Source organism: Monodon monoceros, unplaced genomic scaffold, assembly GCF_005190385.1.
Source record: "Monodon monoceros isolate NGI ecotype Baffin Bay Population unplaced genomic scaffold, NGI_Narwhal_1 Super_Scaffold_12, whole genome shotgun sequence".
Lineage (NCBI taxonomy): Eukaryota > Metazoa > Chordata > Mammalia > Artiodactyla > Monodontidae > Monodon > Monodon monoceros.
In genome coordinates, this window is record NW_021703768.1 from 120,805,126 (window position 1) to 121,292,207 (window position 487,082).

At 39.3% G+C, this 487,082-nt stretch overlaps 1 protein-coding gene across 1 annotated transcript; it reads left to right on the forward strand.

Annotated features, from left to right (window-relative positions):
• The first annotated feature begins 17,807 nt into the window (after positions 1-17,807).
• Positions 17,808-281,575, forward strand: KCTD16 (potassium channel tetramerization domain containing 16). The gene is made up of 2 exons (XM_029215803.1): positions 17,808-18,955; positions 280,950-281,575. Exons 1-2 carry the CDS (start codon positions 18,124-18,126, stop codon positions 281,402-281,404), a joined length of 1,287 nt encoding a protein of 428 aa, XP_029071636.1. The 5' UTR covers positions 17,808-18,123; the 3' UTR covers positions 281,405-281,575.
• The last annotated feature ends 205,507 nt before the right edge of the window (positions 281,576-487,082 follow it).

Genomic DNA, 487,082 nt, shown 5'->3' on the forward strand with positions numbered 1-487,082 from the left:
CTTTCTTTCTTTCTTTCTTTCTTTCTTTCTTTCTTTCTTTCTTTCTTCCTTTCTTCCTTCCTTCCTTCCTTCCTTCCTTCCTTCCTTCCTTCCTTCCTTCCTTCCTTCCTTCTTCTTCTTCTTCTTCTTCGTCGTCGTTGTTGTCTTCTTCTTCCTTCCTTCCTTCCTTCCTTCCTTTCTTTCTTTCTTGCTTCCTTCCTTCTTCTTTCCTCAATTCCTTTGCACCTAAGAGTATCACATGAATAAGTTGTACTGGTTTATTGTGAAGAGTAAAAGAAACATTGCCTATTACAGTGACAGTCACTATAGACAATAATAGATGATATCTATTATTACATACATTATTATTACTATTGATTATTGAGTCAATAATCAATTCCCTACTATAGTTCACCTGCCAGGAAAAAGGCTTTTAAGCCTAAACTACTAAAGAACACACTTTTCTCTCACCTCTTCCCTTGTCCCCTCTGCCCCCTTTGCTACTAACACCCCTCCTCTGCAACACGGTAGTTGGTATCTTCCTCACCCTACTTTATTTTTCACCACCCATTATACTTCTCATCATCTGACATCTGATATGCTTATTGTCTAAAATGCTAGCTCCATGAAGGAAGGGGCTTTGGCTATTTGGGGTCGACTTCCATATCCCTAATGTCTAGAGTGGTGCCTGGTGCATAGAATATGCTTAACCGTATTTTTTTAACTAATTTTTATTGGAGTATAGCTGCTTTACAACCTTGTGTTAGTTTCTACTGTACAGCAAAATGAATCAGCTCTACATATACATATATCCCCTCCTTTTTGAATATTTCCTTCCCATTTAGGTCACCACAGAGCATCGAGTAGAGTTCCCTGTGCTATACAGTAGGTTCTCATTAGTTATCTATTTTATACATAGTACCAACAGTGTATATATGTCAATCCCAATCTCCTAATTCCTCCCACCCACCCCCCTTTCCCCCTTGGTAGCCATACATTTGTTCTCTACATCTCAGTCTCTACGTCTGCTTTGAAAATAAGATCATCAACCATATTTGTTGAAGGAATGAAGGAGTAGACACACACACACTCCACAACACACAGAAAGCATCTTTACTCTGCTGTAGGTGAGCCTCACTGACTGTCTCTCAATGGGTACATTGAATGTGTGCATTTCCTCACTTTTGCCAAATAATCATAGAACACATTTTCCCTTAATTTCTCTTTCTTCCATAGTTGGTGTAGGGAGGGAAATATTTTCTAAAAGTATTGTAAAAACTGAATGATTAGAACTTCAGTGTCAAAGCCATACCCTACAGTGGGGCTATTGATGGGGATCATTGAGTGGTAGGTCCCAGCTAAGAGAGGTGAGACAGTGGGGAGGAGGGTGAGCTCTTTATAACCTTGTAGAAGTTGCTGTTGTTGAGAACCTTGTTTCTGTCATTCCTGCTCAAAAAGTCTCAATGATGATGCATTGTTTACAGATTTATATCCTAACTCCTCAGAGACTTTCCCACTCTGCTTCTTCACAGGTGTCTTTTGCTCCAGCCAAATTGGATCATTCACTGTTCTTTTCCCAATTCCTACACGCCTCCTTACCCACACACGCACACACATATATACTTTTTGAACTGATTTTTTCCTTCTGCCTAGTACCTTTAGCTTCTGTTTTTCTAGATCTACTGTCCTTTAAGGTGCAATGACAACATTGTCTAGTCAGGATATTTCCTCTAATTCCTCTCCTGTTCCCTCGCCTTAAACTCTGATGACAGCCAGCTGAATTCTTCCTCAGTTTCCTTTAAGAATTTTTACCTCTCTTTTGGGGGCACTTGCCAGCCTTTCCCTGTGTAGAGCTGTCTCTAGACTTGTCTGCTAAATTGTCTCAAAGTTTGGAACGCTTTCCTTTCTGGTTTTCTACCTACACCAGGCATTCGGTGAATGTTTTTGAGTAAGTCTCTGGGTATATAGCTGCAAGTTGCATATATCTATTTTCCTAGAAGTGCAAAAAATCTTTTGGGTCTGTCTGATGCTAGCATGTTAAATGCAGAGTATTTTTCTCCTATGGTCAATGCAGATGAAGTTCTTTTACCATCCATTCTGTAAAAGGCAAAATCATTCATAACTACTGTAAAGATAGAGCTGGGCTCGTATTTCTTGAGACCTCAGAGAGAAGTGGTCATTTTCTGCCAAAAAGATTTGGCAGGACATGGAGAAGTGGTAGACCAAGGTGTGGGCCTCATTGCTAACTTGGTTTGGGGCCTTGAGACTTAGCAAGTGGAAAGAAATAAACAACTGAAACTGAGACTCTTTGGGATCCTAGGTATGAGCAGGGTTACTCAGAGCAACTTTCATTTTCTCTTCTTCAAGGCCTCACGTTGGTGCAGGCGTCTGGTAACACTGCCCCCTTCTGTTTCTCTGAATTGTCAATACTGTGACTTCTCAACTCTGGTTTGAAGATCCTGATGTGAATTTTCAATTTCCAAGAAATACTTGCTTAAGGCAGAGAGGAAAGGAAATCATGTTTAACATGAAGCATGATAACTTGACCGTTCGATTTTGTTGTGAGGTATTCCTTCAATCGATTGTAGTTGGGTATTATATTTCAGGGGAATGGGTGAAGTCAAGGTTCATAACAAAATCAATTTATTTATTTATTTATTTGTGTTCTAAGGGGCTACTACATTTCTTCTAGTTCTTAAAACTTCCCTATTTCTCCCCTTGGAAGCTAAATCACAACCACTGGTTGACGCATTGTGGCCCTTCCATTTAGGACAGATCCTCTCAGATTAAGAGAAGTTAAAGAGTTGTGAATGCTGGTTCTTCACACATCAAAAGCTAACACCACTCTCTGTGAATAGCACTGTTTGCGAAGGACTTTTGAACTGCTCTGGGGCTGTTTTATCCTTTCCTTCCAAGACCCCCTGTATATCTCTCTAAAGTAGTTAGGGCCGAATAGCATAGAACTTTGAATCGATACCAACGACTTTGGACTTTATTTTATAAACAGTGGGGAGCCAATTGAGATATCTCGGCAAAGGATGGCATCTTTAGAAGGATGACACTGTCAGCTTTGTGTTGAATGAACTGAGATGAAAAAGCTTGGAAGGAGGGAGAACATTAGCAGATGCATGTAATAGTACTGCCTCCAGCATCTCGATGATGTGTCCAAAATCCTCACCAGTTTTTCCTCCTTCATCCTCCCTCCACCCTAGTTCAGGCCACTATATCTATTGCTTGGATTCCTGCAATACTGTCTTTATTCTGCCCTATAGCCAATCTTGCTTCCCTACAATTCATTATCTCCAGAGCAGCCAACCGTCAACTCTAAAAAACAAGTAAACTAGAACACATCGCTTCTAACTTTAAACCTATCAATGACTTCCCATCCTACTTAAAATGAAATCTACATGCTTACTGTAGTACATGATCCCCAGAACGGTTTGACCCCTGTGTGCTTCTCAGGCCTACACTCTCACTTCTGCTGCAACTCACTGGCTTTCTTGGTTCCTCGAACATGCCAAGCTTAGTCTGACGTCAGACATGTGAGCCTTTGTTCCTGCCATTCCATCCACCTAGAATATGCTATTCCCAGAATTTCACACGGCGGGCTTCTTGCCCTACCTCACGTATCATCCACGCAGAGTCCCATCCTCTTCTCTTTGTCTTCCCAACCCCACCCCGACCCAAGACATTTTTTTCATATCACCACATTCTAATTTATTCATAACATATCACTATTTGAATTGATTTTGCTTATTTATTTACTTGTTTAAGGTGTGAACTGCTTGCGTAGAATGAAGGTTCCATGAGGGCAAGGGCCATGTTTACCTGTTCATCTCTGGGTCCCCAACACATAGAGCTTACAGCTGAATGCTGCATCTGGCCAACGGTAAATCTCAGTAATTATTTGTTGAACAAATGAATTTGGGTAAAAGGTAAAGAACAAGGGTCGAACAGATGGGGATGGAAAAGAAAAGATACCCGGAAGATTTATAGTAGAGATACAGTGGATAGATTTGATTATTGGGTATCAGGAGCTAATGGAAAGGGAGGAATCAGATAATGGGTTTTCACTTAGAAAGTAGAGGAAGGCCACTGATGCCATTAACTTAGAGAATGTGGTTGAATGTAACGAATGGGAGTGGCAAACAGATATTTGGCTTTGGACTTGAATGTGAGGTTCTGGTAGGTCTATGTGAAGATGCCCATTCGGTATATAGAAGCTGGAAACCAAACGTTCAGATTTTGAATCATTTGCACAGTGGTGACAGTCCACTGAGACTGAATCAAGTCAACAAGCGGGAGGATATAGGGGGGGAAAAAGAGAACTTAAAAAATGTGCAGATCTCTGCCCAAACATCCTGTGTACAGGAAACCATGCTGGGACAACTGACACGTAATAAATGAGGAATAAGGGCTAGAGCTTCAAGGGGCCAGGGATGGTGAAACTGATAATTTGGCAAGTAGAGAGTTATTATTCAGGCAAATAACATTATGACACTGCCATATGGTGCCTTTCGACCCACCCCACACATCTCTGAGTGAGGCTCTGCACCCCCAGAGGTGATCTGTGTAACTGCCCTGATTCCTTCCCTCCCAATCTGTAAGGGGCACAGAATGAGGACTGGCCAACATTAATGATGTGCCTCTACCCTCTGCTCTAGGGAGATAATCTAAAACAGTTTCGGGGAAAAATGCATGAAGAAGCTCCAAAGCTACATTTGTTGAACGCTAGCTATGAGCTGGTAATGTACTAAGTACTCAATAGGCGTTCCCTTACTTGGTTCTCACAAAATCTCCATAAGGAACTACAATTATTTCCCATTTCACAGATGTGAAAATCATGACTAGAAAATTAATGTAACTTTCTCAGCTGGTAAATGATGGAGCTGGGAGTTGGTTCCCAGAACTGCCTGATCCCAAAGCCCCCACTTTTAACCATAATGCATGAATGCTTCCCCCTGTAGGAAAAAATCATTTTTAGTACTTAAGTTTTGTTTTAGTATTTCTTTGTAGGTTTCTTTCCCTTCCCATCCCCAAATTGTGAATGTTAGGTTAATAAACCAGGCAACTTTTATTTGCAGTAATGCAAGGTGACCAAAATTACTCATAAGGTTGTCCTTTTGTGCTGAACAAAAGTTATTCATGTTCTCGGGCTTCCCTGGTGGCGCAGTGGTTGAGAATCTGCCTGCCAATGCAGGGGACACGGGTTCGAGCCCTGGTCTGGGAGGATCCCACATGCCACGGAGCAACTAAGCTCATGGGCCACAACTACTGAGCCTGCGCGTCTGGAGCCCGTGCTCCGCAACGAGAGAGGCCGCGATAGTGAGAGGCCCACGCACCGCGATCAAGAGTGGCCCCGGCTCGCTGCAACTAGAGAAAGCCCTCGCACAGAAACGAAGACCCAACACAGCCAAAAGTAAATAAATAAATGAAATTTTAAAAAAAAGTTACTGGGCTTCCCTGGTGGCGCAGTTGTTGGGAGTCCGCCTGCCGATGCAGGGGACGCGGGTTCGTGCCCCGGTCCGGGAGGATCCCGCGTGCCGCGGAGCGGCTGGACCCGTGATGGCCGCTGGGCCTGCGCGTCCGGAGCCTGTGCTCCGCGGCGGGAGGGGCCGCAGCAGTGAGAGGCCCGCGTACCGCAAAAAAAAAAAAAAAAAAGTTACTCATGTTCTTTTATTAGATCTCCTCTGTATTACACAATTGCCTTAAAGAATTGCTATTGTTTACAGAAAGTCAACCTCCCCAAGCCCTCAGGATATCCTTAATTACAGGGCTCCTGGGGTATCTGAAATAGAAATAGTGTTCTGTATTGTCCTCCACTTCCACCCCGCCAGCCCGAAACTATAGGCATACCCCATTTATTGTGGGAATCTGTTCCCGGGTATAATTATGTTAACTAAATGGGTGCTCTGTGGGATTATTGCAACGTCCTTGGGGATGTGCTACTGATGTTACACTTTGGCAATTGCTCTTCTTTCCCCTGAAGCCTCCTGAATTTGTGATATGCCCCTGGCCATAGATTTCTTCTATTTATGCTTCATACTGTTATTGGGCAATCTTTCTAGGCTGCACTGAGGCTTATACTGCCCTTCAAAATGTCAAAGGATTTCTACCAGACAACAATTGTCTGTCGATCTGGGTTTCTTAGACTATCTCCTTGAAGGCATTTGGAGCTGTTGCGGTGAAGCCTGCTTTCTACCATCCGGTATCTTCCTTGGTCTTTGGTGGAATCCTCAGCACCATCACTTGTATTCCTTTGGTCAGCCATCTTGAACCCACGTGTTCACTGCCACACAAGTAATGGCAAAAAGAGGGATCTGGTGGAATAAGCAAATGACTGTGGAGGACCACACAAATGGCTCTTAGCCCTTGCTGGCTGAGAACCAAATACAAATTAGCTGTACAGACTAGTGCTGTCATGGGCTTACAAAAATATTTCTGAGAGCATCAGGACTCTAATGAATCAGCACAGTTTGGGGCGGTTCTAAATGAATTCTAAATGAGTGCCTCCGACTTCATGCCCAGTAAATGTGTAGGGATGCAAGGTGGCACTTTCTTTAGCCCATCAATAATTTATTAATGGGCACTTTGTGCTAACATGATGTTCCTCAGAGTTTCAAAAAATGACTTCCTTTTGGTTAGCTCTGTGCCTGTCTCATAGAACTTTCTCCATTTCTTTTAAGGGCAACCATCACTCTCCTCCGTGCATCAGTTATCTATCTCCAATTTGAACACAGAATAAGTTGTTTTGCCCTACCGTATTATCAGCTTATTGAGGGCAACTCTCTTGTCTGATTAATAGTTGCATCCTCTACAGTGTCTAAGATAGTTCTTTGTACAAATAGACGTGTAAAAATTTCAGTAAATGAATGAGGATAAGCAGAAGTGGGATTTCAAAAGCTTTTTTTTGTTGGACTTCAACAAACTTAGTTGTCATTAACTAATGGGGTTTCTGGGGAAGGACTCTATGTGGACTCTGATTAGCCAGTGCCTCTGCAGGTGAACTTTTTTGGGAATGGGGGGTTATTATTGTGAAGCCCAAAGTGGATGTTCTCAAAGTGGACTCCATCCCCTCTGTCACTTTCATTGGACAGTTACTTTCTCTTTCTTTCTTTAGACTTATAGGCACAAATGTCCTTGGGCAAAATGGCAATAAGAGAAATGCATTTGCTTACAGTCTTTGGTGCAAAGTAGAAATCCACTCCTTTTCCATCCCTAGCCCTTTCTCTAATTTTCCATCTTAATTTAAGATTTTATTTAATATCCTATCTAGGGGTACCCTTAGCCTCTGTGTTCAATATGATGGTACTTCAACAACATAGCTGTATGAACTACTCTCAAAATCTCATTTACATATATGAAAAATTCCAGGGGTTGGTCAAGAGACATCAGATTGAATCCAGTTTCTATCAGATCCATAAATCTTTTCTCGTGGCACTCCATTTTTCACAGGCATTCTTTTTCCTAATGAATGGGAACCAGATTTATCAGGAAGACATACAGCAGTGGCTGTATTTCAAACAATTGCCCAATATCCTCTGGCAGCCATTGCAACCATACATTGCAAACCAGCCTGTCATTTTGATAGACCCTAGGATAACTGGCAGATGTACTTGAGGCTCAGATCACTCTCCATAAAGGTAACATGCGATTTCCTTGGCAGCAGCTGTGCACATCTGCACTTTACAGCAAAAGAGTGATGTCTCCCAACTCACATTTGAACTGTGTGCTTTGGCTTCTTAAATCTTGTGCCCAGTGTGTGTGTCTGTATAGGTCAATCATTATCAGGACTTCCAACGCCACACTCCACGCCACACATATTTTTGGAAAGGATGCAGAGTGACTGATGCATAAAATGACGGGATTAGAATTGCCTGGTACCTTGTCAAGATTTTTTTTTAAGTAAACCGCATTTTTTTTTCACCATCTAAGCACTTAAAAGAAAACACCTGGGGTTTTTAGCTTTATCTCCAAAGGAGTTTCTTATTTCTAAAAGCTTCTAAATTCTGGAACATAAACATATAAATCTATAGTACTCAGCCTTGTGGATTCATGAAGGGCCAATTCTTTGATGCTGTTATGAAAAACTTTTAATTTTTCCTCTTTGGAACCCTTTTTCATCGTTGGAATCAGTCTTCCATTTGGAACCAAAATTTCGGGAGTAAAGACAATTAGACACACCACATGAGCTCAGAACCTTGTTGTTTCCAGCTAAAACTTCTGGACACCATTTGTCCCAGCTGATAGTTTGTTCATTTATTTGCTTATTTTTATTTATTTATTTATTTATTTTGGCCGTGTTGGGTCTTTGCTGCTGCTCCCGGGCTTTTCTCTAGCTGTGGTGAGTGGGGGCTACTCTTCGTGGAGGTGCACGGGCTTCTCATTGCGGTGGCTTCTCTTGTTGTGGAGCACGGGCTCTAGGCGTGCGGGCTTCAGTAGTTGTGGCTCACAGGCTCTAAAGCACAGGCTCAGTAATTGTGGCGCACGGGCTTAGTTGCCTGCAGCACGTGGGATCTTCCCGGTCCGGAGCACGAACCTGTCTCCCCTGCATCGGCAGGCGGACTCTCAACCACTGCGCCACCAGGGAAGCCCGGCAGGCGGATTCTTAACCACTGCGTCACCAGGGAAGTCCCTCACACGTTGATTTATTCATTCACTTGTTCATTCTAACAAACCTTTGACAAATCCTTACAGAGTGCTTTCTCTGTGCCAGGCACAGAACTAGGATTGGGAATACAGTGGTGATCTATGCTAGGAATGTATGCTGCTCCGTGTGAGCAAATCCAAATATTAGACACAGACTAAGGATATTTATACAAGGAATTATGCCTAAGTAATTTGGTGTCGTTAAAAGGGGGCTTTGGCATCAGACAAGCTTGGTGTGACCTCTTGCTAATTATTTAACCTCTTGGAAGCTCTTTTATTCTCCCCACAATACCAACAGTTCAGGATTGTTGTAGGAATTAAAAGAGACAACGTAGGTGAATATGTCTGGCAGTCGGCGTGTTTTATTTGTTAGTTTGTTTGGCCACAAACACAGACATGAATATTTTAAGAAACTGGTGTCAGTGCAATTTTGAACCTAAAAACTTTGTGGCGTCTTCCTCTTCCAAGGGTGTAAATGGTCTTCCTTTTTTCACTCCATTTGGACTGGTCACTGGGTTCTTCGATGACCTCTTTGCAGTGTTGAGTTAAGAACGGCCGTTTTTGCAGTTAGTTGATTTCTCTGGGTCCTGACCAAATGCAAAAGTCCCTAGTAGCATCGTGAATGAAAAATGTCGCCTGCCATATCAGTAGACAAAGGATGTTGCAGCCATCAATCCACTACAGCCGCCCCCATGTGGTGCAGCAGCCCCCAGCTGTGCACCTGGAGGGATTCAGGATGGAGAAAAGCAGGATTCTGGCCCCAGATAGCTAAGGTGCATATCAAAGGAATGATTTCAAGGAGCCAGATTTTTGCATCTTCCCATACATAAAAGAAAAGTGCTAAATTCATTAACTTGAGATGTCTGGTTTTCTTTAATTAACAGTAATCTTTTGAAGTTCCACTACCTGGTCTTTGTTGCAAAAACTCCAATGTATCCTGGCTGCCCCCCTTACCTCTTCAGAGCAGTCCCTCAGAACTATCTAAGAGGCTGCGTCCCAGGCTGAAGTGCTCAGTTTTGTCCGGAAAACAAAACGTAATTCTCAACTTTTTGGCTGTGTATTTTTTTTTTTTAGTTGACAGCATGGAGAACTCAATGTTTTGAGAGCTAAACTGAAATCAACTACCAACGAACACCTCATTCTGACACGACCCTGTCAGTTTCTTAATATACCACTTTTTGTGCCATTCTGAGAAAACACTCTTGCTCCTGCAATTAAATTCAACAAGCATTAATTGAGTACCTTCCAGAGGCCAGATCCTGTGCTAGCTGCTGGGGGCTATGAAGATGAATGAAAAATGATCCCTGGATTTCTTGCAGATAATTCAAAGGCAAGGGAAAAAGTGTGCTGGCTATCAAAGTGGTATTTCAGAGCATGCCTGAAATTCCCAGCTTTGATTTCTCAAGTCCTCTAATAAAACAGTTCAATTTTGTTCCTTGAGATAAATTTTTCCATTTGTTGTTTGGTCTTTGCCCTTCTCTCTTCCTGCTTTCCCTGTGTGCAGGTGCTGTTGGTAAGATTCATTTCAACCTACGAGTATGACGTGTTTGGATTTAGTTGTGAAAAATGCCTTCTACAAACAGTGGCTACACCAAAGTGACTGCTGAATCAACGTAAAATGATGTGAGATGCCCTGAATGAGCTTTCCTCTATTCATCATTCTTTGAAAAGTATAGCTACTTTCTAAGGCAGGTGACTATGTTTTTGTTGTTGTTGTTGTTTTAGATGTTGGGGGTAGGAGTTTATTAATTAATTAATTTATTTTTGCTGTCTTGGGTCTTCGTTTCTGTGCGAGGACTTTCTCTAGTTGTGGCAAGTGGGGGCCACTCTTCATTGCGGTGCGCTGGCCTCTCACTATCGCGGACTCTCTTGTTGCGGAGCACAGGCTCCAGACGCGCAGGCTCAGTAGTTGTGGCTCACGGGCCTAGTTGCTCCGCGCCATGTGGGATCCTCCCAGACCAGGGCTCGAACCCGTGTCCCCTGCATTAGCAGGCAGGTTCTCAACCACTGCGCCACCAGGGAAGCCCAAAATGAACAAATTATCCATCTCCTAGGACAATTGTGCTTAGAGTTCCCAGTATCCCTTTCCTTTATCCTATCCCACTCCTCGCAGGGAGAAGCAGACTTTTAGAAAAGGGATCAGTCACATCACCAGTATGAATAAGTAATGTGGTACCCTCCCACCCACTCATTCACACAGACCCATCGCGTGCAGGCAGAAAGTGGAGGAAGAGGGAGAGGAAGTGATGGAGCGAAGCATAAATATAATCACATTGCCCTTCACCTATTGAACAGTTGCTATGTGCCAAGCACTTGCAGAATATTATCTCTAATCTTTACATCAATTCCACAAAGTGGATTCTTCTATCTTTATTATATACAAGAGGCGAATATCCTCAGAGAGGTAAAGTGATTAGCTCATGATCATACAGCTGGTAGGTACCTCTTTCAAACCTTGCTCTGCCTGATTCTAAAACCTGTTCCTTTTCATTATAACTAGGCTTTTCAGACTCCATTTCCCGCAAGTTGTTTGAGGGAGTTCAATAAATTCCATGTATGCGTATATAAAACTATTTAGAAAAACATTAAAATGCACTCTAGAGACCACTGACGTGTTATTGCAATTTCTGACTGATTGCTTTTTAAATAAATAAGTGTTTTTGAACTTAACACCTAAGCGTTTGTGGATTTGATATTGCTACTGTCTGTTGCATATTTTGGAAAGGTGACCAAGATGTCGTTTGAAAGATGGGTTTCATGGTAGAAGATAAAAGATTGACAATTACTGGCTTACAAATTACACTACTCCTTTACCAAGAGATATGTTGCATAATGTGTAGTAAACATAGTAAGGATGGTGCCAATATGCATAACACAACATATACAATGAGCATCACACTGTGAATGATACAGCACGGTTAAGCAGGTTTCTTGGAGTAGGACTGTACGGGTGGCCAGGGTAGACCTCTTTTGTTTTTTCTGGTTATGCCTAAAATACTGCCTATGTATTTGCTGGAACCAATTGTTTGATAGCTGGGCAGCTATGTTCTTCCCCCCCCCCCCATTCTCCAATCCATTTTAAGGACGAGTATATTTCTGTTGGTTAGGTTTCATGCTGAGATCACAGTTTCAAAACACATATGTGGACTTGGCTTCACTCAACTTCATGATCAAGTGGTGCACTCCTAACTTGGACCGTTTGTTCCAGAAAAGCTTCCTTGTTCTGAAGAAAAAGAAAAGATGTCACCTTCATATGTGAAGAGCAGTCCATACTTGCTTTTCAGATCAGCATAAAATAAAAAAAAAAACTCAGATCTCAAAATGAGTTCACTTGGAAGAACTTTATTCGGCAGCCTTTCCTTTCAGAGTCTCCGGGTGCAGTGGATGATATTGAAGGGTCTCCTGTTCCAACTTTAAAATTATACAAGTCTAATCCCAATTCTTTCTTGTGAGGCTTTATTTTAACAAGAGAGATTGCTGTTTGCTGCCATCTTCCTCTGTTACTTCCCAGTATGTCTCTGAAGATTTGGCAGCCGTATTTTATCTTTCTTTTGCCATCAGTCACAGTATCTCTATAAGGGGGGACAGCTTCATTTTATAGATATGGAAGCAGAGGCCACCTGAGGTTAAGTGGTTTGTCCAAGTCATATGTGAACTATGTAGGACCCAAAGCTGAATACAGCAGCAGGCATCGTTTTCTGCAAATAAGAGGCAGTACTCAAGGATCTAGAACCTTTTAATCTTTGTCTTCCATTGCTATGATTTTGAGTGTGAGTGTGTTCGTGTCTGAGTTCAGCTTTGTATCTTAAGTACCTAGCACTGTGCTGCATACAGCATAGGGACTTAGTAAATCTGTGTGGAATGGACGAAAGGGTACCAGGAATGCAACCCTGTCTGGCAAAAGATAGTGGAATTTCTATTTTTAACCATCGTGGTATTGATTATTCTCAGTTCCCCATTCTGCCACCCATCCCCCTCACCAAAGCCTGAAATCCCCCCATTATTAAGAAATACATTTATAACAAGCAATGATCTTTACCTAAAACTGCACAGTGGGAAGATGAATGATTTTGGAAGTAGAAGTGAATTTCAATCTTCGGGCATCTTCTGTAACTTCTTCGTGCCTCAGCTTGAGTCTAACAACAAATATGGCTGCTTCTACCACTATCACGGATACTGCTGTCATTTATTAAGCACTCAGCTAGAGCTAGGGAACGTGCTAGGGGTCCAACATGCAGATCATAGTATTTTATCAGCCCAGCACACCTGGGAGGCAGGTCTTCTCATTTTCTCCGTTTTACCCTGGCTCAGAGACGTTGAGTCTCCTGTCTGCTGTTACACCACCAGTCAGGGAGAGAGGTAATGACTATGGCTGGCCCTCCATAAACAGTAGCTATTAAGATGATGGTGCTAATTCAGGAGTCCTTGGGGGCATGTAACACAATGAGTGCACTGCATCTTAGTATGAGTAAGTTTATGAGATCAATTCCCTCCCTTATATCAAAGACAGTCAGCATAAAAGCTATCAGTGCTTGACGGGAGAGGAAACTTAAGGATGTGTTAGGGGGTGAGGCTATGGGAAGTGATCCCATTATTCCAAAATTAAAATTGTCCTTTTGAGAATATACTCTTCAACATTCAGCTCTGGGGGTGTGTGAAAGTGGGGAACAGGAAACAGAAGCTGACACGTTTTATCAATACCACAAATTATCCATGGTGTGTCTTCATGTGCTGTGGGCTTGAATATTACAAGGAACAGGATGGAACATTCTTCCTCGCTCTTCCCTTAAGAGAAATCTGTTGCTGGATGTTCAGCCTTCGGGCTGAGTGTGGCATCCCACAGTGTTTCAGCGGAAAGCTGCCAGAAAAGAATAATCACACTAGCAGCGTTATCTGCTGACACGAAGGACAGGAACACACTAACTGCTTAGACTTGGCTTCTTGCCTCTTGTTCAGGCACCAAACAGCCGGGATTACTGACAGCCTTCCTGAGACACCCTGGGACATACTCGATTACTCTAGCACTATTTAAATCTCTCTATATGGTGTATTGCTTTGTTTCCTCAAAGCCCACTTCTCAAGCCTTTGTATCCCAGAGACTAAAGGAATAAGGAAGAGTATGGATCAGATGTTAACCTGTGCTCTACAGAACCCGACATGAATAGGCTTAGGGCCAATGTTGACCCAAACCCCTGACCTCTCAAAAGATGAGAGGTCCAGAACCTCTCAATTTCTTGAGGCTCCAGGTAGATTAAAAAAGTAAATATGCCTAAAGAGGGCTGGCAAAACAGTTGTTTATTTTTAACAGTTTATTATAATAAATGAACTTTTTTTTAGCACAAAACAACATACAGCAATACAAGTGTGTAAAGCCTGGGATAGTTACAGTGTTCATTAAAAAATATTAAGAAATACGAATTCAGAGTGCATTTCAGGTGGTGTGGTCACAAGGTTAAGGTCATGTGGTGAATGTTTTATGTTTTATTTTTTTCAATCCTCAGAATGTGTCTCTGTGTGTGTAATCTCATTTCAAAAAGAAAGTTCATAGTCAAAATTTGAGGATTGCTGGGAATATGAGTCCCTGGCCACGTGATCTCCCTGGTTCCTCTCTTTACTCAGACCTTTCTGAGAAGCTCTAACCCGACACTGAATGTGAACTTTTATGTGTGTGTATTCATTTCCTAGATTTCCTAAGATTCTCCAAGCAGTCCATTCTCCAAAAACATTAAAAACTACTTGTCTCAAAAATAGCCTACCCTGGGCTTCCCTGGTGGCGCAGTGGTTGAGAGTCCGCCTGCCGATGCAACGGACACGGACTCGTGCCCCGGTCCGGGAAGATCCCACATGCCGCGGAGCGGCTGGGCGCGTGAGCCATGGCGGCTGAGCCTGCGCGTCCGGGGCCTGTGCTCCGCAGCGGGACAGGCCCGCGTACCGCAAAAAAAAAAAAAAAAAAAAAAAAAGTTGCCTACCCTATGGAACCCAGACAAATAAACAGAGCTCCTCATTTTTGAAATTCAGATTACTCTACTTTTAAATGGTAAAAATATTTTAGCCTTTCAACTCAACTTAATGCTAAAAGCTCTTTTAAATGACTTGTTCTTTTGTTTTCAAATGTGTAATAATCTTGAAATTCTTCGTTTCTTTGCTTGCCACTTCTCCATCCCTATTCTAGAATCCATAAGGTTAAAAACAGGACATTGATCATTCTGAATAGGCAGTGGTCTAACCCCTACCCTGCTACTCCACAGCTGTGTGACCCTGTGGAAGTGCTTTCCCTCTCTGGTACTCAGTTTCCGTATCTTTAAGACAAGATGGTGATTCCATTTCACAAGTTCCTTTTATCTTTAAAAGACTATGATTTTTCTTCCTCCCATTCTTCACTTCCTGTCAGACTGCCCCCCAAATATTTTAATATCTAATCTCCAAAGCTATTGTCATGGCGTACTGGCCTACTCTCTTAGACAAAATAATTTGCGCTTAACTACAACCAAAACCAGTACTTAATCGGTATAGATTCAGACTTATTTTTTTCCCTTAACCAGATGGCAACTAAATGTTTACTTTGTCATCTTGGTGAACAGAACATTTCTGGAAATACTCAAACCACTATAAAAACTTTAAAATAAAGGAAAAAAAAAAATCTAACTTTTGGCTCAGGTAAGTTGCCAGATACAGATTGCACTGATAGTTTGAAAACACTAGATGGCGATATGAGTGCATCAAATAACAGACACATCTTTGATTGGTCCAGTATTAAAATCCCAATGATTGAGGGCAGAACAGGTTAATACATTCGTTAAAGAAACAAAGTCAAATATAATCAGGCGTTGGAGTGTTAGCTAACACTCTGAATATGTTCAGTAATCTGGTTCTTAGTGAAAGAAAAGAGCGTTAAATTAGAAATTATTTTATACTACCGCTGAGTCTATCTTCAAGCTAATTCTTGGGGCAAGAGTTGGCCATAAACACGTGTATCCCATAAAATCTATCTAATTCATGCTTTCCTCTCCAGTTTTGGCTTTCATTTTTTAAAAATAGCAATTGTTTGGAATGGAGTGTGCCTCACATATATTATTCATAGATGAAGTACTATATTCTCATTAGGAATGTGAGTCCTAAGACGTTGGTGTTTGAAAGGGGAAATGGCTGACTTACCGTAAGCTGTTGGCTGGGCCATTATTGACTGGCAGGATCAACTGGAAGCACTTTGTTAGTGGATTAGGTTGCCCTGGAAATGCCTTCCTGAAACTCTAATGATGCACTTAAGGGAACCCTGTGGGACAGGAGTAAAATGTCTCTTTGCAGGCGAATCTTCCACCAGAGCCCTCTTGGGATGAGATGGGAGGGGGCGGGGGTACATCCAAAGAGATGCTCTGTATGGAAACAGCCCCAGAAAAAAGGTTGCAGGTCACAATTTACATGGAAGCTAAGCTCATGACTTACTGATATAAACCCTGGGTTTTCTGAGGGTACCAGTGCTTCGTGGATTCTTTTGAAGGAGCATCATTAATTCCAGAGAGACTGTACCTAAGCATGTATGTATTTATTATTTATTTATTTATTTATTTATTTCCTGTGGTGGGGTGGCAGAGGGATGGAGAAGGGAAAAAACAGGTGAGGGCATCTGAGAGAACATGGTTTCATCCTCTTTGGTTGGAAAAAATAACTACTTTGTAGCTTGAATATTGGGGGTCGTTGGGTGTGCTTTCCTTCCTTCCTTCTTTTTTAATTTTTATAAAAACAAACTTTAGAGGGGCAATTTGCCCTTCCGCAGAAATTCAGTGCACGTGCGACGGGCATGTTTGTTGATTTTTTTTAATGAAACATCTCTGTGTTCTTCTCACCACTGGGTTGGGGGCTTGTTTCTGGGGGATGGTGGTAGCTGTGGAGGTCTGAAGACAGGAGGAAAGAGCAAAGCAAAGGCCCTTGGAAACTCCAGACTTCCGGACAGGACGGGGGGGGGGGGGGAGTGGCTGCGCAGCGCTGCGTCCCCGCCCCGAGCCCGGAGCGCCCAGGAGTCGCGTGCTCGCGGCCGGAGCGCGGCGTCCTCGTGCAGTCCTGGCGACCTGTCAGCGAGGCGGACGTGACTCGGAGCTGCCTCCGCTTTCTCCAAGCCATATTCCTTTAAGATGATGTAATAGTCATTTCCCTGGATGGTTTCTTGCCTGCACTGCTGAAACAACAGCATCCGAACTGCACTAGGAACTGTGGAACCACCCAGCTCCGCCGCCGGAGAAGCCCGAGCCCGAGCCCCCCGCCGTCATTTCGTCTCTGCGGCGGCCACCGGCTCCCACTTGGCTGGGAACATGGGAGCCCGCTTGCCCTTGCCAGCAGGTGGGGTGGCTGCCTGGGACCCCAGCAGGGCACATCTGTCTTTCTTTCTGCTTCTGGGCTTTCTGAAAAGCTTCTAAGTCCCAGTACCTCTTGCAACTCTCTTCTGTTTTAAGGATTCTTTCCAAAGGTTTGATTTTTTTTTTTTTTCCTGGAGAAGCTTTGGACGAATATTTTTCTCTGCTTTGCTTCTTCAATCCAACCTCTCGTCACGGTTGAACTTTTTTGTGACTTGTTTTAACTTGAGATTGGAAGTGAATATATACACAAATGTACATTTATATAAATCTTTAAATATATATACACACACACACATATATATATGATTATTTTCTAAGAGCACATCTCTCTGGCACCCTTCATTGATACCTCTGTCCTTTACCTCTTCGGGATTTGACAAGCTCCAGACTCTGTGGATTCCGACTGCTTTGCAAATGGGTATTTCTGCGCAAGAGCTGTTTCCAGCACTCACTAAGGTAAGTTCGAGGCTTATTACTTTTCCTGTCCAGCCAGAAAAAAAAAAAAAAATCCCCTTTTAGAAGTTGAAAATTGCATATTCCTTTTTAATGCAGAAATCAAATAGAAATGTTTTTAGTACTAAATGCTGGAGACAGAGGAATATGGATAAATATGTAGACACAAAATAGCTTGAGAGAAGCTATGATTTAGTTGAAGAATGGGTGAAATCAGTAGTTCCAGGGCTGCTTATGTAAAATAATCTCTCCCTCCCTCCCTCCCTCCCTTCCTTCCTCCCTTCCTGCTTCTCTCCTTCCCTCTTCTCTCTCCAGTGGTCTCTTTTTTTCTGACTCATGCTGGGATTGAGGAAATAATTTTCTCTCTTTTCCTTCACACAGACCTCTCAGTAACTGGAGACCTGGCCTGCCTTGCCTACTGAGCTTGGGGGAAGATTGGATGCAGATGAGTTGATTATATTCCATGAAGTAATAGCTTACCACCTGCCAGGGTTTAAACTACTTTTGCAGCATCACTTCACCTGTGGAGTCTTTGAAATTTTGCTTTCTTGGGGAAAAAACTAGGTAAGAGAAGGCCGTTTTCTTAACAAGTTAGCATCCTCTCCCTCCCTTACAAGTTGGTGCAAAAGATCAGGCTCTGACTCCATTGAACTGCACCTTCACATCAAAATAGAAGAAGAAGAAAGGGACAATGGCTCTGAGTGGAAACTGTAGTCGTTATTATCCTCGAGAACAAGGGGCTGCGGTTCCCAACTCCTTCCCTGAGGTTGTGGAGCTGAATGTTGGGGGTCAAGTTTATTTCACTCGCCATTCCACATTAATAAGCATCCCTCATTCCCTCCTGTGGAAAATGTTTTCCCCAAAGAGAGACACAGCTAACGATCTAGCCAAGGACTCCAAGGGAAGGTTTTTCATTGACAGAGATGGATTCTTGTTCCGTTATATTCTGGACTATCTCAGGGACAGGCAGGTGGTCCTGCCTGATCACTTTCCAGAAAGGGGAAGACTGAAAAGGGAAGCTGAGTACTTCCAGCTCCCAGACTTGGTCAAACTCCTGACCCCTGATGAAATCAAGCAAAGCCCAGATGAATTCTGCCATAGTGACTTTGAAGATGCCTCCCAAGGAAGTGACACGAGAATATGCCCCCCTTCCTCGCTACTCCCTGCTGACCGCAAGTGGGGTTTTATTACTGTGGGATACAGGGGGTCCTGCACCATGGGCAGAGAGGGGCAGGCAGATGCCAAGTTTCGGAGAGTTCCCCGGATTTTGGTTTGTGGAAGGATTTCCTTGGCAAAGGAGGTCTTTGGAGAAACTTTGAATGAGAGCAGAGACCCAGACAGAGCCCCAGAAAGATACACCTCCAGATTTTATCTCAAATTCAGGCATCTGGAAAGGGCTTTTGATATGTTGTCAGAATGTGGATTCCACATGGTGGCCTGTAACTCCTCAGTGACAGCATCTTTCGTCAACCAATACACAGATGACAAGGTCTGGTCAAGTTACACCGAGTACGTCTTCTATCGTAAGTACCACGGGTTCTTTTTGTTTTTTCATGTGTATGGATCCTCTTAACAGAAATATATGTCTGCATGTTCAGTCTATGTCTAAGGAATACTGTTTTGGTTTTTTTTTTAACCCTTGAGGTACAGCTAGAAGATTAGAGGTTATAGTCAGCTTTCATGTCTTACCTAAGACGACGTTTGTTTTTCCAGTCACAGAATATTTAAAGAATATTTATAAAATATTTATTTTATAATATTTATATAAATATTTATTTAACTATTTAAAAATATTTAAAGAATCACAGAATATTTAAAGGCCTCAAACATCACAAGATGCAAATGATATTGGTATAGGTCATATGTGGAATGAAAACAGGCGTGTGTGTCTCTGTCAGATATTGAATTGTGAACATAAGAACATTAGAACTTAGCTGTTGGTCCACAGGAGGTTGATAGACTCAGAGTGGCTGAAGTGCTGCTCTCTATTCTTTTATCTAACTTTGGGGTCTCTTAAGCTGGTTGCTGAAGACTGGCTTTCATGGGGGCGTTGAAAACACAAATGGATGTTGCACTGAATGACACGATCTTGGCTAGATGGCAGCCTAGACTGACGAAAGACCCCCTTCCCCCCCGACCCCAAGTCTGAAATTTGCTTTTCTAGGCTTTACAGTTTTGTGATTTGATTCCTTGGCAATTTGTACTGAGATGTGAGTTGCAGTGCAGACTTAATTAAGTCGAGCTTCATTTAGGAGTCATCTAAAAGGAATGAATCCTTGAGAATTGTCAGTCACATGCAGTCGTCTTCAGATAGCTGAGGTGATAGAGTCACTGACATAAAAGGAAAGCAGAAGGGAAAAAAGAAAGGAAACAATTGTACCTTTAAATTGTGCCTTTAAAGTAAGAGTTTGTTAGAGGTCAGTCCATTTGTTTAAATGACTGTACAGAATGCCTTATTTTAAGAAATGGCATTATTCTAAAGATAAGCCATTGATCTCTGAAAGGAGAACAATCAATCAATCTGTAAAGTGTAGGGCTTGATGAACTGCTGATTTTCAACAGGTCTGGGAGTTGGGTGAAGTGAATGCCATAAGAAATATGTTTCCAGTTTTTCTCTGTTCTTATTTTAAGGCAAATCCATAAATTTTGAGGATTAAAATATCTAAATGTCTTTACACATAAAGATACGACTGAATTTCCTGGACTGGTTTTTGCCTACAGTTGTGTTTATTCGTTTGGAGATGGTGCTGGGAACCTTGGTGACAAGGCCTGTGGGAAGCCGAGTTGCTCTCTACTGGGTTATCACACGTTTGGTTTTTGGAAGTGAAGACAAATGGATTGTGTAGAAAGAACAGCCTGTGTAGAAAAATGAAATCAGCCAGCAGTTCAGTAGCGTTCTCATGTGTTGGAACAAGCATTATTTGGTCCAGTATCCCTACCTATGGCCTTTATCTGTAATCTGTACCTTCCTCTATGTTGGAACTTAGTTGCGAGATTCTGCTTTCTTCCTTCTGGTGAATTTTCCACTAGTATAGAGATAAGGCTTTAGCTTTTTAGCTTTCTACAAAGGAGTGTGACATCTGTGATTCTGTAGAATAAATATCTTCTAACTTTTTGGGGAAAACATGCATCATAGAGTTTAAATCTAGTTATGTGATATTTACCTTGTTCTCCAATTTCTAATATTTGAAAACAGCCTCTTAAGAAGCTTCAGTCAAATAAAAGAAAACCTACCAACCATAGCCCCTCAAAAAGACTACACTTGATTCTAATCACTTGCTCATCTAAATGATACCCAGAACCTGAGCGCATTTGCCTACTAGCTCAGTGACATTTCTGTGTTCATCAAAGACTCATCCATATAATACTATGTCCCTTTTAGATTGCTCTCAACAGACTGTTTTTTGATCATATAATCGCTTCTTTCTTTTCTGGGTTGCTGAGAGGTTGCCAAGGTTTGCTCTCCGCCACTCCATGGACAGGCTAGCACAAACGTACAGCAACTTCGTATTGCACAGCACATGTACTGCATATGATATACTTGCCCTTTGTACGTAACAACCAGAGCGAAGTGTTAACTCTTCCTCTGTCTTAGGATCAATAAAACTGGCTACTGTCTTTCTAAGGTGCATGACAGCTTCCGTGCAGCTGCTTAGGTGTAATTATTTAATTAGAAGCTGCCAACTGTGCCTCTGTAACCAAATTCGTCAAGCTGTTGTGCTCAGGTTAATGGGACAAAACTACAGGAGGTGCTCTAAAGCTTGTACGCAAAGATGCTCTGAGCCCTGCCAATCAACCAACTGTGAGCACCAAGCCACCTCTCGCTTTGCAGAGGGTGTGGAGCCCAGAAGCCACCACCTGCCAGCCAGATCCGAAGGGGCAGTGTGTGTCTCTGGTGAGCACCTCCCCCAACCTCAAAGAAACCAACCAACCAACCAACTAACAGAAAAGATGCTCTTTGCCGGGGGACTCAACTTCCTCCTATGTTATAAAAATATCTGTAGATAAAGATATAGATATGTAGTGACAAACTTCTTAGGTGCAAGTAGTTAACTCCAAGCAATTAGACTCTTCTAATAACCAAGGGATAATGCAGAGTCACTTTGTCTGGATCCAGATCACAGTAAAAAATGAACAGCAAGAAATTAGTACATTGCATATGGTGGTTGACAGTCATGGGGAAAGACCCCTTCTTCCTCTGTTTGCCTAATTTTCTTCCAGGTTTTCCAAGGGGACATTGGGAAATCTGTCAATTATTAACAGGTTAGATTCTTGCCTCATTCAGTCTTCATGTGGACCTAGAATTGATGGTCAACATCAGGCAGTTCTGACTGTTTCGTTGTTGCAGAACTATGAACAATTAAAGTCAACCCATGTTTGTGTGTGTTCAAAAGGGCAGCAAGAAAGGTGTTTGTCTACGTTGCTTACTCACCAAAATATGTGAGATACTGTGGATTATGATTCACTTATCAGCAACTGAAAAAATGTGAGCGATATAGCAAGTAAAGAAATGTCTGTCCTAGGATTGCCTCACAAAGTATTTTAATTAAAAAAAACGAGAAGGTACTTTTCCACCTTTCTCACCCAACTAGGTAAATAATTCCCTCTGTTTTCTCTCCAAGTGTTATGTGGAAGGCAATATCATAAACATCAGAGGATGCCTTCTTGATTCACCTCTAGATGAAATGAGAGCTAAGTAATTTGGCAACGAGAAGTCCTGATATTGAACTCAATAGCCATTCACACCACTTAGGAACAAAATCACAGGTGTGGGAAATAAATGAACCTCTTATTAGCCCTCTTCCAGTGCCCTAGGGAAGCTTGCTCTTGGTTGGAGAAAATTAAGTACATTTCCTTAATCCTACTCATGAGTGAGTTACTTCAGACAAATGCCTGAAACCATTCAGATTCAAAGGCATTTGCCTCTAATAGAACTGTGATAACATGACCACAAATAGGGAGTTTAATTCATAAGATCCAAAAACAAACTATGAGTTCTGTGAATTATGGAGACACCAATTCATTGCCTTTTCAACAGATTACTGCTTGTAGGTGCATTTTAACCTTTTTTCTCTTTACTTGGTTTTCTTAAATGTAAAGGGTTGTTTCCACAAAAGTTTCTAATTTGCTTTATATACGCAGTATATATCTTCAGGGTGGTTGATTGAGATGGAGTGTTGGAGAAAAGTAGATCAGGAAATGACTTCTCGCTTAGAATTCAGCTGCATGACCTTGTATTGGGAAGAAATGGTGGTTCTGGCCATTGTGAATAACTTACCCAGTTGATTTTAAAAGCTTCCATAAGAGGGTGCGTTTTTAAAGGAAAACAGGTGGAAAAGCATCTATCTTGAAATGATTCTAGCTCTTTTTTTCCCTGTTTCCTCAAAAGTTACCAATGATAGCTTCAATTTTTATTGTCCATGGAAATATGATGTTGGCACATTCAAAATGAAGCCACGGAACAATGAAGTCCAAACTGTGAGGGTCTGGTCTTTACCACACCTGCCTCTCCTCTTTCTGTGATGTTTTTCTGTCTTTTCCATCTAAGATGTTCTCTGTTCCTCTTCCTGTAGTCATTCCTGCTTTCAAGTTCTCTCTCTATGCCATAATCAAGACGTCAGTAAACATTCTGTTCTGTCATTTTATTTAGAATATTTTCAAGGCATGGTGTTACTTTTTTCAGAGGATTTTATACATAAGAGACCTTTTAATAACTGTGGATCCAGTGACTTTGTATCCCAAAGGGAGTGTTGTTAAGACTTGAGCCTTGTTAATTTATAATTTAAATATATAGCATAATCTAAGTATAAGGCTTCATCATGAAGTTGGTTTAGACCCTGCTTGGGCACATATTGGATGGTGATGATGATGATAAAAGAAAGGGGTAGTGGGTATCATTTTTTCTTATCTCTTTAAGATGCTCTTCTCCGACCGTTGGGCTCAACGTAACGGGGATGTAAGCGTGTTAGTAAAATATTCTATTATGCCATTTTCACTTTCATGCCAAACAAGGTACATCACCTGAGCCCAGTTCCTTGTAGGAGATGATTTGAATCATTTCTTCCTAGGTCTCTGGCATCCTGAATGAATTTGGCAGCAAGAGAAGTGTCAGTATGTAGGCAGAAAGGGGGAGATCTCTGTGATTGCCCCCAAGTACCTCAATATATTAAAAACGTATGTATATGATTGGAAAGAGAAGACCAAATGATTTTGATAGTCTAAGGAGGTTTAGATCTTACCAAAGGAATTAGAGATAGAAATAGCTGAGAATGTGCCACAGAGCTCCATTTGGAACACCTCCAAACACAAACCATGGAGAGGAGTGACTGGGCATAGAAGAGAGTGCCAGTCTGATGCACAGAAAACAGTTCTTCAGAAATGTAGAGGTGATGCTCAGTCTCTGCATCATAGCTGACTATTGCTCTTTTTCTTTGGTCTTTGCTCTAGCTTTCCTCAAATACTGCGTTTCTTGGCAAGTCAGCTAAAACATGTTAGTATGGAAATTTTCAAACACATCCAAATGTAGAGAAACCCAGCTCCAAAAATTACAGAGATCATTACAAGACTCATCTTGGTTCATATATATTCCTACCTACTTTCTCCTCTGTCTGCACTGGATTCTTTTGAAACAAATTATAGAAGTCAGTCATTTCATTCATCCACAAACACTATACTGTCTGTTTCTAAAATAAAATGAATTTTAAGATACGTAACAATACCGTTATCACATACAAAATTAATAATTCTTTAATATCTTCTAATATCTAGTTGGTGTTCAAACTTCTTTGATTTTCTCACAATATTATTTTTAAAGTTGTCAAACTCTTGTTTGAATCAAGAGTCAAATAAGGTCCATCCATTATCTTTTATTGCTATTTATTTTCTCTTTCAAAATTAAAAAAATAGGGCTCCCCTGGTGGCGCAGTGGTTGAGAGTCCGCCTGCCGATGCGGGGGACACGGGTTCGTGCCCCGGTCTGGGAGGATCCCACACGCCGCGGAGCGGCTGGGCCCGTGAGCCATGGCCGCTGAGCCTGCGCGTCCGGAGCCTGTGCTCCGCAGCGGGAGAGGCCACAACAGTGAGAGGCCCGCATACCGAAAAAAAAAAAAAAAAATATTGCATATGGCATATACGACAAAGTGGCAAAAATCTTAAATCTCTTTTAATTTCTCCCTCCCTCCCTCCTTTTCCCTTGCTCCCTTTTTCTCTCTCTCCCTCTTTCTTTCTTTTCTTTTTCAATCTGTTTGTTTGAAGAAACCAAGTTATTTGTCATGGCGAATGTCTGGCACTCTGGGTTTCGCTCATCCATCTCTGTGATCTCTGTGATTTTATTGACACATTTTTTTTCTTACCCCTGTATTTTCTGTAAATTTGTTAGAGCTAAACACCAGATTCTAAGGCTTGATCAGATTCAGGTTCAGAATTTCTTGCAAGAAAACTTCACAAGCGTTGGCAATTTGCTTTGACAGATTGAAATGCTATCTGCTTCGGAGGCAAGGGAGGGACCTCTCATTGTTCGTTTTTCTTTTTTGTTTTAATAAAATTTTCCATTAAAAAAATTTTATTTGTTTTATTTATTTATTTTTGGCTGTGTTGGGGTCTTTGTTGCCGCGTGTGGGCTTTCTCTAGTTGTGGCGACTGGGGGCTACTCTTCGTTGCAGTGCGCGGGCTTCTCATTGCGGTGGCTTCTCTTGTGGAGCACGGGCTCTAGGTGCACAGGCTTCAGTAGTTGTGGTGCGTGGGCTCAGTAGTTGTGGCTCACGGGCTCTAGAGCGCAGGCTCAGTAGTTGTGGCACACGGGCTTAGTTGTTCCGCGGCATGTGGGATCTTCCCAGATCAGGACTTGAACCCGTGTCCCCTGCATTGGCAGGCAGATTCTTAACCACTGCGCCACCAAGGAAGCCCTGTTAGTTTTTTCATGATCATCATATGGACAAATAGCAATTGGGATCTGTTCTCTCCATTGTTCAAGTTGATTCTGACGATACAGCAGGCAGTAAAAGAGGCTCCAGTTTTTCCTTCTAGTCATCCAAGAACTATCTAGTATTCCACTGCTGTTCTTGTCATTAGGCCGGGCTACCATCAGGGGTGCAGTGAACCTACCAAGATGTGCACTGGCTCCTGTTGACTGGGAGGAAGAATCATTCTGAGTGGGAAAGTTTGCCTCCTGGCTATTCTAATTTTGTATTCTGGGATTCTTTCAACTGTGCGGAATCTCCACTGAACTCATCGTGCACATTCTCAAACCTCTTCTCTCCTAGTGTTCCTTATCTCAGTAAATGGATTCATCAGTTGCCCAGTTCCCCAGGGAAGAATAAAACCTGAGTGGCTCTTCTTTCTCCCTAACCATTTCTCCAGTCTCCAAGTCCTATTGGTTCTTTTCCTTCATCCGTCTCTAATCCGTCCATTTCTTCCCGTCTCCACTGATGCTACCAAGCCCACTGGCATTGCTTTTCTAGATTACTGCAAAGAAACTGAAACTGTCCTTCCCATCCACATCTGGTGTTGTCCCCTTTGGGTCTCTTCTTCCTGCTGCAAAAATGGTGAGATTTCTAAAATGTGAGCCTGACCATGTCACTCCTTAACATGAATCACAGCTCTTGGTGGAATGACCTCTGCTTCTGTCCTTAGCCTCTTCTGTTGCCCTCCCACCCGTTACATTTTTAACCTCAGCTCTACCCAATTTCTTTTAGCTCTTCAATGCTGTTATACACTTGCTTCTTCAGTTTTGTACATAATGTTTCCTCTGCCTGGAACTGTGCCTTCACCTGCTTTGATTACATACTTCAGGTCCCAATCTAGAGGTTCCTTTTATGGGAAGCCTTTCTAGCCCACCATATCTAGATTAGGCACCTCTTATCTTTACTCTATAGGATCCTATTTTCCATTACTGTGGCACAAATAATACTGTATTATACTTTCTTATTTAACTGTTTCTGTAACATTAGACTGCAAGCTCCATGAAGGTAGGAACTGTGTCGGTCACTTTCATCATGATATACCTGGCACAGAACCTGGCAAAAATGTAGGCACTCCATAAATATTTCTCAAAGAAGGAAACTAAATGCCCACTGCAAACTTTTGTTATGGTCATAGGTGCCACTGTCTTGCATATACCATTACATTATCTCTTAACAGAACTAGAGAGCAATGATGGTGTGATTGCTCTGGTGTGATTGGTAATAATGATGGCATTTCCTAACTTCCACTGAGTTCTTCAGGTGCTTGGCTAAGCACTTTAATTTTTATTTTTAGAATTTTTGAATTTTATTTTATTTATTTTTTTATACAGCAGGTTCATATTAGTTATCCATTTTATGCACATCAGTGTATACATGTCAATCCCAATCTCCCAATTCATGCCCCCCACCTCACCCTCAGCCACTTTCCCCTTTTAGTGTCCATACATTTGTTCTCTACATCTGTGTCTCAATTTCTGCCCTGCAAACCGGTTCATCTGTACCATTTTGCTAGGTTCCACATATATGCATTAATATACGATATTTGTTTTTCTCTTTCTGACTTACTTCACTCTGTATGACAGTCTCTAGATCCACGTCTCTACAAATGACCCAAGTTCGTTCCCTTTTATGGCTGAGTAACATTCCATTGTACATATGTACCACATCTTCTTTATCCATTCATCTGTCGATGGGCATTTAGGTTGCTTCCATGACCTGGCTATTGTAAATAGTGCTGCAATGAACATTGGGGTGCATGTGTCTTTTTGAATTATGGTTTTCTCTGGGCATATGCCCAGTAGTGGGATTGCTGGCTCATATGGTAATTCTACTTTTAGTTTTTTAAGGAACCTCCATACTGTTCTCCATAGTGGCTGTATCAATTTACATTCCCACCAACAGTGCAAGAGGGTTCCCTTTCCTCCACACCCTCTCCAGCATTTGTTGTTTGTAGATTTTCTGATGATGCCCATTCTAACTGGTATGAGGTGATACCTCATTGTAGTTTTGATTTGCATTTCTCTAATAATTACTGATGTTCAGTAGCTTTTCATGTGCTTCTTGGCCATCTGTATGTCTTCTTTGGAGAAATGTCTATTTAACTCTTCTGCCCATTTTTGGATTGGGTTCTTTGTTTTTTTAATATTGAGCTGCATGAACTGTGCATATATTTTGGAAATTAATCCTTTGTCCATTGATTCAGTTGCAAATATTTTCTCCCATTCTGAGGGTTGTCTCTTCATCTTGTTTGTAGTTTCCTTTGCTTTACAAAGCTTTTAAGTTTCATTAGGTCCCATTTGTTTATTCTTGTTTTTATTTCCATTACTCTAGGAGGTGGATCAAAAAAGATCTTGCTGTGATTTATGTCAAAGAGTGTTCTTCCTCCATTTTCCTCTAAGAGTTTTACAATGTCTGGTCTTACATTTAGGTCTCTAATGCATTTGGAGTTTATTCTTTTGTATAGTGATAGGGAGTGTTCTAATTTCATTCTTTTACATGTAGCTGTCCAGTTTTCCCAGCACCACTAAATGAAGAGACTGTCTTTTCTCCATGGTATATCCTTGCCTCCTTTGTCATAGATTAGTTGACCATAGTGTGTGGGTTTATCTGTGGGCTTTCTACCCTGTTCCATTGATCTATATTTCTGTTTTTGCACCAGTACCATATTGTCTTGATTACTGTAGCTTTGTAGTATAGTCTGAAGTCAGGGAGCCTGATTCCTCCAGCTCGGTTTTTTTCCCTCAAGACTGCTTTGGCTGTTTGGGTCTTTTGTGTTTCCATACAAATTTTAAGATTTTTTGTTCTAGTTCTGTAAAAAATGCCATTGGTAATTTGATAGGGATTGCATTGAATCTGTAGATTGCTTTGGGTAGTATAGTCATTTTCACAATATTGATTCTTCCAATTCAAGAAAATGGTATATCTCTCCATCTGTTTGTGTCATCTTTGATTTCTTTTATCAGTGTCTTATAGTTTTCTGAGTGCAGGTATTTTACCTTCTTATGCAGGTTTATTCCTAGGTATTTTATTCTTTTTGTTGCAATGGTAAATGGGAGTGTTTCCTTAATTTCTCTTTCAGAGTTTTCATCATTAGTGTATAGGAATGCAAAAGACTTCTGTGCATTAATTTTGTACCCTGCAACTTTACCAAATTCATTGATTAGCTCTAGTAGTTTTCTGGTGGCATCTTTAGGATTCTGTATGTATAGTATCATGTCATCTGAAAACAATGACAGTTTTACTTCTTCTTTTCCAATTTGTTTTCCTTTTATTTCTTTTTCTTCTCTCTTTGCCGTGGCTAGGACTTCCAAAACTATGTTGAATGATAGTGGTGAGAGTGGGTATCCTTGTCTTGTTCCTGATCTTAGAGGAAATGGTTTCAGTTTTTCACCATTGAGAATGATGTTTGCTGTGGGTTTGTCATATATGGCCTTTATTATGTTGAGGTAGGTTCCCTCTCTGGCCACTTTCTGGAGAGTTTTTATCATAAATGGGTGTTGAATTTTTTCAAAAGCTTTTTCTGCATCTATTGAGATGATCATATGGTTTTTCTTCTTCAGTTTGTTAATATGGTGTATCACATTGATTGATTTGCATATATTGAAGAATCCTTGCATCCCTGGGATAAATTCCACTTTATCATGGTGTATAATCCTTTTAATGTATTGTTGGATTCTGCTTGCTAGTATTTTGTTGAGGATTTTTGCATCTATACTCATCAGTGCTATTGGTCTGTAATTTTCTTTTTTTGTAGTATCTCTTTCTGGTTTTTGTATCAGGGTGATGGTGGCCTCGTAGAATGAGTCTGGGAGTGTTCCTTCTTCTGCAATTTTTTGGAAGAGTTTGAAAAGGATGGGTGTTAACTCTTCTCTAAATGTTTGATAAAATTCACCTGTGAAGCCATCTGGTCTTGGACTTCTGTTGGTTGGAAGATTTTTAATCACAGTTTCAATTTCATTACTTGTGATTGGTCTATTCATATTTTCTATTTCTTCCTGGTTCAGTCATGGAAGGTTATACCTTTCTAAGAATTTGTCCATTTTTCCAGGTTGTCCATTTTATTGGCATAGAGTTGCTTGTAGTAGTCTCTTATGATGCTTTGTATTTCTGCGGTGTCTGTTGTAACTTCTTTTTCATTTCTAATTTTATTGATTTGAGTCCTCTGCCTCTTTTTCTTGATGAGTCTGGCTAATGGTTTATCAATTTCATTTATCATCTCAAAGAACCGGCTTTTAGTTTTATTGATCTTTGCTACTGTTTTCTTTGTTTCTATTTCATTTTTTTCTGCTCTGATCTTTATGATTTCTTTCCTTCTGCTGACTTTGGGTTTTGTTTGTTCTCCTTTCTCTAGTTCCTTTAGGTGTAAAGTTAGATTGTTATTTGAGATTTTTCTTGTTTCTTGAGGTAGGCTTGTATTGCTATAAACTTCCCTCTTAGAACTGCTTTTGCCGCATCCCATTGGTTTTGGATCGTGTTTTCATTCTAACTTGTCTCTAGGTGTTTTTTGATTTCCTCTTTGATTTCTTCAGTGATCTCTTGGTTATTTAGTCACATATTGTTTAACCTTCATGTGTGTGTGTTTTTTAATGTTTTTTCCCCTGTAATTGATTTCTAATCTCATAGCGTTGTGGTCAGAAAAGATGCTTGATATGATTTCAATTTTCTTAAATTTACCAAGGCTTGATTTGTGACCCAAGATGTGATCTATCCTGGAGAATGTTCCGTGTACACTTGAGAAGAAAGAGTAATCTGCTGCTTTTGGTTGGAATGTCCTATAAATATCAATTAAATCTGTCTGGTCTCTTGTGTCATTTAAAGCTTGTGTTTCCTTATTAATTTTCTGTCTGGATGATCTGTCCATTGGTGTAAGTGAGGTGTTAAAGTCCCCCGTTATTATTGTGTTAGTGTTGATTTCCTCTTTTATAGCTGTTAGCAGTTGCGTTATGCATTGAGGTGCCCCTATGTTGGGTGCGTATTTATTTATAATTGTTATATCTTCTTCTTGAATTGATCCCTTGATCATTATGTAGTGTCCTTCCTTGTCTCTTGTAACATTCTTAGTTTAAAGTCTATTTTATCTGATATGAGTATTGCTACTCTAGGTTTCTTTTGATTTTCATTTTCATAGAATATCTTTTTCCATCCCCTCACTTTCAGTCTGTATGTGTCCCTAGGTCTGAGATGGGTCTCTTGTAGACAGCATATATATGGGTCTTGTTTTTGTATCCATTCTGCGAGCTTGTGTCTTTTGGTTGGAGCATTTAATCCATTCACGTTTAAGATAATTATTTATATGTATGTTCCTCTTCCCATTTTCTTAGTTGTCATGTGTTTGTTTTTGTAGGTCCTTTTCTTCTCTTGTGTTTCCCACTTAGAGAAATTCCTTTAGCATTTGTTATAGAGCTGGTTTCGTGGTGCTGAATTCTCTTAGCTTTTGCTTGTCTGTAAAGCTTTTGATGTCTCCATCAAATCCGAATGAGATCCTTGCTGGGTAGAGTAATCTTGGTTTTACTTTTTTCCCTTTCATCACTTTAAGTATATCATGCCACTCCTTTCTGGCTTGTAGAGTTTCTGCTGAGAAATCAGCTGTTAACCTTATGGGAGTTCCCTTGTATGTTATTTGTCATTATTCCCTTGTTGCTTTTAATAATTCTTCTTTGTATTTAATTTTTGTCAGTTTGATTACTGTGTGTCTCGGCATGTTTCTCCTTGGGTTTATTCTGCCTGGGACTCTCTGCACTTCCTGGACTTGGGTGACTATTTCTCTTCCCATGTTAGGAAAGTTTTTGACTATAATCTCTTCAAATATTTTCTCGGGTCCTTTGTCTCTCTCTTCTCCTTCTGGGACCCCTATAATGTGAATGTCATTGTATTTAATGTTGTCCCACAGGTCTCTTAGGCTGTCTTCATTTCTTTTCATTCTTTTTTCTTTATTCTGTTCTGTAGCAGTGAATTCCACCATTCTGTCTTCCAGGTCACTTCTCTGTTCTTCTGCCTCAGTCATTCTGCTATTTATTCCTTCTCATGTATTTTTCATTTCAGTTATTGTATTGTTCATCTCTGTTTGTTTGTTCTTTAATTCTTCTAGGTGTTTGTTCTGTAATTCTTCTAAGACTTTGTTAAACATTTCTTGCATCTTATTGATCTTTGCCTCCATTCTTTTTCTGAGGTCCTGGATCATCTTCACTATCATTATTCTGAATTCTTTTTCTGGAAGTTTGCCTATCTCCACTTTATTTAGTTGTGTTTCTGAGGTTTTATCTTATTCCTTCATGTGGTACAAAGTCCTCTGCCTTTTCATTTTGTCTGTCTTTCTGTGAATGTGGTTTTCCTTCCACAGACTGCAGAATTGTAGTTCTTCTTGCTTCTACTGTCTGCCCTCTCAGGGTTAAGCACTTTACATACAAATTGGAATTCTCCCTGAAAGATGCTCTGCTCTTAACACCTGCACAAAGATTCTAGCTCTGGGGAACTGAGAAAAACACTTTATCAGCAGCGAAGTCTCCTGTGCTTTCCTTTTAGTTGATTCACCTAAGCAGGAGCAAATTGAAGCTGGGAGGGGGTGGGTGGGCATCATTTAAGGAACAACCCTAGGAGGGACTTGGGATTCAGAAAAGTGCTGCAAAATTGAGAGAATAACTTCAATAGGAGAAGAGCTCTGCTAGAATGCAAAGTGTGCTGTGAGGCTGACCAGGTTGCCTTCTTAATCTTCTTACTGCTAAAGGATTCTATCGATAGTTCCTCTTTCCCTCCCTTCTTACCACGTTAGCGATCATTCCTTAATGCCAGAGGCAACATAACATGGTGGTTTAGAGACTGGGTGTTGGAGCCCACACTGCTTGAGTTTGAATTTCTAGCTGTTTGATCACCTGCAAATCACTTGACTTCCATGCCTCAGTTTCCTCACCTGGAAAATGGAGATGGTAACAGTGGTACTTGCCTCATAGGGTTGTTAACGAGAATCCAATAGGTTGCTATATATAAAGTGCTGATGACAGCATCTGGCACCCAGGCAATGCTATGGAAATGTTAATAAATAATTTCAAGGACCTCTGAGAATACTGACATGACAAGATACAGGTCCTTCCTATAAAAAACTTACCTGATTCTTTATAATAGTCCTCTTGGATACTTTGTTCAGTCTGTTGATTCTATGCATGTTAAAAAAACAAACAAAAACATCTAGAAGTAACTTTTAAAGAGGAAATTCAAGCTATTGATTTTAATTGAATCTGAATAAACATAAAAGTAAATCCTTCAGAAAGCTTCCAATTGCAGTAACTCTTTTCTTCCCCCTGGCTATTCCGTAATGCAAGTCATTAATAATGGCTTTTCTCCCTACCTTATTTTCAACTTGTGGTTTTTCAGAACCTGGGAGAATATGTGGTAGCATTGAAAATTAAGAATATAATTTAAATTATATATTCAGTCACTGCAGAATTAGAATAACCTTTTTAGGAATCTCAGCCTAGAGAGAATTCTCCTTCCTGGTGACAGAAAATGGTTACTGAGTACACCTCCGACAATAAGGTCATTTAAATTGCTCCAGAAATGAAAACAAGCCATGTTTCTTCACACCATGAGTAGCTGTTCTGTGTGGCTTTGAATGGAAACAAGACCGCTAATGGGGGCTGTTGCTGCGTGACCCGGTCAAAAGCTGCCCCATGTGAAGAAATTCATACTTTTCTACTTTCGTTCATCTATCCCATTCTGAAGCAGAAAGTTCTAATAATTTCCACACCCCCGTTTACAGTGACCTTTTATTCTGAGTGTGTCTGATATAATGTGATGGTAAACTAGTTACATTGCTGAAAATAGGAGGTGACCCATTCTTTATATATAACTTGGTGCACAAGAGACTTTGGGGCTGCTGTACGTTGTGTTTTAGACAATATTGTAGACTATGGATTGACACTGCTAGGCCACTACATAGAGAAAAGGAGAGCTAGGCTCTGGTAACGGTGATTTTTCTGTGAGGGGAGCTTTCTGTGTGTGGAGCAGCAGAGAAATTCTAGTGACTGGGATAAGGGAAATGGGGTGTATGACTGTTAGAGTGTGGCAGAGGCATAAAATCAAAACCAAGGGAGTACTCCAGACTTGGGGAAATGTTGCAGAGCCCTTGACAGAGGAAGAGCTGGCCAACAATGAGAAGCGCATCGAGCACTGGCCAGGCATCACGGCTCATTTTCTTACAGTGTTAAGCATTCAGTTATGTCAGGTGGAGAAATTTTCCGATGGGCACGTGCTTGCACATTTACACTGAAAATGCAAATGGAAAATAAGATTCCGTTTGCACTAATTTGCTTTCTAGCCAACTAGGTGAAATCTCATTTTTTCTTTAACCAGAGGGATACCTGTGTGGAGTTGTACATCTTGCGAAGCTGCCGTGAAATAGCACGATGTTCATTCCTATTTGCATAAGAAAAGCATGCCTTAGAAAATAGCAGAGTTGCTCGGCTTTTCTGGATAAATCCTCCTGTGGTCTGGAGCAGTAATGACTAATGCTATAATGTGTGATGCTTTAAAATTTTAAAGGCCATTTTCAGGTCTTTGGATGCTCAGTAATGTAAAATATTTATTTGGGAAGATCTGATTGCTTCATACTCACTGAGGACCTGTCTTATATAAAGTACCTTTTCTGTTTTTTGTAGGGTCGTCCAGATGAGTTAGGTAGCAAATATCCTCTCTGTATGCAAAGAATTGAGATCCTGATTCACAAAGTCCTCATGCTCACGATTTTCTAGTACTTCTCCGCAATCTGCCAGGGAAGTGATTGACAATGTGCACGGGCCTCATGGACTGGAAGCTGAAGGCCCTTCCAGTATCCTTTCACACAGACAAAAAATAAAACATAGCATGATGTGTTTTATACCAAGATGGTGCCATCCCTTCATCAGAATGACCTCCTTTAATAGGCAGAGTCCATCCCACCTCTGTTGCTTGTACAGAATTCTGATCGCTACCTTCTGGCCATGCAAATACATGCCAGGCCCTGGGATGTTGCTATGCCTTTGCTTTTGTGTGTGTTAGGTTCCTAAACATCTCTGCAATGGTTGGCTTATACATTCCTTCTAGAATATATTTTGAACACCTACTGTGCACCTGAGGCTGCACGCAGTTCCAGGGATTCACCTGTGAATGAGAAGCATATGGTCAGTGTTCTCATGGAGCACATCGTTTAGGGAGAGATTAGACTAGTAAGTGGGCAATTTCAATCTTGTGTGATGGGTAAGTGTAAATTGATTTGAGGATAGAGAGGGGACTTTTTTTGTGTGTGTGTGGTATGCGGGCCTCTCACTGTTGTGGCCTCTCCCGTTGCGGAGCACAGGCTCCGGACGCGCAGGCTCAGCGGCCATGGCTCACGGGCCTAGCTGCTCCGCGGCATGTGGGATCTTCCTGGACCGGGGCAGGAACCCACGTCCCCTGCATCGGCAGGCAGACTCTCAACCACTGCGCTACCAGGGAAGCCCTGTAGTCTCTTTTTATAATGATTCTCAAAATGGTGTCATGATTATTATTTTAACGTTAAGGATTACTGATTTGCCTTGCCAATGTCATGCGTAACTCTTTTTCAGTAACTACCCCAGTGCTGAACACACAGGAGGTGCTCATTAAGCATTTGTGGAATGAATAAATAAATTCATAACACTACATTTTATTTTTTAATTTGTTTGCCACACAACAAACAAGCTCCCCAACCAGGGATTGAACCCAGGCCTCGGCAATGAAAGCTCAGAGTCCTAACCACTGGACTGCAAGGGAATTCCCCATAACACCACATTTTAAAGAATATTAATTTTATTTTAAAGAAGTAAAATTTAAAAGAAATAAAATTTAGAGAAATAAAAAGTGAAATGTAAAATGAATGAAATGTGAAATGAATGAAAATATCAGATTTACTTGATACTTACTTTTAACCATGGATGTGCACCCTATGAGCGACAGTGAAAATATGGTTGAGTACAGTAACAGCATCAGACCTATCTGGATAAAAACCTTAGTTCCGTCCGTTCCTACCAGGGCACTCTTGGGAGAGTGTCTTAACCTCTTGATACCTCAGAACACTCATCTCTAAAAGGGGAACATGGAAGCTTCTCTCATGGCGGTACTGTAAGGATTAAGCCAAGGTCATGCCATCTTGTTTGCTTGTCTCATTAATATCCAGGCATTTCGTCTCTAGGCTCTTTTGGTTCATCTTACAAATAGGTATGTTTGGATTCAGAAGAAGAAACTGAGAGAATATGGATCTCATGGAGCTGATCTTGCCCACTCTCAAACAAAAGTCAAGCTGCTTCTCGCTGGTTTCCCTATGGACTAATACTATATGAGACCCTAGAGAAAGGGAAAATGCATCACATGACACATTCCTGTAGTCCCCTTGGTGTGCTTACTTCTCCTGCCCCTTCTGCAGGCACTGGTCTATCTGCAGCGCTGTCACACTGCCTTTTGACAGTTATTACAATAGGCCGGTCTGTTTCCCACCTTGAGACACTGCACTTGTGAACTCTTCCTTCTGCTCCTTGCCTTTCTGGGTCAGGCTTTAATGGGTTTTCCTTGGAAAGGCCTTCTGTCACCATCCCAGCTGAAGTAGCCAGTGTCTTTGTCATTCTCCGTTGAGCTCCGTGTTTCCACCATAGCACTGTTTACATGTGTAAATATTTGCTTGCTTTACTTGTTTATTTTCTCTCTCTGTAGACTGTAAGCTTCATGGGGGCAGGAGCTAGGAACTCTGTTTGTCCTGTTCTTACGTATGCGTAGCACCTAGCACAGCATCTGGAGCATAGGAGGCACTAACTTATTTTTTCTTTATCCTCCCTACCCCACCATGTAAAATTATAATAGTAGGATTCCCTCTCATGGTGAAGGCAACTGCTATATAGATACAGATATATAGACATATAGATATTGATATACATACACATAAAATATTATATAATCTATCTGTCTCTGGCTCGTGTACTGGAAACAGACATGAGAAATGGAAAAGGGCAAATTAAATCCTGAAAGAATACAAGATGTGGACAGAAGTGGGGAAACTGGCTTCGATACGTCACTTACCCTCTCCAACCCTCAGGTACTTCAGTTGTATAACAGGTATAGTGGAACTCATAGGACACGAACTAGCAAATAATATGACATATGTAAAGTGACCGTTGCTTGATTAGATGTCTGCTGTTAAGGCAGATTTTATCCTAGCTTGAGTGAACGCCTAGAGAATGTCTTAAGGAAAGGTAACTCCATCCACAAAGAGAGAGATTAAATCTGCTCATTTAGAAAGTTGTTAAAGCATTTGGATACTCATGGTCAAAATAAGTAGACGGGCAGGACGTCCCTGGTAGCGCAGTGGTTAAGAATCTGCCTGCTAATGCAGGGGACACGGGTTCGAGCCCTGGTCCGGGAAGATCCCACATGCCGTGGAGCAACTAAGCCCGTGCGCCACAGCTACCGAGCCTGCGCTCTGGAGCCCGCGATCCACAAGTACTGAAGCCCGCGTGCCACAACTACTGAAGCCTGTGCGATTAGAGCCCGTGCTCCGCAACAAAGAAAAGCCACCACAGTGAGAAGCCCGCACATCACAATGAAGAGTAGCCCCCACTCACTGCAACTAGAGAAAGCCTGCACACAGCAACGAAGACCCAACACAGCCAAAAATAAATAAATAAACAAATAAATAAATTTGTAAAAAAAAAAAAAGTAGACAGGCTTTAATGGGACTGCAGCACCAGCACTATTATTACCTAACACTGAGTAGCATAGCATCAAAGATATGTTGGGTCTATTTTGGTCTCCTTTACTTGTGTAATGATCGTGCCACCTATGGTCTGAAGGTACTGGTTAAAAGGATAAAAATAAATTCCTTATTGAGCCCTGTAAACTGTAACGCTGGATGGGAGCTTGAAGCGTATCTTTTACACTAGGAAAAGTACCAACTTGGTTTATAAAATCAGAGCATCCTGGGAGGTAGGGGGATCTCATGGTTTCATGATTCAGTTTCCTCTCACAGCCTCCAGGCTTTAAATGAAGTTCTAGGTAGAAGCCACCACACAGAATCTTTCAAAGTGACACTCTTTTGATTGAAGTAGGAATTGGGTGTGAGTAAGATGTTCCTCCCTATTCCCCCCCTTTTTTTTGTGGTGGCCCTTGGGGCAATTCAAGAAACCTAGGGCCCAGTGTACATGTTTGAAAACTCTAACCCGGACATTCTAAACATATGGTGAATTTCTGTCTTTTGAAAGATTAGCTTTTTATCTTTTTGGCCAGGTTCTTAGCTGTGTATTCCTTTCAACTTTTTAAATTTTCTTTGACTTATGTGTGGTTCTCAAGACAACTCAAAATGAAGGATGGACTGGAGAAAGGCAATTATTAAAAAAGGTAAAGAGCAAAATAATTTTACCCTTATCTTTGGTATGTTACAGAGAAAGTTGCCTTAATTATCTACTTTACATTTTTTTCTCTGTAACAACACAAGCAATGGGAGTTATTGCTATTGAAGGAAAGCATGGAAAATGGTCAATACAACAGATTTTTTATGTTTGCACCTGGTAGTCTGGAGTTGTTGTATATATTGTGAATAAAGGCTGAGGTTAGTATATTATTTTATTAATGTATATTTCCTCCAAAGAGCTTAAGGGACTGTGGTAAAATCTCTGGTTGAGATGGTGGTTTCTATCCTAACATGAAGAATTAATTGTAAACAAAAAAAAATATGTTTTGGGGGTGTTTGCAAATAATCCCTCATACCAGTGATATTCTCCTGTATAAAAACAGCAGGAACACTTTCTTTTTATCATAGCTGTATTTTCATATTGTTTATAGTCTGTGATTTGCCTTGGTAGTTTGCTTCCTTTTACGGGAAAACAGGTTTTCTTCCAAACAACCAGATGCAATGTAATCAAATAATTACTGTCTTAATTTGCTGCTGAAGTCCTCCTGAGCAGAAAGAAACAAAATACAGGTATGCAGTGGCATATATTTAAATTCTGAGATTCTAACCACAATCATAGCTCTTTTATATGTGAACTTGATGTCAGGTATCATGTCAGGTGTTTCTCATGTAGTTCTCATGAAGCCTCTACAGTAGGAAAGTGAGGCTTAGAGAGATTTACCTTGCTCAAGGTCACTGTTAGTGGATGCTTCAGAATTTCTGTAGCATTAAGTTTGAGCAAAGTTCATTCACTCATCTCAAGCATGAAGGTGAGGGTGGACTGATGGAGATCAAGGCTGGGTGATGGGGCTGAACTTGAAAGTAGTTTCTCCCTACACCACAGACCCAAGTTACTGCTATGTGATCTCATAATTGCTATGAGCAGAATTCAAATCCCAGCTGCCCTGACCCCAATTCCAGCACTCTTGACTGTCATGCAATACCACCGAAATACCAGATGGCAGTCCTATCTTTTTTGAACTGCCAGAAGCAGCTCTTCAAGGAAGCCGACTCCCAAGATTAAGTGAGAAGCCCACATACAGCCTCCCCCAGGGGGTGGCATGGCAGAAGGTGCTGGACAGGACTGATTTCTCTTTCTCTCTCCCCTTCAAACTTCAAGCCTTATGAACACGATTTTCCCATGATACAGCTTAAAAAAAAGTTAAACCAGATTGGGCTGAAATCTGCAAATCTGTCCTCAGTTACCCACACAAAACTTCTGGGATATGATCTCTTCTCCCAGAGACTCCTACACAGCATTATTTTTAAGAATTTGATTTCTTAGGTACCACGGATATGAAAAGGCACAAGATTTCACAGTACAAAAAGACATCAAAAAACATTTGAAATGGAATAGGAAAGACTTATCCTTGTCTTCCTCCACGCCACGAAATACCTAAGCTAAATTAATAAAGTCTTTAAAAATTAAAAAAAATTCAAAGGCATATTTGCGAGTTCTGTTTCTTGAATCTAGCAAAATGGAAATGAGTGAGGTAGTCTGATGGAAGATGAATCCAGATGCTCTGACAGGCATTCTTAGTCTCCAGAGAAAAGGCACATTTAGGCATGAACCTATGACTAACCTGAAACTCTGTTTAAATCATGAAGTATACTGAAAATGAGCTCTTCTTTTACAGGCTCGCCTAGTTTTGAATTTGAGGAGAGTTCCTTAAGAATATAATATTGGTATAACTATTTTATGTTACTAGCAGCTTTCTATACCTTAGAGGTCTAGACATATATAACAGCAAGATTACAAACAAAAACTAAAAAGAAAAATTGATTCTTGATACTCAAACTCGTTGACCCTCACAACCCCTTTTCCTTCTGAATCTGGATGAAAATCCTAAAACCCTAGATATGGGGAAGTGTAGCCTCTTGCTTTTCCCCATATCTTTTGGTTTTTGTTTTTCTTCATTTAACTGTTCTCTAAAATTATAGATGCCACTGATTGAGCACAAATCACACGGCAGACACTATGATAAGTGCTGTATAGATATTACAGTGTTCTCTTTTTAGAACAACCTTAGGAGGTATGGATTATTATTATTTTAACATCTTTATTGGAGTATAATTGCTTTACAATGGTGTGTTAGTTTCTGCTTTATAACAAAGTGAATCAGCTGTACATATACATATATCCCCATATCTCCTCCCTCTTGCGTCTCCCTCCCACCCTCCCTATCCCACCCCTCTAGGTGGTCACAAAGCACTGAGCTGATCTCCCTGTGCCATGTGGCTGCTTCCCACTAGCTGTCTGTTTTACATTTGGTAGTGTATATATGTCCATGCTGCTCTCTCACTTCATCCCAGTTTACCCTTCCCCCCTCCGTGTCCTCAAGTCTGTTCTCTACGTCTGCATCTTTATTCCTGTCCTGCCCCTAGGTTCTTCAAAACCAATTTTTTTTTTTTTAGATTCCCTATATATGTGTTAGCATACAGTATTTGTTTTTCTCTTTCTGACTTACTTCACTCTATATGACAGACTCTAGGTCCATCCACCTCACTGCAGATAACTCAGTTTTGTTTCTTTTTATGGCTGAGTAATATTCCGTTGTATATATGTGCTACATCTTCTTTATCCATTCATCTGTCGATGGACACTTAGGTTGCTTCCATGTCCTGGCTGTTGTAAATAGAGCTGTAATGAACATTGTGGTACATACTCTTTTTGAATTATGGTTTTCTCAGGCTATATGCCCAGTAGTGAGATTGCTGGGTCGTATGGTAGTTCTATTTTTAGTTTTTTAAGGAACCTCCATACTGATCTCCATAGTGGCTGTATCAATTTACATTCCCACCAACAGTGCAAGAGGGTTACCTTTTCTAGGAGGTGTGGATTATTTTTTCCATATCACCGATGAGAAAACTGAGACCTTGGGAGATCCTTAACCAAGTTCACAACTAGTAAAAAATAAAATGAAGGTTCAGACTCAGTCAAGTCTGTCTGACTCCTAAGACTGTAAATTCTTTTTAATTGCTGAGATATATTGGTTGTCCATAGAGTACAGATCTTTTCTCTAAAGTGAAATATAAAAATTAGATGGTAGAACAGAAACTGAGATCGAAAGTTTTTTTAAGATGGTAGAAGAAACAACATATTTGTGTGATGGTCGGAAGCATTCAGGGGTTAGGGAAAAATCAATACAGGAGAGAGAGGAGAGATAGCTAGAGTGATATCCTTGGATAAGTAAGAAGGAATGGAATTGAGTACATATAGTGTTTATTCTTTGTTATGTTCATGTTATGTTCATTGTCAGTTCGTTCATGGTAATAAGATGTATGAATACAGACTAGATATATAATAGATATAGTAATAGTACATGTACATACAATCACATATATTTATGTGTGTGTATATATATGTATATATATAACAAATAGTAATAGAGTATATGGGTACAGACACGGTTGGTATGCTTTGGTGGGAGCTTGTTGATGTTCTCTTTGGATTGCTTCTGTCTGCTCAGTAGAATAAGAAGCTGAAAGACTGAGGATGGGGAAGGAAGTAAGTGAGGTTTGAAGATAGAATAGATGGTTTAAATAGTTCTTTTGTACTGTGGGGGGGGGTGAGTGAAATAGGGAAAGTTATTGACCAGCAGCATTAAGGACTCACTTGAAGTAAGTGGCCATGAATTTAAAGTGAGATCATTCAGCATGGTTGTACATTTTTCTCCAGCCATGTTCAGCTGTATGGGTGCAGGTGGGGAGCAGACTCAGATTTGATCCTAACCAGCAAGTATGAGGTTTTGCAAAATGGGGGCAAAAGAGTTGAAGATGTAAACAAGAGAGTTATTAAAATGATTGACTACTGAATTTAAGTTGGGTAAGAAATGCAGTAAGGACATGAAAGAGATGAAGGACAATAAAGAGGTGTAGGATCAATGGATTGAAGGTCTCTGTGGAGTCAAAGGTTGTTAGAATCTAGTACTGAAGAAAATCAGCCAAAGCTAGGAGGAGATTTTGAGATGTTTGTAATTGAACTTACAGAGGGTCAAGCAATTAATAATGACATATTTCAGGATATGGCCCTGGAAGAAGCTGGCTGAGGGAGGGTGGAAAACGTGACTACTGGAAGAGAGGAGTTGGGAGTTTTCAGAGATCATCTGTTTGGGTATTGATAGCACCAAGAATTAAGTTATTTCAACTTCATAACAAATCTGTGATCATCATTTTAGAAAGAAAAATTGAGGCCAAGAGTTGGTAAATAAGTCCAAGATCCCAAACCTAGGAGGCATCAGTACTGGGATTTTAATCTGGCTTGCAAGACTCATCTCTTTTACCCACATAATGTACATAATGGCTTATGTATGGTATGTTTCCCTGCCTCTATGCTATGGTTAATTAAAAGGGACTGAGGCATGTCAGATGCTTTGTGTCATTTGCCTACCAAATCTGTCATTCACCAACACAGATTTATTAAGCACCTACTAAACACCAGTGCACTGCACTGTTCCATGTCCCGGGGCTACAAGGGTGAAAGGTATTGCAAGGAATTGCAGAATTCTGTTTCAGCTGCATTGTCATCTTTGCCAGTATGAAAGTGTTTGGATAATTATTTGAATATCTTCTTGCATCTTGCCCCTATTATCTTATAAAAAATGAGTAGAAAATAGCGAGTGAGAGTGCTAATATTGGTGATAAGACGCATGTATCTCATAAACTTAATGTAGTTGAGACAAAGATGGAAATCTTTAGGCATGCTGAGAGAGGCAAATCTTTAGCCTCATGTGGATATCATTGGATTTAAGCCAGTTGAGTGAATTTTCAATTCGGAAGGAAAAAGAAATCATAATTTAAAAAAAAGTATTAACTATAAGAGCTATATTTCAAAGATACTATCTAAAATGAAAGGTGTAATTAGGAATGTTATTTTTTTTCTAATTTTGGTATGCCTATCATGTAACGTGTAAATCTGTGGTTTGATTTTTGCAACCAGATCTTTATACATGACTTAAGAGGTATGTTATGTATGAACATAGGGATTGCTTTTATAATATAGAAGTGATACAGGTATTGGGAAAAAGTAGAAGAGGAAATAAATACTTAATTCTGTGTGGAATGATCAGGAATGTCTTCCCTGCGGTGGCAGTTCTTTAGCAAAGTAATAAAGAATGAGGAATTTATTAAGCAGACAATACAAGGAATAGCATTATGGGCAGAAGGACAAGCAGGTGCTGAGGTATGGAAATGAGATTCATCATGGCTTGTTTCCTGAACCTCATGGTTAGAATGTAAGGGCAGGGAGCAGACAAAGGCTCCGTATAAGAGAGCTAAATAGAAAGTAGATAGTGAATGCCCTTATATGACATGCTAAGCTGCTGGACTTCATCCTACGTGGTGGGAAGACTTGTAGGCACCTAGTAACCACAATTCATTCTTATCAGTGTCTTCCTTTTGTTTTCATTGCTAATTTAGTGTTACCTAAATTCACATCACTGTTGTTTGATGCTTGTATAACACTTTGTGGTATCTGACTGTATTATTTGAGGTACATGTTTATGGGCCCATTCTCATAAATTTCTTCCTTTCAGCTACGTGGTTTACTGACTCTTTACCTTCATTCATTTATTTGATAAATATTTATTGAGCATCTACTATCTACCAGATATTTTCTAAGCATTAGGGATTCAGAGTGAACATAATTTCTGCTCTTGTGAAGCTTATATTCTAGTGGAGGACATAGACTGATAAGCAAATTCATATATAAATCACTAGCCATGAATACTGCCTGTAAGATTAGCATTAGGCTGAATTATGAGGTTGACAAGGTCCTCCCCATTCTCTGCTGTACCTTTGCTCCCTACAAGTGTCAAGGGTGTTCCAGAAATGGAAGTATCACAAAAAGAAAAGATAAAAGGTTTCCAACTATATCATGAAATCTACATTAAGAAGAGGGAGCTATTCTCAGGTTTGAATGTTCTTGATACTTGATGGTTTGCCAAAGGATAGACTATTATTCTGTTACAGATTCGTATATATGGTCCATAAGATCACAGTTTTTCTCAAATTCATGTTTCGATTTTAGATAATTCCTAATAGAGTTCAAGTAACAAAGCTTCTACTAATGAGAACAACAATAGTAATAGCTAATATATTTTGGGCACTTACTTGCCAAATATATTAGATCCACTGTCTGAACACTCAAAATGATGGGCTCAAAGTGGCTAAGCATGTTGCCCCAGATCATAAAGCTAGTAAAAAATAGAGCTGGGATTCACATCTAAGACATGGGTTTCTAGAACCTGGGCTCTCATCCTCCATGTGATATGTAGCTGTGCTGCCAGAAGACCAAGCTTCTAGTCTTTTTCTTTCTGGCAAATAAACACCTTTTGGTGGAACTTAAAGTAGATTCCTCCGTTAGGTCTAAGGTAGATTCTATCCCTAAGGTAGATTCTGCAGTCTTTAGAGCAATACTCTTCAATAGAAACATTAAGTGAGCCATGTATGTAATTTAAAATTTTCTAGTAGCCACGTGACAAAAAGTAAAAAGAAGAGTAAAATTAATTTGAATAAAACGCTTTATGTAACCCAATATATCAAAAATATCATTTCAGGATATTTCTGAATATTTTTCAGGACTTCAGTTTTTAAATTTTTAAAATCATTTGAACTAAATAAAATGTAAAATTCGAGATCTTTAGTTGCACTTGCTATATTTCAGGTACTCAATAGCCACATGTGACTGGTGGCTGCTATCTTGGGAAGTGACGCTTTAGCAGATTATGTCTAAAGGAACCCCAGGTTGCTCAGTGATAGCACATATAGATTCATGTGTATACCCTGAGATTTTGTAGCTATTTTTTCATGCCAGATTGAAAGCACGGAACCTTTGTTTCAGGCAGAGCAGTTGTTTTTCAATCATTGTAGAATTGTGTCTTCCCAATTTGGATAAGTGCTTTGCAGGTACCCGCCGTATTTCCAGCTTGAGTGGGCCTCCAGTCTCATAATGGAAGCCATATCAACCATTAAATAAAACACAGTGACATCAGTTGTGAAAGTTAACTTTGCTCTTGTTGTTCTTGTAGGCATAGGTGGAGACGAAGGTTGTGATCTTTGTCACTTTTCTAAAATGCCAGGAGAAACTCCGATTCTATCATTTTAAATTCATTCTCTTATTATGTTGAAATCTACATTGTGAGGGCTTGATACCATCAAGGTCAACTCTGTTTCCAGCTGAATTTTATAGCCAGCAGGGAGTCTTATCTATCAGAGCTTTCTCTCTAAGCCTGGGAAAGAGAAAAAGAAGAAGAAAGCAAAGAGATGTGTGAAGTTTGCATGTCAGCCCTCCTTAAAGTTTTTTTTCTTTTCCCCATCCCACCCTGTTTTTATTTTATTTTATTGTAAAAAACAAAGAGTTTAGTGATAATGGCTTCAGGTTCTGTCTTAGTCCCATCCCTAAAGGACTGTGCTATTACATTATTTGCACTTTAAATGGAACCCATTGTTCCAGTACGTTTTTCTTGTTTTACACCCTTTAGATCTTCCATAAACAGGACAGATAATGAACATAAAAGAAACCCAGCTTACCTAGGAAGATAAGGCAAAATTGCCCAGGTGTTTGAATTGTGCTGGCTGGTTTTATCTGGTTGTGATAAATCCTTTCCTGTCCTGGCAGTCAATCCTAGGGAAGGGGAGCGAGAAGGGGAAGAATTTAAAAACACTAGTGGTTGAGAGTCTGCCTGCCGATGCAAGGGGACACGGGTTCGTGCCCTGGTCCAGGAGGATCCCACATGCCAGAGCGGCTGGGCCCGCTAGTACTCATCATTTAATCTCTGCAGTATCTGCTTTGCAACTAGGAAACCATAGTATTTATTAGACAGTAGTCTTCAAGGATTAAAACAGAATCATAATATTTTCTGGTTAGGCAAAAACAGATTTAAATAAATAACAGCAGGAGGATATGATCTATTCTAAAGAATATAGTCTTCAATTATTGTAGGTTGATTTTGTACAGAATTATTCGCACTCCCAGTTATCTGATGTCAAACAGGTACCATATTATAGCCAAGTCTCAGTAATGGGTGTAAGGTCGGATCTTAACAAACGGCACAGAGGAAAGCTTCAAGTGAGCTTTATTAGGGAGCGCTCCTGGGTGAGGTTCACTGGCCCGAGAAAAAGGGGCCAGAGAAGTCGCACCCGGGCGAGGGTTGGGCAAGATTTTATAGGGGAAGAAGGGAAAGGGGTGTGGTGAATCTGGGAGGGCGCAGGGTATTCCTTATTTGGTGGTCTTTTCGGGTATTCTGGGGAACCGTTAGTCCCGCCCCTCTAAAGGCGGGAAGGCTGGGCTGGGTTCAAAGTCCCCAGGTCAGTTCCTGGAACTGGGTGGTCCGGAATGTCTCCAGGTCAGTTTCTGGAACTGGGTGGTCCGGAGAGTTTTGGTCTGATGCAACCTGTGAATCTGATTGTGTTCCCCTGCCTCGGGCCAGTTGGCCTTACAATGGGGAGGAAATGAGTTATTTTTGTTTTTGATGTTTCCTTTGGATGTTCCAAATTCAAAAGTCAAGATGAATTGTTCAGACCTCCCTGTTTGGTAGACAGTGTGGCCATCTCTTAAGCTGTTGCTCCGTAACCTCACCCCACAAGAGAAAGTTCAGGATTTCACTCTCTTGTGAGAAATGTAATATATAAAAGCTTCACTCATTTTTTTTTCCACTCTGTCTGTCTTGGCTCAAATAGCTCCTATTTACCGTGATACCTTCTCTATCCCAGGGATCACAAGCTATTTAGGTAGCATGAGAGGTGCTGAACCAATGAGGTAGGTTGTAAGCAGCTTCACTCAAACCACAAAGATAAATGGCTCTTCCATGGAAGATCCAGGACTTGCAATCAGGCTACAGTGACTCTTATATCCTATTTGTGCTGCTTACCCGTTTTGTGAGCCAAAGCGTACAACTGAGTCAGGCTTTCCTGTGAAAAATGGGAACAAATCCACTGACCTTACTAGGTTGTTATATGGCTGAAAGAAGATGATGTCTACAGGAAAACATTTGGCAATCTATAAAGCAGTGTACAGAGAAGTTAATACATATATAAACTGTATGCATCAGAATCCATCCCTTTTCCAAAGATAAAAGTTATTATGATCAAAAAAGAGTTACTGAGATGGGCAAGAAACCAGTCTCTCCGTAAAGGGACCTCAGCCTTTTCCTTTCTCTCCTGATGAAGACAGGAGTACATCACTAACTGTCTCCTCTGGATAAAAGCTGAAAGCTGTCCAGTAAGCAATAAATAAATGATTGCCAGGAAATATGCACACTAGCCTCCCTGAAGCCCAGCTCAATTTCTATCCCATGAAAGTACACAAGCACACCCAGTTGATGGAATAAAATGTTCTCAGTGTATGCTTTTAGGGGGAATCATTTTGCATGGGTGATCATGTTGTTTTTATGCACAAATCTTAAGTCTACTGACTCAGGGATCTCAACCTTTTAACAATCCATTATTCCTCTGGGTTAAAAATCTCATGCTTCTCCTTTCTCTGGAGGTTCTAGTGCCTCTCCCAAGCCTAGGGGAGGAAAAGTCAGTTTCCTTGTACCTTTCTAGATTCTTGGCTGAGACCCCTCCATAATAAAAGATAGATTAACAGGAGGGAAACAAACAGAAGTTTAATAATATGTATACCTTCTGTATACATGGGAGATACCCAGGAAAACTGAGTAACTCCTTAAATGGCCCAACCCATCACCTTAAATACCATCTTCAGCTAAAGACAAAAGAAGATGAGGGGGGTGGAGCCAGTTATGGGCAGTTATCAGGCAAAGCACAATATACAATGATAAGATTTTATGCAGATTTAAGTCCTTGCTTTCTCCTTTGACAAGAGTTTCAAGAGATTTGATAATCCTCTTCCTGGTAAAGAGAGAGAGAGAGAGACACCCTTACAAATGGAGATTTCCCTTATGTAAATCTATCTTTCAAAAAGGTAATTTCTAAGTTTTTAGAGCTTTTCCTGTGTCTGCTGTTTCTTGAAGATAATTGGCCTAAAATAATCCTTTTGCCAAAGAGACTTATTTTGGGGGCACATTCTACTCCTTTTCACAAGGGTGTAGTTTCTCTGACCACAGCTAAGAGAGGATAAAGTCCTCTGTTTCCTCATTGGCCCAAGGTTCTTCAGTAAATTTGCTGAGCTCTTTGTTTCCATGGTTTATGTTTAGAGCAGGAGCCATAGAGTCAGTCTGACTGGGTCAAACCTTTACTCTACCACTTATTTCTTGTTTGACCTTGTGTACACAGATACTTAAACCCTTGATGCCTCAGTTTCCTCATCTATAAAATGGGAATGATGGTAGTACGTACCTTATGGAGTTGCTGAGAAAGTTAAATGAAATGATGAATATAAAATATTTAGCAAAGTACCTGGCTCATGGTAAGCCCTCAATAAATATTAGCTTTTATTATTGTTATTATTGTTACAGAAGTGAGAGATTATTATTATTATTTAGTTTTTGGATAGAAAATTATAGTATAATAGACTATTTCTTATCAAACTTCAGAGAGGTCTTTTGAGATTCACTATTGAAAATTTATACCTAAGGGAATAAATACCTTTCCAAATACCTTCAGGCCTTTGAAACATTAAAATGTCTGATTCTCATTTTAAAAGGCACAAAACCCACCATAAAAGTTTAAATAACTTGATATTGTGAACACCCTCACTCTTTCTCTGTATCCCCAAATTTCATCAAAGTACTGCATGCTTTGGGGTAGTACTGACCCAGTACTTACTGACCATGAAAATTTTTATACCAAAAGGTCATTGTTAATGTATGGATTCTAGAAAAAGAAAAATGGCATAGATCTTAGCAATGACTCTGTTATAGGATTGATATCATTTGACAATAAAACATTTAATTAGGTCCTCCTGCATGCCAGGCACTATTAGATGCTGAAGATACATAAAACCCTGTCTCTGCCCATGAGGTGCTGTTAGTCTAGTAAAGACACAAACACAAATACAACTAATTATCAGATAATGAATAAATGCTGTATCTGAGGCACAATTAAAATGTAGAGGGAGAAATCAATTTTGCCTTTTGGGTGAAGTCAGGGATAGCTCTGAAGAAGAGGGAACATTTGAGTTGGGTCTTTGGAGTAGAGCATGATTTGGGCTGGTAGATGGGGGTCTGGAATGGAGGGAGGGCAATCCAGGCAGAGGGAACCACATGTGCGAAGGCATGAAACTTTGTAGGGAATTTTATGAAACTGGTGGGTGGTCTGGTATGTCCAGAACAAAGCGTGATAGAGATCATGTTATTAATTACATTTATCTAAAAATCATGGATGTACCTCTCCCATAGTGATGTAGAGATCATATAAAATATGAACACCTCATATTTTGTGAAACAGAGCTAAAGATTATGAAAGATACCACCTTAGAGAAACTTGCTTGTAGGATAGTAAGGTAGCAGGGAAATTTAGTAAAGCCATCAGGGTGAGCAGCTTGAAAAGCCCATGACTTTTTTTTTGGTAAGGAAGGGAAGGTATATGCAAATGGTTTTAGCTGCTAGGAGGCGTCATCGGAGGAAGGAGATTTGTTCTGCTACTAACTGGGTGTTGGCCTGGGAACGTTGCTTAACCTTGTGGGCCTCAGTTTCCTCACTTGTAAAGTAAGGGCTTTAGGTGACCTTAAAAGTCTCAAACTTTAAGGATTTATCATATTGGCAGTGGCTATCTCACTACTGAACTTTGTTTTAATGGCTTGCCTGTTCCCCACTGAAAAATGCCCCATGACTAAGTAGGTCAGGTGGCCAGGTACCAGTGACTAGCCCTAGATGGATGGAAATACTATTGAATCTCTACTTTGATCCTCCACCTTCATTGTTTCTTCTCATCCATCCAAAGTTCTTGGGTGTTCTGGGCCCCTACCCTACTCTGAACGTTTCTTCTATGAAAGTCTGGTTGCTTGGCTTTGCCAGTCACGTGCCTCTATTGGGTCTTAACTGGGGTGAATATAGAACACTAAAATAATTTCTAACCACGGTGGTTTGGCTCTGTTTTCTCATCCCATTCAAGAATGGTCGCTATTTAGATCCTACACCACGAGGCTGCTGTCCTTGCTATCATAATTGTAATTTGGTATATTGATACAGTACTAAATTTCAGTTGAGCAGATGGTGTCAGGATTTAGACTTATGCTTTTCAGATACAGATGGTCCAAACAGTGAACTTATCTGTTGGTTATTTTTATTTAGAGCAGATTAAACATAAATGTGACTTCATATCATTTTTCTTTTGTGATTTTTGTTTTACTAGTGATTACAAATGGTTTCTCTTATTCTTTATCCTTTTCTAGACAAAGTCTTTGATTTTAATTAATACCTATTTTCCCTCAGTGTTGACCCAGATCGTCTCCCCTAATCCTGTTGCTTTGGTTTTCCAAGTTTTCTGGAAGAGGAGAAAAATAATAATTAAAAAAAAAAACAAACCAAAAACAAGCCACACCGTTAATTAGTCTGGAAGAAAAAGCTCTGTGGTTGTCAAGAGTTCTTAATCATGCACCCCCATCCTCATCCATCCCCAGTGACAGTTGTCAATAGCAGAGCAGAACTTAATATACAGGCTCCGGAAGGGCCGATGCTTGCTTTAGAGGTAAAAAAAAGAAAACGGAGCATCAGAGAAACTGAGTGATTTGTCTGAGGTCACATGGAAGTGTTTGGAAGGGTCAAGCCCAGAACCGTGTCTTCAGATTCCTGTTTGGTACTCTTTTCAGATACTGAAGTGCCTTCCGGAACCACTCTGGTTGCTTAGCATCAGATACTGTTACTAGCAACTGGCGTTTTTCCCACATGGGGAAATTGATACCATCACTATGGAGAACGAATTCTCTGCCAACTTTCTGAAAAACCACAAGTTCTGCAAGTGTTTCGTGGTTCTGATTCCGAAGGTGGGGATTGTGCAACCAGATGGCTATGGATTGCTAAAAGGAGGCAGTAGCAATAATCTTGGTTTAGAATGCAGGATAATGAGAGAAGTAGGTCAGAGGATGCTACAGCTGAGAAGGACTCAGGAAGGCAGACATTTCACATAGATTTCCATTGTCTTCTCGAAGATTTTCAGGGGCTGACTTCTCAGCAACCCTTGGGAATCCATTTCGGTATTTCACCACCCCAGAGTCAATGAGCTCCTCTTCCTTTCATTAAGGAGCTTTAGTTCCCTTTAGTTTGGTAACTTGAAGTCAGAGGTTGTTACTTCTGTCCTTTTCTTTGGAGGAAGTGAGAGTTGCCTAAGGAGTGTGACATAGTCAGGATTGAAGCTCGTCCAGGTAAACAGCTTTATTTGGAGAGCGGAACAATAACCAGGCTTCATCTCATGCTTCTCCATGATCACCTGGTCTTGTTGACTTATCTCAGTGATAGGCTTTGCTCCTTCCTCAGGAGTGCAGTGTTTTAATCTCCCAACAGCCTTGCTGTCTGTTGAGAAGAATTGGGTTTTAAGATGCTGAGATCTGGAAAAGGATGATATAAGTTGCATTCATCCAAAACAATTAATTGGAGCCCCTTTAGCACTTCATTATCATTTTTCAAGTTATCCCCACTCATGTATTCCATAAGTGTTTACTGAGTGCCTTTTGGGGGCTAGGTACTAGGGATACATCTAGGGCAAGGCAGATGCTTGCCTGAAAGGGGCTTATGGTCCAGGGGAGGATTCAGACAAGTAGGTAGACAATTGCAATCCTTCATGATAAGCACAATGCTATGATAGGAGCAAGCATGTGGGGCTGAGGGAGCACACAGGGCAGAGGAAACCTATGGGAGACACTCAATAAATGCTTGTTGACTGAGACAAGAATCTTAAATTGTGGCTTATTACTAATTGTGTGATTTGGGGCTGAGCCTCAGTTGCCTTATCTGCAAACTGGGGATAATACTTTTCTAGACAGTCCCTAAAAGTTTTTATGAGAATCAATTAAAACAGTGCACTTAAAAGCACTTAGGAAACCACGATGCTGGATAAGGGAATTGTTAAAAGAAATGATGTGCTTTTCCTGGCGTGTTTGGTCATGGTAACAATGTGGAAGTTATTAAGAATTTTGGGTAAATTTCCTAAGAGAATGGATTACAGCCAAAGAATTGTGTCTATCGATGCCCCTGAGAGACTTTATTTTAAAGTGTCTTCTTTACAAGACAAAAACACATGACAGACCCCAGAAACAGTAATGAAGAATCTAATTTAGTTTTGCATTTGGAGTGAAGAGAATTCTGAAAGACATTTATTTCTTTTTAAAAGAGCTTTTAAGGATATGTTTACCTCTTCAAATCCTGTTTTGACAGGTCTCTAAATTCCCAGTGATTAAATCCACATTGTCACCAGCTTCCCCTAGAAACCTTTAAAAATAGCATACTCATGAGCTACCATGCCTTTTTGAATGCCTAGTCAACACTGATGCCAAAGAAGATATGAGAAGAAACAAGATGGTATCTACCATCAAGGATCTTATAGTCTAAATGATGGAACGTGACTACCACATAAAACGATAGTAATAATAACTACACAATACATAAATCATAAGCAAGATTGGGGTTTGAGAACTTACCAGAGGTTTATGAAGGCATTGAGATCACATTGGCACTTGAAGGATGGATAAGATTTAGATAAGGCTGAATGGAATGGGGAAATTATTAATCTTTCCAGGTGAAAGGAAAGGCTTAAACTTTGGAGATGAATAGAGTTAATAGTGCCAGTTTCTGGGATAACCTTAGTGGCTTCTACTTAGCAAGTGCTTTCTATATGTTAGACAGAGGCTAAGAACATTACGTGTATTAATCTTCATAACAATCCTATGAAATTGGTACTATTCACACCCCAATTTTACATAAGAAAAAACTGAGTTTCAGAGACATTAGGTAATGTGTCGTTAGACGCATAGCTAATAAGTGGTAAAATGAGGTTTTAAACTAAGATATATCTGATCTTAAGGTCCATGTTATTAACCGTCATATTATGCCATCTTCTGACTCTGTGCATCAGAAAGGTTTCAAATGAATAATTCATATTTTCTGAGGAATTAGTGGTTTTGAAACTTCCTAAGTGTCTCTTTAAATTAGAATCTCTTTCCTTCATCACAGTATATGGTGCTTTTAACTTTTTTTTTTCTTGCTTTTTTTTCTTTTAACTTTTTTGCATTGTATTTTTAACAGTTAATTTTTAAAATTTTGAGATAATTTAAGTCTGAAAGAGGAGTTGAGAAAATAGTACAAAGCCCTGTCTACCCTTCATTCAGCATCTCCTTATGTTAACATTTTATATAACCATAGAACATTTACCAAAACTATGATATTAACCTTAGTACAATACTATTAGCTAAAGTACAGAACTTATTTGGATTTCACCATTTTTTCCAATAATGTCCTTTTTCTTTTAGAAGATCCCATCCAGGATCCTGTGTTGCATTTAGTAATGTCTCTATGGTATCTTCCAGTCTGTCACAATGCCTCAGTCTTTGCCTATCTTTTATAACCTTGACACTTTTGAAGAGTATTGATCAGTTACTTTGACTGATGCCTCCCAATGTCTGATGTCTGATGATAATGAGATTGAGATTACACATTATTGAGAAGGATACCAGAGAGGTGATGTGTCCTTCTCAGTGTTTCATATCAAGGGGTACTTGATGACAGTATATGGTTTTAAAAGGTCCCTCAATGCTACTAGATTGTTTAGGCTAGTGAGGAGATAAAAGAGGAAATGTATCTCTGGAGAGGACAGTTGGGTTGGTGTATACAGGGGTTGGAAGTGGGAGGTGATGAGCTCTCATCCTTGTGTCTTATTCTTCATACTTTGAAACTACTACAAGGTAGAACAAGACAGATTCCTCTCTCAAGTCATGCATGGCACCTGTGGTCCTCTTCTTAACTCTGAAATTCACTCTGAACGGTCTTCAGCTTTTGTCTGAACCTGATTTTCTACTTTGATAGCCTGGGGATAGTGAGAGTAGAAAGAAGGGAACTAAATGAGTAAAAAACATTCCAAATAATGCAGTTCCTCTCTGACGTTACTTATGCTCTCAAAACACTTTTCAGGAGCATGAAAGGGTGGGGTTGGCTTCCCTGGTGGCGCAGTGGTTGAGAGTCCGCCTGCCGATGCAGGGGACACGGGTTCGTGCCCCGGTCCGGGAAGATCCCACGTGCCGCGGAGCGGCCGGGCCCGTGAGCCAGGGCCGCTGAGCCTGTGCGTCCGGAGCCTGTGCTCCGCAACGGGAGAGGCCACAACAGCGAGAGGCCCGCATACCTCAAAAACAAAAACAAAAACAAAACACAAAAAAGGGTGGGGTTGAAAACTCAACATACAATTTTCATTATGGTTGGTGTGGAGACTTTATGTTGAAGGACTCATGTCTGAGAATAACAGGATATTACATTAGAATCACTCCTTACAAGCGCCTTTGAATTATTGTACATAATGTAGATTGGAAATTGCAATCAGATCAATTAAACTCGCATTTTTTTATACTAATCCCTTCCTTAATCACTAACGTTGGTGGATATTTTAATTTTATTCCAGGAGGCAGATGAGGCTTGTGTATGAATAAAAATGAAAGGATTGTGAATATGAAGAGTTTATTGCTAGAGTTCCCTTGCTGAATACAGTAATTTTCTGGTTACCTGATCTGAAATGAATCGTAAGTCGGTGACATAAGAGAGTACAATACAATAATTCAGGGTGCCATGTCTTGCCTACGAAGCATAAATATCTGAACATTTGCGTGACCGTTTCTGAATGAGTGGCTTAAGTAGCTATGAAATATTAACTTACGTTCTTTTGGGTATGATTGAAATATTACATTCAATCTTTACCCCTCCAAAGGGAAAACAACCCCCACAAATCCCTATGTTCTGTGAAACGTGAAAAGAATCTCATTTCAATGTCTTGCTTCATTTAACTGTGCCACATCTATGATAGAGTATGGTGACCATGTTGCAGTTGAGAATTTAAGGTTCCCATTCTGTTCTTTAGAGGAACAGTACATGAGTACACCATACTTTACCCACTTTCTCTAAAAGTTGTAAGTTGAAATTTATAAATTCAGAAGCAGAGCTGGCAATCTAAAGAGTGTGTGTTTTTTTGAAAAGGAAGGTGGTTTTTGAAATGTGTTTTATGTTTTGTAGACTTCTTGTAAGTATTAAGAGATATTAAAGCAAGATCCATTCCTTGGACTTCCAAAACCAGGAACTCCTTATTTATCTAGAGACCATGTACTGGCATTCTGGTTTACAGACAGAGGTCATGGAAGTGTTGTCTATAAAAAATATATAGCTCTTAGCAGGTGTGTTTTGTAGAAAGTAATAAGCATTTCACCATAATACAATTTTATTATCATTATCATTATTATTATTGAATAAATAAAACAAACCATAGACAATTATATACTTCCCCCCACCTCAGTAACGCATTTGCCAACTTCCCAACTAATGTGCTACTATTGTCGCATCTTTTAATTATACACGTATTTTAAATCTCACCAGACGTTATAATAATTTTATACAGTCAGCATTTATTAATAAACCAATATTGACACATCTTTATTAACTAAAGTCCATAATTTATTTAGATTCACTTAGTTTTTACCTAGTGTCCTTTTTCTGTTCTAGGATTCCATCCAAGTTACCATTACATTTAGTTGTCTTATTTCCTTAGGTTCCTCTTGGCTGATGTTTCTCTGATGATTAGGCTAGGGTTTTGGGCTTGTGGGAGGAAGACAACAGAGGTAAAGTGCTATTTTTATCATGTCACATCAAGGGTTCACACTATCAACATGACATCACTTTTAATGTTGACCTTAATCCTTTGGCTGAGTTAGTGGTTGTCAAGTTTCTCCACTATAAATTTACTCTTTTTTATTTTTTCCCTTCCACCCTGTACTCTTTGGAAAGAAGTCCTATGCCCACTCACACTTAAGTTGTGGAGAGTTATATTCCTCCTCAAGGGCACAATATCTATTTAAATTATTTGGAACTCTCCTGCATGGAAGATTTGTCTCTTCTTTCCCATTTGTTTCTTTATTCAATCATTTATTTATGTTGTGGATGTTTCCTTTATACTTTGAGTTATAATGCAACTTTGTATTAAAACTTAATTTTGTTGCTCAAGATGTTTTGGCTTTGACCATTTGGAACTCTTTCAGTGGCTCCTGTGTTCCTTTGATGTAGCTCCATCATTGTGGGTTTTTTTGTTTTTGTGAGTTTTTTTGGAGCACTTCATTATTTTCAAGTATTATAAGATCCTCCAGACTTATTTTGAATATTTTCTACCCCAGGCCTGGGATCAACCATCTCCCTGAGGAGCCCTGGTTTCTTTTATTGGATAATGGTATTAGAAATCAAAATCTGGTTGCTAGGTTAGCTCATTGCTACTAGAGTGACATTGCTTCTAGTCTCTCTTATCCGACATAGCAAGAACATGAATGTGTGTTTACTAACCATGTATGTATATCTATCTATCTATCCATCTATCTATTATACAGATAGTATAACCATCTGTATCTGTATTAAGCTAAATATGGGTTCATACTGATGTCTCAACTCTAATTTGTTAATGTATGGATTGTTCTTGCTTCCTTCCCTCGTTTATCTGTAAACACCCTTTCCAACGGTGAGAAATTTGCTCCTGCTATCTGCTATCCATTTACATGATTGTTCAGTTCCAGTGTGCATGTATAGCAAATTCAGAGTTGGTAACCTGTACCGTGTGGGGCACAACTTTACCAACTAGAGAAAAGTGCTTATGTACAATTTCTTTTGCTTTTAGTTTTACGGACTCCATGTATTTCTGGTGTTACTTAGGTCAGCACCTTTTCCCTCCATCCTCTTCAGTGAGATGATTTCAAACATTTACAGTACAGTCAGATTGATTTGGTTCCCCCCCCACAATCCTTTTGCTTCTTCACATTTTATTTTGGATATTTTCTTCTGATCTATATTTTAGTTCACTAACTCACTCTTCAACTGGATTTACTGTACTATGAAAAACCTTCATTGGGTTCTTAACTTTGATTATTATAATTTTCAGTTATATATTTTTCCATTGATTCTTTTTAATAGTTTCCAGTTCCCTGTCAAAATTCCTAATTATGTCTATCAATTCTTTGAACATGTTAAATATATTCTGTGTCTCATGACTTTATTACTTGGATCCCATGTGAGTATATTTACATTGTTTGTTTTCTTCCTCTTGGTCTGTGATCCTTTTGTCTTATTTCTTCTTCTGCCTGGTTGATTTCTTTATTGAATTCCAGACATTATATTTGAAAAAATGTCAGGGTAAAGTGAGGTCTAAGATGGTCTTCCTCCAGAGAGAATTTATTTTTGGTTCTAGCAGGAGGCTAGGGCCACTAGGAGTCCTGGATTACATCTCAATTCAAAGATTGAGATAATTTGAAACAGGACTTCCGCTACTGTGAAGATTGATCTATTGATCTATTTATTTATTTTGGGTACCTTTTGAGGTACCCAAATCAAAGCATGGGGAATTTCCAGGTCTCCCCCTTCTTGGTGGAATCAGGGCTTCAATTTTTGTCTTTCTAATACAACACTCTCAAAATCTCTGCTAAGCTTCTTAGTCTTTTTTTTTTTTTTGGATTGACCTGTGCCCAGTGACTTCCTTAGAAAGAGGTGGTTGGGTCAAATGATCTGTAAGACCCTTGAGTATGGGGCACCAAACTGTGTTTAGACATAGTTCCTACCTATTTCTATTTTACTTGTGAGACTGAAAGTATATAAAGGAAACATTGAGAGCCAGTTGAGTAATAGAATGCTAAACTGCATTGTATAGACAGATAGAGGATAGGAGAGTCTCTGTTAAGTTGATAATTGCACAATATAAAGAATAAGCACAAAACAGGTACATGAAGGAGACAGTGGTGAGGGTTGCTGTCCAAGCCATGGAATTGGACTAATTGGCGTCTTTTCCATTTTTACGCTTCCATATCAAACACACTTTCTGGTCAGGTGGGTATGTGACCCAGTCTATCTCAATTTTAACAAAATAACCCCTTTAATAAATTAAATCTGTGTTTTCGTTTGGGGTTGGAGAGACAACTCTATTTTTAGATATCTATCCCAATGAGCCTGCAGAATTGGACCCAATTCGCATTTCTTCACCTTCCCTTTTCAGATTTGCCAGTAGCCTTGGTGTGGTTAGAATTGTAGCCTTAACTTTGTGTCTTGTTAACTATGTGGCATTTTGAATTTCATATTCTTTATCAATAAATCAAATGAAATGTAATAGTGAAAGAGAAGTTCCTTGAAAGCAGAATCATGTGTAAATTATGCCTTATTAATGCAGTAAGTCCCCTACATACAAACCTTCAAGTTGCGAACTTTCAAAGATGTGAATGTGAGTTTGCATGTCCGATCTCGTAAGTTAGTTCACGTGTCTGGCATACATTGTCATGTGAGTGCCTCCTCTACAAGTGGTTGTGCTTTTGTGTACTTTACTGTACATACTGTATAGAGTACAGTAGTACAGAATCTTTATTTCAATCCCAGGATGTCTGGAAGTAAGCATAAAAGCAGTGGTGATATAGCTGGTACTGCTAAGAAGCACCAGCTGTTGTACTATACTACTTTACTTTTCAAGGTACTGTATTGTACTATTAAAAATGTTTTCTTGGGCTTCCGTGGTGGCGCAGTGGTTGAGAGTCCGCCTGCCGATGCAGGGGACACGGGTTCGTGCCCCGGTCTGGGAGGATCCCACATGCCGCGGAGCGGCTGGTCCCGTGAGCCATGGCCGCTGAGCCTGCGCATCCGGAGCCTGTGCTCCGCAACGGAGAGGCCACAACAGCGAGAGGCCCGCGTACCACAAAAAAAAAAAAAAAAAGTTTTCTTTATTTTCTGTGTTTGTTTCTTGTGTATTATTTGTGAGAAAAGTATTATAAACCTATTACAGTACAGTACTATATAGCTGATTGTGTTAGTTGGGTACCTAGGCTAACTTTGTTGGACTTACAAACAAATTGGACTTAAGAATGTGCTCTCGGATGGGAACTGAACTCGTTCGCATGTAGGGGACTCACTGTATTATTTTGTCATCAGATTGTGAACTATGGGGATAATAAGATTAGAAAAGCTCTGGATATGGGGAGATAATGATGATTATTCTGTTAAAAGCTGATTGAGACCCTCAAAAACCTGAAGTGTGATTTTTTTGCTTATTTATTCATCTTAACATGTATTCATCCATTTACTTATTTAGTAAATAATTACCGAGTGTCTTAAATGGGCCTGGTACTGAAGCCGAAAACTTGGCCTCTGTGCACCAGTGCCGAATCGAATCTCAGACACAGAGTTTTGGGTGAAGTAGAAAAGCACAGTTTTATTGCTTCACCAGGCAAAGGGAGACACAGCAGGCTCACCCCTTCGAAAACTGTGTCTCTACCCTGGAGAATTTGGTGAGTTTTATAGCATTGGTTCAAGGGCGGGATTGCTGATAAAAGGCCTGTATTCCTTTCATCTGGCCTCAGGTGGTCTCCTGATCTCTGAAGAATGCTTCATCAAGTAGTTAGTATCTTCCATTTGTTGTGGGCTTTAGTTCTGTAAACGAGCTCAAAGATATTGTTATGTATATTCCTTGAGGTGAACCAGGATCCTGTCCCAAGGCTGCCCTATTGTTTCTTGACTGCCCCTCCCTTGTCTCTGCATCCCCTCCCTTCCCTGATTAGCAGCTGTTTGAACCTGCCCTTTGGAACTCAGGGAAGGTCCTGGAGGCTGAAGTCTATTTCCAAGAAATGGGGGACACAGGCTTCCATGGCCTGGAGCCCCACAGGGTCCTGCTTGGTTTTAGTACTGTGCTGGATGCTGGGAATTTCAGAGCAAATATACCTACAAGCTTTGTCCTTGAGGAGCTCACAGCCTAGTGAGGGAGATAAAAATTAATCAAAGAATCAAACCAATCAATGTGACGTCACAACTGTGATAGATACTTTCATGGAGAGGACTATGTTTCTACAGGAATCTATAATGAGAGGATGGAAGATTGGACCTGGTCAGAGAGGTTAGGGAAAACATGCTCAAGGAAGTGGCAGTTGCCATGAGACTTGAAGTATAGGGGTTGGCAAGATACATGGAGGAAGTGAGAGTATTCCAGGCCAAAGGACTACCATCTGCAAAAATTCTGAGGTGAAAGGGAGAATGACATGTTCAAAAACCTTAAAGAAGTCCAGAAGGTCTAGAAGGTAGAAGCAAGGAAGAAGTGGCCCATCAGATGGGGTTGAGAGATATGCAAGGTCCGGACCTTGCAGTGCTTTGTGGCCACATTAAAGATTCTGGTCTTCATCCCAAGGACAGTGAGGGAGCCATTGAAGTGTTGAGGGGAATGATGTGGTAATGAGGATGCTATATCCCAGAGGTCAGGTGATGTTTGGGCAGAGAGATGACCCTCATTGGGCTTCGTATCATTGAGTTGAGTACTCCATTTTCCGTCATTATGTTCACAGAGAAGACTAATTTAATGTGAAATCTTCAGTACAAATCAGGATTTGTAAGTTTATGCCTTGGAGTGCATTATTGAAAAGGCACTGAATATAATTCCAGGTAGTATTAAAAAATCATCAGACTGTGTCCATTTGCTCAATGAATAAATGGCGACTGTTTTGCAGAAGTCATTAGGATAAAAATAAGCCAAATTTGGCTTTGAGTTACATCCACTAGACATTCATTTAAAGAGCAAAATATTGGGAATATTCAAACAAATTCTTTCTTCAAAATGTTTAAAATATAATGGAATAAAATGGATAATATAGAACTTTGATCATGTTTGATTTTTTATTAAAGTCTTAAATACTTGGTTTGTGTTAACTTAGGAAGAATTGGATGAAGGATATTTTCTATGCTACCTTCATATCCACTCAAATAAAGCAAAGTCACAAAATGGTAATTGAACCTTGACCAGGTCCCATCATAGTGCTCTAGCTCCTACCAAGTTTCTTTTTCTTTTCCTACTCATCTCCCCTTTTCACACCCTCTGACTTATGTGTTATTCCCCCAACCCCACCTCACTTTGTTTATTGAACTTGCCCGGTATTGGATATGACTTGGGCCTTGGTAGTAGCAATGGAGAAGGTGAGAAAAATGGCTTCTGGCTTTGCTGATGAACTGGATGAGTCAAAGATGACTTTCTGATTTTTGTTCTGAAAACGGGAAGCATATAGTGACCATTCTTGAAAGCGGGAAGATTGCTGGAGAGTTCCCAATTTTGGAATATTGAGTTTGAGATGTCTATTAATCTCCACAGTGGAAGAACCTTTTTAAAGCTAAATATTGCCTGCTTCTCTTAACAAAAAATTCAGTGTTATAATGTTAATAGGCTCTGCCTCTTTATTTGGTCTTATCAAAGGTCCTGACCGTGCAAATCAGATTAAGTTGCTCTCCTAATTAAAACTTTCCAATGGCTACTTACCACCTTTAGACTAAAATCTAAAATTTTTTTTTTTTACCAGAGTCTCCGAGACCCTTCCTATAGGTATTGCCTGACCAACCTACCTCGTGATACCTTCCTCTTCACTCATTATGCTGCTTCTGTAGGGGCCTTATTTCTGTCTCTTGAACATGCCAAGAGACATACTTCAATTTTAGGACTTGCAGTTGCTGTTCTCTTTTTCTGGATTATTCTTCCCACTTTTTCTTTTATACTAGAGACTCTTTTTAACTATTTTGATTTCAGACCATGTTTTATTGCCTCAAAAAGTTCTTTTGTAATTATTATCATTTTCTTCATAGTACCTCTCATCCTCTGAATTTTTTTTTTTTTTGCAGTACATGGGCCTCTCACTGTTGTGGCCTCTCCCGTTGCGGAGCACAGGCTCCGGACGCGCAGGCCCAGCGGCCATGGCTCACGGGCCCAGCCACTCCGTGGCATGTGGGATCCTCCCAGACCGGGGCACGAACCCATGTCCCCTGCATCGGCAGGTGGACTCTCAACCACTGTGCCACCAGGGAAGCCCTCCTCTGAAATTATTTATTTATATATTTACACATTCACTGGTTGTCATCCCCCACCCCTGCCCCACAAGGTATCTCATCTGATTAGTTTGTCCCTATATTCCCAACACCTAATACAACATCTGGCACATTTGAAGCACTCAGTAAATATTTGTGACTATAAAAATATTAAATAAGTGGACGGAAGTGTGAAGAAAAGGAGGAGGTAGAGAGAAAAAAGCCTATTCTCTCTTATAATCAAATAAAAAATGTATATCACATAATGTCTTTATGTTGGCTACAATTTTGCCCCCATTTATTAATACACTTCATGTTATAGACCTTACAAATGGCAAAGTATTCCTTGTGGGTTTTGTGCTAAGAATACAAGTTCAGTATGTCAGGCCATCTCCATTTTACATAGGAAAATAAGGCTCACAGGAACCAGATAACTTCCTCGCGCTTACTCTGCTTTTAAGTGACAGTCTGACCTGACCTTGAATCCACATCTCTTGAGTTTGAGTCTGGTGTTCTTTTCGTACACTGTGCTAGTTCTCTATGATACCATAGGGACTGATGTTGTCACGTAATGACAATATCATTGTCAAGAAGCAGCACATAACCAAATGGGTCAGATAAAATTAGAAGTGGTCCCGCATTTTGATAACTCGAGTCTTTGCCCATTTTTAGAATCACAATCAGATTTATTAATATCTTCTGGCTCTGATAGGTTTTAAGTAACTTTCTTTAATTTACATACCTATTTATCAGACTGACCACTGGCTGTGTAACTGGGAATACAAGCAATCTCACTGGGAACATGCTCCTTTAAAAATTTTTAACTAACTGTACAGTCTCTGGGGCTTTATAATCTCTGAGAAGCCTGAATTAACAGTGGGCTCCAATATGTTCACAAACCACAGCATTCACAGCAAGGTGAGGGGTTGTGAGCCGTTTCCACCTGGGTATATTTCTGGCACAGCCGTATCTTCCTACTAAACTGTATACTTCTTGGAACCAAGGCTAGATTTTGCATCGAGGAGATGTTTCTGGCATAGCTGTATGGAAGAGGACCCATGGTGCACCGGCTCTTTCTGCAATAGTCTGCTGCCATGTCAGTCTACCCGTGGCAACAGTAATGCACACTTAGCAGAGGTGGTGCTTCAAGGGGTGGGGGTGATGAACTCCTCTCAGGGACTCTGTATCCCAGAAGTCGCACAATTGACATTTTGCTTTGGAATTCTTTGCCTTTACTTACTTCACTTTCTTACTTTGCCTCTACTTACTTCATTGTACTGTGTGTGTGTTGGGAGTGGGGCAGAGATACAATATCTAGTCTTAGTTCTAAGAAGTATACAGTTTATAGGAAGATATCGAACTTATTTTCAAACAACTATAATGGAAATTAGAATTTGGGAAGATGTAGCCTAGAATGTATGGTTTAAACCTTGCTCCCTGGAGTCAGGCAGACTTGGAATTAGGTTGAGACTATTTACTTATTAGATAGGTTGTTTTAGACAGCATACTTAAGCTCCCTGAGACTTGATTTCCTCACCTGCAACGTTGGGGTAACAATAACCGTACGTGTCATTTCACCCAGTTGCATTCATGGTACATTTATGTAAATGGACTCACACAGTTCTTGGCACGTAGTAAGTGCTTGATAAATGTTAGCCTTTATATAATTGTTATATAATTTGTATATAAAATTTAAAATGGTTTCAATTCCTTCTGCTCTTCGTAAGTGACTGCATTTTGCATTAAGGAAATACCATTAGTAAAGTTGGAAAGGGGGAAAGTGCAGGGTGTGTGGGGAAGTGGCCATTCCCAGTTTGGCCAGATTCTGTGATCTGTGTGGAGAAGTCTTGAAATATAAGAGATAAATCAGGGAGGGTTAATTAAGGTGAAGCTTGAAGAGTTTTGAGTGACAAATCTATATTTAAATCAACACTTGTGGGTAGGTAGTGAAGGAGCATACTGTTTAAAAGGGAGTTCTGGAGCCAAACTACCTAAGTTCACACCCCAGCTTCTCTGTTCACTGCTGTTTGATGTTGGACAAATTATATAATTTCTATTTGCCTCAGTTTCCTCATGTGTAATAATATTACCAACATCATAGGCTTCTTGTGAACATTATGAGATACTACAAGTTCATTATTAGCTGAGAGCCTGGTAAAACACTAAATAAATGATAGCTATTATTGTATTATTATTGTTATTATTATTTGAACAGAACTGAATAGTTGATTTGCAAGTAGCAGAAACAAAAGACAGCCCTTTCGGTGTTATTTTATAACTAATGCGGGCATGGTGATAAATTTTGAGTAAGACAGCCGTGAAAAGTGACATTTTAAACCTCTTCTCCAATCCCCAAAGATTTGGTTTTTCTCCAAGAGTTTCCTGACCACTTATGCAGTCAGTTTCTAGCTGGAGGTGACTTTAAGAATTTCTGTGCAAAGTGGCATGTACATATGCAATTTACATATACTGACATGCCATTGGCTGCTTATAGTTTATGGATCTATCAGTATAGTGTAGGTAGTAAATCTATTCCTGAAAAGCTAATCTATTCAATTAGTTTTTGCAAATTGAATATTTTAAGCAAAAAAAAGGAGAAGTCTTTGTTTAGAAAAATGCTGTCATTAATTTATTTTTAAAATGTAAGAGACCACTACCCCACTTGTCATCTTTCTAAATCCAAGTGTCCATTTATTTGGGTGGGCAAAAGTCTGCATAAATAGTTTCTAGTAAATAGCATTATGGAGAGAGCTCCCGAAAGCCAAATCAGAGTTAATCTTGATTTTTTTTTTCTTTTCTGCCTTTTTAGAAAATCTACAAATATTTCAACGTGCCATTATTAATTTTCAGTGTGTCAGTTTTCTTTAGGTGCAAACATTGGACAGGTGGCCTAATGCTTTTCATGAAAACTTAAAGTGGATGAATAATAAATAGGAAATGTCACTTCCCTAGAAAAACTAAAAGAGCCAAGAGCGTTCACCTTTGATTAGTACATGCTAGGGTGACGATTGGCATCTGCAGTCTCACAGGTGAATTTTTCTCTCAGTGGGGTTCAACCAGATCACAAAGAATCATTCTACTGAGTTCTTTGGATTTCAGGGTGTTAGTGAGGCTCATGTCAGAAAACCATGATGGAACATTTTGCTGGAAAAGACATGCAACTAGATCATGCTACATTAGGCAAGTCTCAGGGCAAAGGCTGAGTGTCAGGGAAGTTTCCTCCATCTGGAACTATCTCTAACTCTGATTACAGAATGGCTGTCACAGCCTAAAGCAGGTTCTTTTTTCTCATCTTCTTTTGTCTTCTTTTACTCCTCCCCCATCTCCCCCCACCCCCTTGCTCTCCCTCTTTTCTGTCCTCACTTTGAGTTGATGTCTCTACTGTTAGGAACTCATTTGGTCAATGACCAATTGGAACACAGTAGATCATTTTTATGACCTATTGTTTAAAGCCAGACCTGCTTGGAGCCATTTCTAATTCTCTTAATAAAGAGAATGGAGTTAAGAGTATTGCAATTTAGATGTATCCATTTGGGAAGGGTTCACAGCTCCATCCAGGATATTTTATGCTTGAAGATCCATGGTCATCTCGCCATGTCCCACTCTGAACCCCCTTTCATTGTTATCCCCAAGTCAGCGTATTATCTCCTTGTACCCTACCACTTACAGGTATTACATATTTACATAATATATAATTATATATTACAGAAAGATGTCATATATCACTTTTTTCTAGTCATGTAATATTGGAATCTGGGGATCAATAAACATTTTTTTTATTATGATAATCCTCAAACCTCTACAAAAATAGTGAGAGTAGTGTAATGAACCCCGTTTCAGGGAGTAGAATGTTTTCTGTGCTCATAATCCCCAGAATTGTCACTAGCACAAAACTCGTGTTTTATACAAGTTTCTTCATCAAGATGGTTGTCTATTTATCAAATTTATTTTTCCTTTTTCAAAAATAGGGAAAAACTTTGTATAATTTCAGTACTTGGAGTCCCTCTTCCCTTTTTTGGGGGGGGTTCAAAAATGAACTTGTTGCACACATGTGGCTATAGAAAATAATAGAATCATTTTTTTTTTAAAAGAGGACCATTCGGGCATCTTTTTGTAGTTTTCTCAAGATGTTATACCTGTTGAGTGGAGAGGAACTTATAACAGGCTTTTTCCTCCCCTAAAAATGTGTCTTTTATTACATGTTGAGATGGTGGCTCTTTGAAGGTACTTGACCATGAGAGATTAAATGCCTCTCAAAGTGGGGGAAAATACATCTACTGATACCAACTTAAATGCTAATGAAATCTGGAAGCATGTTTTATACTTAGAGCTTTAAAAAACTGTTGTTTCATGTAAAGGTCTCTGGGGTTTTTATTCAGGGATTAAAAAAAGGATTGTTGTCGGCTGTGTTTTTACTAAATCACCATTGATCTCACCTGTAACTCAGGGAAGACGTAGGCAGTTGATTGTGGGCATCTGTAGGGTAACGATTTGTTCCCTATGGACCTGTGTATCTAAGGCCTGGATAGGTCTCTGCACAAAACCTATATGGTTGGCAAATGCATATACTAACACTCACCACATTATCTGGAAAGTGCTTTTCTTGACGGTAAGAGGGCAACCCAACCAGAAGAACTTCTTCCTCTTTGAATGTGTTGACTCTTGCTCCAACTAATTTCTGATGTTGAAGGAACAGACCAAATAACTTTTGACTTTGGAAAAAGTGTAGCTTCTGGAGCTCAGAGTGAATTCAATTCTAAAATCACTTCATTTTGCTTCAGACAATGGAGGGACATATAAATCTATCAACATTTAGCAAAGAGGACACCCTACACAAATCATAGGACTTTGAGCAAGTAAAAACCTTAAGAGAATGTCTGACTCTTTCACAGATGATAGAGATTTGGGGAAATTAAGTGATTTACCTGAGGTCATCCAGATAATTATTGGCAGAAGCAGATCTCTAGAAGTGGGTTCCTGGCTCATTTACAATCACCCAGGGAGATAATAATGCTGTATATGCCAGGCCTGTACTTCATCCATTTTTTTGCTTCCACAAGTTGTACTGGGATGCTTTCAAACCTCCACTGGATAAAATGAGATTACGGTCATTATGTTGCTATTGTCTGGGTTTGAATCCAGGCATTTCAGATCTAGATGCCCCCTTTCTCAAACTCTGTGCTTCACTGACCAGGAATTATCTGTGGGAATAGGTACAGCCTTATTTAGACAGAAGAAAAAAGTGCAATGGTGGTTCTTTGCAGAGGTATGAACATCGCATTCTACATTCTGTGTATTCTACCACATTCTTCCTACGATTTGCACTCTAAAAGCAAAGAAACTCTTCAATTACTCTAAGTGCTATGATCTCGATCAAAACAGTTGACTTCTGTGGACCTCTTTTTTCCCACTTGAAAAAAAAAAAACAAATGATCAGGGAGATTGCAAAGTCTTGTGCCAAGAGAAAGATTGTCAGAGTATCAGTTGGAGGTAAATCTTTTTAGGGTTCTGCAAACAGAATAATCCATAAGTTAGTTTTTAGGGACAGAAAATAAATTTACATCCACACGTTCATTATTACCTGTGCTACATTAGGAAGGACGGTATCAGGGAAGATAAGCAACTGTGACCTCCAAAAAGTCCCCAAGGGGTCTTTTAATACTGCTAGTCTGTCTGCCTGACTTGCCCTGCGGATAAACGAAAAGGAACACCTTCTTAATGACACTACAAAAGCAACAAGAAGTCCTAAGAGGTATAGTGACCAAAATGGGAAGGTTTTGGGTCATTCATCATGTTGCTAAAGGAAAATCATTATTTACTAGAATTTTAGGACTTTAATGCTACTGCATGTGAAGAATATGAGCCATCAGTGGGATTATGTATATTAGGTGAAACAAAAGCTCAGGTAATGAGTGTGATCAGCATCTTTCATACAGAACTTGAGAAGGTGTTTATTGACATCATAAAATCTCTAAGCTATTAACAGTCTTTTTGACTGGGGAGTAGTGAGAGATCAGAATATGCAAGGTGACCAGTGTGGCAAAAATTTTGCCTTTTGTAAAGGAATATGTAGATCATAATCACTAAGATTTTTTTTGTATCTTATTACCATTCTACTTTTATTTGAGTTATTTATATATGTATCTGCATCCCTCCCAAATCGTAAGTTCTTAGAGGGCAGAGGTGTGTGTATTATTTACCGATATCCCCCAAAGTACAATATTGAACAATTGAATTCAAGGAATTGTTTTTATTCTAAAACATTCCTGCCATCACCACAGCAGAGGAGCCTCAATTTTAGAGAACTATAGGAAAAACTTTTTTATAAATGTGCATGAATCATAAGAGTAAGCATTTTTTACCTGCCAGGTAAGACCAATGCAACTGAGGACGCCTATGGCTAGTGAATCACTAAGACAAAATCTATTTGTTTCAAGTTTGCAAATCCTAAAATTGTTTCAAAAAGCCATTTCTCTTCTCCTCGTCCCATGGAGTAATCAGCAGAAGTTTAGGCATAGTTTCTTGTTAGACTCTTGGAAATCAGCTTATCATGATGAATTGTGCAGTATTTGAGACCACCAGTTTCACCTGGGATGCCACAGCATCATCTGTCAGCCCCACCAAGCTGGAAGAGCTCTGTAAGACCTAGATTTCTTGGGGATGTTTAGATAATCTGTAACCACGTTTTCGCTTTGACTGTATGTACATCTCTGTTAATTCATTGAGCTATACTCCAATGTTTCAGTTTCACCAACATTTATACTATTTAAGACTATTCATTCTTTTATGTATCAAACATAGAATATTTTCTTTTTTTTAAACATCTTTATTGGAGTTTAATTGCTTTACAATGGTGTCTTAGTTTCTGCTGTATAACAGAGTAAATCAGCTCTACGTATACAGATATCCCCATATACCTTCCCTCTTGTGTCTCCCCCCACCCTCCCTATCCCACCCCTCTAGGTGGACACAAAGTACCGAGCTGATCTCCCTGTGCTATGTGGCTGCTTCCCACTAGCTATCTATTTTACGTTTGCGAGTGTATATATGTCCATGCTACTCTCTCACTTGGTCCCAGCTTACCCTTCCCCCTCCCTGTGTCCTCAAGTCCATTCTCTACGGCTGCGTCTTTATTCCTGTCCTGCCTCTAGGTTCTTCAGAACCATTTTTTTTTTTAGATTCCATATATATGTGTTAGCATACGGTATTTGTTTTTCTCTTTCTGACTTACTTCACTTGGTATGACAATCTCTAGGTCCATCCACCTCGCTACAAATAATTCAATTTCGTTCCTTTTTATGGCTGAGTAATATTCCATTGTGTATATGTAACACATCTTCTTTATCCACTCATCTGTCGATGGACACTTAGGTTACTTCCATGTCCTGGCTATTGTAAATAGAGCTGCGATGAACATTGGGGTGCATGCGTCTTTTTGAATTATGGTTTTCTCTCGGTATATGCCCAGTAGTGGGATTGCTGGGTCATATGGTAATTCTACTTTTAGTTTTTTAAGGAACCTCCATACTGTTCTCCATAGTGGCTGTATCAATTTACATTCCCACCAACAGTGCAAGAGGGTTCCCTTTTCTCCACACCCTCTCCAGCATTTGTTGTTTGTAGATTTTCTGATGATGCCCATTCTGACTGGTGTGAGGTGATACCTCATTGTAGTTTTGATTTGCATTTCTCTAATAATTAGTGATGTTGAGCAGCTTTTCTTGTGCTTTTTGGCCATCTGTATGTCTTCTTTGGAGAAATGTCTATTTAACTCTTCTGCCCATTTTTTGATTGGGTTGTTTGTTTTTTCAATATTGACGTGCCTGAGCTGTTTATATATTTTGGAGATTAATCCTTTGTCCCTTGATTCGTTTGCAAATATTTTCTCCCATTCTGAGGGTTGTCTTTTTGTCTTGTTTGTAGTTTCCTTTGCTTTGCAAAACCTTTTAAGTTCCATTAGGTCCCATTTGTTTGTTTTTGTTTTTATTTCCATTACTCTAGGAGGTGGATCAAAAAAGATCTTGCTGTGATTTATGTCAAAGACTGTTCTTCCTCTGTTTTCCTCTAAGAGTTTTATAATGTCCGGTCTTACATTTAGGTCTCTAATCTATTTTGAGTTTATTTTTGTGTAAGGTGTTAGGGAGTGTTCTAATTTTATTCTTTTGCATGTAGCTGTCCAGTTTTCCGGCACCACTTATTGAAGAGACTGTCTTTTCTCCATTGTATATCCTTGCCTCCTTTATCATAGATTAGTTGACCATAGGTGCGTGGGTTTATCTGTGGGCTTTCTATCCTGTTCCATTGATCTATATTTCTGTTTCTGTGCCACTACCATATTGTCTTGATTACTGTAGCTTTGTAGTATAGTCTGAAGTCAGGGAGCCTGATTCCTCCAGCTCTGTTTCTTTCCCTCAATACTGCTTTGGCTATTCGGGGTCTTTTGTGTCTCCATATAAATTTTAAGATTTTTTGTTCTAGTTCTGTAAAAACTGCCATTGGTAATTTGATAAGGATTGCATTGAATCTGTAGATTGCTTTGGGTAGTATAGTCATTTTCACAATATTGATTCTTTCAATCCAAGAACATTGTACATCTCCCCATCTGTTTGTATCATCTTTAATTTCTTTCAACAGTGTCTTATAGTTTTCTGCATACAGCCTTTTGTCTCCCTAGGTATGTTTATTCCTAGGTATTTTATTCTTTTTGTTGCAATGGTAAATGGGAGTGTTTCCTTAATTTCTCTTTCAGAGTTTTCATCATTAGTGTATAGGAATGCAAAACATTTCTGTGCATTCATTTTGTAAATGGTAAAGTTTCCAGCAACTTTACCAAATTCATTGATTAGCTCTAGTAGTTTTCTGGTGGCATCTTTAGGATTCTCTGTGTATAGTATCATGTCATCTGCAAACAGTGACAGTTTTACTTCTTCTTTTCCAGTTTGTATTCCTTTTATTTCTTTTTCTTCTCTGTTTGCCGTGGCTAGACCTTCCAAAACTATGTTGAATAATAGTGGTGAGAGTAGACATCCTTGTCTTGTTCATGATCTTAGAGGAAATGCTTTCAGTTTTTCACCATTGAGAATGATGTTTGCTGTGGGTTTGTCATATATGGACTTTATTATGTTGCGGTAGGTTCCCTCTATGGCCACTTTCTGGAGAGGTTTTTTTTTATCATAAATGGGTGTTGAATTTTGTCAAAAGCTTTTTCTACATTTATTGAGATGATCTTATGGTTTTTATCCTTCAATTTGTTAGTATTGTTTATTATATTTATTGATTTGCATATATTGAAGAATCCTTGCATTCCTTGGATAAACTCCACTTGGTCATGGTGTATGATCCTTTTAATGTATTGTTGGAATCTGTTTGCTAGTATTTTGTTGAAGATTTTTGCTCTGTGTTCATCACTGATATTGGCCTGTAGTTTTCGTTTTGTGACATCTTTGTCTGGTTTTGGTATCAGGGTGATTGTGGCCTTGTAGAATGAGTTTGGGTGTCTTCCTCCTTCTGTTATATTTTGGAAGAGTTTGAGAAGGATAGGTGTTAGCTCTTCTCTAAATGTTTGATAGAAGTCGCCTGTGAAGCCATCTGCTCATGCGCTTTTGGTTGTTGGAAGATTTTTCATCACAGTCTCTATTTCTGTGCTTGTGATTGGTCTGTTCATATTTTCTATTTCTTCCTGTTTCAGTCTTGGCAGACTGTGCTTTTCTTAGTGTTTGTCCATTTCTTCCGTGTTGTCCATTTTATTGGCATATAGTTGCTTGTAGTAATCTCTCATGATCCTTTGTATTTCGGCAGTGTCAGTTGTTTCTTCTCCTTTTTCATTTCTAATTCTATTGATTTGAGTTTTCCTTTTTTCCTGAGGAGTCTGGGTCATGGTTTATCAATTTTGTTTATCTTCTCAAAGAACCAGCTTTTAGTTTTATTGATCTTTGCTATCCTTTCCTTCATTTCTTTGTCATTTATTTCTGATCTGCTCTTTATGATTTCTTTCCTTCTGCTAATTTTGGGGTGTTTTTTGTTCTTCTTTCTCTAATTGCTTTAGGTGTAAGGTTAGGTTGTTTATTTAAGATGTTTCTTGAAGTAGGATTGTATTGCTATAAACTTCTCTCTTAGAACTTCTTTTGCTGCGTCCTATAAGTTTGGGGTTGTCGTGTTTTCATTGTCATTTGTTTGTAGGTATTTTTTTATTTCCTTTCTGATTTCCTCAGTGATCTCTTGGTTATTTAGTAGCCTATTATTTAGCCTCCATGTGTTTGTACTTTTTACAGATATTTTCCTGTAATTGATGGTATCTAGTTGCATAGAGTTGCGGTCAGAAAAGATAGTTGATACAATTTCAATTTTCTTAAATTTACCAAGGCTTGATTTGTGACCCAAGGTGTGATCTATCCTGGGGAATGTTCCATGAGCACTTGAGAAGAAAGTGTATTCTGTTGTTTTTGGATGGAATGTCCTATAAATATCAATTAAGTCCATCTTGTTTAATGTGTCACTTAAAGCTTGTGTTTTTTTATTTATTTTCATTTTGTATGATCTGTCCAGTGGTGAAAGTGGGGTGTTAAAATCCCCTACTTTTTTGTGTTACTGTTCATATCCCCTTTTATGGGTGTTAGCATTTGCCTTATGTATTGAGGTGTTCCTATGTTGGGTGCATAAATATTTACAATTGTATATCTTCTTCTTGGATTGATCTGTTGATCATTATGTCATGTCCTTCTTTATCTGTTTTAATAGTCTTTATTTAAAGTCTATTTTGTCAGATATGAGACTTGCTACTCCAGCTTACTTCTGATTTCCATTTGTATGGAATATCTTTTTCCATCCCCTCACTTTCAGTCTGTATGTGTCCCTAGGTCTGAAGTGGGTCCCTTGTAGACAGCATATGTATGGGTCTTGTTTTTGTATCCATTTAGCCAGTCTGTGTCTTTTGGTTGGAGCATTTAATCTATTTACATTTAAGGTAATTATCGATATGTATGTTCCTATTTCCATTTTCCTAATTGTTTTGCGTTTGTTATTGTATGTCTTCTCTTCCTCTTGTGTTTCCTGCCTAGAGAATTTCCTGTAGCATTTGTTGTAAAGCTGGTTTGGTGGTGCTGAATTGTCTTAGCTTTTGCTTGTCTGTAAAGGTTTTAATTTCTCAGTTGGATCTGAATGAGATCCTTGCTGGGTAGAGTTATCTTGGTTGTAGGTTTTTCCCTTTCATCACTTTAAATATGTCCTGCCACACCCTTCTGGCTTGCAGAGTTTCTGCTGAAAAATCAGGTGTTAACCTTATGGGGATTCCCTTATATGTTATTTGTTGCTCTTCCCTTGCTTCTTTTAATATTTTTTCTTTGTATTTAATTTTTGATAGTTTGCTTTATATGTGTCTTGGCGTGTTTCTCCTTGGATTTTTCCTGTATGGGACTCTCTGAGCTTCCTGGACTTGTCTATTTCCTTTCCCATATTATGGAAGTTTTCAACTATAATCTCTTCAAATATTTTCTCAGACTCTTTCTTTTTCTCTTCTTTTGGGAACCCTATAATTTGAATGATGGTGCATTTAATGTTGACCCAGATGTCTCTGAGACTGTCCTAAATTCTTTTTTCTTTATTCTGCTCTGCAGTAGTTATTTCCACCATTTTATCTTCCAGGTCAGTTATCTGTTCTTCTGCCTTAGTTATTCTGCTATTGATTCCTTCTAGAGAATTTTTGATTTCATTTATTGTGTTGTTCATCATCGTTTGTTTGCTCTTTAGTTCTTCTAGGTCCTTGCTAAACGTTTCTTGTATTTTCTCCATTCTATTTCCAAGATTTTGGATCATCTTTACTATCATTACTCTGAATTCTTTTTCAGGTAGACTGCCTATTTCCTCTTCATTTGGTCTGGTGGATTTTTACCTTGCTTCTTCATCTGCTGTGTATCTCTGTCTTTTGTCTTGACAGTTTCACAATTCATGTCTTATCTTTGAGTCTGTATTTACCTTGCTGAAAGAGATTATTACTCTCAGAAAATGTACTATCCTATTGGTATTATTTCTTAAGTAACTATTAATACCATTTTTATAAACGGATATAATTAACTCATAGACTGGCAGCTTTCTTTGAAATTCTCTCTCTTTTCTCTTTCCTAAACTTACTCTCGTCTCTGACTGTACCTTGTAAACATCTGTCAAGAATTGATGAAATGACCTCATTTGCGTCCCAGTCAGCTCAGCAACAAAGACTGTCATGCTTAGGACCTGACATCACTGAAGGGTAAAAATGAACAAACTAAAGAAAACATTCTAGAGGGAAAACGTCACAAGAAAATCCCTAAAGATTCCCTTTACACAAAGCTGGGATTTTAGGACAGAAATGGTGAAGGAAAATAATTGCTAGAATAATAACTTATATGTGTGATTAAAACACTTGATGTCTTGAAAGGAGGGAGTTTTCTTAGAAGATTAATTTGAAAAATAATATGCTGGAGGCTGCCCTTAGGTGTCCTCAAGCCTGCCTACTCCCTCTCTGCTGCTGTAAAAGGGTAAAATTTGACCCAACATACTACCTCATCCTTTGTACCTCTCTGCAGAAATTCTTTCATCCAGAGATTTCAAAGTGTTTTACAAATGTAAATTAACAGGCCTCCTCACTTCTCTCCATAGAGATGGTTCATTTAAGTAACACAGAAACTTACCTGAATGGCTTACTCACGGTCACCTGGGAAGTCCTTTGTATAATCTGGAAATGGATATTCAAAGTGTAAAAATACCTTGCAGCCTCACTGCAGATGCAGACTCATTTCATCCCTTGGCAGGTACTACTGAAGGGATGAATAATCTTCTTTGGTCTTTACAGGGAGGCTCCTACTAGTTCGCCTTTTCTCAGCCTCACTGAAACCCCACATGTCTGGAAATCCAGACTTCAGCCCTCCTCTTTCCTAGCTCTTCTGTTCCCAATGCTGAGTGAAGACAGAACATGACTATTTTTTAAGATCTTAAAATGAATTACTTTGATTAAATAAGTACTTGACCATGTTTCCTTTTATGCCCCCAAACTTATCTATTAATCAAGCTAACAAATGTTTATTTCTTAAACACTTATTTCGTTACTGCTCACTGTGCTAGACACAAGGAACACTACAGTCATGTTTCTCCCTTCATGAGAAAGAAACAATAAACAAGAAACAGATACACTGAGTCGGTGCTATGAAGATGACAAACATGGTGAGCTGGATGAAGTGGGTGGGAATGGATGGATCAGGGAAAGGCGTCTGTAAGTGGTTGACATTTGAACTGAGGCCTGAAGCATGAGAATGAGTCAGACTTTTAAAGTACAGGAGGAAGAGTGCTCCAGGTAGTGGGAGCAGCTAAAGTGAAGACACGAGCTCAAGTGGGAAAGAATTTGGCATATGGGAAGGTGGCCAAAGTTTAGTGAACAAGAGTGAGAAGAGCAGGATATGTGGCTGCAGAGGAAGGGCAGAGCTTGTGGGCCTTGGGAAGCAGAGCGGATTTTATTCTGAGAGCAATGATCAAACCGTGAAGGGTTTTAAGCAAGGCGGTAACATGATCCGGTTCATGTTTTGAAACTAGGGGATTTTGGAGAATATCCTTCCTCAGCGAACATTTTTATCTGTCTTTACATAAGATTCAACCAGTCAGTGCAGGTTTTCTCATGCCTTACACCCACTGAAAGAATATAAGTAGGAAACTGTATGTGTTCTTCCCACTTTAATCCTTACCACACCAGTTCCCTGAACACCCAGGAACACAAAGTAAAACATTGTTTTATAAAGGAAAGACATACTTGCCTCTCTGGAGCTGATTCATCCATGGTTTCATTACTAATTAGCTGGTCTTCTTGCTCTTTACACTGAGGAAACTGCAGTGTCCCTTTGATTTATCTGTCATCCTCCCCTGTGATCCCAAAGCACACGGCACAGACCTTATCACTTTGTATTGACATTATAAGTTATCCTTTGCCTCGATCTTCTGTTTGTGAGCTCTTTGAGGGCTGCGAACTATGTTACTCACCTTTGTATTTCCAGCGTTATCACAGAGGAAGTTCCAGAGTAGGTGCTCAAAAAAGGATGGGCAGTTGAATGAACAATAATGGATCGTCCCAAATCATGACACATTGGAGTGTCAAAGGGAATGCAATTAATGATTATGCTGGGGCAACAGTGTAAAGTTGGACTGGACACCCTCTGAACTGGAATGTATGGCCACCTTGATAATCATTGTAATGAATATGAGAAGAATTGTGAACTCTCATTCTAGAGGCCTTTTATAAGGCACTGTTACTTCTTTTGCCCAAGCTGGCTTAGACCAGTGGTTCTCAAAGCATGAGAGACATAATCATGCAGGAGATGTTTGTAGGTGGCAAGGGAATCAAGATTAAATAATATAGATTCACACTTTCATAGCAATTCGCTTTTCAATTTTACTTTAGCATTTCTACATAACAAATAGTAATAGAATACATGAATACTTTACCATTTCTAATTATTACAAAGAGAAACTCTCCGTTAGGTGTCAGATTATCTTTAACCCCCTCAAACCCCTGCTTATCTTCCTTTTTTTAAAAAATGGAAAGGAACAAACCTCAAGATCAGAGCCTTTGAACAAGAAATGATATTTGGCTGGAATTTAATGTTATGTTAGTTATATTTACTTCTGTGCTTTCCTTTCTTCATGGCAAATTATGATCATTTACCAGTTAGGATTGGGATATAAAATTTTGTTTTCAATTAAACTTTTGAAGTAAAAAGTATAAGATTTAAAATATATATGCTGAAAGTCATACATAGATTTGGACAAAACCCATGAAACTAATGTACGAATGACTGACATTTAAGAAGCTGGATCAGACCAGTGATTCCCAACCTTGTTTCTGAGGCTACCTTGAAGATTCACACTTATTAGAAAATATTCAAGTGAAATTAATTTAAATTAAAGTAATTTAGAAAAATAAATATGTATATATTACTTTTATTTATTTTTATAATCTTTTTCTCATTATAAAAATTATGCATGCTTATTGTTGGAATATGATCCTGGAAAATACTTAAGTTACAGATGAAAATTAAAAACAGGATATCACAATTTAGGAACAAATGCATGTAATATGTGAGGGATTTTTTTTTTAACTTTTATAAATATGATGATTTTGACTCTCAAAATGTTAATACATATATGTTAATCTAAATTTACATAAAAGAAAAGGGTTATGGTTTTATTTATTTAAAACAATTAACAATAGAATGACTTTTTTTTTTTTTTTTTTTGCGGTACGCGGGCCTCTCACTGTTGTGGCTTCTCCCGTTGCAGAGCACAGGCTCTGGATGCGCAGGCTCAGCGGCCATGGCTCACGGGCGCAGTCGCTCCGTGGCATGTGGGATCTTCCCAGACCGGGGCACGAACCCGTGTCCCCTGCATTGGCAGGCGGGCTCTCAACCACTGTGCCACCAGGGAAGCCCTAGAATGACTTTAAATATCAAACCTTTCCTTGTGTACTTAAAAGTTTAATTTGCTCAAAATTCATATACATTTAATATTGAGGACCATATTTACCAAGTAACTTAAGACACATCTTTACTAAATACAGTTTCAGTCACTTATAGTGAGATGAGTGAAGTTTCCTTTTGGAAATCGTGTATTTAAGTCCCTGCTTTTCTTACTTGCCAGAGATGTACAATTTCCAGCTCTTTGCAGACTTACCTTCCTACTATGGAGGAATAACAACATAGCAGACTGAATTGTGTTCTAATTTTCAGTGAGAGGAGATGGCTTGGAATCTATTGCTATACCGAACCAACAGGTATAGGGAGATAATTATCTCCTTATAAGAATGCTATAGGTGTCAGAAGTGTCTGTTTACATTTTTTTTCCAAAGCAGAACATCAGCACGGAGTAACATTATTACCTTAATCACAAGCAGGCAAGATGGTTTAAACAACAACAACGAGCAGAACAGTAACCACTCCACACCAGTGTGATAACCTGCTGTTCCACTGATAGTTTCCTTCTCCCCACCCTAAAGAGTTCTCTATCCAGATAGACAATGACTGTACCACCACTTGATTTTGATGTTATGAGGTGAGAGTATGGGACTATACGATCTTGTTATAGCACTTTGTCAGGAAACAGTGCAACTAAGAAGGTAACCCTTGATCTTGAAACAAACTCTTGTCCATTGCCACCAGCTCCACTCAACATTAAGACTATATATAGCCTCCACAAAGACTGGGAATCCATGAAGTTATCCTCTGTGCTGGAAACAGTTGTTGGTTCCTAGAAAACTCTTTAATATTGTTGAATGAATGTGCCATCATCATAATAGCTACTGTTTCTAAATAGCCAAGATGTATTAGGTGCTGTGATTTATGATAATAGTTCCAGTTCTCACAAAGACTCTCAATTGTAGTTGTTGTTATCTGTATTGTCACATTGAAGAAACGAGTTCAGAAGTGTTAAGTCCACACAGTGATGGGAGTAGAATTCGAAGCTAGATTTATCTGATGCCAGTGCTTCAAGTGTTTCTCCTACAGAATGCAAAAGAGTTACATGACCTCAAAAAGGGCTTCATATATGAAAAAGGAAAACTACAATATGGTGCAGATTCAAATGCTTTTGTATGGTCTGATGATAGTGACATTATTTTAAAAAAAGAAAAGAAAAGAAAGGAATCCATGTGCGTTCCTGGGACTGTGAAATAGATTTTTTTTTAATGAGTTGACTCTAAAGGGTTGGGAGGAACCTTTGGGGACTGACATTAACAGTTTAGGCTCCGTTTAGAAAACAACTGTATATGTACACGTATATGTATACGGGTCCATTGTCTTAATTTTCTTTTGCTACTGTCTAATCTCTCCTCACCAATCTGGCAGACTGGGCAGGGCTCAACCACTGCGCCACCAGGGAAGCCCCAGAGGGACATCTTGATTGGATACCTTCCTCCCATCATTTGCTTCTTTCTCTTTGGAAGCTGGGCTGCCTTTAGAGGCAAATGGGTAGCCATAACCAAAGAGAGCCCAGAATATCTTCAGAAGGGAACAGAGGGTGGCACCAAAACAGCCCTGCGGGAGATGAGGACATCAAGAAGATTTGTTCACCAGAGTTTGCAGTTTCCTGCAGCTTTATAAATAATTCACTTGGGTAATGTTTTATCAAAAACTGCACAATCGCTTCAAAAGCCTGAGAATCTAATGGGCTTTAAAAAAAATCTTAATAAAAGAATATCAAGGCTTTGACCTGACACCGTTCCCCACCTCCGTATGTTTTTTTTCCCTCTTGGGGAAAAAAATCTGTAACACAAAAATGAATTTATTGTAATTGCCCACCTAGTGTGTAAAATTTCAGCTTCCATGTCATGCTTTAACAGGCAGTGTGCACAAAGCATAATCCCAGCTGAGGACTCAAGATTACTAGTTGTTGTTTCTCTTTAACAGCCAGCGGTTGGATGCTGTGCTTATCTCTGGGAAGAAGTGATTGAATCAATTCTTTATTTAATCTCTCTGCTGACTTTATATTCCCTGTTCTACAGCAATGATATTTTAGTCCATCTCCTCCTTATTAAGTATGAATTTCCCCCATAGAATTTTAATCCACTGATTTGTGTTTCTTGACATACATACTTGGCATGTACTCATCGTAAAATCTGTTTCTCTGGTCACAAGGTGAGCCATGCAAGAAAATGTGGATGATTCATGAAACTCGTCATCACTCCCAAGGAGAGATTTTAAGCATTTGCCGAAGATGGTGGATCCTCAGAGAAGAATAAGATTGACTTAGTGGCAAAAGTGTGGGCTCTGGTCAGGCGGCCTGGTTTGAATTGAAGCTACACCACATATGAGCTGCATGACATTGAATACCTTCTTTAAATCTTCTGTGTCCCAGCTTCCTTGCTTATTAACTGTGGATAATTGCTCCTGCCTAAGAAGGTTACTGCGAGGGTTAAGTAAGTTAATAAATGGAAGGTGTTTAGGGCAGGGCTGGTCCACAGGAAGCACTTTAAAATGCTAGCTGCTCTCAATTATCCTGTCTTGTCTTAACACATGTGCTATGTGAGGCTCTTCTACCTGACATGCAGAAGGCATGCAACAAATACTAATTGAACAAATGAATGGGTGCTTCCTAGAGTTTCCATCCTGAAGCTATGGCTGTATCTGTTTCTGTGTATTTCATCCTGCTTTCCATCACTGTACATTGTTTTTAATGGGTCATTGCTGTCCTTCTCATGTACCCTTGATTCTCCACGCAAGATTCCCACGGGCAATGAGCCTGGCCAGTGGAGGAGGCAAAATAAAGAGGCAGTTTGTCAAAGTAAATTCCATTCTTTCCCTCAAGTGACAAATCTGTAGTGATCCATTTAAGCTAACATGACTTTGAGTGTTTACTTTTCTACTTGTTAACAGGTATCTCTCTGAACTGTTAAAATGTTAAAAGATAAACGGAGGCATATTTTAAGAGTTTATCTGAGCAGAAATCAATGTGAATCAGGCAGTATCCGATCTAGCAGATAGAAAGGAGTTCTGAGGAGCGATACAAAATGAAAGACTTTTATAGCCAGAAGGAAGCAGGAAAAAAGAAGTTACACTAGACAAAAAAGTGGGTTGGTTATTGCAAGGGCACTTTTCTTCAGGGGATGGCAGGGGTCTGTCAAGCAGATGACTTAACTAGTGCTGATCCAGCACTTTCTGATTGACGGGTTTAAGATTCCATTTCTGGGAGAGCTAAAACTCTAATTAAGTCTTAGTTTGGTAACATGGGGCTTAGCTTAAGCAGTTCCATTTGCGGCCTGTTGTCTTGTTTTTAACAATTCCCCCTTTAGATCAGACTCTCAGCCTAACTGAGAGACTCTATCAGAAATTTAAGGCATTAGCTCTACTCCCAGCTACCACTCTGGAGTTCTTGCAGTTTTTGCCAAATCTCTGTGTGGTAGTCACAGATCATGACTTTAGGTTCACATTCTTTACATTGGTCATTCCTTTTCCAAAGTTCTCTTCTTGAGGAGACTGATTATGTGCTTGGTGGCTAGTGGCTATGAACATGCATTTAAGTCTTTTCAGAAAATACAGCACAGCAGGGAGACTACTATGATTATTATAACCAGGATAATTCCCAATGTCTGGAGTGCACTTTGGAGCCATGGTCCCCAAGGTCCAAACCAGTCAGTATCAAAATAAGTCAAAAAAAGACCCCGTTGAAGGAGTAACTTTCTCAAGCCAACTGGCTTGTTCAGTGAGCTCATGTAATGAAGTCTCAACTTCCTTGGAAGTGTTCATCCAAGTGCAGCAAGTGAAATTGGCCACAGCATAAAGACCTCTATTCTCAGTTGAAAAATCATCAAGGGCTATCCTATCATCAAGAACTTTGGTCAGAGAGTCTAGGGATTTTTGCTGGGCAGCTAATTGCTTTTGCAGAAGATGTTTGCCAGAGTTAAGGAACAGTGTCTTCCTGTGCATTAACAGAGAAAAAAAACGTAAGTAGCAAAAAAGAAAAGGAATGAAGGTTTCATTTTGGAAATGAAGATTTTTGGTCTGTGATCTTGGGAAAGCTGTTTGTTTTGAGATGTTAACTGCTTTGAGGGAGGAACCTCCCTAATCAATTTTAATTTTAAATCTTTAGCTGTTGTGCAGTTCTAAGAGTCTGATGGAGCCCTTTTTAATTGGGAGATATGGACCCAAGATTCAAGTATATGAAGTTTGGCTGCCACCTGAATAGTGAGAAGGATCTGGTATGGTCCCTTCCAAGGAAGTTCAAAGTAGTTTTTGTTCTTAGTGATTTCAAATCAGAAGGGTGGGAGAAAATTGGAAACTTTGGTTTGGAGAATTAGCTAGGTATTTGAGGCAACAAGAAGAATTTAGGATTCAGTCCACTTTACAGGTATATAGCAAAACCTTTAGGTGTATAATAAAACCTCAAAGATAATTAACAGGATTAGAATCAAATATCTGTGAAGATGCAAACATAATTTTTCCTCTGTAATCACCCCCATTTTTACCAAAGATCATCACAGTAAAGCTAATAGGTTTGCATTAAATTTGGCCTGATTATTTACATAAGTGCAGCAAGAATAATGATGGACTATATAGGCTCTTTTTAAGTCTGTTTTGTTGGTGCTTTTCATTATGAATCTAAGATTGAACTCTTAAAAGCCTCTCAAAGCTAGGAAGTCAAGCCAAGGACTTGGCATCAGACTTGCCACCAGACTTCACCTGCAATACCTGTAGATTTGGATGAATTCCTCTCTTCCCAAGGTCCCCTAAATATATTGAGGTTCCTGAGCCTGCCAGGAAGCGACCTTCCTTACTCACCTATTAAGGCTGCTGATAACCCTGTAAGCAAGGTACCAGGCCTGTTTTTTCAAGGGGCTTTTTTGACTCCATAAAGCCAACCTTAGTTCTTTAAAGCTGTCTGGTCCTATCTGATTCTACACATATTCTCAAATATGGCATTCCACCTAAAGCCTTGGCAATATAACCAATGTTTCCAGTGGTGTCTCATTACAAGGAGAACAGACTCTTATTGAACTTATGCAGATACCTGACTATATTGCCATGAAAAAAAATACTCAAGAGTTTCTGAATTCTGGTGGATCAGGTAGTGAAAAAAGTAACTGTTTCATCTTTGTTTACAAAGGTGTACTTTATCCAATTGCTGTAAGTCATAGATAGCTTAAGAAAAAAGGTTTCCTTAATTCTGGAAATATAAACCATTAAAGAACTATCAGTGTTTCAAATGAAAAGTTATAAAACTTATAATCATCCTCATCAGTTCATTCAATTACATGTGATTAATTATTTCAAAGTAGATTTAATTATATATATTGATTAGAATTCTTAACCTGTAGAATCCTAAATTCCTAGTGAAAACTGAGAGGTAAGCAATTGTGGATTGATTGTTACAATCGAATTCTGTGGATTGACAAATTTACAAATGCATTTCATAATTACTATAAGTACATTCTTCTTCATAGTAAATTTTCCAGTGTTTCACAAGCCATGTTTACTAATATACCTAAATATCTTTAGTTCCTCTGTAAAAGGAAAACAGAGTGGATAAACCTATGTTCAGTAGTTAATATTTCAGGATTTTCTCTTATTTGAAAATGATATAGATATTTAATGAATATCAATTATTTAATTTAGCTAAATATAACTTTAAGGTTTCAAGTTACCCAAAAGACTTTGGAACCTACTTAAAGTAGACATACTGTAAAGCATAATTGTTGAAAAGTTTATTTACAAGCTTTCACTTACATCTATTTAATTCATTTGTTCTTTTTTTATATAAATTTATTTGTTTATTTATTTGTTTGTTTTTTATTTTTGGCTGCATTGGGTCCTCGCTGCTGCACACAGGCTTTCTCTAGTTGCGGCGAGGGGTGACTACTCTTCCTTGAAGTGCATGGGCTTCTCATTGTTGTGGCTTCTCTTATTGCAGAGCATGGGCTCTAGAGCACAGGCTCAGTAGTTGTGGTGCACAGGCCCAGCTGCTCCGTGGCATGTGGGATCCTCCCGGGCCAGGGATCAAACCCATGTTCCCACACTGGCAGGTTGATTCTTAACCACTGTGCCACCAGGGAAGCCCCAATACATTTGTTCTTAACAATTATGTTTAGATTAGTCATGAAAATCTCATAAGACATTAAACAGCTAATTATCATCTTAAGTTATCTTTCTTGCTGACAGATTCTGTAATAGAGATAACATAAGCTTATTTAACTTTTAGTAATCTTAGGTAGAATAAAAGTATTATATTTAATGTTGATAACTCTAAAGACATGCCTGCTTTAATTAAATCAACAAACCTAAACTGGCTTTTATTTACTGAAAATTATCCTAGATCACGTGAACTTGGAAAAAATTTGGGTTAATTTCTATATTTCTGTGAGTAGACTTGATTTATATAATGCTTGTTTGTCTTTAAGCCAATTAAATAAAACTCTTTGCAAACTAGTTTTGGTAATGCCATCTGAAGATAGAAAAACATCACACATCTATAACATACATACATAGATCTACATAAACGTAGAGACAGACACAAAAAGAGATCTTACAGCTTTCATTTTAAGATTTTAGCCATGAGATGAGCATGATAATGCAAGGCTCACTAGTTTGTAAAAGAACAGTTGGATTCAAATTGTGTTTCTGACACATGGAATAAGTTGAGGTTACTTGCTCAGAGGGCTAAAGCTTTTTACTAATATTTGTGAAAGAAACTTTTAAGGTGTTTCATAGGCCTAGTTTGCAAAATAGCCTTTCCTTTTCTTTTCCCTTGATAAAAATTACCTTGGTTCCTAGAGAAGACCAGGTAGAATACTTAACATCTCAAAAGGCACAGAGAAAGAATGCAAGTTTCACCAAGAAGGACTTTGTTCCATAAGTCAAGATGCTTTACAACATCTGCAAGCCTTGTGAGATGAATAGGGGAGGTGTGAGGACTCACAAAAGGGTAGGTGGGCTTTGGATCGTTCCTAGAGCCACATTTCTGGTCTTGTAAAAATTTGATTTGTAAAAAAAAAAAAAAAAAAAAAAAAAATTTGATTTGTAAACAAATTCAGTTGTTTTAAATTTTTCAAAGAATAGGTTTGCAATCTGAATGATACGGAGGCTGACCCTCCCATCCCACTACATTATCCTCAGTTTGCTTTTTTATATCAGGAAGAGGATCTTTAAGATGGAAATCAAGAAATTCCTGTGTTCTAGATTTAGAGCTCTGTGTCTTTGGAATGGCTTGTGACCACTGTGATTCACCATTGTCTTTGGTAGGTAGGCCTGACCTGCTTGTTCAGCTTTCAGACAAAATTTAATTCACCTAAGGCCTCACTCTGGGCACAGTCCAGCTTAAGTCAGACCTACCCTGTTTCTAATTCGGACCCAGTCCGTCACTGGAAACAGTCTGATTTCTACGTCAGATCCAGCCCAACTCCTGCCAGTTTGGGGACCCAGGTAGGTAAAGAAATGCTCAAAGTCTGAAAGCTCCCAACACATAAGCTGTGGATGGAGCATCTAAGGGACCTTACCTAGAGGCAGCGAGAAAGCTGTGACTCCAGGGGCTCTGCAGGTACCTTTGCTGTTGTTGCTTATTGCTTCTGAGGGCTGTCGAGGGTCTCCTTGGGTTCCCTCTTTTGTCCCCAGACCTGTGAGAAGATAAACTGAGACATATTAAAAAATTTTAAGTTGGAGCAAAAATCAGTCCAATCGGAAACATCCAATCTAGCCAATAGGAAGGATCTCTGAGGAGCAGTGCAAAATGACTTTAGAGCCAGAAAGGAGCAGGAGGTTACACTAGACAAAAAAGGAGGTTGGGCTTCCCTGGTGGCGCAGTGGTTGAGAGTCCGCCTGCCGATGCAGGGGACACGGGTTCGTGCCCCGGTCCAGGAAGATCCCACATGCCGCAGAGCGGCTGCGTCCGTGAGCCATGGCCGCTGAGCCTGCGCGTCTGGAGCCTGTGCTCCGCAACAGGAGAGGCCACAACAGTGAGAGCCCCGCGTACCGCAAAAAAAAAAAAAAAAAAAAGCAGGTTGTTTATGGCAAGGTGACTTTCCTTTAGGGGATGGCAGGGGTCTGACAGGTAGATGACCTGACTAATACTCATCGGCTGTCTCCTGATTGGCTGGTTTGAGATTCCATTTCTGGCAGAGCCAAAAACTCAATTAAGTCTCCATTTGATGCGGGGCTTAGCATAAGCAATCCCATTATTGGGCCGGTTGTCTTATTTTTTAACAATACAAAAGCACCATTTGCAAAATAAACTCATCTGGGGGCTTCTAAAGGGAATTTCATTCAATAAAAGGAGACATTAGTTATTTAAAACCACGTGGGCATTTTCAGGAGAAAGGTTAAAAGGTTTTCCAGAAGACAGACTTTCTGAATTTTTCCTTCTTTTCCTCCTTCTTTTCTCTTTCTCCTTACCTTTCTCATCATCCTCTTTTTACTTCTTTTTCTCCTCTGTCCCTTCTTCCTTCTCCTCCCCCTTTTCTCCTTCTTCAATCCAGCTCAGAGTGTGTGGCATTTATGGTAAGAAGTCTTCAGGGAGCAAGAATGTGTAGGAGACAGGTAGCTTGGGAAGGTTAAAGGTCACTATAACAGTGCAGCAATTAACAGTTGCAAAAGTGTGTAGAGGTTGCTAAGACAAGGTAACCCAGAGTTATTGTGAATGAGGAGGCAGAAGGAATGGGATGTATAATATTTTTTATTGTTCTGAATGTGAGGTCGTGACCTCATCAGTATTTCTCCACAGTCCAGGATAATGATTGTGCTTATGAAATAGTAAATGAGAAGGGTGGGCAGAAACATTTGCTCTACATGTTGTTGGGACTTGACCTGTCTGAATTCAGCCTTTGGACTTCAGCCGAGAAGAAAGGGTTGGGTGAGGCACTGGCAAGGGACAGCAAGGAAAATGCTATCTTCCAGTTTCCTCTTTCAGACGACCTTCCTTTCTTTTAACTAACCTACCTCAACCCTTGTGTACTCACTTCTCTGCTTGGATTTCTGTACTTTTGAAGGTATCAATTCTACCTTTAAAGTCTCATCAATCAGAAGGTTTCCTTTTTCTTTCCGACTCTCTGTTTTACAAGGAACTTTTAGCAAAGTCCAACAAAACCACAGGGCTTCTGAAAGCCAGCTCTGTTTAAATTGTACCCAGGTAATTATAATTTCTTTAAGTGTGGCCATTCCTCTGGTAATATGTATTCACACTAAAAAAAGATATTTTCAAATTCTTTAGCAGCATATTAAAATGCAAATCGGTCTTCCTATTAAAGATTTCTGGAAGTTCTCTGACAACACATTTGAATGCAAATTGCCAAAGTGTAGATGCTAAAATTAAAATTGGGAAACATAATACACCTCCGTGGAGGGGCTGATACTCTTAACAGCAGAAAGGAAAGCGGAGCTCTGGACCCCCTGCGTTGTAATCACACAGTTGGTCAGTGACAGGTTTGGGCAACTGCAGAGAATAGCAGTCCCACCCCCCAGTCCCTCCTTCTCCCTCTGCATGTAATTCTGCAAAATGGACCTGAGCAGAGTGGACTCAGTGCAATCTGATAACCAGTTCAGATTCTCTGTCTTCCTTCCTCTCATGTCTTGTTGCCGGGACAGACAGGGGAAGGCAAAGCTTCTGACCCACTGGTATTATTTACTTAGTGACTCTGCCTTGCCCTATTTACAGCCCTTACGAGATTTCTCCCGTCTCCTGCTCTCTCTAGAACTGGATGGTTGTAGAAGGCATATTCCCATGGCAACGATACAAGCCAATGCTTTCCCAGCTCTGCTTTTGTGACACCGCAGGGTCCTCCTAATTATCCCAAAGGGTATCATGGTATTCTCAAACAAAATTAGTTTTCATTCACTCTACATTTAAAAATAAATGTGTCATTTTGTGCTTTGGGGCCATTAGGTGGTGAAGGATGTACGCTGCGAGTCAGGTGGGTGGTGGGAGTGAAATTAAATCATGATCTGCTCAAAAGACTTGAAAACGTAATGTTGGAGATCATTTCAGGACTGTGTGGTTGAACAATGTAGCATGGACTCCTAATTCCTAAAATGCAGCTCCCCAATTAAAATAGCCTGGGTCGTGAGCAAAGCCTTTCTTGCAAGGCTGAGCATTCTATCCTCTGACATTGTTTCGCTAGGTGATGTGTCTTTAGGATCTTTCTAAATTGGCCTTGGGTGAATGTCCTGATGAACCAGCTCTCTTTGGTAGTGTTCACTGCATCCTTTGTTTGAAAGTAATTTTTAATTATACAGAAAAATACGTGAATACATTTTTTCTTAAAAGCTCTTTTGTTTTAAACCCAGTACCAGCCTCTTCTCCGAGAGTCAACTTTGTTATGAATTTGGTGTGTACTCTTCAAAATAATTCTAATATATATCTATAGATGATGTACAGAACTGTTGTGTGTGTCCTTTTGAAAAAGGAAATGACATTGTTCTACAATATTATTTCTGCCTCTCAATATTTCTTAGGGAATTATCAATTCGATGTATGTATCTTTAATTCATTTATTTGCTTTTAGAATTGTATGATTATATCACAGATTATTTAGCCAGCCTCTGAATGGTAGACAGATTACTTATAATTTTCCACTATTATAAATAATACTGCAGGGAATATTTTTGCATGTGGTTTATTTAGGATAGGTACTTAGAAATGGAATTACTATGATCCTCATTTTTCAAGGAATTTGCCCCTTTCTCTTAGCCTTCTGTATCTGGCAGAGACCTGGAAATGTTCCTTTTTGATTAGTAGGTTCTGGTTTCCTGGAAGGAGAGGTCTTGTTTCCTATTTATATTCTGTTCCATAATCTGTGTAATTAAAACATAGCAATGTTGCAAGAAATTACATAATGATGACAGTTGTATCCTGTGTTTAATCCACAGTGCAAATGACAGGGTGTGAAGCAGAGCTCTGAATGATGGAGTTAATATCATTTATTCAGTGTTGTTATATATCCATAGATTCTATATCCTTCCCTGAGGCTGAAAAACTCACTCTGTGTTTTTCCCCTAAGGGTTTTATTTCTCTTTGGAAAGTTTGCTGTAGGGCAGAAATAGTAATTTGCAATTGTATAGTTCTTTGTGTTATTTGGCGGGCTTCATAATGTGGAATTATTGAATTATCTTGTGAGTTCAGGCAGTGTACATAGCTCAGAGGATGATTGTGTTGATGAGGCTCCTTTGGGCTGAGTGGAAGCCTTACTGAGAAAAAAAAAAAAAACCCTCATAAACTGCAGAATGACTTCCCTTTGTAGAATGCATACTAAGCTTAATTAGAGAGTAGACAGGTATTTGCATTGTATAATTTCAATCCCAGGTGGCTAAACTTGGAAAAGAACTTAGACCAACACCCTCTTATTCCATCTAAGAAACTTGCATCTCAGAGAGATGATGTGAGTATCTGCGATCACTTAGCACAATAATGGCAGAGCCAGCATGATAAACCAGATTTTAAAAAATTTTACTTTTCAAAATTTACGTACAGTAAAATTTAATTTTTGTCCTTTTTGGTATATTGTTCTGTGAATTTTGACAAATTCACCAACACAATCAGGATACAGAACGGTTCCATCACTCCAAGAAATTACGTGCTGCCCGTTTGTGGTCCAGGCCTTCCTCCATCACTAACCTCTAGCAACTTCGACCTCTGAATTGGTCATGCTGTTTCCAGGGTATCATATAAATGGAAGCATACAGTATTTCATCTTTTAAGCCTGGCTACTTTCATTTACATAATATGTTTAGGATTCATCCATGTTGTTGACTGCATTAGAAGTCCTTATCTTTTTTTTTTTTTTTTTTTTTTGCGGTACGCGGGCCTCTCACTGCTGTGACCTTTCCAGTTGCGGAGCACAGGCTCCGGACACGCAGGCTCAGCGGCCATGGCTCACGGGCCCAGCCGCTCTGCGGCACATGGGATCTTCCCGGACCGGGGCACGAACCCGTGTTCCCTGCTTCGGCAGGCGGACTCTCAACCACTGCGCCACCAGGGAAGCCCAGAAGTCCATATCTTTTTATTTCTGAATATCATTCCATTGTATGACTACACCCCTGGTTGTTTATCCATTCACCCCCTGAAGGACAAGTGGGTTGTTTCTAACTTTCAGTGAGTAAAAATAATGCTGCTGTAAATATTTGTTTACAAGTTTTGTGTGAACATAAGATGGTGTTTCTCTAGGGTAAATAGCTAGAAGTAGATGGTTAAACAACCAGAAGTAGGAATTGCTGGGTATATGTATGTACTTAACATTACAAGAAACTGCTGAACTATTTACCAGTGTAATTACACCATTTTGCAGTTCCACCAGAATAAGAGTTCCAGTTATCTACAACTTTGCCAGTACCTGTAATGGTTAGTGTTTAGATTTTAGCCATTTTAGTACGTTTGTAGTGATATCTCATTGTGTTTTTAATTTGCATTTACCTAATGGCTAAAGAGGTTGAGCATCTTTTCATGTGCTTATTTGCCATATATATATCTTTTTTGGGGAAATATCTGTTAAAATATTTAATCTAGTTTTTAATTGAGTTATTTGTTGCCTTTCTGTTGAGTTCTGAGGTTTATGTGTGCATGTGTGTGAATACTATATATGTGTGTGTGTGTGTGTATATATATATATGTATGTATTCAGGACATTAGTACTTTGTTGGATATATGATTTGTGGCTGTATTTTCCCAGTATGTAGTTAGTCTTTTCATTTGTTGTTTTTTTTGCAGAAGTTTTTTGCAAAAGTTTTTAATTTTGATAAAGTCAAATTTATCAATTTTTAATTTTATGGGTTGTGATTTGATGTATCTAAAAACTCTTTGCCTAACCCAAGGTTTCAAAGATCTTCTGTGTTGTCTTCTAAGTTTAATAGTTTCATATTTTCCATTTAAGTGTAGGATCCATTTTGAGTTAAATTTTATTTAACGTATGAGGTATAAGTAGAGATTACCATTATCTTTTTTTTGTTTGTTTATGGATGTTCCATTGGCACCATTTGTTGAAAAGGCTGTTCTTTCTCCATTGACTTGCTTTTGCACTGTTGTCAAAAACCAATTTCTATTGTCTGTATCTGAAGTCTCCTATTCCATTGATCTATTTAACTGTCCTTTCAGCAATACCACTGTCTTGTTTTGTAACTTTATAATAAGTGTTTGAAAAATTAAATGAGTCCTCCAATTTTGTTCTTATTTTTCAAAATTGTTTTGGCCACTTTAGTTCCTTTGCATTTCATTAAAATTTAGAACCACTTTGTCAATATCTCTAACAGCAACAACAAAAATCCTGCTAGAATTTTTATTGCAGTTGTGTTATATTCATAGATCAATTTGGGGGAGATTTGAGGAAAATTAAACTCTTAAAATATTGAGGTTTCCAATCAGCACACATGGTATATCCCTCACTTATTTGCATTCTTCTTTACTTTCCTACATCTGTGTTTTTGAGTTTTCAGCAACAGATGTAGCACATAATATTTTGTTACATTTTTATCCCTAAGTATTTCATGTTTTGGAGTATTTTACACAATTTTTGGTTTTCTTTTTCTTTCTTTTTTTTTGAATTATCTGGCAGGCTTGCCCACCTATGTGCTTGCTTTTCCTTCCTTCCTCCTTCCCCTCCCTCCCTCCCTCCCTCCCTCCCTTCCTTTCTTCCTTCCTTCCTTCCCTCCCTCCCTCCCTCCCTCCCTCCTTCTCTCCCTCTTTCCAAGCATGCCCAATGTATGTGCATAACAGAACCCTACAAGTATGATTATTGTAATGTCAATAGTGTTTAAATTCTAATAGTTTTCTTATGAGCATTTATGAACATCACTGTTAAAAACTTTTTGATCCATTTCTGCTACCCCTCACCCCCTGCCTCTAGCAGCCACCAATCCTCTGTATCTATAAGCTTTTTGAAAAACAGAGTCCACATATAAGAGAGCTCATCTGGTATTTGTCTTTCTCTAGCTGACTTAGCATAATTCCCTCAAGGTCCATCCATGTTGTCACAAATGGCACTATTTTATTCTTTTTTATGGCTGAGTAGTATTCCATTGCATATGGCTACTGTATCTTCTTCATCTGTTCATCCATCAGTGGGTATTTAGGTTGCTTCCATATCTTGACTATTATAAATAATTCTGCAATGAACATGGGGATGCATCTATTTTTTCAATTTAGTGTTTTTGTTTTCTTGAGATAAATACCCAGAAGTGGAATTGCTGAATCATATGGTATTTCTATTTTTAATTTTTTGAGGAACTTCCATACTTCTTTCCATAGTGGCTACACCAATTTACATTCCCACCAGCAGTGCACAAGGGTTCCTTTTTCTTCACATCCTTGCCAACATTTGTTATTTGTTGTCTTTTTGCTAATAGCCATTTTGGCAGGTATGAGGTGGTATCTTACTGTGGTTTTGATTTTCATTTCCCTGATTATTACTGATGCATCTTTTCATGTACCTGTTGGCCATCTGTGTGTCTTCTTTGGAAAAATGTCTATTTGGAACTTTTGAAATATCTGTTCAAATTTTGATTTTCAATTGTTCGTTGCTTACTGTAAAGAAATGTGATTTATTTTAATGTATTGACCTTGAATCCTGCAAACATGTTGAACTCACTTATTAGGTCCAGGAGCTTTCTGTAGATGCCCTGAAATTTTCTATACAGACAAGTGATGTTGCTTGTGAGTAGAGACAGCTTCACTTATTTTTCAATCTATGTATTTTATTTCTTCTATTGTGCCTTATTTCAATGACTAGGGCTTTTATACAGTGTTGGATACGAATGGTGAAAGTGGATATCCTTACCTTGGTGCCCATTTTAGCAGGAAAGCATTAATTCTTTGATCATTAATTATGATGTTAGCTTCATGTTTTTATAGAGATCCTTAATCAGGTTAAGGAAGATCCCTTTTATTTCTAGTTTGCTAAGAGTTTTTACTGCTGTGAATTAATATTGAATTCCACCAAAAAATTTTCTTTATCTATTGGCATGATTAATGTCATTTTCTTCCTTAGTCTGTTAATATGATGGATTACATTGATTTATTTTCTCATAATGAATCAGCCTTGCATTTCTGAGATAAACCCTACTTTGTCTTAGTCTGAGTTTCATTTTATATATTGCTGGATTTGACTTCTGATATTTCGTTGAGGTCTTTTATATCTGTATTTATGAAGGATATTGGTCTGTAGTTTTCATTTCTTATATTGTCCTTGTCTGGCTTTGTTGTCAGAGTCCTGCTGGCATCATAAAATGAGTTGAGTAGTATTCTCTTCTTTTCTGTTTTTTGGAAGAAATTGTGAGGAATTGGTATTATTATTGTTTTCTTACCTGCGTGGTAAAATTCACCAGAGAAACCATCTGGGCCTGGAGTTTTCTTTGTTAGAAGTTTAAAATTATGAATTAAAGTTTTTAAATAGATATAGAGCTATTCAAATTATTTCTTTCTTCTCGAGTGAGTTTGGTAGTGTGTCTTTCAATTGGTCCACATCATCTAAGTTGTTGAATTTATGGCCATAAAGTCATTCTTAGAATTCCCCTATAATTATTTTAATGTCTGTGGAATTTGTAGTGATATATTCTGGTATTGATAGTTTGTGCCTTCCTGCTTTTTTCTTTGTCAATCTGGACAGAATTCTACCAATTTTGTTGATCTTTTCAAAGAAGCTGCTTTTGGTTTTATTGATTTTTTTTTGTTTTCTATTTTAAATTTATTTTATTTTATTTATTTTTGGCTGCGTTGGGTCTTTGTTGCTGCACGTGGGCTTTCTCTAGTTGCAGCAAGCGGGGGCTACTCTTTGTTGTGGTGCTTGGGCTTCTCATTGCGTTGGCTTCTCTTGTTGCGGAGGATGGGCTCTAGGTGCGCGGGCTTCAGTAGTTGTGGCTCGCGGGCTCTAGAGCGTAGGCTCAGTAGTTGTGGCACATGGGCTTAGATGCTCCGTGGCATGTGGGATCTTCCCGGACCAGGGCTCGAACCCGTGTCCCCTGCATCGGCAGGCGGATTCCTAACCACTGTGCCACCAAGGAAGCCCCTCTTTTTCTATTTTATTTTCGTTATTTACTTCATTCTACTTGCTTAAGTTCCACATGTTCTTTTTCTAGTGTCTTAGGCTAGAAACTTCAATTATCCATTTGAGAGTGTTCTTCATTTCTAATAGAAACATTAAATGATATAAGTTGTCTTCTAGCACCATTTTAGATTCGTCCCATAACTTTTAATATGATATACGTTTATTTTTATTCAATTCAAAATATTTTCTGGTAGGTTCCAGTCCTTTTCACTGATGGTTGTTCTACAGATAGTTGTGATTTTGGTGTGGTCATGAGAAGAGGTGAGCTCAGGGTCTTTCTACTCTGTCATCTTGGCCACGTGCAAAGAGAATCCAATTCAGAATATTTTCTAACTTCCTTGAGACTTACTCTTTGACGCATAGATTATTTGGAAGTGTGTTTTTAACTTTCAAATATTTGGAGATTTTTCAGATACCTTTCTGTTATTGATTTTTGGTTCGATTTTGTTATGATCAGAGAATAATACCTCGCATTTTTTCAATTAAAAAGTTATTAAAGTTTGTTTTTATGACCCAGTATATTGTCTCATTGAATATTCCATGTGGACTTGAAAAGAACATGTATTATGCTATTGTTAAGTGGAGTGCTTTATGAATGTTAATTAGGTCAAGTTGATTGATATTGTGCTTCAGGACTTCTTTATCCTTCTTGACTTTCTTTCTATTTGATCTTTGATTACTGAGAGATGCGTGTTGAAGTCTCCAAGTATAATTATGGATTTGCCTACTTGTCCTCTTAGTTGCATTCATTTTTTTTTTTAAACAATCATGATATCTGGTTTTTGTTTGTTTGTTTGTTTGTTTTGCGGTACGCGGGCCTCACACTGCTGTGGCCTCTCCCGTTGCGGAGCACAGGCTCCGGACGCGCAGGCTCAGCGGCCATGGCTCACGGGCCCAGCCGCTCCGCAGCATGTGGGATATTCCCGGACCGGGGCACAAACCCGCGTCCCCTGCATCGGCAGGCGGACTCTCAACCACTGCGCCACCAGGGAAGCCCCAGCTGCATTCATTTTTGCTTCACATATTTTGAATATGTTATTAGGTGCAGATACATTTAGGATTTTTATATTTTCTTCATGAATTAACCCTTTTTTGATCATTTTGTAATGTCCCTCATTATCACTGGTAATTTTTCTTATTCGGAACTGTGCTTATCTTATCTTTAGATAGCCAGTCCTGTGACTGACTTGGTGACAGAGGAAGGAGAGGGAAGGAAGAAAGACACTTGAGATCACAAGACCCCATTTCCCAGTTCCTCTAGTCATAGAGAAATATATCCTTTCCAATTATCCAAAAATCTGCACGGGAGTATTGTCTCATGACTGAGCCTTGCCTGGGACCAGCACAGGAGAGTAACAAATATTAAATTAAACCAGTCTTCCCCCCCACATATCCATACCACATGGGGGCGTCTTCCTGGTTTTCTGGCCATGAAGAGAGAAGAAGCAAATTTCTCTTGAAGTGTGTCCTGATTGCATCTGCTGCATGGTCTTGGGATTCAGGACTTTGTGGAGTTCAAGCTCGGAGGTATGGGAGGGAAAAACACAGGAATGTCTGTACCATGTTGGTCACGCTCCTAGTTCTATTATTTACTTTTAGTGTTATCAGATAGGGGCCTTATGCATGCTATCCAGGAATTTTAATTGTAATTAGAGAAAGTATGGAATGAGCTTACAGCATTGTAGCTGGAGCCATCACCTCGTAAACCATATTTTACTCCACACTGAACAACTCAGAAGATTCCTCCCCGTACTTCCTCTGTCATTTTGGTCAAAAATACCTTCTTAATCAGTTCCATTATTATGCGTGAAGTTCCGTATTACATACTACTTTTAACACATGTGACTGATGCAAGTGCAACAGCCAACTATTTTCAGCCAATTACGCCGTAACTCTAATCAGTTCAATAGATAATCATTAGCATAGATCATAACTAAGAGAAAACAAGAACAAAAACGGAGAACTATATTTCCTTGATGGAAATGGAAAGGAGGCTGGCTTTATGAACACCGTGTCTTTGTAGGGCATGAAAATATATGTCCCTTAACAAATGAAGGATAAATAAGAGCTTTGTTTACATGGGAGACAAATCAGTAGGTATTAGATTTTATCAGGAAGTACTCTTTTGGTTGTGATCACAGAAATCCAACACTATTTGACTTAAACTAGGAAAGAAATGTATTTAAAATTCTAGGAGTAATATGGCTTCATAAATGGCTACATTCACTTACTCAAATTATGTAGCCAGGGATCTGTCTTCCTCATTTTCATGGCTTGTATAGCTTTTTTTTTTTTTTTTCTGGGGCCGCTCCCTACGTGGCATGTGGAATCTTAGTTCCCTAACCAGGCATTGAACCTGTGCCCCCTGCAGTGGAAGCATGGAGTCTTAACCACTGGACCACCAGGGAAGTCCCAGTTTCTGTTGGCTTCATTCTCGGGCAGATTCTTCCCATGATGTGGCTAGTAACTAGTAACTAGGTCACTAGTGACTTCAGACTTATCATTTTTCCTCAGAGTAACTCTATCAAATAGAGTATCTTTTTCAAAATCGTAATTGGAAGTTGGAGGTTCTCCTCAATTGGCCTGGGTTGGGCTTTATTCCCGTCTCTGAACCATCGACTGTTATTCTGGTTGTCCAGACCTAGGAAGTAGGCTTAGCCCTTGATAGAACAGGGACTACAAGTGAGGAAAGAGTAAGTCCCCCAGGAAATTTGAGGTTCTATGAACGTAAGAAGAAGGCATTGATCATAAAAAGGCAAAACAAGAGCTATCCATTCTGTAGGCAATGTTAAAAGAAGGATGGAAAGCTATAAAAAGAAACGTTTCCCACTTCACAGTGTGGCTTAGTAGCCTATTTTGTGTGAGAAGGGAAGCTCAAAGTCTGGTTTTCTAAATCCCTAGCAGTGACAATTCCCTTGAATCCAGGGGAGTAAGTGAATTATGCTGAGTTTTTATTGTCCCTGATTTTAGCACTGACAGGTATAGTAAATGCAATTCTCCAGTAATATTGAATGGCATATACAAAAGACAGGCCATATTTCTTTTTTCTTTTTTACTAATTGCTACCTGCTATATTTTGTTACTTATTAAAAAAAATAAGAAACAGATTTCAAGTTAAAAAAAGATTGCTTTTTAAGTTAAAAAGTATATCATATACACTTTTTTTTTTTTTTTTTTTTTTGCGGTACGCGGGCCTCCCACCGCTGTGGCCTCTCCCGTCGCGGAGCACAGGCTCCGGACGCGCAGGCCCAGCGGCCATGGCTCACAGGCCCAGCTGCTCCGCGGCACGAGGGATCCTCCCGGACCGGGGCACGAACCCACATCCCCTGCATCGGCAGGCGGACTCCCAGCCACTGCGCCACCAGGGAAGCCCCAGATACACTTTTTAATGTCAACATCTTTATAGCTAAGGAAAAATATTGCTAAGAATTAAAAACAGAACATTGCTTGAAGAAAAGAATTCAGAAGAAGAAGAGGGTAGGCATTTCTTAAGTTATGAATGCTCCTCTCTCCTCTTCCATAGCTCTCACCATAAACTGGTTTGCTCACGATTCAGAGTTGAGCGTCAGGGCCAGAATCCCTGAGGAATCGTCTGAAATATGCCATCACAGAAGCACCTCACATAAACCACCACTGTTCAGCTGCCGCCAGAGGCGTGGAGGTGATAGATACACTTGGAGACAAAATTGCTTCCCAAAACACTGAGTCTCTCCCCACCGGAGGGGAGTTTGTAGGATGGTGTGAAGAAGGTCTCCACAAGGAGTCATGTGTAATTGCTACTGCAGCTGTATCACAAAAGAAAAATTTCCTGAGAACCAAGAAAGATGAGAGATTTAGGCAAGTCTCTCGGCCTATTGCAAATGGCAGGGTGACTGTTCAGCGCTTGAGAAAATCTGAGAGCCTAAAATTAGTCCTCAACACCTTTGGGATAAGAAGAACAAGAGGAAGATAAGGGAACAAATACTTTAACATTTTATTCAAAGTCTGACATGTAAAGTAGTTGGCATAGCCATCTTTAACTGGCTGAAAGCATCTCAAAGTGAAACTTTTGCTTACGACTTTCTTAGTGTTCTCTCCTTCCATGTCTTCTCCTACCCTTCCCATTTCCTCTTTGGCAGCCTCCTGTTACAGTCCTTTTTTCCCCCTATCTGGCTTCTCTAGAGCCAAGGGGCCTTAATATGCTGTGTACCCTCTAAATATGTATGTTGGAACTCAGTGGCTTTTTGTTTTTCTGAGCATAGCACAAATATACCATGGAGTTCTCACTGGAGCTACCCAAAACACTTTCATGGTGTATATGTTCTCATGTGCTACCAGGAACCCCACAAATATAAAACTACTGGAGTATGAAAAACTACACTGCTGTCTGTTTTGCAAACATAGGGCTTTGGATTCCAGTAGTAGTATTTTGTAGTTGGTATTTGGTTGATCTAACATGGCAGCAAACCTTTTATTAAAGGACCAATCCCTTTGTAAGTTTTTATCCATTTCTTCAAAACTCAGAATACCAGATAGAACAATTTTTAGATGTACCGAATTTTTATGTTTCAACCACAGGCCTAAGTGGAAAGCACATGACTGTCGTGGCTGTCCTACTAGTCTTTTTTTTGTTTCCCTTCAAGCCATCTGATAATGGTGATAATAAATGACTTTTTTTTTCTGATAAAGGATGTAAATCATTGGCATGATCACTTGATGTTTTGGACAGGAATGTTTTCTTTTTTGTTTTGAGTCATCGCCAATTGTGAGGCCCAATTTGATATGAAACCTGAAGGTTTGGGGATTTTTGTTTTGTTTTATTTTTAGATAGCTCTCTTTATTTCTTTATATTTCTGGTTGCTTTGTTTGGGATCATGGTCAAGTATCATATACATCACAAGTGTGTGAGGAAAGATATCTTCTTTCTTTCACCCCAATAAAATATTATATTTAGAGTTTATTCCCAATTTAGTGAGTTTCAGGTACATACGTAGGTCTGGACTGGCCTAGAGATTCTCTAGCAGAGACATCATTGTAATTTCCGCTATCATTTTTGGGAACATTGTCCCTAAGGATGAGGGTTGGGTGTGCAGAAACAGATGTTATAACTAATGCACATCTGTATTGTGCTTTAGAGTTTGTCATTTAATTTTAACTCTATAGCTTTACACAGAAGAATTATGCTTCTTTTTCGATTCTTAATTTTAAGAATATCTGCAAAGTCCTTTTATATAAACTGAGTTCTGCAGAATCAAATCAATGATATCGTGGTGGTGATATCACTTAGTGGTGAGGAAAAAAAATCTACTTCCTATGATAATTGCAATAATGACAGTAGTAATAGCAGAAGTAAGAGTAATGATGATAGTATGTCGACTGTTCACTGAGCACTCGTTATGTATCAGGTATTAGTCTAAATACATTTTACAATTTACCTCCCTTTATCCTTGTGTATTAGTTTAAGTCCTTCCAGAAGCAAATGCCAAGGCAGGGCTGTACAGACAAGCATTTAATTAGGGAAAATGCCTATGAGGGAAAATGGGGAGTGAGTTGGAAGAGGCTAGAAGACCTGCTAGGCTTTTTTCTTTTTTAAATTTTATTATTATTATTATACAGCAGGTTCTTATTAGTTATCTATTTTATACATTATTGGTGTATATATGTCAATCCCAATCTCCCAGTTCATTCTCCCCTCCCCCCCGGCTTTCCCCCCTTGGTGTCCATACGTTTGTTCCCTACATCTGTGTCTCTATTTCCAAGTTTCAACTCAAGTGAGAGAGAAAGGGAAGGAAGTTTAGGTGGAAGGATCTGATGAGATTGCCATCAGTTTGGGGAAAGCTAGGCAAGACTATGGGGGAGTCTTTGAGTCCAATTTAGCCATTAAGGAGTCTTGTGTCTTCCAGAAAAAGGCCTGCCTTAATACCTTTCCTGTGCTCTGTCACTGGCAGGGAGAAGCCTGTGTGAAGTGGGGCACTGGTACAAATACCTGCTGTGGATTTCGGAGCACAGGGACCAGGGCCCTTGGTCGATTGATCCGTTATACTCCCTGTGGCTGGAAGTCTGTAGGTGTCTTCTCATGGCCACCACACCTTACCTCAACCCTGTTTTACAGTTGAGAAAAACTAAGGCAACAGAGAGATTAAGTAATCTGCCCAAAGTTAACAACTCATAAGTGACAGAGCCAGGATTCCAATCTGTGAAGCTTGATGTCAGATTCCATGCTTTCAATTGCTAGATCAACTCTTAAGGTTATACTTTAATAATCTTTGATACTATTAAGACAAAAGCACCATATGAAGATCTAGAACAGACTTCTTAAACTTTAGCCGGTATAAAATCACTCCAGGGACTTACTGAATGTACAGATGAATAGCTCCTTACTGTACGGATTCTGGCACAGGCAGCCTGGGGTGAGGTTTCAGCATTTACCCTTTTAAGGCTATCCCTACTGATCCTTTGCAAATGATTCTTGAATCAGACTTTCATAAACATTGCTCTGGAGAAAGAATACTGGGCTTGGAGATAGAAAAGGGTGCTTTAAATTCTGATGGTGCCAATTTCTAGTTGTGAAAAGTTGGACAAGTTACTTAAACTTGTTAAACCCAGTTTACAAATTTGCAAATGGAGATAACAGCAAAAATTAACTAAATAGGGCTCACCAGGTTGCTGTGAGCTCCCACCAGATGTGAAAACATGGTTTGATAGTCTGGACAGCATTGTGCACGTGGTAGTTACAATGATGCCTGATTGGTTCTCAGATGGTCAGCAGACCCTGGTTATTTGTGGGTGTGTCATGTGCTTCGGATTTGCACATGTTTGCTATCTGCCTTTGAATCCAGATGAAGAAAAAAGGAATGTCTTTAAAGTAGTCAATAAATCAAATAATTAATTTCTCCTTTACTTCTCCAGTGAGTCACATCATGTCTTTAGAGAGTGTCTTTGTTGAAAATGGAGTCTTCAAAAAGGCATTTCATTGATGCATTTTTTCCCCTTTATTCATAACATCACTACTGGTTACTTTAAAAAATTAACAGTGCTAGTAAATCAGAGTGCTGTAGAAGATGAAGAAAATTTTCATTTCTTGCTTGTCCCTTCCTCCAGTTTCCTATGGGAACTAGAATGTGCCCGAACCTGCATCTTGCTGCATTTCACCCTAGGATATCTAATGTTCCTACATCCCATGAGAGCAAATCTCTGGGATCAGCTCCAATGCCTATCTGCTAAGGATTTAAGAGGACTGAGTTTTAAGGCTGTGAGATGCCTGTCATTAATTTTTTTTTTACCTGTCTATGGAGATTACTTATCACTGGTCTCGCGTCACCCTTCCCTTGTCTGCCTAGGACACACTATCTGATAGGAGAGGGATACCTGTTGTCCAAGACTGGACAATGCCACACACATTCCCTCTACTGATCCTATCTTGGTGCTTTTCTCCTCTACATTATGTTCTTGAGCCAAAGATGTTAGGAAAGGAAAAATCCACTTAGCTACCTGGAGTGTCAGTCTGTTTGTCTGTAACTTGAGGGTAATAATACATGTTTCAATGAGGGTCAGATAAGATGAGGCAACACCTTTATTAAGACCTAACTGGTTACCTGATTTTGGTGACACATTAAAATATCCTTAATACTGGGCACTCTTTCCAATTGGCAGAAAATTGTAAATTGTACTTTTGTTTCTAGAAATGCATTTTATACCATAAAGTTAAGAGAACTATCAAAAATAAATGAAATGAAAAGAAAATCCAAATGGAAACTTTTAATGAACATTTATTAAGCATATAAAACCAAACAATAAAAACCTTTACCATAAATTTTCCTTTTGGGAACATTTTCTGTGTGAATTATATGGATGAAATATACTAAAATATATCCATTAAGATTATTGTTATTTTTTGTACTGAAATTTTCCTCTTATAATCATAAGTATTCTTTACTTTATCCATCTTAAACATGTTTATCATCAAGTCAGTGTGCCTGAATGCTGCTCAATTACTGGAATAGTAAATGTCCACGGAAAAGCGGTTTCCATAATTACTTCTTTTTCAAGGATCTCTTGCTCTTTTATATCAGTCAGATCTTTCCTTCTGAGCATCCATTAATGGTATTCTTTATCGACAGATGTGAAATCTTCTCTTTTGGTTATGTACATTACCAAGACATTTGCTTCCAAAAAAGTTCTGTTTTTATTTTCTCTTGATGTCTGTTAAGAAGAGTAGTTTTCACCTTCAGTAATTTCAGCTAATGTCCCTAGAAGTCATCCTTGAGTGTTTGAATTATTGCACGCAGTTTCCCTTGAACTGTGACCTCATGTCAAGCAATTGTCTATCTGTTCAGACAGAACCACAATTATTTTTTTATTTTATTTTTTGCGGTACGCGGGCCTCTCAGTGTTGTGGCCTCTCCCGTTGTGGAGCACAGGCTCCGGACACGCAGGCTCAGTGGCCACGGCTCACGGGCCCAGCCGCTCCGCGGCATGTGGGATCTTCCCAGACCGGGGCACGAACCCGTGTCCCCTGCATCGGCAGGCGGACTCTCAACCACTGCGCCACCAGGGAAGCCCATTATAAATATTTTTGTATCATATCAGTTATTTCAGATTCTTGAAATTGTTTAAGATCACTTCTTCAAACTTAGGGAAATTATTAGGCTGCTGCTAAATCTAGCTATTTGACCCATCAGTGAAGGAGCTCATATGTTTCCATATAGATTTAAAGGAATATCTTAACTATTTTTAATATAATTGGTTTCCTTTATAATCTTATGTATTTTATTTTATGAATTTAAAAACCTTATTATGAGAAAGAGTTCATGGGCTCTTCATTAGATTGCTGACAGGATATTTGACACAACAGTGGTTAGGAGCACTTGCATTGTAAGCTCATTGAGGACAGGGTTTATGAGGGATGTTGGCAGCGTCTTTCAAGGCCAATTCAGGGTAATGGTATTTTGGGATATGGTAAAGTTGTCCTTGCTGCGGTAATGAATTAGAATTGGAAGCCTGGATAATCCAGAATACTACTGAGCAGAGCTTGGTTGAATTGGGTCTGGTTGTTCTACATAGGATGGGTTAGAGGGTCAAACTCACTTAGAAATCTTGTTATAGCTCAGCTATGAGATGGGGAGGCCTCGTCAAAGGTGGCTGGCCATTAGGATTTAAGATGAAGACTTGGCCTGGACCTCACAAGGGTGAAATAGAAGAAATAGATAGAGGTGAGCCCTGGAAGTGCTGTTTTGGGTGGAAAAGAGCAAGAGTTCGATTTTGATGATCCTGTGCTTGAGGTAACATAAAAATCTTGTTAGATTTAGATGCTGGTTTGGCATTTCAGTGTGAAGCTAGGGATTTGAAAGCTACCATTACAGAGGGAAGAGGTGAAATAACAAGAACAAAGTAGGGCTTCCCTGGTGGCGCAGTGGTTGAGAGTCCGCCTGCCGATGCAGGGGACGCGGGTTCGAGCCCCGGTCTGGGAAGATCCCACATGCTGCGGAGCGGCTGCGCCCGTGAGCCATGGCCGCTGAGCCTGCGCGTCCGGAGCCTGTGCTCCGCAACGGGAGAGTCCACAACAGTGAGAGGCCCGTGTACCGCAAAAAAAAAAAAAAAAAAAAAAAAAAGAACAAAGTAGTTCATCAATGGAAAGAGCAGAACGAGAGAAGAGGCTGAGAGTTAGGCAGGAAGATTCAGATTCAATAGAAAGTTCTCAGCTTTCCACTCCTCAGGAGTAACCAGTGATCTCTGCCCAACCCTCTGTGGAGTCTGGATTCAAAGGGCAAGCTGGACTCCTGGGCGGCACATATTTTAGAAGAGACCATGCTGCCCAGGAAGGGCCAGTGTTCAGCAGTGACCAGGGGCCCAGGTTGGCCTCAGATTGTGAAGCTCAAGTCATAAAATTCCTTTGCCTATTTGAACAGAAGCTTGGTGACATTGAAGACCAAGTTCCATGCACGGTGTTACTGAACTCATTAGGAGCTTGGCTATATCTCTTTACTGGCCTCACTTCCTACAGCTCTCACAGCATCCAAATCCGACTCTTGTTTCTGCTAAGGCTACTCTCTGATCACTTGAGTTCCTTTTTTTCTTTCATTGCATGGCCTTTTCTCCAAGGTTTTCCTCTCTCTATTAGATAGTCTGTGGCTTTTTTCCAGAGTGTCTAATTTTATAGTCTTACACTAATTCTTTCAAGCTTTTAAAAATTGTTACCATGATACAGTAACCCTCAAATCTCCACAACTAGCCGCTCCCCTAATTTGTTCCCTTTATGAACGTTTAAGGAGCCATACTGATGTCTGCTCTTTAACATTTCTCCAATGGTCCATGTTTATTGTTTCCATAACTTTTTATTGTGGCGTTTCTAGAAATTTAAATCTTTGTTTATTAAGGTCTGCTCTTATAAAAATGCACTGATGCTTTATTCTTGTCATGTCTGACCCCAACAACCATTGCTGAAATTTTATTTTGAAGTATCTTAAAATTTTGACTGAAGCTTGATCCATCTATAAAGACTTTCAAAAGCATTCATATGCAGCAAGAAAGATGGTAGCCTACTCAGTAGACTGCATCTGGAATACTGATTACCTTTAGGTCCATGCCAATTTCGATGATGAACTTACCACAAAAGCATATTTTAATAAAACAAAATATCCATTTCATTAGTCAGTTTTAATGTAATTAAATGAGAAGCCAATTACATTTTGCATATAATGTTGAATGTTTCTTAGGAGATTGTCTAGTAATTTAACTAGAATATAAACCCTGTATCCTCTTAAATTAAAACTGCTGTGTTTTTTGAAAGAATACCAATATGTCATATCTTATTTTTCTTTTGCTGACACTAAAAGGAAAGTAATGACAGCATAACCTGGAACAGATTATCATGAATTTTTAAATAGCTATTGACTTATTTTCAATTGATAACCATCGAAGATAGGCTGATAACTCTGTAATTCAGTGCAACTTGCTTTTTTAAAATTAAGACTTTAGTATTTTAGATCAGTTTAAGGTCCATAGCAAAATTGAGCTGAAGTACAGAGACTTCCCATATATCCCCGGCCCTCACACATGTATAACTTTCCTATTATCAACATCCCCCACTGGAGTGTTACATTTGTTACAACTGATGAATCTATATCATGATCACCCAAAGTCCATACTTTATATCAGGGTTCAGTCTTTGGTGTTTTACATTCTGTGGACTGGACAAATATATAATGAGATGTATCCATTATTATGGTATCATACAGAGCATTTTCAGTGCCCTAAAATCCTCTGTGTTACACCTATTCATCCCTCCCCATAACCTCTGACAACTAGTGATCTTTTTACTATCTCCATAATTTTGCCTTTTCTAGAATGTTGTATAGTTGGGATCCTACAGTATGTAGCCTTTTCAGATTGACTTCTTACACTTAGAAATATGTATTTAATTTTCTTCCATGTTTTTTCGTGCTTTGATAGCTCATTACTTTTTAATGCTGAATAATATTCCATTGTCTCAATGTACCACAGTTCACTTATCTTTTCACCTACTGAAGGACATCTTGGTTGTTTCTAAGTTTTGGCAGTTATGAATAAAGCTTCTCTGAACATCTGTGTGTAAGTTTTTGTGTAGACGTAAGTTTTCAACTTCTTTGGATAAATATGAAGGAGCATAATTGCGGGCTCATATGGTAAGAATCTGTTTAGTTTTGTAAGAAACCACTAAACTATCTTCCAAAGTGGCTACCATTTTGCATTCCCACCAGCCATGAATGAGGGTTCCTGTTGGTCCATGTCCTTGTCAGCATGTAGTATTGTCAGTGTTCTGGATTTTAGCCATTCTAATAGGTGTGTAGTGGTGTCTCATTATGGTTTTAATTTGCATATCCCTGATAACATGACTTGGAGCATCTTTTCATATCCTTACTTGCCATCTGTATATCTTCCTTTGTGAAGTGTCTGTTAGGGTCTTTGGACCATTTTTTAAATTGAATTGTTTGTTTTTTTATTGTTGAGTTTTACAAGTTCTTTGTATATTTTGGATAACAGTTCTTCATCAGATGTGTCTTTTACAGATATTTTCTCCCAGTCCGTGGCTTGTCTTCTCATTTTGTAACATTGTCTTTTGCAGAGTAGAAGTTTTTAATTTTAATGAAGTCCAGTTTATCAATTATTTGATAATTGGATGCAGCTTGCTTTTTAACTAAATGTCTAAGGTGTATCTTTTCTAAGATGCATAGAGATGTTTAATGACACTCAAAATCCCAGATACTTAATTCTCTGGGTATGTGTGGGCATGTTTACACATGAACATTATTTTTTCTTATGGGGGAGATTTTTCTTTACATGCTATGTTATCAGATTGTCTGACTCAAATTTTGCACATCTATTTACAATTCATAGAATTTCTCATAAATATGCTTTTTCCTCATCAGAGTCTTAAGGCCATTAGTTGTGGAGGAATCCTTTTATAAATACTTTCACTTCAGGGTAGGGACTTGGAGAGAACAAAAGAAACCTTTCCTAATTTGTCCTATGTAGTGTCTTCATCCCTGTGTTCTTTTTGGATTGAACAGGTGGATTTAGGGGCAAAATAGCACAGTTAGAGTGTGGGCTTTGGAGTTGGCAGAACTGGGTTCTAATCACTGCTTCATTATTTACAGTGTACATATGCTAACTTAACCTCTCCACACCTCAGTTTCTTTATCTGTACTGTTCAGTCCCTCATTCAACTACCATTTGTTGAGCATTTACTATATGGGAGGGGCTATGTAAACTCTTACAGATGGGCATGGTGCGTGACTTGATGGAGCTTACATATAAGTGGAGCATAATGGAGAATGGCACCTATCATATAAATTTATGCAAATGAACTGATATTATCCAAGGAAGTGATAAACAAAGTGACAGACATATAGTAAGGGTTCAATAAATGATAGATTTAAAAATATTATTGTTATTATTGTTAGTTTATAAGTCTCCTGACCAGCCCCTGTTGTGTTGTTCCAGTGCCTAGCATGCTTCTTAGCACATATCAGGCTCTTGTCTTAGGTAGAGTTCTTTAGAAGCAAACTCCAAGATGATAATTTGTGCTCAAATAATTAATTAGGGAAGTTCTCCCAGGAGAAACTGGTAAAGGATTGGGGAAAGCAGAACAAGAAAGTAGGAGAAGCCAAGGAAGGGTAGGATGAGGCAAACTCCAGTAGAGGTGACCTGATGCTTCAGGGGACTCTGGAGAGTAAATCATCCCTCAGCGCATTCCCAATCTGAGATAGGAGAGGTGTCAATCATTGTACCTGCCCCTCATTGACTAAGTGAATGGGGCACTATGGTAGGCAGAATAATGGTCCCCAAAGATTTTCATGCACTAATCCCTGGAACCTGTGAACATATTACCTTCCATGGCAAAGGGAATTCTACAGATGTGATTAGGGCTATGGACTTTCAGATAGGAAGATTGATTATCCTGGGTTATCCAGAGAGGCCCAATCTTAGTCACAGGAATCCTTAAAAATCCTTTCCCAGCTAAGATCAGAGAGAGATGTATGACAGAAGAAGGGACAGAGAAAAGTGATACTATTGACTTTGAAAATGGAAGAAGGGCTTTGAGCCAATTAATGTGGGAGGCTTCAAGAATCTGGAAAAGGCAAGGGAATGGATTCTCCCCACAAGGAAACACAACCTGGCAACACCCAGTGAGAACTGTGTCCTGGCTACTAACCTACAAAACTGTAAGGTAATAAATATGCATTGTTTTAAACCACTAAGTTTGTGGTAATTTGTTATAGCAGCCATAGGAAACTAATACGGCTACAAAAACTCATAGACACTTGAATCCCTCTGCTCTTATGTGCAGGGCAGCGCCAGCTGTCTATGGGAAATTCTCCAAAGAACCTTTGCAGCTAAGGAATTGGAGGCAAAGGTACACCAAAGTAGAATGAACCTAGAAATGGCAAAAGGGACCCCAGGAGATCTGGAGAGCCACCAAAAGTGTTTGGTACAGTGCTGGATGAGCGTTTGTTACCTGAATGGATGAATGAATAAGTAATTGAACAAACAAATTTATGTGAACTACTAGAGCAGAGAGATTGTGTAAGAAATGGCTTCTTGTCACAGGTAGACATGTTGGCAGTTCCCATTCAAAGAGAGTATTTGGCAATCAAAACATTCTTCTACACGTAATGCCTTCCCCTTGTCTTTAAGTTCTCCAAGGGACCAGTGGATTAGAAATGTAAAAGCATTCTATAGACATCATAAAAACAAGCAAACTTTAAAGCTATGTCTTTGCTGTAGAAATCCTTCAGAAAATTCAACAATTCTTTGGAGAATTTCATTGCATTCTAAGTGCTTGACTTGTAAACTGCTGTAACTAACCAGCTGGAGAATTCATCATCCTCTGGAGCATTTGGATTGCGTGGCAGAAAAACAAAACAAATCTACCTAGAAATGGAAAAGGAACGGCCTTTGGAAGCAAATGTTTTGAGAAGTCAAGATCAAGAAAAATAAGCTAATGGAATATTTTCCACTTTTCTATGGTTGTCCTCCCTCCCTACTCCCTTTCCCACCTTTTGTGCCAGGGCAAGAACTCTAAGGGAATTGTCTTCCTTATAGTTAAATTAGAATAAAATCTGTGTACGTGAATGATTGATTCTATATCCATGTATTCAAGAGTCAGAGAAAGACATGATTGGGGACATGATTTCTGTAATTTTACGTTGCTTCAGATCACCTGAACTCAAGAGATGCTTTAAATCTGATAAGATTAAAGATGAGGTTGTGGGAATTTGCCTGGGAGATGCTGGTGGAAGTGTCAGATCAGTATTCCCTTTCATTCTAGTTCCTCCTCGTATCACTTTTAAGTGACATTCTCTTCTTTTTCTCCTCCACTAAAACATTTTAGTAATACTTGTATTGATGCATGAGGTGTAGAACCATAAGTGTACACCTTTTAGATTTAAATGCTACATTAGTAAGAATGCTTTTAGCTGCAAGAAAGAGAAAAATGCAACCAAAAGAGGCTTAAACAATAAGGGGTTTATTACCTCTGCGAGGAAGTTGAGAAACCTGGGAAGTTCAGGATTGGTTTAGTGGTGCAGTTGAAGACCCAGGTGCTTTCCATATTTCAACTGATCACATCAGAGATGACTCTGGTCATGGTCCCAACTTGACTGCAGAGATTCAGATATATCCAGTTATACCACGTATGTTTGTGTTTTTTTTAACATCTTTATTGGAGTATAATTGCTTTACAATGGTGTGTTAGTTTCTGCTTTATAACAAAGTGAATCATCTATACATATACATATATCTCCATATCCCCTCCCTCTTGCGTCTCTCTCCCACCCTCCCTATCCCACCCCTCTAGGTGGTCACGTCACAAAGCACCGAGCTGATCTCCCTGTGCTGTGTGACTGCGTCCCAGTAGCTATCTGTTTTACATTTGGTAGTGTATATATGTCCATGCCACTCTCTCACTTCGTCCCAGCTTACCCTTCCCCCTCCCTGCATCCTCAAGCCATTCTCTACATCTGCGTCTTTATTCCTGTCCTGCCCCTAGGTTCTTCAGAACCTTTTTTTTTTTTTTAGATTCCACATACGTGTGTTAGTATAGGTATACCATGTATGTTGAAGAAGAATTTTATGTTAGTGAGTCTCCTTTAATATGGAGTAAAACCTATTCAAGATCTCCCCATTCCATCCTAGCTTACTTTTCTTTGGATCACATTGGTCAGGTTTAGATCAATTACCATGTCGAGAAGCAAAGAAGGCTTGGGAATTGTGTGTCTGTAAAAGCTACGTTCAGCCTCTAGAGTGGGAGGCCAGCTCTGCCAGTAAGGAGGAAAGTGAAGGGATGGTGATGACTATTGGACATACAGCCCTGGGTGTAGGTACCTAGTTGTTGTGATGGTGAAATGAGATCATGTTGATAAGTGCTTAGTATGGTGCCTACAAGTGCATACAGTCTCAAGATGCCTTCTGGGACATAATTCCTTGAAAGTTTGTTTGCTACTGTGTTAGCTTTTTTTTTGCGGTACGCGGGCCTCTCACTGCTGTGGCCTCTCCTGTTGCGGAGCACAGGCTCCACATGCGCAGGCTCAGCGGCCATGGCTCACGGGCCCAGCCGCTCTGCGGCATGTGGGATCTTCCCAGACCGGGGCACGAACCCGCGTCCCCTGCATCGGCAGGCGGACTCTCAACCACTGCGCCACCAGGGAAGGCTTGTGTTAGCATTTTTAACGCCCAGCTGCAATACCAGTCTAATATCCAAACAAGCATAAAAATTTTATTTGATGAGTCTCTCAAAGCAGACACAGGGCAGTTGTTTTGTATGACACTGAAAAATATCTAAAAATTCTTCTTCCCTTTTCTAATATTCTCTCATTGTCACAAATGCTCCCCATTGTACTTCGGTCTCTCCCCAACTCTGGCCCTTCTCTTAAGTCCTTTTTCCTGACCTTCCTCTTTATTATGTAGATCAGTTTAGTCTCTCCAGTGTTCTTTTAGTTTTCCTTTTTACCCAATATTCTGATCAGCACAATGAAGTCTCAGGAATGGAGCGGGTTAAGGCAGAATTCTCTTAAGAAGCAAGGCATAAAAGAGAATGTTCTGCATACATAAAATGGAGTAATGCATTTTTCTTTCCCTTGTCACTGAGCTATTTGGTGTTGCCTAGAGATCCTAGGCAATGGATCACTAATACTTCGGCAGAAACCTTCAGCCTTTTTTAGTCCCTTCCCCAAAGAGGGCCAAGAATGGAAGCAAGACCACTTTGCCATTCATCAGGAGGATCCACCCCTGCTTTGCTGACAGCCTTGTTCTGTTAAAATGACACATTATGATCCACATGAAAATAGTTTGGCAAAACTTCAGATAAGGAAGAGGTCCCACTGATCTTAAATGTACTGTCTGTTTTCTGTCTTTCTCACCCTGGTTTTAGTTTCCTCTGCCCATGGGTGATGGGTGATCATGCAGACCTAAATTCATCTTTGCTTTCAGAAGTATAGGCTGCATTTTAATGTTGCACGTATAAATGGGTACTCCATTTGGTTTTCATTTTTCTTCTGCCACTTGCCTAACTACCAGCTGCCCTCTAGGTTTGAAAGGAGAATTAGTTACATCCACCATTAGTTTTATCACTTTATTTTTTGTGTTTTGTCCGAAAGAAAGTGCTCAGACAGACACAATTGCAGAAACAAGTCAGCTAGTGCCCTGTACTTTGGGGACAATATTGCTGATTATGCCTTTGAAGGCTGTTTCTATCAATGAAACTAGAGGCTGGGTAGAAAATCCAGGTGCATTTATGTCAGGTACATTATATTACCTTTTTAAAAAGGTAATATCAGATCTTTTACTGCTTTAGGACAGTTAGACCTTAACAGAGAGAAGTTTACCTGAGTGAGTCTCCTTGGGACCTCTCCTGGCTTCCTTTGAAAGCCAAGCTCTGTCCTTTGAATCTAGATCTTGGTTCATTGGACAGCAGTGGGCATGTGAGGGTAAGGCGAGTGGCTTTTATTTGTTTCCTATATAACAGGTAGAAGGAGAATACCATTTCTGCCTATGGTTTAGCAAGAAGATTACCTGGAGGAGAGGTCTGGGCCCATTTCTCTTGATAGCATTTATGAGACCAAGGACTCCAGAGTACAGGAAACAGAAGGCACAGGAGGTATGGGGAAGGAGTACCAGGCAGACAGAGGAGAGTTTTCATATTTTTATTCATCCAAGACTGTGCCTGCTTGAAAGTACTTTTTTTACGAGAGGGATTGGGGCAGTTCTGTCTACATATTGGAATGAAAAAGGTTCATTTTGTTTTATATTGAGTTCAGAGAAAGGTGATAAAAATAATAGCAAAAATTTGGTATGCTAATAAGCATGTCACATAAATTATATCACACAATTCTCATATAAGCCTCTGACATTGATGTTTTTCTTACACTATTATTCTCATTTCATTGATTAGGTAAGAGGTTTAGAGAGGCTAGTCGCTTGTGTAAAGTCACATAGCTGGCCCTAACAACTACATTATATGGCCTCCCTAACACGCTGTTAGGCTATTATCAGTATCTTTACGGAGAGGTATGTTGTAATAAAATATGAATGTCCTCATTCCAACAAATTCATATTCTAAGACCAAAGCATTCACATGTCAGCTGTGGGTTATCTGATTCACTAGATTCCTCTGCTGAAAAAAAAAAGTGCCCCATTTGTTTCTCAACCTTACAGATATTGAGAAGTGGTACACTTTTATTTTTTACAGCCATGTCCCTTGGCCTACTGTTTTGGATCATGTGCATATGCTGGGATTAGAATAATAAAAAGAAAGAGACAGAGGTTTTGGGAAAAAGAAATTACATGGAAAGGAAAGGTATTTACAACTAAGCATAATACAAAAATTAAAATTTGATTTTTAACAATAACAAAAAATACAAGGACAGGTATTTATGTGTCTCACAGAGAAATAAGAAATCTATAATGCTGGTATTGTCAGCACAAAATTAAGTTTCATTGTACATGGATACATAAAGGGATTTCAGCCCAGAAAAACTGGTCGGTAACCATTCATGGCTGGCTATCCTAGAAATCAACGTAGATTCTTTCATGATCAATATAACTGCAGTGTTCTAAACCAGTCAAGCCTACTGGCTGTGGTCGACTATAATGAAACCACTCGGCCACACTCAGATATGACCCGAGCCTGTGCTTGTATCAGTGCCAGAACAGTTTTTTCAGCCCCTCAAATGGAAGAGCATTGAATCAAAGAAGATATGGACTGACTTGGAAAGTGTAGGGAAGTAAGTCTCTTGGGCTCCTGATAATTGCCAGTTACTCCTTCACCAAATAGATCTGGTTATTTTATGTCTGGTATCACAGAACATCTCTGCTTCCCTGTCACCCTTCCAGTCCTTACTCTGTATCTCTTTTCTCAAATCATTACATCCTATCCTGAATGCTGCTGCTGATTTTGAATACCCACCTTTTACAACTTGTACTGTTAAATAGGGCACAAATATCTTTGTAATATTTCACTCAGATAATGTAGCAGGAAGCATGTTGTAATCCACAAGGTATTTTGCAGTGCAGTGTATTATATATATGTAATATGTAAGTAATAATTGATTTTCTATATTCAATCCTGCAATAAATACTTACTGATCTTTTAACCCATGGCAGACATCATGGTTATTATAGGGGATATGAGATGAAGGAGATATATCCCACTAGTGAGGACCCAACACTGGTGAATAGTACGGCCATCTAAGCTCGTAATTAATACGCCATGTGGCTGGGTGAAACAGGAGAATTCTCCCTAAGGATTTCATACTATTAGATACTGCATCTTAAATACTAAGCAGAAATTTGCTAGGAAACAGAAGAAAGATAGGCCAAGTGGAATACCCAGCAGCCACAGAGTAAGGACAAATCATAGTGAGAAAATGGTGGGGAATTTGACCAGAGTATATGGTAAAGGAGGATGAGGCAAGATGAGCAAGGAAGATAGAATCACTTAGATGGTGAAGGACCTTGAAAGTGATGTAGAGGAGGTGGATTTTTTTTCTGAAGGAAGCATTTTAGGTAGAGAAATAATTCCATCAAAGCCCCATGGAGATTGAACTGAAAGGGAATAAGGCCAGAGGTAAGATCGGTTGTGGGCTGTTTAGGTAAGAAAAGAGATGATGAATTCTTAAGCCAGACAAGAGTATATGTCTTGACTCCTCAGCAAAACTCTAAGTTCCTTGGGGAGATATTAAGCATAAGTTATGTTTTGCTTGTCTTTCTTTGTTTCCAGAATAATTCTGTGTACATAGTAGATGCTTGGAAAATACTCACCGTATTAATAGATTAGGAATCCGTCTTTACTTAGGAAAATGTACTTGCACAGTGTAGGCCTGACCCAGTGACAAGGATGTTTTTAATAAAGCTCTCATTATTAACAACATGGAAATTACCACTTTATAAATTACTCCATGAATGAAAATTATCTTGACGTGTCCCTTGATAGCCAAATGTCCAGAAGTTTTCCCATCAAAAACTCTCTTTTTTGAATCTTCAACATAGTAGCTTTTGAAGATTTAGATATTTTTAGGATTCATGGAGATGAAAACATAAATCTCAAAATCATTATTTTATTTCATCTTTCATTTTATTTTATTTTATTATTGTTATCTCTAATAATAATCACAGGTTTCATTATTGAATACTCACTCTGGGGTTGTTACCCCCTCCAAGTACTCTGAGGACATTTTCTCATTTAATTTTTACACATTCACTCTGAGGTAGGTTTTATTACTATCCCATATTAAAAATGAGGAAATTGGGACACATATAGTTTAAATAACCTGTCCAATAGCAAGTAGCTAAAGACAGAAGAGCTTCCAACCCAGGTTTTCTGACCCGAAAGCACACTCATCTCTATAAAAAATGAAGAGATAGGCAGATTTAGGGTAGCACAGAGGTCACGTGCTGGGACCCTAATAGTATCATTGCAGTGACATGATTTTGAGAGACTCTGGGCAGGCTTCAGGGAAAAATAAAAGTTAAAAAGGGAAAAAAGGAATAAAAGAAAGAGAAATGAGTTCAAAACAAGAACGTATGCTGTCACAGTGAGTGCATAATAAATATTTTTGAATGAAATGAAAGGTGAAAGACAGAAACAAAGGAGGATTTCATGGCAGGGAGTAAAAGATGGCCCTCAACCATGGCTTTGGGTTCCGTCCTTGGTAGAGAAGAACTGTGTACTTAAGAGTATAAACGTTTTGGTGGATTGCAGCTTCACTTACTCCCAGGCTATTTCTGGACCTGTTAACAAATGCATAAATCTTCACCCACTATTTTTTCTTTCTGGTTAGGATCAGCCCAAATGATTCTAGCTTTCGGAATACTTATTATCATACTTCAAATACAGTATCAAGGAAAGAATAATTTAATTGTAAAACCTGTTTTTCTGATTTGGGGTCTGAGATTCTCATATTCAGTGAAAGCAGTTGCTCTGGTGCATAGAACATGTCCTCAAATAACATGAGAGATTATGCCACAGTTGTATATGAAGGTCAGAATGTTTTTCATAATTTGATACAGACAGAATGATTAAAAAGCCCACTCACCTCTTCCTTCTTCATTGTTCTGTCTCTTATAATTTGGATCCCTTTGGGTTGGTTATAACCAGTGGAAAAGAAGTGCAGTCTATAGAATGAGCAGTGGGATGTTGTGGAATATGGAAATCGTTTTTATATATGCGGAGGGGAAACCTAATTACCTCTATCGATCGTTCATCTGGCTGTTCCTCTCTGCTGTTTTGTTTAGTGTTGTTATATACGTGGCCTAATTAGAGCATTATTAGTGCCTCTTCTCACAGGGCATGTGTTTGCTGGTCATTAGCAACCTTGACAGACATGTCAAAAAGAACAGACCTAAGAAGAAAAGCAAACTTTCTTTCCACAGAAGGGTAGCTGGCTTTCTCTAGTTAACCCTTTTTTTTTTTTCTTCTGCAAATGTCGTTGGAATTATATTTCAGGTGCAAGCCCTCTAAGCTTCAACTGACTGTTAGTTACCTAGTCTTGGAAGTGATTGTTCCTGGAGAGTAGTAGCAAAGCAGTGCTCTATAGGCCCCTGAGATGTCTGTTAAATCCCTTACGATATGTTAAAAACCCAGTTAGCATTTTAAGATTCTCTAGGGCCTCCAGGTGGGGAGGGATTATTCAGAGATGGAAATAGAAGTCTGGGCCTTTGTGTGGCAAGGGTAATGGGAATGGTCCAAGGTTCAGCCTCTTGTCAAAAATAAGTTTCAAACGTGATCGAGCTTTTTATGCTCATTATTTCAGAGTGATCTGCACCTGTTTGGTTGGCATCAACAATACCAGTTGAAATACCTAAAACTCTTCATCACTTAATTTTTTTCCCTGGCCATTATAATGAGCCAAAAAAACAAACGTGCTGATGGAAGGACTAGGCTGAGTGATAAAAATGAAGCTCTAGGTTGAGGTTCAGGCTTTCCACTAAATAGCTCTGTGACAATGGGAAGTAATTTCTCCACTCCACGTTCTTTTCATACGAGTTGGTTGGTTTGGGGAGTTTAAATTCAAATACCATTAGAGGCCTGGGCAAAGAACATAATACCAAAGGTAGAGATAAGGTCTGTGGCAATTGGAGAGAGCATGTCCACCTGGCCTAAAGGCATTGCAGCCTTAACACACTTAAAAATATCCTCTCACAGAAAATTCATCTATGGGAAATATTTGGCCAATAGTTATCAGTTTACCACTGCTAGGCTATATAATCTAAACCGTCTCTCTCTCTTTTTTTTTTTTTTTGGTCTAAATTTTCTGTTTTCACAAAAGAAAAATAAAAGAGCAAATGAAAGACCTAAATGAAATGCCTTCTAGTAAAAACTTTTTTAAAGGAACAAAGCAAATTATGTGAGGATAAAAACTGACTTGGTTTAGATAGAAAAAAAAATGCCAGGGTGTCAGTTAGATAGAAGTTGAATGTGAATAGCTAGTGTATTATTGTTGTGGGGGAAGGAAAAGGGATGCATAATCCTGAAATGCAACATGAAAAACCTGTTACATGGTGTCTCGAAGTCATTTTTTCACTGTCCTCAGCTTTGGTCTGACCCTCATTATAGGGGAGTCCAGATGTGGTCAGGGACCCTTAAAATGGATATGAAAAAGCCAAGAAGTACCCAGAGCTTAAAAGAAAAGACATTGTTTCTTTTGAGGAAAGGCTAAAGGAATTTGAATTGATTGCAGAGAAGAGGATGGGATGTATTTTCATGTTGAGAATGTAAAGCAGTTTCCTCTGTATCTATGAGTAAAGACATTAGCTGGAATAAGTGAGCCTAAATGAAAGCAATGGAGATGCTGTTGACTACTAGGAAGGACAGGATCTTGCATAATAGGGTGGCGAAATGCTAGAAGGGTCTACATAGAGATGTTTTGATATCTTCATCCCAGGGGATCATCAAATAGAGAAAAGGCAAGTGATTAATCTGGTTACCCTGGTGTTAAAGAGCCACCGTTCAGCACTTTAATCTGATATAGTCTTGTTTGACATCACCATCATCCCCGTCACCCCCAATCTTTTTTTTTATATATAAATTTATTTATTTATTTATGGCTGCCTTGGGTCTTCATTGCTGCACACGGGCTTTCTCTAGCTGCAGCCAGCAGAGGGCTACTCTTTGTTGCGGTGTGTGGGCTTCTCATTGCAGTGGCTTCTCTTGTTGTGGAGCACAGGCTCTAGGCATGCGGGCTTCAGTAGTTATGGCTCATGGGCTCTAGGTGCGCAGGCTCAGTAGTTCTGGCACACAGGCTTAGTTGCTCCATGGCATGTGAGATCTTCCCGGACCAGGGATTGAACCTGTGTCCCCTGCATTGCCAGGCAGATTGTTTACCACTGCGCCACCAGGGAAGTCCCACCCCCAATCTTATGGTTACCTCCTTTAACCATAATGAATGGATTTCAAATAAAGATGGCCAAAGATCCTCTTGAAGTACTGGAACAGAACCTCAAAGCCACTGAGAATATCAAATTTATTATTATTATTTTTTTCCCTGAGTTCTTTTCTGGGCTAGTAGACCTCATTGTTAATTCCTGGTCACCTGCTCTGTCTAGTTAATCCAGCATGTAGGCAACTCTGCATTTAGAGCTCTGTAGAGCAAGAGATCAAACTGACCAAGATTAAGGTGTCAGTTAATTTAGCTTCCCCTGAGGCCTCATTGTTTAGCTTGCAGGTGGTCACTTTCTCACTATGTCCTCACATTGTCTTTCCCAGATGCTCATGTGTACCTGGCTTCTCTCTGTAGGAGCAAATCTCCTTTTCTTGTACGGACAACAGTCGGATCAGATGAAGGCACACCCAAATTCCTAGGAGGAAGATTCTGTTGTATCTTGTTTGGGGCAAGTGTTTGCCTGGTTTTAATAAACTATACCCTGAGATAGGGTGAGAGTTGTTTGTTAGGAGGACCTACCAGCATAGGTGGTGTTATGGGATAAATGGTGTTGTTGCAGGAGAAGGGAGAGTGGGAGAATGGTCATGTCCCAGGTCTCAGGTGAGTTCCTGGAATGGTCCACCAAGTGAGGGTCCTTGGCTTCATGCAGGAAAGAATGCAAGAGCAAGCCAAAGGAAAGCAAAAGCAAGTTTATTCAGAGGTACACACTCTATAGGCAGAATTATAGGCAGAATTTGGATCGTCTCAGAAAGTGAGAGCAGCCCTGGGGTATGGGGGCGGTTTGTTTTTATGGGCTGAGTAATTTAATATGCTAACAAGTGGGAGGAATATTCTTACCTTATTGGGGAAGGGGCAGGGACTTCCAGGAATTGGGCCACTGCCCACTTTTTGGCCCTTCATGGTTGGCCCTAGAACTGTCATGGCGCCTGTCATGGTGCTGGTGGGTGTGTCATTTCTCTGATGTATTACAGTGAGCATATAATGAGGCTCAAGGTCTTCTGGAAGTCAAATTTTCCACTATCTTGGGCCTAGTTTGTCCAGACCAGTTTTTGTCATATCCTGTTTTTCTCAATGGCTGTGTCCCCCTCTTCATTCTTTTAATCGTTGTGCCCTGCTCCCTTCCTTCCTGTCTCAGTGTCCTCCCCAAAATCCATATGTTGAAGCCCTAAGCCCCAGAACCTCAGAATGTGACTCTACCTGGAGATAGTCCCTTTAAAGAGGTAAATAAGGTAAAACAAGGTTGGTAGGGTGTGCCTTCATTTGATCCTACTGGTGTCCGTACAAGAAAAGGAGATTTGCTCCTACAGAGAGAAGCCAGGTACATATGAGCATCAACGAAAGACCATGTGAGGACATAGTGAGAAAGTGACCACCTGCAAGCTAAAGAATGAGGCCTCAGGGGAAACTCAATTAACTGACACCTTAATCTTGGACTTCTAGCCTCCAGAACTGTGAGACAATAAGTTTCTGTTGTTTAAGCCATCTAGTCTGTGGTGGTATTTGGTTATGATGGCCCTAACAAATGAATACAGGTGGTCAGTGTAAGTTCTTTGACAAATGGACCCCAGCAGATTCCCCAAGAAATCTGTTGTCATCACTATATTATCATTGCCTATATCAACAGCAGGTGACGATTCTACGGAGATTCACATAACTATAACCACACCCCCCTTGCTAGGAGTTTATAAGTATTGCACTTTTCTAGGGCTGGATCAGAGAATGCAGCAGCTCAGCTCGATCCTAAATCATTCTGAATATTCTCTAGCCTGTACGTGGTTGGAGCAAAAATTGTAGGGAAGGGGGAAGTCACAGCAGTTTGTGTTTTTGCAGCTGTGGCTGCTGTGATAGGAGATCCAACCAGAGCCATCCTGACAGTCCCCAACCAGCAGCCCAGCCATGGCAAGCCTTATCCTGCCCTCTCTGTTTCCCCACAGTTGGCTGCCACTGCTGGAGCTATGTTCAGGGTGGAGTCACTTCACAGCCCACTTTATGCCAGTGATTGCTACTGGGACTGGCTTTACCGGGCAGTGGCCTTTACAAACTCCTCAGCAGATATAAACCTATTAGGACTAAGTGACTTTCCCTTGGCCCAAACTACTCACGTTACACCCTCAGTTCTCTGTTTGACTTGAGCTGCAGGGACCTGCCTTGGGATTGCCTGGTGGTGTAGGGACAACTGTTAGCATTAATGAAGCTCACCTGCAACTCCTCTTTCCCTCAAGGTCTCACCTGTTTGCTAACAAACCTTTCTAAAGGCCCCCAAATAGCACTGGATGCTCCAGCTGTTATTTATGGAGGTCAGAGTTCCTCCCTTCTAGGAATTTCCTTGCTGTGTTGTAGGCAAACCTTTTCAATTACACAGTTGTTCTTAACACATACCAGAGCCAAAGACAAATTCTGTCCCCTCTGATCTCGTCTAGGCAGATCATTTCTTTACCCTGAAACGGTTGATGCCTTTCTACTGCTTGCAGAATAAAGCCCGGTTCCTTAGTGTGGTATCCAGACGTTTCTAACTAGACAACAGCCCACCTCTCGGGCCTTATCCGTAAACGCACTCCAGCCTCATGGGTCTACCTGCTATAGTTCCGTCATTACATCTCATGTTTTGCTTGCGCAGTTTTCTCTGTCTAAGATGCCTTTTCCTCTCATAACCATCTCTTTAAATTCTGTCCATCTTTGAAATCCTAGATCAAGTGTGATCTTCTCCGTAGAAACCTGCTCAGTCTCCTGAGTTGGAATGAATCCCTTCTTGAGTTACCATCACCCAGTCTTCATAACTCCATTAGGGCCTGGCCTTGCTCTCAGCTGCATTATTATAGTTTTAAGTGTTTATTTCAGCATTATCCTCCACTAAACTCCTTAAGGACTAGGTCAGTGTCTAGCCTTCCTGTAGATCTGCCCCCAGTATCCGTTCAGTGACTTTAGAGTAATAATTGTCATTTGTTAAACATTTACTATGAGCCAACTTTAGAGTAATAATTGTCACTTATTAAACATTTACTATGAGCCAAGCTGTGTGCTCAGTATACGTTATTTCGTTTAATAGGCAACATTTTTAAAATGCAGCCTGGAAAGCTTAGAGAGGTTGAATAGCTTCCCCAAGATTCTGCTGTTTGCAAATGGTAGAGGCAGCGTTGGAACCCATTTCTCTGTGATGTCTCAACACTAATGTATAATGCTGCTTTCAGCACTCAGATATGCAGGCTGAATTGATTTGGATGAAATAGCCTTTCCGTTTTAAGAACTAATTTATGTTAAGGTGAGCTCATGGAACGGCCCCCAGTCATGATTGCTGTTGCTGCCAAGAGCCCCCGAGTGTTGTTAAGGATGGAGGTGCATTGCCAATCCTGGCCCAGCCATACGGTAGCTGAACAAAGGTGATGTGTTGGATGCAACTTCCATGCTCTGAAAGAACAGAGGACTGTTAACCAGCGCGTTAATCATGCCAACAGATGGTCCGCCTGGCTCAGGTTCTTCAGCAGACTCTTCCTATCTCTCAAGCTCACTGCTGTGTACCTGTTAGTCTGAAGGGAATAATAGAAGATACAGGTTTAGGTGGGGAAGCAGGGCAGCATTAGTAATAGTTAGAAGAATAGGTTAGGCTCTCTGATATTTTAATTGCCTTTATTCTGCTTGCCCGGGACACGGACCTTTATCTTTCTATCATAGCAACCCACCCCCATGTCACTACACTTAAAATACATGCTCACATTCTGGTCCCACACCCAAGATGGTCCCCAGTGACACTTTCACACACAGCACTGAAAATGGCTACCGCCAACCAGTCAGGTAAGCATATATCCTGAGGAAATTTGCTATCCCTTGGCTTTATTTCTGTTGGCTCAGTGGGCAGATTCTAATTTGAACAAGCAAAATTTAGCCTGCCAGAGGCTGGTGGGCAGGTGTTGCTTTTTATGACTGAGCTGCTTCAATTGCTGGAGCGTCCAGATATTCCAGGCTGACATCACCTCTATAGGAAACCCAAGTTCCATTTGGTGGGGGTCTGGGGTCTTGGCAAATCCCATCTTCCACTGGTCTCACTGACAATGCCTTGACTTATCATTTGTGGAGGTACATATCTTAATGTTGATATTCATATATGTATACCCTATCTCTCTATCATCTACATATCTGTCACACTGAGATCCACTCAAATCAACAGAAAAACCTAATGAGACACAAAGAGATATAAACCTGTCTCAAATTGTAGGATGGAGTTGGGTGGGAGAAAGAAACTTACGATAAAGAAAAAAGATAGTGAAAGCAAAAAAGGACAAAGTGTGGCAGCTCCCCCTTCCCTTGCCGCCCCTTTTATTTTTTCACAGGGAAGAGAATTAGCCAGTATCGAGCACTACATAGCACTGGGCAGTTTTCACATGGGGTCTCACTGAATTCTCATCCTAGGCCTTTGAGATAGGTTTCATTGTCCCTTTTCCACAGAAGAGAAGACTGGGAACCAGAGGGAGTAATAACTTATAATAAGTTATAACTTATAATGAAAAGAGGGAGTACGATCACAGGGATTGTAAATGCTGGGATTGGGGTCACACGCTGGTTTATCCTGGTGCTGACCTCTAGCTGCTGTGATGAACTGCCACATTTCTCAACACATTTCACACTGCTTCTTCTCTGAAACAAGCCGCTTATTTGTGAGAGGAGGTGAAACGTTAGGAGGAATCGATACCTTCTCCTTCATTGCTGTGTTTAATGGGCAGTTCTGTGCCAAACTGCCCAAAGCACTTTATGTACTCTTCGAATACCTACATTTGAAACTCTTGATCAATGCATCCTACAACTCCAGGAGGATAGATACCCACCCAGAGTAACATCCTCTTGACTGGAGACCTACGACATTCATAATCTCCCCAGATTCTTATTTTTCCAGGCAGAAAAGATAGCAGTGGTTCATAGTCAAGCCAATTGCTTGTAAAACCCAGGACGTGTGATGTGGGTTGACACGTTCTTGGCATATTTTGAATGAAGCCTTCATTGGTAATCTTTGAGTCTTCCAAGCCTTGTTAGATTGGGAAATGGGCCAGGTCAATTTGTAATCCTGATGACAGAGTCCTGAGACCAGACAAACTTCTGTTACTGTTTTGGGTCAAAATATTGGTTCTTAATCCTCTGAGGTCTGGATCCAGATGGCAGAAGAGACCTCAGAGGTACTTCCTGGAGGCGACACATCTGCTTGGCCAATCCACAAAGTGTGGCTTGTTGAAGAACTCACACACTGGCTCTGAGTTTGAGAAACTCCAAAGGAAATCTTAAAAGAAATGGACCATTTGGGGATATGATTAGTGGGAAAATGCAGCGACAGTGTTATCTGGGAGAATTTATTTCCTTGGGAACTTACTGAGTAGCATGGAAGCAGAAGAAGGGTGGGAGGAGAGAGGAGGACAGGAAAATTTGTATACAGTGCAGTTTAATTTATTTTGAGTTCTGCATGGTGTCATCATGTATATTTAAGAAATAATTTGTGAAATCTTTTTTTGGTCTTTTATGAAATTTTTTTCTTCTTTCCCAAATGTGCTTTGTCTTAAGCTAGCAGAAATGAAAGTTTTGTCTTTTAAAAACTTGTCATCCTAATGGTTAAAACTGGATGTTCAAGTCTGTTCCAGGCTGATATCTTTAACATACAGAGCAGTTCCAGAAACTTAGTGCTGTAGAGTTAGAATTGGCTGTGTTTTTTTCTGTTTCCCACTGTATGTGGCTGTGAAGGTACATACTAAATTGCTTGGTAAAAAATTGCAAATTACCAAAACTTAAATGCACTAAAAGACCTCAGGGTTTTGTTGTTTCTTTTTTTTCTCCTACTCTTGCTCCTACCTCTACCTAATGCTTATTCCCATGGGGCAGCTCTGGGAAGTGGGAGAATACACTCCCCACAGTGCCACTGCACATTCTTCCTCACAAGGCTGCAGCAGTGGCATCTTGGTCTTTTAAATGTATATGTATAACTGATTCACTTTGTTACAGAGCAGAAAATAACACACCACTGTAAAGCAATTATACTCCAATAAAGATGTTAATAATAATAATAATAATTGTGTAGGGTGCATTGTGATTGATTTCCTCATGTCCAGTGGAGGGTCATCTTTCCCACCCCAAGTCAGTCACGGTAATTCTACCTCCCTTACCATTGATTGGTTTAGATGTGGGCAGGCCAGGTCTTCTGAGATTTGCCTAAGGCTCTTGAAATGCCAGTTCTTTCTGAGACTCAGTCTCCCCACCTGTAAAGTGGAGACAATAGTAGTTTCCAAGTCAAGGACTGTCATAAAGATTACATGAGTTCCTACTTAGTCAGTACTACCTGGCACATAGTACACACTCAGAAAAAGAGTTTGGGATTAACAGATACACACTACTATATGTAAAACAGATAAACAACAAGGGCCCACTGTATAGCACAGGGAACTATATTCAATATCTTATAATAACTTATAATGGAAAAGAATCTGAAAAAGTGTATATAAAAGTATATATATGTATACATATATATATGACTGAGTCACTTTGCTGTATACATGAAACTAACATAACATTGTAAATCAACTACACTCCAATAAAAAAGTTGTTTCAAAAAAAAATTAACATACATATTGTTAAAGCCACTTGCCACAGATTTCTGCCAAGACTCTCTGATTCAACTCCATTCAACAAATATTTATAAAGAGTCTATTAGATGCCAGGCACTTTACTAGATGGTTCACAAAAACATATTCAGTCTGCTCCCTTATAGTTAAGACTGTACCAAATCATCCCAAAGCACAGGAGAGGGAAATGCATTGCACTTGGTTGTCTCTGTTAACAGGGGTGGGAACTGGGGCTTCTGCTTCCCTATGTCTTTCTGCTGTGTGCACAGGGGCTGAGCCAAGGGCTGCTGGACTATGTCAGCCCCACTGGTGATGTCCACCATCCTTAGTACTCATCACCCTGATTAAGCATATTCACCTGAAGTAGAAATGAAAGTGACCTCCAGTATAGCATCAACATAAGTCTCCTAACCCTTTCGATCAGATTGCTGTCCTAAGCCCCTTTCACGTAGAAAATCCGGAGCCACTTCTACCTGCAGAAGGAAGCCAAGGCTCTTTTAGGTGCTTAGTTCAGTTTGTTCACTGTACTGATATGTCCTCAAAATGGAATACCGTTTACAATCTGATTTTTTCAGCATGAGCACATAGAAGAGAAGAAGAAAAAATTCTGTCTTGATTTTGTTCTCCTTCAAATGAGGTGTCTTCCACAAAGGGAGAGTGTAAGACAGTGCTTGTGGGCAAAGTGCTGGAGGAACCTCCATTGGAAAGGGGAGTGAAGGCTTCCTGTTTAACTCTTTCCCTAGGACTTCTCATGGAGTTTGAAATGCTGTTGAAGCTCACTGTAAAACACGACGGCGAAACTCTGTAATGGGAAGTGACAAGGCAGAAGAAACTCCTTTGGATTCTTAAGAAAAGCTGTCCCATTTATATCCCTTAAATAGCCTTTAAAGAAAGTTTTTAATAACTATACTTCCACCCATGGTCTTAAGTCAAAAACTGTAGGTAGTTATGAGGCCACCATCACCGTGATACCAAAACCAGACAAAGATGTCACAAAGAAAGAAAACTACAGGCCAATATCACTGATGGACATAGATGCAAAAATCCTCAGCGAAATACTAGCAAACAGAATCCAACAGCACATTAAAAGGATCATACACCATGATCAAGTGGGGTTTATTCCAGGAATGCAAGGATTCTTCAATATACGCAAATCAATCAATGTGATATACCATATTAACAAATTGAAGGAAAAAAACCATATGATCATCTCAATAGATGCAGAGATAGTTTTCAACAAAAGTCAACACCATTTATGATAAAAACCCTGCAGAAAGTAGGCATAGAGGGAACTTTCCTCAACATAATAAAGGCCATATATGACAAACCCACAGCCCCAACATTGTTCTCAATGGTGAAAAACTGAAACCATTTCCTCTAAGATCAGGAACAAGACAAGGTTGTCCACACTCACCACTATTATTCAACATGGTTTTGGAAGTTTTAGCCCAAGCAATCAGAGAAGAAAAAGAAATAAAAGGAATCAAGGGCTTCCCTGGTGCTGCAGTCATTGAGAGTCCGCCTGCTGATGCAGGGGACATGGGTGCGTGCCCCCGTCTGGGAGGATCCCACATGCCACGGAGCAGCTGGGCCCATGAGCCATGGCCGCTGAGCCTGCACGTGCGGAGCCTGTGCTCCGCAACAGGAGAGGCCACAGCAGTGAGAGGCCCGTGTAACGCAAAAAAAAAAAAAAAAAAAAAAGGGAATTGAAATCGGAAAAGAAGAAGTAAAGTTGTCACTCTTTGCAGATGACATGATACTATACATAGAGAATCCTAAAGATGCTACCAGAAAACTACTAGAGCTAATCAATGAATTTGGTAAAGTAGCAGGATACAAAATTATTGCACAGAAATCTTTTGCATTCCTATACACTAATGGTGAAAAAACTGAAAGAGAAATTAAGGAAACACTCCCATTTACCACTGCAACAAAAAGAGTAAAATACCTAGGCAAAAATCTACCTAAGGAGACAAAAGACCTGTATGCAGAAAACTATAAGATACCGATGAAAGAAATTAAAGATCATACAAACAGATGGAGAGGTATACCATGTTCTTGGACTGGAAGAATCAACATTGTGAAAAGGACTATGCTACACAAAGCAATCTACAGACTCAGTGCAATCCCTATCAAATTACCAATGTCATTTTTCACAGAACTAGAGCAAAAAATTTCACAATTTGTATGGACACACAAAAGACCCCGCACAGCCAAAGCAATCTTGGGAAAGAAAAACTGAGCTGGAGGAATCAGGCTCCCTGACTTTGGACTATACTACAAAGCTACAGTAATCAAGGCAGTATGGTAGTGGCACAAAAACAGAAATATAGATCAATGGAACAGGATAGAAAGCCCAGAGATAAACCCACACACATATGGTCACATTATTTTTGATAAAGGAGGCAAGAATATACAGTGGAGAAAAGACAGCCTCTTCAGTAAGTGGTGCTGGGAAAACTGGACAGCTACATATAAAAGAATGAAATTAGAACACTCCCTCACACCATACACAAAAATAAACTTAAAATGGTTTAAAAACCTAAATGTAAGTCCAGACACTATCAAACTCTTAGAGGAAAACATAGGCAGAACACTCTATGACATAAATCACAGCAAGATCCTTTCTGACCCACCTCCTAGAGAAATGGAAATAAAAACAAAAATAAACAAATGGAACCCAATGAAACTTAAAAGCTTTTGCACAGCAAAGGAAAACATAAACAAGACCAAAAGACAACCCTTAGAATGGGAGAAGATATTTGCAAGTGAAGCAACTGACAAAGGATTAATCTCCAAAATATACAAGCAGCTCATGCAGCTCAAAATCAAAAAAACAAACAGCCCAATCCAAAATGGGCAGAAGGCCTAAACAGACATTTCTCCAAAGAAGATATACAGATTGCCAACAAACACATGAAAGGATGTTCAACATCACTTATCATTAGAGAAATGCAAATCAAAACCACAGTGAGGTATCACCTCACACCAGTTAGAATGGCCATCATCAAAAATCTACAAACAATAAATGCTGGAGAGGGTGTGGAGAAAAGGGAACCCTTCTGCACTGCTGGTGGGACTGTAAATTGATACAGCCACTATGGAGAACAGGATGGAGGTTCCTTAAAAAACTACAAATAGAACTACCATACGACCCAGCAATCCCACTACTGGGCATATACCCTGAGAAAACCATAATTCAAAAAGAGTCATGTACCACAGTGTTCATTGCAGCTGTATTTACAATAGCCAGGACATGGAAGCAACCTAAGTGTCCATCGACAGATGAATGGATAAAGAAGATGTTGCACATATATACAATGGAATATTACTCAGCCATAAAAGGAAACGAAATTGAGTTATTTGTAGTGAGGTGGATGGACCTAGAGTCTGTCATACAGAGTGAAGTAAGTCAGAAAGAGAAAAACAAATACCGTATGCCAACGCATATATGTGGAATCTAAAAAAAAAAAAAATAGTTCTGAAGAACCTAGGGACAGGACAGGAATAAAGACACAGATGTAGAGATTGGACTTGAGGACATGGGGAGGGGGAAGGGTAAGCTGGGACCAAGTGAGAGAGCAGCATGGACATATATACACTACCAAATGTAAAATATATAGCTAATGAGAAGCAGCCGCATAGCACAGGGAGATTAGCTCAGTGCTTTGTGTCCACCTAGAGGGGTGGGAGGGAGACACAACAGGGAGGAGATATGGGGATATATGTACATGTATAGCTGATTCACCTTGTTATAAAGCAGAAACTAACACACCACTGTAAAGCAATTATACTCCAATAGAGATGTTAAATAAATAAATAATAAAAATAAAACAAGTATATACAGGTTCAAGCTTTAGCCCAGGATATTGCTATTCACTAACGTTAAGATAAAATTTCATAATGGAAATGGAAAGAAAGATCTAGCACTTTGTGTACAGTTTAGTATATAAGACTATCTCAAATAGTGACACATAATGCCATATTAATGTAAATGTTTATAATAGAGGAAACTAGGTAGAGGGCATATGGGAACTCTCTGTACTAAATTTTTCTGTAAATCTGAAACTATTCTAAAGTGTATTAACTAATTTTAATAAAAAGAAAGCATTTCCAATTCAAAAAAAGACTATCTCATGTTTTTTGAGGTAGAAAACGAAAATTGGGCATTTCTAATCTGATATTTTAATTTTTTACTCAAAAATATCCTAAATATTGTTTTACAGAAGTGTGGCAACTAAGAAAAATACATCAAAGTCTAGATAATCCCAGACTATTTAATCTCATATTATGTGGTATAGATGAAATAATGCAAATGCCCTCAATCTATTTGCTAATTTTTCGTGAAGTATTTTACAAATGTACTGTTTCAGTGGGGATATTCCAGTGATCAAAATACGTCATGTAGTAACAGTAGGTAATTGCCAGTAGAAATAAATTTGGTTTAAATTTCAGAAATCTCAGTAGTTGGTGATAGTCACGTAATCTGAGCAGTGCCCTATGGGGCCTTCCTGGGACAGATCCCTCCCCCATATCCTCTGCTGTAGCTCTTCTCTGAAGTACCAAGATAATAGTATCTCATGCATATTTCCTGAGTTTTTCTGTTGCTAAAAACACCACCAAATGGAAGAAATTAACTACTTGATGTCATGAGCAGTAGCCCCCAGACCTTCTGGCGCTGGTGGATTGATAATGTTAACTGCCCTATTACCTCACCATCAACCAGAGAATTATGCACGAGATGATCACATACCCTGTGAACCCCTTCCCTCTCCTGGCCTTTAAAAATGCTTTTCTGAAACCTTTTGGGGAGTTTGGGGTTTTCTGAGGGCATGAGCCACCTGTTCTCCTTGCATGACCCTGTAATAAAACTTTCTCTACTAAAAAAAAAACAAAAAAAAAACCCAAAACAAACAAAAAAACCCCTGTAGGTAGCAAAGGTAAGAGTGGTAATGATAGTGGAAGGTTGGAGAAATGAAAGAGGAGTTCAGAAAAAAAGGTATGAAAATAATGGCAGTATAGTTATAGCCTGTATACAGGGTATTTTTAGGGCACTGGGAAAAGCTGACCAAACCATTTTGAATTGATGGTGAAAGTGAGTGGGAATGTTTAGGGTTTTGTTTCATATGGCTGTGATGAGATGAGAGATCAGTAGAAAACAAAAAGCAGGAATATCAAATATACTGGAATTAAACAGCACATGAGCATTAATGGGTCAGTTTCATATAGCATCCATTTGCTGCTAGACGTAACCATTCATAAAATCTCAACTTTTGCCAACAGAGATTTTCTGCCAAACACAGCCTGTTTGCAGTGTCTTAAGCTGTAGATGAGCTAACGTTTTACTGTGATGGTCTTGGGGCCCTCGTTGCTTGAATGAGCCTTAGAGTGTCACCTGTGATGGGAGATGAAAAACACTAAACCCACCATAAGGTTTTGTTATCAGAGGGTAGATCAGAATTTAGAAACTGCAGTACTGTTTTGTTTTTTTTTTAATTATGTAAACAGGAGTAACTGCTTCACATTTATGAATGCTTTTACTTTAATTTAATGGCACCCAAGATGTAGTTAAATTTTATAAACAGTACTAACCTCCCTTGTTTGGGAACCAGGGAGTGATGGCTGCTTTCTTTATGATTACGACACCCTTATAGTGGCAAGATGAAAATTTATGTGATAAAACTGATCCACGCAGGTAGTCAGTCTGGAATATTCCGAGCCTCCAGAAGTGTTTTTGTCTCTCAGTAGTGATTGTAGTAATAGTAATAGTAGTAATAAACGTTGATTAAGCCCACACTATGCCTGGCATTGTCAATTATGGTCATATTGAAAGGGCTCCGGGATTAGTGTTTGGTATGTAGTATCTTACTCTGTCATCACAGTAACCCATTGAGATAGATGCTATTACTATTTCTGCATTTTACAGATCAGTTAATTTGCTTAAGATTATACAGAGGTAAATAGTGGATTTTGACTTAGGAAGTCTAATATCGGGCACCATGTAGTTAAACACCCATTTATAAGAATCTCACAGAGACTGGAATTGTTTCAATAATTTCCCTTTCAATTTCATTTCACTGGGAACAAAAGAGATTTGTTCCCAGTGGCATTTAGCAGGTTTGTTAATCAACGCAGATGGTTCATACAGATATTATAGTTGGACCCCAAAGTATTTGGGTGGTAATGGAAGTACTTTGTTGTTGTTCTTCTTTGTGTGTGACTGGGAGACATGAATTCTTTGGAATATCAGGGAGCGCTCAACCCCAGCGAATTGAGACAAAGCATAACTGTCTTGGGAGTAATGAAAGTCCAGGCACAGGAAATTTCTAGCACATGTTTTTGACGGTGTCATCTGCTGTTATTGGAGTCTACGTGTTTGGTAACGAGCTACAAAAGTGTACCTTCTACTCTGGTTTAGGAGAGGTAGGTCAGGCAGCCCAATAACAAAACTGTTGTGAAAGATGGGACCACAGACTCAGAGGTGCCCTGTGCCCAGATCTCGGTTTGCAATCCAGCTAGTGGGTTAGACACTTAGGCCTTGTTCTCTGGGGACAAGAGGGTAGAGACAGGAAGGACTAGAGGATGGAATTATGATGAAAGGCATCTGGCTTTGTTCTTCACTTAGTTGCCCTTCTCTTAAAAATAGAGAAGCTATTTTTTAAATACACATAGGTTTTTTGTTATATTTATTTGCCAAACTGTTCTTAACACATATGCATGAGTGCCCACATACACACACACACACACACACACACACACACACACACACACACACACACTGAAAAATAGAACATTTAAACCTTGGAAACTTCATGCTGAAATGCTGGTGGGCTAATTAAAAGGACCAAACTATACCTCTTTGTCTGTATCCATTCACCCTTCAGCCTCACCTTCCTGCCTAGATTTCTGTGCTACTAAAGCTTCAGTAGGTTTGTGGTAAATTGCAGAGGTGTGCCAGCAGGGGTGTGTTCTAAAGACCGTGATGGGCTTTGTGACTAATGGAAAGGTCTAATCATTATCATTTATTAGACTAGTTGTTCTGCATTTTGCATTGTCCTTCTGGGTTTCTAATATTCACAGGTATTTTCAAGACACAAGCACTTCCACACTGTGATATTCCATGGTGTCCTGACAAATGTTGCGTGAAGGCCGGTGTGCTGCCCCTACCGTCCTGTGGTTGATTTGGGGGCATTAGGGTCTCATCTACACATCCTCCCCTGAACCTTTCTTCCAGTCAGTTCCGCTGTGGACCATCATCCCTGAACTAATGCAACTGTGTGAAAACAGCAAATCTGTTATATCTCCCTATTGTTCCTCCTTTTGAAACAATTTTCCTAATGGACTCTGAAGGTTTTTATTCATCTATGTTAGAAAGACCTTTTTTCCTGACTTATTTCCAAAGTATAAATATCTTTATTTTTACTAAGCATAAATTATATACTGCTGTTGTAAAATTTTAAACAGTGGAGAAGTACATAAAGTAGAAATGGAAGTTCCCTGCAACCTCATCCCAAATATAATGATGATAATTAAAGCCAAAATAATACATTTATTAAGTGCTATGTGCCAATCTAAGCTTTTAGACTCATTAGCAGATGTATCTCTCAGAATAGTTTTGTGAGGTAAGTAATATTATTTCCCAGTTTAGTACATAAGGAAGCTGAGGAATGAAAGGTTAAAGGTCTGTACAACACCACACAGGTAGTCAATAGCAAAGCTAGAACCTAATTATTATATTAAAAGTGTGAATTTGTGCTCCAGTTACTGTATTAAACCTGACGGATCAGGGTTGGTCATTTATTTAACTTTTTAAATCATAAAAGATGAACTATGCACACCTTAATATTTTATTTTAACTTAAAGTGTACATCATTTATACATTAATTCTCTAACCATTGATTTAACACTAAGGCCATTTCTTATGGATGGCTACACCGTTTGCTTTTCTTAATTAAACCGCACCCATAATTGTTGTGACTTCGTAGTGGGTGGTAAATTCTTCACAGGCTATTTTTTTTTTTTATTTAAAGAGATTCTCCCTTATGGAGCCTTCCCAAAACAATTAATTTAGTTTTCATACAAGCAGTTCCTTTTGTTCTTATATTTTACGAACTTGTGTAATTTTAAACGAAACTAGGTCATTACAACAAGTATAAAACTGGCTTTAACCAGTCTGGGGACAAAAGCCACTGATTCTTGGTAAGCAAACAGTACAGTCAATGTGTGAGGCCAGAAATGCCTGGGGCTTATAGCTTTAAGCCCTCAGCACTTCCCTGGGCATCGCCTGAACATTTTGCAGAGGGAAATAGAGCCTGTAGGTACATTGGGAAAGTCAAGTTCAGTTAGGAGAACTTCTTTACAGTGGAGTTATCAGACATGCTGAGAGGCAGCTGCAGAAGTTGCTCATTGAGGGGAATCTTGTGTTTTTTCCATGCCCCACACCTGTAAGGGTGCGTGCTTACCAAAGCCTGTTGGCCCACTTCTTTTTCTTTTTTTGCATCTTTTGTATGTAAGTTCATAAACCTCTCCAATTTCAATTAGTCTTGGCAACCAAGACTTCAAAAACACGAACATGAAAGAATACAGTGAATTCTCCAGGAAGGAAAAATTCTAGAGCCACTCCCATGAGACTGGGCCAACACTAGAAAAGTGAAACAGAACTGAAGAAATCAACAGCATAAATCTAGTATTAAGAACTGCCTTTTTATTTTCTTTCCAGAGAATGCCCAAACTTATTAGCAAGGCTATAAGGTGGTATATGATCCAGCCCCCGACTCTCCATTTAGCCAAATCACCTATCATGCTTGATCCTGCCATGCTATTTCTGGAGTCAGTTCCTCTGCTCTTATACCTTCTTGGAGTGTACACCCTCACCTTTTCCTTCCCTTTCCCACTAAGAAAATCCCTTCAAATCCCCACTAGTGCCTTCTTCTCTCTGATCCCTTCCTGGACTTCTTAGCTCCTAGGGCAGAACCGAGGGGCTCCTTCGCCTGACTCCATTACCCTGTCCCCACTGTACGTGGTATTTCTATTTTAGGACGCGTCACCCAGATTTACAACTACGTTTTGGCTTGTGTGTTGCTCCTACTACAGCATGAAATCCAGGAGGGCAGAGGTGGGGTTTCGTTCATCTGTATGTCCCCAGAGTCTACCTCCATGCTTGGCAAATAATAGTGCTCCACAACTATTTGCTGAATGAGTGAACACATAGTCTGGGGGAAGTCTTGGTGTCCCAGCATGCTGAGATGGGAAGGCATGGATGCCCTTTGGCTGTGACCCATTCTCCTGACTGCAGTGCTTTCCTTCAGCCCTGGGTTGGGGAGATGGAAGAAGGAGGCTCCTTGCGTGGCCATTCCTGCAAATCTCTTTCCAGCCTTGAAAGAGAGATCAAAGGCACAGCCCTGAGTTGCCTGCTCCGAGCTTTTGATAGTACTTTCCCTTTGCAGCGAGGGACTAAGAGGAAGATTTTCCGTATATATTACTTCAGACTTTGATCTCACTTGGTTGATGTTGATGGCACCTTGTGTGACAGCCAGGTGATGCTGAAAGAATGTATGGGTTTATTTCATTAGGGCTAATGTATTCTCAGCAGAGACTGGTCTGCGTGCATAATGTGATTCTCAGGGTGCCACAGAAGATACTGTCTGTTAGAGGAAGGTAATTGTATTACCCTGCCACGTTCAGATTCATTAAGGGGAATCTTGGGCTGGCCCATCAGTTTTGTGAGTCCCACTCACATTCAGAACTATTTCCCTGCGGTCACCTTTCCATCAGGCCGTACATCTCATTGGCCCTGCCTGACAGCCAGCTCCTAAATGCTTCTTAGCAAGTGCGTACGCCTGTCCTATACGTAGTTGCAGAATTGCTTGGCAAAGGAAAAAAGCTCTTAGAGGATAGAGACACTGTCTTGATCATCTCCAAAGTGAGCTGTGCCCACCACTGATGATTTTAGATGGTTCATGGGTAAACATTTACAAATTTTTAATTGTGATATGTTTATGTTAATGTTGACTAGAAAAAATAAAACTAGCACATAAAACCTGTGATTTCACAGAGGTGATGTTTAGAGGGAGGCAAAGTGGGTGCTGAAGTAAGTCAATTTAACAGAAAATCTAAGCTAATAGCAATGACTAAAATAAAATGATATTCTAGTAATTAAAGTGTAGAAATATTGTGATATAGGACAGTTCCTGATATGTGGTGGGTGCTTAATCAATGTTTATTGGAATGAATAAATGAATATTTAAAATAATAATAGTATCTACTTTTAATTACACACTTGTTTTGTGCCCAGTCACTGGGCTATAAGTGTTGCATACAATACGCCCTTTGATTCTGACTCGTAAGTTGATCATTTGTCTTCATTTTAGAGACGAAGGAACCAAGGCATAGAAAATAACTTATGCAGCTTCACACAGCTAGTGGTGGTAGGTCTCTTCTCTGTCACCAAACCCCAAGTGTGCTTCTGCGCGTCCCTGAGTCATAGATACTACAAGTTAAGATTGAATTTTTATTTCCAGTTCCACCTGGGTTCCCTAAGGCGGTAAAACTGTTCCAGTACGTTAAAGGTTAGCTCAGATAGCTCTGTTGTGACGAGTGTTCCGCCAAGACTGTGCATTTGATACGTTTGGCCGGAGCTGGCCTGCTTAAACAGCGTGCACTTCATGAAGTCTTCCAAGTCCCTGAACAAGCCTGACTTCTAGACTCTTCTTGTACCCTCTCCTCTGGAACACCTCTTCAGCTTCACTGCCAGTGTTATGAGAATGTCATGTCACGGCTTAAGTGAAGACTCCCAGGGACTTCATCATATTGCTGACCCAAACAGAACTCCGTCTCAAACAGCTCTTATGGCAGTGACAACACTGCTTTGGACAGCTGTGTTGCTTGACTCAAGAAGTGGCTCTGATGGTCCCTAAGACATCAGTGTCAAAGGTGCAGGTGTGACTTGATAAGAGTGAAGTAGAGTTTTTCAAAATTACTATTTTTTTGTTGTTGATTTTACATATGAATGTATAAGTAAATTTGTAAATGTTTTATGATGATATTTGTCTATTTCACTGGTAGAGCTAAACAATTATACCTTTAAATTGACCAAGAGCTTCTCTCCCCACCCTTTGCTTTGTATTTATACTGTGTCTATGCTGCACTGAGCGCAATGACCTATTAGCCTGGGCAGTACAGATGAGCTAAATATTGATTAAGTCTCACAATCTGATCAATAAAACCTGGGTACATTCTTGAAAGCCATTTTCAGATCTTCAGTAAATCTTGGGATACCAGTAGCTTCTCATTTAAAGCAAATGTAAACTTTTAAAGTTTAAGACCATGTGCATTCTCTCTGAGTAGTCCCCACTCTGTACAATCAGAGGGCTAAAGGGAAAAGGCATTTGGAGGAAAATACATTCGGAGGAAGAGTTTTCTTAGTTTCATTAAAATTATAAATTGTTCCTCATGTTTATGGTTTCTTCTGTGTGGCTTATTTACTATCTAGGATAGGACATAAGTATTATGGTTTGGAATAATTTCAGAGCTAAGTGACAGTTCTTAAAAGTTGAAAATGGCTATTTTTCTCTTCATCTGCTTTTTACTTTTTTTCTAGTTTCAAGGAAGAGAAGGGTCAGATAATGGGGATCATGGGCATTCCATATGTAAACAAATGTCAATTCCTGACAAAACCTCTCTACCATGTCTGGGAAAGCCAATGATCTCATGACTGATCATTAAGATTGGAAGGGGCTTCTGAAAATCTTTTTTTCTAGAATTCCTCAAAATGTGAGTTGTGGATCACCGACTTTAAAATCACCTGGGGGTAAGACTGTATATATTCCAGGTCTCCACTCTAGACTGTGTGAATTAATGTCTTCAAGGGAGATAGATTTTTCAGAAGCTCCCTAAGTAATTCATATGAACACTAGAGGTTGGTAATGACTTTGTTCTGATCTCCTCATGATACATAGAAATTGAGGCACGACACAGTGAAGTGACTTAGCAATGGTAAACTAGACAGTAAATAAGAAATCACCATGCTTAGCTATTCAGAACTGCCTAGGTGAGCTACCTGCATCTTTCTGCCTCAGCTGTGTAGTTATGTAACTTAATTACTTCTTAGTTTGATTTGATGGCCTTTTTCTATTAGATAAGATGTGTTAATTACTCTGTTGGCAATATGTGGTAATAATGGCTCAGTGTTGACATTAATAATTTCAAGATCATGAATAACATGCAACACCTCTGTGTCTGAGCCATCATTAATTTGTTTCACCATTGCTGAAGTGTTTAAAATTCAGTTTCAAGCATGTCTTCTCAGAGGAAAAAAGAATAATACATGTATTGAAAAACCTCCCCTTTATTCTGCTCTTAACTCTGTTCTTGCTACACAATTAGCTGCGTATTGTACCTAATTAGTGGGGTAAAAATCCAATCTCATTTTATTTTTTAAAAATATAGGTAAATCAAAACAAATTCTTTGCTGATAAAGAAGGAGGAAGATTAAGAGCAATATAAATCTTATTTGGAGGATTTGCAGTTGTATCACTTATAATGAATCTCAAGGGATAAGAATAATTCTGTAAGTAGAATTTTTTATTAGCCTGAGTTTTTGAGTAAACTTAAAGTCATGCTTCCTTAGCGAAGGAAAAAAGTCTGCTACTCGCTTTCATGATGATTAAGCAGTTGATACCTAGGAAGAAAAGAAGATACTTGGTGGACACCTGTTCTGTCTCCTGCCCAGCATCCATTTCTCTTTTCTGATAAGTGCATCCTGATGTGGAATAATCATTTCTCTTAGTCTATGTGGGAACAGCCGTCAACATCCATAGTTGGACAGTCAACCCAGGACTGACTAATCAGCATATTCCATTCTCCTGGGAATTGTGATTGGTTTAAAGATGGTGTGTGATATAAGTTGGTCCAATCAGAGCTCATCCTAGGATTTCTAGAGCAATTGAGCAAGATGTGTACTGAGGACACGGGGCATCAACTTGGAGAAACTGACACTCATCTTGCCACCATGAAAGGCAAGTCTACCATCGTAGGAAAAAAGAGGGGAGGGGGTCATGAGACCAATTCCTGGTGACAGAATTTAAGTCCCTGAATCCACCCAAGCCTAAAGTTACCTACTATTTTTTTTAACATTATGCAGCCAAGGTGTTCTATTTTTTGCTTAAGCCATTGTGAGTTGGATTTCTGTCACTTGCAGCAACAACAAAAAGACATGAAAATGTTTAAAAACCTTCTGAACTCCTGAGTTTCCAAGAATGGGAATGGGTTTGCACTGAATCTTGCATGTGTTCTTGAGTCTTCTTTGTGACCAGAGGAGCAGATTGATAGCTGGCCTGGGTTAGAGGTAGGGTGATGATATAATGTATTATATGAAGCAGAATAGTCCTCCCCCTTATCATTTAATTATGGAGAATTCTGAACCTACATAAAAGTAAACAGAATAATATAATAAATTCCTTTGAACCCATCAGCAAGCTCCAACACCATCAATCCATTGGCCAATCCTGCCTCACTCACATCCCATCAACTTCTCCCACCTCTACTATTATTTTGAAGTGAATCCCAGACATCGTCATTTCATTGGATAACATTTTGAGAGGAAAGGAAGGGACTATTATGTCAACAACAGGTGCAAACTAAGACTGTCCCAGAGAGACTGAGATAGATAGTACAGAATAGATTGAAAATAAGTGGATTAAAATCTGTAACCTTTGTACTGTGCTCTAACCAACTCTAATGGTGGACCAATCGGAGTGCTGAAAAGCCTTGAGACCTTTTGCTTTCTAGTAGCCTTTTTTGGTTGTATAAATGTTTTATCGAATACCATCTTAGTCAGGGTCCTCCAAGTAACAGATGCCAGAAAAGGCAAGAATGTACAGGAATTTCATTAGGGAAACATCCCCCAGAAAGGAAACGGGGAGGAGGCTGGAAAAGGCTGGGAGAACAATTAGAGGAAGAAAGAGTAGGTTAGACGTGTCCTAGGTTTTGCAAGGCTGTCAGGGAGTCCTCGAGCTAAAGCCCGATGTCCCCTAGAAATTGGCCTGCCCTAATATGCCTGCTGCTCTCAGTCCTGGGCTGGGGACAGCCTATGAAAGTGTTGACTCAGTGCACAAACACAGCATCTTAGTCTGTTCGGGCTGCTATAACAAATTACCATAGCCTAGATGGCTATTTATCACAGTTCTGGAGGCTGGCAAGTCCAAGATCAAGGTGCTGACAGATTTGGTGTTTGGTGAGGACCCACTTCCTGGTCCATAGATGGCCATCTTCTTGCTGTGTCCTAACCTGGGAGAAGTGAGAGAGCTCTCCAGGGTCTCTCTTATAAGGGCACTAATCCTATTCATGAGAGCGCCACCCTCATGACCTAATTACCTCCCAAAGGTCCCACTCCATATACCATCATACTGGGGATTAGGTTTCAAAATATGAATTTGGGGGGTACACAAGCCTTCAGTCTGTAGTGCACAGTGATGGATTTCAGAGTGTGGCAGCTGAGACCCTTGGTCAGTTTTGCTCCCTGTGTTTGAAGTTCTGTGAGGTACATTTTCACGGCCACCACACATACTGTAAAGCATGGACGTGGGAATCAGAGCAACTCTGTTAAAATCTTAGCTGTATTGCTTAGTAGTTATGTGGATGTGGGCAAATCACTTAACTTCAATGTACCTTACACATGAAATGAGGATAACAGCAGCCCTTACCTCATGGGTCATTGTGAAGATTAAATGAGATAAGCTATAGATACTGCTTAGCAGAGTGTATGGCCTATAGTGAGTGCTCAAAAATTGTTAATGATGATGATTGATAATGATGGTAACAAACATGAAGGCTTTAGGAATAGGCTTATTTATAGACGCCTAGCCATAGGTTCCTATTTTTAGAGACTATATCTGAACAGTGGATCTGAAATGACTAATGTATTTCACTTAGGAGTTTTGGCCCAGTCTTTCAGGTCTGTCTCATCTTCTTTTGGTACATCAAAGGATCCTTTTCCATCCTATTCCTGAGCCTTTGCACTCAGCACTCTCTCTATCTGCATTACTTTCCCCACTTTTCTCCTTTAACCACTTGCTTTTTGCTCATCCTTCTGGTTTCAGTTTAAGAATAAATTAATCAGGTAGGACTTCTCTGACCCCACAGTGTAGTAAAGCTTCTTTTTAAAATATAGCCTCCAAGAATTGAGCTCCTAAAATTGTATTCCTTTTATAGCTAGGACTTATGTTAGTGTGTAATTATATATTTATTCATATGGTTGTCTTTCCAGTGTGAGAGCAAGGATGATGTCTGATTTTGCTTATAATTTAAATCCAAAGCCTAGCACAGTGTTAGCTCACAACCCACTTAATAGCATTTATTAACTAAATGAATGAAGTATCTTTACTCCTCAGAAATAATCAGGTCCTTGTCAGTTATATTCTTTGTAGCCCATTCATAGGAAGCTGAGCCATAAAACTAGCTTGGCAATAGACAGAAAGGAGGTGTCTGACTAGTTCTCTGGGCAAAGCACTCCTTGTCCTACTTTTATTTTGTTTTCATTTTTGTTATTAAAAGATGTTTATTTTTAGTTATTCTGGTAAGAACACTACAGGAGATCAATCCTCTTAACAAATTTTAAATGCATAGTGCAATATTGTTAACTACAGGCACGATGTTGTACAGCGGATCTCTAGAACTTATTCATCTTGTGTAACTGAAACTATATACCCGTTGAACAACAACTCTGCATTTCCCTTGGCCCCCAGTCCCTGGCAACCATCATTCTACTCTCTCTATATATAGTTTGACTATTTTAGATACCTCATATAAGTAGAATCATGCAGTGTTTGTCCTTTTGTGACTGGTTTATTTCACTTAGCATAATGTCCTCCAGGTTTATCCATGATGTCACAGGGTTTCTGTCTTAAAGCCAAATAATATTTCATTGTATGTATATACAGTTTCTTTATCCATTCATTCATTGATGGACATTGAGATAGTTTCCATATCTTGGCTACTGTGAATGACACTGCAGTGAATATGAGAGGACAGGTATCTCTTTGAGATCCTGATTTCAATTCTTTTGAATAAATACCCAAAAGTGGGATTTCTGGACCATATGGCAGTTATTTTAAAAAATATTTTGAGGAACCTCCTTACTGCTTTCCACAGTAGCTGCACGAATTTACATTCCCACCAACAGTGCACAAAAGTCCCCTTTTCTCCACATCCTTGACAACACCTGTTAATTGTTTTGTTTTTGATAACAGCCATTCAGATAGGTGTGAGGAGATATCTCATTGTGGTTTTGATTTGCATTTTCCTGATGATTAGCAATGTGGAACATCTTTTCATTTGCCTATTGGCCATTTGTATGCCTTCTTTGGGGAAATGTCTATTCAAGTCCTTTGTCCACTTTTTAAATCATATTATTTGTTTTTGTTTTATTTTGTTGCTAGAGTTATAGGAGTTTCATATATATTTGGATGTTGACCCTTTATCAAATACATGGTTTGGAAATATTTTTTTCCCATTCTATAGGTTACCTTTTCACTGTGTTGTTTCTTGTGCTGTGCAGAAGCGTTTTAGCTTGATGTAGTCCCATGTCTATTTTTGTTTTAGTTGCCTGTGTTTTCAGTGTCATATCCAAGGAATCATTGCCAAGACAAAATTCATGAATTTTCCCCCTGTTTTCTTCTAGAAGTTTTACACTTTCAGATTCTATATTTAAGTCTTTAATATAATTAAGTTGATTTTTGTGTGTGTGTGGTGTAAGGTAAGGGAACAATTTTTTTTTCTTTCACATGTGGATATCCAGTTTCCCCAACAGTATCATATGTAGAAAACCCTAAAAACTTCACAAAAAAACTGTTAGAACTAATAAATGAATTAAATAAATTTACAGGATACAAAAATCAGATGTGTTTTTGCATATTAACAATGAACTATTCAAAAAGGAAACAATCTCATTTAGAATAGCATCAAAAAGAATAAAATACTTAGGAATAAACTTAACAAAGAGATGAAATACTTGTATACTGAAACGTATAAAACATTGATGAAAAAAATAAGACAAATAAATGGAGAGACATCCCATGTTCATGGATTGGAAGACAATACTGTTAAAATGTTTCTACTACCCAAAACAAGCTACAGATTTAATGCATTTCTTATCAGAAATCCCAGTGCCAATTTTTTACAGAAATAGATCTTCCTAAAGATCATATGGAACCACAAAAGACCCCAAATAGCCAAAGCAATCTTGAGCAAGAACATAGCTGGAGACATTACACTTCCTGTTTTCAAACTATGTTACAAAGCTGAAGTAATTAAAACAGTATTGAACTGGTATAAGAACAGAAATATAGACCAATGGAACAGAATAGAGAGCCCAGAAGTAAACCATGCATGTTCGATCAGTTAATGTTCAGCAAGGGTACCTAGAATACACAGTGGAGAAAGTATAATTTCTTCATTTAGTAGTGTCAAGAAAATTGGATGTCCACATGCGAAAGAATGAAGTTGGGTCCTTATCTTACATCGTTCACAAAAATTAACTCACACGGATTAGAGGCTTAAGACCTGAAACTATAAAACTTTTAGAATATGGATAAAAAGCACAAGCAACAAAAGCAGAAATTAGGGCTCTGTGTCTATTTTAGCATGAATAGAGAACTAAGTTTGGTATCAGGGCAGTCTTGCATCAGCATCATGAGGGGAGATGAGAGGCTGGTGAGCAAAACATTATTGTTAGATACACTTAGGGATTGAAAATACTCATATATTTTCTCTAACCATGGTGAGTTTTCTCCCAGTGCTTCTCAAAATTTAATGTTGATAAGTACCTGAGTAGTTCGTTAAATATAATTATTCCCAGAACCTCTGCCAAGAGATTCAGACTTAGTAGGTTTATGGCAGCGCCCCTGAATTTGAATGTTTATAAAGGGGCCCATGGATTCTGATGGTCAGGCAGTTTTAGGAATCACTGTCCTGCATTCCACTGATGGCTCAGGACTACTGAACATGACACATCTATGGCCAGAACCTATCTTGATCAACTTAGATAACACTGATGTACTCTCCCAACAGATCATATACTCTAGGAAGGCAGAGACTATGCCATTCTTGCTTACTGTTATATCACCGAGCTAAGCACTGTAGTTGGCACATAGTAAGCACTCAGTAAATATTTTAGCATACTGACAGTGCAGTGTTTTACTTTAAAGTTGTGGCAATTCCAGCTCTCTGTAGGTACACGTGCAGAACAGGGGCTTTGCAATTTGCAATGTAATTTGTAACCTCCAGCCCCTAAATACTAATCGTGGGTTAATTTTATTAATCCCTAATTATTCCCCACAGTAGATTATTAGTAGGTTATTCTTTAGTTATACGTAAAAACAAAAGTATTTGGAAGAGTGTGCCATTTGCTGATGAAATGAAGAAAGGGTTCACATTTTGGAGCACTTTGAGCACTTTTCTGGGACCCTACTTTGAGAACCACTGGTCCAGGCTATGGGTCAGTGTGGTAAATTGTGTCTCAACCGTAAAGCTGATTATCATCTACCATAGTCACTGTGGTGACCAAGAACCTTTCTGTCACCTTTTTCTCAGGCTCTGTTGTGGGCAAAGCAGCCATGTTGGTTGGATTTTCACATCATGATTACTTCTTCTTTGGTTTCTGAGCTTATGTCCATTTAGTTTCTTCTTTGGGCTTTGTATGACTGCCATTTTGCCTTTTTTTTGTTGTTTTTTTGTTTTTTTGCGGTACGCGGGCCTCTCACTGCTGTGGCCTCTCCCGTTGTGGAGCACAGGCTCCGGACGCGCAGGCTCAGCGGCCATGGCTCACGGGCCTAGCCGCTCCGCGGCATGTGGGATCCTCCCGGACTGGGGCATGAACCCGTGTCCCCTGCATCGGCAGGCGGACTGTCAACCACTGCGCCACCAGGGAAGCCCTTGCCTATTTTTTTAAGTAACTAAAAGCCTCTTTATTTGACATTCCTTGTCTCCCAGATGACCAGGGCAGACACAGCCTCAGCACGTCTGCATTTTGCCTTATTCTTTACCTTCTGTTACTAATAAATTTTGTTTTCTCCTGAGTAGAGTTTAGAACAGTGAGAATTGTCATCTATCTCTAGACCTCACACTCCACACAAAGCTTTTAGTAACCAGACATTTATTCTTTTACCTACAGCGCAGTCCTTCAATCTGTCCTGTACCTGCTAATAGATCCTATAGGAGTTACACCTGCAACTGCAAGCTGTAGAGGTGCTTTACTCATAGTTTATAATTATGTCCTCATGTAAAATAGTATGTAAGGCCTCACCACTGTTGAAATGAAAGTGCTGTGTTCAGGGATTCACGATATTAGGTTAATGCCCTAATTTGCTTCTCCACATCAGTGACAAACAAGTTCTGTGTGACTTTTGTTTCTTACCTGCTTCCAAAGTCAGTCTCTTCCCATGGGTTGAAGTTTGGGAATGCTTTATACAGAAGTGATCCCATGAGACAGGACTGTCTTCTCTCTCAACTGCCCTCTGTCTCCTACATTTGCCACTATGTAACTAAATAGGACCCCAGACTCCAGCTGGTATTCCCTGAGCAGCCTGAGAGTCAATGTGTTTGTTTAATTTCCACCTATGAAGCTATCCAGTGATTGCATTTCCCAGCAGTGACCAGTTAATTGGACTTTCAATGCACTGGCCCAAAAAACTGCTTTTGTGTGCTATCCATGGGTGTATTTGCAGCGTTTATAGACCAGATTGCTTCCCTTTGACTACTTGGGTGAAAAATGTTGGTGATTATGTTAGATGCGCACATGCGCGCACACACACCCACACACACAGACGCACACACACACACAGTTCTTTTCACGCCTCTCATTACAGTGGTCCAGACTTCCACCATCTCCTGTTGAGATATCTCTGGTGGACTCCTCTAGCCTCTTTGGTCCCAGGTGAACCTCCCTGTGTGCAATGGGAGATCTAGGTTCTGCACTCACTCCTCATTGCCCTCAGGATATGGTCTAAGCCCTTCAACAGCATTCAGAGGCCTTTTGTGCCCTCTGTTTCCATCTCCTCATGTTCCTTCCCCACGTCCTCTTCTCCCATCTTAGACTCCATGCTACAGCCCACTGAATTGCATGTCGTTTGCTCTCCCACTTCTGGACCCTGGAATAAACTCTTCACTTTGACTGGAGCACTCTTCTCTTCCTTCTTTTCTCATTCTCTCTTCCCTTTCAGCCTAGCTCTTTGTGGTTCTCCTTCAAGTCTCAGCTTGAACATGCCAGCCTTCAGGAGGCGTTCATGGGCAATGCATCCTGAAGAAGCTCCTTGCCCAGGAGCTTCCAGAGCACCAAGTACCTTCCCTATGAAAACCCTTGGCACACTGTGTCATAGCTGCCTCTTGACTTGCCTGTTTCCCCTCTCCCCTCTGCTGTAAAGACCATGAACTTAGGAACTATGACTTGTTCATTGTCACAGCTCCAATGTCTAGAACAAGGCTTGGCACACAGTAGGCACTCAATAAATGCTTGTTTGATAAGAAAAGAATTTGTGTAGAGGCTTCACGGTATACAAATGATTTTATGTGCATTCCATTTCATTTTTATAGACAGACCTTTCAGAATGGTATTTAATAACAATAATAAGAGACTCAACAAAATTTGTTTTTCATATGGTTATTTTAATGATATGGTTAAATGTCCTGTTCTGTCATAGACCTAAGGCCATCCATAAAGTCAATTCTGTTTTATAAAATGTTTTGCACTTGTTAAAAGAAAGACACCAAGTGGTATAAATATGTGACTATTTTATCCCATCAGTTACCATGGGATACCTTCCTTCAAAAACCTCCTAAGAAGGATGCCCACATCTATGATGATAAAGTCTATAAAGTAATCAACTTTGAGAGAGTAACAGTAAATAAATATAGAATGTCAATGTGATCAGAGATTGTGGGTGTCAGAGACTGGCAGGAGAAAAATAGAAAATAATTATCCAGTAGAAGAGCAAATACATCTTGAGTTTTTTGAATGCTTATTGTCTTTTCTGTCAAGTGTAAATTTGTGATGAGTTGAGGTATTTTACCATCTAGCTTATGAAACTCCACTCAATATATATGACTCGAAATATTAAAATTGAAATGGAAACACTTGTGTCACGGATCAAATTGGACCTTATAACTAATTGTGCTTCCTAACTTCAGTACCTCCACTGTTCTCTTTTTTTTTTTTTTATGAAGAGTGATATCTTCCTACCCAACTATTTTATTTATTTATTTATTTATTTATTAGATGTTGGGGGTAGGAGTTTATTAATTTATTTATTAATTTTGCTGTGTTGCGTCTTCGTTTCTGTGCGAGGGCTTTCTCTAGTTGTGGCAAGCGGGGCCCACTCTTCATCGCGGTGCGCGGGCCTCTCATTATTGCGGCCTCTCGTTGTGGAGCACAGGGTCCAGACGTGCAGGCTCAGTGGTTGTGGCTCACGGGCCTACTTGCTCCGTGGCATGTGGGATCTTCCCAGACCAGGGTTCGAACCCATGTCCCCTGCATAAGCAGGCAGATTCTCAACCACTGCGCCACCAGGGAAGCCCCACTGTTCTCTTCTTGACCGTAGATGATGGCTAGGAGATTTCTATAGATGTTTCTAAGCCAGACTTTTACCTAGTTTGAAAATCAGTTTAGATTCACTCAAAAGAAGAAAGAAAACAATCCAGTTCTGTTCATCTGCCTCCAGGGCCTAACTCGTTATCTTTTGGAAAATACATTATCCCAAGAAAGAATTTCAGAAAACAGGCTTTCATAAAATATTTTTTTAAATCTTTAACTTTGAAAAGTGGTACAAATGAACTTATTTACAAAACAGAGAGTCACAGATGTAAAAAACAAACTTACGATTACCAGGGAAGCGGGGGAAGGAGAAATTGGAGATTGGGATTGACATATACACACTACTGTATATAAAATAGATAACTAATAAGGACCTACTGTGTAGCACAGGGAACTCTACTCGATACTCTGTAATGGCCTATATGGGAAAAGAATCTAAAAAAGAGTGGATATATGTAGATGTATAACTGAATCACTTTGCTGTACAGCAGAAACTTAACACAACATTGTAAATCAACTATACTCCAATAAAAACTTTTCAAAGAATCTTTAACCTCAGTAATAGATTCTATAAAATAGGTAAATTGTACTTAGAATCAAAAGCTTTCCTGTTCCCATAGTTTCAATATATTGTTATGGTCAGCCCTGACATTTTTGAAGTGTTTAGGGTATGCTTAAATTCAGTATCGTTTAGGAGTTCACAGGAAGTTTTGAGGAAGTTTAGGAGTTTTGAGGGAAGACGGAATTAAACCATCCATTTTGAGCTTATTTATGGAAGGGAAACTATTGAGAGCAGGAAGCTTGGCGGCAGTTTTGGTCTTTGGGTCTGTGCGTGATAGTGTTTCCTCTGACAGAAGCATGTCATGGTTTCTAAAACTGTGTAACACTGCTGACCTGACCTAAGAGCACATGTTCTAGTGATTTATGGAATTTGGAAATTGTTTCCAATTGAGCCTTTCTGCTTGCTCTGAGAGATGTACACCTACTTGCTTTGAAAGTTCGGTGGTTCTCCAAAGATCCTCTTCTAGAACACCTTTGTGCCTTTCTGCCTGCTCCTCCGAGCATAACGCTGGCCCTCTCTCCCACTTTTACCTTTTTCAGAGAGCTTTATTGGGTGTCCCTGACTCCCATTAGAATTCAAGAGCCCTTCCTTGTGTTTTCATGGTATCCACTGTAGAGCTGTGTACAGTTACCACACTATATTTTGAAATAATTTTCTGTTGTTTTATATACATACCTCAATCCCTCTTTCTACAGATAATCAGTTAACAGTTTCTTGGGTTTCTTTCCCTAAAACATAAATTTTGCATATTACTGATTGATGCACATGAAACTAAACATAAACATGGATTTTAAAGAAATCACATAAAAGACCATATTTTAGGCAATCTTTTTCACTCTGCTTTTTATTTACTCTGTTTGGGATATATTTCTATGAATGCATGCAGGCCTGCCTCGTTCTTTTAAACAGCTGCCGAGTAATTCTCTTTTATGGATGTTTTATAAATTATAATTACCCAGGCTCCCAGTCACGAACACTTTGATTGTTTGCCGCTTCTTGTCTTTACGAACACTGCGGTGAAGATCCCTAGTGAACTGCTGTGTGTATGTCTTCAGGATACATCCCAAACACTGAGATTTCAGGGTCACAGGGCATGTGCTATTTAATATTGGTGGATTAACTCTACAAAAAATTAGTTTCACACTTTATCAGGACAGCACTGTCTGAAAAAATGAGTTTACTTTTCTCTCTCCCCACCTAGAAGGTGAGAAAATTGAGAGTAGGATGGTGCTTTTTATCTCTTCATCCCCAAAGCACCTAGCCCAGCACTCAGTAAATATTTGCAGAAGGAAGAAATGACGAATGGAAAGTTCTACTCATATTTTAGCCTGTGTTAACACTGTCAGAGTTATGCCAGTGGTGATATTAAAGTCACACGTTAATGTGACACTCAGACAAGTTTGATAATTCATGGAAAGGTGTGGATGCAGTTGTGAATTCACCAGGCAATTACACACCATCTCTTCATTTGTCTTATTTAGAGGCCCAGGCAGAGGAAGAAAGGATAGTTCCAGGATCCATCTATGTCCCATTTCTTTCAGGGGGCACCATCCCCTGGGGCCAGCAGACTTGCCGACTGGTGATTTGAGTGTGTGGATGGGGAAAAAGAGGGAAGGGGAGAATCTGCTGTTCTTTGCCCCAGGCAGGGAGCGTGCACTCCTGCCAGACTAAGTGACGCAACATCCATTTCTTCCTGTCATCCCATGATGAACGTGAAAACTGATTGTGGATCCTAAGAGCCTAACAGAGAGACTCTAAACTCTCCAGCCTGACCAGCAAGGCCCTCCCTCATCCAGCCTCAAGTGTGTGTCCTGCTATTCCCGGCTACTCCGGACAGCTGAAGACCTACTGTGGGCTTTGCCAGCCTGTTTTTTTAGGATCATTCTGTCTTGTTTCATTGTGAAAAGAATTTTCATCTTCCTGAGTCTTCTGGCTGGGAGGACCTTTGCTGTTGCCCCCATTTTTTCCTTTCCTTCTTTTTTGAACCAGCATCTGATTTCTTACTGTCTGATTCATGGATGCCAATCATTCTTAGTTCAGATTGGTTGCCATAGTGATTTTAATCTGCACCTAGCTGCTCAGTGAACGAACTGTAAATATGCCACCCATCTCTATTCCAGCCTGGAGACTCCGAAAAGTTTTTTAAGACCTCCAGTGCTTTCCAAGGCACATTTACTTGAAATATTGTGTGCACTCTACAATGCTGACACCCTGGGGGGAGGGGAGGGGAATCTGAGAGGTATTTACTTTCTCCTGGCTGTTCATCAGCCTGACATCCATTTGGCTGATCAGCCCTAACTGGCTCAGGGTGGGTGTAATGCATGTCTTAGATTACCCAGTGACTTTGAACTTGAATTTTTATTAGCTTGGTTCACTCAGAGAGCACCTCTGTGCCACTGTAATCTTTAGGATGCCTCCTCTCTGCAGGCTGATAGGATTTATGGCTCCAGGGTTGGAAAAGCATAAAGATGAAATGGTCCTCTTGAGTGGTTTGTCTCTTCAGGTTAGTGTTAATGCAGAGGCCATATTTACCCCCTAGATCCCAGGACCATAAAAAGTAAATCCACAACAGAGTGCTAAAAGATGACTCTTGTTTGGAACCATTGCAGCATCTAAAACTGACACTGCAGTCAATGAAAACATTTTATTGGCCCTCTTGGGTTTTACTACGGAAAATCGCAAAGCTCTCTTACGCACGAAAAACAGGAACAGATTTTGCTGGTGGCCTTGAGTCAATCTGTTAGATATATTTGGAGGAATGTGGATATTAGTGAAGTTGGATAGGAATTTTCAGGTGGTGCCAAGAAATAAGCTTCTTCAAATAAACAATCAATTAAATAAACAAACACACAGACAGAAGTATTTGCATAGGTCTCACCAGTTGGCAAAATACTTTCACATATATCATATGTTCAATCCACCAACCCTCGGAACGGCCAGGTGTAATTCGTAGTCATTCCATTTTAGAGATGAGGGCATTTGAAGTCCAAAGAAATTGAACGATGTGAGGTTGAAATTTTCATGAGTGGCTTTAGTGTCTCTCCTGCGTGTTATACTACATGGCTTCAAAACTACCAGCAAAGCTATAGTTGCTTCCATTCTAAATCCACCAAGTCCACAGAAGTAGGCTGAACATCAAGAGTGAAAAATAAAGTCACCATTTGTAAGATACTCAGCTTATTAGAATAACATGGAAAATGCACACAGATAGTTCATCACTTTTTAAAAAGACATCTACAACTTATTTACTTGGATTATAAAAACATTCTGATTCTTACAGGATTGCTCATTTATCCCTTCATTTATTCATTTAAAATTTACTTAGCGTTTCTGTGCACCAGGCATTGTATATGCTATAGTAGCTGCACAAATGACTAACACATTATCCCTGCTTTTAAGAACAAAATAACAATATTAGATAATGTTTCCTGATACTAGCTTATGGTATTTTGGGCAAAGTGCTAAACACTTAAAATACTTTGTGACACTTATCTATAACCAGCCCCTTCTATATGTTATTATCCTTATTTTGCAGATGAGGTAATTGAGGCTCATCCCAAGTAAGCAGTAAGAGGCCAACCTGGATTCCATTCAAGGGCTGGTGTGACCCAGAAGCCTATACTTTTTAGCCTCTCTGTGACCCTTCCTTTCCATGTTCTGCTCCCTGGCTCGTGATCTGGGATAGACAGACACAGGAACAGAAAATGTAGCAATAAACTAGGGGAAGTTCAATAACAAAGGAATGAATGAAGTGTTGTAGGAACACAAAGTGAGGAAAATTAGAGAGGATTTGCCTTGGTAGGTGGAACTTAAGTAAGGTATTAAAATAGCCAGAGAACTTTTCTGTGCAAAGAAGAGTAAAAGGCATTCTAGGAAGAAAGGAAAACATAAGCAAAAGCATGGAGTCACATCTAAGGGTTTCAACTTTGGATACTGCATAGAGAGGACTCACTGTTTGTACAATGAATATTGCATAGAGAGTCTTCGTGGGTTACCAAAAGTTTATTGAATCCTCATGTCGTTCATGGGGCTGTTTCAGTTGCTTGAGGTATTGATTATAACCCTGGCACGGTCCTGTCATTATTCTTGCTTTAAACTAAAAAAAGCTCCTCAAACGTTTACAGTAATCAGACCACAGAGAACAGCACCATGGCTGGACTAGTTGTTTTGGTAACACACAGCAGTATCCTTTCGATGCGCTGGTCTTTATCAGCCCTCTATAATGTGCCGATTGCTACTTAAATATGCAAAAAGACTTCAAGTCTTCATCTAATTCACACAGGAGAATGTAGCATAGGTTGGAAAGCAGGGAGAATATAATCACCCAGGAGCAGAATGAATGAGAGTTGTCACCTGGCAAACAATGTATTACCCTAGATGGGATATATCCTTTCAAGTAGGGGGAGGAGTGGAGGGTCTGTCCATTTCTTTACAGACTTGAAGACTTTGAGGTCTCTAATTGAAGGTAGGATGTTACTGTCACTCACCAATAATGATATCGCATCATTAGGAGTCTGAGAATTTTATATCATTAAGAGTCTGAGGGGGCTTCCCTGGTGGCACAGTGGTTGAGGGTCCGCCTGCCGATGCAGGGGACACGGGTTCGTGCCCCGGTCCGGGAGGATCCCGCATGCCATGGAGCGGCTGGGCCCGTGAGCCGTGGCCTCTGGGCCTGCGCATCCAGAGCCTGTGCTCCGCAATGGGAGAGGCCACAACAGTGAGAGGCCTGCGTACCACAAAAAAAAAAAAAAGGAAAAGAAAAAGCATCTGAGAAAATCCTAACAACATCCTAGGAGTACTCTCTATCCTTAGGGAGCAGTAGGAGAGTCCCAGAGCTTACTGGAAAAAAGAAGAGGAATGCTTTGGTGTAGTTGAATTCAACTTTTATTTTCAAACTGAAATTTTCCTGCCCCTTATGTTCTATTTAGGAAGCAAGTAAGAAAGCTCCTCTGCGCCTTTTGAGGTTAAAGAATAATTCCTATCCTCAGAGCATATGTAATTGTGACCTACGGACCACCACGACTAGAAGAAGATGCTTGAATTCTTAGAGGAAGCTCGTGCATATTAAACAAATAAAGGAGAAGGCCTTTTGGTAAAAGGCAGCAGATTGAATACACAGATTTTCCCCCCTTCTGATCCCTATTAACACCCCTAACATGACAAAAGAGGAATAAAATGCATAAAACTACAAGGACAAAGAGAGTGGCCCAGAAGATGGCACCAGATGAGAAATGTCAACAACATGTTGGAAGTTAGAAGGTGGATGGGCAAGAGATAACTGACATAGTGGAGAGGAGGCAGCTGAAGCTACGTGGAGGGAAAGACAAGAAGAGGCTGAGTCTGTGACTCTGGCAAGGCCCAGGGGGACTGAGGATTCCGGGTTGCTAAGGACATCTAAAGGGAAAGGGCTGGAAACAGAGGCATCCTCTGAAAGCCTGCGTAGGGTTAGGCTACCCAGTAAATCACCCACCTTGTGCAGCCAAGTAACCTACCCTCCTCACCCTGCTAGGAACAGGGAGGGTGTTCTTCAGATAAATGAGAGGCTTTGGACTCAGAGACAACAAACCCAGCAGAGGGCAATGCTGAAATACTATACTGAAAATAGGGAGTTAAGTTAAAAGCTACTCATTGACTCCCAAGACCCTTAATGTCTGTCCTGTGTATATCTCTCACAATTCTAAATAGTTGGGCAAGAAATTGGAGAATTCCTTTCGAGATAAACTAATATGCCCAACAAGCAGTGGGGGACACTAAAATACTAACGCTTGACATTCCTCAAAGAAAGGGCCAGATCTCTGTTTGCTCATGTTACTGGAAAACCTGTCAGTAAATGTGTTATAATGCTATTTGCACTTTTTTCCTAACCAGTGCAGTTTTTTAAAATAATTGCCTTATGTACTTTCGGATGTCCAGGATAATGTCATTAATATTAGAAGATTTCAGTGACTATTCCATAGTGTTGAAATCACTGGGCAGTTGTGCCGAAGGAGCGTCTACTTACGAGTTCCCCGGTCAAAAAATCTTGAAAAATAAACAGATATTTGCTACTGTAATGCAGCTTTTCTTCTTCTCTTCTGTTCTACACTTGGTCCCTGGTGTATTGGTTAGGTATTGCCATAATAATGCTGCAAAAGAAGCTACTCTAAATCTCAGTGGCTTAAAAATATAAGGCTTTATTTCATGTAAGAGTGTGCAGGTCGGCTAGGTGGTTGTTCTGGTGTTGGCTGGGCTCACTCATCTCGTTTGCGTGTGGGCAGCTGCAGGTGACCTGATGGCTCTGCATTTCTCGGCTGCATTCTTTCTGTGAGCCTCTGGGTGTCTATGGGGTCAGCAGAATGTTGGCTGGTCTCCGATTGTTCCGGCTGGGATGATGACTGGGGGCGACTCAGTTCTGCTTCAGTGTCTCATCCTGCAGTCTCCTCTGGATGCATTCTTGGCAAAGGCAGAGGAGCAAAAGGGAAACACACCCCAAATTGGTGCATGTGATTTTCATGCCTCTGCTCACATCATGTTTGCTAATGTCCCAGTGGCCCAAGCATGTCACATGGCTGAGTCCAGGCTCAAGGGAGGTGAAGAATTGGGTCCATCAGTCTGCCACACCTGGCTCCACCTTATTCCTCCATCTCCCCTTTGTATTATATATGGACTTCACTCTGCAATTTAGAGAATGTAAATTTGGGGGTTTTCTTCACCCAACAGTCTGCTCTTGGCTTAAGGGACCTCAAGCTATACACTTTTTATCAGTTTACTGAAATATACAATTCAGCACGAAACAAGAATCTATTTGCCTTAGAAAGCCACTGGCATAAAAAGGAATCCCTTAGTGGTTGAAGGAAACTAGTTTAGACAGCCTACTTCCTGTTCTTTGAAGTGTGGTTATGAAGGGTTTATCCAAAATGGGACTGGATTTACAAATCCCTTTTCAGAGTTGAATTGATAGAGTCACTTTAAAGCTTCCTCTGATCCATCTTCAAAGTCCAAACTCTTGGACCATATTTAGGGTGGTGTCCTGGTGGAGGAGACAGGTCAGCACTTGGTTTCAGGGCTCAAGCTGGGTGACCTTGACAAATCACTTGACTCTGTTTCCTTTTCTGAGAAAGTGCAGTGATAATGCTTTTTAAAGAAAACCTACCTTAGAGTAGACTTAATGATTAAATGACAAATGGGTGATGACACCTAATCTAAATATATACAATTATAGATCATTAAAATTTTAAATATTATCATTATGGCAAAAACTATTTTATTATTAACTTACCCTGTGACAGCATTAACAACAACAATAATAGCTTTCATTTGCCAAGTGTGTATCACGTTGATAAATGTTTTACCTCCTTAATTTTATTTAATCTTAATGGGAATGCTATGGAAGTTAATATTATCCCTGTTTCATAGAAAACCAAGTTTTAGAAAGGTCAAATAACTTACCGAATTTCACATGGTATTGAAGGGAATGTAACAAAAGGAATCTGGCAGTACAATTCCAGAAACTGTCTTCTGAATCACTCTTCTCATGCCGTACATTTTGCCAGTCTTGTGCAATTGTGAATCTTCTGCATTCTCCAGAGTGTTCACCCCAGAACTAATTCCCATGATGGAGCAGGTCGCATTCAACAGAAGTTATTATACTACTACTAATCTTTATTAAGCCCTTAGTGTGTCCATGATACTGCTAAAGACTTTGAAAAAATGTGGTCCAGACCTATAGAAAGTAAATAGCTTATAGCCAGCATGGGTGGAAGGCAGGGGAGTGATGCCATTGAGAGGACCCTGGAGGGCTCTACATATGAAAATTACTTTGTTTGTCCAACAATCATTTATTGGAAAACTACTCTAAGAAAGGTCTAGAGGTTAGAGAAATGAGTAAGGCAGGCCTGGCCCTGAAGGAGCTCAGGTTCTAGTGAAGAAGACACACACACACACACACACACACACACACACACACACACACACGATGATGATATGGGGCATGGGAAAGGGCTGAAGCAAAGATCTCTATGATGAGACTGGCTTTGGTTTGGATATGAGGGTGAGGAACAAGGGCCGAGTCCAGGGAAGGCTTCATGGAAGAAGTGGCAATCTGGCTGAGTCATGAAGAATGAGAAGAATCTCCTCAGAAAGAAAACCAATAAATAAACACAAAAGTCGGAACGGCTCTTTGATATGATCAACCACAGTAGGTGCGTGACGGAGTGGGAGGGTGAAGGCATGGTGGGAAATGAATGTTGAGAGGGTCCAGATCATGAAGGGTCGTGCTGAGAAAATGGAGATGTTTCTTAGAAAATGGGAGCCATCGATTTTTAAGAACCTGAAAATCCATCATTAAGTAAAAGCTGCAATGGTGAAATGCTTCAGTACCTGTGTCGGGCAGGGTTTGCCCTTGTTTTCCAATAGGACCAGCAGAGGCACAGAGCGGAGGTGCCACTTGTCCCGTGCCATCCGTCTAGCTGAAAGGACCTTCCTGTGAGATCACGTGGCATCCCCACACTGACAGAATCTGGGAAGACAGGCTTTCTTGTGCACTGGCCCTTGCAAAAGCAGAGCTGCTACAAAATCTGTTTCTGAGAAGTTCTAATTCTTCTTCCCTTTTTCTGGTGCTGGAGAAGCTGGGATGCTGACAGAGCAGGCTCCTAGCACAGCCACTGACCTCCTTCTCTGACACCTGTAACAGCAGTATGGATGTGAGCAAATCATGAAGGTGTATGCAGGCCTGCACCCTAGTCCACAAAGTCGGCTATTCCATGACTGGAACATGATGTGAAAGAACGAGGCAACTTGGAAGCCAAGAAGAGCATCTGCATTTTCATGCTGTGAATTAGTAAGCAAGCTGTCACTGTGGATTCCCCTAATGCCATCTTTTGCTTCTATCAGCCTGAAAATACTTCAGAGGTCTCTTTGCCTCTGGCCCCATGCTTGACTGGTCATCACAGCTAGGCTCTGGTTCCATCCAGGGCATTAATTTAAAGCTCTGGGAATTTCCCACTTGTTTAAATTAAAGACGTTGCCAGGTTTTTGGTAAGCCTGTTTCTATGATTTCTTCTAGATGAAAAAGACAAACTGTTCTGCAAGAGTTACAAGAAAGAAAGTGCTTGTTCGCATGTTATGAATCCTCTTTCATTCATATGCCCCCTTCTCCCCTTTGAAACCTGCTTCACTTACCCCGATACACACATTGACCCACACACAATCATGCATGTCCCTTATATTTGGAAAACTGTGGAAGGTTACTGAGATTTGGGGAATTCAAAGTTATGTGAAACTCAAGAAAGGAAAGAAGTCCGTGTGGGTGGGTGTCGGTATTCATATTAATACGTGATGGTAATCATTATTGTGTATATACCTTTACATTTGGCTTTATTCAGATAGTGTTTACAACCATGTTCCCAAGTTACTTCATTGTCTTCATAATTACTGTCTTAGTGACTACTACGTAATATTGCATAGATTGATGTATCGTAATTCAATTACTTGTAGTCTAATTTTGGACATTTCAATTTCAAGTATTTGTGATTATAACCAAAGCTGTAATGAACATCTTTGCATTGTTTGCTGCAGGCACACTTCTCCAGGATAAGGGTCATAGAGTGGAATTATTGGGGCAAAGGCTATAAAGAAATTTAGAGCTTCTAATTATTTTCATGTTGTTTTCTAAAACAGGTAGTACACACTTTTTATGTCACAAGGGGTGTGAACATACCAATTTCACCAGAATTTTCCCAGTAGTATGCTATGATTTTAAGAATTTTTTGTCGTTTTATTAATCTGTTAGCTGTAAAATAGTACAGCAAAGTTGCCTTAATTTGAAATTCCATGATTAGTAGGAAGCATGAACTATTTCTTCCAGCACTTACTTAATATTTACAGTTTCTTTTATGTACATTGTTTATATCTTGCATATATTTGGTGTCTGGATTTTTCTCATGAAGTTTTTAACTACTTGTATGCCATATTAGACATTTGTAGACATTAACAATTTGCTTCCTAGAAATGTCCTTCCCCCAAATCTTGGCAAGACTTGCTCCTTCTCTTCATCATTCAGCTCTCTGCTCAAATGCCATCTTCTTAGAGAGAGCAATCCTGACCTCCCCATGTAAAGTTAAGGCAGTTGAGGTAGCATGACATTAACCCCGACTTCTTCATTGGAATATGCAGGCATACGGGGAAACATAGGATGAAAACTATCTACTTCAGGTGAAGTTGGTGGCTCAGGTATAGGAGTGATAGAAAATGAGCTGAAAAGGCAGGCCTGGGTTCTGATGGTGGAAGACCCAAAGGTTGCTCCCTGAGATGCATGGAGATGAGTCTCCTTCCCCTCACTTTTTTAGGGCCCCTGGAATCTGGGCAAAGAGGCGCTTAAAACGTGTAGACCAATTTCCTGGTGGTTAGCAAGAGTGATGCTAGCACAGTGCTCTACATTGAAGAGAGATCATCTCCATTTATCCATCCCCTGGGTCTTCAGGTGAGAATTGTTCCAGAGGAATACTTTGACACATCCACAGAAGAAGGGTGAGCCACCTAGATTAGCATCACTTAGGCTCCACTTCATCATCTACCATTTATGGAGCACTTCCTCAGGACTAGGTTCTCTGCATAGTACATTATGTGCCTTACCTCATTTACTCCTCTCAAGAACCCTAAAAGCATGTGCTACTTTTATTCTCATTTTACAAATGAGGAAACTGAAGCTTGGAGAGCTCACACAGCTAATAAGTGCTGAGGTCAAAGTGAAATCCAGGACTGCCTGTCTCCAAAGCCACTGCTCTTTGCAGTCTCTGACGTTAGCTTTACATGATCTCTCTGCACAGTTATTGTTCAGTTGCTACCTTCTCTCCTTTCCCCCTACTTCCCCAGCGTATTGCATTTCCTTCCTCACCACCTCTCCCCTCCTGCCCTTGTCCTCACCCAAGCTCTTGGTGGCGCGCTCAATCTCTCAACATTTATGGAATACATATAGCGTGCCAAGCTTTCTGCAGAGTGATTCTATTTCTCTGTGTTTTTGTTTCTCTATGATGCCTGATGTGGTACTGGCAGAAAGTACTTAATGACTATATGGTGTTGTTAGGTGTGGTCCAGCGCCCTCGAGAACTTCGATAAATGCCATATTTTAGCTGACACTCCCAAAGATGGGAAGCACTTTTGCCTGCTTTCCTTTCTCTCCCTCCCCTTCTCCCTCCTTCCCTTCCTTCCTTCCACAGATATTTGTCATATGAGTGTTCTATACCAAATACTGTGCTAGGTGTTTGAGGTACAGGTAAAGTGCAGAGTGAGATGAATATAATTAAAACATGTTTCTGATCCACTGTGAGGATGCAATGCATGTCTCCTGGGCCTCTGGTCAATGCTTATCCCCCACTCAACAGTTAGTAAGATAATGCTTTCACTGATGCCTTTTATAAAAATCCCAAAAAGGACTAAGCTATTGGGCAAGAAGGGCAGCACCAAAGATTAAATGAAGGAGGAGGGGGCTTTAGGTAATTCTCATGCATTCTGTTCATCTACTAGAAGCAAGGCAGGTGGGATACATGCTTGCAAATCAGGATCTGCAAGGCAGAACTAGAGAGAGGAGTTTGACGAGAACCCTGGGAGATGGATGAGGCTGTCCTGGGGCATGAATCGCCCAGCTGGATGTGTCCAAATTTCTCTAGCTGTGCGACTAGCTGGCTTCATAAATGGCTAACAGGAACAGGGAACTCTCTTTTTTTCCTCTGGCTGAGGGGTAGAGATGGAGATAGAGTGATAACAGGACACTATCACACCTTGCTCACTTGGGGAGAAATCGTATTTTCCAAATCAGACACATACATCAAGGGACATTCTGTTAGGGATTGAAGCCGAATCTGGCCTCTGTAGCCCGACACCAAATTAATTCTTGGAGACAGAGTTTTGGTGAAATAGAAAAGAATAGCTTTATTGCTTGGCCAGGCAAAGGGGGCCACAGCGGGCTAATGCCCTCAAAACTGTGTCTCCTGACCTGGAGGGCGTAGTAAGGAGTTTTCTAGTAATGGTTCAAAGAGGGCGTGATCAGCTTATGGACATTCTTCTGACTGCTTGGTGGTGAGGTAAGTAGGAGTCAGCATCACCAACCTCCTGGTTCCAGCTGGTCTGGGATCTACATGCTTGTGGGCAGCATACCATTAACTTCTCCTACCTGGTGGCGGTTTCGGTATCTGCAATACAGCTCAAAGATATTGTTATATATATCCCTTGAGGGGTGAATCAGAGAACCCTGCCCCAAGGCTGCACTATTGTTTCTTTTGACTGCTCCTCCCTTGTCTCCGCATCCCCTCCCTTCCCTAATTAGCAGCTGTTTGAACCTGCCCCTTGGAACTCAGGGAAGGTCATGGAGGCTGAATGAAGCCTATTTCCTATAATCAAGAAATGGGGGACACAGAAAGGCTTTTGTGCCCAGGAGCTCCACAGGTTCCTGCTGGGTATCAGGATTAGGCGATAGACTCTAAAATGGCATTCCTTCTCATGCCTGCCCTTAGCCCATCTCATGGACCCCTCTGTGTTCTGAATGGAGAGCATAGCAAAAGATGTATTTCCTCAACAGAGATTTGAATATCTGCAATGAACAAGACTCCATGTTAGACAGAGTGGATTAATTTCATTACAAGCAAAAAAACACCTTCAGAAGAGTGAGACTGTCATACAGAGTGAAGTAAGTCAGAAAGAGAAAAACGAATATTGTATATTAATGCATATATGTGGAATCTGAAAAAATTGGTATAGACGATCTCATTTACAAAGCAGAAATAGAGACACGTAGAGAACAAACGTATGGATGTCAAGGGGGAAAGGGGTGGGGTGGGATGAATTGGGAGATTGGGATTGACATATATACACTACTGATACTATGTATAAAATAGATAACTAATGAGAACCTGCTGTACAGCACAGGGAACTCTACTCAGTGCTCTGTGGTGACCTAAATGGGAAGGAAATCCAGAAAAGAGGGGATATATGTATACGTATAGCTGATTCACTTTGCTGTACAGTAGAAACTAACACGACATTGTAAAGCAACTATACTCCAATAAAAAATTTTTTTAAATAAATAAATAAAATTGGTTTAAAAACTGTTTAAAAAAAAGAGTATTCATATTGTTGATCTTTTATTTCATGAAGCAGAACAGCTTGCGTCAGTTCACCCACTAGTAACTGGTTGATTCAGTGCATTGTGAGGAGGCACCTCTGCAGCTCTGAGCTCGTATTTCTCAGCCACAGTAGGACATAGAGTTTGGATTTTAGGGAACAGGCCATTCTCACTTTCCTGTAGCATATGCTCATGTATTTGTTGAAGAAACAAGCTGAGCTTGCCTAGCCCCATAGGAAATGTAAGTACCTTTCTCTCATTCTTTGTCACCCATGAACAGCACACATTTCTGTAACCATGGGATTCGTGAATTGGTTTTATGCCATTTCTTATGTTAAGTCATTTCATAGAAAATTTTCAGTAGTATGTTATTACCTCACCTTCCTTTCAGAGAGTTCCTGGGAATATCTGCAGTATGGGACTGGCCGCAAAGTTATATTATGTTAAGAAGTTTAATTAGCAGAAAATGCAATATAACAGACATGTCACACATCAATTTTTATAGGCTGCATGCAAATTAGATATTGAAAATTCCTGGGTGATTTCAGTCTGCAAGCCCATTTTCCTCAACTATATTAGCTATGTTTTATTCTTACCTAGGACTGATGTAAGACTTTGGGGCTCTCTTAGTTCCCCAACCAGGGATCGAACCCGTGCCCCCTGTAATGGAAGCATGGAGTCCTAACCACTGAACTGCCAGGGGATTACCTCATTCTTTCACTCATTTGTTTGGAAGATATTTCCTGAGCCTCTATATATACTGGGCACTGTCTTGAGCAAGGAGAACACAGCAGTGAACAAAATAGGTAAGGGCGCTGCTCCTATGAAGCTTACATTCTGGATCAGCGCTCTCCAACAGAAGTTTCTGTGATGATGGACATGTAGTGTGATCAGATTAGATTAGGGTCTGATTTGCTGTCCACTAGAGTAGCCACTAACCTCATGTGGCTACTGAGCATTTAATACATGGATAGTGCAACTGAGGAGCTGAATTTTTAGAATTATTTAACGTGTTATATTTAAATATAAATAGCCACACAGGGCTAGTGGCTGTCGTATTAGAAAGCACAGTTCTAGTGCAAGAGGCTGACTGTAAACAAGTAAATGCAGAACCGATGTCTATTCAGATTGTGAAAAGTGCTGGGAGGGAATACACAGGTGATGTGATGGGCCGACCTTCAGAGAGAGGGACTAGAGAGGGATGGGTGACAAGGAGCCAGACTTGCGAGGAGCTGAAGGAAAAGGATGGCAGGCAGAGGGAACGGCAGGCTTACACGCCTGGCATGAGTTGTCTCAGGAGTGCCCTGAATGTGCTGAATGAATGTGTCTCTTCCAGCTGAATGTCTGCCCCTTCCCAGACCCACACCTGGGCTGGAGACATCTACTTTCCATGAGCCTCTCCTCTGGGAGGACCGGTTCTGCCTGCTAGGCTTTAGACCGGCCAGGAAGATCCCATTCCGCTGTTTCCCAGTAGAGCCATGTCTTCCCTGCCATACAGCTGATGGCGGAGCTGACCTATGGCCCAGTGGTTCTGGCCATGCCCTTTCAGCTTCTCACACTCCAGGTGTCCCCAGGTGGCACAGGAGATGTTTGCTGCCTAACCTACTTTCCGCATCTAAATCTTTTGTGATTTCTCTGGGAAGAGAAGAAAATTCCTTTCTCTGAAGTCATTTCTTTATCCGTGTTCCAATGCCTGTAACTCTTTGTCTCTCCACCATCTGCATTTGTCCCCTTCCCACCCCTCCCTTGCTAATCTGTTCACTGACTCTTCTCCCTGCAGCATCTCCCAGTGGCCTATCTATGTTTCTGTTTCTAGTGTTCTCTTTTCATAGCACTTCAAAGCACTTGCACGTGCAGGAACACATTTGACACTTGAGGTGTGGCTGGTACTATCAGTATTACTATGACTATCATAGTCTTTATCATCACCATTCCCATCCCCATTTTTATAGAGGAGAAGAAAAGATGATGCTAGGAAGTTGCAATGCCCTGACCCAAATCACCAAGATGCTCCATGGCCCAGCCCAAATATTTGACTTCCAATTCAGTGTTTTTTCCCAAATACTCTGCTCATCCTCATCTTGTTACTTCAATCTATTATCCTTCATTGAACTGCCTCTCAAATTTGAGACGTTGAAGAAGCCAAATAAATTGCCTTTTTTCCCAGTGTGAGAAGCTCTATAGCATCTGCTTCTTCCATGATCACTCACGTGGCCCAGGATAGTTGCAAAGGGGTGGTATTCAAATTTAGAACATGCTTTATTATTTCAAACAACTTAACTGATGTTAAAAAACTGAATTAAAGAAATTTCCTACAGAATTCTTGGATCTCAAAGTACATTTTTTGTAGATTCCTAGAGCCTGAAAAATATTGATTTGTGCGTAGTTTTGATGTTTATTTTGGTTGACGACCCTATTCGGAGAAGGCAGACCCTTTCTCTAGCAGCCCTGACCAATATCTATCAGCCCCACTCTCTCCTTTTATAATTGCACTGTCTGGAGAATGGAAGGGAGAGTAGCCCAGACGCAGGCGGCTGATAGAAATCCCGTGGGAGAGGTGCAGACGGGTCTGCAGGCTTCTCAGTTTTGTAACACGCTGACGTACTAATTTTTTGCAGAACTCTGTGTTATACGAAGTTAGTGACTTTCCCCAAATTCCTTGGTAAGGAGTACAGTGTTTAGTCCCATGCTGTCCCTCATTGCTGCAGTAAACTCCCAGTAAATGAGGACTTCTGAATTGCAGCCACTTGATGGGGGGCTGTTGAATCTTGGTACTCAGAGCTGTGGGTAAGCATGTCCAGAAAAGGAAACATTCCTTGTAGCATTAAGCAATTAATATCTTAATGAGATTATGCTATTTCTCTTTTAAGGTAAACCAGCATGGATGGTTCAGTTTTCTCTTTCTTTTCTTTAAAACCCTCTTGATGTTTCCACAGACTGCAGTTATTATTGGTCCCCTCTGTTACACGTGGCTGCTTTTGTGCTAAGACCCTCAGATATTTTGTTTGCTTATTAGAGTGGCATGTATAAGTGTTCCATGTAAATAAGACTACCCCTAGATCCAAGTATGTAAGAAAAACTTATTGAGGGCTTCCCTGGTGGCACAGTGGTTGGGAGTCCGCCTGCCGATGCAGGGGACACGGGTTCGTGCCCCGGTCCGGGAAGATCCCACATGCCGCAGAGCGGCTGGGCCCGTGAGCCATGGCCGCAGAGCCTGCGCGTCCGGAGCCTGTGCTCCGCAACGGGAGAGGCCACAACAGTGAGAGGCCCGTGTACCGCAAAAAAAAAAAAAAAGAAAAACTTATTGATAAGAAGCAAGGCAATGTATTTCACTAAAAAAATAGAGTCTGGACACTGCTGAAGTAAAATACACTTTAAAACTAGGTTACAAAGTGGAATAGAGTGTGCGTGTCTGGTGCATCGTGGGCGAGAATGCTTATGATCAGCAGCTCACGTTACTGCCGTTCAAAATGTTTTATGGAGATCTGTGATCCTTGTCTTTGTTCTCTGTCTCTGTCCTCATCTCTCCCCCTTTGACTCTTTTATAAGCACGTCTTGATCATCCTGTGCAAGGTGCAGTGCCGTATATTGTTGGGTCAGACGTGGGTCCCCGCCTTCAAGGCGTCTACTCTTTAGTGAACAGAGGCGCTGCTCAGCTTGGCTGACGGACAGTACAGTAATGATGCAACAAACACAGTAGCTGTGAGATGATTAATGTACTATTTGGATAAAGAAGGGGACCATGTAATTCTTCCCCAGGAAGCTTTTCCAGGGAGTTGACATTGGACTTGGGCCTCGGACAATGAGCCTTCACCAGACACAGAAGGAGAGGTTGGGAAAAGAACATTCTAGGCTGCAAGAATAACACGAATAATGATCTGAAGACATGAAAGTGCAAATCCTGTTTGGAGAATGGGGAGGTATTCCTTGTACCGAGAGAGAGAAGGAAGCGTTTTGATAAAGGCTGGTGAGCAATGACTCTGGAAAGGGAGGGTAAGGCCAAATGCAAAGGTAGGTCTATGCCAGGCTAATGGATTTGAAGTTGATTTTGCCGGTAATAAGGAGCCAAATGTTTGAAAGCAGGAGCATAATATAATCACGTCTACTCTTAAAAACACAATAATGTCAATAACCTTGATTCCATGTCGCTGAGGGACTGGTATCAAAGGGAGGAGGCAGGTCATCAGGATAAAAATGTGAAGGGAGTGCAGATGATAGCGAACTTGAACGTTCACACTGGGCACCAGCAGGAGAAATACAGGCAGAGGATGACAGCTAAACAAATACAAGGGAATCAGTGGTGTCAGCTGATAACCTCACACCCGAAACACCTGCGACGCACATAGACTCTCTTATTCTCGCTCCTGAAATTGAGCTACTTGAAAAATTCTTTTGATTGTCCTTTCTGTCCTTAAGGCTTTCTTTCCAGGTTTTCTGTCCTATAGCTAATTGCTCTTCAGTTTCCATGGTAGCAAAACCTAACAAATTGAGCACAGTCCCCACAAAGCACTGAGTTGTGGATGTTAAAATTTACGATAGAGCAATTTGGTTGCGCCCTGTTCTGAAGAAATGGAGACCCTTAATTTTTCATCGGCTTCAATGGCAGCACTCGCTATGATTTCAGATCAAAAGGTGGTGCAGAATTATTTTTGAATTATTTTAACACATGAAATCTGAACATTGGAATGATTTATGGAAATAAATCATCTTACTTGGCACTAATGGGTTTTTGTTTCATCTTCCAGCCATTTATTTTTAACCTCTCTGAATATCTTCTGCTCTGCTGATACCAACAACTCACTTCTGAGTGCGTTGTCTGCTTATAAATACTGAGTCAACCAGCAAATCACATTTAATTAGAGTTTGTTCATTCCACTTAGCTTTTAAGATGGTAACATGTCTTTTAAACTGTACAAACCTTGGTAATCTAAATAAGAACAGACCTGATAAAATCTTAATTAAATGTAGACCAGGGCTAATGTTTGCCACCTGCTTCTGCCAAATGTGAAGGAACCCTTGCAAATAGTGTCTGCCCCAGTGGGCCATATTTAGACCCTGATACATTCTGGGGGAAGTATAGAGCCCAGTAAGCACTTTGCTTTTGAGAAATCTTTGAATGAACTCCTGATGCTGGTCTGCCCTGTGTTATTGCTCATGCCCCCTGTTTGGGGAACACTCTGGCTTAATCACAGTTGACCACAAACAATAATTTCCAGGTACATTTATACTATTTCTTTGGTCAAGAGAGTGAAGCTAGAAGAAGTGTAAATGAAGCAGTGCAATAGATTAAAATGAAGCTTTAGAAGCAGGCAGAGATCTGTAGCATTTCTGCCCCTGTTTCACACTAGCTATGCAACTCAGCATAATTTGCAATCTCTAAGCCTTGGTTTCTTCACTTGAAATTGGGTTTAGTATATTGAGCTTATTTTGTGTCATTATTGTAAAAATTAAATAAGATCGTGCATGTAAAGGGCACAGACCAGTGCCTCACAGATGGTTAGAACTCTATAAATGTGTACATATTATTATGTATTATATGAGAGGGCAGAGCAAGAGTCCTCTAGCTACAGCATTTCTTGGTAGTGCTATTTTACCACTGGAGCGCTTTCCTAGGTTTAAGGAACTAACATTTAATGATACTGAGCAGTATGCAAATATATGCAAATACTGAATTTCTATAGGCAGATAAACATTCCTGTGACCTAGTTTATTTGAATAGTAACATGGAATAAAAGTAAGGGGCTTAAAACTTATGTACTCTGGTAGTTTATTTTGTTTTATTTTATTTCATTTCATTTTTTGGAGCAGAGAGAGGTTTATTTCAGGGCCAAGCAAGGAGAACAGGTGGCTTGTGCTCAAAAAACGTAAACTCCCAGTAGTTGTTTTAGAGAAAAAAGTCATAAAACAGATATTTGCCTCTTGAAAAGAATTTAATTAATTCAGAGATATATACATGCTGTATCTTCTTGACTTGAACTCTCCCGCAATTACAAGACTTACCATATATTAATAAGAGGTTTCCTTTTTTTGGCAAGAGGGAGCAAAGAAATACTTAATTAGATACATATTTTGATTATATAGTGAATTCTGGTTTCATAAATATTAAAATATGGAGAAAAACAACTTATAATTGAGAAAATATAGTAAAGATGAATACCTCATATATTATTTTTACTACCTAAAGATAACCATTATTAACCATTGGAATATATTTTTTAAGCTCTTTAAATTACATACACAGTACACACACACATGCACACATATATATACACAATTTAAGTTTATTTTATAAAAACATGTACTACAGGATGTCTGCTTAGAGATACTAAATTTATTTAGTATATATAAAGATATGTACCATGAACACCATCCTGCAACTAAAAGAAATAATTCTATAACTTGCTTTTATCACAATATATCATAGACTTTTTATCAGTGTCTTTTACATTGAAAAACAGAAGCTAACCAGTGTTGGAGAGGCCTTTGCGACCTTCTTTTGGGTTGGCCAAAAAGTTCGTTTGGGTTTTTAAACCCAAATGAACTTTTTGGCCAACCCAGTAGAAAGCTATGCCATGGCTCCTTGGAATCGGAACTAAAAAGAGGAAGATTTAGGTCAGCATCACCCACTAACCACTGCACCCTGTACCACACCCAACTGTAAGACCTGCTATTGATTAATCTATTATATATGTGCGAAATTATTGATTTTATCATTCTCTCATTGATATTGTTCAGTGGATCGTAAGCTTTCATTATCATGAACTCTTTTGAGAATCTGATAATAGTTCTGGACCCTTTCAAGCATCCAAGATGTGCATACAGTTTCAGGGACTTTATGATCCCCCTAGAGTTCACCCTTAGCCCCTCTCTACCCTGCCACCTATATGACCAGTTAAAACCCCCTAAACTATGTAAAAATTACCTGCCATATTTAATCACACATAAAACAATAACAAACTGTAAAACACAAAGCTTTAATATATGTTGAAATTAAAATATCTTAGTTCTAGATATTATGATTGCAAAATTTGGAATACACTCATTGAAATAGAATGAAGTCATTTATGAGGATTCCTTCTCTGCTGGGTGTGAAATATGTGCTCAGTCTATCTCTTGGTTAATAAAAAAATTAACTTCACCTGTGAACCAGAAATCACAGTGAATTATATTAAGTGAATTTAATATAAGGCTTACAAATCAGTGCATACTCTGCTACTCTAAGGTATAACTTCCAAATTTTCTTATAAAGCACCATGTATTTGAAAGTATTATAGCCAATAATACCTAATATTTACTGAGGACTCAACGTGCTCTTGGATCTTTATTAAGTACTTTGCCTGCCTTATCCTGTTTGGTCCCCACAACATTCCCAGGATTTTATCAACCTAATTTTATAGAGGAGGGAACCTAATTTTATAGAGATAAAGTGAGTTGCCCAGTGTTACACATGTAGAAAGTTTTGGAGTCAGAAAACAAACCTATGAGTGCCACGTTTATGGCCTGCCCTCTGCCCATTCTGTAGATTGGCACTTTCAGATGACAACAATATTGAACATATTATTTGAGATATAGCTGTCTGGTTAGCTCCTGTCCGCATGGCCTTAAAATTTGCAGATCAAAACAAATATATAAACAACATTGAAATAGAAAAATAAATCCCCAAAGTTATGTTCTTGCTGTTCAGTTCAGAGGCTTACAGAAGCAATTTTCAGAAGATGGCCATTTACATTTAAGGAATATCAAATCTCCAAACTAACTCTCAAACTCAGTTTTTACGTTAGGAAATGTGAAGCTTCTGGAGGAGTGTTACCCATTGGGAAGAGACAGGTAGTGAAAGCATGGTGGGCTAGCCAGAAGACCCACTGACATGGTGTTTCTCTCACCTTCTGTGGTCCTTGGTTTCCTTCCATAAAATGGTGAGTGGTGATACAATGCAATATCGCTTACATTTCTCATATTAATGTGTCCTCCTACATGTCATTTCTTTTTCTTTCTTTTTTAACCTACTATTTTTCTGTAGTTTCTGACAGTTGGTCCTTTATAATCATTCTCTACTCTCCTCCTTCCTTTCTCTTACCCCAGATTTGTTCAGACCAGTCTCAGGCATGTATTAGTAACACACCATGCTGATTTTTGCCTTTTTTCCCCCCCTCTAGCTATTTCCCCTTGCCCAGAGTGCCCTTCCCGTTTTGTTCTCTCTATTAAAATCCCTTCTATTTTTCTAAATCAGCTTAAGTGTAGTAAGGTCAGTCCATTTGGGAGAAATATCTCTGTAGCTTCTGAGACATTGAAAGGAGAAATTTTAGCCTTTGTTGACCTCCCTCTCAGGAGCTTGTAGAACACAATTAAATTCTCAGTTTTTCTGAGTTGATTGCTCTCTTGTTTCATACATGAATGTACTTTTCCTAAGAAGATTGCAAAAATTTTAAGGCAGGGACTATGTCTTATACTTCTGTAATTCCCGCATAACTTAACATGGTTAGAATCTCCCACAGTTTTACTCAGTGAAACATGCATTGATATGGTCTGAATGTTTATGTCCCCAAAAGTTCACATGCTGAAACCCTAACCTCCGAAGGTGATAGGTGGGGCCTTTGGGAAGTGATTAGGTTATGAGGGTATAACCCCCAGGAACGGGATTAGTGCTTTTATGAGTCTTCAGAGAAACTCTTAGTTCTTCTGCCATGTGAGGATACAAAAGAAGTCTGCAGCCCGGAAGAGGGCCCTCACCTGACCATGCCGGCAATTCCCTCTCATTTCAGGTTTTGCTCCAGAATGTAATTATGCTCATTGTAGGATCAGAAGCTATGGCCTTCTCTTGAAATTTGAAATCTTCTGGGACAAATTATAGTAGGGAGAAAATGATGAAATAAAATACTATAGCCATCAAATGCATTAAATATGTCTGGTGCCAGGCACTGTATAAATAAGGTATAACCAAGGTGTTCTCTGTCTCTCTGGAAGCTTACAACTCAATGGATGTTGCAATAACTAATGGAACAGGGAATTGTCTTAAAGATTTCACAGAGGAGGTGGTATTTGACTTGGGCCTTGAAGAATAAGCAGGGGGTGGTTGATAAGAAGAATAAGAAGGAAGCAAAGGAAAATGTTTTAGCATTAACTTCTCAGGTCACCCATAATTCTGTGCATTCCTCTTTGTCTAATATCCTGGGAAAGATACCTGTTTCCTTTTCCTCTCTTTAGCTAAATCCCTGCTTGTTAAAGTCTGCTGCCACCCAGGAGCTCAGAATCACCCAGGGTACTTGTTGAGATGCAGATTCCCAGGATCCACCACAGAGCTACGGAGATAGAACCTATAGGGGATGGACACAGGCATTTATTTTTATAATAAGCAGAGACTCATAGGTAGCGAGGGATTTAAGCTGCTTCTATTTTTTGAAGCTCCTGGTATATTCAAATTGAAGAAATTCCACAAGAGGGGGCCAAATTTGTGGCTTTTAATGTTTCTATTAAGCGAATTAATTTTAACACATGTTCAAAACAGAATGATTGTATATATAAGCTTGATTGGTGATAGCACAAAAAGTTAACACTTGAGGCCTTTTTAAAATATGGGGCCTTGAGGCAAATGACACTTCAAGCCCCTGTCCCCTCCCCTTTAGCCCTATTAACAAATTTCTCAGGGGTGTCTTATGTGGGTACCAAGTGCTCATCTGTAGACCCACATTTGGGACTTGCTGTGTGGTTATCCACCCTCAGTGTACAGAGGAAACTGAGGCTCAGAAGGTTCAGAAAGTGACATATATATCATATATATGATATATACGTATATCTAGATATAATATATATTTTATATATGTGTGTGTGTGCATATATACCGCCTCTCTCTCTCTCTCTCTCTCTCTCTCTCTCACACACACACACACACACACATACACACTAATAGAATCACAAAACTTTATGGCTAAATGGATCTTTGAGATCACGTGTCTCCAAATGAGAGAAGATGCTGAGGAATCAGTGCATGCCTAATAAACAGGCATAAATAAACTTACTGAATTGGAAACTACTCTTCTCCAGGTGCTTAATATGCCCTGTCTCTGTAGGACTGATTATAATTGGAACAGCCTCCCAGAATGTTTCTCACAGTTTGGGTTACAAGTTCTCCTCATTACAAACACTTCGGAATGTTTCCTGCAGAATCATTTCCGCTCGACACCTGTCAGGCGGTGGCCTGAGGCGGTAGGGCCCAGGAGCTCTTCTGAGGAGCCAGATTCTCCTAAGTAGGTGTCATTAGCTCTCCTTTGTAAAGAGAATGGTTATCTCTTTACATGTGAATTAAGAATGGTTATCTCTTTACATGTGAATTAAGAGCACAGGCAGATTCAAAGGGGAGTTATGTTATGTCTAATTTTTATCCTTTATGTGAGGCTTTCATGCTCATACCTCTAGAAGAGTGAGCTCAACTAGGGGCAGTATTGCACCCCATGGGACATTTGGCAATGCCTGGAGACATTTTTCATTGTCATATTTGGGGGTGGGGTGCTAACAGCATCTAGAGGGTAGAGGCTGGGGATCCTGCTATGTGTCCTTCATTGCATAGGACAGCCCCCAATGACAAAGCATTATTCAGCACAAAATGTCAATAATGCCAAGTTTTAGAAATCCTGTTCTGGAGCCAGGGTTCTTAATCTGAAGGTCTTATTCGACAGTCCCATACCAAGAATGTTTTCCGCATGACTTGTTTTCCAGCCATGCCTGTCACCTTCATTGAAAACTTATTTAACAGGTAGGGTGACTATCTGTCCTAAGATGCTTGGGCCATGACAGACCTAATAATTATTATTTTATTGAAGTATGGTTGATTTACAATATTGTGTTAGTTTCAGGTATACAGCAAAGTGATTCATATATATATATATATATATATATATATTCAGATTATTTTCCATTATTGTTTATTACAATATATTGATAGAGTTCCCTGTGCTGTACAGTAAATCCTTGTTGCTTATCTATTTTACATATAGTAGTTTGTTTCTGTTAATCCCATACTCCTAATTTATCCCTACCCGCCTCCCTCTACAGTGTGGTAACCATAAGTTTGTTTTCTATGTCTGTGAGCCTGTTTCTGTTTTGTATATGGATTCATTTGTATTATTTTTTAGACTCTACATATAAGTGATATATTTGTCTTTGTCTGTCTGATTTACTTAACAGTATAATATTCTCTAGGTCCATCCATGTTACTGCACGTGGCAATATTTCGTTCTTCTTTATGGCTGAGTAGTATTCCATTGTGTGTGTCTATATCTTCTTTACCTGTTCATCTGTCAATAGACATTTAGGTTGCTTCCATGTCCTGGCTATTGTAAATAGTGCTGCTCTGAACATTGGGGTGTATGTATTTTTTGAATTAAAGTTTTCTCTGGATATATGCCCAAGAGTGGGATTGCTGGATCATATGGTAGTTCTATTTTTAGTTTTTTAAGGAACCTCCATACTGTCTTCCACAGTGGCTGCACCAATTCACATTACCACTAACAGTGCAGGAGGGTTCCCTTTTCTCTACATCCTCTCCAGTATTCATTATTTACAGACTTTTTGATGACAGCCATTCTGGCTGGTGTGAGGTGATGATACCTCATTGTGGTTTTGACTTGCATTTCTCTAGTAATTAGCAATGTTGAGCATCTTCTCATGTGCCTGTTGGCCATCTGTATCAGACCTAATTATTAATGACATCCCCTTTCATTTTCAAATGTATCCGGTCCTGGGTTGACCTGGTGAGTTACCAGGTCGCAAATCAGGTGTACTGTGTCCATTTCAAGTCTCTCTTTCAATTTCAGGAATTCCTCACTGCTGAGGCATAAATTGTATGCTTAAAAAGTGCTTTCAGGAAAAATACACAAATATACAGAACCTCTTCCTTGCTGACTTCCACCTCAGGCTATGTAATTCTTTGGGGTATAGAAGGAGGAAAGTCTATGTGACAAGTGCCACAATTACATTAAATATTTTACTTGGGATATCTTTATATACTAAAAACAGATAACATTTAGAAATCTCATTATGGATACAAAACACTTTCCAAATTAGGGTGTGTTCTTATCACAATCTGTGGCCTATATAGCTAAAAAATCTGTAAGAAATTCAAAATATGCATAAAGATTGGTCCCAAGAGAGCTACATTTTATACACTTTACTCTTGGTTGTGGTGTGTGTGTGTACGTGTATGTATGTTAACATATTTATATAGGAATTACTCTTGGTCAAGTCACTTAACACTTTTCTGAATCCAGAAGAATTCTGTAAAATAGGGTAGCTGGAATAAATTTTCCCAAAGGCCCTTCCAGTCTAGAATTCTATGTCTGTTCATTCATTCATTCATTTACTCATTCATCACTCCAAAGCAGTTGAGCACCTGCTCCCAGCCAGGTCCTGTAGGTACAGAAATAAGAATTACACTTTTAGACCTAAAAATCTATCAGGACACAGTAGGGAAAGGAGACAAGCCCATATTCAGGGTGCTATGGGAGTGTGGAGGTGAATCCCCTAGTATGGCAGGGGGGGAAAATAAAGGTGATCCAGACAAGGAAAGAAAAATGTGTTCATTTACCACTTGCATGTAATTCGGTAATGAATTCCTATGACAAGGTATGATTCCTGTGGGACGGCCAGAGCCATGCTAGATTATAAACCTCCTTGGGGCAGAACACCACCTCTTCTTTTTGGTTCTGTGGAATAAGAGTGGTAGAGGGTGGTGGTTAAGAGCACACGTTTTGCTATTTGATCTGGGTTTGATCCCAGCTTTAGTACTTACTATATCATAGCAAGTACTAAATGCTGATGATATAGTACTTATATCATCATCGTACATTATATCATCTTGGGAAAGAGAGTTCACTTCCTTAAGGCACTTCCTTAAGTTTCCTCATCTGTGGATTGGGAATGAAAATAGAGTTATCACTGATTCTTTAACAGATTTACTTCATAGAGTTGAATAAAATGATGTGTGTAAGGCACCTGGCACTGGTAAGTACTTATTAAATTTGGTCCTTAGTACTCTCAGGTGTTATTAGATGTGGGCATCACAGTTGAGTGAGCATGGGATATTGAAGTCTGGCAGACTTGAGTACAAATCCAAGCCCTGCCACTCACGGCTTAGCGTGTGATACTGGGAGTTCATCAGTCCCGGCCTCAGCTTCCTTATCAGTTAAACAAGAACAATAATATCCACCACACAGAGTTCTTGCAAAGATTAAAGAAGAGTGTGTATGATTTGTAGCAACATGAATGGACCTAGAGATTATCATACTAAGTGAAGTAAATCAGAAAGAAAAAGACGAATACTGTATGATATCACTTATATGTGCAATTTAAAACATTACACAGATGAATCTATCTACAAAACAGAAACAGACTCACAGACATAGAGAACAGACTTGTGGTTGCCAAAGGGGAGGGGGTTGGGAAAGGGATGGAGTGGGAGCTGGGATTAGCAGATGCAAATTCTTATACAAAGAATGGGTGAACAACAAGGTCTTACTGTATAGCACAGGGAATTATATCCAATATCCTGTGATAAATCATAATGGAAAGGAATATGGAAAAGAATATGTATACCTGAATCACTTTGCTGTACAGCAGAAACTAACACAACATCGTAAGTCAACTATACCTCAATAAAAATTAATTTTAAAGAAGAGGGTGTATGTAGAGTGTTGGGTGCTTAGTAATAGTTTCTTTAGAAGTCTTCTCTCTTTCCTTAATTCCTTTCAGTGTCTTTGATTTACATTGCTCCCAACTGAAAACTTCTATAGAGCTCCTCATTCACTCATTTACTTATTATTCAGTTAAAAACTCTTTATTGTGGACTAACCTGAATCCAGACCTCAAGGCCATTGTCCAAGGAGGATAGGTCTGATACTTATCATAGCCTGTCTTCTGTGGTGACCCAAGTAGTGGTGGCCTCGGCTGTCTATCTGGGGATGAGTGTTCTCTGCCCTGGTCTCTTCCTCCTCCTTTGTGACAGGCTCTTCCCTATGAGAGGAATAATTGGCAAGTCAGCATGATCTCTGCTCCAGGAACATCAGGGGCACACAGGAAAGGAGCAATTTTTCAGAGAACGATGGCTGCAGGAGAGGGTGTGTTGGTCAAGGGCAGGAGGGCATGTTGCTAAGTTGTCTATCCTCATTTTGTTCACACCTCACCTGTGCATGTCAGGATCCATCCCTCAGCATGACAATGGCTGGGAGAGCCGTTTCTTTTTTCTTTTGGCCGCTCTGTGCATGTGGGGATCTTAGTTCCCGGACTAGGGATCAAATCCAGGCTTCCTACGGTAGAAGTGCAGAGTCCTAACCACTGGACCACCAGGGAGGTCCCTGGGAGAGCTGTTTCTTGTCTTTTGTCTTCTGCTTCCCTGAAGCGCTCTTCCTTGTTATCCATTCCCTTCCCTTGTTTGTACAATTGAATTTTGTGTTGTAGCCCAGATGTAATGCAGTTTGGTTAGCTTTATTTAGTTTGGGGGGTAACATGCTTATTTCAAAACTTTTTTTTGAAATTTGGTTTTATGATTAAACAGAAAAAATTTTTTAAATGTCCATTAGAGGATTGCCCTTCTAAACCCTTTGGTTTCAGATACATGATTCCCTACAGTCACTTCTGGAACCAACGCTATAGCCTAAGAACCAAAATAATATCCTAAGACTATAAGCAACACATTCATGGTTCAAAAGCACATTTTCAAGCTTCTTCCCTGCTTTTGAATTGGGGCATTTTTGCATGCAGTGATTATGTGTAGGTAAGGCTGTGGTGGCACTTTCAAGCTTCTCTACCTGCAATTCTTGAATCTAAGCCACAGCTGCTGAGTTTCCATCAAAAAGGACACATGCTAAAAAGGAGGGTTAGAAACAAATTTTTACTTCTTTTTTTTTCAATTTTCTCTCTGCCCTGGTGGATGTACTTGGATGAGGGTGAGGACCGGTGGTAAGGGCTAAATGCACATTGTAGTCCGTCGGCTTCCAGAAAGCGAAGCAGAACAATGCGCTTGACTCCAGAGGTAACCTCATGGAAGTAGATCAAATGGCCTTTTATTGTCCTAGGCTCTGAAAAATAAAGAGGGACTTATTAATATGTAACTACACAGTCATTACATATTTATGCTCTATAGGATACATAATTAGAGCTACACTGACTGTATAATTTATCCTTGGTAGGCACAGTTAAGACTGCTCAGATAACCATGTACCGTAATTATGTAGTAATTGCTAGTCTTTGAGTAAAAGTAGTAACCAATAAAGTGAAAACAGGCGAGTAAGTGCTTTATAATTATTTTGGGAAAGGAATTGTTCCAAGTAAAACAGTGAGATAAACAGATGAATCTTGCCTTTGATAGGTGATGCGAGCTAGCTATCAGCAGCCCTGCAGTCATATCAAGACAAATTCCGTACTATTTTTATTCATTCATTTATTTATTTTACTTGAAGCAATATGGACAAGAGAATGATTTCCAAAGAACAAATCCTACGTATGGCTCTTTTAGTGGTTATCATTAGTGGTTGCTTTCAAAATGCGGTGCACGTTATTTCAAAACAGAGCTAAACCTCTTTTTTTTTTTTTTTTTTTAATGTCTCTGTTGTTTCGTTGATGACAAGTTGTCATGACCACAAACTCAGCAGTGAGTTTATCAGTCCTAAGAGCATTTCTGTTTGCTATTCTTAATAATTGGTAGGATGACTCTTTTTTATACCTACACTTCCTTGTAGGGAGACGTTCTTTCTAGAAAAGGAAATCTTTAAAAGATTACCATTGGAGAGCATTCTGATTTGCTCTAGCCACTAATTTATTTGCTACTGGAGGGGGTGGGTTAGAGAAAGATCATTCATTTACTCAAGCCAGGCTTCTAAACTGTCTTGTATTCTACAAATATCCAATTTATTTATTTAGTACTTATTTATTCATTTAATTACTACTTCTCATTAGATAAATAGGGAGCTTTTTTTGTTCTCAAGTTAGTTTAGAAAAAAAAGACAGTTGGAAACCAATTAAGCCCATGTTGCCAGAATGTTTCTTTTTGTACTTGTTTCCTATTCCCATTTGAAATTCAGGTACCATAATTGCATGCATCTTTAGGAACAAAACCAATAAGGATCAGTACTCTTTATTAGTTGCTTGAGGTTAGTCTGTTATTTTCCTGAAAAATCCTTGTGTTGCAGGTAATGTAAAAGGCAGTGGGATATGAATAGCAATTAGACAGAACAGTGGAGCTTCTCAGTGTACCGAGAAACTGGTAACAGAGTTTGCCTTTGGGATGGGTTTATGGGATTAGGATGGGAGGAGGTACACTTTTTACTGCTTAATTAGTATATTTATTTTTACGTATGCATGTTTTGCCTACTTGGAACATACACATACAAACACGTATACCTGATACTAAAAATGCTCAGTGAAGATTAGCTATTATTACTGTCGTACTTAGTCATGGAAAGCTGGCTCATGACTGAAATAATGCTAACATCTATAATTCCAAGTACCCTGTCAAAGATTTGCCTGCTTGAAATCACCAGTGCTCAGAAAACTCACTGTCGGAGTCTTGTTGAGCTGCAGATCCGAAAGAGGAGTGTAAGGATATTAAATGGCCAGACCACTGGTTTTTGTGCCAGACGTTACTTAAGCAATATAAGTATGTCCCCTGACATCCTTTACTATCATTATTTGCTTTAAATGGATCATGTGGTTGTGAGATGTTTCCATGAATTCCCATAACTTTTCTGAGAGAGTGAATTGGAGGAGTAAGGAATTTGGAGTTCTAACGCCTGGGATAAAGATCCAGCTCTATTTGTCGGCAGTCTAAGGAGCTTCAAGATGCAGCTGTGCCTGTAGACCAGAAGGAGGTCTCTCAGGAGTCTACGCTGTGTCTGGAAGGAAACCAATCCTACTGCCCTACTCAAAACAGACTGAGCAGGGCTTCCCTGGTGGCGCAGTGGTTGGGAGTCCGCCTGGCGATGCAAGGGACGTGGGTTCATGCCCCGGTCTGGGAAGATCCCACATGCCGCGGAGCGGCTGGGCCCGTGAGCCATGGCCGCTGAGCCTGCGTGTCCGGAGCCTGTGCTCCGCAACGGGAGAGGCCACAACAGTGAGAGGCCCGCGTACCGCAAAAAAAAAAAAAAAGACTGAGCAGAGGTGCAAACCAATCATATGTGGGCTGGCTATGAAGGAGGCCTGTCACCCAAAGCTACTCAGCACAAGTTTCTAGCCTGATCACATGGACGGTGACAATCAGATCCAGTCAGATCCTCACTGTAGGAAATGAGATTGCTCAGAAAAATACATAGAACAAGTGGATCCTTTGAGTTCTGGCTATATTGAGAAGAATGCTGAGAAATGCCCTTTGGCATTATCTACCCAGCTCATGGTCTCTGCCTCCCTGAGAGGTGCCCTCTGCTTCATAAATTCACACACATATTTGGGCCTGGCAGCCACGTCCATCCTGCATGACTGGCCCTCTGATTGTAGCTGATTAGAACAGAGATGGACAACTGGCTTAAACGACCCCCCCTGAATTTAGAATTCGAACTTAGAAGCCCTCATCAAGTTGGTCACTTGAACTGCAGACGTGTAAACTCTGGATCTGGGGGAAGGGTGGGTGTGGGATGGTGCAAGGAGGCAGCTTTGCCAAAAGTAAAGAATGAAGCATCTGTGCAAAGATGAGTGACATCGCAGGAGTGGCTGCTTGTATTTCGGAGGCTTTCTTGTGCCTGGTTCTAGTCTTTGGTTATGGGTTATGTGAGAGTCCTTTGTATTCTAATAGTAAGTCTGCAAACCCTTTTTTTCCTTTCTTGTTTATGTTGTGTCAAGGGGATTTCCATTACTCACAACCCGGAGAGCTGGCTTTCTACATTGGCCACTGCCATGCATCTCAGTCTCAGAAGGTACTCTGAGACCCAGAGTAACCTTGTGTGCCCCTAAGGAGGCCACAACTTATGGCCCCAATGTTCCTTGCCATAAATTCCCACTGAGGAAAGTAATCTGTTTGGTTTTTTTTTTTCACCATACCCCCGGAATCTTTTCAAATCTCCAGATATTAAACCCTTCGAATACATTCTAACATCTGTAGAATGGGAATAACAATGCTACCTCCCCTACTCAAGAGCTATCGCAAAGATTAAAGTGAGGGATTATGATTATGGTTTTTAATCTCTATGCATTGTAGGCAGTCATGGTACATAAACTGTGCTGCTTTGTAGAGCTGGCCTATGAACAATAATTAATATAGAATGATGATGGTAGGCAGATTTTTGGCCCCCATAACATTTGCCCCTGGTGTTACACTCACAAATATGTTAGTTACACAAATATGTTAGTTACGTGGCAAAGGGAAGTTGCAGGTGGCATTAAAATTAATCAGTTGACCTTAAAATAGGGAGATTATTCTGGATTATCTGGGAGGGCCCAATTACATGAGCCCTTAAAAATAGAGGAGAAAGGCGGGGGAGGGTGGGCGGCGGTACTGGGAAGGGCTGATTTCTAGATGCTCTAGATGGAGCAGAGGGTGGCCCCAGCTGACAGGCAGCAAGGAAATGGGGACCTCAGACCTACAGTCACAAGGACCTGAATTCTACCAACCACCTGAATGGGCTTGGGAGTGAATTCTCTCCCAGCGCCTTCAGGTAAGAACTCAGTGCAGACAGCACTTTGATTTTGGCTTTGTGAGACCCTCAGTAGAGAACCTAGTTGAGCCTCACTGTGCCTGGACTTCTGACCCTGGACTTCTGACCTGTGCAAACTGTGAGATGATACATGGCTGTCGTTTTCAGTCACTGTGTTTCTGGTAGGTAGTTACAACAGCCATAGGAAACCAAGTCACTATGCAATAGGCACCGTGCTTTACAGTCACTCCACCAGAATCATCAAGGGGTCCTAGGAAGTAGAGACTCTTGCATCTCTCAGTTACAAATGAGGAAATTAAGGCTTAGAGAGTCTGGTTCAAAATAATACCAATCAGTCATCAGCAGAGCCAGGATTTGAACCCTGGTCTGTTTGAAAGAGGCCTAAACCCAAGCTGTTCATCAAATGACATGTTAAACTTCAGCCAGCTGGAACTGAGAACTGCCCCATCATCCTGGAAGATACAGTGAGTCCCAGGAACCATTGTGCTGGATACGTAGCTCATATTACCCCCTCTCTGCTTGCTCCTCTGAGAGACAGAAGGAGCCAGACAGCAGCTCTGCACCTGCAGGAAGTGGCCGTGCTGCCCACAGGGCCCATTTAGCCGCGGTCAGTCTGTGGCGGGAGCTCATCTGGGGCCCAGCTCCCACCCTGCTTGGCAACCTGAGCGCCGTGTCATAGTCAAGGCTCTGAAGCATGAAATGGGGTTTTGCGCTGAAGCCTGAGAGACACGGTGCATCAAGCTTGGTTTGGCTATTTTCCCCCCTACTGTTTGTTTTTAAAGATGAAATAAGGGCAGGCATGAAAAAGGTCTCCCAGATCCTCTGTACGATATAGCAGCCAGTGATGCAGGCGGGCATACAAATAAAGGGAAGACAGGGCAGCTCTCTGAAGCCCGGCAACAGTCAGTATGTAGCAGTCATTCCTGTTATTATTACCATGCTATTATTATGTGATTATTTCAGGGGCATGGAGAAATTCTCCCAGCCTCCAAGATGTATGGAATTACAATTAAGGGATCTTCCCATTCCTTTGGTTTAAGATTAATGTCCTGTGAAATGTTTTCTTACCTTTGGCATCTGTTCCCTGACACTTCTGAAATGCACGTTGTTATAAGAAAATAGCAAGTAGCTTAAAAGATGTCAGGGATTTTTCATTCAATCTAAACCTAATACCCCTGGTAAAAGGCATTTGTCATTCATACTCTAATAAAGCATTTTTCAGGTGTCAAAGGCATACCACTGGGGGTACGTGAAATGATTTTAGGTGATTCACAGATGAACATACGGTTTGAATAATTATATATTTTAATATGAACTGTAAGAAAACATACATGGCATGTTAAGTGCATGATTTCTAACAAGGCTAAAGTTAGTAGTAAGTAAAAATAGTGTGTCTGTCGAAAGGAAAATATTATTATATGTAGGGAGTACAAAGAGGGGAGGCAATATGAAGGCAGTTTGTGGGTGATGGATATTTGGGGATGTCTGCCATAGTGTGACTTCTCTTCAGTTCATCCGATTAGTTCCAAAGCAGACATTAGGAGAAGAAAAGAGAGAAAAAGATCCTGGTCCCCCACAGAATAAAATGAGGACAGAGGAGAGGTTAGCGCTAAGGCTGCTAGGAGCCCCGGCAGAGGGGATAGAGCCCCTGACAGTGAAGTTTTAGACCATTCCTGTCAAATATGGCTGCCTGCAAATTTTTTTTTCTAGTTGTACCCAGACTGATGGAAAAATGAATGCAATTCCTGTTGGCCTAAGAGAGTGACTATGGCTTCCAAATTGCTTTACCTGCAAGCAGGCTGTGCACCGAGAGAGTCTTTTATTTCTTTTGTGATGGCAGAAGTTACTGTGGCTCCATTTGATAGATTATGGAGTCTACGTAGTCTTCATGGAATTTTGGAGCCCAAAGGACCATGATCATCCTCATCATTTTACAGATAAGAAACCTCTGACACGGAGAAGGTAAATGATTTCTCCAAGGTCTCGCAGATACCATCCTTGACTCCTGACTCCCTCTCAGATGGTACTCATCCTGATGCGGATTGTCAGAGGCAGACAAGGAATTAAACCCCAGGCCCTGTGGGGATATTTGATAGAGAACAAATCCAGAGAAGGGTGCCAATCCTGGACTTCTTTTCTGCCAGTCTTGTGCTTTTGCTTTTATACTACTCCCTCGTATGCTTTATCACCATAATCTTCAAAGCCATTATAACCTTACATATTTAAATTCTTTTAATAGTTGAAAAGCCACTTGTGGAGGATGTGCTCAGGGTAGGCAGTTGCTCTTCCTGCAGCCCCCTTAGTTACAATTCTACATATCCACCCTAGTAGAACTTTGTTTAAAGGGTGTTTGATACATTTGGCGTAGGGAGTTTTAAAAACTCCCTAAGCGGGGGAACCTGCATGCATGTGCCTGAGTCCTATTAGAAATAATACTCTTTCTGCTGCCCTTTCCCCGTATTTGCCTTTCCCGTATTTCAGAGGCTTGGAATTCTGTAGCTCGTAGGAACAGTTCTTTATAAAGGAAAGAATCTGCTGCTAATCCTTAGGCATCTATTTGGAGACAAGGTATTACACAGTTTCTTATTCGTGGGAATATAAATTGTATTTATTAGGCAATAAAGATGGAAGGTGAGTTGGCTAACGTCTTGGATCGGCTCTCTTGGTTACTGACATTACCTCTGTTAAACTTCAGGTACAAACATCTTTTCAAGAAAATACAAATGTTGCTGAAAAGCTACAGAGGATTCCATTATTCCGTCCGCCATCCATCACAGTCCTAATCATGGGGCCAGTCCATTTCCTCATGAATGCTGTCATTTGAGAAACAAAGATGCAAAGGTCCTACTGGAGTTGAGTCTCAGGTTCTGACCAGCCCTGCCCTTTCTCTCCCTTTTGTTTAGTGATAGGAGCTTCTAAGTTGTCCCTTTGGGATCTAAGACAGTTCGGAGTGGTTTTTGCCAGTAGCAAATGAAAATTTCTGCCTCATTTTGCTTTGACAAGATGGGCATGCTAACCTCATATTTACTCTTCCCTTTACCTGAATTCTCTATATTGTACAGTGATTTTAGGCTTTTGAGATATTTCTGGAAATACACTTTTTTTCAACCGTAAGTCTGACATAATGATTTCAGTGATACGGCATGATGGAAACTGTCCCTGTTTGGTCATTTCTGCTGTGACTGAGAGGCATGTAGTTCAGGACTGTTTGGAGATTTGAGAGTCAAACACTAAATTGCCGTGTAACTTTGCCCAAATGACAGCCTCTCAAGCCCCCTGTTTCTCTCTCTCTCTCATAAGATGAAGATCTATTATCTGCGTCTCCCGCATATGTATCGGGGAAGGGTTCTGAATGTTCCTCATTCCTAGACTCTAAGCACAGCAACCAGAAGCTGCTGATTCTATATATGTCACCAAGTCCAAATGGTCAGTGAACTCTGTTGCAATTAAAAACATTCTCTTTAGTTTAGCTTCCATAGCATTGATGTTCCTGGGCTCCAGGGAAGCTTACAATGTGGTGAGGAATTAAATTCACCTTGAAGGCTGTCTTCTTAATTTAGACCTAAGAAATATTTGATCAAAACCATTGCTGTTTTTTCTCCTGTCATGCCATTTATGGGATAGCTGCTAGGCAAGAGCCACAACTTATTATTAATGAATAATTAACACTCTACTTAGTAACTCCAAACCTCCCCTTCCTCTCTTCCCTCTAGCTGTCATGGGTTCTCACCTATGTTCTGTTTAATAACATCCCTCCTCGCTTTCTCACCCCATTATCAAAGCAAGAGGGAATAAAGACGATGGATTGGATATGTCTGTCTCACTGACAGGTTAAGGATTAGGCTGGAGACTTACATGTTGGATACTAACAGGAAGAATCAGGAGGTTGCTAGCGCTCTCATTCATTCATTCATTCATTCCAGCATAGAAGCTAATGTCCTACAGTCAGATTGCCTCAGTTTCTCTGCAATTTCTAAATGGGTAAATTTGGGAAATTTACTTAACCCCTGTGTGCTTTAGTTTCCTTATCTATGACATGCAAACAATAGTATTACCTATCTTTTAGGATTTTTGTTGAGATTCAGTTGGAAAACATTCACGCTATGCCTACTATAGAGTAAGGCTCCAATAAAAGTTAACCATTCATTTGTGAAGTTATTTGGCAACCATGTATTAATTACCTATTTGTGCCAGTCACTGTGCCATGTGCTGGGGGATACAGAAATACATAGAATGTGGTATTTTCTAGGAGTCCACAGATTGCGTAGAAGTGGGGCTGCAGATTCCATAGTGCTTAATTACATTCTAATGGCAAATGCTGTAGCCTACAGCTGTACCCTTGGTATGTTATAAAGTACCATGAGAGTTTAGGGACTGAGACATCGAACTCAGGTGACCCAGGAGGCAACCTCTGTGACAAATCCTGAAGGGTGAAGAGGTATTACTGGATGCATAGGTGGGCATGCCAGGTGAAGGAACTGCATCTTTAAAGGTTTGGTGATAGGATGGGAAAAGAAGTTCTGTGTTACTGTCATAATTGGATCCAGGGGGTCTGGTCGGAGAACAGTAAGTAAAAGAAGACAGAAAGATTGGAAGTACTAGATCATAAAAACCTGTTTCAGGCCCTTTAGAGGGCTCGTGGCCCAGAATGCAGAGCCTGTGAAGATCTGTAAGAAGGAGGGCGATGACTTTATTTTTGTTTGCCTCTCATGAGGGGAATTGTGTGAACACAGTTTAAAGTCACTCAACCCAGCTAGAAGGTATTACATTAGTCTGGGGAAGAAATGACCAGGCAGCCTGTTCTAAATTTACTACTAATAATGGGAGTAGAGAATAGAGATAAGAGAAATTGAGGGTTCTTTCATGTGTTTGTTGGCAATCTGTGTATCTTCTTTGGAGAAATGTCTATTTAGGTCTTCTGCCCATTTTTTGATTGGGTTGTTTGTTTTTTTGATATTGAGCTGCATGAGCTGCTTGTAAATTTTGGAGATTATTCCTTTGTCAGTTGCTTCATTTGCAAATATTTTCTCCCATTCTGAGGGTTGTTTTTTCGTCTTGTTTATGGTTTCCTTTGCTGTGCAAAAGCTGTTAAGTTTCATTAGGTCCCATTTGTTTATTTTTGTTTTCATTTCCATTTCTCTAGTAGGTGGGTCAAAAAGGATCTTGCTGTGATGTATGTCATAGAGTGTTCTGCCTATGTTTTCATCTAAGAGTTTGATAGTGTCTGGACTTACATTTAGGTCTTTAATCCATTTTGAGTTTATTTTTCTGTATGGTGTGAGGGAGTGTTCTGATTTCATTCTTTTACAAGTAGCTGTCCAGTTTTCCCAGCACCACTTATTGAAGAGGCTGTCTTTTCTCCATTGTCTACTCTTGCCTCCTTTATCAAAGATAAGGTAACCATATGTGCATGGGCTTATCTCTGGGCTTTCTATCCTGTTCCATTGATCTATATTTCTATTTTTGTGCCAGTACCATACTGTCTTGATTACTGTAGCTTTGTCATATAGTCTAAAGTCAGGGAGCCTGATTCCTCCAGCTTCATTTTTCTTTCTCAAGAATGCTTTGGCTATTTGGGATCTTTTGTGTGTCCATACAAATTGTGAAAATTTTTTGTTCTAGTTCTGTGAAAAATGCCATTGATAATTTGATAGGGATTGCATTGAATCTGTAGATTGCTTTAGGTAGTGTAGTCCTTTTCACAGTGTTGATTCTTCCAATCCAAGAACATGGTATATCTCTCCATCTGTTTGTATCATCTTTAATTTCTTTCATCAGTGTCTTATAGTTTTCTGCATACAGGTCTTTTGTCTCCTTAGGTAGGTTTATACCTAGGTGTTTTATTCTTTTTGTTGCAATGGTAAATGGGAGTGTTTCCTTAATTTCTCTTTCAGATTATTCATCATTAGTGTATAGGAATGCAAGAGATTTCTGTGCAGTAATTTTGTATCCTGCTACGTTACCGAATTCATTGATTAGCTCTAGTAGTTTTCTTGTAGCATCTTTAGGATTCTCTGTGTATAGTATCATGTCATCTGCAAACAGTGACAGTTTTACTTCTTCTTTTCCAATTTGGATTCCTTTTATTTATTTTCCTTCTCTGATTGCTGTGGCTAAAACTTCCAAAACTATGTTGAATAATAGTGGTGAGAGTGAGCACCCTTGTCTTGTTCCTGATCTTAGAAGAAGTGCTTTCAGTTTTACACCATTGAGAACGATGTTGTCTGTGGGTTTATCATATATGGCTTTTATTATGCTGAGGTAGGTTCCCTCTATCCCCACTTTCTGAAGAGTTTTATCATGAATCGATGTTGAATTTTGTCAAGTTTTTTCTGCATCTATTGAGATTATTGTATGGTTTTTCTCCCTCAATTTGTTAATATGGTGTATCACATTGATTGATTTGTGTATATTAAAGAATGCTTGCATTCTTGGGATAAACCCCACTTGATCACAGTGTATGATCCTTTTAACATGCTGTTAGGGGCTTCCCTGGTGGTGCAGTGGTTGAGAGTCCGCCTGCCGATGCAGGGGACACGGGTTCGTGCCCCAGTCCAGGAAGATCCCACATGCCGCAGAGCGGCTAGGCCCGTGAGCCATGGCCGCTGAGCCTGTGCGTCCGGAGCCTGTGCTCTGCAACGGGAGAGGCCACAACAGTGAGAGGCCCACGTACCCCACCAAAAAAAAAAAATGCTGTTGGATTCTGTTTCCTAGTATGTTGTTGAGGATTTTTGCATCTATGTTCATCAGTTTTATTGACCTGTAATTTTCTTTTTTGTGCGACATCTTTGTTTGATTTTGGTATCAGGGTGATGGTGGCCTCGTAGAATGAGTTTGAGAGTGTTCCTCCCTCTGCTATATTTTGGAAGAGTTTGAGAAGGATAGGTGTTAGCTCTTCTCTAAATGTTTGATAAAATTCACCTGTGAAGTCATCTGGCCCTGGGCTTTTGTGTGTTGGAAGAGTTTTAATCACATTTTAAATTTCAGTGCTTGTGATTGGTCTGTTCATATTTTCTATTTCTTCCTGGTTCAGTCTTGGAAGGTTGTAGTCTTCTAAGAATTTGTCCATTTCTTCCAGGTTGTCCATTTTATTGGCATATAGTTGCTTGTAGTAGCCTCTCATGATCCTTTGTATTTCTGCAGTGTCCGTTGTTACTTCTTTTTCGTTTCTAATTCTGTTGATTTAAGTCTTCTCTCTTTTTCTTCCTGATGAGTCTGGCTAATGGTTTATCAGTTTTGTTTATCTTCTCAAAGAACCAGATTTTAGTTTTATTGATTTTTGCTGTTGTTTCCTTCATTTATTTTTCATTTTTTTCTTTATGACATTTTTTTCTTCCTTTTCTTTATGACTTATTTCCTTCTGATAACTTTGGGGTTTTTTTTTCTTCTTTCTCTAATTGCTTTAGGTGTAAGTTTAGGTTGTTTATTTGAGATGTTTCTTGTTTCATGAGGTAGGATTGTAGTGCTATAAACTTTTCTCTTGTAACTGCTTTTGCTGCATCCCATAGGTTTTGGGCCATTGTGTTTTCATTGTCATTTGTTTCTATGTATTTTTTAATTTCCACTTTGATTTCTTCAGTGATCTCTTGGCTGTTTAGAAGCATACTGTTTAGCCTCCATGTGTTTGTATTTTGTACAGTTTTTTTTTTCCTGTAATTGATATCTAGTCTCATAGCATTGTAGTCAGAAAAGATACTTGATACTATTTCAGTTTTCTTAAATGTACCGAGGCTTGATTTGTGACCCAAGATGCAGTCTATCCTGGAGAATGTTCTGTGTGCGCTTGAGAAGAAAGTTTATTCTGTTGTTTTTGGATGGAATGTCCTATAAATATCAGTTAAGTCCATCTGGTCTAATGTGTCATTTAAAGCTTATGTTTCCTTATTTATTTTCATTTTGGATGATCTGTCCATTGGTGAAAGTGGGGTGTTAAAGTCCCCTACAATTATTGTGTTACTGTTGATTTCCCCTTTTATGGCTATTAGTATTTGCATTATGTATTGAGGTGCTCCTATGTTGGGTGCATAGATATTTACAATTGTTATATCTTCTTGGATTGATCCCTTGATCATTATGTACAGTCCTTCCTTGTCTCTTGTTATAGTCTTTATTTTAAAGTCTATTTTGTCTGATATGAGTATTGCTACTCCAGCTTTCCTTTGATGTCCATTTGCATGGAATATCTTTTTCCATCCCATCACTTTCAGTCTGTATGTGTCCCTAGGTCTGAAGTGGGTCTCTTGTAGATAGCATATATACAGGTCTTGTTTTTGTATGTATTCAGCCAGTCTGTGTCTTTTGGTTGGGGCATTTAATGCATTTACATTTAAGGTGATTATATGTATGTTCCTATTACCATTTTCTTAATTGTTTTGGGTTTGTTTTTGTAGGTCTTTTCCTTCTCTTGTGTTTCATCCTAGAGAAGTTCCTTTAGCATTTCCTGTAAAGTTGGTTTGGTGGTGCTGAATTCTCTTAACTTTTGCTTGTCTGTAAAGCTTTTGATTTCTCCATCGAATCTGAATGAGATCCTTTCTGGGTAAAGTAATCTTGGTTGTAGGTTTTTCCCTTTCATCACTTTAAATGTATCTTGCCACTCCCTTCTGGCCGGTAGAGTTTCTGCTGAAAGATCAGCTGTTCACCTTATGGGGATTCCCTTTCATGTTACTTGTTGCTTTTCCCTTGCTGCTTTTAATATTTTTTCTTTGTGTTTAATTTTTGTTAGTTTGATTAATACATGTCTCGGTGTGTTTCTTCTTGGGTTTATCCTGTATGGGACTCTCTGTGCTTCCTGGACTTGATTGACTATTTCCTTTCCCACGTTGAGGAAGTTTTCGACTCTAATCTCTTCAAATATTTTCTAAGACTCTTTCTTTTTTTCTTCTTCTTCTGGGACACCTGTAATTCAAATGTTGGTGCAGTTAATGTTGTCCCAGAGGTCTCTGAGACTGTCCTCCATTCTGTTCATTCTTTTTTCTTTATTCTGCCCTGCGGCATTTATTTCCACCATTCTATCTTCCAGCTCACTTATCCGTTCTTCTGCCTCAGTTATTCTGCTATTGATTCCTGCTAGAGTGTTTTTAATTTCAGTTATTGTGTTGTTCGTTACAGTTTGTTTACTCTTTAGTTCTTCTAGGTCCTTGTTAAACGTTTCTTGTATTTTCTCTATTCTATTTCTGAGACTTTGGATCATCTTTACTATCATTACTCTGAACTCTTTTTCAGGTAGTTTGCCTATTTCCTCTTCATTTATTTGTTCTTGTGGGTTTTTATCTTGCTCCTTTGCCTGCAAGGTGTTTCTCTGTCTTCTCATTTTGTCTAATTTACAGTATTTGAGGTCTTCTTTCCCTAGGCTTCAGAATTTTAGCTCCTCTTGCTTCTGCTCTCTGCCCCCGGTGGTGAGTTTTGTCCCGTGGCTTGCGTAGGCTTCCTGATTGGGGGCACTGGTGCCTGCGTTCTGGTGGGTGGAGCTGAGTCATTTCCTTCTGATGAGCAGGGCCGTGTCAGGTGGTGTGTTTGGGGGTGTCTGTTAGCTTAGTATGACTTTAGGTAGTCTGTGTGCTTATGGGTGGGTTTGTGTTCCTGTCTTGTTTGTTGTTTGGTGTGAGACGTCCAGTGCTGGGAGCAGTTGGGTGGAGCCAGGTCTTGGATTCAGATGGAGATTCAGATAGAGGTCTCTGTGAGAGCAATTAATCTTCCCTTGGGCCAGGAGTTCTGTGGTGGTCCAGCGTCCTGGCCTTGGTGCTCCCACCCCAGACCCTCAGGCCTGACTTCCGGTCAGGGAACCAAGACCCTACCAGTTGCTCATCCCGGTAATAAAGGAGATTAAAAAAAAAAACCAAAAAGAAAAAGAAAAGACTAACAAAACCCCAGACAAATGGTAAAAAGTAAATCAAACAAACAGAAACAAGGAAACACACACACACACACACACACACACACACACACACACAAAAGAAACAAAAACAGAACCCAATAAATGAAAAAGCAAGAGAACAACCAGACAAAGGAACCCAAGAATGAAATCAAACAGTTAAAAAGGAAACTGTCGAAAACACAGAACCAAGAAACAAAATGAAAGCAGAGTGCCAACTGAAGAAAGAAGCAAAGAAACAAAACAAACTGACAAAAATGATAAAAAAGAAAAAAGAGAAAGGGGAAAGAAGACAGAATGACAGAAATGCAATGTAGAAATAGAAATATAAAAAAGTATATAGAAAATAAATTAAGGAAAAAGAAAACAAAACAAAGCAAAAAAGACAAACAAAACTCCAGAGAAATGGTAAAAACAAAATCAAACAAACAAAAACAGAAACAAGGAGGGCTTCCCTGGTGGTGCAGTGGTTGAGAGTCCGCCTGCCTATGCAAGGGACATGGGTTCGTGCCCCGGTCTGGGAAGATCCCACATGCCGAGGAGCAGCTGGGCCCGTGAGCCATGGCTGCTGAGCCTGTGCGTCCGGAGCCTGTGCTCCGCAACGGGAGAGGCCACAACAGTGAGAGGCCCGCATACCGCAAAAAAAAAACAACAAAAAAAACAAACAGAAACAAGGAAACACACGCACATACAGAAGAAACAAAAACAGAACCAAATAAAACAGAAACAAGAGAACAACCAGAGAAACAGAAGGACTCCAAAACGAAATCAAACAATTAGGGTCCAAACTAAGAAAAGCACAAAACGTAAAAACAAACCAAAGCAGTGTGCCAACTGAAGAATAAAGCAAGAAAAAAGAACAAACTGATAAAAATGATTAAAAAAACAAAATAACATATAAAGGGAAAAAACACAGGACAACAGAAGAGCAAAGTAGAAATGGAAATACTAAAAAAAATTAAAAATATATTAAAGAAGAAGAAAAAAATAAGGGAAAAGGACACAGAACAACAGAAAAGCAAAGTAAAAATAGAAACATATAAAAACATAAAAATAAAAAATATGTTATAGAACATGAAGATCCCAAAAGACTAAAAAAATAAGATACTAAAACAACAACAAACAAAAAAAAGAAAGAAAAGAGGACTAGAAAAGAAAAAAAGCCAGAACCAACAACAGAATGCATTAAAACATAATAAAATTAATAGTAATAATTATGTTTCCCTGGGGTCTCAGCTGTAAGTGTCCTTGCATATGCCATGAGACACAGCCCACCTCCAGCTCCCCAAGAGCCTCTCCTCTGCCTCTGGGCTGATCTCTGGATCTGCTGTAGGCCCTGTGGGGATCACTCAGACTCTGATCTGCTCTAATTCCTGCGTGTGCTGCCCCCAAAGTCCACAGCTGCCAGAGCTAGACTGTTTTCATTTGTGGGAACACTCATTGTCTACTCAAATATTCCATAAACACTGGGTCTACCTAGCTGATCACGGGGATTTAATCTGCAGCTCATACAGCTGATGGAAACATTTTCAGTATTCTTCGTTAGTCTCCCCATACCTGGGGTTCAGCTTTGGTTTTATCCCCACCCCTGCATATGGTCCACCCACAGGAGTCTGGTCCTGAGGCTGCCTTGGAGTTCTTGGGTCTGCCCCAATGAGGACAGAAGTAGTATGACTGCTCGGAACGTGGGAGCCCCAGTGGCACCAAAGGCTTAGAGAAGCCGGCAGCCACAGGCACAAGAGATATGGCCCTAGTGAGGGCCTTTTCTGGTGCCTGGTAGCAGGTGTGTGAGGGCCAGGCCTGAGAGGGTTTTTGTTTTTTTTTTTTGCCCTGCAGCCAGCACTTGTGGGCCAGTCCTAACGGGGCTTCTTTTATTGTTCATTGGCAGGCATCTGCGTGTGGGGAGGGAGGGGCTACAATAGTGGCTCCTCCCCCTGCATGTGACTCAGCAATGGTGCCCTGCTTCCATGGCAGTCCGGTCTTCTTCCATAGGCATTCCCTGCTGCAGATTTCCTTGCTCCTGTCCCCTCAGTCCGTCTCCCCACAGCCAACGGCAGTTCTCACTCCGGGCCTGTTCTCCAGTCCCCACGCACCAGCTCCCAATCCCCACGCACACCTGTGAACACACGTCCCAGTCCAGGGCACATTGGAGCATGGTATGGACCATCTGTGTATTTCTCACTCTGTCCTGTCTGCCACCCATTGGCCGCTTCACCCTCTTCCGACAACCTCAAATGCTTCCCTTCTGTCCCAATTGATTTCACAGTCAGAGAGGGGTTTCCCTGAATTCGGGAATCTCTCCTCTGCTTCAGCTCCCCTGCCCCAGGGTGCAGGTCCTGTCCCACTTCCTCTCCTCCTTCTTCTCCCTTTTTTTTTCTGTCCTACCCAGTTATGCAGGGATCTTTGTAGTCCTTCCGGTGTCCAAGGTCTTCTGCTAGTTTTCAACTGGTGTTCTTTGAGAATTGTTGCATCTATAGATGCATTCCTGATGCATCTGTGGAGAGAGATGAACTCCATGTCCTCCTACTCCTCCGCCATCTTGAATCCCCCTTCAGTCTCTATTTTAGTCATTACATCGTGTTCTCCCTCTTTCTTCCTTCATATATGGACCTTTATGATTACATGTAGGGCCCACATGCATAATCTAGGAGAATCTCCCCATCTCAAGATCTTTACTTAATCATATGGGAAAAGTGTCTTTTGCCACATAAAGTAACATATTCACAGGTTTTGGAGATTGGGATGTGGACATCTTGCAGGGAGGAGCATTATTCAGCCTATAACATGACAAATATTTCAAAACCAAAATGCTAGAATTCCAGTAAGAAATGATTGAGATTGGAAGCATCATCTCAATTAGGACCTGTACCATCCTCATGCTTTGGAAGAGACAGCAATGAATGATATCTGATGCATTCTTCTAAGTACTCTGGAATGTAGTAGAGATTATAACTTCAACCTCTGAAGACATTAAAATCTAACATTTTTAGCAATTTAGGAGAGTGAGATTGGATAGCAAGGTTAATATTTGAAATGGTAGGAAGAGTCACAAGATAAAATAGCATCACCTCATAATGTTGCAGTATAGACTAAGTTGAAGAGAGAAGGTAAACGAATTCAGATTTCTTTATAGATCTAACTGCTTTTGCTAAAATGAGATCTCACACTAGAACCTTTAGTTTTTCATTTCTTTTTAATGAAAATGGAATTTGCCTGTGTGTGGTAGAAAGGCAAGCAGAGGAGTCTGGGATGACAATCCCTTTGACTCTTAATTTCTTTCAATAACCTGTGGCCAGTCTTGTGGTCTTCATGCTCTACCAAGAAACAAAAATAGCTATTTTTTTCCTTATAAAGTTCTGCTCAGCTAATGTGAATGATATGCCTGTAGCCTTTGTCACCACAATCTGTTTTCTGTGCTATGATTTTCCTGGAGACAGGTTTATTTTGATTCTACTGTCTTGGTTTCTACCCAACACAAAATATGGGAAGCCTCCTTCTCAGGGGTTTTCACTTTGGGACTGCTCTTGTCTCCTGGTCCACACTGCTTTATGTGATGCTCCCCAGCAGTAATGCATTTAACTGCAATACCTCTTAAGTCAGTTGTGCAGCAAAATTCAGCACTGCTTTATTCTTGACAAGAGCATTGTCTACGTTCAGATGGGCCAGCTATGGTCTTCTCAGGAATGGCCTTCATTTAGAATCTCTTCATTCACTTCCTGAAGTCTCATTTCTTCCCAGTTCGTGGGATTCTTTGCCTTGCTCTTTGAGAAGAGAGATATCACAGAGAAGATTGCCATAACCCTTGGTTTGGACCCTAGACTAGTTGGAATAGTACAGGACCTCTGGCAAGTATCTTACATTCTTGATATCTACACCAGTCGGCTCAGTCTCTCCAAAAGCATAGTTCCTTCTTTTCCTATTAGAATAGAATTCGAGTTGAATGACTGGGTCCTACAATTGCACATCTCTCTGCAGATATATATAGGAAGATGTCCTATTTCTCACCCATGAAATGTAAGCACATGTAATAAAAAGTCACTTGCTTAAAAGGAAAACGCTTGACCTGAACTTCCTGTTTTTCTCCTCTCCCATGATCAAGGACGTATATATGACATGTCATGCCATGCTGACCTTGCAGAAGAGAACCCTAAGTGATGGTGGAACCATGAGATGGGTGAAACCTGAGTACAAGAAGGGCTTATGGGGTAGCCCCTACTGTTGTGTGAGAGAAAGAAAATTCTTTTTTCAGCAATTGTATTGGTGTTTTTTACTATAGAGAACTTCACCTCAGTGTTCCCATCTGGAAATGGAGAAGTCAATCCCCAAGAGCCTCTTTCTAGGGCGAGTTCTCTAGGACCGCCACATTAAACCTTTTCTGTTGGCTAAATCTTCTTCATTCTGACTCATTTCTACTTTTTTCTTCTCTTATTATAAATTCTTTTCCCTTCTCTTGGGACGTCTGGACCCCCACACCCTTCTTTTCATTTATGATTTAGCTTTCTGCTGGTTGACAGCTAACTCATTATAGATACATGTTTTCAAGCGTATTCATTTTACACTGTATATATAGAAGGTACACTCTATCGAAAAGGAATATACTGAATACATGTGCAATGATATTCATAAAATGTTGTAATTTTGGTAGTTGGTTTAGTGATTCTCTTATAGTGAGAGATTGGTTTTGCAGAGAAAATGATTTGATAAGACCTCCACAGAGGAGAAATGAGCCTCTGGTTCCAGGCGTGAAACTGGCACCCAAGTTCATGCAGAAAAGGAGGGTTATTCTGTATAATAAAAGAGTGAGAGGAAAAAGGAGAGGGTTCTGGTTTATACAGGGAAAAGGACAGGGGGAGATGATGCTCTGATTTACAGAGCAGCCAGGGATTCTTGAAAGAAGAATCATGTATCATAGTTATATTTTTAAGTGAAATGCATTATACAGTAGAATATGAACCCCTCTTGTGAGCCGTACTTTTTCAGTTAAAAAATCCTACAATATTCTTGGTCTGTTTAGCGTTCTAATAGAAGCTTATTAAAAGGCTGAGTTGTGTGTTAAGGTGAGATATTGACATTTATAAACTGGAAATCATCATCTCATTGGCTTTTGTCACTAACAAAGTAAAGATGAGAGGTGATCAATGCTTTGGTTTGACCACGGTGCTATCTATGCTCCTTATGCCATCTGTAATTGAGCAGTATTTCTGTTAACCACTTAAGCTCACAGAATAAATCCAGCAGAGTATCCTTTATTGGAGGCTTGGATGCATATACCTGCCCATTCAGATTTGGGATAACATTGGATGAGGTGGTGGAGTTTGGGGAGTGGTTGCTCTACTTTATTCAACTCATTTCCTACCTCACCTTCCCAACAGGCCTGTAATCTTAGCTCTCCCATGAGATGCTTTGGCCATCCTTCATGGAGCCTTTCTCTGTTAAAGGAGAGAGCCCCTGTTGAACTTTCTCTCTTTTTACTTTCCCTTGGGGTTCCTTGATCATGTTAACCATAACATCCTCAAATTAAGCGTTATTGGAGATCCTGTATATACCACACATGAGTGAAGTGGCTGGATGTCAGACTATAAGGAATGGTGAGGCCTGTGGTAAACTGGTGAATTTCTATCCTGGCTAAAGGGCACAACTTACGCTCAACTCTAGCTGATTGCTACCAGGCAGCAATTGTATATATTTCAACTATACTATAAACCCAGATCTAGTGTAGCCAGATCTGATTTTCAACAGAATATTCAGTTAGGAACTGTATGTGATATTACTGATTTTACAGCATTGGGGCCAGAGCCAATCTACATTTCATCAATTTACGACCTTTGGTTTAATACTTTCTTCCATAAACTCACCCAAGCTGCCACACGCATTTAAGTTGCTGCAAGTTGAAGAAGGGAGAGGAGAAGCCTCCCCTAGGTTTAGGCATCTAGGAAGATTATCCAGAAATCACTCAGACCTTTCATAGCTAATAAAACATCCTACTGACAAGTCTTTTGCAGGCTATTGTGCTAAGAGTGTTATCTCGGGTCCAGTAAGTCCCCAGACTCAGGAATGAGTAGGAGCATAGGGATTAGAAAAATAATTACACAAACCTCCATCTCTCGTTCCACAGTGCCACGGTTTTGGGCAGCTCACTGGGTAATTATCTTTCCCCTCTCTTTCTATACAGACTTTGTTTTTCTTACTTACTTTCATTACATGCAGGGGAGTGTGTGGTGTGTGTGGTGTGGTGTGTGTGTGTGTGTGTGTGTGTGTGTGTATGGCGTGTATGGTGTGTTTGTATGGCGTGTATGGTGTGTTGTGTGTGTGGTGTGTGTGTTGTGTGTGTGTGTGGTGTGAGTGTGTGTTGTGTGTGTGGTGTGTATCCTCTCCCATACATACATATCATTGACAAGAATCTGTTGGGGGGGGGCATTAAACTTAAAAAAAATAAAAAGAGCTTGAACACTCAGCAGCTCTCCAGATTTCCAAGTATAGTTTGGACTTTTACACGGGCCTCTCACTGCTGTGGCCTCTCCCGTTGTGGAGCACAGGCTCTGGACGCGCAGGCTCAGCGGCCATGGCTCACGGGCCCAGCCACTCCGCGGCATGTGGGGTCTTCGCGGACCGGGGCACGAACCCGGGTCCCCTGCATCGGCAGGCGGACTCTCAACCACTGCGCCACCAGGGCAGCCCTAGTTTGGACTTTTAAGAATGTTTTCATGAATTTCAAAGGACACGCCCTTCCCTCCTCTCTTGCCCTCTCTTTTTCTCCAGAGAAGGGGATTCTACTAGCCATGAGGCTGGTGTGGAGGTGGGGGAGAGGTATGTTAGAGCTGTAGGAAAAACCTGTAGTGAAAAGTAATACAAGAACTTAACAGCTAAGAATTTCAGACACAGGACTGAAATGAGACTGTTGTGTATGTGGATAAATCAGTATGCAGTCAAGTAAAAAATACATACACCAAATCTAGTTCTTTGCTTTGTCAGATCATTAAGTGGTTTATAGGATTTAAGTCAATCTTCTTTTAAAAATTTCTTTGATAACACATCTGAGCCTTTATAAGCTCTTCTTCTGCTGAAAATTTGTATCTAGCTCATCACAGAGTGGTTTTAATTTCTGTAGTGAAGTTAGAGAAATAGTTATTTCGTTTCAGATGTGTGCAGATATGCTACAGTTGATTTGCAGTGTTTTTTTCTTTTTAACAGCTTCAGAATCCGACTTTATTGGCTGTGTCATTTCTATGCCTTTGTTGCTTTCATGTGTAAATTAAATAAGATGTTTTAAGTGCATTAGAAAGAATCATCCCACACGTGTCATAGATGGCAGCTTAACTTCATGAAGTTTAGCACTGGTCAAGGCCACGGAACAGACTTGTGTTTTAAAATTATGCAAGGAAACAGCTAATATCTCAGGCATAGATTGAGCTGGACCAAGGTATTATTCGGCCTGTTCTCTCCGCTTCACTGCGTATAGACACATGATTGCTTTGTCTTAAATGACTTTTTACAGTGCATTGATCCTAAACTAAAATTCATCATAGGAAAAGATGCAAGCATCTATGAAATGGGATTTTGCTATATTAATTGCGGGCTTTCTCTTAGGTGCCTGGCTTCAGAGTGAATATTCATTTACCACCCACACTTTGGGTATTGCCAGAAAAACTTTCTGCCCTTAGTATGTTTTCTCCTCTAAAGTAGATTCGGTTTAACATGAAATGTTCAAGGCAGTTATATGACTTTTACCCCTACCTAACCATGCTTTCTCTCCTGCGCATTAGTTTTTCCCATTTTTATGACTACTCTGTGGCTGCACTCCACAGGCATTTCCAGTGATGACAAGACAGTCACAGGAAGGAGGCTCTTTTTGTCTTTTAGGCTGTGTTTACACATTGGGTTGGACTTCGGATGAGAACTGGGGAATTAATAAATAAAGAGATTTTTCATGTCTTGGAAGAAGATGGACTTAATCTGACATGGGTTTGGAATTGTAATGAGAGGAATTTAGGTGTTTGGTAAGTAAGCTTTGTGACCATAAAGACCATGAGCGAACAGAGCACATTACTGAGGGAGGCTTTGGAAGATACTGTTGGAGGATATCTTTAAGGACATCATCATGAGAGATTAGAGACCAGGTGTTCATTAGGGGGACTTGGGACATGCTACAGTCCTAAATACTGTTATTTTATTTTCAAAGATAATACTGTTGACAATTTTTCAGATAGATTTCTTTGTAGAGGCATGACAGAAAATACCAATGTGGGATTATTCACTCTTCCTTTTAAAGTTCCACAAAGATAGCGCCTACAAACTGCACCAAATAAGATTACCCATGCTTTTTCCCCTATGGTTAGTGTCTGATACTGAGAATTTTAGCTAGAGTGAATCAGGGGTTGTAGCTTCAGATCCTCATCACTGCATCACTGCCTTCAGAAATATGCCAGGGAAGTTGTGTTCAAATCAAACAAAGTGTAGCTAAAAGAGTAAACCAACTATCCAAGTGTTTTCAACACTTATATGTGCTATGTCATATAAGTGGTCTATATATTTAATTTTTCTCGTTTTCTTCACATACAAATTCTATGCCCCAGCAGTGTGCCAGTTTCATGCATACATGCATTTGTGAGTGTGGTGTCCTCTGCCTAGAATACCGTTCACCATAATACAGAATCCACCTTTAAAACCCAGCGCAGACATCAGCCACTCCGGGAAGGCTCCCTGTATCCCATGCCCCTCTCCTTTGACGTCATATTTAGACTCCTTTTACTGAGCTTGCTGTAGGTGGTTGCTCAATACACATGTATTGAATGAATGAATATTGAGTAGATATGTAGCCTTTCTCCCATATTATACTATGAACTCCAAGAAAACTGGAAATTTATTTTATTCATATCCACATATCCAGCCGCTAACACCATGCCCACCGTATAGCGGATACATGATAGCCAAGTGGTGAATGGATACATATGTATTCATGGGGAGACAAAGCATCTCTGTATCCAGTGCAAGACCCTCCATGTTCATGTTGTTCAAGGTGAAGTCTACTTGGTTCAAGAAAATAAGACTCTGATGATAAAGTCACCGCTCAGTTCTCACATGGCTCTGTCCAACTCGTGCATATCTTGCACACTATTCTTTTCTACTGTAAGCACCCAAAATTCTCTGGTTAGCAGCATCAGATTGTCTTCCCACCATACTCTGATAAAATGGCCTTGCCAATTTACTGCTACCCTCACCCTTCCTTCCTATTACCTCTGCAGAGAAGCGCAACCCTTCAAATTCACTTTCCGTATGTCAGTGGAGCCATTTCACCTTCCCTGGTGTCTCACAAATAAGTTTGCGAAAAGCAGAAGAAATCACAGTGGATGAGAACCTGGGGACTCTCCTAAATGATAAATGAGGATTTAGAAAATTGCCCACCTTAACCGTGAACTGCACTTGCTGCGCAAGTTGAGGAGTTAAACTGCCGTCTTCCATCTCATAGAGCTGAGATTTCTCTGCAGTCAGAGCTGCTGTCATGACCTTTCGTCTCACATTTTGTTGAGTTATTCACTCCCCAGCTCAGCCTCTTTTATTTGAAATATTCAGATCTACCTTTTTTCATGGGATGGATTACTTGTTTTCTCCCTAGCTTTTTCTCATGCCATTGAACTGCATCATGTGTTAATAAACTTTTTTACTGTGCTAAATTGCTTTGTTTCTGTAGCTGATTTGAAGGCAAAAAGGCCCTAGGGGGGTGAAGGGGGAAAAAAAGAAACATTCTAAAGTAATTAGAATGATTACAGCAGCTGAAAACACTGTTTTCCTGAAACTGCAATCTTTTTTCAGGAGATTTTGTTTTTGTTTTTGTTTTACAATAGCCCATGAGGCTCCAGGATCAGTGCTTTACCAAGCAAATGGTGGCTGGTAGTTTTTCATCATAGAGCTGAATGAGAGTCAGACATTAGAAATTTCCAGATGTGTTATGGTGACCACCCTAGGGTTGTCTTGCTAATCTTATATTTGGTTCCAGTTATATCATCTGCCTTATAGACCAACTGAGCCTGAAGCTTAGCAGCAGTTCTCAAGGGTGTGAAACACTGGGTTACGAACCAGTATTATGATAACTATGTAAAAATCTATTCATTAAAAATGGTGAGTTGTAGACATCTCTTTGATCAGAAAAACGAAAATAGTCAATGTGGCAGCTATGAATTGACAGTTATGGAAAGATGATTTCTCCTAGCGAAGTATTAGTCCTTCTGCAATGGAAGAAATAACACTTTTTCCTCCGAGGGTTTGCTTTTCAAGCAGAGTAGTAGCCAATAAAATGGGAGAGGGATTAGGATGGAGAGTTTAGACGGTTCACAGCCTTCTCTCATGATCCCCCATGAATAGGGAGCATCTGCTGGCTCATTTCAAACCTTTGCACAATGGGTCTCCATCATTTCCTTGTCATGGACATACAAATTTTAGGCCCTTTTCAGCATCCTTGCAGGCATGAAAAGCTGGTAAGGAGGCAAAGGTAAGGCTTCAGAACTGGAGGCTGAGGAAGAGGGTGGGAAAGGAGTTGGGCCAGCCCATGCTTGAAATCCTTCCTCTCTTGTCTCCATCAGACATCTGTTGGAAACAGCAGCACTAGCTGCATTACTTCTGAACATACTAATACCTCACAATGACGTTTTCAACATAGGTCTGTTTTCCAAGTAACTTTAAAAGAAAATTCCACTCGGAATGTACATCTTCCAATGTATATTTCCCACTTTGCTATCATCTTAACACAAAATACATTGAACATAACTTATCCTTTTTCTAATGCCTGAAGTTGGGTTTTACAAACATCCAGTAATGCTGTGGGCATTACTGTTATTTGCAGTGTTATTTATTTAGTGTGGAGACTGAATGCTACTAAACTAATGGAGTTTTATAGTAACTGTGGCCAGTGTTTCAAAGGGTTGTATTTCTGGCTTCCAGTTTACGCTTTCTAATGATGGTCACTTGACTACCCTTTAAAGCTTTTGGACGGATAAATAATCAGATGTGTAAAACAAGGTGACATTTTAAGTGAGAGTCAATATAGCTGTTGGATGGACTCTTTCATGGAACAAAGTGCAGACATTTTGGTGTCTGTGTCGGCTATTTAAAAGCTCATTCCATTTTGAATTCGTTGCTGAAAGCCTGGCATTCCAATAAGTGGGGCATTATAGTTTGTGTTTTGGCTAAAGGGGATGTTGTCTGCAGCTGGGAACAAACAAGCAGCAAGCTCATGAATCATGACTCCCTTCACAGTTCATTGTGAAATAATAATACATGGGCTTAAAAACCATTTGCCTTGGGACTTCCCTGGTGGCGCAGTGGTTAAGAATCCGCCTGCCAATGCAGGGGACACAGGTTTGAGCCCTGGTCTGGGAAGATCCCACATGCCACGGAGCAACTAATCCCGTGCGCCACAACTACTGAGCCCACGTGCCACAACTACTGAAGCCTGTGCGCCTAGAGCCTGTGCTCCACAAGAGAAGCCACCGCAATGAGAAGCCCGTGCACCCCAACAAAGAGTAGCCCCCGCTCACCACAACTAGAGAAAGCCTGTGCGCAGCAACGAAGACCCAATGCAGCCAAAAATAAATAAATATATTAAATAAATAAATAAATAACCATTTGCCTTGATTATAGCTGTCACTAAAGGGAAATGTTGATTCAGGCCATAACCTTTCAATAAAATACAAGGGACACAAATTCAGAAAAATATTTTCATTTACTCATAGATACTGATGACTTTAGTGAAGACAGTATATTGCATTATATCAACAAATCATGGAAACATAAATGTAATGAGGTACATGACATATGTATCTGTTACTTTTCTATATTTAGTTTTGAATAGTCTTCATTAATATGCTTGGAGCTAAGCCATACGGATTTAGTTTTTTTGTTTGTTTGTTTGTTTCCTTTACAACCACTTCTGCTTCTTCTGTGTGCAGCTCCCTGTTCTTGTTTGGGATATTATTCCACCTTCACTGACAATGGGTGGAATGGACCAGATATAATCCTCTTTCTTCTATATTAAATCTCTTATTTTTTCCTCCAGATATCTGCTTCATGCCACTCCATCACTATAAAATGATTTCCACTGCTTCCCATTCTCACAATACAAAATATGACCACCATAAGGTCTCAGGTTCATGTATTAATTGTCCAGCCACCCAGAAGAGACTGAATCAACTCCTGACCCCAATCCCAAATTTGCAAGCATATAAATCTCTGGACCATTCAGCTGTTCCATGAGTAGTACTCATATTGCACTGAAATGTTGCTTCCACTCAAATCATGTAAGGGTATGTGTGGTGCATTTGGGGGGGTGGTTAGGGACAGGTTTCCCCAAAGGGGAAGTGGTTCCCCCAAAATGGGATGTCCACCACTTCCTATGTGGGCCTAGTAGGGACTCATAGTGACATTTATTTTAAAAAGGCATCCAGGTTGCCTTTAAAATTTTTCACATGCCATCTGCTCTTCATTAAAAATATTATTGGTGGAGAGTGAGGCTGAGCTACCTAGTAATCACTGTTTGGGATTCTAAATATTGTTCTGATAAGGTTTTCACATCATCTAGCTGCCACTGAGAGATAGAACCTTAGAAATGTGTACAGACAGAAAATGATAAAATGGGTGTGTCTCCTGGATTGGCAGAAAAGCTCAGTTAAGAGCAAGGCAAATATTTTTTAATCTCTTCTCTTCTGCAGAGCTGAATAACTGTTGACTTTCCCTCTCAGCTGATTGTAAAAGGCCCTCTGAATTTAGAATGTGTAGGATGGGCACCGCACATATTCTGAATGGCAGTTCCACCGCTGAAGCACTCCAGCTGCATTGTAACCAATCCCAGTCAACCCCAAATACCTTCATGAAGTTAGTGGCAAGAGGAATTTCTTGAGCATTTATTTCTGGAGATTTCTAGGCATTGTAAAAAGACTAGTGATTGGTTATTTGAGATTGATGTAGTACTTCTTATTGTTCTTAGGTAGTTATTGACCCCTCTGTGGCAGGGCTATGGTACTGTGGTCACATTTGTGCTCTTTCATTTACATGAGTTCTTACTTTGACTCTGTATTTGCTCATCTGACTCTGTAGTCCGTTGGAAATGCTCAATACACATTTACTAAATGAATGAATATGTGTGTTTACAAAAAGATATCTCCATTTTTAATACCTTCCAGATTTTTAGCTTAATACGGTGCTTGTAAGAATGCTCAATTATTACATAGTGGATGAAGGAAGAAAGGAATACAAGTAGACACTTTCAGAGTGCTTTTGAAGCTTTGTTTGGGGGGAAAAAACAAAAAAAACTCCTGCCATTCCTCAAAGAATTAGAACGAATCACAGGAACTCAGACTACATTGATTTGAATGAATTAATGCACAGGAGGGTACTTGATAAGCTATAAAGGGGTATGATTGTTATCACAAAAGACAACACCAGGCTCATCTCAACTAATATAGCTTACATTTGTAGAGTCCTTTACTGTTGCAAAGCACTTTCACATGTAGTATCCCTATCAGTTTTCTCAACAACCTCATGAGGGTGCTATTTTGTTATCTCCATGCTACAGGTGAAGCAACAGGTTCATTGAGAGAAAATCATTGGTTTGAGGTCACATACTTAATAGTGAAGTCAAGGTTCAAGCTCTGTTTTTCTGAATCTAAGTCTGAACTCCTTCCTCTATTGTAGAACAAATATCCCAGGGTAATAATCTGCTGTTTTAATGAGTAATGGTGTTTCTTATTTCTTCAAAGTTTACAGAAAGAATTGGGTACCCCTTTGCTCTATCAGAAAGGAAATCATCCAACCCACAGGTTTTGGAATTACGTCTGAGCCCTGGGCTAGGCATGGAGGTCTGTGGTGAGAGCTGAGGTATTCAAGAGTTTAGGAGTGTGAGAATTTCTGTCAGTCACATGAATGCCTATGTAGGTGTAGCTTAAAAGGTGATTTCTTTACTTCTTGAAACATGACCCAGCAATAACTTTGCCACCAGGTGGACACAACTCTTCAGCCCAAGTGTCTGTCATACAGAGTGAAGTAAGTCAGAAAGAGAAAAACAAATATCGTATATTAACGCATATATGTGGAATCTAGAAAAATGGTATAGATGATCTTATTGGCAAAGCAGAAATAGAGACACAGACATAGAGGACAAATGTATGGACACCAAGGGGGGAAGGGGGGTGGGATGAATTGGGAGATGGGGATTGACATATATATACTATTGATAGTAAAATAGATAACTAATGAGAACCTACTGTACAGCACAGGGAACTCTACTCAGTGCTCTGTGGGGACCTAAGTGGGAAGGAAATAGAAAAACAAGGGGATATTTGTATACGTTTAGCTGATTCATTTTGCTCTACAGTAGAAACTAACACAACGTTGTGAAGCATCTATACCCCAATAAAAATTAAACAAACAACTCTTCAGCCCAGCCTATTAGCAGTAGGTGCTTTAGCAGTGACCCTATACATTAGGAATTCATTAGTGACCCCTCTCCCTTTATTTAACCAATCAGCAATCCTGGTGTCAGAGAGGTTTAATAACTCACCTAAGGACACAATGCTAGTAAGCAGCAAAGCTAGCATTTCTATTCTCCATTAATTGTTATCACTTTTTTTAGGTCAAATGTTACATAGAACACATTATTTATTATTAATCAGGAAAAGAAAATAAGCCACATTTCAACTCTAGAGCAAGCCTTTAAAATAAATGAACTTCTTATGTATCATTGCTTTCTTCTCATTACTAATCTTTACCTTTTCCTTTATTAATTCACTCTGAATATTACCTTGGATTTAATTTAATTTAATACCCTTTCTTGAGATTGTTATCCTCAACTTTAGTCTTATTTGAGAGTTGGGTACCATAGAATATCCAGCATTTAGTGCAGAAGAAAACTTTCATTTTAACCCTAGAACTGTAATTTGTGCAGGCTCAGCTCTCCATGAAAACCTTAGGTAGGTTTACATTTTCAGCCTTCATGATTTGGAGTAGAATGGAATTGTTTCTCAGCTATTTATTGAGCCTCTTACTCCATCTCTTCTTCCCAGCCACACTGAGAAGCAGCAGCATGGGGAACGTATTTATTTATTTAACAAATAATTATCGAATACCCACGATGTTTGGGGTGTACTGTTCAAGACACAGTGACCTAAACAAAGACCTTGTTCTCATGAACTTTTCATTCTGGTAAATAAAATAGATAAGAGTATATGCATATATATGTGTGTGAATGTGTGTGTTTATACATGAGTGTTTGAAGGATAGTAAACGCTGTAGAGATGAAGAAAGCTAGGTAAGAGTGATGAAGAATAGTAGTTGTAGGTGGATATTCTATACATGAAGTCATGGAGGACCTCTGAGAGCTATGGGAAGTTAGCCTCTGAGGGTAGCTTCCTTTCCTCCTTCCCCACAGGCACGTTACCTCTGGAGTTGCCTATCGCAGCAGACTAAGAGGGTCCCAGGGTAAATGGACATTTCTGCTCTGCGAACAAGTCATTAGAAATAAATGATTGCCAAAGGCGGAAATCATCAAGTAAGAAACAACCAGAAAAATTGTAAGAAATATGTACAGGGTGTGATGTATAGATATGCTTATAAAAATCTCTTGATTGTATCAAGCTGCCCTTTCTGTTGGTTATGAAAGTTTTAAGTTCAGAAGTGATTTGATCTTTTCCTTGCATGAGAGAAAGAAAAGTTAGTTTCTCTTTCTTCTAAAGGTCTTGGTGATTGCTGGAACAGTGACCTAATTAAAATTGGATTCCAGAATGTAGATTATCTGTGAATGTGTGTCATCTTCTATAGAACCTCTTGAGGATATTCATACATAATCTCATATTTTAAAAATTCTTTTGTCATGACTAATGAGTCTTATCATTTATCTCTGAAGCAAGTGGCTACACACATTTAATATTTTATGTGGCTCTTTCATATAGACGTGAATGGAATCATAGCCAATCTAACTATTTAGTACGTTTTTCTGTGTGTGTTAAGTTATCGTGGCTATCTGCCCAGCCAGGTGGATTTCCTTGTTTCTAACGCAGCACTACCTAACACTGATTATTAAATCTCCTTTTTGAGAACAAGGAGAAGCATGTATTTGGGGCCCCATGTGGCAGAAGCTGGAAATGGTGACATGTTCAAAAGAAAAAGGGAAAGGTTGGAGTCGGAACCCACAGGGAGAAGGGAGAGGGGACAGGAGAGTCTAGCTCCAATTAGTGTTGGAAGGGTCTGTGCACGACAGTTGGAAGTGCAGCTCATTTTACCGTGGCTAAAAATTAGGTCATTAAATCATTAAATAAACTCACAAGTAAAGCTCAAACAGGCTATAAGAGTGTTTTTCTCAAACCAGGATTGAGTTGATCAGTCACGACTAGGACGTAATTGTGACATTTATCTTCTTTGTTTCTAGTTCTCTATTTTTCCTCTTCTTTCTCTCCTTTGGTGTTTTCTCCTTTTGTTCCAAGGTGGCTGGTGCCTTTATGAGCTTCCTCTTACCCTCTACACTCAACAATTACTGCTCATTTTCTCCCTCCATCTTCTCCCATGGGATTCCCCCCAGACCTACCCTGTACTTGTACTATAATCCTTACGCTCATTAAAGCATAAGCCTCCTGTCTCCATTCCCAGCTGATCTGGTGTATTGTATCATGCATAACCTCTGGGATATAGTAGGTGCTCCAAATATACTTCTTGAATAAATGTGGCCATAGCTTAATAGGTGACCCCTACCAAATACCACAGGTACTTTGGAAAGACTCCTTAGAAACATGCCGTGGCATGATCTAAACTTGGAGCTTTCAAGGTCCTTAGTGATATCAGGGAGAAATGTATTATAAAGCTGAACCCTCAATGAAGTTCTTCATTTGCCCAGTCGTTTCCTTTGGGCAGAGATTCTGAAATGCATAGTGAGACTGAACATCATCCTCTGCATATCTATTCAGAATCTGGCCCAGGTGTTATGTTAATAATTTACCTTTCATTAACACTATCCCGACATGAATACTTCTAAGGTTGACCTTCTTGAATTAAGAGACAGGTTGGCATTGGAAAGTGAAGCAGATGTGCAGTTAGAAGTGTCTCATTCACCTTCGGGCTCTGCCCGTTACTAGCAGTATGATACTGGGTGAGCCTCTTCATTTCTCCCAGCTTCTGTTTTCTCATTGGAAAATGGTCACTCCGGTAACTCACCTACCTATGGTAGCTCGGAAGGATCATTGTCATACCGGATGTACATCTTCTTTACAAACTCTGAAGTGTAGACAAAGACGTAAAGGCATGTTCAGTTCTAACATTTGGATTTCACTTTGAGTCCCAGATTAATGGCTTTCTGCTACACATGTTTCAACTGACTCGTTGATCTTTATTAGTCGTCAGGGGTAAAATTGTGTGGAAGTTACTTATTCCTGTGGCAGCTGAGTGCCTAGTGAATGGCAGGTAATGTACTAAGTGCTATGCATAGTTAGCGAAAACAAAACCACATCATCTTTTCCTTTACGGAATTTATAGATGGAGGAAGATATTAAACACATAAATAACTATATAATTATAAATTTATAATTAAAAGCATGTGAGTTGCTATGGAGTAAAAACTATAAGGTCTGTGAGAGGGAGAGGCCGGAGAGTGAAAGCTTGATGTTGAAGTAATGAGTAGGAGTAAAGCCAAGTCATGAATGGCAGAAGGATGCAGGGGGAATAACACATAGACCAAGCTTCATAAATTCAGAAAAGGTAAAGAAAACCAATGTGCCTATGAGTGAGGTGGGTGGTGAAAGTGCTTTGACTGGGTCAAATAGTGGATAGAAGGGTGAGGTCATATTTGTGGGTAGGGGTTAGATCATGCAAAGCCTTATAACCCATGGTTGAGATGCTCAATCTTATTGTAAGTTCACTGAGAGCCACTAAAGGGTATTAAAGCATGAAACTGATAGGGCTACTAGATTTATGTTTTTTTAAAAAGACTTCAGTCTCTGGATGTTGTGTGAATAGATTAAAGGTGAATCTATGTGGAAACAGATAGACTGGCAAAGAGTTCATTGCAGTATCCGGGCAGGAAATGGGGATGATTGTGGTTGTCCTGGTGCTGCTTATCACGTGTTCCTGGTTCTACTTTTTCTGAGAACACAGGAAATTTCACTCCTCAACTCCTTTTAAAGTTAGGTTATGAACTTTTTAAAACTTCGGTCAATGAGACTGAAAAGTAACTTGTCACGTCTGGACAGAAAATTTAAGAACAGACTGTGGTTTTCTGTGTTCCCTCTCTTCCTCCTTGATGTTCCTGGAAACACACATTCATAAAGAGCTTCCATCCGTGTGGGCCCCCGAATCACTATGATTAACAGAGCGCCCCCTGCTGAGGAACACTGGATATAGTATGAGGAAAGAGTATACCTTTGCTGGGTAGGAGCCACTGAGTTTTGGGGGTTGTTTGTTACTGCAGCAGCAAGTGTCTTGACCGGTCCTATGCTTACACATAAGCATACTAATTAATGTTCAGATAAACTTTGCATTTTTACAAATACGTTGATACTATAACGAATGACCCTTTTGAATTCTGTTGACAGAATTATAGCTCATCTTTGTTGTATTTGCTTTATATTCCGATTCAGAGCAATATTCTTATAACATTAATTAGTGAACTATATCAATATCCTAGCCTTTTAAGAAGTACATTTTCAATACTTTTGTAGTTGTTTTAGCTACCTCCTTTTATGTGTTATCATTTGTAGATCATTAAAAACAGAGATAGAGTTGAACAGCAAAGCATACAGGCGGTTTGAATTGGTATATTCTCTAATTTGTTTTTTAAAGCGGTGAATTTGTATGTTTTCTCTATGTGACTATTATTAAGACTCTTGTGAGATGCTTTCTTATTCCTGTGTCATTCCTACTCAACCTAGGCAACACATATAATTTTGAGGATTCAAGTATCTGTTCTTAGTCTCATGTGATTAATGTGTGTGTGTATACGTACATATATACGTACATGTACGTATAGACATACACATTTATGTATGTATATGTGTGTATATATAAACTATATCTATATATAAAATATATAGATGTATTTAGGTATGTAGATATAAAAGCCAAGTTGATTCTTCCTTGCCACCTGTGTGCCTATTTTTCACCCACATACCCACCCATGCTATAGGAGAGAGTAGGCTGCATATTTAAAGCATCAGCCCATTCCCTAGCAACCCTGCATTCTACAGTTTAAATGGCTTGGAGGCTGCAGCAGGAACAGGAAGAGTTAATTGCCTGCTTTACTTGTTGGGAGAGGCAGCTTTCATTTCACATTGATTTTCTGCATTCTCTGTGCCAATTTGTGACAGCTTGTTTCACAGCCCCACATTTGTTTAAGGCTTTCTAACAGACTGATTCTATTTTTTTTCCCCCATGAGTTTTTTTGTTTTTTTTTTTAACTTAGGAGAACATGGCTTTGCACGTGGTCAGGAACCCAGATAAGCCTCTCTCTCTCTCTGGAGACTGTGATTGGCAGCTCCCCCTGTTGTGCAGATGTGAAATGAGGAAAGCTAATTTTCCATCGACTTTCTAGTTTCTCTTACTACCTGTCATTTCACATTGGTGTTCCTTACAGCCATCTACTTGCCAGATGGAAATCTGCCTACTCACTGGGGGTCTGTTTTCTGCCACTCATGGATCATGACAATGTCAGACAATATGTCAGTAAACTCCCTTCAATATCCTTTTTTGCACTGGATAGATTGGTGACATTATGTAAAATGCTTGCTATTGGTAGGTAACTACCTTCATGTCATATGTGAGCAAAGAAGAGGCAAGGTCAGAAAATCCAGGTTCCTTGAGAAAAATTGCCCATGGTAACAGAAGAGATGGATGGTGTTGGCAACACAAACGAATCATTTTGTAGCCATAGCTGTTCTCCGAAAACTGAACGGGGTTGACTAATGGCCCATGTGAACAAGTAGAGTGTTGGGCTAACACTAGAACTTCCTATTCTTCATGAGAGGACAACTCAGAGCTGGAAACCAGGCTTGGCTTGAACCACTGGTTCTCCAAGTGTGGTCCTGGACCAGAAACATAAGCATCACCTGGGGATTCATTAGAAATGCACATTCTCAGGCCCCACCCAGTCCTACTGACTCAGAATACCTGGGTATGGGGCCCAGAAATCTGTGTTTTAAGAAGTCTCCCGGCTGATTCTGATGTTTGCTAAAGTTTGAGAACCAGTGATTTAAACTAAAGTGGGTATGGGAATATTATTTAACTGGGTTGAAAACCCAGATAGTTGCTTCAATTATCTATTTATTTTTTCATGTATGGGATGGGGAGAGGAAGTTCCTGGAGCTGATATATTGAATCAGATAACATGGAATGTAATCAAAATGCAAGTTTATTTTCATTTTCCAAGCTTCCTTTAAAATTTATTCACTGAAAGAGGGTCTTCCCTGCCTTGGGTGGAAAGTTCCTGGAGACCTTTTCCAGGCATTCTGAGGCAATAAAATTCTCATGGACACTTTAAGGGCAAATAGGCCTCAATGCAGTCCTCTCTCCACCCCAGGTGGGCTGGCTGTAGGGGGAACCCCTTGCAGGCTTCTTTGTTCTTCCTCATTCACACCCTCCCTACTCAGTACTTCTTTTCCCTGCTGACAACCTTATATTCTGGCAATTCCCTTCACAGTAATCACCCTGGTGGAGTCTTAGTGCCCTCCTGGGTAGTCCATTTGGGCAGAATTCAAGCAGTTCTAGGCTGGCTTTCTCTTCCCAACATGGTGCTAATCTAGCTGTGGTCAAGTAGGCTGACCTCAACGCAGCAGCCACTCTCCAGGCCCTGCCACCTGAGATGTCTGTCAGCATCTAGACCATGTGGCAGTAAACTATGGCCCATGAGCCAGCTCTGGCCTGCTGCCCTTTTTTTTAAATAAAGTTTTATTGGAACACAGTCACGTCCATTCTTTTATGTGTAGTCCATGATTGCTTTTGCACTACAGCATAGTACAGATTACATGGATCTCAAAACCTAAAATATTTACAGTCTCTTTGCAAAAAATGTTTGCCAACCCTGTTCTAGATTTCTGGGGGTGGGGGAGGGGAGAAAGGGGAAGGAAACAGGAGGAGGTAATGGGAAGTCAGTCCCCTTTGCCTCTCAGACTCCAGGGATTGTTAAGAACTCTAGGTAGTCTCCTTGCAGCACCCCTACCCCTCCTTTACCTTTAAGGGAAGGAGGTAGCCACGTGGAAGCTGCTCTATCCAAGAAATCCCAGTGTAACTCCTCTCTTTATTTTTCAGCTCTCAACACCTTTGTTCCCCTGACGGAAGTCTAAGAATCATAGAGCCCGTCTTAGCCTCACCTTTTGAAAACACACAATTTGATTCAGTACCTTATTTTTGGTGTCTGATACTTATCACCTGAGCTCCTTGGCCAAAATTCATGATTTACCTCCAATGACATTTGTGTTTAGGTAGTTAAATAAAATGCAGATGACATACCTAGATCTTGATTTTGAAGAGATGCGGTAGAGTTCTTTGTGGACTAAATTAAAACTTAACTGGTATTTTCTTGCATCATTGATCATTGAGGGTCAGAGGCTCCATTAAAGAGATAAGCACAGAGGTTTTCTGAGCTTGTTTACTTGCCCAAATAATATATTTTAGCCACTTCTCAGATCCCCATCAGGCCTTCTGATCAAACTTAACATTGCAAATCAAAAAATCCAACCATTGCTCTGTTTCTTTCCAACAGGCCCAAGATAGTTTTCATGCTGATCAATGATCCTATGTGTCAGAGAAAAATCAGCCTGCTTTCCAATTTCTGAGATGGAAACTGACTTCTAACATCTCCCAGTCCAGTACTTTGTTCGTTATTTATGCACTTTTATTTTTAGCATTGTTGGATTCACTTTACAGAATTATTTGTCTTATATTATTTTGGAATTGATGGAAACACAGAGAAAACAGTTTATGAAAAAGAATCTATCCTCATGGTAGTAGGGAGAACATGTCTCAGATTCCCACTGAGACGGTTCAAGAAGGTAAAATGACCATGTGGCTAGAACATGTTACATGAGGCCTTAAAGCCCAGTGCTCACTCTAGCAACTGGTTACAAAACCCCGTAGGTGAGCTCGTTTGATGAAAAAGTAATCAAAATGGCTGAACCATGAAACCATGGTTTTGATTATTTTGTGCTCTTAATACCCGAATCCAAAGAGCTCTGTGGTGAACTTACTGACTGGGTGTCATGCTTGAAATGGAAATCCCACAGCAAAACGCATCAGCTGGATTTTGCTCAGCGTTTTTTCTTTTTCCAGTAATGGGTAGGTATTTTGCTAATCGATAGTTTTACAAAGTATTAGGTAATATATTTACTACTGTTTTTGATATTTACATTGGAACATATCAGATAATAAAGAGAAGAGCTGCCTGCACCTATTATTATTATATACACTTTAACATTTTTATGAAATCCTGTTTTTCCTCAGTCTTCTTATGTTTATGTCCAGTCTGATTTATTTTAGCCCGACATGATTTTGAGCTCATGCTAATTTACATAGCCAGAGTACCAGGCAGATTGTTAAGAGAAAGTGAGAATTTTCTTTACTTCATGGCTAATTCCCCGCTAAGTCCTTTCAGCAGAAGCTCTAAAAATATTAGTTATGTTATATCTTCAAGTTGTTTTTAAAATGTGTTCACAAGTTTTGACGCTTGACCGGATGTGAAAATGCCTCCTTCTGTAAAAAGGTTTAGAGTAGTTAATACAAGTAAGCTCCTGGTATACATACTTTTGAATACATTATACACACACACACACACACACACACACACACACACACACACAATGCATTTATAGAGATTATAGAGATTAACGTTTATAGAGATTGACCCCAAAGAGAGACTCCAGTACAGTTTCCTTGTTTTAGCTATGTATTTGTACTATTTTTTTCAAAATATTTTTATTTCTTCAAGATTTAGGAAAGGGCTGCCATCCAAAAACCATGCTGTTTCTGGTGGTGTATTTCAGTAGTTCCTTGCATTTATATCCTATATACCATAACTTTTTTAAAAACCTTTGCTGGACGAGTGAAATATGAGATTCTCACTCGGTTCCCGTGGTTTAGAGTCTCCAGCCTGCATCTCTACTGTAGGTACCCGAGAGAAATGGCAGCAAGGCGCTTATGTAGAGGAGCAGTGTGCTGATCAACATTCTCTTGAAGCAGCATTGACTGAATTCCTACTATGTGTGGAGTGTGATACCTGGCGCTAGGGAGAATCTGAAGATTAAAGCGACACCGCTGCTGTGCATACTGAGCCTTAGGGACACTCACGACCTAGATGTACTGCTTTATCAGAGTTATCTAACTTAGAAGACGATTCACATAAAATTATGTAGTGCCCTCAAGTTATCTAAGTTACTGCTATTTTCTCCCTTCCCTCAGTTATAAGCAGCTCACTATTAACTGGGAATTTTTTTCTCCTGGAATTTTGCGTGTGTGTGTGTGTGTGTATGTGGAATCTAGTATGAGTGCAAAATCAGAACATCCCTTTTTTGTTTTTTATAGACAGTAACTAGGCTTCTCTGGCTTTTGTAATTTGTTCTTTCTGATCATTTGTAAGTAGAATCAGTTTTCAGTGAGCAAAATGGGCATGTTTTACCTTTTGGGGGGCTGCCATGTCAATTACTAGGGTACAGTTGTTGAAGTGCAATCATTTGAATAGATAATGAAAATATATGAACATTTTCCTCATGCTAGAAATTTTATCGAAATGTTGAAGATAGATTTCACTGATAGCCAGTCCAGTCCATGAAATACATTCATTGTAGTCTTCACTAGTCTGATTGATAAATCAGATAAACAAACAGCACTTCATACATAGAAATGAGTTTCTCATGAATATAGCAACAATTATTATGACATTCTTATACTCATTTTGTTTTCTCATCCTCTGCCTTTCTTCTAGTACCAAAAGTGTACTGCAGTTGCATATTTTCTAACCCTCCACATGAGAAAAGATCTAAAGATTGATTCTACCTCGGTGGTAGAGACAGGAACCAAGGAATTTGGGATGCTAGAACTTCTCCTCTGAGGATCTGTAAATTTGAGGCCAAATCCTTTTCTTTTCACTTGCGCTGCTCCCATTTTTCCCATTAAGGCCATAGCCATAAACTAGACATAGCTATGACGTCAGCACCTCTTCATCTTCAATATTTTTACTTTCTAAATGCTGTGATTGGTTTTCTGTGCATGATACAACTTCACCCTTGGCTTTTAGCAGGAAGAGTGTCTCTGAGTTCTGTTTCAAGTGGGGAAAGATAGTTTGGCTAAATTGGGATAGAATTCTTGGGGGGTAGGTGCCAGCTGGACGGGGCAAGGGCCTTGCAGTGAAGAAGGGAGAGCAGTGGGAGGCCTTTGAGAGGTGTTCACACAGTTGACTCACATAGGTCTGATATCCCTACTGGTTTGGAACAAGGAAGGGATGTAAAGCCCAAGAGGGAGGAAGGCGGTAGCCAACTAGAACACTCTAGCAGCCAGTCAGGTAGAGGTCCAAACCACAGTACTTGTATCAGAACCTCTTGTCCAGGGCACCCACCATGTGAACCCTTGTGTAACACATCAGCATGCTTGTCTAGTTTTACTACTTGGAATAGCAATGTGGGATGAATAGCAGTATAATATAACATGATATGGAACAGTACACCTGGAGGGAACCTTGGAAATCATTCATTCAACACCCTCTATATTGCCAAGCATTGTTTTGGGTGCTGGGGATTCAGTGATGGGCAAGGCAGATAAGGTCCCTCCCTAGGCGGATCTTACTGTCTAAAGAAAGGACAAATAAATAACTATCAAGAAAATATGAGATATTCACAAATACTATAAAGAAAACAAAACAAGATCATATGACAGTAATTGGATGACAACTTTAGATTGAACAATCAGAAAAGACTTAGGCAGGTGGAGGCACTTGAGCTGAGACCTGTGGAAGAGAAGGAGCCAGTGGGATGAACATTTGCAGGGAAGAGTTTTTCCAGGTGGAGGGAACAACCAGTGCAAAGGCCATGAGCTGTGGGAAAAGCTTTATGTATTGGGGATCAGAGAAAAGAGCAGTGTGATTGGAGCAGAGTAAGAGAAGAGAATGGTTGGCCAAAGTTTGGAAAGGTAGGTAGGAGCCATATCATGACACCTTGTAGGCCAAGGCAGAGATCAGTGTGCATCCCTCCTTCTAAAGATGAAAGAGCTCAACTTCAGAGAGGCAAAATGCCTTGACCAGGGTGCTTAGTGGCAGCCTGGGCTCTGATTGCTGCTCTGACCTCCACATCACACTCACATTCCCACCAAAAGAGCGGTTCACTTAAACTCTTATGTCATATATCGATTTTCATGTCATAATGGGGGGTTATAGCACCACTCACATGAAATTCTTAACAGCAATATTGATAAGAAACAAAAGAAGAGAGACCATGCCCAGAGGCGAGGGAAACACTGCAAACCAGCATTGTCTCCTTAGTTCTTCATGGTGTATGAAACATGTACAGAATGCATGGACACAAAAGCAGACACACAAAGCAATGCATGTGAAGAGGAGGTAAACTCATTCCAAGTGTACTTCTAATTTGGTTCCACAGAACTCTGACCTAGCTGGTGGCCATCTTGAGTCTACCACCAGCATTGAAAAATGGGGCTTCCTGGGCACTTGCAAACAGATGGTTGTTTGCACTATTAGCGTCACTTTGGGGCAACAAAGATGTGTTTAGCTTACTTTTACCATCTGTCTATCCTTTCATATATTGACTCAATCATGGGCACTTACTAAGAAATAACTTCTACGCTGCACATCTTGCGGAGCTCCGGACTGCTCCATAAGACAAAGTCATTGCTGCCTAGAGTTTACATCTGTATCTCACAGATGTGGACACAAGCTCAGAGAAGTGAAGCGAATGACTCAAGTTAACACAGCTGATAGATGATAGAACTGATGTTTGGATCCAAACATATCTGACTCCCCTCTTCTTCGTTTATCAAGTATTTGTGGAGCACATCTATCCCAGGGACTGTGTTAGGCCCAGAGAGCGGAAGTGAGACATCAGGCGTGGTGCCCTCATAGAGTTTGCAGTCTATGCTGGACAACCTTCCAGTGTCTCAGAAATAGCCCACGGAAATGGAGAGGAGCGGATGATTTTCTCATATTCAGTTTTCAAAAGAGCAGGACAGGTCAGCTTGTGCACAAGCCAGAATCTCCTGGCATGTGCAATGCCCAGGGCTGTTCTTCTTTGGCCAGTTGGATACTGGCATTGGCTTTGGACGAGGCTTTGCTGCATTGATTGTTTATCTCACAATAGCATTTGAGGCAGGAAGATGTTTACTTGGCCTCTCTTTTGCTACCTCCCCTTAGGTGGACAGGTAAAGAGTGGCTGTTATTTTTGCATGAAGACAAATGACAATGTGATACTTTTGCCATATTTGTAGACCAAGTTTTATGTCCTGTGTCCAATTAGGTCATCCATCTGACTACATATGGGTGGGAGAAGAGTATGACTTAGCGATAAAGAAAAATATGTCTTAGAGAACCCTTTGGTCTGAGTTCAAAATCTGACTCCGGGGGCTTCCCTGGTGGCACAGTGGTTGAGAGTCCGCCTGCCGATGCAGGGGACGCGGGTTCGTGCCCCGGTCCGGGAGGGTCCCACATGCTGCGGAGCAGCTGGGCCTGTGGGCCATGGCCGCTGGGCCTGCGCATCCGGAGCCTGTGCTCCGCAACGGGAGAGGCCGCGACGGTGAGAGGCCCGCGTACCGCAAAGGGAAAAAAAAAAAAACAACTGGCTCCACTACTTACCATCTCTAAGTTAGTTAATGTTCCTTGACTTCAATTTTCTCAGGCTTTTTTTATTAGGAATTATCATAGTACCTACTGCAAAAGGTTGTTTTGAAGAGTTCATGAGATAATCCCTCAAGAGAGTTTAGCTGAGTGGTGTAACCAAGTTGTTACAGGTTGGTGGCATAATTTTGGTGTTCAAATTCTACCAGTAACTCATTTTTGCTTTTTTAAGGCAACTAGGGCCCAAAGTATTAATGGAAAACTAATTTTTAAAATCACCTGGTATATTTAGTTCCTATTCCTGCTGCAACAAATTACCACCAATGTAGTGGCCTAAAACAGAATAAATTTATTCTATTACAGTTCTGGAGGTCAGAGTCTGAAATGAGTCTTAAGGGGTTAAAATTAAGGTATCCCAGAGCTAATTCTTTCAGGAGACTCCAGGGGACAATACTTTCTTTGCCTGTTCCAGATTTTGGGGCTGCCAGCATTCCTTGGCTTGTGGCTATATCACTCTAATCTCTGCCTTTGTGGTCAAATAGCCTTCTCCTCTCTGACCTCTGACCCTCCTGTCTTCCTTTGTTATGGACTCTTGTGATTACATTGGGCACACCTGGATAATCCAGGATACTCTGCCCATTTCAATATCCTTAATCTCATCTGCAACGTCTTTCTTTACCATGTACTATAGGTTAAATTGTGTCTCTTAAAAGGATACATTGGGCTTCCCTGGGGATGCAGTGGTTAAGAATCCGCCTGCCAATGCAGAGGACAGAGGTTCGAGCCCTGGTCCGGGAAGATCTCACATGCCACGGAGCAACTAAGCCCGTGCGCCACAACCACTGAGCCTGTGCTCTAGAGCCCGCAAGCCACAACTATTGAGCCCGCAAGCTACAACTACTGAAGCCCGCGCGCCTAGAGCCCGTGCTCTGCAACAAGAGAAGCCACAGCAATGAGAAGCCCACGCACTGCAACAGAGTAGCCCCCACTCGCTGCAACTTGAGAAAGCCCGCGTGCAGCAACGACGACCCAATGCAGCCAGAAATAAATAAATTAAAAAAAAAAAAGATATGTTGAAGTTCTAATCCTTGGTATAACCAAATGTGCCCTTATTTGGAAATAGTGTCTTTGCAAGTTAAAATGAGGTCATGCTGGATGAGGGTGGACCCTAATCCAATGACTCGTGTCTTCACATGACAAGGAGAATTTGGACACAGACTCACAGAACAGAACACCATGTGCAGACACAGAGACTGAAATGGCATACAAGGAGAACACCATATGACAACAGAGACAGAGTCTGGAGTGATGTGTGTATAAGCCAACGAAGGGCCAAGGATCGTATTGTCAGCAACCACTGGAAGCTAAGAGAGAGAGGCAGAGAACAGATTCTCCCTCTGAGTCTCCAAGAAGGAATCACCCTGCTGACACCTTGATTTTGTACTTCTGGCCTCCAGAACTGTGAGAGAATAAATTACCAGTTTGTGGTAACTTGTTACAGTAACCCTAGGAACTATACTGTGTAAGATAACACATTCTTAGATTCTGGGAATTAGAATGTAGACATCTTTGGGGACCATTATTCAGCCCACCTCCCACACATATTGCTCAATCCTCCCTCCGCCACTCCCTTAATACAGGACTCTCTGATAAGTGGTACCAAAGTACAAGCTGTAGTTCTGGAAACGAGGGTAAATGAGGCTTCCTTAAATTGCACACTGATTCTGAGTTGGTAAACTCAGGGCCACTGACTCCATCATGTGCACATGCTGTGATCTCACAGTATGTGAGGCAGTCGGCTAGGCCTGGGAGATAGACCTTGTGCATCCCCCCAAGGACCTTACTGCATGGGGTGTACCCAGAAGGGGCAGAGAGTAGAACCCAATCTTTAACACACAGCACTCTCACTCACCACTAAAAATCAGAGCCTGAAACTTGTCTTAGCCTTTTCTGGATCTGTTTAATAACAACACTTCTTTCTGGGGAAAGAAAGAGGATGGAAAAAAAGAATTTAGAAAATTTCAATGTAACAACCACCCCACCCACTGGAAGAGGGGAAAAAATGCTACTCCTCATGGACTGATATGGAAATGGAGAGCAAAACGGGCAGAAGCCCCCCATCCCAACCCCACCAGTAGTCATAAGCATACAATAAGTATCAATGAATATTGGTATTATTTTCATCGTGTTCACAGCTGTGTTCTGCCTTTCCCCGTAATCTGGATTGTCAACTCTCTGACTATCCTTCATAGTCAATGAATACTTCCCCCTGTCAGTCTGGGGAAGATGTATATGATCTGGTTGGTCAGTCTTCTGATAATGGGGGATATCCCCCAACCATCATTTGTGCAGGGTCTCTTATTTCCTCTTTATGTCACAAGAACACTAAGACTGTGATCCATCTGAGTTGGCAGAGCTGGACACGTTTTGGAAAGAGAAAAGCAGAAATGTATAACTATAGAGGAAAATTGAGTAGGCAAACCCACTGGATCCTATTCTTTGTTGAGAAGCCAGAACAGGGAATTTGGCTTCATGACACATTGGGAGTGTTCTGTTACAAATCTTGCTGTGGTAGAGAGGTGACAGGTTTACTTGGTTGTCCTTACGTTGGTGGGGAAACTTTCACTTGAGACAGAGGTAGGGGTATCTTTCCAGTCCCTGGATCCCATCTACACAGCTGGATGCAGGGTGTTTTGAGGCTGCACTGTGGCCAGAGCACAGAGCACTGCCCGGGAATTCAGGCATTTAGCTTCCATTCTATAACAGGAACACATTAAGCCAGATCATTCCTGGATCATGAATAGAGTTCAGAAATGAATAGTAATAGTAATAATAATACTTAGTTGATATTGATTAAGTACTTTGGGGTAACAGGTGCTCTCTTAAGTACTTTACACTATTACTTTCCTCTGAGGAAACTGAGGTTTAGTCATTTGTCCACTATCACAGATATAAAATACCAAAGTCAGGATTTAAACCTAGGACTTTCTAACTCCAAAGGCTAAGCTTTAAACCATCTTACTATAATTGTCTCTGGGAATTCATATTCCATGTTAAATAAAACCCACTTGGTTTTGGTACTTTTTCTGTAACATGCAGTATGGAAATTACGGTAAAAAGCAACAGAAAGTTTAAGCATGGTTTCCTGCAGACCCCATTTTGCTGGAGATTGGGGTGAATTCAGGCCAATGAGAATGTCATGAGCTGAAAAGACTTTGCTAGGACCCTGTGATGTTTAGAAAATTACTTTCCAGGATGCCTTGATCCCTGCTGTCACAGTATGAACCTCATTCCTCTCGTCTGTCTTAAGCAGAGATGGAGATCTGCCAGTAACTATTTCCTCAAAATAAGCCTTCATTGTGCCTGAAGATTCTTCTTTGGACTCCTGTCTTAGTTTCCTTTCTGTGTAACGCACGCAAAGCGTCATCCTGCTAAGGTGGGAACTTAGATACTCTCCTTTTCATAGCTCACCAGGTAGCTCTGAACTTGTAGCTCCTGGGCTAAGCATTCTAGCAAGCATCTCATCTGCTGGGAGCTGCTTCCCTGATGACGGTGGTTTCGCTGGGCTGTTGTAGGCAAACAGCTCTGTTTCTTCACACCATTGATTGGGATGGCAGAGGGAACAGTGGGCATCTCCAGCCAAATGACTGGAAAGACCCAGGACAGTAGGGCTGTCTGCTCCTGCTGTGAGTCTTCTCTCTCCTCAGTAGCCACGTGGAAGCCATTGGTGGCCCTAAGCACCATTGGCAACCCCAGTTAATTTTGAGTTTCCAAGGGAGTGGATGAAAAACAAAGCTGATCTTAATTCTATTTATAGGATGGATTTGCTGAAAAGTAGGAAAATGGTTGATACTCTGTTTTATTCTGGTGAAATATTGGAGCTGGTTGCTCATAACAATATTGTAAGTACCCTACAAACAAGGCGACTTGCATTAACAAATGATGTGACTATAGTAGCCCTTGTGCCTGACCACAGTGGGAATTACTTAGATAACTAGGTAGTGCCCTGAGAATTCCCAAAGCTATTTCAGGCTAGTGAAAGGAAACCCACACCAAGCACACAGTGTTTTAGTTTGGCCACAGTTATTTTAGCCCTAAGCAGTGGCTGAGAGGCAGTGATTGATGTTTTCCCATCATGAAGCACAGTTGGTTAGCTCCTTACTTCGTCTCAAATTTATTGTCACGGAAGGACATTTGTTTGTTACAATATGTCAAGAAGGAAGAAAAAAGTCGTTAAAGGTCAGATAGTTATTAATCATTTTAACTGAGGAAAGGATTTAAAAATCAACTCCATGGTAGGGCCTCTTTAAGTGCCTTACCAATGATCCGTTCTAAAACAATCTTCATTTGTAAGTGACCGTTTTCTCCCCTAGTTGTCAAAAGGCAAGAATTTTTCCCCTCCTTATTATCCTGTGGTCCAGATGCACTAGTTACGGTTCATCTCATTTCATAAGAACACATACATCACATTGGTGCAAATAATCAAGCAGCACCTGTTTCACAAAGCCTGGCCAGCCGCGCTCATTAGGCAACAACCAATAGAGGGCAAGTATGGTTTGATGGGGATGGAGGGTGAAAGCTATTAGAAATAGAAAAAGACAAAGGGTTTAGATAGGGGAGATTCCAGCTAAGCCAGCAATGTGCCAATCCATGCAGGCGTCTCCTAGGATCTTTTCTTTATCTGCCACCTACCTCTCTATGCAGTTATATGGCAGAGAAACTCATTGGTCATTCTGCAGTTTGATACTTCCTAGGATTTGGAGGCTGACATGATCTCATTCCTTATCCACTTCCAAGTGACCAATTACTCTTTATCATCAAACACTATTTAACTGTTTCATGCAGGGTACAAAAGTTGGATTTTTAGATGATCTTTAAAGGAAAAACTTGGTTCCCTTGGCCCTGCAGTTAGGTGAGTCAACAGGAGGAAGGCCTTTGACAAAGGCAACCAAGGGCCCTCCAATAGACATTTCACTGTAAAGTTCGTGCCTTTGATGGGAGCGGCTGGGAAGAAGAAAGACAGCTGGAAAAATGCCATGTGCAGGGCTCTCAGAGTTTCCAAACTCTTCACCCTGTTTTTCCTAATGTTGTTCTTTTTTTTTTTTTCTATTCCACCAACTGAATTTTGAGCTGAAAACCCTAGAATAGATAAGGCAGAAAGCAGTTTCGCTTAGGGCTTGTTTAGAAATTCATTACAAACTCATTAAATTCATGTTTAATGTAAAGTGGAAGTTTGGGGCCTTGAGTAATCAGGTATGTTTAAGGGAAGATATTAAGATCTCAGCTACATTTTCTTACCATTGCTGTTCCGCACATTGACCAGCTGGGATAAAGCCCAAAGCCAGGAGCAGAAGGGCTAGTGTTTGAAAAATCTTTGTAAACAGTCCCCGGCTCTGCACCCCACCGGTGGAGAGAGTCCTCACTGGAACACCATCTCGGCTACCATAACTTGGTGGAATTTGCAAGGAAGGCCTAGCTCCACTGTACGGTTTCAGCACCCTTGCCTTAGTCAGATTGCTCTTGGAATGAATAAACACAAATATATTTATGGACAACTACAAAAGCTTCCTCTTGTTTCTGAATAATACATTAGAAACAAATCCTTGGCTCTTTTGCTACATTATTTCTCAAATTTTTCACATCAGTTCAACAATGATGACTGGGTAAAGCAAAGACACTGTTTTGGTGAAGAAGAACTTGGAGGTGGAGATATATCTATGCATCACTCCCTCTCAGAGCTTTCCATGCACTCAGAATTAATCCACACTGCTTATCCTGGTGTCCCAGGCCTACATGCTGTGGCCCCCTCCTGCGCCTCCAACCTGATCTTACGTGATCATCCTCACTGCTCCTTATACTTTCACCATCTCAGCCTCCTTTCTTTTCTTCCAGTGTTCCAGCCTTCGTCCCATTTTTTTGCATCCCCAGATCTTCACATGGCTGACACTTTCCTGAACTTCAAGTCAAACGCCACCTCTTCCGAGAGGCCTTCCCTGACCACTTCATATAGCATCAAGCTCTCTATTATGTCATTTCTCTGTAATTCCTTTTTTAATGGCCTATGGTCTGTCTTCCTTCAGCAGAATATATGCTTTACGAGCGTGAGGTCCTTCTCTCATTCACCTGTGTGTCTCCAATGACTGGCACATAGACATGTTTAATCAGCACTACTGAGTAGCTGAATGAACTGGAAGTCAAAAGATCTATGTTCTGTTCCGTCTTTCCCGTTATTAAGCTGTGTTCATTCCTAGAACTCTCTAGGTCTCAACTTCACCTTTCGTATAATGAAAACATTTGAGCCAGATTTCCAAGGTTAGTTTCACACCTGATTTTAAGTTTTTACATTGGCTGTGCTTCATTGAATCCTGTTTCACTTTATGGGCCTAAAAGACTATTTCCACAAGACCATTTCACAAACAGCTCCCACTGACTGAGCCTTTGACATAGTTCTTGGGACAACGATGTTATTATCTCTCATTCATTCAACAAGCATTCTTTGAGAAACAGGGACAAATTAGGCTTTTGGGAATACAGCAATGAGCCAGACCTCTGCTCTCAAGGTTCTTACATTCTCAAGAAGACAAAAACTACAATCAGCAATATCAATACGATGGTAAGTACCATGATAGGGGAGTGTTCTCTGATGGCCCATTAGCAGAACACCTAACATACATAGGAGGTATCAGGGATACTTCCATGACACTGTGACAGTTCAAACATGACCAGAAAGCTCGTGTTACCCTGGTGAGGATGAGGAGGGGAAGGGTATTCCAGGAAGAGGCTCTAACATGTGTGAAGGCCTCTGAGGGAGAGAGAGCATGACATGTTTCCATTAAACTTTGCAGTTAGACTGGATGGGGCAGAGGCTGCAGGGACATGACTGAGAAATGTAACTGAGCCTGGCTGTGGCAAAGCCAAGGTCATCTTACATTGTTTGGTTCTCTGGTTCCTAAAGGAAGAGGCCTTCGTAAGTGTCTTCGGAGGCACAAGATCTAGAAAAGGACAAATTGTTTGGTTTGGGCACCTGTTAAATTACGTATTCTCCAGGACACTAGCATATTAAATCCATTTCTATAGAAGATACAAGATTGGTACCACCTCGCGATTTCATTTGACTTTCATCATAATACCCTACACATAATCTCGTATTTAACTGGGATGATTTCAGAGAACTATTTGCAGAGAAGTTCCATTTTTTTTTCCCTTACGGAATATAGAAAATAGCGCTAGATAATACAGTGGATTTTCAAACTTTGCCAATTCCCGCTAACAGCCTTATGTGCTTATCCATCAGTTTTGTGACATTCAGTTTTTATTCTGCTTAATATGGTGTGTCGAGTTCCCCAGGTTCTCAGCGCATGTTGTCATGGTACTAGGGACTGGGTACGAGGCAATATACTGTTGGGAAAAATGGCATTTCTGATAGTTTTTCCCTTTCAATATGTTGGTCATGCCTATGAACACCGAAGAAGTTATCTTGTGCTAATTTGTAAAAGTCTGATGATTTGAAACTTTGTTCTGAGGACATATGAATACAGTTTCGCTATAGACTGAGTTTTAGGGCTCTTCGTCCCCCCCCAAATTCATATGTCAAGCTACCTCGGAATGTGACTGTATTTAGAGATACCCTTTAAAGAGGTGATTACGGTTAAATGAGGTCATATGAGTTTGCCTTTATCCAATTTAGCTAGTGTCTTTATAGGAAGAGGAGATTGGGACACAGACATGCACAGAAGAAAGTTTATGAAAAGACGGAGGGAAAAGACAGCCACCCACAAGCCAAGGAGAGAGACCTCAGAAGAAACAATCATGTTGACATCTTGATCTTGGACTTTAGCCTCTAGAATTGTGAGGAACTAGATTTCTGTTGTTTAAGCCACCCAGTCTGCGGTACTTTGTTATGACAGTCCTCACAAACGAATACAAACTCTGTCCCCTTTTTTATATGGAGAAGTTGAAGATTACACATAATTCATTCATTTATGAACTAGCCTACTATATCTTTGATTGATTTGAGGGGAAATGTTTACATGTATTTTTTTAGGAATGTATTATCAGGGTTTGCTGTCAAGAGTGTTATCAGCTCCCCCTGACAAGTCTACAAGACCCCCTCGAAGGGGAGGAAATAAGGGAATATAAGAAGGATTAAAGCAAATGCATCAGTTATCAGGAATTGTGGTATTTATGATAATGATACTGGTGAGTCATCCCATCTTCGGAGCATGGTCAGGATAGAGAACTGTGAGCTGAAATGATATCATAGGCTTTGGAATGAATATACAGTTTATAATTTACAAAATGTATGGGTACTCTTTTGAATGGACAGGTCTTCAGTGGTTTAAGTACTTGGTGTTGTAGAATGAGCATCGATGGAGAAATCTGGAGAGCTGGGTTTTAGATCTGTCACTAGGTCCGTGGAACCTTGGGCCCTCTACTTTTCCTCTGTGGATCTCACAGTTGTCATCCTTGAGCTAAAGGGATTGTCCTAGATGATCCTGTAGGTCCATTCTATCCTTAACATTTATTGAGTGTCCCCAGTGGGTAAATGTGGTTGAAAAACATTTCACACCTCTTTGACTTTTTGGTGGGTTTAAAAGCAATCCATCCAGTTACTAGTTATAGAAGTCAAACTGTAGAAAACTTAGCTCTGCTTCCAAATTTTGAAGGTGTTAATAGAAGCATTATAAACCATTGTTCCTTCAATGTCCGTCTAGTTATTTCATCCACATTTTCCTCTCCATGGGGTCAATGCTGTGTAGTATTGTAAAATAAATCTGTCTTCTGATTGATAGTATGAAAAATGCTACATAGCCTCAGAACCCAAATGGGTTGTCATGACGACTGATGACATTTCTATCCTGCATAGTGTACTGGGAATACATGGCCTGTGTGTCCCTGCAAACTGTTTCATGTTATTTTTGCAGTGGGAAAGCTGGAGCCAGGAATGGTGTGAAGATAGAAAGTTATCCCACTCAAATCTTCAGATTATGGGCTTAACTTGGGCAGAGATGATGTTTTCTTTTGTTTGTTTTTGTTCTTTTTTGCGGTACGTGGGCCTCTTACTGCTGTGGCCTCTCCCATTGTGGAGCACAGGCTCCGGACGCGCAGGCTCAGCGGCCATGGCTCACGGGCCTAGCTGCTCCGCGGCATGTGAGATCTTCCCGGGCCGGGGCATGAACCCGTGTCCCCTGCACCGACAGGTGGACTCTCAACCACTGCGCCACCAGGGAAGTCCGAGATGATATTTTATAATCATTAAATCTCTAGGCATTGTATTAAAGTAAGCACGTAGTACATGATTTTTACATAAATAAATGAATAAATATCAGAATTTTGCTGGTACATAACCCCCAACATAAAAGACTTGAGAGAGTGGCATGGACATATATACACTACCAAACGTAAAATAGATAGCTAGTGGGAAGCAGCCGCATGGCACAGGGAGATCAGCTCGGTGCTTTGTGACCACCTAGAGGGGTGGGATAGGGAGGGTGGGAGGGAGGGAGACGCAAGAGGGAAGAGATGTGGGAACATATGTATATGTATAACTGATTCACTTTGTTATAAAGCAGAAACTAACACACCATTGTAAAGCAATTATACCCCGGTAAAGATGTTAAAAAAAAAAAAAAGGCTTTTACAAAGTCAGTTAACTTTGGAAAGTCTTATTTATCACAGTGAAGTCAACATTTATGGGTTTTGCTGACCAACATTTACTTACACTCCAATTTTCTTCTGGGATGTCATTCCCTCTCCAACTCTTTGTCAGTGGGTTTTGGGTTAAAGTCACTTTGCCACCAGCCACAAGAGTGGGAAAATGACTTGGGCCTTGCCAATCAAAGCATTATATCCTTGTGTCCATAGTAACTGATTCAGAGATAGACATGTGACCCAGTTATACTGAGATACACTGCTGAGAGACAGAGGCACACATTCCTCTTTAGCTGGTCTTACCTGAGTGTTGATTGGTCTCAAGCTGTTGGCAACCATATTGCCATCGATGGAGCTTGAGGATGCAGTCATTGGAAGCAAAGCAGAGCCAAAAGATAGGCAGGGACTTGAACCTGGTGACATTGTTTGAGCCACTCCTAAAGTTAGACCTTCCTTTGCACTTATCCATTTTATGAGCCAATAAATTCCCTTGTTGTTTAAGATACTTGGGGTTGCACTTTCTGTCACTTTCAACAGAAACCATGCCTATAGACATAGGCCTACGGTAAGCTTTGAGGGACAGTGGAAAAAATCCTGATCCATGGACAAAACTCTTGACTGTTTAATTTGGGGCAAGTACCTCTTCGAAAATGGGACCAAGTATTCTAGACAGTCCTATTCCTTATGTTCTTAAGGGGATCAAACTTGAAAACACGTTTTTGAAATGTTTTGTAAAATGTAAAACTTCTTTACTGCTGTTAGCTATTAAATTTTTGACAGTGGGGACTGTAAATGTTGCTGCAGAACAACGTTTTGACTGGCAGCTGCTATGTCCGTGATACCTAAATACACATCTCTGTTATTTCATGCCTTAGGCCTAAAGGAAACCATGTGATGCAAAACAATTTTGGTTCAGATAAATCTTTGTTGTGAGGGGCTGTCCTATGCATTATAGGCTGATTGGCAGCATCCCTGGCCTCTACTCACCAGATGCCAGTACACCCCCTACCCCAGTTGTGACCATCAAAAGTGTCTGCAGATGTTGCTAAATGTTCTTTGTGGGAGCGAAGTTGTCCCCCTCCTCCAAAAGAGAATCACTGGTCTAGTGGATGGGTAGATAATTGTACCTAATCGTCTGAAAGAAATGGACACATTAAGTCAAAGATTTCATTTGTTAACTCAATTATGACATTTTATGGAACGCTAATTTTTTTCTCTGTTATGGACTAAATGTTTGTGCCTCCTGAAATTCATATGTGGAACCTCTAACCTCCAATTTGATTTGGAAGTGGGGCTTTGGGGAGGTCATTAGGGTTAGATGAGGTCATGAGGGGGGGCTCTCGTGATAGGATTGGTGCCCTTGTAAGAAGAGACACCAGGGAGCTTGCTCTTTCTCTCCCCTTGTACGAAGAAGAGGTCATGTGACCACAAAGCAAACTGGCAGGTGCCTACAAGCCAAGGGAGGAGGCCTTGGGATGAAACCTAGCTTGTTGGCACCTTGATCTTGGACTTCTCAACCTCCAGAACTGTAAGAAGTAAGTCTCTGCTTTTTTAGCTACCCAGGCTGTGGTATTTTGTTATAGTAGCCCGAGCTATCTAGTATAATCTCCCAGGCCCTGACCTAAGCTCTGGAGATGCAGTATTAAATATAACACAGTCCTTGCCTTAGGAGTTCACAGTCTAGTGGGGAAGACATATACATACATGTCAACATGAAACCGAAATAGAGTCTGCCTAATGCTACACTCAGTACCCAGCCACCCCAGGGTGGGCAAGTGGGGAAGCAGTTGGGGAATGGACTGAGTTCAAGCTGAGTTATAAATAGGACTAAGTGAAGTGAAACAGGTGACAAGGCCATTGCAGTCAAAAGGCACCATATATGCCTGGTGGACTTGGTGGTGGCAGAGAACATGGTGTTTCTGGGACTTATAGTACCTGGTCTGGCTGAAGTGAGCAGCAAGAGATGGGAAGTGGTCAGAACTGTGGCTGGGGTGGAGGATAGAGGCCAGGTCATGATCTGGTATGCTATTCTAAGCAGCTCAGACATATCCTATAGGTTTTGAGGAGCCTCTGAAGGGTTTTAAGTAAACTGTATCTTGCTAGATGTGTTCTTCAATATCTGGCTTCAAAGTAGAGGATGGGCTGGAGAGGGCATGGTTCGTTAAGAGGCTGCTGCAGTAACTTAGTGAAAGATAACACAGCTTAAACTAAAGCAATAGTTATGGAAATAGAGAGGAAAGAGGCAGATTATGGTGACATTTAGGAAGTGGTCTTGACAAGACTTGGTGACTGATTAGATCTGGGGGTAAGGGAGAAGGGAATCAAAGATGTCTCTGAAGTTCTTCTTAGTGTGTGTGTGTGTCTGTGTCTCTGTTCCTTTTCCAGATACCATTGTTAAAACAGGGCAGCTGAGGTTTTCTCGTGGGGACTGAGAACTCAATCCGTATTTGGGTGTTCTCAGGAAGGGGAATAAACTTTAATTCCCACCTTGGGAAGGGGCTGCACTTTAAGAACCTGACGTATCCTATAAAGATGCATACATGTGGCTGATGTCTCTGCCTGAAGGCTGATAAAAATACAAAGAGAAAACACCTTGCTTATAGCAGCCTTAATGTATCCTGGAGGGCTATGTTCTTGGGAACCCTATCGAAGGAGAGAGACTGGGGGGAAATAGCTGTCTTGTGCTCACTGATAACCCTCACAATAACTTCACTCGTGGCGTTGATTTGGATTGCCCCCTGAATGTGAATTTCATGCTTGATGTAAGTCATCTCAAAACCCATGGAAAGAATTTGGGCAGAGGAAATGAGATTTGTGTAATCTGCTTTGGCTTCTGTTCTCTTCTAGCATCTCCAGCAACTCTCCCTGCTTCTTTTCCTTGGTGGTTTTAAGCTCTACTTTGTTATTCTGGTTCCTCAGACCTTTTCCCAGCTGTGGTGTGGCAGGCCACAAGGGCAAGTCTAAGCTTGCATTAGCCACTTATTTTTAGTTGGAAAATCTTGTTCTGAATATACATGAAGAAATTATTTGTCCTTTAACTCTGAATGACTTAATGTGGATGTTTCCTGACTGGTTCTTAAAATCAGACAAATCATTTGATCTCAAAGTGAAATCAAATGATTCTCCCAAGCCCCGCTTCTCCCTGCAAGGAGATGACTTATGATATGTTTGAAGAGGGTGTTCATCTGAGCCCACACTTGTATTCATACCTGGGCTGTGTGTGAGTCAGTTGGCCTGGGGAGTCAGGCAGGCATCTGTTTGCATGGGTTGACTTATAAGGGGGCTTCTGTATGTTAGCTAAAGGAGTAGGAAGTATTTTTGCATGGGTGCCTAGGGTCTGGAACAAGATAGAATGACATGTCATGAGTCCTCCAGCTTACTCCTTGGACTGGGTTGGAATGCCAGTAGGGTAAGAGAGTGAGCCAGGGCTGAAGGAATTTGTTTTCAAAGGCTTAAGTGAGAGGGTGTGGCAGAGAGAGAGAAGGTCACTATCACTGCATGGACGTTACACTTACTTTTGCAGATCTAGGACTGGCAACTTAGGGAACATCCATACGGAGCATGGACGTTGGTTGCAGACATGATAAACATGAGAAACGTAAGTAGACTTGAGCACATCAGAGGCAACTCTGGGAATCCCCAGGACAACACTGTGGGAGGCTGATGAGGAGGGCCTGAAGCCTTCCAGAATAAGTTTGAGTAGGGTTTGAGTCATCTTACCTCATTTGTACTTAAAGGCATCTGAGATACTAGGTTCACCATAAAAGCCCTGGGCGGGAAAACATTTATCTATATGTGCAGTGGACCTTTAATCAAAAACCTGGAGTGAGTCCCCTGGTAGAATTTCAGTCAATGTCCCCCATCTACTTATCACATTCTCTGACTCTTAAATGTCATCGAAAATCTCTGCTTTCTGAGTGACAAAGCAAAGAATGTGAGATTAGAAACAAATTGCCTGGCTAAACTCTGGGCTGCTTATTATGTAAAATCTGAAAGTGCCATTAGCTCTGCTGAGCTGATAATCATCAAGGCTGTGGTCTAGCGTTTGTGGAAGAGAAGCCAAGACCAGGCTCTCTGAGCTGTTGATTTCCATCTAAATGTTCTGTTTGATTGTGTGTTGATTTGGGAATCTGACTGGTGTGCCATGCACTCACCCTCCCACTTTACTTAGGAAGCTTGAAAGTTAGAACATCCACATTTTAAAAATTTCAAACAGATCCACAAATGGAAGTATTTATGCTCCCGTATTTCCGTGAAAAGTACAACAGGCTGTACTGAAAATTTTCAGCAAGTGCTATTTATGCTTATTGCGTGGCACAGGTCCGTCTCAGCTCTGTGTCCAAGTAGTACAGCCCTGTGTGTCTGATTTGGATGTCCGGTTGGAGAAATGAATGATGCTACTGGACAACATCAAAAGTCAAATTCACCCATCATCGTTGTCTATGAAATGAATGATAAAGAAGCTTATATAACGGGGTGGGAGGAAGAAAAGAATCTAATACCCAACAATAGGAGATTTATTAAGTAGGCTATGGTATTCTATAGAAGAATATGTTGCTATTTAAAATGATGCCATGTGTAAGAAGAATATCTAATAACATGGGAAGATACCTATAATGTAATGCTAAGTCAGAAAAGTAGGTTACAAAGATGAATATATACCTCCATATGGAATGTTCCTAGCCCTCGATATGTGGCAGCATTAAGGCTGTGCTTGCTCCTTTTATAGATACAACAGGTCTTTTCTTTTCCTTAGACTACCTGGAAGGATGCTGAGTTAATTGGCAGTATCCTCCCAAGCTCATTAGTCCACGTACAACTTCCTCAGAGCTTGCATTTCCACCGGTTCTGACTCAAGACCATTTGAAATAGATAAAATGGTGGTCAGCCATCCTCTCCTTTGTCACTTTATCTGTTACTCAGAATTTTGAAAACAATTGTAGGCACCAATATCCTGCTTATCGTCTGCATGCCAGCACTTGTATAAAAGCCAATTACAAGGCATTTGTCATTGTTTTTATACCATAACTTGATAATTTTATTTAGACAGGGGCATTTTGTGTTGATAAATCTAGGTAGATTACCAAGTCAGAATACATTTATTAAAATACCAATTAGATCTTGCTCCCTCATCCATCATAAGACCTTTAATTCTTGTGTGGTTTTGGCGGGGTGTTCCAGGAACCATGTTCACCTGAGTAAATGACTTAAATCAAATTGGCATTTTGCAAGGATTACCTTTCTTGAAATTTCAAGGCAAGCCGTTCTTCATGTATTCTGAGAATAATAAGCAATATTGTTTTCAAGCCTTACCGCTTCATTGTTGGGGTACAGCATGGGAAATAGCAAGTCTAGGAGGCTGAAGCTGGAAGTGGTTGCTTTCCAAAGGGAGATTATCTCCCAAGGTGCTTACGGACTTGGAAGGAGCACAACCAGTGACACGAGCACAGCGGAAAGTGGAATTAGCAACAGTTAGGGTCTGGAGGAAGAGATGGAGCTAGTGAGAAGAGCAGATGCTGTTCCCTAAATGATCGTTTTGGATGTTCTTAAGATGAACACCATGTCTTTTCCCTCCCCTCTCCCAACTTTTACTTTCTGCCAAAACTAGTTGACAAGAATAATATTTCTTTTTTCCTGAAATGTCTTTTCAGGATTGGGTATTCTGCTGCTTGCTACCTGCCACTGACACCTTGCATGAAAACATGTGCAGCAGGTGGCAGTAAAAGAGCTTCTCCTGAAGGAGAAAACAGAAAAGAAGACAGGAGTTGGGCAGGAAGGAAGGTAAAATAGGAGGAAGCAGAGATGAGAAAAATGGAATAGACTGATTTGGAAGAAAAATTCTTTAGTAAATCTTTATTGAGCACTTATTTGGGGCAAGGCATTATGAGTGTATTTGGTTGACAGTGTCAAAAATGAAACGTGAGCAAGCTCACATAAGAGGTAGAGTTTATTGGAAGGATACTGGTGTAGCTTACAGAATACAGAGAAGAGAAGAAAGCTGGGTTCCCTATGGCTTCTGTTTCCCTCTATAAGTTGCTTTTATTCTCTTTAGCAACAGGAGGTTCCTCCCTGAGCACAAGGGAACATGGCCTCAGGCAGTGAACTAACACCACTTTATTTGAGTGATCCAAGATTTGACAGCTCAGCTTAAACAATCTTGTGACGGACTCTGGCCCAGCGTGAGTCACATACCTCCCTTTAACCAATCATGTTGCATTGGGGGGATGGTAGGCTATGATTGGACAGATCTGAGTCATGCACCCATCTTTGGCTGGTGGCAGGGTACCATGATTGACAGTTACCATGAGAACCATGTTTTGAGTTGGAGAGAAGATATTCCTCAAGGAAAGAAGTATTATAAGGAAAGGTGGGAGTGGGGATGGGAAGTGACAGCAAACTCTCCCTGAACAACAATTGAAGGGAACTAAAATGAATACAAAGATGAGTAAGGTAGACAGAGATACAGAGATAGACAGTGTCCTCAGGAGAGATAGACACTGTCCTCAAGGAATATATGTCCTGCCAGGGAACTAAGACATATTCACAAATACCTTTAACATCCAGAGATGAAAGCAAAAAGTGAAAGAAAAGAGAAAAATGAGGAGAAATAGACAAGAGAAAAGAAGGAAATGTGTTGAAGAGAGAGCCAATAGGCGTAGGTTTTATAGAATAACGAATGTATAAGGTTGTGAGATGATTAAAATGATAGCAGTGGGAAAAGAAAAAAAACAGTAAATATAATATGAAATGTACAAGCTCAGCTAGTCTACACAATATCTCAGAGGACATGGTCCCTGTGCAGGTTCCTTGTGTGGTCATTTTTTTAAAACGAAGCAAAGCAGCAACACAAGAGACCTCATTTTCCCTTCTTACTTTGCAAATAAGCTTATTTTCCAGTTACTAGTTGGCTTTATTTTATATTCCATGGACATAACTCACTGTTTCCTTAAAATAAAAAGATGAAACATTTGGAATAGGAATTGCTGACAAACCAAAATGGTGGAGAACACCCAGGATACAATGCTTAGGAAAGGGGTGGGGCTAGGTCAGGCAGAGTGAGAGACAATGAGGTCTCTGTGTTTGTCAGTTTGGCTGTGGCAGATGCATTTTACTAGGAGCCACAGGCTTGGCTACTATGCCAGGCTGTGATACCAGCTTGCTATGTGGCCTCAGGGAAGTTATTTCACTTCTCTGGACCTCAAATTTCTCATCTCTGAAATGAGAGAGATTGAATTAAATCATGGATGGCAAACTGTTTCATCATAAGTGCCAATTCTGATCAATTAACTATGGGAAGGATTATGTCTGGGTTCAGTGAGAAAGATTTCAAGCAACGAGACAGGTAACATGTTAAACCATCAGCTGTCATTAGTGCTTCAGTGGGAGTTGGTTTGCTAGTATTTTTCCATGTGAGAGATGAGGTATTTTCCTCCTGGGGAAGAGTATGAGGAAACTGGTCCAGACTCCCATCCATGCAAACAAGCCGAGGGTCTCTCCATCTTTACTGGCAACATCTCTGGAGTGAGATTTTCGTATATTGCTTTCCCAGTTAACACTTTATAGTGGTTTGAAGCTGTGTTTTGATACATAGCTCCTTGAGAATCTAACTATAGTCATGGATCTCCTACCAAAATGCATGAATATCCCCTTTTTTTGCATAAAATTTCAGGAATTTCATAGCCTTCCTAAAGACCAAACATATAGCCCCAAAGTAGCCTTCCAGGACCACTGATATTAAATGAAATAAAACTTTAACATCATGTCAAAACATTTATAATTATAAATTGTGAAATTAGGAAAAATTATTATGTATTTTAATCAAGTTACCTCTGTCAAAACTAAGTAGCAGCCCACTGCCTATACATGCTACGTGTTTAGTTCCTTCAGTAGGAAAAATTCAAGGATTTCTCTTTTAAGTGACTGGTTGTTTCACTTAAGTAGGATAGCAATTGAGGTAAGTAGTCAGTCACTTTATTTTTATTTATTTATTTACAGCTGTGTTGGGTCTTCGTTTCTGTGCGAGGGCCCTCCCTAGTTGTGGCAAGGGGGTGCCACTCTTCATCGCAGTACACTGGCCTCTCACTATCGTGGCCTTCCTCGTTGCGGAGCACAGGCTCCAGATGCGCAGGCTCAGTAGTTGTGGCCCACGGGCCCAGTTGCTCCGCGGCACGTGGGATCTTCCCAGACCAGGGCTCGAACCCGTGTCCCCTGCATTGGCAGGCAGATTCTCAACCACTGCGCCACCAGGGAAGCCCCGTCAGTCAGTTTAGAGGTGAAGAGACTTGCTTTAGTTTTTTCACAAGTACAAGGAGGTGGTTAGACTAATGGCCCCTTAAGGTTGGTGTCGGTTATAATGCACTTCACGTTCTAGTGTACAGTTAACTAATTCACCGGCACACCGTTTACTAATGGAATCAAGTTCAACTCCTTAGCTCAGTTTGTGCAAGTAGATGAGTGGCTCTTCAACCTAGTGGGCATACAGATCACCTGGTGTGTTAAAATGCACATTGCCAGGTCCAGATCACAAAATTTGGGATCTCTGAGTATGTGAGAGGGGCCAAGAAATATGCATTTTTAAAACATTCTCCTGGTGATTCTCACGCAAGTGGTCCCGAGGTCCCACTTTGAGAAACATGGCACTCGTGTGAGGCAAAGATCATGGTTTGTTCTGACACAATACCTTGTATAAAGTAGATCGTAAGTGCTCATTAACTTGAATTATTCCTGCTTTAGTGAATCATGGGAAAATTGCCTGGGCTCAGAAAAGTTTGGCAGAGTGTTGCATACCATAACATACGAAGCAATGGAAAATGTTAGCACCAAACCATATGTCTTCGGAATCCCAACTAAATTTCCTACACGATGTTTTTTCAGTATGTTGATGATTTTAAACTGCTCATTTTCTAATCCTGAAAAAGGAGCCATGAATGTTCTATAATTCAGTAAAAATGAAATAGATGATGTGGTGACTTCCTTTTTTTTCTGTTATTCTAATTCACCTTGCAAATAGTTGCTTTTTGATGATATGGACATTTAGGTCACCTTAGTGCCATTTCATCAGTGTTTGAAACTGGCCTGGTTTTCTTTTAAAAATAAAACCAAAATCGTCTCTTTTTTTCTTTTTAAACTGTGAGTAGGATGCTTTTCAAATGAATCACTAGAATAAAGGTAAATGGAATCACATGTGTTCACTCCTTTTATGTGCTAGGAATGTTGATAAGTGCTTTATAGCCGTTGTGCTGACTGAGCCTCACGGACAACCCCTTTAAGAAGCAATTGTTATACCCATTTTATGGCTGAAGTTATGGATTCAGAGAAGTAAATTGCTCAAAGTCGCCCAGCCAGTAGCCAGTGGAATTGGAAATTGTCTTTATTTAACATTTTAATGACCCTTTTCCAGCGTACTTGTGTTATCAGGACTTACTGAAGTGATTCCTTGGAACAAACTTTGTGTATCATGACTATAATTTGTCAGTGGTCCACCTGGGCCAGAGAGAATGTTTTGTATTGGATCAGATTCATACTCCAGTGGCAAAGACTAAAACAAAGCCTGATTGTGTGTGTGTGTGTGTGTGTGTGTGTGTGTATAAATCTCCTTGATATTAGGGGAAAAAATAGGTTACTGATAAGACTTCAGTTTATCCAAATTGCTTTCATCTGCTAATCTAATTTTATTATTATATGTATTCTAAGTCAAGCCCGATTTTTCTTGAATCACCTCAGTTTTCTTTTCCTATCACTTTTTATGTTCTCATTATGTGCTAGCTACCAATATATGTATATACACACACACACATACATACATACAGTTAGTCTTCATAGTTGACATAGGAGGTAGACATTATTGCCGTAATTATTCCCATTTTACTCCCGGAAGAACAGATTTGTAGCAAGATCAGATGATTTATTCAAGGCCAAACATATTAAGTGGCAGAACCAGGGTTTGTTCTCGAGTCTGCCTGACTTTGAAAGCCTGTTCTCATAGCTTCTTACGAGCTCTAGCAGGAGTTGCAAACTCGAATGCCAGACTAGTCATGAAAATGAGTGTACCTGGCAGGAGTAAAAAGAAGAAATTACTTGGCTCTTTTGGTCACTTGTCTGTTTTTACAGTTTAAATAGAGAGCTGGGAACAGAGAAATGTTTCTCTGCTATTAGAAAATTACAGGTCAAGTGCAGTAATAAAGGACAAGCGATGTCCATCCTTGGCATTGAGAAACGATGGGGAGTCTGCACTGCTCTGAAATTGGCCATTTAGAGGAGCAGCCGTTACTCCTCCCAAGCCAACTGCTGCATGAGAACATAATGATCTAGGGGGACCAGATTCTCTGAGTTTTCAGGAAAAGTTGGGACTCTAGATTTTTATGTAACATCTCTTAATTTTTTAAAATTGTCTCAGTTTTTTTTTTAATTTTAAAATGTCAGCTAAGTAAAATAAGTCTGCCAGCCAAATCAAATTTCTAGACCACTTATTTTCTACCTCTGTAATTATTACTTATTTGACATTGAAAAATAAATAGAAAACCAGTGTATGACATAGCAGTCAGCTTTTCTGACTTCCCACGTAGACCATGGTAAGTTCCTCATCCTTCTGCTTTATTAGATTCCCCCGTTCTTTCGTTATGTGCCTGGTAGAGTTAACATGTCTACAGTAATGATGATGTTTGAAGTCCTTAAAACTTGGTCTTTCTTGTTCTAAATATGATGTCACGCCCTTTTGCTTATGAAAAACAATGTGGCAGTGTAAATTATTTCTTTGTCGTGGTAGTCGCTGTCATCAGGTTTTTCAAATAATGCCTTCTCTTGGTTAAGAGCCTGTCACCCGAAGCCGCTGCCCCTGTGTTGCTGGCCCAGAAAGCGTGTGGGAAGTGGTTCTTGCCACCCACGGGCATCACCAGTAGACAGAGCCCTCAGCTCTACTAACCTGTGAAATTGTTTCCCACTTTCCAGCATACTAAAAGCACTAATTGCTTTCTTCAATGAAACAAAACTATCCACTGAGCCAGTTTGTTGAGCTGGGAAATTACTCACCTGTGACAGTTGGCTTATCTCTGGGGTTTTTAAAGAAATGTTAACTGTTGGGACATAATTAACCTTGAAGAGTGAGCTGACCATGTGGGCAACTTTACCTTTCTGAGCCATCTTTGTCTCTTATTTTCAAACCCGAAATCCACTCTCCATGTGAGAAGTGATTTCCCTTTACTTGATGTTAGTAGTCATGTTTTTATGGTTGATGCAGGGATTAATAGTTAAATTCATTACATTTCACAGAGGAAACAACAATATTCATAAACATAATATTCAGTACATGGATGTTAAATGAGGGAGGAGTGTGTTGCTCATGAAACACTATTGCTGATGTGAATTATGGTAATCCTCTTAAAAGGCCAGAGGGAGGGAAGATTAAGGTCTCTTGGCCTCATGCTTCATCTCATTTACTTACACCCCTGTTTTTCAATCAGTTTTCATGTAATGCTCTACATGACACCCTTTTGGATTTGGTACAAGGAGCTGATAATGTTTTGCAGGCATCACCCAAAGCCGATTCCTTCATTCTAGTTGAAGTGATTAGAATACTGGCCTAATTAGTATCTGAAATACATGTCATAACACGGTTGGATATAGTGGTAGTTACTATTCAGTAGGTCACATAAAACACTTCATTCTGCATTTTTAATATAGCACACGCTGTGAGAGGCAACAAAGCAAAGGTGCCTTTAGTCGGAGTATCAACACATATTCCCTAAAGATGTCTCTGGGGAAATAAGAAGAGCAGAGTTCGTGTGTCATTTCAAAGTGGAAAAGGGAAGCACGTGAGGAGGGGAGCTGAGCAATGTGCTGTGGGGTTTAGGTGGGGAGGGGGCCAGAGATGAGCAACAGAGAATCTGTGGGTTCACAGTTTTTTGGGTCTCTTAAAAATATGTTCACACTATTGTTTTTCTTTCATTCTTACTTTTTTTAGCTTCATAAAAATGGTAGTTTATTGAAGAAAAATAACACCGTATGAAATTGTATAAAGGAAAAACTGACAGTTGGTCTTCTACCCTCTTCATTCTGCCAGACAAGACCTTGGTTAACGTACTTTACCTCTCTGTAATTTGCTATGTATCCTTGTCTATAAATCAGATATGACAGTAGTATCACCTTCATAGGTTTGTTGTGAGGTTTAAATGAATTAATGTATGGAAACAGCTTATAGCAATGTCATTTCAGATCGGTGTATCTCTCTGTCTGTTGATCTAATTTATCTGCTATCTTATTCCTCCGCTCGCTTTTCACCAGACCAATGTATCAGGAATAACATTTCACGTTCTCACGTAGAGACTATCTCATTCTTTTAACACCTGCTTTATATTTCAAAATGTGAACACACTGTAGTTATCAGTCCTCTTTTAATGAATATTTACATGATTACCATTATTAGGCTATTACAAACAAAATTCTGCGATAAATATCCTTGCACATATACCCTTTCTACACTACCAGAAATGGGATTACTAGGACAAGGGATCTATGTATTTAAGTTTGGTAAATATTACCAATTGTCTTTTAAACCAGCTGAGTTGACTTACACTTCTGTTAATAGTATCTGAGACTCCCCTTTTCTCTACACTTTTGCCAGCGTCAAGGGAAGTGATTTTGTTGTGCGGTACTCATGAGTACCTTGTCGTGTGTGTGTGTGTGTGTGGTTTTATTTTGACTCCACTCTCTGGCACACTGCTTTCAGCCATCCACACACCCAAAGGGCAAAGAACAGCTGTATTTCTAGGAGCATATTTATAGAGCTGCTCTATCTAGTTTTCCAGGGAAACAACTTTGGTTTTAACTTAGTGACCTGTTGTACGGATGTGACTCCAAAGCAGAAGCAGTCCACGTCTTGACTCTTCTCTTCCTCTCTGCTGTTCTAAAGCTAAAGTCCTGTGGGACTTTAATGAGTGTTTACTCTTTAGAAGAGGCAGACCTAGTGTGGTGGCAAATGGAGTTGACTGCCAACTACCAATTACAATTATCTGGTTCCTTAAATATCTCCTGCACTGCTCTGCCGTAGTGTGGAACATTCTCCCCTTAGGATTTAATTTTCAGGGACTGTATGAAAAACTGCACTTTATCTCTTTGTCCTCCCTTTAAAAGGCTATTGTTTTTGGCCTAGGGAACCGGTATCATGGAAAGAAAACTGTTCTTGGGGTCAGGAGACCTCGATTCTAGTCCCAGGATAGCAAGTAATTAAGAGACTAGAGGTCTGGGTCCAAATTCCACTCTGCCCATTACTTCTTAGGAAATACTGGGGAAAATATTTAACTTTTTGAAGATTTAGGTTCTGCCTGCATAAAATGGTTATAATAACATTTCCTACTGCTATCGATCAACATTCTTGATTATAGGTAATAAAAATGGAGTCTGGCCGTTTTAAGCAGAAGGACTTTTTCTGTAAATGTATCAGGACTTCTCAGATTAATAGGAGGCTATAGATTCAGTTCTAGAAAACAGGCAAGAATTGGGCTCCTTGGAATGCTGGCCACAGGCACAATCTGGCTAGGGTGCCCTTGGTCTCCACTGTGAATACTTATACATTATTCGTATTTACACCATTTCACCGAGGTTCGAATTTCTGAGGGTAGTAATCAGTTGGCCCAGGCTGAATTAAGTACTGTGATACCCAGGCTGCCAGGGACAAGGAAAAGGAGTAACTGCCTCATTTGTCCTCTATGGTGGAAAACATGATGCTGCCTCCAACAAGACCGTGAAGGAAGAATAATGGAGTGATTAATAGCATGGATTTGGGATCTAGAGGCCCTGGGTTCAAGTCCTAGCCCCAATCCTTAATCCATTTGTGCCAATGGAGATGGTTAAGATACATACCTCATTAGAATTATCCTGAGGATTGAATGCATTGATAGGTGTAAAATTCTTAGAACAATATCTGACATATAGTAAGCTCACCAGAGTTGTCTCTTAATATTATTAATTTTCTCAGATAGGAAGGAGTTAATACCGGATAGCCAAACACAAACACAAAAACTGACAAACCTACCCCACCAATATCAACACTTACACATAATAAACATTCAATACTGATGGCAGTTTTTCTTATTGCAATTTATGAATTCCAGCTCCGCAACTAGCTTGTTTTCAACAGCCTGGGCTATTATTACCTTCTTCATCTGTAAAATGAGAGGGTGGCACATGACATTTAAGGTATCTGACAATTGTAAAATACTATGAATGGGACTCAGGAAAAGGCAGAGAGACTGTTGGGAAAAGATAGGGAATGTGGTGCAATTTTGTTGCCAGTTAAGATAGGCACCAGCCACCTGTGGCTGTTGAGCGTTTGAAATGAGGCCAGTCTCTACTGAAATGTGATGTAAGAGTAGAATACACAGTAGACTTCAAAGACTTCATGTGAAAAGAAAGAATGTAAGTCATTATTGAACTATTGGTTACATGTGGAAATGATATCATATATATATACATATATATATGGTTAAATAAAACATACTCTTAAAATTAAATCCCCCCATTTCTTTTTACCTTTTTTTTAATGTGGCTACTAGAAAATTTAAAATGACTTATGTGGTGCACATTATATATCTATTGGCCAGTGCTGGGCTAGAGCAGTTACATAATTGAATACTCTGGAAACAGTTTAATGTTTGAGCCCTGTATTAGTCAAGATATTTTCATTTTCAACTGACAGAAATCCAACTCAATTTTCTCTAAAAAATAGGAGTATTTGGAATATAATGGCTCATCCATAACTGAAAAGTACAGGAATAGCCTATCTTCAGACTTGACTAGAATCTAAGAACTAAATCTATGTCATTAACACCCTGTGTGAGCATATATGTGAACTCTGTGTGTCCATCTCTTTGCTCTGTTTTCCACTGTGCTGGCCTCACTCCTAGGCAGGTTCTCATTTCAAGGTAACCACAGCACTAATACATCTAAAGCTTTATACCTCCTAGTCTAGGAGAACAAGAGATGGTCTCATCCCCTTAGTTCCAACAAATCTGGCTTGGGTCATGTGCCCATGCTTGCACTAATCACTGTGGGATGGCATATTATGCTTTGATTAGCCAGACCTGGGTCACCGGGCACTCTCCGGATCACAGTTGGAGACAGTCATTTGAACCCCATGGTCCGAGAATGAGGATCACCAAGAAAATATGGTTTCTGTTCCTAGAACTAGTCAGAATGGCTTGCTGGGCAGGGAAAATCAATCATCAGAGGCTGTCAGGGGGAGAAAGAGGGTTCCCCTTCCTCTGTTCTTTATCTCATGCTTACCTCTAAGTCATCATCTTCCACTCTTCCTCACATACTTCATCCAGTCAGTCACCAAATCCTGTTAATTTGCCTCTTAGACAGCTTCATACTTAACCCAACATCCCCTGCTCTTGCATTAGCCTCCTATCTGTTCTCTTTAATTTTAATCTCATTTTGCTGAAATACAAAATCTACTTTCCACACTACTTACAGAGTTATTTATTTAATTAATGAAACATATTTTTTTAAAAAAAATCATGGGTGTAGAAAACTATACAAAACAAAACGTATGACAATGAATTATTCTAAAGCAAACATTTTTGTAACCACAACCAGGTGAGAGAAATTGAACACTGCCAGACACTCTAGAAGCCCCTTCCATGAGCCCCAGTCCAAACACAATCCCTTTGTTCCTCCCTGTAACTTTTATACTAAAGTTAAAACCACCCTAACTTTCATACTAAACATTTCCTTGACATTTTTATAGTTATTTCTCCATCTTTCTTTGCATTACAATTAAACTATTAAAAACTCAGGCTTCTTTTTCTTAAATTTTTTATTGGGGTATAGGTGTTTTACAGTGTTGTGTTAGTTTCTACTGTACAATGAAGTAGAGTTCCCTGTGCTATACAGCAGGGTCTCATTAGTTATCTATTTTATACATATTAGCACATATATGTCAATCCCAGTCTCCCAAAACATCCCCTTCCCCTTTCCCCCCTTGGTGTCCATATGTTTGTTCTCTACATCTGTGTCTCTACTTATGCCTTGCAGACAGGTTCATCTGTACCATTTTTCTAGATTCCACATATAGGCATTAATATACGATACTTGTTTCTCTCTTTCTGACTTACTTCACTCTGTATGACAGTCTCTGGGTCCATCCACATCTCTACAAATGACCCAATTTCGTTCCTTTTTATGGCTGAGTAATATTCCATTGGATATATGTACTACCACACCTTCTTTATCCATTCATCTGTTGATGGACATTTAGGTTGCTTCCATGACCTGTCTATTGTAAATAGTGCTGCAATGAACATTGGGGTGCATGTGTCTTTTTGAGATATGGTTTTCTCTGAGTATATGAAAAATATTCTGTAATGGCCTACAATGGAAAAGAAGCTAAAAAAAATGGATATATGTATAACTGATTCACTTTGTTGTACGTCTGAGACTAGCACAACATTGTAAATCAACTATACTCCAATGAAAATGTTTTAAAAATTAAAAAGAGAAAAAGAAAATGAAGGGTACAAAAAAAAAAAAACTCAGGCTGTTTGAACTATGGAGTTTCTCAGAGTTTAGATTTGGCTGAATGTAAACACATCAAATAATTCAATACGCTCCTCTGCCCTTTGTATTTTCTGCAAAATAGTAGCTGTGTCTAGAGACTGGATCTGACTCAGAGTAGATTCCTTGGCTAGATTATGATGACACATATCTGGTTGTCTTTCATTTTGTGATTAGTAGCCATTGATATTTAATACCTATTTCTATTAAGTCATTGTGATTTGTAAAATGGTGACATGCTGATTCTATTATTTAATTTTTAGTTATTTATTTTTAACCCTTTATTTATATAAAACTTACATGTCATAAAAGTCATCCATTTAAAAATACAATACAAAGTTTTAAAAATATATTCATGTGGTTATGAAAGCATCACCATAATCTAATTTTAGAATATTTTGTCTCCTCTCAAAAGAAACCCTGTACTTATTAGGAGTTATTTCATACCCACCCCAGCCCATCCTCAAGCCTTAGGCAACCACTAATCTATAGATTTGCCTATTCTGAACATTTCATATAAATGGAATCATACAATATATGTTATCTTGTACTTGATTTCTTTCACTTAGCCTAACGTTTTTAAGTTCTTTCATGTTGGTGCATGTATCAGTACTTCATTTCTTTTTTTTTTTTTTTTTTTTTGTGGTACGTGGGCCTCTCACTATTGTGGCCTCTCCCGTTGAAGAGCACAGGCTCTGGACGCGCAGGCTTAGCGGCCATGGCTCACGGGCCCAGCTGCTCCATGGCATGTGGGATCTTCCCAGACCGGGATACAAACCCATGTCCCCTGCATCGGCAGGCGGACTCTCAACCACTGCACCACCAGGGAAGCCCTTTTTCTTCCTTTAAGTTTGCAAGCCTTGCACTTCTGTTGTTAAATGTGTACCTTACTGTTTTGTTCTTATTGATGCTATTGTAGAGGAAATTGTTTTCTTACTTTCATTATTGGATTACTCATTGCTACTATATGAGAGTTTGATAGATTTTTTGCTGTATTGATCTTGTATTCTGACACATTGCTGAACTTGTTTATTAGGTCTAATAGGTTTTTTTCCCCTAAATTTCTTTGAATGTTTTTTATATAAGATCATGTCATCTTCAAATAAATATATTTTTACAATACTTTTTCCTCTCTAATCTGGATGCCTTTTATTTCTTTTTCTTGTCTTATTGCTCTGGCTAGAAACTCTAGTACATGTTGAAAAAAGTAGTGGGGGTTGACATCTTGTCATTTTCCTAATCTTAGGGAGAAAGCATTTATTCTTTCATCATTAAGGATGATGCTGGCTGTGGGTTTTCTGTAGATGTCCTTTATCAGATTGAGAAAGCTCTGTTCTTTTCTAATTTGTTGAACATTCTAATCAAAAAAGGTATTAGATTTTGTCAAACGCTTTTTCTGTATCTACTGAGATGGTGATATGGTTTTCAGCCTTCATTCTATTAAGTAATTTATTACATTAATTGATGTTTGAATATTAAATCATTCTTACATTCCTGAGATATATCTGCATTGGTTGCTATGTATAATGCTTCTTTACATGTTGCTGGATTGGGTTTGCTAGTAATTTGTTGAGGTTTTTGTGTCTATATTCATAAAAGATATTTTTATGTTATTTTCTTTCTTGTGATACCTTTGTCTGATATCAGGGTAATATTGACCTCCTAGGTTGTATTAGGCAGTGTTCTCTCCTCTTCTATTTTTTGGAAGAGTTTTCAAAGGATTGGTATTACTTCTGTGAATGTGTGGTAGAATTTATCAGTAAAGGCATCTTAGCCTGGGCTGTTCTTTGTGGGAAGTTTTTAAACTGATGATTACATCTCTTTACTTGGTATAAAACTATTCAGATTTTCTCTTGCCTCTTGACTCAGTTTCAGTAATTAGTGTCTTTCTAGGAATTTATTCATTTCATGTAAATTATCTAATTTTTTGACATGTAGTTGTTCATGGTAATTTCTTATAATCCTTTTTTATTTCTGTAATGTTGGTAGTGACATTTCTTCTTTCATTCCTGATTTTAATAATTTGAATCTTCTCTACTTCTCTACTGTTTTTGTTTAGTAGAGCTAAATATTTGTTAATTTTCTTGATCTTTTCAAAGAACAACCTCTTGGTTTTGTTGATTTTTCTCTATTCTTTCTATTCTCTATTTTATTTATTTTTGCTCTAGTCTTTGTTATTTCCTTTTTTTTGAATTATCCTGGGCATTGTTTGCTTTCCTTTTTCTAGTTTCTTAAGTAAAATCTTAGGTTACTGATTTGTGATCTTCTTTTTTTAATGTAAATGTAGTCATTTACATATAAATTTCTGTCTCTGAGGAGTGATATAACTAAATCCCATAAGTTCTGTTATGTTGTATTTTCATTTTCACTCATCCAAAAGTATTTTCGAATTTCCCTTGTGATTTCCTTTCTTTAACCAATTGCTTTCTTAAGAATGTTTTGTTTAATATTCACAGACTGATTTCTAATTAAATTCCATTATGATTGAAAACAAGCTTTGCATGATTTCAATCCTTTTATATTTTTCAAGACATTTTATGGCCTAGCATATGTTTATCCTGGAAAATGTTCCTTCTGCAATTGAGAATAATGTATATTCTGCTGTTGTTGAATGAAGTATTCTATAGATTTTTAGATTTAAGCTACTAAGTGGTTTAAGTTTTCTATTTATTTATTCTTCCTAGTTTGTTTTAACAATTTTTGAAAGTGGATATTGAAGTCTCCAACTACTATGTTGAGTTTTCTTCTATTTTTTTTTTTCCCCTTTCTAGTCTGTCAAGTTTTGCTTCATATGTTTTGGGGGTATGCTGTTCATTGCATATACAGTCCTCCACTGGTATCCATGGGGGAATTGGTTCCAGAACCCTCACGTGGATATCAAAGTCTGAGGATGCTCAAGCCCCTTATATAAAATGGTGTTGATTTGCATATAACCTATTTACATCCTCCTAAATACTTTAAATCATCTCTACACTATTTATTTATTAACATTTTTATTGGAGTATAATTGCTTTAATGGTGTGTTACTTTCTGCTTTATAACAAAGTGAATCAGTTATACATATACATATATCCCCATATCTCTTCCCATATCTCTTGCATCTCCCTCCCTCCCACCATCCCTATCCCATCCTTTTAGCTGTTCACAAAGCACCGAGCTGATCTCCCTGTGCTATGCGACTGCCTCTCACTACCTATCTATTTTACATTTGGTAGTATATATATGTCCATATATACACTACCACTCTCTCACTGAAGGAGAAAACTTACCTCAACATAATTCCCACTTCATCTCTCACTCATCTCCAGCTTACCATTACCCCTCCCTGTGTCATCAAGTCCATTCTCTAGTAGGTCTGTGTCCTTATTCCTGTCTTGCCCCTAGGTTCTTCATGACCTTTTTTTTTTTTTTAGATTCCATATATATGTGTTAGCATATGGTATTTGTTTTTCTCTTTCTGACTTACTTCACTCTGTATGACAGACTCTAGGTCCATCCACCTCACTACAAATAACTCAATTTTGTTTCTTTTTATGGCTGAGTAATATTCCATTATACATGTGCCACATATTCTTTATCCATTCATCTGTCGATGGACACTTAGATTGCTTCCATCCGGGCTATTGTAAATAGAGCTGCAATGAATATTGTGGTACATGACTATTTTTCAATGATGGTTTTCTCAGGGTATATGCCCAGTAGTGAGATTGCTGGGTCATATGATAGCTCTATTTTTAGTTTTTTAAGGAACCTCCATACTGTTCTCCATAGTGGCTGTATCAATTTACATTCCCACCAACAGTGTATGAGGGTTCCCTTTTCTCCACACCCTCTCAGGCATTTATGATTTGTAGATTTATTTTATTTTATTTTACTTTTTTGTGGTACGTGGGCCTCTCACTGTTGTGGCCTCTCCCGTTGCGGAGCACAGGCTCTGGATGCGCAGGCTCAGCGGCCATGGCTCACGGGCCTAGCTGCTCCGCGGCATGTGGGATCTTGCCGAACCTGCGTCTCCCAATTCCGCAGGCGGACTCTCAACTACCGCGCCACCAGGGAAGCCCCATGTTTGTAGATTTTTTGATGATGGCCATTCTGACCGGTGTGCGGTGATACCTCATTGTAGTTTTGATTTGCATTTCTCTAATGATTAATGATGTTGAGCATTCTTTCATGTGTTTTTTGGCAATCTGTATATCTTCTTTGGAGACATGTCTATTTAGATCTTCTGTCCATTTTGGGATTGGGATTTGCTTTTTTTCATATTGAGATGCATGAGCTGCTTGTAAATTTTGGAGATTAATCCTGTGTCAGTTGCTTCACTTGCAAATATCTTCTCTCATTCTGAGGATTGTCTTTTCATCTTGTTCATGGTTTCCTTTGTTGTGCAAAAGCTTTTATGTTTCCTTAGGTCCCATTTGTTTAGTTTTGTTTTTATTTTCATTTCTCTAGGAGGTGGGTCAAAAAGGATCTTGCTGTGATTTATGTCATAGAGTATTCTGCCTATGTTTTCCTCTAAGAGTTTGATAGTATCTGGCCTACGTTTAGGTCTTTAATCCATTTTCAGTTGACTTTTGTGTATGGTGTTAGGGAGTGTTCTAATTTCATTCTTTTACATGTAGCTGTCCAGTTTTCCCAGCACAACTTACTGAAGAGGCTGTCTTTTCTCCATTTTATATTCTTGCCTCCTTTATCAAAGATAAGGTGACCATATGTGCGTGGGTTTATCTCTGGGCTTTCTATCGTGTTCCATTGATATATTTCTGTTTTTGTGCCAGTACCATACTGTCTTGATTACTGTAGCTTTGTAGTATAGTCTGAAGTCAGGGAGCCCAATTCCTCCAGCTCCGTTTTTCTTTCTCAAGATTGCTTCGGCTATTCAGGGTCGTTTGTGTTTCCATACAAATTGTGAAATTTTTTCTTCTAGGTCTGTGAAAAATGCGAGTGGAAGTTTCATAGGGATTTCATAGGGATTGCTTTGGGTAGTATAGTCCTTTTCACAATGTTGATTCTTCCAATCCAAGAACATGGAATATCTCTCCATCTACTTGTATCGTTTATAATTTCTTTCATCGGTGTCTTATACTTTTCTGCATACAGGTCTTTTGTCTCCTTAGTTAGGTTTATTCCTAGGTATTTTATTCATTTTGTTGCAGTGGTAAATGGGAGTGTTTTCTTAATTTCACTTTCAGATTTTTCATCATTAGTGTATAGGAATGCAAGAGATTTCTGTACCTTAATTTTGTATCCTGCTCCTTTACCAAATTCATTGATTAGCTCTAGTAGTTTTCTGGTAGCATCTTTAGGATTCTCTATGTATAGTATCATGTCATCTGCAAACAGTGACAGCTTTACTTCTTCTTTTCCAATTTGGATTCCTTTTATTTCTTTTTCTTCTCTGATTGCTGTGGCTAAAACTTCCAAAAATGTGTGAATAATAGTAGTGAGAGTGGGCAACCGTGTCTTGTTCCTGATCTTAGTGGAAATGGTTTCAGTTTTTCACCATTGAGGATGATGTTGGCTGTGGATTTGTCATATATAGCATTTATTATGTTGAGGTAAGTTCCCTCTATGCCTATGTTCTGGAGGGTTTTTATCATAAATGGGTGTTGAATTTTTTCGAAAGCTTTCTCTGCATCTATTGAGATGATCATTTGGTTTTCTCCTGCAGTTTGTTAACATGGTGTATCACATTGATTGATTTGTGTATATTGAAGAATCCTTGCATTCCTGGGATAAACCCCACTTGATCATGGTGTATGATCCTTTTAATGTGCTGTTGGATTCTGTTTGCTAGTATTTTGTTGAGGATTTTTGCATCTATGTTCATCAGTGATATTGGCCTGTAGTTTTCTGTCTTTGTGACATCTTTGTCTGGTTTTGGTATCAGGGTGATGGTGGCCTTGTAGATTGAGTTTGGGAGTGTTCCTTCCTCTGCTGTATTTTGGAAGAGTTTGAGAAGGATAGGTGTTAGCTCTTCTCTAAATGTTTGATAGAGTTCTCCTGTGAAGCCATCTGGTCCTGGGCTTTTGTTTGTTGGAAGACTTTTTTTTTTTTTTTTTGGGGGGGTATGCGGGCCTCTCACTGCTGTGGCCTCTCCCATTGTGGAGCACAGCCTCCAGACGCGCAGGCTCAGTGGCCATGGCTCACGGGCCCAGCCGCTCTGCGGCATGTGGGACCCTCCCGGACCGGGGCATGAACCCATGTCCCCTGCATTGGCAGGCGGACTCTCAACCACTGCGCCACCAGGGAAGCCCTGCTGGAAGATTTTTAATCACAGTCTCAATTTCAGTGCTTGTGATTGGTCTATTTATATTTTCTATTTCTCCCTGGTTCAGTCTTGGAAGGTTGTGCATTTCTAAGAATTTGTCCATTTCTTCAAGGTTGTCCATTTTATTGGCATATAGTTGCTTGTAGTAATCTCTCATGATCCTTTGTATTTCTGCAGGGTCAGTTGTTACTTCCCCTTTTTCATTACTAATTTTATTGATTTGAGTCTTCCTTTTTTTCTTGATGAGTCTGGCTAGTGGTTTATCAATTTTGTTTATCTTCTCAAAGAACCAGCTTTTAGTTTTATTGATCTTTCCTATCATTTCCTTCATTTCTGTTTCATTTATTTCTGATCTGATCTTTATGATTTCTTTCCTTCTGCTAACTTTGGGGTTTTTTGTTCTTCTTTCTCTAATTGCTTTAGGTGTGAAATTAGATTGTTTAGTTGAGATGTTTCTTGTTTCTTAAGGTAGGATTGTATTACTATAAACTTCCCTCTTAGAACTGCTTTTGCTGCGTCCCATAGGTTTTGGGTAGTCGTGTTTTCATTGTCATTTGTTTCTAGGTATGTTTTGATTTCCTGTTTGATTTCTTCAGTGATCTCTTGGTTATTTAATAGTGTATTGTTTAGCCTCCATGTGTTTGTATTTTTTACAGATTGTTTCCTGTAATTGATATCTAGTCTCATAGCATTGTGGTCAGAAAAGATACTTGATACGATTTCAATTTTCTTAAATTTACCAAGGCTTGATTTGTGACCCAAGATATGATCTATCCTGGAGAATGTTGCATGAGCACTTGAGAAGAAAGTGTATTCTGTTGTTTTTGTGGAATGTCCTATAAATATCAATTAAATCCATCTTGTTTAATGTATCATTTAAAGCTTGTGTTTCCTTATTTATTTTCTTTTTGGATGATCTGTCTTTTGGCGAAAGTGTGGTGTTAAAGTCCCCGACTATGATTGTGTTACTGTCAATCTCCCCTTTTATGGCTGTTAGTATTTTCCTTATGTATTGAGGTGCTCCTATGTTGGGTGCATAAATATTTACAATTGTTATATCTTCTTCTTGGCTTGATCCCTTGATCATTATGTAGTGTCCTTCTTTGTCTCTTGTAATAGTCTTTATTTTAAAGTCTGTTTTGCCTGATATGAGAATTGCTACTCCAGCCTTCTTTTGATTTCCATTTGTATGGAATATGTTTTCCATCCCCTCACTTTCAGCCTGTATGTGTCCCTAGGTCTGAAGTGGGTCTCTTGAAGACAGCATATATACAGGTCTTGTTTTTGTATCCATTTAGCCAGTCTGTGTCTTTTGGTTGGAGCATTTAATCCATTTACATTTAAGGTAATTTTTGATATGTATGTTTCTATTCCCATTTTCTTAATTGTTTTGTGTTTGTTATTGTAGGTCTTTTCCTTCTCTTGTGTTTCCTGCCTGGAGAAGTTCCTTTAGCATTTGTTGTAAAGCTGGTTTGGTTGTGCTGAATTGTCTTAGCTTTTGCTTGTCTGTAAAGGTTTTAATTTCTCCGTCAAATCTGAATGAGATCCTTGCTGGTTAGAGTAGTCTTGGTTGAAGGTTTTTCCCTTTCATCACTTTAAATATGTCCTGCCACACCCTTCTGGCTTGCAGAGTTTTTGCTAAAAGAGTATCTGTTAACCTTCTGGGGATTCCCTTGTATGTTGGTTGTTGTTTTTCCCTTGCTGCTTTTAATATGTTTTCTTTGGATTTAATTTTTGACAGTTTGATTAATATGTGTCTTGGCGTATTGCTCCTTGGTTTTATCCTGTATGGGACTCTCTGTGCTTCCTGGACTTCATTAACTATTTCCTTTCCCATATTAGGGAAGTTTTCAACTATAATCTCTTCAAATATTTCCTCAGTCCCTTTCTTTTTCTCTTCTTCTTCTGGGGCCCCTATAATTCAAATGTTGGTGCATTTAACATTGTCCCAGAGGTCTCTGAGACTGTCCTCAATATATTTCATTCTTTTTTCTTTATTCTGCTCTGCAGTAGTTATTTCCACTATTTTATCTTCCAGGTCACTTATCCGTTCTTCTGCCTCAGTTATTCTGCTATTGATCCCTTCTAGAGAATTTTTAATTTCATTTATTGTGTTGTTCATGATTTTTTGTTGCTCTTAGTTCTTCTAGGTCCTTGTTAAACATTTCTTGTATTTTCTCCATTCTATTTCCAAGATTTTGGATCATCTTTACTATCATGATTCTGAATTCTTTTTCAGGTAGACTGCCTATTTCCTCTTCATTTGTTAAGTCTGGTGGGTTTTTACCTTGCTCCTTCATCTGCTCTGTGTTTCTTTGTCTTCTCATTTTGCTTATCTTACTGTGTTTTGGGTCTTCTTTTCGCAGACTGCAGGTTTGTAGTTCCCATTGTTTTTAGTGTCTGCCCAGTAGCCTAGGTTGGTTCAGTGGGTTGTGTAGGCTTCCTGGTGGAGGGGACTAGTGCCTGTGTTCTGGTGGATGAGGCTGGATCTTGTCTTTCTGGTGGGCAGGTCCACGTCTGGTGGTGTGTTTTGGGATGTCTGTGACCTTATTATGATTTTAGGCAGCCTCTCTGCTAATGGGTACAGTTGTGTTCCTGTCTTGCTAGTTGTTTGGCATAGGGTGTCCAGCCCTGTAGCTTGCTGGTCGTTGAGTGGAGCTGGGTCTTGGCATTGAGATGGAAATCTCTGGGAGAGTTTCGCCATTTGATGTTATGTGGAGCTGGGAGGTCTCTGGTGGACCAATGTCCTGAACTTGGCTCTCCCACCTCAGAGGCACAGCCCTGATGCCTGGCTGGAGCACCAAGAGCCTGTCATCCACATGGCTCAGAATAAAAGGGAGAAAAGAAAGAAGGAAAGAAAGAAAAATATAAGAAAAAGTAAAATAAAAGTTATTAAAACAAAAAATAATTATTAAAAAATAACTTTTAAATAATTAAAAAAGAAAGAAGGAAAGAAGAGAACAATGAAACCAAAAAACAAGTTCACCAATGATAACAAGTGCTGAAAACTATAGTGAAAAACAAAACAAAACAGACAGAACCCAGGACAAATGGTATAATCAAAGCTATACAGACAAAATGACCCACAGAAGCATATGCATACACACTCACAAAAAGAGAAAGAGGGAAAAAATATATACGTATTGTTGCTCCCAAAGTCCATCTCCTCAATTTGGAATGATTTGTTGTCTACTCAGGTATTCCACAGATGCAGGGTACATCAAGTTGATTGTGGACATTTAATCCGCTGCTCCTGATGCTGCTGGAAGAGATTTCCCTTTCTCTTCTTTGTTCGCACAGCTCCTGGGGTTCAGCTTTGGATTTGGCCCCGCCTCTGCGTGTAGGTCGCCTGAGGGTGTCTCTTCTTCGCTCAGACAGGACGGGATTAAAGGAGCAGCTGCTTCTGGGGCTCTGGCTCACTCAGGCTGCGGGGAGAGAGGGGTACAGATGTGGGGCAAGCCTGCGGCGACAGAGGCCAGCATGACGTTGCACCAGCCTGAGGCGTGCAGTGTGTTCTTGAGAAGTTGTCCCTGGATCACGGGACCCTGGCAGTGGCGGGCTGCATAGGCTCCCAGGAGGGGAGGTGTGGCTAGTGACCTGTGCTTGCACACAGGCTTCTTGGTGGCGGCAGCAGCAGCCTTAGCGTCTCATGCCCGTCTCTGGGGTCCGCGCTGATAGCCGCGGCTCATACCCGTCTCTGGAGTTCCTTTAAGCGGCGGTCTTAATCCCCTCTGCTTGGCACACCAGGAAACAAAGAGGCAAGAAAAAGTCTCTTGCCTCTTTGGCGGGTCCAGACTTTTCCCCAGATTCCCTCTCGGCTAGCCGTGGTGCACTAACCCCCTGCAGGCTGTGTTCACGCCGCCAACTCCAGTCCTCTCCGTGGGATCTGACCAAAGCCCGAGCCTCAGCTCCCAGCCCCCACCTGCCCCAGCGGGTGAGCAGACAAGCCTCTCAGGCTGGTGAGTCCTGTTCAGCACCGATCCTCTGTGCGGGAATCTCTCCGCTTTGCCCTCCGCACCCCTGTTGCTGTGCTCTCCTCTGTGGCTCTGAAGCTTCCCCCAACCCCGTCTCCGCCCACGAAGGGGCTTCCTAGTGTGTGGAAACCTTTCCTCCTTCACAGCTCCCTCCCACTGGTGCAGGTCCTGTCCCTCTTCTTTTGGCCCTGTTTTTCTTTTGCCCTACCCAGGTACGTGGGGAGTTTCTTGCCTTTTGGGAAGTCTGAGGTCTTCTGCCAGCATTCAGTAGGTGTTCTGTAGGAGTTGTTCCACGTGTAGATGTATTTCTGATGTATTTGTGGGGAGGAAGGTGATCTCCATGTCTTACTCTTCTGCCATCTTGAAGCTTCCCCCCTCTAGATTATTTATACCTGGTGCAATGTTAATGCTATATAAATAGGTGTAAATACAATGTAAATGCTATGTAAATAGTTGCCAGTATGTTAGATTCAAGTTAGCTTTTTGGATCTTCCTGAAGACTGTTTTTTGTTTTTTTGCTTGATATATTTTATCTGCATTTGGTTGAATCAGTAGATGCAGAACCATGAATATGGAGGGCCAACTGTATGTTTATAGTAGTTATATTTTCCTGATGGACTTATCCTTTTGTCATTATGTCTCTCTTCATTTCCAATAATTTTTGTTTCTTTTAAAGTCTATTTTGCATATTATTATTTGAGAATAATATTTTTAAAGAATTCTCGTATTATATATTAATTATATAAAATTAATATACAATCTCATTATATATTGTATGTGAGAATAATATTCTCATATTATTATAAAATCTATTTTCTTACATTAGGCTAGCCAGCTCAGGTCTTTTACGGTTGTTGCTTACTTGGCATATCTTTTATAAACTTTTACGATTTGTATCTTTGCATCTAAAGTATGTTTCCTACACAAAGCATATAGTTGGATCTTATTTTATATCCCATTTCACAATCCTTGCGTTTTGATTGCATTATGTAAACCATTAACATATAACATTATTGCTATGTTTGGATTTATATCTGTGATTTTGCTTTTTGTTTTCTATATGTCTAGAGTATTTTTAAAAAAATATTATTCTCCTTTATTACCCTCTTTTGTAGTAAGTGTAATTTTTAGTGTACCATTTTAATTCCTTTTTGTATTTCTTTTCATAGTGGTTGCTCTAAGCCTTATTTCAAATTTATTCATAGCTTCAGGGAAATATAGAAGTGTTACTTTTATATGGCTCCATTTCCTCCCATCTTTCCAACATTTTTGTGCATTTACTATTATACATTTTATGTTTATATATGTTGCAAACCAAAAATACGTTGTTATAATTTTCACTTTGTATAATTTTATATCTTTAAAAGAAGCTAAGAGAAGAAAAGAAAGTGAGTATATATTTATTGAGTTTGTTATGTTAACTTTTTTATTTGCCCTTTCTAGTTCTCTTTATTCCTTCCTTTGGATTTGAGTTGCCATCTGGTTTCATTTTCTTACTCCAATACAGCTTTGTTCTGACCAGTCTTCTTTGTGTGCTATTGTCAAATATATTAATTTTGTATGATATAGGCTCCATGTTACAATTATATCACATTGTTTTATGTAATTGTTTGTAAATCAGTCAAGAGAACAGACAAAATGAAATATGTAATTATACTATCTTTTGAAATTGCCTATATAATTACCTTTAATGGTGCTCTTTGTTTTATCATGCAGTTACCATCTGGTATCACTTGCTTTTTAGCATGAAGAATTTTCTTTAGTTTTTCTGGTAAGGAAGATCTGTTAGCAACAAATTCTCTCAGGTTTTGTTTGCCTGGGAATGTCTTTAATTTGCCTTCATTTTTAAAATATAGTTTTGCTGGATATAGTATTCTTGGTTGATAGTTTTTTACTTTCCATACTTTGGCTATGCCACCCCACTGCATTCTGACCTCCATTGTTTCTGATGAGAAGCTAGTTGTTAACCGTATTGGAGTTTTTGTACATGGTGAGTTATTTTTCTCATGCTGCTTTTAACATTCTGTCATTGTCTTTCAACACTTTTATTATGATGTGCCTTGATGTGAATCTCTGTATTTATCCTATTTGGAGTTTACTGAAGTTCTTGGATGTGTAAATTAATGTTTTAAATTAAATTTGGAAACATTTTAGACATTACTTCTTCAAGTATTTTTTCTCTCTTCTTTCCTACTGGTACACCTATTCTGGTGACAAGATAATGAATTGGTTCCCTGTCATCCTCCATATGTGATGTTACTATATATATATATATATATATATATATATATATATATATATATATATACTTTTTTTTTTTTTTTTTTTGTGGTACGCGGGCCTCTCAATGTTGTGGCCTCTCCCGTTGTGGAGCACAGGCTCCAGACACGCAGGCTCTGGACGCGCAGGCTCAGCGGCCATGGCTCACGGGCCCAGCCGCTCCATGGCATATGGGATCTTCCCGGACCGGGGCACGAACCCGTGTCCCTGCATTGGCAGGCAGACTCCCAACCACTGCGCCACGAGGGAAGCCCGACTATATTTTTATTATCATCATCAATTCATGGGTTTAAAGTTATATAATCAGTTTAAATTTATTGCATTTATTATCATTATAAAGCTCAAATTGTTCTGTCTTTGGCCTGTGGGAGTTTCTTCAGTTTGTCTTCTGAGTCTTTTTGACATGAATTTAGTAGTCATTGATGACTTTCTTGCTATCAGGTATGATGAGGTATTCCAGGCTCATCTGCTATATTTTCTGCCTCTGACCTGGAATTAATTTTCTCCAAGAAGGCTTGGTTTATTTTAGTGAGAAATGGTATTTCAAAATCACAATCTGGGTGGTAAAAGTGCTCATTGGTACTGGAGTAGTCATGTACACATATCTTATAGATTCATATTGATACTTACAATTCAGATTAAAAACTTCAGGGTCTTTACTTAAGCTCTTCTCTAGTATATCTGTTTTCCTTTCCTCCACATCAGAAATTATAGTATATAATCAATGCACACTATTCTCTCTTTCTCCTAGACTTCATTTAATCTTAGTTCTACAAGTATATCAATTTGATCAGGGAAGCAGACCATTTTGAATGATATGGAGTAAGGGATGGGTCTTGGGGGTTAGGTTTTACATAATTGTGAGAGCTAGTGAAGAAGTCTGTTGAAGGCCATTTCCTCTGAGTCTGGTGTTGGGTCTGAAGCTGATGTAGGTAAGCAGGGAAGAAACACTGCACATGAAGCAGAAAAAAGCAAGCAAAAAGTGGAACCCACAAAGAGAATCTGTGTCTAATGTTTGTTTCTCACTACCTACAACCCCAGCAGTGTAGTGATTGCAGAAGAAATTGGTGCCCTTTGCCATAGAGTTGCACACATGCTTGACTGAGGACTCAGAGAAGCTGAAGAAAGATATTTGATAGGAATTGAAGGGGGTTAGGACCTAGCTGATGCCAGATACCAGCAAGGTGAACTAGTAGATAGCAACTACATGGGCAAGCTGTAGTAGTACATGGAGTCCCATACTGACATTCACAGAATAATGGCTACAGTTCTACTTCTGCTTTCCAAATTTTATGCAGATTTCTGTTATAGACAACTCTAATCTAGGAATATACAGGGAAAGGAATTCTGGAAAACACAACTCTAGCTTGGTTAAATTGACTTAGCAGTAAACTACTACTTCAAATAGATATGTATTTAATGTTAACCACAAGTCCTTATCTTGGCACCTCTTTAGTCATTTTGGTTATCTAAAGCTTGTTGTATTATAGATTTTCCAGAAAATTCTCAAGAGAATCCCTTAGTAATTACAGTTGATAACAGTTTGTGCCACTTATACCTGTAAGATAGTTTTGCTAGATATAAAATCTCGGCTTATACCTTCTTTCTTTGAACACCCTAAATATGATATTCCAATTTCCATCGGTGTGAAGTATTTCTATCAAAAAGTCTGATGATAATTTAATATTCTTTCCCTAATAAATCAGATGTTTCTTTTATTTTCCTTAAAGTCAAATATACATATATGAAATAATTGAATTTTCTTGATTTATAGTCCTTAACATGTTCTCTGTTCCCTTGCTTCAGTTTTCTTCTTTAGCAATGTCTATCATCTATTTGTTGAAAAAATTTTTTGCTTATGTTCAGTATTTGTCACTTCATTTAGAACCCTTTTGATCTCTTATTTTTTATTTTTATAAGTATCCTTTTTTCACCTTTTATTCCTGTTAAGACATGTGTTGTGTTTTTGCACTCTTGTGTTCCTTCTAGCTGTCTTTATTTCTTAAAGTATTCTTTATTATTATTCTTTTATAAACACTGTCATCTAAATTGTGTCTTTTCTGATTCCAGTTTGTGTTATTCTTCAATATTTTGTATTAATCTCTTAAAGTATTTGAGCTTATTTTGAAATAATGGATTGTAGTTTTAATCTTCTTTACATGCATGTTTTTCTGACAGGTATTCATTGTCTGTAGGTATGTTATTTTGCTATTTTTTTCTACTTCTTATAATTTTTTTTTTTTTTGGAAATTGTTACTCTGCCACCTGTTCTCACTTTTCTTATTTTGTTGTATAGAATTTGAGCTCAACAATTTTATGTTGCTTATTTTTGTGGGAAATTATCTTTCCTGACCTTTTAGAATGAGGTGAGGTTCAGGGATGTTCTAATTTTACAGAGCTCTCCCTTCTGTTGTTTTAATATAATGTTAAAAACATGGTTGCTGCTCTCTCAGATTTCCTGGCTACATTCTTCTCATTTTGGCCTACACTGTATTTTTCATTTATTTCTGTTCTATCTTGTTCAATTTTTATTCTACTCCTAGCAAATTTCAGTTACACAATACAGCATTATCAACCGTAGTCACTATCTTATGTTAGATCCTCAGACCTTATTCATCTTACAGCTGAAAGTATGTACCCTTTTAACAACCACTCCCTACTTACCTCATCCCCAGCCCCAGGCAACCATTTTTCTACTCTGTTTCTTGAGTTTGAGTTTCTTTTAGGTTCCACATATAAGTGATACCATGCATTATTTGTCTTTGGCTGTCTGACTTATTTCACTTAGCATAATGTCTTCAAGGTCCATCCATGTTTTTGCAAGGGACAAAATTTCCTTCTTTTTCATGGCTGAATAATATTCCATTATATATATATGTTATATATCATATGTAACATTTTCTTCATACATTTATATATTGGTGGATACATAGGTTGTTTCCATATCTTAACTATTGTGAGTAGTGCTACAGTGAACATGGGAGTGTAGATATTTATTTGAGATCCTGATTTTATTCCCTTTTGCTAATATCCAAAAATGGGATTGCTAGATCTATGGTACTTATATTTTTAATGTTTTTTTGGAAAGTCCATACTGTTTTCTCTAGTAGCTATTCCAATGTACAGTCCCATCAATAGTGCACAGGTGTTCCCTTTTCTCCACATCTTCACCAACACTTGTTATCTCTTGTCTCTTATCTTTTGATAGCCATTCTAACAAAGGTAAAGTAATAATATCTCATTGTTGATTTGCATTTCCCTGATTATTAGTGGTGTTGAGCACCTTTTCATGTACCTGTTGGCCATTTATATATCTTCTCTGGAAAAATGTCTATTCAGATCCTCTGTCCATTTTTAAATCAGTTTTTTTGCTATTAAGTTGTATGAGTTCTTTATATATTTTGGATATTAACCCCTTATCAAATATATGATTTGTAAATATTTTATTCCATTAGGTTGCCTTTTCATTTTGTTGATGGTTTCTTTTGCTATTCAGAAGCTTTTTAGTTTGGTGTAGTCCCACTTATTTATTTTTGCTTTTGTTGCCTTTGCTTTTGGTGTCAAATCCAAAAAATCATTGTCAAAATTTATGTGAAAAAGTTTACCCCCTGTGTTTTATTCTAGGAGTTTTGTGGTTTCTGGTTTTAAATTTAAGTCTTTAATCCATTTTGAGTTGAATTTTGTATATGGTGTAAGATAGGGATCCAGTTTCATTCTTTTACATGTGGCTGTCCAGTTTTCCTAACACCACTTATTAAAGAGACTATCTTTTCCCCATTGTATATTCTTGATGTCTTTGTTATAAATTAATTGCCTATGTATGCTGATTTTTCAATTCCTCTTTTTATGTGGGTATTCAGGTGTTTTAAAGCAATGCTGCCACCTCTTCCATTTCTCGCAAATCCTGCAGAACAATCTTTTGGAAACATAAATCTAAATATTATACTTCTGTGCTTTAAAAATAATGATTTTATATATTTTTATTATCCTTAGATAAAGTCCATGCTTCTTAAAATGGCCTAGAAGAGTGGTTCTCAAACTTTGCTTGGTACTGGAATTACCTAGGGTGTTTTTAATAATCCTGATGCCCAGACTGTGCTCAAGACCAAATTAAATTAGAAGCTCTGCAGATGGAATCAGGCATTTATATTTTTTAAAGCTCCCCCAGATGATCCCAATATTTAAGAACCATTGACTAGAAGGCCCTTGACCATCTGATCCAGCATTTTTCTATCTCTATCTCTCCATGTTGATGTTGCCCGACAAGCCCACATATAATCCACACATCAGTCATATCAAATTACTTATAGTACTAAAATTCATTACCCTATCTCTTTGCATATACTGTTCTCTTTGCCTCAAATTACCCTTTCCCTCTAAAATAACTATTCACCTGATGATCACCATATAGCTTGATGGTAGCAGATCTAAAGATTATTACAGATACCTGGTTTTAACAAAAAGTAAGGGAAATGGCTGATTCTTGTAAATTTAGGTTTTCTTTCTTCATACTATGCTCAGTGTGGGATCTGACTGCGTGATATTACGAACCATTTCTTGCTCGGAGGTGAGCCTTCAGCTCTCTCTGGTGATCTCCAGATCACTAGAGTTCTGGTCTTTGAGAAATTTTTTGAGAAGGATTAGTTACTGACCAGGACCTCTATAGGGTGTTCACTTCTCCGAGTGATGATTTATATTTATAATACTGGGGCTGAAGCTGGAAATTAGACCTGCCACTTTAAAATATGCTTGGTCTGGCTCTGGTATTGTGAAGAGTGGATTCTTATCAGCAGTTGCATTAAAACAGCAGCAGAGACAAGAGCAAGCATATTTTTTAAATGACAGTTCTAAGGAGCCTTCCTGTTTTAGGCTAAATCATGATTCCAAAATGCTAAGCCCTGGATTAAAGATTTTGATTTGTCTCCATATTCTCTTAATCAAATCTCCTTTCCTTAATGCTTGTACCCTTAGGAAAAATGAGAAACCACTCCTTCCTAATGGCTTTTATTGTATCACATTAGGTCCCAGTAGATACCAAATAACTCACCTTTGTTTGGAATAAGATAAACTTTTGGTACAACCAATGAACCATCTTGAAGCAGTTGAAAAGAATGTCATAGATTCATCTTTACAGTTGTGGAAAGATGATATAAAGTCTGAAAGGATTCAAACCAACATAGTAAAAATAGTTACTTCTTTTTGATGAAATTGCACACAGGTGGTTTTATGTTTGTTTCAGTGTTTTCATCTGATCTTTCCAATTTTCTCATGGTGAATATCTTCATACATATACATTTAAAGAGGTTAGGTGTAGCTAGAAAGTTTTCTTCTACGGTAGGAGAGATTGCCTTTTTCAAGACTTTATTGAGGGATTTGTAGAATCCATCACTTTTCATATTTTTCATACTTTTCATATATTTTTCATCTGAACAGAGAAGCTAAAGAGTGTCTCAAAGCAACTTAACCTACTTCCTTTCACTTCTCAATGCTGCAGAGGTCTCAAGTTATGATTCCCAATTAAAGGAGAGAGAGAATATTTTTTTGACTGGATAGTTAATTTGTTAAAATTATTTTTACTCTCCAATCCTGTACTTGGGATAAATGGCACATGAGGACACAGGAAAGGCCAACTGGTGATTCTGTGTCTGTTTTCGTGTTGCATGGATTGGTTGCCCCATAGGGCTCAGCTTTGTCTGTGCTGGTTCTGCCTCGCCAGGAGATAATGGCTAAGAGGGAGACATTAATTACATGTTAGAAAGGACAAACCAGTGCAGTAGCAAGGCATTGAAACACAAATCTCGCTCTTTTTGGAAGCTCTATTAAAATCTAACTTTAATCATGAATTGTGGAATAGAACACAGGCAGTTAGGAGCTGCTAAAATATTAACACATCTATTGAAACAGAAACCCAGGCACTTTATTATCCTCATGACCAGCTCTGGGATTTCATAATTAAGTCTTTCAATTTGATTTATTTAGACTCTAAGCAAACTTTCAAAGTGAGTTTGAGGGGCTTTGTACTTTGAACATGAATGCATTGCACTTCCCGAGGCAATTTAGAACTAGGGTTTTATCACTTCAACACCCTGGCTTAGAAGCAGGTATTCTGAGAAACTTCTCCTGAGCACACTTAACTCATTAACTGTGAGAAGGACCTCAGACATCTGCCTTAACAATGAGAATCATCAGGAGGGAGGGAGAGAGGGAAAGATATAATACTCAGGAGGGAAACTGGTATTAGTCGCAGCATCTTAATTTCTCTTGGTCTGTTCTCTTTGGTACTGCAAATGGACACCTCTGTCATCTCCCATCTAAGCCTTTAGCTGGTTCTAAATATTTCCCCATTGGCCAGAGTGCGTGGAAAGATGCACCCCTTCCACATTTAGAAACATTAGTCCTTTTACCCTCCAAGAGGTACTTTGATATTGAGGAACATTGGATCTAACATAACCCTGAGATTGATCACATGGTAAATTCTGAGATCATCTGAGCTTGAACATACCATGTAAAATTACCCATCTCAAGGAACAAGGTTGGTGAATCAAGGAAAAGAATGAGACCTGAATACAGTACAGACTTAAGGGTGGCATTTTATCCAGTGACACATAATAATCTTTGTTCCAAAGGAATCAAGGAAGGGAGAAAGGGAGTGAATCACCCAGAAGATGTATGTAATAAGTGTTAATACAATGAGAGAGAGAGAGAGAAGGAGAGAGAAGAAGAGAAATAAAGAGAAAAACAGAAAGAAAGAAGAGAGCATTGCTACAGGAAAGCAGAGTATCCACGTTTAAAAATGTGAGGTTTACTTTGGGATGTCCACTTTGAGCATTTTAAAATGACCAGTTGACCTTAGTCATTTGCCAAATCAGGTGACAAAACTTGACCTAAATGAAATATCATCTCCCATCACTGTGATGATAAAGCTGAATGTGAAAGCTGAGTGAGGGGAAAAAACCAAGGAAAGCAAGCAGCACCCCAAGAGAATAGGAAAGAAAACTGGACCTTCTTTAAGTGCCTACATTAGGGGAGAATCTGGCTGCTTTTCTCGCAAGTTCCAAGCTTCAGAGTCTATTATTTGAGAATGGTACAGGCTACCCTCAACGTATCTCACTGATCATACCTGAGATGGGGGAATTGGCTCTTAAAAATCATTCAGTCCAGTGCTGCCAGAGATGGACACCAATGCAAAGGTACCTGGGAGGAAGCGGAGAAGGATCTAAAGGGATGAATTTGGTCCTGTAGGCCCTTTCTTCCCTGAAGATAGAGCTAGCTGTACCTTTTTGCATCATTGGGAAGATGATCCATAATTAGAACTCACCCTAGACAGATTGTTCAGGGACAGCTATTTCTCTATGTATCCTCACACTTTCTGCCCTGTGGGGCTCATGTCCCTCCTCCTCTAAGTTGATGTTCAGGCTCCAGGTGCCCAGGGCAGCCTAAGATGCTTCAGAGTCTCTCGCTGAAGTCCCCCAGCCAGCATGCTTTGACTTCCTAGTCTGACCACATTTCCCCCTCACCATCAAAAGGGACTTGAGGGCTTCCCTGGTGGCGCAGTGGTTGAGAGTCCGCCTGCCGATTCAGGGGACACGGGTTCGTGCCCCGGTCCGGGGAGATCCCACATGCCGCGGAGCGGCTGGGCCCGTGAGCCATGGCCGCTGAGCCTGCGCGTCCGGAGCCTGTGCTCCGCAACGGGAGAGGCCACGGCGGTGAGAGGCCCGCATACCGCAAAAAAAAAAAAAAAAAAAAAAAAAGGGACTTGAAATATATCCCACTTCTCTAGTTTTCCTCTCACCTTGATGTTGGAAAGAAGCTGTTTCTCCCTAAGTTGTCAGTCTCTCCTCCCCACTTCACTACGTGTTTACTGTGTGTGTGGATTTTCATAGGAGACTCTTGAAGCAAAAATGCCTTAAGAGAAACAATGATAGAATTTAGCGTCAGAAGCACCCAATTGGAGGCCACACTAAATGTGGAACCTTGGGAAAGGCCCTTAATTAATGTGAATCACAATTTATTAATTTGGCAAATGGAAGAAAGAATCCTTTCTTTCACAGGTTAAAGATTAAAGTGTGATTTTATCTGTATGAAATCCACTAACAAACTATTAAGGCTTGAGTAATCGTTGTTAGTGTTATCATTTTCATCATGGTAGAATTCTTTACGGGCCAGTGAAAGAGGTATTTTGGGCAGAAGAGGAGGGGTGCTTACATCAGAATTCTAATATCATACCCTATAGTAGCTACCTACTCTACTGGTTTTAGGCTGGCCTTAAACTAGGACTGAGATTTTTAAATGTACCAACCCTTTGCAAGAGTTAATTTCTCTAAGGTCTCAGAGGTGGCCCCCTCTGACTTCAGTATGACCTCATGGAAAAGATATTCAGTATACTATTGAACCCAGACTCAGTAAATTTAGCAGATGGGGTTAAGACATGGAGGATTGAACACTCAGATTTCTTTTGATAAGAAATTGACACACCATTGTTCTAGCTGGTATTCTAGCCATGCTGGGGAAATCCATGGTGAATCAGTAGACCTTAAGCACATACATGTATGTGTCAGCTCTATGCTTGTCTTAAATCCTTATGCTATGCATTATTTTGCTGCATAAGTTAGAATTGAGGAAGTTACCCATCCAACCAGTCTCTACCTCATTTTCTTTCAGTAAAAATTACCTTTTTAGGGCTTCCCTGGTGGCGCAGTGGTTGAGAGTCCGCCTGCCAATGCAGGGGACGCGGGTTCGTGCCCCGGACCGGGAGGATCCCACATGCCGCGGAGCGGCTGGGCGCGTGAGCCATGGCCGCTGAGCCTGCGCGTCCGGAGCCTGTGCTCTGCAGCGGAAGGGGCCACAACATTGAGAGGCCCGCGTACCGCAAAGGAAAAAACAACTTTACCCTTATCTTCCATAAAATCAAAGCATTCATAAAACTAGAAGTACCCATACCAACTTTATATTTTGTTTTCATCACATGGACATGGTGCCAATCAACTTTGTGTTTTCTAAGAGAGTGTGTCCTTGTTATTATTATTAATTATTATTAATACTCCTCTATCTTCTGCCCCTGATAATATTCAGGGAATGTTGATTCTTCTCTCAGCCAACTTTTTCAGGAGGTGCCCAAATTATGAATGGGTCACATTTCTGCAATTATATAAACATTGAATCTATATGATATTTCCTCATAGAAATAATGCTAAAGTTTGTGGTTAGGTCCCTAATTAGATGTCAGAAGCTTTTTAAAGTCATTACAATTTCTATGGGAAGTCTTGGGATTTCATATATAAAGATCCCTTGTTGATAAATCAACTCTGAGAAGGAAGCTCCTCTCAAAGCTCATTCTCTTTTCACTAAGCTGATGGTGTGAGATGCCTTCTTCCCCTTACCAGGGGTTTCTTTGCCTGGGTCATATCTTTTTTCTGGGTTAAGCCAAGTTTTAATTCCTTTTAAGAGAGCATTGGGCTTGGGCTTTTATGGTCTTGATGGAGAGATGTTCATAATAACAAGTAAATTAACAAACAAACAAAAAACAATAGACTTCAAGTTTCAAGCCACCAAAAATGGTCCATCCGGGGAGTGATTATGCTACCATTTTCTTATAGACATCAACACCATAACACCATGTTTTGAAGTAACCACATTCTGAAGGCACTGAAGCAGTTTCCACCTTCTGCTTGAGATTTCCTCCTTTTTCTTGTCAAATATCTGAGATGACGGGGACCCTGCACCTCATCATCTGAGGGATTTTGTTCACAACCAGGCATCTGCATCCAAGCTGGGGGTGAAGTGCTCTCATTCTCTTTCATAGTGCACCTGGGCAAATATAATCTGTAATAAAATCATGCACTCAGAGCTCTGTTACCTCATTTGAGGCATGCTTGGTGCTCAGGACCACTGTCTCTGTTCTTCAGGAGCACGGGTACCTGGCTGGCAGGCAGGCAGAATGTTTGAACATATTTCTCATGCAACCTTTAAAAGTGTTGTATATTTCTTTGGTGCAGTAATACAGAATCTGTCATTCTGAGAAAGGTACACACAGATCTTTGTTTGTCCTCACTAAGGACTCTAGGTAAAAGTTATTATTTTTTCTTGACATTTTTTTCTAATAAGGAAGAAAGTAATGATACTAATAAAGTATCATTAAATATCTGGTAAAATCTTTGAGGAAATTTAGAGCCATAAAAGACTACTCCACCTAAGCTTTCCTGGAATAGGAATATGGTGATATAAATATAATGGCCAAAGCCAGTGCAACGCGGTGATTCACTCAATTGAAACTTTTTGGGTTGGTATCTAGCACGTGCAAATATCCTTGTAGGCATTGCAGATACAGCGGTAGATAAAAGAGACAAAAACCGCTTGGTCTCAGGGAACTTATGTTCTTGAGCATATCAGGAGCCTTAAGTTTTGAGATGACTGCTATAAGCATTGATCGTACGAGGTCACAGACTGCCTGCTGTCTGAGTGGCCCCACCTCCAGCATTTCCCTGTGACTCATAGCATGCCCTTCCTCCTTTCCATCAACATGGCAGCATTGAGGAGGGGCACAGCCCTGAGTCTGGAGCAGATGGGAGAGATACAAGTGGGAGAGTCTCACTCAACTTTCTTTTGCTTCTACATGGCCCCCTCCCTTCCAAAGCAGGAGACTCCTTCCCCTTATCCAGAATTTATCTCCATGCCTCCTGGGTTACTGAGTATGGTACCTCAGCAACATATGAGAAGAAGGAGGTACATTCAACTTCTGCAACCGTACCTATCTTTACTGGAGAATAGAGCATTCTCCTGCTGTGGTAGAGATTGTGGTGGCAGGTAATTTGGGGACCAGGGCAATGTAGAGAGGAAGAGTCAGAGAAGGAAGTCCAATGAGGACTCCAGTGATGGAATTTGGTGTGGGGCTGTGGGACAAGACTGGGGTCCCTCTGACTAAGCAGTGGGGTGAGGGGAGGATTAGCTGAGCCAGTAGTGGAATGGAGAGAGTTAGGTTTGGAGGATGGGTTGACCTTGATGGTTGAATGAGGAGCCAGGGATTGTAGCAGCTTAAACGATTTGTAGTGGGGTGAAGGAAGGGGAAGGGACGTTTCTAGGTAGGACTGGCAATATTCAGAGAGTATTTAAGTATTGGAGTAGAATCTTTGATAGCTTTTGCTTTTTAATAAAGGGACTTGCACAAATGGGAGTGCATCAGTCTGGGGATGTCTGAACATGGGTGCAGTTCTCGAGGCATAATTGTCTTGGTGCCCTGTGTCAGTGCCTGATTCTCCTGCTACAATGTCAAAGAAGGGAAATTTGTTTGCAGCATTAGAAATACTATAAATACAAGCTTGATTCACAGATAATCTGCAGCCATTGCCATGTCTCATATTATGCCATTTTAAAATTGTGCCAAACTTCCATGATCCTCTACTCATAGAAATAAATATTTGGTATATACACATTATCTTCAAATTATAGGAACAAGAAGATTCTTTTGGAATTTAACCCTTTTCTTTAGGTATATCTAAAAAGGCACGTATAATTCTTTATATGCATAGGCTATTTTAAATTCTTTATATATTTTCACTATTTTTAATTCTTTATATACCTCTGTCGTATGCACAAACAAGAAAGTATAACTGTGCTGCAGTTTAGAACGATAGGGGGAGCATCAGAGCAGTGTATGACTTTTTGACCTTTAACGCTTACATTTTAACTTAAAATACACGTATGCTTTTCTTTTAACTAAAATTTACTACGACTGAAAACGTAACCTGCCTCTCAACTCAGTGTGTACTTCTGTTTTCTCTCTGACTTGCTCTATCGCTTTTTTTTACTGTCCATTCGTTCCCTTCCCCCACCCCTCACACACACAAACACACACATATACGCGCACACGCCCAATGTATCCCAGGCTAGACTCATTAGGGGCACGTTACAGTACAATTTGACTATCAAACTTCTCTTGCCTATTTCTCATTCAGCTGAGGAAGATACACTGCCGTGGTCTCAGGTTTACTCTTCATTTTCCTTAATGCACGATTCAGTGACTTATTTGACTAGTGAATGTATTTTTGATGGATCCATCGAGAGTTGGGTAGATCTCGGCTTTTGAATTTATTTTGGCAACACTTTCTGTGATACTATACCACATTTCTTTTTTCCTGGTGAATGGAAAAAGAAACAAATAACCTCTTGTAATGACTGTACAGATGAGTATTTGAAAAGATAGACACTTACAAATTGTCTTTCCCACAATATTCTTTTACACCTTATGCTATACAGACTTTTTATTCAAAAGTGGTGTTTGAAGGTCTGAGAGGAGGGGGAATGCAGAAATTTTCTAAACAAAGTATGCATATAGCCATAGATCGAAAGTAGTTTAAGCTTCAAGTGAGGTAGTTAAGGAAATAATGAAGCTTGGTCAGATGAAGTACAAACTTGTGATGGAAAGGCAGTAATCACTGGGATATGTGTATTTAAATGTAATGAGTACTTAGTGAATCTGTCATCAGATAGCCTAGTTGATTAAAAGATGATTCATCTATTTGTTCACTCCATTGACAGGAGTGAAGTGAAGTGGGCCTTATGTGCCAAATACTCTGCTTTTCTATGGGGTTAGAAAATGAATAAGCATGGTCCCTGCTGGTAAGGGACCCAGAGTCTGATGTGGGAGCCACTCACAGAGTACAACACGGCACTGTAAGTGCAGGAGAGAGGTGCCCCAGGTGAAAGGGCAGATGAGGGGTCAATAACTCGACCTCTAAGGGCATTGGGTTGGGCTTGGTGTAAATCAGGAGACTTTCTGGAAAAGGTGCAACTAAGCTGACTCTTCCTTGATTATTTACTCAGACAAAGGGAAGAGGAGACAGGAAAGATATTTAGGCCGAAGGGACAATCTGAGTAAAGTCAATGAGGCAAGAAGCCTCATACACAAACACTAAGGAATGAGTAAAGAGCGTGGAAGGAGACCAGTTTAAAGAGAGAATCAAATACCAGATCAAGAGTCCCTTTTGTCCTGTGAAGGAGAGTAATCCAGTGTCAATGAGACCAAACTGAAGGCTGAAAACAAGAATGATAACAATACCAAAGGTACAAATTCTACCTCAAAGTTAAATGCCGTGATATTATTATTATTTTGCAAAATATCTTCATGAATAGTCTTATTTGACAGAGAGAACCTAGCAAGCTGTAGGTAGGGTAATAATACTATCAGAATTAGGGATGAGAGAAATATAGGGATTTTAATAATTTGGCCAAGGCCTTATAAATTGTTGGAACCATATCAGGGCTGGGGCGTGGGTCTCATACCATGACTGGTGCAGCATACCGCCTGCCCATGCAACCAAGGCATCTTAGCTCAAGGGCTGCTATTGGTCCCATTTTACAGGTGAGCAAAACAAGGTTCAGCAACTTGCTTAAGTCACACAAGCGACACGTAGAAGTGCAATGACACTGAGATTTGTTGACGTCACAGCCCAAGCTCATCACCACCGTGCGTAACTGCCTTTCTCATGTACTGCTCCTTGATGTACATAACACCTGTACTGTACCATATGTGAATTGTTGGTATTAAATAAACCATATGGAGATTTCTTTCTCTGTTCCAAGAATTCTGCTGCAGAGGCTGCTGTTCTATAGCTAAAGAAACCCCATCCTAGAATGTTTACTAACTAGTCCTTGGTCCTGCTGTCAAAACAGAAAGAAAGAGAGAAAATAACAAAAAGCCGAATGTGTCAGATCCTAATGGAACTTGGTTTACTGTTTAATTCAGCTTCAGGGGTGGGGCTGTCATGGAAATCTATTCGAAACTGCCCGTTGAATAAAAACCTAATGTACAAACCAAAGGGATGCTATAAAGCTGAACACACTGAAAACCTGTTAATTTTCAGCAGTGTTTGAACTTCAGGTTTGGCTTCTGTTCCCAAGAACCTGACAGGATGCAGGGCTGTCTTCTTGCATTTCAATGTGTTTGCAGCTATTTTCTCTCTCCCTGTTGTAGAGGATGCACAATCAGGTATTAAGATGTGACAGGATGATGGAAATGAGAAAGTGAAGAAGGCACATCGGAAGGCAGTAATTAACTGGAATGCATATTTATCATAGTCTATCATTGTTTACAAACAATATAATGATTCCTGATGGTGAAATTAAACTCCAGGCTTCCAGTCTGTGAAGTCAACCAAACAACCCCAGCAGGTGCAGATCAGCAGGACTAACCAAGTAAGTGTTCTGACGTACAGGATAAAGCTGGAGACATCTCTCAAAAACTGATTGATTGTTGAAGATTTGAATAATGTGTATATTGGGATGCCTTAACCATTGATACAACCGTGGCATAATGGGGGAAGAACTGGACTTAGAAACAGAAAAATTCTCCACTCTAATACCCAGCCTAGACAAATCGTTTGCTTTCTGAGCCTCATTTTCCTCATCTGTAAGACAGGAATAAGGACATCTGTCTCATAGAGTCCCTGCTTTCCATCTCCGTTCCTAGAAGTCACCCCCATGAGTCATGTCTGGACTCTATAATAACATCCTAACTGGCTTTTCTACCTCCATTCTTACTCACCTATAATCTCTTCTCTAGAGAGCAGCATGAGTAAGCTTGTAACAAAGATAAATTAGATCATGTAATTCCTCTGTTTAAACCATCCTTCTCATTGCCCTACATAACTCCCGAGCGTAGCCTTTGTAGTTCTTTACATTTTGGCCACTGTCTCTCTCTTCAACCTCGTTTTCTGAAATTCTTCCTCTCTCACCATATTCAAGCCATGCATGTCTTCTTTCTGTTCCTTGCATATTCTTTCTTATTCCTACTTCAGGACCTTTGCATCTGATGTTTCTTTTGCTTATAATGACTTCTACATGATCTTCATAGACTGGCTTCTTGTGGACAATAGGTTCCCGCTCAAACATCAACTTCTCTGGAGATGCCATCTGACCATTCTATCTGTTGATTACAACTCTCTCACCCAACTCACTCCATCATATTATCCTGTTTTATTTTCTTCAAAGCCCTCATCACTACCTGAAATTTTATCTTTTACTTGTTTAGTGTTTATCTTCCTTACTAGAATGTAAAGTACCAGTGACCAGCTGTGTACCCATTGCCTAAGAGTGCAGTCAAATATTAGTTGAGTGCTGAGTGAATAAATGTGAGGATCAAATGAGGTATAAAAAATGGAAATGGTTCTATAATCTATCAAGTGTTTTACAAATACTAGGTTTTTTCATTTCTTCTCGCCTGTTAAGTCATGACTCTTCTCAAATCTTTGTCAAAATGGAACAAGCATAATTTTCAGCCAGGAACTCTTCCAAATGGGAACTTACTTTCCAGGAACTTACAATTTAATGAAAGACAAGATTAGCATGAAGAGTAAAATAAATTATTTTTATGAAAAAATTGAAGATAGCCTATATTCATTTGCTAAGGTCAGTTTTTTTCTTTTGTACCATACCACCCCATGTAACTATATAGCTGCATGTATGTCACATAGAATTATTGTATAGAATTAGAGGAGAAGCATGGAAAAAGGAAATTTGAAATAGTGTTGATGTGGGGAGAGAGCAAGATTTTTCAATTTGGAATTTCTACAGGCCCATAAGAATTCTCAAATTTAACTAATTATCTTCATCCTACTCCCTTCTGCCCTTAGTCTCTTCCTTTTCCTGGCAGCTTTTCATATATCTGTTGGCCATTTGTATGTCTTCTTTGGGGAAAAAAATGTCTGTTCAGTTCCTCTGCCCATTTTAAAATCAGAGTGTTTTGTTGTTGTTTGTTTGTTTTACCTGTTAAGTTATATGAGTTTTTAAATATTTTTTTGGATATTAACCCCTTATCAGATATATGATTTTCAAATATTTTCTCCCATTCTGTAGGTTGCCGTTTAATTTTGTTGGTTGGTTGTTTTGCTGTACAAAGTCTTTTTAGTTTGATGTAGTCCCACTTACTTTTTTGCTTTTGTTGCTTGAGCTTTTGGTTACACAACCCAAAAAAGTCATTGACAAGACCAATTGTCAAGGAACTTTTACCCTATGTTTTCTTCTAGGAGATTTACGGTTTCAGATCCTATGCTTAATACTTCAATCCATTTTGATTTAATGCAGCCTCTATCAAAATCCCAATGGCATTTTTCACAGAAATAGAAAAAAAATCATAAAATTTATACAGAACCACAAAGACCCTGAATAACCAAAGCAATCCTGGTTTTAAAAATAAATAAATAAACAAAGCTGGAGGCATCAAGACATCACAGTCCCTGAACTCAAATTTTATTAAAAAGTAATAGTAATCAAAACAGTATGACAGGTATGGCAGTTGCATAAAAATAGACACAGACCAATGCAACAGAATCAAGAGCCCCAAAATGAACCCTCATATGTATGGTCAACTAATTTGACAAAGGAGCCAAAAAAAAAAAACCACACACACACAATGGGGAAAGGATAGTCTCTTCAATAAATGGTGTTGAGAAAACTTTATAACCACTTGCAGGAGAATGAAATTGGACCTTTTTCTTATACCACTCTTTTGGTTATCTTTTTTAAAAGCTCTTTCCTTTCTACAGTATTTTCCAAATGTTAACAATCGAGTGTGTTACTAAGGGTCTAATTATTAATGCAAAGGGAATAATATATTTAATAACCAGGGGCCAAGTAATGTAGTATTCAAGAATCTCACAATCTAACTTCCCCTTGGTTATCACAGGGATCATATTTTCCATCCCCTTTGGTCTGGAAATCATTAGTGCTAATTTATGTTGATAGCACTCCATTGCATTCATTGCTTATTGGATACATCTGTCAAACCACTTGAATATCTGTTTTAAGTGAATTAACCATAAAAGTAATGGTGGGATCCACAATGAAAGATATTTCTCCCTATAAGAAGGGTGAGTTGGGCAATCTTATGAAGTTGTGCATTTGTTTGTAATTAATATGATTTAACAAAAAAGGCAAATCATATATAAAGGAGTAATAGTGAACTATCATCACAGTACATAATTTACCCCCTCTTTTAGGAATTCTTGTTGCCCTTAGAGCAACAAGACATGACATGCTGGTCATATAAGGCAATCTTTGCTCCAGAGCCACTTCTCTTAATCATTCTGTTCATCAGTGGTGCTTTCCTAAATCTTACAAATTATGCGAATGGAATCAATTCTTCGGTAAATAGCCCATGAGAGTAGAAAGTAGAGACGTTGGTTAGGTAATATGAAGTTGGGCTGTGGGTAGACTGTCTATTGAAAGAAAAGCAGAAAAACGGGAGATTACCTATATAGTATCTTTATTGAAACTACCCTTTAAATATTTTACAACTGTGATTGATATGAACATTATCAATTTGGGTATCAAAGTAATTATCTTTTTAAAAAAATATTCAATGTATATTGAATATATTCTAGGCACTGTTATCATGCTAGTGACAAATTCTCACCCTCCTACTGGAGCAGTATTGTTATTTCCAACATTTTCAGATGACAGAAACTGCTAGTCACCAGCAGAGTTGTGGCCTATTCCTGTTTCTTTGACGCCAAAGCCCAGTTTCTGAACCACTAGGCTTTACTACCTGCCTCATTATGGAAATTGTGGGATCAGACTGCCTGAGTCTGCATCACAGCTTGTCTCTTAAAGCCTTTTAGTTGCTTAACCTCTGTGTGCCTCAGTTCACTCTTCTGTAAAATGTGAATGACAATAGAGCTCACTTCATAAGGATGTTGTAAATCTCAAATGAGATTCTGCAGGGAAAGTGCAGAATAGCACCTGGCATGTAGTAAACACTCAATTTAATGTTGTCTATTATTATTACATGATAGGAATATAGGCTCTGGCTATATGGGAAAATCCTAGATTAAAGCCATCTTTGTCCCATTTTGAAATCCTAATTAAAAGAAGAGTAATTAATCAGTGGCCAATTGGCAGAGATCCATGTTCAGTTGGAGCTGCTAAATTCTGTAAATCTTTCTTTTCTGTTATCATCTGAAGACAGTGTGGTGAGAATAAGGTGCTCTTTTCATTTTATGAAAAGTGAAAGGGCAACTCCATTTCCTTCATTTCCTTTCATTGGCCTTCTTTTGGAACTTATAGTGAATGGAATGGTTAGGTCTCTGCCCAATAAGCTCCTTTGAAAAAGATATCATTTCACTGAAACATCACAATATACTGATGGAACAGGAGTTAGTCTTGGAGTCAGATCTACCAAATATCAAATCCTGGTGTCATCTTTTACAAGCTTTGTGACTCATGGGCAAATGAGTCAACAATTATGAAATTCGGTTTCCTCATTAATGAAATGGGAATCATATTAACCACAGAGCAGTGGTTCTCAACTAAAGGTGATTGTAGTTGTCGTGCCTGAGTGGCAGAGGTGCTACTGACAACTAGAGGGGAGAAAGCAGGGATGCTGCTTCACAGCCTACAATGCCCAGGACGGCCCCCGCAACAAAGAATTATTCAGCCCAAACATCAGTAATACCGAGGTTGAGAAACTCTGCCTTCGTGTTGTTGCTAGAATAAAATAAAAATATTTGTAAAGCCCTTAGACCACCTCTGACATGTGGTCGGAGCTCATAATTCATTAATGTCATTTGCAGGGAGTTACTAATGTGAGTTCCCAGGCTTCCTCTGTCAGGTCCAAGCATTGTGATAAACTCATTCACACGGAGGTGTCAGACTCATTCTTCCATCAAGGGTGTATGCAGTTTAAAAGCAGGCCTTTTAGATGCTGATTCTGAGTAAATCTCTATGATGAAACGTCAGCCTCCCTAGCGCCTGGGGAAGTTTGGTCCCCATGCACCTCCTCTTTCCCCCAAGGAGGTGGGAATTCATCACCGTAACTATTTACCTCTTTTCACTGGTTTTGAAGATTCAATGAGATGATACAGGTAAAGTGTCCAGCACTGTGTACGGCATAGGGTAGGTGCAAGCGTAGGTCAGTGTTAGCATCACTTAGTGTCTGTCTGACTTTCTGTCTGTCTCTCTCCATTAAGCATGTGGTCATATTAGAGGAATCTGCTTTCTCCAAATTGCTCTGCCCTGTGTTTATCTTCACTGTAGTCAATAATGGACTCTTCCTGAGAGCTTTGCTCCCCCAGGTGATAGACTCTTCAGATACGAAAACCTCTCCACTTGGGTCTGATTTTGCCTACATGGCTCTACACCCTCCCAGCTCTGTCCCTGGCAAGGTCCCAGACAGGCTCCAGACCTGGAGCTGGGCTTTGACACTATTGTTAGGACTCTTTCTCTCTCCTCATTGTAAACAAGCGTGCTCAGTGGCCTCTAAGGTCCCTTCCAGGTCTCGCACTCTGTGATTCTGTCTACAGTGAGTTCTGCGCTACATCCTGATTGGCTTTCTCATGGCTTTCTCACCCTCTGAAGTTTTCTGGTTAACTCCGACTTCAAAGCAGTTTATGACTTGTAAGTGTTCTAAGACAGTTATTTTATCTGTGATTCTCAAAAAATTCCCAGGGTACTCTGGCTCTTGGACAACTGATCTGGGTTAATTTGGCTTTTTTTTCTTTTTCCAGGAGAATCAATAGAAATTTATGTTTGCATTTACCCATAAGCCATATATTATTGTGTTTTGATTTTCCCCACTTTGAGGAGGTATCATATACTGGTTGGTTGTTGAAAATTCGTTAAACAGTATTAGCAAATATTAAATCTTAATTAAATGGCAAAGGGCTTTTTTTCCTGTGCTAATTAAATGTATACTTCAAACACTGTTGATTGCTACCAGGGCAGCCTGGGTAGAACAGAAGATGGGTGGAGGGGCGTGACATACCCCACACATCAGGAATGTACCAGAGCTCTTCATCCTTCATTTAGTCATTTTCAGTTCTTTCCAGTGAACTCGGGGAAGGGAGCTGAGATTTCTTATATAAAAATAATGATTTTTTAAAAACCTATGAAAACCCGGATTTTCAAGTTGTTCGATCAGGTGGTTACTTTGAAAAGTTACCAAAGGGATGGAAAAGTTACCACTGGGACTGTCATGTCTTAAAGTCCACACTTTAACCCTTTTGGCCTATTAGTATTTTTAAATATCTCTAGTAGAAAGTTCTCGTGATATTGAATAATATGTCCACCAAAAAGAGCAGAGGCTTTGCGTTAAAAGAGACCTAGACTTGAATTCTTTTTTTTCTTATCAAAACCAGAAATTTATTTCTTAAGTTCTGGGGGCTGGAAGTCTAAGATCAGGGTTCTTAATCTGCCACATGTAAACTCTGCAACTTTGGGTCAGATAATTTAACCACTCTGAGCTACAGTTTTGTCTTCCTCAAAAAGGAAAGAGAGTAACAATCCACCTGTAGAGTTACTGTGAAGATTAGATTATGTAAAGTGCTAAGCACAATGCTAGGCACATAGGAGTCCTCAATAAATGATATCTATTATTATGCTTAGTTTCTGGTTTTGGAGGTAGAGCTATTGTTTTATTTATTGTTGGAATAACTATGTACAACAGGTGGCAGTATTGCTTTAGTATGTCTCTTGAGAGTGTTAGTCAAATTTGTCGGGACTAGTGTAGCAAAGAGGCTATGATTCCAGAAAAGAAACAAGTCACCAACAAAGTAGCTTAGAAAACTAACAGTACTTGTGCCCTAAAGCACTGGCCAATATTAGTGGTAGAATTGTACAAGTGTTCAGAAGATGACAGAGGTAAACTAGACAGAAATTAAAGGTGTTAATATGAATTTGATATAGTTTTCAAGACTTTTATTGCAAGTAACACAAAATTACCTTTCACTAGATTAAGCCAACAGAGAATTTCTTGGCTTGTAAAATTATAATGCTGGGAACGGGGCCAACTTGTGATACCACTAGATGTAGGGCTCTGTCTCTTTGTCAGCTTTGCCTGTCCTGCTTGGCTTCTTCATGCATGAATATTCTCTCGAACTGGTAAGGAAAATAGCCAGTGAACTCACATCCTCCTGGTTTGGTACGTCCCACATCATAAGGCAGATACTACCCATAAGTTCAAGTAAAACAGTCACAGTGGGGACTCCGATTCACCCAGCTTGGCTCACTTGACCGTGCCTGAATCATCCACTACAGCTGGGAGATGGTAAGTTTACATTTGGTCCATGTGTCCTCCCCTTATGGCCAGACGTGGCACCATGGTTGACAGCCCCTTCAGGATGTGATAGGGAAGAGGCAGTTCCCTAAAGGAAAAGAAGGGTGGTTTTACTGGAAAAGGGGGACATGCAAACCCTGTAATAATTTCATATACATTTCATTCTAAGAGATAAAATACTCTGAGATATTGATTGAGAGGAGTTGTAGCAGAACTTATTATTTGGGGGACTTGTTCAAGTTTATGAAAATTGGTGAAGAAAAATATAAAAGCAAGTCCCAAGACTGGGTGGGAAGAGAGATCAGATGGGCCACAGAACTCCCTATGAAATAGGCAAATAAGGACTTTGGGGACAGGAGTAATTCAGTATGATCTTAGCTGAAAAATGCTGAGACTTAAAAGGAGGAAATACAGTAAAGAGGAGGAAAGCAAGAGAAGGACAAAAGGCCCTGGAGAATGTGAAATAAATGTGTCATCAAGGAGCACTTGAAAGAGCAAGGCAGTAGGCCAGAAAGTTAAAGGTCAGGATTACAGCCTTATACACATGATCGCATTGCTTTATTGAGAGAGACACCTCACAGGTGAAAAGCCTGAGCTAGGAGGGTGTCTGAGCATCACCAAAGTGGAAAATTATGTGACTAGAGACCATAGTTGAGTGGTTAAGAAAGTTCATTTTTACTGAAGTTGTATAATGCCTTTGGGAATTTTTGGATATTAATAAATGATTATGAGTGATGGTCAATTAGAAAATCTGTATATACAGTTATTCAGTTCTGGATGGATTTTGCTGTTATCTCTGTTGATCAGCATGTTATATGTTTTTGTCACATGCATATAAATGTTTAGTGATATGCCTAAATATTTTCCATTTTGCAGGTCAGTTTTTTCTATCTTTTTTTTTTTTCTTTTGGTGGAAGGTTTACTGCCTCTCACAAACACTCTAAACCAAAAATTACTTTCTGTACACATCATCCATTTCCTCTCCCGTTCATTTTCATGCAGGTATTTCCTGCTGCCCTGATAGCCTAGTGTTTATGTACCCTGGAGTGTGCATTAGAATTCAGAAGAGAACAAACGCAGGCTTTAACACAGGGAAACAGACATTAAACCAACCTAGAAACACATCCATAGTTACACATTGTGGTGGTGTGATAGAAACAGGTTGGAAGTTAGGACTGGCTTAAATTGGGTTGGGGGATGAATAGGTAAGGCGCTCTGAGAAAGGGATGGACAAAAAAGTGCTGAACAGGTGAAAGTCAGAAGAATAAGTTGCTGGTAGAGGGATGGTCAGATGCAAAACACTTAATAAGGTATAAGAAAGGGCAGCTGGGCAGCAACTGAACTGAGATGATATTGTTGTTGTTGTTGTTTTATAAATTTATTTATTTATTTTTGGCTGCGTTGGGTCTTCGTTTCCGTGCGAGGGCTTTCTCCAGTTGCGGCGAGTGGGGGCCACTCTTCATCGTGGTGCGCAGGCCTCTCACTGTCGCGGACTCTCTTGTTGCGGAGCACAGGCTCCAGACACGCAGGCCCAGTAGTTGTGGCTCACGGGCCCAGTTGCTCCGCAGCATGTGGGATCCTCCCAGACCAGGGCTCAAACCCGTGTCCCCTGCATCAGCAGGCAGACTCTCAACCACTGCACCACCAGGGAAGCCCGAGATGGTGGTTCTTACTTCCATTCCCTAACTCCTCCATTTGCAGTCACGGTCCAGCAGGTCGAGAGCTGTGTCTTTCTTTTCTGTTGCATCCCTGGCGGGGTCTGTGTGCTGTTATTAAGCTGTTGTCTCTCGGCTTCAAACCCACCCCTCTCTACTGTGCTGTCTGACACTGAGGCTGGGATTCAACTAACCACCCTTTTCATTGGCCAAGCTGGCTTCCTGTTAGATTCTGTCTGTAGGGGGCGCTAGAGGAAGACCGTAATAACGGGGAGAAGAAGGACTCCTTATTTGCTTCCTGCTCATCAGAATCAACTCAACTTTTATTTACCCCAGAAGCAGTTGGTTCCACTTCTCTTTTTTTTTTTTTTCCTGTAATCCCCAGAGCCAGTCTCCTTCAGAGATACCAGGACCAGCAGTCATGGTGCCCTCCTCACATGCCTGGGTCTCACCTCCCATAGGATGCCTTTTGCCAGCATCTAGGTTCTAGTAACCCCCTCTCTTTTATTTGTCTCCCCAGCCCTAAGGGTGGTATCGGCCTCTTGCAGTCACTATCTTTGACTCCTCCAACATCTGTTTAACCAACTCCTTATATTAAATTCTCCCTGTTCAGATAACAGGTGGAACGTCTGTTTTCCTGACTGGCCCTGGCAGATGCATGGGTGCTTTAACTGTCTGCTCTTGCCCAAACTTGCCATGTCTTAATGAGGATCCCCAGCTGGGTCCCTTCAAGGCCAAATGTCCCTGAGTGGAAAAGGTCAACCACAAGCAAGAAATGATGATTGTCAAGCTGGAAGATGTATTTTTCTCAGATGCTTGCACGGTCTGCCTATTCCCAACCTCCACTATGCAATATCTTTTCCAAGGTTAGCAGAATTATTAAAACATCAATTTGGGCATTATTGCCTTTTCATCTGGGACACCGAGAAAGTGTTTCAGCAGCCTTGATAAATTAAATCTGACCACCTAGCTCCCAGACTGGCAGGTTCCTACATCATTGACAGAGAAGACAGGGGAAAGCAGTTTTCCCAGTTGTTGCTGTAAATGATGTGCATTGTGTTCACAACCATTAGCAGGTGGAGAATTTGAAGTGTGGGTAGATTGCAGAGCTGCCTCTTTTAAAAATGCATAAGCACTTTGTGAGTTTTCTAAGTCGTGCTTCACGCAGTCCGGTTTGAATTTTTCATAGGGGAGAAAGATTCTGTTGTCTTTCCTCTTTTATTCCTTCTTTGTCAGTAAGGACTTAGGGCTACAGTGGAAAGGGACCGAGTGTAATCATATAATTTTCTTGACTGGTCCTCAATTTTTCCAAGTTGTAAAATGTTGGAAGATTCAGTGTTTAAGGACTTGAGGCCATTGAGTTTCCTGCCGCTCACCATTTAATCCAAACTACAAATTTCCCTGGGCTCTGGGTTTAAATTTATTTGATGCGTCCTAAAGTAAATTTTTATCCTGGAAGACTCATCCATTTGTGAAATTCTAAGCACTGCACTTTGAAGGAACCTTCCTTCCAAAATGATCCCCTGGTCATATACTATGTTCCTGTCCAGTCCCAAATAGAGTCAGACATTATGAAATGCTCAGTGTACATTTTCCTGACGAGTCCAATTATAGCATCAGTGTTCTTCCCAACATGATGCTCCAGCCAGACCTAAGAATTGGTTTTATAGCGTGTTAGTGGAAACATAATCATCATATCTAACAAGCTCCTGATCTTTTTCGTTTATGTAGATCAGTGTCTGGCTTCTGGTAGAACAAATGTGGAACGTGTACACTGATTGAAATGCGTATTGGATGCCACAAACCGTGAAACATCTTTACCTTCATTAACTATCTCATTTAATTTTCCTAAAACCCTTATGAGGAAGATACTATTACTAGCCTTATTTTTCAGATGAGGAAACTGAGGCTCAGAGAGGTAAAGTAATTGATCCAAGCTGACATATTTCAGGGCCTGACTCTGGAGCCTGACATCTGTCTGCTACATTATCAACTTGATATAATTCAACACATGCGTCTGGCTCATTCATTTAATCATCAAACATTTATCAAACCTCTATTATGTGCCAGGCAGCAAAAGTGAAATCCAACAAATTCAGCAATGGTTTATTTAAAAATAAGGAAGAGCTATTAGGCTCTTTGACCGGCAACTAGTTAATACACCCCTCGAAAGGCAGTGGAGGTTTTGCTTTTTTAATATCAATAAATCAGACTTTCCTGGCAATGAATTGGCTTTCTCCCTATATCTGACTAATCAATTGTAACCTATTTTCTCCTCAAATGGAGAGATTTATTCCAGCCAGCATTGAAACCTCAGCAAATTGAGAGCAAAAGTATGTTGCAACCTGAAGTACCAAGGTATTTAGGAGATCATATTTTGCTGTAATTGGGGGGATCCTAGAATACCTAGAGTTACAGAACATACCTTTCATAGACGTATTTACACTTTCCACAACAGGTGAGTACATGTCAGTGGGACTGCAAGGGCGAAAGGCTTTTCTGTGTTCTGGTTTATAACATCTGTCTGCTGTGGTTAAATTCTCGGGAAAAGGGTGATCAGCCAGGCACTGCTTCCAAAAAAGAAACAGCGTGGTTCTCTTCTCGTGTGTGATTATTTTTCAAATTTCATAATGACTCTTCACGAAGCACCTCCAGCTAGACTGTGTTAATCCCATATTCTTCCTTGATTTCAACCTAATATGTAGACTTCAGAAGCCATCTTATGAATTATCTTTCCAAAATAGTAAAACATTCAGATGTGCTCATTAAATATTGAAACGTGGTAGTATGACAAGCTCCACTAAAATTAATTTGTTTCATTTCCCTTTAATAGTGATAGCGCCTAGAATAAGTGGAAAGTAATACTTCTGTTTGCCTAGAAGGGGGTGGATCCCAGCTGACATTTAAATCCGTGATTATCCTGGCAGTCCAGGGAGGAAATAATGCATCTGTGCCAGGTTCTTGGCTTGGACAGATCTTGGAGGGCTGTGTGCAGTTTTCCACATGAATACACAGGACTCCCTCACATGACGGTGTTTGCGTTGTTAAAATGCCTTTTAGAAAAGCCTCAGGTTTCCCTCCAAGTCTACTGAATGGAATGACTTTCAGGGGAAGGTAACTGCTGGGCAGAGAAACACAGGCTTGTATTTCGACCGGTACAGCAGGTTTTATGGCCAAAATATTTTGTCGTCTTGTTTTAAGGTAATAGGAGTACTCCAGCACTTCTCCTTCTTCTTCTCCTTTCTGTCTTTCTCCTGTTCCCCTTCTTTCTTTTTTGTAAGGCTAAGTTCAATTTCTGAACTTTTCTCAAAAAAAATAAATAAATAAAACTAGATCAACTCTGGGTTGAGGTGATTACTTTTCCTTGGCCCAGTTAGCTGGAGCCATTTTTCCATGGAGTCATATTAGTATAGGGATGGTCAGGTTTGGAGAGGCAGAGGCAAAGTCTGCCTTCTGAAGGAGAAAAAACGTTCACCTCAGGGTCTGGGCTGGCAGACAGAAAGCATTTTCTGTTGCTGCTGTTTTCTGTTACCAGCTGGCACGTGTTGAACAGTTTCTCTGTTGCACGGAAGAGATTTGTTTGTAATAGCCTGAGATAACTAGGACATTACTGCTGTGGTGATTCCTTCTAGCTAATGGGATTGTTGCCTTTCGTTTAATGGGTATATAAGTACAGGAATACTCAGTCACATTTTAAAAAGTGGTTCAGAAGAGCAGGTATACGTGAGAGAGACTTTTGGAATTGTGCTTTACAGGGACTTTTTTTTTTACTATCTCAGGGGAAAAATGTATAAATTGCTATAAATATTTAAATCATTTAGCTATGTAGAGGGCAGGCATTGTAAAAGATGGCAGGATATAACTTTCCTAATGGTTTCCATTCTAGGGTTCCTCTACTTTGACCACATTAGAAATGACAATAAAGTGAGATCTTATTATCATGCGACTTATTATTTATGAGTATAAGATATAGTGCAAATCAAAACTAGGTCTCCTTTAAAACATATAAACGTACCACATTATCCTTGTCCTCAATATTAGCATCATAAAGGGGATTGATTTCCCTTTTTTTTTTTTTTTTTTTTTTTGCGGTATGCGGGCCTCTCACTGTTGTGGCCTCTCCCGTTGAGGAGCACAGGCTCCGGACGCGCAGGCTCAGTGGCCATGGCTCACGGGCCCAGCCGCTCCGCGGCATGTGGGATCTTCCCGAACCGGGTCACGAACCCGTGTCCCCTGCATCGGCAGGCGGACTCTCAACCACTGCGCCACCAGGGAAGCCCTGATTTCCCTTTTTTTATGGCTTAAGTGCAATGAACTATATGAAGTACCCAGCGTATAACATATGATCAGTAAACAATATTAAACTCATGACTCCAAGAAGACTGTGGCTGTTCAGAGGGTGGAAGGCTGGGAGCAGTGACTTATGTTTAGGAAATTGCTTTGTGCCATAATTGTGGATTTCCTAGTTTAGGGAGCCACCAACTGAGTATCTGAAAATTGGCTCTGCCTCCAAATAGCTCAACGCAATGCTATGAATCAAGACTTAGGGAAATAGGGAGAGAGGAATTCACACTGGCTTGAATATATTGTAGTGGGTCATATAAGTGAAAGCTCATTGACAGGTCTAGCTTCAGGTATGGCTGGATCCAGGTATCTAAACGTTATTATTAGGATAGTATTTTAATGAATTTCTACACTGTGACTTGAGCTATTTTCTGGGAGGACAACAAAGAACATTTCACCTTGTCCACCTCAGGGTGCTCATGGTATAGTAGCTGAGATGCCTAAGGTAGAAAAGAACTATAACAAAATATGATATGTGCAATAATAGATGCATTTACAAAAGTAGACCATAACTCACAGGAAAAATTTAACAACTACTTCTGAGGATAGGTAAACAAGGATTCAGAGAGGAATGAAACCTTGAAAATTGTTTTGAAAGAGAAGCAGGAATTTTACAGACAGCCTTGGTTATAGTATTTGGGAGACCTGTATTCAAATCCCAGCCCTGCCATTTACAGATAGTGCAAACTACAACAAGTTTCTTAAATTCCCAGGGTCTTAGTTTCCTTGTATGGAAACTGGGAGTGGAGCTACTGATTTCTTTGAATTATCATGAGGACCCGGTGAATTGATGCATGCACAGAGCTTACATGGGGGCCAGCACAAAGTAAGCCCTCCCTGACTGGTAGCTGTCATTCCACTCTTCTAGACTCCCCCTATTTACCTGACTGCAATAACATGGGGCATTGGATTAGGGTTTAACATCAGCCACAGTAAAATCAGCTAGCATTTATTGAGCGCTTACTGCATGCCACACATTGCATTAAGAATTTCACTTGCCTTGTCTAAATCCACCCTACAACTCTTGGAAGTGGGGAAATTATTATCCTCATCTCACAGATAAGGAAACTGAAGCTTTGAGAATTTAAGGGATATGCCAACGTAGCAAGGTTAGTGATGGTATAGCTGAGTAACTGTCTGACTCCAATGCCCATGGGCTGAAGCATTATACTATATTTCTTGTCATGCAGCACGCCATCATTAACTTGCTTCGCTCGATGAACTTGGCTGCTGGGTACTCCTGTTGCAGCCCATTCCGTGTGCCATCCCATTTCTTCTAAAGACATGGTTGTGGATGCTCGTGTGTGTGTGTGTGTGTGTTCACATGCTGTGTTGTTACTCCACACTGAGCTACCTGGCATTCATCCCTTGGGTCCTGTGCTTCCTTGCAGGTGAGCCATCTAGGTGGTCATCCTCGCACTGTGATTGCTGCTGCAAGAATGGCAAGGGTGACAAAGAAGGAGAGAGTGGCACCTCTTGCAATGACCTCTCCAGCTCCAGCTGCGACAGCCAGTCTGAGGCCAGCTCTCCCCAGGAGACAGTCATCTGTGGGCCTGTGACGCGCCAGACCAACATCCAGACTCTGGACCGTCCCATCAAGAAGGGCCCCGTCCAACTGATCCAGCAGTCAGAGATGCGACGGAAAAGTGATCTGCTCCGGACTCTGACTTCGGGCTCCAGGGAGTCGAACGTGAGCAGCAAAAAAAAACCTGTTAAGGAAAAGCTCTCAATTGAGGAAGAGCTGGAGAAATGCATCCAGGATTTCCTGAAGATCAAAATCCCAGAGAGGTTCCCTGAGCGAAAACATCCATGGCAATCTGAACTTTTACGGAAGTATCATCTATAGTGGAGGGCGGGGGAGGTGGGAGAAGAAACAGATCGTGTCACCATTTTGAAGTAAACCTCCTAAAAGAAATTCATATTTGAAAAGAAAAACAATAACTAACAATACACGTTTGTTAGAATACAGTAGCCCATTGATATACTACTGCCTGTTTACCTAGTTCACCTTAACATGTCAATCCACAGGGTAGATTTCTTTCCAGATGTGGAAGTATAAGAATCTCTCTCTCTTCTTTTTGTTCTTTATTTGTTTGTTAACTTGGTCCCGTGTGCTGAGTATCTTACGTATAATGAGAGCCAGCTACATAAGTATAGCTGAGAGGCCTTGGGAATCATTTATCCCAAACTGGGTTTTGCTCTCCTCTTCTACCTCCCTCCTTTGAATGAGAATATGGTAGAGATCTGACCCATTGCCATAGGTCTGAATTTAAAAATTTTCCTTTTCCCTTTTGTTTATGGGGTAAGGGGGGAATGGCAGATTTATATGACTTTTCACTCAAATTGATTATGTGCCAGTTTATATTGACTCCGTATGCATGAGTATTTGTGCAACACAAGCCCAACAAAGTGTGTATATACACACAGTGCACATGAGCCCAGGGCCTGGGCATCCTAAGAGGTGTGCTTCTGCTCCCAGCAGCACCCTCTTAGAGTCCTTCAGACACAGGAGCCTCTGCTCTTACCTTAAAACCCTTCTGGGAAGATTTCCCAACCTCTCTTGGCAACACTTCCTAACATCAGAGAACCTTCATCATCAACAAATTACCTTCCTTATTTCAAAATTAACACCCTCAGGCTCCATTTTGCTGCGTTGCTCTTTCCCTGCACTAGGAGAAGGTGAGAAGAGCTAGTCACATATTCTTTGTGTTTTTTTTAAAAAAACAAAACATCCCTAATCCGCAAAAATGACTGCAAAACGACCCCATGTGCAGCCTTCTCTACCCTGAGCTGAATTACCTTCCTTCTCGCAGTGTTTTCAGAGTCCTTACTGCCCACGTTTTCATCGTGTGGCCTTTTCACGTATTTCGCATTAAGTTCTCTGCATTCCCGTGTAGCTGTGGAAGTAAGAAAAACACACAGCACTTGGATGAGGTTCCAGCCTTTTGTTTTAAGAGGAAATTGTATTCCACACCCCTCCTAGTAATGTCTCATAACTTGTTCAAATTGCAGTGCTTCACTGTTATTTCCTTATATCCAGTTTTTTTTTTTTGCCTTTGGGATCTGGGATTTGGCTGTGTCCATACTAGGATTTGGCTGTCGTTTCTGTGATGTCTGTGAACAACCCAGCTAGATAACTGAAGCTCTGAAATTAAGACTTTGGCTTTCTGAACTGTCTCTCTTGATTATATCCTTCACCTATATAGACACAGCCAAAAAGATACTGTTAACAGCCATCCATCCATGTGACTCTGTATTCTATTAATGTACCAATAGTTTTTTCATAGACTTGTGGTAAGTGAAGATTAAAGGGCAAGTTTTTACTTTCAGCATTCCTTGTGCATTTCAGTGGGAACTGAAAATATAATTTGTCCATCATTAATTGTGTGCCAAGCACTACTAATTTTTTTTTTTTACTCTGTGTGTGTGTGTGTGTGTGTGTGTGTGTGTATGTGTATATGTATCACAGGTAATAAAGGCAACTGGATGATGTTTGTAGGAGGGAAACATAATGACCAATTGCTCCTTTTTGAAATCTTTCACTGATGTACATTTATCATGTAAGAGGTCTGTCTTGATTCCTGTTACTATTGCCCATTAGTATATGGATATCTTTCTGAATTTTTATTAATTCTTACACCTGGGCAACAGACTCAGCCAATGTTTTCTTGTCCTGATGGTTCAAACGGACTTTACAGTTTTGCTGAAGTGGAAAAGAAAGGTCATTTGGGGAGCTGAGTTGTCAAGAGAATTATAACTATGAGTTTAAGTGGTGTTCTTTTTTGCAGTAGTATATTAGCAGACGTTTAATCTTAACTACAACCTAGCTTTGTACCGTATGTCTTCATTCTTTTCAGTGTTTCTTTATACCACGTCAAAATATCATATTAATAATAGAAGATTCTGCAAAGGATCATAGAACTTAATGGGCCAAGAAGTTGAATTTGGTGAAAATATCCCCAAACTCACTTTGGTCAAATGATTCTTATGGTCCTACCGGAAGTTCTGTCAAAGAGTTGGGGGTCTAACTAAAATGGCCAAAGTCCCAACTTTCTTAAATTTCAGACCTGATTGTCATGCCTTCAAGATAGAAACACACTAATAAGAATTAGAGAACTAGTAAGATGACAGTCAACACACTACTCCTACTACATACTTTAAATAGGAAATTAAACACTGCGAAAGAAAATGTTCATGGCATTATTTCTCTGTTCTTTGACCTGTCATGAATTTGTTTCTGTTTAGGCTGTCTTTATACCCCCAGTGAACAAAACCAGTGGTGGCAAGTCTGTTTAAAACAAAACAACAGTAACATTTTAAATCTGAGTCAGCTCTAGACTGATACACCAAATAGTCCAAGTAGCTGAAACAACAACATGGTGTTCATTTGTGTGGTTGTTGGTGTGGAGATGACAGTAGACCTGATCAGTAAAAGGCTCTGCAGAGGCACCGAGTCCATGGACATCTTCAGTCCTAGTTCAGGTGGAGTTCAAGTGAGGTCTGTGTGGCCTGCAACGTTGGAGATGAGTTCTGGGTAAGTGAGTTAGAAGATGAAATGCTGTAGTGGCCCTGCACCATGAATCAGGCCCATTTTCCTGAACTTAAAATAGTTTGAAGAACTTTTAGTTCATTTCCGGACAGAACAATATATATGGCTCGCTTCTTGAATATTGGTTATGACAAGGGCTGATATGAAGAGACTAGTAGCATCAAATAGGTCAAATGAATAACGAATCATATGTGCAAAGCCCCTACTCAGGTAGCCTCCTAGAAAATTCTGCAATGCTAAAATCCATTGAGCTTGGGGAGGTCATTCTCTATGGTACATGGGTCTTCTGAAGGCAGAACTATATTTAAAATAAAGTCCCCCTACCCACTGTCAAAAAGGGAGTGTGTGTTTAGCAGGAAAGGGGGAAGACAGGAAAATAAAACTGTTGGGTCATTGTGGTAGTGTGCTCTCCCTCCCCCTGCTAAGAAAAAAATTGCCCTGAGATATGGCTATAAAACATCAAAGTGAAGTGGTTTCCAAAAGTTGCAGTGATGTTATCCTTTGTAATTGTAGGCACAGTTACCTTCCTGGAAATACATGCATGATGAATTATATTAAAAGGGGAACAATTCACAAACCGTAAGTGTTCCCTTTGTTCTTTATTCCTCCATAGCTATGTCTACCCCCAACCAATTCATTTGCAGGGGTTACATCTATCAAAGGGGAGCTAACAAGGATTTTTTCACTTTTCCTTTGGCCTTGTTTGGGGCACCTTTATCCATAGGCACAGACCAGATGTGTATTGTTCATTTGGGGTCCTCTTAGTTCCCACTGTTTGTGCTTCTGGATTACTTTTGCTTCTCTGATTATCCTTTCTGATTCCTTTAGATTTAGATTCCTTTCTGATTATCCTTTGTCTGTGCCAAGCAAAACATGCTCCAGTGAGACAAAGAAAAGGCATATGTGGTGTTTTGCAAAATTACTTGACCCCAACTCCCAAAATGGGAAACAAACTTTGATTCTCATATATTTTTCTCTGTTACAGTTTCAAAGTTCCAACTTTGTATTTATAGTGTCTCAATCCAGAACACTTAAGTGCTGGTATTTTCTGCCACGAGCTATCATAACGTGCAACTTGACTTGTCTTGGTCTTCTGGAGGATATTTCCTAGATTTAAAACTCTGTGAGCTTTTAGGAAGAATCGTTTGTCACCTTCACGTGACATGGCGATTTTCAAAGGAAAAATGATGGGAGTTATTTTTTCCCCCATGACTCTGTGGCAGATGAACGTTTTTGCCAATTTGCATGCTGGGTTATACGTTTAGCATGGGCCGTTTCTCTCTTAATGTCTTGGTACTGTTGGCATCTTGCAATCTTGATGGCCCACTGTTCCAATTTATTTATTTTCTTTTATATTGTCAAAATAACACAAGAGAGAAAGAATCAGAGTGAGCATTCTGTATTCTGAGGTAATATGGAGTTAGATGTCGTTTGAACGGGACTGTACAATGATTAATATCTGCAGAGAAATTAGACCAAATGAAACCTGCTGAAGTGGGTTTGATTTATATTACCTTCATCATTCTGATTTTAGAAGAAATGGTTATTGCTCTCCACCCCTGCTGAAAGAAAAGAGTGCTTGTTAAACTTTAATAATCACAGCTTTGTGATGCAAGCACAAAGCTTATTTGTTTGGAATGTCTGTTTTTCTCATCTTGCCATATACATTGGAATGGAGATTCTTCCCCCAGTGACCTCCACTGCAGAAGTTTTGGCACTGTTTCCAATACTCAGCATGCATAAAATCATTTGCAGCACTTGCGTAAAAATGCAGATTCCTTGACCCTAACCCCAGAAAGTCTGACTCAGAAACTTCAAGCGGGGCCAAGGAATCTGCATCTTGGGCTATCATCCTTAATGGGTTTGATGAGATGGTCTGTGGACCTTCCTTTGAGAAACTCTGCTCTTTAGGGACTCTGCAGAGGTCAGCATTTCTCTCACTTCCTAGTGGCACTTCCTCTCACTTTCTTTCCACTACAAATGAGTCAAAGCATGCATAATTCATTATCTTAAGAAAAAAGACCCAAAGAACATTCTAGGACTAGGGCAGAGCAGGTTTCCATAATTTGTTTGCCCTTTCATCTGCCTGTCAATCATAACATTTTCTTCTTTTTGTGTGTGTTTGATGTTTGTGCCTTTTTTTTTTTCCAAACTGAAAACCTACATCAATATAGTTTTATGGCTGGGTAGATGGGAGCACATCTCTGAGTGAGATGTGTCCTAATGATACCCAACAAGGAACAAAAATAATGACCTTTTCCAAAGAAAGTTGTTCATTCCTAGGCCCTTTTACAGTTTGAGTCAGAGGAACCTTAGAGTGATCCATAATGTAATGATGTGTATGGCCCCAAAGGGGGTTCCAATAACTGCACATACAAGCCACTAAAATGAATATGGAATGTTTAGTGAATTTAGCTCTACTTCACGGATGAAATCCTGAGTCATTGTATTGCTAAGTTTGTCCAATTTGATTCAAGCAGGACTAGGAAGTTCTCAGAGTTGAAGACCCTGAACCCCAACATTAACTAAAAACTTCAAGCAAAATCCATGGGGGATAATAAATTTTTAAAAAAGAAATAAGGAGTGGTTTCAAAATTCCATTTGTAATGACATGAAATTCTCTAATTTTCCAGTCACTCTGACTAGGAGAGGTGGCCGTACTATGATTATTCAGAAAGAAAAAAATTTTGGAGGTTTCAATGACCCAGTTGGTCCTATCCATGTAACACAGTAACTGGAGATGTACCAGATTCCCACATGCAACGGGAAATAGAGAATAGATGGCTTAAATTCATGCTTGTCATGATATTAGTTAATATTTAAGTAAAAACTACTATGAAAGGAAAGTGAAGAGTGCTTAATGAAACGAATGCACTTTTTGCCACTAATTAAGATTATTTGGCCAAGAATTTTTTTTAAATCTTAAATTTGATTCAGTTTCTTTTCCCTCCTTTACTTCCCAAGGGAAGTTTACTTCTCTTTATCCCCTAGCTTCCTAACCTTTAAAAAAAATGTTCTTCTTGTTTGTGAACAAATTGTGTTGCTTATTTGATAAAGAATTTTTAGTTCCTAGACTGTCATCTTTGCTTTATTTAGGGAATTTACTTTGAAAAGCCTGAAGAAAAATGTGTCCCAGTCCAGTGATTATCAAGGGGTTTTTTCTGGGGGAGTGAGGAGGTGATTTTACGGTTAATCAGCCTTCTAAAAGCGCTTACACGCCAACTGGAGGATTAAGTAAGTCTCCTCTCTCCAGCGACCTCTTCCATCTTGTCAGTTTATTCTTAGAATTGACCTTTAGCTAATTTACCTGCACTTGCACAATAAAAATCAACATAACTGCAGACTCTCTTATTGCTGTTGTTGGCTGTACCCACCACAAATGGAAGAGGATTGATGCGCAACTAAGTAGTGGAGGAGAACTGCTTTATAATTGTGTCTGTGTGTGTATGTGTCTCTGCGTACACATACATGTGCAATTTTTAGGTCAGTGTTGGGTCGGTGGCTAGTGCCCATGGTAATGCTATCCAAGTTCAGGGAAAAAGTCTTTGGTCACAAAGTTTAACAGCTTTTAATTCAGCACAGTCGTTTGTCAATACTTGAGAAGGTTGAGTAAAGCTGGTCTTCTGATACAAAATTCAAACGTTACAGATTTCTGGATGAAAATCAAACTCATTTTCATTTGTATAGTCACTAGTGACATCATACTCAAAAGAAAAAAAAAAGGAAAGAAAAAGGAAGCCTTGAAAGCTAAAATATGCACAGAATTCACATTGATCACTAGCAGTTTTTCTCAACTACAGCCAGTGGTCAGTGGTTTTTCTTACATGTGAGAGACAGAAACACTTTCAGGAAAGGCTCTGATTTGCGTGGGCTATGTGCATTTAAGGCAGTGACTCTCATCCAGGCGTGATTTTGCACCCCAGGGGGCTTTTGGCAATGCCTGGGGATATTTTTGATTGTTGTGGCTTGAGAGGTGCTACTGGCATTCAGTGAGTAAAAACCAGGGATGCTGCTAAACATCCCACCATGTACAAGACAGCCCTCACAACAAAGAGTTATCCAACCCCAAATGTCAATAGTGCTGAGGTTGCGAAACCCTGAGTTAAGGGTTGGCTCAGATTTTCCAAGGCATTCTTAACCATGTAGAGAAAGACTTCTGGGCCAAGGGATAGGATGAAATGAATGATAATAATTTGTACCACCTGAAATCTGTGTAAGGTTTATTTATTATCCCTTTATACAGATGTGAATGCTGAGATTTAGAGACAAATATGTCATTTTTTTCCAGGGTTCCAGTAGTGATGAAGCAGGCCTATGATCTAACTCTGTCTTCTACTTAAATCTTTTTCTGCCTCAGAAAAATGATACTTCAGTGAAGTTATCAACCTTAAAACAGCTAAATGTGTTTGTTGTGAAGCACTTTGGGAGTGTTCTGAGTTCGTGTGACCCGATTAAGGATGCTTTTCAAGCTGATCAACAGTAGAGAGCAAGGTGCTCTCAGAAAGGAAACAGGAAAGGGGGGGCAAGGGTGCTTAGAACAGGCCAACAATTCCATCTTTATCTGCTCGTTGTGTACTTTGTTTCTTTGGGTCGAACATCCTCGCTAAAGATGATATCTAGATCTTGGAAAATATGATCCTCAGACCCACACAGATGACCCCCATGCCCACGTTTTCAGAGCTATGACAAGTCTAAGCAAGGCCCTGGCTACTGAGCCTCATTATTTCATTTACTTGTACTGACCTCATGAGAACACAAAGCAGGTTTGTATCTTAAATAATTTGGCATTTTTCTTTTAATTTATCACACCAACATCACAGTGATAGAATAAAGGTCCAATCATTCTACCTCCATTTCGTACAAGGGAAACTGAAGACCCAGAGAGTTGAAGTCAGACATTCATTTATTCATTTGTTCATGCATTCACTCAGCAGGTATTTGTTTAGTGCATTCCGTGTACAGGTCACCGTGATGAGCATTATAATCTACTAGGGAATCGAACTTGGGATACAGAACTTGAATTCAGATCGAGTTCGCATCCTAGGCTAACATGATTTTTGTATGTAACTCTGATCAACGTTCTAGATTTATGGTTTAAATTTTTTTTTAATTTATTTATTTATATTTGGCTGTGTTGGATCTTTGTTGCGGTGAGTGGGCTTCTCATTGTGGTGGCTTCTCTTGTTGCAGAGCATGGACTCTAGGCATGTGGGCTTCAGTAGTTGTGTCATGCGGGCTCAGTAGTTGTGGCTCGCAGACTCAGTAGTTGTGGCTCGCTGGCTCTAGAACATAGGCTCAGTAATTGTGGCGCACGGGCTTACTTGCTCCACAGCATGTGAGATCTTCCCGGACCAGGGCCCGAACCCGTGTCCCCTGCATTGGCAGGCGGACTCTCAACCACTGCGCCACCAGGGAAGCCCTATGGTTTAAATTTTAAGTTATAAACAATGTAGACTACGAACTTGTTGTGCGCTAGAAACTCTACTAGGTGTTTTCTATGCCTTATTTAATCCTAGAATAACGTAATGAGGTAGATCTTGTTACTCTCCTCTTTTTCACAGATGAGGTCAGTGAGACTCAGAAAGGTAAAGCAGCACCTAGCCTGACAACGGCAGAGACAGATTTTCATCTGGGTTTATTAGACTCCCAAGGCTGACAGCTTCACCACCTCATGACATAAGCTCTTCTTCTCTGTTTTCTGGATTTCACCTTTTTATAGTTTCTTCTGCTCTAAGCAAAAGGTAGCCAGGATGATTCCGGCCTGACATCCTTCCTGCAAGTTGTTTGCTATTTTGAGTTGCAAGTTCCACTGGACAGGCATATCCCTAGGAGATCAAGGAAAAAAAGATTTTGGGGGTACCACAGACTGTACTTAATGGTAAAAGCCCTATCAGGGGGCTTTGTTATAGACAGGTATCTAGTGAGTACTGAGCCCTATGAAACCCACAATGGTAAGATAGCTTCCATGTCAGGAGGATAGCGCCCTCAGCTGCTGGCTGTGCTGTTCACAGGTGACCGGGGCAAATTTCACGAAAAGTAAAATGTGTCTGTATATGTGTGTGTGTGCATGTACATGCACGTATTTGCCATTTTTACTTTTTGGCTTTTTAAACAATTTCAGTTTTTGTTCATGACAGGTCAGAAATCCAAATATGATTGACTGCCCCTAGCATCTCATCATTACTATTCTAAGTTGGAAAAAAGAGAGTCATCTAGAGAAAAGAAACTGCACTGAAATATGTGAGTGTGTGTGTGAGGAGTGTGTGTATACTTGTGTGTTGTGTATGTATGTTTATGTATAAATTTTGTGTATATATGTATATATGAGTGTACATCTATCTAAATGTATATATATCTATATCTATACATTTGTATACACACGTAAATCTTAGTTTGAAACTGTTTGGAATTTTGGGTTTGAGGGACTTATAATTTATTTTTGATTTCCTAGATAGTCTAAAATAGTTCTAATTTCCAAAAGTCTCTTCCACTATGAGTATATGTATATATCTATGGTACAGAGAATATGGTTAGAATACATAGGTTTAACATCTATGGATGCAAAACCAAATAAAAGTGCATTTAAGGAAAAGCCAAACTTGGAAAAACTGGCTTTCTAATTTGAACCATTTGTTGGAATTTCAAACTACTGTATGTGTTTTCAAACTTGCTCATTAAAACACACACACACATACACACACAACCCACCAGATGAACATGATGATGTTTAGGAAGAAAAGAATAAGAAAATGTAGGTCTATGATAGCACAAATCCAATGATTACCATACCAATGGTACTTCATCTACCTATTGGTTAATTTACTATCTTCTCGTTGATTTTACTTCATCATTCATGGGGGGGTGCCCCCGTGGCCTTTTGTATTTGTAGGTGGAGCTAGTTATCTGTTTAATTATTTTAAAACTATAGTAAATAATTAATATGCATATTGTAAACATATACTAAAGCTCAAGGGCACATTGTAATAATAACCAAACATTTCCTAGACTCCTGCAAGTAACCCTTTAAGCCTGTTTATACAGATACCAAAATAGTTGCTCAAAGAAGGAACAACATAAAGTTAAATGAAAGAAAATGTTACTTACCTGTTTTGGCATCCTATATGCATATGACCAAATGACTGAAATTTGGGCACTCTTAAGGATACAGTAAGTTACGTTTTCATTCATAGGCATGTGCTTTGCATATTTTGGAGAATATGAAAAGTGTTTTAAGTCAACCTATGCAAACAGGGCTTCCCTGGTGCTCCTTGGGATCAGTTTGTATGCATACAGCCCATACCTTCAGAAACTCAGCCTGGCTCCCAGGCCAGGTCTTAGCTGCTGGTCCAAGCACAGACTCCTCCTCCCAGGGACCTGTCAGGTTTGCTCAGACAGTCAGAAACATTTGCAAACCTATCGAGTATGGTCATTCCTTTTTTTTTATTCCCCAAATCTCCCTGCAAATGTGGTCTTAAAAGCATAAGAAAGAAAACCAATTTTGTAGCAATTTCATGTTCTAATTAGGTTTAAGGACACTTGAAGAAGGAATGTTTGTTTTTCCCCAAAATTTTAGAGCAGAAGAGGAGGTTTAACATCAACCTTGGCTTCAAGTTCTCCTATCATTTTCTTTCATTCATTTTTATTCTAAAGGAGAATGTTGAATCAGGATAATTTTGCTTAAAATATTCTGCTTAGTTTAGAAAAGGACAGATTAATTTTTTTGTGTGTGTATAACACGAGGGGTGGAGAAGTGGGTGTGCCAGACCCCTCAGTACCCTGTTTCTGATCTAAGGAAATGGATTCAGGAATTATTGGTGTGGTACCCTACTTAAAACACAAAAACAGAAACGTAGGGGGCCCTATTTCAGAGTCCCATTGAAAGCTGTTAATGGGATCTCCTGTAAGTGGGTCACCACTTACATTAGTGATGGCATCTCACTTGTTTCTCTGATAGGAACTTAGTCTGTAACATCAAGAATCTTTGTGTTGGCTGAAGGAATTGAATGAATGATCTCAGTTGAATTCCTGTTCCCCACATCTTTCAGAACCAGCAGAGCACGGGGTAGAATCTAACAAACAAAATAATTTGTCCAAATTAAATCAACATGTTCAAATAGTATCGGCATCACTCTCGATCGGCGCTTATAAAGACCTTGTTAATTATGCTACCTGTGATCTCCAAGTACAGTTTACCAGGGATCCTCAAGCTCCTCTTATATCCATCTCGGATGCTTTGAATGTGATGTCACCATAGATAAAGGAGTCTGAATTTCACTGGTACTAACCCTGAGTGGTGTTCTACTGGGGCCTTGCTCATGTTACTTTTTCCTGACCTCATTCAAGTGCTTGATGACTTGGGTCAGTTTGTTGCACACTGATGCATACCAAGTGACACCCGCTGAAATTACCTCTTCTCCTTTCCAATGCAGTTCGCTTGTACATAAGTGTAATGTCAAATTGTTTACAGGTTCTTTTTGTGTGTAATTGTGATAGCAGATTTAGCTCAAACTTTAATCTGTTTACTGAATGGTGTTAAAATGAATGTGCTTATTACAGTATAAACATCATTAATCATGGACTCACATGAATGCATGTCTACATGTCGTCAATTCCCAGCAGCTCGGTTATCCAGCAAAAAGTCTGCGGTCTGTGAATAGCAAATATACATAAACTACTGTGACTCTAATAACTCAGTAACTGTTTTTACCTTGGTATGTAACACTGTAAATTTTGGCTTGTTGTATTTCTTTCTTACCTATTTGTTTTGCAAGAGAAACATGATAAAAGATAGTACTACTAATTGTCCCAGTGGAATTGCACATCATTTTGGCAATCACTGGTCCGCCCCAAAGGCAACTGCCTATGATAGAACAATGGCCCTGAGCAACGTATAAATATATACGTACATATTTATGTATGCAATATCTACAAGGCTAATTACTACCATCTATTCTCACTGCCAGTGGAAACAAACTATTTTCTTTGGAATCATTGATGGATATAAAAATTTTAATTTGCTATTAATTGCTTTCATATTCTGTTTAGTTCTTATAGTATGGTAAATGATACAGGTGCGGTATCAGTATTGTAAAATTGTGTGGTGAAAACTACAAAAGTCATTCTGTGGATATATTTTAAAAGGCAGACCAGAAACTATATTTCAGATTCTTGTGTGAATATAATTACAGAAATAGGTAACTATTTTTTATGTGTTTCCATAAATGACTCCATTTCATATACATTGTAATTTAGCACCAATCATAATAAATCATTTGGTAACATTTAGTTGTTAGAGATATCTATTTTCAGTATTCATGAGAGACTGATGATTCAATGTTATTTCATGCTAACTTAAGAATTTTAGATGGAAGGTAATTACCATTGCAATTAGTTTATTTCTGGTTTGTTATGGCAGCTTGCTGGATTGGGGTACAAAAAAGGAGACTTAATAAGTTGGTTATTTAAAATTCTTAGAATGAGACTGCAGTGATCTGAAGCCTTGCCACTGCCTCTTCTTCGTTGGGTGGCCTCACACTGTTTATCAGGCCTCTTTGAACGGCAGTTTCCTCATCTGAAAATAGGGCATAAAAGTAATAGACACCTCATGAGGTTCCTGTGAGAATTAAATTAGATAATCCAATTAAAGCATTTAGCACAGTATCTAGTACACTAAATAAATGCTTAATGATCCCTACCCATTTGCATTACTATTATCCAAAATGCAGATCTTAAAGAGGAGTTTGGCTTCAACAGTCTGAATATATTTCTTCTTTTTCCTCTTTAGCCTTTTACAGTATCGCCTATAGAGCTAAACATTCAGTATGTTTTTTAATCAAGAGGGAAAAATTACACAGGGAAAAAAGGGAGTTCTACAGCTTGGGTTGGTGCTTTAGTGATAATTTAGCCTTTTGCTGCTGTGAAGTATACTCGGCAGAACACTTGTCCCATGATCTGTGCTGAAAAAATGAAGGGAATTGGATGAAGTAGAGCTTGGGAAATATAACGTTTTTATACACCCCTCTTTGTAGTTTTTAAGTGCTTTTTTATTACACTTAAAGCCCTGAGAGTTATGCAGTAAAGGAACTTCCAAACTCTATTTAACCCAGAATCTCCCAGACTTCTCTCACTAAGGATGCTTCTAGTTCTAAGGTGTGCATTTTCAGAAAAGCTAATTTAGCCCAGTCTCCTCCTTGTACAGAAGAGAGAGCTGAGCCCCGGAGAGGGGAAGGGATGTGTTGAAGGTGTGATGGTCCTGGGCCTAGAACCCCATCTATGGACCCAGGCTAGGACACTTCTTCCTAAACAAGTCTTATCTAGATGACTGGCAAGAGTAATGGCATTGATCTGAAAAGCCCTTCTAAATTCATAACATCCTACTAGCACAGACCCAAAGTAAAGAGTCGCATGAGATACTGAAGCCCAAGCAAGAGAAAAGCAAGGATGCAGCGAACAGGAATCCTTCCTTAGGCTCAGTCACCCCTGAAATTGCTGAGGGACAGACATTGAGCCTGCTTGGGCCTCCCAAATCTATCTTTAGAGATAGTCACTACCGTGACACAGACCCTGGGCCGGGCTGTCCCTCCGCCCGCCACAGGGGTAACAGCTTAAATGGACCAAAGTGGTGGAGGGGTTTGGAGGGGAGTTTTCCTATGAATTCTTATATGCGAGGCTGGGAGCTTCCTCCAAAAAAATTAGCGAGAAGACCCCTGTGTTGAGAAACTGTGAAGCCATTGACTTCTGCAACCCCAGAAACTGCTTTTGTAGAGCTGAAACTTCATCAGGTGCAGGTCACAGAGAAAGACATTGCCTCCCGTGTTCCAGAATAATACAGACAGTGAAGGAGCCACATCAAGAGGAAAACGTGGCTGCAACTTTAAAGGATGAGTTCTGCCTCGCACAGCAGCTAGGTTCTCCCCAAATCAAGCGTCCCGAGAACACTCCCAAGAGCCTCTGTGATGAGGACACGAGGAGGCTGCCCTCTCTACTTAGCTTGGAGCCTGCGTGGAAAAGAAGGTGTGTCAGGGGGCCCAGCCAGGAGTATAGTGGTGGTGAGTCAGGAGAAAGACTCCACCTTGAGCTCTCTAGGGAGACCTGGAGAGTCTCTGGGAGGCTTCATCCATCTCAGCTTTGAAGTTACAAAGAGCCAGCAAAGGCTTACAGTTGCTGTCCAAAAACTTGTCCGTCTGACAAACTGAGTCGAACAGGACTTCATCAGAAGGATCATAGCTTTTGGAATGAGGTCAGTGAAATAGGGAAAAACACCACCTTCTCAGACAACACTTCTCCTCCCATCTAAGTTCAACCCCCAAAGGTAGCGTTCCTTCCCAGGCCTGCCAAACACCCAGAGCCACGTCAATCTCGACCCTGATGGCAGCTACCACTGAAACAAGTCACTTTAGGTGTTTATCCCAGTAGTGGGGCTGGTAACAGCCCCTAGCCAGGGCTCACAAATAACAATGTGTCAGTAGCAGAAGCCCAGAAGGGCAGGTTTTCCGAATGCTCAGAATCCCAGAGAGCGCCCCACATTGCTTAGTCTCAGAAATCTTGTCATGAAAGCGCCAGAAAGAAAGTCTGGGCACCAAACTCCAGCTTGTTTTCTCCTTCCTTCTTGCTCACTGTATCCCCCCGGCCCCCATACGGTACCAAGAGACAAAACATCCCATGTACTTGAAGATCACCATTGAAATGGGTTTGCTGTTTGTCTGTGACTAGGTCTGGGCTCAAATGTGTGGTCCGAGCCTAGGAAATCCCTGGTGGATGTAAAGCAATGAAATCTACCGCCTCCAAGACAGAAAAATCACAAACTCCATGCACCCTTCACACAAATAAAGCTTTTCTTCTCTCCATCTCTCCTGGCCTCTCCACTTCCATACCTCTGCATTTCTGTTTTTCTCTTTTTATTCTGTTTGCTCTTTGGTTGTCTGACACACAGAAAAAACATGTTGAATAAACCACAGTACCCCTTATTCAACACCCTCACCCCCACTCCCACACTTCTCTCCAGGCCTCAGCTTCCTCATCTGAACTGTAAATGAAGAACTTGGAGGAAACACTTCTAGGTACCATTTGCCATTCCTTCTCTCTGCTGATTTTTACCTAGGCCCTAGCTGGTCTCTGATGTGAGGGCATGGGTAAGAGGGGGGAGAGGAGGCTTTGGTGGTGCCCACAAGTTGACCATTTCAGCTTGTCTTTGAATGAAAACAGCTGGCCTACCTAAGAAAGAACAAAGGATAAGGAGGTAAGTTGGATGCTGGTCTATCCTTTCAAGTTTTGTTGTTCCAAAAATTTCACAATTTGTGTGGAAACACAGAAGACCCCCAAATAGCCAAAGCAATCTTGAGAAAGAAAAAAGGAGCTGGAGGAATCAGGCTCCCTAGCTTCAGGCTATACTACAAAGCTATAGTAATCAAGACAGTATGGTACTGGAACAAAAATAGAAATATAGATCAGTGGAACAGGATAGAAAGCCCAGAGAGAAACCCACACACATATGGTCACCTTATCTTTGATAAAAGAGGCAAGAATATAAAATGGAGAAAAAACAGCCTCTTCAATAAGTGGTTCTGGGAAAACTGGACAGCTACATGTAAAAGAATGAAATTAGAACCCTCCATAACACCATACACAAAAATAAACTCAAAATGGATTAAAGACCTAAATGTAAGGCCACTCTAAAACTCTTAGAGGAAAACATAGGCAGAACACTCTATGACATAAATCACAACAAGATCCTTTTTGACCCACCTCCTAGAGAAAGGGAAATAAAAACAAAAATAAACAAATGGGACCTCATGAAACTTAAAAGCTTTTGCACAGCAAAGGAAACCATAAACACGATGAGAAAACAACCCTCCAAACGGGAGAAAATATTTGCAAATGAAGCAACTGACAAAAGATTAATCTCCAAAATATACAAGCAGCTCATGCAGCTCAATATCAAAAAAACAAACAACCCAATCCAAAAATGGGCAGAAGAGCTAAATAGACATTTCTCCAAAGAAGATATACAGATTGCCAACAAACATAAAAGGATGCTCAACATCATTAATCATTAGAGAAATGCAAATCAGAACTACAATGAGGTATCACCTCACACCGGTCAGAATGGCCATCATCAAAAAATCTACAAACAGTAAATGCTGGAGAGGTTGTGGAGAAAAGGGAACCCTCTTGCACTGTTGGTGGCAATGTAAATTGATACAGCCGCTATGGAGAACAGTATGGAGGTTCCTTAAAAAAACTAAAAATAGAACTACCATATGACCCAGCAATCCCACTACTGGGCATATGCCCTGAGAAAACCATAATTCAAAAAGAGTCATGTACCACAATGTTCATTGCAGCACTATTTACAATAGCCAGGACACGGAAGCAACCTAAGTGTCCATCGAGAGATGAATGGATAAAGAAGATGTGGCACATATATACAATGGAATATTACTCAGCCATAAAAGGAAACGAAATTGAGTTACTTGTAGTGAGGTGGATGGACCTAGAGACTGTCATACAGAGTGAAGTAAATCAGAAAGAGAAAGACAAATACCGTATGCTAACACATATATATGGAATCTAAAAAAAAAAAAAAAAAAAGGCTCTGACAAACCTAAGGGCAGGACAAGAATAAAGATGCAGATGTAGAGAATGGACTTGAGGACATGGGGAGGGGGAAGGGTAAACTGGGACAAAGTGAGAGAGTGGCATGGACATATATACACTACCAAATGTAAAATAGCTAGTGGTAAGCAGCCTCATAGCACAGGGAGATCAGCTCGGTGCTTTGTGACCACCTAGATGGGTGGGATAGGGAGGGTGGGAGGGAGACGCAAGAGGGAGGAGATATGGGGATATATGTATACATATAGCTGATTCACTTTGTGATACAGCAGAAACTAACACAAGATTGTAAAGCAATTATACTCCAATAAAGATGTTAAAACAAAAAATTTGTTGTTCCAAAGTTCTTGTGAATGGATGAGCTGTCCTCACCCTTCCCTCTGACAATGGGCCTCCCAGGGGGTGAGGTGGGCACCCAGTGACTCACCTCCTGCATTACCCAGGGCTGCAGCTTTTGTTTCAGCAAGCCCAGTGTGAATTTCCATTTTCTCTTCACTGTGGATAGATGGGAAGGGATTGGCAAGCGGGACAAATAGTCAACTAACTGGAGTTGGAGATGGGGGTGACACAGTTGACAGCAAATTGTTCTTCCTCCCCTTTGTCCCTGGGAAAATGTGTCCCTTAGTACCTAGAAATAATAAACTGTCAGATGTTTTTAAAAATAAGGAGATAGACTCTACTATCTCTGCCACCTGACACTGACAAATGTGACAGCATACGAGGAGGGAAACAGAGATGTTAATAACTACCAGGTCTGTGTACCTGAGGCATAAGGGAGGTTTTTTTTCTGCCGAAGTCAATGAGTAGCATGGTAAGTATCTTGATCTACTCTTCAGGGAGCTGCTACCTGCAGGTCCCTTTCCAAAGCCCAATTTCTATGTTCATAATGGGATTAAGTGCACACTGTCTGTCATCTGGCACCTTGAAGTTTTCAATGAATATGCTTGTTCATCTGAAGTTTCCAAAAGCAGGAGCAAAAGGTCAGGATTCTCCTCTCGTTTTCCTCTTAAAACTGTCACATGGGTCTATATAGCTATTGAGTACCTTGTATTGATATTTATGAGTCTTTGAGGAGATGCTGGAAATATAGCAGAATAAAAGTTAACAAGGTAACATAGAAATATGTTCAGTGCAGTTGTTTCCCATATTTTGTAGTCCTCTTTTATTAATAAGTAAATGTCAACCAAAGACAAACATAAACAAGGGGTGTCTTCTTGTTTGAATGGGGAAATTGATTATTTTCTGGTTTATGACATTTAGGCAATATAGATCCCATTTTCTTAGTTCCAAGATAGTGAAATCATCCAAACAAAAGAGGCCTCTGAAACACACAGATCCAGATGCAAGGGACCCTAAGGGAGGTGCTGAAAGACATCTCCGCAAGTGCTGAGCTCTGAGGATGTTTCTGCAAAAACCATGGGAAATAGAACAAAATGACAAGAGGTCAAACAATTATATCTCCCATAGCTACAAAACCTCAGGATGTTTCTCATGGACCAACTTCCTTAACCTAACTTCATGAACTTTTCCTTCCTTAAGATCGTTCCCTCCCTCTGACACTACTGCTGTTTCTGCTCTGGTTATCTTATTGGAATTTCTCAGAGTAGCCTAGAAAAGAGGCAGAAAATAGGCAGTAAGGACTCAGAATGAAACAGGGTCTGGGAGGGGAAGGGAAGGGAGGTCTGGAAGCTTGCTTCTCAAAGTCTGTCCTGAGGATAAGCAGCAGTGGCATCACCTGGGGACCTGTTAGAACTAAAGAATCTCAGGACCACCCCCACACTCCTACTGGATCAGAATCTGAATTTCAGCAGAACCCAGGTGTCACAGGCACACTACAGTTTGAGAAGCATTGGTCTATAAGGTATGGTAGAATGTGTGGAGATAGCCTCAGAGGTAAGAAGGAGATGTTGAGGGTGAAGGGATGTATGAGAGATGGATTGTTCCAAGTGCAGCCATGAAATTAGGTGATGTGGAGGTTGCCATGTGGGCAATAAAAATACCACCAGTAAGTGCTTAAATGAAGAAATGTTTATTATTAAATTTTAAAAATTTCTTACACTGTATAAAAGTTTTTCAATGTAAAAGTTTAGCATCTAAATATAAACAGAAAGAACAATACAAGTTAACCATAATTGTAACCATCAGCTATAATCATAGTTAACATTTTATCCTGTCTTCCACTTTCTTTGTATATATGTATGTACTGTGTATATATATATAATTCATATAGGTAAATATATATAGTTATATATATAATTCATATAGGTAAAATATTCATTATATATAATTCATATAGGTAAAATATTTATTATTAAGAATATAAATTAGTTACAAAACATGAATAAATGCCAAACTATATAATAATATATTAATACATTGATATACAATTATTTAGGTGTAATATATTAACTTTATAGGGATGGGAATGTAAGTGCCAACTGTAACTTTCATTTCTGGTTTATAACATATTCAGATATTTTATGCAAATGAATTTTACGAAAGATTTTTTTCATTAATAATATTAGTTTTTTTAATGTTAATACTGAAAAGACTGACTATACTAAATGTTGGCAAGAATGTAGAGCAGTGGGTACTCTCATACATTACTGGTAAGAGAATAGAGTAGTACAGCTACTTTGGAAATCATTTTAGCATTGTTTCCAAGCAAGGGTTTGCTGCCCAACGCCCCTAGAAGTCAACACTATCGAACCCGAGTTTTAGAAAAGAAAGAGCTTTATTGTGAGGTCAGCCAGAAAGGAGATAGAAGGCACAGCTCAAATCTGTTTCCCAGTGCAGGGCTGGGGTGAAATTTAAGGGGTTGGGGAAATTTCAAACTTGGAAGCTGATTGGCTAGTCTCAAATCAGTCCATAATAAGCTACATGTGCTGCTGGAAGCCAGCTTTTCCTTGAAGGACTTCCCGCTTCATAATGCTCTCTGGGGGCAAAATATGTATTCTGTAAGCGCTGCAGACTGAAGATTCTCCGTTCCCGGGTCACCTGTCGACAAGGGCTCCTGTCCTGAACACGTGCAATGGCAGTGCTGTCTCGGTAAAATAATTCCAGGTTTGATTAATCAACAACCTATTTGAAGAGGCTAAACCGGTTTAAGCTGGTCAATGTGTTATGTGCTGTTTCAGCATTATCTGTAAAATATCAGCAAAAATTCCACACTGGAAGTAGCCTAAATACCTTTCCATAATAGATTGGGTACAAACAAAAATACTGAATGAAACCACTTATGCAATATTTCAAACAAAACTACGCTCTGTTGTTAGAAATCATGGTAGTGGTTCCCATCAAGGAGGAACAGGTGGGTAGTGATAGGGAATGCAGGACAAGGGCTTCTGGAAGGTCAATAATGTTCTATTTCTTGACTTGGATGATCAAGAAATATGCTTCAATAAAGTAGTTTAATAAACATTATAAAGTGATGCTGTATATTTTAGAACATTTGGAAAATAAAGTGACAATTTCTATTAGCATGTTGATATATGTTCCCCTGATCTTTTTGTTTTAAAATGTCTCTTTTTCCTCCTAAACCCACGTAATGCATGCTTATTAAAATTAACTGCCCTCCCCACCCCCGGAGATCAAAATGTGTAAACCAGAAAGGGAAAGACCACTGCAACTCCATCCTACACAGGTAAGTTCTGGTAAAATGTAGTGCTTATTCAGGAGGGGTTAGTTTTTAAAGTGGATCTTATATTTTAGTTAAATCAATGGGCTTTTGCTAACTTCGCATTTCTTTGGAGCAGGGGTTCGTTGGTTTGTCTTACTAATTTTCCTTTCCAGCCTTTCCATATACTAAACTCTATTCAGTAAATGAAAGGGAGTCACCTTCATTTAAGCTCATAGTCTCCATCATCTCCCTTCTTTTCCTATACAGTTACGTGTTAGTCTGAAAAAAGGAATATAGGAAAAGGGAGGTGAGCTTTGACTGGGACCCATAGGTCATCCTATAAGGAAGCTCTGTTTGGAAGTATCACACCCCTGGCCCCCGGGGACTTGCTCATCTCATATAAAAGCCAAGAACCATCTTTTGAATACTCAGAGCCATCCCAGGTCTCAGGGCAGAAATCTGGGAAAGAAGAAACAATTGGCGACCTAAAGTCTCATCCATCTTCTGCTCCAAGTACCCCTCTGCTCTGGGTGATAGTGGGGATGGGTGGACATTGAGAAAAACTAGTGCTCAGAAGGCTCTTTGAAATCATGTAAGCCAGTTGGTTCTCACCTGAGGCCAATTTCACCCCCGCCCCTCAGGGGACATTCACAATGTCTGGAGACAGTTGTGGTTGTTGGATGGGGGACTAGAGGTGGGGGATACTGCATAACATCCTACAATGCATGAGACAGCCCCCATGACAAAGAATTAACCAGTCTGAAATGTCAATAGTGCCAAGGTTGAGATGCTGAGATGCTGATATGAGTGGATAAGTGTGTGTGTGGTGGTGGGGGGGGGGGGAAGGTGTTAGTTTCAGCCCAGGCCTCCCAACAGGTATATAGATGAACAGCCCTTGACAAATTTTCTTCCTCCCTAGGGAAGTTTTCTTGATTGAGTTCAGACAATGGTTTAGTTCATTCCATAATGATTTGAGGCACAAAACTCACATTATTCAGATGGATTGGTTCTGTCTCGTAGAGTGGGAGCACACACACTTAATGTACACCAAAATTAGTAGAATAAATGTCAGCTGAGGAAGTCTTGTGGGAAACCAGCAAGTTCATTATTCCTAAGAGACACTTTGGCAGCTACCACCCAAGCTCCTTGTGAGACCACATGGAAGAATCTGGAGAAAGAGCCACTTAGCTGAAACCATGCTAAGCAGACAGTGAGAAGCCTGGAAAGGGAACAGTGTGAAGGCTCAGGGAACCTAGATTCTCTTTGAGACACACAGAACTTACTCAGGGACAAGTTATTTAATAGCCTTAGAACTCTTTTCCCCTTATCTGTAAAGCAAAGGAGAGAAAAAGAATGAACATTTATGGTGAATATATTATTTATTAGATACCTTTGTAACTTTCTTTCATTTAGTCCCCTTCTTAGCTCAATGAAGTAAATGTTGGTATCTCCATATTACTTATGAGACTCAGAGAGGTTACCTGCTCGACGTCACACAGCAGAAAGTAGTAGGGCCGGGATTTCAACTTTAAGTGTCCTGGTCACTTTCATTTTTCACCTTTCCACAGATCCTGTTTCCTTAACCTGTAAAACAGAGATGATTCATGGGTTTTTGTGTGATGATTTATTGATTTAATGCACACAGCCTCAGAAGAGCAGTAGACATTTAATAAATGCTGAGCCTTATTTTTAATCATTATTATTATTTTGACACTTCCCTGTTCAAAAACTGTCCTTTTATTTGTGAGAAACAGCTGCTTAGAAATGAAATTCACTCATCAGTATTAGATACCAATTATGAAGCAAACTTACAAAGTTCCTTTGGAATAACCCCCCCTCCCCACCCCAGTTTCTCTTTTCTGGCAGAATCAAGGGAAGCTCAGGACCTGATATTCTGACCTGGAGACTGAAATCAGGCTTGCCCCGGCTTGAGTGCCCCATTTACCAAGCAGGGAGCTCTCCTGTCCTCGGGGCAGGCAGGTCGGGGATAAATGGAGCCACTAATAATGCCGCTGAGCTAAGCACCTCCACCAGGAGCTCCACAGTTGCCTTTCTGCTTGGTTATCAGGCTCTCGAAATGCTCTCCAGGGATTCTCAACTTTTAGAGTAAATGATCCCAGCCTGGGAGGATGAATAATTCAGTGTTAGCGGTAAATTTTGGAGAAACACAAGTGTGGGAGACACTCTGGGACTCTGGGGCGTTAGTTGTGCTTAGAGGCAACCCCTTGTAACAGGGGGTTTAAGATTCCTGTAACCCACTAGCACCCCATCCTGCCAGGACCCCCGCTTCCACCAACACCTGTCAGGTCCGAATCACACCTCCTTGTCAAGGCATCCAAGGCTCTTGCTAAAATGCAAATATTACTTGGGAGCAATAAATGCATGAATATATTAGCACATATTAACACTGTGTTTGTTTATCAGATTAGCTATCCCTCAGAGAGCAGATCCCTAGGGGAATGGAAGCTAATTTGCATTTGTATCGGTGTAGAAAAGGACCTCTCAGGGAGGTCTGATCTGGATTTAGATAGAATTTAAGAGGGATGTATTATCACATCCTTTGGTTTTTACAGACTTGCTCCAGGCTTGGCCAGAAGCCTGGCCCCTACAGGTTGGGAACTGGTCTTAGGTCAAAGGACTAGGAAGCAGCCGGGCCTCCACTGAAAGCTGGGAGTTCTAAATCTAAATCCAGGCTAGCAGCTCAGTGGTTGTTAGTAGGAAGACAGAGGGCCCAATGGCAATGGTAAAGAAAAACGTTGACTTGAGTTTGAAGATTGGGGTTTGACAAGGTTTGAATTTAAGAGAACAAGCGACATTATTTGGTTTAAAGGAAGACAGAGAATAAGGTGCAAATGTATGATTCAGAGGGCGAGGTGCGTGTGTGTGTGTGTGTGTGTGTGTGTGTGTGTGTGGTTGGGGGGGGTGGTCCTTTTGCCAGAACCTTCAGTGACTTTAGTTACTGTACCTGAAGGAAGCAGCATGCCCTGGGTCTGGGCTCTTGGTCCTTTGCAAAGGAGGGACCCCTTGCTTTTGCCCCCCAGGTGAGACTGGCCTTGGGAGAAATCTGTCACTCCTCGGATCCCTGCCTAGACTCTAAAGTGGCTGTGACGTTTGGATGTGTAACATGTAAAAAGCACCTAGCGTAAGCGGGCCTGGCACGTGGGAGGTACATGTGTCTAGTGGTGAATGCTAGAAATATGACCTGGACTTGGATTCAAATATGAGGGGCTTGAGCCTCCTTCAGGTAGCTAGTAACTGTGCACTCAGGCCCTAAAAATGTAGAGCCTGGGGCAAGAGTACACTTGGACGGCAGCACCCATACGTCTAAATGTTCAAAGACAATAAATCAAGCTTAAAAACCGTTAAATAAAATATATTCTATCACTTCACTTTCATAATGACAAAGTCAAAATGTGGAAAGCTTTGGCTTTTATATGACCGAAAGTCTGCAAAATATCAAACACGACTGAATTTAGTTCTTATTGCATATATCTGGGTGTTTTTTATTAACAGGCCTGCAATAACAATAAAGACATGCCTAACTAATAAATTATTAATACCCATTCCCTCAATTTTTTTCTTGATTTATTTCAGCCAAAGCACTAAAGGCTGTTAAGATCAAGATCTTTCCAAATAATTTGGTTTTGCAAGAGTAACTATTTAAAGGTTAAAAATATAATTGTATTCAAAATGTCCACAATTTGACTATATTTTCTCAAAAAAGCAAATCGTAGAAAATGTATCAATAATAAGTTACAAAACACAAAAAATATTTTCCATGTGTTTTCAAAATGTTTTCTAAATTCTGCAAATTTGTAAAAAGTAAAAGCTCAAATTATTAATAATGAACATCAACCCTTAAAAATATAGTTTTTTAAATTTAAAAACTTGTAATTTAATTTTAAGTCCATTATGAAAATGTAATTACCTCATTAAATAATTTTATGTTAAACTATTTGTAATACTAATATTTGGGAAAACTACCCCCCTTCTTTTCTTGTTCTTTTGGCTGGTCAAATAACTAAAATGACATAAGACAGATTAAGAGGAGAAAATCAAATTTAATTACGTACATACTGGAAATCCACATTAACGTGAGAAATTGCAAAGACAGGTAAAATGAGGTATATACGTCATTCTGGACTCAGGAGAAAGGGTTAGGGGCCTGTACTTCAAAGGAAAGGAAGGCAATTCAGAGGAAGAATAAAAGAGTAAATGCTTGATAAACAAATGTTTTCTGGGCCATCCCTAAGCAACACAGGGAGGATTTTGATCAAACAAGGCCGTGCTAGGTCTCTCCCCGGCTACCACACCTAGTTTGTACAATATTATGCTCTAGCTGTCTATGGTGATAGTTCCCTTGCTGGACCAGGTCCTCCATCTAAATTCTTTTAGGCAGTTAGGGGGAAGGTCAAAGGTTCTTCCTGAGTGGCACATCATGGGGAGACTCATTCCGAACCCCTACACATTCAATTACCTGATTACATGGGAAGAATCGGCAGCATGCTATGGGAATTTCAGGGTAATATGCATTGTTTAACATTGCAAATACTCCCAGCCACGATAAAGAGCACGCTGCACTAATTCCTAAATGTCTCTGGAACTCTGAATTGTGAAACAAATAGAAGTGAGAAAACAGAGGCACTCTGGGAGAGGCTACTTTGTTGTGCATGAATCTATTGCTTTCATACTATTTGAAAGAAAGGATTTGACAAGTTAATTAATTTGCCTTTCCTGTTACCTGAGCACTTCTGCAGCTCACATCCTACACTACTCTCTCTGAAGCCCTGTCTCCAATGTCAACCTCAGACAACCACAAAGGTTCACTGCTTTTTGACATAATTGCCTTTTTAGGGGGAATAAGGAAAGACAGGTGGAGAAATGTTTCATTGGCCTGAACAGTATTAATCAGGAGGGTGGATGTTTAGGATTTAGGGTCACAGGGTCCCGGTCTGTGTGCTGGATTCTGAGTGCTGAGGTATCTACGCATCCTTACATTTATTTTGTGTGTGTTTTTGTTATGTAGGTCCCTCCAAGGCTTGGAACCTGGAGCAGCATCTGCCCTTGCCTGGGTGTTAGGGCGTTATCATGTACATGATTTCAGGCAAGTCACTTTGCTAAGAACTGCTCCTCTCACCTGAGAAATGGGAACATTACCCCCTGATCTACTTATCTCACAGTGTTCTTGAGAAAAGTAAGACTACATTTGCATGCCTTTCTAAGAATATAGTTTTGGTAAAAATGTGATATTGATGGAACATAAGCCTTTGCAAAAATAGAGTTTATTGTTTGCCTGGATTTCTTTTTTTTTCGTGTATTTATTAACAAAAAATCAGAGTGAATTAAGTAGACATTATTACCATGTATCAAGTGACAATCAGCTAGGAATTTCTACTAAGACAGGCCTTCATGCATAGGACTCTGGAAGGGTTTTATTCTTTGTCTTATCCTCAAGCACATTAAAAATTCTCACATCTGTATAAAGTAAAATGGGGGTGGCATTTATCCCATAACGTCAAGTCATATAAATGGTTGGCTGTTCATTTCCATGTCAGGGCAGCAACATCAGTTGCATCTTGCAATGAGACAGACCATTCATTGAAACCTTACCTTCTCATTTCTTTATCTTGCTCATTTTTTAAAAAATAATAATTTCTAGGTTTTGAGAACATATTTAGTGCCAGGCCCTAGGCTAAGTTTTACACATAGTATCTCATTAAGCTTTCTTAACAACCAGGTTACATTATTATGATTCTCACTCTAAAATAAGGAAACAGAGCCTGAGTGATTTGCTCAGGGTCATAAATAGGGAATGAAAGGATTAGAAACAAGGTTAGTCTAACTGCAAAGCCCAATACTGTCCAACATAGAGATTGTTGAAGACATCCATCAAGGTTTCAGGTTGGACTCACCTGCTGTTGATGTCTCTGTTTGGATTAATGATGTCATCCGGATACCTCTGGGATTGGGAGCCCTTTAGAGAAAATCTGTTTGACCCAGAAGTCTGAGCCGGGGACATCTTGGCCTGACTCACATGTTACCAGTTGTGTTGGGATATATACAGAGTGCTGATTTGGAGGGCTGTGGTTCAGGACACTGCATGACTCCGATGTGAACGAAAACATCAGAGCGTTGTTTTGGGCACAGCTGTGTAATCAAAGCCACACAGCCTAGATGGATTTCAGCTAATCGGTTCAATGGAAACTTACAGCTGCAATGGGATGGACCAGAGCTGTCTGCTGTTGTCCATGCAGACCAGCCCCGGTCATGTTCCCCGGCCACCACTGAAACAAATGCCCTACATTGTAAAGAAGCACGGAGCGTGGCACACAAATAGCTAAGCTGTTTCACATTGGCAGACATTCAGGGTAATATATCTGCTGTCAATACGCCACACACACATTAGGGAGGATTATGACAGCATTGCCGACACAGTATTGATTCATGGCAGAGGCTGTTTATCTGTGACAAGAAAACATCAGTTGATATTGACAAATCATCTGAAAATACCCACCTACTTGCACTCTATCAAGTTGAGTGAAATATACAGTAAACTGGCTGCTGGGAGTCAAAATGGATCCACAGGGAGAAAGTGTCCATAAGACATTAGATATCCTGTATAAATACACAGCCCAGGTTTATTGATGGGAGAGGAATTGTTTTTTCCCTGTAAGGCCAAAGACTGAAATCCAGTTGTGTTAGTAGTAGGAAAGAACAATGAGCGAATTTGGAGTAGGACTTGTTTATATAATTCTGTCCTGCTTATTGACCTTAAAAAAGGAATATGAAAAACTGCCTGGTGTGCAGTGTTACATGGGCAATAAAGTCTAACATACTAGAGAGAGGAAAGCATGCCCTTATTTTTAAAGAGGCAGGATCAAGGCGGAGTGTTTTTACTTAACTGAAAGTTACAGACTTTCCCCATTGCCTTTCTTGTTGGTGGTAGACGTCAACAGAGCCGTTTACATTGAGGATACACATTCTGTCAAGCTAGAGCGTTGCATGTAGGCTACCTGGAAAAAGGATGGCCATCGGTCTACAAATGCTCTTGCAGAAATGCATTCACCCATTCAACCAAGAGTTAGTTATTAAGCACCTATTGTGTGTCATGTACTGTGCTAGGTGGTGGGGGTGTGGATGAGAGCAAGAGACAAGTCTCTGCCCTCATGGAGCTTATATTTTACTTTGGGAGGAAGACAGAAAAAGTAAATATAAAATGAAATAAGCCAATATAAATATAAATATAACAAAGTTTTAAGAAGTAACACGTCAGAGACAAAGGTAGCTTGAAATGGATTCTACCACATGCAGCAAGAAAGTCCCGACTAGTAACAGTGAGCTGGTTGGGCATATCTGGATGTCCCCCAAGTCCTCCATGGGCCTGCAGAGCGAAGGTAATATAGGCTTAGAGAAGAGGGATTGTATTTATTTGGTAACTGCTTTGAGCAAGCTCTGTACCTAGACACTCTTACGTACCTTAAGGAATGTGAGTAGAAGCTTGGGGGAAAGAATTTGGGGTTTGAAGTCAGATTACCTACCACACCCTACTACTGTGACCCTAGGAAAATCACTTAACCTCTCTGACCCTCAGTTTCCTTGTTCACAAAGTAGAGATAATATTATATCTTGCAGGATCATAGTAAGGATTAAATTAGATAATACATTTAAAATATGTGGCATATAATAGGCAACCAATAAGTTAATTAAGGGAATTCCCTGGAGGTTCAGTGGTTAGGTCTTGGTGCTTTCACTGCTGGGGCCCAGGTTCAATCCCTGGTTGGGGAATTAAGATCCCACAAGCCACATGGCATGGCCCAAAAAAAAATAAGTTAATTGAGCCTTCATAATCTTCCAAGAGGAGTACTAAGGACCACTATGCTAAGTCCGAGGCTATCCAAGGCTCAGAATGCTTAGTGGGGTTTTTTGTTTGTTTTTTGTTGTTGTTTTTGTTTTGTTGTGGGTTTTCTTTTTTTTTGCCTTATCACAGCATGTGGGATCTTAGTTCCCTGACCAGGGATCGAACCCGTGCCCCCTGCAGTGGAAGCACAGAGTCTTAACCACCAGACCACCAGGGAAGTCCCAATGCTTAGTGTTTTTAAAAGGTTGAATGAATGGGGCTTTGGATCCTCATCTAACTGAATAGATCACTACTCTTTTCATTGTAGTTAATGCTACATCACAGCACTTCAATAATGTATTCCTACCAACTGTTCCTACCATCATCACGATTACTGTTGTCATGACCTCCACCATGAGCACCACTTCCACCACCATCACCATCACCACCAACCACTACAACTACTTCTATAACCATCTTAACCTTGTTGATCCCTTACAATGTACCAGGCACTAAGCCATAGAAAAATATCATCTCATCTAATTCTCACAACCCATGTGATAGTGTTATAACCTCTCATTTTATAGATGAGAAAATGGAGGCATGCTCTAGGTTACAAAATTATATTCAACTTCAAGAAGCTAATAAGAAGTAGAATTGGGATCCAAAGCCAGGCAGCCTAACTCTAGAAATTCCTCACGTGAGCTGTGTACACAATGCATTACCCATCTGAGCTTTACTAAGGCATTCTGTAGTTCTGACTGAGTTGTTAAGGCAGCCACAGGAATCCCAGGCAGTCTGGTTGCTTACTGTGATCATCAATAGCCTGGAATCAGCTGGACCACCTGGCTGCCTGCTTGGCAACATCCCAGGCTGCTCTTTTCTCTTCAGTGAGTAGCTTAGGTCCAAGGGGAATCTGGCTCAACAAGGGCTAACTGATAGTGTATGATAAGGAAAAGACAGCAGGAAGATCTGTCAGTAAGACAAAGACTTGGAAGTGATATGTTCTATTAAAGAGCTTTCCTGTGAGTTACTAATGAAAGTCAAGAAACTGATATTTCCTTATTTGATCCTTGTTAAGGATTGACTGAACTCACACATTTGCCGATTTACTGAAAATAACGCGAAGCGTCATTAAATGAATTTCTCCGGAGTCCAATTTCAATCTGCCCTGTTTCTTTGTTTATAGCCACTGTTTTCTGGGATACTGCAGGGAACACTCTTTCTCTCCAATAGATCTAATAGAAGCGGGAAGATGTGTTGCTAAATTTATAGGAATCCTTTTCCCGAGCTTGTCTAAATGTCCTTAGGTCAGTTGCCTATTGTTTTTGATGATTATTTTGTATATGATGTTAGTGGTGTGGCTGTATGCCTTGGGAATCAATTCTGTTTTCAGTAATAAGCCTATAATATCTCTGGAAGCTGTCTCTGCTGTGGGACTATTTTCTAGGTGAAAAAAAATTTACTTTATAAGTTCCTTCTGGAATTTTAACAATAAAATTACATTGGATAAGTTCTAAGACCCAGGTCATGCCAAACTTCAGGTTGGAATGGGACCTGCTTTAATGAGACATTGTTGTATTGGGGATGCTTGTGATGAAAAATAAACTGAAATGACCTACAAACTACTACTCAGTGCATCTAGAAAAAGTGGCTTTTTTATCATTTACGTCATTTATATTTTCAAAGCCAAGTGGCTTCTGCTTGGTTATTGGTATGACAGCCACAAAGTGATATAATATGTTTTGCCTAATTTTAATCAAACTTAATTTCCAGGAATAATGAAGTAGTCCTGTGTAATTGCTTTTCCAAAAAATTAAGCCCATGGGTTTCCTAGGGCAGGAAACACAATTCTTAGATATGGAGGATGCCAGTGCTGGGCCATATTTTCTCATTTTTACACATGATGAAGTAAAGACATAGTAACTTGTTTAAAATCTTACATATAGTAAGTGGTGGTGCTAGGATTTGAATCCAGGTCTTTAAGACTCCGAAGTTTAAATCTCTTTTTTACCCAACATGGTATCCTGCCTTCTGATGACCCAAATAAGGAACTGAGGTATTTCTAATGCTCTACTTAATTTATATGGTGAAATGTAGTTTTTGAACCTTAAATGTCTCCCCATCTCCCAGATGTCACAACTTCTTTATCTTTATAAATCCCATTTATTTTATTTTTCAAATATTTATAAAATATTAACCATACGTCTGGGGATACAGAGGTAAGACATAATGGTTGCAGTCAAAAATCTCATAGTTGGGCTTCCCTGGTGGCGCAGTGGTTGAGAGTCCACTTGCCGATGCAGGGGGTACGGGTTTGTGCCCCGGTCCAGGAAGATCCCACATGCCGCGGAGCGGCTGGGCCCGTGAGCCATAGCCGCTGAGCCTGCGCGTCCGGAGCCTGTGCTCCGCAACGGGAGAGGCCACAGCAGTGAGAGGCCCGTGTACTGCAAAAAAAAAAAAAAAAAAAAAAATCTCATAGTTCACTCATCTGTTACAAATTCTCTATTTCAAAGCTCTTCATCATTATACTTTTTTACAGAATGCTGCAATGTTTATTCTGTGCTTTTTATTTTATTGTTGATATACGACTAATAACTTCTTCTATGTTATACTTTTCCAAGTCCCTGATCAGATATTTAAACGATAGAAAATATTGCTTCACCACATTGAAGTTAAATGATCTTCATTTTCTCCATATTTTGTTTTATAAAATTTCTATCTTATATCTCCATGAGAATTTTATTATTTGTCTGAGGGAATATTTACATAGTTATTAACATATAATCTAGTGCAGTGGTTTTCATGATTTTCACTGGAGCAGCTAATCTAAATGGGATGGTTAACCATAGTGGACCATACCAGGCAATTAAGGAAGGGACTTTTGAAAAGCAAAGAAAACATGATATTGTTTGCATAGATAATTCCTTAATATGTTTATTATTGTTGTAGAGTTTGTGTGTTTAAACTTGTGTCTAACTATTTTCTTTTAGGGATTTCTCAAGCTAAACAGCTATCCTTTTCTCTTGGCTTTGAATGTTAGATTCATCAACAGGACATAAGATATTAATTGAAGCTGACAACAATTTGAAAATTTTAGTTTTCAAATAATGTGTCTTATCTGATGCCTAAGTATTTGAGAACCCAAATTAATAAGAGCATTTATAAATACACAGGAGAGAAGTATGGAAAGAGTGTAGAATATGTAGTCAGAGAAGCAGGCCCTTAGACAAATCTCTGTTCCTGAGCTTTGGTGCCCTGAGAGATAGAAAGGTAAATGTCTCTGAGCATCAGTATCAGTTTCCTCATTTGTAAAGTGGAGAAAATAACCATGGCAATGTCTGTCTTCTGGGATGGTCACATCCTTGTTGGAAGGAGGTGATGGGAAAATATTCTTACGGCTATTTTGTTAAGCTGAGCACATATCCATTTTTCAAGTTTTCCAATACTTCAGCCGTATACAATTCTAATTTACAGCACCCAGCTTAGTGTCTGCCAATGACTGGAAACTCCATAAGTGATAGTTGTTGTTATGATTAAAAACATGAAATTTCCAGTGATGGACCTTAAAGGTCTCTCTTAACGCCTAGAGCAGTAAGCTTTACACTAATTGCTCTTGTCCAGGTCCCCTAGATTGGCTTTATGTTATGGATGCAAAAATTCTATCTCCATCAGTTGTTCATTTGGATGATTCTCACTATATATAGCTGGCCAGACATCCTCAACAAAAGAACTCAGACCCTAGGAAGATGAGTGAGGGTCCAAAAACTTCTCAAATCAAAATATTTCCAGATTTAAACAAGTGTTTGACTGAGTGCTATCTTGTATCATATCCCCAGTGCTTTTTCTTGTTTTTTATTATATATTTCCTCTAATAACACCTATGCTTGAGTGAAGAGGTAGTACAGTTTGCTATTTCTGTCTTTTTTAAAAAAAATAATGTTTATGGCTTTGATATTTTTGGGGATGAAGAAAATTACCAAAAATGTGTGCTTAAGAACACAATTGCCAGGCAGGGTATATTCCTGGATCATAAAGATCTATCCTTAAGTCAAGATGCAGTGAACCGTGAGCCAGGGCAGCCTAGATTTGACCCTTCTTACATTAATTCCATTCTTAGTTTTCATTTACACACCACAGCCAGGAGAGACAGATGAAGACCTCTCTTAAGGTTTTTTTTTTTTTTTTTTTTTGCGGTACGCGGGCCTCTCACTGTTGTGGCCTCTCCTGTTGCGGAGCAACAGGCTCCGGACGCGAAGGCTCAGCGGCCATGGCTCACGGGACCAGCCGCTCCGCGGCATGTGGGATCTTCCCGGACCAGGGCACGAACCCGTGTCGCCTGCATCGGCAGGCGGACTCTCAACCACTGCGTCACCGGGGAAGCCCTCTCTTAAGATTTAAGTAGTAATTCACCTTCTCTTAGAAATCTTCTTGACCATCACACCTTGCCATGTTTCTAATCTCCATTCCTTCCCCCACGTCCCCAGTCTGAGTTGATAGAATTCTAATTTATTTTGTGTAATAGTTAATATTATGTGTCAACTTGACCGGGCTGGGTGCATCTGTGAGGGTGTTTCTGGAAGAGTTTAGCATTTGAATCTGTGAACTGAGTGAATCAGATGGCGCTCGCCAAAGTGAGTGGGCTTCATCCAATCCAATGAGGGTTCAAATAGAACAAAAAGGTGGAGAAAGGGTTGATGACCTCTCTGGGCTTGAGCTGAGATGCATCTTCTGCCCTTGGGCATGGGTGTTCCTGGTTCAAGGGATTCTGGACTGAGATGGGGACTTAACCATTATTCCCCTGATTCTCAGGCCATTGGACTCAGACTGAATTACACCTCTGGCTTTCCTGGTTCTCCAGCTGGCAGATAGCAGATCATGGGACTTCTTGGCCTCTATAATTGCATGAGCCAATCCCCATAATAAATCTTCTCTTATATATATCCTATGGGTTCTGTTTCTCCAGAGAACCCTGAGTAATACACTTTTAATTTTTTCAGTTCTTGTATATGGATCCTACTGTCTTTACAGGGCCTGCTTATATTTTTTCACATAATGTCTAACTCTTTCATATTTGTTGTAATGTCCAGTGCAAAGGTTATAGCTCTACAGATTGACTATTTTGTAGACTACTCTAGCATAAGGATTACCGCTCTATATATCAACTGTATTCTAATCTATCACATTGTAAGGTCTATAGCTTCATAGGTCAGCTGTATCGTAATCTACTGCAGTAGGAGAATTAGATCCTCATTCTGTATCTGTATTATTCTTTATTCCAGTGTAACAACTGCATGTCTATTATATGGACAACTTTTGGCTTCAAGAACCTGGAGCCTAAAATTGTTAATGAAATTGTTACTATCACTTGGCATGCCATGAGGCACTTCATAAATAAAAGATTCAAAATCTGAATGCAGACTTGCAGAAGGTAACACTATAATGACAGCAATATAAAAAAAAACACAACGCAATTGATAATTAGATTTCTTGTTTGCCTTTCTCTAGAAAAATCTGTTCTTTCACTAGATCTTTTAGTTAATGGGCTTAAAGTAGCATCTCTGATTACTTACAATTAGCCCTGCATTGTTTAATCTGAACTTTTAGTCCTCATTTGTTTGATTATATGCATAGAAGGAGCAAAGATGTTAAAGCGAAGGTGGATGTGTATACTGATATCCAACATGTAGATAAAAAGTAAAAAGGGTCTATCAATCAATTAGATGTTTCTGGAACCAGCTGTACACACAATGCCAAGTAGCTGAACATTTGGAAACATCTGGCTAGCTGACAGAATGTTCTTTTAAACATCTAGATGTTTGAAATCACACTAACTTGATGACACAGAAGTCACTCTCAAGATGTGGGGCTTGGAAAATCATCCTCATTCAATAGGACCAATTCTGTGAATCAGTATGATCTATATGAAAACTTGAAAGTTTGGGATTAAAAAAGAATTTGTCCTTTAGTCAAAATCAGATTCTAGGTTCTTTAAAATATTTTCAGGAAAGTAGAGGATTTCTCTTATGAAAACCTGACCTAAGGTTTCAGTAACATAAGAGATAACCTAGATGGCCTTTGGTATGGCAATGACCCTTGATACAACACCGAAGGCTGGATCCATGAAAGAAATAATTGATAAGCTGGACTTGTTTAAAATTAAAACTTCTGCTCTGCAAAAGACAATCTCAAGAGAGTGAGAAGACAAGCCACAGACTGGGAGACAATATTTGCAAAAGACATCTTATAAAGGACTATCATCTAAAATATATGATGAACTCTTAAAATTCCACAATAAGAAAATAAACAACCTGCTTAAACAAGAGCAAAAGACCTGAATAATCACCTCACCGAACACGATATATAGATGGCAAATAAACATATGAAATGTTCTTCAGCATCGTATGTCATTACAGAATTACAAATCAAAACAATGAGGTACGACTACACACCTATTCCAATGGCCAAAATCTGGAATGCTGACAACACTGAAAGCTGCTGAAGATGAAAAAAGAAAAGAGAAACTAACCTTAGAAACTTTTCCCCCCTCTAATCCAGGTTCATCATCAACAGGAGTGAAAATCCTGCTGGGAGAAGTTTTCACAAAGAGAATGGATGGTTGTGTAATCGTTACATAATTATCAGTTAATAGAGTACAAATCGCTTTGCTTCCCAACTCTTCCTCCCCTCTGCTGTTAGGAAGCAGTGCTGTTCTTTCAGGCATCAAGCTTCCAAGCATCCATGTCATCTTTAATTTCTTCCTCTTCTTTGCCTTTAGTTTCCATTCAGTGGGTAAGTGTTTTCTCTTGAGTCAATTTAGAGATATTTTTATGTATCCTTCTGTCTTCCACTGAAGTTCAAGTTCAGATCATATAATCTTTTTTCTTCAAAGTAAGTGTTCAGCTTCTTTTTAATTATAAGAATAATGCATGCTTTTTAGGTAACAAATCAAATAAAACAGAAGTGAATAAAGTAAACATTGAAAGTCTCTTTTTCTATAACCTTACTGCCCAACTGTTAACAAGGGTTATTTCCTGATTTTATTATGCCCATAAAATATATGTATATATACCTTTATCTAGCAATATAATACATCCATATCAACATATGCATCACAAACACAAATTAGCTAATATTTATTGAGGAATTATTATGAGCCAGTGGTGTGTTATGTGCTTTACATACATTTTCTCGTGTAGCCCCTGTTGTACTATCTGATAACTGATAAACCACAATTCTAACCTTGCCTAGCCAGCTCCAGAACCTCACACTTTACTGTATTCTTTGTTGCTTTTTAAAAATAAAATTATGACGACTTTATACATGTTGTTTTGCAACTTCCTTCTTTTTACTTCACATATTAAAGATACCTGTACTTATATCAAAATAACTCATTCTTTTCTCTCTATTATAGAAATACAATAAATATTTTGTACACTTGAGTTTGTTTCTGTTGGATAAGTTCCTTAGAAGTAAATTTGCAGTAAGTTCTTAACTTGTTTACCCACCTCCACTTTCTGCCCTCTCAAATCTGTCTTTCTCATTCCTTCCAGATTTATCACCATGCAGCTGATCCCACCACTTCCAGGTTCTGGCGTCCCCTGGACTTTTGGATAAGGTATAAAACCTTGCTTCTTCTGCCTTTCAAAATTTCAAATACTTCGAATCCAAACTCATTTTACCAGTTCTCTTTTACTCACTCAGTGCCCCAGTATTAACTGTTCTATTACTGCCTTATCCTGGAATCTCTTCCTTCTCCTCCTTGTCTAGTATGGTTCTCCCCAGCTGGAAATCATAGCTCCCTAGTCCCAATGTCCCAAAGCAACTGATCCATCTCTCTTTCTCTTTTCACAGCTATCGGTCCTATTTTGTTTTAGTGTTGATCTCTAATACACACTTTGTCATTCTCTGAAAATTCTGAAAATGAAAAGGAAAGAATATAAAAGAAAAGAAAATCCTTGTGGGCATGTTCCATGTCTAATATAGCCTATATCCCCTGAGGTATCTAGTGTTGGCTTGCTAATTAAGTAGTTATTTCATAAGTTACTTTGTTTATAAGTGTGAAGACCATTTTACTATTTCCCTGAGCTTCTTTCTCTTTGTAGATGCTAATGCCAGGGAACCCCTGAACATGATGATTTGAGCTGCTTGTCTTTCTATGAAATAAAGATTCACTTACCTTTTTTTTTTTTTTTTTTTTCCGGTACGCGGTCCTCTCACTGCTGTGGCCTCTCCCGTTGCGGAGCACAGGCTCCGGACGCGCAGGCCCAGTGGCCATGGCTCACGGGCCCAGCCTCTCCGCGGCATGTGGGATCCTTCTGAACTGGGGCACGAACCCGCGTCCCCTGCATCGGCAGGCGGACTCTCAACCACTGCGCCACCAGGGAAGCCCTCACTTACCTTTAAAAGTAATCTTATTGCTACTTTATTGGGGAGGATTATTAAAAACTTCTAAAAACTAAAATATTTTGGCTGATGATATCATATGTGCCTTTTCATACAGGTTTTTATAGAAAATTGTCCTGTCTACAATTCATGATATTAGGCAGCCATATCCATGAGGCTCTGTGCTCCAGGAAAATGGACTGGAGATAAACATGTGATCTATGGACAAGCAATCTTGGTGCTGGTCAGTAAAATTTGAATGATTTTCTGAAATAAAAAGTGAGGTAAGACAGTCAGATTCTCCTTCAGAATTTGGAAATGAGAACTGTGAGGCTGAGGTGTTATTTGGAAGGCAAAAATGTGTGGGAGTGCATTAGGGCTCAGCGTTACAAGAATGCATAAAAGATGTACAGTGCAGTCATGGATTGGAGCCTGGTACCCAAAGGCAGTTGGTGTTACAGGCAGTCAAATTTACCCTTGAAATCCCTTACAGAGGTGCCACTTTGGGACCAGTATACTGTTTCTTGATAAGTTCAATATAATATGATTTTTCTATCGTTTTGGAATAGACTGTTGCTTCTTCAGTAGAGTACCAGATGAAGCAGTTGGCTTGCATTTAGAGGCCATGTTTTACTGAAAATATGTATCTCTAAATACTAGAATTACACTTGGTGCCATGAGATGATCATGGTACAGGAGGCACCTGGAAACTGAAAGTGATGGAGAGAACAGCAGTTTTAGGACACCCACCTTATGCTCACTTCTGTGTGTATGTGGGAAGAACTGAAAGATGAATATGCATAAGGTAAATCTACTTATAATTTGGCTCCAGGGTAGAGAACAGAGGAGGGATCCAGTAGAGGGAGAAGATGGAGGCATCATACAGGGATAAGGTGGGTTATCATGAGGTAGAGGCTATGGAGCCATAGAGGAGGAGACAGGACAGGAGGCAGCCCTTCAAGCTGGCTTGGATTTGGACCAGTCCACTCTTCTGCTCCAGTCTGTGCGTATCCTTACAGTAACCCCCCTTCTTCAACATAACCTATAAAAACCTTTGTTCATTACAACTGAAATTGTCCAGGCTAGTCAGTGAAATGGTAAAGATACTGCTTCTTGAATTCTTCTGAAGTTTGTCTTGTATCCATGAAAATGCTTTGGGTGGGAAGTGAGAGAACATCCATGGAAAATATTCTCCACTGTATGCCTTCCAGAGAAATTATATATTGGCATTTCTGGAGCTAGTGTATCAGCAAAAAAATCAGAAGGCAACACAGAAAAAGAACATCCAACTAGTATTTGGATAAAGTAGTGACATTTACCATTTTTTTTGTGTACATAGCATAGCTAGTGTGTTTTACAGGCACTCGAAGTCACCTTTAAATGTAGTTCAGACCAACTTCAGTATTTTCAGCCATAGGTAAATCATATTTTGTGCCCCTTCTTGTATATCATAGTTGAACAACTTTCGGTGTGAAATAAAATACTTTTATTATTTCTTTCCAGGGAAGGCAAATGCATAATTTCAAATTGTCAGATGTTAGACAGCTTTGAATAAGTTCTGTTCCCTCCTCTTGGTGAGAAGCCTATACAGAGAACATTCTGGGATTTAATCGGCAAACAGTAGAGGGGAGTTAGCTTAGAAAAATAGCCCTCTCTAACACATCCGCTCTGCAGATACCGTGTACTGCAAGGAAGCATCAGACCTCAGAAGACCAAACAGGAAAGCTGCCAGGGAAAGGATGGCCAATCTGGACTGCCTTTTGCAACATCTGTTGGGAGTCGACAAACTGCCTGGTGATATGCAACCTGGATTACACTGATCAACTTCAGTGCCAGCCCCTCGCCCCAGGGAAACCGGTTTCCAGGTCTACTGTGCTGGTGCTGAGAAGAGCACAGAAAATTCTTGGAGCAGGAGAAGGCAAATAGTTTTGGATGTACTTAGCAATACAAAAGAGCTTTGTGGAAACTTTAGCTTTCTCTTCCCTCCTTGGAGAACATTGGTCTTGTGATCTGTGCTGAAACTTTTTCTTCGTTTGCCAAAAGCTTGGACTGGAACGTACACACACACTCAGATGTCTACAGAGAATTCCAACAGCTAGCACATGGTGCTTCGTTTTTGAGGAATCGAAGAAAGATCGTACTCTCTGCAGTACTTTACAGTAGAAGCATGTCAACCACAATGATCCCTTTTGTTGTAATATCTCTTTCCTCCAAACCATTAACTTCTGTTTCTCATGAATGCCCTTGTCCCTACTTGCCTGAAATGAAAGCCGACCCATCTTTGCTCTCTACTGATCAGTCATCACTCGGGCTTATCATCTCCATTCAGGCAGATTCTCGCAATGATTCTGGCGAGGCTACTTTTGTTTATGAAACTAGAATCCAAATGTACCTGCTGAATATTCACAGAAGGGGTTCGACCAATGAATGATGGAGCCAGATTTATTGAGGGGCTAATTTGAATTCATTTACATGATTTCTAATAAGAAAACTGGTCAGAAGACAGAAGCAGGCAATGAAATGAAACTTCTGTTGACAGGTGGCAATCGTGAAGTCTCATAATGTGCCAACTCTGGGGTTTTGTGTAGGTTTTCTCATTAGTCCTCAAGAGGAAGAATTGCTATGTTTGTTTTCTTAGGTCAGAGACATCTTGTAATCTGCCTAAAATTAATTTACTTGGTAAGTATAAAGTTTGTGTGACTCCAGGTTTCAAGATTTTCCAATATATTTTACTCCTTCCACAGAGTGTTATTAATTATTTGTTCCATAAAAAGTTATTGAGTGCCCATTCTGTGCCAGGCATTTGTCCCGCTCTGGGGACACAGCAGTGAAAATGAAAAGAAAGAAAGAAGACAAAATCTGCCCTTGTGGAGTTTACATTCTGATGTCAAAGTCAGAAAGACCCCGAGAAGGAATCTAATCTAACCTAACCTAATGTAGATGAGGAACATAACATACAAGTTTTCTCCTAAACTCTGAAGGCACATTAACCAAATGGTTAGAGCAAAGCCTCTGAAGCTGGGTTTGAATCAGGGTCCTGTTATTTCCTGGTGGTATCCTTGTTTTCTCCCTCTGCAAAAAATGGGGTTAATAATAGGAGTACTTGCCCCATAGGAACATTTTTTTTTTTTTTTTACATCTTTATTGGAGTATAATTGCCTTACAATGGTGTGTTAGTTTCTGCTTTATAACAACGTGAATCAGTTCATAGGAACATTTTTTTAAGACTAAGGAGATAATGCACATAGACTGACTAGTATAATGTCTCACACAGAGCAAAAGCTCGGTAAAATATTGCTGTGATTAATTGTGGTGGTGATAGAAGATGATGATGAGATTCTAGACAAAAATTACAACAAAAACGAGGGCAACATTTTAACCCATAGAGGAGAAGACCCAAGCCAGAACAGACAATGTTTAATTTTAGAACTCAGGGCTCTTTCATTTGGGAAGTGCACCTGGTCTCAAAAGAGACTTTTAAAAATAGATTAAACTGGAGTGCCAGCTAACCTGAAGAGTTTTCAAAGCTGGTGACCACAATTGCATGAGCCCTTTTGCTTGGCATCATCTCTGCAAGTCCTTGCCAAGGAGGTGCCTTCTGGAGAGGTATAGGGACAATGTGGAGATCTGGCACTGGTTTGTGGAGCGGCAGAATTGATACTCACCACATTAGAGGGAGCTTTCCTGCCACCTGTGCACTACCCTTCTCCCTCCTCCCAAAGAGGTGTATCACACTTGTGAGAGATCCCAACAGCCTACTGGTGAGATGCTCAGTACGAAAGAAGACAGTAAAATTAACGCTTGAGTTTGAGTTGTGATCTAGAGAAAGTTTAGGAATTTTGGCTCAGCGGATGGTTGTAAGTCTAGGCATTCAGATTGTTTTGTTAGGTAATCCTATTCACATTTATTCAATTTGTTAAAGAATTTCCAAACTTCAAAAGCCAGATCGGTTTAACACTCTGCTAATGTTAACGCATAGATCCTGCCCATTGTCATTTAGAGCAACACAATCTGGCAGCTTCTACACTTGCTAATTAATAAATCCTTAGGTGTTAGAGATGGGAGATTGTATGTCATTTATGTTTCATCAGTAAGTTGTGGGCCTAGAACAAATTTTCCTTCATTGCCGTCTGCTAACATCTTTCTTCAAGGACATAAGAAGACATCCAGTAAAGCATTTAACCTTCCTGTGTCTGAGTCTCCTCAACTATGAAATAGAAATACTCACATCTGTCTAGATACTCTTGTGAGACTGTATTAAGATAATGGATCTGAACTCTCCAGTTAGAATAAACGTCTCTCAATTTTCACAGAGAACTGATGGCACAATTCACTTTCTCTCTGTGGTATAGTTTTTTTTATCCTTCCATCTTATCTTCTCAGTGACATCAGTTTAAGACTGTCTATTCCAACTCTACACCTTCTTTCCACAACTCTTTGCACGATCTTTAATTCTGTTTTTTTTTTTTTTTCTTTAATAAAAATTTGAGTAACTTTTACGTGCCAGGCTCTGTAAAACTTGTTCTCCTTTTGGGTCCATCTCCTTCCATATTTATTAGCTGCTTCAGGGTCAGAGTCCAGGTGGGGAGGAGGCTAATTAAGGTGAAGAGTGTTGTCTCTGACATGGCTGGTATTTTCTTAAAGAAGGAAACTTTGGATTTTAAAATAGTTTTAGATTTAAAGAAAAGTTGCAAAGACGGTACAGATAGTTCCCATATACCCCTCACCCAGTTTTCCCTAATGTTAACACCTTACATTATCATACAGGACATTTGTCACAGCTAAGACAGCAACATGGTTACACTGCTATTGACCAAACTCACACTTTATTCAGATTTCACATGTTTTCCCACTAATGTCCATTTTCTGTTTTCGGTTCCCATCCAAGACACCCACTTGCATATAGCCTTAATCTCCTCTGGTCTGTGAAGGTTTCTCAGTCTTTGCTTGTTATTAATGACCTTCACAGTTTTAAGGACTACTGGTCAGGTATTTTGTACAGTGTCTTTCCTTCTGACAAACCCAAACCCTCAGTTTGGGTTTGTCGGATATTTTTCTCCTGGTTAGACTGAAGTTGTGAGTTTTTGAGAAGACTGCAGAGATGAAGCGCCTTTCTCATTACATCACCTCAGGGTAAGTGCTGTGAACATGACTTATTTTTACTGAACCAAAATTGGGTCTCCTCACCTGCATGTAGTAAAGCCAATCTACTGACACCAGGTTGTAGTGAAGGAAAGTGCAGCATTTATTGCAGGCCGCCAAGCAAGGAGTCCAGGTAGCTGGTGCTTAAGAGGCCCAAACTTCCCGAAGGCTTTCAGGGAAAGGTTTTTAAAGACAGGTTGAGGGAGGGGGTTGTGGGGTGCGTGATCAGCTCATGGACATTTTTCTGATTGGTTGGTGGTGAGGTAATTGGGAGTCAACATTATCAACCTTCTAGTTCCAACCGGTCTGGGGTCTACATGCTTGTGGGCAGCACACAGTTAACTTCTTCCACCTGGTGGGGGTTTCAGTATCTGCAAAACAGCTCAAAGGACATGGCTCAGAATATTCTCTATAGCCCTTGAGGAGGAACTAAAAGTTCTTGAATTTGTTTAATAGCTAAACTATTATTATTTTGTTTTGCTTGACTGTTTCCATTTCTTTCTGCATTTTCTCACTTCTCTGATTAAATTTATTCTTTGACTAAATTTCTTCTACAGACAAAAGGCAGGCGGAGGACATGGGGAGGCAGGGGTATGTCCTGGGAAGGCCTCATAGGGTCCTGCTTGGTTACATTATTCCTGGTGATGTTAATCTTGATACCCTGGCCAAGGTAATGTTCTCCAGGTTCTGCATTGTAAAGTTGCTTTTTCCCGTCTTATAGTCTATTCTTCAGAAGCAAGTCACTAAGGCCAGCCACACTCAAAGAGGTGGGAAAGAGGTGGGAAAGAGGTGATAAGCTTCACCTCCTGGTATTTATACATAAGTTATTTGGAACTCTTCTGTAAGGAAGATTTGCTTCTTCTCCAATTGTATCTTCCTATCTATCTATCCATCCATTCATTCATTTATATCAGCATGAATTCAGGTATATTTATTTTATATTTTGTGTTGTAATATGATACTGTGTTCATAATTTATTTTGTTGCTCAATTGTTCCACCTCTGGCCGTTGGCAGCTTTTAGATTGGCTCTTGTGGCCCTTTGACAAGCTCCCATCCTTTGATTTTTGAGTACTTCTTTACTTTTGCACACTAAGAGATGCTAAGAGATGCTCTAGGCTCATCTTGCATTTTCCCTGCTCTGGCCTGAGAATTAGCCATTTCTTAGGAGACCTAATTTATTTCACTGGAGAATAGTATTAGAAACCAGGATCTGGGTGGTCATTGTGCTTGTTCCTACTGGGGTTTCTCAGTAGCTGGTATAGTTTTAATCCAACATTGAGTCCTGTGTGCATTGGAAGCTTAGTAGCTGGTTACGCTCTTAGAGCATGCTTGTGGGTTTCTCAGAGGTTCATCCACTGGAGTCATCCAACAATGATTACTTTACTTGCAGTGGAGACCATTAATGATTTCTAAATATGGCATGATAATGAAAGCTGTCTTCTAGTAACATTACTTGCACAGAAATTTGGGGTGTGAAATGGAGTAGAGAAGAGAATGGAATAGGGAGGCCAATTAGGAAATTGATAGAGTAGTCTTAGGATTTAAAACAAAAAGAAGTCTGGACAAGGATGATTACTGTGAAAATCAAAATAGGGAGATAATTACAAGAAATATCTACTAAGAGTATTGAAGAGCTGGCTGTTCTCAGCTACTTCCCACCATGGTTATATACTTTAAGGATTTTCTGACACCGAATTCTGCTGTTACTACAATATATGAGTTGGGACAGCTTCTAAGCTCAGTCAGACTCTCAGGCCATTTACAAGGGGAGACTCACAGCGTGGTTCCTATAGTCTGCAGCTCTTGGGGCTCAAGTCTCTAGACTGGGTTGCTCATAGTTTCCACATTTTAGTGACATAGAACATTTTGCTATTTCCCTCTAGGGAAATGGTGGATGGATCCAGGCAGGATGTATGACTGGACACCAAATGATGGCTTCAAATTGCTCTTGTAATAGTCATCCTTCATTTTCCCCTTTTCTGTATCTTCTAAGAGGAAGGATGTAGAAAAGTACATGGGAATGTGCTAAGTAAGAGCTTATAGGTCTTAGATAGCTCTTCATGAGATAAAAATTTGTAGCTCTCTAGGCCAAGCATGTAATTTTATTTTTCTGATGAATACAGGGGGCTTTAAATGGATACGTAAGTGGTTTGCATTTATTCCTCTAGGATCTCTCTTGCTACCCAAAATGCAGTCCTCAGAGGAGCAACAGAAGCATCACTTGGGAGTTTGCTGGAAGTGCAGCTTCCATGTGCTGTATAAGAATCTATATAAAAATAAGATCCCTGAATCATCCGTATGCACAATAAAGGTTGAGATGCAGTGGTCTCGACCACTGGTCCACTAATTTGGCTGTACATGAGAATCGTTTGGGGAGCTTTACAAAACACTATGCTTGGGTTTATCCCCACAGATTGTGATGTAATTGGTGTTGAATGTGACCTGAGGATTTGGATTTTAAAACTTCCCAATACTTCAGGATTGCCATGGTGAATATCACCATTCCAGGCAGAAGATTAGAAGGCCATAAAACAATACACTAAGGAAGAAAAACTTAAGACTAGTACTCTTAATTCATCTGATATTACCAACATTGCTCCAAAAACCTGGCCTGTGGCACACAATATCAATAACACTGGGCATGGGTATTCTTTTTCTGTCAGCGAAACTACATGGGCAGCCCATCAAACTGAGACCTTGTTACCTGTGCTTGTGCTTCTGACAGACCAGCTATAGATGGGAGATTCCCAGCCTCCTCCTTGGACTTCAGATGCCAGTTGCAAGTGCAGGTTTTTACCTGTACTTCTGACCACTGGCTATAGATGAGAGGCTCCCAAGACCCCCTCCTTAAGTTCAATTAATTTGCTAGAGCAGCTCACAGAACTCAGGAAAACACTTTACTTATGAGATTTTCCGGTTTATTATAAAAGGTTACAACACAAAAACAGCCATATGGAAGAGATGCCTAGGGCAAGGTATGTGGGAAGAATACAGGGCTTCCATGCTCTCTCCAGGTCTGTCACTCTCCCCAAATCTCCATGTGTTCACTAACCTCTCCAAACCCCATTCTTTTTGGCTGTTATAAAAGCTTCATTACATAGGCATGACTGACGAAATCCTTGCCCATTAGTGATTAAATCAACCTCAAGCCCCTCTTCCCCTCCCTGGAGGTCAAGAGGGTGGAACTGAAACTTCCAGACCTTTCATCCAGTGGTTGGTTCCCCTGGCAACCAGCACCTCACCCTTAAGTAGGGTCCAATAGTCATCTCATTAACATAATGAAAGACACCTTCCTTCCCCCATTTCCCCCCCCCCCCATCAATTAGGAAATTCCAAGAATTTTAGGAGCTCTGTGCCGGAAACTGGGATGAAGACAAATTTGTATTTCTTACTATAAATTACAGTATCATAGTTGGCCTTAGACATTATTACTTCCTTGCAGGGATTCACCCATGCCATTATCCAGGGTGTTGTGTGTTTATACTTGATAAGGCTGCTAATGTATCATCTTTATTAAATCACATGAGAACACAAGTGAACGCCTCAAGTGATCAGACTTCCAGCTTAGGGGACTTAGTAAGTCAATGGATGGGATCACGGGGCTCTTGGTGGAAAAAAAAAATGTTACTTATTTTGGGAATTAATGTCATAATCTGTATTTTCTCTTACATGTGCCTATACTCTTGCTGTGGCATCTGCCTCCGATGCAGCCAAACAGCCACCAAAGGAGCCACCACTGTGCTAATGAAACCCCTTGCTGACCGTTCAGCGGGGCAAGTAAAATGGTAAGAGCTGGTCCCAAGGGGTAAAATGTTGGGGGAGGCCCTAGAGAGGTTGGGACTGCTGGCTGCCCCCTGAGGCTGACCCCAGCAATCAGAGGCTACTCACCCTCACCCCCCACCCCCGTCCTTGGAATGTAAGCCCCGCCCACCGTTCCCACAGCTGAAGCCTTTTTCAAGGAGGCAGCCTAGAGAGAGCATTGAGGTATTGAAACCACCTGGAGGGTATCCAGGCCTGAAACCACTTAAGCAGTCTTTATAAACTTTGAAGACGCTGGTGGGTAGGTGTGGAGATCGACTCGTCTCGCGGCGTCCACAACAAGCCTCGAATGTAAGTTGCTTTTCTTCTTAAAACTGCCACCTACCACAGTCTGAAGTGGCCTGCCTCTTTCTTAGGCCTCTCCTTGTCCTTTGTGTATTGGGGGCCGGTTTGGGAACCAACACCACCAGAAGGTATTTAGCTAGCTTTGGGGTGCGTTTTAGTGCTTCCTTTTTAAAGCTTCCCAAGTAATTTTAATATGCTGCCAGCACTGAGAAACTTTGTTTTTCCGCTCCTGGAGGCCACGCCGGAAAACGGTTTTCCCGAAAGTGGAATAAAGGCCTTGGTGGAATTAAAGGACTGGCCAAGTAGAAACACGGACTGAGCTGTAGGACTTGCAGATTGCTGCTCTCGCTGTGAAATGCGCTTCCCGCCCCGTTTTCAAGATGAATAGCATAATATCGTGTAAGCACTAAATATTATCATTCCTCATACAGACTTTTGTTTCTTGTTTGACTCCTGGGTAACCTGAATTCTGGGACATTTGAAAGTTTGAAAAGCCCTGAATTATCGATGCATTTCCCTTGTCTTGTTGGAAGCCAGGTGTTAATCACTGTATTGTGTTAACTCCTTCAACTCTGCACTTTACAAATTTTAGCAAGTCTCCAGAAGGGTCCTTCCCTCTACTCGAGAGCACTCCCAGTGTATCTCTGCAAGCTCACTTTCTCCTGTTGCCTGCAGTGACGTGGCCCCTAAACAGGCTCTTCTTAAGTTTTACAGTCAGCCGGTATTCTCCTTGTAAAACACGAGTTTCAGCTTTTATTTTTAGAGTCTTCTAATACATCCTGATAAATGTTCTCCTCCGAAGGGTTTGTCAGGAGCAAGGGTGATTGATAAACTGTTGCAAAGGAAAGAGAAAAATGTTCTCGCTAATATCTGCCACTGTGACAGATTACATCATGTTCTAAGGCTAATCGGTACTAAATGGATTTTGTATTTTAAATGTTCTCTGCAGCCATCCAGGTATGAATCACATTGTTTTATCAAAATCGGTATGAGGGCCGCCTTGACTTGTAAAATCTGACAAATAGATGTGGGAAGGCAAATGGTGCTAGGCTCGTGCGTCGGCGTTATCAGGGCGTTGTTTATTCTGCGAGCTCATGAATCATCACTCCATGTGTAAAGACTTGCCAGGGAAAAGTAAAAGCTTTGTCCTTGGTTATCAGTGTTGGCTCCTGGGACAGGTGTTGCATTCTCAGTGTCAGATGACTGGGGCTTCAGCTGTGTGCTCCTTGTTTGTGTTTGATTCTCTTTTTCCCTGTATTTCAGGACAGAATTCTTTATGGCAGAGGTTTCTGAAATGTGTCAGGCAGGATAATTTTAGGTGGCACATGAGCAAATATTTTGATTTTTAGCAATTGAAATATTTGTCTGTTTTTGCATTAAGCCTGGTGATGGAGTCTACTTCCTACTTTCCTTGCCTCCAGAGGTTCAGAAATAGAAACAACTAAAGAGGAACAAAAGAGGGAGTAAAGAAGAGAGGAGCTAAGGGAAGTGAAAAGAGAAGGGACCCAATGCTAAGAGAGGTATTGGAGAGCCTATCTCCCATGATGGTAGAAACTCCAGTTAGAGAATTCTGTTTCTCACCCAGTTCACCCACCCTTAAGAGCAGAGGGAAAAAGGACTTTGGAAAGGTGAGAGGAAAGAGAGATGGGCAATAGTGAAGAAAGGTTCAGAGATGGGAAACTAAGTGGTGAGACTGGAGCTACAAGATTTTTAGAATCATTGGAGGTTCAAGGCTACACAACTCGGTGAAGGTGTATTCTAGAGGCATATGATAGGGTAACCGTAAGTATATTAGAGAAATCTCTGTACTTGTTAAAGAGCATAAATTCCCAGCTGTGTGTTTAAGCCACCCCGAGACCTTGGGACAAATCCCTTTCTCTTCTGTAAAATGCAACAGTTACATTTTTAAAATGTTTCATTGCTATTTTCTAAAAGAATAAGTCCAGTATGATTGGTTGTTGTTGTTGCTGCTGTATTTAGTTTTTAAATTACCTTATATTCATGGTAAGCAAAATCGGTTTTCCATTTATTTTAGGTAAGTTTATCTAAGTTAAAATGATTCTGCTTGTAGAAAAAAAGGTCAATTAATACAGCAAGAGTTGATGCTTTCATGGCATTTCTTCCTGTGTCAGGCTTTACTTGTATTTGATTGTCATTTGGTCATAATTTGCAAGAAGTGCTATTATATTCCCACTTCACACACCCTGGGATATAGAGGTTGAATGTCATGGTCAGGGTTGCACAGTTCATGTCTGGAGAAAGCCAAAGGCTGAATCCAGGTGCTCTGGCTCCACAGTCAGTGTTACTCTCCTCCATAGTCACTCGGTTACCTCTTCAGTATCAATATAGGTGGAATTACTTGGCAAAAACAGGGAGCTTGCTGCTCAAGAGACATTGCTCTAAGTTTCACCTGGTATCACGAAAGTGTGTTGTTTTATCTAAAGCTTTGTCTAGTATATAAGGTAGCTGCTCAAAAATACTGTCATAGATTTAAAAAAAAAATGAAATTTGTTTTCTGTATCACACTCAGTGGTATCTTCCTAAGGCTCAGATTATATCACGTCACTCCCCTGGTTAAACTTTTTTAGTGGCTTCCTATTAAGTTTGCCGGAGTAAGCAAATAAAAATACAGGACACCCAGTTAAATTTGGATTTCAGATAAACAATGATTTTTTTTTTTTTTTTAGCGTGACGTATTCTAGGCAATATTTGAGACCCACTATAACTATTCATTGTTGATTTTAAATTCAAATTTAGCTGGGCCTCTTTTTATCTGGCTACCGTGGTGCTCCAAGGACAAGGGTGCCTCAAGGACAAAGGGTGACCCTGCCTGAAAAAGGGTCATGTTACATCCCTGCTGGACTCTTAATCGCCCTCCCCACCCTGTTGCGATGGTTACGAAATTTCTGAGCCCACCTGGGCAACGCCCACCTGGGCAAGGGGACCTGTCCCAAATAAGGAAAGGCATCTGGCCTGTCCCACTCCCGCCCTATAGAAGGAAGGTGTATGTGCCTCGACCAATCAGTAAAGGAAATTTCCACCTTGGACCATTCCTTTGTTTTCTGGCTATAAAAACTGATCAGTAGCACATGTTTGGGCTCAACTCTCCCAGACTACTAGGAAGTCGGCCTGCTGTTCTGGCAGCAGCCCTTCCCTCTAATAAATTCTATCTTCTTTCCATTTTGCTTTGTGTCTGGAAATTCTTTTCCAACCCGCGTTCGGACCATGACAGCTACCCCACCCTCCACTGCACTCAGAATAAAGTTCAAATTCTTTAATTTGCGTAGGGTTTGCAATCTGTTTACAGCTTAATTCGCCAACCTCTTATTACACCATTTTCCATGTAGACTGTGTTTTAGCTACGTCTGGATATTTGCAGTTCACTGAACATATACCTTCTCTAACCACCTGACCTTTTCACATACTGTTCTCCCTACAGATCATCCGTCACCTAAGTCTTTGGTCAGATCAGATTAGATGTTACTCCTCCTAAGTCTAGGTTAGGGGCCACCGTGCTTGCTGTTCTCCAACCAGCCTTCCTATTACAATGTGTAGTAATAGCCTTTTTACCTGTTTATCTCTCTCTACACTTCATGCTTTTTGAAGGCAGAGGCCATATACATCCTGCTCACTGTTGCATCCTTGTTGTATGCCCAGGGTGTGACCTAAAGCAATATCTGTGGAAGAAAATGACCTTAAGAGTTTAATAATGGAACAAGTTCAGATCTGGACTATTTTGTTGATTCAGAAAACAAGTGGCTAACTATATACAGGATAAAATGAGTATCGACGCATGTCTATTCTGCGTGTTTTGCTCATCTAAGATCTATTTTTCAAATGCATGTATTTAACATTGGCGGCAAAGCTCTGATTTTTTTCAGGTGGAATGTATATGATGGGCTCCTTTCAGAAGAGGTATCTATTTTGTTCAAACCAATGATGCATAAAATTATATTTTAATCATCCCAATGACTTACTACAACTTCATAGCTTATGAATCAGTTTCTACAGAATTTAACATCAAGATGTCATTGACCCAGTTGATTCTATGTCTGTATATTAGTAACCTTTCTGTAGTCTGACTGTGTAAGAATGATAAGCCCTACAAAAGAACCAAGCTATATAGTACATGGTGCTGAGCTATATATGCATCTTGGGGACATTCTTGGCAAATATCTTCCCAGAACTTAGACTGGTCAGTGGGTAATCATTAAGGTAACCATTTTTCATAGAGGTCTGTCTTGGCAATCGGTTGTGATTGTCCCCTTCTAATGTGGATATTGCACCTTCACACTGAATATGGAGAACTTACCAAATTGTTCTGGTTTATAAAGATCAAGTTTCATCTACATCAAAATGCATTTTTTTTTTTTTTTACCATACATTCCTAAATTGGCATGTAAGCACACTGTGCTAATAGTTTATTTCTGGAGGGTAGTGCTGGCTTAAATAAAGGAACATGAGATTTTGAGACAATGATTGCTTTGAAAACTTGCTGGTTTTGTTATTCTCTGACCCTCATTTATCTTTTGTTGTAAAATGGGGCTAGTAATACCTACTTTCGGAAGAATGTTTCTTTCGGTTTCTAACTTAATCCTTTTCAACTTCAGCCAAGTTCATTAGAAAATGTGGCTTACCTGTCTTTTTTGTCTGCTTACCTGTCTGTTTTTCTCTTCCTCTCGCACATCTACATGCAAAACACACAGAACAATGGGAAATGTAAATGAAACCCCCTCTAGTACCTTGGATCAAATACTGGCTCAAAGCAACCATATTCGAGCTGAACATTAGGGAAGCCAGCTTCCTTTGTCTTAGTTTGACAATAGCTCTATTTTAGGATGTATAAATACCAGTAAGCCCAGTGAAACAGGTCCCTTCTGTTCTAATTGTTATCCCAAGTGGTGTCAAATGAACTTGACTGTTGTTTGTGATGCTTGCTGCACTGAGAATTTCATAGGCCTAGGAAGGAAGGAAATGCAGCTGATGGAGATACAACCGCTGTTTCTCTACATTTCCACATATCTCTGCAATAAAACTCTATGCATGTCTTTTTCTTGCAGCCTTTAAAAACCTGCTGAAAATACAAGGGTCTAAATTTCTATTATCAGATCCCTCAACTGAGAAGATATATGTGCCTAACAATGTTTACAATGATTTGCTTCTAATAATGAACGTTTGGAAAGAGCATAACTATCTAAAAAGAGTGGAAGTTAATGGCTGTCTTCACAAAGCTTAAGCCTGAGGAGTGCCATCAGAAAATTACTCTAATACAGCTGTATTTTGAGCAGCCCCTGGTTCTACCTGGCTGCCCTGAGGACCAAGTAGATCAATATCTGAAGGCATATCTGAAGCCCATTCATGGCATACAGATTGGAAGGTTCTGAATTATGATACATACATACAATTGAATATTCGCAGCTGGCAAAAATGATTACATCGATTTAAATGTGTTAGCATTAAAAAATGTCTACAGCAGGGCTTCCCTGGTGGCGCAGTGGTTGAGAGTCCGCCTGCCGATGCAGGGGACGGGGTTTCGTGCCCTGGTCCGGGAAGACACCCCGTGCCGCGGAGCGGCTGGGCCTGTGAGCCATGGCCGCTGAGCCTGCGCGTTCGGAGCCTGTGCTCCGCAACGGGAGAGGCCGCAACAGCGAGAGGCCCGCGTACCGGGGGAAAAAAAAAAAAAGTCTACAGCACATTGTATTGGAGGGAAAACGTTCATACCTATGCCCTCAGCTTCACTAAGCTATACAGCTGGGCTGTGGCAAATGGGAGGTACAGTCAGTTGTTGTTCATGCCAACAACCGCATGAACATAGGCCTGGGCAGAGCTGATTCAGAAGCGGCAGACACTCTTCACACTGTGTAGGCCTCGTGCTAGTCCTGAGATGGATACCATGGGCCTGATAGCAATAGAAAAGGTTGATTGTAAACCCCATGTGAATGGGACAGCAGTAACGTGTTGATGTCTTCTTCATCATCAACAGATGTACTTATACAGGCTTGTTCTGCATCAGAGATATCTGATATGGGATTGTTGGGAAAACATTTACAGAACTTCAGGTTATCTTCTGGAAGGATGGGCTGGAAATTGAATTGAACCATATAGGGTCTTCATTAGGCTCTTGTCACATGCCAGGTTTCTATGCATTTGCTTTGGTTCGATTCCTGTCTGTTGTGCATTTTTCCGCCATGATAATCTGTATCAGCTCATTAGGTAATAATTCCCCATTCAATGGAGTGGGGAGACCCATGGATTTTCAGAGAAAGCATAGCTAGTCTTGCGTTTCACAATGGGCGTAAACCTGGGTGCATTTGTCTACTCCATAGTTATTTTTCTATTCATCGCAAACCTTATCAGAACCGATAATAAACTATGAGCAGATGTGCCACTTATTCGTCTAGTTCTATAATGATAATGAAAGTTTAATCTGGAGTGTCTATGGAAGATGAACTGAAGCCAGATTGGTATGAATAATAAAGGCTCTGTTGAAATGTTGGGTCCCACATGCAAAGCCAGTCATTACCTATGTGACAATGCTGTCTTTGATATAGTCCAATAGTGCATAGAAACAACCACCTCTTGGGTGCTGGACTCCACCTGGAGCTACTGTTGCTACAGATGTAAACATTCTAAATTGCTTAGAGCATAAAGGAGCATAAAGGATACATTTTCTTGCAGCTGGAAGCGACATCTGACGTTGCAAAATGCTGGAAATATGTTGGAGGGATTGCTTTATTCAGACAAATTTAAGATAAACTCAAACATGTGGCAGCTTGACATTTTTGTTTAAAAAAAATAACAAATTGAGGCCAATTTCCCTCTAAAAACTGTGCAGAATGATCTCTTGGGAGATAATGATTAGCATGAAATCTGCACATTTGACCTTGGTTTTATACATGATGCATAGCTGCTCTTGACACAGACGAACATGTGGTCTCTGTAGCTAGGAGGCAGTTGTGTCTTCATTGAACTCCAAACAAAGCTTTATCATATGGGTTGTGTAACTTTTTGATTTCTTATTGAATTCAATGCACCAAAACTGCAATAATAGCAACACCTTATAAACTCTGAGAACGTGGGTTTTGTCCCACATTCTCAACATGTCGCATGGTTTCAAAACAATTACCTTTCCTCTCTGTGCTTTTGTGTCTTTGGGAAATGTAGAGAAGAATGTCAATTTCCCTTGTGGATCTATTGGCCTGAATGACTCTTTCATTTAAAAGTTGTAGTTCCTTGGTAGATCCCCATTGCAGTAATAGACACCTAAATAATTCTGTCCTGTCCAAGCAATGGAAATTAGTGTGTATTGTGCATAGAAAATCCTGCTTTTGACCTTTGTGTGGGGCACCACTCAATAATTCAATTAACAAACCCCATGAGGAACCGTTCATAATTATTTCTTAAGAGTCAACATGGTTGTAAAACAGCTTGCCAATATAAGCAGAACAGGAGATTTCCAATAAAAAGTCCATGCTGTACTTACACTTTTCAGTGAATTTACTACTTTTATGAAGTCGAAACCAATAGCCCCAAGGAAATTAAAAAGTTGTTTCTCTATAGAACAAATTGAATATTAAGTTTAGCCTCAGGAAAGACGTTTTATATTCAAATCGGTTTGTTAAATGAAGTCTCTCGATACTGAACTCTTCATAATCACTACAACGTTGATCTTTCTCCCAGCTTGCTCCTTCTCTCATATCCCCTCCCTCCATAAATGGCTCCATTACCTCCCAGGCTTTTAGTCTCCCAGCCCTCTCTTTGCAGTTACAACGTAGCCTTTCGGAACTCCCACATCTTCCAAAATGCAGGAGGTTCACCATCGCCACCTGCACTTTCACATGCTGTCTCTTCTGCCTGATTTAGTTCTTCCTCCCTTTTCTCTCCATCTTTCTTTGGCTACCTTACCTACTCAGCTCGGATATCCCTTCCTTCTCCACGTCTTCATTGTTTCACGCTTTCCTCCTGGGCCGGCTTGTCTGTGCTCTCAAGTCACCCACTGAAATGGAGGCCCTTACCACTCTGCTTCCTAGCCCAGCACCGACTTATTTGTCTCCCATGATACACGGTAAGCTGTTTGAAGACAGACACTGAGCCCTATCAGCCTTTCTATCTGAAATCCCCAGCAGGGTTCTTACCGTTTAGGAAGGGCTTAGGAGGTGCTCCTTCAGGATACATGAGTTAACCTGTGTTGAGGTAGTAGAGGCTTTGATGATAACACAGAATGAAGTAAACCACATAGGTAAGGTAACACCTTGGAGGATTCTCTCCCAACTTATCTGTCATCTTGAGGGGTTTGAAAATTACTTGAAGGACTAATAAGGTGAATGCCCAGACATATAAACCTTCCTTTTGTTCATTTCATTACTGCTGCTAATTGTTTTAAGACCTTCTGGCTAATCCTCCTTATCTTTGCTGCCTAAAGCTTTTCATGGCCCTGAAGGGAACCTGGACTCTGTAATGTTCTGTGGAAATTAGACAGCTCGGAGTCTTCAAAGGCAGGAATTTCACTATTCTCTCACCAAAAATCTGAGTGTCAGGAAATGATTAGAGATGTTTTCCATGAATATCATTACAGAATATAGAACTCTGGAAAAGATTGACACCAAAAGCCATCCTTCTTGATGTGCATGGGAGGATGAGGTAGTTGGTGATTTGCTGTTAATATACAACCCTTTGTAAGGAGCTTGAGATGACACATAGCATTTCCCCCTGCAGTCTTTGGACTTTATTAGGAGGGTGGCATTTCCCAAGTTATTGTAGATCAGCTTTATCTGTTTATTCTAGGAAATCCCCAGGACTTGTAAGATGCTAAGACTGCAGTGCATAAGGTTCTAGGGTTCTTGGACTTTTTTTTATAAGGCTCACTTTTATGGGGGCCGCCTCCTCTGTGAGTGAGAATTCTGAGGATGACTGTAATACCCAGGGTTCCAGAATAGAGGGGATGGCTAAGGGGAAAGGACCAGGAGTGGCTTCCTAGCCTGCCCCTAGTTGCATCTTAAGAAGGGCTGAGTCCTGAAGGCTCATATGTTCTTCTACTCAAGGCCAACTTGAGGCATCTCTTGTTGTATTGTGAAAAGAGTTTAAGTCGCTGTTGCACCCTGACCATGCAATGCCAATTCCGCAGTGGGTATTGGTTCACGTTATTCCTCTCTCTTCTTTATTTCTATTTACCTGTTTAAAGAGCCTGAGTTCTTCAAGATCAGCGTGAATCCCACTTGTACTGGATAAGCTTTTCTGGTCTAACTCAAATTCCTGTATTAAAAAATATATATATTTATCTTATTGACTTATATATACATTTATAATATAAGTCTATATATATATATACACACTTATATATATGTCTTATCTCATTGACTGGATTTAATTCATTAGACATTTGGTGACTGCCAACCGTGTACTGGATATTTTGTATGTGTTTGCTGTCTATTTCTAACTCTACTTCCAATTACCACACCTGTTACAGTCATTGTGGCATAAATATTGGTTAATTAGCACCTGGTTTCACTAATGATGATAGCATAAGCACCCAGGCATAGTTCTGTACTCTGCAATTTTATTAAAATATTGTACAATCAACATTGCTTTGGTGCTAGAATATAGTTCAGTGTTGCCCTTGCTCACCTGGCCATTTTCTATGAATAGTATCCAACAACCTCACTGACAAAATAGTTTAATGAATTGGCTAAATATTTTGATGTTGCAAAAACGTGTTTTCCTTTGTAAATTTGCAATAAATCCTTTATAATCCATAGTGTCAGTATTTTTCAAAAGATTAATATGTCTCTCTTAAGAGCACGTGATTTTGACCAACTCCAGTTTAGCTGAAAACAGGTTTTTCTTAGGACAATGAATATTTTTAGTCTTCCTTTATTAAATCTTTGGTATACTAAGAGAGCACTTTTTCACTATTTATGCATCTTTAACAATTTTCCCTCCCTTTTTTCAGAATATTTTTTCTTTCTTACTTTTAAATATAGAATCCATTTGATTCTGCATTAACATAAGCTTTATCCATCCATCAGTCAATGTAGCAAACATTTAGTTGGCTTCCACGTCTTGGCTATTTTGAAGAGAGATACGCATGTACTACCATGTTCATTGTAACATTATTCACAGTAGCCAAGATGTCTCTGTCTTCCTTCCTTTCTTCCCCTCCCTCCCTTCCTTCTTCCCTCCCTCCCAGCCTCCCTCCCTTCCTATTTTTTCTTTTATTGACGTATAGTTGATTTACAATATTATATTAATTTCATATGTAAAACATAATTCAATATTTTTATAGATTGTACTCCATTTATAGTTATTACAAAATATTGGCTATATTTCCCTGTGCTGTACAATATATCCCTGTTGCTTATCTTTTTATACGTAGTAATTTGTATTTCTTAATCTCCTACCCCATCTGACCCCTTCCCTCTCCCCACTGATAACCACTAGTTTGTTCTCTATATCTGTGAGTCTGTTTCTGTTGTGTTGAATACATTCATTTGTTTTATCTTTTAGATTCCACATATAAGTGATAATGTAGAGTATTTATATTTCTCTGACTTACTTCACTAAGCCTAATACTCTCTAGGTCCATCCACGTTGTAGCAAATGGCAAAATTTCATTCTTTTTTAATGGCTGAGTAACATTCCATTGTGTGTGTATATATATATATACACACATACATATCATCTTCAATTTCCTTCATTAATGTTTTATAGTTTTCAGAGCATAGGTCTTTTACCTCCTTGGTTAACTTTATTCCTAGGTATTTTATTCTTTTTAATGTGATTTTAAACAAGATTGTTTTCTTGCTTTCTCTTCCTGATAGTTCATTATTAGTGTATAGAAAAGTAACAGATTTCTGTATATTAATCTTGTATCCTCCAATTTTACTGAATTCATTCTAATTTTTTTTCTTTTTTGGAGACTAGGGTTTTCTATACAGTGTCATGTGGAGATGTCACACTTTTTAATGTGTTATTTTACAGATAAATTTCTCTCTGAGCATTGCTTCATTAGAATCATTTAAGTTTTGATTGGCATTCATATAAAAACACTTTCTAATTTCCTTTTTAATTTTTTTTGGTACACTGGTTGTTTAGGAATATAATATTTATGTATCATTTGGTTGTGAATTTTCCAAATATTCTTCTGTTATTGGTGGCCAGTTTTATTCCATTGTGGTTGGAGAGCATACTTTCTGATTTCAAACTTATTGAGGCTTTTTAACTTAGTTTATGGCCTAACGTGGTCTGTACTGTAGACTGTTCCATGTGCACTTAAGAATGTGTATTTCCTTTTTATTGGGTGGTGTGCTCTATAGCTGTCCAGTTAGTAGTTTTATTCAAGTCTTCTGTTTCCTTGCTGATCTTCTGTCTAGTAGTTCTATTACTGAAAATGGGATATTGAAATCTCTAGCAATCATTGTTGAATTGTCTATTTCTTCTAGAAACTCTATTTTAAAAGGCAATTACTTATGCCCCTGCCAAATAACAACACCTAACATTTGTTTGCAAACATCATATCATTCACAAAACATTTGCATACAGTGTATCAGTGAATTTTTTTCCGCAACCTTAAGAGCTAGTGTTCTTTACCCTGTCATTCAACAGTTGAAGAAAATGCTATTAAAAGAAATAAAATACCCTGAGGAAGCTGAAGCTGGTCAAGGTGATGCTTGCATTCAGGTTTGTTAAAGTTCTGTGTGCTTTCCGGTGTGCCATGATGTAATCTCCCCACTTCCCCACTCATCAAGATAATACCCCCATAAATGCTCTTCATGGGTAGCGTTCTGCCCACGTTTCTTTCCCTCCAGACCACCTGGACCTGCTCCACAGCCTACTGACTTTGGTAGAGTCCACGTCTGGCTCCCACACAAGTATCTATGCCTCTGTTTCACATCTTGGATTGGCATTTTCTGGTATTAAAAATTCCACCCACTTTTTTGGCCAAGAGCCAACAAGCCCTGGCGATGACAGCCAGACCTACCCACCTTTCCATTCAAACACAGCCAGCTGGGTAGCATCACTCTCTGCCAACCACCTGCCTACACGTATCTTCTTCTGCCAGAGCAGCTCTTTGCAAACCCCAACCCCAGCTCCAGTTCAGCCCTTCTCTTGGCACACGTGAGAGGAACATACAGGTCAGAATTAAATAGCAAGGCATTTTTCAAAATCATTGCACAGCAAATAAATGATCAAAGCCTGGGTCTACATACTCAGGGAGAAACCAGCTGAATACAAAGTGAAGAGTCAGTCAGCTGTTTGTTGATAACCTACATTAAGCCAACAAAAGAAAAAGGTTTTGGCTGATTTTCTCAATGAATTAGCCCGGTGTGTCTATGTCACGTAAATACGTGGTGGTTCAGTGAGGTAGGAGGGGGTGGAAAGGGGATATTTGATCTGCAGTGGAATCCACAATAAGTTGTCTCTGAGGAAGTCTGAGGTTTGTATTTGGTGATTTGGAAATCTCCAGGATTTGGGCCTATGGATGTAGCAAGAGGAAGATAAGGAGTTAACCTAGGCAGTACAGTGAACGTTTGGGGTGCCAGAGGTGAGTCAAAGGAGAATATATTGAAAAGTCGTGTAAACATTTTGCCAGGACCTAGTCCTCATTTTTGTATAGATCTCTTTAGTAAGCAACCTCTTTGACCGGTAACTAAATCTTAGGGTTATATATGTGACAGAATACACAACCCAAACCCAAAGTATCAATTAGGGAGCAGGAAATCCAAGGTCCTAAAATCAGGCCCAAGGACATGACAACTGGAAAGTCAGGTTAGATTATTGAAGTCAGGCGGGATATGTTTGGGGAGTATGTTTTTTTATGTCTGGGAATCTTTTTCTGGTGGGGAGATATTTTTGAAGAGCTTTTGGAATATACACAAAAAACTACTTCAGGATCCAGTAATTTAGTGCCTTTGTTTTATCACAAGATGTTGAATATAGTTCCCTGTGCTATACATAAGGACCTAGTTGTTTATCCATTCTAAATGTAATAGTTTGCATCTACCATCCTCAAACTCCCGGTCCATCCCTCTCCCTCCGCCCCTTCCCCTTGGCAACCACAAGTCTGTTCTCTATGTCTATGAGTCTGTTTCTGTTTCTAACCTGCCCTTTGGACTGGTGTGAGAGACTGGGTGAATTTGTACTATGGGAATTTACACATTTTGCTTAGTAAAGGTTGCCCCTTCTTTAATGGACTGTTTTTTTTACTTTTTTTTTTTTTTTTTTTTTTTTTTTTTTTGCGGTACGCGGGCCTCTCACTGCTGTGGCCTCTCCCGTTGCGGAGCACAGGCTCCGGATGCGCGGGCCCAGTGGCCATGGCTCACGGGCCCAGCCGCGCTCCGCAGCACATGGGATCCTCCCGGACCGGGGCACGAACCCGTGTCCCCTGCATCGGCAGGCGGACTCTCAACCACTGTGCCACCAGGGAAGCCCTTTAATGGACTGTTGATAAATTATTTGATTTTAATGAGAAATGATGAGAATATTAATCAAATCTAGCCATGGACAACTGAGGACAGTTTTGGAAGAGTAGATCTATTCATCTTTTATGTAATCGTAAACATTTAGACACTTATTCAGCACCAATAATGCATCAAAAATTATATTAGGGGTTCTAGTGTGCTGTTCATCCCCTCAGGAGGTCCATTAATTGAAATAGGCAGAATGTAAAACAATAATTGTTAAACAGTGTGATAAATACTGTAATAAAGATAGGAATATAATATTTTAGGAGTGTCCTGCTCTGGTAATGATTCAGTAAGTGGTATATTTCCACTTTTACTATGAATAGCTGGAACACAGGATAAAATATAAGTAGTTGATGGGAAGGATTGCCTGCAAAGGAAACTTTTGCGATAATGGAAATGTTCTTTATCTTGATTATAATGGTATTTACATCAGCACAAGATAATCAGAACTCATCAGTCAGTATCCTTAAAATGGGTATCTTTTTGGTTATAAATTTTACCTCATATAGTGATCAGAATAAGTGAAATCAAACTTTTACTCCATAATTGAAAAATATACAATTAAAAAATAAAACTGAGGTGGATCAGAGACCTAAATGTCCAAGCTAAAACTTTAAAATTTCTAGGAGAAAACAGAATATTTTTTGTAAACTTGAGTGGGCAAAGCTTTTTTCACAAGGAAACCAAAAGCATTTTTTTCCTTTGTTTTTAATTGAAGTATAGTTGATTTGTGCCAGTCTCTGCTGTACAGCAAAGTGACTCAGTTATACACATACTGACATTCTTCTTTTATATTATTTTTCATTATGGTTTACCACAGGATATTGAATATAGTTCCCTGTGCTTGTTGTTTATCCATCCTATATATAATAGTGTGAATCTGCTAATCCCAAACTCCCGATCCATCCCTCCCCCACACCCCTCCCCCTTGGCAGCCACAAGCCTGTTCTTTATGTCTGTGTGTCTGTTTCTCTTTTGTAGATGGGTTCAGTTGTGCCATAGTTTAGATTCCACATATAAGTGATATCATATGTTATTTGTCTTTCTCTTTCTCACTTATTTCACTTAGTATGATAATCTCTAGTTGCATCCATGTTGCTGCAAATGGCATTATTTTGCTCTTTTGTTCTTCTTTCATGGCTGAGTAGTATTGTTGTATATACATAGCACATCTTTTTATCCATTCATCTGTTGATGGACATTTAGGTTGTTTCCATGTGTGGGCTATTGTGAATAGTGCCGCTATGAACATAAGGGTGCATGTACTTTTTTTTCTTTTCGGCTGCACCTCATGGAAGGCGGAACTTCCCTGACCAGGGATCGAACTCCTGCCCCCTGAAGTGGAAGCATGGAGTCTTAACCATTGGACCACCAGGGAAGTCCCCATGTATCTTTTTGAATTACAGTTTTGTCCTGGTATATGCCCAGGAGTGGGATTGCTAGATCATAGGGTAATTCTACTTTTAGTTTTCTGAGGAACCTCCACACTGCTTTTTTCATAGTGGCTGCACCAACTTACATTCCCACCAACAGTGTAGGTGGGTTCCATTTTTTCCACACCCTCTCCAGTATTTATTTGTAGACTTTTTAATGTTGGCCATTCTGACTGGTGTGAGGTGGTACTTCATTGCAGTTTTGATTTGCATTTCTCTAATAATCAGTGATGTTGAGCATCTTTTCATGCGCCTAATGGCCATCTGTATGTCTTCTTTGGGGAAATGTATATTAACGTCTTCTGCCCGTTTTTCAATTGGGTTTTTTTGTTGTTGAGTTGTATGAGCTGTTCGTATATTTTGGAGATTAAGCCCTTGTCTATTGCAGCATTTTCAAATATTTTCTCCATTCTGTAGGTTGTCTTTTTTTAATGGTTTACTTTGTTTTGCAAAAATTTGTAAGTTTAAGTCCCATTTGTTTAGTTTTGTTTTTATTTCTATTGTCCTGGAAGACTGACCTAAGAAAACATTGGTATGATTTATGTCAGAGAATGTTTTGCCTATGCTCTCTTCTAGGAGTTTCATGGTGTCATGTCTTATGTTTAAGTCTTTAAGCCATTTTGAGTTTATTTTTGTGCATGGTGTGAGGGTGTATTCTAACTTCATTTATTTTATATGCAGCTATCCAGCTTTCCTAGCACCACTTGCTGAAGAGACTGTCTTTTTCCCATTTTATATTCTTGCCTCCTTTGTTGAAGATTAATTGACTGTAGGTGTGTGGGTTTATTTCTGGGCTCTCTATTCTGTGCCATTGATCTCTATGTCTGTTTTTGTACCCATACTACACTGTTTGGATTACTGTAGCTTTGTAGTATTTTCTGAAGTCTGGGAGAGTTATTCCTCCTGCTTCTTCCCCCGCCCCCACCTCAGGATTGCTTTGGCAATTATCATTCTTTTAAGATTCCATATAAATTTTTGGATTGTTTGTTCTAGTTCTGTGAAAAATGTCATGGGTATTTTGATAGGGATCACATTAAATCTGTAGATTGATTTGGGTAGTATTGCCACTTTAACAATATTAATTCTACCAACACAAGAGCATGGGATACCTTTCCATTCCTTTGAATTCTCTTTAATTTCCTTTATTAATGTTTTATAGTTCTCAGCATATGTCTTTCACCTACTTAGGTTTATTCCTAGGTATTTTATTTTATTTTATTTTTTTGGTGCTATTTTAAAAGGTCAAAAAGCATTTTAAAAGTGTTTCAGGAGCACAAAGAAACAATCACTTTTGCCTGGGAAAGACTTTACAGAAGAGGTGAGTCTTGATGGAAGTATATAGTAACAGAATTCTGGTGGTGTGTGAAGGATGTGCAGAATGGGGGAACTACTGCAGATGGGAGATTATTTAGAGATTGTGGCAATGAGGAAGAAACAGAAGAAAATCAGTACATTTTGACAGGGGCCTCAACCTCAAATGCCTACACTGTCCAGGTAGACAATATAAATGTATGAAGCAGTTTAGGTATGAGATCATAGGGGGAAGAGGGAGCTGTGAAAAATGGCACATTCTTGTCTTATCTAGAGAGGGCCGCCATGCTCACCTGCAGCTAAATATTCTCCCATGGAAGTGCAGACCCAGTGCTGTCAAATCTGATTTTTCTTCAAGAGAAGTCAGACACCCAGATTTCTATGCAAAATCTCTTGGATTTTAAACTGCGGAAGACTGTGTGGGCTAACACCCTGTGGGTCAAAAACAAAAACAACCCCCTGCCCCACATTTCTAGGAAAATGTGGATCATGGGCTAACAGTTCATCACCCTGAGTTTGAATCTGTGTGGCTTAGTCAGTCTTTGAATGAGGGTGGTGAAAGATGATGCAAAGTTTTCTGGCTGGGGCAAGCATTTGGATAGTGATTTCAATAACTGAAATAGGAAATAAGGAGTCAGAAGTATATTCATGTGCATATAATAATACTCTGTTTGGGATGTTGAATCTGAAGATTTAAAGTGCTTGTATGAGTAAACAAACCTTTCTATCCCAGAAGATATTGAAATACGGGTCCCTGAACTCTTGTCAAAGGACAAGATCTGGGAAAATTGTATGTGGTAACTGTGATTGTGGTCCTTGATATTTTGCTTGTAGCGTCTATCCAAACCATATCAAACCTAATTTCCTTATGCCACCACTTACATTGATTGTTTCAACAACTACTTAATAATACTTTCAGTGGTTTACTTAACAGTATAATATTTCGTTTATATTAATATACTCGTATTATTTTATCCCCTAGTTATCTGACTCAATTTCAGTTTTTTCCTTGATTCCAAAATGAGAGAAAACAGTTGAATGCATTATGTGGTATTTTGTTAACAAATGTGTGAAAAATATCAGTGTGTATACATGCTAATAGAGATATTTTAAAGCATTTTCTCCCTAGGTTATTGAAAAAAAGTTACTTAAAAATCTTTTGCCTTTTATTGGGGAAAAAAAGGCAGGAAAAATTAATATTTTTCCTGCTAAAAGATAAATGTTTCCATATTAGTAGCTTTCTCTTTCTTTTAACCACCTTAAGATACAGGGTTTTAGAAATATAAATGATATGTTGACCCTTAGCTCTTTCTGCATTCAAGAGAAACCTCTTATGCTGCTTTTTAAAAGGTGAGGTATTAAATTAGTGTGCTTTTTCATAATAGAAATGGTTTGGCCAAACATTCCCATGACCTGAGTTCAGCAAGTTTTTGATTGGCTGGCTGTAACAAAGTTGATTTTCTTCATACCGCTCTGTTTTGGAGATACTCATCTTGATGTAGTAATGACAGTTTCATTCTTCTAGAGTTTGGGGAAATCAAAAAGCCTCTCATTATAGGTAACGGATACACAATACATTATTTAAAAGTAATTAAAGCCTCAAGATAGTGAAGTTGTCAGTTCTCCCCAAATTTATCTATTGGCTTAATCCAATTCCTATCAAAATCTCAGCAAAGTTTTCTGTAGAAATAGACCATCTTATTCAAAAATGTATATGGAAAGAAATAGGACCTAGAATAGCTAAAGTAATTATGATAAAGAATAAAGTGGGAGAACCACTCTACCCTATGGTAGGTCTTGCTACACAGAGTAATCAAGACAGTGTGGCACTGGCAGAGGGATAGACACATAGCTCAGTGGAGTGACCTGGAAATAGCCCTGCACAAATATGCCAAACTGAGTTTTGACAAAGGTGCAAAACCAGTTCAATGGAGAAAGGATAGTCTTTTCAACAAATGGTGTTGGAGCAATTGGATACCCAGAGAAAGGGAAGGAAAAAAAAAAAGAAGGAAAAAGAACCTCTGACTAAACCTCAAAACTCATACAAAGACTGAAAATGGACCATGGACATAAATGTGAAACTAAAACTTTTAGAAGAAGCATAGAGAAAATCTTCAGGATTTAGGGCTAGTTCTTAGACATACAAAAATTCAATAAAAAAGAAACGTTGATAAATTGGTCTCCATCAAAATTAAAAACTTTTGCTCCACAAAAAGCCCTGTTAAGAGACTGAAAAGAACATTTATAGACTGGGAGAAAATACTTACGAATCACCTATCTAACAGAGGACTTATATCTAGATTACGTAAAGAACTCTCAAACTAAACAATTAAAATCCAATTAGAAAACAGGCAAAGGACACTAATGGACATTTCACTGAAGAAGATATGCAGCTGGCAAATAAGCAATTAAAAGACATTTAACCTCATTAGTCATTAGGGAAATACAAATAAAACCCACAATGAGATGATACTACACATCTATCAGAATGGATAAAATTAAAAAAATATATATTAGTAACACCAAATGCTGGTGAAGGTGTGGATAAATTTTAACACATGTACACTGCTACTTGAAATGTACAGTGGTATAGCCATTCTGAAAGAATATGGTAGTTTCTTACAAAACTAAACATTTGCTTGTCATATGACCCAGCAAGTACATTCTTAGGCATTTATTTCAGAGAAATGAAAACTTAGTTCCTGCAGAAACCTGTACATGAATCTTCATAGCAGTTTTATTTGTAATAGCCAAAAACTGAAAACAACTCAAATGTTTTACAGTGGATGAATAGTTAAACAGTGGTATATCTACATGATGGAACACAGCAAAAAACCAGAAACCAAAAAACTACTATATTACAACTTGGATTAATCTCAAGGGAATTATGCTGAGAGAAAAGTCAGTCTCAAAAAATTATCTACTGCATGATCCACCATTTGTATAGCATACTTTAAATAATAAAATTGTAGAAATGAGGAACATAGTAGTGGCAGCCAGGAATTGGGCACAGTGATAGAATGGGGGAGGAGAAAGTATCTATAAAAAGGTAGGACTGAGGATCCTTTTGATAGGATGGTCTGTCTCTTGAGTGAAGTAATGGCCACATGAATCTATATGTAAGATAAAGTTACATTGAACTAAATACGCACACATACACACAATGAGACATGAAGCTGGAAAAATCTGAATAAACTTGATGGATTTTGTAAACATCAATTTCCTGGTTGCAGTGTTGTACAATAGTTATGTAAGATGTTACCATTGGGAGGGAAACTGAATGAAAGTTATAGGAGATCTTTTCGTATTCTTTCTTCCAACTGTATATGAATCTAAAAGGAATTCAAGTTGGGAAGGAAGAAGTAAAACTGTCACTGTTGCAGGTGACATGATACTATACATAGAAAATTCTAAAGATACCACCAGAAAACTACTGGAGCTCACCAGTAGATTCAGTAAAGTTGCAGGATACAAAATTAATACTCTGAAATCTGTTGCATTTCTATACAATAACAGTGAACCATTAGAAAGAGAAATTAAGGAAACAATCCCATTTACCCACCCCATCAAAACGAATAAAATACCTAGAAATAGACCTACCTAGGAAGGTAAAAGACCTATACTCGGAAAACTGTAAGACTCTGATAAAAGAAATTGAAGATGACACAAACAGATGGAAAGATACGCTGTGTTCTTGAATTGAAAGAATATTGTTAAAATGACCATACTACCCAAAATGACCATAGTATATACAGATTCAATGCAATCCCTATCAAAATACCATAGGCATTTTTCACAGAACTAGAACAAATAATTTTAAAATTTGTATGGAAACACAAAAGACCCCAAATAGCCAAAACAATCTTAAGAAAGAGGAACAGAGCTGGAGGAATCACACTCCCTGACTTCAGACTGTACTATAAAGCTACAGTAATCAAAACAGTATGGTACTGGCCAAAAAACAGACACATGGATTAATGGAACAGAATAGGGAGCCCATAAATAAATCCACACACTTAGGGTCAATTAATCTATGACAAAGGAGGCAAGAATATAGAGTGGGGAAAAGACAATCTCTTCAATAAGTGGTGCTGAGGAAACTGAACAGCTGGGAAAACTGAAAGAATGAGATTAGACCGTTTGAATTAAAGACCTAAATGTAAGACCAGAAACCAAAAACTCCTAGAGGAGAGCATAGGTAGAACACCCTTTGATGTAAATCATAACAATAGTTTTTTTAGGTCTGTCCCATAAAGCAAAGTAACAAGCAAAAACAAATGGGATCTAATTAAAAGCTTTTGCACAGCAAAAATGATATGACCAATAAGGGGTTAATATCCAAAATATATAAACAGCTCATACAACTCAACGTCAAAAAAGCCAACAACCCAATTTAAAAATGGTCAGAAGACCTGAATAAACATTTTTCCAAAGAGGAAATGCAGATGGCCAACAGTCACATAAAAAGATGCTCAACATTGCTAATCATCAGAGAAATGCAAATCAAAACCACAATGAGGTTCCGTCTCACACCTATCAGAATGGCTATCATCAAAAAGAGCACAAATAATGAATGTGGTGAGGATGTGGAGAAAAGGGAACCCTCCTACACTGTTTGTGGGAATGCAAATTGGTGCAGCCACTATGGAAAACAGTATGGAGTTTCCTCAAAAAACTAAAAATAGAATTACTGTATGACCTATCAATTTCACTCATGGGTATATATCTGAAAAAAACCCATAATGCTAATTTGAAAAGATACAATGCACCCCAATATTTATAGCAGCATTATTTATAATAGCCAAGATATAGAAGTAACCTGTCCATTAATAGATGAATAGATAAAGAAAATGTGGTATGTGTGTGTATGTGTATATATATGTGTGTGTATACACACACACAATGGAATACTACTGAGCCACAAAAAATAATTTGCAATTTTGCAATAATTTGCAATTTTGTCATTTGCAATAACATGGATGGACTTGGAGTGTATTATGCTGAGATAAGTCAGACAGAGGAAGACAAATACTGTATGATATCACTTATATGTGAATCTAAAAAATACAAAGTAGTAAATATAATAAAGAAGCAGACTCACAGATACAGAGAACAAACTAGTGGTTACCAGTGGGGAGAGGAAAGGGAGGAGGGGCAATATAAAGATAGGGGATTAAGAGGTGCAAACTATTATGTATAAAATAAGCTCCAAGGATATATTGTACAGCACAGGGAACATAGCCAATATTTTATAATAACTATAAATGGAGTATAATCTTTAAAAATTGTGAATCACTATATTGTACACTTGTAACTCATAATATTGTACATCAACTCTACTTCAAAAAAAAGATCTTTAAAAAGCTAGAAATAGCAATTAATGGATATTTCAGTGTGTTTTTATTCTCTGAAATTGACAAAGAAAGCAAATGGCACAAACTGTCTCTTAATGGCCATATCAGAGAAAGGATGATTTGGCTGGACAGCTCATGGCTATCATTAGTGTGATATCACTTAGTCTTTTTTTCCTTCATATACATAGTGAGTGACTCCTCTGCGCCGACTACTGTCGTAGCCACTGTTACAGTGGTGAATATGATCCATGCTATCAGTATCTAGCAATACAGTGCCTATATTGAAAAGAAAGGACAATTAATAGTGGAAAAAATGATATCAGAGTTCTTAACTGTCATATACTATTTGGGATATTTTCTTGCCAGATTTACATAGCACATTTATTTTATCCCCTAACCTATTGTAACTGAAGTAGGGGATAAAAAACAGAGTAGATAAATTATAGGAGTTGCTGAACTAGGCAAATAGTTTTAGGTGGTTCTTTTAGATTCATGATATAGGATGAATCAGCAATTGTGAGAATTCTGATCTTAGATTTGTGTGTTTAATGATCTAATTTTTCCAGCACCACCAACAATCCAGCACCACCAACAAAACACAGTTCATTAAGCTGTTAGTGGTCAGGCTAAACCGGACGATTGGACTCAAAGATACCCATGTTGCCTTTTCTCTTTTTCCTTTTCATATTCCCTTATTTCTTTAAATGGAGTTTTTTTTAAGCAGTCATAATCACTCATAATGGATTGATTAAAATATTTAAAATTAAAGGCAAGAGGGGACAGAAGGAATGTGGTAGTTATTATTATTATTTTTTAACAAAGGGGCTCTCAGTGTCATCTGATTGCTCGGAAATAGAAAGATTAAGAGGCAGTGGATATTTCTCTTCTGCAATGGCCACAAACAATTACAGAGAAACTTGAATTACGTTGCCTGAGTTCATAGTCAGGCTCTAGCACTGCCTTTCTCTGTAAGTTTTAGCAAGTTTTTCAACTTCTGAGCCTCAGATTCCCCACTTTCCAAGTGGGGGCATCCCTAATATTGTATAGGGTTACAAGACAATGATGTAAGGGGGCTGGCTTGATGCCTGGCATATAATATGAGATCAAGAAGTATTAGTTATTTTTTAAAAAAAGATTTATTTATTTGGCTGCACCAGGTCTTCATTGCGGCATGCAGCATCTAGTTCCCTGACGAGGGATAGAGCCTGGGCCCCCTGCATTGGGAGCACGGAGTCTTAACCACTGGACCACCAGGGAAGTCCAAGAAGTATTAGTTATTTTTATTACTGTTATTTTTATTGCGAATAGGCTAGGGTTTGGGTTTTCATGCTTTGGAAAGCCTGTGCTTTCCAAATTGTTTTCATCTCAAGGTTCAAATTCAAGTCAATAAAGATCACTGTATTAGGAGTCTTTTGGTACTTATGAAATAAATCCAATTAGAATTAATTAATAAACCATGAAAAAAGTTGTTTGGCTCACCTAACTGGGTAGATCAAGGATCTAGCATCAGACAATCTAGGGTTTAGGTAGTATGGTCATGACACTGCTTTGCTTCATCTCTTTACTTTCCCATAAAAACTTCCTTCTCAAGCAGGTAAGGAATATTTAAGAAATAAATTCTTAATTTCAGGGTGCCTTTGTGGAAAAGAAAAAAAAAGCCAATGACAGCTCTAGGCTTACATGGGCATTACAAATAGTACTTCTGTGAGAAGTGTGTGTCTTTTTCCCCAAAGTTTCCAACAGAAGACTCTGGGGAAGAAAAGGCATCCAAATTGGAAGAAAAGAGGTAGAACTGTCACTATTTGCAGATGGTATGATACTATATATAGAAAACCCTGAAGTCTCCACCCAAAAAATATTAGAACTAATAAATGAATTCAGTAAATTTGCAGGATATAAGATTAACACACAGAAATCTGTTGCTTTTCTACACACTAATAACAAACTATCAGAGAAAGCAAGAAAAAAAATCCCATTTAAAAATTACATCATGAACTTCCCTGGAGGTCCACGGGTTAGGACTCCGTGTTCCCAATGCAAGGGGCACGGGTTTGATCCCTGGTCAGGGAACTTAAATCCCACATGCCATATGGCATGGCCAAAAATTTTTTTTACATAAAAAAAAATTACATCAAAAAGGGTAAAAATACCTAGGAATAAAGTTGACCAAGGAGGTAAAAGACCTATACTCTGAAAACTATAAAATGTTGTTGAAGGATATTGAAGATGATACAAAGAAATGGAAAGACACCCCATGCTTATGGATTGGAAGAATTAATAGTGTTAAAATATCCATACCACTCAGAGCAATGTATAGAACTAATGCAATCCCTATCAGAATACCCATGACATTTTTAACAGAATTAGAACAAATAATCTTAAAATTTGTGTGGAAGCACAAAAGACCCCAATTGTCAAAGCAATGTTGAGAAAAAAAAGAACAAAGCTGGAAGTATCCCATCCCCTGACTTCAGACTGTACTACCAAGCTATAGTAATCAAAACAACATGATACTGGCACAAAAACAGACTCATGGATCAATGGAACAGAAATAAACCTAGACACCTATGGTCAATTTGCCTGTGACAAAGGAGCAAAAACATACAATGGAGAAAAGACAGTCTCTTCAGTAAGTGGTGCTGGGAAAACTGGACAGCTACATATAAGAGAATGAGATTAGAACATTTTTCCTCACATCTAGCATAAAAATAAACTCAAAATGGACAAAAGACCTAAATAGAAGACCTGAAACCAGAAGAGAACATAGGCAGAACACTCTTCGACATAAATTGTAGCATTGTTTTTTAGGATCTGTCTCCTAAGACAAAAGAAACAAAAGCAAAAATAAACAAATGTGACCTAATTAAACTTAAAAGCCTTTGCACAACAAAGGAAACCATCAACAAAACAATAAGACAACCTGCTGAATGGGAGAAACTATTTGCAAATGACATGACCAGTAAGGCATTAATATCCAAAATACATAAACAGCTCACACAACCCAGTATCAAAAAAAAAACCTAAATAAAAATGGGCAGAAGGCCTAAATAGACATTTCTCCAAAAAAGATATACAGTTGGCCAACAGGCACATGAAAAGATGTTCAACATCACTAATCATCAGGGAAAGCCAAATCAAAACCATTATGAGGTATCACCTCACACCTGTCAGAATGGCCATCATCAAAAAGTACACAAATAATAAATGTTGATGAGAATATGGAGAAAAGGGAACCTTAGTACACTGTTGGTGGGAATGTAAATTGGTGCAGCCAGTATGGAAAACAATATGAAGATTCCTCAGAAAACTAAAAATAGAACTGCTAAATGATCTAGCAGTTTCATTCCTGGGTATATATTAAAAAAAACCCAGAACACTAATTTGAAAAGATATATGCACCCCGATGTTCATAGCAGCACTATTTAAAAGAGCCAAGGTATGGAAGTAAACTGTGTTCATCAACAGATGAATGGATAAAGAAGATGTGATATATATATATATGTATACATATATGTATAATGAAATATTACTCAGACATAAAAAAGAATGAAATTCTACCATTTGCAACAACATGAATGGGCCTACAGAGTATTATGCTTAATGCAATAAGTCAGACAAAGAAGGACAAATCCTCTGTGGTATCACTTATGTGGGATCTAAAAAATGAAACAAATGAATATATTTAACAAAACAGAAACAGACTCACAGATATAAAGAACTAGTGATTACCAGACAGGAGAGGAAAGGAGGTAAGGGCAAGAGAGGGGTAGGGGATTAAGAGATACTATGTATCTCTTAAGGATACAATATTGTACAGCACAGGGAAATATAGTCATTATTTTATAATAAGTATAAATGGAGTATAATGTATAAAAATATTGAATCACTATGCTGTACACCTGTAACTAATATAATATTGTAAGTCAACTGTACCTCAAAAAAAAAAAGTTCCTGCGAAGGTCCTTCATGGGTCACTGAACCAATGCTTATTGCTAGGTAGAAGGTGTTCTGTGATTGGCCAGGCCTGGGTCACTTGTTTACTCACGGAGCTGGTGGAGTAGAGACCTCCAAGATGTCAGGAACTGGCATAGGCAGAAGCAATAGCATGTTCCAAGACTATGTGCACAGAAAGGAATGGCAGCTGACAGTAGAGGAGTGAACAACTGCCTGGTAAATGGTGCGTAGGGATCAACTAGAAGAGTAATGAGAGATGGCTCTCTCTCCTGTAATTAGAGGGCAGTATGGCTTGAGATAATGAAAAATTGCTAGGACAGTGATTTAAAAAATATTTTTATATAGGTAGTAGAAACTCTTTATTGTTTTAAGCTGGAGAAATTGGGTATGTACTTGAGGGAGATTAATTTGGTCAGAACTCAGATAAATTGGAGAAGGGAGGCATTTGTGACAGATTCTAATTTGAGACTCGTGCTAGCCTCAAGGTAAGAAGTAATGAATAGATTTACAGCTTTCACTTGTTCTTCTTAATAGTGATTACAAAACAAAAGTAGTAAACAATTCAGTAACCATTTATATTTGGCTTTACAGTTTGTAGAGTCATTCTTTCAGCTTCTGTTTTTGTTTCTGTCTTGTATGTGTGTGTGCCTATTTCTTTTTTTTGGAGGGAATGTAGGCATTTCTTACAAATTACTTTTGACTTTAAATCAACTTAAGAATTACTTTTTTCAGCTTTACTGAGGTATAATTGACAAATAAAATTGTAAGATATTTAAAATATACATTGTGATGGTTTGATATATGTCTACATTGTGAAAGTATTCCTCTCCCATCTAGTTAATTAACACATCCATCACTATATATATATATATATATATATACATATGATGTGAGAACATTTAAGCTTTACTTTCTTGTCAGTTTTCAGTTACACAATACGGTGTTATCAATTATAGTCAGCATATTATACATTAGATTCTTGCACTTTATTCAACTTGGAGCTGAAAGTTTGTACCCTTTTATCAACATTTCCCTTTTTCCACCATCCCCCTAGAAACATTCCTTAACTCTTTTGTGATAAGTGATGCCCTGTGTTCTCTGGGATAAAAAAAATGAGTATAGTGCCCTTTCTTAAAAAGCTTTAAGTATAGTTGGTGAGGTAAAACACAGAATCACTAAATAATGAGAGAAAAATACGAGAGGGACTTTGTCCTGTGTTGTTCGCTCACCCCCTGTCGTAGCATAATACTGGGGATATGGCACGTGGTCCAAAAGTATGTGAATGAAGGTGGCCAGAGTGCCACTATGTTTCACATGGAAATTACCCATTTGCAGCTGCACTTGAAGATTAATGAGGAAATGGGTGTACACAGAAAACATCTAAATGACTATAGTTTTACACTTGGAAACTGCTGGTGACACATGCTCACACCATCTGTTGTCTTGGCAGCTGCAACAGTTGACAACATTGTTCAACGGAGAAGCCAGGATTCACTTCTGGGAGGATAAATGCACAATTAAGCATGGCTGGGAGAGCTGGGGAACAGTGGTTAGAGTGGCAAACCTGGAATCAACTTCCTTGATTTTTACACCCAGCCAAGGCTTTGAACTCTAATCCCCCCTCAGCACAATCTTATTTCTCTTCACCCCCGATTAACTTGGTCTCAGCCTTAAGGCCATCAAGTCTTTCTTATCAAGGGTCTAATTCCTCCCTCTCAGCTGTGTTCCCTTTATCACCTGCTGTATTTTTCACCTCCAAGTTTTGCCCAATCTACTTGCCAACTTCCAATTCTGAAATAAACTCTATTTTCAATTTTATTGAAACATCTAGGTCTCTAGCTAGATAAATTTATGTAAAAATACTGAGTTCTGTCCTAATTTCACAGGGACAAGACAATAAGATTATGTCTCATTTGCTTATCTAATACCAAAAAATGTTGTGAAAATCAAATGGTTTTGTAATTTACTTGGTGGCAAAACCTGATGTAGCTTGAAATAATTTGTCAACAACACCTTAACCTGAATTGACCTGGGACTACTTACATACTTTGTCTCTTAGTGAGAAGATTAATATTTTACTGAAGAAAAACATAATTACACGATGGTTCCCTCGACCCTACTTGGGATGGCATGTAACATATATTTCTACACTGTTATGTCTTTAAAACAGAAAAATTCTGAATTCTGAAGCATGTCCAGTCCCAGGTATTTCAGGTAAAGAATTGTGGACCCTGTACACCCTTAGATTTTTGGGATATAAATAGTTGCACTTGGGCTACATTGTATAATCCTTAAAACAATCCTGAGGTGTAATGAATACATTGCTGCACCCATTTTTCAGATACGAAGACTGAGGTTTAAAAATGTAAGTCCCCGATCACAGAGCTAATAGACTAGAGAGCTAGGATTTGAAATGAGGCATTCTTTTCTGTTCGCTTTTTGCTCATTCATGTTTTGTTTTGTTTTGTTTTTCTTTTCCTTAACAGTTACTGTTTATTTTCATTATAAAAGTAATCAAGGGTTTTAAGTAGACAGCGAAAAATCTGAAAAGTAGAAAGAAAAAAGAAATGAAAAGTACTCACAACTCAGTTATCATTGTTGTAAACATCCTGTTACTCTTTTGTTCTGTTCATTCTTAATATATTTTAAACAAAAGTGAGATAATCTATATATAGTGTTTTGTATTTTGATTTTTAAAATTATTTAAATTATATTATACACATGTTCTAATGGCATTAAATCATCTTCTGCATCATGACTTCTCCAGTTTTGTTTAAGCCTCTGGTGCAGAGAATTCAGGGCACATCATCATTTTCAGAATTTGCAGGACCTGTTATTACTGATCTGCATTCACATTCTTTTATTTATTTTATTTATTTTTTATTTTTGGCTGTGTTGGGTCTTCATTGCTGCATGCAGGCTTTCTCTAGTTGCGGCGAGTGGGGGGCTGCTCTTCGTTGCAGTGCGAGGGCTTCTGATTGCAGTGGCTTCTCGTTGCAGAGCATAGGCTCTAGGTGCATGGGCTTCGGTAGTTGTGGCTCACGGGCTCTAGGGTGCAGGCTCAGTAGTTGTGGCTTGTGGGCTTAGTTGCTCTGTGGCATGTGGGATCTTCCTGGACCAGGGCTCGAACCCGTGTCCCCTGCATTGGCAGGTGGATTCTTAACCACTGTGCCACCAGGGAAGCCCTGCATTCACATTATATCCCACTCCTCCCTCAATTCATATAGACACTCTCTCTTTATATGTCTAATATATGGCCCTAGACATGTAAATAGTCTTATAAAACAAATGTTATAAAATAAAATAAAAATTTTGTATGTTTTCCAAAGTTTTGAGATTATAATTTACTTAAGACCAGGCTCCTTTCTAGTTTTTTTTCATTCACTGTACTTTAAGATTTCTCTCTCTCTGTATGTTTATTTCTAACTGCCTTTAACTGCTTTATATTATCCATAATGATCATCCATCACACTTTATTTTTCCATTCCTCAGTTAGACCTTTTATAGTTATAAACAATGCTGTGAGGAGTATCCTTGAACATGTTCCCTTATGGAATTGAGCAAAAATATCTCTGGGCTCTGTTCCTGGAGTGTCATTTCTCAGTCAAAAGGCATATGCAGATTGAATTTCTACAAGTGATATCAGATAATTTTTTTGAACACCTGTATCAGTTAAGCCTCCCATAAGTAGTGCTTGAGGATATCATTTCCCCATGTTAAATCTAGATGTAATCCAAATTTTGAAACTTTTTGAAATCTGATGGATGTAATCTGACATATTCTAAAGGCAGTAAATTTGAGAAAGTCTTTGTTTTGGTTATCCATATGCAGTTTCCTACCTACAGATTGCTTGTTCATTTCTTTGCACATTTCCAACTGAATTTCTGTCTTTTTATTTTTCATATTCAGTAGCTTACACAAATATGACTACAAAATAATCTATTTTATGTAAGTATTCGGATTTATTTTACCTATTTCCTATTGTTGATTATTTTGTATTCTAGTACATTTGAGTACATCTCTATTTAGTTCTTAAACACTGTTTTTTTTTTGGTTTTGTTTTTACAAATAGAAGTACAAGAGATTCAACTGTATACATTTATTTAAAGTGTTAGGTAATAATTAGTTTGTATCAATTTTACACAGCATATGAGATTTCCTGTTTCTCTAAACCCTTGCCAACCTTGCGCATTATCTGAATAATTACTAATTGTTCAAATAGTATCTGGGAATTTCAGTGAACATTTCTTCAGTAACTAATACCTTGAGTGCTATAAAACTTTCTCTAGTCATTTACCAGTACTATAGTGCTTCGATTATTTTACTTTTAAGATTTGATTTTATATACTGTAGAGCTGGTCTCCCTTATTACTTTTCTTTTTCAAAATTTTCCTGTGTATTCTTGCCTCTTTATTGTTCCATTTGAATTTTAGAATTATTTTTTTCTAGTTTCCCCTCACCAAATTCAGTGAATTTTGCTCTGTTTTACGGTTTGGTTAAATTTATAGTTTACTTTAGAAAGGATTGAATCTTTATGGGTTGAAACTTCGTATCCAAGAACATGACATCCCTTTAAACGTTCTTAAGTCCTCCTTTATATCTTTTAAGACTCTTTAAATTTGCTTCATATAGATCCTGCACACTTCTTACATAGTTCATTCCTAGGTATTATGTTGTTGTTGTTTTTAAAGGGAGGGAAGAGTTGCAGTCTCAAATCGGATTTATTTTTCTATTATAACTTCTGACTTGTTGTTTGTATAGTATATGAAGACTATCGATTCCTTGTATTACTTGTATATATTGTCTCTTTATTCAATTCTCTTAGTTTGTAATTGTTTTCCAGTTAATTTGCTTATAGTCTCATTGTTTGCAATAGTATCCTCTACAAATAATGGTAATTTTAACTCCTTTCTGTTTTTGTTTTTTGTATCTCTAGTTTTTGTGTTTCCTAATTGCAGTTTTAATCCTCCAGAACAATGTTAAATAATAATGGTGGCTATGGACACCTTTGTCTTATTCCTGATTTTAATTGAGAATGCCTCAAGTAATTTCTCATCATGTGAGATGCTGACTTTGCGGTTGAGAGGCACATATTTTATGATGTTAGGAAGTAGCAATTTGTTCCTATTTTTTTTAAAAAAAATCTTTCTATTTTGAATTTTATAAAATGAATATTTCAGCCTCTATGAAGATAAACATAAATTTTCTTTTTAGATATGTTGCATATTTTAATAAATGCCTTGAGGTTTAACTACACCTGCATTCCTGGAGTAAAGCCCACTTACTGATGGTACATAATTATTTTAATATATTGCAGAATTCTGTCAGCTGATATATTAAGGTTTTAAGATGACATTTATAAATAGATTGGTCTATAGACTGACCCCGTCTATTTTTTCTTTTTAAATTTTCTGGAGGAATTCTTTTTTTTTTTAACATCTTTATTGGAGTATAATTGCTTTACAATGTTCTGTTAGTTTCTGCTGTATAACAAAGTGAATCAGCTATATGTATACATATATCTCCATATCCCCTCCCTCTTACATCTCCCTTCCACCCTCTAGGTGGACACAAGCACTGAGCTGATCTCCCTGTGCTATGCGGCTGCTTCCCACTAGCTATCTACCTTATGTTTGGTAGTGTATATATGTCCATGCCTCTCTCTCACTTTATCCCAGCTTACCCTTCCCCCTCCCCATATCCTCAAGTCCATTCTCTAGTAGGTCTGTATCTTTATTCCCGTCTTGCCCCTAGGTTCTTCATGACCATTTTTTTTTTTTTTTAGATTCCATATATATGTGTTAGCATATGGTATTTGTTTTTCTCTTTCTGACTTACTTCACTCTGTATGATAGTCTGTACGTCCATCCATCTCACTACAAGTAACTCAATTTCGTTTCCTTTTATGGCTGAGTAATATTCCATTGTATATATGTGCCACATCTTCTTTATCCATTCATCTGTCGATGGACACTTAGGTTGCTTCCATGTCCTGGCTATTGTAAATAGAGCTGCAATGAACATTGTGGTACATGACTCTTTTTGAATTATGGTTTTCTCAGGGTATATGCCCAGTAGTGGGATTGCTGGGTCATATGGTAGTTCTATTTTTAGTTTTTTAAGGAAACTCCATACTGTTTTCTATAGTGGTTGTATCAATTTACATTCCCACCAACAGTGCAAGAAGGTTCCCTTTTCTCCATACCCTCTCCAGCATTTATTGTTTGTAGATTTTTTGTTTGTTTGTTTGTTTGTAGATTTTTTGATGATGGCCATTCTGACTGGTGTGAGGTGATACCTCATTGTAGTTTTTATTTGCATTTCTCTAACGATTGTCTATTTTTGAACTTTTGGTATCAAAGTATGTTCACTTAATTAAAATTATTTAGAGACATCTTATTTTTCTGTGTTCTGTAAAATTTTAAACACCATTGTAATTATTTTTTTCCAAATATTTGGTAAAACTTCCCTCTAAAATTTGGGTCTGGTGCTTTGGGAGCCTATAGTGTTTGGTCAGTTTGCTCTCTATCTCTGTCTAGCAATGATTCACAATTGAGAGTAGTTTAATTTGGACCAAGGAGAGAGGAGGTGGCTCAGAATGAAACATCTACCTTCTCTGCTTCCAAAGATGTAGACTAGTTTCTGAACATGTCGTTTGTTCATGCGATGAGTTTCTATGTATGTGCTGCTTCCTTTGGCTGGTTGATTGGAGCCTCAGTTGGGGAAACCTCTGATACCAGACCATGTGCCCCTTTGGACAGGTGTAGAACAAGGATTCAGGCACTGCATAATGTGTGTCTCCTCTTACCTTCAGGAGTGTTCTTCAAAACATTGGCTATTGGAGGCCAGGAACTTGTTCCACATATTGCCTGCATGATTTCCTGCTTTCTCTCCATGGCTTTAGCTATCCTTTGACACATCTTGAGATCTGAGGCTTAGCTGTCACTTTATTTAGCTGAGAATCGAATGTACACATTCTCTTTGTTGCTTTTAGATGATTTCTTAGAAGTATTGGAATGCTCACTTAATGACTTTATTTTCAAGCAAAAGGTAGTTAAGCATTTTTCCTTTTTCTATTTCATGAATAAATTTTCAATTTATAAAATGCCTCTTGTACATCTCTCATTTTGGGGACCCAGTGTTTTATGAAGAACACTTTACATTTTATCAATACTGTTTTAGAATATATCAAGATGGTCGCATAATTTTTATTCTTTGACTTATTAATGTGATGAAATGTATTAGTACACATTTAGTACTAAATCTTTTTGCATTCTTCAGGTAAATATGTTTGAAAAGCTAACAATAAGAAAAGATTATATTTATTGAGTGTTTACCCACATACACTCAATAAATATTACTAAATTCTTTGCATATATGTATTATCTTTTTAAATCCTCACTACAATTCTATTAAGTCAGTACTGTTAATATTTTACATTTGAGGAAATGGAGACTCCTTAAGGTTAAGTCATAAGTTCTCAAAGCTAGTATTAATGGTGAACTCAAGTTTTAACTAGGCTGACTGACCTTGTATCTTATTGTTTTATTATTATTATGTAGTAGTAGTTTTAATTTACTAACATTTTATTAAACATTTTTAATCTAGTTCAATGTATCAATAAGATTTTGTTGTAATATCTTTTATGAATGAAATAAAAAAGTGAAATTAAAAGTTTTATATTTGCCCCCATGGTGTTATGGAGAGGTGATGGAAGTGGGAGTTATCCCTGTCTTAAATATTCAATTGTTGTCACTTATAAAGCCATTTAAGCAAGTTACTAATTTTACAAGCAATTATTCAACATCTTTTTCTGTTATTCCCAATGTTGTCATTCTTTTCAGTTCATCTGTTTGTTTTTCTTTTTAGGCAGGTTTTGGTACTTTTGTTTTAGGACTTGTCCTATTTTCTTTAAATTTTTCATGTTTTTTTTTTTAATCCTATATACTTTATATGTATATGCCTCTGTACAGAATAAGTACCTATGTAATAGATATCTAGATAAATAGAAAAAGATCCAAATACTCAATATGTGTTGCCACATTTTCCTCTGTTTTCTTCATGCTCTTTTATTGATTTCACCAGACCTGAGATCCTGCACCCACCCAAAAACCACATCGTAGACTCATGTATCAATTCTATGCTTTTGTTTGTTTGAATGTACTTTTCTGATTAGTTAATTTTTAATTAACAATTTTCTTATAGTTTTCCTCAAGTGAATTTTAGTGTTCCTTTTCTAAATCTTGAGGTTAAAAGTTTAGTTTATTTCCTTTCATTTCTTTTAAAATATTGATCTGATTCCAAGGTATGAATTTTTCTTTTAGCCATTTCCTATATTATAGTAATCTTATTGTCATTATTTTATAAATAGCTCATAATTATAGTTTTGATTTTTCTTTTTAAAATTTTCTTTGATACATTTCAAAACTATACTTTATTGTTTAATTCTACCTTTATTGGGTTGTTATTAGAGAAAGTGGTATACAATTTCTACCTTTGAGAACTTATGCAGTTCTTATTATGTCACAGAATGTAACCAATTTTGGTAAATGTTCCATAATCTTTGGAAAGTAAGGTGGATTCTTGATCTGTAAAAAGCTGTTCTATACATAATCATGAATTATGTTTGAAACTTCTATATATTGTTTACACATATTATTTTTTCTTCTTGTTCTGTCAAAAGCTGACTATGCTATATTAAAATTTCCCACTTTGTGTTTCTGACAGTTTTTTTCTATAATTCTGACAGTTTTGATTACTGTATTTCAATTCTGTATTCCCTACTTGAAGGTTCATGACTCACATCTTTAATTTCTTTACCCTATATTTAACTTTTGTCAATATAAATGACTTCTTTTTAAAATTTTACCTTGATTTAAATCATACTTCGATTATTTTGCCAGCCCACGTTTTTCCCCTTGATATGTCTTTGTAAGTTCTTTTATTTGAGTCCTAGTCCCCCTACCTGTAAGCCCTTTACTTTTAGTAGGGGATTTAATTCATTTACATTCAGTCAGATAGCAGATAAGTATAGCCTTATTACAGTCATCTTACTTTAAGATTTTTCTTTTTTGATGATGCCTTTTCTCCTTCCATATCTTTTGTTACGTGACACTCAAATGCACACACGCACACTTTTTTCTTTTATTATATTAATTTGAGAGGCATATACATCTAAAGTAGGACTATATCAAATGTACATATATGTGTTTCTTTCTTTGAAGGGTGGAACAAAGCATCATCTCAGGTCACTTGGAGAGTTACCCTTAGAAGTACACCAACATTGAGTGTTTCAAGGTGGCTCCCTCAGATTTTTAAGGCTCCCTGGAGTTGCTGAGGGAATCTTCCATAGGAGGTTACTTGAGAAGCTCATTTGTCCAAGGAAACTAGATGTTAAAAGGACCTTTAAAACAGTTAAAATAATTTTCTCCACGAAGAGGGATGTGTTTTTGAGTCCAGGAGGAGGTGGCCTGGAAACTTCTGTATCATCACTCCCAAGGAGGGTGGGGATGGTTTCCTGGGAGGTGGTTATAAAAGCCCAGAGAGCTGAGTGCTAAGAGCTATAACACTAGGAGCCCAAGCCAGGAGTACTCCTGCCCAGTCCTGCCTTGATCATACTCATTGAAGAATCAGGACAGCTGGTGCAGTGATCAGAATCCATAAATAATTCTCCCAGGGGTGGGCCAGAGTACTTTTCAGATTGTGAACAACCACTCCTCAATAGCACCGCCTTGTGGAAGTGAGGAGGAATAGCTGTGGTCAACACATCTCACCCCAGGGCATTCTCTATTAGGTATGTCCTTCAGACTAGTCCTCTTGGGTGTGAGTTAAGTCCCTAGGCTCTGTAGATTACTGGAGAGAGAAGAAAGTCTCAAAAGGGAGCTACCAAACCTCCTGACAATGGGACATTTGTTGGCTAGAGCAATTAACTGGAAAGACAAGACAGGTGACTATATTTAAACCCCAAATTTGTGGAATAGGTTATATCATATTTTATTCTAATTGTGGTTACTTCTAAATTAAAAAACACATTTGAATTTTTTAATTTACCAAAATCTATACTGAAATAAAAAATTGTTGACTGTGTAAGATTACTTCTCCCTTCCACCTGCTGTCTTCTTCTCAGTGTTTGTTCATATAATCCCAATGTTTGTTTGGATCTTAACCCCAAATTATTATTGGTTAGTTATAAGCTGTTAAATGATGTGCCAAGGCCTAAAATTACTTTAGATTGACAAAAATTATTTCAATGTTATCTTGTTTAATTTAGTGTTATTACACACAGTGCAGTCTCATATAATAACCATTCCTTTTGGAGATATTCATTTTGATTTATCTCTGGAAGGCTGCTATACACCTTTAAGTAATTTATTTTTCAAGAAGAGTGTTTTGGGGCTGTATGAGTAGCTGCTTTTTCTTCTTGGCTACTTAAATGTGAGTTTTTTTTTTTGTCCTTGAAGTTAAGTGATCACAAAAGATTTTTTGATCTATATGCATTTTATATAATACTCATGATACTTTATACTTATAGTACTTTATGGTACATAAAGAGCCTGTTCATTTTGCAAATTTGTGTCCTTCCTCAACTCAGCAAAGTTTTCTTTTATTACTTTTTATTGTTATCTTTATCTTATCCTTCTATTCTCCTTTTTGGGATTCTTGTTTTACAGTTACCTTTTCTCTCATCTCTCCCATCATGTTAATATTTTGTGGCATCATCTGTCGCCATCTCAAATTTATCGTGTAAATCGTTGATTTATGGGAAGTATCTAACCTGCTGTTTTTTATCTCGGTATTTTTAAAAACTTTATATAATCTTTACTGATTTTAGAAGACTTTTTAAAAAATAAATGCTTAGCTCTACTTTCACAGATAAAGTGTCCTCTTGAATCTTTTTGGGAACACACGTCAAATTCTTTAAAATGCTCTTCTGTTTGTTTGCTGTGTCGGAGAGGAATCCCTGTGATTTCTGTTTTCAAGGTAATTCTCTTTTTCTAACCTGCAATTTATATTTAGGAGTATTTCCTTTTTTTGCTTCACTGGGAGAAACTCAGCTGATTTTTTTTTTTTTTTTTTTTTTGTCCTGTTGAAGTCCTGTTCTCTGGGAGGAAATCCTGCATCTTAACCATCCCATCATTGTTGTGCAAGCCTACCTTTCCTCATCTCATTTAGAAAGTGGAAGTGGAATTTAGTGTAGAAGTCCTTCAGTTCTTCTCCAGAAAGCCTTCTTTATCGTGAGAGAAGTCATCAGTAGTTTTTCTTTCTACCTTCATTCCATTCCTTCCTGAAGATTTCTTAGCAAACATTCCTTGATTCCTTCTATTTTTCATATTTCAATTCCTAATGGGAAATTTTCCCTACTAAAAATTTCATAAGAAATATTCATAAAAGTGGGGAACAAGGTACTAGTGCTTGTCTGTTATGTGTTTTAAGGTACTTTATAATATGTTGTAATATACATACACATTTGTTATATTCCATTATATTTTATATACTATACACACCACACATGCTACATACACAACATGTTTTTACAGAAATCTGTTATCGTTTGTTAATCTGTAGCTGTGACAGTATACATAGCATGTGTTCCAGACCATTCCTAATCACTTTAGGACCTCAGAACATGTTACTGAGAAGACCAAGATAATTCAGTATGAATTTCCCCAACATCCCTATCTCTATATCCCAGATTATACTATCTTTCCTCTTTTCTTTCTTTTTTGTTTCTAATTAAGGGATCACCATCAGTTACCATTTCTGGTTCTCTCAGTGTTTGATTCATCAGTTATGTTTTCCTTCCCTTGAAACTTCAGTTATCTGTACTCACTCCTTTTCCTCAGATGGAAAATTTATCTAAATCCCTCATTTGAGAATGTAGTCTACACATGATGCATCCTCTTTATTTTCACACACACATGACTCAACTTCCAAGCTTTTTCTACTAAAATAATTCGTTTGAAAATAATACATCTAGGGGTCTTTATTTCCTTACTCTCTTTCTTCTCTTTGTCACCTAGGATATTATTAGTCATCCCTTCAATATCTTAGAAATCTTTTCCACCCTTGGTACCCTAGGTTTACCTTGCTTCTCTTCCGTACTCTGTGATTAATTCCTCTGCAGCTTTAGTAGCTCTTTTGATTTTTCCTTCTCTCTAAGATCTCTTGTACTTCCATGAACTCTCTCCTCCCATAGTGTCCTCCTTGGTGAAGTCATCCAGTCTTGACACTTCAGTCCTCATCTCTAGGCTGATGACAGTTTAATCTATAACTTTTTCTAGCACTTCTTCCTGAGATCCCAATGTTTTCCTCAACCACCTGGTAGACACTATCTCCAAGACTCTTAATTTGGATGCTCAGAATCTGGGACTCTCCTCCCTCTTTCTTCCTATATCCATCAGCAAACAAATACTGTCATCATTTTTTTTTTTTGAAATTGGTTTTATGTGTGGTTTTTTTTTTTATCGTTTTACTCACCTTGTCATCTCCACCTTGAGTCTCTTCCCTCCCTGCTGAAAGCCATCCCATATAGTACTCTTGTATCATATACAGTAAGGACTTGAACTTGCTGCCATTGCCTTCTCATAAGTAGAAATATACACAAGCCCATCCAAGACCAATTCCTACTTTGAGCAAACATTCTGAAAGCTCTATTCATAGTCACATGTCATGTAAAAGTTTCATGATGCAAAAATACCTGCTTGCAAAATAACAGTATATTCCTTTCAAGTCCCATTCCTTTCTATTCCAGGACAGCAATGTTGCGAGTTTACATCTTTATAGTACAAAGATGTAAACTTAAAATATTCTTATTTTTCATCACTCTCAGGGAACCACATTCTGGGATTTACTTATCTCTTATGACTGATCACAAATAAAAAACTAGACTTGCCGCCTCTCAAGTGACGCACTTGATGATGTCACTCAGTGATGTTTCTTGTAACATCCCCTTCTACATAGCACATTATCCAACTTGGAACTTCGATTAAATCTCTGGTCTGTGACAGAAGAGAGACATAGTTTGTAAGTATTTACCTAAAAAATATTTTTAACTAATAGACATACTGAACTATGGGATTTTAAATGTTGCCATGCTATAGATCCTCTTACGTGAAATTAGTTTGGGGACAGGATATGGGAGCCCCTCTGCAGAACTGTTCCCTTGGTGATTAAATCCCAACATGTAGGGTTCAGCATTCATTGCCTGGTTAATGATGGTGACTTATATTAGAGTCTGTGAAGCACTTTTATAATTCTATTTCACTAATGTGTATGATATCCTACGAGATGGGTTGAAAATGCTGTACTCGTCTGACTTGATAAATAAGAAAAGATAAGGGTGGGAAAAGTTTAGTGGATTAAGAACGTGATACAGCTAGAAAGTGTCAGATTCTGGTCAAGAATTCTAGTCTCTGGGGGCTTCCCTGGTGGCACAGTGGTTGAGAGTCCGCCTGCCGATGCAGGGGACACGGGTTTGTGCCCCGGTCCGGGAAGATCCCACATGCCGCGGAGCGGCTGGGCCCGTGAGCCATGGCTACTGAGCCTGCGTGTCCGGAGCCTGTGCTCCGCAATGGGAGAGGCCACAACAGTGAGAGGCCCGCGTACCGCAAAAAAAAAAAAAAAAAAAAAAGATTCTAGTCTCTGACTCCACAATCAATGTTTCCCCCTTACACAATATTATTTTGGATGTATGCATATCAGATGTTTCTGTATTTTTTTTAATGAGTCCCCTCTCTAATTTGAGTATGAGCTCATGAGTATCAGGGATCTATTATTCATCTTTGTATCCCTAGATACTGTCACAGCCACAGTGGGAAGAGTTGTCCACTATGCTGATATTTGATAAATGAATCCATGCATAATAATCGCTAACATTTACTGAGAGTTTCTTTGTTTCAGACGCTAATAACTTTATTGACTCATTTGATCCTTGCAACCATCTCATGAATTAGGTATAGTAATTATTACCTCTACTCTACAGAGGAAAAAAACTGAGGCAGAGAAAGGTGAAATAATGCACGCACAACCAAGAAGTGAGAGAGTCGGTATTTGAACCCAGAACTCATTTAGCCGCTATGTTCTGCTGTCTTTTAGTATTTGAGTCCATTTTATAAAAATCAGATAATAATAATGGATGTAGTTGTTTTAAAACATGGCTACAAGTTCTTTGACAGTCCTCCCATGGAAAGGTGTGGGTTTATATCTTCTCCCATTGAATCTGGGGAGTTTGGTGAAAGTGATATTATGTGGCTTCCAAGACTGAGCCATAAATGGCCATGCGGCTTCTGCCCTGTTACCTGGAACGTCTGTTAACAGACCGCTGAACTGAGAGGAAAGTTATCTAACTAACTCGACGATGTCAAACTGTGAGGAAACTCAAGCCATCTAGAGAAGCCATGTGGAGGTGCCGCTAGTTAATTGTCCCAGCTGATGCTAGTTTTTTTGTTTTTGTTTTTTTGAAATTGAACACTTTCCTCTTTATTACCATTGTTCACTTCTTTACTTTAAGTGTCTAGATTTTCACCTACCATTAACTGGGCATCCACTTATGCCATACATTATACATTTTTTTTAACACACACATACAAACACAACTGCCCTTTTTTTTCTTTTTTTAAACTGAAGTATAGTTGCTGTATAATATATTTTTAAAATTTTTTATTGGAGTATAGTTGCTTTACAATCTTGTGTTAGTTTCAGGTGTACAGCAAAGTGAATCAGTTATACGTATACATATATCCACTCTTTTTTAGATTCTTTTCCCATATAGGTCATTACAGAGTATTGAGTAGAGTTCCCTGTGCTATACAGTAGGTCCTTATTAGTTATCTATTTTATATATGATAGTGTGTATATGTCAATCCCAATCCCCCAATTTGTCCCTCCCCCCCTTATCCTCTGGTAACCAGGATGTCCCAGCTCTGCTGTCAGACATATAAATGACGAATCCTTCAGAAGATTCCTGTCCTGAGTGTTTGTGTCACTCCCAGCCATTCTAGTGTCCCCAGCTAAGGGTCTGGACACTGGAGCAGAGATTAGGCAACCCCATTGTGCCTTGCCTGTATCCTTGATTCACAGAGCCTGTGAGCATAACGCATGCTTCTTTGTTGTACGTATGCCACTAAAATAACCATAATAATGAGATTTAATCATTATTAAACACTCCCATATCCCGAGGCCACTTGCTTTCTGATAATAATACTCCAGAACTATTTAGTTGAAGCAATTAAGTGTGTCATGTGTTACGTACCCCACACCGGACGGTGCTGCGTGTTAAGCTGGTGGAAGTATTTAAAGAGATTGGCCTGTTGGACAGCTCCTTGTTTCCAGGAAAGCCACAGGAATATGGAATCTCTTGTTCCATATTCTGCTGAGCTCAGTGGGTTGAGTGTTCTTGGCTTCTTGCCCAACAAGTCTTGGCAATCTTGTCACTCCTTCCCTGATTATTTTGCAACTGGCTATGAATCGCTGCTGCTGATGTACTGAGGTTTTGGTCTCCGCATAACTGGGTGCATTGGCTAGCTTTCTCAACTCTGTAAGTTTACTCTACCCTTAGATTTGCCGAGGAGTGGCCAGACCTTCAGAAAGTGAAGGATGATTAGTGATAGCTCAGACTTTCCTCCTGAGTCAGGATAGATTTACTTGGTTGTGTTCTTTGTGTATCATATTACGGACGAAGAATATGAGTTTGCTCTTCCAGGTCCCAGGCATCACTAAAAACTTAACAGATTTACAAAGCTTGGACACGTAAAAGACACAAAGGACCCTATTCCTCATGCATATGAGTTACTGCAGTTGTGATACATTCTCTGAGCCCAAACTGCTATTTGAACTGTTCATTCATTGAAAAGTTAATTGAGGACTATGTGCAAAGCATTTGGCTGGATGTTAATGAATCTGCACCTAAAGCAGAAACACACTGCGTTCATTTCCATTTCTTTTATGGTACCTGTACCCTGGAATGCTATGTCCTCCATCCACATGGTACCTGACACAATTTAGGGGTTCAGTTCATATTTGTTGAATTAATATAAAACAAAAGTGATTTTTCCTTTCCTGGGAGAGTCTTTATTCATGAAGCCTTTCCCTATTCTTTCATCCTGCATTGAATCCTTCTTCCTAGAAGGACCCGATTTGTATTTTATGTATAATGGAGTTTGGATTTTCTGCTATAGTTTTATGTGTTCTGAGTTAATAAGGACCTTAGCACCCACTAAACAATATTTGGTTGATGAACCACTAAGCATTTGATATTGGACAAGTCTTTTTTTCTCTCTAGGTCTCAGTTTCCTCTTTTGTAAACTTAGGCATTTGAACTAGGTAAGTGGATTTCAGTCTGTGTGCCAAGAACCTCCCAGGCAGGATGGGAGAGCAGCTAAAGTTTCTAAGACCTTCACAATCATATTTAAAATATAAATTTCAAGAAATGTAATGTAAAACACACAGATTATTTTGTAGTAGCTTGGCTGTTAAAAATATTTTTTTAAAAATAAAAGAGGGGGGCTTCCCTGGTGGCGCAGCGGTTGAGAGTCCGCCTGCCGATGCAGGGGACACGGGTTCGTGTTCCGGTCTGGGAAGATCCCACATGTCACGGAGCGGCTGGGCCCGTGAGCCATGGCCGCTGAGCCTGTGCGTCCGGAGCCTGTGCTCTGCAACGGGAGAGGCCACAACAGTGAGAGGCCCGCGTACCGCCAAAAAAAAAAAAAGGGTCCTCATACAGGAGAAGTTTAGAAATTATTAATCTGTAGGTAGAAGGTTGGCAAACTATGACCTCCGGGACAAATCCAGCCAGCAGCCTGTGTTTGTATAGCGCACAAGCCAAGAAAGGCTTTAACATTTTAAAAGAATTGTTAAACAAACACACACACACAACTAACAAAGACAGTGTGTGACAGAGACTGTACGTGTGACCTGCAATGTCTAAAATATTTACCGAAGTATTACTTTGGTCCCTCATAGAAAAAGTTCACTGACTCCTAATGTAGATCAAGGATGGAACATGCATGGCTTATGTGCTGATTCTCTCTTCTACCTTGCCTATGGCAGGCATCTTTAGTGGGTTATAGTATCCTTATCCATCTGCCTTAGGATCACCCTCCACTTAGTACTCCTGGAAGTTATTACCAATTTAGTGGAGTTTGGCATTTTAGCCTCCAAGTTTTCATTGTATGGAATAGCCATGCTTAAAAGAATGTTGAGGTGGTCTCTGTTAGTGCCCCCAATCCTCTCTTTCTAAGCTTCTAGTACATTTTAGCTGACTTCCATTGCCAATATCTGTGTGTCTTTTGCCCATGGGCTTTCTCCAAAGTCACTGAAGCTGGCACCACTTCTACACATGGCAGGACAGGAATGCCAATGAATTAATACCCCTGGGAGCAGCCTCAGGAGTCGTTGTATTTCCCAGCTCCCTTGCCTTTTGGGTAGAATAGTTATGAAGCGTCTTTAACGAAATCTCCCAGAGTTTTCCCATGAGGTTAAGCTTCATTTGCTCATCGTGGTAACTGGCTAAATGATGGACCTTTATTCTCTGTCTTGTCTTCCCTTTGATACCATTGTCTTTGCTGCTGGCGTTCTCTGTCTTCCAAATAAACTACTTACATTCAAATTCTTATCTCAGCGTGTGCTTCTGGGGAAACTCAAACCAAGACTGATTTCATACCCACTCCTTTATAGAAGTCATGCTTTTACAAAGACCTCTGACTCAAAGCATCATGACCTTCAATTGCAAGTCCTGGAATTTGCTGCCTGCAGTTATTCATTTAGAGGACCACCCAATTTTGTGTGGTCTGATGTCTCTATTTTTGACTCTGACATTATGGATGGGTCAAACAATTAATTTTCTTCTTGGATACTGGGAGCTCTCCAGCCCATTTTTCCGGACCCTTATTAGAGAAAACACTTCCTAGGTGCCCTTACAATGGAAAATTCACAACCAATAAACAATTGAATCTTAAGATTTACATTGGGCAGGCAGGTTGCTATAACAAGCTCTAATAATAACTCCATTTTTTCTCAAACCCTGGCAGAAAATGCAGGCAGCTGTGTCCAATTATGCTGAGCACAGCAAACTCAAACTTATTAAAGGTAGGAAACAGGCTGTTTCAGGATGTGAAAATGTCCACATAATGTGAAGATAATTTCTCAAGTGTATGGTTTAGTTGCCGTTTTTGCTTTGTTTTATTTCTCACTCAGGCACTAAGTTTTTAGTTCCCAGTATAGGGCATGGAATACAATCTTGGCTAATACCTACAAATCAGAGTTCAAATATATAAGCTCAGTTTCTGGACCAGCCAACAACTATATTGAATGACCCACACGAATCATTTGTTTCATTTATTGTTCAAAAAATGCAATTAATAATACCTCCTCGTAAGAGAGGAATTCTGGTTAAAGTTTATTTGGGGCTTTGAGATCTAAAACCAAGATATGGAAAAAAGCAAGGTGGCAGAGCAATTTAATTAATTGGCTCATGGGTCTGCCTGGCATTTTGGGGCGGTATTTCAGGACAGGACTTTCATGGTCCTGAGAAAAAAAATAGATTTTTTATGATGTGAGAAAAATGTATTTCTTCAAGTAACTTTTCCTCCTTTCACTACCTCTGGCTTCCCCAGGGAAGTTGCTTCCATCAACAGCTTGTTCCATTGCCAAATGATTCCGATGATGTTTTCCAAGTATTCAAGTAGAGTTTTCCATGCTGCAACAGAGACCTGGTATAACTTTTCTCCTTCCTCTAATAGAAATAATTGATCCCTCAGCTTGCTTTCTCTAATGAGGCCCAGTCAGGGAGCAGCCTGTCTTCTCACTCTTCTACTAATTGAATATCTTTTTCTGCACCTTGAGATATTTTACAACTGTTTTCAAAACAATGCACACAATTGTTTTTCATGCTGTCAAAGCTAGTTCCTTATTTTTCTAGACAACTTTCATATCCCCCCACCTAAATTAGATCCCTTGTCATACTTATTCATGTTACTGTGTGTTTTCACTTCATTGAACTTAGAGCTGTTTGTAGTTATGTATTCATTTCTTTGGTTATGTGACTAATATCTTTGTTTCCCCACCAGACTATATGCCCCAAGAGGACAAGGATTATATATGTCCATGTATTACCATATTCTCAGTGCCAAGTTTTTTCCAGAAACATGGTATTATTGAATGATATGGATTTTACATTAAATATACTTATTAATCCATTCATATTTATTAATATATGATTATGTGATTATTATTTAATAATACTTTGTTTCATGAACACAGTCCTGGGGATGTACATATATACTATGCATATACATGCACATATACTATGTAATGTGTAATAGAATACTATTTTATATTATATAATAATGTATAAAATAAAATGTATAATATAATATATAGCATAATTATATGCATTACTATATACTATATAATATACGTGTGCTATATATACACGTATGTATACATATATATGTATAGATGTATGTATATATTTAGACAAACTAAATCTAAATAGCTCTTTCTCTTTCAAAATGCCCGTTTTGCAAACATTTTCGGCAGAGGGAATAAGAAGCTTGTTGAAGTCTGTTGTCCAAGTTACATTTATTTTTAACTTTTTAAAAAAAACAGACTAAGTTTGTTTTTTATTGTTTCAGACTGAGAATGCACAATGCACTGGCTACATTTATATTGGTTACCATGGTTTCCAATACTTCCCAAGAAAAGAGTGGAGTTTTTCTCACCATGCAAAGATGTTGTTCCCTAACTTGTTTGTGCCACATGATGTACCAATTTGAATCATCTGCTTCTCTCCTCCCCATCTGTGCTGTTTGCAAGGGGCGGGGAGAAAAGGGGAAAAAAAGCAGGTGAAAGAGTTAGACACAGTCTTCATTACAGCCGTGATTAGCTCAAATGTAGACTCTCTTTCCTGTATCCTAAGGGCCTCTTACTCGCACGGTATAGATGTAGCATCCAGAGTACGTTTCCTTTCATCCAGTCACTCCTCCATGAACATGTAACAGTTTTTGTGGAGAAGGTAAGGCAGAGACCGCTGGTTCTCTAGAGGTGGCACTGTCAGAAGAGAGTTTTATGCTAATGGTTTTATTGATATTGCTGCTCTTGCTACTGTTGCTTTTAATTTTTTGTGTGTGTGTGACCAGTTGGAAGGATCTGCTTTTGCAGGGATGACTACCTTTCGTTCTGCTCTAATTACTTATCTGTATTATTGTCTCAATTCACCAAAAAAGGAAAATGTGTTTTTTCCCTCGGAATGTATTATTACTCTGCATTCTATGGTTCATTTTCATTGCAGAAGCCATCGCCAAGTAAGCTTTCTTTTTTTTCAGTAGCCGTTATTGTGTCCTGGCGTGACTTTCTGTTAATAATAGCTCTCATTTACTCAACAGTTGCTATGTGCTTGGAGCTGTGGTCAATGCAATAACGTCAATATTTGCTTCACCCTCAAAATAACCCTGTAAGATAGGTGGTATTATTATCCCTATTTCATAGACAAGAAAACTGAGCCAGAATTCAATGCACAGACCTAGGACAGTAAAACGGATCTTTCTAACATCAGGCTTTTCTTAACTTGTTCACTTAAGAAATTTACTGGCAACTTACTATGACCTAGGTAATTTGATATGTGCTGGGAAAATAAAAAATTCTTTCTCTCAGGAAGCTTCCGTTCTACTGGTCTTTACAATGCTGTGCTATCTCTCACATGTCTTGTTGAAGTTTGGAGTACCTGCTTAACCTATCATTCTCTTCTCTTGGTAAGTTCCTGCCACTTGCAAGAGTAAGTTGAGGTGTCACATTACCATCTCAATCTCCCATGGCCATAGCCGATTGGCTCTTAACCATGGCTAGGTAAATGAGATTTTTTCTCAATCTAGAATTTGAAATTAGAGGTACTTAAAAGACCACTTGTTATTTGAAGAGAAGAGGTTTAAACTTTTTTTTGTTGTTGTCATTCTTGGCTATGTGCACACAGGAATAGAGAAAGTTTGCCTTGAGATTGAGAGAGAGAATAAGAAGAGAATGGTAGAGAAGGAGGCAATTAAGTAGATAAGTACAGAGAAGCAACAACACAAAGTTGTTGCTCAAAGTTGTTGCTTTTTGATCTCAAAAAGAAGGAAACCCAATGGGTACTCTCTTAATATGGCCCCTGAATTCCTATTTCAGTTTCTGCTTCTGGGGAACCTGCCTATGAGAGTTGATAGCAGGAGTGGTCCTAGGAAGCAGCTTGCTGGGAGTGAGTTTGGAGTTGGATCACTCACCACCAGTTAGAGATGAGGACACTGTCACTGATGGCAGGTAGAGTAGCAGCAACCCCTACACGAGGCTACAGTGCACTTGTTAAGCTAAGACTTTGACTCTCCGCGGACTAGTACAATATAAGAGGAAGGAGCACACCATCTCATGCAGTATCTCAAGCATTTGAAAGATGCAGGAAATACTAATTATAATGATCCTATTGTGCGGACCACCACTGATACCTCAAGAGGGAAAAAGGTAAGCCCAGGAGAATCAGTACCCATTTTCAAGTAACGCATGAGGGTCGGAAGTCCTCCTTGGCAGCATTTGAAGAGACCTTTATCACCTGCAGCTGGAGGGCAGCAGAGCTGAGGGCTATGCAGATAATGTGACTGGGAGATTAACAGAACTTTGTAGAAAGATGAAGTTCTCAGCTTGGGCAGGTGTCCTATGACAAGTCAGGGCCCATAGAGGCGTGTGGTCCTGAGATTGGAATAAAGATACCTCGGTAGACGTTCTTGAGCATCTTGCACTTCCAGGTGCCCTTGATCCCTCTGTGCCTGCAGAAGTGTCCCACTTCCCCTTTTGGGGAGATAGAACTCACCCTGCCTGCCAACCCCTGCCTGAAGCTTGAGGCTATAGAGAAATCTCAAATGAGATGAGTGCCTTACAAGATAATGCTGGTCTTTACGATCTGCCTTGTCTTCCGTCTCTCCTGGTTACCAGGCCAATTACCAGAGGCAGATGGTAACAAACGCTGAATCTGCTAAGGTGTGGAAGGAATTATATGCCAAAGGGGCCACACGATTTGGCTGTCATATATTAACTGAAAGTACAGAGGAGGCCTAGTTGGATTCTGAGGGTGCAGAATTAAGGTGGGGAGAACATTGAACTGGATTATGGAGAGCTTGTTGATGCAGGAACACTCTCCCATGTCACAGGATTTTACACCCTCTTAGGACGCTCAGAGCTGGTCCTAATACATTTCCAGGATAAGCCTTAGAAGTTTGGTTAAAGTGACATCCCACAGTAAATGGCATAGAGATGCAGAACTGCCATGCAGACAGTGCAGAAACATGTCGGAAGAGGTGAGAGAATGGCATGCTAGAATGAGTTTTCTGTATGAGAACAGAAAACCCACCAGACAGTGATATCCTGAGGATGACCCTGAGCACACTCCATTTACCAGAGTGTTGCAGAACACATTGGGGAAGACAGTGCCTGCAGCATGTGGTCCTTGAGAATCTCAGTGGGGGCTCTCTGTATAGGCGGGGACTGACAGTACAAGATTCTGGTACAGAACCGAGATTCCTGGTAGCAGTGGGGATAATAGGATTCCAGAGTATCAGAGGCTAACACTTAGTCATCAGGAACAAGGTGGGCTTAATTATTCTAAAGGGCGACAAGGTTGGAATGGCATCTAAGGGTCCTGAACTATGGGAATCAGTGAGATCTCTAATAAAGCCCTCTCTCCATAAATCATGACCTTCCAAAACCTTATTTCAAGCTTGCATCTAAGGGATCTAACATAAGATAACCCCTTCCTCAGCCCCCATCCACAGAGCTGTCCTTTCTAGGCTTTAGCAGTTTTGAAAGGATAGGAGAGAAACCTTCTTGTTCCAAAGTTTATATCTGGACCTCCTAGGAAGTTGCTAGGCAGGAATAGCAGCAGTTGGTATGTATCCTGTCATCAGAGCCAAAACAGACATCTTTTCTCAACCCAACATGATGGCCCTGAAAATGCAGCTTGAGTAGGTTGTTGAGGGAGCAGGAAGCACTGTCCTGTGGCTGTCAGATGGTGTGAACAGACACAGGCAAGGCGTGTGGCCTCCACTGGGTAGACGAGGCGGAGACCGGGTGCGTCAGATAGCAAGTGAGGGTCCAATGTGGTCCCCAAAACGAGTCCCAGTAAAAGAAGTAGGTACATTCATAAACGACTTGGTGTTTTTGGTCTGTTTTCTCATTGGGTATTGTATTAGGTTAAGTTATTTTTGATTATGTGTGAGAGGAATGAAACTTGAATTAAATTCAGTCCAAGAAGGAAATTTATTAATTCACAGAATTGGAGAAAGGGTTGAATAAATACACGAGAAAAAGGCAGATAGACAACTGAACTACCAGAACAAATGGATCCCGGAACTCAAATGCTGCCAAGTCTTTCCCCCTGACTCCCAGCACTGCTTCTTTCCAAAGTCAGTTTCATTCTCTCTTACTGCAGCCCGGCTGTCTCCTCAAGGAGCAAAGAATAGTGTCTGTAGCTTTTGAGTTTTCTCTCTGTATGTCTTCAATCTCCAGAAAGAAAAGAGTCTGACTCCGTCTGGTTCAAGGTACAGACATTGTAGGAAATGGAACTGGTTAGTTTGACTTGAGTTAGTTGCTTACCTACAGATGAATCAACTATAACCAGAAGGGCATGGACGGGCAGGGTTCCGTCCCTTAGGAAGGGACACTTCCTAAGGAGAAGGATGGATACTTGGTCATCACCTCCGTGGGTTTCCATTATAAAGCCTCAGGGCAATCCTGAGTGGAAGGCAGAGCAGGGTTGCAGGGTTACTCACTTTTGGAGGCCCTGAACATAGAATCCAGAGTCTGGGATTCAGTGGGAGCATGTTGGTGGAGGAAAGAGCTGTAAACTTAGAATCAAAAGGAACAAAAGTTCAAGTAGCTACCCCATTAACCTTGTGAACAGGACTGTATCACTTACCCTCTCAGAGCCTTTGTTTCTTCACTGTAAAATGGGAGGGATTATGTTTTATGTATGTTTTTGTATTACTGTAAAGTAATCCCAGCATAGTACTTGCCATGTTATCCAAACTTAATATGTGTTTTCTGAACTGTAATATCGTAGTAGCCCACCATCCATTTTTAAACCCAGTAAACGTTCATTCAGAAAAATAAGTATGGACTTTGGATACACACACACCCAGACACACCAAGGGTCTGCATTATTATTCTACCCCTGGCATGGCCATATTAGAATTTCTCCATTTATCTGATCTATAGCTCACATAAGATCGTTATGACTATGGAGAACTCTGGTGAATTTACACATGCTATCAAATGCGGTAAGTGTAGGAACATGCAATAGAAACTGCACTTATCTAGTGCTTTCATATCTAAATACTTATTCCAGGTCAATATTTCTGGAGCTTGTATTATTTAGACATGTTTCAGCTCTACATTTCACTCAGCATATATAGATACAAGCTTTCTAAGGATTTCTGAAATAGCTATTCTCCTTTCCTTTATCTGTTCTGTTTTTCTGGGTCTGTTGGACAGATTTTCCTAGGATAGAGAAGAAAGGAAACACATGTTAATTTTGTTTGCCTGGAGAAGGTTCTGAGAACCTGTCTCTTGCAGCACACCTGCTCATTTCTAGCTCTGGACCTGAGCCACAACTTCCTCAGACCGCTTAATTTCTGGGGAAATAACCATGGTTTTAAAATTCCACCTGGAGTGAGGCCTGGAAGGGTCATTTTAGTTCTGAGGTTGGTTTCAAGAGGCTCATGTCCCTCTTTTCATTGGCAGGCGTTTACAAGGGATAGCCTCAATAGACTGGATTCTCAGGACGGTGAGTTCTATTCAGGCCTGGAGGCAGACCAAGAGGGAGAACTTCCCTATAAGAAAAACCAGGCCATTCAGTATTTGCCTGTTTCCACCTGTGCCCCTCTTTGTTTACAAAGCTGTGGCAATGTTTGTGTTGAACGGTTTAGAGCACAGGAGGGCTTTTGCTGGAAATAGTTGTAAAGAAGTCAAAACAAAATCCTCTAGTTATTCCATTTCTTAGCTTTCTTCTTCCCCTTTTGCTCCACCCACTACAGGAGCTAAAAGCAGCACTGCCCTTTGTATGTATCTTAGAGCTAGGAAGTTCCATATTGTCTTAGCCTGAGTTTTCAGAAAGCAGAGCCTGAGAAAAGGCTTTTGTGGTACTATTTCACGAAGGGGATGCAACTCCAGGGAGCCTGACTGAAGGAGAAGGGGTGTGAGGCAGGGAAGGTGTGGGAACCAATGAGCCAATATAAGCCATGTGACCAAGTTAGCAACCACTTGGTTTGAAGTGGGACTGAGCTCCATCTTGGAGGGCTGTCTTCAGAGAAGTTCACAGGTTGCTTCTCAGGACAGTTCATGCAAGGCAAGAAGGAAGACATTGATGTGCTCCCCCCAGGCTCCCATTGGTCCATGGTTCTCCCCATCGGGCATTAAATCCCTCATGGTCCCCAGCAACATCCACCACCCCAGCATCCAAGGGACACACCTGAGGAAAGAGGTGAGCAGTGCACAGAGCACACCTGAGGTGTGACGTGGTGGGCTGTGTGTGCAGGGAGTTAGGTCTGTATAAAGACACCTAGGAACACAGTTTCAGCTGTGGGGTGGAGGGGAAGGAATCTGTATTTTGTTTAGGTTCTCAGGTTATTCTGATTCAGTCTATCCACAAGCTAAAGTTCAGAAATCACTTTTATAGATTATGACTACCTCTCACCATAAACGTTGATATGCCTATCAGTTGTAGCAATGCGATTTGTGAGCTTTTGAGAAGTAGTTTTCTTTTATGACCTCCTAAAGGCAAAATCATAAACATACACACTCACACGGGTGTGTGTGTGTGTGCGCACGTGCGTGTGCGTACGGGTTGAACACAGGGTACAAGGGAAATAGTTTGAATTCCATAAGCTACATGAGTTTAATCTGTATAGAAAGAAGAACTGATGAGTTTCCCCCAAATCTTCTCAAACTTCATGCATATTTTTAGGAACTATGATTTTTAAAATTCTGATATGGACTCAGCTCTCAGTTATCTTTTGTCTGCTTTGTGAATTATGAGTGTCAAGTATGTCTCCATGGCCAGCACGCCGGGCTGGCTGGCTTGCCTTCCCCACTGCAGAAAGCACGTGTTTACCGAGGAAACAGTCACTCAGTTTTAACATTGGCCTCAGCACAAAACCTATTTATGAGGGCAAATCCAGTGCTCTTGCAAAATTAAAATCTGACTTGAACACCTTCCAAAACCAAGCTGAAATGGCTTTTGGATTATCCACGGTAGTGGATTATTCATACTACTGCTCTCCTATTAACAAACAGTTATTCAGAGTTCACCATCCAAACAGCCTCAAAACTATGAACGGGCTATGTTGCAATTCAGTTGCATGTAACGCCCAACATGTTATCATGTAAGCTGAGTGAGGAATTGTGGTGAGACCCCTACCTAGGTCAGTTGTTCTCAAAGTGTGGCCCCTGAGCAGCAACACCAGTATCACTTGGGAACTCGTTAGAAATTCAGAAAGATCATTAGCTTTTTGTTTAATTACATGTGCACGTTGAAAAAACTGTAATGCATAAAATGAACTGCTGTATCAGGTGTTGTATCTCCAACTGCTAGAAGTATTTAAGTAGAGACTGGATAAATTGTCAGAGGTTTTGGGAAGAGAGTCTAGCTTTAGATGAGATGTTGGATAAAAGCGCTGCTAAAGTTTCTTCAGACATGAATGGTTTTTTTTTTTTTTTTTTTTACCATATCAGCAGGAAGTAAGTGATCAGAGTATCTTTTTTTTTTTTTTTTTTTTTTTTTTTCGGTACGCGGGCCTATCACTGTTGTGGCCTCTCCCGTTGCGGAGCACAGGCTCCGGACACGCAGGCTCAGCGGCCATGGCTCACGGGCCCAGCCGCTCTGCGGCATGTGGGATCTTCCCGAAAAGGGGCACGAGCCCGTGTTCCCTGCATCGGCAGGTGGACTCTCAACCACTGCACCACCAGGGAGGCCCCAGAGTATCTTATCTTTTAGTTTGGATCTCATAGATGGTTCATGCAGCCACACTAGTACATGACTTTCAGATCATCGTGAGTCTTTTCCTGAGTTTTGCTGCAATATCCACACGCACTCCAAAATAATTATTTACGAACCGTTTTGCAGATTGGTCTTACCTGTAATCAGAATTTCTGAGGTTTCTAAAGACTTTAAAAAATAATGAAAACCAATCAAATTGACCTGTGCTAGGGATGAGATAAAAATGTTTTGCATTATGATTTATCTGATCCATGTTTTCATTTTTTATCACAGAAAGGTAATTGTTATTAACATGATTTGTCACATTTTAGTACAAAGTGTTATTGTCACGAGTAATGGTAAGGAAATAACGCTTGTACAGCGCTTTGGAGGGTACGAAGTGCCTCCTCATATATGAGTACACTTTATCCTTATAGTGACCCTATCAGCATTTATGATTATTATTACTCTTATTTTATGCAAGAAGCACCTGGCATTGGAGAGCTCAGTTACTTATCTAGGAGCACACTGTTAATTACTGATGCAGGAGAAGGGGAGTCCAGGCCATTGACTTTATCAAGTCCATTTTCTTTCCCTTATATCAGTGGTTCTAAAATGTTTTGCCTTAGGATCCCAATTATTGAGGACCCCAAAGATCTTTTGTTCATGGGGTTTATATCTGTGGTTTACCATATTAGAATTTAAAACTGAGGAAATTTTTTTAAACATCTATATTAAAACTGAGGAAATTTTAAAATACTATTTACCACTTCATTTAAGATAACATTAATAAACCAATTATATCATAATATCAATATATATTTTAATTAAATCGTTTTTCAAAACAAAAAAATTAGTGAGAACAGTTGTATTCTTAAACACTTTAAAATATCTCTTTAGTGTTTGGATTAATAGAAGAGAACTGGATTCTCATATTTTCTTTTGCATTTAATTTTTTACAAGGTGATGTTTTGGTTGAAGAGTGTGAAAAAAAATTTGACCACCCAGAGATACATGGTTGGAAAAGAAGACATATTTTAATCACCTTTGTAGATAATTGTGGATATTTTGATGCTATACCAACACTCAACGAGTGATAGTTTCTCAGAGATCTGTTGTGATATGCAACCTGAACGCTTTTCAGTGCAATTTTGTACACTGTTACATTGTGATACAATGGCATTCCTGCATTCTGAATGAATATTTTACAACTGTAAGATTTTATGACTTCATGCCATGGTTACTTGAAAAATATTGTTCACTGTTATGAGGATTTTTCAAATATTGTCACATTTTATTATATAGTACCAAAAACATCACATCTGCTAATGGCACTATAATGCCATAGGAAGAGTTCTTATGTGTTGGGAAGCTGTCAGGTTTATGGCTGCAGACACAAGGTTTTCAGAACTCTCATTTTCCATTCAGATCTTATCTTTAACAACAAATGTTAGTTGTTTTCCTTAAAGTGCCAGGCTTACTTCATTTTTCTCAAGAAATTCTCAAGAAAATATTTTTATGTCAGATTTCCAAGTCTGAACAACCAGAGTTTACATTTCATGGAAAAAAGTCCAGCTAGTTCAACTTACAGTTAAACACTCACACAAACATTATTCCTCAAGACAATCATCATACGTTGTTATGCGGCAGTGATGTCTCATGCATACTCCCCATTTCATCATTTAATCACATACAGTATTGACAAGATGTGTACTCAAGATTAATATATAAAAATTTAATAATACTGCTTCCACAAGAATATTCTTTGCTGGAAATTGGCCTTTTTTTTGGAGTGTGTGATGGTAACGCATGTAACAGTTAACTACTAGGACAGTCTGGTGCCAGTGACTTGATTTGTACAAAGGCACGAGTAATTTTCTCACCATTGTTTTTGCACCTTCAGTACAAATGTCAATCCAGTGAGAAAGGCAAATAATGTCTTAGTATTATCAGGAACACAGTTTTGAGCTCGTGGGTGTCTTAGCAGGGTCTTGGGGACTTCGGTGTTCATGGAAGAATTGCTACCTTACATCAAGCTGCCCTTCGTTTAAGTAGCTGGGTTTTGAAGAAGTTGATATTTCACTCCATTATACAGGAAACACTTCTGATGCCAAACTGCTTAATGTTGCCGACACCGACATTTTTGATTTTTTTCTGCTATGGCCCATTTTGAACTGTTCTCCTTGCATACTACACTGCAGTTGCTCCAAACTTTCCGTTCTTTTATCTCACTTTGTTCTCCCGCGTTCCTGGACTTCACAAACATTGGTCAGTCTGCTGGGAATACCACTTCCTTCTAAACTGTGAGGCTAGCTCATCCTCAGCTATGAGCTTAAATATCATTTTCTCAAGGACATGCTCACTGACACCTACAGTCAAAGATATTTCTTCTAAACACCTATTATATGGCAGGCCATAGACTAGGTATTAGGCACACATTTGTACATATTGGGTATCCATTGTTATTACCTGTCAGCAGAAAAAGATGATTCTGATTAATCTAGGTAATTCCATTACTTTTATATTTATAGGTAAAGTCAGTCAAATTCAGGGTCTCTTTCCCCTGTCCTTCTTCCTGATGTAGACTGTATCATCTAGGGTTTATTCAAGATTGTTATTGATGGGGATGGGTCTTCCAAGGCTTGGTCTGGATCCATCTAGCCTGGCGCCCACCAAGACATGCAGTAATACTGTGGTGCTCTCTGATACTGAGCCTCCATCCATTTTGGCATCTGCAGATGAGAGAGTGCACTTCCAGCACAAAACCTGCTAGAAATGGCTGCAATAAACAGTCAATCCTCATTATTTGCAGGTTCCATATTTGTAAATTTTCCTATTTGCTGTAATTTACTTATAATCTAAAATCAGTAGCCATGGTGCTTTCACAGTCACACGCAGACATACGAAGAGCAGCAAAAGATTTAAATTGCTTGACATACACATTCCCAATTGAGGCTGAACACAGTTATACTCTGCCTTTTTGTTTCACTCTCATACTGTAAGTCAGTCTCCTTTTGAGTCTATTGAGTTCTGTGTTTTTCACTTTTTTGAGCTTTCCATTGGTGACTTGGCTGTTTAAAATGGACTCCAAGCGTAGTGCTGTCTAGTGTCCCTAAGCACAAGTAGGCTGTGATGTGACTTATGGAGAAAATGCGTGTGTTAGAAAAGCTTTGTTCAGACATGAGATATAGTGCTGCTGGCTGTGAGTTCAAAGCTAATGAATTAACACTACACATGAAATAAGGTGTCTTTAAACGCAAACACACAAAAAACAAGACTATGTGTTCATCAGTTGACAAAAATGTTGTGACCAGAAGCTCACAGGAACCTAACCCTGTATTTCTTCTAGGAGCAGTGGTTTTAATATTTGCAAATTCTGTATTTGTGACTACTTTATAGAACTTAACTACCATGAATAAGGAAAATCGACTGTACCATTTTCCTATGACTTTCTCTGGTCACAGAGTAGATAGCATGACTCTGAATTCTGGCTCTAGCTCCACCACATACTCATTGTATGGAAGACCAGGAAACATTTCAAAGAAACTTGTCCAAGTACGGAAGAGAACTCTGGCTATTCCTTCATCCTACCCTGTTGTGGGCTGAATGGTTTCCCCCAAAACAAACTGTTGAAGTCCTAACCCTGGTACCTGTGAATATGACTTTATTTCGAAATAGGGTCTTTGCAGATGTAAGGTGAGGTCATACTTGATTAGGGTGGGCCCTAAATCCAATAACGGGTATCCTCATAAGGAGAGAGAGATTTGGAGACAAAGGGAGAGGAAACACACAGAGAAGTCCCTGTAAAGATGGAGGCAGAGATTGGACTTACGATGCCACAAGCCAAGTAACACCAAGGATTTCTGGGAACTACAGAAGCCAGGGCAGAGGCAGGAAATACATTCTCCCCATAGCCCCCAGAAGAAACCAACCCTGTGGGCACCTTGATTTTGGACTTCTAGCTTCCAGGCCTGTGAAAGAATACATTTCCCCTGTGTTTTTTTTTTTTTTTGGTGGTACACGGGCCTCTCACTGCTGTGGCCTCTCCCGTTGCGGAGCACAGGCTCCGGACGCGCAGGCTCAGCGGCTATGGCTCACGGGCCCAGCCGCTCCGCGGCATGTGGGATCCTCCCGGACTGGGGCACGAACCCGCATTCCCTGCATTGGCAGGCAGACTCTCAACCACTGCGCCACCAGGGAAGCCCTTCCCCTGTTTTAAGCCTCCCAGTTTGTGGTACTTTGTTACAGCATTCCTAGGAAACTAATACACACTCTTTAAAGTTTAAGGTAGTATCCTTGATAAGAACCAGCAGAAAATAACTCCAGATAGACCTATAAGAAAATGGGCATTTCATCACTCTCACTGTGATGGTTCAGAATGGGCAAGTCCTGAACTAATTAACTGGAAATTCTAGGCTCCAGATTTCAGGTAGCGGGAGTCATGGAGAGAAGTAGGACACCGGAGACCTGGCTCGTGGGAAAGTTTCTGTGCCTGGTATTTCACACTCTCAGATCAAATGCTGTTTAAAGGAGGAATGATAAATATTAATGTAGCACCTGCTCCAATTCCTTTCAAGTAGCAGGAGCTGACAGAGTGTGATGTATGCAGTGAGACCCTGCGGAAGCGGCCCCTGACACTCCTGCAGGCTTAACGCAGCGATCCTTCCCAAACCAGACCTGGTGGCTTTGCTAATTGGCCCTCTGAGGTGACCTGTCACACACCAGCACAAGGGCCCTAGACAACCAGAGGGCTGGCAGCACAGCGGTTCCATCCCCAGCCTCTTCGGTAGGCTGGTGGGGAAGGGTGCTGCTGACCACATTTCCCTTTTCCATCCAAGTTCCTGGAGATTTGCTGGTGGAAAGTCAGCTGCTTCCTCTGGAAGTGGAGCAGCCATGTTTCCTTAGCAAGTTTCCCTGAGGTGGAATTTGCCTCGCTTGCCACCACTCCCAGCTGTTGCAGGGGCCACGCACCCCCATGAAGCTGGCAGGAACGTTTGAGGGGGATATACCTTCCCCATGCATTGAGTCATTCATGGGGGCACCAGGGCCTGAGAATCGTGCATAGGAATGAACTGAAATCAAGCAGCCTGCAGTAAGTACCTGAACCTGTGTCTGGGCCTGCCTCTAGCCATCTGAAGTATTTAGAAATTGCTGAGTAGCCCTCAGTGACAAGCTTCATGGCAAAAAGAGCATCTCCAAGTGAAAAATTTAAGCTATAATTTATAGAGGATTCTAGGTGTGTCAGCTTACATGGAGTGATTTAAAAATTCATTAAATTCTAGCAACCCTAAGATGGAGCAACTATTATTATCCTCATTGTACATATAAAGTAAGAAAAATCTATAAGAGCAGGGACGATTTCTGTTTTTCCCAACAATGTATACCCAGAGAGTAGTGCAATATCTAACACAAATGTATACTCAGTAAATATTTGAAGGAACAAATAAAAAGGAAAATGAGTGGATGAAAGTATTTTGCTGATTGAAAAGTTCTGCATTCACTATAACCTTTCTATTTTCAGGAAGTAGGCAGAGAACGACAAAACTCTTGTTTTCACCTTACAGACGTGGAGCTGGAACTTGCATTTTCCAATGGCTCCACTTCATTTTTCTGATATGGCAAAGTAAGGTAGGGGTCTGTCAACCTTAGTTTCTGCTATTACTCCTTATGTTCTTGTTTTTAAATTTATTTATTTATTTATTTATGGCTGCGTTGGGTCTTTGTTGCTGCATCCAGGCTTTTGTCTAGCTGCGGCAAGCGGGGCTACTCTTTGTTGCGGTGCGCGAGCTTCTCATTGTGGTGGCTTACCTTGTTGCGGAGCATGGGCTCTAGGCATGCGGCTTCAGTAGTTGTGGCACGCGGGCTCAGTAGTTGTGGCTTATGGTCTCTTGGGTGCAGGCTCAGTGCCTGTGGTGCACAGGCTTAGTTGCTCTGCAGCATGTGGGATCTTCTTGGACCAGGGCTTGAACCCACGTCCCCTGCATTGGCAGGTGGATTCTTAACCACTGTGCCACCAGGGAAACCCTGTTCTTGTTTTTATAGGCATAAGTTGAGACACAAGACAAATGTTGCTGATTGCCAAAGAACAGGCCAAGAATGACAGGAAAAATTCCAAAGTTTCTACTTATATCCTTCAAATAAACTGTAAGCATGCTGAAATATCTTTTTAACTTGGTGAAGGGTAGCTGCTCCCATTTGAACAGTTAAGCTTTGAGCTGAGAACCCAGCACCACAAGTATCATTTTATTTCTGGAACTAGAAATCCTGAGGTGAATCCTAAAATACAATCTAGAAATATTTCTTTTATTCTGTCCTTGGTGATGCAGGAACTATTCTTTGTTTTGACATATTCAAATGAGTCAAACATTCTGGGGAATAAATTCCTGTTCAGTATTTTGGGAAAAGAATAATAGATATAGGTATAAACATACCTATAGCTATAGATATAAATATAGCTTGAGAATTGCCTCTGTCTATTTCACATTGTCCACAGGCAGGATGGGGAATTCTCAACTCATCTTATAGGGAGCATCTCCCGTAGCCACATATAAAAGGCCAAAATTGTGTATAACCTGGAGGCAACCAGATACCAAGAAGTCAAACATGGTCTGTGTATATCTGCCAAACATTATAATGAAGGGCCCAGAAATGGTAAAGACCTATTGGGTACCCCAAAGATTAATTTGGCTCTATTACCACCTATTATCCTTCTGGGGAAAGAGCATAATTAACTGATTTCTTCATTTTCTGGAACAGAGATCCATCTCTTGAAAGATGCTATTTGGGTCCATTACAAAGTTGTGAAACTCACTCTCTGGGGTGGGCTCCCCAAATTCTAGCTAGTCCTTTTATTTATGCATCTGATCCTCCAGACTCTTGTCATATTCCCTTTAGCTTCTGTTCCAAAGCATCACCAAGCTCCTATTTCTCTTAATGGTGGTAACATTTCCTTTGTCTTCCTGATGTCAATTTGGAGCTCTTAAATCATTATATCAATAGTTAATTCCTCTTTCTCTTTATCTACAATGTCTGATCCGCTACCAAGATTGATGGATTTGGCTTTATATTTTCTCTTGATTCTCTTCTTTTTGTTCTCACTCCATCCCTACCCTTTCATTCTCTTAGAATGTTTTCACTCCCCATCTATAGCTATTGAAAATAAAGACATCTTTTCAGAGAAATCTGAGAAGGCTTCAACTTTAAGAATCTTTTCTGAAAGTGCGTCTTGCCCAATAAATTTGATAGTGCCTTATCCTGAAATTCTACAGCACATGTATTTCTCATTGCACATGTATTCTCCATTGTACCATAGTTGTCTGTACCCTGTGTTATTCTTTTCATTGGAATATAAGAAATGTCAGTCTCGGTTCCATCCCTTGAGGGCTGGCAGTATACTGCACCTATTAGCTTTGCACCTAATACAGTCTGATAGAGAAAGTTGAGTGTTCCGAGTCAGACTGCCTAGATTGGAATCCCAGCTTAGACATTTCGAACCTCAGTTCGTTTATCTAACAAAGAACAATAACTATCTTTGAGGTGTGTATTTTAACACAAAGCTTGTATCAGTGTTGTCTGGCATATAGTAAATGTTTAGTCATTTAATTCATTCAGCTGAATTTACTGAGCCAGGTATTCTGTTACAGATATTGTTTTTGGCTCTAAGGATCCACAGTGGTGAACAAGACAGACAAGTGCCTTGCTTCCGTAGGGTGTAGATCCTAGTGGGAAGAGACAGAGAGGGCTGATGTTAATCTGTTATAAAATAGTACGGCTGTGCCAGTTGTTTTCAGCTAGTTTCCATTCTGATTTGTAGGTTCCCATGCCATAGTCATTTTTTTTTTTTTTTTTTTTGCGGTACGCGGGCCTCTCACTGTTGTGGCCTCTCCCGTTGCGGAGCACAGTCTCCAGACTCGCAGGCTCAGTGGCCATGGCTCACGGGCCCAGCCGCTCCGCGGTATGTGGGATCCTCCCGGACCGGGGCACAAACCCGTGTCCCCTGCATCGGCAGGTGGGCTCCCAACCATTGCGCCACCAAGGAAGCCCCCATAGTCATTTTTAAAGATCATGAATGCAGTTCTGGATACAGATAACTTCATAAAGATGTTGAAATGGAACTTTTTGGATGAAGCACCATGCCAATAAATACCATACTCCAAAGTGACATGCAAGTCATTATATATATGTATACATTTCAAAAGTGGTATTGAAATCTACTTCCATATCTATTAAAATCCTCACCTGCAATGAGCATAACTAAAAGTCAACAGTTGAAGATAAAAGCAGAGGATTTTTGTTGAGAGCATTGGGGATTCTCTGAGTGTCCCTCCTTCCCTAAGGATGGAAAGGATAGGCTTACTTCCTTCTTCATATTAAGAGAGAGATACTTTAAGGACACCAGTCAGGGTTTAACGTGATACTTCTTCAGTTTGGGAAACACAGTACCCTTGAGTCTGAGTCCTTCTAGAAAATCCAACAAGTGAAAAGTTGGCTAGCTGCTTTGATAGTGGATTGAAGGGACATTGAGTGGCCTGTAGTCCTTGAATTTGTTGAAGAACATAGTATATAAATATGCTCCATGGAAAAATTGTGCATGAAAACATGGGGGGAGGGGCTGATGATTTAACTTCTGTCTAGAAGGGCTGCAGGGAATATTGAAGAGACCTCAGAAGAAAGAACTTGAAGTACCAATAGATACTTACGTTCAAAGAAGGAGTAAGTGGCCAGGTGCAATAGAAATGCATTCATACTCCTCAGTAATGAAGATCAGCTGGTTAGGTACTTATTAGAGTATCCATTTATACTTACATAAGTAAACAAGATACCTTGAGAGAGTGGTAAGAGCCATGGAGAAGATAAATGAGGATAATTTAATAGAGATTGACAAGGGTGAGGCAGAAGTAACTTGAAAGTGGATGCCCAGGGATGACCTCTCAGAGCAGGTAATTGTAGTCTGGCAGGAAGTAGCCAGGTTGGTAATGTTCTTGAATATCAAGAAGGTTCTGCAGGAAAGGGAATAGCAAGCTCCAGGGCTGTTGGGTGGGAATGAGGTTGACATGTTTTAGGAACTCGAAGAAAGCCAGTGTGCAGATGGTCAGTAAGTGGGGGTGATGAACAAATACTGAGTGTCATCAGAGAGGACTCTACGGGCAGTTCGAGCAGGGCCTTGCAGGGCATAGTGAGGTGTTTGGGTTTTATTTTCAGTAGAAAAGGAAGCTTACTAGAGAGTTTTGAGCAGGAAGTGGCATGAAGTGATTTACTTTTACTTCTGAGTAAAGTAACAGAAAACTGCAAAGTACAGAGATAATGGAGTATCAGAAACCTCCTCCTCAAGGACATCAGACTTGAAATAGAGCTGAAGCATTTGGGTTGGATTTGGAGAAGCTGGGAAGAATGGGTGGAAGGTGGGTGGAAGAGCATATACAGGTACAGAGGCAGGGAAGTACATGACATAAGGCACAATTCCCCTACAGCACAAACAAAAACCAGGAGATTGGGATTTTAAGCTACAAATTGGTTGCTGGGATGGATTAGTACTGGAGGAGGTACCTAGATGTAGGGTGCGAGCAAACCAAGCTAACTGTCCAAATGTGACAGGTATGCAAAGGGACCAGATGAAGGGGTAGATTACAGGAGTGAGGGAGCATCATACCAGTCAGGAAGAAAGGTTCCAAAGGAGGGTCGGCTGTAGGGCCTGAAAAGAGTGTCTCACTGGCTGAGATGTGCTAACAGGTTCTATGTTGCCTGTGGCCACGGAGAGAGAGGAAGCTATTAACAGTAATGGAGCAAATCAAAGCTATACTTACCTGACTGTGGTCAATTGTCCTTACTTTTCTCTTGGCAGTCCCTTGCTTAGAGCTCCTAAAATCTAAATGAATCACTATACAGCAACTTCATGGCGTTTGTCTGAGTTCTATTTTTCCATTTTGTGTGATTATTTGACTAGCATCTGGATCCACAAGCAGAAATTCAGCTCAGTAAAACTGAAGACTTTTCCTGATTTTACTCAATAATCTATCCCCAGCATAATGCCAATCATCACGTAATGGTTATTCAAATATTGACTGAATGAGTGAATACTGCCTCACCTCCTAAGCATTTCATGAGTTTATGTCTTGCCTCTCCCAAATCCAATCAACTAAATCCAAACAGACTAGTACCCTTCTAGCTTGTGAATACACTTTAATTTCTTTCTTTATATATACAAGAAGATTTGATTGGCACTTATTATGGGTTACCCACTGTGAAAGATGCTTAATACAATGGTGCACAGGACAGACCTGCCCCCTATTAACATTTAGTGCAGAATATTAAATAATTATGCACAAGGATATTATATTACAATTAACATACATGCTAAAGAGGAGAAATAGAGGTTGCTGTGAATAGCCATGAATATGAAGCCCATTCTCTACCCTCAGAGAAGAAAAATATAATCTTGAAGGAAAAAAGGAACCATAAGTTTAGTTTTGATCTGTAAATCTGTGTGGTACCTAGAACAGGCCCATACATAGTAGTAAATGCCTGTCGGAGTGAAAAATCAAAGCTGACGTACTGACTAATACACACCAACTATGATAATCAGTGTGTTCTGTCAACACAGCACAGATATCACGAAGTGCTTATTCTTGTTGTCACATGGGTATGGTGGTCAGGGAATTACTGAGGAGACTCTCTGTTGGGTAGGATGTTAGACATTTATTTTCCATCTGTCTACGCACACATAGATATTGGCTGTTTGCCTCTGGCAGAAATCAGATTGATCAGTACACAAGTACTGAAATTAAATGTTTACAGAGGATATCTCTGGTGATTATTAAAAGATTAGAGTCTCCTTAGAGGTTTTAAGTTGGACCAGATGGTCATCTATATCAAAGCACTAAAGAAATTCAGGGGGAAAAAAGAAAATTTAGAAACGTAAGCAGATAATGGTAGGGAAATTGAAAGACCGGGGTGAGGATGGCAGAATTTGCTGAGTCCAGGGGAAAATCATTTTCTTGCTTAGCTGCCCCTGAAACCATATTGTTTATGGATACAAGTTGCCTCTGCTTGCAGTTGCTGTTCCTTCTAGCTGGAATCCTTTGCTCTGACTCTTTCCCTAGTTGTCATGTTTATGTCTTTGAGATCCCAACCCAAGAGACTTTCCTTGAAGACCCTTTATATATTGGACCCTCCCCAGGTACTTTCCCATTGCCTTATTTTGTCCTTCATAACATCACAGGGTGCATTTATCTTGTTGATTTGTGTACTTTTAAAGAACCCGTCTCCCCTATTAAAATGTTTCATGAGGACAGGTATTCTGTTCTGTGTTGTTTGCTTCTTTAAACTGAAAAGCAATTAGGGAGGTCAAGAGCATTACATAAATATTTATGAAGAGATGAATGAATGTTGATTGACTATGGGGGGGATTATAAAGATGTCATTTTACGTTGGTGAGAACCACTTGAATTTTTTAGGCTTATAGAGAAGGAAACTCTAACTTTTTTCCTTATCTATTTCTTTATTTAACTACTTCTAATAGAAGGGTTTTTGTGTATGTGTGTGCCTCACTGTACTTCTATTTTCTTTTTTCCTCTGGGCTTTGTTGAGATATACCTAATATATAAAAATTGTGTATATTTAACATATACAACATGATTTTTTTTTGTTTATGAAGTTGTATAGTTTTATTTATTATTTTTTAACTGAAGTATAGTTGATGTACACAGTTGTGCTAATTACTGCTGTACAGCAAAGTGACTCAGTCATATATATATATATTATATGTATATTCTTTTTTTGTATATTCTTTTTCATATTCTTTTCCATGATGGTTTATCAGATATTGAATATAGTTTTCTGTGCTATACAGTAGGACCTTGTTGTTTATCCATTCTCTATGTAACAGTCTGCATCTGCTAATCCCGAACTCCCAGTTCATCCCTCCCCCTTGGCAACCGCCAGTCTATTCTCTATGTCTGTGTTTCTGTTTCATAGATAGGTTCATTTGTGTCGTATTTTAGATTCCACATGTAAGTGATAGTGTATGGTATTTGTCTTTCTCTTTCTGACTTCACTTAGTATGATAATCTCTAGTAACATGATGTTTTGATATATGTGTACATTATGAAATTATTACCACAGTCAAGCTAATTAACATATCCATCACCTCACATAGTTACAATTTTGTGTGTGTGTGTGTGCTGAGAACACTTAAGATCAACTCTCTTAGCAAATTTCAAGTATACAATACAGTATTATTAAATATATTCACCATGCTATACATGACATCTCCAGAATATTTTTACCCTGAATAACTGGAGTTTTTTTTTCCTAATTGAACTCCTCCAGTGCTTAAACTGAAGCTTACTACCTATTGTTCAGTCCTCTGATAAGAATGGCCTCATATAGATAATCAACTTCTTACCTTGCCTTCTGTAAACAGTCCATCTCCCCATCCCTCCCTTATGATGAGGTAGAAAGAGCACTGGACTGTGTTTCAGAAAAAAAAAATGTTACTTTGCCATTGAGATTTTGGTCACAAAATCCCTCCTCTCAGATTTGTCATTTGTGAAATGAAAGAGTTGGACTAGATGATAATGTACAGTGTTTTCTAAGTTTAAGATGCTATGATTCATAGGTATTATATTTAAGTCTTTTATTCCTGCCTCCAACTGATCTTTTTAAAGGTCAGAATTGGACAACAGATGCTGAAGAAAGGTTTTGGCCAAAGCTCAAGTTGATTGGGAAGGTACTGTCAGTGTTTACATAGGTCTTGGTCTTGCTGAGCTAATTGTAAGAGGAGCCCCAAATTCTCTACATCATATGGGAACCTTAATTATTAAAATTTGCTCATCTCCATTGAGATGTTTCTGGAAACCCAGACATAGTTCTCAGAATTTTTACAAGAAGCCATGAATTTGGCCAAAGAGGAAATGCCAAGGACTGACTTTTTCAGAAAAAGATAACTTTCTAAAAATGAATAAATCAAGAACTTTCATGGTTTTTACCAGAATCCAACTTCTACCAGAAATCTTTCTCTTTTTAACAAAACATTTTGCCATTGATTTAGATGGCCGAGAGAAGCAGGAAGGACACCTGTGAAGACAGAGTGTATAGGAGTTAAGAACTTGAAATCTGGACTTAGATCAGTGTTTAGACCACTTACATCATCTGTCATTTAACCTCCCTGAGTCTCATGTTCCTCATCTGTAAAATGTGGATGACAGTAGTACTGTTATCATAGCTCTACTTGGCTTTTAAGTGAGGTAGTATGTGAAAACCTTGCCTGGCTCATTGTAAAATGCTCCATAAACATTAGCCATGACTCTCTTACTATAATACCTGTAATACTCAACAAATATTTGTAAGCAGCATGAGTAATAAGATTCCCAATTCCCTTCTCACCTTCACACACATGTTGCTTGTTTAAACTATAAGCCCTTTAAGAGCAAGGTACACTTGGCAATGTAGCAGTACACCAGCAACTTCCAACATGTTATGAATGACTTTAAAATACGGAAGAGAGAAAACTTGTTGTTAGTGGAATTCCCTCACCCAGTCTATTTCCTCAAATTGTCCTCTTCACTTCCTGCATCAGAATGTATTTATTCATTGTATTCAACTCATGCTGAATAAAATGTGGACTTACTATTTTTTACCGAGTTCACTGGAGGATACAGTCAAAATATAAGGTCCCATATCTACCCTCAAAGAGTCTACAGTACAGTGGTTTAGAGCACAGCCTTCAAATTATACAGACTTCGTTTGAAATTCTGGCTTCCTTGTCTCTTAGCTACATGGTCATGGGAAAATTATTTATGAACTTTGAACCTCAATTTTCTTGTGTGTAAAATGCAAAACCCTCCTTTTAGGTTTTCTATGAGTGTAATTCATGTAGTGAATATAACATAATCTAAAACACTAAGAATTCCTAACACATAAAAAAATACCAATAAATGGCTGTTATTATTATCAGTAAAAATGTAGTGTACAATTTTAAAACACCCCATTTTTGATCATCTCATATATAAAATTATTGACATTTCTACCCCCTTATTGAGTTAGTCTGGGCTTAAAGGCAGGTCAATAATAACAACAGACAACAGATCCTTCAAATATCAGAGATTTAAAACAACAAAATACTATTTCTTGTTGATCCAAAGTCTTCTGTGGTTCCAAAGAACTCCTCAGGTCAGCCGTCCTCTGTACAGTCACTCAGATACACAAGTTGCAATTCATTTCTCCACCAGCTCAACACAAGAGGTATCTGTGGGTCCAGAGTGTGAAATGAGTATCAGGGAGCTCTAGTACTATCTTCCACAACCTTCCCCTCTTCAGTAGACTCTTAGGTGTTCATATTAAACACTTCATGGAAAAATCAGAGAAAATACTGGTTCTTAGAGAAAGAGAAAAAATAAAATGGAACGAAGGGACATTTGCAGGGATGTTTTATCGTTCGTGCTAGCGTCAATCCATTGTTTTCTAGCTGTCCAGAGGGCTTGGCTGAGAAAGCTAACCTTGCTTATTAGGAAAAGTGTCTTCATCGTTTCACAGTGTCTTCCATAGGCACAGAACGCAGGAGTAGTGACATACATACTACACTTTTTCCATTCCTGGCTTAAGTAAACATCTTGAATCCACTCTTATGCAGATACTGTTTTATGTTTAATAAATAATGTCAAGGATACCTCAAACAGTAATACAATAAATAAAAAAATAACAAAAACTTTATATATCATAAAACATCAAACTTTTTTCAATGCTGTTTCATGTTTCTACTCCCTGTTAAATTTTAAAACATATTTCAGATGTGATATCATTTTACTACTAAATATTTCAGGACACATTTCTGAGAAAGTTATGCCAACATTACCACCGTGCCATTGTTACATAGAAAGATAACAATAAGTTACTAATATCATCTAATTCCCAGTCAACGTTCAAATTTCTCTAATTATCCCAAAAATGTTCTTTTATAGTTACTTTTAAAAATCAAACTATAAAACCAGGACCAGTTATAACATTCGGTTGTTATGGGTCTTTGGTCTCTTTTATGCTGTAAGCCCTCATTCCATTTTTTTTTTTTTTTGTGATTAGGAACAATTTTTTCTTGTTATTGGCCATTTAATTTATTTATTTAACAACTTTATTGGAGTATAATTGGTTCACAATGTAGTTTTAACTTCTGCTGAATAACAAAGTGAATCAGCTATACATATACATATATCCCCATATCTCCTCCCTCTTGATTCTTCCTCCCACCCTCCCTGTCCCACTCCTCTAGGTGGTCGCAAAGCACCGAGCTGATCTCCCTGTGCTATGTGGCTGCTTCCCACTAGCTATCTATTTTACATTCGGTAGTGTATATATGTCCATGCCACTCTCTCACTACGACCCACCTTACCCTTCCCCCTCCCCCTCCCCGTGTCCTCAAGTCCATTCTATGTCTGCATCTTTATTCCTGTCCTGCCCCTAGGTTCGTCAGAACCATTTTCTTTTTTTTTTAGATTCTATATATATGTGTTAGCATATGGTATTTGTTTTTCTCTTTCTGACTTACTTCACCGGTATGACAGCCTCTAGGTCCATCCACCTCACTACAAATAACTCAATTTCGTTTCCTTTTATGGCTGAGTAATATTCCATTGTATATATGTGCCACATCTTCTTTATCCATTCATCTGTCGATAGACACCTAGGTTGCTTCCACGTCCTGGCTACGGTAAATAGAGTTGCAATGAACATTGTGGTACATGACTCTTTTTGAATGATGGTTTTCTTAGGGTATATACCCAGTAGTGGGGTTGCTGGGTGCCCATGGTAGTTCTATTCTTAGGTATTTAAGGAACCTCCATACTGTTCTCCATAGTGGCTGTATCAGTTTACATTCCCACCAACAGTGCAAGAGGGTTCCCTTTTCTCCACACCCTCTTCAGCATTTATTGTTTGTAGATTTTTTGATGTTGGCCATGCTAACCGGTGTGAAATGATACCTCACTGTAGTTTTGATTTGTATTTCTCTAGTGATTAGTGATGCTGAGCATCCTTTCATGTGTCTGTTGCCAATCTGTATATCTTCCTGGGAGAAATCTCGATTTAGGTCTTTTGCCCAGTTTTGGATTAGGTTGTTTCTTTTTTTGACATTGAGCTGCATGAGCTGCTTGTATATTTTGGAGATTAATCCTTTGTCAATTGCTTTGTTTGAAAATATTTTCTCCCAATCAAGGGTTGTCTTTTCGACTTGTTTATGGTTTACTTTGCTGTGCAAAATCTTTTATGTTTCATTAGGTCCCATTTGTTTAGTTTTGTTTTTATTTTCATTTCTCTAGGAGGTGGGTCAAAAAGGATCTTGCTGTGATTTATGTCATAGAGTGTTCTGCCTATGTCTTCCTCTAAGAGTTTTATAGTGTCTGGCCTTATATCTAGGTCTTTAATCCATTTTGAGTTTATTTTTGTGTATGGTGTTAGGGAATGTTCTAATTTCATTCTTTTACATGTAGCTGTCCAGTTTTCCCAGAACCACTTATTGAAGAGGCTGTCTTTTCTCCACTGTATGTTCTTGCCTCCTTTATGAAAGATAAGGTGACCATAGGTGCGTGGGTTTATCTCTGGGCTTTCTCTCCTGTTCCATTGATCTATATTTCTGTTTTTGTGCGACTACCATATTGTCTTGACTACTGTAGCTTTGTAGTATAGTCTGAAGTTAGGGAGCCTGATTCCACCAACTCCGTTTTTCTTTTTGAAGATTTCTTTGGCTATTCGGTGTCTTTTGTGTTTCCATGCAAATTGTGAAATTTTTTTGTTCTAGTTCTGTGAAAAACGCCAGTGGTAGTTTGATAGGGATTGCATTGAATCTGTAGATTGCTTAGGGTAGTAGTCATTTTCACAGTGTTGATTCTTCCAACCCAAGAACATGGTATATCTCTCCATCTTTTGTATCATCTTTAATTTCTTTCATCAGTGTCTTATAGTTTTCTGCATGCAGGTCTTTTGGCTCCTTAGGTTTATTCCTAGGTATTTTATTCTTTTTGTTGCAGTGGTAAATGGGAATGTTTCCTTAATTTCTCTTTCAGATTTCCCATCATTAGTGTATAGGAATGCAAGAGAGTTCTGTGCAGTAAGTTTGTATCTTGCTACTTTACCAGATTTATTGATTACCTCTAGTAGTTTTCTGGTAGCATCTTTAGGATTCTCTATGTATAGTATCATGTCATCTGCAAACAGTGACATCTTTACCTCCTCTTTTCCAATTTGGATTCCTTTTATTTCTTTTTCTACTCTGATTGCTGTGGCTGAAACTTCCAAAGCTATGTTGAATAATAGTGATGAGAGTGGGCAACCTTGTCTTGTTCCTTATCTTAGTGGAAATGATTTCAGTTCTTCACCATTGAGGACGATGTTGGCTGAGGGTTTGTCATATATGGCCTTTATTATGTTGAGGTAAGTTCCCTCTATGCTTACTTTCTGGAGGGTTTTTATCATAAATGGGTGTTGAATTTTGTGAAAGCTTTTTCTGCATCTATTGAGATGATTGTATGGTTTTTATCCTTCAATTTGTTAATATCACATTGTTTGATTTGTGTATATTGAAGAATCCTTGCATTCCTGGGATAAACCCCACTTGATCATGGTGTATGATCCTTTTAATGTGCTGTTGGATTCTGTTTGCTAGTATTTTGTTGAGGATTTTTGCATCTGTGTTCATCAGTAATATTGGTCTGTAGTTTTCTTTTTTTGTGATATCTTTCTCTGGTTTTGGTATCAGGGTGATGGTGGCCTCATTGAATGAGTTTGGGAGTGTTCCTCCTTCCACTATATTTTGGAAGAGTTTGAGAAGGATAGGTGTTAGCTCTTCTCTGAATGTTTCATAGAATTTGCCTGTGAAGCCATCTGGTCCTGTTCTTTTGTTTGATGGAAGATTTTTAATCACAGTTTCAATTTGAGTGCTTGTGATTGGTATTTTCATATTTTCTATTTCTTCCTGGTTCAGTCTCAGAAGGTTGTACTTTTCTAAGAATTTGTCCATTTCTTCCAGGTTGCCCATTTTAGTTGCATAGAGTTGCTTGTAATAATCCCTCACCATTCTTTGTATATCTGCAGGGTCAGTTGTTACTTCTCCTGTTTCATTTCCAATTCTATTGATTTGAGTCTTCTTGCTTTTTTTCTTGATAATCTGGCTAGTGGTTTATCAATTTTGTTTATCTTCTCAGAGAACCAGCTTTTAGTTTTACTGACCTTTACTATCATTTCCTTCATTTCCTTTTCATTTATTTCTAACCTGATCTTTATGATTTCCTTCCTTCTGCTAACTTTGGGGTTTTTTTGTTCATCTTTCTCTAATTTATGTAGGTGTAAAGTTAGGTTGTTTATTTGAGATGTTTCTTGTTTCTTGAGGTAGGATTGTATTGCTATAAACTTTTCCTCTTGGAACTGCTTTTGCTGCATCCCATACATTTTGGGTCTTTGTGTTTTCATTGTCATTTTTGGTAGGTATTTTTTGATTCCCTCTTTGATTTCTTCAGTGATCTCTTGGCTAGTTTGTAGTGTACTGTTTAGATTCCATGTGTTTGTATTTTTAACAGTTTTTTTCCTGTAATTGATATCTAGTCTCATAGCATTGTGGTCAGAAAAGATACTTGATACGATTTCAGTTTTCTTAAATTTACCAAGGCTTGATTTGTGACCCAAGATATGGAACATTCTCCAGGATAGATCATCAGCACTTGAAAAGAAAGTGTATGTTGTTGTCTTTTGATGAAATGTCCTCCTATAAATATCAATTAAATCTATCTGGTGTATTGTGTCACTTAAAGCTCGTGTTTCCTTATTTATTTTCATTTTTGATGATCTGTCCATTGGCGAAAATGAGGTGTTAAAGTCCCCTACTATTATTGTGTTACTGTTGAGTTCCCCTTTTATGCCTGTTAATATTTACCTTATGTATTGGGGTGCTCCTATGTTGGGTGTATAAATATTTACAATTGTTATATCTTTTTCTTGGATTGATCCCTTGATCATTATGTAGTGTCCTTCTTTGTCTCTTGTAATAGTCTGTATTGTAAAGTCTATTTTGTCTGATATGAGAATGAATACTCCAGCTTTCTTTGATTTCCATTTGCATGGAATATCTTTTTCCATCCCCTCACTTTCAGTCTGTATGTGTCCCTAGGTCTGAAGCGCGTCTCTTGTAGATGGCACATATACAGCTCTTGTTTTTGTATCTATTCAGCCAGTCTCTGTCTTTTGGTTGGAGCATTTAATCCATTTACCGTTAAGGTAGTTATCGATATGTGTGTTCGTATTACCATTTTCTTAATTGTTTTGGGTTTGTTATTGTAGATCTTTTCCTTCTCTTGTGTTTCCTGCCTAGAGTTGTTTCCTGCCTAGAGAAGTTCCATTAGCATTTGTTGTAAAGCTGGTTTGGTGGTGGTGAATTCTCTTACCTTTTGCTTGTCTGTAAAGGTTTTAATTTCTCTGTTGAATCTGAATGAGATCCTTGCTGGGTAGAGTAATCATGTTTGTAGGTTTTTTCCTTTCATCACTTTAAATATGTCCTGCCACACCCTTCTGGCTTGCAGAGTTTCTGCTGAAAGACCCACTGTTAACCTTATGGGGATTCCTTTGTATGTTATTTGTTGCTTTTCCCTTGCTGCTTTTAATACTTTTTCTTTGTATTTAATTTTTGATAATTTGATTAATATGTCTCTTGGTGTGTTTCTCCTTGGATTTATCCTGTATGGGACTCTCTGTGCTTCCTGGACTTGATTGACTATTTTCTTTCCCATATTGGGGAAGTTTTCAATCTCTTCATATATTTTCTCAGACCTTTCTTTTTCCATTCTTCTTCTGTGACCCCTATAATTTGAATGTTTGGTGTGTTTAATTTTGTCCCTGAGGTCTCTGAGACTGTCCTCAATTCTTTTAATTCTTTTTTCTTTATTCTGCTCTGTGGTACTTATTTCCACTGTTTTATCTTCCATGTCACTTATCTGTTCTTCTGCCTCAATTATTCTGCTGTTGATTCCTTCTAGGGAATTTTTAATTTCATTTATTGTGTTGTTCATCATTATTTGTTTGCTCTTTAGTTATTCTAGGTCCTTGTTAAACGTTTCTTTTATTTTCTCCATTCTATTTCAAGATTTTGGATCATCTTTACTATCATTACTCTGAATTCTTTTTCAGGTAGACTGCCTGTTTCCTCTTCATTTGTTTGGTCTGGTGGGTTTTCTTAGTGTGTTTGGGGTCTCCTTTCCACAGACTGCAGGTTTGTCTTTCCCATTGTTTTGCATGTCTGCCCCCAGTGGATAAAGTTGCTTCAGTGGCTTCTGTAGGCTCTCTGGTGGAGGGGACTGGGTACTGGTGCCTGTGTTCTGGTAGGTGGGAGTGGATCTTGTCTTTCTGGTGGGCAGGGGGGCATCCAGTGGTGTGTTTTGCGTTGCCTGTGAACTCAGTATGATTTTAGGCAGCCTGTCTGCTAATGGGTGGCTTTGTGTTCCTGTTTTGCTAGTTGTTTGGCATGGGGCCTCCAGCACTGGAGCTTGCTGGCCATTGGGTGGAGCTGGGTGTTAGTGTTGAGACAGAGATCTCTGGGAGAGCTCTCATCAGTTGATATTATGTGGGGCTGGGAAGTCTCTGGTGGTGCAATTTCCTGAACTTGTCTCTCCCACCTCAGAGGCTCAGGCCTGACACCTGATTGGAGTACGAAGACCCTGTGAGCCACATGGCTCAGAAGAAAAGGGAGAAATATAGAAGAAAAAGAAATTTTTAATAAAATAAAGTAATTAAAATAAAAAAATATTATAATAAAATTAAAAAGTAAAAAAAGAAGAGAGCAACGAAACCAATCAACAAATCCACCAATGATAACAAGCGTTAAAAACTGTGGTAAGATAAACATAAAAATCAGAAACAAATTAGTCGCAGACAGCAAACCCCAAGTCTACAGTTGCTTCCAAATTCCACCACCTCAATTTTGGGTTGATTCGTTGTCTGTTCAGGTATTCCACAGATACAGGGTACCTCAGGCTGATGGTGGGGATTTAATCTGCTGCTGCTGAGGCTGCTGGGAGAAATTTCCTTTTCTCTTCTTTGTTCCCACAGCTCCTGGGGTTCAGCTTTGGTTTTGGCCCCACCTCTGTGTGTAGGTCGCCCTAAGGTTTCTGTTCCCACTGAGACAGGGTTTAAAGCAGCAGCTGATGAGTGGTCTCTGGCTCACTCAGGCTGGGGGGAGGAAGGGGTAAGGTACTTTTTTTTTTTTTTTGCGGTACGCGGGCCTCTTCACTGTTGTGGCCTCTCCCGTTGCGGAGCACAGGCTCCGGACGCGCAGGCTCAGCGGCCATGGCTCACGGGCCCAGCCGCTCCGCGGCATGTGGGATCTTCCCGTACCGGGACACGAGCCCGTGTTCCCTGCATCGGCAGGCGGACTCTCAACCACTGCGCCACCAGGGAAGCCCTGGGTACTTTTAATTGGAATGCGGGGGGAGCCTGTGGCCGCAGAGGCCAGCATGACGTTGCAATAGCCTGAGGCACGCTGTGTGTTCTCCCGGGGAAGTTGTCCCTGGATCTCGGGACCCTGGCAGTGGCGGCCTGCTCAAGCTCCTGGGAGTGTGTGGATAGTGACCTGTTCTTGCACACAGACTTCTTGGTGGCTTCCGCAGCATCGTTAGCGGTTCATGTCTGTCTCTGGTGTCCAAGCAGCCACAGCTAGCGCCCATCTTTGGAGCTCATTTAGGCAGTTCTCTGCCTTCTGTGGGCAGACAGGGAAGGAATCCCCTCTCCTCACACACCCTGAAACAATGGTCTCTTGCCTCTTAGGCAGGTTCAGAGTTTTTCTGAGTCCCTCCCGGCTAGCTGTGGCACACTAGCCCCCTTCAGGCTGTGTTCACGCAGCCAACCCCAGTCCTCTCCCTGGGATCTGACCTCCGAAGCCCGAGCCTCAGCTCCCAGCCCCCACCTGCCCTGCTGGGTGAGCAGACAAGCCTCTTAGGCTGGTGAGTGCTGGTCGGCACTGATCCTCTGTGCGGGAATCTCTCCGCTTTGCCCTCTGCACCCCTGTTGCTGTGCTCTCCTCCATGTCTCCAAAGATCCCCCTCACCACCCCCGTCTCCGCCAGTGAAGGGGCTTCCTAGTGTGTGGAAACTTTTCCTGCTTCACTGCTCCCTCCCAGAGGTGTGGGTCCTGTCCCTATTCTTTTGTCTGTTTTTTCTTTTTTCTTTTGCACTAGCCAGGTACGTGGGGAGTTTCTTGCCTTTTGGGAAGTCTGAGGTCTTCTGCTAGCATTCGTTCAGTAGCTGTTCTGTAGGAGTTGTTCCACATGGAGATGTATTTTTGATGTATTTGTAGGGAGGAAGGTGATCTCCACGTCTTACTCCTTTGCCATCTGGAAGGTCCCCTCCATTCCATTTTTATGCCATTGATCTGTTGGAGAAATCATGTCACTTGTACTGTAGAATGTTGTACATTATGAATTTACCAGTTCCCTCATGGTTTGGCTTATCTTACTTTTCTTTTTCCTTTAAGCTTGTAGGTGGATAGAAAGACTTGATTAGATTCAGAATCTATTCATTTGTGGTGTGTCTCTTTTATTTTTACGTATTTTTGCTTCAGTTTTATATTTCAGGCATTTCTTTTAAAAGTTTCCCTAAGGACTTCTTACTTTGAATAATCGTCATGTAGTCTTCATTAAACTAATATTTCTGCTCTTAACAATTATAAATGTTAAACAAGATATATATGATAGTTACTTGAAAGCACAGAAGAATGATAAAACATTGGCAGAAATTTTAGGGAATAAAATGTTTGAAAAAAAGAAAATATGACAGTTTCAATCCACATTTAAATTATTTTTTTCCCTAGTTGTGAGAATGGCTAGAAATTGAAACAGGAATCCAGGAAAAGAGGAGAGTCACAGGGGGTGGAAGCTTCAACAATCTGCATACATATTTTCCCCCCAATATTAATATACTCCTAAAGTGTACATGCATGGGGTGAGGCTCCCAGAAAATTAAAAGCTGGAAGGCTAAAAAAAATTAGAATTTAACAGTTTTCTGGTGTTGGGAAGAGTTGGGGGTTCACTCCTTATCAAGCTTTAATAGCTTAGTGAACAGTTGGGGTTTTTGAGTAAAATCCCAATAGCATCATGCCTTAGGTATAAGAACCACATGACAGAACTAAGGTCTGTGCCCTAGGATTAAGGGAAAATCCAAAATAGACCTTCAGTGACCAATCTGCCATGGATAAAGGTGATTCATCATTTAACTATGTATCTGTGGGAACAAAACTCCACACTCTTCAGAGGAGCACAAATAATCCAGAGTATCTACAGTGTATCATTTATAATGTTCAGTGTCAAATACTACCAGACACAATAAAAGTCAACAAAATATAATTATAAGGAGAAATAGTCAATAGAAGCAAACCCACAGATTGCCTACTAATTCCAATACCTGGGCTAAGACATTAAAATAGCAATTAAAATATGTAAAAGGAATCCCTGTGAAAGTAAGACACGTCAATTTCAAAAGAGATATGAAAATTCTAAAAGCGAACCAAGCAAGCATCCTAGAACTAAAAAAACTAAACATGAAATTAAAGAATACAGTGATTGGGTTTAAATATAGATTATATAATAAAATGCAGAAGGAAGGGTCATTGAACTTGAAGGTAGGTCAATAGAAATTATTAAAATATATAAGGACCTATACAATTTAATAACAAAGAAAAAACAAATAACCCTATTAAAAAATAGGCAGAAGAACTAAATAGACATATTCCCAAAGAGGACATCAAAATAGCTAGTAGGCACATGAGAAGATGCTCAATTTTACTAATCCTCAGGGAAGTGCAAACAAAAACTACGATAAGATATCACCTCACACCTGCTAGAATGGCTATCGTCAAGAAGACAAGAGAGTACAGGTGCCGGTTAGGATACGGTGAAAAGGGAAACTTTATACACTGTCGGTGGGCATATAAATTAGTCCAACCACTATGGAAAAAAAATTAAAAATAGACCTACCATAGAATCTGGCAATTCCACTTCTGTGTATATACCCAAAGGAAATAAAAAACGATTTTTAAAGAATTAAAAAAAATATTTTATCATATTGGAGTATAGTTGATTAACAGTGTTGTGTTAGTTCTGGGTGTACAGCAAAGTGATTCAGTTACACATATACATGTAGCTATTCTTTTGCAAACTCTTTTCTCATTTAGGTTATTACAGAATATTGAGCAGAGTTCCCTGTGCTATGCAGTAGGTCCTTGTGGGTTATCTATTTTAAATATAGCAGTGTGTACATGTCAATCCCAAACTCCCAGTCTATCCCTACACCCCACCCTTCCCCTGGTAACCATAAGTTCGTTCTCTTAAGACTGTGAGTCTGTTTCTGTTTTGTAAATAAGTTCATTTTACAGATGTATCATTTTTTTAAAAAGATTCCGCATATAAGCGATATCATATGATACTTGTCTTTCTCTGTCTGACTTACTTGACTTAGTATGATAATCTCCAGGTCCATCCGCATTGCTGCAAATGGCATTATCTCATTCCTTTTAATGGCTGGGTAATGTTCCATTGTATATATGTATCACATCTTCTTTATCCATTCATCTGTCGATGGACATTTAGGTTGCTTCCATGTCTTGGCTACTGTAAACAGTGCTGCAACGATCATTGGAGTGAATGTATCCTTTCTTTTTTTAAAATTAATTTTTATTAGAGTATGGTTGATTTACAATGTTGTGGTACTTTCAGGTGTACAGCAAAGTGAATCAGTTATGCATATACATATCCACTCTTTTTAAGATTATTTTCCTATATAGGCCATTACAGAGTACTGAGTAGAGTTCCCTGTGCTATATAGTAGGTCCTTATTAGTTACCTATTTTATATACAGTAGTGTGTATATGTCAATCCCAATCCTCCAATTTAACCCTCCCCCTCCCCTTACCCCCCATAACCATAAGTTTGTTTTCTACATCTGTAACTCTATTCCTGTTCTGTAGGTAAGTTCATTTGTACCTTTTTAAAATCTTCCTCATATGAGCAATATCATGTGATACTTGTCTTTATCTGTCTGACTTACTTCACTCAGTATAACAATCTCTAGGTCCATCCATGTTGCTGCAAATGACATTATTTCATTCATTTTTATGGCTGGGTGATATTCCGTCGTATATATGTATCACATTTTCTTTATCCATTCATCTGTTGATGGACATTTAGGCTGTTTCCATGTCTTGACTATTGTGAATAGTGCTGCTATGAACATAGGGGTGCATGTATCTTTTTGAATTACAGTTTTGTCTGGATATATGCCCAGGAGTGGGATTGCTGGATCGTATGCTAATTCTATTTTCAGTTTTCTGAGGAGCTTCCATACTATTCTCCATAGTGGCTGCACCAACTTACATTCCCACCAACAGTGTCAGAGGGGTCCCTTTTCTCCACGCCCTCTCCAGCATTTGTTATTTGCAGACTTTTTAATGATGGCCATTCTAACCAGTGTGAGGTGGTACCTCATTGTAGTTTTGATTTGCATTTCTCTAATAATTAGTGATGTTGAGCATCTTTTCACATGCCTCTTGGCCATCTGTATGTCTTCTTTGGAGAAATATCTAGGTCTTCTGCCCATTTTTTGATTGGGTTGTTTGTTTTTATGATATTGAGCTGCATGGGCTGTTTTAAAACAGAATTTTGACAAGCTATATACACTGCTGTGTTTATCACAGCATTTTTAAAATAGCCAAGATATGGATCCAACCCAAATGCCTATCAGTGGATGACACACACAAAAAAGATGTGGCATATATTCAAAATGGAACATTATTCAGCTATGAAAAAGGAGGATATCCTGCCATTTTCAACAACATGGATGGGACTTGAGCACATTATGAAAGTGAGAGAGACAAGTACTGTATAGTACCACTTATATGTGGAATATAAAAAAATCAAATTTGTTAAAAACCAAACAAAGCCAGAGAGTAAAATGGTGGTTACCAGGGGATGAGGGAATAGGATAAGACTGATCATGCTTAAGGTTACAAATTTGTAATGAGTAATAAATAAGCCATAGAGATCTACTGTACAGTATCATGAATATAGGTAATATTGTACTAAAAGTTATGTAACATTAATAATGGAAATTATATTACAACTTATAAATGTGTCAGGTAACATGCTGTATGCCTTAAGGTTACACAATGTTACATCTCAAATTTATCTAGTAAATTAAAAAAAAATTTTCTTGAAGTGTCTGCTGATGTAAATGTAAAAATGGAACATCTAATTGGAATCAGTTTAGTAGTTTCTTACGAAGTTAAATACTCTGCTATGTTATGCCCAGCAATTTAACTTCTAGGCTAGTTATGTATCCAAGAGAAATGTAAGCATGTACCCACACACACATGTGCCTACACACAAAAAAACCTTCTGTGAGACTGCTTTTTTAGCAGCTTTATTCATAATAGCTAAATACCCCAAACAACCAAATTGCTTACCGAAAGGTGAATGGAGAAACAAATTGATATATTTATATAATACAGAACTTCTAAGAAAAAAAAAATCCAAACTGCTTATGTGGATGGATCTCAAAATAATTTTGTTGAATGAAAAATATCAGACAGAAAAGAATATGATTTCATTTATATAAAAACATATATAAAACAGGGAAAATAATCTAAAATGACAAATAATCTTAAGTAGCTGGGGAGATTAACTGTAAAGAATCACAAGGAAAATTTCTGGGGTGATGGAAATGTGTATCTTTACAGGAATATTACACAATTCTATATTTTTGTTAAAACTCATCAAATTTTATTCTTATAATCTTTTTATATCATGTAAATTATGTATCATTAAGGAAAAAGTATTGGAAAATTTGTCCTAAAATGATTATGTTATACTGGCTAATGTTAAGTTCAAGACTTTTTCCAACTTTACAATCTGACAATTTTTAAATCTCTAGCAATCTGAAATAGTAGTTGTAACCACTACTGCAGCTATAACAAATTAATGAAATTTGTTAATGGCTTAACAGGTTTATTATCTTAAAGTTCTGGAGTACAGAAATCAAACATAAGTCAACAGAGCTGCGTTCCACTGAGATACTCTAGGAGATAATCTGTTTTCTTGCCTTTTTTCAACTTTTAAAGACCACCTTCATTCTTTGGCTCATGGCCTCCTCCATCTTCCAAGACATCAATGTGGCTTCTCTCTCTGGCACTGACTCTTGATTCTGTTGTTTTATCTCCTTCTCTGATTCTTTTGCCTCACTTGTTACCTCATAAGGGTGCTTGTGATTACATTGGACTGACGTGGATAAACGACGATCATTTCCTCACTTCACGATCCTTAACTTAATCACATCTGCAAAGTCCTTTTGCTGTTTACTCACAGGTCCTGGAGATCAGGGCATGGACATCTTTAGGGTCCATTATTCTGACTACTATAGTGGTACACCGAACACCTAAAACACCCACTCTTCACCCAGATTCATTGATTGTCAGCAATCTTTGTCACTCTTTCTCTCCCTGTCTCTCCTTCTCCCTCACCCTTTGTCTCTCTCGGTCTCTCTTTTCTCTCATTGCAACTTCAGCATTATGGAAGAAATAATTTTAAAAAAGGCATAAATAACTCAAGATATGTAGATAAATCTGGATTTTCTGTTATCATTTATGATGGCTTTTAGTTTATATCATAATCTTTCCGGGGGTGTGTAACATGATGCTTATTCAAATTTTTATTATTTTATAAAATGGTACTACTTTTGGAAAATGGGACCAGGATGCCATAAGATCAAAGTAATGGCAGTAGATCTCCAGCTCAGAGAGAGAACTGAATTTATATGTTAATTCATCTTTTTAATTCATTTAAAACAATTGAGCACTGCTATGTGTGTTTATAGTGGTTTTATGCAAATAATCAATTAAGGGGAGTTAAGATGGGCTAGTATATAATGTGTTGTTGAATACCTACTGTGTACAACACTGAGCTGAGTGCTGGAGATAACAGCAGTGGGTGATGCAGGTGTGTTCCCTATGCTCATGAAGCCACAGCCCATAGTCTCCCAAAGTGACATCTTATGCAAGAAACTCCAGAAGACCATTTAAGAAAAATTTATCCAGTTTTTACAATGAAGGGGCCTTTCCCTAGAGACTTCATGGAGATAGGAGGAAATCCTGGTTATAGTAATATAAATGTGTCTTATGAGAGTTAATCTAATCCTTTTAAAAACATGTTATGATATGATGAATTTTGTACTTGAAATCTTGCAGGAAGACTACAGTGGTAAATGATTAGGAATGAAAAAATTATAGAGCAAATACCTCAGAAAACAGCTGAAAAAGAACACTGTTCACAACAGAGTAATCTCCTGGGATGACAGATGGGCAGTTAGTTTCCTGGGACATTCAGAGTCATATTAAAAAGCACAGAAAACAGAACAAAACATTGTGGAGAGTCAATCATCATTCTACAGCAAATGGATGCAATTCACTTTTTCAGTCTGATTCCAATTTCTATTCTAAATAACAACCAATTTAGTCTAGCTTTTTTTTTTTTTTTTTTTTTTTTTAGTATCTCTCTCCCAGTGCCCTGAACTGTTTTGAAAAAAATGTAAGAATTCTTATAATTCTTACCTTGTGATATTCAGGACAGGAGAGAATGTATTTAGAGGGAAATTGTGACCAGTGACTGATAGGAATAAGAATCTGACTTTGCTTACTTTGGTTCGATGTATGTGTGCCTGTGTATCACACACTGAAATTAAAATGGTGCATGCTGTTGAGAGGGAATAAATCCTAAATATAGCTGAAAAAAACTTTTAAATGCTCATAAGCTATGTTTATACGGGAAAATTATAGTATTTAAAAAGGTTTATAGTCAAATGCATTATCTAACAGGACAGTGTATTAGGATAGACAATGAAAATCAACTATAAAATCTCAGCGGTCAAACATAATAAAGCTTGTTTCTTTCTCATGCAAAGTGCACTGAGGGTCTGACTCTAGGACAGCTGTCCTCTATGAGGTGACTTTGAAATCCAGACCACTTGTGTTGCCTCCATCTCAATACATATTTCTTCAAGCATGGAAGACATGGGAACAGAGTGTCTCTTGCCCTGAAAGTGAAATGTTTTCATTCGAAAGGAGTGTCAGCTCTGCTCACAAGACATTAGCCAGACCTTGATCAGAACCTGTCACATGGCCCTTCCTGCTAAGAGTAGCAGTAAATGGCCAGAAAGAGGAGAATGGTGTATGGGCGAGCTCTAGAAATCCATACCGTGCATGATCGTCTTCCCCTACTAGAATGTAAATTCCATAAGGCAAGGATGTTTTCCTGTTCAGTTCACTGTTGCTGTATCCTCAAAGCCTAGAATAGTTCCTGGCATGTAACACATGCTCAATGTTCATTGAATGAATGCAGGAAAAAAATCACCTGGAGGTTATTTTCTCCACAGGGGGCTTTGGGTATTGCAGGCACTTGGACTTCCCGGGATGTGCCTCAGTAAATAAATTATACAATAATCATGCTGAATAGTGAGAAAGTTGGATTGGCCAGATCACAGGCTCTGATTAATCACTATGTTGGCCAGGGTCTAGGTTGCTTTCAGCTACAAAGTGACGAACTAATCAAGAAAAAAGAGATAAACAATTGGTGTTTAATATTCTCTTACATGATAAACATTCTGCAGAACAATGATCCTGGAGTGCTTTATGGCTCAATAATCATCAAAGACCCAGCACGTCCCGATCTTTCTACTCCATCATCCTCTATGTTCCGGTAAGGATCACATTAACAGTGACCATCACATCCTTATCCAGCAATGTTAAAGAAAGAATGAGGTGGGCTAGAAAGTTGTCTTCATACATCTCTCTCTTTTTATCAGAGTGGAACTTATTTTTCAGAAACTCCCCTGAAAGATTTTGCTCTATATCTTGGTGGCTACACCCACATTAAATGACATCACCTAGCTATGATGGAAGGGTCTGAGCTGGAGAGAAAAGTGTGAAGTCGTCACTCTACAGATGGCATTTAAAGTCAGGAGACTGGGTGAGATCCCCAAGGAACTGGATGTTGACTGAAAATGCAAATCATCAGAGTTCTTCAATATTAAGAATTCGGGGAAATGAGGTGCCACTTGGTAACTTGGGGCTAGTCGCTTAATCTTTCCGAGCCTCCATTCTTTCAACTTTAAAAGGAAGATGCTATTTAAATGGCCATATACTAAATAATCAACATGTAATTAAAGTTACCTAGGCTTTTCTTTGCAACGTAACATCAAGATTATGAGGCTGAAATTAAAAAAAAAAATGCATGTGCTGTACATTGTAATTTGGTGATAAATGTAAATTTCCTTTATAGCAAATATTGTATCTGTATAAATGGATAACTCTTTGTCCTGCTCAGTACCTTCAGTGGCTTCGGGCCACACTCGGAGTAGTTTCTCTCTCTCCCACCACCGTGGTGCTCAGCAGTGCCCCTGCCTGTCTGTATAACCTCATCCCATCCCTCTCTTCCCCTTGCTCTCTACTGACCAAGACCGCCTTAAATTCCCCTCAGCTTGACTAAACTTTTCACAGGCTTTTTCTTGAGTCTTGGGTGGGCTGGACCTCCTTTTTTTTTAGAGCGTTGTCTTTAGGAGACTTGTCATTTTAAATTCTTTCTCTGATCCTTTGACATGTAAATCTTTTTAAAAGCCTCTTGCCCACTTGGCAACCCAGGATTGTCTTTCTCATGGATGTTGAAGGCTGAGCTTCAGCAGACTAGCCTAGATGGTATTAATTTGGCAGTTGGTGACCGTTTCTTTCAATGCAGACGCACGAATGATACTAGCAAATGGCTGACGAGTGTGCAGGTGATTCCAGGCTGAAGCTTTCTTGCTGGGGACCTCGGGTCTAACTATTAAGAAAGCATTGTGTACAGTCGTCTGCACAGGTCTGCTCTTTGCTGCAGCAGAATGCTGGCTGAGATCTAGCCTTAAGCACTGGTTATTTCTAGTCCCAGGAAGTAGAGAAAGAAAACTATTCCAGGCCCCCAAAACACTTTTTCTGGAATAGCTAAATAACCCAGGTTAGAATTGCTCCACGTTTTCTCTTGTTACTTTACTTTTTTGGGACTTATCTGTATACATGGAGCTTAAGAAAATACCCAAGATGAGGCAGGCTAGACACATGGCTGTCATTTGGCTTTACAATGATTAGAGAAATGAATTGCTCCATGTGATAGATCACCACTGTTATATTCAGAGGCTGAAATCCAAAAGCAACTTCAATTGATTTAAGTCCCCAGGTTAACTCTTCTCTGTTCCCAGCTCTAGCGTCCTATGTACTGTCTTTTTCCACTGAGGTCAAGTAGAGAGTCAGGAACTTATCTAGGAAATATGATTAGTGGTGGCATCATTTGGAACAAAATCCTACTTCATTATTGGAAGCAGCTGTTGCTCCTAAGGTCTGGAGTTGGTGCATAATTGTTTCAACTCATTCCATTTGTCCTTTGAAGGCACAAGTGAAGAAATTTGATAAGAAATTTGTTCCCCAGGGGACACATGTATATTAGCCAAGAGAACATCGATGGAATGTCTTCATCTTTCACATCTTGGACATCTGATAATCTCAATGATATTCACAAAAATCTCCTGGAGTCGGAGGCTGCAGAAGACAAAATGATGTTTCCTGCAGAAAAAAAAAGCAGAGAATAGAGTAGTAACCTTAGCAGGAAGAAGAAACTGGAATATAGTAAATATCAGGGAGCAGAGACGAGAAAGTCAATATAACAGCTGCAGCTCTATCTTCCCTGAGCTGGTAGGCCTTGAAAGGGAGAAAACATGTTAAGTGGTGAGTGGCAAGGCAAACGGTGCCAGGGAAAAGAGTTTTCTCTTCTTTTTTAATTTTCTAGAAGGGGAGAGAGAGGAGGAGAAAATTATTTGAATCGCAAAAGTCTAACGGGTGATGCAGATTGAATATAGGTGGTATGAGGAGTTAAGAATCATAAACAGGACACTTTTTACTTTGTGCTAAAGTGCAAGAGAGAAAAATCCAAAATGATCATCAAACAGTACAAAGGAGTATTGCCCAAACCTTGGTTTTGTTATGGATGTAGCCCTCAGCATATCCCCTCCAGTTGTGCCCATGGGTCTAGGATAATGCAAATTAAAATAACACCACTTTGTAAATTTAAAATTTGTAATGTAGAAAGCAAGCGTCTTTGCAAAGTTTACTCATGTCTGATGTCCTCCAAACCACACAAGCGGGTGAATCAGTGACAGGAGCCACCCCTGATTCAGACAGACAGGTTTGCACAAACATCTTGCAAGTTACAAGATGATGCTAAAATCCCAAGCCCTTTCTCGCTAATTCCATGCCCTGCATACAACCTAATGATAAAACCACCTGCATCCATAACAGTTCCAGCAAGGAGAAGGGAATGTTATTTACACAAAGTTTATTAAACACAAACTTACTAAATGCCAGCTCTGTTCCTGGCACTGTTCCATGTGTTGGGAAATAGCAGTGAACACAGTCCCTGACCTCAAGGAGCATATATTCTAGTGGGGAGACACAAACAAATATACAGGCTCCCTGATATTAACAGATGTCGTAAAGAAAAAACAGAGTCAGGGAGATGATGTTGCCTGGGGAGAACTAGTGCTCCTTTATTTAGTGTCCTTAGGGGAAGTCTGTCTGATCAGATGACTTTGCTTGGAGATTTGAAGGAAGGGAGCAGACTACTGATGACTGATGGAAGACGTAACCAGGTTGAGGAAACAGCAAATGCAAAGACCCTGAGGTGGGAATGCATCTTCAGGGATTTATAGAATGGGCACGGTGGTTAGAAGAGAATAAGCAAGGAGACTGGGGTAAGATGAAGCCAGAGAGACACAGAAAGAAAAGGGTGGGAGAGGAGGTAAGGGAGGGAAGAAGAAAGAGAAGAGAGAGGCAGGATCATGATATAGGGACTTCTGAGCAGGATAAAAGCAGCCTTGTGATACACATGTCACGTTTAGATGTTCTCTCATCTTGCTATTTCAAATAGACCAAATAACAATCAGCTTTCTTGCCAGACCATACTAAACTTCAAAAATCTTCTAAAATTTATATATCAAATAGAGGAAAATGACATTCTTCACCTTTATGACCTTTCCAGCCTGTTTACAGAGGACTGTAACTGCATCTAGTGTCTGTGGGTCTGTTTGTTGCACAGATGTATTATTACTCAAATAACTGGGAGCAGAAAAATCAAAAGAAAGCCACTATCCATGCTGCCATTCAGGATCATCTTGCTTTGCAGAGCTTACGAGAGATTGGGACAAAAGCAGCATATTTGAAAATTCCCATATGAGTTCATTTCAATTCTACTTTAATGATGGGCCTTGCATCAACTTTTTAAATTGACATTTTTATTTAGATACTTGCAGATTGACATGCAGTTTTTAAAAAATACACAATAAATTTTATTTTATGAAAAGAAATTGGTGGTCATTTTGATTACTGTAATGAATTTAACAAATGAGTGTATTTAATTCTCTCCTGAAACACCACGAAAATGACAGTAAAGGGAGATTTTGGGGGGGATTCCACATTCCTGATTTCGTAATGTTGCCTTTTTAAAGTCTTTTTTTGTATCTTTTTTTCTCAGATTCCACGTACAAGTGATATCATATATTTGGCTTACTTCACTAGGTATGATATTCTCTACTCCATCCACATTGCTGCAAATGGCATTATCTCATCCTTTTTTATGACTAATATTCCATTGTATATATATACTACATCTTTATACATTCGTCTGTCAATGGACATTTAGGTTGCTTCCATGTCTTGGCCATTGTAAATAGTGCTGCTGTGACCATAGAGGTGCGTGTATTTTTTTGACTTATGGTTTTCTCTGGATATATGCCCACGAGTGGAATTGCAGGATCATATGGTAACTCTGTTTTTAGTTTTTAAAGGAACCTCCATACTGTTCTCTGTAGTGGCTATACCAATTTACGTTCCCACCAACAGTGTAGGAGGGTTTCTTTTTCTTCACACCCTCTCCAGCATTATTTGTAGACTTTTTGGTGATGGCCATTCTGACTGGAGTGAGGTGATACCTCATCGTAGTTTTGATTTGCATTTCTCTAATAATTAGCAATGTTGAGCATCTTTTCATGGGTCTGTTGGCCATCTGTATGTCTTCCTTGGAGAAATGTCTCTTTAGGTCTTCTGCCATTTTTTGATTGGGTTGTTTGTTTTCTTTTTTGATATTGAGTTGTATGAGTTGTTTGTATATTTTAGAAATTAAGTCCTTGTTGTTTGCATCATTTGCAAATATTTTCTCCCATCCCGTAGGTTGTCTTTTTCTTTTGTTGATGGTTTCCTTTGCTGTTCAAAAGCTTATAAGTTTGATAAGGTCCCATTTGTTTATTTTTGCTTTATTTCTATCACCTTGGGAGAAAACACACTATGATTTATGTCAGAGAATGTTTTACCTATGTTCTCTTCTAAGAGTTTTATGGTGTCTGTTTTATATTTAAGTCTTTAAAACATTTTGAGTTTATCTTTGTGTATGGTGTGAGGGAGTGTTCTAACTCTATTTATTTACATGTGGCTGTCCAGCTTTCCCAACACCACTTGCTGAAGAGACTGTCTTTTTTGCACTGTATATTTTTGCCTCCGTTGTCAAAGATTAATTGACCATAGGTGTGTGGGTTTATTTCTGGGCTCTCTGTTCTGACCCACTGATCTATATATCTGTTTTTGTGCTTTTACTTTCCCTTTCTGGTATTTCATTGATAGCGTAAAGGAATGCAACAGATTTCTGAATGTTAATCTTGTATCCTGCTACCTTGCTGAATTTATCAGGTCTAGTAGGTCTTGTGTGGAGTCTTTAGGGTTTTCTGTATATAGAATCAGGTTATCTACATGTAATGACAATTTTACCTCTTCCTGTCCAATTTGTATACCTTTTATTTCTTTTCCTTATATGATTGCTGTGGCTTGGGTATACCATGATTTAACTGTTGATCTGTTGAAGGATATATGGACTGATTATAGTTTGTGGCTATTATGAATAAAGCTGCATTCATGTTTACCTTTTCTGAAAATATAAGTTTTATTTCTCTTTATTTCTCTTGGATAAACCTAAAAGGTAAATATAGATTTACCTTTTCTGAAAATATAGGTTTTATTTCTTTTGGCATGCAATTGCTAGATCCTATGGTAGTTGTATGCTCTGTTTTATAAGAACCTAACAAACTGTTTTCCAGAGTGGTTGCACCATTTTACCTTCTACCAGCAGTGTATAAGTGACTGTTTCCCTATAGCCTTGTCAGCTTTTGGTATTGTCACTTTTTATTTTAATTTAGCCGTTCTGATAGCCGTACATTTATATCTCATTAGGGTTTGATATGCATGTCCCTGATAAGCTAACGTTGCTGCGCATCTTTTCATGTGCTTATTTGCCATCTCTATGTCCTCTTCAGTTAAATAGCTGTTCATTTCTTTTCCCCATTTTCTAATTGTATTGTATTGTTTTTGTTATTGTTACTTTTGTTGTTTTGGGTGGGGTGTTTCTTTTGTTTGTCTGTTTTGCTTTGTCTGTTTTTGTTTTTGTTTTACTATTGAGGCTTCCCAGATTTGGAGACTTGATGTACTTGGATCCTGCTTTCAGCTCTGACCATTGCCCCCACATCTCTGGTAGGGGCATGAAAGCCTTGGCCACAGAACAAAGCAGCTTCCTAGGCTAGGCTACTTGCTGTGACTGGTCCTTGTTTCCTGTCTCACCTGCCTACTCGGCTGTCTCTGGGAGGTGGAGGAGCATTTTGGGACGACAGGGGCAAGTTGGCTCCTCAGCCTGAGCTGCTGTATCTCTCTTGCTCATTCCTCTTGCCACTTGGGTATCTTTCGGCAAAAGAGGGAGTCTTGGACCAGGAAGAGAAAGAGAGTGCTTTCCCTTCATGCTTATTTTTGGTGAGACTCCTAAAGGATTCTTCATGCCATTTGTGTTAGGCTTGCCTGATGTTGTTAAGGGAATGTCTTCCACCCAGGGGAGGAATGAGCTTACATGAGCTGCCTTCGGTTGCTAAGTCAGGGACTGAGAAACACCAGGTCTATTCTATGTGGCTTTCAGCTGGGTGGGGGAGCCAGGAAGCCCTGCCACTGTGCTGTTTCTCCAGTCCTGAGGTCCCAAACCAGCTCACCTTCTTAACACTGTTCAGACTTCTACCTCTCTTGTCTCTTAATCCATTTTCAGGGTTTGTAGTTGTACTTAGTGGGGAGGAGCAGGGTAAAAGTGGGTCTATACTATCATGTCTGGACTGAAAGTTCCAATTTACTTTAAACAAAGAACACTTTATTTTGAAATAATTATGGATTCGCAGGAAGTTTCAAAGAAATATACGGGGCGTTTCTGTGACCCTTTACCGAATCTCCCCAATGTTAGCATCATGTATGACCATAGTACAATATCAAAGCCAGGAATTTGACCTTGGTACAAGTCATAGAGCTTATTCAGATTTTTATCAGTTACATATGCACTCCAGTGTGGTATGTGTATGTATAGCTCTATGCAGTTTTACTTCATGAGTAGCTTTATGTAACCACCACTATAATAGGTACTTAAGATACTTAACTTTACCATCAACATGAGACTGTCATTCTACCCCTTTTTGGACACAATCACCCGTCCTCCCCCATTAACTCTTGGCGATAACTAATCTGTTGTCTATCTCTATAATTGTGTTATTTCACAAATGTTATATAAATGGAATCATGACGTATATATATCCTTTTCAAGTTGGCTTTTTTCACTCACTATAATTTCTTGAGGTTCATTTAGGTAGTTTCTAGGTTTTCATCACAAATAAAGCTGGTACAAATATTTGTGTACAAGTTTCTGTGTGAAAATATATTTTCATTCCTTGGGGATATACATCCAAAAGTTAGGTTGTATGATACATTCATTTTTAGTTTTAAAAGGAACTTAAACAATTTTCCAGAGTGACTACCATTTCATCATCTCACCAGTAATGTATGACTGATTCAGTTTCTCTGCATCCTTGCTAGCATTTGGTATTATCACTATTTTTTATTTTAGTTTTTCTGACAGGTGTGCATTAACATACCACTTTAGTTTTAATTTGCATTTCTCTAATGACTAATAATAGTTGAACATTTCTTCATGTGTTTATTTGCCATCTGTATATCTTCTTCAGTGAAACATCTCTTCCTGTATTTTGCCTATTTTCTGAGGGGATTTTTTTTTTTTTTTTTTTTTGCGATACGCGGGCCCCTCCCTGTTGTGGCCTTTCCCGTTGCGGAGCACAGGCTCCGGATACGCAGGCTCAGCGGCCATGGCTCACGGGCCTAGCCGCTCCGCGGCATGTGGGATCTTCCTGGACCAGGGCACGAACCCGTGTCCCCTGCATCGGCAGGCAGACTCTCAACCGCTGCGCCACCAGGGAAGCCCTGAGGGGATTTTTTTAATGTTGGCTTTTGAGAGTTCTTTATATCTTCTAAATAAAAGAACTTTGTGAGATATATAATTAAAAATATTTTCTCCCGGTTTGTAATTTGCATTTTCTTGACAAGATCTTTCACAGAGCAAAAGGTTTCAATTTTGATTAGGTCCAATTTTTTGATTTTTTTCTTTATGGATTGTGCTTCTGGTGTCAAATCTAACTTTTTACTTTTAGATATAGAAGACTCTCTCTTACGCTTTTTTTCTGGAAGCTTCATAGTTTCATTTCTACATTTACATTTATGATCTATTTTGAGTTAACTCAAAATTTTGTATAAGGTATGATGTTTAGTTAAAAGTTTTTGTTTATTGGTTTTGTTTTGTCTATGGATGTCTAATTGCTCCAACATCATTATTGAAAAATGCAGTTATCCTCCTTTGAATTTCTTTTGCTAATTTGCTGATTTATTTTTAGTACTATTCTTCAACTGCGACTACAGATTATCCAGCCATTTGATGATTGCTCTGGACAGAATTTGATTGAGGCCCTTGATATTTTCTTTCCTTGCTTATAAATATTGGGATGTTGAAAGGGATTTAACCCTGGACTCTCACTGGATTTTTTTCTGTCTCAATCTAACAAACATTCCTGTCAGATTCTTGGTATTAAGCTATGTTCATGGTATTCAGAATATTTAATTTTGGGGCTCTCTTTATTCTTAATTTATATTCTTATGGATGTTGGGGCAAGTGACCTAAGCATTGTTTGCCTCTTCATATAATCTTTTAGTTCTGGTCCATGGTATGTGTGTGGGGGCGTTGGGGAGGGAAGTAAGAGGGAACTGTGTTCGACTATTTTTTTTTTTAACATCTTTATTGGAGTATAATTGCTTTACAATGGTGTGTTAGTTTCTGCTTTATAACAAAGTGAATCAGTTATACATATACATATGTCCCCATATCTCTTCCCTCTTGTGTCTCCCTCCCTGCCACCCTCCCTACCCACCCCTCTAGGTGGTCAAAAAGCACCGAGCTGATCTCCCTGTGCTATGCAGCTGCTTCCCACTAGCTATCTATTTTACGTTTGGTAGTGTATAGAAGTCCATGCCACTCTCTCACTTTGTCCCAGCTTACCCTTCCCCCTCCCCATATCCTCAAGTCCATTCTCTAGTAGGTCTGTGTCTTTATTCCTTTCTTGACCCTAGGTTCTTCATGACCCTTTTATCTTTTAGATTCCATATATATGTGTTAGCATACGGTATTTGTTTTTCTCTTTCTGACTTACTTCACTCTGTATGACAGCCTCTAGGTCCATCCACCTCACTACAAATAACTCAGTTTTGTTTCTTTTTATGCCTGAGTAATATTCCATTGTATATATGTGCCACATCTTCTTTATCCATTCATCTGTTGCTGGACACTTAGGCTGCTTCCATGCCCTAGCTATTGTAAATAGTGCTGCAGTGAACATTGTGGTACATGACTCTTTTTGAATGATGGTTTTCTCAGGGTATATGCCTAGTAGTGGGAATGCTAGATCATATGATAGATCTATTTTTAGCTTTTTAAAGAACCTCCATACTGTTCTCCATAGTGGCTGTATCAATTTACATTCCCACCAACAGTGCGAGAGGGTTCCCTTTTCTCCACACCCTCTCCAGCATTTATTGTTTGTAGATTCTTTCTTTTTTTTTTTTTTTGCGGTACGCGGGCCTCTCACTGTTGTGGCCTCTCCTGTTGCGGAGCACAGGCTCTGGACGCGCAGGCTCAACTGCCACGGCTCACGGGCATAGCCTCTCTGTGGCATGTGGGATCTTCCCGGACCGGGGCACGAACCCGTGTCCCCTGCATCGGTAGGCGGACTCTCAACCACTGTGCCAACAGGGAAGCCCCTGTTTGTAGATTTTTTGATGATGGCCATTCTGACTGGTGTGAGATGATATCTCATTGTAGCTTTGATTTGCCTTTCTCTAATGATTAATGATGTTGAGCATTCTTTCATGTGTTTGTTGGCAATCTGTATATCTTCTTTGGAGTAATGTCTATTTAGGTATTCTTCCCATGTTTGGATTGCATTGTTTGTTTTTTTTGATATTGAGCTGCATGAGCTGCTTGTGAATTTTGGAGATTAATCCTTTGTCAGCTGCTTCATTTGCAAATATTTTCTCCCATAGTGAGCATTGTATTTTCATCTTGTTTATGGTTTCCATTGCTGTGCAAAAGCTTTTAAGTTTCATTAGGTCCCATTTGTTTATTTTTGTTTGTATTTCCATTTCTCTAGGAGATGGGTCAAAAAGGATCTTGCTGTGATTTATGTCATAGAGTGTTCTGCCTGTTTACCTCTAAGAGTTTGACAGTGTCTGGCCTTACATCTAGGTCTTTAATCCATTTTAAGTTTATTTTTGTGTAGGTGTTAGGAAGTGTTCTAATAGCATTCTTTTACATGTAGCTGTACAGTTTTCCCAGAACCACTTATTGAAGAGCCTGTCTTTTCTCCACTGTGTATTCTTGCCTCCTTTATCAAAGATAAGGTGACCATATATGTGTGGGTTTATCTCTGGGCTTTCTCTCCTGTTCCATTGATCTATATTTCTGTTTTTGTGCCAGTACCATACTGTCTTGATTACTGTAGCTTTGTAGTATAGTCTGAAGTCAGGGAGCCTGATTCCTCCAGCTCCGTTTTTCATTCTCAAGGTTGCTTTGGCTATTCGGGGTGTTTTGTATTTCCATACAAATTGTGAAATTTTTTGTTCTAGTTCTGTGAGAAACGCCAGTGGTAGTTTGATAGAGATTGCATTGAATCTGTAGATTGCTTTGGGTAGTAGAGTCATTTTCACAGTGTTGATTCTTCCAATCCAAGAACATGGTATATCTCTCCATCTGTTTGTATCATCTTTCATTTCTTTCATCAGTGTCTTTAGTTTTCTGCATACAGGTCTTTTGTCTCCTTAGGTAGGTTTATTCCTAGGTATTTTATTCTTTTTGTTGCAATGGTAAATGGGAGTGTTTTCTTAATTTCACTTTCAGATTATTCATCATTAGTGTATAGGAATGCCAGAGTTTTATGTGCATTAATTTTGTATCCTGCTGCGTTACCAAATGCATTGATTACCTCTAGTAGTTTTCTGGTAGCATCCTTAGATTTCTGTATGTATATCATGTCATCTGCAAACAGTGACAGCTTTACTTCTTCTTTTCCGATATGGATTCCTTTTATTTCTTTTTCTTCTCTGATTGCTGTGGCTAAAACTTCCAAAACTATATTGAATAAGAGTGGTGAGAGTGGGCAACCATGTCCTGTTCCTGATCTTAGTGGAAATGCTTTCAGTTTTTCATGATTGAGGATGATGTTGGCTGTGGGTTTGTCGTGTATGACCTTTATTATGTTGAGGAAAGTTCCCTGTATGCCTAGTTTCTGCAGGGTTTTTATCATAAATGGGTGTTGAATTTTGTCAAAAGTTTTCTCTGCATCTATTGAGATGATCATATGGTTTTTCTCCTTCAATTTGTTAATATGGTGTATCACATTGATTGATTTGCGTATATTTAAGAATTCTTGCATTCCTGGATAAACCCCACTTGATCATGGTGTATGATCCTTTTAATGTGCTGTTTGATTCTGTTTGCTAGTATTTTGTTGAGGATTTTTGCGTCTATGTTCATCAGTGATATTGGCCTGTAGTTTTCTTTCTTTGTGCCATCTTTGTCTGGTTTTCATAGCTGGGTGATGGTGGCCTCGTAGAATGAGTTTGGAAGGGTTCCTCCCTCTGCTATATTTTGGAAGAGTTTAACAAGGATAGGTGTTAGCTCTTCTCTAAGTGTTTGATAGAATTCGCCTGTGAAGCCATCTGGTCCTGTGCTTTTGTTTGTTGGACGATTTTTAATCACAGTTTCAATTTCAGTGCGTGTGATTGGTCTGTTCATATTTTCTATTTCTTCCTGGTTCCATCTTGGCAGGTTGTGCATTTCTAAGAATTTGTCCATTTCTTCCAGGTTGTCCATTTTAATGGCATACAGTTGCTTGTAGTAATCTCTCATGATCCTTTGTATTTCTGCAGTGTCAGTTGTTACTTCTCCTTTTTCATTTCTAATTCTATTGATTTGAGTCTTCTCCGTTTTTTTCTTGATGAGTCTGGCTAATGGTTTATCAATTTTGTTTCTCTTCTGAAAGAACCAACTTTTAGTTTTATTGATCTTTGCTATCGTTTCCTTCATTTCTTTTTCATTTATTTCTGATCTGATCTTTATGATTTCTTTCCATCTGCTAACTTTGGGGTTTTTCGGTTCTCCTTTCTCTAATTGCTTTAGGTTTAAGGTTAGGTTGTTTATTTGAGATGTTTCTTGTTTCTTAAGGTAGGATTGTATTGCTATAAACTTTTCTCTTAGAACCGCTTTTGCTGCATCCCATAGGTTTTGGGTCATCGTGTTTTTATCATTTGTTTCCAGGTATTTTTTGATTTTGTTTTTGGTTTCTTCAGTGATCTCTTGGTTATTAAGTATCATATTGTTTAGCCTCCATTTGTTTGTATTTTTTACAGATTTATTCCTGTAATTGATATCTAGTCTCATAGTGTTTTCGTCAGAAAAGATACTTGATACGATTTCAATTTTCTTAACTTTACCAAGGCTTGCTTTGTGACCCAAGATATGATCTATCCTGCAGAATGTTCCATGAGCACTTCAGAAGAATGTGTATTGTGTTGTTTTTGGATAGAGTGTCCTATAAATATCAATTAAGTCCATCCTGTTCAATGTATCATTTAAAGCTTGTGTTTCCTTATTTATTTTCATTTAGGATGATCTGTCCATTGGTGAAAATGGATTGTTAAAGTCCCTACCATGATTGTGTTACTGTCATTTTCCCATTTTATATCTGTTAGTATTTGCCTTATGTATTGAGGTGCTCCTATGTTGGGTGCATAAATATTTCCAATTGTTATATCTTCTTCTTAGATTGATCCCTTGATCATTATGTAGTGTCCTTCTTTGTCTCTTATAATAGTCTTTGTTCTAAAGTCTATTTTGTCTGATATGAGAATTGCTACTCCAGCTTTCTTTTGATTTCCATTTGTATGCAATATCTTTTTCCATCCCCTAACTTTCAGTCTGTATGTGTCCCTAGGTCTGAAGTGGGTCTCTTGTAGACAGAATATATACGGGTCTTTTGTTTGTATCCATTCAACCAAGACTTTGTATTTTTTAGTAATACATGATTATTTGGTAAGATTATCAAGTGGTTAGTGAGCAGAATCCTGAAATTATGATCAGCAACCATCTCTGAACCTGAAAGAGTTTAGATCACAGTAGTGGGAAATTTTTAGAGTATTTCAGAACTGGTTTTCTTTTTATCACCTTTATACTAAAAGAACACTTGAGTGAATTGGAGAACAGGTACAAACACACATACAGATGTTAGAGTTTCAGTTTTAGAGGTTCTAAAAGAGAGCATTTAAAATGCCTGTTATATTGAAGGATATTTCCAATAAGGTGGTAGTTATTTCATAAGCAGAGGATGTGGCTGTTGTCAGGGTACTAATGTGCCCTTACATAACATTTTGGTTACAGAGAGTGAAAGATTAAACTTTTGTTTTGCGTATTCTTAGATGTAGCTCTGTCCTAGGAGCTCAAAGGGGGTTTTTAGTGAGGGGTGGCTCAAGTGGACAGAGTGGCCACTGGGCTCAGTAGACATATCTTTCCCTACAAAAGCCAGCCCGTGTCATGAATATGGAGTCTCTGCTTGATTCTCTTCTCAGTTGTTCCCTTTCTTTAATCAGTAACTCAACCAGGCTTCCATACACCAACTTCATACTATTGCCCCAGTGCTTATTATACGGGTCCTTATTATTGTCATAGAATGTATGTTATTGTATTACAGTTATTTATGTATTTTTTAGTCCACCACTGGACTTCAGAAGGAAACCTGTGCTACATATTAACTCTCTATCCATCATACTTGGCACAGGGCTTGACTCAATAGATGTTTTTGGAATAAATGCGTCTGACTCATGTTATTTTCTCCGGTACCTCTCCTAATGATTTCAGGTCATGGGGAGTATTAACTTCTTTGAATTCTTGCAAGAGTTATTATCTAAACAGTGCCTTGTAATTTCTTCTTTGGCACCCCTGTGTATTAATCTATAGTGGGTTGTCTTCATGGTCACCTGCAGAGGCAGATGGACTCCACCCACGGTTTGGTGTGAATGTCAAGCTTGCTTGGTGGTTGTATATTTGCCATGTTAGTTTCTGACTTGCTACCGGGGCACACACTCTGAGGCATCTCCTCCTCTTGTTCTCTGAAGCCATTTTGCATCTGCTTGAGAGGCCTTCCCTGCTCACTCCAGAGACTTAATTTATGTTAAGTAAAAAACCATTTGCTTACCCTCTTGTGTGTGTGTGTGTGTGTGTGTGTGTGTGTTTCTGTGTGGCATCGCGTCTTGATATGGGAACCATGTTTTTGGGTAGGGGTCCATCTGCCTTTGAAGAAGACAGTAACAGTTATTCTTGTTGTGTTTTAAGTGTTCTTCTGTCATTACATTATCACTTCATTGGACCCTGGGTCCATCCTGTCTGCTACATTTTTTTATTTCTTCCTACCTGTTTTTCAATCTTCTCTTCTTTTGTCATTTATTGATCGTTGGTCATGTTGGTTATCTTCACTCAGTGTTGGAGACACAAAGACAAATAAGACACAGGCACTAGCTCAAGAGTGTTTAAGGTTTAGTAAATTTCACTGTGCTTAAAGAAAAAAAAAAAAGAATTTCCCTCCTTGTCATTTGGAGGAGTTGCAGAGTTGGCAACTGACCCATTATCTACTTCAGCATCTTCAAGAAGCAAGGAGTGGAATAGAGTCAGGGCAGATTTTTTTATAACCATAGTGAGGCATCAGCTATTCCTCAGAGCTTCCTGGTACTCAAAATCTGAATTCACTTTTACATGCACTGACTGCAAGGAAGGGTGAAGTAGCCAATGGTTCCCTTCAAGCCCATTCCTTACGGGAACCTTTCCTTAGGCCAGGGATTAGTGTTGGGAGGATCTCTTTAAAAATTTCTGATAATGTGTTTTACCCACGGTGGATAGAAAAAAAAAAATCAATTAACTTCTAGAGCCCAGGGTGGTCAATCATGAAAGTTTAATAAGGAATCCTTAAAAATTAGGGCCTGAGCAAGTTTTTTGACCTTCGTAAGATATGTCATTTTCTATACACTGTCTACCATCTTCACAAAAGCTGTGGCTGCTTTGGACAATCAATTCAACAACAACCACAATGCCCCCATGCCAGTAAAAGCACAGGCTTTTTAGTTCTAAGAAATATGCTCCATTCAATTCTCCTTAGGTTCCAAAGTCTGTCTGTTAGAAGCCATTCTTTCCTTAAGAACAGAAGTCCCTTTGGCCCAAGGTGCCATTAATAGGATGTGGAAACTATACAGTAATCTACTCACAAATCCTCTAAACCCCAAAATTAATCCCTTTTGCTAACAATGAAATAAAACAGTGTCTTTAACATATTAAGGCATTTTTTGCACATGCATAATTAACTGATTAAGCTACCAAACGTGCAATTATCCAATTATGAGGAAGGAGGGAAAATTAAGATTAGACACAGTTTTTCTCTAGAAAGAGTAATTAAATTGTTATGTCAAGGAGACATGAATAATATTTAAATCAAAGAAGCAGAAGAGACAGGAAATGTTTTATCACAAATACAGAAGCAGAGAAGGGAACAAAATGGGTCAATATAACTGGGATTGGAGAAGAAAGAAGGGGCAAAAAAATTAAGGGAAAGAAGACAGGAAAGAGGATGGAGAAACTTGTTTGAAAATACCAAGGAATATAACTGGAACACTCAGTAAGATATATTTATTTCCCTAAGATTATCTTCTGGACAGTATAATGATATATTAAACAAATAAACCACCTCCTGGGTGAAATCCTGGGGAAGATGCTATGGAGCACAGTTGTTTTAAAACAAATAATGAAAAATAATAATTAATCTTGCACGTCTGCTTTTTATTTTCTTTTGAGTTATAAGCAAAATAAGAAAGTGTTCTGGAAGAGCTGTAGTTTTCCAGAGGAAGTACCTCATGATGGCTTGAAGCTCAGCTTATGGGGAAATGATGAATCATGTACATAGGAATTTTCTTCCAAAAATCTTCAGCCTACCATATTTTTCTTCTGTTCATGTGTTCATTCAAGCAACATGTATTAAATACCTACTCTTTGTTAAGCACCATGCCTGGCAATGGTGATAGATACGTTAGTCAAGAAGAACAGCATTTTCTCTACCCTAACAGCGTCCTACTTTTCTCCTTATATAAATGACTTCTTTCTCCCCTCTCCTAATTTCTAATGGGGCTCAGGTCATAGGTTTTAAAAACTGTTTGGATACTACAGAACGACATAAATGAAGCATTTGATGTTATGCTTACCTTAAGGATTTTGTCCAAACCTCTTTTTAACAGTTACCTGTGACTTCAAAAGCTCGTGCTCTTTAGCAACTGGGAAGAATTTCCTGATACCTGAAACTTATATTCATTTTGAACCTTACAAGATTTAGCTTGGGGATTCTGAGTGTTTTGTTTATTTTGTATTTCCCTTCTAGCTAAGAAGCCATCCTTTTTTCACTCTTGGCACATCTGAGACTTGTCATGGATTATCTAAAAGGACATGTGCTTTCCGAGACATTCCAAATGATTCCAGGCTCCATTCCTAGTGAACTTACTGGAAATCCAGGCTTCACCAGAAAGTAAGTCATCTGTTCTGAGCCCCTTAGACTCATGTGGGAAGACTGAGGCAGCAATACCCTGAGACAGAGTCCTCTAGGAAAATGGAGGTCAGGAAAGGAAAAGTCTTTGCTGATCCCAAGTATTAGTTGAAGAAGTCATTTATTCACTGTCGATTTGGAAACCAAGAGGAGAATAAAATAGTATCTACTTGCTATTTGGTATCAGAGGAAATGTGCTAAGAAATGTCCGTGGGCAAAAGGTGGAAATAGTGGTTAGCTCTAGATTATGGATGAAACTCTACAAATTTGGGTGGGTCACCTATGTAATATTGATAGATCTCGAATATCAGAGTTCCTAGGTCTCTCATTGGGTGGAATGAAAAAAATTCTGTAGAATTAGATTGTGTCAGTTAATCTGTCTAAAATTATTGCTCTCCTCCTTAGGTTTTATATTTACTATTAAAAACTTAATTGGATCAGGGGAAGGATGATCCATTTAGGGAAGGTGTTTCTGTGATGGTTGCTGGGCTAAGCATTGCAAGGGGAGTATTGCTTTATTGACTCTGGTCACAGATGAGTTCATATTTTTTGAACACATATTAGAAATAGATTTTTTTAAGTCTCCCTCCTTTCCCTCCACAATGTAAGCTTCTATTCAATTGGATGAATTTATTTCCTTTCTATAGTGACCCAAGTTATGGCTCCTAGGTGATAGGTGAAAATGCCACATCAATTACATAATTGTTACTGTTGCTATGATTTTAATGGTGTGATATCTGCACGTGCTTGTGAATTTAAATATTATCTTATTAGAATTAGCTCTGGCCAAATATGTGGATTAAATGCAGATGAGGTAGTGATACCCACCTCTGCATTCACCATCTTTGATGGTGAACCAAATCTCCCACCTGCAATCCCCACCCCGACCATGGATAAAAGTGTATCAGTGTACATTGGAGTGGGGAACATTTCCAGGGGCTTCCACTGAGTCCTTCTTAACGTGATAGCTCTCAGTGGGTCAAAGAACAAAATTGGGAGTTCTGTTCCATCTCTTTCCATTAAATATTCTAAGATTAGAGGAAGAAACAACATGGGTCAGTTGTCCCACTGGACCTACTGGGAGATGGTCGTGGGTCAAGAATTCACCTATCACCTGACTGATGTTATGAGTGGTAGATCACAGTAGCGTTTTAGGTCTCAGGGAGCTAACTTCAGTATGAAGTCAGTACCTAATGACTCTCATAAAGTTTGCAAATGTCCACAGATTCCCTCAAGGAATGCTTGGATGAATATTTATAATATACACCGAAGGCCACTTGTTGAGATTGTCCTCAGATGGAAGGGGGTTTGGATTTATAAATTAGCCTAGGTCTGAACAGTATGTAAGAGGTCATAATCAGCCCCAAAATTTGAATTAGATTTCTCACCACACCACCAATACCTGGGATTTGCTTACTCATGTATGTCAAGTGGAACTCAAAGCTGTCTATTTAATGCCTGATGACGAATAGCCCACTAACCACTGTCATTTTATTCCTGGACATCAAAACCCTCCACCACTCTGTTCTCTGTGGAGCTTATAATAGTTATTATTCCCCCTACCCTCTACTACTCCAGAATCCCATTATTTCCACCGAGGTCAGGAAAGCAATTTTCTTTGTAACTCCTCTAGTCATCTCTAGCATGGAAGAATGGCCAACATACTGTTTTCAAAGAAAGCCAATGGCCCTTCATGGATGCATTTTTAAGACTTTGGTGAAGGGAGTGTCCTGTGGGTCTCCTGGAGTTGTGATGGTTAGGACATGGCTGAAGAGGGTATATGTATGAGGCCTGGTCTACCGTTCCCATCTCCCTGAGCCTTCTGACTCCTCCCCCTATACGTTTGCCAGGAAAGTTCTGACATTACAAATTCATTGGCCTTAGGCCATTCCTGAATCCAAGTTTAATTAGACATCCAAGAAGGCTTTTCATTCTATTCCCAGTGAGGTGAGTATATCAAAAAATGTGGCCTAAATGCAGTTTTATGTTTTGGCATCTTTGGTCTAATACCATTAGTGTCTACTCTCATGCATCCTACCCCCACTTACTCCTCTGGATATAAATTGGCAATGTTTTTACAGCTCTTTTGGCATATAAGCTATTTCCTCTCAGATGGGGCCTTGAATTCTCTGCCTTGGATATGCTAGGGTTTACCTTGGATATGCTAGAGGTACCTGTCTCTGTCAGGGAGATTTAGGGACGCAGAGTTCTCAGCCTCATCTGTGTTCTGTCCACATTTAGCCTTCTCGTTGTCAGGGTCTCACCCTTCTCCATCAGAGCCATTACATAAAAGATCTGGTGGAGCTGAGCATCTAATTGGTATCCCAACTCAGCATTACTTACCATCAGACTCTGGTTTCCATCACAGACATATTAGCCCTATGGCTATAGGAGACAAAGCGCTACTGCAAAGTTACCATAAAGGCTTTCTGATTTTCCACTTGAGTTATGAGCTGGGCAGTTAAAGACTCCAATTGACTCTTTCTCTGGGGGTCCGTCAGCTCTCTAGGCTGTCAGAAGCAACTAACTAGCTCCCCAAACATCCTGATCAACATTGTTACCATAGAAACTAAATGCCACAGTTACATAATCTCTTCATCCCTTGTCTTCCATTTGCACTTCATGCCAAGCCATCTTCAGTGATTACTCATTTAATTATAATGCCACTGCATCCCATGGAATACTGCTGTTTCATTTACCTCTTAGAAGGAAGGTATCTGTGCCCTCCTCAAATATATGGGCAACCTCATCTTAGAATTGCGTCAGCAGGGCTGGTTTCCACAGGCTCTTCCTATTGTATCAGCTGTGGTTTTGGTCTTGGAAGGAAACAAATAAGACATTTATGTGGGCTAAAGAAATTTTAATAAAGTGACTATAAAGTTGTGATCATAATAGAGGATAACAGGGGATGGTGAAGCACCCTAGCTATTGCGGACACTGCTATGTGTTGACGCCTCTAGGTCTGGAGAGGGAACGAGGGAAAGGAGTAGTTAGCAGAGTTCAGACAGTAGCTGTGGTTACAGGAGAGGACCACTTAACAGACTTGATGGCGTGGGTAGAGCAGCAGGCAAGCCATTGAGACATAATAGGAAGCGATCCAGAGTTATAAACACCAATATCTCACTTTCCCTGAATCTTCTGCTCATCTGTGCTTCCTATTAGCCACATCCAGCTGGAAATTAGATGCAAGGCAGCCTACTGATCTGCTCCACAGAGATCATCTCCCAGGGCTGAGAGCAGCCTGGGCAAGTACGGAGAGTGACTGTGAGGTAGCAATAGAAAACAGCTGGCCCACAGGGGTACTGTTATACTCCCATTTGACAGATTAGAAAACTAAGGTTCCGAGAGCAAGAGTCAGTTGCCTGAAGTCTTTCAGCTCACGAGCTGGGGTTTCAATGAAAATGGATCAATTCCAGTCACTCTTCAGTGCCTTGGAAACTGCTTCAAAGAGCAGTTGTTTGACATTTTATTCTACAAAGAACTTTCTTCCTAAATAGTCTGTTTTGATCATCACTAGAAATGCTTCTGAGATAGGAATTGTTATTATTTCACTTTACAGGGGTGAAATCTGGGACCAAGAGAGTTTAAACTATGTTGCTAAGCCTCACAGTTCATAAGTGGCAGAGAGCATGCAGACGGCAGGTCTGCTGGACTCCCGATACCAAACACAAGGCACCATGTCAGTGGATGAGGGTTTGCTTTTTTTCTTGCGGTTTTTTTTCTGGCCACCCCCTTTCATTTTTAATGTGGATCATTCATAGATCTAGCCCAGAAGCACTTTTCCCCCATCTGTTTTCTGAAAGCTAACTTTTGAGAAAATTGTAAAACGGAGAGTTTCTCTTCCCGCATTCCCTTGAGCACTCAACCTTGGTGTTCATCCCATCCTGTGAGCTTTGCCATCTCTAGGCACTTAGGAGTGGTCTGCCCCTGCTCACAGCACAGGAATATGAAAGCAGGGAATTCACTTTTGCTTTGTTGGGGCAGACATTTCAGTATCAGCTCTGGGTTATTAGATTTACTGGGCTATAAATAACACTGATTGAAAAACACAACAATATTTTTTTTAACGGCTTAGGGCTTACCATTACATCAGCAGGGAAGAAATAATTAGCAAAAAAATGGGACAAATGTTGCTGGAGTATTCCCCTAACCCATTTAAAGAATTGTGAAAATGATACTATTCTCTAACATTATTATTATTTTATTTTTGGTTACTTTTCTCCTGGGAATTATGCTATAAGAATGTTTTACCCCTGTGGTAGTATTCTGGCAATCCTATTTAAAGTAGTAAAGACATTATTTGACTTTTTTTTTTGAGGCAGCTGTAAGTTTGCATCATGTTGAATTAGAGGATTTCTTACTTGCAGGTCTATTTCTTACTGATTTTAGGTCAGTATTATCACTTTCTTTGCTGTCACATTATGCAAAAAATGAGTTCTCATTTAGAGTGTTCGGTGACAATCTCTACTTTAGTCACTGAGCAAATTTTGCACCTGGCTTTGTCTTTCAATTAATTTCTATGCCCTAGATGTGGTGTTCAAGTAAGAATGAAAATAAAGATCTAAAAACTGTGTTTTCATATATATGGAATCTAAAAAAAAAAAGGTTCTGATGAACCTAGGGCCAGGACAGGAATAAAGACACAGACGTAGAGAATGGACTTGAGGACACAGGGAGGGGGAAGGGTAAGCTGGGACGAAGTGAAAGAGTGGCATGGACATATATCCACTACGAAATGTAAAGTAGATAGCTAGTGGGAAGCAGCTGCATAGCACAGGGAGATCAGCTCGGTGCGTTGTGACCACCTAGAGGGGTGGGATGGGGAGGGTGGGAGGCAGAAGCAAGAGGGAGAGGGTTTTGGGGATATATGTATGCATATAGCTAATTCACTTTGTTATACAGCAGAAACTGACACAACATTGTAAAGCAATTATACTCCAATAAAGATGTTAAAAAAGGACAGTAAACAGCACAAAAAATTAAAAAAAAAACACTCTGTTTTAATTACAGGATGACAAGTAACATCCCAGGTTAATGTTTCCCACTCTAGGATTGAATAATGCATGTAACATGATTTTACTGAGTACCCACTATGTGCTAGCACTGTAACACATGCTGGAGACAGAGTCCACGGTGGCTGGAGCTAGCTGCATGGAGAGGAAGGTTTCAGGAAATGTGTTCCAAGAGGTAGTCATGGACTAGATCATGTGGGATCTGGGTAGGGAGCACCCCGCACAATGATGTATTTCTTCTCTCGATGGTTAACTTTCCAGTAAAGTAGATTTGAGTGAAACAAGAAAGGCTGGATGCAAAGCTGGTGCAGAGCTGGGAATGAAGCTGAAAATGTTGGCATGTGTTCTCACTGTTGTTGAAACCTTGAAATAGCACTACCCTTGACTTCAAGCCATGACCGAGAGCCAGCCGAGGCTGGTGCCTGTGCTCACACCTAGCATCTCAACTGGTGAGACCTCAGAGGCATGGTGGCTCTCCCCCAGTTAGAGGTTTGGAAACATCCAATCCCTCATTTGCAAAATGAGAGCAACAGTTCCTTCCTCGTGAGAATGTCATGAGTATTCTCTGAGGCAATTTATTTAAAACGCTCATCTCAGAGCCTTGCACATATTAAGAGCTTAATAAATATTTGCTGTTAGAATGATTATATAATAATGGTTATAAAGGATTATTTTAAGCATGGCTTCGGGCTCTCTGGGAAATGACATACAGACATATGGGGTCATTTTCCGAGAAAAGATAATCAGCTGTGGTGATGATGGTAATTTAAGTAGAGAATTTCCCTTTTGAATAATAACCTTGATCTTATTCCAAGGTATTCTTCAAAAGTGCCTTTTCTTGACCCCCCAAACATTAAACTGCATTAGCTAATGAAGTGAATAACGCTACTGATGGGCTTGACATTTTCTGGCCAGTTGAAAAAATTAACCCTGCTGGCTCTAAGCAGCCAGGAAATTGGTAACCTTTCAGCCACTAGCATCATTATGAAGCATAACAGAGGTAAAGAGAAAATGATTTATGCCTTGAAAATGTATTTGGAGTCATGCATGGCCATGAACACAAGGTTGGATTTCTAGGAAGGCAGTTCCCCAGCTGCTGCGTAAATGCAGAAACTAAAATACAGATTAACACCACATTGTCCCAGAAATGTACCTTTCAAGAGTCTAGCTGCCTTTTTAACAGCTTTATTGAGGTATAACTGATATACAAAGAACTCCAAATATTTAATGTACACACTTTGATGAGTTTGGACATGTGCAAACAGTCACGATACCGTCACCATAATCAAGGTAATAAAGGTATCCGTCACGTCTCAGAGTTTCCTTGTGCCCTTGTGGTAAGAGCACTTTACATGAGAACTACCCGCTTCACAAATATTGACACGCTCGATACTATATTGGTAAGTATAGATAGACACCATGTTATATGGCAGATCTCTCCAGAGCACATTCATCTAGCATAACTGAAACTTTATACCCATTGAACAACTCCCCGTATCACCCACCTCCCACCTTACGGCAACCACTGTTGTATTCTCTACTTCTCTGAATTTGACTACATTAGGTTTCTCATATAAGTGGAACCATTGCAGTATTTGTCTTTCCGGGACTGGCTTATTTCGCTCAGCATAATGTCCTCCAGGTTCAACCATGTTGTTGCATATGGCAGAATTTCCTTCTTTTTTAAGGCTGAATAATATTCCATTGTATGTATATACCACATTTTCTCTTTATTCATTCCTCTGTCATTGGACACTTGGCTTCCCCCGTACCTTGTCTGTCGTGAATGAGGCTGCAGTGAATACGGGAGTGCAGATATCTCTTTGGTTTTCATGTGTTTTAATGTTGCAGCTTGGTGCTGTGGATATCATGTGCTTGTATTGATTTGCTATTATTATTAGCTCCGTTTTGCAGATGAGGAACCCAAGGCTTATAAGAACCCCATTTTAGTGTAAGTTTCCTGTATCCTGCCTTTGAGGATTACAGTGTGAGACCGTGAGCGTGGACTCCAATCTAGACTGATCTATGCTTGTGTCATGTAGCCACAGAAAGTGGTACTGCATTGTCTAGGACACACATGAACCCTCACTGTTGTAGCTGTCTTCCCTCTCACCTCCAACTACTTTACTATTAACAGAAACAAGACACCATGAACCAGAGTTCCTTCCAAGCTTTGAGCAAGCAGGACTCCTGGCCTGCTTCTCTGATTTCCTATCCTTCCCATTGCTTCCCACCCCTATGCTCCAGCTGCACAGTTCTTTTTGTGCCTTAATATGCCAGATTTATTTCCACCTCAAGGATGTTTCACTTCCTACTTTCTGTGGGCTCATTTTCCTCTGGACTTTACTGTGTCTTTCTAGCATCCAAATCTTAGTATAGCTCAGGTATTACCTCTGCCGAGAGGTCTTTCCTGATACTCCTCTCCTGCAAACTTCAACTCTGTTCACTCCCTATAGTTTTCAGTTTTCAGGATAGCATTTTCACATTTATTTGTGTGTTTGTGAATTGTCAGTATCCCCCACTGAAATGTGCAATAATTCAGGTAAGAACTCACCTGTCTTGGTCAATGCTGAATGCCTAATGCAGTGTACGTAGTAGGCACTCAGGAAACCTTGTTAAAAGTGCAGATGACTATTATAGTGAGAAGAAAATATCATGGGAGCCAGTGTGTCTAATTACTCCATGTAAAATTCACTTCTCTAGCGTATCAGTTGCATCCGTACTTGAGAATCAGTGCCTGAATGTGGGGTTTATGAAAAAGGCAAAACAAGAGGTAGACTTTGCTCAATTATCAGAGACTCTCTGACACTCTAAGGGAAAATGCATTCCTGGCATAATAAGACAGCGAAGAAAGCAACAGTCGAGGCTGAGAATTACTGGCAAAATGGCTCATAGGTTTAGTGTAACATGGTGTTAAGGGGACTTCTGAAAAGCAACACATTAAATCTCATGGCAAAACTCATTTCTTTTCTCATTTTGCATAATAGTTCCAGATAATCAAAAGAGGAAGATAATTCTGATACTATAATATACTCAGAGAAATTTTTAAATGGTATGACAATAGAAAGCACAATGTAAGGAAAGTCTGCAAGCAGAAAGATACACTCTCAGACTACAGGGCTCACCCATTTCTTTAACATGTGCACGCGTGCGCACACGCACACACACACACACACACACACACACACACACACACACACAATTCTCATGCCATAACTTCTTGTTTTAGCCTTACTTATAGTAAGCGTCTCACCTGACAGCAAGTGAGATTTCTCTCCTGACCACAGGAGGTTTCAGTGAATTAAAGGCCAGAGGCCCTGATGTCCCCTTAAGAGGACCAGCTTGGAGAAGTGGGAGGGAAAGTGCCTTTCTAATATGTTCTGTGATTATAACTTTAATCATAGTTACATTTTGTTGGATCGTACCATATGCTAAGCTCAGTGCTCAGTCCTTTTTTCATATTATGTTCAAAACAATATTCAAGAGTAGGTACTGTTAAAGTCCACATTTTTAAGGTTGAGAAAAATAAATTTAGGGGAATGTTCAGTATCACCCAGGCAGTGAGTGATAAGGCCCATATGATGCCAAGATGTGCTCATCTCCTGTGCTCATAATGTCAAGGTGTATGTCCAATGCCCTGGGCCCCGGGGCATCATATAATGATGCTATAGCAATAACACTTACAAAGCACTTACTGCGTACCTGGCCCTGTTCAAACTTCTCCACGTTTGAACTCATTCAATGCTCACAATGACCTGTGAGATAAGTATTATTACAATATTATTGTTCTTGTTGTTCTTCCCATTTCATAAATAGGAAAAAATCAAGGCCGAGAATACTTGAAGAGCTTGCCCAAGCCCTCTCATACAGTAACTGGTGAAAGTTTTGAACCCAGGTTCTCTGACTCCAGAATTCATGCTCTGAGGAGGTGTGTAATATACCATGACAATACAGGCTATTGTGTTTTCCTGTCTTTCGATACAAAAGTCTCATGACCATTGATTTGGAAGAAAGCCTTTCATGATAGGTGCTCCGTTGGGGGTGAATATTATTAGTCACTATCATGCCCTAGGTGAAAGAGTTAACGATCTTTCTGGAAGAAAGCCCCCAAATCTGAACTGACCTAATGCCTAGTGTTTCTAGGGCACAGCCCTTTGACTCAGAGACCCTGTCTAGAAAAGCCCAAACTGTGGACCTCATTTTCTGTGGGAGTATTTTGGTGGAAGGGCCTGTTGGTTAGTGTTAGTTATTTATTTGTTTACTTGTCCATTTCTTGTCTTCCTCTCTGGCACATCAGCTTCATCAGAGAGGGACTTTTTCTGGCTAGTTTAGCTTTGCATGCACAGTTCTTAACCCAGTGACTGAAAGATAGTAAGCATTCAATAGGTATTTGTCCAAAAAAAGAAGTGAACTTTGTAAAGAAATTCCAGGAGGCAGTGGTAAAGTGGAAATAGCATGACAATTTTGGAATCGATATAATTGAGTTTGCGTCCCAGTTCTCCTATTCTGTAGGAAGGTGATGGGCGTCAGACACAGCAAGTTTGGTCCTGGCTCCTATTTTATAGCAACACAACCTTGGGTAAGGCACGTAATCTTTCAGAGTCTCAATTTCTTCACATGGCAAGTGGAGAATAAACATTCCTGCCTCCAGGGGTGATGATTGGGATGAGTTCGTGAATGTAAAGTACTTATTAAGAGGTCTTGTTAATAATAAACATCAGGTTCCTTCTTGTTTCCTTCTCATCCCTAATTGTTTTTAGTGGCAATCGGAACATCAGCGCACACCAGCAGCATTTCTTGCTTTCTTGCTCTCTTCACTTGAGAACCCTTAGCTTTTCTTTTTTACCAACAAATTCACATCTGGGTGGTAAATATCCTGCTTTAGGGTATACAACAATAGGCAAAGATATTTATGTTGTTTCAGTAAGTGTAAAAGCCTTATAGCACACGATGCAGAGTGTGATTTCATGGATATAAAAAAGGTGTGGGCTTCCCTGGTGGCGCAGTGGTTGAGAGTCCACCTGCCGATGCAGGGGACGTGGGTTCGTGCCCCGGTCCGGGAGGATCCCACATGCCGCGGAGCGGCTGGGCCCGTGAGCCGTGGTCGCTGGGCCTGCGCGTCCGGAGCCTGTGCTCCGCGCCGGGAGAGGCCACAGGAGTGAGAGGCCCGTGTACCGCAAAAAAACCCAAAAAAACCAAAAACACGTATATTTCCATAGGAAAATTCTAAAAATGTATACACAAAGTGTTAAAAGTGGTATTGATACTACTAGTGGTAGATTTTGGATTATTTTCTCTTCTTCCATTTCTTAAAAGTTTGTCTTATTTTTTACATATTCTAAGATGAACATGGTGTTACTTTGTATCCAAAAATACAGTGCTTCAAGTTGTATGGCTTGACTAGTACAAAGCAGAGGGAAAAAGTCTCCTTGAATATGGTTGAGACTTTATTTTTCAACTAAATTCAGTGAGAAATTGAGGAATATCTCATGGGAGTGAAGACAGAAGTCATTTACTTTAGGCCTCCACATGTCTTTTTCTGAAAGGACACGAGATGAGGAAGCTGTGAAGACCTAATGGAGATTTTCTCTCACACACACCTGCTGAATCAAGGTAGAGAATGGATATTCCTTTATCACTGATGCTCTGTCCACCAGAGCATAACACAAGCTGATAAATCATGGCCATTGCCAAGGTGGGGGGCAGGCACCGAGAGCTCTCACTTAGTTCAGGTATGCTTACCCTCTGTCCTAGAAATGTTCCTAGAGAGATTTGTAGGCATCCCATTTCTCTGAATTGAATTCTTAAGGGAGTCTGCTGTGTAAATTAATTCTGCTGAGAATCTGTATGAGGGTTAGTGAGCCCCTTGGAAATTCTCTGGAGAGAAATTCCAATTTCTCTCAATTTACTTTTCTTTTTTTTTTTAGCTCATTCAGTGAAATAAAATAAGCATATTTGTGTATTATTAATTATTGTATATCAGCATTTTAATTTTATTTATTTTTTAAGGGCATTAACATTTTTCCAGCTTTTATTGAGACCTAATTGACTGTAACATTGTGGAGTGTAAGTTATACATTGTGATGATTTGATACACGTATATATTGGAAAATGATTGCTGCAATTAGGTTAGTTTAACACTTCCAAGACCTCACATAGCTACCTTTTTCTGCATGTGTGTTGAAATCCTTTAAGATCTATTCTCTTGGCAACTTTTAACCATATGATATTGTTAACTATAGTCACCATGCTGTACCTTACATCCCCAGAACTTATTCATCTTATAAGTGGAAGTTTATATTTTTTGACCAACATTTCCCCATTTCCCACATCCCCCAGTGCTTGCCAACCACCATTCTACTCTCTGTTTCTATGAGTTTGGCTTTTTTAGATTCCATATATAAATGAGATCATACATTATTTGTCTTTCTTCGTCTGACTTATTTCACTTAGCATAATGCCCTCAAGATTTATCCATGTTGTTGCAAATAACAGGCTTTCTTCTTTTTATGGCTGAATAACATTCCATTGTATATAGATATAGATGTATATCACATTTTCTTTATCTCTTCTTCTGTTGACATTTAGGTTGTTTCCATATTGTCTTGGCTATTGTAAATAATGCTGCAATGAACATGGGAGTGCAGATATCTCTTCAAGATAGTGATTTTGTCTCCTTCAGGTATATACCAAGAAGAGGAATGTAGTTGTATTTTAAATTTTTTAAGGAACTTCCATGCCATTTTCCATAGTGGCTACACCAGTTTACATTCCCACTAACAGTGCATGAGTGTTCCCTTTTCTCCACATCCTTGCCATCAGTTGGTATCTCTTGTCGTTTTGATAATGGCCATTCTAACAGGTGTGGGGTAATTGCTCATTGTGGTTTTGATTTGCATTTCCCTGATGATTAATGATGTTGAGCATCGTTTATGTATCTGTTGGCCATTTGGATGTTTTCCTTGGAAAAATGTCTGTTCAGGTCCTTTGTCTATTTTTAAAAATTTTATTCAAGTGTACTAGATTTACGATGTTGTGTTAGTTTCAGGTATACAGCAAAGTGTGTCAACATTTTTAACGGTTGCTTTGTATTCCATAGGGTGGATGTCTCAAAATTTAATCAGTTTCTAAGTGCTCAATGTTTAGATTGTTTCTGATATTTGTTTTTTTTCATAGCATTTAACATTATTGCAGTTATAGATTTGAATACATCCATAGGCTGTGTGTTTCCAAAGAATATATGTTTCTGAGACTCTGGTTACATAATGCCAAATTATTTTGCAGAATTCTTACACAACTTCCACCAGCAGCAGAAGAGAGTTTGCATTTCTTGCTGACTAATTTTGGATATTATTTTTATTGGAACATGCCAGTTTGACAGCTGAAAGTGGTCTCATATTGGAAGAATTTTTATTTCTTTGCTTACTAGTGTGGTTGAAAAAATTTCCCTTGAGGGTTTATATGCCATTACAGTGCCTTCTGATTTTTTAGTGGATCATAGTACAAACTTGGGAAGCAAAATTACTTGTACATATTCTATTTTATTAGCTGAATAACCTAGGGCCAGTTAACCTCTCCGTGCCTCATAAGATAACAATAATAACAGTACCAGATGATCTTATCTGAGCCCCCAGATCCACCTTTGCATGAACGCCACGCTTGAAATTCCGGTTATGTCAATGGTCAGACTTGGATTTCAATCTCTTGCAACTTAAGGAGTCTTGTCTGATTCAGGGATAAGCGAGTTCTTTATCATTTCAGATGCTCAAACCGGGGATGGATGAGACCACTGTTTGGGGGTATTGTTAGCAGTGACTCATGCTTCAGAAAAGGTCTAAAACTAGACCTCTAAGCATATTCCTATATTAAAATTCTATACAGTATTTTTCATTATTTCAGAGTCTTACCCAGTAAAATGTAAGTTGCTTAATGGTTTGCCCTGATTTATGTTTGAAAAGATGTCTGTCAGCCTGAAAACCCTAGTCATTTCCGCCAGGATTTGTGTGTTGAATTTCTTCCTCCACTCCAGATACACTCTCTGCCCTTTTCCACCTTGTGTGTGCCTTAGGAGAGCTGACTTGTTAGATTACATCAGTGGGTTCTCTGGCCTGTGCCAAGAACTGGTAGGAGAATGGAGGCCTGAAGAAGAGTGTGGTGATGGTGTTTATTTCCCTGGGTCCATTCTTATAACATCACCAATGCTGACTGCTTCCTTTAACCAAAGCTATAGTGCTTCAGGTGACCCTTTCCACAGAGCTCTCTCAATCTCCAGGTTCTGGTAACTGCTTCCTTACTTTGCTGTTTTATCTTAGGAACGGTAATGATGCCTCACGGTTTCCTAGTATTCTGCCTACATGTGAGACTCTCCTCAGATTACCCATTTGTGTGTACTATCTGCTTCTTCCTAAGATCCCAAGTGATACAGAGAAATGTACTTTCCCACTCTCTGGCTAGTTGTCTAAACCTGCAGGGTTCTCAGCCGTTGGTGTCTGGCCCAAGAAATCCTACCACATATCAAGTTATCAAGGTATATCCCAGAACCAATAGCCCTGGAAAACGCCATTTAGAATTCAGGTTGATGTTGTTGACAACCCACTCAAACACACACGAATTAACCAAACCAGTAAATAATCATGCAAAAGAGTTAATATTGGAAACTTGTTGAGCGTTTATTTCTTACGTTTTATGTTTTTCATGTATGCTGATCTTGGATAACTGTCACTCTCAATGCTCATGTAGAAATCTTACTGAGAGGAGTCCTAGGAATCATTAATATAAAATTATAAAGAGAACTAGTCTCCAGCTTAAGTCGAACACTTTATATCTTATGGAGCTAGTACTGTATACATATTTGTTCAGAGTATGGCCTTGGATATCAAAAAATCCTGGTTTAGATTCCTAAATCCACTACTAACTAGTTGTAAGCGTCCTTGAGAAATTACATAACATTTCTAACCTCTATTTACCTCGCTTGTAAAATGAAGGTTATAATAATATTTATTACACGTTGTATATAAAGCACTTAGTAGGAGTAAGTGCTCTATTAAATGTTATCTATTATCAGTATCATTGTGACTCCTATACTATTTTTTCCATTTATAGGCATCATTTTACCATCCATAACTAAGGCTCATAAACTCTATAGTCCATAGGGGCCAACAGGTAACATATGAGTGAAGTAAGGTAGGCATAAGAAGTCATTTTGCCATCTTAATCTTTCCTTTGTAGTCCTACTTTTAAGAGACACAGAGAGGATGAGAGAGAGAGAGACAGAGATATTTCTCTACTCTGTGAAAAAAAATCCTTATAAGCTCAATGATAAAGGGCAAGTGACTCTGAGCCTAGTTTCCCAAGGACTGCTAGGCTTTATCAAGAGAAAAATGATTGATTTTTGAAGAGAATTAGAATGTTGTATGTGAAACTTCCCAGTTCTTTTTATTAAGATAATTTTTCAGAGCAGTTTTAGTTCACACAAAAAATTGAGGGTTGCAGTGATTTCTCTTATACCTCCTGCCCCTATACCCATAGCTCTCCCATTATTGACATCACCTACCAGATTAGTGTATTTGTTACAACTGAGGAATCTACATAGATACATCAAAATCACCCAAAGTCCACAGTTTACATTATAGTTCACTCTTGGTGTTGTACATTCTATTTTGGACAAATGTATAATGGCCTTTATCCATCATTATGGTATCCTATAGGGTATTTTCACTGCCCTAAAAATACTCCATGCTCTGCCTGTTCATTACTCCACCCTCCCTAACCCCTGGCAACCACTAATCTTTTTACTGACTGCATGATTTTGCCTTTTCCAGAATGTTATATAATTGAAATCATATAGTATGTAGCCTTTTGAGATTGGTTCTTTCACTTAGTAATATGCAGTTAAGTTTCTTCCATGTCTTTTCATGACTTGATAACTCAAAATATTTAGTACTGAATAATATTCCATTGTTTGGATGTACTGCAGTTGATTAACTTCCTGAAGGACATCTTTACTGCTTCCAAATTTTGGCACTTGTGAATACAGTTTCTGTAAAATCGTGTACAGGTTTTTATGTGGATAGAAGTTTTCAAAGTCCTTGGGTAAATACCAAGGACTGCAGTGATGTTCAGTTGTATGGGAATGGTATGTTTACTTTTGTGAGAAACTACCAAATTGTCTTCCAAAGTGGCTGTATCATTATGCATTTCCACCAGCAATGAATGAAAATTCCTTTTGCTCCGTACCCTCCCTAGCATTTGGTGTTGTGCTTTGGTTTTTGGACATCCTAATAGGTGTACAGTGGTATCTCATTGTTTTAATTTGCATTTTCCTGATGACATGTATGTGGAGCATCTTCTTATACACTTATTCGCCATCTGTATTTCTTCTTTGGTGAGGTGTGTCTGTTAAGATCTTTGGCTCATTTTTTAATTGAGTTGTTTGCTAAGTTTTATGAGTATTTCGTATATCTTGGATAATAGTCCTTTATCAGATGTGTCTTTTGCAAATATTTTTTTCAAGTCTGATATGTCTTCACATTCTCTTGACATTGTCTTTTTCAGAGTAAAAGTTCTTTATTTTAATGACATCCATCTTATTAATCACTTCTCTCATAGATTGTGTCTTTCACGTTATATCTAAAAAGCCATTGCCATATTCAAGATCATTTAGGTTGTCTCCTATGTTATTGTCTAGGGTTTTTTTGTTTGTTTGTTTTAGTTATGTAGTTTTAGGTCTGCAATCAATTTTGACTTAATTTTTATAAAGGATATAAGGTCTGTATCTAGATCTTTTTTTTGCATGTAGATATCTAGTTGTTTCAGCACCATTTTATAAAAAGAATATCTTTGCTACATTTTATTGCCTTTACATTTTTGTCAAAGATTAGTTGACTATATTTATGAAGGTCTATTTCTGGACTCTGTATTCTGTTTCACTGATCTATTCGTCTCTTATTTCCACGTTGTCTTGATTACTATCGCTTATAGTAAGTCTTGAAGTTAGGTAGTGTTAGTCTTCCAACTTCCTTCTTCTCCTTCAATGTATTGTTGGCTATTCTGGGCCTTTTGCCTCTCCATATAAAGTTTAGAATTGGTTTGTCAGTGTCCATCAAGTAATTGCCTGGATTTTGATTGGAATTTCATTGAATCTTCAGATCAAGTTGGGAAGACTAACATCTTGGCAATATTGAGTCTTCCTATCCATTAACATGGAATCTCTCTCCATTTATTTAGTTATTCTTTGATTTAATTCATCCATTTTGTAGCTTTTCTCATATAGATCTTGTACATATTTTGTTACATCTATACCTAAGCATTTCATTTTTTTGGATGCTAAGGTAAATGGCATTGTGTGTTTCAAATTTCACTTGTTCAGTACTGGTGTATTGAAAAGTGATTAACTTTTGTATATTAACCACGTATCCTGCAACCTTGCTATAACTGCTTATTAGTTACAGGAGTTTTTGTTGTTGATTCCTTCAAATTTTCTACATAGACATCACCTGCAAAGACAGTATTACTTCTTCCTTCTCAATCTGTATGCCTTTTATTTCCTTTTATTTTGTGATTGCAATAGCTAGAACGTTGAGTGTGATGTTTAAAAGGAGTGGTAAGGGGACATTTTTACTGTGTATCTGATCTTAGTGGGGAAAAAACCTTTCAGTTTAAAAATGTTGAAAATATTTTTAAAGACAATACTAGGAAAACAAAACACATATGCAGACTAGATTGAGAGCAGAGAGCACCAATGTGTCATCTGACCTAGGAGGTTAAAATCACTTGTTTTAATAGAACAGTCTCCAGAAAGCAGAGGAGTCAATGGCTAATTCAGCTTACACATAATTCCCTTCTGTGTTAAAATTCGGAATAAGTAAGCACTTGAGAAATTAGTGATGGACTAGATAGAGTTTCTCTCCTTTTCCCACCCCCTTCCAACCCCAAATACTCTGTCCCCAGTTCCAACAATGACAAGTGAAGAAGAGGAGAGAAGTCCAGCAATGAACAGATCCTCAGTGTAACACTCATGTCTTCTTGGCAAAGTAGCTAAAGAAGGGACATAGAAAAGGACCCTGCACTTTAAGGTTTTACTCATCGCTTAGCTATCACAGTTAAAGCACACTGCTAAACGGGAAAAAAAAGATGGATCTTGGTCTGACCTCCTTTCTATGCTGTTTTTCCACTTGCCTGTGGGCTTTATTAAATGTGCAAGAAACAAGCAGGTCTTCAGAAGCCTGTAGCTGGAAAGCCAGAGAACGATGTCTAAAATAGGCACACTACGTCTATATAGTCATTCCTAGCTAAGGAAGTGCTGGGGGCAAAAGAGGAGGGGGAGGTAGGAATAAGATATCCTTGAACTCTTCAACATTCCAAAGAGGAGGGAAAATAGGATAGTGGCCTTGTGGTGGTGGTGGGGGGGATGGAGTACAATCTGATTCTGAGTTCTTTTGGAGGGATTTAATTTTCTGCAATGCCCTTCACAGATTTCACAGATCCTTTAATTCATTTTTCATTACACACTTCTTGTTCTCCACTCTCGTTTTTCCCTAGATTATTGATTCATTCATTTAATGACTCTACTCTTTCATACATGTAGTTTTTATTAAATGAGGACTGTGTCCTAAACTCTATGCCAGGCACTAGGGATACTATGAAAACTAAGAAGCTGTGTAGGGGATGAGAGAGATTTTAAACAAAAGCCCACAACATCACTTTGACAATTCCGGTGGGGATGGGAGCACAGCCTGGACATGATGATAGTGAACTGCCTTTATTCTTCTCGCTACCTCATTTGATACAAATAGAATTTTCCACTATTTTGTGACTTTAGAACTCATCAGTCTTGCAAACACTGCTTTAGGTTTGAATATACCCTCTTTAAAGGAGGTAAATTTCCTGGGTTTTAACCCCAGCTCTTTTACATTTACTAGCTGTGCAACTCTGAGTACATTTTCTATGCCTCAATTTATTTATAATATGGGATTTTAATAATAACTGACTTATAAGAGTATTGAGGCAATCAAAACAGAGCATAGTATCTGGCTTATAGTTGATATGTGTTATACGAGCTGCTAATAATGGTATAATGTAGTTAATTTGTCGTATTATTATTAATTGTCTAATCACTTAAGTATATAGATCAGAGTAAACAAAAGTAAAAAGACCTTGATTGCATGGAGGATTGAGATGGTTAGTGTACCAAAAAATCAAAAATACATAGATAATAATGGGAGTTATACTTTGAATTTTTAAAATTAGCTGTGATGGTAGATTTCCCTGTGACTTTAATTGCTATTGACAATGAATCAAATTCCAGGTTTTCATGAAAAAAAAATCTGTTCAAACGCTTCAAACCTACACTTGATTTAGCCAGTGTTGACAGACGGTTCTAAACTGCTGAGCATATTAGACAGCACGCTATCATTTGGAAGTGATAGAAGTCAAACATGAATTCGTGTAGGTTTGTAGAGGAGAGAACATGACATCAAAGATAAGAGGAATTGATCAACATCTCCCCACTCCCGACCTCTCTCCTTTCTTTGCTGATCTCTGAACTTTAGCTTTTTTATCTCTTCTACTGTAGATGGGGGTTCACCCAGCAATGTCCATGGCTTCATGTTCCCATCTCTTTAGGGAGAATCTCCTTAATCCCAGCTAGATTTTGAAAAATTCTGGGCAGTGTCCAATTGGCTTTGCGTAGGTCACATGCCCACACATTGGACCAATAACTGTGATGCAGGAAGGAAGAGCGTACTATGAGTCTATCACTTTGGGTTAGCACCTTCCCCTATAACCAGTTTGAGTGTATTCCTGGAAATAGCTGTGAGGGATAGGGTTGTGACACAGTGTTGGACGTTTTGTCAGTCAGCCATCCCCATTTGTGTCCACTTCATGGGAGGTGGAAAGTATTTTTCATAGTATGTGAAATTTACTTACATGTATTTCTTCATAGTGTATGATGATTGTTAGATTTATTCCAAAGATATCTAGACTATAATGAACCTTTAAAACCTTTACTCTAAATTCATTTTTTGATGGTATGATATTGGACTTCACCATTTCTCAAACACATATCCTAGTCCAGTTTCCCACAGTATCTTGTTAGTTCCTTGGACTCTATTCAGGAAATTCTACCAACTTTAAAAGGAATCATAAGTATTACTAATAGTTTTAAAAAATGTATTTTTTGCTAAGAATAAGACCCTGAGGGAAGAAAGGAAAATGCAATGTTATTTATCCTTATAATTCCATATATAAGATATGCACAGAGCTGTTTTGTAAACGGGACAGGGGTAAAACAGAGTCAACTGTGTGGCATGTAGTAAGATTTCAGTGGAATCATGTTCCTTTCCTCTGATGAAGGCTAAGGCATTTATGACCCAGTTTGCATGCAAAGCTTGTATTTGCCAGAGCAGGTGTTTCACTCTGGTTTTATACTGTGCGATTATTACAGAAGGGAACTGAGGATTCCTAGACACAGACAACTCAGAACTATTTTTTTTACTTGAGGAAGAGCTTTTTCATATTTGTATACCAATTTTCCTCCCTCCAAATCTCCCCACACCTTGAACATTCTCTCTCTTAATGGGAAAAGAGAAAATCTCCAATTTATTCAAAACATTTTCTACAGGTATAATATTCATAAAAATTCATGCAGGTTAGATGCATATGATTCAAATGTTTAGGGCATGACTACCTGATGTACTCTGTATTGTAATGAAAATTAAATTGTTCGATGATGAGTTTCTACATTCCAACATTACAAGAAACATTTGGCTGATGAGAAGCTATTTATCTTGAAACCAATTATGATTTTGTTTTACAACCAGCTTTTACTATCATCTTTTAACTCCAGGATGAAGCTTTTAAATTTCAATTAAAAATCAAGAATCCTCTCTCTTCAGTGAAACGCTTCATTCAGAGAGAATTCATTAAGTAGCTACTGTAAGTGGAATTCTGCACCAATAGAATTAGACTGAATGCAGAATAACTCTCTTATCCTAATATCTTTATTGTGAGACCAATGGAAGATTTAGACTATTGTAGCAAATGTTTCTACAGAAAATGCAGTTGAACTGCAATTTTTATCAATATAATTTTAGATTTTTATCAATTTTATGACAGAACTGAAAAATACAGAGAGAGGAAGTGACTTCTCTGAAGTGACATGAAGGTTTACCTAAGGTGTTTTTAAATTATTGAGATATAGTTGATGTACAATTCACAATTCTTAAATGTTATACTCCACAAACGGAGTATAACTATAAATAGTTATAAAATATTGGCTATATTCCCCATGTTATATAATATATACTTATAGTTTATTTTATACCTAGTAGTTTGTACCTCTTAATTCCCTACCTCTACATGTGCCCCTCCCCCATTCCCTCTCCCCACTGGCAACCACTAGTTTGTTCTCTATATACCCATCTGCTTTTTTGTTATATTCATGATGAATGGATAAAGACGATGTGGTATATATATACTCAATAGAATACTACTCAGCCGTAAACAATAATGAAATTTTGCCATTTGCAGCAACATAGATGGACTTGAAGGTTATTATGCTAAGTGAAATAAGTCAGACAGAGAAAGACAAATACTGTATGATATTGCTTATGTGTGGAATCTAAAAAATTGCCTAAGTTTTTTAATCCCTAAATTTCTGTTCCCAATCTTCCCCATAGCCTATGTCATATATCAGTGGAAAAATGCTATTTAATGTTAGGGAAGACTTAAAAATAACTCTTTCCCTCTTCTTTTTTGAGCTATGAGGTATTATGCCTTGTTGGTTGAAAGCAAATGGATTCAAGGATTTATTTTTTGAGCTTGGAATTCAGCGAGGAGATACATTTTCCTTTTGTTTTGTTAATCAGTACATTTAGGATGTGTATCACATGTTGTGAAAATGCTCATAAATTTGGGTGGAAAAACTCCCAGACCCAGTTACACAAACATTAAACAAAGTACCTGCTCATTAAAAAATACCAACAATAACAAAACTAGAATGAATCATTCTGCTAGGATAATTAACTATTGATTATACTTCAATATTAAAGTCATTTCTTGGAATGAGTTTAGATTTTCTTTTTTTCTTTGTATGCATTTCTAACTGTTAGCCTAATGCATTCATGTATAGTGGGAGAGGAAAAATGACATTTAAATTAAAATTACACTTATAGGGAATCAATTGGACAAAAATAACTTCATTGCAAACTTCTTCAGGGCAAGGAGGGTGAATAGTGCATCTTTTTAACCTCTGTCAGAACTGTTAGCATAGTGTCTTTCTCATGATGGATATTCAGATAAAGAGTGAAAAATAAATGAATAAATACATGTATGTATAAAATAAGCATTAATGAAGGAAATGAAGCTGGTTTGGATATTGAATTCCTTAAAAATAAGAGCATGGAAACAATCTAAATGCTCATCACTGGAAGAATGGGTAAAGAATATGTGGTTTATGCGCACAATGGAATATTATTCAGCCATGAAAGAGAAGGAAATTCTGCCATTTGCAGCCACATAGCTGAACCTGGACGATATTATGTAAGTGAAATAAGCCAGTTACAGAAGTGCAAATACTGCATGATTCCACTTATAGGAGTTATCTAAAATAGTCAAACGCATAGAATTAGAGAGTAGAATGATTGTTTCCCAGGGCTAGAGGAAGAGGAAAATGGGAAGTTTTTGTTTAGTGTGTATAAAGTTTCAGTTAAGCTAGATGAATAAGTTGTAGAGATCCGCCCTACAACATTGTGTCTGTAGTTAACAATACAGTATTGTGCACGTCAAAATTTGTTAAAAGGGTAGATCTCATGATATGTATTTTTAACACAATTTAAAAAACAAAACAAAAGCAATGAGAGTGGCAATATAGACACTTCTGTGGATCCAAGTTCAGGGCTGATCTTGGAAAACAGTTAGTGGATGCTAGGAGCTAAAGATATCAGAGCTCTGTAGGTAATGAACACCCAGAAAATGAAACCCTCAGAAATTCTCATTCACAGCTGACTCTATATTCCTCATGCAGATGCTCACATGGATCCATTTCCCAAACAGGTGTTCACAGAACACTTTCCTCCGTAATATTAATAAGTGAGCAGCATGAAAAGAGTTCAGTGCTTCCTAAGTTTAAAAACACTGATTTAAATGCAGATAAACACAAATGCACAGGTTTCTTTATTACAGACTTCTAAGAGCTTCTAATATCCTACCATGAAATATGAATCTCAGAGAAGGGCTAGAGATAATATTTTCCCATATTATTTGAGCATAGAATTTTTTGTTTGTGATCTCTTTGTTTGCAGTAGAATTGTTTTGATTTGTGATGCATCTGTCAACACTAATATCTCCTGAAATTAGGTTTATGCAGAATATAAACACTGAGAAACACTGGCCTAGAGAATTAGAGCTAAATTTAGCTATTTGGCAAATTCATCCACCTTTGCAAATGTCAGCAGGATTAATTTATATATTTGATATGTAAAATAGTATATCTAATGGAATAAGGTACAGTTGGCAGAATCATGATGATGATAATGATTATAGCTAAAATTAATTGAATGCTTGCCATCTGCTAAGCACATAGTATTATCTCATTTAATCCTAATGGATTATATGAAGAGGTTTCAAAACTGAGAAACTATATATCAGAAATTTTACTTAATTTGTCTAAGCTCATAGAGCTAGGGTTAAACGAAATCTTATTCCATACCATTAAACTATAGTAGGACCTCCTTAGAAGTAAAATTTTATAACTAGCACGGGACATCATGGGATTAGTGCTAGATGACAACCCTCTTATTTTTTCCCCACTCATTATTACCTATTTGTTTTATATATATATATATATATCTTTATTATAAACATTGTTAAATGTTAGGGAAATAGAAGAAATTTATTACCATATATTTGTCTACTAGATTTAACAATTTTTTCATGTATGCGTATGGATATGCGTGTACATGTATATAAATATATACTTACTGAAGTTTTCTTAAGATAATTTATAGAATTTACAACATTTGATGTCTAAATTCATCATATGCATCTTGAAAAATAAAGATTTTTCCTATAGAATCTAAATACATTATTCTTAATAAACTCATATTTTCAAAATTATCTCAAAAATGACTTCTTCAGCTGAATTGTTCCAACCAGGATGTAATCATTGATGACACATTTCATTTGGTTGATAATATACCTCTTAAAATTTCGATCTGGAACACTCTCTCCAAGCCTCTTCCTCCCCCCCAACTCCTGACAGCCCTCTCACCCTGCCCCACCAGCCACATTGACTTCTTGAAGAATTTGAGCCTGTTATCGTTTAGAAATGTCTCACTTTCTGGATTTGTCTGATTATTTCCTTGTTGTCTCATTATCTTGTTTTCCTTTTTCCTGTAAATGTTAGATCTAAAGGTTTGACTAACTTCAGATAAAAAAATTTTTGGCAAGAATACTATAGGCGACACTATTTATTTCATAATGCATCATATTAGGAGGCATGTAACACATGGTTTTCCTACTAATTAATAGTGATTATATGATTGATCACTGGGTTCAGGTAGAGAAGGCTAGATTCCTCCATTGTAAACTCCCATTCCCCACACTTTGTGCCTGGAAAGATTATGGTTGATACTTTACATCTTGTGAGTATGCAATTTTCCAGTAACATTTTATTTAATTCTTTCAATATTCATCAATGCTTTCTTCTTAATTTGATTATTTTATTAGGCATTGATTTTCTAATTCTGTAATTCTTTATACATTTATTCTCTATAATTCATCTGTGAAAAAGATCTCTTTCTCTAAACACTAGGACTGTTTTTGTTACCCTGAATTCTTGTATCCTTTGTAAATCCTTTGTAAAGGATAAACAATTGTTTCCCTTTAAGCATAATTTTTTAGAGTAATGGTTGGTGGCAAACGAGGATTTTTATGTGTTTGCTTTGGTTTTGGCTCCTCTTTTTAGGTATAATTATAGAATCAAGAATTTTAACATATTAATGTGTTCCAATAAGTTAGAGTTTTATTTTTAATACCCAAATTGTCTCAGTTGAGTTACCGCCTTCCAGTTAATCAATTTTATCCTTTTAATACAATCCAATTAGTCTCTGAAAATTTTCTTGCTTTCAGGCAAAAGATGTCCCAGGTACACCTAGGTCCTTCCCTTCTTTAGACCTGGAAATAACTATTTCTCCAAGGAACTCAAATTCTAATAGGAATGGTGCTTGGAAACCAAAATCCGGTCCTAGAATGACTTTGCCTTTAGGCTCTTTTAATTAACCCAGTTAAATATGTATAAATAAATATATTTAACATAAAAACATATATTTGTGTTTGTGAAAAAATCATATTGAGTTTAAGTTTTTACTTAATTTCTTTGATTTTACACTTTTGTCTCTGTCTCCTTTTTCTTATTTTGAAAATCCGTGATTTCTAATTACATTAACATAATCATTGATTCACATTTTCCAACCATGTCTGTAAAACATTTCCAGATTACATTTAAAAGTACTAAATGAATTTTATATTTTTGCAAATTTTTTTGGTCCTTAGTGTATATCTCACGTTGTACATTCAGTTCAAGAATTGCATTTTGAAGGGACCCAAAATGATTTTTCTATTGTGTTACTAGGGTATTTTTGTTATTGACTATTTTGGTTCCTTTTTTAATATAGAAAATATTTTCACAGTTCAAGAGTAAACTCTATATGAAACGATACTCTCAGGCAATCTCACTTCCTTCTCTGTTGCTATCATGTCAGCTCTCCCACCCACTATAGGTAACATTTTTAATAGTTTTTGATTTATCTTTTCACTGATTCTTTTTTCCAGCAGAAGCCTATATACATACATATTATTTCCTCTCTTTTCCTAAACAAAATGCAGCCTAATAATCTTCTTTTATGCATAATTCATATTATACTTTTGCAAGTATACCTTTAGTATAGATTTCTAGAAATGGTATTGCTGGTCAAAGGGTAAATGCATGTGTAATTTTGTTAGATAGTGCCAGAGTTCCTTTCCTAGGGAAGATTTATACTCTTACCAGCTATGTCTGAGCATGCCTGTTTCCTTGTATCAGTTTGTGCTGCATAAAATACTACCCCAAAGCCACTAGTTTAAGAGAATCACCATTTAATTTAATTCGTTCATAATTATGCAGGTGGGTAATTTAGGCTAGGCACAACTAAATAGACCTTCTGTTCTCTAGACTAGGCTCTGTCATGTTTCTGAGATCATCTGCAGGTCAGCTTTTGAGATTGGTAGGCTCTTGTTTGGGTTGAAGGGAGATGACAAAACCAAGTGTCTCTCATGCAGAAAGTTAACCCAGGCATGTTCACGTGGTTACAGGGCAGTGGACAAAGAGAGCAAGTGAAATCTGCGTGAGGCCTAGGAGAGACCTGACTTGATGCTCCTTCTCCTGTATTCTATTTGTCAAACTCAGTCACTGTCACAAGGGCAGCCCACAAATGAAACGATATCTTGATGGGAGGAGTTGCAGAGTCACATAGCAAAGAGGTGTAGCTATAGGGAGGGGAATCATTGTGGTCATTTTTACAAACGGTCTAAACATTTTTCATACACTTGCCAATAACAGTATATTGTTATGAGTATGGATTTATGCCACGCTTTTTGGTTAAAATAAGGTATTTTAGTGGATTTTATTTTATTTTTTTAATCTCTTTATTGGAGTATAATTGTCTTACAATGGTGTGTTAGTTTCTGCTTTATAACAAAGTGAATCCGTTTTACATATGTCGCCATATCTCTTCCCTCTTGTGTCTCCCTGCCTCCCACCCTCCCTATCCCACCCCTCTAGGTGGTCACAAAGCACCGAGCTGATCTCCCTGTGCTATGTGGCTGCTTCCCACTAGCTATCTATTTTACGTTTGGTAGTATATATAAGTCCATGCCACTATCTCACTTCGTCCAAGCTTACCCTTCCCCCACCCCGTATCCTCAAGTCCATTCTCTAGTAGGTCTGTGTCTTTATTCCTGTCCTGCCCCTAGGTTCTTCATGACTCTTTTTTTTTTTTCTTAGCTTCCATATATATGTGTTAGCATACAGTATTTGTTTTTCTCTTTCTGATTTACTTCACTCTGTATGACAGACTCTAGGTCCATCCACCTCACTACAAATAACTCAGTTTCATTTCTTTTTATGGCTGAGTAATATTCCACTGTAGATATGTGCCACATCTTCTTTATCCATTCATCTGTTGATGGACACTTAGGTGTCTTCCATGTCCTGGCTATTGTAAATAGAGCTGCAATGAACATTTTGGTAGATTACTCTTTTTGAATTATGGTTTTCTCAGGGTATAAGCCCAGTAGCGGGATTGCTGGGTCGTATGGTAGATCTATTTTTAGTTTTTTAAGGAACCTCTATACTGTTCTCTGTAGGGGCTGTATCAATATACATTCCCACAAACAATGCAAGAGGGTTCCCTTTTCTCCACACCCTCTCCAGCATTTATTGCTTGTAGATTTTTTGATGATGGCCATTCTGACCGGTGTGAGATGATATCTCATTGTAGTTTTGATTTGCATTTCTCTAATGATTAATGATGCTGAGCCTTCTTTGATATGTTTGTTGGCAATCTGTATATCTTCTTTGGAGAAATGTCTGTTTAGGGCTTCTGCCCATTTTTGGATTGGGTTATTTGTTTTTCTGATATTGAGCTGCATGAGCTGCTTGTAAATTTTGGAGATTAATCCTTTGTCAGTTGCTTCATTTGCAAATATTTTCTCCCATTCTGAGGGTTGTCTTTTGGTCTTGTTTATGGTTTCCATTGCTGTGCAAAAGCTTTTAAGTTTCATTAGGTCCCATTTATTTTGGTTTTTATTTCCATTTCTCTAGGAGATGGTTCAAAAAGGATCTTGTTGTGATTTATGTCCTAGAGTGTTTTGCCTATATTTTCCTCTAAGACTTTGATAGTCTCTGGCCTTACATTTAGGTCTTTAATCCATTTTGAGTTTATTTATGTGTATGGTGTTACGGAGTGTTCTAATTTCATTCTTTTATATATAGCTGTCCAGTTGTCCCAGCACCACTTATTGAAGAGGCTGTCTTTTCTCCAGTGTATATTCTTGCCTACTTTATCAAAGATACGGTGACCATAGGTGCGTGGCTTTACCTCTGGGCTTTCTCTCCTGTTCTATTGATCTGTATTTCTGTTTTTATGCCAATACCATACTGTCTTGATTACTGTAGCTTTGTAGTATAGCCTGACATCAGGGAGCCTGATTTCTACAGCTCCGTTTTTCTTTCTCAAGATTGCTTTGGCTATTCGGGGTCTTTAGTGATTCCATACAAATTGTGAAATTTTTTGTTCTAGTTCTGTGAAAAATGTCAGTGGTAGTTTGATAGGGATTGCATTGAATCTGTAGATTGCTTTGGGTAGTAGAGTCATTTTCACAATGTTGATTCTTCCAATCCAAGAACATGGTATATCTCTCCATCTATTTGTATCATCTTTAATTTCTTTCATCAGTGTCTTATAGTTTTCTGCATACAGGTCTTTTGTCTCCTTAGGTAGGTTTATTCCTAGGTATTTTATTCTTTTTGTTGGAGTGGTAAATGGGAGTGTTTCCTTAATTTCTCTTTCAGATTTGTCATTAGTGTATAGGAATGCCAGAGATTTCTGTGCATTAATTTTGTATCCTGCTACATTACCAAATGCATTGATTACCTCTAGTAGTTTTCAGGTAGCATCTTTAGGATTCTCTACATATAGTATCAGGTCATCTACAAACAGTGACAGCTTTACTTCTTCTTTTCCGATTTGGATTCCTTTTATTTCTTTTTCTTCTCTGATTGCTGTGGCTAAAACTTCCAAAACTATGTTGAATAAGAGTGGTGAGAGTGGGCAACCTTGTCTTGCTCCTGATCTTAGTGGAAATGGTTTCAGTTTTTCACCATTGAGGACAATGTTGGCTGTGTGTTTGTCATATATTTCCTTTATTATGTTGAGGAAAGTTCCCTCTCTGCCTGCTCTCTGCAGGGTTCTTATCATAAATGGGTGTTGAATTTTGTCGAAAGCTTTCTCTGCATCTATTGAGGTTTTTCTCCTTCAATTTGTTAATATGGTGTATCACGTTGATTGATTTGCGTATATTGAAAAATCCTTGCATTCCTGGGATAAACCCTACTTGATCATGGTGTATGATCCTTTTAATGTGCTGTTGGATGCTCTTCGCTAGTGTTTTGTTGAGGGTTTTTGCATCTATGTTCATCAGTGTCATTGGCCTGTAGTTTTCTTTCTTTGTGACATCTTTGTCTGGTTTTGGTATCAGGATGACGGTGGCCTCATAAATTGAGTTGGGGAGTGTTCCTTCTTCTGCTATATTTTGGAAGTGTTTGAGAAGGATAGGTGTTAGCTCTTCTCTAAATGTTAGATAGAATTCGCCTGTGAAGCCATCTGGTCCTGGGCTTTTGTTTGTTGGACGATTTTTAATCACAGTTGCAATTTCAGTGCTTGTGATTCGTCTGTTCATATTTTCTATTTCTTCCTGGTTCAGTCTCGGCAGGTTGTGCATTTCTAAGAATTTGTCCATTTCTTCCAGGTTGTCCATTTTATTGGCATACAGTTGCTTGTAGTAATCTCTCATGATCCTTTGTATTTCTGCAGTGTCAGTTGTTACTTGTCCTTTTTCATTTCTAATTCTGTCGATTTGAGTCTTCTCCCTTTTTTTCTTGATGAGTCTGGCTAATGGTTTATTAATTTTATTTATCTTCTCAAAAAACCAGGTTTTAGTTTTATTGATCTTTTCTATCGTTTCCTTCTTCCCTTTTTCATTTACTCCTGGTCTGATCTTTATGATTTCTTTCCTTCTGCTAACTTTGGGAATTTTTTGTTCTTCTTTCTCTAATTGCTTTAGGTGTAAGGTTAGGTTGTTTATTTAAGATGTTTCTTGTTTCTTAAGGTAGGATTGTATTGGTATAAACTTTCCTCTTACAACTGCTTTTGCTGCATCCCATAGGTTTTGGGCCATCGTGTTTCCATTGTCATTTGTTTCTAAGTGTTTTTTTGATTTTCTCTTTGATTTCTTCAGTGATCTCTTGGTTATTAAGTAGTGTATTGTTTAGCCCCCGTGTGTTTGTATTTTTTTACTGATTTTTCCCTGTAATTGATATCTAGTCTTATAACGTGGTCGGAAAAGATACTTGATACAATTTCTATTTTCTTAAATTCACCAAGGCTTGATTTGTGACCCATGTTATGGTCTTTCCTGGAGAATGTTCCATGAGCACTTGAGAAGAATGTGTATTGTGTTGTTTTTGGATGGAATGTCCTATAAATATCAGTTAAGTCCATCTTGTTTATTGTCTCACTGAGAGCTTGTGTTTCCTTATTTATTTTCATTTTGGATGATCTGTCCATTGGTGAAAGTGGGGTGTTAAAGTCCCCTAGTATGATTGTGTTACTGTCGATTTCCCATTTTATATCTGTTAGTGTTTCCGTTATGTATGGAGGTGCTCCTATGTTGGGTGCATAAATATTTACAATTGTTATATCTTCTTCTTGGATTGATCCTTTGATCATTATGTAGTGTCCTTCTTTGTCTCTCTTGTAATAGTCTTTGTTTTAAAGTCTATTTTGTTTGATATGAGAATTGCTACTCCAGCTTTCTTTTGATTTCCATTTGCGTGGAATATCTTTTTCCATTCCCTCACTTTCAGTCTGTATGTGTCTCTAGGTCTGAAGTGGGTCTCTAGTAGACAGCATATATATGGGTCTTGTTTTTGTATCCATTCAGCCAGTCTATGTCTTTTGGTTGGAGCATTTAATCCATTTACAGTTAAGTTATTATCAATATGTGTGTTCCTATTACCATTTTCTTAATTGTTTTGGGTATGTTTTTGTAGGTCTTTTTCTTCTCTTGTGTTTCCTGCCTAGAGAAGTTCCTTTAGCATTAGTTTTAAAGCTGGTTTGGTGACGCTAAATTCTCTTAGCTTTTGCTTGTTTGTAAAGGTTTTAATTTCTCCATCAAATCTGAATGAGATCCTTGCTGGGTAGAGTAATCTTGGTTGTAGGTTTTTCTCCTTCATCACTTTAAATATGTCCTGCCACTCCCTTCTGGCTTGCAGAGTTTCTGCTGAAAGATCAGCTGTTAAGCTTATGGGGATCCCATTGTGTGTTATTTGTTGCATTTCCCTTGTTGCTTTTAATATTTTTTCTTTTTATTTAATTTTTGATAGTTTGAGTAATATGTGTCTTGGCGTGTTTCTCCTTGGATTTATCCTGTATGGGACTATCTGTGCTTTGTGGACTTGACTATTTCCTTTCCCATATTATGGAAGTTTTCAACTATAATCTCTTCAAATATTTTCCCAGTACCTTTCTTTTTCTCTTCTTCTGGATCCCCTATCATTTGAATATTGGTATGTTTAATGTTGTCCCAGGTGTCTCTGAGACTGTCCTCAATTCTTTTCATGCTTTTTTCTTTATTGTGCTCTGCAGTAGTTATTTCCACTATTTTATCTTCCAGGTCACTTTTCCGTTCTTCTGCCTCAGTTATTCTGCTATCGATCCCTTCTAGAGAATTTTTAATTTCATTTATTGTGTTGTTCATCACTGTTTGTTTGCTCTTTAGTTCTTCTAGGTCCTTGTTAAACGTTTTTTGTATTTTCTCCATTCTATTTCCAAGATTTTGGATCATCTTTACTATCATTATTCTGAATTCTTTTTCGGGTAGACCACCTATTTCCTCTTTATTTGTTAGGTCTGGTGGGTTTTTGCCTTGCTCCTTCATCTGCTGTGTATTTCTCTGTCTTCTCATTTTGCTTAACTTACTGTGTTTGGGGTCCCCTTTTCACAGGCTGCAGGTTCGTAGTTCCTGTGGTTTTTGGTTTCTGTCCCTATTGGCTAAGGTTGGTGCAGTGCATTGTGTAGGCTTCCTGGTGGAGGGGACTAGTGCCTGTGTTCTAGTGGATGAGGCTGGATCTTGTCTTTCTGGTGGGCAGGTTCACGTCTGGTGGTGTGTTTTGGGGTGTCTGTGGCCTTAGTATGATTTTAGTCAGCCTCTCTGCTAATGTATGGTGTTGTGTTCCTGTCTTGCTAGTTGTTTGGCATTGGGTGTCCAGCACTGTAGCTTGCTGTTCGTTGAGTGGAGCTGTGTCTTGGCATTGAGATGGAGATCTCTGGGAGATTTTTGCCGTTTGATATTACGTGGAGCTGGGCGGTGTCTTGTGGACCAGTGTCTTGAACTGGGCTCTCCAACCTCAGAGGCACAGCCCTGATGCCTGGCTGGAGCACCAAGAGCCTGTCATCCACACGGCTCAGAATAAAAGGGAGAATAAAAAGAAGGAAAGAAAGGAGAAAATTAAATTAAATTAAATTAAAATAGCATTATTAAACTGAAAAATAAAAAATAATTGTTAAAGAAATTTGTAAAAAGTAATAAAAAAAATTAAAGAAAGAAAGAAAGAACAACCAAACCAAGTAACAAATCCACCAATGATAAGAAGTGCTAATAACTATACTTAACAAAAAAAAAAAAAGGAGAGACAACCCTAGGACAAATGGTAAAAGCAAAGCTGTACACACAAAATCACACACAGAAGCATACACATACACACTCACAAAAAGAGAAAAAGGGAAAAAAAGTATATATATCGTTGCTCCCAAAGTCTGCCTCCTCAATTTGGGATGATTCGTTGTCTATTCAGGTATTCCACAGATGCAGGGTTCATCAAGATGATTGTGGAGATTTACTCCGTTGCTCCTGAGGCTGCTGGGAGAGATTTCCCTTTCTTTTCTTTGTTCGCACAGCTCCTGGGGTTCAGCTTTGGATTTGGCTCCGCCTCTGCGTGTAGGTCGCCTGAGGGCGTCTGTTCTTCGTTCAGACAGGACGGGGTTAATGGAGCAGCTGATTCAGGGGCTCTGGCTCACTCAGGCCGGGGGGAGGGAGGGGTATGGATGCTGGGCGAGCCTGCGGCGGCAGAGGCCAGTGTGATTTTGCACCAGGCTGAGGCGCGCGCCGTGTGTTCTCCTGGGGAAGTTGTCCCTGGATCCCGGGACCCGGGCAGTGGCGGGCTGCACAGGCTCCCTGGAAGGGGGGTTGTTGATAGTGACCGGTGCTCGCACACAGGCTTCTTGGTGGCGGCAGCAGCAGCCTTAGCGTCTCATGCCCGTCTCTGGGGTCCGCGCTGTTAGCCGCGGCTCGCGCTTGTCTCTTTAGCTCCTTTAATCAGCGCTGTTAATCCCCTCTCCTTGCGCACCAGGAAACAAAGAAGCCAGAAAAAGTCTCTTGCGTCTTCGGCAGCTCCAGACTTTCTCTAGGACTCCTTCCCAGCTAGCTGTGGCGTACTAGCCCCCTTCAGGCTGTGTTTATGCATCCAACCCCAGTCCTCTCTCTGGGATCCGACCTCCAAAGCCTGAGCCTCAGCTCCCATCCCCCACCCGTCTGCCGGTCGGCACCGATCCTCTGTGCGGGAATCTCTCTGCTTTTCCCTCCGCACCCCTGTTGCTGTGCTCTCCTTCGCGGCTCCGAAGCTTCCCCCCTCCGCCACCCGCATTCTCCGCACGCGAAGGGGCTCCTAGTGTGTGGTAACCTTTCGTCCTTCACAGCTCCCTCCCACTGGTGCCAGTTCCATCCCTATTCTTTTGTGTCTGTGTTTTCTTTTTTCTTTCCCCCTACCCAGGTATGTGGGGTGTTTCTTGTATTTTGCGAGGTCTGAGGTCTTCTGCCAGCGTTCACTAGGTGTTCTGGAGGAGTTGTTCCACATGTAGATGTATTTCTGATTTATTTGTGGGGAGGAAGGTGATCTCCATGTCTGACTCTCCGCCATCTTCACTACTTCTGTGTTTTAGTGGATTTTAAGTCTCATTTCTATTGTTATAAATAGGTGGAACATCTTTTTCTACGAACAGTCTTTACATGTCTGTTGCCGTTTTTTTTTTAATCAATCAGGTTGTTATTCTTTCTTGATTTTCAGCTAGGATTTTTAATATATTAGAGATTGATCATTTATCTGTACTATAAATTTCAGTTTTCCGCTCCCTGGCTTGTCATATATTTTTCTCCTTTATTTGTGATATTTTATTTTCTGTTCTATATTTATATGGCTTTTTTCCTTTATGTCTTCTGGATTTTTGATCCATAGTTATAAAGGTTATCTCTATTCCCATATTTTAGTGGTGTTTATCATGTTTCCTTCTAGGTCTATTATGTTTAGAATCAGCTAATATCCCAAAGTTAACAGCTGCGCTTGAAATTTTTCTAACTCCATAAAATAGTGACATATTTTAAGTTCATTCTCTGAAGGCAGCTTCTTGTTGGAGAAGGTGCAGTGTACATTTTTCTGCAGGTTGCAGAGAGAAGGAAAGGCAGAGAGGCAGATAATAGAGGAACCTTGATCCAACAAACAGATTTATTTCCAAAAGCTCACTTGCAGTGTTTGTTATTTGAGATCCAGAACAGTAGTACCCATAGAAACAATGACAGAAACGACGGTTTGGTTTTCTCGCATCTCACCAACTTCGTTTTACCTGCATCATAGGATAAACCACACGGTGCTCTTTATTACCCTTTCCTGTTCCCATCTCTAGACCTGAAGAGGCAGGGGCAGGAAATAACATTATCAGTGCCTATGAGAGCTGGAGTGTGGACCACAGGCCACCCAGAGGAGCTGAGGTCATAAAGAGGTGTGGCCACTGCCTTAACATAGTGCTGGAGCAAGAACAGAACACAGGGGAGAAATATCCCAGTCCCAACCTCTGATATTCTGTCAAACCCAAGTGGAATCGAAAGGGCAAAAGATCCCAGGTGATTTGGTTCATAAAGGTCATCTCTCAGGTCATAAAGAAGAGAAAGAAGGATGGATAATGATTAAACGGTACAAACAGAGAATTCCCATACAATTAGAGACTGCAGGGAACAGGTCCAGGGTGAGAATTTCAGAGTACCAGGATCTATATCATTTTAAATGCTAGAATATATCTTGCATTTCTTCTTCTTTCCCTGACCTTTACTTCTAGACTAGGAAGTTCTCCAGGCCATCTGTGTATCCTTATTGCTTAGTTCAGTATTTAAAACATGAAGGGAGCACAGAACACGTCGAAGGGTGAGCAGTAACTGACGAAAAATCGATTTTCCTCTCCAGTGTTTTCCCCTTTCCAATTGTTTTGGAAAGGCTGCGGAGTTAAACAGCTTTACGTTCAACTACTGGCTCCTACTTACTAGCTCTGTGAGCTTGGGCACATTTCTTTCTTTCTTTTGTTTTTTTAAAAAAATTTCATTGGAGTATAGTTGACTTACAATGTTGTGTTAGTTTCAGGTGTACAGCAAAGTGATTCAGTTATACATATACATGTATTCATTCTTTTTCAGACTCTTTTCCCATACAGGTTATTACAGAATATTTAGCAGAGTTCCCTGTGCTATACAGTAGGTCCTTGTTAGTTATCTATTTTATGTACAGTGTGTATATGTTAATTCTAATCTCCTAATTTATCACTTGCCCTCATGATTCCCCTTTGGTAACCTTAAGTTTGATTTCGAGATCTGTGAGTCTGTTTCTGTTTTGTAAATAAGTTCATTTGTATCATTTTTTTGTTAGATTCCACATATAAGTGATATCATATTTGTCTTTCTCTGTCTGACTTACTTCACTTGATGTGATAATGTCTAAGTCTATCCATGTTGCTGCAAATGGCATTATTTCGTTGTTTGTTTGGGTTTTTTTTGGCTAAGTAATATTCCATTGTGTATATGTAACACATCTTCTTTATCCATTCCTCTGTTGATGGACATTTAGGTTACTTCCATGTCTTGGTTATTGTAAATAGTGCTACAATTCTTAAACTCTCTAAGCCATAGTTGCTTTGTCTATCAAATAGAGGTAACAAAAGAACTTAAAGGCACTTTGAGGATTCTTGTGAGGATTAAATGAGATAATTCATGTGAAGTTCCTGCTACCTAAGTGCTTAAAATGGTAACTGCAAAATGCATCAATGATCTAAATGTAAGAGCTAAAACCATGAGACTATTAGAAGAAGAAAACGTAGGGATAAATCGTCGTGAACTTGGACTTGGCAACAGATTCTTATATATGTCATGAAAAGCATGAGGAACAAAAGAATTTTGGAGTACTTGGATCATACCATCATAAATGTGAGAATATTACATAAAATATTGTATAAAATATAATTAAAATAGTGATATTGGGCTTTATCAAAATTTAAAAACATTTGCAGTAAAGGACATTATCAAGAAAGTGAAAAGACAGCCTACAGAATGGGAGAAAGTATTTGCAAATCATCTATCTGATAAGTTTTTAGGATCCAGACTATGTAAAGAACACTTAAAATTCAATAACAAAAAGACAAACAATCCAATTAAAAATAGACAAAGAACTTGAATAGATATTTCTTCAAATAAGATGTAAAAATGGCAAAGTAACACATGAAAAGATGTTCAACGTCATTAATCATGAGGAAAGTACAAATCAAAATCACAGTGAGGTACCACTTTTCACCCACTAGGACAACTATAATAAACACACACACACACACACAGAAAATAACAAGTGTTGGGTGATGATGTAAAGAAATTGGATCCTTAATACATTGCTGATGGAATTGTAAAATGGTTCATCCACTATGGAAAACAGTTTGGTAGTTCTTCAAAAAGTTAAAGATAGAATTACCATGCACTCAGGAATCCCACTCCTGGCTTTATACTCCAAAAAATTAAAAACAGGTGTTCAAAGAAGTACATGTTCACAGTAGCAATATTCACAATAGTCAAAAGGTGGAAACAGTTCAAATGTCCATAAATGATGAATGAATAGACAAATTATGGTAAATCCATAGAAGAGAATATTATTCAGGCATAAAAATGAATGAAGTACTGATACATGGTACAATATAGTAAACTTTAAAAACATTATGCTAAGTGAAAAAAGTCAGACATAAAGGAATACGTATTGTGTGATTCCATTTTAATGAAATATGTAGAATAGGTAAATCCGAAGAGACAGAACACAAATTGGTGGTTGCCAGTGGTTGGGAGGAGTGGGAAACAGGATCAGCTGCTCAGTGGGCACATAATTCCTTTTGGGCTGATGAAAATGTTTCAGAACTAGATAGAGGTGGTGGTTGAACAATGTGGTCAATGTTCTAAATGCCACTGAATTGTTCACTTTCAGATGGTCAATTTTGTGCTATGTGAATTTCACCTCAATTAGGAAATGAAGAATAAAAAACAGGAGGAAGGAAGTGGGTGGTGATATAGGGGAAAAAATATTGTCCATGATTTAAATACTAGGTATATGAGGGTTCATATACTATTGTCTATTTTGTATGTGTTAGTTGTTTTCCATAAAAATTAAATGAAAGTAAGAATAACAGAAATTAATACTGCACCTGATATAGGTTTTACATATTTTAGTCGGCCCATTGCAGAACAGGTTGCAATCTCAGAGCTTTCCCTCTGTTTTTCTATCTTTGACTCAAGTATACAGCTCTGATAGATTTTGTAAAAGGCATTAACCACACCCACCCTCCAAACAATTCATCTCATCTTAACCCATCTAACACCAAATAATTAAGGAATAATTATCTCACTCTCAAAAGCTATATTATGCTATTTTCTTTTCTCCTCATGCTTACGGCAGTAAGGTTCTGCATCTGGGTTTCCAGGCAGTCCTGAACAACATGAAAATATTTGCAACATTTGTGTTTCTGTATTATATACCTTTTGAGTGAAGGAGGGATTCATAGCTTCCATTAGATTCTCAAAGAGGCCTATTAGGACCTCATAAAAACGTAAATATCACAGCAAACAGAGAAAGAGGAATTATACAGAGTTGGAGAATTAAGGTACACTTGAAAATGACAGAAAACATGGATTAATTTATCAAGGAACATATTGGTGGATATAATTAACAAACAGGGGTGGTTCAGCTTCAGGTATGGCTTCATCTAGGGACTCAAACAATGTCTTGGACACAATCTCTCAGCTCTGTCTCCATCTGCTTTGCACTCTTCTCAAGCTTTTTCATGTGGATATTCAAGCAGTCACATATTCTCTCTTGACACAGGTGGTGTGGAAATGTCCACCCACATCACAAGTGTAACAGTGGAAGAAATGTGGATCCTTGAAAGAAAACTGGTGTGCTAGCATCTCATTACCAAAACAAAAGGAAATGGATGCTGGGAGGGTAAACATAGCAAATGTTAGCTGGGAATACTAATGACGAATCTTCATATGGGCATAAAAGTAAAGTAGATCCAGTTCTACCTATGCTTCCTGATATTTAGGATTTCTCTGATTAGGAATACTTGTAAGTAGGAGCAGAAATGCCCTCTGAGTGGACCATGAAGTGAAAACTGGAGTTAGGGCAAAAGCTGCGGGATCTGCTAGCAGTGTGAAAAGAAGTGGTGAAAGAAGCAAGAAGAAAGGCAAAGTGTTCTGGCTAAAATTCTTGACCTGACCAGCAAAGAGAGAAGTGCTGACAGCAAATCCGAACCAGTAGAGGCTCAGCAACAACTCAAAAAATTGAAAGCAATGAAGACGGGAGATCTATATGTAGAAACAGGTGGGAAGGGAGTTACAGGATATAGTCCTTCAGTGGACATAATTATGATAATAAAAATAAACACCATTTATTAAGCACCTCTTGTATACTAAGCATTACCCCTGTGTATATTATCTGCACTGTAAACTCCTGTGAGGTGGATGTTATTATCCCCATTTAATTTGGAAGAGATCAATCTGATTATTTTTATATAGCTTGCCCCCCGGCCACAGTGTCTGATTACTAAGCGCATTCCCCTTGCCACTTGCTTTGCAGAATGGCTCCTTGAGACCAAAGAATGCACTGCTCTGACAGCATGTTGCTTAAGACTCTGAGCCTTGCCTTTACAAAACGTGAGAGAGTATTGCACATGCTAGAACTGAAAATTTGCTGCGTAAGCGCTGTGTTAAGAGCTTTGTGAACATTACCTAATTTTATCTTTGCAAGAACTCTATCCCCATACGACCAATAAGGAAACTGAAAAGTGTGTTTTCCTAAAGTCACACAGGGAATCCAGGGAATCTGATCCAAGAACTACGCTGGTCATCACTCTTTTGATCACAAGATCATTAGAAACAAGACTTTTGGATAACTCACATCTCAGTGAAATTTCAGGGCCCGAATTTATCTTTGCCCCCAAGATCTTTGTACAGTGGTCTTTCTCCATCAAGCATGCATGTTATCAGATATCAGGGTCTATAGAAAGAAATACTATAGAATATTTTTTAACTTGGAGAAAAAAAAAATTAGAGTTGTTCTGCTTCTTATTTTGCCCTGAAGTTTTCACTGGTTTTTCTTTATTAGATTTCTCTCCTGATGCCAAAAGTTTGATGTTTTCCTCCTTGTTTTTTCTTTTCCTGGAGATGATTTTGATACTGATATGTGATTTGATTCCATTAGCTGGATTCTTCCTGGCTTATTGTTTGGTGCTGTGTTTTTAAATCCCCACAGATATGCGTCAGAAGACAACTGCTTTATTCTCACATGCCAGGAAGGAGAAAATCAATCTCCATTCCCTACGGGTGCCAAAAATTTTCCAGTACCCTAAGCACTTTCTTTCTGTCATTGCTGTTGTCCTTTAGCAAGATAGAGAGCAGGAGACCATTGTGTATGAGTACTATGTGATAGTATTAATAATAATAATAATTAGTATTCATTCAACAATTATTTATTGAGCACTGCTTATATTCTAGGCTCTTGGAATGCATCAAATAAACCCTCAGAGAGCTTGTGTTCTAGCAGGGGGAAGTGGACAACAAACAATAAAAATAATATAAATAAGCGAAATAGTATATTGCTTAGTGATCAGGCTATTAAAAAGGGTAAAAAGTTAAGCAGAAAAATTTGGGGTAGAAGATGGCTGCAATATTGGCAGTATGGTCAGTGTAAGCGTCACTGAAAAGGTGAGATATTAACAATGACTTGAAAGAGTGGTGATGAGGGAGCTGTAAGCATAAAGATAGCAAAGAACATTCCATGCAGAGGGACAGCCAGTGCCAAGACCCTGAGGCAGAAGCATGCCCAGCAAGTTCTTGCATCAGCAAAGAGGCCTCTGTTCCAGAAGCCAAGTGAGGAGGGGGTCAGATCAGGAGGAGATAAAAGACGTACCAGGGAGCGTATGTAGGGTTTGTAAGAATTTAGTTCTTTTATTTTGATTGAAATAGGGTTTTAAACAGAGGAGGGACTTAGTTTATCTTTTATTTTAAACAAATCACTCTGAGATTAGACTATAGGATTACGAAGGTGTTAACAGGAAAATCTATTAGTAGATTATTACCGAAATCCAAGAGATGGCTCAGACTAGGTGACAGCAATGAAGATGATGAAAGAGGTCAAGTTCTGGTAGATCCTCATGTTTACTGACAGATCTGTTGTGAAGTGTGATGTACAGAGTGGTTATCAACTGAGATGGGGAAGGTTATGGGTGGAGTAGTTTTGGGAGGAAGACCTTGATATCTAAATGTATTCTTTTATTTATTCATTCATTTTTCATTCAGTCATTCAATAACTATTAAGTGCCTCTTACTGATTTTCAGAAGAAATATTACAGATGAGGAAACATAGGCTCAGACAGTTTAAGCCATTGGCCAAAGTTCGTTCTGCCAGTGATCAATTAAGTCCAGTCGGAGTCTTTGCGATTTTCTCTTGCAAGCCTATCCCATGTGACTTGACTAAACTGACAAAACCAGAGAAAGATAATATTGATGCGGTTTGGCTTATACGTTGCTAAATATCAGATAATACTTTTTTGCAAGCAAACATTTCTTGTCTGATATGTCCTATTTTATCTTTCTGTGATGAGACACAAGGAAGTCTCCCCCTTCCCATTACATTTTAGGGCCTTTATAATATCCCATTCATAACTTCAACAAAAATGACTAGGTGTTCTGCTTTTTGGAAGATGTAACAAAGATATAGTCGAAGCTTCTGAATATTGAGCACTTACTGTGTAACAAGTGCTATGTCTAGATATTTGGGCAATAATGTAAATTTCATGACATCGTTATAATGCCTGTCATTTCTTTATCAGGGATGTTAAACAGCAGTAAGAAAGCCACGTAAATAATTAGGGTAAAGATTTTCCGTGAATCAAGGTTCATTGCAGCTCTATTTACGATAGCCAGGACATGGAAGCAACCTAAGTGTCCATTTACAGATGAATGGGTAAAGAAGGTGTGGCACATATATACAATGGAATATTACTCATCCATAAAAAGAAACGAAATTCAGTTATTTGTAGTGAGGTGGATGGACCTAGAGACTGTCATACAGAGTGAAGTAAGTCAGAAAGAGAAAAACAAATACCATATACTAACACATATATATGGAATCTAAAAAAAAAACAAAAAAAACTGGTTCTGAAGAACCTAGGGGCAGGACAGGAATAAAGACGCAGACGTAGAGAATGGACTTGAGGACATGGGGAGGGGGAAGGGTAAGCTGGGACGAAGTGAGAGAGTGGCATGGACATATATATATACACTACCAAATGTAAAATAGATAGCTAGTGGGAAGCAGCCGCATAGCACAGGGAGATCAGCTCAGTGCTTTGTGACCACCTAGAGGGGTGGGATAGGGAGGGTGGGAGGTAGGGAGATGCAAGAGGGAACAGATATGGGAACAAATGTATATGTATAACTGCTTCACTTTGTTATAAAGCAGAAACTAACACACCATTGTAAAGCAATTATACTCCAATAAGGACGTTAAAAAAAAAAGATTTTCCTTGAATACTTTTGGCAAAATCAAAGAAACAAACAAAACATCAAAAAGTTTCAATAGCTGGAAGTGTATGTCTTTGGATGTGAACTGTAAGATCAAAAGAGGATGATTTTTCTTCCGAAAGTATCTTTTAACAGCTCTGTGGGATGCTCCTCTGGCCCTGAGGCCCTCTTACTCCTTCCCGCCTCCCAGAAGAAGGGAATGCAGCTTCCCTGATGCTTTCCCCTGTGCTGCCCTGAGTTCTGGTTTGGGGCTACATTAATGTTTCTGTTATTCTTGATTGGCTCTGTTGGTGGTTAAAAGGACTCTTTTAGCCATGTTGGAGGAAAAAGTAATCTCATTCTCTTCTATCCATTTCTTTTATTTTAACTTTTAGGAATTTATTTAATAACTTTTTTTTTGGACATAGCCTCCAGTTATGATTTTGAGGCTATTCTGGTTTTTTTTTTTTAAATGTTTCTGTAAAGATGCCATTTTACCAGTGTGCATGCTTCGTGGACTTTATTTTCTATTACATGTGAAGAAAGCAGCACCTCCTTCATCCATCCATGATGCTGCCTTTGTTCCCCTAGGTACAATTTCAAATTTAATAAAAAGGATACAGCTCATAGCTATGAGAAAAGAAAGATGTGCTCACAGCATGATCCTCCTTCTACCCTCACCTCCAATGCCATACGGAGGGGAAACATGAGGAGGTGTGGATTGAGAGGTGAGGGAGGGAGAACTTATCACTAATATGAGGCCAGTAGAACCCATGAACACACAGAGCCCATCAGAAAATAACAGCAGCATTCATAATGTGTTGGCACAGTCCAGAGTTGTAAATAAAATGCAGAGGTTATCAAAAGAATGGCAGGGTTGGCTGAATGGTAACCACATGCCGTTCTCATTCTGAAAGCTGGATACAGGAAGCAGAGACTGAGTCCCCACACATGGATTTCTTCCATCAACAGAGGAGCAGTTATGACATGATAGAGATGATGATGTTTTCATCTTCCCAGTGTCCCTCAAATGATGTTTGGTCCTTGTTCTTGCAGGCCACTCTGACAGAATGCCTCTAGAAGTTTTCAGTTGCTCTAGATGACTTGATTTGGTAGTACAAGAAAATCTCATTATTTTCTACCACACCAGTTCTGAAATAGTGTTAAAAGAATAGGAATAAGTCTTAAATTTACTTTTCCACAATTGTCTAAGAAGTGAATTAATGGCTGAGAAACTATCTCATCTGCCTAAGAATTTGAAAGACTTTAAACTCTTTAATTTTTTTGTTTTTATGATAAAAAGTTAACACTGTAATGTTCAACCTCTGCTTTCTAATTATTAAAGTAGGTGAATCTGTGTTTTATGGCCACTGTAACAAGTTGTTACAAACATAGTGGATTAAAACAGCAAGAATCTCTAATCTTACAGTTCTGTAAGTCAGAATTCTGATGTGCGTCACAATGGGATGAAAACAAGGTATTTATGGGCGATGAATTCCTTTCTGGAGGCTCTAGGGAACCCGTTTTCTAGCCTTTTCCAGCTCCTAGAGGCTGCCACATTCCTTAGCCCATGATCTCTTACATCTTCAAAGTCAGCAATGTCCAGTCAAGTTTTTCCCACACGCCACCAAACTGACACTGACCCTTTTGCTTTCCTCTTCCACATTTAAGGACCCGGGTGGGCCGTATCAGTAATCCAGAATAATCCCCCTATTTCAAGTTCAGATTAGCAATCTTAATTCCATCCTCAATTTTTATTCCCCCTTGCCGTACAACAGAACATGTTCACGGACCCCGGGGTAAAGATATGGACATCTTTAGAGGCTGTTATTCTACCTACCACAGTAGGTTGTTCTGGAGGACCTTCATTAGATAGCAGAGAGATAGTCTAGACCTTAGAAACAGAATGTGTTTTTTTTGTACTCCAGTGCCTTGTCTGCTTATAACATAGGCATTGCTAATTGCTCACCGTGTTCTTTTTCACTGAGACCCAATAGAGTCTCGGAATCCTTCTTAATGGGAAGCTCCAAGCATTCCTCTAGCAACTGATCAAAGTCATCACATGAGGTGAACCATTTTGTCATTTCTATCCTAAATGGTTTTACTTCCTCTTAATGAGATCTAATTTCTTAAAACGTTTGTAAGGCACATTTCCTGACACTAATTTAGACTGGCATTTTCCTAACTTATCCTAGTCAATACAGCTTACTTAAATCAGAGTCACGGAATTATATTTGTTCATATTTGCTGTATGCAGATCCCTATATTGGATAACAAAGATTAAAAAACAGACAATACCGGGCTTCCCTGGTGGTGCAGTGGTTGAGAGTCGGCCTGCTGATGCAGGGGACATGGGTTCGTGCCCCGGTCCGGGAAGATCCCACATGCCGCGGAGCGGCTGGGCCCGTGAGCCATGGCCGCTGAGCCTGCGCGTCCTGGGCCTGTGCTCCGCGATGGGAGAGGCCACAACAGTGAGAGGCCCGCGTACTGCAAACAAAACAAAACAGACAATACTAAACACTGGTGAAAATATAGGAATTCTAATATATTGCTGGTTGGAATGCAAAATGGTACAGTCACTTTGAAAGATATTTTGCAGTTTTCTTATAAAGAAAATGTTCTTACTAGATGACTCAGAAACCACATGCCTAGATATTTACCCATTTGAACTGTAAATTTTGTTCATGCAGATACCAGGTGTATATGTTTATAGGAGATTTATTCATAATTCTCAAATTCATAATTTATTCATAATTTATAATTTGGTTGCTCCAAGCTGGAGGCAACCAGAATGTCCTTCAGTAGGTGAATGGATACGTATCATACAATGGAATTCTATTTAGCATTAAAAAGGAATGAACTACTGATTCATACACAAACATAGATGAATCTTAAGTACATTTTGCTGAATGAAAGAACCAAAGGCTGCATATCAAATGAGTGCCTTCATAAGATATTCTAGAAAAGGAAAACTACGAGAACAGAAAATAAATCTGTGGTTGCCAAGAGTTGGTGGAGGGGAAAGTGGTTGATGACAAAAGGAAAACAAAGAAGAATTTTTAGGGTGATGGATCTATTCTGTATGGTAAGGTGAACACATGACTATGAACTTGTCGAAACCCACTGAAATTTACATTCCAGAGAGTAGACTTTAATGTATGCAAATTAAATTAAAAATCAACCAGGAGGTTAGAGAAAATCCCAGGATGAAATGTTGACTGTGACAAAAGAATAGTCTATATTGCATATGTATGACATGACTTCATGGACGGGTATGAGGAAATAGGGGTTGACTTAGGTAACTTTGGAAAATAGATTTTTAACTAGAAACCGTAAGGCTAAAGAGTAAATGTACTGAACATGAACACTGTACTCTAGTCAGTAAAGTTGTTTATCATGGGAATACAGGTTAAACAATTCTGAAAATGCCTTATTTGTATACTGAGGTCAAAAAACAATTAAATGGATATGGATGGTGGTGAAAGATAGACTTCTCATTGTTGGAGAGCAAAGTTACAGATGAGCAAGAGGGGAGGTGAGAATGAATTATATGGTACTGGATTTAGAGTAGGAGATATTAGTGTTAACATATAGTTAATTTATCTTAATACAGTTGGAGAGAACCAGAAACAATTATAGATACGTATATATACATGTGTTAGTATACATACATAAATGTCTTAGTTCTGTCGACAAAGAAAGCCTAAAAGTAGTGACGTTACAAATAGCAATGAAGATATTCAGTGCCCAAATCTTTGATTCTAGACACCATTCTCCAATAATAGGTACCTGGATCTCTTGGAGAAATTGTTGATTCTAGGGCTGAAGAAAAGAAAATACACGATGAACCTGGTGCTTCTCGTAGTGCTTCAATGTAAGAACGTGCTCAAAAGTCAAAAGGATGGGAGCTTGTTGAAGATACACAAGAGCAAATCTGAAAAAGATCCTAATGGCCAAAGCTGGAACAATTTAGTAATAAAACCAGTACACGAAATAAAAAATAAATAAATAAGTTTTTCATACAGAAGAATTACAAATAATTTATGTAGACACTTCCCCCTCCAGTTGGTAGAGCTTAATTGTCTCCCTGCCCTTGAACAAGGGGCTGGACTTGGTGATTTGCTTCCAATGAATAGTGTAGAATGGAGAAACAACACTGGAAAAGCCTAGAAATACTGCCTTGGCCAGGTGATCAAAGTTAATATTATAGGTGATAAGTTATGTTGATAGCATGTACCCCAGATACGATGACATGAGAAAAGTACATATGATATACCTTCAAAACAACAGACAAACCCACACTGAGGGACATTGTACAGCATATTTGACCAGTACTCTTCCAAAATATCAAGGTCATCAATAACAAAATGGAGAAACTGTCACAAACCAGAGGAATCTAAGGAGACATGATTACTAAACACAATTTGGCTTCCTGACCTGGATCCTGAAACTACAAAATAAAGGACAGTAGTGTAAAAACAAATGAAATCTGAAGACAGATTTGAGTTTAGTTAATAATAATTGCAAATGTTGGTTTTTTTTTTTTTAACCTTTATTTTAAAATTTTGACAGATGTGCCATGGTTATATAAGATGTTAACAATAGGGGCAACCAAGTAAGGAATATATACGAATTCTTCGCACTGTCTTTGTAACTTTTCTGTAAATTTAAAATTATTCAGAGCAAAAGCAAAAAAATTTTGACTTGGCACCTTGTTAGAGAATATTTTGACCATACAATGCCTCTCTACTTATAAAATATTCCATTCATCGATTTGTCTGTCTTTAGGCCAGTCAACACTGTTTATTACTAAAGCTTTGTAGTAAGTCATTAAATAAAATAATGTTAAGTTCTCCATCTGTCTCTCTCTTGTTTTGTGTGTGTGTGTGGTTTTTTTTTTTAGTGTTTTAGCTCATCTAGATCCTTTGCATTTCCGTATACATTTTAGAATCAACCTGTGAATTTCTTCTTCAAAGGGCTATTGGAATTTAGATACTAATTGTATGTAGATCAATTTAGAAAGAATAGGTATCTTAATAATACTGAGTCTTCCGATTCAGGAATATTCTATTTGTCATCATTTATTTAGGTCTTATTTAATTTTTTGCAGGAATTTTGAATAATTTTTACCAGTCTTATACATTTGTTGTTATGTTTGTTCCTAGGTATTTTGTGTTTTATGTGCTATAGTAAATGGTACTTTTTAAAAATTTTGAATTATTTTTTGCTAATACATAGAAATATATGTGATTTTTGTATATTGACTATGTATATTCTGTTTTCGCTAAACTCATTTATTAGTTTTATTTTTTCTTCGAAATTCCATTCAGTCTTTCTACATATTCAATCATGTTATCTACAAACAAAGATTTGTTTCTAACCTTATTAGACTTATTGCACTGGGCAAGACCACCTGTAAAATATGCCTAGAAATCATTAGAACAGTCATTCTAGCCTTGTTCCTATTTTAGAAGAAAAGTGTTCAGTATTTTACTGTTATATATGATGTTAAGTTTCAGGATTTTTTTAGATGCCCTCTTTCAGGTGAGCAAGTTTCCTTTGACTTTTAACTTACTGAGAATTTTTATGTGTCTGCTGAATTTTATCAAAAAGTTTTGCATGATTTGTATCCTTTATTCTTTATTGTAGTAAAATACATTGAGTGATTTTCAAATGTTGAACTAAACTTGCATTCATTGGATAAACATCATTTAATTATTTTGGATTTAATTTGCTGACCTTTAAATTTTTTTTTATCTTATTTTTCCTCTTTCTGCCTTTATGACTTGCTCATTGTCTTTGGTTTCTGTCAGTTGGCCATGGTAATTTGAGATGTGAGATTCTTTGCATTTATTCCGCTTCATTCTCACTGAGCTTCTTGTGTCTAAGTTGATGTCTCTTGTCCATTTTAGAAAGTCCTTGGCCATTATCTGTACAAACAGTTTATAGGTGTTAGACCAACTGATATTGTCCCATAAACATCTGATTTTTAACCCCCTCTTCCCTAGTTTTTGGTATTTCCATTTGGATATTTCTGTTGACGAATCTTCAAGTTCTGCCTTTTTTTCTGCTGTGTTCAGCCTGCTCTTAGACCTACCAAATGAATTATCCATTTCTGATATCACATTTTTCAGTTCTAGTGTTTATTTTTTCATACTTTTTAATAGTTTCTATCCATCTCTTCTCTATGAAGGAATTGTTACATTCTGGAATTAGTTTCTTTAGAGTTCTTTGCATCCTGAACTCTCTGATGGATTTTTTTGTTGTTTGCTAACTTTGATTTTATAAATTATTGGGTTTGTTTGCATTGTTAGAGTGAGGATGAAAGTCTCTTGTGATTTTTAAACTATCTAACTGTAATTGAAATTTGTATATTATTTTCAAGGAAAGGTTTGTGGAAGTATTACTCTTTCCCTCTGTGGGATATTATAAATGGTGGAATTGTTTTAAGCACATACAAACAGCAAGGAATTAGGAAACTTTTCTCAAGTGATGATCTGGGCACAGATTGCAAATAATACCTCACAAATAAACTGTATCTGTACTTGACCCTTATGTGGGGTATATCATCAGAGGTTTTATAGGTGATGGGTCCTGGTGTTTGACCTCCTTAAATTCAACAAAATTCTCTTTGCTCATCTAAGTAGAGATGAGCATATCTGAGCTTGGGTGACTGGAAAGCTAACTCTAACCATGCTTGTAATATAATGTGTGGCTTTGGAAATGACTTCTCTTCCTATGACTGAAGAACTTCTTGCTAAACAGGAAAACATAATTAATTTATAACACATAATGTATTTGTAATTACAGTAATGGAATGGTAAATCAGTTGTCAGGGCCAATACCAGCACATATGAATAATAACTTTGAGAAAGCTTTGATAATAAAACACAATTCTTTATCCTTTATGCATATGTTCGTAATCCCATTAGGTAGATACCATTTTAATAATAGTTACTTATATTTTTACAAAACAAAAACTGAACCATTTATGAGTTGAAGCATTTGCAATAGTGAGCATCTGTTATAATTTCCTTTCTAGCTTCAACTCATTTTTATTTCCTTAGGGTAATAACAACATGCTGATTTTCCCTGGGGGAATGAAATCACCAGCATTTTTTGTTGGTGTAGTTTAGGTGAAGATGACTCCATCCTGTCCTCAGTGTTGCACCCATGACCCAGGCCTGGCCAATCAGCTTTATAACAACATGGCCCACTGTGATTGGTTCATATTGGGCATGTGATTCAATTCTAAGGATGCTTTCAAGCTGTTAAGAAAGAAAGAATCTCTTTTCCTTCTGGGACTGCTAGCACAAAGAATCTCTTTTCCTTCTGGGACTGCTAGCACTAAAGATGATGTACAGAAAGGAAAGCAGAACTGAGAGAGAGAGACCAGTTGCTTATTACATGCTTTGGGCTCTTGGATCCCAGTCAGGCCTGCAGTCCTTTGATCCCTCAACTTTTTCTTTTCTTTTCTTTTTTTTTTTTTTTTTACATCTTTATTGGAGTATAATTGCTTTACAATGGTGTGTTAGTTTCTGCTTTATAACAAAGTGAATTGGTTATACATATATTCCCATATCTCTTCCTAAACCTTTTCTTTAAGTGTGCCAATATATTTGCTTAACCAGTTTGGATCAGGTGTCTCTCCCTTCCTTGCATACAAGATTGTTATGGCTAAATTTTTCCAGTGCAAGAAGTTAGTGAGAATTGAGATTGAAGTCAGATATCTATTTCAGATGACTATATATTTGAAACCGTGAATGTCCCAACTTTCTTACTGAAGCTGCTTTGCTGCAATTTCAACGAGCATTTCTTGAGTTAGGAAATTATCTTGCCCAACTTGCCTGGGTTAAGAGTAGAGGTAAATATTAAGAGATTTATTTGTTTAGTTCTCTGTTCCCTTGGGTTGACTCTAGATTGTGATTAACTGCAGCTTTGGGCTAATTTGTTGTCTAATATTCTTGTGCAAAATTGTAGATGTCATACTAGATTTAACTAGCAGAAGCAGGGGGCTGTTTTCTGCAAGCCTAGAGTGGCATGAACTATGTAAACGCACATTCACATAAGAGTGCATGTTTGTCTTCCTCACTGCTGTTCCCCTGCAGGTTAACTCTAGCTAATCTAGTAATTAGTGGTAGGGAGCTTGCAGATTTGCAAGCTAATTTACACATAAGAAAACCATGTTTAAAATGACATTAACTCACTTGGTTTCTCTGTGGAGCTTGGCACACAGTTGTTCTATCCCTTTGGCTATATAACCCCTGTGGTGCTTTGAAATGGGAAAAGGCATTAGGGTCTGCCTTGCAATAAGATATGCATAATGGGGAAGGAAGTCAAGACAGAAAGTGTTTCTTTTCGGGCCACTGAAATCCTAATAGGCCCTATTACTGATTGTAGAAGGGATTAATGGTCAAGCACGAAGTAGAAATAATGACAACTCTTCTCAATTACTGAGTGCTTACTGTGTCTCAGGAACTGTGATAGATGCCATATATATATAATTATATTTTCTCCTCCTCAAATAAATTATTATCTTCCTTATGATGTGGATGAGGAAATAATGCCTCAGAGACCTTCACTAGCTAGTCTAAGTTCATACATTTACCAATAGCAGGGTCATAATTCCTATTTAGGCTCAATATTTTAATTACAATGTGTGCTGCCTACTATAATAATAGACTTTGAAGAAAAGTGTTATCCAAAACGTTACCAACATTTGTAGTAGAGTCAACCCCATTATAATACAGCTTCTTATCAGAAACCTCGCAGGCATGCAAACATCTTAATATCAGTTAAAAATAGACACACTTGAACCTGTGTGCACTGTCACCTACTACTTAATTTTTATTCCCTTTCACAGGAAGACTCCTTGAAAGAGTAGGCCATATCTTCACCTCCTCTTTTCTCCTAACCCTCTCCAATAGGGCTTTTGTCCTGATAAGAAAGTGGCTCCTATGAAGGTGAACAATGACCTCTAAGCTCGTCTTCCTTGTTGTATCAGCCTCCTTTGACAGGACAGATCCCTCTCTCTTGCTTTAAACGCTTTCTTCACCGGGCTTCTGGGACACCACACTCTCTTACTCTTTTGGTTACCTTACTGTCTTTCTTACTAATCTCCTCTGCAGACTTTTTCCTTAGGTCCAAAGTTTTGAGCCACCCTGGAGTGCCATCCTAGGCTCCATCCTCAGATCTTTTATCTTCTGTCTTTACACTCCATTCCTTAAGACCTGTCACTTCAATCCTCAACACGTCTTATAGGGGAGCAAAATTTGCCACCCCAAAACGTGTGTCTTTGGCATGCCGATTATTTCAAGTTGAAAACAATCAAGGCCCAAAAGACTCAGGAAGAACCTTTGACCTTCTCCCAACTGCCTAAAAGAATTTATAGGGAGGGCTCCCGGAATAGAGCCACCACCAGAGATACCTGCCAAGAATATGGGCTAGGTGTGGTGAGGGAAAACACAGGCGGGGCCTGGAGATGAGAGTCCACTCTGTGTCCTATTGTCTCTGTATGGTCCAGCAAACACTTGTTTACCAAATTTTGCTTTCCCATGTGAATTGCCTTCCTTCCCTTTGAAATCCCAAACCACTATCCCCAACATCCTTTTATGTCTTTAACCAAAGATGGTATTTAAGGTGAGCATTTTGGCAAGTTAACTCAGTTTTCCTGGGTTCCTCCCATGTACATGTTATTAAACGTTTGCGTGATTTTCTCCTGTTAACCATCTTATGTCAATTTAATTCTTAGACTGGTCATAAAAATCTAGAAGGGCAGAAGAAATTTTTTTTGCCTCTCCAGCAGTCTCAAATCCAGTTATTTCTAACCACAGTTCTTTCCCCTTTCCTTGTCTCAGCCACCCTTCTCTCTTGCCTGGACCCTTGCTATAGCCTGTACTGTGGTCTCTTTGTCCTTTCTTGCATCCCTAAAATCCATTCCCTTCATGCAGACAAGGTGAGTTTATTAAAACACAAATCGGATTGCAAATTTCCTGATTAAAATCCTCCAGTGTTTTCCTGTTGCACTTAGGATACAATTCAAATTCCATTTCACGATGAACAAGGCCATTTTAGATTTGTGCTTCCTTCCTTCCCTTATTTCAGTTTTTACTGCTTTCTCCTTGTTTTCTCTGTTCCAGCCACATTGTCCTGTTTTCTCTTTCTCAAATACGCTAAGTTTCTTTCCAAAACCTGACTTACACAGCTTTGCCTTTGAATTTTCTCCCCTAAGGTTTTCATGTAGTGGGGTGTTTCTTATCATTCAGATCTGATCCTAAATGTCACTCCTTCAGAGATTGTTCCTATAACCCAATCTTAAGAGCTTCCTACCGAAACCCCTGCTCTCTAACCCCTTACCCTGCTTTATTTTCTTCATCGCAATAAGTCTATCTAAAATTGTATATTTAAAAAACATTTTTACTTGTTGTCTATTTGTCCACTAGACTGTAGATGCGTTGAGAATAAGAATTTTGTCTGTTTTTACACTGCTGTTTCCTAGAAACATGGACTGATAGTAAATATTCTAAAATATTTGAATTAATGAATGAATACATTTTAATAAAAGGTATTTTAATGTGTCTCATCATCAAGACTTCCTCTAATATCGAAAGCCCTGCCAGTCTCCTTGATGGTGTATCTATTTCTCTCCCACTTTTCAAGTTCCTTCCAAATAACTTTTTATTAAATTTCCCTAGTCTATATTTTCATATCTTTCTGCCCTTCATAGTACCTGATATGGTGCAGGCATAAATGAAAGATGGATAAAGCAAGCATTTCATGCCACGAATATTCATTAAATATTTAAGGTCACTCAGAATGTGGGATGGGTGGGAGAAGAAAAAAGTGAAACAAAAGTTAATACACCATGGTTTAAATTAGGTCATTTTATGAAAGTCTGGACTTAATTTAAAGACTTTAAGAGTCATCAAATGCTTTTTGTTAGGAAATTTGTAGCATTAGGTGATTACATGATTATTAGTAAAAGACAAACACTATTAGCAGTGGGAAGAGTGGCTGGGAAAAAAGATACAGGCAGGGAATCCAGGTTGGAGGCTATTGTAGTGCAGGTAAAAAGGAATTAAAACTCTAAACTAGGATATTGGCAAAAAAAAAAAAAAGTTTAGTGACTCCATTTTAGGGATAAATTGTGCAGGATTTAGTGAATAACTGGATATTATGTATGCTACGAAGAGAAGACATTAAAGAAAGTTCTGGGTTTATAAGCTAGGAATTTCATTGCCACTAATTTTGACAAAAAATACAAGAGAGTTCATGGAGGGGACTCATTTTATTATAGAAATTCAGGCCGACCTAGTTTATACACACAAGGGAATTTGTTTCAGGGACATTGAGTGTGGTAGAAAAAATAATGGTCCGTCAAAGATGTCTATGTCCTTACCCCCAGAACCTGTGAATATGTTCCCTTTCCTGGCACAAGGGACTTTGCAGATGTGATTAAGATTAAGGACCTTGAAATGGGATCATTTCGGATTATCCAGATGAACCCTGCCTAATCCCTTGAATACTTAAGGGCAGAGATCCTTTCTCAGCTGAGTTTAGAGAGAGATGTGACATTCTGCCTTTGAAGATAGAGGAAATGGCCATGAGTCAAGGAATGTGGACAGCCCCTAGAAGCTAGAAAGAGCAAGAATTGGATTCTCTCATAGGGCCGAAAGGAATGAGGCATAGGCAGAAAGGAATGCAGCCCTGCAGACACTTTGATTTTTGCCTCTTGAGACCCATGTCAGACTTTGGATCTACATAACTATCTCAGAAGGCTCAAAGACAGGCAAGTGGTTGGGCCTCAGGAATAATCACAGCCTAGAATGTAAACAGGATTATCTGCCCACGTACCTCTCTGCATGTGTACTTCATCCTTCTCTCTCTAGAGACTGGCTTTCTATACTTCTCCAATGGCTATATCTGTACAGTGGCTCCTGAGAGCTCCTGAATGCTTTATATAAATAGTTTCATCACCCAGAGAGACTCTTGGGATAGAAACGGAGGTCTCTGCATTTTAGCATCATCACCTTATGATTCTTATGCACTTTAAATTGTAATAGCAACTCTTCAAAGGGAAATGACAGTGGTACATTTTACAGTATTATTATTAGAGAATTCAAGGTGGGTTTCATGTATCTCTTAAGAACTGACAGAGGAAGAATAGTGAATTATGTGTTCCCCAAATGCAAAAGATAAAAGAGTTAGTTACAAAATTGTCAGACTTCACTGACGTTCACATAAGCATACTCGTTTCAATTAACCTACTCACCTTGATCTCAATATCAAAATGAAGAATGCTTGTAGTGGAATACACTGCTAATGGGTGTTGCCCAGCTTCTGCCCCTAGGGAACTCTTGATACTTTGTTTATACTTATTTTAAAATATGAGAAAGGCCCTTATACAGGGAAGAATGCAGGAGGTGTGTGTTCACCTGTGCTGTAATTGCTGGATGCACTGTTTGTTCATACCCCTCTGAATTGGCTATAGTGTAAATTGATGAGCTCTGAAAACTTTTAACTTTTTATCTACTAACTAACTTTTTTTTAGCTCTAATTACATTAGCACTCAACTGAAATAAACAAAGATATGCAGAATGTCTACTGATCACAAAGCACCTAGTATGTTAGATGTTAAAAAATCTTTGGGCATGACTTTGGAAAGTGTGAAATGTCTTTCTTATTTCCATTTGTCCATAATGGGAAGACATAGAAACTGAAAAAAAAGAAAAAATCTCCAGTCAACTGCCTAGACTCACTAAAATGTTCTCTGCTGAATTCTCTCCTCTTTCTTTTGAGGGGGTTTAAAGATGACCCTTCAAGGCTCTCTACCCCTTCATCATGTGCAATGTAGTTGTTGCTAAAGGCCAAGGACAGAACAAGAATGTGGAGACAGGTTTTTTTGAGGGTCCTAAATCTGGGGGTGGGGTGAGATGGCAGATAGGCTGTTATGTGTGAAGATTTCTGAAGAATCATTGTCACTTAGCATCTCAAGCCCTGCTAAAGGGAAAATCCTGATTCTTCCTGAATAAACATTTGAAGCCAAGGGTGAACTGAATCTTAGTAAAGCTGCAATAAAAATCACACTCAGGTCAATCACAGATTAGCAACCTCAAAAGAAGAACCATGCCTTTTTGTCTAGGTGTAATATTGCTTACTTCGCTTTCTATTGTTCTTCTACACATGGTATCCAGCATTAGTTTTTTTTTTAAAGCATAACACACATAAAGAAGCAAGAAAATATGAAATGTGATCGAGAAAGGAAAGTGTCAATAGATGGAAAAATGATTCAGATAATTGGAATTAGAGACAGATGAGGACTTTAAAATAACTAGGATAACTATGTTAAAAAGTAGAGTGGAAAATGTGGGCAAATTGTGTGAACAGATTGAGAATTTCAGCAGAGTAATAATCTATTGAAAAGTACCAAATGGAAACAGTAGAAAGAAAGTAATTGTTAGAAAAAATAAATATGAAGATCCTAACAGAAGACTGGACATAACTGAAAAGGATAAAGAAGCTCAAAGATTATCCAAGTGGAATTATTTGGAGAAAAAAAGAGTGAAAAAAATGAACCAGAGCAGTCGAGGCCAGTGGAGCAGCATGAATCAGTCTAACGCTATCAATAATTACACCTATTTGATACTTATAAACATGGCCCCAAAACTGCAGAATACATTTTTTTTTCAAGTGTATATGGAAGAGTCACCAAGACAGATTATATGGTGGACCACAAATCAGGTCTCAACAAATTGTAAATGATTGAAGTTGTACAGAATATGTCTTTGGTCACAACAATAATAAATTAGAAATCAATAAGATATATAGAAAACTCAATTATTTAGAACTCAATTATTTAGAAATTCAACAAGATCCTTGAAATAACTCATTAATCACAAAATAAATCAAGAAAATATAATCAAAATATATCCTATGAGTTAGACAGAAATTTATTGCTTTACATGCTTATATTATACAGATAATGAAAGGATAGGGGGATATTATGAAGAAATTCATGAAAGTAACTGAAAATTTAGATGACATGGAAAAATTCTTTGAAAAACACAATTTTTAAAAATAGATGCAAGGAGATACAGAAAAACACCAGTAGACCTTTATCTATTAAAGATATTGAATTCATAAATAACAAAAACCAAACCTTCCTACCAAGAAAATTTGAGGCCCAGATGACTTCACTAGTGAATTCTTTTGAACTTTTAAGAAAAAGTAATAGCAGTCTTACTCATTTTTCTTTTTTTTTTAAAAAACAGGAGAAGAAACATTTCTCTGTTTTATGAGTTCAGCATAATTCTGACAACCCCCCCCAAAAAAACACCCCAATCCAAGTCTAATAACCCTCATGAAAAAGGGCCAAAAGTCCTTAGCAAAATATTAGCAAATCAAGTGCAGTAATATATTACAAGATCCTCAAATTTGTGCACATGTTCTTGCCTCAGCCTGGCTCAGTCCTAAACCCCTTCCTGCTTTATTTGCATATCTGGATATCTGGTGCTTTGTCATTCCTGAGGTCCCTGCTGAAATGTAGCCACTTCAGATCCCCTAAAGAGCATCTTGGATCAGTCAACCTAACATAGCCTCTCTTCATCCCATGTTTCATAGTACCTCATACCCTATGTGTTTTCTTTATAGCACTTATAATAATGTAAAAGAATCGGATTTGTACATTTCCTTCTTTTCCCAGAATATAAGCTTATGAGCAGAGATTTTGTCCTTTTGATACCCACTGCATTGCTAGAGTGTCTGACAAAATGAATAGCACTAGTAATGGGCACTCTAAAATATTTATTAATTGAATGAATGAATGAAGTGCAAGTGGTCAGTGAAACTAAGCAACTTAGTACCTACATCTGTGAATTTTGGACATCTCTGAAGTTTCTACTTCATTTCTTCAAAGCTCTATTAGTCAGAACAGCCCTCTTCCCAAACTGAATTTTTGCTTTAGATTATAAAACTGCTCTGTGGGGGATCTGTACTGTATCAGGCAGGTGCATTCCCTAGGGAATTATGTGTCCTCACACCAGATGCCCAAGCGTGAAAAGCCTCCTCTTCCATACATGAGTCAGGCGGTTTCTGATCAAAGCAGCCACTTACTCTTGAAGGGCTTCCAGGAAATCCAGAATGTTGGGAAAGTTTTGTTAATAAAGACTTTTAAAGAGACGGGCATATGTTCTTGAAGTGGTCTGGATCACGCCACTGCAGCTCAATCCCCGCACCTGAGACATAGCTGACTACTTATTTAAGTGGGAGGAACTGTGCCCAAAAGACAAGAGTCCAGAAAGGTATCTGTGTTAGCTGATTCCTAAGTCTAATACTTCTTATATTTTACTGACACAGTGACTGCATCTCATTTTAAAACAAAAATGTCACGTGATTGCAATTCAACTTTGGTTCAGTAGAACCAAACATTTAAAATTTTATTAGGCTGTCACTCTGGAAAAAGAAGCTGTGTGTGTGTGTGTGTGTGAGAGAGAGAGAGAGAGACAGAGACAGAGACAAATTGAGACTCAAGTATTCACTTCTCTCTTTTGTAATGAAGGAGAGTATTCACCTCTCCTTTGTCTTTGGAGTATTTTTACATGGCATTAAACAAACTAACAAAACAGCAAAAGCCCACTGAAGACTATGGTCGGAAGCTATCTGCATAGAAGTATTTTTTTTCTTTAGCCTAAAATAATATAGGCAAACGTTCCCCTAAGCAGGTTTCCCCGAAGCAGGTTAATATCTAATGAAGGTTAATATCTTTGACTATCTAATGTTTGTGCCATAGCTAACTCAGGTAGCACAAGTACACAAAGTGACAAATCATGTATTTGGGACGTTCACCTCATTTCTCAGTCTCTCTCTGCCACCACAACAATCATTTCAGGGCTGTACAAGTGTGTGTTGATGCTCCTTTGCTAAATCACCTTGTTTAAATCTCCATAAAACATTGCTGCCATCAGCGGCTAGAAACTTTGAGAAGCAATTTAGGGTTGATATAATTTGCAAGTAATTTATCACTGTAAGGGGATGCTTTTATTAAATAGCTGCAGGGTGCCTTCATAAGAAACAAAATAAAAGGAAGGTTATATTACCTGTGTTCGTCCTCCTTCTCATCCTTCCTTGCTTCCACCCCTTTTGTTTTCTGATGTGGTTATTTAAACTTCTTCTCCTAGGTTGGAGAATGAAGAAGTAGACAAACCCTAGCATGTTTTGAACTGAAAAGATCCATAAGTATATGATGACCCTCCCTGCTTTTATTGAAAAAAGATTCCTGCAGGGCTTCCCTGGTGGCGCAGTGGTTGAGCATCTGCCTGCCGATGCAGGGGACACGGGTTCGTGCCCTGGTCCTGGAGGGTCCCACATGCCGCGGAGCGGCTGGGCCCGTGAGCCATGGCCGCTGAGCCTGCGCATCCGGAGCCTGTGCTCCGCAACGGGAGAGGCCACAACAGTGAGAGGCCCGCGTAACGCAAAAATAAATAAATAAATAAAAAAGATTCCTGCAAAGAAAAGGCACAACAAAAGCTACACCAAGCAGAGAAAATGTTGTGGAAGAGGTGGGCTTTGAGTCAGATCATAGATGACTGGAGGAGGAGGAAACTCCTTTAAGACAAAGCAAGAGTATGTGGCAAGGTCCTGGGGCTGCGAGTGTAGAGGTAGTGAGGAGACCTTCTAGTAGAATTTTATTTATCATTTTTGCTTTGTACTTAACATACTAAATTGCTATATCTATATAGTAAATTGGTGATTTAATGTGTCTATAGCTTAATTTTGAATAAATCTATATGTGATGTATCCAAATTATTCAAAATTCCGAAGGCTAACGTTTGTTCTTCCATTCAACCAACAGAGCTTAAACTTCTGGTATATGTCACCCAGTGTGTTAAAAATTAGGGGTACAAAGAAGATTGAATCAAATTGTGTAATAGATCAACCTATGAAAATTAAGTGTTTTAGTGGAACTTAGTGTTTTAGTGGCATTTCTGACTGAAGTTCTGTGTGACATGGGACAGAATGAGGCATTTTGACAGACAGGCACCAGCTTAGGGTGAGTAAGGTTAAGTCTTTGCATCATCATGTTTTTAATAATTCTTCAAACATTGAAATTCCAAGGGAACTTGCTGTGAGAATGCAGAGGGAGTGGGTACAGCTTGAGCGAGACAAAGAAGGCTTTCAACAGCAGGTAAAGGCTTCAGTAACACATGAGTTAGTGAACTTAGAATAATTAATCTGTATGGTTGGCATGTTCTCCATGGTTTGTATTAATTCAAGGGTGTTTGTGTATGGTTGCATGCATATATTTTATGGAAGCACGTTTATATCCTAGATGATTACTTGGACTAAAAATGGATAAACCATAAATTTTTAAATGAGTTATTTGGCCCATAAAAAAGCAGCCACTGGAGTGTAAGCAGCTAACAGAATTAATCTGGCTTTGAAGAGAAAGAATTGTCACTACTCAAAAACTTGGTGTTGATTTGCAAGCAAGACCCCTGTCCCCTTGCCCTCATCACGGTCGTCTGGTCTCCCTATCTGTCACTCGTGCCTTTGGATTTCAATCACATTTCCATGTAGTAGTTTGGTTCTGGAAGTGGAGATGGAGATTTTGTGGCCACACTGTTGGAGAACCCAAAGATGTTCTCATATTTACATATGTAAATATGGCCCAGTCACTAACCTCTTTCTAATTCATTGGCTCTACTAAACTCAGTACAGGCTGCAAAACCAGATAATGCTCCCTGTTTCAGTGGAGATAACACTGTTGGCTAATATTTTTTGAAAGAAAAGTGATGATTAAAAGAAATGAACATGAATTTTTTGAATTGAATTATTTGAGACATTTAAGGAAAGCTGATTTAAAATGTTTTACTATTTTTTTCCGGTTTGTTTTCCCATGGGCTATGCCTGTAGGGAGATTTTTTATTTTCCTCTTCCCCAAATAAGATCTTATTAAGATTTGTTCTAAGTTATTTTTTTAAATAAAGAAATGCATACAACTGAATAGTTTATCTTCTAATACCACTGAAAGAAAAAAATATTATCAAGTTCTTATCCCCTAAGGAAACAATATACAAATTCTTACTGGGTGGTTTATGAATAAGCTATACCCATGGAAAAACACTGGAGAGTCTAGGAATCTTGATGCTCAAATTTGCCCCCATCCCTTATTAATGACTCACTAGTCAAGGAGCTGCTGGCAACAGTACGTAGATCTTAGATTTGGCCATTTATCCCTCATCAACATTGGGTACGTGTGAGTTTCCTCGCTCCTCAATGCCAAGAATGGATGAATTAATTAGTGAATTGTTCACAGCCCAAGGAAAAGAGCTCTCTTTGGTCTTGGTCTCTGATTTTGTCCTCTAGTCAGATTTGTGCCTCAACCACAGGAGATAGGAGCAAGGAGACTAAATCTTATAGCGGAAGCCACTATGGTGAATAAAGGAGGGATTAGAGTCTGCCAGGAAAAGACCTAAATTTATTGGGCCCTCAACTTTCTTTCCTCCTACCCTAAATGGTTCATGTGGACTAACTCCAGGGTCAGAGATGATGGAAATTTTACCGTAATGATTCATTCTGAGGTTATTCTTGGCTGTGTCCTCAAAGTGTATTACTATTTATTAAGTGCCTATTTCATGGACAACACTGTACTTTCATGATCTTTAATTTAAAAAAATTTTTCATTAAAATTAAAAAAAAAACCTTCAGAAATAGGTATAATTGTATGTATATATGTATGTATGTATGTATGTATGTATGTATGTATGTATTTAAAATAGAAGAAGAAACTGAGGGCCAAAGTGAATAGCCAACCTGCTCTAGGACATACAGATGGTACAAGGCAGGGCCACCGTTGAACCAAGGTCTGTGTAAGGCTGATGTTTTTGAGCTTTCTACTGCATACAAATGGCCTCTTTGACAAACAGGTTTGAGCTCAAAGCTAGATCAGTTGGAGATTATTGATCTCACTATCACTTTAAGTCATTATTTGTATGAAGTATCACCGGAGCCTGGGAGGAGGGCAAATGAGAGAAAGTATTAAGTGGGTTAACAAAACGCTTTCACCTTATCTGTGAGGATGCATTCACAGCTAGAAGAAAACATATCACACTATCTCATAACTCACTCATGACATAATATGAGTAGGATAGCAACTGCTGGTTAAGAAAAGTCATCAAGAGAAGAGTTGTGAGTAGGACTTCTGATCTTTGATTGCTTTGAGGTACAATCAGGGCTCTTTGGTGTCTGTCATTTTCATGTTCACTGTGTCTTCAGAGCTCCCCGCAGGAGCCTCAAAAATGAGAGTGAGATTCCAGCTCAATAGCAAATGAATTTAGAATTGATTCTTCGTACACTTAAATCTATGATAAAGTAGATAAACAGACAAGCTGCTAGTAATAACAAAAATTAATATGAATTATAAAGCAACTAGGTAAGAATTAGATGAGCAGATTTTTCATTTGAAAAGAAAAATGCAAGTATGTTAGGTGTTAGTATCCAGAAACTTTAGCTTTGTGATGGAATATTTACAGATCCTGACACTTGATAGCTCCATGACTTTTCAGGACAAAATTCTCTATGCCTCAGTCTTCTCACAACAAAATGGAGATAATGGTAACACCTACGCACCAATGAAGCAGTGATGAGGATAATAGGAATGCTCCCTATACACAGGACCTGACCTGCTGTGAGCCTTGATACATTTGAATCATCAACTGTGATTTATCACTATGATTACCACTGAAATAGTGTGTAGGAAGATGGTAACATCTTTGGACAATTGAAAATTGAATATTATTTCACTGGGGTTCAAATCCGTTCCTGTACCACGAGGCAGGTCTACAAATGGAAAAGCTTCTTAATTTTATTGGGTCTTCCAAAAAGATGTAGATTTGTTTTATGAAAGCCCTTAAATCATGTTGTAATTATTCTTTTACCTAAAAGTTTGAACATAATAACTCCTCCACAAAACTGAGTTAGTTTTCTTTGTATTATCTGTTCTAATATAAGATAGGTAAGCATATAAGATGTGTCTCTATGTATAAAACTCATCAATTGGGACTTATGATATTTGCACAGGATTCATTGATTGCTATCATAAGACTGTTTAACACAGTGACAGTGATTCTATTTTGTCAAATACTCGCACTGCAATAAAGTTCTAATGTGAATGAGATATCATCTCACAGCAGTCAGAATGGCCATCATCACAAAATCTAGAAACAGTAAATGCTGGAGAGGGTGTGGAGAAAAGGGAGCACTCGTGCACTGCTGGTGGGAATGTGAATTGGTACAGCCACTATGGAAAACAGTGTGGAGGTTCCTTCAAAAACTACAAATAGAACTACCATATGACCCAGCAATCCCACTACTGGGCATATACCCTGAGAAAACCGTAATTCAAAAAGAGTCATGTACCAAAATGTTCATTGCAGCTCTATTTACAGTGGCCAGGAGATGGAAATTACCTAAGTGTCCATCATCGGATGAATGGATAAAGAGGATGTGGCACGTATATACAATGGAATATTACTCAGCCATAAAAAGAAACGAAATTGAGCTATTTGTAATGAGGTGGATGGACCTAGAGTCTGTCATACAGAGTGAAGTAAGTCAGAAAGAGAAAGACAAATACCGTATGCTAACACATATATATGGAAGCTAAGAAAAAAAAATGTCATGAAGAACTTAGGGGTAAGACAGGAATAAAGACACATACCTACGAGAGAATAGACTTGAGGATATGGGGAGGGGGAAGGGTAAGCTGTGACAAAGCGAGAGAGTGGCATGGACATATATACACTACCAAACGTAAAATAGATAGCTAGTGGGAAGCAGCCGCATAGCACGGG

Excerpts from the sequence above, each read along its gene's own strand:
- KCTD16 (XM_029215803.1), top strand. The coding sequence starts at position 18,124 with ATGGCTCTGAGTGGAAACTGTAGTCGTTATTATCCTCGAGAACAAGGG. Across the intron at positions 18,956-280,949 it reads CACCGAGTACGTCTTCTATC|GTGAGCCATCTAGGTGGTCA; the intron begins GTAAGTACCACG and ends GCTTCCTTGCAG.